This window comes from Carassius gibelio, chromosome A5 (genome assembly GCF_023724105.1).
Source record: "Carassius gibelio isolate Cgi1373 ecotype wild population from Czech Republic chromosome A5, carGib1.2-hapl.c, whole genome shotgun sequence".
Lineage (NCBI taxonomy): Eukaryota > Metazoa > Chordata > Actinopteri > Cypriniformes > Cyprinidae > Carassius > Carassius gibelio.
The window spans coordinates 571,540-1,148,255 of NC_068375.1; the positions used below are offsets into that span (position 1 = coordinate 571,540).

Below are 576,716 nucleotides of genomic sequence, written 5' to 3' on the forward strand. Positions count from 1 at the left end.
TCCCAGCGTAGCAGATTTAGGGCTGATTGCTCTCCTTTCTGTCCCAAATGCAAGACAGAAATAGGTAGTCTTACTCATTGTTTGTGGTTTTGTAACAAGATACAGAGGTTCTGGTGGGGAGTTTCTGAAGAACTGAACAAAATTTTGGGGGTTACTTTGGTTCCAGATCCAAGGACTTATTTGCTGGGAGTGTCTCCTCCTGTGGGTCTTGATAAGTGCAAAATTAGGCTTTTTAATATTCTGATTTTCAGTGCAAAGAAATGTATACTTTTAAAATGGATATCAGATAAGGCTCCCTCCATTAGGATGTGGCATCAAACTATTCTTGAATATCTGTCGTTAGATTACCTGACTTGTATTGTACATGATAAGACTGAAAAGTTTCATAAAATTTGGGAACCTTTTATGACATATGTTGAATTTGACATTGCTTCCATCCTGACAAGAGGATTTATCTGAGGGTATTATAATCTCTAATTTTTTTTTTTCCCGACTTAGTGAATTCCCATGTATGTGTATAGAAACTATGTAACCCTTACTTTTAGGGTGTGAGCTGATATTGTTTTTTTTTTTTTTTTTTTTTTTTTTTTTTCTGCTTTTTGTTTTTGTTTTGTTTTTGTTTACCTGTTATTGTCATTATATTATCACAATTTTGTAAGGATGTTATTTCTTTGTGAAAAGTGCAAATAAAAAAAAAAAATTAAAAAAAAAAAAAAAAATGGCTGATTCATTCAATAAGGAGGTAACATAGAGGGAGGCAGGCGGCAAGGAAGTCGACCGGAAGTTGAAGTCGGCTGGGTGCCGCCATCTTGTAGCAGAACTTCACTTGCGTTAGCATCCCATTGACCTCCCATTCATTTTGGCGTCACTTTGACAGCGAATAACTTTACATCTGAGGCGTTTAAAGACTCCAGTTGTCCATTATTTATTTCTAAAGATACACGACAATGTATAAAGGGCTCCATTACCTTCTATGTTACATTATGGCCCTGTAGAAACAGTTTTTGTAAAAATAGGCTAACGATTGCATCATGACCACTCGATTCTCTGTCGCATTACCGTACAGACAGGAGGAGAAGCTCGCAGGCAATTAACTTAATATGGCGTACTGGCGTTACATTTTAAAATACTATACAAAATAATTAATCAGAATACGTACTCCTGCTCACTCACGCCAAAGAACTCCCCGCTCAAGCTCGCCGTCTCTGCAAGATTAACGATGGCAGTTTGCACGCACAGCTACTAGAAGATTTACATCCGTCAGACAGGTTGCTGATGTCGTCAAGCTTCGTTTGAGTCTGCGCGTCAGAAACGGAAGTGCTAAAAATAGCTAAAAATGGGCTTCACTTGTCTCAATTGAGTTCCAATGGGGTCGCTGTGTCCATTTCTTTTACTGTCTATGGAGGGAGGTAACCATTTTATAAATGGCTCACTGAATCATTGACTCATTTAAAAATGTAACAAAAGACTGTTGCTCGGAGATGCACGACTGTTCTGCTTTGGCTTTGCTTAGAATTATTTTTGTTTGAAGTGAAGTAAAAATCCACAATGTCTTTTAAATGTAAGTCAGTTAATATTACTTGTTTATTTAACTGATGTATAAAATCAATATCACATTTGCAATCGAGCTGAAAGTCGGAAAAACATCACTCCTGGTCGTGTGATGTTGCACATATTATACAGAATATTTATATTTTTTGTATTGCAATGTTTGTTTCTTTTTGTGTGATGTTCTTATAGTTTTTATTTCTCCGCAAGTCAGACTGCACGAGCCTCAACTGACTCGATCTTGGCCATTTCCAGGTCAAATATTCCATCTCAAAACACTTGAAGTGCATAAGCTAGTAACAATGAAGAAATATCAACATTACAAGAATATATTAAAGGACATGAAATTCCCAGCAATAACTTTGGTAGGTCAAAGATTTCCATTGACAGCAAATTAATCCGTGGTAGGCAGAGTTTACACTGAATAGTGACATTTTGCCATGTCTTTTAAATTTTTTTTAATGATGTCTGAACATCCAGTGATTAAAGGCTGCGTTCCCCTCCATATTCCAATATCTTGCTGATTTCTTCTGAGCGCGATTCTGACACCCCTCCCCCTCTCCGCCGGAAAAACTAGAAGAATCACTGAACGTATATAAGCGGCAGGTTTATTAGGAAAAACATAAACATAAAAAAAAAGAAACTTAGGAGAATCTATGATTTGTGAACGACTTATTACCATTGTGTAAATAATATGTAATCATGTAATCCATAAAAAAGTAACTGTAGTCTGATTACGAGTATTTTAAAAAGTAGTTTACTCTAATTACAAGTACTTGAGTTTTGGAATCTGATTACGTAATCCAGATTACATGTAATCCGTTACTACCCAGCTCTGAATTACAGTTAGCTATAAAAATGATTACAATTACAAAGGGGTTACATTTTAACACATCCACATACAGATTTAACTTCTGTGAAGTTCTTTCACAAATTGCAATGACTATTCTGAGACACAAGGCCCTATAATTTCCGCGATGCAGAAAACACAATGTGGTTCATTGAATCCAGTCATAAAAACAGAATTCCTATATCCTAATACGGACAGAATATGCTAAATTTTGGATGAATAAATCAAAAGTAGGTCAGTACACTTGATTCAAAATGCGATATAGACTAGTGTCTGTGGATATTAAGCCGCAAAAAGACAATATATGAAAATTGCACATTCTGCGTATCTGTGGACTGGATACAAGTAAGACTTAATTAACTACATAAACACTTAAGCTAGTCTAACACACACAAACACACATAGGAAAAAGGGTTAAAGCTTTAAAGTAAAGATATGAGAAATAAAAACATGAAGCTATCATAAAATTTGATATTCAGCAGATCTACAGCCTTAATGAAACATCAGTTTCTTAGTTCAAACACACCTTTGTAAAAGGGGCATATGATCCTTGAGACAAAAAAATGAAAAATAGTCCAGATGTATTTTGGGACTCCAGCTGGTCTCTGAGTTGATAAGAAAGACCAGTTCGAATCAGAGGATCTTGATGAATGGAAAGTCAAGGCCGAAGGCCTGGCACAAGCTTAGGGTGGTTAATAAAGGCTCTTAGCTCAGCATCTTCTCCTGGAATTCCTGAATCTAAAAGAAAACTGCCCTGATCTGGTTCAGTGATCTATATAGGGTGATGATGTCACACCCTCAGGATATGAGGGAGCCAATGAGGAATGGTACCTTTTGGAGTGAAGTTTTACAACTCTGTCTCTAGTATGGTTTCTTGCATATGAAATTAGACTGGGGGGTTCAAGAGAAGATTCTTTAAGATTCTTATAAAATGAATGTGTTGCATAGGTATCAACATATAATATACACTATAATTTAGATCATGAAGATACAAACTCATAGATACCAAACATCATATACATGACTAGTGATCCATCATAAGTATGCATAAAACATATACAATAAACAAAAGACAATATACAAGAACAGCAACAGCATACACAATACCCTAAAGTATATGTTAATTAAAATAAAGTTTTTTCTATGAATTCATTAGAGAAGAGTCCCTTTTTATGAGCATTATGTGTCTGTTTTTGAGAGACTTGAGTTACCTAGTGTTATCAGAAAGTTTGCCTTTTGTTGCTATGGAACCAGATGCCTGTTCTGCCTTTCTTGAGGTGATGGTTGCATTTTGGGGGAAAGTCCATAAATCCTTTGGTTAGACAAGGGGGCATTAAATATTATTTGTTAAATATAACAAATAGTTGTGTGTCTGATTGGTCCAAATGCTACATAATTCCCCCCTTTCGATCGCTGTTGTCCATCCAATAGACAACAGAAAGTGACGTCAAAGGGGCAGAGCGATAGGACATACACCTGCCACTCACGGCTGGGAGACAGTGGTGGCTCTCTGGCTGTCAGTGCATCCAGGAATGGTGCTGTGGTGGATGGTGTGCTGTGGTTATGTAGGCTGCAACATTTTGGTCCTTGAGCCTATGCAGGTCAAGGCTGTGTCACCTGTCATCCTGAAGTGAGTTGGTGTGGGTAGGATGGTTGTTTGTCTATGTTTTTAGCTAGTAGGCTATCCATGGTACCCATGATGTGGAACAGTCAGGTTATACTCTCACTGGTGAGAGTGCAGGTGGGTCCAGGGATTGCAGGGAATTGCTATTTAGATTATGTAGTGTGCAGAGAATTTCAGACTGACCTAATGTTGATGGCAAAAGAGCAGCAGTTGGTTGTTAGCTCTCTGTTTTCCTCGAACATCACTGGAAATTTGATGTTTGCGGTGTTGCTTGGCTCTTTTGGCGGCACCGACTTGAGCTTGCCTGAGTTGTGTTGGTAGAGATTTCACTGTTGGGCATGTTGGCCCGTTGATTCATCCAACGTTGTCTGGCTTCTGGGGTGCCGACTGGTTTTAAGGGATGCTCCTCCCTTGGAGGGGTCTGATGAAGTGAAAGTGACGTGACATTCAGCCAAGTATGGTGACCCATACTCAGAATTTGTGCTCTGCATTTAACCCATCCGAAGTGCACACACACAGAGCAGTGAAAACACACACACAAACACACTGTGAACACACACCGAGCAGTGGGCAGCCATTTATGCTGCGGCGCCCGGGGAGCAGTTGGGGGTTCGGTGCCTTGCTCAAGGGCACCTAAGTCATGGTATTGAAGTTGGAGAGAGAACTGTACATGCACTCCCCCATCCACAATTCCTGCCGGCCCGAGACTCGAACTCACAACCCTTCAATTGGGAGTCTGACTCTCTAACCATTAGGCCACGACTTCCCCTTATGCTGTGTTGCGTTGGGCAAGGAGTCCGAAGTTTGTCCTCCCCATTCCTCTTCAGTTGAGTTTTATTAAAATATCTATTTTTCTAGTGTTAGTAGCTCCTTTAAGTAGGCATGTCCAAATTTCCTTGTGTAGCTTTTGTTCGGCACCTGTGTGAAGGGTGTGTAGGAGGATGTTGTGGACTGCTGTTGAACATACCATGGTGTCTGCAGGATGAGGATGCTCTTTTCCATGGCTTCTCCCAGTGGTTGGTCTGGAACCTGGGTCTGTTGCCATGGAGATGGCTCAGTCATGCACTCATGGCTAGTGGCTTTATGCAGAAGGGCCTTGCATTATGGCAATCCTGAGTGCCTTCTGCTGCCTGCTTTGGATTCTGTGATGTGTAGTTCAGTGGGGTCTTACAAACACCTTTAGTGGAGGCCTTGTGTTTGTCAAAGGCCTTCTGTGTCAGCTCACGCAGTTGTTGATTAAGCATTGTGCGGCAGGCCGTGATGCCTAAATGGTGACTTACAATAGGATGGAGGTTTCAGAGGAAAGTCTCTTGAAGCTGGTGTCCTCCTCCATGCCAGGGTAATTGTGAGATCTGAAGTAAGTTCATCGAAGTCTGTGGTAGTAAGCATGGGGATTTTTCATGCCTGCCCTGTGTGGTGTCTAGTTGGCAGCTATCAGTCCATGTTCAGACTCTGGGTCTGAGAATTCTTTTATGATGGCTTGTTTAAGTTGCTGGTGAGGCCACTCTCAGGATCAGTTCCTTTGATGTCCTCAGGGTCTCTGTTGCTGAGCAAGGACTTGGATTTCAGCTCGGGGTGCAGGTGACATTCACAGGCATTGTTTCTGTTTTCCAGAATAAAAAAAAAAAATATATATATATATATATATATATATATATATATATATATATATATATATATATATATATATATATATATATATATATACTGCAGCTGCAGAGGTCTTCAGGGAGCTAACTTGAAGTGTCCGGCAGAAGGCTTCGGTTCCCCCCTTCACAGCTGGTGGTGTGATGTTCAGCATGCTATCTTTTACATGAGATCATGCACAGTTGGTAGGACTGTTTCAGTTCTCTCTCTCTCATTAAGTTACACATATGCTGTTTTTATCAATGACTGTGTGAAACAGTTCTCTTTCCAAGTCCTGTCTGATGACTTTTTCCATCTGCGCTTGGTCTCCAGCAGCTGTTAGAGTCTCTTGAAGACTGGTGATTTCCTTCTGTTGCACCATTCTGTAAGGTTCTTTGCATTCATTCTGTGATTCCTTTATTTGAGCAGCTTTCAGTTCTCTATAGAACGCTTTGACTTCTCTTAAGGGTGTTGGCCATGGAGATGATGGTGCTGGTCAGCTCCTGGTTGTTTAGGCTGGGTGTCAGGTGTCCACTTGTGTCACAGTATGACTGTTCCTTTCTCTGCCATTGCAGGTTGTTGGCTGCTTTGGGCTAAAGGATGTCCATCACAGTTCTCTGCTGGGTTTCCAGGTGGTACTGTTGAGCTGGCAGGGCTGGATATCTGTGGAATGTTTGCGACATACTGGCACACTTGTGGGAACACCATAGAGAGAGAGAGAGAGAGAGAGAGAGAGAGAAGACAAATGCAAGTACATACAGAGGTGTAAAGCTATCTGTATGGGGAACGGCTGCATAGGCCGTGTAAGGTGTGAATAACTGGTAAGGACAGTTAGTGAGATAGGGTTCTAAGAACACAAGGAGATGATTTGAGTAACTTTGTTGATAGGGCTGTAAGCAGGGGTCAGCTAATAACCAGGACATACATGTGGTGAAACTATTACTCAAAGCACTGATGGTTCACAGGTTTGGTCACTATGAAGGTATCGAATAAACAAAACTGACATAAAATCAGGAAGAGACAGAAGGAGAAGGAGTAGCTTTTCGTAATTAGTTTAAGCTAGGTGATATGACTAAGCAGTTATCACTTGTTCAAAGGAATGCAGCAGTGTCATAAAACCTAGGAAGACTGTTAGCTACACTAGCAGGGACACAACAAATAAAATAATATTTAAAATATAGCTGCAAGCAGCGATGGCAGCCTCAAGCCATCAGTGCGAACGCCACCCCGGTGGCATCAGGTAAACTGTGCCCAGCGGGCACATGCAGTTAAAATAACCCTCTGGCACTCAGGTTTTAAGGGATATGGCAGATAAAGGGTTAATCTGAATCATCTAGACTTTGAAATCACAGTCACAGAACAATGTGTGATTTTTTTTTCCAAGCACATTTTACCAATTCCAAACAATATCAATCTTAATAACTACCATTATTTTTTATTTAATCATTTATGAGTGTCCATGAAAGCTGGAAGAGAAAAACTCTTTATATTCCGGTGTGTATAATTATAAGGCATGTTTTCTTTTACACATGAAATGAGACCAAAAAAAAAGAGATATCTATCTCAGACTCAAACTCAAACCCTAACCCTAACCTAATACAAAAATTGCCAAGTTAAGACATGACCATTGAAAAAAAAAATGACTGGGTCAGCGGTGTCAAAAAACAAAAACAAAACACAGTTGGAGAGGATATGAGAAAAAAGAATTGCACAAGAATTAAGAACTAATGTGAAGATAAATTCTTAATCAATGGATAGGAGGTGGAATAAAAATGAGCTCCTAAATCTTTATGCCAGATTCTGGAAGATATATTCCTCAAAGCTTCGTATAAGAGGAGGTGGTGCTGGTCCTTCAAGAGTCACTCAAAACCCATCTGCTATTAAAGCCTACATATAAAGTCTTAATATATAGTATTTCACAATACTTCATGCTATTCTAATTAATTCATTTTTGGGATTTTTTTTCCCAAGCAAAGTCTCTTAGAACCTGACAACTTGTAATTCTGGAGACACCATGAAAGTTGCAGTTCTGGAAAATGGTGGCACTGTAGACTTAATACTCCATGATAGTTTCCCAGTAAGCATTTTCCTGTCTGCAATTAATGTAGTGATCTAATTTTTAAGATTTCTTGTGGAGATTTAATAATTTTGGATTTCTCAGTCTGAGTTATAGGGAAAAAATGAGCCTATGCAGGTCAAGGCTGTGTCACCTGTCATCCTGAAGTGAGTTGGTGTGGGTAGGATGGTTGTTTGTCTATGTTTTTAGCTAGTAGGCTATCCATGGTACCCACGATGTGGAACAGTCAGGTTATACTCTCACTGGTGAGAGTGCAGGTGGGTCCAGGGATTGCAGGGAATTGCTATTTAGATTATGTAGTGTGCAGAGAATTTCAGACTGACCTAATGTTGATGGCAAAAGAGCAGCAGTTGGTTGTTAGCTCTCTGTTTTCCTCGAACATCACTGGAAATTTGATGTTTGCGGTGTTGCTTGGCTCTTTTGGCGGCACCGACTTGAGCTTGCCTGAGTTGTGTTGGTAGAGATTTCACTGTTGGGCATACTCAGAATTTGTGCTCTGCATTTAACCCATCCGAAGTGCACACACACAGAGCAGTGAAAACACACACACAAACACACTGTGAACACACACCGAGCAGTGGGCAGCCATTTATGCTGCGGCGCCCGGGGAGCAGTTGGGGGTTCGGTGCCTTGCTCAAGGGCACCTAAGTCATGGTATTGAAGTTGGAGAGAGAACTGTACATGCACTCCCCCATCCACAATTCCTGCCGGCCCGAGACTCGAACTCACAACCCTTCAATTGGGAGTCTGACTCTCTAACCATTAGGCCACGACTTCCCCTTATGCTGTGTTGCGTTGGGCAAGGAGTCCGAAGTTTGTCCTCCCCAGTCCTCTTCAGTTGAGTTTTATTAAAATATCTATTTTTCTAGTGTTAGTAGCTCCTTTAAGTAGGCATGTCCAAATTTCCTTGTGTAGCTTTTGTTCGGCACCTGTGTGAAGGGTGTGTAGGAGGATGTTGTGGACTGCTGTTGAACATACCATGGTGTCTGCAGGATGAGGATGCTCTTTTCCATGGCTTCTCCCAGTGGTTGGTCTGGAACCTGGGTCTGTTGCCATGGAGATGGCTCAGTCATGCACTCATGGCTAGTGGCTTTACGCAGAAGGGCCTTGCATTATGGCAATCCTGAGTGCCTTCTGCTGCCTGCTTTGGATTCTGTGATGTGTAGTTCAGTGGGGTCTTACAAACACCTTTAGTGGAGGCCTTGTGTTTGTCAAAGGCCTTCTGTGTCAGCTCACGCAGTTGTTGATTAAGCATTGTGCGGCAGGCCGTGATGCCTAAATGGTGACTTACAATAGGATGGAGGTTTCAGAGGAAAGTCTCTTGAAGCTGGTGTCCTCCTCCATGCCAGGGTAATTGTGAGATCTGAAGTAAGTTCATCGAAGTCTGTGGTAGTAAGCATGGGGATTTTTCATGCCTGCCCTGTGTGGTGTCTAGTTGGCAGCTATCAGTCCATGTTCAGACTCTGGGTCTGAGAATTCTTTTATGATGGCTTGTTTAAGTTGCTGGTGAGGCCACTCTCAGGATCAGTTCCTTTGATGTCCTCAGGGTCTCTGTTGCTGAGCAAGGACTTGGATTTCAGCTCGGGGTGCAGGTGACATTCACAGGCATTGTTTCTGTTTTCCAGAATAAAAAAAAAATATATATATATATATATATATATATATATATATATATATATATATATATATATATATATATATATATATATATATATATATATATATATATATTCTGCAGCTGCAGAGGTCTTCAGGGAGCTAACTTGAAGTGTCCGGCAGAAGGCTTCGGTTCCCCCCTTCACAGCTGGTGGTGTGATGTTCAGCATGCTATCTTTTACATGAGATCATGCACAGTTGGTAGGACTGTTTCAGTTCTCTCTCTCTCATTAAGTTACACATATGCTGTTTTTATCAATGACTGTGTGAAACAGTTCTCTTTCCAAGTCCTGTCTGATGACTTTTTCCATCTGCGCTTGGTCTCCAGCAGCTGTTAGAGTCTCTTGAAGACTGGTGATTTCCTTCTGTTGCACCATTCTGTAAGGTTCTTTGCATTCATTCTGTGATTCCTTTATTTGAGCAGCTTTCAGTTCTCTATAGAACGCTTTGACTTCTCTTAAGGGTGTTGGCCATGGAGATGATGGTGCTGGTCAGCTCCTGGTTGTTTAGGCTGGGTGTCAGGTGTCCACTTGTGTCACAGTATGACTGTTCCTTTCTCTGCCATTGCAGGTTGTTGGCTGCTTTGGGCTAAAGGATGTCCATCACAGTTCTCTGCTGGGTTTCCAGGTGGTACTGTTGAGCTGGCAGGGCTGGATATCTGTGGAATGTTTGCGACATACTGGCACACTTGTGGGAACACCATAGAGAGAGAGAGAGAGAGAGAGAGAGAGAGAGAGAGAGAGAGAGAGAAGACAAATGCAAGTACATACAGAGGTGTAAAGCTATCTGTATGGGGAACGGCTGCATAGGCCGTGTAAGGTGTGAATAACTGGTAAGGACAGTTAGTGAGATAGGGTTCTAAGAACACAAGGAGATGATTTGAGTAACTTTGTTGATAGGGCTGTAAGCAGGGGTCAGCTAATAACCAGGACATACATGTGGTGAAACTATTACTCAAAGCACTGATGGTTCACAGGTTTGGTCACTATGAAGGTATCGAATAAACAAAACTGACATAAAATCAGGAAGAGACAGAAGGAGAAGGAGTAGCTTTTCGTAATTAGTTTAAGCTAGGTGATATGACTAAGCAGTTATCACTTGTTCAAAGGAATGCAGCAGTGTCATAAAACCTAGGAAGACTGTTAGCTACACTAGCAGGGACACAACAAATAAAATAATATTTAAAATATAGCTGCAAGCAGCGATGGCAGCCTCAAGCCATCAGTGCGAACGCCACCCCGGTGGCATCAGGTAAACTGTGCCCAGCGGGCACATGCAGTTAAAATAACCCTCTGGCACTCAGGTTTTAAGGGATACGGCAGATAAAGGGTTAATCTGAATCATCTAGACTTTGAAATCACAGTCACAGAACAATGTGTGATTTTTTTTTTCCAAGCACATTTTACCAATTCCAAACAATATCAATCTTAATAACTACCATTATTTTTTATTTAATCATTTATGAGTGTCCATGAAAGCTGGAAGAGAAAAACTCTTTATATTCCGGTGTGTATAATTATAAGGCATGTTTTCTTTTACACATGAAATGAGACCAAAAAAAAAGAGATATCTATCTCAGACTCAAACTCAAACCCTAACCCTAACCTAATACAAAAATTGCCAAGTTAAGACATGACCATTGAAAAAAAAAATGACTGGGTCAGCGGTGTCAAAAAACAAAAACAAAACACAGTTGGAGAGGATATGAGAAAAAAGAATTGCACAAGAATTAAGAACTAATGTGAAGATAAATTCTTAATCAATGGATAGGAGGTGGAATAAAAATGAGCTCCTAAATCTTTATGCCAGATTCTGGAAGATATATTCCTCAAAGCTTCGTATAAGAGGAGGTGGTGCTGGTCCTTCAAGAGTCACTCAAACCCATCTGCTATTAAAGCCTACATATAAAGTCTTAATATATAGTATTTCACAATACTTCATGCTATTCTAATTAATTCATTTTTGGGATTTTTTTTCCCAAGCAAAGTCTCTTAGAACCTGACAACTTGTAATTCTGGAGACACCATGAAAGTTGCAGTTCTGGAAAATGGTGGCACTGTAGACTTAATACTCCATGATAGTTTCCCAGTAAGCATTTTCCTGTCTGCAATTAATGTACTGATCTAATTTTTAAGATTTCTTGTGGAGATTTAATAATTTTGGATTTCTCAGTCTGAGTTATAGGGAAAAAATGCCTAATTATTCTGCACACCTGAATATTAGGATATTTTTTTTTTATCTCTTCCAGCCTTCATGGTCAACTACGTACAGTATATATCACACTCGTTGCCTTCTCTAGTGCAACTCAACCAAAGTCTCATCCCATTTGTTGATATTTGTGATATCACAAATTCCAGGAAATATTTGTTGTAGTCCAAACAAGTTGTTCGTTGTAGTTTTTAAAATGTGATTTTTGTTAAATTAAATTTCTCTTTTTGAATTGGACTTTGAGCTTTGTAACTTTGCAGAACTTTTTTATGCTGAAACAGCAACACTACAGACTAACTAAAGTTGACAAAGTGAAAAAGCATAAAAGCACTCATTTAATAGACATTATTAAGCAGTTCATAAATACAGCTATAAATATTTTGTTATTGACCATATATATAAAGTTCAATCATTGTATTTTCACACTTTAAGGATCAATTTATCATTTATAAATTATTGCATTATTTACAAACCAGTTATTAAGGAGTTGTCAGTGGTTTATGAGATCATTAAGAAAGTGAAATTAATTAATTAACTATTTTAGTGTAAATATATAAATCTTATTATTTAGACAAATGAAAATAGTTGGTCAGTTTGTTAATAACCTCTTTATTACCATGTATTCCAGCAGTAATTCATTCAGAGTTTTCTTTATTTTCATGACTATGAAAATTGTAGATTCACACTGAAGGCATCAAAACTATGAATTAACACATGTGGAATTATATACATAACAAAAAAGTGTGAAACAACTGAAAATATGTCATATTCTATGTTCTTCAAAGTAGCCAACTTTTGCTTTGATTACTGCTTTGCACACTCTTGGCATTCTCTTGATGACCTTCAAGAGGTAGTCACCTGAAATGGTCTTGAAGGAGTTCCCCGAGAGATGCTTAGCACTTGTTGGCCCTTTTGCCTTCAGTCTGCGGTCCAGCTCACCCCTAAACCATCTCGATTGGGTTCAGGTCCGGTGACTGTGGAGGTCAGGTCATCTGGCGCAGCACCCCATCACTCTCCTTCTTGGTCAAATAGCCCTTGATGCCTTCAGTGTGACTCTAAAAATAAAGAAAACTATTTGAATGAGAAGGTGTGTCCAAACTTTTGGTCTGTACTGTATATATATATCAGGTGCTCTAATTAAACATAGCCACAGCACCAAACAAAACCTGCCCCCCCCCCCCCAAAAAAAAGAATATATATATTTAATATATATATATATATATATATATATATATATATATATATATATATATATATATATATATATATATATATATATATACAGTACCGACCAAAAGTTTGGAAAGATTACTATTTTTAATGTTTTTGAAAGAAGTTTCTTCTGATCATCAAGCCTGCATTTATTTGATCAAAAATACAGAAAAAAATTAATATTGTGATATATTATTACAATTTAAAATAATTGTTTTTAAATGTATTATACTTTAAATTCTAATTTATTTCTGAAAAAATTTGCCATGTGACACTGAAGGCTGGAGTAATGATGCTGAAAATTCATCTTTGCATCACAGGAATAAATATATATATATATTTTTTAAGTATATTCAAATAGAGAACTATTATTTTAAGTTGTAATAATATTTCACAATATTAATGTTTTTTCCTGTATTTTTGATCAAATAAATGCAGGCATGATGAGCAGAAGAAACTTCTTTCAAAAACATTAAAAATAGTAATGTTTCCAAAGTTTTGGTCTGAACTGTATACAGGGGCGGAGTGGGACCAAAAAATCTACCGGGAAATTTCGTTAACCACCGGCCCTCGGTGGTCAAAAAAAAAAAAAAAAAATGCTAAAAAAATATATACTACTAACGTCATAACCCTTTCAAAAATATTTTAAATATATTAAGAAAGCCACCGCTACTGGTCACTATGGTTAGACTGATTTGTTTAGATCCAGTGAAATTGCTACCTTGACAACACCACGTGAGAGGCGTTCACACCGCCGCTGACTTGAGCTTCCAAAGTGACCGGAAGTCATTCATTTTCAATGGAAGCTGGCTTCTCTCAGCTGCAAGAGCGTCAAATTCCTTGACGTTGCGTTTTGAGTGACAAGAGCGTCAATCCGAGAGTTGAAAGTGGCTCAACTTTATGGTAATAATGAGCTATGATGCGGTTCAGCGACAAAACACCAGCAACCAATCGGAATATAGACGTCCTTCGCGCTGGCTGATTCCGCAGAAACATACGATGTAAACTTTCGTTACTACCAAAACATTAGTTCCAAGAAAATGGAGGTTATTGCACTATTATATATTTTCATCTGTTAGATCTTACTGGGAATGTCGTCAGTGGTGCTTGCATCACTATTTACTCTTTTCACTAACCTTAATTATTAAACTCCGGTTGTTTGGGCTATTAATATGAATTTTACCATGAATTGTGTGACTGGTAGAAAAGAGTTATTTTCTAAGTGCTCTAATTAAAGATTTTTGCCTGGTAGATAATAAAATCAATGTTATTAAATGTTATACAATCACGCTAATCCTTCCTGACTGTCAATTTGTTTTTTTTTTGTTTTGTTTTTTGTTTTAGAATTTGCGAGCTTTCTCTCTCTCTCTAGTCTGGCGTGTGCCATTTTTGGGTCATGCCATTAGACGAGGGGGCAGGGGGCTCTCATTATGTCCCTACATTTCTGTAAACAGACTTGACCTGCAATCGGTTAATTGGATAAACGAATTCCCCATTCCCAGGAGGTTTTACTCCATTGTATGTTAATTTAAGAACAAACAAATGAATTAAATACTCTTTTTTTTTTTTTTTTTTTTTTTTTTTTGTGACCATGAAAGTTCTGTATGAAGAATATGACGGGGTGAGATGAGTGTGCAGGGGGGTAACTATGACTGAGAAATACAGTGCCGGCCGCCGCGCTCCCGCTCCGGCCACTCTCAAGGCCGTTATGAATAATTTATAATGGGCCATCATGAAAAGTCCCGATCGTCCCGATTGGAAAAATGTATTTAAATACAAATACAAAATACTGTTTGGAAAAATTTATTTAAATACAAATACAGTATTTTGTATTTTGAAAATAAATTCAGTGCAGGTATCCCTATTAGGCTGAAATCTATCTGAGCCTATTTTGAATGCCAAAAAGCATTTAGATGTGTGCAACTGTTTAGAAACTTTAGTTTTTATAAAAAACTACAAAAACTACAAAAAACTACAAAAACTAACTTTTATTATGTTTTATCACCATCATTAAAAGCCAATGTGAAAGACTGCCGTTCCAATGTGGCCCAGTTCTGTTTGTTTCACAATCTTAAAGTATCTGCCATCCAATATTGCTGACCTAACCCTCCCAGTTGAACTAGTTTTCGATAGAATTTCGATGGGTGATATGACCAAAATCTTAATTTTACTTTACAGTAACAATATATGGCATGGTTTCACAATTATCAATATCAGTTTTGATACCACAGCAAAAACTGAATTTCAAACTCTTTTGATGCTTTTTTTTACGCAAGTAGTATAGTAACTTTTATATTTGTTTAATGTAAAGTTTATTTGTTTCTATATACATAATTAGAAAATATAAAGTTTATCTAAAATATATATTTTTTTAATTAGAAATCATTTGGCACAATTTTTTTGGTGAACAATAAAACTAAAAGTGTGGTGTATCTTTCATCATTGTCCTCACAAATGCACACAATCACTACACTAAACTGATGTAGACAGACAATGATTAACCTAATTATTTCATCTCTACATAAACAAACATTTGCATAGATGGGTAAACACATCACAATTTGGAAGTGTCAAGTTACATTTTCATAAAGCACCATGTTTGTCAAATTTAAAATGATTACATTTACAAAATTAGCCTGCATAGCAGAAATAGTGAATAAAGCAATGGTAGGTGTTTAATACAATCGTTAATTGAAATAAAATAATTAATGAATTAAAAAACATATATAACACAGTGTTGTTCAATTTAGTGTTATACATATGTTATCATATTAATATGTTTTGTTCTAATGTCACAAGTCACAATTTCAAGTTTACTGGTTTTAACTTGATTATTTGGTTAGGGTTTAAGAAGTGTAGTAAAAAACTTTTTCACATGTGTCGTCAAAATGACCCACAACCTAATCAGTTTACATGTGAAGATATCCATTTATTCACAAACTTCTCACAAGACGAGTGTTTGACATAGTGTAAGAGATGTTTGACAAATTATTCGGCAAACTACTTCCTCTCATCGCTGCTTTTTGGTGGTTTGGAGAACAATTACTCAGAGTTGCCTTCTGTCGTTTCACAGAATTATACAACGGAGAGCACGTCAAGCATAAAAGCCTTGTAGGTTTACTGAGGAGCGCACGCAGTAAGCAGGTTAATGGCGTAGAGCCATGCGAATTGCGAAAGTATAAACAAGGCTTCAAACAGGGGGCAAGGAAGTCGACCGGAAGTTGAAGTCGGCCAGGTGCCGCCATCTTGTAGCAGAACTTCACTTGCGTTAGCATCCCATTGACTCCCATTCATTTTGGCGCCACTTTGAGAGCGAATAACTTTACATCTGAGGCGTTTAAAGACTCCGTTTGTCCATTATTTATTTCTAAAAATACACGACAATGTATAAAGGGCTCCATTACCTTCTATGTTACATTATGGCCCTGTAGAAACAGTTTTTGTAAAAATAGGCTAACGATTGCATCATAACCACGTGACTCTCTGTCGCATTACCGTACAGACAGGAGGAGAAGCTCGCAGGCAATTAACTTAATATGGCGTACTGGCGTTACGTTTTAAAATACTATACAAAATAATTAATCAGAATACTTACTCCTGCTCCCTCACGCCAAAGAACTCCCCGCTCAAGCTCGCCGTCTCTGCAAGATTAACGATGGCAGTTTGCACGCACAGCTACTAGAAGATTTACATCTGTCAGACAGGTTGCTGACGTCATCAAGCTTAGTTTGAGTCTGCGTGTCAGAAACGGAAGTGCTAAAAAACGCTAAAAATGGGCTTCACTTGTCTCGATTGAGTTCCAATGGGGTCATTGTGTCCATTTCTTTTACTGTCTATGGCTTCAACTGCACAAAGCTAAAGAGAAAGCGGAAAGTCCTATGTAAAAGATTTAGAAAAAGTTCCATCGATTCACAATTAATACCATCGCTACGAATCTACGATATTGTCATATGATATCACCCATCCCTAACATGCAGTAAAGTTAATAATTCAAACACATTTGACAAGCTACTTTAATCAACAAGTAGCACATCCTCACTTTATTCCAGAAAAGTTGCCGATCCAAGGCTGGGTTGTACAGCTGCGGCACATGTGGATGAATGTTGGGGTTGGGGGGGAGGTTCGTGTCTGGTCTGAACGAGTTGACTCATGAAAACAGCACCCTGATAAAGAGGTTGACTGGCTCAAAGTATTTTGAGTATTTTGAAAATACAAAAATACTTGTCTTAAATGTATTAAATACAAATTACATTTGATTTTTTCCAAAGGCTTTAAAATACAAAATGCTAAATAGTATTTTGTATTTCAAATACGTATTTTAAATACAGTACATGTATCTGAAATACTGCCCATCCCTGCTTCCACATCGTCTTGTTGCAGGCCTTTGGCCACTTGACTAATCGCCTTCTCTGCTTTTGGACGTGATGGGTTGGGTTCAGGTTGCCCTCTTGTGCCATGTTGTTCCTCATCTAGGGCAGGGGCGTTGATCTCCTGCATACTGTGGTGTGTGTCCTGCTGCTGAACTTCTGTAGACTGACTCGGCCTGCTTCTCAGAAAGTAGCTGTCGATGCGACTTCCCTGTTGACCCTTCTTTAGGCACCCTTTTGTGCCCTGGTGTATTTTTGTGCCTTGGGTGGAAGTAACCTTTGTCCAACCACAAATGCAGTTCTGGAGATTATGCCCTGCTCTAGCTGTCGGAGCCTCAGGTAATCATCAATCTTGTAATCTGTTCCATTCCTGTGTTCATTACCGGGTTATCCGCCGATGAGCCATCTTCCGCCCCCGCTCTCACTGGCTCAGGGGGTATTTTCTTCGTAGGACTTTTTTATAGCTATGTGTGCAATAGCACTAATAGAAAGATACATTTAATAATGAAGGGAATTTATTTTTGTTTGCAGACTTTATTTCAAGATACAAAATACCTATTACATTAAAAGAATTCAAGGTGCTTACTAAGGCCATACCTGCAGGTATACTTATGGTGTTCAAAAGCAGTGTATATACATCCACACTATCTGTCTGTCCTCCTAGACCTGAACATACCTCTGCAGGCACTATCTGTTTCTCTGGGTTAAAGCCTAACAATTATAAAATTAGATCCTTATTTTTAAGAGAGATTATCTCTACGACTTATGTTACTTTTTACTGGAACAGTTTCTTTAATAATGTAAATTTGACTAAGGTTTGGTCATTATCTCAAAAATCCCTCCTTACAAATAAGGTTAAAGAAATCTCATAAAAATTAACTCATAGAGTTTATCTCACAAAGGTATTCTTACAAAAATGTAAAATTAATATTGATTTAAAATGTTCTTTTTGTTAATGCTCCACTGAAACAATTTCACATTTGTTTTGGTATTGCCAATTTACTCAGTATTTTTGGAATAATGTGGAGGGTTTCATTGCTAATAATATTTTAAGAACATTTTCTTTATCTTATAAACATGTGATTATGGGTTTTTATATAAAGGATCGCTCTTTAAAGGACACTGGTTTTATTATAAATTTTATGTTATTTGTATGTAAATTTCACATTCATAAATGCAAGTTTACAAAAGGCAAACCTCTTTTTATGGTGCTTGAAAAGGAGATTAAAATGTACATAGATGCAATGTCTAAATCTAAAAATTGTAATATAATATAAAAACTATAAATAGTTTTCACTTAATATAAAATATAAAATGTAATGAATGGGGCTGACCTGAAAAGTATATTTTCTGTCCTTAAATTACATTGTAATATCCTATGGAACTGTTATATATATAATGTAGATCTGTTTGTAAAATGCTTATCTCATCCTTTTTTGTGTGTGTGTGTGTGTGTGTGTGTGTGTTCTAGTTTGTTCTTTTTTGTTGAGGTATGGAAAATATTTTCGTTATACAAGATATGGCACTGTACATGCTACCTGTTGTTGTCAATAAAGCATTATAAAAAAAAAAAAAACTAATAGAAAGATACAACCACAAGCAGATGATAAGAGCAGGACATTTGTAACTCTAAGGAGAGCAGTCTCAGTACTATGATATGGTCTAAATCCTGACTGAAAATCTTCACAGATACCATTTTTCTCTAAGAAGGAATATAATTATGAGGATATTACCTTTTCTAGAAAAGGGAGAATCGAGATCGGTTTATAATTAACTAGTTCTTTGTGGTCAAATTGTGTTTTTTTTTTATTAGAGGCTTAATAACAGCCAGTTTGAAGGTTTTGGGGACATATCCTAATGACAATGAGGAATTAATAATAGTCAGAAGATGATCTATGACTTCTGGAAGCACCTCTTTTAGGAGCTTAGATGGAATAGGGTCTAACATACATGTTGTTTGTTTAGATGATTTAGAGAATGAGTGGAACTGTTGCTCAGGGGGTCTTTAGTGCACTGTCTGATGCAATACTGTAGCCAACGGCTGAATGGTTACAATTTTATTTCTTATAGTATCGATTTTAGAAGTAAAGTAGTTCATAAAGTCATTACTGCTGTGATGTTGACAAATGTCAACACTTGTTGATGCTTTATTTTTCATTAATTTAGCTACAGTATTGAATAAATACCTAGGGTTATGTTTGTTTTCTTCGAAAAGAGACAAAAAGTAATCAGATCTAACAGGTTTTAATGCTTTTCTGTAGGATAGGTTACTTTCCCGCCAAGCAATACGATATACCTTTAGTTTTGTTTTCCTCCAGCTGAGCTCCATTTTCCTGGCTGCTCTCTTTAGGGTGCAAGTGTGCTCATTATGCCATGGTGATGGACTGTTTTCCTTAACCTTCCTTAAGCATAAAGAAGCAACTGTATTTAAAATGCTAGAAAAGAGAGAGTCCATTGTTTCTGTTACATCATCAAGTTGTTCTGAGGTTTTGGATATGCTAAGGAATTGGGATACATCAGGAAGATAACTTACAAAGCAGTCTTTTGTGGTAGAAGTGATGATTCTACCATACTTGTAACAAGAAGAAGAATTTACAGTTTTAGCTATATACTGTAAAGTTTGCGCAAAACTAAGTAATGATCTGAGATATCATCACTTGGCTGCATAATTTAAACACCATCAACTTGTGACAGTATTAAAACTAGAGTATGACTTATTAAACAGCAAACTGTTTAACAAAGTCTGTGTGGTGCCCTGGTGGCCTGTATACAGTAGCCAGTAGAAACATCACAGGGGATTTATCTAGGGCCGGGACTTTAACGTGTTAATTGAGATTAATTAATTACACAAAAAATAACGCGTTAACTAAGATTAATTAATTACAGAAAAAAAATTCCCCCATTTTTAATCACTTATATTTTGCACCGCGGAACGTTTCTCACTGAATAAGTTTCGGCGGACCGATTATACTGGAGCACCAACTAGCGTTCGTATATCACCGCATCACATCTACGAGCCTCAAGTATCACCTCAACGCAAAACATATAGCAGCTAGCGTGGACTTTACACTTTATGTTGAACTATGTATTATTTTGTTGGTGCAACAGTTTGTGTTGAACTCTTTATTGTTTTGGCCAAGGTTATTGAGAGTTGGACTTATTATGTTATGGCCTCTGAAGCAACAGAGAGATGTTTTCTAATAGTCAGTGTTTCCAATGTTAAAATTACTTCTCACTGTTCTCAGGTCAAATATTTATATGCGATTAAAATGTGATTAATTTCGATTAATTAATTACAAAGCCTCTAATTAATTAGATTAATTTTTTTAATCGAAGATTAATTTTTTTAATCGAGTCCCGGCCCTAGATTTATCATTAACATTTTTTTTCACTTGATAGTGTTATAAGCACCATTACTTCAAAGGAGTTATACTTGAAGCCTGCCTTCTGAGAAATCCTGAAAACATTGTTATAAATTGAAACAACACCTTCCCCTTTACCTTTTGGATGTGGCTCATGATTATAACAGTAATCTTGGGGGGGGGGGGGGGGTAGACTCATTTAAAATAATGTAATCACCCGGTTTTAGCCAGGTTTCTGTCAAACAGAGTACATCTAGATTATGATCAGTGATCATATTATTTATAAAAAGTGCTTTCGTAGATAGGGACCTGATATTTAATAAGCCAAGCTTTATCCTTTGTTTATCCGTATTGCATCTGTTTTTTTTTTTTTATTTGTTGGACCTCAATTAAATTATTACTCTTCAATTGGTTTGGACGTTTTTTTGTATTTTCTAGTTCGGGAACAGACACAGTCTCTATAGTGTGATATCTAGGTGAATGAGTCTCAATGTGCTGAGAATTAACAGACTTCTGTGATGTGAGGTGGCTAGCAGACAGTCAGTTTAGCCAGTCTGTCTGCTTCCTGACCTGGGCCCCAGTTAGTCAAGTACAAACACGGTGAGTAATGGCTTCTCCTGCTATTGTTATCTGCACCTCTTGCCACATATATAGTTTATCTCTCTTTGTTGGCGACGAGGGATTCATATGTGATAAATGCAGGAAAATAGTTAGGCTGACAGAGAAGATTTCAGAATTAGAGACACGCATCCAAACTTGAATTAAGGGCAGTAAGAATGTGAGGGATCTAGACAAGGCTTTGGAATGTGACTAGCTCGCCGATCTAAATATTAAACAGGTTCTCCCAACTCAGTAATGCACCCACTGAGAAACCTGATGAAAGTGCTCTAGTTATTGGCGATTCTATTGTACGGAATGTGAATATACAGACACCAGCCACCGTAGTCCAATGTTTACCGGGAGCCAGAGCACCTGATATCTTGGCATATTTAAAAGTGCTAGCTAATGCTAAACATAAATGAAGTAAGATTGTTACTCATGCTGGCGCTACTGATGTTCAACTTTGCCAGTCGGAGATTACAGAAAATAACATTAAAGAGGTGTGTGAACTTGCAAGCACGATGTCAGACACTGTAATATGCTCTGATCCCCTCCCTGCTTACCGTGGTGATGAGATACATAGAATATCGTCATCACTCAATGGCTGGATGTCTAAGTGCCCACAGAATAACATAGGTTTCATAGAAAAATGGACAAGCTTTTGGGGCAGACCTGACATGTTGGAAAAAGATGGTCTTCATCCCTCCTGGGGTGGTGCCACTCTTCTCTCTAGAAATATGGAACTTAGTCTAAGAGTTTAAGACTCTTAGACTTATATTATTTATTATATAATATATATTTATATTATTATATAATATAAATAATAATTGTTGTGAGTACTATACAGAAGAACAATTTAATATAAATGTGGAAATGGAAGGGGCATTATCAATAATACATTTTAATAATAGAAGTCTCTATAAAAAAATTGTACAAATTAAGGATTTTTTTGTGCAAGTTTAATAAATTTGATGTGATTGCTGTGTCAGAGACTTGGCTTGATAATGAGAAAGCACAAGATGTAGAATTGGATGGATATAATTTGTTGACGATTAACAGAGTTAACAAAAAAGGAGGAGGAGCTGCTTTATATGTTGACACTTTTTGATTAAAAGTATGTCATGTACTATAGAAAACATTCTGGAATGCTTAACCATAGAAATCGACTTTGAAAGATCTAAAAATATAATAATTAGTTTTGTGTATAGAACACCAGGAACATGTATTGATACATTTATGAATAGATTAGTAGGTGTGTTAAATAAATGGAATGAGAACAAGTTACAAATTATATGTGGAGATTTTAACATTGATTTGTTAAATCCAAAGGGACATAAGAGAACATCTGATTTTATTGATACAATGTATAGTAAAGGTATATTTCCAGTGATTACAAAACCAAGTAGAATAACATCAGACACTGCTACACTAATTGATAATATATATACAAATGAAATTGGAGTGTAAATTATAGGATGATTATTTATAAATGATATGACTGATCATCTCCCAGTTTTTGGGATCTTTCAAAGATTGTTTACAAAACCAAATGAAAATAGGACAAACTATGTTAAAATGATTCGACATAGAACACCAGAAGCCATTGCTGCCCTTGGGAAGGATTTAAAGAAACTTAACTGGAGTGAGGTTTATGAAAATGAAGATCCTAATAGAGCCTATGATGCTTTTTTAACCATACTGATTGAAAAATATGAAAAACATTGTTTTTTTCAAGAAGTTTGTAAGGAAGCGAAAAAATGTAGACAAACCATGGATTACAAATGGAATAGAGAAGGCATGTAAAAAGAAGAATGCATTATACAGGAAATTTATTACAACGACAAAACAAGCTGAAAATAATTATAAAATTTATAAAAATAAATTAGTAAGTATTATAAGAATTAGTAAAAATGACTATTATCATACATTATTGAACAAGTATAAGAGTAATACTAAAAAACATGGGAAGTACTTAATAGTATAATTAAAACGAATAGAGGAAAAGTATATTACCCAAATTATTCTGTAAATGAAGAATCAGGAATTATAAATAAAGTGAATGACATTGTCAATACATTTAATGAGTATTTTGTAAATGTTGGTTATAAGTTAGCACAAGAGATTGTGGAGCAGAGAGTTTGAATACACCTTCTGGTGCTATTTGGACACGTCATCAATGAAAAACCCGCGGTCATAGGGTTTTTCGGGTCTTTAATCTTCATACACCCTCACCCGGGCGACCCAACCGGGGGTGATCAGTCCCCGGTTTGTGTCCAAGAGGCATGTTGCTCCACGGATCCCCCCTACGGATCCACAGCCACCGAGAAGCCCTCTCTGCGGCCTCTCAGATGTTTGCGGTGGCTTTTTTCAATTGCAGTCCTTTCACTCCAAGGAGTTTGAGGGTTCGTAGCAGTGAATGGCCAGCGAAGCCTCGGCACCCGATCTCGACTGGCTCGCAGCGAGTTTTCCAGCCGTTGTTCCGGCACTCCGAGCTGAGCCCTGCGTACTTAGCCCTCTTACGCTCGTGGGCCTCTTCAATACGGTCTTCCCAGGGGACAGTTAGTTCCAGGATAACCACTTTCTTGGTAGACTCAGATGTTAGCACCATGTCTGGTCGGAGAGAAGTGGCTGTGATGTTGCCTGGGAACTTAAGCTGTCTTCCAAGGTCAACCTGAAGTTGCCAATCACAAGCAGTGGAGAGGAGCCCCCCCCGTAGAGCTAGGCCGGTGGAATTGTTCCTTCTGCCCAGCTCTAATGAAGGTGATTGTTTGTTTGGGGGCTGCCTGGGTCTTGGTGAGCTGGATCGCTGTGCAGATGGGGTCCCCCAAAGCCTTTAGCACCTGGTCGTGGCGCCAGCGGTACCGCCCTTCCCCTAGCGCTCTTGAGCAGCTGCTCAAAATGTGCTCCAGTGTGCCCCTCTTCTTGCACAGCTTGCACTCAGGAGTGTCTGCCAGGCCCCAGGTGTGCAGGTTAGCTGGGTTTGGACGTCATAGACGGATTGGACAAGAAACTTGATCCGAAATGGCTCTGCTTTCCAGAGCTCTGCCCAGGTTATTCTGCATGGATCTGCATGTTCCCACCTGGTCCACGCTCCTTGTTTGGACATGCTGGCCATTTTGGTGTAGCGTTCTTCTTCCACCTCTGCTCGTATCTTGTCCTGAATCAGTTTGCGCCTCTCTTTTCCACGAGCCAGATCATAACATGGCTTGGGAAAACAACCAAGACCTGCTCGTCCAATTGCCACGGAGCCCACCAGCGTTTTGTGCCTTAGTCGTGCCTCAGCTTTAGTGACGGCTTCTTGCGCCTGCCACTTTCTCTCGGTCTTCACGAGGATTCCTGCTGCTGCGACTTTTGTGTCTTTGGAGTCCCTGTACATCAATACCTCTCTGGAGCGGGTGACTTTGAACTCCTCTGATAGTCCACTCAAAGGAAGATGCAACTTGGTGGAATGGCCGTAAAGGGCAATGCTGCTCAAGGACCGAGGGAGCCCCAGCCATTTTCTGAACTGGCTGATAGACTTCTCTGGAACCTCGACTGTTGATGTTGGTACCTCGTAGACCAACAGGGGCCAGAGTATTCTTGGCAAGACTCCGTACTGGTATATCCAGGTTTTGAATTTTCCCGGGGAGGCCAGATCTGTCAATCGCTGTGAGCCAGGTAGTCAGGTCGCACTTGGTTTGTTTTATGGCAGCTGACTCCCTTTCTTCTTCCTTGGCCATCTTGAACTGACGTCTCAGGTATTTTAGTTCTTGTCTCAGCTGACTGATCTTGGCTTCTCGCCGGTTGAGCTTCGCTGGATTCCTATCTCCTCTTCTTTCCTTGACACCAAACCGCTCTGCTCCCATGTTCATTATGATGGTACACATGGTCTGGAGCTTCTGGTCGACACTGCCCTTTGAGATGTATTCCAGGCACTTGTCTACATCCTTGTCCAGCTTAAGCCACTCCTTATTGTTTGCGGCAGGCCACTTCACCCTACGGTGTTCCGATTTCCTGCTTGGTGGGGGTATTTGTGTGGCTTGGAGGTTCCGGGTACTGTGGGGAGATTCCGGACCCGGCTCCTCCTCCGTCTCACCAGGTTCAGCAGCCGGCGTGACAGTAACTGCTGCCCCAGCTGCCGTACCTGAGCGTAGCTTCACTTGATCCCTCCTGAGGCAGGCCATCTTTGCCTGGTGGATCTTCTGGGCCTTCAGGTTTTTGCAGACCTTGCCGCAAATACAGACTGCGCTCGTAATCCGTTGTCCATTTGCTTGGGTCGTTACCGGTAATTCCGTCCGATTGGGATGCTCATCCCCCCCCCCCCCCTCGGGTATCCCTGGGGGTATATAGAGAAATGAGGAAAGGCCAGATGAAGTAGGTATCCCTAGTAATATCCATTCAATATTTATTAGGGGAACTCATGAAATGGAAATACTTGATATTGTTAATAATTGTAAGAATAAAAAATCAACTGATTGTAATGAGATTGACATGTCATTATTAAAAATATCATAGAATATATAGTAAAACCCTTTACATATATTTGTAATCAATCATTTTTAACAGGTATATTTCCAAATAATATGAAAATAGCTAAAATTATCCCTATCTTTAAAAGCAGTGATAGACATCTTTTTTCCAATTACAGACCAATTTATCTGCTTTCCCAGTTCTCTAAAATTTTGGAGAAACTATTTGTGTGTAGGCTAGAAAACTTCATAGACAAACATAAACTATTGAGTGGACATCAGTATGGTTTAAGAGCAAATAGGTCCACTTCAGTGGCAGTGATGGAAATGGTAGAAGAGATTTCCACTTCAATGGATAATAATGAATATACTGTGGGGGTGTTCCTGGATTTAAAAAAAAAGCTTTTGACACTATTGATCATGGTCTATTAATGAGGAAACTGGAAAGATATGGTATAAGAGGCAACGCCTATTTTTGGTTAAAAAGTTACCTTGATGACAGATATCAATTTGTCCAAATAAATGATGTTAGATCAGATTTAATTAAGTTACTTGTGGTGTTCCACAGGGCTCTGTGTTAGGCCCCATAATGTTTGTACTGTATATAAATTATATTTGTGAAGTGTCAAAAATCTTTAAAATGGTTTTGTTTGCTGATGACACTAATGTATATTGTTCAGGGAAAAATTTGGAACAGCTTCTGAATACAGTGGAAATTGAATTGATGATCTTAAAAAAATGGTTTGATGATAATAGATTTTCATTGAATTTAAGTAAAACAAAGTTCATAATATTTGGCAATTGAAAGAGTATTAATAAAGTTAAAATTAGGATTAACAATGAGGAAATAGATAGAGTATATGAAAATAAATTTCTAGGTGTTATAATAGATCATAAATTATGTTGGAAACCACATATCAATCATGTAAAAAGAAAAATGTCACAATCCATTGCAATATTACATAAAACTAAACATATTCTGAATGAAAATTCATTATATATTTTGTATTGTGCGCTCATAGTTCCATACACAATCTATTGTGTGGAGGTTTGGGGACATGCATATAAAACCAATATAAATCCAATATATATGTGACAAAAAAGAGCAATAAGGATTATAAAGCATGTTGACTATCATGAGCCAACTAATCAATTGTTTAGTAATTTAAATGCTTTAAAAAAAAATGATTTAGTAAATTTCTATACTGTACAGACAATGTATAAAGTCTATAATAATTTGCTTCCAAATTGTATCCAGAGGCTGTTTGAAATAAGAGAAAGTCAGTATGGAATAAGAGGAATGCATATGTTTAAAAAAAAATAAGGGGAAGAACTAATACAAAAAATATATGCATATCTGTCAAAGGGGTTAATCTATGGAATAATTTGCATACGGAATTAAAATTGTGTAATTCACTTTGTAAATTCAAGAAAATGTTTAAAAACAGGGTGGTTAATAATTATTTAATTTAACGGGTATTATAATATATTTTATTTTATTTTTTTTCTTTATATACTTTGTATATGTATGTGTGCCTTGTATTAATCACTACTAGTGAAAAAATGCCGCTCATTTGATTATGTACAAAGGGTAATTGTCACAGTGTCTGGTCTGTGTATCACTGGGTGTCCACTAGAGGTCTCACTTCCCCTTATCGTCACCCCACTTCTGAACCAATTCCTACAAGTCTTGTTGGTACTCGTCACTGTTCATTGTATTCAGCTGTTCCCACTTACGTCGTTTGCACCTGTCTATAAATACCTGGTTTGTTTCAGTCTGTTACGGAGTCCTTGTTTAATGTTACAGTTATTTCATGTCCGTCATCCTTGCCTTGCCTAGTGTTCGTGTCTTGTTCATGTTATGTTTTGGATCTTCTGGTTTTGACCCTGGCTGGACTGTTTACCCCTTTGGATTTGCCCTCAAATAAACACCATACCTGCAATTGGATCTCTCTCTCTGTGTTTCCAGTACACCGATCGTGACAGAAGGACTCCGTCAACACGAGATCCAGCGGTATGTCGTTTTTCCATTCCCCAGCCAAGATGGCGGAGCGGAGAACAAGGTATCTTCTATTGACCGCCCTCCGCCAAGAGGGCAATGAAGTGGGTGCCCTGGCTCAAGTGTTCTGGTCCCTGGCCGAGGGCATGGGCTACAATGATGCGGCCCTTAAAGACCATTTCAATGGCGGGCTCGATGATCCAGTGTCTCAGGAGGAGATGGCGCAGTTAGAGACACTGGAATTTTGGGAATTCGTGCGCTACCTGCAGCATCGGTGTCGGTGGGATGCCCCAGCCACTCCTGTCTCTTCCGGCGGGGTGGTCGTCAGCCCAGCACCACTGCCAAGGATGGCTACCAGCCAAGCGCCACAGCACAAGATGGCCGCTAACCCAGCGACGTTCCCAAATTGGCCACCGGCCCAGCGCCACAGCACCAAGTGGTCGCCAGCCCAGTACCACAACACAATATGGCCGCCACCCCCGTGCCACAGCACAAGATGGCCGCCAACCCAGCGCCGCTGCGGTGCATGGCCACCAACCCCGCACTACGAGGCAAGATGGAAGCCAGCCTCACACCACAGTACCAGATGACCACTAGCTCAGCGCCGACGTTCAGGATGGCCGCTGACTCATTCCTAGAGTATTTCTCCAGGCTGTCACAGATCCTAGAAGTTCCCAAGACTGCTCACGTCAAAGCTGCTGAGCCAGCGCCACAACCCAAGATGGCCGCCAATCCAGCACCACAGCACAAGATAACTGCCAGCCCAGCGTCACAGCACAAGATGGCCGCTAACCCAGCGCCACAACCCAAGATGGCCGCCAGCCTAGCGCCACACCCCAAGATGGCCGCCAGCAAAGCACCACAGCACAAGATGGGCGCCAGCTTAGAGCGACAGCACAAGATGACCGCCAACCCAGCGCCACAGCACAAGATGGCCGACTCAACGCCTGAGTCGCCAGTCAAGGTGCCACCGACTCGCCTTCATAGAGGGCGGAGGACGAGGAGACAGGCGTCTACCGTTGATCAAAGCCTGGAGAACGTTCCCGAGCGGACCACTGCCGTCCAGGGGGACGTTCCCGAGCGGGCCGCTGCCGTCCAGGAGGACGTTCCCGAGCGGGCCGCTGCCATCCAGGAGGACGTTCCCGAGCGGGCCACTGCCGTCCAGGAGGTGCCGTCCAGTGACCGAGGTGGTGCCCGATGCCGAGGCGGTGCCCGATGCCGAGGCGGTGCCCGATGCTGTTCCAGAGGCCAAGGCGGTTCCCGATGCTGTTCCAGAGGCCAAGGCGGTTCCCGATGCTGTTCCGGAGGTCGAGGCGGTGCCCGATGCTGTTCCGGAGGCCGAGGTGGTGCCCGAGGCTGTTCCGGAGGCTGAGGTGGTGCCCGATGCCGAGGCGGTGCCCAATGCAAAGATTGCGATCAAATAGCACACCTAGGTTCCTAACTCATGACGAAGAATTGACAGAGCAGCCATCAAGTCTTAGACAGTGTTCTAGGTTAATACATGCAGAGTTTTTAGGTCCTATAATTAACACCTGTGTTATTCAGAATTTAGAAGTAAGAAATTACACGTAATCCAGGAGCGGGCCGCTGCCGTCCAGGAGGACGTTCCCGAGCGTGCCGCTGCCGTCCAGGAGGACGTTCCCGAGCGGGCCACTGCCGTCCAGGAGGACGTTCCCGAGCGGGCCGCTGCCATTCCCGAGGCGGTGCCCGAGGCCGTTCCCAATGCAGTGACCGAGGTGGTGCCCGATGCCGAGGCGGTGCCCGATGCTGTTCCAGAGGCCAAGGCGGTTCCCGATGCTGTTCCGGAGGTCGAGGCGGTGCCCGATGCTGTTCCGGAGGCCGTGGTGGTGCCCGAGGCTGTTCCGGAGGCCGAGGTGGTGCCCGATGCCGAGGCGGTGCCCAATGCAAAGATTGCGATCAAATAGCACACCTAGGTTCCTAACTCATGACGAAGAATTGACAGAGCAGCCATCAAGTCTTAGACAGTGTTCTAGGTTATTACATGCAGAGTTTTTAGGTCCTATAATTAACACCTGTGTTTTTCAGAATTTAGAAGTAAGAAATTACACGTAATCCAATTGGGGGTTGTGGTGGTTAGAGTGCAGTCTCGAGGGTACCCCCTGGCCTGCGAGGGGCGTTGGGGGTATGTGATGAGTGGGGTGGGGCCGAGAAACGTGGGAACAGGAGCGAGGTGGGTGGAGTGATTGGAGATGAGCGACACCTGCTCGACCCACCGGTCTCGAGTCCCACAGAGGAGATGGAAGGATATAAAACTGGAGGGACGACAGTGAAGGACAAGAGAGGACCTGGCCTGGGTTTTAGTTGAGTTGGGTTTTTATTTGTGCGCGTCAGTCGTCCATGAGGGGCTGATGCGCTGTTTTGTGTTTAGTTTGTAATTAAAGTTTCTTATTTGATTTTCCGCCGGTTCCCGCCTCCTTCTTCCCGTGATCATGGAGCTTAATTCGTTACAGGAACGTTTATGCAAACTAGGGATTACCAATTTGGCGGCACGCCCGCTTCACTTTCATGACGTCATGAGCAATCTAGTTCTATATTATAGATCAGTGGTATTACCCCATATTTTCATACATTATTTTCTAATGATTAGGAAATTGTAGTATTTTAAAGAAAATATCACCTAAAAAAATCAGTGTTTTTATATCTGATATCTTCACTGTACATTCTCTAACAAATTGGTGTAACCGAAACGGCGTCATGAAAGCTGTTTTTTCTCTGCATAATGGAGACAAGGGGATCTGCCAATAACCCTTTGTTAAGTCCAATGTCGAATAAAAACAAGCCGTACTGAGCCAGTCAAGCAATTCGTCAACCTGTGGCATTGGATATGTGTCGAATTTCGACACAGCATTCACCTTGCGAAAATCCACACAGAACCACACTGAGCCGTCCGTCTTCGGAACCAAAACTATCGGGTTCGCCCAGTTACTGTAATAGGATTCTTCTATTACTCTGATTTTAAGCATCGCACCTAATTCTTCCTACTTCCTCCTACCTACTTTTTTTTTTGGTTTTCAGGCAAGCGATATGGCCCGCTGCGAACCACCACGTCCGGCTCTGTCTCGATATGGTGCTAAATGAGATTTGTACGGTCAGGTAGGGGAGAAAACACGGCAGCAAACTCCGCCTGTAATGTAGTCAAATCAATGAGCTGGGAGGGGGAGAGATGATCCCCCCCGGAGCCAGAGCAAGAGATTGTTTTATTATATTTGCTTCTGGTCCAAGATCATCCTCTCTGCTAATCACCATCGCCAACATCACTGATTCTCCCTCATTCCATTTTTTAGGAGATTGAGGTGATAAATTTGACGTGCTCCTCTCTTACCTGAGCGTATTACCTCATAATCGAGCTCTCCAAGTTGCCGTGTGACCTCAAACGGTCCTTGCCACTTTGAAAATAATTTTGAACTTGACGTTGGGAGTAATACAAGCACTTTACCTTCCGGTGCAAATTTACGCAAATTGGTTCCCCTGTTATACAGCCGGCTCTGTTTGTTCTAGGCCTGTATCAAATTCTCCATAGAGAGACGCCCCAAAGTGTGGAGTATTGTTCTCAGGTCCATCACAAGCTGAATTTTTTTTTTAGATTGAGAAGGTCTGTCCTCCCAAGTCTCTCTTATGACGTCCAGCACCCCCTGGGCTGGCGACCATAGAGGAACTCGAAGAGGGAAAATCGCGTGGAGGCTTGCGGGACCTCTTGCACAGTGAACAACAGGGGTTCCAACCATCTGTTCCAATTTTTGCTGTCTCCCTGAACGAATCATTGTCTTAAGCATGTGATTAAAACATTTGACCAGCCCGTCAGTTTGTGGGTGAAAGATGCTGGTCTGAATTGATTTAACGGCCAATAATTCGTAAAGTTTTGCGTAATGTCCGTGATATAAACACGTGCCCTGATCAGTGAGGATTTCCTTAGGAATCCCCACTTGGGAGATTAAAGAAAACAGTGCGTCCGCAACACTCTTAGCTGATATGTTGCGGAGAGGCACTGCTTCTGGATATTGTATTGGATAATCCACAATGACTAATACAAAATGATGTCCTCGTGCTGATCGCTCTAATGGCCCGATGAGGTCCATGCCAATTCTCTCGAAGGGGCATGCATTAATGTGAGGGGGCGCAAAGGCGCTTTTGGGGTGGCTGGTAGGTTTACCAACTGACATTCACGACAAGCTGCGCACCACCTGTGCACATTCTCATGAATGCACGGCCAAAAATTAGAATGAACTGCCTGAAAAAGCATTTCCCGGTGGCTCCTAGGAACCAATAATTGGGTTGTATCTTATTTTGTCTGAGCGTCTTGGGTCACTCGATACAACCTATCTTTAATTATTGCAAAATATGGATAGGTAAGCGGCTGTCCAAGATGGAAAGGCTGACCTTCGATGGTCCTGACCTGTTCAAACGTGAATGTTGATCTCGGGTAGTCAATCACGGAAAAAAGTCCCGTTTAGACCCGCGACATACATAAGAGCTGCATGACGTTGCCTCTGAGTCTTCGTGTATGTGAACAAGTTTAACGAGGTAAGCATTAAAACGAGTTTTCTGCCGTGTTCATGCATGAAGCTGGGCAAAAGATCTGTTAGTTTCATTAAGTCTCGGTCACGCAGGAGTTAGTCTCATGTTTTCTTTGTTTCAAACAGTTTTTGTTTCATTTGTTCAAACGAACTTGAAACAGTGAGTGCTGTTATTGATTGTGTGATTGTGTGAGTCGTCGGATAGGGCCATGCGTTGTTTGTCTTCTCATTGTGCCTCCATCAGCTGGGATTGCGGCCTCGTTGAATTAAGCTGCCGTTGTCAGGATCGCGAGGACAATCGCTGAGGGTTAGTGAGTGAAGAAACAGTACCCTGCCATCCATTGGACATCATGTCGTTCATGCTACCACTGCAGCGTAGAGCTCTTCAGCCCTTCTCACCCTGGAGTCACTCCAAGAAGCGATTCAACAGATAGCTGCCCGATAAGAAGAACTGTTTCAGATGGTAAACAGCAAAGAAAAAGTGAAACCTGTAGTGAAGGAAAACAAGGCAAAAAGTGCACCTTTAAAATATATTGAAGAAAAATATATTTGCTATACACAAGCCGACGTTGTCTTCAGAGCATGGAAAACTCTAGTAGAGTGCAACCTCTCACAGCAGAGATAGAAAAGACAGCTGACCAAGACACTTCAGTGGTAGAGAGCCCAGGTCCATCCGTTATAAGAAGTCATACTGCAGACTGTGATAAAGAGAACATTTCCAAGTCACTTTGTGAAAGTGCTTTTGGTGATTGTATAACCATTGAAGTGAAAATTGTGGGAATCAGAACTATCTGCCTCTTGGACACAGGGTCAGAAGTGACTACTATCACCGAGTCACATTTTAACCCTCTGGAGTCTAAGGGTATTTTTGGGGCCTTGAGAAGTTTTGTCATGCCCTGATATTTGTGCTTTTTTCAGTTTCTTATAAATATCTAAATGGGTAAAGTCTAATATCACTGTAATCAGCACAAACTGGGCTATAATAATATGTGAAATGCATGCATGTACATGATTGTATTTTTGAGAAAAAAAATGTTATGCATGGTTAGTGAAAAACTAAAAATGTTAAATCACTTGAATAAGGCAATAAAACACATACATAAAATTGGTTGCCGGAAAAGTTGAGAACTGGAGCTTGTAGCCTAGAATTTTTCTTTCTGAATGATGTGAAAATCATCTTGTTTACTCACTCACAGAAAACAATATATTGATTTAAATTTTCTAAAACACTTTTTGTTGGTAAAAGTCATATGCGAGTAGGCGTCAACTACCATGAATATCATTGTGATTTACACCTGAGAAGACAAAGGCCTGCATAATGAGCTGCATAATGAGCCTCTCATTCAACTGTGCCACTCTGAGGGCAAATTTTTTGGCATCCTTTCTCTAGTCACACAATCCTTCAGAAATCCTTTTAACAATCTTATTTTCTACCAAATAAACCCCATTTATTATCATTATTATTATTATTATTAATGTTGAAAAGAGCTGATAATATTTTTCAGTTTTTTTTTAGGGGGAATAAATCGAAAGAACTGCATTGTTTTTACAGTTGTTAGAGTTATCTCTATTTGTCACATTTATATTATTTACATCAAGCTTTTGAATGGTATAGTATTGTATATTGTTATTGAAACTTCATAATGTTTCACTTGATTATACATTTAGTCAGGAATTATAGTTTGGAAAAAGTATTTGGAAAAAGTCTAACTAGTAAAATGTTTACACGTTATGTGAACACTAGTACAAATAAATAAAAAGAGACTTACTCATGTTTATGATCTCTGCTGAATAAAGCGCTTCATTCTTTTTTCTGAGGAAATCCATTTCTCAAATCCTCAACCACATCACATCTTTTTGGGGTGAATTATGTCTTATTCCTCTCATCGCGAAGCAAACAGTAAAATAAAATAAAAACTTGAAGAATAGTCTCGCTGCTTTTTCTTCTGTGTGGGCGTATTCAAGCCGCGCGCTTCAGTTTGAATCTGAATAGCGCGTTCAGCGCGGGGGCGTGGTCACATTAGATATAATGAGCGGAGATATGAAAAATAGACATCGCGTTGTTTTCATATGGATTACTTTATCTCAGAATATCTGTTTTCGGCAGCACTTGTTTAGTTTAAAAGTAGACATTCCAGGCTTTCTATAGATATCTCTCTCATGTCTCTTCGTTGAGTATTCACGGAGTTACAGTTCATTCTAATGAAATGTTTGTACATGACGATCAGCGGAGATAAAGACTGTAGACAGCGCACCTTGTTTGTTATCTTTATTTTATAAGTGCACAAAGGTTTTTTGTTATTATGTCTGTATCCAAAAAAAACTAGACCCTTTACAGATTCGATAGATGTATTGCTCTTATCTGTACGATTAAAACTGAGAGTGTAATTTAAGTTCTTTTCAGGGTTATCAGGTGAAAATGACTCAAAACGCATATATGCGTTAATCGACTCGAAAGGGTTAAGAATCACTTTGGAGAAGTTGTTTTGTCGTCTGCCAACTGGGTCCGACTTACAGCAGCAAATGGCCTAGACATTCCCATCATTGGATGTCTGGAAGCAGACATAGAGTGTTTGGGGAAGACGTTGCATGAAGAGTGCATGTTTGTGATCAAAGAGAGCGATTCTATGGGACAGAGTTGAAAGGATTGCCTGGCATTATTGGGATGAATGTGTTGAGTGAAGTTAAGGATCTTTTCATGACCACAAAAGAAATGAAGAAGATGGACAGGTATAGCCATGGTTTTAAGGAGGTCCAGCGAGTTTTGGCTAACATTAAGATGCAGACTGAGACACTGAGCTGTGGTGACAAGATTAGTTTTGTGAAGGTTGCTGGGAAGCAATTAATAACTATTCCACCATTCAGTGAAATTGTATTTGAAGGCCGCTGCAGGATACCACCAAAAGTGAGCTGTCAAGTGTTGGTTGAGGACTCATCAAATGTCAGCTTGCCTAAGAGTGTTCTGATTGCTAATGTGCTCGCTAAGACAGCCGATGGTAAAGTTCCAGTCAGAGTGTTAAATTCTAGTGAAAAGCCTGTAAAGCTCCCACCACGATGTAGGATCGCAGCGCTGTCCAAGCCCCAGGAAGTTGTGCCAAGGGTGCTTGTTGAGTTTGAGGAGAAAGAGGATGCTTTGCATGTTTAAGCTGTGCAGCAACTTCAGGTGAAGGCGGAGATAAGCACCACAGAACAGCTGCCAGTTCCAGTGCAAATTGATCTAGAGAACCTCACAGAAACACAACGTTGCAAACTGCAAAACTTACTGGCTAAGCACAGTGATGTGTTTTCGAAGAACGATTGTGACTTCGGTTATACAACTGCTGACACTCATAGTCTCCCAACAGGAGATGCTCCTCCCATTAAGCAAAGACATCGCAGAATCCCGCCTCAGGTTTTTCAGGAAGTGAAAAAACATGTTCAAGATTTAGTATCTCAAGGTATTCTCAGAGAAAGCTGTAGCCCATGGGCATCTCCAGCTGTGATCGTGATCAAGAAGGATGGAAGCATACGATTTTGCTGTGATTACAGAAGGTTGAATAAAGTGACCTGCAAAAATCTTATCCTTTCCCTCGTGTGGAGGAATCGCTGGATGCCTTGCGAAATGCATAGCTGTTCTCCACCCTTGATCTTATCTCCAGATATTTCCAAGTAGCGATGAGTGAGGAGGATAGAACAAAGACAGCGGTCACCACTCCCTTTGGACTGTTTGAATGGAACAGGATGCCATTTGGACTTTGCAATGAGTTCTTACTAGAACCAGGAAGTATGACCATATTAGCCCGGTCCTGTCCACACTGCACTGGCTCCCTATCAAACATCGTATAGATTTTAAAATATTGCTTATTACTTATAAAGCCCTGAATGGTTTAGCACCTCAGTATTTGAATGAGCTCCTTTTACATTATACTCCTCTACGTCCGCTACGTTCTCAAAACTCAGGCAATTTGATAATACCTAGAATATCAAAATCAACTGCGGGCGGCAGATCCTTTTCCTATTTGGCGCCTAAACTCTGGAATAACCTACCTAACATTGTTCGGGAGGCAGACACACTCTTGCAGTTTAAATCTAGATTAAAGACCCATCTCTTTAACCTGGCATACACATAACATACTAATATGCTTTTAATATCCAAATCCGTTAAAGGATTTTTAGGCTGCATTAATTAGGTAAACTGGAACCGGAACACTTCACATAACACCGTACTTTCTACATCATTAGAAGAATGGCATCTACGCTAATATTTGTCTGTTTCTCTCTTGTTCCGAGGTCACCGTGGCCACCAGATCCAGTCTGTGTCCAGATCAGAGGGTCACTGCAGTCACCCGGATCCAGTACGTATCCAGACCAGATGGTGGATCAGCACCTAGAAAGGACCTCTACTGCCCTGAAAGACAGCGGAGACCAGGACAACTAGAGCCCCAGATACAGATCCCCTGTAAAGACCTTGTCTCAGAGGAGCACCAGGACAAGACCACAGGAAACAGATGATTCTTCTGCACAATCTGACTTTGCTGCAGCCTGGAATTGAACTACTGGTTTCGTCTGGTCAGAGGAGAACTGGCCCCCCAACTGAGCCTGGTTTCTCCCAAGGTTTTTTTCTCCATTCTGTCACCGATGGAGTTTCGGTTCCTTGCCGCTGTCGCCTCTGGCTTGCTTAGTTGGGGTCACTTCATCTACAGCGATATCGTTGACTTGATTGCAAATTAAAACAGACACTATTTCAACTGAACAGAGATGACATCAATGAATTCAATGATGAACTGCCTTTAACTATCATTTTGCATTATTGAGACACTGTTTTCCAAATGAATGTTGTTCAGTGCTTTGGCGCAATGTATTTTGTTTAAAGCACTATATAAATAAAGGTGATTGATTGATTGATTGAATGCACCTGCAACATTCCAGCGTCTGATGGGGGTGGTGTTCGGTGATCTAACGTTTGACATACTGCTCATCTACCTGGATGACATTATTGTTTTTTCAAAAGAATTCGAAACCCATTGTCAAAGACTGGAAATAGAATTCAGTCGGTTGAGACAGCATGGTTTGAAACTGAAACCCAGCAAATGTTCCCTTTTGAAACCCGAAGTGAAATTCTTGGGTCACATAATTTCCTCCCAGGGAATAAAGGTGGATGGAGAGAAAACTCAGGCGTTGGAACCCTGGCCTGCACCCACGAATGTTAAGGAGTTAAGACAGGTCCTTGGATTCATGAGTTACTACAGGAGGTTTGTTCCTGGTTTTGCTCAGTTAGCCCGGTCCCTTCATGCCCTGGTTGGTAAAGGAGGGAAAGAGAAAATCGTTGAACCTCTTAACTGGACAACAGAATGTCAAACTGCATTTGACAAACTCAAGCAATGTTTAATGTCGTACCTGGATTTCAATCAGTCTTTCGTACTCACAACAGATGGAAGCCTGCATGGTCTTGGAGAGGTGTTAAGTCAACAACAAGGAGGGGTTGAGCGTGTGATCGCGTATGCAAGTCAAGGTCTTCGTGGAACAGAAAAGAACGGTAGAAACTACAGTGCTTTCAAGCTAGAGCTACTTGCCTTGAAATGGGCTGTAACTGAAAAGTTCAAAGAATACCTTATCTACTCCAAGTTCTCTGTGATAACTGATCACAACCCTTTTCGCTACTTGGCAACCGCTAATTTAAGAGCTGTTGAACAACGGTGGATAGCTCAGTTGTCGGAGTTTGATTTTGAAGTCTACTACAAACCAGGACGGCAAAACACAAATGCCGATGTGTTATCAAGGATTCCATCCGGTGAGGATCCTGAACAAGAGGACTCTGCTAAAGACTTCATTAGGATGAATTCAGATGAAGTGTGTGCATGTTTATGGCCAGTTGCCAACAAGCATCAGATATTACAAGCATTGGTTCATGTATCAGTGACGAGGAAATTCCCTGGATATAGCTGGAGTGATATAGAAGAGCAACAAAAGATCGACCCTCATATAGCTCCTATATACCGTGCTGTACTAACCAACAAGAACCTGAGTCCAGTTGAGCAATGCAATATGGATGTTGAGTTAAAATAGCTTTCTAGACAATTCACACGACTCAAGCTTAAAAAAGGAGTGATGTTCCGTTCTATCTTTGATCCCCGGGACGGAGAAGAAATTTGTCAATTAGTGGTTCCAGAACCCTTGTGTTACAAAGTGTACGAGAGTCAGCATGATCATTGTGGCCATGTTGGAGACAGAAGCACACTGGAGTGCATGAAGCGGAGCTATTACTGGCCGACAATGAGTAATGACATTCAGAACTGGATTCAGGAATGCAAGAGATGTGCCCTTGCTAAAGACGTTTTTCCTAAAATACGAGCCCCAGTGACATGTACTAATGTATCTGCCCCGCTGGAAGTTCTTGCTATGGATTATACAGTCTTGGAGGAATCTGTGGGAGGATATGAAAACATCCTTGTACTAACTGACATGTTTACTCGTTTCACTGTAGCAGTGCCAACCAGAAATCAGACTGTGCACACCACTGCAAAAGCCCTTGTGCAACATTGGTTTGTCCACTATGGCTGTCCTGCACGACTACATTCTGACCAAGGTCGATGTTTTGAAGCGAATGTCATCAAAGAACTGTGTAAAGTCTATGGAATCGGAAAAAGTCGCACAACTCCGTATCATCCGCAGGGTAACTCCCAGTGTGAAAGATTTAATAGAACCATGCATGATATGCTAAGGATGTTACCCCCGGAAAAGAAAAGGAATTGGAAACAGTATCTGCCCGAGTTGGCGATGGCATACAATAGCCAAATCCAAACTTCAACTGGCTATTCTCCATTGTATTTTTTTGGAAGGGATGCCAGAATGCTGATGGATATCCTTAATGGGAGAGACTTGAGGACAGTAGAGCTGACAATCTTGATGATTGGGTGAAAAACCATCATGACACATTGAAGACTGCTGTTGTAGTAGCCAACTCAGCAGCACAGGAGGCTTCAAGGTGAAGAAAAAGAGCCTATGATCAGAAATCGCATGCCACACTTATGAGACCTGGTGACCGTGTTCTGTTACGGAACCATTCACATAGGGGAAGGAATAAGATACAAGACCATTGGGAACCTTTGCCTTACACTGTAGTGAAACAGAATCCCGCAGACACTCCAGTTTACACCGTTCGCCCAGAGAAAGGGGGCCCATGTAAAGTTGTACATAGGGATCAACTCAGGCATTGCATTTTTCAGTCATCACAACCACCTTGCACATCTAGACGTGAATCTAGAGCACACATAGGTCAGGCGCACACTGATTCAGAAGATTCTGATGTTCTTGCAGTCCCTGTTGTTACATTTGCACCTGCTACAGTCTCAGACACACAAGGTAGAAGGGCAGGTGGGGATGAATCAGAAACAGGTATCAGGGACCATGTCGATAAAAAGTCAGCTGATGATTCAGTAGCTCAGTCTGTACTTGAGTCTATGAGTTCAGGTGGGTCCGAAGCTGAAAGTGAAAATGAAAGTATTACTAAATCTAGACGTTCACAGCGTTTGAACAGAGGTACTTTACCCGTTAGGTATAGGACTGACTATGTCTTGAAATAAGCGTATGTCAACCTAAAGGTTTGTATGTTTCTTTTAATGTTAAGGTTTTTCAGTCTTGCTAATTGAAAGTGTTTAATTGTTGTACTTGATGTTTTCTTTTGTGGAAATAATATTTACCTGCTTTTCTCTGTCATTTATTTTTCAGGACTGAGTTGCTGAATGGAAGTCCGGTGGCATGGCAGGGTTTAGCAGGGAGTAATGTAGGGGATTTACATTTTCTCTTATGTGGAGACTTTTATTGTGATGTTTGTCATGGGTGCCGCCATTTTAGGTTTTGACGAGTTGCACTGAAAGAGAGCGAGAGAGCGGAGAAGAGCAGCGGTGAGCTGAAATTGAATGTTGATCTCAGGTAGTCAATCACGGAAAAAAAAGTCCCGTTTAGATCTGCGACATACATAAGAGCTGCATGATGTTGCCTCCGAGTCTTCGTGTATGTGAACAAGTTTAACGAAGCGTTAAAACGAGTTTTCTGCCGTGTTCATGCATGAAGACCTGTTAGTTTCATTAAGTCTCAGTCACGCAGGAGTTAAATAGTCTCATGTTTTCTTTGTTCCAAAAAGTTTTTGTTTCATTTGTTCAAAGGAACTTGAAACAGTGAGTGCTGTTACTGATTGTGTGAATTCGCTGAGTTGTCCGATAGGGTCGTGCGTTGTTTGTCTTCTCATTGTGCCTCCATCAGCTGGGATTGCGGCCTCGTTGTATCAAGCTGCAGTTGTCAGGATCGCGAGGACAATAGCTGAGGGATAGTGAGTGAAGAAACAGTACCCTGCCATCCATTGGACATCTTCATTCACGAACCAAAATATAAATTATTTCCTCTTTTCCTTCTGAACACTGGTAAGCAAACTGCCATTTTCTGTCAGTGAGTTATCTGAACTGAACTGTTAAATCGTACAGTTATTTTTGATGGAACTGTGATCAGTGAATTTTCCTGTAAAGGGATTCATAGTCTTTCTTTTTTGTACATAACTGAACTTTTTGGGACTGTGAACTCCATATATGTGTCGCGCTAATCCGGTGGAGGTATGGCTGTCTTCCGTGTACATTTCTGTAGTTGTGGTTCAACGTGAACGTAATTTTCTTTCTCCTGCATGCCGCCTTCCCTGTGCGCGCTCTGTATGCTGGCCCGCACGTGACTGTGCGTGTTCTGGTGCAGGCTCAACCAGGTGATTTTAATTGGGGAAATTAGAAGCTCGCACCTGGTTTAGTGTTTCAAATATGTGCATTAGTCATTTTAATTGGGGTACAACAGGAAGAGAGGTCGATAGAGGTGAAATTCATTCACTGTGAGGAACTGGGACTTTTTTTTCTTTTGATTATGACGGGCTATCGGTAAGCTCACGTGGACTCTTGTTTCACAGATTCTCATTTGACTCCTTTGTCTGTTCATCTGTTTGGTATTTAACGTGGTAAATGTGTTAATGTAACAAGTGAAGTTTGAAAGCAATTAATACTGCATGGTTTAAAAAAGAGAAACTGATAACTAAGACTAAATGCTTAGATTGGTATAGTGTTGCTTGTAAAATGCAGAGTAAAAGACCAAGCTGTGTTGCCTGTAAAATGCATTTGACCTATCCTGTGTTAGGAAAAATACCTGATTATTTAAAATGTTTGTGTTTTCTTTTTCTTTTATTTATTTAAAGGTTTTTCACCTGTTACATCTGATCCTACTACATTGCTACATCAACTGATCAAAATAAATATTCTTCTGAGTGAAATCCCAAGTCTGGTCCTTTTCAAGTGTGGGCACCTCACAGTTAAAAGACACTTGACAATATGGATAGAGTATAACTTCTTACCTTTCTTATCCTGGATTTTTTAATTGGATCTTGGGTTTTTGAGCCGGGTTGAAGTGAACTTCAAAGTGAACTTTGTTTGAAAGGTTGAGTTAACTGTGAAACGTTCTGTCTAACGTTACTTACAATAATCCTTATTTTGTTCAGATTGAACTGAAACGACACAAATTTGTTTATTTTCTCTCTATATTATTTTCAACATTTTAATTTCACTTTGATTTGTCTGTACTTGAAATTGTTTTTGTATACTTCCTATAAAAACAAGCAAAACATAATAATTTAAAATCTATAAATCTTGCAGTAAAAATAAATGTTATTTTTGTTTGCTAAGTGAAAACTGTTTATTACGGAAGTTCTAAGCAGCCATGCATTATAATTTTTTTCCTTTTTGTTTTCTCGTTATAACGACTTAATTTTCTCGTTATCTCGACATAACGAAGTTAGTTTTCTCGTTATAACGACTTAGTTTTCTCATTATCTCGACATAACGAAGTTCGTTTTCTCGTTATAACGATTTATTTTTCTCATTATCTCGACATAACGAAGTTCGTTTTCTCGTTATAACGACTTAATTTTCTCATTATCTCGACATAACGAAGTTCGTTTTCTCGTTATAACGACTTAATTTTCTCATTATCTCGACATAACGAAGTTCGTTTTCTCGTTATAACGATTTATTTTTCTCGTTATCTCGACATAACGAAAGTTTGTTTTCTCGTTATAACGACATGACAGTTTTACTGCTGCTATAGTAACGAACTCAACTTTGACAGGCATCTGATGGACAACCATGCAGTCGCTCTTACTGTAGCCTATATTTCAGCAAATTTTGCTTCGCCTATAGGTTATAACGTCTACAATACTGTATATAAATAAAGGCTGATCAATCACTGTTGATTTTTCCAGAGACAGGACAACTAACGTTTTGTTTTTGTAATTAACATGTTTAAATGGCAACACCGCGCCATGAGAGCTGCTTGGATTAAACTCACTTTTCATTTTCCCTTTATTTGAAATAAAATTATATATAATTTGTAATTTGTAGTAGTCATATGATGTGGCAGATATCATGTGTGTTACAAGCTTCTGTTTGAAAAGAGCGTTCATGTGTACGTGTAGTGTGTGTGTGTGTAGAAAAAACGATTACAACATTTGGGACATAGCTCCTCGGTTCTCGAATCGGACACGTCCGAAAGAAACTGTTTCCGGTACGGTGTACTGATGATCTGAAAACCGATGCAACCGGTTCTTGACTCGAGAACAAGAACCGCTCTAACCGGCACGTGCTGCAGTTCAGTATCATCAACTGCTCTACTCGTGTTCATGTTCTGTTTACTACAAACTCAATTTGTGAATGTGTCATCATTAACTATACAGTACAGATATTTAATAAATAATCTCTTATTACTATTAAACATAGTCTTTAGAGTCTTACATTTACATTTATTCATTTAGCAGACGCTTCTGAATGAACACATAGACACAAACTTTTTTCAAAATAATTGTCTCTGCAAGTATTCACGTAAACAGTCGGTTATGTCTTAAGTGAACGTATACAGTAGAGAAATAAATTATTATCGAGCATCGCGTTAGTTAAGAGCATGTTAGGCATGCTTGCATCAGCTGACAGTCAGCTGTTCCTGACCTGTACCAATCCAGTCTTTACACCTATCACCTGTGGCAGGGGCGTAGCCATCTTTTCAGAAGTGAGGGGGACAGAAATTACACACACACACACACACACACACACATATAAACCATTACAATATAACGTTTCTGTCTATGTATCCCAGTCAACAGTTATTGAACAGTAAGATTTTTAATGTTTTTTAAAAATTCTCTTCTGCTCACCAAGCCTGCATTTATTTGAAATATTTTTACTATTTTAAATAACAAAATAATGAAATGTAATTTATTCCTGTGATGTAAAGCTGAATTTTCAGCATCATTACTCCAGTCTTCAGTGTCACATCCTTCAGAAATCATTCGGTAACACTTTAGAATAAGGTTCCATTAGTTAATGTTAGTTAACTACTTTCGTTAACATGAACTAAGCAAGAACAATCCTTCTACAGCATTTATAAGTCTTAGTTCATGTTAATTTCAACATTTACTAATGCATTATTTAAATCAAAAGTTGTGCTTGTTAACATTAGTTAATGCACTGTGAATTACCATGAACTAACAATGAATAACTGTATTTTCATTAACTAACATTAACAAAGATGAATAAATACAGTAATAAATGTATTATTCATTGTTTGTTCATGTTAATTAATACATTAACTAACATTAACTAATGGAACCTTATTCTAAAGTGTTATGCTGATTTGCTGATTATCAACATTTAAAACAGACGAGTAATTTTTTTTCAGCATACTTTGATGAATAGAAGAATCCAAAGATCAGATTTATGTGAAATAAAAAAGCTTTTGCAACATTATACACTATTCCATTAAAAAGCTTAGTCAGTATCATTTTTTTTTTTTTTTGGAAAATTATAGAAATAAATAATTTTATTTAGCAAGGATTTTTTAAATTGCTCAAAAGTGACGATAAAGACATCATTTTACAAAAGATTTTAATTTCATATAAATGCTGCTCTTCTGAACTTTGTATTCATCAAAGAAACCTGAAAAAAATCTACTGATGTATTTTCAACATTGTCATAATTCGTTTTTTTTTATTTTTTTTTTTTATTTTTTTTATGCAATAAAATCTGCTTTGGAATCTCAGTAAATTACATTTTGAAATATATTAAAATAGAAAACAATTATTTTAAATAGGCTAGTAAAAAAAAAATCTAATTTTACAGTTTTTCTGTACTTTATCAAATAAATGCAGGCTTGGTGAACAGAAGAGACTTCTTTAAAAAACATTAACAAGCTTACTGGTCAAAAACTTCTGACTGGTAGTATAGGCATTTATTTTTTTATCTTTTAATTGACTTAGAAATCTATAACTGCTGGAAGATAACAAATAACAATGATTTGTTTATATAAAAACGTTTTTTTTTTTTTTTTATCACAACAATGCAGAATAGTTTTTATACTGTAATAATAGCATTTTTCATATACTTTATTTGTCACCTGCTGGAGATGACTTGAAAAAAAAAAAAACATATTTTCGCAGTCTTATGTTTAATGTCTTTGCGTTTCCAAATGTGTCTGTTTTTCTCACAGACTGTATACAAGTTTTTTTTTGTGAAAACAACTGGGCACTCTTGCCCATATAAGGAATTTCCTGGTATGATTTTGTGCGCGAGAGCGCCCTCCGGCTTCGAGTATGAATGAAACACACATGCACACTCTGCAGGAGTGTTTAGCACTCTGTGATGTTCATCTCGCAATCTAGGTCCGAATAAAATATCAGTTCATGCGCAGACTATCTTGTCTCTTTGAGTTCAAATTGTAATTTATTTACATCAGCTCTTGAAAACCTGCGAACCTATGCGAACACACTTGACGGAGAAAGTGTGTGTGTGGGGGGATTTCCGTAATATTAAAATTGGGGGGTAATCTACGCCCCTGACCTGCGGTCTATTTAAATTCCCATTATTCAGTGTCTCTCCATCGCATTGCTGCTTGCAATTAACTGATCGCATCGCTGCTTGCAAATCAAACTGTTGCATTTTGTTTCAGGACATCTGAAATCCGCATCTAAGATAAGGGAATGCTTTTTAATCCATATCGCTGTGTATGTTGCTTGGTGGTTAACATGGTTTTGCATCGGTTGCAGGAACGAATATTAAGCATATTTGCAGCAGCATTTATACATCTGTGTTCATACACCTGGAGCAATATGCAGCTAGAGCATGCAATCGCTCTAAGGACTCGCCGATTAAGCCATGAGAATAGGGTTAAACGAGACATTCTCGTGTAAGCATTTCAATGGGGGTTCGCTGTATTTAGCGGCGAAATATCAATGCCACTGGTGTTTATTTCTAAGGTTGATGTCACTTTTACTGTGTTTCAGATGAACGCAGCTTCAAAAGCAGGCATTTATCGCTCTATGGCTTCTATACATAGGGTTATAAGAACGTGACAAAATAGCCACGTTTACATGTATTTTATTTCTTCATCCAGATTAAAGATTCGGTGGACCACATGAGACGTTATCTAATCCCATGTGGTGTTTACATGTGCTCGTGCTTCGATTTTGGGACATAAGCATAGACATAAGCATAAATATGGACGTAGTGTCCGTGACGTCACCCATAGACTCCTCAATAGCGGTTTTGAAGCCTAAAGTGTGCAGAGCAGGCCGTCGCCATCTTGGCAGCGTGTCACCGCGCGACTCTCCCGGATAATCAAAAATGGGCAAAAAGGCGGGCGCTGATTGCTGAAGCCACGCCCACCTAGCGCGCCGGCATCGTCAACAGCGGCAATCCATTTGTCAATCAAGTGGCCACGCCTTTAATTATGCAGAACTTTAAGGCTTAATATAATTTAAACGGATGAGTTATAAAAAAATTCACCCCCCTCACAGTTGTCATGAAGGGCAAAATTAGCAATATAGACCAAAATAATTTTTTGAACCAGGCTGTAAACATTGTTTTCTGCTGTAAAGTTGGGCATTTTAACATGGGGAGTCTATGGGACTCACTCTCTTCTGCAGCCAGCCTCAAGCGGCCAGTCGATGAATTACAGTTTAAGTCACTTCCTTATTGGCTTCACGAGAGAGAGCGCGAGGTTGCCTCTCGGACATAAGTGGCTACGATGACATGCAAATTACCAGAAAAAAAAAAAAAAAACGGGGTTGCATTAATATTTTTAATAGCTGATCGCATTTGCTTGGAATTAACAGACTAATATTGAACCTCTAGTGTTCATTCGTGTGCTCAGTCATGTGGCCTGAACACGATCACATACACACTAAGGCCGTCTTCTATCGTACCACTGGTGTGGTCGGGCCCACTTGTTTTGTTGCTTCACAAAATCTTCACATGAATCGTTCCCTTAATGATGTACCATACAGTTGTGAAACTAGTGATTCTTTGTAATTGGCGCATTATCAGTTCTGTCATCTCACATTTTCCCACCCATCATCTACTGAGTGCGCGTGTCCGCTACAGTGAGACAACTCTGCTCAAATGCCATCGGGTGCACCGGGACATTTCTGGTCCGGTTGAGTGAGAGCTGATTGCCGAAGCGAGGGAGTTCTCCCCCACTTTAGGCACCATTTCTAAATTACACCAAACTGCAAAAAAGTGTGAGGCAGCGCTACGCACTGCATCCGCCAGCTGAATGCAAGAGCAGAGTCTTCCGCAAAGCGCTGCGTTTGCGCAACAATGTAAAGTGATAAACCGCTTCAGCCATTCAGATGTTACGCAGTATTATTGATACTGTCGTGTCGTGTGACACACGAGAACATTAAAGGTTCTGTAATGTTGCTGGCTGAAAACATCCAGAATAATGTTAATGGCCTGAAGAGGAAAGCTGGAAAACACCAGGGCATGTCAATTCAGCAAGGGGAAATAACTGGAGCCTAAGACCTTATTTAATGCAGCTCTGAAATGAATTGTATTATGATAAAAATAAGGTAAATTTAAATGGTAAAATACTGTACATGATTCTCACCAAGTTTTGTTAAAACATGAATCACGAGGGGGCAGCTTATGAATGCAGAGTGCTTGCAATGAGCTATCTTACAACATTTACAAATGGGTTTATGAATCTGTAATAATTCATACAATGACAGGCAAATTTGGTCAAGTGTTTTCATTGAGCTATTCACTATCATAGGCTGCATCCAAAAACTGAAAAATGCTGCCTTTGGAGGTCGCATTCCAAGGTAGGAAGGCTTCAAGGCACGTCCGAAATCAATGTCAGCTTCATTTCCTGTCTCCTGAGATGACTTCATCTGGCTGATTTTTGAAGGCAGCATAGATGTATCATTCGCTGCCTTTGATATTCCACAATCCTGTGCATTCCATTCGGTGACAGTTAAGCCAAAATATAAAGATGGCGTCTGAAAGTTGCGGTTGGTTGTCAGTTTGTGTGTAAATGTATGTTTCTGAACAAAGTTTTCCACTTATGCAATTTCTAGCGAGAAATTAATATTGCAGTAATGAAATATCCACATATTTATAACCAAAGCTCTCTATATTTTGATGTAGATCATTAAACCATTACTCCGCCTCAGAAGCCTGTCCGAAATCCGTTGCATGAGGTGCCTTTGGGGAAAAAACGCTGCCTGCAAAGTCATTAAATGATTAGACAGCAAGCTAGCAAGTCATCTGCCTAAGTTTTCAGATGCAGTCATAGTGTTGTTTCTTAGCTGAAAGCAGTTCATTGTGCTTCACTTATTACATCAGCTTTCTGCTCTCTTCATGAGATTCCAGATTCCATTCTAATGTGTGTTATTGTATAACTGAAAGTTTATTATCTTGTCCACGATTTCCCAGTCTCTACTGTAATGTCAGTGTCTACTAATCACTGAATGCACAGCGTTGCCGACATCACGTTCCCATTCTGATGACTGACTATTGATGCAATTACATGGGTACAAGTAATCAGTTTAACATGTTTACATGGCAAGATTTTAATTTAGTTCGGTTATAGAAGGTTGTCCTACCTCTCAACAGATTACCATTTCGGTTTAGGCATTTTTATTCTGACGGAGGTGTTTCTAAGGAGCATTTTCATTCATACTGGAAGCCATTCTAAGTTTCCGAAGGGTGCATGCTTCCCCTGCTGGACTACCACCCTCCATTATGCAATCTACAGCATTAATGCATATTACGTGTTCCTCATGCCGCAGCAAGGGGTCGTATGTATCACACGTTTGCTTAAAGGGGGGCTACAATGCTGTTTCATGGATTCAGAGTTGTTCAGTGTTAAAGAGATGGATTTTCATGCTAAACATGGCCAATTCGGATGAGTGGAGAAATCTTATTTCTAGGTGGTACAAGTTTCGGTAGTTTCGATGATGGATCTATGACGTAGACAATGGTGGAACTCCTTATGAGCATTTCTCTTGGGAAAGCACGCCCATGCACATCTCAACCAGAGGAGAGCGAGACCTCGCCCGTAAACACGCTTCATCAGGAAATCGTTGGCAGCGCTGCATAGGATTTGTTTGAGAATGTCTCCAAATAAGTGTGTTTTGGATGCGAGGGGAAAGTTACACATTCAGTTTCTCAAAAAACCTAGCGTTACATGGGCCGTGGATGCAGTTGCTTTTCTGGGGCAGCAATAGAGTGTAGCAAGTGTTGTTTTCATCATTGTTTTATAAACAAGACCAGGTTGATGCTGGATTCGCACAGCGTTTGCTATTAAAACATGGTGGAAGACCCCATTCAGGTAAGTACAACTCCATCAGATTCTGTCTTTTGTTGGAAATCAGCACATAAGTGAATATATGTTATGGAAAAAACACAAATCAGTATTATAGCTCCACCCACAACATGCCTACAGGAGCTTGGTTTTTCCAGAGAGAATTGGAAGCTGTATTTTGTTTTGCAGATATGACCAGGCTGGGGACTTTTGGAGTTGGGGATTCGTATTGCTCTGTGGGTACTCGGGATTGGCATTAGATTTAAGCATTTTTAAGAAACATGCTTGTTGCACATCCTCAGTTGCTTAACTTGGGGTGACGCTTCCCCCTTTATGATTTTAACAGTATGGTAGATACATAAAATTGGATAATACTGCCATCATATCAGACTGCTGCTGCTAGGGGCGTATGCTTCCTCCTTTACAATCACAGTTGCTTAAGCATTTTAAGAACATACTTGTTGCACATCCTCTATTGCTTAACTTGGGTGGGGAGTTTTGGCACATGGTTGTTTTGGGGGTTTGTCTTTCGGCTCTCCCCACTCAGTCCAAGCATGGCTGCATGGACAGGCGTGTCGAGTGTTGCCCAGAATATAACCATACTGCCAACACTAACTGTATGCAATTATAATTGTCATTAAATATACTTGACGGAAGTGGTCCTGATTGAAATCGAGCATCGCGTTAGTTCAGTCAGGTCATGTTAGTCATGCTTGCATCAGCTGACAGTCAGCTGTTCCTGACCTGTACCAATCCAGTCTTGACACCTATCACCTGCGGTCTATTTAAATTCCCATTATTCAGTGTCTCTCTATCGCATTGCTGCTTGCAATCAACTCCCTCCTCCAACCCCAACTCCACCAACTGAACCTGTAATCTGATCTAACTTGTTCTTTCTTTGCAGTGTCTTCATTGGAAGCAGTCTCTATGACATTTTGTTTACAACTTATGCAATTGTGAATTGTAATTATGTATGCTTATAATGGTTCTGTTCTGTAACCCAGGGGGGTTTGTCTTGCTGCTCTCCCCGCTCTGTCCAAGCATGGCTGCATGGACAGGCATGTGGAGTGTTCCCAGAACATAATGTCACGGAGTGACTTTGAGGGCGGAACCAAAAGTGAGAGACCAAAATGGGTAAGCCCTTGTCACTTTTGGAAACTCTGGACGCCCTAAATCAAGGGAAATCTTCAGCAGGTGTGCTCAATAACGTGGCGATTGCAGACGGGGCAGTTTGGGAGTATAAGGAGAGCGTTGGGGAAACAGGAAGGGGTGTTGTTTGCTTCCCAAGGAACGCCACGAGTGAGACGGAGTGTTTTGGGCGCTGGAGCAGGGTGAAGCAGATGAGAGCAAGTGTGGAGTCACTAAGCGAATTGGAAGATTTAAATATGGCTACTGGAACAGGTCTGCCAAAGGGAAGTTTTGTGGGAAGAAGCCATACTCACCTGTGTCTGTTGTATGAAGGTCCCGCAGGAAAATAGCACTACTGTGGAACGACGATAACACTTCCGGGTGTCTGTAAGAAGCTGGGGAGAGAAAGAGAGCGGGAGAGGATCAGTATCACGAAGACTGTGAGTACATTGGATTGCTTATATTACTGTTTATATCTGGATGAGAAAGAGAGCGGGAGAAGATCAGTATCACGAAGACTGTGAGTACATTGGATTGCTTATATTACTGTTTATATCTGGATGAGAAAGAGAGTGGGAGAAGATCAGTATCACAAAGACTGTGAGTACATTGGATTGTTTACATATCATTGTTCATACTTGGATATGGATGATTAATATCTGCTGGAGTAATTAACAGCTTGTTGAGCGGCCCCATCATGGAGGATGAGACGAGTGGGTGAGCCGAAGTAAATTGAGGGTGAACGGATGTTATTTGGCTGTGGCTACACCGCAAAGTTTGGAGCACTTACCGTGCCAGTGACTGTAAACTCCTCCAGGACGAAATCCGACCGGGTGTGGAGTACCGACCTTAAAAATCACTGAAATGTGTGTAGTGCAGTGGGTGAGTCTGTCTTTGACGTGTGTACACTTGAAGTCTTGCAGTGCTGTGCCGTGTCCCTGTTGTCTGTACTCGCCCTCCAGGCCGGGAAAAGTTTCTGTTGGAGAGAACGTAGGCTGCCGTGGTGGTGCCCATTTATCCCACCTATGCCCACCTATTACTCCGTTCCTCGTATCCAGCCCGAAGGAGGTGAAGTGTGAATGCAAGACAAGGTATTGTGCGGATATTTTGGGGAAAGCTAAAAGCTATTCAGAATCAGATCAGAATCAGAATCAGAAAGAGCTTTATTGCCAAGTATGCTTACGCATACAAGGAATTTGTTTTAGTGACATAAGCTTCCAGTACACAGAGACAACAACACACAGACAAAAAAAAAAAAAAGTACAAATTGGCTAATAAATAAGTGTATAAACAATTGTGCTATAAATGATAATGGAATAGGATTGAGTGAGATGCAGGAATGTTCTAGGATGGAGGGTTAACAAATAAATATAAGGATATTGCACGTTTATAAGCATAAGTAGGGAACATTTAACGGTTCATGAGGTAGATTGCCTGGGGGAAGAAACTGTTCTTGTGCCTTGCTGTTCTGGTGTTTGCGGCTCTGAGGCGCCGGCCAGATGGCAAAAGTTCAAAGATGGGGTGACTTGGATGTGAGGGATCCAGAGTGATTTTCTGAGCCCTTTTCCTCACTCTGGATGTATACAGTTCTTGAAGGGTGGGCAGGGGAGCACCAATAATCCTTTCAGCAGTCCGAACAGTTCTCTGTAGTCTTCTGATGTCTGATTTTGTTGCTGAACCAAACCAGACAGTTATTGAAGTACAGAGGACAGACTCAATGACGGCCGAGTAGAACTGTTTCAGCAGCTCCTGTGGCAAGTTAAACTTCCTCAGCTGGCGAAGGAAATACAACCTTTGCTGGACCTTTTTAACAATGGAGTCAATGTGATTGTCCCACTTCAGGTCCTGAGAGATGGTGGTTCCCAGGAATCTGAATGACTCCACTGCAGTCACAGTGCTGTTCATGATGGTGAGTGGGGAAAGTGCAGGTGGGTTTCTCCTAAAGTCCACGATCATCTCCACTGTTTTGAGTGTGTTCAGCTCCAGGTTGTTAAGACTGCACCAGACAGCCAGCTGCTCAACCTCTTGTCTGTAAGCAGACTCATCACCATCCTGGATGAGGCCGATTACTGTAGTGTCGTCTGCAAACTTTAGGAGCTTGACAGAGGGGTCTTTAGAGGTGCAGTCGTTGGTGTACAGGGAGAAAAGCAGAGGGGAGAGAACACATCCCTGAGGGGCACCAGTGTTGGTGGAGCAGCTGTTTGATGTGAATTTCCCCAGTCTCACTAACTGTTGCCTATCTGTCAGAAAGCTGGTGATCCACTGACAGATAGAGCTAGGAACAGAGAGCTGGGTCAGTTTGGTCTGAAGGGCTGTTGGGATGATGGTGTTGAATGCCGAACTAAAGTCCACAAATAGGATCCTCACATAAGTCCCTGTTTTGTCCAGATGTTGCAGGATGAAGTGCAATCCCATGTTGATTGCATCATCCACGGACCTGTTTGCTCGGTAGGCAAACTGGAGAGGGTCCAGTAAGGGTCCAGTGATGTCCTTCAGATAATCCAGAACCAGTTTTTCAAACAACTTCATGACGACAGATGTTAGGCCACAGGTCTGTAGTCGTTAAGTTCTGCTATCTTGGGTTTCTTTGGGATGGGGATGATGGTGGAGCGTTTGAAGCAGGAAGGCACTTCACACAACTCCAGGGATCTGTTGAAGATCTGTGAAAAGATGGGGGCCAGCTGGTCAGCACAGATTTTCAGACAGGCTGGTGTAACACCATCTGGGCCTGGTGCTTTTCTTCTTTTGTTCTTCTTGAAGACCTGGCGCACATCATCTTCACAGATTTGAAGAGCAGGAGGTGTGGAGGGTGGGATTGCAGGATGTGTTAATGGTTGTGTAGGGAGATGGTCAGAATGGGTGTTGGGGGTTTCAAATCTGCAATAAAACTCATTCAGGTTAGCAAGTCGTTGATTAGCCTCAGTGCAAGGGGATGGTGTCTTGTAGTTCGTGATGGTTCTTAGACCTCTCCACACTGAAGTTGAGTCGTTGGAAGTAAACTGGTCTTCCAACTTTTTAGCGTAGGTCTTTTTAGCCGCTCTGATCTCTTTGTTCAGTGTGTTCCTGGCCTGATTGTACAAGACCCTGTCCCCATTTCTGTAGGCATCCTCTTTGGCCTGACGAAGAATACGCTTGAATACTCTCTGTAAGACCAGCGTGAAAATACAGTCACTTGTTGAATACTTACCCGTCTGCACGAGCTAAAAGCTATTGATCTTGAATACGCCCTGTAAGCCCAGCGTGAAGATACAGTCACTTGTTGAATACTTACCCGTCTGCACGAGCTAAAAGCTATTGATCTTGAATACGCCTTGTAAGCCCAGCGTGAAGATACAGTCACTTGTTGAATACTTACCCGTCTGCACGAGCTAAAAGCTATTGACCTTGAATACGCCCTGTAAGCCCAGCGTGAAGATACAGTCACTTGTTGAATACATACCTGTCTGTACGAGCTAAAAGCTATTGACCTTGAATACGCCCTGTAAGCTCAGCGTGAAGATACAGTCACTTGTTGAATACTTACCTGTCTGCATGAGCTAAGAGCTATTGACGTTGAAGACGCCCTGTAAGCTCAGCATGAAGACCTCTGTTGCCTACTTGTGCCCCCAGGGGCTTGTGTGTTACCTTGTACTTACCTAGGAGGTGTATTGGAGTGGAGGAGCTGTCCAGACGCTGGTGAAGAGAAGGGAAGGGCGCCACGTGAAATCAAGCCGCGAAGGAAGGACTTAGGATCAGTCAGGAGATTGGTGGGAGCTCTGTGAAAGGACGTGAGAGCCCCCCCCCCTCCCCTTGTGATCACTTACCAACGACCTCCAGATCTCTCAGGCCCAGTCCCCTCCTGTCAAGAGACGAAAATCCAATTTTAGATTCCCCTTTCTCCTTCCCTAAATTATCTTTTTAAATAATTTTAAATAAAGTTGTTTTAAAATTACCCTTAACTTATCTCGTGTTTCTGGTCATTGGGGTGTTTGTGGGACCTCCTTGAGGTGGAAAGTAGGAAGGGGCGTGACTCGCAACACCTGTGGTCCGCTCCGACCTGTGACAGATTTTGGCGTAGTCGGCAGGGTTTTCACCTCGAGTGGAGCGACCAAGGTCCCCCAATGGCCGACAACGAGTTGCCCGGAGCCCCACCCCGAGTCATGCCTGTGTTTATGGGAAACCCTTGGATCCAGAAATACGGCGGCACCGAATCAGAGGTGAGACTATCTGAATGGAGAGCCCAGATTGAGTATTTGGCCGGAATTCAAGGATTGAGTGCAGCCCAACAGCTACAGTTTGTACTGAACTCCTTGGAAGGAGAAGCGCGGCGCGAAGTCCAGGCCGCCTCGGAAGCTGTGCGGGCTACGGCCCAGTCCATCTTTAACTTCCTGTCTGAGCAATACGGAAACACCACCCCCGTTGCCGTCCTTCGAGCCCAGTTCTTTAGTTGCAAACACGGACCCCGGCAGCCCATACGAGCCTATGCACTACGACTTCGGGAGCAGCTCACCAGATTGCAAAAATGTCCAGATCACGGCCTGGAGGACGGAGAGATCCTTCTGAGGGATCAGTTCCTACTAGGACTGCGGAAAGGCCCAGTGCGGCAGAGCCTATGGGTACAGTTCCGAAGAGACCCTGAACTGATGTTTGAAGATCTGAAGAAGGAGGCGGTCGCCTTAGAGCTTGACCAGGTGGAGGTTAAAGATCCCCCCGTGTGTGCGGCCATAAGTAGTAGTGCAGCTGCCCCTCTCGAAGAAGTGGATTGGAAACAGACATTAAGGACGGAGTTTATGAAGGATGTCCGTGAACAGATGAAAGAGCTGTCTAAAACACTGTTGGAGGAATTGCGGCTGGGGGCCCCTACCCAGGAGGTAAGGTAAGCCCCTCGAGAGCGAGCGTATTCCGATGGCGGCCGGTACCCGGGGAAGCGATCAAGTCGGCCGGCTCGCCCACGCTTTGAATGGGACGAACAGGGGCGGCCCATCTGTAACCGTTGTGGGGAGGCTGGACATTACAGCCGACAGTGCGGACCTCGAAGAGGCTCGATGGGGGGTTTTCAGGACAACCGGCCACAGTGGGTCATGTGGTCGGGCCCCCTTTAGAAGACCCATCTCGAACAACGGATTCGAAGGACGGATTGATTGGACGGAGTCCGGTGGTAGAAGCGAAGGTATGTGGTGTTAAAATACCCTGTTTCGTGGACACTGGATCCCAGGTCACCTTGTTTTCTGAAAGCCTGTCACGAGAAGTATTTGGCCAACGGAGTATGAAAGGAAGCGACCCCTCATGGCTGACCTTAAAGGGGGCAAATGGACTGGACATCCCGTACATTGGGTAAGTTGTGGCTGATGTAGAGATTCGTGGAATCGTTGTACCCCAGAAGGGGATTCTGGTAGTCCAGGATCACTGCTTGGGGACTCATCGAGCCCTGCTGGGAATGAATGTGATCGCCGAGTGCTGGGAAGAATTGTTTCAGGCAAGGCCTGTGAAGACGATCCCCCTGGCAGAACAACAAGAATGGAGGCGAATTGTTGCTGACTGCCGTCGAATTCAGACGGCGAGGGTACGGATGGACCGAGAAGACACCGGCCGAGTGGCCTGCCGATATGCTCTCTCTATACCTGCGAGGAGTGAGGCCCTCGTGTGGGTGAGGGTTCCCCAGCAAAATTATGGGCCTGAAGGCTGGGTGTTAGTCGAGCCCCACCTAGACTGTCAGAATGTGGAGGTGGCCCGGGGATTGGCGGTGGTCCGCCGAGGAAGATGAGAGTCCTTACCCAATCCAGCTGCACCGGCATCAAAGGTTAGCCAGAGTAACGACGGTCAGCCCCCATCAAGTGCGGGAAGAAAGGGACGTAAGTTTTCGACAGCTCTGCCCCACCGTGATCGAGGTTGCCTTGACTCAGTCGGATGTACCCCCAAAGAAGGCGGGGGAGGGAATGCCCGGCCATCTCAGGAATGAGTCCTTAAGAGGGGAGGGGCTACAGGAAGCCCAGACCCGGAAGTTGGAGGAGCTTCTGACCCGATGGCAGCATGTGTTTTCAACACACGACGAGGACTACGGATGTACAGATGTAGTGAGGCATCAGATCCCCACCAGGGAGGCTGGACCCAGCCGTGAAAGGTACCGCCTTATTCCACCCACTCTGCATTCGGAAGTCCATACCTTGTTACAAGGCATGCTGGATTGAGGGATTGTTCGGGAAAGCAGTAGTCCTTGGGCTGCGCCCATTGTACTGGTTCAGAAGAAGAACGGAGCTTGGAGGAGGTTCTGTGTAGATTATCGTAAACTGAACCAGGTCACGAAGAAGGATGCCTTTCCCCTGCCCCGAATTGAAGACTCACTGGCCAGTTTAACCCGATCCGCCTGGTACTCAACCCTGGATTTGGCGAGTGGCTATTGGCAAGTGCGAGTAGAAGAGACAGACCGGGAGAAAACTGCTTTCACCACCCCATTCGGGCTATTTGAGTGGGACCGGATGCCCTTCGGGCTTTGCAACGCTCCCGCCACGTTCCAGCGGCTTATGCTGAGGTGCCTGGGAGGCCGGCTGATGGAGTCAACGTTGGTATACCTCGACGACGTTATAGTTTACTCCCCTGACTTCGAGTCCCATCTACAGCACCTTGAGGAGGTATTCCAGGCCATGGAACGATACGGCCTTAAGCTGCAGCCTGACAAATGCCATCTGCTGCGGAGAGAAGTGAAGTTCTTGGGCCATTGTGTGAGCGCTGCGGGTATGGCAGTAGACCCTGAGAAGGTAGCAGCGGTACGGGAGTGGAGCGCTCCGAAGACGGTGAGATAGGTCAGGTCCTTTTTGGGGTTCGTAGGGTACTATCGCCGCTTCATTAAAGGATTCTCCAAAATCGCGAAGCCCCTTAACCAACTGCTGGCAGGGACAGGACGGCCCCGAGGCCGGGGGTCTCCATCCATCACGTGGGACCCCGAGTGTGAAGCAGCCTTCCAACATCTTAAACAGGAGTTATTGCAAGCACCGATACTGGCTTATGCAGATTTTAACTTACCTTTTGTCCTGTATACAGATGCCAGTAATTCGGGCTTGGGAGCAGTGTTGGCCCAGCGACAAGAAGGAGCAGAGCGAGTGATCGCCTACGCCAGCAGGAGCCTCCATCCCGCAGAGCGGAACGATGCGAACTATAGCTCGTTCAAACTTGAGCTGTTGGCCTTGAAGTGGGCCTTGAGTGAGAAGTTTAAAGATTACCTGTGGGGAGCGAAGGTACAAGTAATTACTGACAACAATCCCCTTGTTCACTTACAGACGGCAAAGTTGGGAGCCGTAGAGCAACGATGGGTGGCCCAACTGGCGAATTACGATTACCAGCTCCAGTATCGACCCGGAAGGGAGCACGTGAACGCAGACGTCTTGTCCCGGCTCCCGGGGGAACGGAACCGAGAGGAAGAGGTAACGGAGACGGGCCCCGCACAGGACGGAGGTTGCATAGTGGGTGTTGTTGAGGCACCAGGGAGCCAACAGGAGGTGACGCAGTTAAGCTGGGGCTGGGACCCCGACCGCTGGAGAGAGCGGCAACAAGGTGACGAACAGGTGAAGGCTGTAAGCCGCTGGCTAGAGCAGGGCCAGGAGCCGACGCCAGCAGAGAGGCAAGCCCAGGGTGGAACGGGCCGCAAGTTGCTGGGACAATGGGAAAAACTGTGATTACGCGATGGAGTACTGTGCAGGGTCATCCATGATCCTGGGATGGGCAACGAGATCTGTCAGGTCGTAGTACCTGAAGGCCAGGTACAGGTGCTACTCGTGGCATACCACAATCAGTTGGGGCACCAGGGACAGGAGAAGACTGTGTCTCTGCTACTCAGACATTTCTATTGGCCTGGTCTGGAGACTTCGGTGAGTGCCTTTATTCAAGCATGTCCCCGTTGTATGTTGTATAAGGCACGGAGAGAGCATAAGGCCCCGTTGGTTCCGATAAAGGCTAGAGCCCCCTTGCACATCGTGGCTATGGACTTCCTGACCCTGGGTAGGCCCGCGGATCAGTATCAAAATATTCTGGTAGTCACAGACCTGTTTACTAAGTACTCCTGGGCTATCCCCACACTGGATCAAACTGAAAAAACCACCGCGATGGCACTGTGGAGGACTGTCTTTCAGCCCTTTGGGTGCCCGGAATTTCTACACTCCGACCAAGGGCCCAACTTCGAGTCTCAAGTAGTGAAGGAGCTGTGCAACTTGTACGGATGCACCAAGACCCATACTACATCCTACCACCCCCAAGGGAATGGGGGGTGTGAAAGGTTCAATCAGACTCTGCTGGGTCTACTGGGTACTCTGGACCAGGAGCGACAAGGAGATTGGGTGAGTGCTTTACCTGCTTTGACCCAAGCATATAATAACAGTGTGCACAGTACTACGGGGTACGCCCCGACCTTCCTCATGTTTGGCAGGCATGTGAGGCTGCCGGTGGATCTGATGCTGGGGATTACCGACGAGGGGAGAAGAGGTGAGCTGGACGGAGTGGGTGGACCGTCACCACCAACATCTGCAGTTTGCATATGGGCAAGTGACGAAGCGGATACAGGCGGCTGCAGATAAAAGTAAGAGGATATATGATCGTACTGCCAGAGAAGCCCCCTTACTCCCTGGAGAAAGAGTCCTGGTGCGGGATAACCGGCGACAGGGCAAAGGCAAGTTGAGTGACCGATGGGAAGCCGCCCCCTTCGTGGTAGTAGTACAGCAGCGGCCGGGCCAACCAGTTTATACCATCCGGCCCGAGGGGAAGGCGGGACCAGAGCGTACAGTCCATCGGAACATGATCCGACCTTGCCCGAATTATCCTAGACCCAGGGAGGAGACTCCGAGGCAGCCTGTGCCTGTGGCACGATGGGTGAGTGGATGGGCTATAGTCCCAAGAGAATGGCCGAATGTGCCTGCCCAGGTTAACCCTGTGTCCCCGCCCCGTCGGTCCCAACGAGAGAACCGGGGACGTCCCCCTGCGAGGTACGGGGACTGGACAGGAGAAGGACGTTCTAGGGACTAGAACGGATTGGCGGGGGAGGATGTCACGGATTGACTTTGAGGGCGGAACCAAAAGTGAGAGGAGAAGTTCCGCCCAGACCAAAATGGGTAAGCCCTTGTCACTTTTGGAAACTCCGGACGCCCTAAATCAAGGGAAATCTTTACCAGGTGTGCTCAATAACGTGGCGATTGCAGACGGGGCAGTTTGGGAGTATAAGGAGAGCGTTGGGGATACAGGAAGGGGTGTTTTTTACTTCCCAAGGAACGCCACGAGTGAGACGGAGTGTTTTGGGCGCTGGAGCAGGGTGAAGCAGATGAGAGCAAGTGTGGAGTCGCTAAGCGAATTGGAGGATTTAAATACGGCTACTGGAACAGGTCTGCCAAAGGGAAGTTTTGTGGGAAGAAGCCATACTCACCTGTGTCTGTTGTATGAAGGTCCCGCAGGAAAATAGCGCTACTGTGGAACGATGATAACACTTCCGGGTGTCTGTAAGAAGCTGGGGAGAGAAAGAGAGCGGGAGAAGATCAGTATCACGAAGATTGTGAGTACATTGGATTGCTTATATTACTGTTTATATCTGGATGAGAAAGAGAGCGGGAGAAGATCAGTATCACGAAGACTGTGAGTACATTGGATTGCTTATATTTCTGTTTATATCTGGTTGAGAAAGAGAGCGGGAGAAGATCAGTATCACGAAGACTGTGAGTACATTGGATTGTTTAAATATCATTGTTCATACTTGGATATGGATGATTAATATCTGCTGGAGTGATTAACAGCTTGTTGAGCGGCCCCATCGTGGAGGACGAGACGAGTGGGTGAGCCGAAGTAAAGTGGGGGTGAACGGATGTTATTTGGCTGTGGCTACACCGCAAAGTTTGGAGCACCTACCGTGCACGAGCTAAAAGCTATTGATCTTGAATACGCCTTATAAGCCCAGCGTGAAGATACAGTCACTTGTTGAATACTTACCCGTCTGCACGAGCTAAAAGCTATTGACCTTGAATACGCCCTGTAAGCCCAGCGTGAAGATACAGTCACTTGTTGAATACATACCTGTCTGTACGAGCTAAAAGCTATTGACCTTGAATACGCCCTGTAAGCTCAGCGTGAAGATACAGTCAGTTGTTGAATACTTACCTGTCTGCACGAGCTAAGAGCTTTTGACGTTGAAGACGCCCTGTAAGCCCAGCGTGAAGATACAGTCACTTGTTGAATACTGATCCGGCTGCACAAGCTAGAAGCTCTTGACCTTGAGTACGTTCTGTAAGTCCAGCGTGAAGAGTAAGTCACTTTGTTCAATACCTATCTGTGCGACGAGTAGAAAGTTACTCACTTCAAATACACCGGTGCACGTCTAGGGGAAAGACCCAGTCATCTTGCTGCTTACTTACCTCTGTTGCTTACTTGTGCCCCCAGGGGCTTGTGTGTTACCTTGTACTTACCTAGGAGGTCTATTGGAGTGGAGGAGCTGTCCAGACGCTGGTGAAGAGAAGGGAAGGGCGCCACGGGAAATCAAGCCGCGAAGGAAGGACTTAGGATCAGTCAGGAGATTGGTGGGAGCTCTGTGAAAGGACGTGAGAGCCCTGCCCCCCCCCCCCCCCCTCCCCTTGTGATCACTTACCAACGACCTCCAGATCTCTCAGGCCCAGTCCCCTGCTGTCAAGAGACGAAAATCCAATTTTAGATTCCCCTTTCTCCTTCCCTAAATTATCTTTTTAAATAATTTAAATAAAGTTGTTTTAAAATTACCCTTAACTTATCTCGTGTGTCTGGTCATTGGGGTGTTCGTGGGACCTCCTCGAGGTGGAAAGTAGGAAGGGGCGTGACTCGCAACACCTGTGGTCCGCTCCGACCTGTGACAATAACTATACCACCAACACTAACTGTATGCAATTATAATTGTCATTAAATATACTTGACGGAAGTGGTCCTGATTGAAATATGCATTATTATATTGGATCCATGCACACTGTCTTCAAGGGGTAGCAGCCTTTAAATACCTGCTGTTCCAGTAGCTTGTGTTGTCAGAAAGTGACATCTGTGGCTCATTCACAAAGACAAAATCGGACCATTCTATTTTTACTTAATTTTTCTAAATTATTATTTAGCATTTTTTTTTCAAATGTAAAAATTAGTAATTCAAATGGTTTCCTCTGGTTTAAAATAGAATGAATGAATGAATAAATAAATAAATAAATAAATAAATAGAGATCTTTCTTTAAGTATTTGATTTAGGATTATTCATGTCGTACCATAAGTTTATTGAATCATTATATCCAGACATGCTACTAGTTTTGTGTTGATCATGCTGATTTGTCCAGTGTAAGGTTCAGCCGATGTCTTGTCTTTATTTTTATTCCAGGTTATTTAAATTACATTTTGGCTACCAAAAACTGAAGAATACCTGCCAGAAGGCCTACAAGGGATTTTGAAATTATGCTAGCCTTGAGGTTTGTTTCCCAAAAGTGACATTGCTTGTGACCGTGGGAAACGAGCCCTGTCAATTTTGACTCAGCAATTCTTTTGCAAATCTTTTTCACTTAAAGTTTGGTCCGTTCATTAAACAAATCTATTGTATAACTTGGACAACTGTGCCAGTTGTTTTGGCTACTTTTATTATGCGTTTGGTGTGTCCGGATTCGTTTTGAAGCTTTGAATGCAGAATGAAACAGTACAGAATCCCATTCATTGTATTGGAATTTTATTTATATTGAGTGGAAGATTTAAATGACATAAAAAAAAAAAAAAAAAAAAAAAAAAAAAAATGTTGTTCATAAAAATTATGTGGCGGGAAAAATGCAAAGAAAACACAAATCTTATGGTTGATCTCGGAAAGCATAAAAAGAAGACATCAGTTAATATGTTCTCTTGTGTTACAAAGCTTAAGTATTTCAAAGTATTCTAAAGTATTTAGATTAAGTTACTAAACCTGAGTAATCTAACAAAATACGATACTGATTACTTTTTAAAGCTTGTATTTTGTAATCTGTAGTGAAATACATTTTAAAAGTAACCTTTCCAGCCCTGTGCATATGTCAGCAGGATATCATTGACTATAGACAGGACAAAATCTCAACAATTCTGATGAATGGCTAGGCTGTTTTTAATTTTGTCATTAAATCTGAATAACAACATTTGTGAGATTTAGTAAGTCAAAGCTGTCTTGTGGTTAACTGATTTAATTTGTCTATTTTTTAATGTTGGGTTTAACACATCCATGGTTTTAGATTAAAATGATTATTATCATCACCATCATTATTTAGAAGTAAAAAGATCAAATGTGACCTTTCTATTTATTTCATTGAATAGGACACATGCTAAACTTAAATGTAAATATGTTACAATCACAATTTCCCTTCACAGATCAGCATCTCCACCTTAAGACAGCAGCTGCTGCAGCCATCAGCCAATCAAAGGTGAGCAAGAGGGAAAAGGATGACATCATAGGCAAATTAGGGCAAGTTGCATTAGCACTTTGTTTTTTATAAGTGCCCACAGATTAAACGTGGGTAAACTGACCTGAAGAGATAACTGGTCATGATATAAATGGACGTTCACACATAGACACACAAAGTCTGGTCAGCTATCCTTATAGGGACTCTCCATAGGTGTAATGTTTTTTATACTGTACACACTGTATCATCATTCTGTATGATTTATAAGCTTTTGCACACATGGGGACTTCAGTTTAGGTCCCCACTGTGACACAAGTCCCCATGAGTCTCTGTGTATTCAGGTTTAAGTCCCCGGCCACCAGGATATATAAACCTGTAAACAAACACACGCAAGTGCACACACACACACACACACACACACACACATTTGTTTTTGTGAAAAGTGGGGACATCCCATAGGTTTAATGGTTTTTATACTGTAGAAACTGTATATTCTATGGCCCTACACCAACCCTACACTTTACCCTAATCCTCACAGGAAACTTTGTGCATTTTTAATTTCTCAAAAAAAAAAAAAAAAATCATTCTGTATGGTTTAGAAGCTTTTTGAAAAATGGGGACATGGGTTATGTCCTCATAAGTCACCCTCTCCTTGTAATGTGTCATACCCATGTCATTATACAAAGTTGTGTCCTGATATGTCACAAAAACAAGAGCACACACACACACAGGTTACTAATTATTATTATTATTATTATTATTATTTTAGTGCTTATTGTTTTATAGAAACATATAGTGTTTTTCATATAATGTATAATACCACATGATTATATACCATTATATTTACATAGTTGTACACATATTTTTTACAATGTTGACATATTGACACCACTACCATGGCGGTGCCCATAATAATAATAATAATAATAATAATAATAATAATAATAATAATAATAATAATAAATTGACTAACTAATGCCTACCTAAAACAAAATAATAAAACCAATATAAATGAACAAATCATGATCATGATGATTTTACTGAGTTGTTTACTCTAAATAAAAATGGGTGGAGAAAAAAAATCCCTACCTTACTACCACTGGTCTGTGAAACAACAGATCCAGTTTTTCTGGCTGTCCCCTCCCCCTCTCTCCTGGCAGCTGCATTTAATTAACATGCAGCCCCTTGGCCAATAAGGCTGCAAAGGCTTTGTGACATCACAGGCTAGGGAACAGTAGGCAGGCAGTGAAGCATGCAGGCAGCCGACTAGCCAGTGAGTCCAGGTCTTTGGGTCAGGAGCCGGTCTGACCATAAAATGGAGAGTCTGTGCATGTTCTAGGTTTTAGGAATATATGCATTGGAAAATATCAAAGGAAAACACAAGTAGACTTCCAAGGATACAGCCAAGGAATATGAAAACATGTTTAAGGTGAGTTGTTTCTCAAGGGCTCCTTTTCTGTCTGTGATGACTCGAATACGGATGAGGGAGAGAGAGAAAAAGGGAGGGAGAGTGGGAGGGTGGAGAGGGTTAGTGTTTTTGCTTGGCTTTCAGCAGTCAGATGTTTTGAGGAGAAGAGGAAAAAGAAGATGATGGAGGAAAAAGTGAGAAGCTATTACTGCATTGTATCGAGGGAATGCAGTTGCATTCTGGGTGCTCTTGCAGCTGCCTCTACCCCATTCCAATGGCAAAATACATCTCTGTTGATGTCACAAATTAATGTTGTGGGTAATTAGAATAGCAGCAAATTAATTTTTTTTAGTTTTTTGTCTGTGAGATTCAAAGCTGCATATATGTTTAAGTCAATGTGACCATTCCGACCTACCTTGTTCCATTAGTGATGCAGAAAAGTATGGATGGTTCAGCAGACAGACTGATGTCATTGGTGGTGGGATATAGCCTTTTGTTAGTCTCCACATGTCGGTATTTGGGTCTTTCATATAGAATGCTTTAGAATGATTGATTTTTTACCTCTGCCAAGCTTGTGCAGATGCACAAGAGGCCACACACATACACACACACACAGAGAAAGAAACACACTTTAGGAGTCTCAGCTAGCCAATGTTCCTCTTTCTATAAGTATTTTTAGATATAGTGTATCAGAAATAAAGAGCAAGGGACAATAGTTTCTAAATCAGTGGAGGAAAGCTTTGTCAGGGATATAATTCATTAACATATGTGTCCTGTGGAATAGTGGTGTAATGTGTAATGTGTTTGTGTGTGTGTGTGATGATGTGTGAGGGCTTGCACAAAAAGACCTGACAACTAAACTAGCTATGCGGTAATTGGGTATATGCTAGTATAGGAGTTTAGGCCTATAGTAATAACCAAAAATGAATATTAGGTTATATGATGTTGTAACCCATATATATATATATATATATATATATATATATATATATATATATATATATAAGATGTTACCTATACGTCTTCCCAGAAACCATTATCTGATACAGAAAATGTGTGGTTGGATGTGTGTGAGGGTTTCCCTCTGTCTACACTGAAATTGTTTGTTGGTCCATATGCCTATTGGGTTTCCTGTTTTATTTGTTTTTATGTATGAAATTATTTGAGTAAAAGAAGCCTGATCAGAACAACCTGCTAAAATTCCTGTGTCTGGGTTTCACAATTAAAGGGATACTCCAACCAAAAATGATTTTTTTTTTCATTAATCACTTAACACCCCCATGTCATTCCAAACCCATATCGCTGTGCTGTGTGTGCTCTTCTGTGTCCTCCGCGCCACAAGGATGCGCTGTTTTATTTCAAATCAAAGCTAAACAACTTTAAAATGCATATTTCAGCTTTTGGCAGACATCATAGGGACACCACCAATTTTTCCTGTGTAGGATCATGGTGATTCAGGAGCCCAGGCTGTTCTTTTTTAGTTTTTCTTGTTTCTCAAACATGACCGGTTTTACCAGAGATGAACTGCTGAATAGTGTTGTCAAGATACCAAAATTATTGTTTCGATACGATACCTAGTCAAGAATTGCGATTTCGATACTTTTTCGATACTTTTCCTGAAAGGGGAAAATACACTCTCAAATATCATTCCTGTGCTTTATTTTAAAATCAGGACAACATTTTAATCATATAACACAATAATAAATGAACATATGAACAGCATGTTAAACATTTGAACAAAATATTAAATATAAAAAATAAATTAGAGCAATGACATTCAAGGTAAAGAAAGAAAATATTTAGCAGAATTATCTCAGTTATCATAAGAAACATAAGAGTAATAAATTTATCTTGAATCTGAACTTTGAATAAAAATATGAACAGCGATTATATTAAACAATGTTTCTGAACTCAGAAGATTAAATGTCAAAAGATAAATAATATAAATTTAAGCAATGGCATTCAAGTAAAAAAAAAAAAAAAAAAAGCAAATAAAATTTAGCAGCAATATCTGACATATTGTAACTCATTCTGTCAGTTGTGCAACCAGTGAAGCTTTTTTGACCGTCATCTTTTTCTTCCAGTCGTGGACCGGCGGCCACAGTATCACTTGTGCTCGCACATGCAGCCTAGTGATGCGCGGGTCTGGTTTTTTTTCCAATTCGCGGGTCCCGCTTTTATGAAATTACTTGGCCCGCCCCAGCCCGCAAATAAAGTAAAATTTCTTTACCCACCCCGACCTGCGCATCGGGGACATCACGGTAGATACGTTGCTACTTAGACCTTCGTATTGTAACCTTATCAAAGAACCTAATAAAATATTAAAATATATATTCCAAATACTTAACCTGTTAACTGTCACTCATGTTTTTAAAGATAGACTTGAATGTGCATGATACAAACCTAAATTTTTAGAATTCATGACTGAAAACATTTTGTAACATGATTTTGATGTGCCATTTACATGGTAATGCAATGTCTGATTTTAAAATTGGTTTTAAAGGATGAATTTTGAGATTTTATGTTTTCAAGTGATATATAACTTCTGATGATTTCATCAGGTTTTAGCCAGGTTTCTGTCAAACAGAGCACATCTAGATTATGATCAGTGATCATATTATTTACAAAAAGTGTTTTCATAGAAAGTGATCTTATATTCAAAAAGCCAAGCTTTATAATTTGTTTTTTATTTGTTGAACCTCAATTAAATTGTTAATCTTAACTTGGTTTGGACGTTTTTTGTATTTTCTAGTTCGGGGAACAGACACAGTCTCTATAGTGTGATCTATCTAGTTGAAAGAGTCTCTATGTGTTAATAATTAGCTGACCTCTGTGACGGGAGGCAGCTAGCAGACGGTTGGTTTAGCCAGTCTGTCTGCTTCCTGACCTGGGCCCCAGTTAGTCAAGTATAAACACTAAGACTATTTGCCATATTTCTAGAGAGAAGAGTGGCGCCACCCCAGGAGGGATGAAGACCATCTCTTTTCAACAGTTCAGGTCTGCCCCAAAAGCTTGTCCAATTGTCTATGATACCTATGTTATTCTGTGGGCACCACTTAGACATCCAGCCATTGAGTGATGACAATCTGCTATGCATCTTGTCACCACGGTAAGCAGGGAGGGGACCAGAGCATATCACAGTGTCTGACATCGTGCTTGCAAGTCCACACACCTTTTTAATGTTATTTTTAGTGATCTCCGACTGGCGAAGTCGAACATCATTAGCACAGGCATGAATAGCAATCTTTCTGTATTTACGTTTAGCATTAGCCAGCACTTTTAAATTTGCCAAGATGTCAGGCGCTCTGGCTCCCGGTAAACGTTTGACTATGGTGGCTGGTGTCTTTATATTCACGTTACGTACAATAGAATCACCAGTAACTAGAGCACTTTCATCAGGTTTCTCAGTGGGTGCATCACTGAGTGGGGAGAACCTGTTTAATGTTTTAATTGTAACAGAAGAGCAGTGTTTTGACCCACGACTACGCTGCCTCACTGTCACCCAGTTGCCCTGCTGCAGGGGCTCTGTTGCCGGAACCAAATAATGTACAGGAATCCCTGAGCTAGACGCATCCAAGGCCATATCTAGAGCCCTAACATTCTTACTGTCCTCAATTAAAGTTTGGATGCGTTTCTCTAATTCTGAAATCTTCTCTGTCAGCCTAACTATTTCCCTGCATCTATCACATGTGAATCCCTCATCTGCGACAGAAATAGATAAATTGTACATGTGGCAAGAGGTGCAAATAACAATAGCAGGAGAAGCCATTACTCACCGTGCTTGATGAAATATTAAATTGTCAAAAATCTCAGACAGAAGATGTAGATGAATGAGGTCATTTAATTGCACAAAGTGCCTAGTGCAGGTCCCAATGTGTTAGTGGGGAACTGGGGGGACTGAGGTTAAGAGTTCAGTGGTGCATGGGAAAAAAAAGAGGGGGGAGGGGGGCAATGTCGGGAGGGTGTTCAGCTTCCTGACAGCCTGATGAATGAAACTGTCCTTCAGCCTGCTGGTCATGGCCTGGAGACTAGCAGTCTCCTCCCTGATGGCAGCAGGCTGAAAAAGCTGTGTGACGGGTGAATGGGATCACCTGCGATGCAGAGGGCTTTACGGGTGAGATGGGTTCCATAAGTGTCCTGGAGGGAGGGGAGGGAGACACAAATGATCTTCTCCGCTGCTCTCATTATGCGTTGAAGGGTCTACCGGCAGGACGCGTTGCAAACTCCATACCACACATTGATGCAGCTCGTCAGGATGCTCTCGATAGTGCCATGTAGAAGGTGAATATGATGAGGGGCCATGGCTCTGACCCTTTTCAGTTTGCGGAGGAAGTTGAGATGCTGCTATGCTTTCTTGGCCAGTGCTGCGGTGTTGTCGGTCCAGGAGAGCGACCTTTCAAGTAGCCTACCATCGGCATCTAAATAGGCTATGGAACCTGATAACTATACACAAATAGACATATTAATGAAAAAAAAAAGAACAAGAAAAAATACAATCTGAGCCAGTTGCTCACAAACTATGTATTGTCTTTCCCTTAAGGCTACTGTGCAGGAAAAGGATATCGTCCACAGTCCCAGGTTTAAGTTGCGTTCTCCGTTTTTGAATTACAAATCCAGCTGTGGAAAAGTCTCTCTCGCAGCACTGTCACACTGTCGCAGTGGTGGTGACGTGATGGGTCAAATGTCATATCGTTATTGCGTATGTGTAATGGTAATTTAGACATACAAATATTGCACATATTTTTCATCCGCACTACTACCCGCCTGCAAGGAGTTAATTATCCGCCCGCATCCCCGCCCGTGAATTTTAGGAATGTCAAAATCCACCCATTTCAGCCACTTTTATGCAAGTACCCGTGGGTACCAGGCCCGTTGCAGGACTCTAAGTTGACGGCTCCATGGTTATTTAGTCTCTAATAGTATCAATCTTAGAGTTAAAGCAGTTCATTACTGCTGTGCTGTTGGGAAATGTCAACACCTATTGATGCTTTTTTTTTTCATTAATTTAGCCACTGTATTGAATAAATACCTGGGGTTTTGTTTATTTTCTTCTAAAAGAAAACCTGCCCTTGTGACCATACTATTTGATTATATTCCACATTCCCTGTCTGCTGCCTGTCTCGACCCTTGCTCTGTTACAGTTTGCTCTTCTGGATTGTCTCTGTTGTTCCTGATGCCGGTGATTGATTACTGGCTGTTTGATTGTGTTATAACTTTATTAAAGCTGCAAATGGATCGGCATGCCCTTCATTACAGATAGGGTACTTTCCCACCAAGCAATACGAAATGCAACTAGTTTGGTTTTCCTCTAGATGCACTCCATTTCCCTGGGATGCACTTTTTAGGATGCAAGGTTGCTCATTATACCACAGTGTCAGACTGTTTTCCTTAACCTTCCTCAAGCATAAAGGAGCAACTGTATTTAAAATGCTAGAAAAGAGAGTGTCCATAGTTTCTGTTACATCATCAAGTTGTTCTATAAATCGGATAAATCGGAAAGATTAGTAACAAAGCAGTCTTTTTTGTAGAAGTGATGGTTCTACCATACTTGCAAAAGGAGTATAATTTACAGTTTTAGCTATATGAGTTTACACAAGACTAAATAATGATCTATGATATCATCGCTTGGCTGCATAATTTCAACACCATCAACATCTATTCTATGTGACAGTATTAAATCTAGAATATGATTTTTGCAATGAGTAGGACCTGACACGTGTTTTCTAACATAAATAGAGTTCAAATGTCTATGAATGCTGATACCACTGCGTCTTTTCATTGTCAACATGGATATTAAAATCACCAACAATTGAAACTTTATCTCTATGAAACAGTGAAAGAGTGTCTATGTGCTAAGAATTAACTGATTTATGTGGCACTAGAGTTCTGCTTTTGTATGTGTGTGATGGGGGGTATCATTTCATCTTTCTCCTGCCTAATGCAAATACTTTCAAGCACATTGTTGTATATCAAGCATACGTTTTCATGCTGTCAACAGCAAAAACATTTTAGCTGATTTGTTTATCGTCTCATTAAAGCTTTATTTTATTTTATATGCTATTTGTGCATCAGCATCATTTTTTAAATACTTACAGAACCATAAAGGCATATGTATTGGCAGTAGCAACTTCCTGTACTTGCTTAAAATAATAATGATTAAGGCGATAAGACGATAAAGTGTGTTGAAAGAGGTCAAGCATGTAAGGACTATAGCCAGAGATATTGTCAAAATCATTAAATATTGTCATTATTAAGAGTATTTGTCATTTCCAAATAATGTAGACCTGTTATTTTCCTCCTATTATTATTAGGTTACTTTTATTATCAAATAAATATTACAATTAATTTGCTTTGCAACAATTTCACTGCGCATCACTGCATAACTGAAATGTTGTGCATCGCAGCCTGTGAGAAAAAAATAATAAAATAAAATAAAATATAGCTGCAAGCAGCGATGGCGGGCTCAAGCCACCAATGCCATTGCCACCCCGGTGGCATCAGGTAAACTGTGCCCAGCGGGCACATGCATTCACAATATCCCTCTGGCAGTGAGGTTTTAAAGGATATGGCAGTTAAAGGGTTAATCCGAATCATCTAGACTTTAAAATCACATTCACAGAACAATATATATATATATATATATATATATATATATATATATATATATATATATATATATATATATACAGGGTCCCCGCGGGTCCTTAAAAAGTCTTGAAATGTCTTAAATACAATTTTCGATTTTTAAGGTCTGAAAATGTCTTGAATCCTGGAATTTTCCATATGAATGTCTTAAATTTCATGTGGGGTCTTAAATTTCATGTCCGACTCGTCATTTTTATTTATTTTTTCAACCGCAATTTGACCAGCACAACATTTGGGGGCAGCACTTCGTGGGTGCAACCTGCATCATACCATATGTCACATACGAGTAAGTGATTGATGAACGCGTAGCGCTGATGGTTCGCCACCACGGCATTTTGCGAAATCGCAAGCATGGGCAAAGACGATAAAGCTGTGGACAAGACCATGATTGTCAGGTCTCGCTATCTTGGTTCTCAGTTTTTGAGCACCTCAATGGCAGAAGACTTGCTGGAGCACTTTAAGGTAAGACTCTAAAAGTAACATTTAAAATGATTTGAATATGTTAAAATGTGTTTTTGTTTCCTAATGAATATTTGGGACAAAAATATCGATGCGTCCCAATTCTTGGATTGATTTAATTTTTTTTTTGAATGCGTTGCAAATTGATTATGAGCTTAGTTTTTGCAGATGGCGCTCTAGGCTAGTTTTTAACCGAACACTCAAATGCTCACGACGAAGAGCGCTCGTGCGTTCTGCTGAGTCTGAGAATGTAATTGATATATTGCTTTTATGACGCAAGATTAATGTAAACGCCCGGCCCCACTGCAAACACCCTTGTACTTCGCTTCAACCTTTTCGAACTTTATTAATTATTATTTTATAGTAGGTTCAAGTGGTGTGTGTAAGGCATCTAAAGCACGCAGTGGCATCTGCTGTTAAAAACTAAACTAAGAATCGATTCGAGAGAGAATCGCGATGCATTCAGAAAAATTGGAATCGATCCAGAATAATTTCTCGATTCAAAATGCATCGATATATTGTCCCATCCAATCAGTTAAAAAAATGTTGTGGGTGGGTGACATCTAGGCATAGGACTACTGCATTATGGATGGAAGGCAGTGCTGTAAATAACTTTATTGTATAAAGCATTCAATATGCATTATGCTTCTTGCATATTTTTTATGTGAAAAGTAAAATTTAATTGAATTAAATAATGTAGCCCAGTTCATAATTAGACTCCAAATATCTGTTTTGTGCTTCTCAATTTTAGGTTAACAACGTTGACACTGAACCCTATCACATAGGCCCAATTCGTGGGCATTCACTATTATGGCTTAACTTGTTTCTCAAACATTTTTTTCTTTCAAATCAAGGACCACTTAGCCAATAAAAAAAAAGAAAAGAAAAACTTGACATATTTGGCTTAATGAGCATCCCTAATGCATGTACAAATGCAGGCCATTTTAGTCTTCTGAAACCATGGCTAACTTCACCTGCTAATAATGTGCATGATTAGAAAACAAGTCATGAGAAGTGAATTGGTCAGTCATTTTTGGTTGATGACTTTTGCTCACAGACCTCTTTGGTAATCTGGCATACCTCCAGTGGTCCCCAGACCACAGTTTGAGAATCACTACTTTAGACAAACCATCTAATCTGAGTGAACATGAATGAAAATGTTATCATTCTTGAGGTGGACTTTGTTTTGATTTTATTTTTTTATAATTTCAGGAGGGCACCAAGGAACTTAATTTAAGGAACATGCTTTCTGTGTCAATGGATGTATCCACAGTAAATTGGAAAGTCATGGATCTCCTACAACTGGAACATGCAATAAATTTCTGATCCTGATCTTTCCTACAATTGTCTGTCATTCATTAGGTCTATGCATAGATTATTGTATGTGCTTGCATTTATCTGTGTCTGAAATGACATAGAAAACACTAATCAGACCCTGAACAACATTTTCTTGGGGGAGAACCCCCAAACCCAACTCAAGGCTATTAGGCAGCAACATTTAACCATAATTTAGATCAAATATGATGAAATGGGCTTTTGTAATGTCCTGGGGCTGTCTTCCATGTCTTTTTCAAACTGCTATGAGGGGCCAGAATTTAGAAATTACCTGAAGTACCTTAAAGGCTGATAGTTTAAACATAGTCAACCATGTCAGGGTTGTAAGGTCAATCAGCACTTGGTATAAAAGTTTTTGTGACCCTTTGACCTGTCTTGAGCGTGGCTGTGGTGAGTTGTGCCACACAAATGCTTCGCCACATCAATCTGTGTTGTCGGACTGAACATTTTCCTGTATTTTTGTTTAGATAAAGTCTTAAATTTTCCCTTTAGAGGACTTAAAAAGGTCTTAAAAGTCATTAAATTTGCTGTTAAAAAATGTGAAGATACCCTGATATATATATATATATATTTAGTAACACTTTACAATAAGATTCCATTTATAAACATTATGTTAACATGAACAATATTTATATAGCATTCATTCATGTCAGTTAATATTCCAAACTTAAACATTAAACCATTGTTTTATTGTGATTTTTTTCCAAGCACATTTTACCAATTCCAAACCATATCAATCTTCATAACTACCATTATTTTTTATTTAATCATTTATGAGTGCTATACAATAGTCCAGGAAAGCTGGAAGAGAAAAACTCCTTATATTGATGTGTGCAGAATTATTAGGAATGTTTTCTTTTACAGATGAAATGCGCTAAAAAAAGATTTTAAATCAAACTGTTTTAACTCAAAGTCGAAAATTATGAAATACCCATGCGAAATATCAAACACAAATGCAATACAGAAATGGATAAGTTAAGACTTGACCATTGTACAAAAATGCTGACTGGGTCATGAGGTCAGAAAAGAAGAAGAAAAAAAAACAGGTCAAGAAGAACTGACAAAAATAATTGCAAAATAATTAGGAATTAATGTGAAGATTAATTTTTAGTCAATTCTGCAAGACAGACTTTCAGGAAAGGAGGTGGAATAAAAATGAGCTCCTAAATCTTTTTTCAGGAATAATTCAGGAAAATATATTCCTCAAACCATCGGACAAGAGGAAGTGGTGCTGGTCCTTCACGAGTCACTCTAATCTGTTCATAAAGCCTATATATAAAGTCTTAATATATAGTATTTCACAATACTTCATGGTATTCTAATTAAATCATTTTTTGGAATCTTAGATCTCTCAGAACCTGTGACGGTTGGGTTTAGGAAAACACAAGGAGAGGGTAGGATCCAATAGCAAGGTATGGGTTTTATTAAACAGAAGGGTAAATACAAAATAAACAGTCTTGATAGACAAACAAAACCAAAAAGGGAACCGGATGAAAACGGGAACTCGGAGGAACGAGAAGGTAGGGGAAGTCTCGGGAGACAAGAGCATAAGAAACACATAGGGTAAGGACTCCATACAGATGACAGAGAAAGACAGCTATACATAGGGAGACTAATGACAGAGGATTGTCAGCACCTGTGCGATTCTAATTGGAGTGCAATTACTGTGAAGACAGAACCAGACTAGAGGAATTAAAGTGCCTATGGTGAAGTGCCTAAGGAGAAGTGAGCTCACTAGGAAACACCCAGGAAAACAGAGACTGACAGCCTGACATTACCCCCTCCCCTACGGAGCAGCTCCCAGATGCTCCACCTGAAACCCCGGAAAACCCAACAGAAAAAGAGGTAGGAGGGAGGTGAAGCGGCGGCGGACTAGGGGGAGGGACGGAGGGTCAGAAAACAGGGACAGGAGAACCAGATAGAATGGACAGAGACAAACAACCAGGTGGAATGGAGAGACAAAGACAGGACAACCAGGTAAAATGAAAAAAAACAGAGACGGAACAACCAGATGGGATGGAAAGGCAGAGACAGGAAGGTGTAACAAAAACAAGGAGTCCAGGAGGGTGGTGGACCGGCGGAGGGGAAAAGGGGAGGGACGGAGGGCCAGGTCCAAAGGAGGAAAATAGACAAACAAATGCAAACAAAAACATGGGTAGTAGAGGACATTAGGTGATGCCCACCCGGGTGGAACAGAGGGCCATCACACCCATGTGCTTAAGGCAGAAGCCCCCCCAGGGCGGAGCGGAAGACCACCACGTCCTCGTAGTCAAGGCCAGAGTCCCCCAGGGCGGAGCGGAAGACCACCACATTCTTGTGGCCAACCCCATGGGAGGACGAAGATCACCGGTGACTTGACTCAGTCCTCGAAGATCACCGGTGACTAGCCTTGTCTCTGGAGAGTTCATGGGAACCTGACTCAACTCTGAAAGGTCAATAGTGATAAGCCCTGACTCTGGAAGGCCATCGGTAACTAGCCCTGACTCTGGAAGGCCATCTGTGACTAGCCCTGATTCCGGAAGGCCATCTGTGACTAGCCCTGACTCTGGAAGGCCATCGGTGACTAGCCCTGACTCTGGAAGGCCATCGGTGACTAGCCCTGACTCTGGAAGGCCATCGGTGACTAGCCCTGACTCTGGAAGGTCATCGGTGACTAGCCCTGACTCTGGAAGGTCGACGGTGACTAACCCTGACTCGGGAGGGTCCACGAACACCTGACTCGACTCCGGAGGGTCAACCGGGAACTGACTCAACTCTGAACAGTCAATGGGCACCTGACTTGACTTAAGACTGCCTGTGGAGACGTGAGACATCTCTGTTTCGGGCACTGCCTCTGGAACGGTCTCGGGCACCGCCTCAGTCACCACATCGGGAACGGCCTCGGTCACCGCCTTGGCCTCCGAAACAACAGCGGGCACCGCCTCGGGAACTGCATCGGGCACCGCCTCGGGAACTGCATCGGGCACCGCCTCGGCCTCCAGAATGGCAACGGACTGTGCCTCGGCATCGGGCACCGCCTCGGGAACTGCATCGGGCACCGCCTCGGGAACTGCATCGGGCACCGCCTCGGCCTCCAGAATGGCAACGGACTGTGCCTCGGCATCGGGCACCGCCTCGGGAACTGCATCGGGAACTGCATCGGGCACCGCCTCGGCCTCCAGAATGGCAACGGACTGTGCCTCGGCATCGGGCACCGCCTTGGGAACTGCATCGGGCACCGCCTCGGCCTCTCGAACAGCATCGAGTACCGCCTCGGGAACTGAATTGGGCACCGCCTCGGGAACTGCATCGGGCACTGCCTCGGCCTCTCGAACAGCATCGGGCACCGCCTCTCGAACAGCATCGGGCACCGCCTCGGGAACTGCATCGGGCACCGCCTCGGGAACAGCGTCGGGCACCGCCTCGGGAACAGCGTCGGGCACCGCCCTCCTCCTCCGGCCTCTATGATGGCGAGTCGGTGGCCCCTTGTCTGAAGACTCAGGTGTTGTATTGACCATCTTGTGCTGTGGCGTTGGGCTGGCGGCCATCTTGTGCTGTGGCGCTGGGCTGACGGCCATCTTGTACTGTGGCGCTGAGCTGGCGGCCATCTTGTACTGTGGCACTGGGCTGGCGGCCATCTTGTACTGTGGCGCTGAACTGGCGGCCATCTTGTGCTGTGGCGCTGGGCTGGCGGCCATCTTGTGCTGTGGCGCTGGGCTTGCGGCCATCTTGTGCTGTGGCGCTGGGCTGGCGGCCATCTTGAGCCGCTGCACCGGACTGGCGGCCATCTGGTACCACAGCGCTTGCTCGGCCGATCTGTGTCTCCCTTCTCCTCTCGGGACATACTGGGGAACTGGCGGTCCCCAACCGAATCCCGGGTCGACGGGAGCCCACAGTGGAGATCGCTGCCGGACCTCCTCCCCACTGTTTGCTCCGGAGCGACCTCCTCTAGTCCCCCGGAACACCACTAGGCGAGAGCCCTCAAAGCCACCTTTCTCCCGCTTGCTGGCTGAGGAAAAAGTGGCAGCAGACATACCGCTGGATCCTTGGTGGATGGAGTCCTTCTGTGACGGTTGGGTTTAGGAAAACACAAGGAGAGGGTAGGATCCAATAGCAAGGTATGGGTTTTATTAAACAGAAGGGTAAATACAAAATAAACAGTCTTGAGAGACAAACAAAACCAAAAAGGGAACCGGATGAAAACGGGAACTCGGAGGAAGTAGAAGGTAGGGGAAGTCTCGGGAGACGAGAGCATAAGAAACACATAGGGTAAGGACTCCATACAGATGACAGAGAAAGACAGTTATACATAGGGAGACTAATGACAGAGGATTGTCAGCACCTGTGCGATTCTAATTGGAGTGCAATTACTGTGAAGACAGAACCAGACTAGAGGAATTAAAGTGCCTATGGTGAAGTGCCTAAGGAGAAGTGAGCTCACTAGGAAACATCCAGGAAAACCGAGACTTACAGCGTGACAGAACCTGACACCGAGTAATTCTGAGACTCCAGGAAAGTGACAGTTCTGTAAAATGTTGGCGCTGGAGACTAAATGCTCCCTGATAGTTTCACACCTAATTCACTTAACACACACACAAACACACACACACACACACACACACACACATTACCCACAGTGACAGAGGGACAGAGTGACATCAGATGTATGATAGTTTTTTAATTTTCTATCATCCATGTAGTGTTGTATAGTCATGAAACTATGCATATTTCCTCAGAATGACTTGTCTTCTATGTGTACATTTTTTTTTTTTTTGAAGTGTTTAGAAGCTGCACTTAAAAAAATAAAAGACATTTACTGGTTACTTTTTTACTGTTATTTCAAAAAATCACCACGACAAAACCATTCAAGCTATTCAAAATTCATCCGCACCTGTTCTGTAAGATACATTCTTTAAACAGTGGTAAAAGAGGATGTGGTGCTGAACCTTCAAGAGTCACTCAAAACGTATCTGTCCATAAAGCCTATAAAGAATTATTCTTAATATATGGTTCACAATACTTCAGCTTGTTATTCTAATTAAGTGAGGGTCATTTTATCAGTAAAATACATACAATTCATATTACTTTTCTTTGAAAGATTTCTATAAATGATTTAAATCATACTTGTTTCTACAATAATTATTTAAAAGTAATCCTATAGCTCCATCTGGTGGCCATTATTGGTACTAAGAATTGCAAGCTTGATTTATATGTTATGATAGTTTTAATTTTATGCTGGCTCTTGAAAATGATAAAGCTATGAAACTTACTGTGCTTCCTTCAAATGATGACTTCTACGTATATAAAAAATTATGAAGAGTTGGAATTAAAAATTTTAAAGATATAGTAAAATAACTATTGTATTTTTTTATGTTACTTTTATAAATCGCTATGGCCACACCATTTAAGGTATCCTAAACCCATTCGAAATTTAACATCTTCAGTATATGGCTTCATGTTGAAAAAGTGTGGTGTGAACTACTTGTGTCTTCTTGGAGGAGAATGAATTCATTTACAGGCTGAGTTTATCATAAATCCACAATAACATTTCTGAGTTCTGTATCAATCTGTGTTGTTGTTTGTTTATTTTAATTTTTTTATTTTTCATAGGAAGATAACTGACCCTTTACTCTCCTTTTTAATAAATGTGCTTATAAACCAAGAACAAGCTATTTATAGCTGTATTTATAAACTGCTTACTACTGACTATTAATATTGGGACAAGGCTTTATAAAGCATGAACTGACTATTTACTAATGGGTGCAGTTATTATAAAGTGTTATCAATGCATTTGCTAATGTTAACAAATTTGACATTATTTTACAGTGTTATCAAATCCCTTAAATGATTTGTAAGTGTTTTGTAATGATTTTATTTTTATAACTATAAGGCATAAACTATGAAATTATACAAAATGTATAAAAAAGTACAACAGTTATTCTTTTCCAATGTTTTTTATTTATTTATTTAATTTTTTTTTTTTTTTTTTGGATTTACATTTAAAAACATTAGCCTACGGCAATCATTCTAAACAGCTTGAATAAAACCTGTTAATATTTATTATAGACCACTGTAACTGTGTATAATCTAACAAACAAGTTTATTATGAAAATAAAAGTGTGTACACCAGATAAATTGGACGATAAAGAAATTGCTAACAATAGTATAATAGAGCATGTTTTAGGTTTTTAGGCGTTTAGATGCAGAAATGGACAAATCAAATGTAAAATAAAATGTAATTGATTTAATTAAATATAGATTAAGTCTCGTTAGAGCAAAATAATAAATAAATACGTACACACATTAAAAAAGCAGCCAAGATGAATGAGTTTAATTTTTTATATAGATTAAAATTGAAGACAGAAGCAGCTGGTATATGCGGTCATGTTCACGTGGCTGTTTTCGTTTATATTAGCCAAGCTATTATGTATTTTGAAATAATCTTGTCCGTGATGTGTTCGTTCTTACGACGAAAGGCAGAAACCTGCAGCTCAAGAGATATATGTTATTCTGCCAGTCGCGCTTTCAAATAGTCTTGCGCACATAAACGGGTCACAAACACCTGTATTTAGCTCGTGTTGTGTTATAATGGGTGTATTGTGTGCATTTATGGCAATAATTTATTTTAAAAAGCTCTTAAACAAGAATAAATTCGTTTGTTTTGAACTTGTGACACTGTGCGCGCTGATCGGAGGCAGTGATTTCAGATAGGCAGCCGCAAATATTTCATTTTCACACAAACAGTTCAAAAACATCTTAATTTAGCTCTTGGTGTTTTCTAATTGGTGAATTGTGTGATATCGCTGCAATACTTTATTTTTAATAGCTATAGACGAGTTTCCTATGTGGAATAGGCGGGCCGCCATTATCCTTTCACTCTGCCAACGTCTTCCGGTTGTGTCTGCCGATAATTTCCGGTTAGCGAGTTAGCGTCTTTTACTGTCTTTGGTTCGCGTGCAGAAAAAGTTATTTATGGATGGTGTTACACGCCGACACGGCTCCGGGACATATTGTGCTGTTCGCGGTTGCAACAACTCGTGGCGATTGCTGAATGTTTGGTCGGAAGGAGAATGTTTCCACCATAAACCATCTACAAGGCGCCAATGTGGATGTGCTCCCCCGTATGCGTTGTATGAGAAACCAAAAACAGATGTTGAATCTCGGAAGTGGCTAGCGGCTTTTAAGTTGAAGAATCTGCCCAAAAGACTGTTTGTTTGTTCTTATCACTTCATTGATAAAAAGCCCACAGAGGAAAACCCTTTCCCGGAACTTTGGTTGGGATACGAGCGACCTCCCCAGCAAAAGAGACGTAAACTCGACAGAAACGCAAGTGACACGCAATCGGATGGTAAGTGTATCTTGATATTTTTCATAAGTTCGACTGTTAATATATGTGTCTCTGTCCTGTGTTAGTTAGACTGGTATATACATTTATAGTTGATGCTGTTTGTCTTTTAGAAGTGTGCATCGAGCCGAAGTTTAAAGATGCTGCAACACAATGGGAGGACCTAACAAAAACTGACCACAGCTACGCGGCAAAGTTGGACCACGTGAACAAATCGACGCAGACTGGGGGTCAGACTGTGGCTGATGATATGCTCCTGGATGATGATATCTCGCTGCTGTACACAGGACTGCGTCTGGTATATTTTTTTACTTTGGTGAAAACGATGTTGCCATTTAGTAAACCATCATGTAGTATTCCTGTTGTTGACCAAATACTGATGACCCTCATGAAACTTAAACTGAACCTTGTGTTAGGGGATGTGGCAAAGCGCTTTAAAGTGTCTAAAGGTGAAGTAAGTAAGGTGATTGCTCACTGGATTGATACATTGGGTGAGCAGCTTGAATCCATGGTTGCCTGGCTGCCAAGAAGTGTTATACGTGCTAACATGCCACCATCCTTTAGAAAGAACCACCCCCAGACCACTTGCATCATCGATTGTGCTGAAACGGCTATTCAGAGAGCATCAAACCTTAACTGTAGGAGTGCCACTTTCAGTCATTACAAGGGAACCAATACTGCCAAATATCTTGTTGCTGTGTCACCTCATGGGCTGATAATGTTTATATCAGAGGCCTATGCTGGTAAAAGCAGTGACAAGTTTATCACTATGAACAGTGGGTTTCTGGAGGCCCTAAGGCCTGGTGATGAGGTAATGGCTGACAGGGGTTTCACGATTCGAGATGTACTACATGAAAGGAAGGTGAAATTGAATATTCCTGCCTTTACCCACAAGCGTGGTCAATTGACCAATGAGGAGGTAACGAGCACTAGACGAGTGGCCAATGTCCGTATACATGTGGAGAGGGCAATCTGAAGACTTAAAGTCTTCAAAATTCTGTCCCAAACTGTCCCCATCTCCATGACCCCGCGGTTGGACAAGATTCTTACCATATGTGCTGCTTTAGCAAACATGAGGTCCAGACTCATCCGACTGCCACATGAGGTTTAGGTCCCTATGAAAAGTAAAACCTGGTTTACCTGCAGTTTTTTTTTTTTTTTTTTGTACATATTCCTTTTTTATTTTATATATATATATATATATATATATATATATATATATATATATATATATATATATATATATATATATATATATATACTTTTAGCTAGAAAAACCTGTGTAAATGTATTGTTCCCTTTCTGGTGTTGTGATTATTGATAAGACAAAACAAAGTTTTAACTAAGAAAAACTTGTGAGTGCTATTCTTTTTCACATGAGGTTTAAGTCCCTATGAAAATCAAAACCTGGGTTACCTGCAGTTGTTTTGCTTTTTGTAAAATTGTACATATTCCTTTATTTTATGTATATATATAAATATAAATAATTTCAGCTAGAAAAACCTGTGTACATTTATTGTTATTGTTCCCTTTCTGGTGTTGTGATTTTTGATAAGACAAAACAGAGTTTTAACTAAGAAAAACATGTGAGTGCTATTCTTTTTCTTGTATTGTAAATATTGACACATGACAATAAACAAATTGATTTGAGAAGAAATGAATTAATTTTTATTGATCCTATTCCATAACAAAGGGACAATTTCATTAACTCCTTAATGGATGATTTTTTTTAATAATTAAATAAAACAAAGTAAATACAGGAAAAAAATCTCACAATATCACAAAAAGAAAAAGACTGGAATAAATATTTAATACATAAAATTAATAAAGAAATAAGTGACTGATATAAAAATAAATAAGAGTAAGTAAAAGAAAATAAATCAGTTTGATAAAAATAAATAAAAGCTAGAAAGGATTTGTCACAAATTTGTGACAACAGGGGACAAGGGGTTAAAAAATGAATGACTAATCACCCAAGTAAACATAAACAGGTCATGCTGATTTTACAACATCCATATATCTGGAACACAACTCCAGCCTTCCATCATCGAAGTCATCGACAACTTTTGGCAACATGTGGGTGAAATAGAAGGAGTGTAGCCTTGAGATATGTCCCCCCAAAGGTTTGGTCGTAGAGCACGTTGAGCTGCAGACATTCAGTGTTACTCCAAATCACCAACAAGGCTTGCCGTAGCCCTGTGCAGTGCATGCCCAGTTGCACCTGCATGTAATATCCCTTTGGCCCATTGAAGGACAGATGGAATTCCCCTGTGGGCATACGTTTGATCTCACTGCTTTTAGCAGCAAGTGCTTCAGTAAGGGACTGGTTTTTGACTAAGACAGAGCACTTGATCTCCAGTAGTGTGTCTCTGTTCATGACACCATCCGGACTCGCAGCAAGCCATGGCTCACTCGGGCAAACCACCAAACCTTTCACATCGATGTCATGACCTTGGTCTTGCAGGTATTGCCTGGCGTGCTCTTCACCCTCTGCTCCTTGCCGGGTTGCTGCGTTACCTTGAAAGGTAGGATGGAGGTGTTCAGACAAGAATTTGTCTGGTGCTGTGGTAGCCTGAACTGGCACATTCTTGGCTGTGCTTGCTGTTATCCGTACCCGTCGCATGTCATGCCACAGTTGTTCCCTGCTCTGTTCTTTTGTGTGCTGCTCAATGTACATAAATTGGGTTGTGGTCATGTCAATGTATGTGGTGTAGAATGCCCTACATTTCTCACATTCCAGTTGTGTGTTGTGATCACCATGATGTAGGGGCAGTGGAGCTTTTGATGTCTCGGCAGACTGAGCAGGGAGGCTGGTGTTAAAAGTGAGCTGCATTAGTCCACTGCCAGGTGCAGTGAAAAGTGCCGCTATTGGTGTGGAGGGACAGTAATTTTTCCATTCTTCCAGTGTCTCATGGACTTTTACCTTGCGACTAGGTGTAGAAACTATGCTGGAGGAGGATGCCTGTAATGCTGGTTGGTATAGGTTATTTCTGCTGTGTCTTCGGAAAGACACATCTCTGATTTTTTGCTGCCCAGTATTGCTTTTTGTCCCGGCATTCCAGCAATTCTGCACATCAGTGCAGGCAAGCCCTGTCTTCCCTTGCCTCACAGCATTTTCTACCTGCAGACAGATAGAAACAAAATCACACACTTTTTAAATAATGGTTTGAGCATCACAGCACAATTATTTTAGAGAAAACATTTTGTAAATCAAAATAACATTAACATCAATGTTTGACCCCTTTATGCCTGAGTATATTTAGACTTATATAAAAAAAAATCTGGAAAAATATGAAAAGAATAATAAAAGAAAATACCCGCTGCATTTCTGGGTTTTTAATTCAACATAATCAAACAATTTATGTTAAAAAAAACTCAACAGATGTTTACTTCATCCCAAGTACAAGCAATAAACAGTTTTTATGGTTAATATTTTACCTTTACCTTTGTTAGATCACATTTAAGAATTGCAACCTTGTGCGGGAATGGCAGGGGTAGTTCACACTCTCTCACACAATCTCTCTCTCACATGTATACGCACACACACACACACACACACACACACACACCCACATTTGTATTACTCGTCGTGTTCTGTTATAGATTAACACACGGATAATGTTACATACAAACATCTTAATACAAGCATAAGATGGGCTAACGTACCTTCCAAAGCACGGCGGCTGAATGGCTACAGGAACGTCCTGGTCCGGCGATACAGGTACAGCCTGCAGTCTCCACATCTCTCGTCTTGGTAACTAAAACCCAGGCGTTATGCGATGAATTGTTAACGGACTGGCTTGGTTGAACATCGGCCTTTAGGTAAATTAAACTGCCCATATCGTGTAAAAGTACACAGCCCACTTTGTCTGAATGGAGATACCGAAACGCCTCAGAGCTTTTCAGGTTATTAATTGCATTCCCATCCACCGCCATGGAATCAATAAAATAAGAAAAGATCTTGGATGTTGTTATGCTGGGCCATATCGACATGTTGTCCGCCCATGATGTTACCTTACTTGGATGTGGAATGGTCAAAACACAATTTTTAACAAGCTTTTCGGTCGAATGTTGCCATTCCAACGCCATTTTGCACCAATACTCAGCCCGCGCCGGAAATTCTTGGCAGAAACAGGAAGTAAACCGGAAGTGGCCGGGAAACTTGTCTATAAAACAAGAATAAACTTGTTTTTTCTGAGCTCATCATTCCACATGCTCTTGCTCAGAGCGGTTATTCATCTCTCGTGTTTCTCATGTATCACTGACCACACATCAATTATTAATGAGCCCTGACCAAATAATAATCATATATGTTGGTTTAGCTTGTCAGTGTGAATTAAATCCAAGTATTTATTTGTATTTTAACCGAGTCTCCTCCCTTTTTTAGTCCGGGAATTGCACCTAGGGGCGCATTTTCTCTCAAAAAATTATGAAGAGTTGGAATGAAAATCTTTAAAGATATAGTAAAATAACTGTTGTATTTTTTTATGTTACTTTAATAAATCGCTATGGCCACACCATTTAAGGTATCCTAAACCCATTCGCAATTTAACATCTTCAGTATATTGGCTTCATGTTAAAAAAGTTTGGTGTGAACTTCTTGTGTCTTCTTGGAGGAGTATGAATTCATTTACAGGCTGATTTTATCATAAATCCACATAGATCTACATGTGTACCGAGTTTCGTGTGTCTACGTGCAAGTATGTCTGATATATGGCCCTCAGTATTCCAAGGGGTGCTGTAGAGCCCCTGTGCCACGCCCGTGTATCTGTCTCTGCCCAGCCCTAATGGCTGCAGGTTCCAAGGTGTGTGCCAATTTTCAAGAGTTTTCGAGCATGTTAAGGACCCCAAAAGCCCCCGTAACGTTGGAAAAAAAAAATAAGAATAATAAAAAATAATCCTAAGGAAAACAATAGGGCTCTCGCCCTCCAGGCTTGAGCCCTAATAATAATAATAATAATAAAAAAAATAATCTCTTTTAAATGTCTTTTAAAACAGGTTTATTATAGGCCTATAGCCTAAATAAAATTGTTACACTTCAGTAACACTTTATCAATTGTACGCACCAACTTTCAAAAACAACCTGTTCAATACGAATAATGTTTCTTCTCATTGTTTTTTCACGGGCCACAAGAGAAACAATAAAGGAATAAATTAAAACTTTTATATATACCACATATTGGGAGATTCGTCTCTCGACGTCTCTGAGAGAATATGCACTGTTAATGTGTGCGTCATGAGATAGCACACGTACGTCTACAAGATGTCTGTTAAAGATCTCTTAAAGGGGGGGTGAAATGCTCGTTTTCACTCAATATCCTGTTAATCTTGGGTACCTATAGAGTAGTACTGCATCCTTCATAACTCCAAAAAGTCTTTAGTTTTATTATATTCATAAGAGAAAGATAGTCTGTACCGATTTTTCCCGGAAAAACACGACCGGCTGGAGGCGTGACGTGTGGGCGGAGCTAAAGAATCACGAGCGCCAGTAGGCTTTTGCGTTGAGAGCATGTGGAAGCTGTAACATTACCGTGAGGGAAAAACCATCACCCAAAACAAACCATGGCTTACAGTCAGATTCAGCCATTTATTTATGATCCAGAATCAGATCCCAAGGCTGAAACTGAACGAGAGCAGCAGCAGCAGCAATGACTCGCTCCGAGCGGGGCTCGAACCCAGGTCTCCGGCATGGGAGGGGACGCACTAACAAGGAGGCAGAGATATTTTAAGCAGTTTTACTCACCGCCTGCAGTTCCAACACACGATCGTGACCCTTTTTTGTTGGGATTGAATAAAATACACAAGCTAAAATACACAAAATGACTCGAAAAAAGATTTGTTCATTTTGCTGTACGAGATTCAAAAGTCAGAGTCGGTAAAATGATCCGAACTTCCCATCACTATTGTGCACGTGCTATTCCCTTAACAACCCACTAAAACATAGGTGAAAAAAGATTCCCTTACATTGTTTTACAGTGGCTAATAATCTAATTTATAATATGACAGACTTGCCCTGCACATGTTGGAATTCACTGTATTTTAATTTTTGAATTGGTTCCAATTATATTTCAAGCAATAAAAAACCATCATGGTGAACAGTGCGCATCTGAAGTGTCCCTGCAGGAAATAATGCATTATTTATCGCCTATAAGATATCGGCTAAATTCTCTTATCAGTTCAATAACGATAACAGAAAAATATACATTTATCGACCAATATCGATATGAAAATCTCCTGAAAGTTGTAATGATAGGACTAATGAATAAATGGTTCACAGGAGTTCACTTTACATTAAGGTTCACTTTCACAACTTATTGATGTTTATGACTCACCTCATTAATAAATGTTTCGCAAGTTCCAGTTGTGGTTTGGCTGGCGAAAGCCATTTTTGTCTAAGCTCCATTAATCCTCTGAATAATTTTGTAATAAATGAATCCGAAATTCAATGTTTAACCTTTTAAAGTTGTTCAGAAGTAAGTTAGACCACAACATCGCCACAACAAATAAAAAAAAAAGACAGCAAACTACGTGGAAAAACTGACGTTCTAGGCAAGGTCTCGGGCAATGCCAAGGGGAAGCTGAGGGCAACTGTTAGCGCAAATTCTCCTTGGACTCAAGACATCATGGACACCATAACAGCCCTTAATGCTTAATTTAACCAAACATTTTAAATGTTCATTGAAACATTTACTGAGCTATGATTTACACCAGGGGTGCTCAACCCTGCTCCTGGCGATCGACTGTCCCGAAAAGTTTGGCTCCAACCCTAATCAAACACACCTGCCTTTAATTTTTACGTGAGTCTGAAGACCTTAATTAGTTGCTTCAGGTGTGTTTGATTAGGATTGGAGCTAAACTTTGCAGGACAGTCGATCGCCAGGAGCAGGGTTGAGCACCCCTGATTTACACTCACAAACCATGGCGGAAAAAGACAATCGAAGAGGCCACTACTGTCACGCTGTCTGGTCTCTGTTTCCCTGGGTGTCCACTAGTGGTCTCACCTCCCCTTAGGCACTACAATTCCCATAAAGCCTTGTCCCTTCATCACAGTAATTGCACTCCTGTTAATTGCACTCAGGTGTCTTCACTTGTTAGTCATTATCCTCCCTATATTAACCAGTCTTTTCCTGTTTGTCTTCATGGAGTCTGTAGCAAAGTTTGTGGGTTGGAAGGAAGAGGACAAAGGGGTCGGCTGGACTGCTGACAGGTTTATTATTAACAAAAAAGAACTAAAAAGTTACAAACACCCAAACGGTGACTCTTATTCTGACACTTCAACAGTAGTTTCGCTTTACTCCTTCCGGTTTCTGTTTCCTGCTTGGGTCAGCAGTCCGTCTCTCTCTCGCTTGCTTCCGTCTCTCCTGGCGTTTTATACTCTGTCCACGCCAATTACTGCAACAAGAAACAGGTGATGATAATTTTTGCCCAAACCACTCACTTACCGCTGGTCTCCTGATTCTCTCTCCTGCTGCAGACTTCGCTAAACCACGCCCCCCCTGCCACATTCCCCCACCACCCGACTCAGGCCGGGGAGCCATGCCTAGTCGATCAAGCAACTCGTCAACCCGCGGCATTGGATACACGTTGAATTTCGACCCAGCATTCACCTTGCGGTAATCTACACAGAACCGGACTGAGCTGTCCGTTTTCGGAACTAAATCTATCGGCCTCGCCCAGTTACTATTAGATTCTTCTATTACCCCCATGTCAAGCATAGCGCCTAATTCAGCCTGAACTACTTTTTTCTTGTGCTCAGGTAAACGATACGGCCGGCTGCGAACTACCACGCCCTGCTCGGTCTTGATATGGTGTTGAATGAGGTTAGTACGGCCCGGCGAGAAGATGTCGGCAAACTCTGCCTGCAATTTCGTTAAATCAGTGGGTTGGGACGGCGAGAGGTGGTCTCCACCTGGAGCCAGGGCGAGGGATTGTGGTTTGATATTCGCCTCTGGCCCGAGATCATAGATCATCCTCTCTGCCAACCACCGTTGCCAACATCACTGATTCCGCCTCATTCCATTTTTTAAGGAGGTTGAGGTGGTATATCTGATGGGACCCATTCCTATCGGACCGTATTACCTCATAATCAAGATCTCTGACCTTGCCCTGAGATGGTCCCTCCTCCCAAGTTTCTCTCAGTACGTTGAGCACCCCCAGGGGCTGGCGTCCATAGAGAAGCTCGAAGGGGGAAAACCCCATGGAGGCTTGCGGGACCTCTCGCACAGCGAATACCAAGGGCTCTAGCCACCTATCCCAATTTTTGGCGTCTTCGTGGACGAACTTACGGATCATGGATTTAAGTGTGCGATTAAATCGCTCAACCATGCTATCGGTTTGTGGGTGATAGACGCTAGTTCGAATCGATTTAATGCCCAACAATCCGTACAGTTCGTGTAGCGTACGTGACATAAACGCCGTGCCCTGATCGGTGAGGATTTCTTTTGGAACCCCCACCCGGGAGATAAGACGAAACAGGGCATCCGCAACACTTTTAGCGGAAATGTTGTGGAGGGCCACCGCTTCAGGATATCGTGTTGCATAATTAACTATGACTAATGCAAAGCGATGTCCTCGTGCGGGTAGCTCTAATGGCCCGATGAGGTCCATACCAATTCTCTGGGGTCCATACCAATTTGAAGGGGACCTGCATTAAGGGAAAAGGGCGCAAAGGCACTTTTGGGGCGGCCGGTGGGTTTACCAACTGCCATTCTGGACAAGACGCGCACCACCTGCGCAGGTTGTCATGAATGCCCGGCCAAAAGAAACAGGCCATGAGGCGATTTAGTGTTGCTGCCTGTCCCAAATGGCCCGCCATAGGATTAGAATGAGCCGCATGGAAAAGCATTTCCCTGCGGCCCTTTGGAATTAACAATTGGGTTGTATTCAATTTTATCCGAGCATCTTGGGTCACTCGATACAACCGGTCTTTTAAAATGGCAAAATACGGATAGGAGAGCGGGAGGGCAGGTTGGAGAGACTGGCCATCGATGGCGCGGACCTGTTGAAACGCATATTTTAGTGTCTTATCCTGAGACTGCTCCAGGGGAAAGTCATCACGCTCCGAGAGAATCAGTCTCCCGATTTCGTTCGGTTCCCCTGAAGCAGAACCCAGCGGTCCTGGCTCAGTTTCCCCCACCTGTACCCGCGCAGTCTCCTTCTGCTCAGTTAATTAACATAAACATAAAGAACAGTTTTTGCGCAGAGATGCGCACACAAATCAATAAAATCACTTGGGGTGTGCACAGATATTATTATTATAATATTCGTTCGGCTCTAATTATTCGATAAATAAAAATGATATTCGAATTTCGACATATTTTTGCTTGCCACAAAGAAAAGAAAAAAGGGAAAAAAGTCCACAATAAAACCTAATTCGGTCACTTTCTGTGATTCTCCACAGCATATTTGAAGATGTATGAAAGCAAAAAAATAATTAATGAATCAATAAGAACTGCGGTCTTCTACAGTACTTCAAATATGCCGTGGAGAATCACAGAAAGTGACCGCATTCAAGAACATTGTTCCGGCATCTCTCAAGCAACGAATAAACACCGCTAACTTGGAGAATGCAGTGAAAACTCCTCTTCTCGCATCTGCCCTAGACCCTCAGCCCAAAGATCTCAGGTTTCTCGATGAAAACATGAGAGAAGTAAGAAAAAAAACTTTTTGGAACATTATCAGAACATTTTCCTTGATGCGAGACGAGTGGTGCGTCACCAACGATGAAGAGGATGCAATGCCCACTCGTAGGAAAAGATCTTCTTCTTCTCCAGTTCCTCAGCGATGATTACAGAGAGTCCAGCCGAGACGAGTGGGAACAGTTCTTGCTGGAGCCATGTATTCCACCAGATGAGGATCCCATTCAGTGGTGAAACGAAAACACGAAGCGCTTCACAAAACGTATTCACTTAGCACACCATTATTTGTGAGTCCCGCCAAGGTCTGTGCATCCAGAGCGCGTTTTCTCCGCGGCCGACTAAGGAGCCGACTTTCCCCCGATCATGTTTACATGCCCATGTTTCTTAACAAGAACATGTAAAACAATATTAAAAAAAAAGCAAAAAAGATTTGCTGACAGTTTCAAAGTTAAGTGTAAGCTACATTCTGTAAAATGGCATAATTCCTGCAGGCTGCTATACGTTTTTTCTTTGTTCATTTTTTTTTTTTTTTTGCTTTTAATCTGTAGGCTACTTTTGTTTGCTTGCTTTGTTAAAGGTGCCATATGCAGAAATTGAGGTAAAAATATCCATAACATGACGTACACGCATCAAAAGAATGAGAAGAAATAAGGGCGATGATGTCATTAAAAAAATGTCAAGTTATAGTGCTGCAGAGATATTAACCTTAATTAGCATTAGCATTACTAGCCCCGGCCCGACAGGTGTTGTAATACCAGTTTCGGCCGTGGGAGCCGGTATGCGGGCAACATAACCACCAGCCAACCTACAATACACGAATAACTCGCAGGGCTTGTGGGCGTGTACTTGAACCTGATGTCAATCATATGGAAAGTACAGCCCACTACTTTCAGTTCAGAGATGAGAGCGGAAGGATAGCTGAAGCCCTTGGCAAGAGACCAACACCCGCTACAGGGATACAACCGCGCTCGGAATCACAAATCAAATCCAATAAGAATACCAGAGTAAACATCGGCACTGCTTTTAATCGCTGGAGACAACTGATGGACCTGAAAGAAATGAGGTTCGACTCCGAACTTGCAAGTTAGATGCTGTTAGTATTTCGCTAGAAGTTTGTTTTATATGTTTGTGTATTTGTTTTCGGGAAGTTATAACATAGAAATGTATCGAAGGCTGTTCGATAAACGTGCTAATGTTAGCGATGGCTAACCGTAGCTGCATTTGATAATTAGCTAGCTATAACTTAACGTTACCCATTTTATTATATAAGGCTGTGCATGTCTTTACTCATGTACATCTCATCAGTAAAGACGCTCCTGTAATTAGGAGTATATCTCCAGCACGTGTGTTCAGATCAGGATTGCCAGGTTTTCACAACAAATCCTGCCCTGTTGCTTCTCAAAACTAGCCCAATCTCGCTTCCAGAAGGTTCCCCGCTAAAACATTGCTTCCCGGGGTTAAAATATAGGTTTTTTAGCAGAGCTGCCTTGGTATAATTCGCATTTTAGGGGCTAAATATCACTTTATTTGTATTGGGGTCGCTGTGACCAGCGGACATGAAAAACAACCACCACAGACTTGGCAACACTGGTTGGCATTTACTACACAGAGCCGTAATTCACTGACAATCTACACAACATCGATGTTAAAATCGCAGGCGATTCTTTGTCGATTTTGAAAGCGATTTTGTGATAGTTGTCGGTAGACTTTAAGGCTCTGTGTAGTAACTGCCGCTCCACCTGAACCAGTGTTGCCAAGTCTGCGGTTGTTTTTCATGTCCGCGGTTTGAAGCAATCCCAATACCAATAACGTGATATTTAGCCCCTAAAATGCTAATTTTACCAGGGAAACCCTTCCCCAAAATTTATATTTTAACCCCGGGAAGCAAGTTTTATCGGGGAACCTCCCGGAAACACTAGTTTTGGACTAGTTTTAAGAAGCAACTGGGCAGGATTTGTTGTGAAAACCTGGCAACCCTGATCTGAATGCACATGCTGGAGATATAATTCTAATTACAGGAGCGTCTTTACTGATGAGAGGTGCATGGAAATCGCATTCGATTTTTTGCACAGCCCTATGTATCATAACTAACCTGCTCTGTCTAGTCTGTTGGTCTCCGTGTCCTCTTTGCTTCGTCGTTTTTCTGTGCGTGAAAAAATTGATGTGTGGCGTGAAAGCGTGTGAAAAGAGTCAATTGCGTGTGTCTCACGGTGAATGCTTGAGAGTTGGCACATTAGTTCTCAAGCAGAATAAAGGACAGGTTGATTATTGCTGTTTAGCGTTTGTATTAATCTATGATGTGTCCCTGTTTGCCTACAGGGACATAAAAAAATTAATTAAAAGTGATACGTGGACCAAGGTGTCTGAGATTGTTCATTTTAAGTAAAGGATCCTAATATTTCGTCCACAACAATATTTAATGAGGTTAACTTATAACTCCTTGTGGTTAGTCTGCACGAGATCAATAAGCTTGTATGCTTTGCGGCAGCTTTAAATACAAAATAAGCATTCGATCTACGTTAGAGCGTCTGAGCGCTCACAAATCTTTCTGCAGCGTCGTGAGCAGAGCGGCAAGAGCGATTTTTGACGCTCTCGACGCCGGCGGTGTGAACGCACAGTTAGGGTTCGGATATGGCTGTAGTGTTGTTGTGAAAGTAGGGGCGGAGCATAGAGACTATGCCGTTTCTCGTTTGTTACTCTAGAGTAGACCAATTCACTTTATTGAGGCATACTGCCCCCATCTGGTATGGAATGTGGAGTATGACTTGATTTTTTTTGCCAAACATTACAGATGGCACCTTTAAAGTTTTTCAGCTACAAAACACAATGTGTAATGTTCAAGCTTATTGTGTGTAAGCTTGTTCCAAAATGACAGAAACAATAGCCTAAATGTTGCTGAAAAATAACGTCTGTCTCATTAAACTTAATTTAAATAAACGAATATTCGAATATTCGTTTTTTGTGAGCTCAAAATTATTCGAATGTGATATTTGCGGAAAAACGGCCATCCATAAAAATCACACTGCACCAACAACTTTTAATACAAAGAGAAGCTTATAAAAAAGAGCGAATAGACCCACAACACTCAACCAGAGTTGAATTAAAAAAAAAAAAAAAAAAAAAAAAAAAAAAAAATTATATATATATATATATATATATATATATATATATATATATATATATATATATATATATATATATATATATATATAATAAAAAAAAAATATTGAAAAGCAATATGTTTAAATAAAAACAACTTATTTCCAGTCTTCTTTCCAAAATAGTTTTTTAATGAAAACCAAATAAAAATACCCGAATCCATTAAATAAATAAAAAATAAACAGTGTCAATAGGAACGAATGGCAAGTGGCATACAATCTAGTCTAGATTTTTCGCCAGGGCACGTTGTGGACCGACAACTTTACCTGCGGTGCTGAAAACCTGCTTCGATGGTGTGCTTGTGGCACAGACGCACAGGTACTTTCGTGCCACTCGCGACATCAGGGGAAAACACCAGTCAGCATTTTTCCATGAATGAAGTGGGTCCTCGTCTCCTTGAGTAACTGGCTCTAAACAGTAGGCTGTTATTTCAGCTCCGATTCGGTCCACTATGTTGCCATGTTGCCATTGCATCGGCTTTTTTTTTTTTTTGCAGCATATTCCCAGAGTCATCTTTTTTCGTGAGGGCACAATTTGCAAATAGCCTCGTCCTTATTTACCACCTCTCCCTTCTCGTTCGTTCGAAACCCGAAATACTGGCAAACTGCAGAATTTATGTTCTTTTTTTCATCCCCGTGTACACACCGTACCTTAACCACGCGGCTTGTATCCAATGCCCCTGGTTGAATCAGGCTTTGATGGATTGAGGTTTGGTTACATCCTGAATCCACCAAGGCCGGATATGTACCCCCTATGATACTCACTGGTATTTGGTACTCGCCAGCATGACCGGGGGTGACCTGTGGGACGTCCGGGACCCGGATCATCGTCCCCACCTCCATCACTGGACACCTGTCCACGAAATGCTCCGGGTCCCCGCAACGCCAACAGGCCAGCCCAGACCTACCCGCCGCCCCAGTGGCAGGGAGTGGAATGGAGAATTGGCGCAGAGAGAGCGGAGAAACGGAAGCACTGTCCCCTCCGGCAGCCACAAGCCCCGCCCCCCTCGGACTCGCAAAATGGCCTTGGTCAGTCCCGCCCCGCCCCCCGGGGCGGACACGAGGAGGGCCATGTGGACGGGACCTAGGGAGAGGGACAGGGCGAGAGAGAGAAGGAGAGAGAGAGTTAGTAGGTGGGGGTGCGCCGACCCCTGGGCACGCCACCATGTGGTCCTCCGCCAGGTGGATGGCCGAGTCCAGCGACGTGGGCCGGTGGCACTGGACCGCAAAGCCATCGCAAAGCTCCTCTCTCCCACACGCAATGGGTTGTGGGCAATATTAGCACTTAGAGTGTGCATTGATCTGCACTTCGAATTCTAACCGGAAATAGTAGACCATCCGGGTACCTTTGGAATACTCTTTTCAACATACTACGATTTGGGACGTACTAATTCTAGTTTCGCATACTATTTAGGACGGATAGTATGCGAATTGGGACTCAGACTGTGATTGCTCTGTGCTGCGCTCGGACGCGGTTGGTTGGAAGAAGTGGGCCAGAGCTCGGTTCAGTTTAATTAGTGTGCTGTACACCTGTAGTGCAACCGCGCCAGGGAACTACTGACACGTGCAGCATGATTAAGTGAAAATTTCTGAGGGGCAAACGCCATAGAATTATAAAACAATATGTTGTGAGAGGGTCTTCTGTGTCACCACATCACAAACGACTCAAAATGGTGAACCACAAAGTTAACAGAATGATGCACTCAACTAGTGTTGTCAAAAGACCTGGTACTTCGGCATCAAGTCGGTACTAAAAAAAATTAAATGTGACAGTACCAGGTTTCTTTAAGTACCGGTAGTACCGAGGTCCCTTTCAAACCCGGTTCAGCGCTATGATTTCCGCAAAGCAGAAAACGAGGACGGAATCTCAAAATCCAGTCATGTAAATAAAACTTAGGCCTACATTTTAATATGGACAGTCATGGAATTTGTCAAAGTTAGCATAAATTAATCAAATCAAATCTCCATATGGACCAGTATTTGTAAATGTTAAGCCGCAAATGTTGCTTGAAATATGAATCCGTGATCTGCGCGTCTCTGTGTGAATTAATGAATGGCAGAGACATGCGGGTTTGTTTACTACATAGACTGAAGCACATGACGCTTTCATTAATTTCAGCATCTGAGCTTCAGAGTTCTCTCTCCATCAAGCGATCTTTTCAGTTTCTCACACATGCAAAAGAGAGAGAGAGAGCGAGAGTCTTACCACGCTGAATCGACACGCTATATGTAAACTATTCTTTATTGTCTTTTCCTGTAATGGAGTTCATTTAGAATTATTCATATTCATTTTTGAACAAGCAGATGACATACCGGTTTCTCCGGTAGTGGGCGGAGCTAATGCGCAAATGGCAATTTCATTGGCTGGCGCTGATTTAGTACCGTCCCTGTTTTGATTTCAGCAAATCAGTTTGACCGAACGCAGACAACGTGATTAATATTCATGAACCCAGCAGCTGATCAATTCATAGTGCATTGGATAACATTAGTATGATAGTAGAATTAGTAGTAGTATTATCTTTTAATAATAATTAATATGATCTATTACTATTTTTTTTACAGAAACCCTCAATGACCAAAAATATCTTAAGCATCACCACCAGTCTTAAGTTCAGTTAAAATGACAAATATGCATTCATTAGGCCTAAAAGTAATTTTTTACATAAAGGCATTGTGCTAGAAATATTACTATTATTTAGTAAAATGTATGTGATATTGCTACTACTGTTGAAAAAATTTATACAACTTTATTTTTTAAAGAAATAAATCACAATATTTCTTCCATGTTTTAATTTTAATAGAAAATCCCCTTTATTTACCAGAAATAAAATGTGTTTAAATTTCATAAATTAAAAGACAAATTAAATTTGGGTGAAACTTGTTTACTGTTTTTCATAATTATATAACTTGTAGAAAAATGTTAAACACAATTGTAAATAAGTATAAAGAATGGCATTGGTTTTATTTTTAGTGCTAATTTTTTTTTTTTTAATTAGCATATTTTTGTGTTTCTTGTGTTTATACGTAATGTGATTTAAGCCTAATAATCATGTCTAAATTAATCTGTTCTAATCTTAATCTGTTAACTTCATTTAAAAATGCTATGAATGTTCATGCTCATTTTAAAAAACAGAAATGTCATAGGCTCCTACAGCCTTGTGAGCAGTTGATAATAGACGGACTGTTATGTTATTAATTGCCATCATTCGGTTTTATATCAATATGCTTTAGCAATCATACAACCATCAATAGGCTTGGGTTAGGATAGACCTTTCTCTAATATATTCAACAGTTTGTTATCATACAGACTGAAAGCCTGAATAGTCTCTCTCCCTCTCTCCCTTTTTATGGGTGTGTGTTTATGTGTGTGTGGGTGCACGCGCAGGAGGGGGGTGACTACTAATCGATTAATACAAAGCGATTATCGATTATTACTTTTGCTTGAAATGCACATCCCTAAACAGAATGCAAACTAAGTAAATAATAAATATTATTTATTCAAATACATCGTGAATATGGAAACATTTTAATTTGTGTTGAATAAATACATTTAATTGAAATGATTTGTTGGGGAGTGAGGGAACTAAAATAGCCTTTAGGCCTATTTCTGAATGAAATAATTAAAGTGACTTGTGTTTTTTTTTTTTTTTTTTCTCAAAAAAAAAAAAAAAACTAAAATAATAAAAATTATATGAGTAGCATATTTTAACTATGCAGCAAACCTTTTAAAATATTTTGATAAATTACTGAAAATAAATAAATTACTTTTTAAATCATTTAACTGATTGTTTTAATTTTGTCAAAATCCTTAACGGTTGGTTAACGGTTAACCGGTTAAAATCAACATCTCTAGATCAACTATTCAGTAATTTCTGCTGATTTCAGAAAAATGTTGCCAAGTAAATATAAAGTTGTCCTGAACTGTGTCCCACCTAGTGTGTCTTGAAAAGATCTGCTGAGTCTTCTTTTCAGGAAGTAGATCTGCCAGGATCATAGCTTTAATGACTGATAATGTTCCTGAAGACAAAACACAAAATTAGAGAAATTTAACTCACAATTAAGTAACATTTATGGACAGCTTATTTTTATAATCATGTGTAAAAACATGGCAATGTGGAATTACTTATAGGAATTAAATTTATATTATCTATATATATTATATAAAATATATAAAGATATTGAATATCGTAAAAATGTGCCAATATCAATATTTTTTCATATATCACCGAGCCCTTATCTCAATCAAACATGTCTGGTTCTTAGATGTCATGATGTCATTCTTGTTGGACTTTAGTTGAGGTTTGTTATTTTTCATCTGTGTATTCACGATTTGATTAATCTTATATTCGCAAAACAAAAGTATAGAATTGCTTCAGAAGACTTAACATTTGTGCTGCTGGTCATTTCTGGTCATCATTACATCTGCATTAATAGCAAATCATCAAAAAATAAAAACAAAAGTACGATGTATTTAAATGACTGTTTTTAACGGGACAGAATACATCTGGTACAACACTAAAGGCCATCAATTTTGTTTAATGTGAATTGTACTTACCGGTACTTCATTTCAGGCCCATATTATTGCAGCCTTCTTGCTGCCAATACCACACCTTCACTCTCTGCCTTTGCACTGAAAACATTGATTTCAAAGTATGACAGCAATTTGTTAGTATGAATTTTAAATGAGACAACGTGAGGAGCAAATACCTAAAATGTTGACTAAGGTTAAACAGTCATTATAAACGCTCTTCAGCCCCTTTGTTAAACGTTCGGCGGATTTAGTAAACTTGATCAGCATCAGATGGACATTCTAGATGAAACCTACAGATATTCAGTAACACTGAACACAAAGGTTAAAGGTGTTTTAATACTGTGAATGTGTGTTTGCTTTACCTCGCTTCAGATCTGTGGCGGGAGTGACGGTTAGAGATCAGGAAGATGGTATCTCAGCTTCTCTCTAACGGTAACATTAGTTTGAAAATAACGTTACACTTTGCAGGACTCGTCTTACGCTGTGTTAATGAGATAAACCACAAAAACACTTCTTAATTTACCAATGACGAACTGTTGTGTATAACACTGCATATTTAACACTTGCCGTTGATAACTTTGATGTAATGGTGCGTTAGCTCCTTGCTCCTGTGCTAACCATATCTAGAGTTACACACATTTTGATAATTAAGCTTGTTAATTTTCAGATAAAGTTGACTTTAGAGTGCTTTAAATGGGATTAAAGAAGCTTGAAATGCTTAACGTTAACGTAAAGCTTAAACAACGTTAACGTTGTTCTAAGAACGTTTTCTATCAACCTTAAAAGAACATTAACAACGTTATAAGAACGTTCCAAAAACATTATTTTAATAACATTTTGTACTAACATTTACACAACTTTTAAAGAACGTTAGTGAATGTTGTGGGAACGTTCCCTGTTAGCTGGGTTAATATTTGTCAGCAGTGTTGGGAGTAACGGCGTTTAAGTATAACGGCGTTACTAACGGAGTTAAATTTTAAGTAACGGAGTAATCTAATTAATTACTTTTCCCGTCATTGCAACGCCGTTATTGTTACTGAGAATGTAAAGTGTCGCGTTACTACAGTTTGGTTGAATAAAGCGTGAGGTGTCACGCTTTGGCTAGTGGCTACACATCAGCTGCCTGACACCGTTGCAAATCCGATGATGATTGGCTGGGTGGGCGGTGCCCTGCTCACGCTGTCTCACTGCACGCTCTGACAACCACTAAACACAAGACGGCATCAGCGATAATGTCGTTCTCGAACTGGAAGTACCGGGTTAAGAAAAGGTTAAAAGTGGGTTATATTGTTTCCAGGTTCATTGTAGAAATGTAAGATCATATTGAGGGTGCTGTATTTTTGGGATAGAATGTTCCACAAGTTATCAATTGTAGAAGGTCATCTAGTATTTCACATAGCAATTTACAATAAATAAACTTGACTTATGTGTAGAAACTTATTGTGAAATGTATAACAAATATTCATATTGTTTTTCACCATATATCTGTAATATAGAGTTTTATAAAAGCTCTCTCTTTCTCTCTTTGCAGGCCATAGTGAGTGCAAAAAAAAGATGTCCGATAGTGTTGATATTGAAGAAAAGCCACCTGCACCCCCTTTAAGAATGAACAGTAGTTCCCGTGACCCTTCTTCAGTACACAGTTCAAAACCACTTCCAATGGCTCCAGAGGAGAAGAACAAGAAAGCCCGTCTCAGGTCCATCTTTCCCGGGGGAGACAAAAGTATGTGCATACAGTTGCCCTACACAGAATCTGTACACATTCACATTTTCTGTGATAATTGTGGCTGAAATATGTGAAATTATGTATAAATTGTGTATAAATATGATAAAATGTGTTCAAAAGATCTAAACATACTGGCTATCGTATGACCTCAGAAGACTTGGAATATATATTATAGCTTTTAATGTTTGTTATTTGTGGAACTTAACAGCCTTATTCCCCATTAATTTTTATTTAATATTAGAAACAGATCTGATATTTTGTTATTTATTTTTTATTATTATTTGTGTATAGATAACAAAAAAAAAAAAAAGTTTTTTTTTTTTTTTACTGAACTGTTCCTTTAACTAGCTTCACCAGCAAGATCTCTTTAGCTAGTTTTACCAGAAATGTAATGCTGCATATCTTAAAATAGATTTAAGAGCTCTTGCTATACTGGTGCTGCAAGCCAGCAATTTCCAGCATAAACTACATTGGTCTAAGCAAATCAGCAGAGTTGCTAAATGGCAGTATTGTACCATTCAAACTGAATTCCGTTTTAATAGGCTGATCAAAAAGTATTAAAGTGTGTTTGTTTCTCTATTCAACAGCCAATAAAAAGAAAGAGAAAGAGCGTCCAGAGATATCCCTGCCTTCTGATTTTGAGCACACCATCCATGTAGGCTTTGATGCAGTAACGGGGGAATTCACTGTGAGTTTACCCAGTATTAGGTGTTTTAGGTTTTGTATATGTTTGTTTAAGAGTCATTGTTATCTGTGATGTATTGTTCATGTGGATGATATCCTTTTATAGCAGTTGACATATGTGTATGTGTTGTGTATGTACTGACATGTTAGATATTGGCATTAGTAATGAAAATCAGCAACCATAAGGAAGATGTTTAGAACCATGCCATAACTGTAACTAGGGCTTGGAGATTTGGCCAAACTTGTTGTGGATATTATTATTATTATTATTATTATTATTATTATTATTATTATTATTATTATTATTACTACCCCTATTATACAATGTTGGTTTTTATCACAATAATCATTTACCTTTAATGGGGTAGGAAATGCTTTGCACATGTTTGTTAAACCTTGAGAATGAGTGTAAATATAACTTGTTTGTTTATAATTAAACTCTACAGAGTAAGTTGCAAATGTATGGCCTCATGAAATCTATTTTATTTTTTCCCTAAATTCTGTTTGCCAATTTCTTTTTACTTTTATTGCTTTCTTTTTTCCTTGATTCTGTGTTTTAAAATATACATTTATCATCCAAAAAAAGAAAAAAAAAAGATTAAATGTATTAATAAAACTAAAAATGTAATCAATCTTTTCAAATTGTAATTAAAAATATAACAGTTAATTTACAAAACTGAATTTTATTAGTTAGTTATTCAGTCAAATATGATCCTCCAAAATATAGCTGTATAAATTAACTGTCACCCTCCCACTAGTCTCGTGTAGGAAAATTAATAGATTAATAAATGACTAATTTTCACCTCAAAACATACACATCATAACAGGAGTTCTGACCTTTGTCACAAAAATTATTTTTCATTTCCTTTTTCCTTTAATAATCATCATGATTTATATATCAATTGACAGATTAAAACCTCTACATTCATCCTGTTTAAACTTAAATTGGACATTCTTAAATTGGACACTGCATTACCATGGAAATCGTACTTTAAATCTGTGATGACATGGCTGAGTCAGTTAGATCCATCTGCAGCAGTTTATTAATACAGGCAATTAAACAGAGAACAGCAGACACAAACTCAGGCAGGCATCAAAAGGGAACTCAGGCAGACGTTCGTAGAGAACGCAGATAAATACAAACAGAGGGGCAATCTGGTATACGAAGTCAGGCACCGGCATAGATCAGGACAGCAGCAAAGGATCATAAATGAGGGTCAAAGATACAAAGGAGACCAGAGATAATACTGATATGTGCGACAAAGGCCGGGGGTAAATCAATACTTCACAAATAACAAAGAGGGGAGCATTCCAGATAAAGGGGAGAAAACAAGGTGCATGTGATAATACTCATGGTAATCAAGATGACTAAGCAGGGTTAGACGGGGATGATTGTTGAGAGGAACAATGGGGAATGCAGTCCTAATATTCAGGTGAGAGGGATCTGATGCAGCCAGAGGAGGGCGTAGCAGACCGTTCCATGACAAAATCTTTTAGCGGTCTTCACACCCTTAGTGATAAGTAATATATTTCTGTCATCATATCTTTAAATTAACCACACTTCTGTGGTATTTTGGTAATACATTGTTTTTATTTTGGCAATTTGTTGTGAAAATCATCAGTTTCTGTGTGTATTTTTTTTTCTCAAATGAAAAGTGAAAAGCTTGGAAAAAAAGTTATACTAGAGCTGTATGCATGAGCATTTATTAAATAGGCATACAGGCATTTAGTGATTAAACCATGGCAATCATTTTCTTTTTCTGGTCATCAAATGCCTCTACTTTGCCTCTTTGCAATGGAATTTTAAAATGTTTTTTTCTATTTTAACCTTAAACACTACATTAATTGTAATAAAAAATATTAAACCTATAAAATATTATACATGAGATGGTCATTCATAATTACTGCACATTTTATTCAGCACATATTTATTAAGTAACAAAAATATCCTCAAAATAGATTAGTAAAATTATTTAATTGATAAAAACTTTGTTGTTTGATTGTTGTCAGGATCTGGTCTTTGAATTGCCATTAATTCACCACACAAACTTTCACACTACACCGTACACCCTGGACTACATTTCCCATGATCCATTGCAAGTTCACCTGATAACAGTCACACCATACACCTGCACACACACAGCACAATCATTAGACACACTTTATGAGCATTGGACTTCTTCTCATGCACTGCAGAGTATAGTTTAATGCTTATCACTGTCCTAAAAATAGCTACTTTATGGAGTCACTTCTAGTTTTTGCCTTAGTTTGTTTCCTGACCATCTGCCTCTGTGTATTGGATTAACCCTTTGTGTTCTGTTTCTGACTGGGTTCGCACCTCACCTGGACTATTGCTTGTTTCATTGGATTCCCCCTCTTGTCTACCCCTCTGGATATTTTTCGCTTATCAAAGACCAACGCTTGTTCAAGGATTGCTTTTAGTTTTACCTGTGTTTATACCTGATTGCCATTGTTTGAACCACGCCTGTTTATGACCACGTCTCTTAATAAAGCCTTTCATATGGATCCCCACATCTCACGTCTTGTCAGCCCCGTTACAGAATACTCGGCCGAACAAGGATCCAGCAGCTGTTCAAGTGCCATGTTATGGCCCGGTCTTTGAACTGCCGTTAATTCACCATACAGACTTTAACACCACACCGTACACCCTGGACTACATTTCTCATGATCCGTTGCACCAATCACAAGTTCACTTTATAACAATCTCACAAACGCACAGCACAATCATTAGACATGCTTTATAAGCATTGGACTTCTTCTCACACACTGGAGTATTGTTTAGTGCTTTTCACTCTCCTATAGATAACTAAGAGTGACTCCGTAAAGTAGCTTTCGTCTTAGTTTGTTTCCTGACCTTCTGCCTTTTGTGTATTGGATTAAGCCTTTGTCTTCTGTTTTGGACTGTGTTCTCACCTCACCTGGAATACTGCTTGTTTCGTTGGACTCCACCTCTTGTTTACCCCTCTGGATATTGTTTGCTTATCGAAGACCAACGCTTGTTCAAGGATTGCTTTTTGTTTTACCTGTGTTTATACCTGATTGCCATTGTTTGACCCACACCTGTTTATGACCACATCTCTTAATAAAGCCTTGCATATGGATCTGCTAGTCTCGGGTCTCGTCAACCCTTTTACAAAGGTGTTCTGTCACATTTGACTGCCAATGAGTATGGGAACATATTAAAGTTGTTTCTTTATTACTCCTCAGAATAAAATGCTACTGTAATGTGTAGTCAACATAGTAATCAATGCACATTATGTGTTAATATTTACCACAAATTGTAAATATAGTGAAACTGCTATCTAATTACTTAAACCTATTTAAATTGTTTGGCAGCTCGAAGTTGTTTGGAACTACTGAGAACTCCATGAACCACATGACTGTGTGGCAGCAAAATCAAAACATGTAATTTAATACCACCTAGTTACACGCATCCCATCACCATTGATCTGCCCTGACAATTATCTTTTCACAAGTTAATAAACTCCACATTTTGTTTAATTTAATTTTCTACCATATCAGAGAGGAATAATGCAGCATGTTGATTTTTTGCCTCTTTCAGGCCGAGAACTTTGCATAATGATGCACTTTAAATTTTAATGACCTAACTTATCAGTATACATTTCCACAATGTTGTTGCAGATTAAATATAATGTGAATAAAATTATATATACAGTCATGGCCAAAAGTTTTGGCAGTGACATAAATTTTGTGTTTTGCCAAGTTGCGGCTTTAGTATTTGTAGATTATTTTTCCCCTTTTTTATGGTATACTGAAAAACAATGATAAGCATATCATACGCTTCTTTTATTGGCAAAAATATAATGAATCAGTATTTACAGCGTTGACCCTTGTTCTTCATAACCTCTGCAATTTGCTCTGGCATGCTGGATATTAACTTCTGAGCCAAATCCTGACTGATGGCGATTCATTCTTGCCTTATTAGTTGCTGGAGTGTGCTTGGATCTCCATGGAAAAAGTAGTAGACCACACTTATTTCTACATACTATGAATTGGAGCACATTCATTCTAAGTTTGAATACTATGTAAGATGGATAGAATGTGTATTTAGATGCACCAAATGGCTTGATATTTCTCGTTGCACTTTTTTCCCATACATAAGTAATATGAGTGCACCGTCTTCTGTCTTTGAATGAAGCTGTGCCAATCATTTATACAGAGACATACAGAGCAAGCTGACTTATTAGCGACATAGACTGTTGTCACATTTTTTTCTTCTGTGTGATTGTTTGATAGATTAATCCATACCAATTAAAAATGTCCACAGCTAATCGTTATCAACACACATTTTTTTGCTAATTCAATTCTAACAGTTATATTTAGATCTGCCTGTTTGTTGTGTTTTAAATCGGTAATCCCTATGGTTATTTGCCTGTGTTCTTGATCCTAATTTGTTTCTTTGGTTTTTAATTAGTTCTACACATGTTGTTTACTGACTGAATATGCTGAAATAAGTTATAAACCCGTTATGAATATAATATCACCCATCGCTTAACCTTAGGTCAAATTCTTCACATTTTCATTGAAAATAATTAAAAAGCATTACAAGCAGATGTTATACAATACATTTACATTTATGCATTTGGCAGACACTTTTATCCAAATTGCAATTGATAAATATATAATTTTTTTAGCTGTTTAAAAATATTCAAGTACATTGCACTTGCTTGCAAGAATGTATCCCATGTGAATGGCCTATAAGCATGTAGATAATGTAATGTCTGTCTCTGGTTGTACCATAGTTTTTAAAATACTGTTGCAAATTCATGTTTTTGTCACACTTTGCCACTGATATCACAGTCTGGAATATGTAAATGTTTTAAATATTGTTGACAGTTTCACAAAGCCTGGTTGGCATGTAAAAGACATGTATGATTTACTCCATTGTCCATTTTGTCTGTTTCCAATGCACACATACACAGGGTATTCCAGAGCAATGGGCTCGGTTATTGCAAACCTCTAATATTACTAAGCTGGAACAGAAGAAAAACCCTCAGGCTGTAATAGATGTTCTCAAGTTCTACGACTCCAAAGAGACAGTCAACAACCAGAAATACATGAGCTTCACATCAGGAGGTGAGACACACACACCCAAACAAATACACATGCACATGTATGCAGGGACGTAGTATGTGGTGGATGTGGCCACCCAGGATTGAAGCCTGGCCACCCCTGTTATTTGTAATCTTTCCATGAATTGTAATAGATCAATAAGTAATAAAATATATGTTTAGTTCAGAGAAGATGTATATATAGAGAGAGAGAGACAGAGAGAGAGAGAGTCAAAGACATTCAGTTTAACAGAAATATTAATGTAAAAATGCAAAAACATTCTGACCTGTTCTTATTAAAATATATTTCAAAAAGTGATCGTACAGTTAGGTCGATACATATATATAAACTGACACTAGCATAAATATATATATATATATATATATATATATAAACTATTTCATGAACAGGTGGCTAGGTGATGAAGGATTGCTCCTTCGCTATTTCTACATCAATTAAGCAGGTAAAAGATCTGGAGTTGATTCCAAGTGTACAATTTGCATTTGGAAGTCGCTGCTGTGTACCCACATCATGTGGTCAAAGGAGCGCGCCATGCAAGTGAAAAAGACAATTGGTAGGCTTCAAAAACAAAACAAATACATCAGAGAGATAGCAGGAACATTGGGAGTGGCCAAATCAACACTTTGGCACTCTCTGAGAGAAAAAAAATAATGCACTGTTGAGCTCAGCAACATAAAAAGGCCTGAACATCAATGGAGGACAACAGTTGTGGATGATCAGAGGATCCTTTCCATGATAAAGAAAACCCCTTTCACAACATCCAGCCAAGTGAACACTCTCTAGGAAGTAGGCGTCATCATCAAAGTTTACAATAAAGCGAAAACTTCATGAGAGTGGGATATACCATCTGCCCAGATTTAACCAAATACAACAAAGTTGATTGGACTGTGCTTCATAGTTCAAATGGACAGTGACCCAAAAACACAAAGCAAAAGCAGCCCAGGAGTTTTTGGCCAAGTCAATCTTCTGATCTAAACTGATTGAGGATGCATTTCACTTGCTGAAGAGAAAACTAAAGGCAGAAAGACCCACAAACAAACAACAACTTGAGTCAGCTACAATTAGTTACTGCAATTAATTAATTTGGGGGTTGTACAGTGATTATTAAATATAGTTTAATGTCATCTTATTTTTGTTCTAAATACACCTGTAAAGATGTTTTTTGTATATAAATTGTTTCACTTTACAATATGACATTTTAGTTGGTGTCTTCTGTAAATCTTTGTAAAAAATGTATGATCGTCATGATTTTTGATCCAAAATATTAATAATACTAATAGTAAATAAATAATTAACCAGGACACATTCTAAGTTAACAAATAAATAAATAAAGCTGTTTTCTCTGATGCTTGACAATGTTTTGGTTGAAAACATTGTTGGGTTGAATTACGGAGACTAGGGTTCGCACTTGAGAGAGCCAAAAACTCCTGATATTTCAGAAAAGGTCAATGAGAATTGACAAATGGAATTTGTATGCACTGCTCACCCATACACACAGATATAAAAATGAAGGGACATCCATTCACTCATTCAGGTAAATGGTTAGGAGCCAAGAGCATGTCCCAGACATTCAGTGGGTAGTTCAGTGGCAGGAGGGACACAATATCTTGTTGCGCCCAACAAGGAATTGAGGTTACAATTGTAATTATATTCCCTATTTGTCAGTCACATTGGTGTTTGTAGGATGAATTTTAGGAAGTGAACAAGTCTACCTGTGCTTTGCTGAATCAGATCAGCTGGACCACCCATGAGTGGAGTATACACTCTCCTCTTGAGATAGCTGATCCACTGCCGGATTGAGCTTGCCTGGAATAGGAGTGGACCGCAGTAACTTCAGTTGCTACTGACTCTAAAGGAAGAGATGGTTGGAGAGATGTTACATGCGAGATGAGATTAAACCACTGTTTATTTGATCCATCCAGACCAAAATGTGCTTGCTCTAAATCAACAGCCGAAACCTCAGCAGGGCCAGGATTAGTGTATAGAGGCATATACTCACTTGATATTCTATCCAGGAGCATGAGGCTGTGTGTCTGACTTGGATACGTTTCTTGAGACAACAATATGACTGAACACTTGTTCTATGACAACCCCTGCACATAGAAATGTCTGTCCGAGGCATGAAGGTATAGAAATTATTGCCACTCGATGCATGCCATGGTCCCATACCAGTTCGAAGCCAGTGCTGAAGTGAACTTTCTGCCTTGGTTCTGTATGCTCTGGACTGGATTTTCATTAAGGCTATCTAAATAATTTGGTGCACTGAGCATTTCTTCTACTCTGACAAGTGCCTCAGTCCCTACAGCTGAAAAACAGCCCCTCAGCATGAGGCTGCTACCAGCACACTTTACTTTTGGGATGCTACTCTGCAGGTAACGAACAGTGCCTGTTTCCTTAAAACATGATGCTTGGAATTGCGGTTCATCAGACCAAATAATCTTGTTTCACACAATCTTAGGGTTATTTAGGTCCTTCTTTTATTTATGTATGTTTTGTTTTTTGTTTTTTGTGTGCAAATTTCAAGTGTGTTTTTCCATGTATCGTCACTGAGCAGAGAATTGTGTTTGGCCACATCTCCATAAAGACTGGACTGGTGGAGTGTCGCAGTGATGTTTGTCATTCTGTAAGTTTCTCCTATCTCTACATGTGATCATAAACTCAGCTAAAGTGGCGATCAGGTTCTTGATCAGCAGTCTAACCAAGGCCCTTCCCCATTGATTGCTCAGTTTGGCTAGCTCCAGGAAGAGTCCTGTTTTATCTTCCACTAAGAGTAATGGAGACTAGATGCTTCTGTGAACCTTCAATGCAGCAGAATTTTTTTTTGTACTCTTCCCCAGATATGTGGCTTGATGTAATCCTGTTTTTGAGCTCTACAGGCAGCTATTTTGAACTCGAGGCTTGGTTTTTACTCTGAAATGCATTTTCAGCTGTTAAACCTTACATTGTGAAGTGTGTCCCTTTCCAAATTAAATCCAAATTTAATTTGACCAGGTTAACTTCACTCGAAATGTAGTAACATCTACAATCAATATGAATGCTCCTAAGCTAAATTAAGTCCTAGATATATAGATTTTTTTTTTTTTACAAATATGCAAAGACGTTGAAAACCTGTGTTTTGCTTTGCCATTTTGGTGTAAGGAGTGTAGATTCATGTGGGGAAAAAGTGATTTAGAGTATTTATTAACATAAGGCAGCAACATAAAATGTGAAAAAAGAAGGGATATTAATACTTTCACATGGCAATGTATGCATCAACCTGAGCAGTTACTGATGGGTTGGGAAGGCAAGGTGTTTGGGGGTTGTTTGACCCAGGAAGTGTGAAGCTGCTCTTTCTTGAAAATTTGGGCACTGCTTCCCCTTGGGACAGCAGCAAAATAAAAACAAAAGGGCACACAGAGGTTTCTTAGGTGGAGCATATGAAACAAAAACAGAAGTGCCACCAGGGGAAGGAGCAGTGTTTTGCAAGAACAGGTCTTACACTACACTTGGGGAACCTCTGTGTACACCTGTGCCACCCCACAGTTGAAAGTAGCAAATGTGGAGGAGCATGTGCAGCATGGCTGAGCAGTGAAAGGTGCCTTCCATGATTTTTTGATCTCTTCGTGAACTTTCAGGAAGAAGAGCACTGGGGCAGTGTGTGGCTGGGAGTCACACTTTAAACCAACATACCAGAATCTGAGGTGTCTTCTCTGAATTAAAAAAGAGAGTCAAGAATGCAATGTTGGCTTTGTCAAGTTCTCGCAGTGAAGACTTAAGATATTCATAAAAGGTTTCTCAGCATGCGTTAGTCCTTGACACACAAGGTTAAGTCAAGTCACCTTTATTTATATGGTAATTTTAACAATACAGTTTGTGTCAAATCACTTTACAGTATTAAATAGAAAAATAGTGTGTCAATAAAGCAAAATGACAAAGTAGAAAAGTACATTTTCAGCTAAAGGCAGTTCATCACTGAATTCTGTGATGTCATTGTCCAGCTCAGTTCAGTTTAAATAATATCTAAGCAATCAAGTCAGTGATATCGCTGCATATAAAGTGTCTCCTACTAAGCAAGCCAGAGGCAACAGTAGCAAAGAACCAATACTCCATCGGTGACAGAATGATTTAGTCAGGGAGACAGTTCTCCTCTTGCCAGACTAAACCAGAAGTTCAATTCCAGGCTGCAGCAAAGACACATTGTGCAGAGGACTCATCTGGTTCCTGTGGTCTTGTCCCCTGGTGGCTGTCTAGGAGACAAGGTCTTCACTGGGGATCTCTCTCTGGGGTTCATCTAGCAAGTACATTGTGTGTTATTGGAAGTGTTCCGGTTGTCCTATTAAATGCAGCCTAAACACCCTTTCATGGATTTGAATAGAGGGAATGTGTTAGTGTGTTATTTGTATACCAAATTAAAGAGATGGGTCTTTAATCTACATTTAAACTGACACGAGGTAGATATCATGGCAATCTGATGTTGACAAATATAGACTGCACTCAGAAACACAGAGATGGAAAAGTAGTTTTACAACTACACGAACCTTCTGTGTTTACCTTCTTCTTTTTTTTTTTTTTTTTGGAAACTTCTCTTTTTTTTTAAGAGCCCAGGGGAGCAATTAGCAATTATCTGTATGTTGTAGGGAGAGGAACCTCTAAAATGCACCGTTCTACCAGATACAAACATTTCCACAAGGTGAATAGGATGAGCTTGTAGCACTTGCTTGTCTCCAAGTCTGAATGAGTGGATGCATGCCCTCTCCTTTTATACCCATGTGTACGGGGGAGTGGTGCATGCAAATTCCACTTACCAAATCTCATTGGCCTTTTCTAAAGTATCATAGGTGTTTTGGGCTCCTAAGTGCGACCCCCTGTGTCAGCAATCCAAGACAATGTCAAATAGGGAACCCCTTTTAGTCTTTGACCCATATGTCAAATTGAGTATATAATGAAGTAGTTCAGATCATATTGATCAATTTAAAAAAATGTTGTATTTGGCACAGACAACAATAATAAAAACTGTAAATGAAATTATGTTGTGCAGTATTTTGCTAGATATTTGCTGAGAGGCAGTTAACAAATTTTTTTTTTAGTAACCTTCAAACTCCTTGAAGGTAACAAAACATGTGAGCAGAGAATCAGCAATTAATATTTTTTTAAAGAAGTCCTGAAAATTTTCAGCAGAATTGGCAGTTTTATAAAGGCTAATTTATACTTCTGCATCAAAACTACGCTGTACCTATGTTTATGTAGCGCCGCATTTCCTCATGCTCATTTCTGCTTGCGACATGTGAAAGCAAAGATGTCTTCTCCTGTTTTTTTTTTTAAATAAATTATCTGTCTGTTCATGGGTATTTTACAACTCAAGCTGCAAAATAAGTCATTTTTTTATTAGCAGCCATCACTGCTGCAGCTTCTTCTTCATCTTTTGCCTTAATACTGTTGGTTACACAATCAGCATGCCTGTGGACACTGCATTCTAGCGGTTTGCATGTGTAATTGCATGTTGGCAAGGACAACGATGCAGAAGTATAAATGAAAACCGTCGCGTAGCGTACAGCGTAGGTCCGATGCAGAAGTATAAATCATCCTTAAGAATGGCATGTCTGACCTTTCTACATTTGTACCTAATTAAAAATAATCATGCAAGTTATGTTTACAAAAATTCTGACTAATGGAATGTTTATGTTTCCAGATAAATCCGCTCATGGTTACATTGCAGCCAATACTCTGGTGAGTCAACCCCCCCCCCCCTTTTTGTTCCCTAACTATATTTGATTTTAAATTACTAATTCATCTTCATGAAATAAAGAATCCAAGAACCCAGTAATGCCATGTCTACCCCTTACAAACAAACTGAATTGCACTCAAATCTACCACAGCCTGTAGAATTTTGCGTTGTCTGAAACAGAAGCACCATTGTATAGCTTTGAGCCATTTCAGTCTTTGCACGTTTACATATTTTACTTTAAATAGAAAACAGATTAAGAAAAAATGTGAAAACAGTGCCTTTATTTGTTTTGTCATTTGTTATAATAATAATAATAATAATAATAATAATAATAATATATATATATATATATATATTATAATATATATATATAATTATACATTGTTGGTTTAAATGATATATAGGGAATTTGAATAATTAATCAGGAATATGATTAATATATATATATCTCATATGACAGTTACATTAAAATTATTGAAGATGAAAAATAGCTCATTACAAGGCACTGTAATTTATTCATTAACATGTCAATATTCCATTCTTCATATCAATTATAGTGATATCTCTTACTGTAAATTACCACAAATCAAACAGTGGTTTGTCCAGCAAATGGCTGTAAGATTAACTTATCAATTCTCAATAAAGTTATCACTTCTTATAATTCAAGGAAAAAATATTCTCTGGCCATGAAAACATTATCCTATCATTATAAAATGTCGTTACTAAAAGTAAAGAGCTTGTAGCTAAAGATCAGGGCCCGTATTCATAAAGAATCTTAATGCAAAAAGTAGCTCCTAGTGACAAAATTCTAAGAAAATTCTTAGAAATGTGGGTGTTTACTCTTAAAATTAAAGAAAAAATCCTAGTAAAGAAAAAAGTAATTCAGAAAGCATCTTAACCCTTAAAAGAGGTCTTAAGGTCAAACTTGTTAGGAGCACAGATGAGGACTTTTAAGAGACTTAAGAGTTTCTTTAGCAGAGGAGAAAATGGCAGAAAGACAAAGAGGCAGAAGAAATGTGTTACAGACAGTGGATGACAGCGAGTTAATAAGACGCTATAGATTAGATAGACACTATCACATTTTCTAACTGTTTTTAAATTCATTTTAATTAATCATTTTAAAAGTTTTAAAATTGCTCGTTTTATTTTTGTTATTATTTTTCTTCATGATTATTTAACTTTCTTTTATGTAAAGCACTTTGCATTACCATTGTGTACGAAATGTGCTATATAAATAAACTTGCCTTTTTCTTGCCTAGATTGTGCAGCAATCATGTTTGTGACTGATCTTATTAGAGACGAGCTAACTTCTCCGACACAGCGCAGAAATGCCATAGCGCCAGAAATTAAAGTAATCACTACATTACGATATTTGGCAACCGGTGATGACTTGGGTCACTTTCAGAACATCCTATTGTGTCGCAGTTAATTTCGTTTCACTGGACATTCCCACCTTGCAGGCTCAAAAAACTGCATTTATGAATATAGCCGGCTTATAGGTGACCACAAGCAGGGGGAATGAACCTTTAATAGTTTGTGCTGTATGCTCCCATGTCTGCTTCTTGTCCCTTGCTGTGACACCCGGCCCGAATTTTCCTTTAAGAATGGCCTTGTGTTCATCCACTAACTGGGCTAACAGTAAACACTGTTCCTCTGTCCAGTTTGGCTTTCTCGCCCTTCTTGGTTTTGATACCATGCTTGATACATTAAAACCAACATTCAAACCACCACTTAAATAGGACAACAGTCACTGTAATTGGAAAGAGTGCAACGATTTTTATCATTCTAAGCCAATCAAATACCTTATAGGAAATTAAAAGCATGGAAAATAAAAAAAGGATTTATATACAGACATATAATGTGTGTGTGTGAGAGAGAGAGAGAACGGTCAAATAGGAAAAATTACGCATGTAAATTCAAAGTGAGAATTAGAATAGACCCTATACTTAAAATCACTCTTTTTTTCCTTCTTGGACAACCAACCAATCACAGTCTTCAAAAGATTGTGTCATACATAGCAACGGGGTTAACCCCGCCTTACTCAGAGTTGCTCTCAGATCGGTCCTGAATTGCTCTTAAGCTAAGACTCCTACATAAAAGTTTTTAAGCTAAATTAAGAGTTTTCTGAGAGGATTCTTAGAATCTTTATGAATACGGGCCCAGACATTTCATTGACTTGTAATGTGAGCGCTAGATGCAATCGTGAATATATATTGGTTTTTAATCATTGAACTAATAATACATCAAACTACAAATCACACAGAGTAAATACGCGTACGACAATACAGACAGTAAACTTTGTACAAGACATAACGGAATCCAAATGAGGGAGAGAGAGAATGAGTGAGAGAGAATGAGTGAGAGAGGATGAGAGAGAGTTAGGCGTGATCACAGAATAAGCTCAGCTATGCAAACTCACAGACAGTAACCCTTGAAAGACAACAACGAATAAATACCTTGAAAAGGTAATAGACAAACTTTAAGCAGCATTTAAATCTCCATAGAGAATGATACTTGCATGGGACCCGCGTGCGTGTGAGCTTGGTCTTTTGAGACTCGCCAGACCAGCATGCGCTGGAGCAGCGTGAGCGTGGTCTTTGTAGCTAGGCGTGTTCATTCGTGTCTTCCGGGGCTGTTGCGGGAATCGCGCGATATACGAAAGGTCCAACAAAGCAATGTTTCAGAATTCGTCTTCCTCATGTGGAGAGGCGAATAGGTGAATAAACTTAGTAAGGAAAAGAAAACAATGGAGATGAAAGCTCCCGAAGGAGCCATGAGAACGGCTGTTCTCTCAGCCGTCGTGCTGAGATCAGACCGATAGGAGAGCAGACCAAGGCCGCGAAGAAAGACGAGCGGGGTCAGAGAGCCAGAGAAGAAGAGAAGAGAAGAGCAGAAGAGGGGGAGGAACTTCCTGGGTCAGCTCTTATAGCTCGACTGGTTCACGCCTCTGTTCGCGTGAACAACCAATGAACGTCCGCGATCTGAAGCGGGAAAAAGTTCCTTTGTCTCTGGGGAAACACCCACTCTAATAAGTTCTGGTTTATAAGATTTCAGCAGTGATATTCCAGCAAGTTCGTAATTCCAGATTAATACATTTTACACTCCTTGCATATAGGTGGATAGTTGGGTCACAACATGACAATTCCAAAGACACCAAAAAGTACATATATAACTGATAGAAACACGACGTTACATTCATATGCAGAATTACACACATTTAAAGTTAAATTTTTGATTATGGAAAACATCTAATGCACCAAAAAGCAATACTTAATACATTTAGAATACATTGAGAAAAGGGAATAGTTTGGAATACATTGAGAGAAGGTTGGGCTGGCTTTTCCTGTCCTGTTTCCCAGTGGGATCATAAAGTTGTATGAGCTGCTAAGGGGGTAGAGTTACAACTCATGATTCTATTCTATAACATTCAAATTAAGAGAAACATTTCCAATTTACAAGTCAGCTAATTATAATCCTCGCATAACAAGGATTAACCATTTTATGCAATGCACAAACATATTCAAAATACATATTATGAAGGATTTACATAAAGAGCTTAAAGAAAAGTTTGTGTGTGTGTGTTTGAATGTGGGAGTTTAGTTTCTCCTTTGAGGCTGCTCACGTGACTCTGGAATGTCTTGTCATAAATAATTTAAATCCAGCCAGGCTGGCGCCAGGCCAGGCATTTAGTTTAAAAAGGTTTAATTTTATATGCCTGAATTCAAAATCTACAAGCTTTGGATTTGCACTGGTCACCCTGGCATTTGTGTCCTTCGCTCGGGCCATCCACTGTAGAGGGGCGTGGTCAGTGATCAGGGTGAACTGGTGGCCGAGGAGGTAACAGTGGAGCTCCATGACCGCCCTTGTGATGGCCAATGCCTCCTTCTCGGCGGTCAGCGTACCGTCGCTCCGCTGAGGTCGGATTTCAGCTGATATAAATTACCGGGTGTTCCTTGCCGTCAAGGACCTGGGAAAGGATGGCTCCCAACCCGAATCGGATGCATCCGTTTGCAACAGGAAGGGTAGTTAAAGTCGGGGGCTCTGAGCACGGGCTCCGACATGAGGGCTGCTTTTACCCGGTGGAACACACTCTCGCCAACTCCAAAAAGGCCTGTACCTGTGTCTTGGTGGCAGGCCTGGGGTACCTCTCGGATACCAAAAAGGACATAGGGCAGCATCTTATCCCAGTCCTGTTTGTCCTCGGCAGCCACACGACGCAGCATCTGCTTGAGCGTTAGGTTGAACCACTCAACCAGGCCATCTGTTTGCGGGTGATACACGGTGGTGCAGAGCTGTTAGATCTGGAGGAGCTTAATGAGGTCAGCCATTGCCCAGGACATATAGGGGGTGCCTTGGTCAGTCAGTATCTGGGATGGTAAGCCAACCTAACTACTCAGCAGGAACAGCTCCTGGGCGATGGCTTTTGCAGTAGCCTTACGGAGGGGAATGGCCTCAAGGTAGCAGGTGGTGTAGTCCAGGATGACCAGGATGTGTTTCGAGTCCCTTTTGACTTTGGCCTCCAGGCCCGGCCAGTGGAAATGGTCGCGTATGCGTTGGATGGTGTTCTGGGCCCCCAGGTGGCCTGCCATGGGATGGGCCAGCTTCTGTGCCAACATCACCACTTCTGTCTTGGTCCGCGGGACTACCAGCAGGTTTTTTTATTCCCCACTTCGCTGCGTGACACAGTAAAGCAGGCCGTTTCTCACAACGAAGTGAGGCATTGGCGAAGCCTGCCCAGGGGAGTGGGGAGCTTCGGTGGGCACGGGCTCGTTCTGTGGGCTGGGAAGCGTGGGCCTGCTCTCTGATCACTGGGTGCCCTCCTGCATGCGTCGTTGCTGGACCACCCTTCGGGGAAAGGGTGGCGCTTGCTCCCCAACCTCCCGGTGTTGGGTGGCCTCCGCCAGCTCGATTGCCTCCACCAGCTCATTGGCGTTGGTGGGGATCCGCATGCCATCTGCCTGCCATGGAGGGTGGGGTAGGGCCCGTAAAGAGCGGGCAACTACTACGCGCTCCACTACCTGGTGTACGGTGGGACCCCCGGGCAGTAGCCAGTGTTGGGCAAGTAATGTGAGTAATGTGTTTTAAAGTAATGTGTTACTTAGAAATATTTATCTTCACCCAGCCTGTTTTGTTTCTCTGTTTTATTTATCAACCAGTAATGCTGAAAAATATTTAAGTTATAGACACTGAAGTGCCTTGAAATTTTTTTTACCACACTGTATATTATTTATTTATTTTTTTTACATTTTTTTATATATATATAAATACCAATTTGCCAACTGTATTGAAGGGTTCTACAAACTATTTTAGTCATTAAACATACCACTGCATTTTTCTGATATCTAACAGAAACTTAGATATCATATATTATTTGAGCACTAGAAAGATACAATAAGAATAATTTGAGGAAGAAAAATAAATAAGAAAAGTAAAAAAGATTTGGTCCCACTTTATATCAGGTGGCCTTAACTACTATGTACTTACATTAAAAAATAAGTACAATGTACTTATTGTGTTCATATTGTATTTTAAAACACTTTTGCTGCTATTGAGGTGGGATAGGGGTAAGGTTAGGGAGAGGGTTGGAGGTATGGGTAAGTTTAAGGGTGGGTTAAGGTATAAAGTATGGGTCAACAGTGTAATTATAAATGTAATTACAGAAATTAGATACAGATGTAATTTCATGTCGTTTTTTTTTTTTTTTAATACAAGTACAATGTAAAAACATGTATGTACACAATAAGTACATTGTACTAAATTATTAATTAAAATGTAAGTACATAGTAGTTAAGGCCACTTAATATGAAGTGGGTCCAGAGATTTAACTTTGTATGCCAATTTCAGAATATCCTGAGGTTGCTAGAAATGCTGCTTTTACAATGAATTCTAATCATATAGTCAATAATCACATGCTGATGTGCTGATGGGCAGTTATAGTCAAGTCAAGTCACCTTTATTTATATAGTGCTTTAAACAAAATACATTGCGTCAAAGCAACTGAACAACATCCATTAGAAAAACAGTGTGCCAATAATGCAAAATGACAGTTTAAGGGTAGTTCATCATTGAATTCAGTGATGTCATCTCTGTTCAGTTTAAATAGTGTATGTGCATTCATTTGCAACATCAAGTCAACAATATCCCAGCGGCAAGGAACCAAAACTCCATCGGTGACAGAATGGAGAAAAAACAACAAAGAAAGCAGGCTCAGTTGGCGGGCCAGATCTCCTCTTGTATTTGGGCGGGTTTACTTGTGAAGACCTGGCAACCCTGATAGAGACACAACAAGAACAATCAACCAGACCGCAACATCAACTGACGGCAGTGACAGCGTTGACAAGCAGTTGTGTAAGGGAGTAATGGTAGTTAACTCTAGTTTAAATGAATATAAAGAGAGTTTTATCGGTCATAACTTATTTCGAGAAACAACACAGACTGGATGAAGGTGATTATCAAATGCAGTTACGTTATACCGGTAGTTTAAATGTCTGTGCATTTAAAGGCTGAACGCATATGCTGGCTAGCCGCTTAGGACAAATGCGCCAGTAGCACTTCAAACGACAAAAGCACATTATGTCAAATTGCACGGTTTTGGCGAGTGATTTTGTAAATCACCAAATTCTTTAGTAAAGTCTGTATGGTGCCCTGGTATGTATGGTGCCAGTACAAACATCATAGGGGATTTATCATTAACATTTGTTTCTCAGGATAATGTTATATGAAGCACCATTATTTCAAACGAGTTATACTTGAAGCCTGCCTTCTGAGAAATCCTAAAAACCTTGTTATAAATTGAAGCAACATCTCCCCCTTTGCCTTAAGGATGCGTCTTATGTTTATTACAGTAATCTTAGGGGGTGGACTCATTTGAAATAATGTAATCATCAGGTTTTAGCCAGATTTCTGTCAGAACACCAGAACACATCCAGATTATGATCAGTGATCATATTATTTACAAAAAGTGCTTTCGTAGAAAGAGATCTGATATTCAATAAGCCAAGCTTTATCATTTGTTTATCCGTATTGCATCTGTTTTTACTTGTTAAACCTCAATTAAATTGTTACTCTTAAATTGGTTGGGACATTTTTTGTATTTTCTATTTCGGGGAACAGACACAGTCTCTATAGTGTGATATCTAGGTGAAAGAGATGGTAATCAAAGATATGCGCCATAATCAGTCAATAATCACACTCTTTTCATATAGATGGCGTTCACATTGATAGCTCTGATTATACAGTAATAGCGTTCTGATTTGTGCTCAAACAGATGGTAATCATGCAGATACAGGCACATTCAACATAAAACACACTCACACATATATAATTTTTTTATAAAGACAGAAAAAGGCTATCGCTAAATACACCCTCCATCAGATTACAGGTGCGTCACGAGAGAGCACCAGAATTCAAATCAACAATCTTTCACCTATCTTTCACTTTTTTTGGTGGATCACCTCATTTTGTAGTGACACTTTTTTTTTTTTTTTTACTACCAAGACGCAGTTTCTGACTGCGAGTTATTCCATGACAGACACAAACAATACTGTCCCTGAAGAACTGAAATGTAAACAAAGGAATTATCATCCATATTACAGCGTTTTTGCCTCATTGGACTAATTTTTACAGTGCTATTTTACATTTAATTATTCAGTTTCTGTACCTGGACACTAACACACTTTTCAATTCAATTCATTCAATTCAAGTTTATTTGTATAGCGCTTTTTACAATACAAATCGTTACAAAGCAACTTTACAGAAGATTATGTTTCTACAATATTTAGTAGTATCTTATGGTGGTGACTGTCAGTTTGTGCACGTTTGACAGGATTTTAGAAAAAATAAATAAATAAATAAATAATACAAGACGTAGTCAGCTAGACGATGAACTATCAATATTATTAATTAATAGTTATTATATGATGCAGTCACACATCTAGCAATAATTGTAAGTTCTGTTTGTTGATTCAGGGTTAGCATCATCTGGGGTCCTCTGAGGGTCAGCATCATCTCTTGTCAGGTGTTCTGGATCCAGACTGGAGCTTGTGTAAATCCTAGTTACCACGGGATGTAAATCCCGTGGCAAAACATAGAAACAAAATAGAGACATCATTAGCATAGCTGCTGATCCAACAAAGTAAAATTAGTTCACTCTAAAAAGCACTGGGTTAAAAACAACCCAAATTGGGTTGTTTTTAACACAACTGCTGGGTAAATATAGGACAGAACCCATATGGGGTTAAACTAACCCAAGAAGTTGGGTTATTAATTTTAACCCAGCAAATGGGTTGTTTTTTTCTACCCAAAAATTGGTTATTTTTACAAAAATAATGGGTTAATTTGATTTCATAAATGGGTTATATTTTCAAAGGAATTTTTATTCCTTTTAACATTAAATATACCACATAATAAACAAACAGGACAAAATTGTATTATCTTAATTTTACTTTCAGCATATTACACTTTGTAATTACACTTTACCTCAACCAAAAATTCAAGAGATCATACAAAACTAAAAAAAATAAAATTCCATTTATAAACAGTATTTAAAACAATTTCTTTCATTTTTATGGTTTGCCGCTGTAACTTTACTAAACTGTAAATGTTTAGAAAAAAACATTTGAATTCATAAACTCCAAAGAACCACAAGGTTTAGTAATACATTTAAAAAATAATTCATATTATTTTTAATCCAAATGCTCATGAAATTCATTAAGTCCAAAAAACCTCAAGTTATTTTTTTTAAATATACAAATAAATACTTATTTTTAAATAATCCATAAGCACATGAAATTAAAACTAAAATTATTTACCTCAAGAACTGTTTCTTACAAAGCACATTTGTTTTAAGTCTACATTATGGACCTGTTGTTTTAAGTCTACAAAATGAACACAAAAATAAATCTATGAAATACAACGTATTGGCAGTAAAATATTTCTACATAAAAATGTAATTGATAATAATCAGTACGCATAAAGTAATACTCTTCCTCAAGCAATAAAACAGTTGTTTATACAAAAAAAAAAAAAAAACAGAACAAAAATCTCATGTGCAAATAAAACTTAAACTAAAATGCTACCTCGTGTTCTTGAACCACTGTTTGTTCAAAGAACCTCTTATAATCTACTTGCAAGAATGTAGTGCCCAGTGCAAAAATTTCACTGTTGGGGATTCACTTCCCTCCAACTCAAAAATATTATGAATAAACTCCCTAATATAGAAACAATGTTTCGGTTAGTTTACATCAAAAACATAAAACGATTTGAAACATACATTTACTGTCCCAATGAAGTGAAGTGAAAGTGATGTGACATTCAGCCAAGTATGGTGACCCATACTCAGAATTCACGCTCTGCATTTAACCCATCCCAAGTGCACACACACACAGCAGTGAACACACACACAAACACAGTGAACACACACCCGGAGCAGTGGGCAGCCATTTATGCTGCGGCGCCCAGGGAGCAGTTGGGGGTTCGATGCCTTGCTCAAGGGCACCCAAGTTGTGGTATTGAAGGTGGAGAGAGAACTGTACATGCACTCCCCTCACCTACAATTCCTGTCGGCCCGAGACTCGAACACACAACCCTTAAATTGCGAGTCCAACTCTCTAACCATTAGTCCACGACTTCCCCTTAAACAATAGTGCTTTGTTCCAAAGCTTCTCCTGCGAGGATGACAAATGCCCGCGACGCAATGTGTCCATTTTCAAGTTACAGGACATAAGGGTAAGGTCTTGATGCTTCAGCCTGCTGGAGGTACTCCATATTTGTTCCAACCTAAAGGACAGATAATGCAAATGAATAAAGGTGAAACAGAATGGGAGTGTCAGGGGTGTGGGTATGGGTGGTGGGTTGGGGATTCATTCGAAACTGTTTATTCAATCAATAGCAAATATTAATTTATTGTAACAATATTTCACAACATTACTATTTTTGCTGTATTTGGATCAAATAAATGCCTTTGTAAGCAGAAGAGACTTAATTTAAAAACATTTTAAAAATCATACCAATCCCAAACTTTTGAATGGTAGTGTATTCAACCTGGTGAAGTCATTAAATGATTGAAGTAAATTACAGGCTGACTTACAGGCTGAATGTCAATGAAAGCTTTTTTGCTTTCATCATTGCTGGGTCGGACTGTTTTTCTGCCAATTTTGTAGGGTGGAGGTAGAAGCAAAACAGGTAACAGCTTTAGTGCAAGATTTCCCTTTGCATCTGTAGGAAAATAATATTACATTCATCAACACTAGTAAAAACAGTAGCGAGTTGTCATTGAGAATATAAGGCCAGATTTACTAAACAGGTCAAATTAGCATGAGTCCAAAATCCCATAAAAGTGTAGACTGAAGTGTAAAGTTGAGCTGTTGATCCACAGACACATAATGACCAACATATCCTGCATTTTCTAGCAGCATTATTGCCAAGCACAAAAATGGGTTAAAATATATAAACTACCACAAATATGCAGTAATGTTAGTTGCAAAAAAAAATGTGCCCAATTTTTCATCACTGCATTTCTTTAGTAATCCTGACAGTACTATGGTGCAAGCTATTAGTAAATCTGGCCCATAATATCAAAATATTGTAGAAATTTATTATTATTATTGATTAAATTTAATCCAAGCTAATGAATAAAAATTATTTGATCAGATGCAACTACACTCACAATTTAAGAGATACATTATTCGAATGCTTGGCGAAAGAGATGTGTTTTTAATCTAGATTTAAATAGAGAGAGTGTGTCTGAACCCCGAACTTTATCAGGAAGGCTATTCCAAAGTTTGGGAGCCAAATGTGAGAAAGCTCTACCTACTTTAGTGGACTTTGCTATCCTAGGAACTACCAAAAGTCCAGCGTTCTGTGACCTTAGGGTGCGTGATGGGTTGTAGCGTGGTAGAAGGCTAGTAAGGTACGCAGCAGCTAAACCATTTAGGGCCTTATAGGTAAGTAATGATAATTTGTAACTGATATGGAACTTAATAGGTAGCCAGTGCAGAGACTGTAAAATTGGGGTCATATGATCATATTTTCTTGACCTCGTAAGGACTCTAGCTGCTGCATTTTGGACTACCTGTAGCTTGTTTATTGATGAAGCAGGACAACCACCTAGAAGTGCATTACAATAGTCCAGTCTAGAGGTCAAAAATGCATGAACTAGCTTTTCTGCATCAGAAACAGATAACATATTTCGTAGATTGGCAATGTTTCTAAGATGGAAGAATGCAGTTTTTGTAACATTGGAAATATGATTTTCAAAAGACAAATTGCTGTCTAATATAACACCCAGATTTCTGACTGTAGAGGAAGTAACAGTACATCGGTCTAGTTGCAGATTGTAATCTACAAGATTCTGTGTGGTGTTTTTTGGTCCAATAATTAATATATCTGTCTTATCCGAATTTAATTGGATTAAATTATTTGTCATTCAATCTTTTACATTTTTAACACACTCTGTTAGCTTAGACAATTGAGAAGTTTCATCTGGTCTCGTTGAGATATATAGCTGAGTATCATCAGCATTACAGTGGAAGCTAATTCTGTATTTTCTAATAATATTACCAAGGGGCAACATGTATATAGAAAATAGAAGGGGACCTAGGACGGATCCTTGTGGCACTCCATATTTTACTGATGATAAATGAGATGACACCCCATTTAAGTAAACAAAATGGTAGCGATCAGACATGTAGAATCTAAACCATTTTAGAGCCTGCCTTTGAATACCTGTATAGTTTTGTAATCGATCTATGAGTATGTCATGATCTATGGTGTCGAACGCAGCACTAAGATCAAGTAAGACTAGAAATGAGATGCAGCCTTGATCTGACGCAAGGAGCAGGTCATTTGTAATTTTAACAAGTGCAGTTTCTGTGCTATGGTGGGGCCTGAAACCTGACTGAAATTCTTCATATAGATCATTTTTATGCAGGAAGGTGCTCAATTGAGCAGACGCAATTTTTTCTAAAATTTTAGACATAAATGGAAGATTTGAAATAGGCCTATAATTTGCCAGTACACTAGGATCTAGTTTTGGTTTCTTAATAAGAGGCTTGATAACCGCCAGCTTGAATGGTTTTGGGACATGACCTAAAGATAACGACGAGTTAATGATATTGAGAAGCGGTTCTTCGGCTACAGGTAACAACTCTTTCAGTAATTTAGTGGGTACAGGATCTAATAAGCATGTTGTTGGTTTAGATACAGTGATAAGTTTATTTAGCTCTTCCTGTCCTATAGTTGTAAAGCACTACAGTTTATCTTTGGGTGCAATGGATGAAACTGAAGTGTTAGACGCTGTAGAATCTACATTCACTATTGTATTTCTAATGTTATCTATTTTATCAGTGAAGAAATTCATAAAGTCATTACTATTTAACGTTGGTAGAATATTTGAATGAGGTGGCGTCTGGTAATTTGTTAATTTAGCCACTGTGCTAAATAAAAACCTTGGATTTGTTGTTTTCAATGAGTTTGTGTATATGCTCTGCCCTAGCAGTTTTTAGAGCCTGTCTATAGCTGGACATACTGTTTTTCCATGCAATTCTAAAAACTTCCAAGTTAGTTTTTCTCCATTTGCGTTCAAAACTACGAGTTACTTTCTTGAGAGAGTGAGTATTACTGTTATACCATGGCACAGTACGTTTTTCTCTAACCTTTTCAATTTGATGGGGGCAACAGCTTCTAATGTATTAGAGAAAATAGTGCCCATGTTGTCAGTCATTTCATCTAATTCATGTGTATTTTTGGGTACAAATAGCATTTGAGATAGATCAGGCGGGTTAGTTGTGAATCTTTCTTTGGTGGCTGAAACAATAGTTCTGCCCAGATGGTAACGCTGGGACATATGGTTAATATCAGTTACAGTATACGCAGCATGCACGATACAAGGAAATAGTCTGTAATATCATCACTTTGAGGTACAATATCTATAGCAGTAAGATCGATTCCATGAGATATAATTAAATCTAGTGTATGATTAAAACGATGAGTGGGCCCGGTGACATTTTGCTTGACTCCAAAGGAGTTTATTAGGTCAGTAAACGCAAGTCCTAATGTATCATTTGTATTATCAACGTGAATATTAAAATCTCCCATGATTAGCGCCTTATCAACTGTAACTAGAAGGTCTGAGAGGAAATCTGCAAATTCTTTTAGGAATTCTGTATACGGCCCTAGTGGTCTATAAACAGTAGCCAGAGCAAGAGATACATTAGATTTCTTTTGCATGTCTGACAGTGTAACATTTAGCAGAAGTATTTCAAAAGAGTTAAACCTGTATGCTGTTTTCTGGGCAACATTGAGAATATCACTATACTATATTGTTGCAACACCTCCGCCTCGACCATTCTGACGTGTCCAAAATCATTCAAAAATCATTCAGTCCAAAATAATCATTTGGTGTTAGCCAGGTTTCAGTCAAGCAGAGTACATCAAAACTATTATCTGTAATAATTTCATTTACAATAACTGCTTTGGGTGTGAGTGATCTAATATTTATGAGCCCAAACTTAAAAAATTGTTTTTGTTCATTTACTTTACATTTTTCTGGTTTAATTACGATAAGATTTTTTTCAAGATGCAACATTATATTTATATTCTGACCTCACTATTCGGGGAACAGACACAGTCTTAATAGTTTTTACAGCACAAGTACTTTTATCATTTAAGCGGGTGGAACAAAACTAATCACAATAGTTATCTGAGAATTGTCTTACTAGTCACATAGAGCGAAGTGTCCTGGAGATGTTGTCAGAAAGCAGCTCCGCTCCGATTCTGCTGGGGTGTAATCCAACAGCGCGAAACAGCCTAGGACGCTACCAGAAAAGATTCCAGTTCCTAACAAATAGCAGTTTCTGTTCTTTACACCATGACAACAACCATTCATTTAAAGCAAAAAGTCTACTGAACCTTTCGTGTCCTCGTCGATACGTGGGCAGTGGTCCTGACACGATGATCATTGCCGCGGGCGTCGTGCTGCGAACCGTCTCGATCAGGCTGCTAAAGTCCCTCTTCAGCATCTCTGTCTGCCGCAGCGTGGTGTCGTTTACTCCGCCGTGAAGCACGACCGCTCTGGGGCTCTCGTCGGCCTTCAGGATCGTGGGTATCTGCGCAGAAACATTGAGAACACGAGCAACAGGCAAACAATGAGTGTGCACTTTACCTTCGGCTAACGTAGCACGGACGTGTAGGACGATGGAGTCTCTGATGATTACAGCGTCGCGTCCTGTCTCACGGAGGGGAGCAAAGCAGTTCCGGATGGAGATCTCGAAGGCAGGAGGCTGTGGAATGCAGCCAGGGTCAGTGGTGTCCTGGCGTCGGAGTGAAGGACATCTGGGAAGATCGTGTCCTGGGTGCACCGGGCCTGTGCAGAGAAACACACAGAGTAGACGTGGTGGGACTGTTAGCAGCACACTGTATACTTACCCCAGACTTGTGAGCGTCAGCACGCATCTAATGCAACAACAGTAGATGAAGGAAAATAAAATCGAGGGTGGAGGCTTAGGTGGAGGACGTGGTGCTGGTGAAGGTCTGGAACTTGGAGAATTTTATTTTATTACCCTGAAGCCGATTCATGGAGGCGGGACCAGGGTACATGGAGGAACCAGCGGAGCAGAGAGATCGATGGACTGGTCGCGAGATCGGCTGGCTCGCGTGCCTGTGGTGGAGCTGGGTATTCATGAGGTGGTGGAAGCTAAGTGACGACCGACCATGGTTTATCCGGATGTACGAGGGAGCCCAGGAGGAGTCCTTGTGCAGACGGGCCTCGGTGGAGCCAAATGAATGCAGAGGTGGCGCGGAGCCAGTGAACTTACAGGCCTTGGTGGAGACATTGGCCTGGAGAGCCGAAATGCAGCCGGGGACTGGTGCAATCCCGAGCTGGTGGATAAGAAGCCTGAGGCGAGGCTGATGATAGCAAGGAGCTAGCAGCAGACGGAGAGCTGTGGAGCTGGACGACACCAGTAGGACCGATGAATCCAGGGGACTGGTTGAAACCAGTGGAGGAGATGGGACCAGGAAAACTAATGAAGACATTGGAGGAGGAAGATCTCCGAATGGGACCGGAGCCTCTAACAATCCGGATTGGACTGGCAAATAAGTCAAAGGTTTGAAGGTCGGTCCTTGGGTGGGAATTTAATCCATGGACCACAGATCTCTAAGGTTCATGTACGCTTCTGGCTTAAGTTGGACTGATCAGTGTGCTTGGTCTCCTCAGCTTCAGTGGGTTCTGACTCTGGTTCCTGAATGAGCCCTGTTGGTGTGTCGGGCTAGCTGACTGTGAGGGAGATGCCACCGTTCTGGAGCAACCATCCGATATACTCCATCCGTCTCCATGGTCTGAGGAGGAGACATAATGCAGATGAGTCCATCCTTTCGGTTTATTTTTTTTCTTGTGCTCTGTTATTCTGTAACACTCTGTCAAGGAATGAGAACAGCAAATTAAGATATATTATTCAAAATAGACTTTACTGAGACCAGAGACTTGATACAGCACATATCACAAACTAATAACCGACAAAGGATAGAACAGATTCAGGACTATGAGTACACACCTGGTAAATGAGAGAACTAAGGAGGAACAGCTAGACAAGGATTAACTAATCAGAAACCATGGACATTCTTATTATTCAATTTCTTACTTGAATACTGCTTTTAAGGATATCTATTGTACCTGGAAAATTTAAAGCAGTTTATTACATTTTCCTTTATTTATTTTTTCATATTTTCTTTCCTAATGTCATCAATGCCTTGTGCTACAAAATAAACATGACTACATAAACAAGGAAAACAGTTCAATATAAGTATCACAAAGGCATATAAAATGTATACTTTAGTATAAAAGATAAACGTAGAGTTCCATGTTCAACTCTCAGCTCATTCAACAGTATTTGTAGCAATTATGTTTTACCAAATTGTAATAGTAACAACAACAATAATCTTTACAAAACAAATCTCTTGGTTAGAGAGGCATGACATTGTAAGTTAATAGGATCACATTTTGGAGACTGTAGGGTCAGCCATCAAACACTGATCTGGACTAGATCCAAAAAGCAACAGTTTGAACACAAAGGCTATACGTACACACTGCAGGCTGAAACGACCCAATTTTTTTTGCCCTCATGCGACCTGTATCTGATCTTTTCATGACAGTCTGAACGACACAGATCCGATCTTTTCAAATGTGACCCAGGCCACTTGGGTATGTGGTCCTGAATCCGATACGTATCCGATCTTTTGAAATGCGACCTCCGTCTGAATGGCCAGGCTACCTGTATCCGACCCGTACGTCATTGATGCGCTACAAACGTCTTAATTCTGCGTTGAAGTAGGCGGGAACGAGAAGAGCCACTCACATCAGTATCCCACCACTCCTGGCTGCAACTCTGCTCCCACATGTTTCTCTGTACCGACGTTGCTAACACTGCTCCACAAAACGCCATGGCCAAAAACCTTGCTGTCCTCCTTCTTTTTAATTTTCTTCTTAAAACGAGAAGATTGTAATTGTGCTGGCTCTGTTGGGACAATAACCTTAACATTGCAAAAAGAGCTCCGCTGTTGACTACACTGTAGTCGACATCCATGGTTAACATTAGCTACTTCCGCAAACAACGAGTGACGTCGTTCGTCGTTGAAGACTCTTCTGCGCATGTGGGTCACTTCTGGGTCATTTCACGTTCACACAGGAGATCACAAAAGGTTGCATTTAATTGGAAATGTGAACGACCTTGCAAAAAAATTGAGCATTAAGCCCTGCAGTGTGAACGTAGCCAAAGAGTTCTTAGAAACCATTGCTGCTTTAGTGGACCAAAAAGGTATCTGAGTCCTCTTTCAGGAACAGGGACAGTGTAAAAGTAAATAAAACTGGTTCCTTTTTCACTTGGTCCACCTCTTGGACCACATAAAGGGTTCTGGGTTTGATTATTTTAAAGAGGAATCAAATGTGAAAACACCCAAACAACACTGATTAATTAATAATAGTCTTATTGCTAAAATATCAAGGTTTTTTTTTGGCTGAAACTACACTAAAATGTTGGACTTTTAGTTGACTAAAATTAAATAGGATAAGGTTGACTTAATGACATTTTAGCCTGTGACTAAGAATAAAATGAAAATAGCTGACTAAATTAACACTGCCAGCAACTCTATTATCAATATCATAATTATGTTCATAAATAATGTAAAAAAAAAAAAAAAAAAAAAAACATAAAAGGGTGCATAATGTTGTCCGCGAGAGAGCACTGGAAAAGAACCACCAACCCCCACCTATGAAGCATCGACCTCCACCACAAACTGACGTGGAGGATCAGGGGCTATCAAATTGGAGCCAAGAGGGTATCATGTGACCATTCGACAGGCTTCTACAGTAAGAGAAGCAATAGACTCTGTACTTACCCCAGCACTCTGTGATCTACAAACAACCAACGATTCTGTAAAAGAGACACAGGAACAGGTCAATTCCATTCCAACAGCTGCACATGAGGATAGGATGACAGTCACAAACTTAAGAAATCAGATGGAACAACTCACCGAAAAAAACATTGATGGACATTGAAGATAGATAGGAGAAATAACGTATGACTGGTGGGGTTGTCAGAAGGGGTGGAGGGCTCCAATGTAGGGGTGCTTATCTTAGTCGAAAGGAGGTTACATTTAACTATAGAACATACTGGGAATGATGATCAGGGTAGTTTTGTTTATATACTCTGTAAAAAATATAATCACAGGTTAGCATTGGTCTTAATTTACTGCCTGAGTGAGACATTTTTCACAAATATTTCCAATATATTACTTGAGCATTGTCCTTTAGTGATGGGTGGTGATTTTAATGCTGTCTTAAATCCTGCAGTGGAAAAATTTCACCCTGATACTACAGATAATCCATCATCTAAGATATTGAATACATTAACCATGTAAATTTATTTCTAACAGACCTAAGACTTTCTCTAGGATAGATTACATATTTATCAGCCCATCTCTAATTTCATCTAACTCTTCCATCTATATATTACCAATTTTATTGTCTGATCACTCTGCAGTGTTATGTAATGTTCACCTTTCATTAAGACCATGGCCCCTGAATGGCATCTTAACACATCATTAAGTAATATGATATTCATTTATTTGCTAAAATACAATAAATTAATATATATATATATATATATATATATATATATATATATATATATATATATATATATATATATATATATATATATATATATTTTTTTTTTTATCTAGACCCTAAAATATTGTGGAAAAGGAGGAGGAGGCAAAAATATAATTTTGAATTGAAATCCTATGTTAAATAACAACATTTCTAACAAGCTTTACACAAATATGTACAAAACCAAAACCTCATTGGAGTATTACTGTATATAATTCATATATTTTTTTTTTTTTTTTTTTTATAATTTGTTAGTTAAGATCAAGGGTGATACTCAAAGATGGAATAATCTTAATGTCTCTCTTCAAGGCAAAATCTCCACCATCAAAATTAATTTGTTACTGTAATGATGGGTCAGAGGCATGCAGATTAATTTGCAGCTTTAATAAATTAAGATCAGAATCAAACAGGCAGAGTTCGATCAACAGCGTCAGGGACAACAGAGATAATTCAGTAGAAAAAACAAAGGCAGAGTGTAGGTCGGGGCTGGCAGCAGACAGGGCACATTGTAAACAATCCAAAAAACTAATAAAAAGGGTAGGCAGCAGAGAATCAGAAATGGTAGAACAGTCCAGGATAATACACAAGAGGGTAGAATGCTTAGAAATGTTAGCCAAGGCTAACAAGACTTTGCAAATGCTAAGAGTCCGGAAGCTGTATAAATGGGGAGTTTGATAACAAACACCTGTGCCAGCAATCAGTCCCAGGTATGGGGTAGATGGGAAACGTCAGAGGAAAGTTAGTACTCAGGAGAGTGTGTTTCCTGGTGGTGACCGGAGAGAGTCACAGAATCATGATTTGTGACTGAGCCTCCTCCCTGTAAAGCTCCCTGTGACCGCTCCTGGAGCGAGGGGGAACATTACGCCGAGGCCTTCCATGAGGATGAGGGGCTGGTTTGTTAGGGTTAGTTCTATGGAATTCTTGAGCCTTAACCCAAGACCTTTACTCCGGGCCATAGCCCTACCAAACAATGAGATACTGAAGTAATCTGCCCCGGCATTGAGAATCCAGGATTTCCCAAACCTGTAAAGCTTCTTCGCCGTCCACAATGATGTGAAGCGTGCTCTCAGTCACGGCCTCCTCCTGGTCCCTCTCTCCTCTTGGACCACCAGCAGCCTTGAGCAAGGAAACAAGAAAAGTTGGTGAGATACGATAATTTGAGAGAAGAGCCAAACGGTAAGTTACAGGTGTGATTTGTCTCAGAAATTTGAAAGGACACACACTCCTAGGACTCAATTTCCTGCATGGGAGCTGAATGCTGAGATTTCTTGTAGAGAGCCAAACCCATTGTCCTGGGGTGTAGGTGCGACCTGGTCGTCGGTGGCGGTCGGCTTGATGTTTGACCCTATAGATGGCTTGTAGAAGGTGTACATGAGCAGAATTCCAGGTTTCTACACTTTGTTGCAGCCAGTCGTTAATGGCAGGTAGTTCTGAGGGTTCTCTGGACCATGGAAATAGGGGTGGTTGAAATCTGAGGACACATTGGAATGGCGTGAGGCTTGGATGGCTTGTGGAGAGAGTTCTGGGCATTCTCAGCCCACAGGAGATAGCGACTCCAGTCATTTTCATTTTTGATGACAATATGAATGTAGAAATTGGGTGAGTTTTTGGTTTAATCTTTCTACCTGGCCATTCGACTGGGGATGCTATGGGGAGGTGGGACTAACATTTATGTTTAGATGTTGACAGAAAATGGACCAAACTCGAGATGTGAACTGAGGGCCATGGTCTGAGACAATGTCCTCAAGGAGTCCATAGAAACTGAAGACCTGTTCCAGCAGAGCTTCGGCAGTCTCAAAGGCTCTTTGTTTGCACGTGTCAATGTTTATAAATACATTAAATGAAATGGCACAAAATTAATCTTGACAAACTATATATCATTATAAAGATCTAAGCTTCAAGCTGTTTTTTAGTGAAAAGCTTATAAATAATGTATTTGCTAAATTTGTGTAATCAGTACACACATCAAAACATGAAGAATCAAAATGCAGTACATACCAGATTCGTCGTAATAGCAAGTCATAAACACATCCACAGCTGTAAATCCTGATTTAGTTAGAAAGGTAAGGGTCCACTGAATGACATCCCAAAGAGCAAATTTAGTCCAAAGAAGCAATAACATAGACATATGGATGATAATTCCTTTGTTTATGTTTCAGTTCTTCAAGGGGAGTATTGTTTGTGTCCGTTTTGGAATAACTCACGCTCAGAAAACTGCATCTTGGTAGTAAAAATCGGCATGGTTTTGTAGCGTACAGTGTCACAAACAGAATGAGACAATCCACAGCTACAACTTCAGTGGTGGAAGTTACTGCATAACCTGCTCATCTGTTACCCTCAATGACTTGAGCTGAACCATCAACAAGCAACTCAAATTTTGCACTCTCTATGGAAGTTTGTTATTTCATTCATAGTTGCGTATGTAAGCGTAACACAATTTTGAGTTATTTCACCTTCATCCTCTAACAAAAATTCAGTCATTGCAGACATCATACATGAGGATGGGTTTTTTACTGGTGCAAGCTGTTAAACAATGTTCGGGGCTGTGAGGGTCATTAACCAATTTCCCCAATGAGAGGAGGTGACAGAAATAACTTTCGATTGATTTATTATTGCAGACACTGCATGAGGGCATCTTACATTTATAGTCTTGTCCTAACCCCATTCCTGATGAAGCCTGAAGAGCTACATGAACTGCCTGCACTGCTCTAAGACATGAGCCCATGCCTTGAGTGACTATGTCAAGTTTACCAGAATAATAATGAATTGGGCGTAAACTGACCCTATGATCTTGAATTAGACATGCAGTCATAAAGCCTAAGTGTTCATGTACATAAAGCACAAAGAAAGGGTTTATCAGATTTTTCAATTACTAACACTGGTGCTTGACATAGTGCTCTCTTTATATCATTGAAAGCTAATTAATTTTGTCCATACAAACAGTATCGGAATCTTTAACTTTACCTTTCAACAAGTCATAGAGAGGCTGAACAATTGAGGCATATTCTTCCATCCAAGGGCTACAGTAACTTGCTGTTCCTAAAAATGATCTATGTGTTTTAATGGTTATAGGTGGAGGTATGGCTTTGACTGAAGTGGCTCAATCCCGTGTAATAGAACTATTTCCTGCACCAATTGTTTGACCCAGAAATGTGACTTGGTTTCTAGCAATTTGAGCTTCATGAAAGCTGCATTTGCATCCTATTTTCTGCAAACAGTTGCATCCCCAGTTGCATCCTATTTTCTGTCCAACAATGCTGCCAATTCAGTTTGATGTCCTATAAATTCAGTACCTCGTGATCTGTAGAGTCCATCAAAATATCATCGACATATTTAATCATAGTGGACTGTTTGACTGGACATTCTGGGTCACACAAATCTGACATCTTGATGGTATAACGTTGAGGAATTCTGAAATCCCTGGGGCAAACATGTCCACTGACATTGTTCATAGACAACCGTAAAAGCTAAACATATCTGGCTGTCAGAGTTCAAGGGTACAGAAAATAATCCATTAGAAATAACGATTACAGAAAAAACTTTAAAATCTAATGGTAAGCCATTACAAATTGTAGATGGATTTGCCACTAAGGGGGTGATGTATTTTATCAATATGTCCCATGATATTCTTTAGAATTCTCAAAACATCTTCTCTCAAATCGCCTTTACTTACATGTTGTAGTTCAGAAGTAACAGCAGACTCAAAAGTGTTCAATTCAGATTCAGTTAGAATTTGTGACATTAGCTGTTTGACTCCTGCTAACGACATGTCGTGGAGATACATTTTGCTTATTAATGCTCTTCTAAATTCAGAAAAAAATGTGTGCATGCTGAGGGTAAGCTCTGGGATAGTCTCTTTAATATTTAGGTCCTAGAACTTTTGCAAAAGTTTGTACTTGGACAATAGAGGGGTTTGGAGAAACACTTTCAGTTCCTTCAATCCCCTGAGATCTCCTTCTAGTGCCACATACCTTTACTGAATCTACAGGCATATCAGTTACTGCCTGGATGGCTACATCTTTTTCAAATAAAGTTTGTAAGTCAGGATAAATGCTACCAGTCTGACTAACTTCTTCCACATCAGTTTTGCTGCAGCTTTGTTGCAGTTCAATGTCTTAGTCAAAGAGGACACTTAATCTTGGAGCTCTTTGTTCTGTTCCTACAGTTCTGAGTTATGCTGAGACTGTTGCGTAGCTAGCCCTAAACCAAATGCCTTTCACATTGTTTTTGCGAATACATGATCCTAGTACCTTTTTACATTCTTCAAATGACCATAGCTTTTCTGGATCAATACCAATTTTTTTTTTATTATCAAATCTCATCTGACTGACTCTGTCATCTATTGAATCCATCTGCTGTCCTAACAATTATTTCAACTCACTGTCTGTCTGAAGGAGTAGCTAGTTCACCTTTTTTAGTTGTTGGAATCAGCTTAGCATTCCTCCTCATCATTTTGTAAAGTCTTTCTGACACAACAGGGTACTTCAAATACTTCCCTGGCAAGCAGAGGATACACTTGTTAACACTGGTTAACTTTCCCTGGCAAAGCAGAGGATACACAAGAACCATTTCTGACAAAGCAGAGGATAAGCTAGTTAATACAAATCATAATGTATTCAACCTTCCCTGGAAACGCGGAGGATAACCAACTTTTTAACTTACCAGTAACACTCACCAAATTGTTGTTGAGCTGAAAAAGGATCTGGAGTTTTGTCTGGAACAAGTCAGATCTTTGTTGAGCTTGAAGTTTCAATCTGGTTTCAGGTGAGGAGCTCTATTCGGATCATGGCGCCAAAACCTGTTGGAAACTCAGAAGTGAAGACCAGGAGATATCTTTCATACAGGAGTTATTCTTTATTGAGGACTCGCAGTGTGTCACTGCAGACATCCAAGTCTCACCAAAGCAGTGATACTTTGGAGGTTTTTTTATACATTCATGTGGGAGGGATACATACAGTAGAATTGGAAACAGTTTAAACAAAGCATGCAAATTGAATACAGGGATCGGCCAAATACTGCCCATTTTCCCATCTTTGATGTTATCATTATATAATTCAGTTATATCAGTTATAATTAATATTAAATCATTTAAATACATGGTGCCTGACAGTATCGCTGATACCGTCACATTGTCATAGAAATAAAGGCACTGCTGTGTCTTGAGCTATGGTCAGGAAGAGCATAAAAACAAAAGGTATTTCATCTTTTAGAAATGTCATCCTTTTTACCTCACAATGTATATAACTTTTTCAGTAAACATTTTATAAATGTCAAGTCAAGTCAAGTAACCTTTATTTATATAGTGCTTTAAACAAAATACATTACGTCAAAGCAACTGAACAACATTCAATAGGAAAACAGTGTGTCAATAATGCAAAATGACAGTTAAAGGCAGTTCATCATTGAATTCAGTGATGTCATCTCTGTTCAGTTTAAATAGTGCCTGTGCATTTATTTGCAATCAAGTCAACGATATTGCTGTAGATGAAGTCACCTCACTTAGCAAGCCAGAGGCGACAGCGGCAAGGAACCAAAACTCCATCGGTGACAGAATGGAGAAAAAAAACCTTGGGAGAAACCAGGCTCAGTTGGGGGGCAAGTTCTCCCCTGACCAAACGAAACCAGCAGTTCAATTCCAGGCTGCAGCAAAGTCAGATTGTGCAGAAGAATCATCTGTTTCCTGTGGTTTTGTCCTGGTGGTCATCTGAGACAAGGTCTTTACAGGGGATATGTATCTGGGGCTCTAGTTGTCCTGGTCTCTGCTGTCTTTCAGGGATGTAGAGGTCCTTTCTAGATGCCGATCCACCATCTGGTCTGGGTACGTACTGGATATGGGTGATTGCAGTGAGCCTCTGATCTGGACACAGACTGGATCTGGTGGCTACGGTGACCTTGGAATAAGACAAAAAAAAGACTAATATTATCTTAGATGCCATTCTTCTAATGATGTAGCAAGTACATTGGGTGTTATGGGAAGTGTTCCCGTTTCCGGTTTACCTAATTAATGCAGCCTAAAAATTATTTAACTGATTTGGATATTAAAAGCATATTAGTATGTTATGTGTGAGCCAGGTTAAAGAGTCTTTAATCTAGAAGAGTGTGTCTGCCTCCCGAACAATGTTAGGTAGGTTATTCCAGAGTTTAGGCGCCAAATAGCAAAAGGATCTGCCGCCTGCAGTTGATTTTGATATTCTATGTATTATGAAATTGCCTGCGTTTTGAGAACGTAGCTAATGTAGAGGATTATAATGTAAAAGGAGCTTATTCAAATGCTGAGGTGCTAAACCATTCAGGGCTTTATAAGTTATAAGCAATATTTTAAAATCTATACGATGTTTGATAGGGATCCAGTGCAGTGTTGACAGGACCAGGCTCATATGGTCATACTTCCTGGTTATAGTAAGAACTCTTGCTGCTGCATTTTGGACTAGCTGTTTGTTTATTGAGCGTAAAGAACACCCACCCAATAAAGCATTACAATAATCTAACCTTGAGGTCATTAATGCATGGATTAACATTTCCGCATTTGACATTGAGAGCATAGGCCGTAATTAAGATATATTTTTGAGATGGAAAAATGCAGTTTTACAAATGCTAGTAACGTGGCTTTATAAGGAAAGACTGCGATTAAATAGCACACCTAGGTTCCTAACTGATGACGAAGAATTGGCAGAGCAGCCATCAAGTCTTAGACAGTGTTCTAAGTTATTACATGCAGAGTTTTTAGGTCCTATAATTCAATTCAATTCAATTCAAGTTTATTTGTATAGCGCTTTTTACAATACAAATCGTTACAAAGCAACTTTACAGAAAATTATGTTTCTACAATATTTAGTAGTAGCTTATGGTGGTGACTGTCAGTTTGTGCACGTTTGACAGGATTTTTAGAAAAAAATTAATACAAGACGTAGTCAGCTAGACGATGAACATTATTAATATTATTAATTAATAATTATTATATGATGCAGTCACACATGTAGCAAAAATGGTTAGTTCTGTTTGTTGATTCAGGGTTAGCATCATCTGAGGTCCTCTGAGGGTCAGCATCATCTCTTCTCAGGTGTTCTGGATCAAGAATGGAGCTTGTGTATATCCTAGGCAAAGCATAGAAACAAAGTAGAGACATCATTAGTGTTGCTGCTGATCCAACAAACTAAAATTAGTTTAACCCAAGCTAATGAATAAAATGCACATTTGATCAGATGCAACTACACTCACAATTTAAGAGATACAATATTTGAATGCTTGGCGAAAGAGATGCGTTTTTAATCTAGATTTAAACCGAGAGAGTGTGTCTGAACCCCGAACATTATCAGGAAGGGTATTCCAGAGTTTGGGAGCCAAATGTGAAAAAGCTCTACCTCCTTTAGTGGACTTTGCTATCCTAGGAACTACCAAAAGTCCAGCATTTTGTGACCTTAGGGTGCGTGATGGGTTGTAGCGTGGTAGAAGGCTAGTTAGGTATGCAGCAGCTAAACCATTTAGGGCCTAAAAGGTAAGTAATGATAATTTGTAACTGATACGGAACTTAATAGGTAGCCAGTGCAGAGACTGTAAAATTGGGGTAATATGAACATATTTTCTTGACCTGGTAAGGACTCTAGCTGCTGCATTTTGGAATACCTGTAGCTTGTTTATTGACGAAGCAGGACAACCACCTAGAAGTGCATTACAATAGTCCAGTCTAGAGGTCATAAATGCATGAACTAGCTTTTCTGCATCAGAAACAGACAACATGTTTCGTAGCTTGGCAATGTTTCTAAGATGGAAGAATGCAATTTTTGTAACAAAAGACAAATTGCTGTCTAATATAACACCCAGATTTCTGACTGTAGAGGAAGTAACAGTACTTCCGTCTAGTTACAGATTGTAATCTACAAGATCCTGTGTAGTGTTTTTTGGTCCAATAATTAATATCTCTGTCTTATCCGAATTTAATTGGAGAAAATTATTTGTCATCCAATCTTTTACATTTTTAACATACTCTGTTAGCTTAGATAATTGAGAAGTTTCATCTGGTCTCGTTGAGATATATAGCTGAGTATCATCAACATAACAGTGGAAGCTAATTCCGTATTTTCTAATAATATTACCAAGGGGCAACATGTATAGGGGCAACACCTCTGTTTTTTTTTCCGGAATTTAGCTTTAAGAAATTACTTGTCATCCAATTTTTTAATTGAAGAAATATAGAGCTGAGTATCATCAGCATAACAGTGAAAGCTAACACCATGTTTCCTGATGATATCTCCCAAGGGTAATATACAAAGCGTGAAGAGTAGTGGCCCTAGTACTGAGCCTTGAGGTACTCCATACTGCACTTGTGATCGATATGATACCTCTTCATTCACAAATTGATGGCGGTCATATAAGTATGTGTAAATGTATAAAAACTGGCATGCTTCAAACTGCCTTTAGAGTGCATCTGTCTTGGAGTTCTTTGAGCTAGGATGATAGATTATTTTGAAAATAAAGCGAGTGAAAAATAAAAACCATCTAGCCTGTTGTAGATTGAGCCATTTGTCTGACTTGAGATACTCAAGGTTATGGCGGTCAGTGAGAACGACAAAAGGGAGTTTGGCCCCCTCAAACCACTCTTCAAAGGCAGTTTTCATAGCTAGGAGCTCCTGATTTCCTACATCGTAATTTTGTTCAGCAGAGTTACGTTTTCTGGAGTAGAAAACACAGGGGAATGGATTTGCAGGATAACCCTGGCACTGAGATAGAATGGCCCCAATACCTGTGTTGGACGCGTCTATACCTTTAGTTGCTTTAAAGGTGCCATCTGTAATGTTTGGTAAAAAAATCAGGTCATACTCCACATTCCATAACAGATGGGGGTAGTATGCCTCAATAAAGTGAATTGGTCTACTCTAGAGTAACAAACGAGAAACGGCATAGTCTCTATGCTCCGCCCCTACCTTCACAAAAACACTACAGCCATAGCCGAAGCCTAACTGTGCGTTCACACCGCCGGCGTCTAGAGCGTCAAAAATCGATCTTGCCGCTCTGCTCACGACACTGCAGAAAGATTTGTGAGCGCTCAGACGCTCTAACGTAGATCGAAAGCTTATTTTGTATTTAAAGCGGCCGCAAAGCAAACAAGCTTGTTGATCTCGTGCAGACTAACCACAAGGAGTTATAAGTTAACCTCATTAAATATTGTTGTGGACGAAATATTAGGATCCTTTACTTAAAATGAACAATCTCAGACACCTTGGTCCACATATCACTTTTAATTTATTTTTTATGTCCCTGTACGCAAACAGGGACACATCATAGATTAATACAAACGCTAAACAGCAATAATCAACCTGTCCTTTATTCTGCTTGGGAAATAATGTGCCAACTCTCAAGCATTCAGCGTGAGACACACGCAATTGACTCTTTTCACACGCTTTCACACCACACATCAATTTTTTCACGCACAGAAAAACCACGAAGCAAAGAGGACACGGAGACCAACATACTATACAGAGCAGGTTAGTTATGATATAATAAAATGGGTAACGTTAAGTTATAGCTAGCTAATTATCAAATGCAGCTACGGTTAGCCATCGCTAACATTAGCACGTTAATCGAACAGTCTTCGATACATTGCTATGTTATAACTTCCCGAAAACAAATACACAAACATATAAAACAAACTTCTAGCGAAATACTAACAGCATCTAACTTACTGTTAGAAATGTTGCAAGTTCGGAGTCGAGCCTCATTTCTTTATGGTCCATCAATTGTTTCCAGCGATTGAAAACAGTGCCGATGTTTACTCTGGTTTGGCTCCTTTTCTTATCGGATTTGATTTGTGATTCCGAGCGCTGTATTTTCCTGTAGCGGGTGGTGGTGGTAGGAGTCTCTTGCCAAGGGCTTGAGACATCATTTCTCTCTCTTCCCTGAACTGAAATGAAGTAGTGGGCTGTACTTTCCACACGATTGACATCAGGTTCAAGGACAAGCCCACAAGCCGTGCGAGTTATTTGTGTATTGCAGGTTGGCTGGTGGTTATGTTGCCCGCATACCACCTCCCATGGCCAAAACTGGTATTACGACACCTGTCGGGCCGGGGCTAGTAATGCTAATGCTAATTAACCCCTTACTAGTAACCCCCCTTTTTTGGCATGGAGACCGAAATTACATACCCAAAATAAAAAGGTTTCTGCTCATGATTCTTTCTGACTAGATACATAACCAACCTTTGTTCACAAAGCTGACACTTTAAAGTTTACTGTTCAGGAATCAGAATCACTCAGACTGTTATGATAATAGAGATATATAAGCTCAAACATAAAAACAAAAATAAAAATATTAAAAACATATGTTTTAAATGTATTTAAAAAAATGTTGATGTAGGAAATGAGTTTGAAAACACAGTGTAGCTAAGGCCACAAGTCTTCCAAGACTTCATAAAAAATTTCATAATCGAATCTGTAAAACTGTGAATTTTATGAAATATTTTCTAAGGCCATGTCATGTGTGTTTTTAGAGAAGGCTAATCAGATTGATTTATGGCCCTTGTCATCTCTGTAAGATCTCACATGTAAACTTTCCTGTGCTCTTTGTGTATGTTTCACTGTTGAAAACTGCCCGAATCATTATTGTATTGTTCTCACCAAACGGTTCTTTCACACCTCCGCCAAGTATGACACATTATCCGCATTATTCTTTTATCATTATTCTTTTGTTTTTATTCCACCTTTATTAGCCTTGATTGTGGTTTTTCAGGCTTTACAAAGCAACAGAGCAGCGATCTCACTTCAGTCTCTCTTTGCATTTAGCCCTTATTTATCAAAAGTCTTACTATAAAAATACAACAAAACATTTTCTTACGACCTTACGTGAATTATTGAGACAAAAATGCATTATGAAGAAGAAAAGCACCTGCTATTAGTAGCATTGGTGCTAACGTTAGCATCAAGCTACATCTGACAATTTATGAAATTATTAGTACACTTTTACTCAAAACTCACTTTAAACCCCGATCGAGTGTTTATAATAACTTCCTTTAGCGATCAGGGGTGGAATGTGGTCGTTTACTGTTGTAAAAATATGTTATTTGTAGCCTTTTTCATCGCTGCACAAGTTAGCATTTCCGATGTACATTTTCGATTTTTTTTATAAAAACGCCCCAGATCTCAAGAAATTCTCATACCAAGCTTTACTATCGTAATCGCGGGTTTATTATTCGGATATTTTGTGTGTACAGAGGTGTTTCAGTGTTGTTTTGGCCAGATAACTACCAGGAAGTGTGCAGGAAGCATGTGACACGATGGGGCGGTGTCCAGATATGAAACTCTAAGATTGACGTTTGAAAGACCCAATCAGAGTCTGAGTCACACACCGCACGAGCTGTGACTACTGCACGCACACAGAGATCGCTGGGAGAGGCTGTTTATCATCTGATCGCGTAAATCCGTGGAAAATGAATAGAAATGACGATTCTGTCTGAAGAAATATGAAGTAAACATCAGTAAATATATACATATATCTCCGCAGATATGCATCTTTGGTCTGTAAATCCTTATTGACGCTGTTCAGTGAGTCTATGTGAACACAAATAAACCGCTCTTGACGTGACTGAATATGAGTGAGTTGTGAATTTCTATTCAAAATGTGGCATAATACGGATTTATTATTTTGCACTCCTGACATAAATCACTAAATATCTGTCACTGCAACAATGTTTTATCAAAATATTGGTCAAATATCGAAGCTTGAGTCTTTAAACTTTCCATTGATGCACAGTTTGTCCAGATGAAGTAAGACAGTGATGTTTAATGTGCTGTGAAAGTGAAACAATAATAAACTGGGGCCGTCAGCGATGTTTGCACGCAAAGGGGTTAAGGTTGATATCTCTGCAGCACTATAACTTGACATTTTTTTATGACATCATCGCCCTTATTTCTTCTCATTCTTTTGATGCGTGTAGGTCATGTTATGGATATTTTTACCTCATTTTTTGCATATGGCACCTTTAATGCTCTGCCTGCAGATGGTGGCCAGGTAAGACACTTTATGCTGCCCTCTAGCATGTAGGTTAATGGTGAGGCTATTTATGTTAAAATCACAGATGAAACGTCTATAAAAGTCTGCAAAACCCAATAAGTGGAGAATATGGCGGCAGTCAACGGGACAGGTGCGTCAGGAGCTCTCCTGGCACTTTTAGTTTTTGGAATTATTTTAAACCTCACAGATTCGGGACAGTGTGTAAACACACAGCAAGTTTCCCATAATATATCAGTGTACCGAGAAACAAGGTCAGTAAAGCATTTCGGATATGGAAAGCACATTTTGTTGCAGACGTTTGTAAACACTGCGGTCGGCCGGGTTCAACACAAGCGAAATAATGCAGTCCGGGGCACACACCAAAGTGACAGTGGGATTATCATCATACTCTACCTGTTGCTGTCCGGAGATGTGCACCCGTGCCCAGGTCCGATTTTCCGGGGCGCCAGCTGTAAGGCACCAGCGAGCGCACTAGTCGCCCCTGAGGGGCTGGGGCTCATTCTGCATCGACCGGCAGGTGGATTTATCAATGACGGGGAGCGAAGATCTCGGACGAAACGGGCTGAGACGCCGGGCTTGGTGAGTGCTGAGGGCCTTGACTGGCCATCTTTCAGCGCGTGGACCGACGGCGGCGGGGCTGTCGCCGTTGAGGAGCAAACAACTACAAATTCCTTGCCCTGCGTTTCTGACCCTAATCGATCATATCGTGCGGATGTCAAGGTAACTGGTCATTGCGCTCAAGGTAAGCGTGAAAATCTGCACGATACAACCCACAGTCGTTTCAAAAACATTACAAACCCTGCTTTGAAAAAACACCGCAAACTGAACTTTTTTAAAACTGTCAATCACTCTCGACTGATCTGGGATCAACAACTCAAACCAAAGGGTCTATTTGGAGGGCATATGAACATCCGTAGCCTCAGCCCAAAGTCTGAAGAAGTACATCATCTTCTTATTAACTCCAACTTAGATTTTTTAGGTCTGACAGAATCTTGGTTACACAAAAACTCTCCATCTGCTGCATTACATGTACCAGGGTATAATATTTTTAGACGGGATAGATGTGAGGGAAGAGGGGGAGGGGTAATGATTTACATAAAAGATCACATTAACTGTCAGCAGATATGTTGGCCTTTTGACCATGATTTGGAGTGTATTGGGGTGAATATACTGCTCTCAATTTCTATATCACTTTTAAAAAGCTACTTCAAGCATGTGATTTTAAAACTGAGGTAATACTGCTTGGTGATCTTAACTGTAACTGGCTTAATAAGACTAATAGGAAATCCCTTAAACAGATTACAGATAGTCTGGATTTTACTCAATTGTTGGAAGGTCCTACTAGAATAACCACATCGTCTCAGACACAGATAGATTTAATATTCAGTAACAAGCCTGAAAGAATTGTAAAAACATTTAATTTTATTACTGGACTGTCTGATCATAATCTGACTCTACTGTCGAGAAAACTTACAAAAAAGCGATTTCATCATTCTAATAAACCCGTGGAGCAACTTAGGATTCCTAAGAATGAAATGGATAATTTTCAAAAGGCAGTACAGCAGACTAATTGGATAGATATATTTACTGGGATTAACATAGAAGAAGTTAGCAAAATGTTTTCTACCAAGCTACAAAACCTAGTTAAGGAGTTTACTAGAGAGGTAAAAGGAAAGAAAAAAGCAAATGCACTCCCCTGGCTCAATACTGAAATATTTAATTTGATGAAAGAAAGAGACTCCGCTTTAAAAAGATCATTAAAAACAAAATTAAATAGTGATAGGTATAGGTTCACTTCATTACGCAATCAAGTGATTAAAGTGATAAGAAAGGCTAAAGCCAATTTTTTTATGACAATTATTAATGAGGGAAAAGGTAACACAAAACTGATCTGGGAACAGATTAAGAATGTGATGGGAATTAGCCATAAGATTAGAAACCAGTTAGAATTGAACCTGAATGGTAAACTAATTCAAGACCCAGCTCAAATAGCTGTAGCTTTTAATGAATATTTTATTAATTCTGTGAATGAAATCGCACAGAATTTTTCCCCAATAACTGGAAATGTTGTCACAATAGATGAAAGCATGCCTTCTTTTAGCATTCAACCTATCTGTGAAGTAAAAACTCAGGCAATTATTAATTCTCTTAAAATCTCATCAACAAAAGATATTTATGGAATGGACTCGAAAATGCTTAAATGCCTGAAAGAACATCTATCTTATCCTATCACACAAATTTTTAATCAGTCAGTACTAGAGGGGATATTTCCAACCACCTGGAAGACTGCAATTGTAACTCCCATATTCAAGTCAAATGACCCACGGAACATATCTAACTACCGCCCAATTAGTATTCTTCCAGTAGTCTCTAAGGTTGCTGAAAAATGTGTGTCAGAACAGCTTGTCTCTTTTCTTAATAATAGTCCCTTCACACTTCATCCGATGCAGTTTGGCTTCCGGGCCCATCACTCCGCAGAAACGGCTAACTGTTACTTTTTAGAGACTGTTAGAGAAATGGTGGACAAGGGAGGTGTTGTTGGCGCTGTGTTTTTAGACCTCCGTAAAGCATTTGACACAGTCAACCATCAGGTCCTTATTGCCAAACTCTCTACTTTTAATTTTTCCCCCTCTGCAATTAAATGGTTTGAGTCATATTTAACTGGTAGAACTCAATTTGTTTCTGTGAACACCCATCGTTCACTAGCTCTTAATTTATGCACAGGGGTGCCACAAGGATCAATACTTGGCCCGCTTTTGTTTAGTCTATATATTAATGATTTGCCATCAGTTTGCCCTGACATCAATACAATAATGTACGCGGATGATACTGTAATTTATGTGCATGCCAAGACAAAAAAACTGGCTGCCACAAAATTGACCAAAGCCATGGACCAGATCACCAATTGGCTAAATCGCTCATGTCTTCAATTAAATGTAGATAAAACTGTGGGAATGTTTTTTACAAAAAGACAATGTAATAGTGTGTCAATCATATCAATTTCGGGTCAAAACATTACTATTGTGCCACAATTTAAATATCTGGGCGTTATTATTGATTCTAATCTCTCTTTTAAAACACATATTAAGAAAGTCTGCAATAGGGTCAAGTTTAGTTTAGCTAATTTTAGATATATTAGAAGTGCCCTTACTTTTAATGCTGCTAAATTATTTATGGATGCAATGATTATGTCACATCTAACATATTGTCTGACAAGCTGGGGACAAACTAACAGCTCATTACTTAAGCCACTAGCAACTATTTATAAAAAAACTCTTAAAATCTTGGACCAGAAGCCTAACAGTTTACACCATTGTATAATCCTTAAAAACTATAAACTGCTGAGCTGGGAAAATGTAATCAAATACAAAAATATTTGTCTGGTTCACAAAATTTTACATAATATCTCTCCGCCTCCTTTCAATTCATTCATAATCCAACGTAATAACAGCAGTCATAATACCAGAAGCACCACACGTGGCGACCTAGTAATCCCACTAAGAAAAAGTGCATTTGGTCAATTATCATTTTCTTTTACTGCAATACATAACTGGAACTCATTGCCCATTACAATTAAAAACATACATATGTATTCGACTTTTACTGCACACCTTAAAAATTGGCTAACCGACAATTACACCTGCACACATTAATATGCTAGATGTGATGTGCGCACTAGATGTGACATGATCATGCTTCTGCCACTTGATCTCTGCTGACTGTCTCAATGCTATGTCTTATATGTGCTTCAATGTGGCCTTTGCATGATTATCTTTGGTGTCAATTTTCTCTAGTTTATTGCTTGACCTGCTTTTATGTCTTTGTAATTTGTGCCTGCTTGTCTGTTTCAATTTTGTACCACCTTGTTTGTTTGTCTAAGCTCTTGCTTAAGCTTTGTATTAATTGCAATGTATTTATTGATGTATGCCAATTAATAACTGGCTGGGGACTACAGCTGGAAATTAGCCGTAGAGGCTAAAGCTGCTCTTTTGATTAAAAGAGGTTGTCCACATTACTATAAACCAATAAAGTAAAGTAAAGTAAAGTAAATTCCTTAGCCCTCTGAGGTCTAAGGGTATTTTTGGGGCCTGGAGAATTTTTGTCATACCCTGACTTTTGTGCTTTTATTAGTTGCTTGTAAACATCTAAATGGCTAAAGTCTAATCTCACTGTAATCAGCACAAACTGGGCTATAATAATATGTAAGAAACGTGTATGTACATGATTGTGTTTTTGAGAAAAAAATAATAACAAGCATGGTTAGTGTAAAACTAAAAATTTTAAATCACTTGAACAAGGCCATAAAACACATACAGAACATTGGTTCCTGGGACTTATGAGAAACAGAGCTTGTAGCCTAGAATTTTTCTTTCTAAATTATGTGAAAATCATTTTGTTTACTCACTCACAGAAAACGATATATTGATTTAAATTTTCTAAGACACTCTTTGTTTGTAAAAGTCATATGCGAGTAGGCATCAACTGTAATGAATATCATTGTGATTTACACCCGAGAAGACAAAGGCCCACATAATGAGCTGCATAATGAGCCTTTCAGTCAAGTTTGTGACTGAGAGGGAAGAGTTACAAGAAAGAATGTGAGGACAAAATAACTATATATAATTTTATGTTTGTAGTTTATTTAGAATGTATTTGATTATCCCACAACATAATTTTATATTCACTTGCGAGTGTAGTTAAACAGTTTATTAGGAACAATCAAAGCTGACTTTTTTGCAACATTACTCCAGTCACACAATCTTTCAGAAATTATTTTACCAATCAGATTTTCTAAATAAATAAATAAATAAAATTATTATTATTATTATTATTATTTTTATTATTATTATTATAATGTTGAAAAATATCTTTACACTCGTCGGTCTTCACACGAGGAGGCTTCTCACAAGGGCTGCCGCGGTGAAAACTACCGCTTTTATATTTGCCTGATTATCAAAGTTTCTGTTACAAGGAGTCAGAGGCATTCGGATCCATGTGCAGAATTTCATTAAGAGAATGGTCATACAGGCAGAAATCAGGAATGGCGTCAGGTGTGTTAGGGATATCCAGAATCATTAACAGTAACAAGCAGAGATCGGGGCAGGCAGCAGAGAATCAGAGTCGGTTACACAATCCAAGATAAGACACGGGAAAAACAAACACAAGGGAAAACGCTTGGAAATGCTAGACAGGCTAAACAAGACTTTGCAGTGAGTGAGAGTGATTGTGCTGCTTTCCCTTTATTGCATATGAGTTCTGTATCAATCTGTGTTGTGTTTGTTTATTTTTATTTTTATTTTTCTTAATAGAGACAAAATTTATTTTGTCTTTTTACTCTCCTTTGTAATATATGTGCTTATAAACCAAGAACAAGTTTTTATAGCTTTATTTATAAGCTGCTTTCTAATTACTATTAATGTTGGGACAAGACTTTATAAAGCATGAACTGACTATTTACTAATGAATGCAGTTATTATAAAGTGATACCAATGTATTTACTAATGTTAACAAATTTGACATTATTTTGCAGTGTTATCAAATCCTTAAATGATTTGTAAGTGTTTTGTAATGATTTTATTGACCTATAAAGCATTTGTGAAAGTTCTGCTTGCATAACAGCTTAGTCTTCATCTGTGAGCTGAACAGATTTACTGTTACATCCATGAGATAATGTAAATTCAGATAAATATGTCACAGAATGTCATAGGTCAGTATCAAATTAATTTGAAATTATTTTTTGGAGCACAAATAAGGATTTTTAGGATTTTAAAAAATCCCTAAAACTGTCAGAAAAGGATAAGGCCTAAGAGATTTCTATGTGGGTGGCTAAATGTATTTTTGTTTTTACAATTATAATACATAAACTATGAAATTATACAAAATGTATAAAAAAGTACAACAGTAAAAAAGTATTGTTTTCCAAAGTTTATTTATTTATTTTTATTTTTGGGGGGATTTACATAAAAAAAAATTGCCTACTTCAATCATTCTAAACAGCTTGAATAAAACCTGTTAATATTTATTATAGACCACTGTAACCGTCAAAAATCTAACAAACAATTTTATTATGAAAATAAAAGTCTGTACACTAGATAAATTCAACAATAAAGAAATTGTTAACAATAGTATAACACTTTTTACAGCATTTTTTTTAAGGTTTTTAGGCGTTTAGATGCAGAAAAGGACAAATGAAATTTAAAATAAAATGTCATCAATTTAATTAAATATAGATTAATTCTTGTTAGAGCAAAATAATAATAATAATAATAATAATAAATTAATACATACATAAAAAAGCAGCCAAAAAGAATGAATTTTTTTTCTTTTTTTTACATAATCTTGTCCGTGATGTGTTCGTTTGTATGACGAAAGGCAGAATCCTGGAGCTCGAGAGATCAATGTTATTCTGCCAGTTGCGCTTTCAAATAGTCTTTCACACTCCTGTTGTGTTATAATGGGTGGTTTTGTTTGCATTCGTGGTAATATTTTATTTGAAAAAGCTATTCAACCAGAATAAATTTGTTTGTTTTGAGCTCGTGACACTGTACGCGCTGATCAGAGGTGGTGATTTCAGATAGTCAGCCGCAAATATTTCATTTTGCATTAAAAACTGCTCCAGTACCTCGCAGGGGTGGTTCTAGGGTGAGTGGAGATCCGGGGCTTAGCCCAGAAAAATCCATATATGTGACTTTTTATTTTAATAAATTTTATTTTAAAAATAAGATTTACCTTGTTTAAAATATACAAAAACAATAAGAACAAAAACAAAAAACAAATTTAAAACATTTTATTTAAAGTTTAACCCATGTATCCTGACACATATGCTGATGTTGTGTCTCTATCTCACTTTTTTTTTTGTCTCTATCTCGGTTTTCTTTTCTTTTCCAATCAAGCCTGACTGAAGAAAGAAAACATTATAACCGCTCTGTGTGTGTGTGTGTGTCCTAAAGACTGTGCTTCGCAACCGTTAACTGTTAGATGTTCAAAATGTAACGTTAAATCAGACACAATTTAAAACCTTAAAAAGAAATATAATACTATGATTAAAAGTTACAGATACCTGAAGCTGTTGTATCTTGGCGTTCAAGTGTTTGCTGCGGTGTTTTACTTCCTTTTTTTTTTTTTTTTTTAAGAATTTTGAAAAATCCATTTTATTTTCAAATAAATTGATCTAGTAAAATACTACACGCCAACAAACCGCCTGCCTCCAAAAGATCTCATTTCATTGGCTGGATCGTACAGACGCTCATCGATGGTTGGCCAATTTACATGTCAGTCAGAAGCACTAGACTCAGTGGGCGGTTTTCGTCGAGTGTGAATGACAATGCGTAAATTGACAGACACAAGAGTCAGGAGATATTTATTTAAATTCTAATATATTAATTGGTATACTATATATATAATATACTAATTACTTTATTGGGCATGAAAACTCATTGATGACATGGTGGTAATAAAAACATTCGGGGCTTTACTAAAAACATTCGTGGCTCCAGCCCCCTTAGCCGACCCCTAACGCCGCCCCTCGCACGATACATATGGAACACAAAGGAACAATGGAATACAGTTTTTTTTAGGTTACACCAAGCGCAAAACAGCGGTATTTGGAGAAGCTCTCAGGCATCCAAAATATCGACCCATACGAACTCCCTGCAGCGGCACAGAGACCTGGACCATAGCTCCACGGACACATATGGACATTGTGAATTATCTTGTTTTTGGTCTCTGTGTCTTTCTTTCATCTTATCTTTTTGCAATGCTTTACTTTCTTCCTTTTCTTTCTCGTATTCGTAGATCAGTCTCTGTTCCGCCGACATAAAAAGTGCTCAATAATTAAAGAGCTCTGGAATGTTTAGTCTGTGAAGTTCTGAAGGCGTTGCCCCTTTTTGTTTTGACATCGTGACACTGTACGTGCTGATCGGAGGCGGTGATTTCAGATAGACAGCCGCAAATATTTAATTTTCACACAAACAGTTCAAAAACATCTGAATTTAGCTCTTGGTGTGTTCTAATTGGTGAATTGTGTGATATAGCTGTAATATTGTATTTTTAATAGCTATAAACAAGAATAAACTCGTTTTATTCTGAGCTCGTCATTCTACATGCTCATGCTCAGAGCCGTGATTCATCTCTCTATTTCTCACATATCACTGACCACACATCAATTATTAATGAGCCCTGACCCGGTAATAATCGTATATCTTGGTTTAGATTGTCAGTGTGAATTAAATCTAAGTATTTATTTGTATTTTTAACTAATTTAAAAGTGAAACTAAAAGAGAGTCTCCTCCCTTTCAGTCCGGGAATTGCACCTAGGGGTGCTATTTCTCTCAGACAATGGAAGTCTAAGCACACACACTCAAACAGAGGGACAGAGTGAGATTAGATGTCTTTACAGTTTTTTAATTTTCTGTTATCCATACAGTGTTGTAAAGTCTTGAAACTATGCATATTTCCTCAGAATGACTTTTTCATCTGTATGAAAAAAATTATTTGACGTGTTTGGAAGCTGCAATTTAAAAATACAATACAATTAATGATTCCCTTTTTACGGTCATTTAAAAAAATAACCACGGCAAAAAAATTCAAGCTATCCAAAATCCATTCGCAATTTAAGTTCCTCAATGTTTTTGCAACAGGTAGACAAAGTGCCAAGTGTACTTATCCTCTGAGCAGTATGCATTAATTAACAGCTGAATTTTCCCAAAAATCCATATTCAAGTCAAAATGATGACTGTAAATTAGAAAGTTGTCCGTCTTGATAAGACCAATATATGTACTGAGTTTGGTGTCTGTAGCTAAAACTAACCCCCATCCCCCCCCCCCCCCCCCCGCCCACACACACACTTTTGACAAAAGGTGGCACTATAGAGTGCCTCCTTCACGCCCTTTTAAAAGCTTTTGCCATTTTCTAGCTGTCACTAATACTGATGTGTGTTCTGAGTTTCGTGAAATTCTAAGTATGTTATATGCCTCAAAACCACCTGAGAAGTATTCCAGTTTGACATGTTGCTAAGGCAACAATATTTTTAGATATCAATAACCCCCCAGCAGATTTATATCGGCTGTGTTTTAACATTTTTCTGATGAAGTTCGTAGCAAATCGAGTAAATATAAGATGCTGAATTCAAAGCATTTTGAAAATACACACTTCCTGCTGCCAGTTTGTGGCGCTATAACTTTGACTCCTAATAGTCACATATATGCGATCAACATCATCGAACGAATAATCTGATGAAGTTTGATTAAAATCAGGAAATGTATGTGGATGGTATTAGACACATCCTGTTTCTCATTTCTCGCCATAATTTCAACGCCTCGCCACGAGCAAACCATTCGAGATATCAAAAATCCCTTGGCAATTTTTCATCCACAATGTCTTGAGATCATGTTGACCAAGTTTTGGTGGCAATCGTGTAAAAAACCTATGACAAGTATATCAAATTCCAGAGAATGCGCTTTTTACATAACTCTAAATAGCTGACTTCCTGTTGGGTGGAGCCTATGACATGCAAAACGAAAGTTGTTCGGCACAATGAGATCTATATGCGTACTGAGTTTAATATGAATACGTGCAAGTATGTGTGAGCTATACATCAACATTTCTGACTGTGTTCCAGGGGGCGCTATAGAGCCCCTGTGCCACGCCTGGGTCCCAGCCTCTGCAGGCTCCTAAAGGCCACAGATTCTAAACTGTGCACAAATTTTCAAGAGTTTTTGAGTATGTTAAGGGCCCCAAAAGCCCCCACAACTTACTAAACCCTAAAATAGCCAACTTCCTGTTGGGCGGAGCCTATGACATGCAGTACAAAAGTTGTTTGATTTGAAGAGATCTACATGTGTACCGAGTTTCATGTGTCTACGTGCAAGTATGTATGATATATGGCCCTTAGTATTCCAGGGGGCGCTGTAGAGCCCCTGTGCCACGCCCGTGTATCAGTCTCTGCCAGGCCCTAATGGCCGCAGGTTCCAAGGTGTGTGCCAATTTTCAAGCGTTTTCGAGCATGTTAAGGACCCCAAAAGCCCCCGTAACGTTAGAAAAAAATAAATAAATAATAAAAAAATCTAAATAGTAATTACTTAATATTAATTACTTTTTTAGTGAACTGTCATATGGAATCGGTTTCACATTTTTTAATCATGATGTGATGTTGCTTAACTATATCATGTTATTAAAAACTCAAAAAGTTTACCGCAGTTTGTTAACTGAGTTTAACTCACTTTGTTAACACTCTGTTAACTCACTTTGTGTTTGCTGTGCTCACTTGTTTCGATTTTTCCTCGAGAATCAGCGTAGCCTTGTTATCATAATTACATTATGCACTTTTGGTCACCATTAAGACTAAAGAATGCAGAATCATAATCGCGTTTTGGTGATTGTTAGTGCCGTTATTGCTCTTTTACTTGGCCTTTCTAAAAAATTAATTTGCCCCTGATAAGCAGACAAGCATTGATGTCGAGTTTTTTACAGAAACTCGCTGATCAGATCACAGAGACAGAACAACAACACCGGACTCCATTTTAATCAGTCTTGGGGACATTAATAAAGCTCATCTCTCCTGTGAACTGCCAAAATACAGACAACATGTTACATGTCCCACCAGAGACAACAACATATTGGATCACTGTTACACTACAATAAAGGGTGCATATTAGTCTGGTTCAACTTATACCGACCTACCACCGATCTGGATGAACTCATAGAGACTGTAACATCCTAGATAACACGACTGTGGTGGGTCTCATTAGCAACAAAGATGAGACTAACTACAGCAGTGAGGTTAGCTGCCTGGCCAAGTGGTGCAGTGACAACAATCTCTCTCTGAACACGGAGAAGACAAAGGAGATTGTTTGAGATAGACTTCAGGAGAGCACACACTCAGCACGTTCCTCTGACCATCAACTGTGCAACTGTGGAGAGAGTGAGCAGCACCAAGTTCCTGGGTGTGCACTTCACAGAGGACCTCTCCTGGACTGAAAACACAGCAGCACTGGCCAAAAAATCACAACAACATCCCTACTTCCTCTTAGTGAGCAGCAGTGGTCTGCTCACCACCTCATTCAGCATGGAAATGACGTCATTCCACTTCCTCATCAGTCAGTTAAATAAAATAACTGCTCTTGAGCCCTTTGTTACTTGTCACTTTAATCAGACCTAATAAGGGATTTTTAATAAGGGATTTTTTTGCACTAAAAATCTTTTATCTGCACTGTTGTTCACTTCATTGATTTGGACTATATCTGTCATTTGCCCTGCACTGCTTTATTTAACTTTATTTTTAAAGTCTACATAAAGTTTCTACATTTTATATTTGATCTAGATTTTTAGGCTTTAATGTTAATGTTATCTGTATGCATACTTAACAGGACTTATTTAACATTCAACAATAAGCCATGTTTTACAGCAAAACTAAGACATCTTCGTCAGGCCAAAGAGGATGCCTACAGAAATGGGGACAGAGTCTTGTACAATCAGACCAGGAGCACACTGAACAAAGAGATTAGAGCGGCTACAAAGACCTACACTTAAAAGTTGGAAGATCAGTTTACTTACAACGACTCAACTTCAGTGTGGAGAGGACTGCTAACGACTTGCTAATGACCTGAATGAATTTTATTGTAGATCTGAAACCCCCAACACCCATTCTGACCAACTGCTTACCCAACCGTTAACATCTCCGGTAATCCCCCTCTCCACACCTCCTGCTTTTCCTAAGAAATCCAAGATAACAGGGCTTAACGACTACAGACTGTTTGAAAACCTGGTTCTGGCTTATCTGAAGGACATCACTGGACCTGTTCTGGACTCCCTGCAGTTTGCTTACCAAGTAAACATCCCTGTGGATGATGCAATCTACATGGGATTGAACTTCATCCTGCAACATCTGGACAAAACAGGGACTTATGTGAGGATCCTGTTTGTGGACTTTAGTTCGGCTTTGGACACCATCATCCCAACAGCCCTCCAGACCAAACTGACCTAGCTCTCTGTTCCTAGCTCTATCTGTCATTGGATCACCAGCTTTCTGACAGATAGGCAACAGTTAGTGAGACTGGGGAAATTAATGTCAAACAGCCGCTCCAACAACACTGGTGCCACTCAGAGATGTGTTCTCTCCCCACTGCTCTTCTCGCTGTACACCAATGACTGCACCTCTAAAGTCCCTTCTGTCAAGCTCCTGAAGTTTGCAGACTACACTACAGTCATCAGCCTCATCCAGAATGGTGACAAGTCTGCTTACAGACAAGAGGTTGAGCAGCTGGCTGTCTGGTGCAGTATAAACAACCTGGAGCTGAACACGCTCAAAACAGTGGAGATGATCATGGACTTTAAGAGAACCCCCCCTGCACTCCCCCAACTCACCATCATGAAGAGCACTGTGGCTGCAGTGGAGTCATTCAGATTCCTGGGAACCACCATCTCTCAGGACCTGACATTGACTCCATTGTGAAAAAGTCCCAACAAAGGTTGTACTTCCTTCGCCAGGTGAGGAAGTTTAACCTGCCACAGAAGCTGCTGAAACAGTTCTACTCTGCCATCATTGAGTCTGTACTGTGCACTTCAGTAACTGTCTGGTTTGTTTCAGACATCAGAAGAGTACAGAGAATGGTTTAGACTACTGAAAGTATTATTGGTGCTCCCCTGCCCACCCTTCAAGAACTGTATACATCCAGAGTGAGAAAAAGGGCTAGGAAAATCACCCCAATCACCCCAAAAGTTACCCCATCTTTGAATTTTTGCCATATTACCGGTGCCTCAGAGCCATAAATACCAGGTACAAGAACAGTTTCGTCCCCCAGGCAATCTACCTCATGAACAGTTAAATGTTCCCCACTTATGCAATAAAAATTTAATCCTACTATATCCCTGCATCTTACTCAATCCTATTCCATTATCATTTATAGCACAATTGTTATACTCTTATTTATTTGCCTTATATATATATATATATATATATATATATATATATATATATATATATATATATATATATATATATATATATATACACACCGTATTTTTCGGACTATAAGTCAAGATTAATTTTTAATGAGCCAAAAAGAATACACGTCACACCTCCGTTTATCAATTTGCACTGGCTTCCAATAGCTGCTCGCATAAAATTCAAGGCATTGATGTTTGCCTACAAAACTACCACTGGCTCTGCACCCATTTACCTAAATTTGTTACTTCAGACTTATGTGCCCCCTAGAAGCTTGCGTTCTGCAAGTGAACATCGCTTGATTGTGCCATCCCAAAGATGCTCAAAGTAGGGCTGTAGTACTCGAATCCGGACTCGAGACATTTTTCTGTCGTCTCGGACTTGTCTCGGACTCTTTGCATTTGCACTCGGACTTGTCTCGGACTTGGCCATTGGACTCGCCAAGTCTTCTAGTTGGTCTCGATCGAGTCCAGCAAAAAAATAAAAAAATTCTCCTTTAAAACAAAACCACATTTGCATGATGTCGCGACTGAAAAAGTTTGGAAAACGCTAGGCGTGCCGCTCTCCTTTTTTCCAAAGCACTCTGTAGCCCTGTAGCCTGCACTCTACGCTCGCGCTCCAGTGGCGTCTTCTGTTGCTGGGCAACCATGACCCGCTCTCCGTGAAGACGCAGAAGTTTCAGCAAAGAATAAATTGATTTCCAGTAATAAACATCCCTTGTAGTAGCTCTGCTAATAGATTCATAAAAAAATCACTATCCTTGTACAGCTATGATCATCTGTTTCTCCATTTTATCTTTCAGTATTGTTCCAAGAAAGGATGTGCATGACCAGCGGTGCACTTACTGCGACCTGAAAAGTTTAATTGTTTCTAATTTAATTTTCTACCTGTTAGATTGTGTTTTATTTACATCTACACCTAGATAGCCTTAAACGTACCCTTTACAATAATGAAATACTCATTATTGTTGTACAGTATAGGGGTTGCAAGACTACTGATTTCTACTAGTCGGTTTTTTAAATAAAAAAATCCTTGAGTTACTCGGCTACACGTGGTTCATGCTATTGTAAATGAAAACACATTAAATTGTTTTGTTTTTTTATCAATAAACGTGTATTAATGTATAGCCTTATGCAACAATTACATATGCAAATTTTTAAAACTTTATAATTATGACATTACATATTTAAATTGTCATGTAACAGCCAGTTATCTGTTATTTGTATCTGTAACAGTCACAACATTTTTCCTATCTGCATTCGGATACAACATCATTACTTGATAAGACTGTTAAGACTTTTTTTATATATTTTTTTGTAGTTATCGCTGAACAAGTATGTTGTGTTAAACTAAAATAATTATTAATTTCTAAAATAATATTTATCATGCAAGCAGAGAGATGTCATGACAAATGTTTAGTGATCATTTGAACACGACTGAATCCATTTAATGCGCACATTTTCATTACGCAGAACACTTGAGCAAGTCTTAATGTTAAGTGAACTTCACTAAACAAATGTGCGTGTGCCGCGCAAACCAGCAAAACATAAAGATGTAAACATGTAGGACAAGTAGACAATGTATCCGTATCTAAGCTGATTATTAGCCTACTCTTGAGAGATAACTGATTTCGTTTTTGAGAGACTGAGACGCGCAACACTGCTGTTTGATTGGTGAGCGCGCTGTGCTTATTCCATTCATTCGTATCATATCGTAGCCTAAGCTTTAAATATTTGCCTTTTAAATATATACAAATACTATAACGTGTATGATGTATTATTAAAGGGAAAATTACTCTTGCAATGCTCTGATTTCTGAGAGATGCACAGAGAGGCGACAACAATGCGGTGTTTGATTTGCGCTCTTTTCATTCATAAAGTTTACATTCATACACTTCTGGCGCTGATCCCCTGGCTCACCTGTTATCACACTGTTATCAAACACCAGACTGTGTCAGCTTCAGCCGAGTATTCAGGCAGAATTATTCCTTGTCCGTTATTCGTTTTTTAAGCCATTATCCGTGCCATTCCGAATAAGGTATTCGGCTTCAGGCACAACCCTAATTATTACATTACATATTTTATTTTTTACATGCAACATAGATAAGGTCTAGTAACAGCTCCACGCAATATTGTTATTCTAAAATTCACGTCGTATTTGCAAACACTTTGTATGCATTATGGTTATGCATGCTGGAGTAGTCGATTGTTTCCGACAGCGCCGAGTAGTCTATGCAAGCACTAGCACAGTAGGACAAAAATATCGCTGTATTTATGTGCGCATGCCCAGTAGAGCCAAACGTATCCCTTCTAGCCTTGCTGCGCACATTTGTCATATCCTGAGCTTTGCGTGTGTCTGTGCACTGTGCCAAGGCATCAGTCATATTCATTTTTGACCACAGACATAAAGTCAGCAAAAGCAGCATTATTAAGTAAATAAAATGAAAATAAAGTACATAAAAATTATTTGACCTTACAGTTCCAAACTTTGTTCTAGAGGGCCAGTGTCCTTTATAGTTTAGCTCCCAGGGTCGGACTGGGGGTAAAACCAGTACTCATTACCAGGGCCCCAAAGGAAGAGAGGGCCTTTGAAAAGTATGAATCTGAAATATATTTTATTTTACCTGGATATTTTCATGGGTGGGGGGCATGGGGGCCCATCAGGACTGCCTATGCATAGGGCCCGGGATCTTGTGTAACGCCCCTGTTAGCTTTAACCCTAATTATACACACTTGAACCAGCTAATCAAGCTCTTACTAGACACACTAATCTTCCAGGTGTGTTAAGGCCAGCTGGAGGTAAACTTTTCAGGACATTGGCCCTCCAGGATCTAGTTTGGAGATCCCTGTCCTACAGAGTTGTTACTTTGCACTTTTTGAGCATTACAAATAATAATGTAAAATTATTTTCTTAGAATAGGAGATATGCTGTCTCTCGCATCACATACATTATCAGTAGTTAAGTATGTGGTCTTGAAGAGGACCCTTTTTTCTCTTATTTGGACTCGGTCTTGACTTGGACTCGAAACTTTTGGACTTGGACTTGACTTGGACTCGAACCTCTTTGGACTCGGTCTTGACTCGCTCTCGACTAGTCCTGGACTTGGACTTGACTTGGACTGGACATAGCTGGACTTGACTACAGCTCTAGCTCAAAGTCACTTTTACGGACTTATAAATTAAATGTTCCCTTCTGGTGGAATGAACTCCCCAACTCAATCCGAGCAGCTCAATCCGAGTCCTTAGCCATCTTCAAGAATCGGCTTAAAACCCATCTCTTCCATCTTTATTTTACCCTCTAACTTTAACACTCACTATTCTAATTCTATTCTTTAAAAAATCTAACTACCTTTCTAATCTTTTTGTATTCGATTTTCTTTTCATTTATTATGCAATTGTATATGTATGTGTGTGTGTATGTGTAAAGACCTCTAACTAGCTTGCTCTATTCTTTTATTTTTTATTCTGTTTTCTTTTTATTTATTATATTATTTTAAATCCCATGATATGTGTACTGTGTTAACCTAACTGAGACGTGTTATAGCACTTATATATGTGACCCGTCACGGAAACCAGTGACACAAGTCGGCAGCACAACTTTAGAGCAAAATGAGAAAGAAGCTTTTTTTTTTTTTTTTAATTGGTGATTTTCGTTTTTTTGCAGAATCTGTTAGTTGATATCACAAAGAAGCCTCTCCGTGTTTGAGATAGCAGTATTGGTATATTTAAAAGCGTACATTTTGAGGTTGAAATCAGGTTGTTTGTCAGAGATTCTAGCACGCAGTAGGGGCGTTTCATTGTCTGTTTGTATTTCCATACTGGATAAGCCGGCTTTTGTTTCTTTTGTTATTGCCCCCGCCCTCCGAGGGAAGCGTGGCTACTTAGTATGCAGCGCTCTGGCCGGCTGTAGCTGATATCAAAATTCAATGAAGATGTACACCGCAAAGATGAACGCAGACGAGCTGAACCATGGCCGTTACACCGAAAATGTTTTGAAGTACTTCTTTGACAAGCCGAATGCTTATAAACAAGCACTCACTGATTCTGAAGACGTTCTGAGCGACGATGAAAGCGGCATAATAAGACTGTATAATATCCCTAATCTACAACTGAGCGAAGATGACGACGAGGAAGAATGTATTGGACTGGCGTCAGACGAGTTGGACCGTAAGATATCAGAGGCTATATCGATAGTAACATTTGATGGGGATAAAGACAGAGAAATGGGGAAAACATTTAGAGGCAAACAGACGCACAGTGGAAACTTCGGATCTGCAAGAATACTTTTCTGTTTCTTATGGGGTGAGTTTCCATAAACATCAAAGTTTGTCGTTTTGTGTTCCTCCAAGAACACGTACAGTATTGTTCAAAATAATAGCAGTACAATGTGACTAACCAGAATAATCAAGGTTATTGCCAATTGGGCAATTAGTTGAATTAGTTGAAAGGGGTGTGTTCAAAAAAATAGCAGTGTGGCATTCAATCACTGAGGTCATCAATTTTGTGAAGAAACAGGTGTGAATCAGGTGGCCCCTATTTAAGGATGAAGCCAACACTTGTTGAACATGCATTTGAAAGCTGAGGAAAATGGGTCGTTCAAGACATTGTTCAGAAGAACAGCTTACTTTGATTAAAAAGTTGATTAGAGAGGGGAAAACCTATAAAGAGGTGCAAAAAATGATAGGCTGTTCAGCTAAAATGATCTCCAATGCCTTAAGATGGAGAGCAAAACCAGAGAGACGTGGAAGAAAACGGAAGACAACCATCAAAATGGATAGAAGAATAACCAGAATGGCAAAGGCTCAGCCAATGATCACCTCCAGGATGATCAAAGACAGTCTGGAGTTACCTGTAAGTACTGTGACAGTTAGAAGACGTCTGTGTGAAGCTAATCTATTTTCAAGAATCCCCCGCAAAGTCCCTCTGTTAAAAAAAAGGCATGTGCAGAAGAGGTTACAATTTGCCAAAGAACACATCAACTGGCCTAAAGAGAAATGGAGGAACATTTTGTGGACTGATGAGAGTAAAATTGTTCTTTTTGGGTCCAAGGGCCACAGGCAGTTTGTGAGACGACCCCCAAACTCTGAATTCAAGCCACAGTACACAGTGAAGACAGTGAAGCATGGAGGTGCAAGCATCATGCTATGGGCATGTTTCTCCTACTATGGTGTTGGGCCTATTTATCGCATACCAGGGATCATGGATCAGTTTGCATATGTTAAAATACTTGAAGAGGTCATGTTGCCCTATGCTGAAGAGGACATGCCCTTGAAATGGTTGTTTCAACAAGACAATGACCCAAAACACACTAGTAAACGGGCAAAGTCTTGGTTCCAAACCAACAAAATTAATGTTATGGAGTGGCCAGCCCAATCTCCAGACCTTAATCCAATTGAGAACTTGTGGGGTGATATCAAAAATGCTGTTTCTGAAGCAAAACCAAGAAATGTGAATGAATTGTGGAATGTTGTTAAAGAATCATGGAGTGGAATAACAGCTGAGAGGTTGGTTGACTCCACAAGTTGGTTGACTCCATGCCACACAGATGTCAAGCAGTTTTAAAAAACTGTGGTCATACAACTAAATATTAGTTTAGTGATTCACAGGATTGCTAAATCCCAGAAAAAAAAAATGTTTGTACAAAATAGTTTTGAGTTTGTACAGTCAAAGGTAGACACTGCTATTTTTTTGAACACACCCCTTTCAACTAATTGCCCAATTGCACAGCCTTAAGAGCCTGCATATCATGAATGCTGGGTCTTGTTTGTTTTCTGACAATCTACTGAACCTACTGGTAACTTGTTTGCCACGTAGCAATAAAAAATATACTAAAAACCTTGATTATTCTGGTTAGTCACATTGTACTGCTATTATTTTGAACAATACTGTACATGTTATCTGATGTTTAGTCCATGTTTAGACCTTCCCATATCTACCTACTGTTATTAGCTAGCTCATCGGTTATCACAGAATCCTGCTAAAAAGTCCTAATGCTACACAATGAAATCAATTCACCAAGTTTTATGTAGAAAACCAGCAAATAACAAATAAAATTAGCATCAATATGTACTTTTTGTTTACATAAACATTAAAATAGTAACATTAAAAATGATGGCAACATTTGAAAGATTAATTTTTTTTTCATAAAAAGATAAAACTCACATATTTCAGCCTCTAAATATTTTTTATAAAAGTCAAAAAAGATAAATTACTGACATTTACAATGCACATTCTCCTTTATTATTAATAGTATGCAGTCCGATTTTTCCCTTTGTGTCTGTCGTTGCTATGCAGGGGGTATGGCTTATCTAAATGAGATGTAAATGAGCCCCATTGACACTAGCAGCAGTGAGAACTACACAATCTTCAGAGGCTATGTCTGCTTTTTGAGCTTTTTTGAGTGCCTACCTTCAAATGGCCTCAACTTCTCCAGATATTATCAGATTTCCATGTGTTACACATCGTTGGAAAGTTTGGAGCCTACACTTTCAGAATCTGTGAATAACTCAAAATGCCCCAGAACCGACTTGTGTCCCTACTTTCCGTTATTGGTCACATATCATTGCTCTTTTTGTTGTTTTTGATTGCTTCCACTGTCTTCATCTGTAAGTCGCTTTGGATAAAACCGTCTGCTAAATGAATAAAAATGTAAATGTAATAAGTCGCACCTGAGTATAAGTCACATCAGTCCAAAAATACGTCATGATGAGGAAAAAAACCATATATAAGTCGCACTGGACTATAAGTCGCATTTATTTAGAACCAAGAGAAAACATTACCGTCTACAGCGGTGAGAGGGCGCTCTATGTTTACAGTGTAGACTACAGGAGCACTGAGCAGCATAGAGTGCCCTCTCACGGCTGGAGACCGTAACGTTTTCTATTGGTTCATTTCTCTCAGTTCATGTCAAATTAAGTTTGATAAGTCGCACCTGACTATAAGTCGCAGGACCAGCCAAACTATGAAAAAAAGTGTGACTTATAGTATAGTATAGAAAATACGGTATACATATATATATATATATATATATATATATATATATATATATATATATATATATTTTTTTTTTTTTTTTTTTTTTTTTTTTTTGTCTGTGTGTTGTTGTCTCTGTGTACTGGAAGCTTATGTCACTAAAACAAATTCCTTGTATGCGCAAGCATTCTTGGCAATAAAGCTCTTTCTGGTTCTTAGTTTGAAGTGGTTTATTCAGCAGAGATCATAAACATGAGTATTCTCTGTTTATTTATTTATATACTTATTAATATACTAGTTTTCACATAACGTGTAAACATTTTACTAGTTAGACTTTTTCCAAACTATAATTCCTGACTAAATGTATAATCAAGTGAAACAATGAAGATTCAATAACAATATACACTACTACACCACTCAAAAGCTTGATGTAAATAATATAAATGTAACAAATAAATGTAACTGTAACAAATGTAACAAACAATACTGTTCTTTCAATTTATCCCCAAAAAACCTGAAAAAATATTCTCAGCTCTTTTAAACATTAATAATAATAATGATGATAATAATAACAAGAAATGTTTTATTTTTTTATTTTTTGTAGAAAATCTGATTGTTAAAAGGATTTCTGAAGGATTGTGTGACTGAAGTAATGATGCGTAAAATTCAGCTTTGAAAGTCAGCTTTGACTGTTCCTAATAAACTGTTTAACTGCACTCACAAGTGAATATTCAATTATGTTGTAGGATAATTAAATATATTTTAAATAAACTACAAACATAAAAATATATACATTTATTTTGTCCTCACATTCTTTCTCGTAACTCTTCCCTATCAGTCACAAACCTGACCGAATGGCTCATTATGCAGCTCAATATGGCCTTTGTCTTCTCAGGTGTAAATCCCAATGATATTCATGATAGCTGACGCCAATCGCAAATGCTATTGGATCTTAGTGCTGCATTCAGCACTATTGACCACAACATTCTTTTGCATAGGCTAGAAAACTTTGTTGGCATTAATGGAAGTGCATTAGCATGGTTTAAATCATACTTATATGACCGCCATCAATTCATAGCAGTGAATGAAGATTGCAGAATGCAGTATGGAGTACCTCAAGGCTCAGTACTAGGGCCGTTACTCTTCATGCTTAACATGTTACGCTTGGGAGATATCATCAGTAAACACAGTGTTAGTTTTCACTGTTATGCTGATGATACTCAGCTCTATATTTTTTTGCAGCCCAGCGAAACATACCAATTTGAAAAACTAACAGAATGCATAGTCAATATTGAAAACTGAATGACAAGTAATTTCTTCCAGCTAAATAATAATAATAAAAAAAACGGAGATGTTAAAGCTGCAGTCGGTAACTTTTGACGCTCTAGCGCAGTTGTCTCAAACGTAATTCCTGGAGGGCCACAGCTCTGCAGAATTTAGCTCCAACCAGCTCCAAATCACACCTGCTTGGAAGTTTCTAGTAATCCTGAAGACCTTGATTAGCTGGATCAGGTGTGTTTGATTAGGGTTGGAGCAAAACTGTGCAGAGTTGTGGCCCTCCAGGAATTGAGTTTGAGACCTATGCTCTAGAAGTTAATAAACAGAACTGCTTCCGTCTTGCGGAAGAACATTGTAGCCAGATCTAATTCTCTCTGTTTATGTCTATGAAGAATCACAAAGGTACTGGGTTACTCTGCCGCGGTGCCCCCGAAGCAATCTAAAATAGTCTGAATATGATCACTTATTATAGGTGTACCCTAGTGATTCAGGACAGGCTAAAAACACGGTTTGGAATATGGATTCATGGTGTACTCACTTATTATATACATTTTATAAATTTTGAACACATAAAAAAGTTACGGACCGCAGCTCTGATTGGTTGTTTCTTACTGGGAGCGATGTATTCCTGCAAATGGCAATAGGACCACTGGGAGGAGCCAGAGGAGCTTGATTTTTTTCACAGATTATCTGTCTCATATTCTACTGTCAGAACATAATGACAGGTTTAACAAATATGTAAAAAATACATTTTTACAAAAGTTACCTACTGCAGCTTTAATTATAGGACCTAAAAACTCTGCATGTAATAACCTAGAACACTGTCTTGAGACTTGATGGCTGCTGTCAATTCTTTGTCATCAGCTAGTTACCTAGGAGTGCTATTTGATTGCAATCTTTCCTTAGAATGCCACGTTTCTAGCATTTGTAAAACTGCATTTTTCCATCCCAAAAATATATCCTAATTACAACCTATGCACTCAATGTCAAATGCAGAAATACTAATCCATGCGTTTATGACCTCAAGGTTAGATTATTGTAATGCTTTATTGGGTGGTTGTTCTCCATGTGTAATAAACAAACTCCAGTAAGGACAAAATGCAGCAGCTAGAACTAGAACCAGGAAGTATGACCATATTAGCCCGGTTCATTCAACACTGCACTGGCTCCCTATCAAACATCATATAGACTTTAAAATCTTGCTTATTACTTATAAAGCCCTGAATGGTTTAGCACCTCAGTAATTGAATGAGCTCTTGTTACATTATAATCCTCTACGTGCGCTGCATTCTCAAAAGACATGAAAGACATCTGAGACCAGGAAAACTAGATGAGCCCCAGATACAAAAACCAGATTCGTTGAAACACGTTCCACAGCTGTAAATCCCGGTTTAGTTAGGAAGGTAAGGGTCCACTGAACGAAATCTCAAGGAGCATGTTTTTACGTCCAACAAAGCAATAGCGCTGTAATATGGAAAATCCCTTTGTTTACATTTCAGTTCTTCAGGGACAGAACTGCTGTGTCTGCGTTTTTGGAGTAAAAAGAAAAGCATTTGTTTTATACAATGTAACAAACAGAATGAGATGATCAAAAAAAAAAGTGAAAGAAATTCGGAAGATTATTTTTTTTAATTCTGGCACTGTTTAGAAGAGGACAGGCTTCTTTGATTTTTGATATTTTGTGGATCGTTAGGTAGAGCTCACAGCGGGTGATCGGTCAGAATCAAGCAAGATTTCTTCATTGGAAGTATTTATTGAATTTACACGAGGCCTTATCGGGCAGAAAAACCTCAACTTAAATTAGCAACACTAAACAGACAAAACACTACCAATCTAGCATCAGCAATGACAGTAAAGAAACAACAAAATACAGATTCTTACTTGTAAAGACGCACACAGGATAAAGCAGTTGTATCAAAACGGGTTTTAAGTCCGTGCAGTTAGCATGCACTACTGGCAAAAGTCTCGGACAGAATGCTACCAGCATGCAGCGATCCTGAGTCAACTTGTGATTGGCTAAGAGTCCAGGTGAAGCGAGTAATCTTCCCGTAGGAGAGAGAGAGTCACAGTAAAGTGTCTGATGCCAAGCGGCCACGAGGGGGCCTTTTTTACAGCCGCCCCCAGATTACTGAAGGTGATCTGCAGAAGAAGAAAAGGCACCCACTCGTCCGGTAGTGATTAGTTAGTCTGACAACTCTGGAAGCTGGATAAGTCGAGCCACAGGGCGGGTGTACGCCAGGTCTCCTACATTCACTTCAGCAGATCGTACTTTACCGTCGAGGCCAGGAAAGACGCTGGTCACTTTACCCACTGGCCACAGTGAGCGAGGGAGCTGTGGGTCAATGATGAGGACCGTCTTGCCGATGTGCAGGTTTGGGTTTTCAGCATTCCACTTCTGTCGAGCCTGGAGGCTGGGCAGATAGAAACGGATAAAATGCTTCCAGAAGTGGTCAGCCAACAGCTGGCTATGGCGCCAACGCCTACTACTCAGGAGCTTGGAGTCAGGATACACCACCTGCGGGAGAGAGGCATCTGGCCGCCCAATGAGCAGTGAGTTGGGAGTTATTGGATCGGGGTCAGCGATATCTGCAGATGTGTAGCCTAATGGTTTGGAGTTGAGAATCCCTTCAATCTCTACTAATAGGGTTCTCAGTACCTCATCTGTCACAAGCTGGGCTCCAAGGGTTACTTACAGGGCTTGTTTTACAGAGCGTATCTCGCGCTCCCAGCAGCCGCCAAAGTGGGGGGCGTTAGGTGGATTAAAATTCCAGTCGATTTGCTGAGAGGCGAGTTGAGCTTTGATGTCTGGAGCAAGGTCGGCGAATGCTTCCCGGAGCTCTCGATCACCACCTCTGAAGTTAGTCCCCTGGTCTGAAATCAGCTCGAATGGCTTTCTTCTGCGGGCGATGAACCGCCTTAGGGCCATGAGGAATGAATCTGCATTCAAACTGGAGAGCATGTCGATATGCACGGCTCGGGTGGTCATGCATTTAAAGATTATTCCCCAGCGCTTTTCACTCCTCCTTCCAATCGCTACAGAGTATGGCCCGAAGCAATCTACTCCTGTAGAATAAAATGCTGGCTTGAAAAGTTGGACTCTGGATGGAGGCAGGTCTGCCATTTGTGGAATTTGTGGCTTTCCACACCATTTCTGACACTCTTGGCATTTGCGCTGAAAGCGACGGATAGCCTCTCGCCCTCCTGGTAGCCAATACTTGCGACGCATCTCTGAGAAAACCCTCTCTGGGCCTGGATGGTGCAGACGGTAATCATACTCTTGGATGAGCAACTGCGTTACTGGGTGTTTTGCATCCAACACCACCGGGTGAACAGTATCCGGTTCCAGCTGGTTACTATGGCGCAGACGTCCGCCAACACGGATGAGCTTGTCACTGTGGTCGAACTCTGGTGCAAGCTTGAGAAGTCTGCTGCTCTTGGTGACTGGTTTCCCTGACTGCAGCAGGGCATAATCAATAGGAAAACTGTCTTGTTGGACCTGTTGTAGCAGAGCCAGCTGGGCTTGCCTGTAGGCTGTGATGTTGCCTGGGGCCGCCCCATGTAGAGTCTTTTTTGTTGTGGTCAGGAGGTCTCTGAAGGAAGAGAACTGCTTAGCGTCTGGGAGCAGACTTGGCGTGGTAGTAGTGAGGCCGCAGAACTGAGGTTTCTTGAGCTCGTCACCCTGATCTGCCTCTGTCTGAATCTGAGGACTTTGTGGCCATTTGTCTGGTTCACATCACAAGAAGGTTGGGCCTTGACCCCAGCGGCTGTCTGGTGTCAATGTGTTGAGAGGTTTGCCACGCGTTATGTCGTCGGCAGGGTTCTGTGCAGAGTCCACGTATCTCCATATGTCACCCTCAGTGAGATCTTGAATCTCTGCCACGCGTGTACCAACAAACACTTTGAATCTGCATGACTCTGACTGCAGCCACTTGAGCACGGTAGTAGAGTCCGACCAGAGCACCACTCGCTGGATGGGCAGTGTGAGTTCAGATTTGAGGATCTGAGCCATTTGTGCTCCAGTCAGAGCAGCACATAACTCCAGGTGTGGGATTGACTGCTGCTTTCTTGGAGCAACTCTGGATCTTGCGGTGACAAAGGCTACTTGGACAACTCCATGAGGATTCTTGGTTCAGAGGTATGCCACAGAGCCATAGGCTTGCTCTGAGGCATCGCAGAACACGTGGATCTCACGCTCACAGGTAGGAGAGTCTAACTCTTGGCCAGTGTAACACCTCGGAAGTGCTATGCTCTGTAGGTGAGGTAACTCGTCCTCCCACTCTCTCCATGCGGCTAGCAGGTGATCTGGCAGAGCAGGGTCATCCCAGTCACGCCTTTTGTCCCACAGGTGTTGTATGACAACTTTTGCCCTGGTGGTGTAAGGTACTAAAAAGCCAAGGGGGTCGTATTGGCTTGCCACCACTTTATAGATGTAGCGCATAGTGACAACTTCATCAGTGGCTAGAACTTCTCGACACTTGAAGGACAGAGTGTCCTCTCGACAGTCCCACTGCAGGCCCAGGGCTGATTCTTCTTGACCTGGGTGACCTTGGGCGATCCACTTTTCAGCACTAGCCGATCTTGTCTCAGCAGGGAGGTGACGGATGGTGTCTGGATGTGTACTGGCCCACTGGCGTAACTCAAAGCCTCCTTCTGCAAGAAGAGTCTGCAGCTTGTCAATGATAGGCTTAGCATCTTCAACTGTAGGCACACTTTGTAGCCAGTTATCAACATAGAAATGTCTTAACACAGAGTCTCTCACTGCGTCAGCTGGCTGAGTATGGTTGGTGACATGCTTCTGTAGGGCATACGTAGCACAGCAGGGGCTACAGGTAGTGCCGAAGGGAAGCACCTTCCACTGATAGACTGTAGGTTGTTCATCATGCTTGAGCTCCCGCCAAAGGAAGCAGAGAAGAGGCTCATCCTCTGGTAGGAGCCTGACTTGGTGAAACCTTCCTCGTATGTCACTGCTGAAGGCCACACAGTGTTCTCTGAATCGTAGGAGAACTGAAAGGAGTGGTGGACCAAGGGTTGGACCAGGGAGCAGGAGTTTGTTCAAGTCAGTAGTGCCATACTGGAAAGAGCAATTGAAAACCACTCTGTGCTTGCCATTGTGCTCGACAAGGTGGTGAGGGATGTACCAGCTGCTTGAGGTGTTCTCTGTGCCAGGGGGTAGTTTTGACACATAACCAGCCTGTTCAAGTCTCTGGATCTCTGCATTGTAGACTTGGGCCGTCTCAGGGTTCTTTGCCAGCCGCCTTTCTGTATTCCGGAGCTGAGGAAGTACTGCCACCTTTGGTGCGCAGAGCTGGGGAAAGTTCTTTACGCGGAGGAGAGGAGTTGCATAGCGTTGGACACCATAACATGTACTCGCACCGTCTGTTTATCCAAGCATTCAAGGACCTCCTTGTCCTGCCGTGACCTCGTACTGGCCTTTTCGTTGCGCCATGGGAGGATGTCCAGTTGCCACAGCCTCTTGACATGCTGGTAGATGTCAGCTGGAGGTGCCCTGAAGGTGGTGAAAAAACAGTGTTGCTCGATAAGGTACTGCTTTAGATTGCTGGTCGGGCCTTGCAGCGTCCATCTGAGACGAGTGCGGACAGCAACCGGTGCACCAGGGGGACCAAAGATGACTGGCTCAACTGGAGTCACCAAGTGAGGGTGGTCTGAGCCAATAAGCAGTAGCGGGACCACGTCCTTGAATGAAGGGATAGAAAGCTTCTTCATATGTCTGTATTTGCTCTGCAGTGCTTTAAAGGGATATGTGTGCTGGCCTAGCCCGAGCTTGGGTGCAGTAAAGGCTCCTTGGATGTTGTATACCATGGCTGGAGAACAGGCTGGAGAGATGCTAAATGAGACAGCCGCCCCGTGAAGCGTCTGCAGCTCCTGTCTTACTGTACGCAGGGGCAAATCCTCAGGCTGGCCTTCAAGTCCCAGTTGTTGGACAGCTAGTTGGAGGAGCAGGGTGCGTTCAGAGCCGTCGTCTAGCACAGCGTATGTCTCTAGAGTTTGGTCACCATGGCGGAGGATAACTTTACTGACCTTGAGAAGCACACGCTGGCCCTGCGGTGGCTTGCCAATGTATAGCACTTGGTCTGCACCTGGTATGGACAAAGGATTGCTCTCACTGAACTTCACCTGGTCAGACCTTCTCTCAGCTTTGTCAGTCTTGACTGAACTTCTCTCGCTGACATCATGCAGCGCAAGCAGGTGTCTGCTGTTGCATGTTTTACAGCACATCTTCAGATCACATTCAGCTGATCGGTGTTCTCTGCCACATCGCAAACATCGGTTGTTGTCCTGAATCCAGTTACGTTTCTGGGTGGCGCTGAGCAGTCTGAAATTTGCGCAATTATTCAGAGTGTGCTTGTAGTTCTCACAGAATGGGCAGAACTTCTTTGCTTCTAGACTGGTTGGAGGAGTGAATTTGGCTGGCTCCCTAACCGGTTTGGGTTCAGCCCCCAGCAGGAGGACTGAGGCCTTAGGTGACGACTTTACATTACTCTTGGAATCTTTGGGCCTAGTTCCAGTGTCCTTTCTCAAGCGATATTGTGCTATATCCTCCTGGATCTGGAGCTCGTATTCCAACCAATCTGCTAGGTCCAGAAGAGTAGGGATAGGAATGCGGAGCGGGTGGATGTAACGCCTGAAACTGGACCTCAGGTCATGGGGTAGCTTGCCCAGTAGACGGGTGACATGAGAACCACAGTCCAGCTCAACTAGCCCCTTTAAACCGAGCTGCTCCAAGATGCTCACCAGGGATCTGACGTTCAGGGCGAACAACCTGAATGACTTGATGTCTCCACTCTGAATGTTGGGGCCATCCATCAGTTCGGCAATACACTGAAGGGCGAGTTGGTGTGGCTGCCCGTACTGCTGGTTTAAAGCTGCCATAGTGTCAGTAAAGGGGTAGTCAGAATTGCTGTAAGAATCTGCCACCAGCAATGCTTCCTCCAGCTTCAGATGATCCACTAATATCTGGAACTTGAAACGTTCAGTGGCATCTCTTGGAAGGAGATTGTCTAAGGCAATACGGAGTCTCGCAAAGTCTCTTGGGTTAGGATGGTTGAAGTTCGGGATTGTAGGAGTAGGCCCTCTGTATGTTTTTTCCTGTCCACCAGGGGGAGTTACTGAGCATTTACATCTGGGCTCGTGCCAAGGTAAAGGGGGACTACGTCTCCCATGCTGATCTGGAGAGTAGCTGAAGCGGCGTGCAGGAGAGTAGTCACCTCGGCATGATGGTTCTCTGTATTCTCTGGAAGAATAACAAGAGTCTCTGTAGCTGGCGTAGCGCTCGGGTGAGCGGCGGTGGCTGCACTGCTCATAATTATGTTGAGAACTGTAGCGCCCTTCTCTGGACTCATAGCTTCGTTGCGAAGCCTGGTGCTAGCTGAGTACTGGCTCTGGAGAGCGTTTAGGTGAGGGAGAGTCATACCTGGTTGTTTCCCTGTAGTCCTTTGTTTCTCTACTGTAGTCATGACGCCTGTCAGAGGACCGTTGTGGTGGTGTCTCCCTGTCTCGGAAGTAGACTGATTTGTACTGGGTTAAAGCACCTCGGTATTCCAGCTCTTCTCTGTAAAGTCTATCTCTGGCAGCTACAGTACGTTGCTCTGAACGGGAATTGCTGGGCTCCGCCCTGGCTCTGAGCTGGTCGTTCTGTATTTTTAATTCTTCAATTGATGCTAGGAGATCTTCCCTTTCACGCTCTAGTATGCGGCACTCCCTTCTCCACTCTTCTGCAGAAGATTCCCATTTATCAGTGACTGACCATCGTGCTGGGCTGTGGTGCAGCTGACTTTCTGGTGGTGCAGAGCGTGAATCAGGTCTGCTGTGGTCCTCTTCGTCTAGCCGCTCCCTGGGCTCTGACTCAGAAGGCTTCATGGTTTGAGATCTGGTCGGAAGATCAGACAAGTCATAATCTCGCAAGTAGTTAGGGAGGGACCGCTGCCTCCTAGATCGTGCACTATACACTATACCGTGATTTTTAAGGACAGCACCAAGTCTTCTAGGCATGTAACGAACAAGTTGGCGACATATTGCAACATATATGTTTTTCCATTCTTCAAGAATAACCTCTTTTAGAGCCTGGATGCTGAATGGAGAGTGATTCTCAACTTGTCGCTTCAGAATTCCCCACAGTTGTTCGATTGGGTTCAGATCAGGTGACATACTTGGCCATTCAATCACCTTCACCCGGTTCTTCTTCAGAAATGCAACAGTGGCTTTAGATGTTTGTTTTGGATCATTGTCGTGTTGGAAAAGTGCACAACGACCGGGTGCACGGAGTGATGGCAGCATCTTCTCCTTCAGTATAGAGCAGTAAATTGTTGAGTTCATGATACCATCAATGAAATGCAGCTCCCCAACACTAGCAGCACTCATGCAGCCCAAAATAAGGACACTGCCACCACCATGTTTCACTGTAGGCACCTTGCATTTTTCCTTTGAAATCCTCACCTTTACGACGCCATACAGTATTTACATTTGCATTACATTTACATTTATTCATTTAGCAGACGCTTTTATCCAAAGCGACTTACAGATGAAGACAGTGGAAGCAATAAAAAAAAGCAATGATATATAAGTGCTATAACAAGTCTCAGTTAGGTTAACACAGAACACGTAGCATGGGATTTTAAATAATATAATAAATAAAAAGAAAACAGATAGAATAAAAAAATAAAAATAAAAAAGAATAGAGCAAGCTAGTTAGAGGTCTTTGCACATACACACAATTATACATATACAATTGCATAATAAATGAAAAGAAAATAGAATACAAAAAAGATTAGAAAGGTAGTTAGATTTTTTAAAGAATAGAATTATAATAGTGAGTGTTAAAGTTAGATGGTCAAATAAAAATGGAAGAGATGTGTTTTAAGCTGATTCTTGAAGATGGCTAAGGACTCAGCTGCTCGGATTGAGTTGGGGAGTTCATTCCACCAGAAGGGAACATTTAACTTAAAAGTCCATAAAAGTGACTTTGTGCTTCTTTGGGATGGCACAATCAAGCGACATTCACTTGCAGAACGCAAGCTTCTAGAGGGCACATAAGTCTGAAGTAACAAATTTAGGTAAATGGGTGCATAGCCAGTGGTAGTTTTGTAGGCAAACATCAATGCCTTGAATTTTATGCGAGCAGCTATTGGAAGCCAGTGCAAATTGATATTCGTGTATTCTTTTTGGCTCATTAAAAATTTATCTTGCTGCCGCGTTCTGAATTAATTGTAAAGGTTTGATAGAATTGGCTGGAAGACCTGCCAAGAAAGCATTGCAATAGTCCAGCCTGGACAGAACAAGAGCTTGAACAAGGAGTTGTGCAGCATGATCCGAAAGAAAGGGCTTGATCTTCTTGATGTTGAATAAAGCAAATCTGCAGGATCGGACAGTTTTATCAATGTGGTCTGAGAAAGTCAGCTGATCATCAATCGTAACTCCAAGGCTTCTAGCTGTTTTTGAAGGAGTTATGGTTGATGTGCCTAAATTGATGGTGAAACCATTGAAGTGTGGTTCCTGAGATGCAATTTGCCAGTAGGGTTGATAGGAGGATCTGGTGGTTAACCGTATCAAAAGCAGCGGACAGATCAAGCAGGATAAGTACTGAAGATTTGGATTCTGCTCTTGCCAGTCTTAGAGCTTCAATAACTGAGATCAAGGCCGTCTCAGTTGAATGTCCACTTGTGAAGCCAGATTGGTTGCTGTCAAGGAGATTGTTGTGTGTGAGAAATGTAGAGACTTGTTTGAACACATCTCGTTCAAGTGTTTTTGCAATAAAAGGAAGAAGGGAAACTGAGATGAAGCAGGAGGGGGAGGAGGAGGACAAAGAAGTGAGGAAAATGTTTTAAAAAGCATGCAAGAGTTAGATGAATTGTTCATTTTATTATGGTAGTATGTCATTTTAGCAGAGGAGACATTAGCAGAGAAAGAAGATAGGAGTGACTGATACACAATAAGGTCAGTAGTATTTTTGGACTTTCGCCACACCCTTTCAGAAGCTCTAAGCTTAGAACGGTGTTCGCGTAGAACATCAGATAACCAAGATAACTAATGGTATTTAAACCATAACAGTAAAACAGTAATCTTTGTCTCATCACTCCAGAGTATAGAGTCCCAGAAGTCTTCATCTTTTTCAGCATGGGCCCTAGCAAATTCTAGGCGTGCTTTTTTGTGCATGGGCTTTAGGAGAGGCTTCCTTCGTGGACGATACCCATGCATGCCATTCCTCTGCAGTGCGCGTCGTATGTTGTCACGGGAAACGGTCACTCCAGTTTGGCTTTCTACTGCTTAAGCTTACTGCAGTGTATTTGCATAGCGATTTTCTTCAACCCTTCTCATCAGAAGACGCTCCTGTCGAGATGTTAACTTCCATGGACGGCCTGGACGTCTCTGTAAGATGGTTGCACTTCCATCTTTCTTAAATTTTTGGATCACTTTTGCTACAGTATTTTGACTGATATGTAAAGCTTTGCTGATCTTCTTGCAGCCCTCACCTTTTTTTGTGTAAAGAAATTATTTCCTTTCTCAGATTTTGTGAAATTTCTTTTCCATGGGGAGCCATTGCTGACAGCATGAAATGGGAAGGGCTTTTCTTTAAGTAATGCCCTTTTAAAGTCACCTGTCTGCTGGACACCTCTTAAATGAATCATTAGATTCACCTGTGGTTGAATGCCTGTTAATTAGAATTTTGTAGTCTTAAGTGCAGTTTTTCTCCTAAGACTATAATTGGGGTGTACTTATTTTTGCAACATAGACTTGAATGAATTTGTTAGGAAAATCACTTTTTTGTGTGTGCAAATTAACAAATCTTGTTTGCAATCAATGGTCCAATGTTGATTCTGAAAGGAAATTAAAGGTTTTCTGACAAATGTAATGGGGTGTACTCATTTATACTGAACACTGTACATTCGTTATATATCTACATCCGTCTGCATGGACTCTATATACATGTTTTAAACTTGCTTACTCCTATTATCAGTAGCATTGGAAAGCCAGTACAAACACACACACACACACACACACACACACACAAACTCACAGATTTTTTATCAAGTCTACAGCTGTTACAGTTTCATTTTTTTCCATCTTGAAAAACATATTTCTGTGCTCTGTATCCCTCTGTGTTTTGTTTAACTTGTTTGGTAGATGAATGTTCCTCTTAATCTCCTTTGTGAATGCTTTAAATGTATAAATAATCCTCACTTTAGATGAGTTCACAAAAATAGATAGCTGGAAACTATTAAATGTTTTATAAAAAACTGACTTTATCATTAATTACAGCAGGAATATATGTTAATAAAGCAGTTATTAACACACTGACCAACTATTATCATGTCTAAATAATAAGATTTATATATTTACACTAAAATAGTTTATTAATCATTTAATTTCACTTTCTTAATGAATGGGATGATAATTGGTTGAGCTGCACTAGAAAAAGCAACGAGTGTGATATATATGTTGTTGAACATGAAGGCTGGAAGAGAAAAACAAAACTCCTTATATTCAGGTGTGAAGAATTATAAGGCATTTTTTTCTTTACTGATAAAATGAGCCCCAAAAAAGAGGTTTAACTCAGATTGAAAAATGTGTTACTAAAGTTATATATATTTTTCTGTGAATGTGATTTTAAAGTCTAGATGATTCGGATTAACCCTTTAACTGCCGTATCCCTTAAAACCTGACTGCCAGAGGGCTATTGTGAATGCATGTGCCAGCTGGGCACAGTTTCCCTGATGCCACCGGGGTAGTGTTGATGGTGCTGATGGCTTGAGCCCGCCGTCGCTGCTTGCAGCTATATTTAGGGCCTGAGTATCGATGGTGTGGGGACCCTATTGCATCTGCTCTGTTTATTAGGGCCCTAGCACCGAGGTGCGAGTCCTGGCCTGAACAGATCTGAAGGCCAATATTCCATCGGGTGTGGCAAAATGGCTTGTTATGTTTAACCTATACACTTTCAACGGAGTGCGCCTCATGTACATGTACGAAAATCAGTACACACATGTAACACACCAATACCTATGAAAAAGTATCTTGGTATGAAATCCGAATCCCAACAGGAAGTCGGCTATTTTGAATTTTCTCTGCCAATTTTGTGTTGTTTTTGCCATTTCCAGGGGTTGTACTTTAACGAACTCCTCCTAGAGATTTATTCAGATCAACACCAAACTTGGTCAGTGTAATCTAAAGCCCTTTGCGATGTTAAATTGCGAAGATCTTGAGGTTTTGTTAAAGGGCGTGACAGCCTGTAGACAGCTGTATCTGCTCCGTTTATTATTATTATTACGGTACCCAATGTCGCATTTTTGAAGGCCTAAACATACTCAAAATGTCAAAAAATTTTGCACACACCTCCGAACTGGCAAAAATTTATGTCTGATATGGGTTTCAGAAGTGGGCGTGGCAAAATGGCTCGACAGCGCCACCTATACATGTTCAGCGGTGTGCGCCTCGAGCTACATTTCATGTACATGTATGAAAATCGGTACACACATGTAACACATCAATACCTACAAAAAAAGACTCTTGGAGCAAAATTCCCAACAGGAAGTTGGTTATTTTTAATATAATTATCAAATTTTGTGTCATTTTTGCCATTTCCATGCATTGTATTTTAACTAACTCCTCCTAGAGATCTATTCAGATCAACACCAAATTGGTATGCCTGATCTAAAGGCCTGTATAATGTTAAATCGTGGAAATCTTGAGTTTTTGTTAAAGGGCGTGGCCATGGCACAATGACAAATTGTAATTACTCGCCACAGCAAGAGAAGTTGTTGTAACTTAGGCATAAAATTTACGATCTTCCCCAAACTTCATATGTTTGATAAGAGTCCTGGCCTGAACACATCTAAAGGCCAGTATGATAGCGCCACCTGCTGGCAACAGGAAGATTGGCATATATATGGAATATACTTTGATCCCACTTATATTTATGACTTTAAATGCATATTTCTTGCTGTTCTACTTTTTTTTTACTAAAGCAGCTCGCTGGCGGTGAGCTCGGGTGCGAGGGCCCATTCATCGCTGCTTGCAGCTTTAATTAGGGCCCGAGCACCGATGGTGTGAGGACCCTATTGTATCTGCTCTGTTTATTATTATTATTAGGGCCCAAGCACCGATGGTGCGAGGACCCTCTTGGAATTGCTCCGTTTATTATTATTATTATTATTATTATTATTATTATTATTATTATTATTATTCCGCTTCTCCAAAATGAATCACATTTTTGAGGGCCTAAACATGCTCAAAAAGTCATGAAACTTTGCACACACCTCAGAACTGGCGAAAATTTGCATCTGATATGGGTTTCAGAAGTGGGTGTGGCAAAATGGCTCGACAGCGCCACCTATAGTTGTTCAACTGTGTGCGCCTCGAGCTATGTTTCACGTGCATAAAATGTCCGATCTTCCCCAAACTTCACATTTGTGATAAGAGTCCTGGCCTGAACAGATCTGAAAGCCAATATTCCATCGGGTGTGGCAAAATGGCTCGATAGTGCCACCTATATACTTTCAACGGAGTGTGCCTCGAGCTATGTTTCAGTGAACACACACATACACACACTTATCTACAATTCAAGGTTTTCTAGCACTGGCAAGTAGCTTATCATTATGGTTGGATACACACATAATATGCAGACATTAATCTTGAGGAATAGAAATACAGGATAGAACAGGATTTTTAATGTCTAAGATACATTTATAAAAGTCACAGTTCTCTTGTCCCTCGCAGCGCTCGTAGAGGATAGGTCACCCTGACCCTTTTAGCCTGGCCTTTTGACCCTAGGAGAAGGAATACACTCAACATGTGTTCACGCCTGTTACTCTGAACTCTTACCACTTCTGAAAGGATAAACATATATATGCATTCTCTATCTATACGAGTATAGATGGCTTTACTTATTTAGTTAATAACTTGATCAATAATCTCACAAAATATTAATGAAATAATTAATATAGAGAAAGAAGGATATTATCAGGCGGCATCCACTCATCCTCTCCTTCAGCCCTTTATAAAGTTAAAAATATCACAAATATGCATATTTAAATATTTCAAAGCTGATTTAACTCAGATAAGAATATTTCTTCATAATCATTTATACACAACACAGTGTCAAGCCCTCACACATTTATTTATGTATTCATTGTTACAGCCTATATCTTCATGTTACATTTTGTTTTTTTAAAGGCATGGACTTTATAAAATAGTCAAATGTAAGCAACTCACCACTCCAACAAGTTTAAACAAATAATAATACAAAAATAATACAAAACTAGGTCTACTCAAATAGCAGTAGAGTGTTTAAATTAGGTGCAAATAGAGAGTGAAATTAAAACACATTAAAGGAGGGGTGAAATGCTATTTCATGCATACTGAGTTTTTTACACTGTTAAAGAGTTGGATTCCCATGCTAAACATGGGCAAAGTTTAAAAAATTAAGTTGTACGTTTGAAGGAGTATTTTTGTTCCAACAATACTCCTTCCGGTTTGTCACAAGTTTCGGAAAGTTTTTTTCGAGTATGGGTCTGTGTGACGTTAGATGGAGCGGAATTTCCTTATATGGGTCCTAAGGGCACATTTCCTTATATGGGTCCTAAGGGCACTTCTCCCGGAAGAGCGCGCGCGCCCGTACAGCAGAGCAGAGACATTCACTGACCAAAGCGATAGAGCGAAATGTCACAAAAGAAGTGTGTTCTTTGTTGCCAGGGCATGACAACCCTGCACAGACTACCAACAAAAAAAAAAAAAAAAACATCATTAAGGGACCAGTGGATGTAGTTTATTTTTACAGAGCATCAACGGAGTTGTGAAAGTGTTTGTGTTTGTTCCCTGCATTTCGAAGATGCTTGTTTTAAAAACAAGGCCCAGTTTGACGCCGGATTTGCATATTGTTTATTTCTTAAGGATGATGCAACGAAAAAGGGTCACGATCGTGTGCTGGAACCGCAGGCGGTGAGTAAAACTGCTTCAAATATCTCTGTGTTGTTAACTTAACTATCGGCGCATAAGCACATCAAGGAAACAACATGCGACATTGGCATCAAACTGCACTTCCCACATGTACAGAAAGTGGAACTTAGTCATTTTCCAAAACCGCTAATCAAGTTTACAGTTTCAATACATACCACATAGAGACGTCCTGCTGTAGTCGTTGCTGCTGCTCTTTTTCAATTTCAGCCTCGGGATCTGATTCTGGATCATAAATATACGGCTGAATCTGACTGTTAGCCATGGTTTGTTTTGGATGATGTTTTTTCCTCACGGTAATGTCACAGCTTCCAGACGTTCTCATAGCAAAAGTCTACTCGCGCTCGTGATTCTTTAGCTCCGCCCACACGTCACGCCTCCAGCCGCTCGTGTTTTTCCCAAAAAAAAACGGTACAGGCTATCTTTCTCTTATAAATATAATAAAACGAAATACTTTTTGGAGATAAGGATGCAGTACTACTCTATAGGTACTCAAGAATAACAGGAGATTGAGTGAAAATGAGCATTTCACCCCCCCCTTTAAAACACTCCTCCCACTCCTCCCGGAACTTTTTGGTTAGGTCCTTTTCAAATGTCATCTCAATTCAATTGGCCTTGTGTCGATGAAGCATGCAAAGGCGATGCTCTGTAAGGACGTTCTTTAATGTGAAAAAAAGTGTTCTCAAAGAGTGCCGTGCTTGCACAAAATGTGAAAGCATGTTTGAGTGTCGACATCACATTTGGCATTGCTTCAAGAGGTTTTTGAAAGTGTTGTAGAACTTTTTTCATTGTCCATTTACCCCCGTCGGCTTGAAATTAATCCTTCATTTCTTGCTTAGGAATTGGTGAGCCACTGTGTATTTAAATTCCACAATGGGTGTATTAGTAAGGTCCAGTAAAGGTTTCACTTTGGACACATATCTAAGAAAGTAGAATTCTCTGGGTCCAGAGATCTGAGTGCATTCATCAGCACACAATTGCGTTCCCCAGAGCGTTCCTTCATTTCAATAAAACTGAAATACATCCTGCGTAGCTCTGTTTCGTCGCTGAGATCTTCATACATATTTTTTTCCTCAACTGCATACATAGTGAAGGATGTGTTTAGTGTGCATCCTCTCTTATTTGGCACAGGCTCTATTGCTGCATCCTTGCAATGCTTTAAGAGTGTCCCAAATTCCGTCTCAGAATGGAGATTTTCAATACACGTACATGCTGAATTTACAAGTTGCACCCCTGTTAACAGATCCATGTCTTCAGCCTGTAACATCAGATTAGAGAGGTCGAGATATGATAGGATTTTGTACACCATCTCAGCAATGAACCTAAAGTTGGGTTTAAACATGGCCGGTAGTAAACCTGCTGCTTCACTCGCACATCTTCCGCATCTTCGCACATTCCTTCAGAAATCCTTTTAACAATCTGATTTTCTAAAAAAAAAAAAAAAAAAAAAAAAATTGTTTTATTATTATTATTAATAATAATAATAATAATAATAATAATAATAATAATAATAATAATAATAATCATAATAATATTTTTGAAAAGAACTGAGATTTTTTTTCAGGTTTTTGGGGATAAATTAAAAGAACAGCATTATTTGTTACTTTTTTTCTTACATTTATTTGTCAAATTCTTTTAATTTACATCAAGCTTTTGAATGGTATAGTGTATATTGTTATTGAAACTTCATAATGTTTCACTTGATTATACACTTAATCAGGAATTATAGTTTGGAAAAAGTCTAACTAGTAAAATGTTTGCATGTTATGTGAAAACTAGTACAAGTATATACATAAAAAAAAAAAAGAATTACTAATGTTTATGATCTCTGCTGAATAAGATAAAATGCCTCATAACGCGTATACACGGGGATCGACTCCAGAGGGTTAGGGTGTCAGTGAGTGGACCTACGGTATAGCACAGACACAAGCATTTAATAGGTTCAAGCACTACAGCACCAGGACTGTTGGTGGGACGGAGCTGGTGAACAGGTGAAGGGAGACCGCAGGCTCGTCCAGGGCAGGCATTAGTGACTCATGGCGCCGGGACTGGAGAAATGCATATATATTTACATAATAATTGAGAAGGCAATAATTAAAGATGTAGAATGATTTACGGAAATGAATTATAGAACACAGGTAATGATTCATATGTTAGCTGTTTAAGCTGGAGATGACATGGGGGATTTTTTTTTTCTTTTTTTATGTCTAGATATTCAAGTGGCCAGAGATCTATAGCGTCTGCCTGAGAGGAGAAGTACAAACAGGTTGTGTCAAGGGTGAAAGGGGTCTTTGATTATGTTACTTGCCCGTTTCTTCACTCTGGAGTTGTAAAAGTCCTGAAGACTGGGCAGGTGCACACCAATGATCCTTTTTGCAGTCCTAACAGTCTGTTGCAGTCTTCTTAAATCTGATTTGCTGGCTGACCCAAACCAGACAGTTATAGAAGAGCACAGAACAGTTGAACTTTTTCAGCTGATGAAGGAAGTACAACCTTTGCTGGGCCTTTTTCACAATGGAGTCAATGTGAATGTCCCACTTCAGGTCCTTAGAGATGGTTGTGCCCAGGAACCTGAATGACTCCACTGCAGCTTCAGTGCTGTCCATGATGGTGAGTGGGGGAAGAGCAGGGGGAGTGTCTCCTGAAGTCCACGATCAATTCCACAGTTTTGAGCATGTTGAGCTCCATGTTGTTGTGACTGCACCAGAAAGCCAGCTGCTCAACCTCTGTAAGTGGAATCGTCACCATTCTGAATGAGGCCGATGACTGTAGTGTTGCCTGCAAACTTAAGGAGCTTGACAGAGGGGTCTTTAGTGCAGTCATTTGTGTAGAGGGAGAAGAGCAGTGGGGAGAAAACACAGCCCTGAGGAGTGCCAGTGCTGATGGTGCGTGTGTTGGATGTGATTTTTCCCAGCCTCACGTGCTGCTGCCTGTCTGTCAGGAAGCTGGTTATCCACTGACAGATGGAGGCGGGTACAGAGAGCTGTGTGAGTTTATTCTGAGGGTGTCCAGGATGATTGCGTTGAAAGCGGAGCTGAAGTCCACAAACAAGGTCCTCGCATAAGTCCCTGATTTGTCCAGATGTTGCAGGGTATTGTGGAAGAGTCCTATAGGCAGTGTTGAGTACTCGAGACTCGGACTCGGTCTTGGACTCGGTCTCGAGACCGTATTTTAATGGTCTCGGTCTTGTCATGGACTCGTGTGCATTTTGACTCGGTATTGACTCGGACTCGAACATATTAGGAATCGGACTTATGCCCGAGTCCACTCGAGTCCCAATCAAAATATTTCATGATTATTACTGTATGTTAATGTTTATTTAAATTGATGTATGTTTGAGACATCCAATGACTGGTGATTTTCTTTTGACGTGAGACGTTAGGCCAGCGACACACTGGATGCATGGCGCAAGCATCTCAGCTGCGTGGCGTGTCTGTTTTTAATTTGGCTCCCATGTTAACAGGTTAGATCTTGCAGACTGTCTGCGTGAGACGCGCGGAAAACCCGTGCATGCTAGAAATAGAACCGACGCCTATTTTTCACGCGACACCCGTGCATGTTGGAAGCGTTTCCAGGCAAAATATACTAGGAAAATATGTTTATATGTCATTTTGTACACAAATACATATTAATTCATGACATTTTGATATTTGAAAGTCTATAGGTTGGCATGAATTCAGATATAAATGTAATTTAAAAAATAAATTAATAATGAACGATTTTCAAATATTGCACCTGTCAAACATCCTCTCTAAAAAAAAAAAAAAAAAAAGTTGATGTTGTCATGAAGACAAGAGCCTGGTCTGTCGGCGGTCTCCCTCTATGTCTCCTACAGCAGCAGCAGCGCCAAGCGCCGCGTCAGGCACGCTTCTGGTGTGTAAAGACACAGAAAACGCGAAGCAGCCACCACGTTTCTGGCAAGCAGCAGAGACGCCACGCAGCCAGTATGTCACCGCCCTTAAGTTATCCTCCTGCCATCCGCCTGTAGTGATCCCGCTTTCCAGAAAGCCACATTGCTACATTATTTCTCTCAACTGTGTTATTTTTACAAAGTAGGACAAAATGGTCACAGGAAAAAAAAAAACAAATATCGTTTAATTAAATTATATAATGAATACAGACACAGACTGACTGTCTCAACATTAATCATCTCCCCCCAAAAACATGTATGACAGAATGCATTGAACTTATATGGTATTTCATCCAGCTTTCTTCCCCTGGCACATACACACTTTTGCAAGAAAAATTTTTTTGTGTGTATGCCCTCCGTAACTAAAAAAAACTTGGACTAGTGTGTATTTTACCCTGCATTAAAACGCACCATCCAGGTAAATTAGCATTAGATTAGAAAGTGATAAAATGGTAACTGTTGTCAGTCCCCGCTTCCTCTGCACCAGTAGAGAGTGTTTTTAGTCGGGGTGGATTGATCATGAGACCACATCGTGCTTGGTTGGGTAGCAGGATGGTCTCCTCACTTATTTTTTTGAAAAGTAATTATGCCCATCTGTAATTTTCACAACATCTAAAGTGCACATAATCCAAGACATTGTAAGGATATTAGCAGTCATTAGTTAAGCTTCAAGGTTAAAAGTTATGTAAAAGCTGTTACAGTTGAACATTTACAGGTATAGTGGTACAGTAATGTTACTTGTACTAGAAAGGTTATATGGATGTGTATAGTGGTACAACGATGTTATGTGAAAATGAGCACTTAATATTGACAAGTTACAATTCATAATACTAATAAAATTACCTTTACACCACATAGTATGTGGCCCTTTTACCCTTTATTGTTTCCACCAAACATTTTACATACTCTTGAAGATTTCTTTAGGTCTTGTCAAAGATCCAATCTCTCTGGTCTCGGTTTTGACTCGGACTCGACCCTTTCTGAACTCGGTCTTGACTCGGACTCTACCCTTTCTGAACTCGGTCTTGACTCGGACTCGACCCTCTCTGGACTCGATCTGGACTCGGACTCGAATGAGCTGGTCTCGACTACAACACTGCCTATAGGCGTTTTCTTTTGCCTGGTGAAGCCTTGGACATTTATTCACATGCGTACTCTTCAAAAACACATTCTTTTAAAATAAAATAAATAGATTAAGATGTATATTTAAATAGAATGGAAAATATATATTGTACTGCATCACAGTGTGTTTATTGTGCCAAAGAGATTAACTTATTTAAGTCCATATGAAGAGTTCAGATGCAAAAAAACCTTAAGTCTGAAATAAAAATGTTCTCAGGCTCTTATGTGAAGGTTCAGTAAGTTTGCGACACTGTTCAAGAATGTTCGTTTGAACTATGGCATCCAGAATCACAGAATTGGTGATGACAAAATTTGTGACCATAGTTGGCTTTTGGGAAATGTACCCCAGAACAATGTCACTGAAGTTTAACTGATTTGCTTCATTACTGTGATGATTGAGCGTTACCTTAAATGGGGCCTATTATGCTTCTTCACTTTTTCAAGTTTAGTTACTGTGTAATGTTGCTGTTTGAGAATACTAATAATAATAACAATAAGATCTGCAAGGTTACAAAGCTCAAAATCCACTCTAAAATGAGATGTTCTCTTTAAGAGAAAACTAAATTCAAGAACTACAACAAAACACATGTTGGCTAGTATGTTCCTCATTAAACTCCAACATTTATCTGTGTGCTGCATGTCTTATAGAGGACTTTTTTTCCAGAAACTAAGAGAAAACAGTGCTTCTCATGTTTTACTTTAGTTTATGTAATACTGTTGTAAATAAATAAAATACATTGGATACATATTATCATTTCACTTTTCTTATATACAGTAACTGTAGTTACTGTTAAATGGTGTATAACATTCTATCAGAATTGTGTAAGAAAATAAAATTACAATGAATAAATAAACAAATATATAAAATATACCACTCTAAAATGTCTTGTAAAATTGTTGTGTTCCTTGTGTTAAGTGTTTTAGGTTTCCCTCTTGGGACTCTAATTTTGAAAATTACCAGACTAAATAAGGGAGCAGCCAATTTAGTTTTCAGTTTGCACAGCTCTCTCAAGCTTTAACCCAGCAAACATTTGGACGTCTTTTGACCGTTGAAAAGACGTCCATCCGAGACGTCCCGTCATGGTTGAAAAATAGTTCCAAAATGAAAGTTGAACCAACGTCTTTGACGTCTTCTAGACGTTAACTGCACGTCTTTTCTGCACGTCCTTGGACGTCTAAACGTGTCGTCTTCTGGACGTCTAAATGCGTCGATTTCTGGACGTCGTTGTCTTCTGGATTTTTAAATGCGTTGCTGCATAGTTTAAGTGTGTATATATAAGCCTGCATATAAAATAATCACACACCCACTGTGTAACATCTTGCAAGGCAATCAATTATGTCTTGAGGTTTAAAACATCTTGACAAAAGTTCAAGATCGGTCCAGTCAGACATGAACGTCCATAAAACATCTTAATCACGTGTACATCACTAACAATAACATATTATTTGTGGACATATGCAAAAAAAGAAGCATGTTCTGATTTAGCACACTTTATTGTTTTTTGAACAGTTTAGCATCTGTTAACCAAACTAAAATACTAGTTACAAAATACTGAATTATTATATAAAGGGAAAATTCTTTCATTTACTCACCCTCATGTTTCAAACCTGTATACCTTTCTGTGTTCTGACGATATTGTTTTCATGTTTGCTTTACTGGGACGATGACAAATAAGAATCTTTAAGATGATAATATATTTAAAAATTTGTTTTTCAATGTTATCTTTTTATCCATTTTGGATTTCTGAAATAAGTTTACAGGCCTACCATTTGTTTCATCAGAAATATGATTTAATGAGGGGCATCACTGAATAAAAAGTGCTGAAATACTCAATATTAAAGTCCATTATTATTGTTAAAAATTTATATTTGCAGTCTTTGTTTATTAATGTTTTTAATATATAATATAAATCAATATTAATTGCATTTATTTTAAAATACTTTAATCATATAATATTAAGAATAGTATTAATATTTGAACATGTGGCATAAACACCTTGCAGGAGCCATTGTTGTCATGTGACAAGAAAATCATAACACATAAGATCCTTATCATAAAATATGTTTGAAATCATTGCTATTTATGAAATCAAAGTGGTGTAAGTGATTTTAAACTGTATAGAACCGACATTAATTAAAATATTACATTTCTGAGAATGTTTTCTACTAGAATTTTAAAAGATGGTTTCTTTTTATCAATTCTTCATAAATCTTGTCATTGACTTACACAGTTGTCTTATAAACACAAAGATATTTGGAAGAATGTTTGTAACCAAGCAGGTCTCACAATCCATTAACTGCCACTGTAGGAAAAATTATTATGATCGTAACATGAGGGTGAGAAAATTATGACTATTTTCATTTTTGTATGAACTATCCCTTAAACAAACTACAGTTGTTTGGCTCATTTCTTGTAACCTCCACCCCCATCTCTTCCCGGAGCAAGCTTCAGGTGTTCTGCCATTGCTACATCCCATTCAGAGTCTCCACCTCTTCACAGCATCTGAGGCAAGAGAATACATTTCTTTTTAAAATAAATAAATTAAAACATTTGAGATAAATGACATGCACTTATTTTCAAAATATCTTTATGGTCTACAGCTAAAAAAAAAAAAAAAAAACCTTGGACCAAGATGATTGAATCATGATTGAAACATTAGGAAAAAAAGGTAATCAACAATCATTAGATTTTATTTTTATTGTACAAAAGGTGTTATGTTTTAATGTGATGCCCTAGAGAAACACTCACAGTGTAACTGTGAGAAAGTGAACAGGACATTTCTGATAAGACAGGAGAGCTGTGATGTCCCCTGAATAATTAATTAAAGCGTACCAATAAAAATGACACAATATAAGTAACTTTTAGCCTTCTAACGTTAGCTAATTTTAGCCATACTCAGTGAATTTCAGTTGACAACGTGGGCATCATTTCTCTCGGTTCCTTCGTGTCAAACAAGTAAAACTCAAGCACGTTAATCAAATAATACAAAATGTACTTACCCCACAGTAGATTTTATGTAATTTATATCGACAAATCTCCCTCCAAGAGTCCTCTTCGAGCCCTCTCCTCCTCGTGGTGGTTGCCTGCTTGATGTACCGGAACTTCCGGAATGGAACTTCCGGAAGAAAGCAAGATCTCGCGAGATAATCTATCCTATCGCGGGATTTTGTAATATCACGAAATATATCAGTATGTTTTGTGTCTACATCTTGGCAGCACTGTTTTGGCAATTACATCCAACTCAGACCGAAATTGTGACCGGGTATATATATGTTTTACATGTATATGCATAGATTCAATAAAAATAATAACAACAAATACATAAAACAGGTTGAAATAATGACTAAATTGCAGCATTGCTTTGCAATCACGTAACCACACTGGGCTCTTTGTGATTATAATTTTTTTTAAACAAGATAAAGTGAAAATATTTACTTTGTATATATATTTTTTTTCCTGCTAGTCTTGCTTGGACATCTTTTCATAAACCATGACGAGACGTGTAAAAGACGTCAGTGGACGTCTATTCACAACCTCTTTAAAACCTCTTAAAAACTACTTGGTGCACTTTAATTAAATATTGCAGTACTAATCAAGGTGTAAGCACAGCTTTTGCATATTCCACAAGGATTTCACAGAGGGTCATGATGGACGTGTAACGCACGTGTAAATGACGTCACTAGGTGACGTCCTCTCACAACCGATTCACAACACGGGTAAATATTGAACTACACGTATCTAAAAGTCAAAGAAACAATTATACATGAAACCCCATAGAACTATAAACGTGTACAAACATATCTGAATGCACTTTTAGGAAATGTTTTTGTGTTACATATTTCTAACGATTTATGCCGTCCTACCGCGACTATTTTTGGCCGGCCACACAACGTCGCCGTCGGACCAATGTTTGCTGGGAAGCTTCATGTGACTGCTGCTCCAGTTTTCTTTAATGTTCATGTCTTTGAAAGCATTGTCAGTAAGTAATTATTGTAAAATGTGTACATTGAGAATATTTTCTTTATTTCCTATGCTATATTGGTAATGTTTGTTATTTTATACACCGATTGCTCAACTGGTAACTCTGCTCTGTCAGCCTTCATATTTTGTATTCTTTTTACTAAAAACAATTTATTTGTGTATTTTTTTTGATAGTTTCACTCTCCTTTGAAGCATATTGGCGTAAACAATCAGGCCCGTATTCATAAAGATTCTAAGAATCCTCTCAGAAAACTCTTAATTTAGCTTAAAAACTTTTACGTAGGAGTCTTAGCATAAAAGCGATTCGGAACCAGTGTTGGGAGCAACGGCGTTTAAGTATAACGGCGTTACTAACTGAGTTAAATTTTAAGTAACGGAGTAATCTAATTAATTACTTTTCCCGTCATTGCAACGCCGTTATCGTTACTGAGAATCTAAAGTGTCGCGTTATTACAGTTTGGTTGAATAAAGCGCAAGGTGTTATGGTTTGGCTAGTGGCTACACATCAGCTGCCTGACACCGTTGCAAATCCGATGATGATTGGCTGGGTGGGCGGTGCCCTGCTCACGCTGTCTCACTGCACGCTCTGACAACCACTAAACAGTCCCTCCAGAAAAACGTGGATTATTTTTGTGATTGTTGCGGGCAAAAATCCTTGATTTTGCGGCAGGTTTTCTTTAAAAATGCGATGGAATACGCGGGATATTTTTGCAATCTTATGCGATGAAATTGCGGGAACAAGCAAAAACTGCGGTTTGATGAAAAAGAGAAAAAAAGGTGACTCCCCCCCCCCCAAACACCCTGTTCTCACTAGGCTACTACCTTACTGTAAAGAGTAATTTCTTATGACTTCCTATGATAAGCAAGCATACTAAATCACATAATATTTAAGTTCTCATTCTGTTTTATTTCAGACCTTAATTAACACATGGCTCAAACTTACAAAACATTGGGTCAAACAAGTTCTCTAGCTTTACAAAAGGAATATTCAACAACTTCTGTAAAAATGAATACAAATAAAATATACACACAAATATACAAATGCTGTTTTACAGGAATTGCAAAGTGCAATCTCTTACTGCAACGTAAATTATTTTACATACTACTAACTAACATACTTACAACTGTAATGTTTTGGTTCTATTCTGTAACAAAAAAAGTAAAATCTTTGGAGGTGCATCAACTTCTGAATGAAACTACAACAGTCCACTGTGAAAATGAAAATTGCATAGCCTTTAACACTATCATTCGCCATCCTCATCCTCATCCCTCTGTCAAAATAATTTGCCCCCACTGTCATGTAACACACCGGGTAACTGCTTCGTGCTGTCTTTTGCGCTTATTTTTGTTGGCAGATGAGAATGATTTGCGTCCTTCACCCTGGTTTCACCGCAGATGATTTTCACGTCGCATAATTACGTCACTTCATAAGGTTGCCATTGGGAAATAATGGCGATTTACTTGTGTGAAGTAAACACAACATTTTTCAACTTTCTGCTAAGATATATGTGACTTTTTTGCAACGAAAATTATTATTATTATGAAATCATGCTACCTCCGCATATTTTTCTTCCTGAAATCGGCAATTTATGCGGCAAAAGTGCGGCGTATTTGAAAAAATGCGACCCCCGCATAAATATGCGGCCCTTGGCTGATTATGCATTAAATCACGCGATCGCATAATCACATTTTTCTGGAGGGACTGACTAAACAAAAGACGGCATCAGCGATAATGGCGTTCTCGAACTGGAAGTACTGGGAATTAAAGGCTAGAATGTTTCTGTAACATGCACGGTATGCCCAGGAAAAAAATACTTTTGTTCCACCTCACCAGACGCGACTTGCACGAAAAAATTAGTTTTAAAAGTATTTCATGTAGTCGAATGTAGTTGTTTTAAACTCAAATATGCGGTTTATTTATAAAGACAGCATCTATTTAAGAATGTGTTTCGCTGATTTTCGGAGGTGTCTATTCACGTCTTTGCATTGACTTAACATTGAAATCACTCGCGCCAGATGCTCTATTCTATTTGCGTCTGGTGTGAACGCACCATAAGAGTTGGATAGTGTTCTGTTTATTGTGCAGGAACCTTAGGCCTAATATACAGTTACAGAGATTTGCACTAATGGCCAGGTTTCCCTTTGTTTCTTTTTACCCAAGTTTAATTTTGTTTTTCTTAATTTTGCACTTGAATTTTATTTTCAATATTTATTTTTTATGTTTTATTTCTATGAATACCATATGGCAGGCTGCAATCTATTGAGTTCAAATAAATACAAAATTTTCTAAAAAACTTAGTGTTTTTATTCTTCAATCAGTTAATATAAACCTAAATCTTATATATTAAAGATGTTATATGACATACCGTAATAGCATTATGGAACATAAAAAATAACGTCACAGTTACTTTGCTGAGTAACTAATTACTTTTACAATGTGGTAACTGAGTTACTAACTCAGTTACATTTTAGGAGAAGTAATTTGTAACTGTAACTAATTACTTTTTAAAGTACGATGACCAAAACTGTTCAGGACCGATCTGAGAGCAACTCTGAGTAAGGAAAAGACAAAAACTTTCATCTTAGTGAGGAGGCGGGGTTGACCCTGCTATGTATGACACAATCTTTTGAAGACTGTGATTGGTTGGTTTTCCAAGAAGGAAATAAAGAGTGATTTTAAGTATAGGCTCTATTCTAATTTTCACTTTGAATTTACATGCGTAATTTATCCTATTTGACCGTTCTCTCTCACACACACACACACACACACACACACACATTATATGTTTGTATAAAAATCATTTTTTTATTTACCATGCTTGTAATTTCCTATAAGGTATTTGATTGGCTTAGAATGATAAAAATTGTTCTACTCTTTCTAATTACAGTGATTGTTGTCCTATTTAAGTGGCTGTTTGAATGTTGGTTTTAATGTATCAAACATGGAATCAAAAACAAGAAGGGCGAGAAATCCAAACTGGACAGAGGAACAGTTTACTGTTCACTGTTAGCCCAATTAGTGGATGAACACAGGGCCATTCTTAAAGGAAAATCTGGGCTGGGTGTCACAGCAACGGACAAGAAGCAGACATGCTTTTAACGGTTCATTCCCCCTGCTTATGCGCACCTATAAGCCTGCTATATTCATAAATGCAATTTTTTGAGCCTGCAAGGTGGGAATGTCCAGTGGAAATGAAATGAACTGCGACACAATAAGATGTTCTGAAAATACTGTCATTGTTTGTGTGATCACTCTGCTTACAGAAGGTTGTGACAGACCCAAATCATCACTATTGCATTGTTGCATTTTCCCAGTTGTGTGTGTGTGAGAGTGAGAATGGTCAAATAGAAAAAATTACACATGTAAATTCAAAGTGAGAATTAGAATAGACCTTATACTTAAAATCACTCTTTTTTTTCCTTCTTGGACAACCCACCAATCACAGTCTTCAAAGATTGTGTCATACATAGCAATGGGGTCAAACCCCGCCTTCTCAATAAGATGAAAGTTTTTGTCTTTTCCGTACTCAGAGTTGCTCTCAGATCGGTCCCGAATCGCTCTTAAGCTAAGACTCCTACGTAAAAGTTTTTAAGCTAAATTAAGAGTTTTCTTAGAGGATTCTTAGAATCTTTATGACTACGGGCCCAGGAGTTTTGAAAACTACAACCAGACTCCAGTCTTTATTTGAAGGGAGTTTGGCTTGCTGCTAAATTGTGTTCACACATATGGAAACACACAAGGAGAGCAATGACATACTCAGGTGGCTGAACATCTTGGCAGAAGCATACAGTAGCAAGTAGTGAGCATCATGGCTGAAAGGTATCCAAAAGACACCACGTTAAGAGAGAAACAAAGCAAAAGTAACGGAGCACCTGACACATCCTCTAAAAGTTCCATAAGAACTTCATGATCCTCAAGATCTTGAGTTGGTGTTGCTGCAGCACGTGCTAGAGCTAAGGCAGAGGCACGTGCATGTGCTGCCTTTTCAGAGAGAGCAATTGCAATTAAGGTCGACTCCGCTAGACTACAAGCTAACTTGGAAGCCCTACATCTGGAAAAAGAGGCTGCGACTGCTAGTGCAGAAGCAGATATATTAGAAGCAGCAGCAGAGTTTGAGGATGAGGAGCCATATGAAAGAAGTCACTCTCCATCACCACAAAGCACAAAAAAACGTGTTTGTGATTATGTCAGGGACCAAGCTACATATCTCAGTGAGCAGGACGACTTAGCCGCTGATCAGTTTCATGAGTGCAAATCTGAACCAGACCAAGTAAAAGATCAGAATTAGTCTACCTCTCAAACTGAACCAAATATAGTGCATGTAAACGATGACCAGTATGTCGTACTTGATGCATGTTCTACATCTCCATCTCTAAGAGTGCCAAAACTGCAACAAGTAAAACTCTCAAGAAACATGAACAAAGAGTAAATAGAAACACCAGTCAGCAATAAATGGCAGCAACAGGCCAAGTGCAGTGGTGTATCCAGATCTTTGCCAAAACACTCAACTTCAGCCATGATGGACCTACTGAAATATCGTGCACGTCGTGAGCTGGTGAGCAGTGGTTTAACACGCTTTGATGATCGCTTTGAAAGTTACAGAACCTGGATGTCCTCTTTTATCAACACAATCAAAGACTTGAGTCTTACAGCCAGTGAGGAGCTAGACTTGTTGTCAAAGTGGCTTGGTAAAGAATCTTCAGAATACGTGAGACGTCTCAGGGCAGTTCACATAGGAAACCCAGACACAGCCTTAAAAATGATCTGGGACAGACTTGATGAATGCTACTGCTCACCTGAAGTAATCGAAAGTGCATTGTTTAAGAAGTTAGACAGTTTTCCCAAGATTTCAGGTAAAGACAACCTCAAACTAAGAGAGCTAAGAGATCTTTTAATTCTCTCAGCCAAAGAAGATGGCTATCTACCAGGTTTAGCCTACTTAGACACTGCTCATGGCATCAGGCTGATCGGTGAAAAACTGTCATATACCTTACAAGAGAAATGGATTTCTCAAGGCTCAAAGTTCAAAGAAGAATTTGGTGTCACTTACCCTCCTTTCTCGTTCTTTACTTGGTTCATTTGCAACCATTCTAAAGCACGTAATGATCCCAGCTCTGCCTTTTCTAGTAGTTGCCACCAAAAGTTTGAAGGACACACTGGAAACCGCTCTAACTTCAAGACGCCAGTGTTGGTGCACAGAACTGAAATCTCTCATAGTGCATTTCAAGACAAAACGCCTTCTAAAGATGATCCAGCCAAATAATGTCCAATACACAACAAACCACACCCTTTAAGGAAATCTCGAGGCGTCAGATTCAAAACAATCGATGAACGAAAAGCATACCTAAAAGAGCAAGGGATCTGCTTTAGGTGCTGCTCATCATCATCACACCTTGCTCACGATTGCAAAGTCATACTAAAATGTGATGAGTGCAACAGTGACAGTCACAACTCAGCTCTTCAATCCTGGTCCACCCTCATGGACACCTATAATCCGAAGTCCTTCATCACAGCATGGCGGGGGGATACAGGAGAAAATCCAACTACACAAGAGGTGAGCTCCCTTTGCACTGAAGTTTGTCATGGCCTTTCCACAAAATCTTGCTCCAAAATATCTCTCGTCAAGGTGTGTCCTGTAGGGCATCCTGAGAATGCAGTAAAGATCTATGCTATACTCGACGATCAGAGCAACAGATCTCTGGCCAGGTCAAGATTTTTTGACATATTCAACATCAATAGTAAAGCAACTCCTTACAGCCTAAAGACATGTGCTGGTTTGATTGAGTGCTCAGAAAGGAATTGAATCAGATTGAAGCGGCAAACGGTGGAATCAGACTTGCACTTCCAACACTAATTGAATGTGATGAAATACCCAACAACCGTGATGAAATTCCAACACCTGAAGCTGTTCTCCATCAACTTCACCTCAAGCATATTGCATCTGAAATACCAGCTCTGGATCCTGAAGCCCACATCCTCCTGTTACTTGGACGAGACATACTCAGAGTTTATAAAGTGAGGAAACAAATTAATGGCCCACATAACACACCCTTTGGTCAAAAACTTGACTTAGAATGGGTTCTGGTTGGTGAAGTATGCCTAGGAGATGTGCACAAGCCCAGTGTTTCCAGTTTCAAGACAAACATCTTAGAAAATGGAATACACTCACTGTTTATTCCTTGTACAAGTCATGTACACATTAAAGAAAAGATCACCAGTAACTTAAGACTTCAAAACCCACTGGAACATGAACCAAGACAATCTCGACCAGACTCTACTTAAGAGATCAGAGAATGACAATAAGCCTGCACTCTCCTTTGACGATGAAGTCTTCCTAAAGATTATGGAAAAATATGTTTTCCAGGATAATTCCAATAGTTGGGTGGCACCTCTTTCTTTTAGGTCTCCGCGGCCAGTTCTCTCAAACCAGAGAGCTGCACGGGTCCAATTTTGTAAAACCGCATCCGACCCGTTTTCCAACAGCAGCACTAATTAAAATCTGCACCCGACCCGCTTAAAATAGAACCGACACCCGACCTGCACCCGAAATCAAATCAGTTAAGCCAATCGCATTAGACACACTTTTTTTGAATTTTATTGCCAGGTCATACAGAAGTTATTTATGGAAAACTCTTTTTAAAAGATAATCATTTTTTTATACATTTAATCTTATTAATCTTATTTTATACATTTAATCTTATTTTGATCAATCAATTGCCCGTATTTAATAAATAATAAGAAGCAAATATATAGCAGACAATGTAATAACCTTAGTGTAATTGACATAATTACTAAAAAATATTTTGCTACCTAAAAGTTAAATATTTTTTGTGTCACACATGCATGCATGTCTATTTCCCTCATATTAAATATAAAACGCATGTGGACTGATATTTTTCCAATGTCTGGACTCCTTTATTAATGGAGTATATAAAAAGACGTTTCAATATATTGGTATTAAATGCATTTTCTGAGAATGTATATTTCACGTTTTTACTGCATATGTCGAAATATGTGCTCTTTGGTCCATCAGTGCTTGAGTCACTGATCACATTAGAATAAAATATCTCAAAATAAAATACAAAATTGACTGATTTATGAATGTATATTCATAGTTCTCAACAGTCGGAAATACAGATAAATGCTTTCATTTGTTGTATTTTTGATCCTGAAAGAAAACAGAACAACAAAAGAGCGAATCATACCACCGTCTGAGTTTGTGCCTCAAGTCGAACGCACCCATTTTTAAATCGTTCACAGCTGAGCATCGTGAGAGGCGGATCTGCGCCAGAGCGCACATCTGAATGAGCTGCACAAAGTCATTTTCAGATGCAATTAAAAAAATAAAATAAAAATAACAACCCATATTCACAAATGTGTTAGCTATGGAATGAAATATCTGATATTCCGATTGTCAAATACATGCAAGTGGAAGTGTAGTTGTTTAAACACCTTTATAATGATCATGTTAGTTGAGCTGCATGGGCGATATATATATATATATATATATATATATATATATATATATATATATATATATATATATAATGTGTGTAAACGGAAAACAAAAACAAGGAAAAAAAAACAGCTGGCTGGTCTTTTACGTCTGTTAACTATTTTTTTTTTTTTTTTTTTTTGTCAGGGACAATGCAAAAGAGACACATTGTAACAGGTTACAGTAACTTGAGCCGATGTGTTGCATATAGGGTTTCTAGCTGAAGCTAATTTGCAACCCCTGTCCCTGGTTAGGCTACATGCATCACCATTATCAAGAGAACAGAAACAAACACCAAAAACATAACAATATATACATATATCTGTATGTGTGTGTATATCTATCTCTCTAACCGTATTTTATATGTCCATTGGCATTTATAAGTGTGTCTGCACAGTGACATAATTTGATTTGGTTTTGTTTCAGCCAGTGTTTCACCTTTTCATTAAACTGTTTCAGATTGGTTAGTGTTTTTATTTCTGTTGCTAGGACATTCCAAAAATGTATCCCTTTTATAGAAAATGATGACTGTCCGAAAGTGGTTTTGCGCTGTGCCACCCTGCAGTTGCCATTTGCTGATTCCTTAGTGGTGATTCCATTAGTGTTTGTTTTTGTAACATATTGACAAAGTACAACTGGCGCGAGATTATTCACACATTTAAAAATCAATTTAATAAATGAGAGCTTAATAAAACTTTCATAACTGAGCAAATTATACTTTTTCAGTATTATACAATGATGCCACTTCATTTTTTTTTTTTTTTTGGTCCATTTTTTTCAGTGCTTGTTTATATAGTGAAATAATGGGTTTGACAGTTGACTGTGAAGCCTGGCTCCATACAGTAACACAATAAGAAAGATGGGAAAATATCATGGCATGCATAAACAGTTGTGCTGCCTTGAGGGGTATGTAATGTCTAATCATTCTAAAACAGTTCAAATTAGTCTTTACAGTTTTGCATAGTTTTTTGACGTGTTTATCAAATTTAAGTCCGGGGTCCAAACCTATGAATTTAAAATTATTAACTTCCTTTATTTCCTCTTGATTTATTCTAATTATAAGCTTTTCTTTTGCTCTCCTTCTCATTGAAAAACACATTGACAGTCAGGTAGAGTCAGGAATCAGCAGCTGTCCTTGCAGTTTAAGGTAAAAGAGACAAATGTTTCTGAGATAATATTGACCAACATTCTCTGGCATATCAATGGCTGCACTAGCTGTTGGCATGGACTCATGTGTTTTCTGAATCATCTGTACTGGCAATGACAAATGGGGGCTGAGGGCGAGTTTCCCTGTAACCTACATGTTATCAATAACATCTAGTGAGCATGCTTTATGCTTCCTACACATGTGAGAAGTAAATTATTACTTTTTTTGTAAACACGATTGTACAACCACTTGACATGACTTAAATATGATCGTTTGAGACAATAGTTCTTTCTCCGTGTGAAAATGGCGGGAACATAGTGAAATGGAGCATTTTAAATCCGCAACAGCTAACGTTATAGGATCAGCTTGTGGTACAGGTGCATTGTGTACGTTACACGATAATAATGGCCATTCAAAGCGGAGTAAGTGGTAAATGTTTGACTACAGTTGGCGCCAACACATTTGAAAAGACAACGGGGCTCATTCCTATGCACTCTGTAATGTAGTATATAGCCTCTTAATGTATCCAATTCCAAATTCTTTTTACAAAAGACGCAGGCGATCGTTTTTAGGATTTCAAGTGTTTGCCTTTGCTTTTCAGCTGACCGAAGTTTAAATAAAATTTTACATTTAAAGTTATCACGCGTTGATAGATATCTTAGATATGCTATCTTAACTGTTAACGTAACTTTTTAACACACATTTTCACTTGGTTTCGAAAAAAAGACTAAGTTAAATGTGAATCTTACCGTGCAATCTTTCAATTTTCTGGATGAACAGCAGCAGATCCTCCAAAAAAAAACTTGTGTTGAGATCCTAGATTTGTCTTAAAAACTTAAATGATTTAAAAATGACAAAGTGTTCCGAAGATTTCTGCTTGGCCTGTTTTTTGTCTAATAAATGCAATTCTGGCTCGCTCGTTATTGACGTCACTCGTTCTTCTCCCGCGATTATCCAATCAGAGACGAGCTTCATCTGCCGCTATGAAATTCAAAATTAGGTATACTCAGCGCACAAGAGAGAGAGAACAAAGACAATTTGAGTCACTGTTAGGTTGTTTAGCCTGTGATAATAATTATTTTAAATAAAAATAAATAGAAAACCATTAAGCTAAGTATTACATAAAAAATTTAAAGACTAAAAGAAACATAAAGTATAATAATTATGGTTGGGACTGAACAGAAGCGTTACTTTGCACAGGCCTCAATAATTTTAATTCCTTATACACATAGGCTATAAATACAGTATGCTACAAACAAATCATAAATCGATGTTAGTGAAGGCACCATTCGGTTGTTTAAATGACACAACGCTCAAATTATTACTATTATTTTATCAATAGGCCTATGTAGAAAACCAGTAGGCTAAGTATTACATTAAGATTTAAAGACTAAAATAAACATAAGACATACAGGGATTACTGAACAGAAGTATTACTTTGCATAATTTACATTTATTACCACACACACACACACACACACAGTAGGCTACAATATGCTACAAATAGCCTAAATTATAAAAACAATATTATTATAATTGTAGCCATATTTTTATACATAGTATGGAGAGAGAAGCTGTTCAGATGTGACAAAAAATTGCATGCATCATTTCATCAATCATGCTAAAATTAGCCTACAGTATAAACTTGTATAGTGACATACATACTTTATTTGTATTTTTAAAAACAACAGACTAAAACTTTTTTTGTTTTAGTTTGTAGTTTTTACAAATATTGGAATATCAAATTAACAAAATTGTTTTGTTATGAGTATTACAGTATTTCTTTGTTTTTGATACCAATAATTTGTAATTTTAACAAATAATTCTGATTATTGTAACATATTGTTATTGTAAATATAACAAAATATTATGTTTAATAGTTTACAAAATTTAACTGTGAATTAAACAAAAACAATATGATTTTGGGTTTACAATACTTTTCTGTAGGGATTTTACATAGTTTTTCTGTAAATGTCACGATCATTTTTTACAGTGTGTCTACACTTAACAGTTTTTGTATATTTTTTAATAAGCCCTGTGAGTGTTTTCATCATAATATTACAACTGCTATCTAAGTCCTTAGTTTGTAAAACATTATTTCAATCAATATTATTTAATTTGTTACTGAAATGTTGCTTTTGATTTTTGGGAATGACTACATTCCCTAGTTTAGGCCCATGTTCATTCATATACACTGGTAGACGCTGTTTTGTTAGTTTTCTGATAATCAGATTCATATTATGGTCAGAGAGGCCTGTTATTAAGTTATACATCCTTGTAATTCTTTCAGGTCTATTTGTCATTATTAAATCAATCATAGTTTTACTTGTTCGGGTGATTCTAGTTGGACCCTTTACTATCTGCTGAAAGTTATGTTTTGACGTTATCATTTTCAACTCTTGCTTACCATGTTTATCTAACCAATTTATATTAAAATCTCCAAAAATGAGACATTCTGAACGACAATTTAACAATTTAAACAATTCATCTAAATCATGATAAAATGAAACATCATGTGATGGTGGATTGTACAGGATTACAATATTAAAATTCATCTTGGGGGACAATGCTACATTTAAGGCTAAATATTCCAAAGATGTGTCCAATTTGATTTCCTTACATTTAAGAGTATCTCTGACATCAATCAATACGCCCCCTCCCCTGCCAGATGATCTGTCCTTTCTATAGCAAACATATCCAGGAATATCAATCATACTGGTTACAATGTTGCGATTAAGCCAGGTTTCACTCAGAGCTAGGAAGTCTAGATTAGATTCCATCAATATATTTTCAATCTGATCTCCCTTTGATATTATACTCCGAATGTTCAAGCGTCCACCCAGGATACCCTTAGGTTTAGACACAGAATCCCATATCACCTTTGCATGATTAACAGTCTGGAAAGTTCGAAATTCACGTTGTTTTCGTGCTGATCGGATACCTTGTTTACATTGTTTTTTTAAGGTTCCATTGGCTGCACTTATCATCCGGGATTTAGTTGTACATCACCAGATAATATAATCAGAGTCAGTACTTGTAATGATATAACCTTCGTAATCATCGGGAAGAAGGAGGCGGGAACCGGCGCACAATCAAAACACTTTAATAATTCAAAAATAAATACAAAACGGCGCACCAGCCCCTCACGGACGACTGGTGCGCCTAAATAAAAAGCAAACACATAAAATAATGTCCCAGGCCTGGTCCTCTCTCGTCCTTCACGGTCGTCGCTCCAGTTTTATCCTTCCATCTCCTACGTGGGACTCGATACTGGCTGTGAGGCGCAGGTGCAGCTCATCTTCAATCACTACACCTGGCCTCACTCCTCGTTCCCACGCCTCTCGGCCCCGCCCCACTCGCCACAGTACTATACTGAAAGCATACCACTTGCCTCTTTTCAGAGTGTTTTGTTTTTTACTGTTTGGTGTGCCATTGAAATATTTGTTTCGTCTGGTGATAGAATAGATTACAAGGTATCCATGTCCAAAGAAATTCCATTTCGGCATTTCGTTTAAGAATGCAGTGTGGTCTGTTATTTTTGGCGTTTGTTTTTCCATGTTGTCCACATTAAAGCATTGTCCGAGTGGGACCATCAAAAGCCAACAGCAGAGCAGCAGTATACAAACATTACCATTTCCCTTATCCTTATTGGATAAGGGAAACTACTCCGCTTTAAGTTTCTCTTAAATATATGTTTAAAACCATGGGTTAGAACAGCGAGTAGTGGCAGATGGAGACAGAATAAACGGGTAAGAATGGAGCCTAACAAACCATCCACACCCTCAGGCGCCATCTTCCATAATGACTCATACAGCTATTCGCACGGTTGTGATTTTTTTAAAAGTGGAACGTAGGCCTATTTATACGTTTGCACGTGACTGTTTTGAACCCGTGTTTAGACCCATGTTTCCCCTGTGTCCGACCCGCACCCATAACTGACACAGTTGGATATTTTTCACGCGTTTCAGCCAAATTTGCGGGTCACCCGAACACGTGCAGGACTCTATCTCAAACAACCGAGATCAAGCTTTGAGCCACCTCTCTTCCTTATAACGTTTCCTAGAACGGAAGCCAGATATGAAAGAACAGTTTTTAGCTTTCATGCAAAAACTACGACCGTGACCATGCAGAACTTGCAGCCCCGCTACCAAAGGGAAATTAATGCTGGTACTTACCACTATTCGGAGTCTATCATCCCAAAAAACAGATCAGATCAGGGTAGTATTTGACTCCAGCGCACAGCATGAAGGTATCTCTCTCAATAATGTACTCCTCACTGGACCAGACCTTAATAACAGCCTCATTGGAGTGCTGATGTGCTTCAGGAAAGAGTGTGTAGCAGTGATGGCAGACATACAACAAATGTTTCACTGTTTTGTTGTTAGAGAAGATCACAGAGATTACCTACACTTCCTATGGTACCGTGATAATGACCTTAGCAAGGACATTGTTGAATACAAGATGAAAGCCCATGTGTTTGGCAACAGCCCTTCCCCGGCGGTCGCACTTTACTGTTTAAGATGAGCAGCAGAGAAGGGTGCTCAGCAACACGGTCCAAACACCCAGTACTTTGTGGAACGTGGATTATATGTGGATGATGCACTAATTTCCTTGCAAACTGAAGAGGAAGCAATAGACCTACTAAAGAGAACACAAGCCAAACGACAAACCATTCACACGCCGTGGTGTTTTTTTCCATAATTAATAGTCTCTTTGATCCTCTTGGTCTTGTGGCTCCTGTCACTATACAGGGGAGGTTTCTACTCAGAGAGCTATCCATTGAAGGAACAGACTGGGATGAACCACTGCCACAAAAGAAACGTGGTGAGTGGGAATCATGGAGACATTCATTGAAAGACTTGCAACACCTTCACATTCCTTGTCCTTACACACCCAACTCTCATTCAAAGGCAATTCACAAAGAAATCTGTGTTTTCTCTGATGCGTCAACAAAGGCAATAGGAGCTGTAGCCTCAGCTGCCCTAATCTCAGGGCAGTAGATGGAGATGGACAGATCAGCATTGGCCTTATCTGAGGAAAAACAAAACTGATGCCAATAAACCAGCCTACCATACCCTGATTAGAGCTTTGTGCTGCAACCTTAGCAGTGGAGGTAGCAGAACTCATTGTTCAAGAGACTGACTTCAAACCGGATGCTATTACCTTCTACAGTGATAGCAAAATTGTACTTGGCTACATCTATAACAAAACTAAAAGTTTCTATGTCTATGTCCACAACAGGGAGCAGAGAATCAGACAATTTTCAGAACCAAAGCAATCGCGATACATACCCACAGACATTGCTTCCAGGTCTATTCATGCATCTCAACTCATGAAATCTAACTGGTTTACAGGTCCAGCATTCCTGCATAAGCCACATGAAGATGATTTTATTATGACAGACAACTTTGCACTTGTGGATCCAGATTCAGATACAGATATCAGGCCAATTGTGACAGCTTGCACCACCGGAAGGATACTCACCTCAGGTTTCAGAGGTTCTCCTCTTGGAAATCCTTACAAAGAGCCATTGCATCGCTCATCCATGTAGCTTGCTCTTCTACATCCACCAATGAATCCAACACATGACGTGGTTGGCACCTTTGTTCACAAGCACCCACTGTTAGTGAGCTGCTAAAAGCCAAGAATGTGATAATCAAATCTGTGCAAAAGGAATCATTCAACAAGTACATCAAAACACTATCTAAGGGAGGACACCTGAACAGTAAAGTTCCACTCTCAAAACGGAATTCTTTCTTATATGAGGACGGCCTACTCCGAGTCGGAGGGAGATTAAAATTGGCAGATTTAGATAACCCAAGATAAAAACCCAGTCATCTTGCCGGGTAAGCATCATGATTCTGCATTACTCATAAGGCACTACCATGAACATGTGGAGCACCAAGGCCGCATATTCACAGAAGGGGACATTCATGCTGCTGGATTATGGCTTATTGGAGGCAAGAGATGCATGAGCAGTATTCTTCATGGATGTGTAACCTGTTGTAAACTTTGTGGTAAACTTGAAATGCAGAAAATGTCAGACTTGCCACCAGAACGACTAAGTGTGTCACCACCCTTTACTTACACTGGCTTAGATGTCTTTGGGCCTTGGACAGTGGTAGCTTGCCGAACAAGAGGAGGTCAATTTTGGTTTAGCTGGAAACAGGAAAATCTGCAAACGCTTCAAGTTCATCACAAATGGCAGTACCCATACCCAAACATCCAGAGGGGGGACATAGTACTACTAAAGGACAATCAAGTAGCCCGAAATGAATGGCCTATGGCACTAGTCACAAGTGTTTTCCCTAGATAGAAAGGTTCGAAAGGTTGAACTTAAAGTGACTAAAGTCCAAATCAAGACTTTCTAAAATGGCATAATAGGACCACTTATTTTCTATTTATTTGTTTATTTGTTTGTTTGTTGTACAATGTATTTATAATCTAAAGTTTAACAGTGGACAGAACAGGAATTAATAAATCAATTTGTAATCAACATTTATTATAAACACCAAGCCTTGACAAATTTAAAGCAAAACTAGTTTGCTACTAGTAAAACTATTTAAAGAAATTAGTTAAAGGGAGAAAAAAAAGGTATATTTACAACTTGCACAAACACATTGAATTTAAGAAGGGATAAAAACTGAAACCCACAAAATGTAAACTGTAAAACTATTTAAAGAAATTAGTTATAGGGAGAAAAAAAAAGGTATATCTACAACTTGCACAAACACATTGAATTTAAGAAGGGATAAAAACTGAAACCCACAAAATGTAAACTGTTTCTGTATGAAAACATAGATAAGTAATTTCTAATATACTTGTTATGTATGCAGCTAAATGTTGTTATATAAAGACTAAACCATTAGGGGGCATCAGTGTTCTATTATTGGTTGATGTCTGTATTCAATAAAGCAGATGAAGAAGCAGTGAACCAAGAAAACAACGTGTGCGTGTTGCTCTATATGTAATAGATAAAAGTGTTTATCTATAGTCCTGAGTCGGCAACATAATATAAACTGGCGATGAGTTGTGTAATCCGGAAGACTTTTCACTGCATCGGCGAGAGAATTGCCGGTGTTGGTCAAGTTTGGATAATAAAAGAAAAACCACCCTAAAACAGCACCGAGCTAGTGAGCTAGGGTAGCTGTAAAGAGTTGATGGATCAGTCTTTTTCCGAAGAATCTAACGTTACAGTGACAGAGACTAGAAGCAGACACATCATGGCTGGAATAATTGGACATATGGATCCCTTCGATGAGTCCGGTGAGCAGTGGGCAACGTACATTGAACGTTTTGAGCATTATGTCTTGGCTAATGAGATCAGGGACGCAAAAAAAGTACCGGTACTGTTGAGTGTGCTCGGATCAAAAACTTATGGACTGCTTCGTAGATTAGTTGCTCCCAAAAAGCCTGGGAAGATGGACTATGACAATTTTGTGGGAGCGTTGCAGGCTCATTTCGCTCCAAAGCCACTCGTAATTGCAGAGAGATTTCGGTTTTCACAAGCGAAACCAGGGAGAAGGAGAGACAGTGGCGCAATATGTGGCGGTATTGAAAGGACTTTCAGAACATTGTGAGTTTGGTGCTTACTTAGAAGACGCACTAAGGGACAGATTTGTGTGTGGACTTAAAAGTGAAACTGTACAGAAGCGCCTTTTGACAGAGAAAGATCTCACGCTCCAGAAAGCAGTCGATTACGCGATATCGGCTGAAACAGCCGTGCGTGACGTGCAGCAGTCAAGTGGCTCCCTGAAAGTGAACGCGGTGTTTTCTCAAAAATGCTGGCGTTGCGGGAAAACGAATCATAATGATGAAAACTGAGTGGGAATCATGGAGACATTCATTGAAAGACTTGCAACACCTTCACATTCCTTGTCCTTACACACCCAACTCTCATTCAAAGGCAATTCACAAAGAAATCTGTGTTTTCTCTGATGCGTCAACAAAGGCAATAGGAGCTGTAGCCTCAGCTGCCCTAATCTCAGGGCAGTAGATGGAGATGGACAGATCAGCATTGGCCTTATCTGAGGAAAAACAAAACTGATGCCAATAAACCAGCCTACCATACCCTGATTAGAGCTTTGTGCTGCAACCTTAGCAGTGGAGGTAGCAGAACTCATTGTTCAAGAGACTGACTTCAAACCGGATGCTATTACCTTCTACAGTGATAGCAAAATTGTACTTGGCTACATCTATAACAAAACTAAACGTTTCTATGTCTATGTCCAGCGAAACCAGGGAGAAGGAGAGACAGTGGCGCAATATGTGGCGGTATTGAAAGGACTTTCAGAACATAGTGAGTTTGGTGCTTACTTAGAAGACGCACTAAGGGACAGATTTGTGTGTGGACTTAAAAGTGAAACTGTACAGAAGCGCCTTTTGACAGAGAAAGATCTCACGCTCCAGAAAGCAGTCGATTACGCGATATCGGCTGAAACAGCCGTGCGTGACGTGCAGCAGTCAAGTGGCTCCCTGAAAGTGAACGCGGTGTTTTCTCAAAAATGCTGGCGTTGCGGGAAAACTAATCATAATGATGAAAACTGCTGGTACAAGGATCGTGACTGTCATCAGTGTGGGAGGAAAGGCCACACGAAGCGCATGTGCAAAAGCAAAGTAAAGAATGGTCATGACCTAGAATGGAAACAGAAAGTGGAAAAACCTGAACTGAAAGGTAATACAAGTAAGCACAGTGTAAAAAGTAAAAAGAAGAGAATTTATCACGTTGAGACAAGAGACGATGAAAGTGAAAGTGAGGGAAATAAATCTGACACTGACTGTGAGTTGGGACTTTATGCCATGTCACAAAAAGGGAAATATTCACGAATCTCAGTGCTGCCTGTTGTAAATGGCAAGAAAATGGAGATGGAATTGGATACAGGGGCTGCTGTGTCGTTGATCCCTTGGGAACAGTATAAAAGCACGCTGAGCCAGCTACCACTGCAACCCACTGATATAATGCTCAAGACATACACTGGAGAGCCGTTGGCAACAGAAGGGGTCATCAAAGTGCAAGTAAGGTTAAACAAGCAATGTGCTGATTTGCCTTTGTATGTAGTTAAAGTGGATGCACCCGCATTGTTTGGCAGAGAGTGGCTGAGAGTAATTAAACTGAACTGAAATGAAAGATTTAAAGACTGTGCATGCAATTGAGCAAAAAGATAAAGACAACTTGGAGACGGTGTTAAAGAGACACTCCGCTGTTTTCTCTAATAATCTAGGTACAATGAAGGGAATTAAGGCCACATTGACTATTAAACCTAACAGTGTTCCAAAATGTTGCCCACCACGTAATGTGCCATATGCTCTACGACCACTAGTCGAGGCTGAACTAAAGCGACTGACAGAATTGGGAGTGATCTCACCCGTGGAGCACAGTGATTGGGCCACGCCCGTGGTGCCTGTCAGCAAAAAGGATGGCACAGTAAGGCTCTGTGGAGATTTCAAGATAACCATCAACCCATCTCTGTTCATGGATAAGTATCCGATTCCACGCATTGAGGATCTTTTTGCCTCTCTAGCAGGAGGCCAACGCTTTAGTAAGCTAGACTTATCAAACGCTTATCTACAGATGGAGGTAGAAGAGAAGTCTAGGGAGCTGCTGACTATTTCGATACAAAAAGGGCTATTCCGTTTTAATCGTTTACCATTTGGGGTAGCTTCATCACCCGCCTTATTTCAAAAGGCTATGGACCAAGTGCTTCTTGGACTGCCGTATACACATTGCTACCTGGACGACATACTGATTAGTGGTCCAGACGAAATGACACACCTAAAAACTCTGGATGCAGTCCTGGGCAGGCTAGTGGAACACGGTCTGCATCTCAAGGCTGAGAAGTGCCTGTTTTTCCAGGAGTCTGTGGAATACTTAGGTCATATCATTGACGCAGAGGGACTCCACAAATCACCAGAGAAGGTACGTGCTATTGTGGAAGCACCTGCACCTGGGGATGTCAGTCAGCTACGTTCGTTCTTAGGAATGCTGAACTATTACGGACGTTTCATTCCCGATTTAGCTACTATCATGAAACCACTGAATGATCTGCTAAATAAAGGGAAGAAATAGCAGTGGACGTCAGCCTGTGAGTCAGCGTTCCAGACATCAAAAGCTTTAATTGTTTCACAGGAAGTATTGACCCACTACAATCCTAAACTGCCCCTCCAGCTCGCATGTGATGCTTCGCCCTACGGGGTTGGCGCAGTGCTCTCGCACGTCATGCCTGATAATGAGGAGAGACCGATAGCCTATGCATCATGAGTGCTCAGCAAAGTGGAACAAAACTATGCTCATATTGAGAAGGAGGCGCTAGCGATAGTTTTTGGAATACGAAAGTTTCACCAGTACCTTTATGGTAACAAGTTTGTTCTAATCACTGACCATCGCCCGTTGACCTCCATCCTGAGTCCATCGAAAAGTACACCATCAATGGCTGCAGCTCGAATGCAGCGTTGGGCGCTCCTCCTGGCAGCTCATGATTACACCATTCAATACCTAAAAGGTGCCTTACATGCAAATGCCGACGGGCTGTCACGACTGCCACTCCACAACACGCATAAAGAGAAGCAAGGCGCAGTAGAGGTATTTTACACATCTCAGTTAGAAAACTTACCAGTCAGTAGCACCGAGATCAAAGGAAACACCTTGGCTGACCCTATCTTGGCTCAGGTCCTAGAAATGGTCTCAACTGGTCGTTTTCCAGCTGCTAAGGATGCAGGTGAAGAGCTGTCACCCTATCTGCAGCGCCGGCATGAGCTCACAACCCAACAGGGATGCCTCATGTGGGGTGGGAGAGTTATCGTACCACCTAAACTGTGCCCTCGAGTTCTGGAAGAGCTCCATTCATCACATCCAGGTGTAGTGAGGATGAAAAGCCTGGCATGAAGCTATGTATGGTGGCCCGGTATAGATGCTCAATTGGAACTACAGGTCAAATCTTGCCACTCCTGTCAGAGCGTACAAAAAGAGCCTGGACTAGCACCTTTACACTCTTGGATGTGGCCCTCCAGTCCTTGGGAAAGGATACATGTGGACTTTGCAGGTCCATTTGAAGGACATATGTACTTGGTCGTGGTGGATGCACATTCAAAGTGGCCAGAGGTGCTTATCATGAAGGGCACCACTGCCTGTATGACCATTCAAGTGCTCAGGGGACTGTTTAGTCGCTATGGCATTCCACACATCCTTGTGAGTGACAACGGATGCAGTTCTGTGCGGAAGAATTCAGTACATTCCTGAAAAACAATGGAGTCAAACACATCCGCTCAGCGCCATACCATCCAGCCACCAATGGCCTGGCCGAACGGTTCGTGCAGACTTTCAAACATGCTTTAAAGGCATCCAAAGGCACAGCACAGGTGCGTCAGCGACTTGAGGCGTTTCTATTAACAAACAGAAACACCCCCCACGCAACAACGAAAGAAACTCCGGCAATGTTGTTTCTTGGACGCAGGCTGTGCTCTCGATTGGATTGTTTAAAACGTGTACACGTGGACCAGATGTTGAGACGCCCAGATACAGAGCCTCAGCAAACTGCAGTGAATCATACTGTAAGCCCACAGGTGTTACTACCTCCTAGTGATAGTGGCACCACACTGCACTCAAATACTCCTTTATTGGAAAAGAAGGATGTTCAAGTTCCAGAAATCAACGAAACATTAAAAACACATCAGTCCACTGAACCACCATCTACGGAACATCCTCAGATAACCGAGACAGTGAAACATTATCCTGTGAGGATCTAAAGACCACCAGCTCGTTACCGTGATGAGTGAGCAGTAATTAGTTAATAAAGGGTTATAGCACAGTTTGAGTTAGAGATATATTCTTTCAACATATAAGTTATACAACCACTGAGATATTCCTAATTTGTTGTTGGAAGTAGAAGAAAAAGGGTAATTGTACCTTTAGTGTCATACATGAAAAGTGTATTGTTTTGTTTAAACAAAATGTTGAATATTAATGTAGTAGTAGCCCTTTATTGTCACTAGTCACAAGTACCAGCGAAATTAGCCATCAACCTGTCCATACATACATACATACAATATGACATTGGGGTAGACAGGACAGGAAGACAGGGTATTTGAGGAAGAAATAAGTACAGCATAACATTAGGTAAGTGAGGAGAAAAAAAACAACACCCAGACTATGCTCCTTATGGGAGCACAGTATGAGAACAGGAAAAACACCTCAGCACAAAAAGCACATAATCACTACACCATAGACACACGACTTTGCAACTGGGTACGGAACTTGGGGTGGTTGAGGTAATCCAGCGCAGGCAAACAGCCATCCGGTCCCAGCAGCTTGAAAGCGCTAGTCACAGACCCACCTGCCAGACTGGTGGAACAAAGCGGCGAAGGCGGGGGATGGGGGTTGGGAGGGTGAATGCATATCTGTATATGTGTAAGAGTTTGTGTATTTGTAGGCCTGGAGAGTTGAGACTCTCTCTAGATGCCTCAGTCCGCAGATTTTACAGCGTCACAGCAAGTTGCCATGGAGACGTCCTTGGTCAGGTCCTAGACAGAGTCAACGATCAGCAGGTGTCTGTGGGAGAGGGTGGAGGAATGCAAGAGATGTCAAGCTGCCCTGCTCGCCTGGGAGATTTTTGTCATCCAGCCAAGGCTGGTAAAGAAAGCCAAAAGAAGATAAGATACCAGTTGTTTGGTCTAGTGGCCGCATTACTTTTCACGGTCTCTAAGATTTTTCATTGTCCATTGGTCTCCAAATTTTCCAATTTCTTTTCCAAATCCGTGAGCTTCTTCATGATGTTATCCATATTGCGGTTAATAGTCTCACTCTCAATGCTGACCGCTCTGCCCACTACTTCAATCATGACGGGCAGCCTTGTGAGGCTTTGGACGGCTGTTCCCGTCTTCATAATTTTCCGATAACCCAGGGCAAAGCCTAATCCAATCAGCAGAAGACCTGTTATCATGGTTCCGAATAGGTAGATGTCTTCAATGTCCTCCATGGAAAGAGTCGCCAGACACACGACCCGCCAATTCGCCCACGCGTCCATCATGTAGCCAGCTGCAAACGTTCCGGCAGGGCAGTCAGGTTTCCCCGAACCCAGGCTTCTCGTCGAGAAGATGGTGTCAATTGCGTTGAGAGACCAGTTTATCAGATCCATATTCCAGTTTAGGAGAGCAGTGCAGAGAGAGTCTCTTAAGTAGACAAGACAAGAGAAAAACAAGCGAAGCAAGGAAAGGCAGGGAGGGAGAGGAAAGAGATGCGACCGCCTCCGTTGAGAGCAAGAGAGATGTTAATGACATTCTATCTTAGTGGGGAGGAAATGTTATGTATGCAGCTAAATGTTGTTATATAAAGACTAAACCATTGGGGGCATCAGTGTTCTATTATTGGTTGATGTCTGTATTCAATAAAGCAGATGAAGAAGCAGTGAACCAAGAAAACAACGTGTGCGTGTTGCTCTATATGTAATAGATAAAAGTGTTTATCTATAGTCCTGAGTCGGCAACATAATAATACTGTCATTTACTAAGTTCGTAAAGAAAAAAAGGACAAATAATAATTTGTTATTTTGACAAGGAAATTACATCTGATCTGAGTTGTTCAGTGTGAAAACTCATGGAATAACACAATGTCATTAAATTAATGGAAAATCAGGAGAGCAGCTCACACAGGAAGAATATAAAGCCAACGTATGACTTAATCAAATTTAATGAATTGTCAAGTGCCTCCAATTTGATACAAAGTTATACAGATTAATTTAAAGAGATATTCTTTATAAAAGAGAATGCTTATCAACTCCTTTCTAAATGCCTCATTCAAACATGCCACAAATATCTACGTCTCTGTGTGGTAAGATTTGCACAACACCGCCCAAATGTATATGCAATGAAAGAAGACGTGACTTTTATACTCGCTGTAGTATTGTTGCCGTTGAAGGCATGTTGTGTAGATGCTGTGTGTTTATTTGCGAAAACTACTTGTTTGGCCTTCCAAAAGAGGACACAAATAGAAATCATTGGTTAAGTTTTATTTACAACACTGTCCCAGAACAGTAAAACAAAAATATTTGAGTGTATGCAGCATGGAAAGTTTACTGAACCTGGTAAGGGTCATAACATTTCCGTCCACACTTGAAGTATTTTTGACAGTCACGCTCTAGATAGCTGCCGCTCTTTTCAGAAAGATGAGCTTTGTAAAAACCTACACGTTTCAGAAAGGCGAGGCATAGAGAAGCATCAATAATATACAGTATGTGGAAAATAATGTTTTATTTTTTATTTTATTTAATTTTTACCTTAAACCACATAAACACATTGCATTACACCAAATACACAAAATAATGTTCTTATTAGCAACGTCACATGACCCCTTTAAAGGGTTCACTTAAAATGTTATCAACATTTTTACATCAAATACATCACAATTTACAAGTTTTGACCCCTTATTTGAAATACATAATTTTGATAGTACTGTAGCATTTAAGACTTGGTAAATGTCCACTGCTATTGGGTAACAGTTTTATGTATTAAAATATTAGACACTGCTGTGATGTATATATATATATTTTTTTTTTTAAATGGGTCAATTACTGACTTTTCCAAGCTCCTGTGCTACTACAGTAACATGAAGGAGAAATAGATTTGCAATGGTCACTTTTTGTTCTGGCTGTTGTGGAGGGATGCAACGTTACAGAACAATGTTTATGCCCAGTGGAGACACTTGGAAGGGAATGTGAAAACTATTTGTTCCATAACTTGGAACTGCACAATGTCTCATAAGTCTTTCATTTCACTATGATGTCATACTACAACAAAATATGAAACACTAATTTTGGCAGCTTAGTTTCAATAAAAAGTGTTTTATTTTATTTTATTTTTATTTTTTTAACTAACAAGGACATTTTGTGTACTGAAATGTACAAAATATTGTAAGCCTCTTTTGGTGTCAAAAGATCAAAGAAAATTTTGATTTCTCAATTCATGATCCCTTTAAATTCTCTGTTGTAAATAAATGCTTGGTTGACTGCGTTTTAGTGTGATGATGAAAATTGCAATGTCAAGGTAGCAATGCTAGAAACTTATGTTGTATGTGCATCCAAATGTATGTGTGCACTTTACATGCTTCATTGCTTTTGAATTATGTAAGTCACAGCAGATTATAAATGAAAATCTAATATTTTGGAAAATTAAGTGGTTTTAGCTCATCAGCAGATTTTCTAAGGTAACTATAGACTACATACAGAAGTATGTGTTATGATGTGCTATTCATCAAAGCATTGATTATTAAAGTGTCAGGGACTGCTAAGATGTCAAAAAAATCATCAATGACAGTTAAACACACTTCCCAGATTTAATATGTCTATCTCAAACTGAATAGCTTTTCATCTGACTTTTTATGTGACACACACACACACACAAAAATGCTTAGATGAATGCTCAAGCTTAATAAATATGATTTCAGATTTCATATTCCCCATACAATCAAGCTGTCAAAGTGGTGGCAAATGGAAGTCCATGCTTAGGCTACAATAATGAAGATGCTCAATCCTTTTCTTAGTTTTGTTTTCCCCTTTACCTATTCCTTTCATAAGAATCTCACTACTAGGCCACCTTTCTTTTCTGTCTGCCTTCCTCCTGTCACACTTTACCCCATCCTCTGTTCCTTGAAATGCATTTGTAGTGTTTGAATATTTTGTGGGATTTTTGTGTCAAGTAAAATATCCTCCCGTTCTCAACCTTATTATCATTCAGAATCACCTCCTGTCTTCTGGGCCACCTGTCAGCCTTAGAACCTGCAGCGCATTATATGACAAGGTAAAAAATTCACCTTTATACAATATGGAACTACAGAAGCTGCATCATTTCACAAAGCCAATACCTCTACTGTGCAGCAATGAGCCTTGAAGGTAGAGCTTCACAGAAGAAGCAACACATTATTTGGCATGTGATACCACGACACCCAAAACCAAAATGTATTATTATGTTTTCCCCCCCTGAATCTCACAAGAGTTTCTTTCTAGGCAAGAGGGTTACTGTCTAGCTATGCCTGTTACTTGCTATTGCTAGTCAAGGATATTCGTCATATATGGAACATTCGGATTGGATAAGAAGAATAGTAATTATTTACTAATATATATATATATATATATATATATGAATATGAACAAAAGCTTTTATTTAGAATGTGATTTTCCAATATATAATAAAAATGCTTAATATATGTGTATGTACTGTGTACATTTATTATGTATTTATAAATACATAAACATACATGCAAACATTTAATATAGAAATATATATAAATATAAATGTTATATATATAAACAGCATAATTTTTCTTAAACATTCTGTGTGTCTATTTTCATAATACATATAAACAGTACACAAGCATATATTATATAAAATAAAAAAATAATTTTGATTTGATTGTATTGTTTTTCTTAATCGTTAGACCGCACTAGTGTGTGTGTGTGTGTGTGTGTGTGTGTACATTATATATATATATATATATATATATATATATATATATATATATATATATATATATATATATATATATATATATATATGTGTGTGTGTGTGTGTGTATATATATATATAATTATTATTATTATTATTATCATTATTACAAAATTTAAATGCAACATTTTAGATTTTGCCCTTATTTTTCATCTTTTTCTATGTACACAAAAGGCCTATTTCTCTCAAATATTGTTCACTAATCAGTCTAAATCTGCGTTAGTGAGCACTTTTCCTTTGCCGAGATAATCTAACCACCTCACAGGTGTGGCATATCAAGATGCTGATTAGACAGCATAATTATTGCACAGGTGTGCCTTATGCTGACCACAATAAAAGGCCATTCTAAAATGTGCAGTTTTATCGCACAGCACAATACCATAGATGTTGCAAGTTTTGAGGGAGCATGCAATTGGCATGCTGACTGTGGGAATGTCCACCAGAGCTGTTGCCCATGATTTGAATGTTCATTTCTGTACCATTTGGCATTACATCCAATTGGACTCACAAGATCAAGACCAGCCACCTGGAAAGCAGCTGCAGCAATCAGTTTTCATAACCAAAGAATTTCTGCACAAACTGTCAAAAACCATCTCAGGGAAGCTCATCTGTATTCTTGTTAACCTCATCGGGGTCCCGACCTGACTGCAGTTTGTCGTCGTTACCGACTTGAGTGGACAAATGCTAATATTCCATAGTGTCTGGCACTTTGGAGAGGTGATGAATCCCAGTTTTCACTGTACAGGGCAGATGGCAGACAGCATGTATGGAGATGTGTGGGTGAGCGTTTTGCTCTTGTCAACGTTGTGGATCGATCGGTCCATGTTGGCGGTGGGGTTATGGTGTGGGCAGGCAAATGTTATGGACAAAGAACACAGGTGCAGTTTATTGATGGCATTTTGAATGCACAGAGATACCATGTCGAGATCCCGAGACTCATTGTTGAGCTATTCATCCATGACCATCACCTCATGTTTACAACTCATGTCACCCATTGAGCATGTTTGAGATGCTCTGGATTAGCGTACACGACAGTGTGCTCCAGTTCCTGACAATATCCAGCAACTTTGCAAAGCCATTGAAGAGAAGTGGACATACATTCCACAGGCTACTATCAACAACCTGATCAACTCTATGCGAAGGAGATGTGTTGCACTGCGTGAGGCAAATGGTGGTCACACTACATACTGATTGGTTTTCGGAAATACCCCCCACCCCAGACCCCCCAATACTGTATAACTGCACATTTTAGAGTGGCCTTTTATTGTGGAAAGCTGAAGCCATACCTGTGCAATAATCATGCTGTCTAATCAGCGTTTTAGTATACCACACCTGTGAGGTGGATGGATTATCTCGACAAAGGAGAAGTGCTCACCAACACAGATTTAGACAGATTAGTGAACAATATTTGAGAAAAATAGGCGTTTTGTGTACATATAAAGAGTTTTAGATCTTAGCCAGTAACAACAAATTGAAAATATATTTTTTTTCTTAGCATTTTTATAGAACTATGGTACAAGATTATCCTATTTAAATCAATCTGACAAACATGTATATACACATGTGTTTGTACTGAATGGTCATCAGTTTTTGCAGCTTGTGTTAAAGTACATTGATTACAAACCTCACTTTTGTTGTCGATATGTGTGTTTGTATCTTTGTGTGCTACATGCATCCTACATGTGTTGAACACTTCTGTAATCTCTTCCTTACATTTCAGGTTTAAAGTAATTTTTAAGCCAAATGTCTGTTTACCATTGGCATAAATATAAAAATGTATGTGAAGTTTATTCCTGTATGTGTGACCTTTACACAAACAAGGCTGCTGATTTCAGCTTGGTTTTAGTTCAGGTTAACCTTGTACACCATGTGAGTTTGTTTAATGCTTACTTTTTAGGAAGCAGTGTTCTTTGTTTTCAAATGTCTTGATATATTTAATTATTTTGATAAAACAAGCTGTCTGAATTGAAGGTTTAGAATGTAGTTTATGAGGCCAAAGCTTCTTTTAGCAGCAAAAATTACGCAATCTTTCCAGGGCCAGATTAACACTTTGTTGTACCCTGGGCAACAATATTCAAGGGCCCCATCATCACGACCCCAGGATCACCATAATATGGTCATATACAGAATATATTACTGTAATTTACAGTAAATATACTCAATACTTCAAATTCTAACTGTCATCAGGTGTATTTTGATTTACAAATATTTAAATGCTCATAGAACTACAAATGCACTACTATGTCCCCTATCAAAGACATTCCCTCACATATGATGCTATGAAAACAAAACACATCAGCATCTGTATAATCTGGTAAAATTGACCCACTACATTGAGAGGGAGGGAAATATCCTCCATTTTCACAAAAATGAATAAATAAGCAACCACTTTCAAACCATTGTTTATTTAACAACATTTATCCCCAATAGAAATGTATTGAATTGATAGAGCTATAACAGAAGACCACAGACAACACATCAAGAAACAATTTGGTCCTCAGCTCATTTTAAGCAGAAATCACCCTGACAGGGTGACCCTGTTTCCTCAGAATTCAACAAGGCAATGAAGTTATTAGTCCAACACAAACAATTTGAAATCTGCCAGTTATCCCTCCACAACAATTTACAGCATTTTAATGAAGCTGGCACCTCAAGGAAAAAGCTAATTTTAACTTGTTTTAAAATAGAACAACAATATATCACAGCACAATTAACCAGTTAAACATTTTAGTGCTACATAAATATTTAGAAATCTGTCAATTTCTCTGAAGAAGACAAGACAGAAATAAATGCTACATAATCTGGCAAAACACACAATTTAAGTCCTAAATAATGACAAAGTGCATGTTTGAATTTGAAATGCTCTTTGTTCTCTGGGCTGTAAACGTAAGCTGGCGGTGTAGAAAAGTCCTGGCTAGCTGTCCTCGTCGTTGACGGAAGCTGACTAAAATTGCCTATTTTAGGTATATACTTTAAATTTTCTGCGTTTCTGATGTCCTTTCCTTTTTTAATTTCTGCTTCGCGCTCGGCTTCTCCATGTCAGATTTTTTTTCTGTTGTAGCAACACCTGACGTAACCCGCTCGGCGTAACATTTGACCCAACTCATGCGGACTGACCAATGAGGAGAGGGTCTTAACTTGAGGCCCTCTCTTTATTGGTCAGTCCGCATGAGACTGACTCTCAGCCGCTCTCAACTCACGTTCAAAGTCATAGGTAGCGCAGCGTCTCTTCTGTGCAGCGCGCAAAAGCCTGTGTTGACAGTTTGTTTAATATAAAGCGGGAGATTACCAGATACAGTATTTTGCTCGTGCCCTTGCTGCTCTGGGCCCTTTAGAGGTCTTGGGCCCCTGGGCAATTGCCCAGTTGCCCGTATGGTTAATCCGGCCCTGAATCTTTCAAAATTCAGTAATCACAACACTGAAGCTGCTTTTAAAGAACATTTATTACAAACCTAACTTGTGTTGTTGATATGTGTGTTTTTATTAAATGGATTAGATTTCTTTGTCTGATAGTAAATTATACAAAATTCTGACATCACTTTTGGGAATCTCCAAATTGTACCCTAGATAAAAACAGCAAAATAAAAAGATTAAATAAAGATGTAAGTCTATGTTTTTTGTTTGTTTGTTTGTTTGTTTTTTCTAAGGTGTAAGTTTAGGGTAAGGAAGGTGTAATTACCTGTAACAATCAAAGTCAAATGGGAAGACCCTCTGATAATATAAGAACAAACTGTGGATTTCCTTTTGATTTGGTTCACTTGACATTGCATGAAAATTTCACTTTCATCGAAAATACTACTGATACCTCATCGAATAACGCATTTAAGAGCAAGAAATATGAGCAGAGTTGAACATTCTCTTCGTTTTTTTTTTCCTTCAAACAACTTTCTGGAAGAAACTTTATCTATCAAGTTACACACAGTCAATTACATGCTGCAGCGGACAACACTCTTCTTATCCCTTGCCGTGAGTCTTCGGATTAAGACTTGGATGACCTTTCATGATTGCCTCTCCTGCACAGAACCAATCAAAGCATCTGATGGCCACGAGAAATGCATCTTCTGCCAGGGTTGTGAAGAGGCTGCGCTTGGGGATTGGACTCTCCCCACTGCTGAGAAATGAGCCTCTGGACTCTTCAGCTTTGTATGGCCATCATTCAAGGTTGATGATCTGGCCAAGCAGGCTCTGCCACGCTCTTCCTCTCCTGCCTTTTTTGAGCCGAGGAGGAAGATGCAAAAGATCCTAATGTGAACCAATCAGCGTTCATTGTAGCAACACCTCCCCATTTACCTTTTGGACGTGGCTCATGTTTATAAAGTAATCTTGGGGGTAGACTAATTTAAAATAATGTAATCATCTTGTTCTAGCCAGTTGCTGTCAAACAGAGGTTCTAAGTCTAGGTTAATCTAGGTTATGATCAGTAATCATATGATTACAAAAAAGTGCTTTCGTAGAAAGGGACCTGATATTCAATAAGCCAAGCTTTATCCTTGGTTTATCTGTATTACGTGTTTATTATTATTATTATTATTATTGAACAATTGTTACTCTTAAATTGGATTGGGCGTTTTTTGTATTTTCTAGTTCACAGAACAGACAATGTGTGCCATATTTCTAGAGAGAAGAGCAGCACCAACCCAGGAGGGATGAAGACCACCTCTTATTAACAGATCAGGTCTGCCCCAAAAACTTGTCCAATTGTCAATGAAACCCATGTTATTCTGCAGGCACCAGTTAGAGAATCAGCCTTTGAGAGATGACAGTCTGCTATGTATCTCATCAACATGGTAATCAGGGAGGAGCATATTACAGTATTTGACATTGTACTTGAAAGTTCACACCACTCTTTAATGTTATTTTTAGTGATCTCCAACTGGTGAAGTCGAACATCATTAGCAGCAGCGTGAGATTTAGGCTAGGCGCTTGGAGTACACTATTCGATGGCACCTTATAACACTGCAGCCAGTTAGTAGAATGGGGCAAATGCAGTTTGCACATTGTTCAGGGGCTAGTGGCTGCTAAAACCAAATAGAAATAAACAGTTTTGTCGATGTTTATAAAAGAAGAAATGGTGACTCAGTGCTCATTACTATCAGAAGCTAGCAATGCAAGACAACATTACTGCATCAACAAGCGACAAACCTGGCGCAATTTAAAAAAGTATAGTGGGATGATGATGATGGTAATACAGACAACAGTAGCAAAAGCCCATATTTAAGTGAAGTGATGTGACATACAGCCAAGTATGGTGACCCATACTCAGAATTCATGCTCTGCATTTAACCCATCCAAAGTGCACACACACACAGCAGTGAAAACACACACAACGTGAACACAAACCTGGAGCATATTTAAGGAGGGGAAACCACAGTTTCAAGCATAATGACTGTAACCCACAGGATAATAGCACCAAGACAAACCATACAGGGGCACTGGCAAAAACTGTTACATAGCAGAGATCAACGCGCACTAACAGTCAGGCTGCCACGATACAGATTGTGTGAGTGGTGACTGCTCCAGCGCTGTCATTGTCATGACATCATACTTAGCTGACCTAGTGGAACCCCACAGCCCAGAAAGGGGGACAGGGCCTCCCAGACATCCCACCGGCTCAGTGCACAAGCAGTAACATGAATCATAAAACACTTAAATCAAGAAGCAGTAAACTGGCCTACCTTGAGTGAGAAGACTTGAACCAAAAAACAAAACAGAGATGCCATTGTCTAAGAACAAGAACAATTATTTTCTCTTTAATAAATAATGTATACATAATAACATAAAAATACATAATAACTTTCCCTGCTTGATGGAAATGGTTGTCAGGTATTCACAACAAAACACTCCCAACCTGCAGACATGAAAAACAACCCATGGCAACAGTGATAATGTAGCCCAATTCCACGGGAAAATTGTGGACTTGGCAACACTGATGGATATAATGTTTACAACGGACACGAGCGCTGTCACGGCACGACCACAACAACTTGACTTTTGGTGTGGTCTCCTTGCTACACTATTTGTAATACGGTTTTCCTCTGCTCTGTCTGTACATATCCATGCTAGTACAATTTTAGCTGGATTATTTGTGTCCCCTTCAAAAATTTATTTTGAGATAGACGACATGTAACATGTAAACAAAACATAATAAGTCCTTTTTAGTGAATCAGGCCACATTATTCAGGCAACGCTGCAAGGCTGCAACTATAATCACTTCGAAAAGATGTGCTAGCTGAGAGGAGTTTCGTCAAAGCTGTCTAAAAGTGATTGAGAATGGATAATTTTGACGAACATGAACATGAAAATAAAATAAGCAGGTCTTTGCTAAAGCAGCACGTTGCAGTGGTGAAGGAAAAGCATAATGTATAGCCTGTAATCACAACAACACAGTTCAGGCATCTATGGTCAGATGAGGAGATTACAAAGATTACCTTTAGGTTTTTTTGTTTAACTCTGAAACATAAAATGTGGAGTTATCAGCTTTTGCCACTAAAAAAAAAAAAATTTGTAATAAACCGTTTTTTTTTTTTTTTTTTTTTTTTTTTTTTGGTTTGTTTTTTCGAGAGAGAGTTATTATTACTTAATCAAAACAACCCAACTGCAGTTTGATTGAATACTTGGAACTTGGAATACTTGGAATGCACTATCTACCTATATATAGTCATGTTTACAGGGGGGCAAGGAGATTTCTTCAACATGGTATTTTCATTCAAAGTTGTGGAAAACACAGTAACTCACAGACATTTAACAGCTGACAGCAAACTCAACATTGGAACACTATTTATACACAGGAAATGACAATGAGAAGACGAGACACACCTAGGGCCCGTTTCAGAAAGGAGGTTAAGTGTTTCTTCTGTTTAAGAATGGGAGGTTTGTCAAACCCGAGAAAGCAGGGTAATTCAAGCCCATTTCTGAAAGAGAGGTAACTTATACTCAGGGTCAGTTACCGTAGTAACTTACTACTCTATGAATTTAACTTGATCAGGAGCAGGTTTTCTTCGATAAACCCAGTTTCTTTGTGGCTCCTCCCCCTTTTTAAACACTTCATTGATGCCAAAGTACAAATATAATAAAAATTATAAAATAAAGATGGATTTTCTATATAAGAAATTGATATAAGATACTTAGTCTTGTTTTCTGGGGGAATCTAAATTAAGTGCATGTACCCACTTTATATTAAGTGGCCTTAACTACTATGTACTTACATTTTAATTAATGATTTAGTACAATGTACTTATTGTGTACATACATGTTTTTACATTGTACTTATATATATATTTTTTTTTTTTAAAAACTACACATAATTACATCTGTATTTAATTTCTGTAATTACATTTATAATTACACTGTTGACCCATACTTTACACCTTAACCCACCCTAAACTTACCCATACCTCCAGCCCTCTCCCTACCCTTACCCCATCCCAGCTCAATAGCAGCAAAAGTGTTTTACAATACAATATGAACACAATAAGTACATTGTACTTATTTTTTATGTAAATACATAGTAGCTAAGGCCACCTAATATAAAGTGGGACCAAGTGCATTTTACTTAAGTAAAATTATATGCCAGTGTGATAATAAAAATAATCTTAATGCAAATGGAAAACAATATTATTCTGAGTGTCTATTACTAAGTGCAAATCTACTGTAGCACAGCCCTCCATCGACACATAAGGTTAAATATGACACATTTGAATAACAGCTTCAGTGGTGTAGGCAGTAATGTTTTGGGCACGGAAAACTAGCTTGTAATGCGATTGAATGGGTTAGAGTCCGGCTTTTGCCGAGCTCGTTCTTCTCCCTCTTCACATTAGAATTTATTTTTATTTTTTATTTTTTTCTAAAAGTGGAAATAAAGTGCCTAATGAGTGTTTAATAATGATACAACTATTTATAATTGTAATAAATATAATCATTTACAATATGTTATTATTGCATCCTGTTAATGTATAACAATACTGAGGTGCAAATGAGCCTAGTATGTATTTGTCAGTATAAAGTATAACTAGGATCTAATTATTATGTACACTTAGCCTGTTGCAAAAAACTTCTACTTTTACATGGTAAATAGAATATATCATGATTTTCACTATACATTTTTTCTGTAAATAGCATCTAGAGCTACTTGCACTTAGCCTACTTTAAATAGGATCTATCGCTAAGAAAGTATGTTTAATTCCACTTAGTGTAAATGGCCACTGCCATATTTTTCTTACTCTATTGGCAGATCATTTGTAAAATAAGAACATTGCACTTAAAATATTATTGTTAATATTATTATTTTATATTTTTTTTTCTCATGAGATACCATAAAATGATTAGCTATTAGTTCATTAATCTGATATTCTGCCAGTTTTCCCTTATGATATTATAACAGTGATAAGAATTATATTTCCATTGAGTCCGAAGTATGCAGACGGCATTTTGGCGGGAGCTGTTGCCATGGTGAATCGTAATATCGGTGCTCCATTGATAATGGCTTTTAATAGTTGTGGTGCACGCACTTAACTCTGAGTCAGTCAATTTAGAGTTGATTAAATCAACTAATTTCAGCTGTTCTGTAACCGAAAACTCAGAGTTTCCCATCTCAGGGTAAGTCAACTCAGAGTTCAAGTTTAAACTCAGAGTTGGTTAAACCTCCTTAGTGAAATGGGCCCCAGGTTTGCTAAAGTTGATGAATGATAAATTAACTCACGAAAACTGAATCTTGGGCAGGGGGGGCCAGCAGAGCTAAGAATTTAGAAATTTGGAAAGTGCTAGCCAAGAGGATGGGAATCATTTGAGTTCTTTCCAGAGCGATTATTTTATATTTCTACTGAGATGTGAGCCAAAAGTAGTTTTTTCCAAACAGTGATATGGATTTTGTTTTTTGTTTTCCAATTTATGAAGATATTATTTTTTTTTTTGGTGACAGCTAGCACGACCAGCAAAGTTTTACTGTTCATGTGATTCAGGTCGATTGTGGAGTTGTCTCCGAGTAAAATCTTTGTAACCTTTACCCAGAGTTGTTTTATAGGGGTACAGTGCCAAAGTGCATGAATACATGTGTCCCTGCAGTTTTGAGTGCAGTGTGGACAGATGTCTGAAGTGGAGGAGAGTCCTGTGGATAGTCTTGTATTGTATTAGCTGTAGGTTAATATTTTTGGTCATGAGAGAAGTATTTTTGCAGACTTGAGTCCAGAAATGGGAATCAGTGTTAATAGATAAATCCAATTCCCATTTAGCAGTGGGAAGACAATATTGTCTATTTCTATCTCTATTTTATACATTCTGGATAGTAGTTTTTTGGAGGATGGAATATTAATTAGTTTTTAGATAGGTGGGGCAAGTTCTAAATTGACCATTGGGGTGTTAGTGGTTGATTTAATTGATTATTTAATCTGTACGTATTGTAGGAATTGTTTGTCGGTGATGCCAAATTTCTGGACCAAGTCCTCAAATGTAGAGAAATTGCCATTGATGAAAATATGTTGCAGATGAGTAATACCTTTATCTTTCCAAGAATTGAGTGTTTCATTATTGCAAGTGAAATCAGGATTATTCCAAATTTATGGAATTACATTTGGTTCAATAAAAATGAACGAAACTTTATAAAACTGAACGTAACTTTTTCAGAAACTATCAAGATATGCCATTACAAAAGAATGACAAAATTTAACAGGCTCTTCATATATGCTTCATTTTTTATTAACGTTTTTCAAAGATTTGTTTTCGCTAATTTTGGATTCTGAATGCATTGCCACAGATTTCGCTTTTGCCTCGCAGTTTTTCATTTGGTGTTTTGACACAAACGTCTCGTAGGGGTGGGTTTAATAGTGATCTACTCTGATTGGATAGTGAGCTTTTTATGGACAGGTGCTCTCTGAGCTGCAAGTACAGACGCCACTCCGTAGTGTGCATATTGGAAAGCTCTTGCGCTGATTTGTATTACTAAATATGTAAATAATATTTGACCTTCGATCGTCTCAGTCTGTAAAGATGAGCTTGTCCTTCAAGTAGACTTGTGCCGGTATTCGGTAATGTGATATATTGCAGTGATTAATATGCACGATATTGTTATCATGGCTACTTCTAAATACCATGAATATATACATTACAAATTATTCAGAATTTGGAATGTAATTTAAGAATATTATTCCCATCAGCTGCTTAAAATGCACAACATCGCTGTATGCTGCTTAAAAGAGCGCATGCGCTCTGATGTGAACAAGCATGGATGAGAAGCACATGGAGGAACACGTGAGAGACGCGCTGCATTAAAGCACATTCACTCTCTGACAGCAGATGGCGCTAAATGCAGCCCTTACCTTGTGAACAAAAAAATAATTTTTAATTACCATTCAGATTTGTGTTTTCCCCATGGTGTTTATTACAGAGCCAACTACTGAAATATTTAGACTTAATAGCCTATTTATCTTCAGACATTCATTTTTTTTTTTTTTTTTATCTGGACTACAAATGCCCTAGATATTGTTTGAAAGTGTTTTGATATTTTATTGTTCATTGACACTTTACATTATGGCTTCATTAGTTAACATACTGCCAATGAAAAAAAAAAAATATTCTGAATATTCATTAATTTTAGGTATTCCAATATTTAATAACACATTGTTAAAATTGAAAGTTGCAACTGTGTTATTTAATGAGCTAACATGAACTAAGACTTGTATTTTTTTTAACAAAGATTAATAACTTCTATAGTAAATGTAGCTATTGCTCATTGTTTAGCTGTGCATTTATTGAATGGGCACTATGCGATGTCCGAACTGATTACACTATATTTTATGTATTGCACTGTATTTTATGTAAAATCATTTTCTATTTTTAAACTGTCTTCATTTTAAGTCAATTTTTAAATAATTTTCATTTCTTTAATTGCTTGTTTTATTTTTGTGATTATTTTTCTTCATTTTTACTTTCTTTTTGAATTACCATTGTGTACGAAATGTGCTATATAAATAAACTTGCCTTGCCTTGCCTTGAATGTTAATGCATTAACTAAGGTTAACTAATGAGGTCTTATTGTAAAGAGATACCTATTGGTTTTTATAGTTCTTTTGCACTTTAATGTGTAAAACATTTAACTTTTATATATTTTTCTGTATTGCTTTATTGTTTTAAATGTTTAGTTATTTTTACCTTTTATACCGTGATAAAAGCACAAACAAATTAACCAGAAAATTTGATACCTGCATATTCCTACCTTCAAGGCAGCTTGAAGTAAGCCTGTGTTACTGAATGACAATAATAACCCGCAACAAACTGTTGCAAACTGTAACATGACAAACTTACAAAAAAAATACCTTGAAGGACAAAATGAGGAGGAAGATGACAGCGAGAGAATCACAGCGAGAGCTTTTTTTTTTCTATTTTTATTAATGCATATAACAAAAACATACACAAGTCTAAACATACATCACATAAAAAAAAAACTATAAAGAATAAAATAGAACTAAAGAAAAGAGGGGAGATCAAAAGGCAGAGCAAATTCTAACAGTCCTTATAGCTTTCTTATTAGTAGACACTCAGATTACATTCAATTTTTCAATTTCTTTTAGGAAAACAGAGAAGACAGGTTTACAGTTGGAGAATTTGCATTTGTGAATGAGAGACTTGTTTAGGAAAAAAAATTTATAACAAAACTGATATTTTTCTTTGTGGGGTCAGAGTCATAATACCCAAACATAATGTTTTTCATATGTACCGAGAAGCCTGGCAAAATATTACACTTGACAAATACACCAATATCATCCCAAAGTTTCTGAGTGTAGTGACGTGACCTAAATAAGTGTAGCCTAGTTTCTTCAGAACTCGAACAAAAAGAGCATATAAGATCAATGTCAGATTTAAATCTTTGTATAAACTTCTTTACAGGGTAGAACCTGTGTATGAGCTTAAAATAAATTTATTTCACTTTGTGAAAAATAATTTTTGCGGTAGAGACCAGATTTAATCACCGTGAGAGTTTTCCAATATGCGTTTGTGCATATATGCAATATGCAGTTATACAGCAACACAAGTCAGACGAGTCTGAAGGACTGAGCTGAATTTGGTGAAACATTAAAGTTCTAGTCTGTGTAAATTACTCTTATAATAAATAATAATAATAATGTTACCCGTATTTTTCGGTATAAGTTGCATCAGTCCAAAAATACGTCATGACGAGATAAAAAATATATATAAGTCGCACTGGACTATAAATCGCATTTATTCAGAACCAACAGAAAACATTACCGTCTACAGCCGCCAGAGGGCGCTCTGGGGTAGGATACAGGAGCACTGAGGAGCATATAGCTAATTTTACTATTTTTATTTAGAAATGTAACTATATAAATTTTTATAATGATTTATTAATGTCACACACACATACCTAGTGCCTTATAACTTAAAAGATGAGAGTGGTAAATGTTACAGACATGGAACTGTTCAGTCTATTACTGATTTTTATTTCCACTTCACTTTTATCCAAAGAGAGAGAACTATTTGCACTGTATATAACAGAGGGACAATATTCAAACCATACTACAACCTAGAAATAATTTGCAGGTCACAACAGCACGAATTATGTGCCCAGCTACATCTGATTCAAATATTATGCTACTTAACAGTGAGCAGTGGTTTCAGACATTACAGTGCTTCACTCGCACTGACTCTTATTCTGCCTGAAAGAATGAAAAGACCGAGCTGAAGGCGGAGCGATTCGACCAATCAGATGAAAGCTGCGTTTCAGCTCCGCCCACAAGTGCGAAATGAAATATTGAAGCCATAAACCGAAATGATCAAAACGTACACGGACCAACTGTCTTGTCCATGTTCTCTCACTTGAATCCTCTTCTTGAGATTTGAGTCTCTTGACCTTTTGCAAGCCCTGCCTTGTTCACGCAGTGATTGACATTGCGGGAGGGGGAGGAGACGTGATCGGCTCGGAATGCATTTTCAGTGTGCACATTGAAATTTGCTCTTGACTGTGAGTGTTAATGCATTTAAGAAAAATAGCATTTAAATTATCATTTTGCTACAGTTTTTGCTTGAACATGTTATACATATCTAATCATTTCTGTAATACATTTTAATTTTAATTTTGCAACTTATAAAGCATTAAAATTAATATTAATTTTACATATTAAAACTGGTGTATGAAATGGCAAATGAAAATTATTTAATTTTCATTTTGCACCAAATGTTGCACAAATGTATTGGAAAATGTAAATGTAAATAAAGAAATGCATTGTCATTTTACATATTGCATTGTCATTTTGCATATTACATCCCAAGTTGAACATTGCTACCCAAATGCTTCCATACTTTTGTATATTTTTGATAGTTTCTAAAAAAAGTTATGTTCAGTTTTATAAAGTTACGTTCATTTTTATTGAACCTAATGTAATTCCATACAAATTGGGGTGAGTTTCAAATGTGAGAGCTGTGTGTTAGTAATATTGTGAAATTTCTACCAGGATGTCATACTTGAGCTAATTGTAGGTTCTTTGAAACAGGAGTGTTCTTTAATTTTCTGGGCAATAAAAGCAGGTCTGAAATCTGAAAGTTATCACACAAATTTTGTTCCAAGTCTAGCCAGGTGATATCGGATGGTTGAATCCATCTATATACATATTACAAATTATTTGCCAAACAGTATAAAGCAAAATTTGGTGCTTCTAATCCTCCTAGGCTGTTTGGTTTCTGAAGGGTGGATAATTTTATTTAATAGTCTTATTTTTCCAATAGAATTTTATAATTGCTGAGTCTAGGGATTTAAACCAGGCGGTGGTTGGTTGTATTGGTGTCACTGAAAGTAGATAGTTTATTTTGGGTAATATTGTCATTTTGATTGTGGCTATCCTGCTCATTATGGAAAGTGGTATGTTTGCCCAGCGATAGATGTCTTCCTGAATTGATTTTTGAAGTGGGTTGAAATTTAATGTACATAGATCTGACAGCCTGGTGGAAACTCTTACACCCAAGGTGATATGATCAGTGCATAGGTAATGTGATGACTGCTGCATCCCAGCTTTTGGATTGTAATGGGAGAACAGATGATTTATCCCAGTTAATCGACTATTCTGATATGTTGGCAAATGAGTGTATGATTTTGATTGTTTCTTGTACTGAAATTAGAGGGTTCTCTAAGAATAGTAGTATGTCATCTGCATAGAGGCAAATTTTAGGATGCATAATTTTAGTCCTGATGCCTGTAATGAGTGTGACTTGGCGTATGGCGGCTGCTAGAGGTTCAATAAAAAAAGTGAACAGTTGAGGTGATAGTGAGCATCCTTGTCTAGTCCCACTGTGCAATGTAAAATTTTGTGAGGATAGTCCATTTGTGGTGATAGTGGTTGTTGGTGAAGTGTATAATAGTTTAATCCATTTAATAAATGATACCCCAAAAACCAAACCGCTCTAATGTGGAAAACAAGAATTTCCAATTTACTCTGTCAAATGCCTTCTCGGCGTCTAATGTGACAATGATTGTGTTATTTTCTTGAATTGTACATGTGACGGTGGGGTGAAGGAAAGTCAGGAAACAGATGCGAGTTAAGTTTTAATGAAGTGAGATGAACAAACAAACACAAGGGAACAATGAGGCTGAGAAGATGACACTCCGAGGTGGTGGTGAGGAGGTGAGGAATCTGGATGATGGTGGAGAGAAGGTGAGTAGTCCAGATGACGGTGAGAAGGCAGCAGGAGAGGATGGCATAGGTACTGCGGGGAATAGAGCCGAAGTTAAGTGTTCGTGGCTGAGTGGAAGTACGGAGAGTGGATGAGGTTCTGGGAAAAACACAGACATCCAACGCAGACAACACTAGAGCCAACAAACAGTGTAACCGACATTAAACAACGATCTCACAAACACAAGATGTTAGACAAGCCAATATATAGGGGATGAGTAATGAGTGACAGCTGTTGCTGATGACAATTAACAGAGACGCCCACAAGCTAATCAGTGCAGACGCGAAACACACAGATTTCACCACAAAGTGCAAAACACCCCGAGGTCACGGTTTACCAACCGTGAAAGTAAACACCCCCCCCCCCCCCCTCTAAGAACTCCTCTTGGAGTTCCCAGAAGGGCCTACCTGCTGATTGTAGTCATCAATAAGGGAGTGATCCAATATGTCCCTAGCAGGTACCCAACTTCTCTCCTCCGGACCGTAACCTTCCCAGTCCACCAGGTACTGGAATCCTCGTCCCCTCCGTCTCGAGTCCAGAATACGATTAACCGAATAAGTCGGTTCCCCATCTGTAACGGAAACAGGTCAATTTAGCTCAAAGGGAATCATTTAAGATTTTAAAGGGAATTTGAACAGAATCACTGTTTCACGGCTGGTCACTTAGACGCCCTGCGATTCAGTGATCGAGCCGTTTAACATAAAATCTGCGCTGGATACTAATATCCAAACTATAGTGAAACACTATCAATTAGCACAGTAACAAGATCGGCTGTTTAAGACATTAACTTGTAAGCACAAAACACAAGATACTTCTCTTTTCAATATGAATAAGGCTTTATTAGATAAATATAAGACATATATAAACTAATCTAACACATAAACGCATACACTCACACATTCATACAAGTTGCAGGAAGATCGAAAGTTAGGGAAAGATGAGTTTAAGAGAATGGAAATATGGAATCCCAAGTTTACAGCAATACGTTAAATTGCATAGACATGAACAACCATCAATCACATAATTAGCGCTTGCATTGAGTTCCTCAATGAGGTTCAAATTATATTAGATACACCAGTAAAGGAGCCTCGGTGAAAGGGCTATCCCGAGGTCGTTGATTGGCTGGAAGTTCAGTCGCTGAAGTGACGTCTTGGGAAGCCAGAGTCGTGTGGGCTGGTTGAAGTTGAACGGGCACCCGAGGTCAGGCGTCGGAGACTCGAGGTTACAAAACTTAACTCAGAAAACGAAACTCTCAAACGGAAAAGAAAAGAAATAAAGTTTGACGAGACTAGGTTGTGTTCCTTCTCATCGTGGCTAAGTAGCAGCAGGCTTGCAGGCCGAAGCACGCTGAAACCGCGCTCAAAGAACAGTGATGATTAAACAGCATGGCTAGAAGCTAAAAGCTAAAGCTAGGTAACAAAGCTACAAGCTAAAAGCTAAGAGCAGGCATGACTAATAGCAGAGACTAAAAAGCAGACTAAAAGCCTGCATGACTCATAGCACAAGCAAGGCTAGAACTAAAAGCAAAGATTTTACGATGTCATCAGTTTTTAAACTGGCCTGTTGGCCACACCTCAAATGTTGTCTTGACCAATCAGATATTGTCTTGGCTTGGGGGTATCATAAATCATTTGTTTATCTTACCAAGCATGTGGTCCGAATTTTCCTGCCTTACAGGGTCTAATTTGGGGCATGATTCATATAACACGAATACGATACATGGGACAAATAAATTATTGTCAGGGCTAATTCAAGCAAGAAGATTCGATCACACACATACCAAACACAATTATAAATCGTTAAGCTATGCCATAGTTATTAAAAGAAAAGCATACACAATAAGTGATTATAACATGATAGTCAAATGTGTGGGTTACACATAAATGAATATGGAGTGATGCGATGGACTGATTCATTTATGAGTCTTTTTGAGTTCATTCTGGTCCATATATATGTACAAAAGCAGTTTCTTTGCCATTCTCATGACAAAGACTTTTCTGTGAAGACAGAGGTTTAAAGCCCACCACCCCCCCCCCCTTTAGGAATTTCAGTCTGGTTCTGCTAGGTGGGGGGAAGTCAATGGAAGTGTTTAACTCATGGGTTTCCATGTGATGTCCAGCGTTGCATTTCAATTACGAACAACACATTTAGCACCAAATTTCTTTTCTTTGAATTGAAATTGTAAATAATTATTCTAGTGTTGTTAATGTTGAAGCTGTTTGTGTGAACAAGTTGGTTGGTCATCTTGCTTGGTTCTTGTGGCACTAGAACTGATTTATGACTTCCTGAGGAAATCGCTGTAGGGCCTTACGGGAGTCTGGAGATGGCCAATCTATCACAGCCTTAACCCTGTCAGGGTCCATACGTATTCCCTTGGATGAGACGATATACCCTAGGAAAGGAACAGACATGGTATACGCATTTCTCCGCCTTGACAAAAAGCCCATTCTCAAGTAACCTCTGGAGCACTCGTCTGACATGTTGAACGTGTTCCTGGAGAGATGAAGAAAAAAATCAGTATGTTATCCAGGTAAACATATATAAACTGATCTACCATATCTCTCAACACGTCATTTACAAGTGTTTGGAAAACCCCGGGCGAGTTGGAGAGACCGCACGGCATCACCAAGTATTCAAAGTGCCCTCTAGGGGTATTAAAAGCTTTTTTCCATTCATCCCCCTTCCTGATGCGAACCAAATGATACGCATTGCGTAAATCCAGTTTTGTGAATATGGATGCTCCCTGCAACCTCTCGAAAGCTGAAGACATGAGTGGTAACGGATAGGTATTCTTTATCGTGATGTTGTTCAGCTCTCGGTAATCAATGCAAGGTCGCATAGAACCAATCTTCTTACCCACAAAAAAGAATCCCACCTCAGCTGGAGAAGAGGAAGGACGGATGAACCCAGAGGCTAAGGAATCAGAAATGTATTTCTCCATGGCCTCCCTCTCAGCAATAGACAGAGTATAACTTGCCCTTAGGTGGAGACTTACCTGACACTAAGTCTATAGCACAGTCGTAGGGACGATGCGGAGGGAGAGAAGCAGCACGGGACTTACTGAACACTTCCTTCAGGTCCAGATACTCAAAAGGCACATTTGGCAAAACCATGTTCTCCTTCTGAAAGACAGAAACAGGAACAACAGGACAAACAGAAACCAGACAAGACTCATGACAACTTTCACTCCACAATGTGACAGTGCTAGAACCCCATTCCACTCGTGGATTATGTTTGATTAACCAGGGGTGACCTAAAACAATGGGAGCAACAGGGCAGTCCATGAGGAAAAAGGATATGGTTTTGTGATGGTTTCCAGACGTGAGCAGTGTGATGGGTTCTGTATGGTGAGTGACGTGAGGCAGTTCCTGGCCGTTGAGTGTGGTGACATGGATGGGGAGAGACACAGGGAGGACAGGAATGTTCAAGTGACGTGCAAGTGAAGAATCAATGAAATTATCTTCGGCTCCAGAGTCCAGAAGGGCGTGACATTCGTGATATTGATTCCCCCACCACAGTTTCATCGGAAGGAGAGTCGATGATGTAGATGAGGACTTCTCAGCTGAGATCCCACCTGATAGTAGCCTCAAGTTTAATATCGGGCTGGCTCTTTTACCGGGCATGAGTAGGTGTTATGAGCAGAGCCTCCACAATACAGACACAGTCCTTGGGACCTCCGCCGTTCCCTCTCCCTCTGGGAGCACGGTCGAAAACTCTCCTCATTTCTTCAGAGAGGGTGTGGAACGAGGCACAATGGATGTTGGTTCTCCCACACCGCCGTCCCCCATAAGGCAGCTTTGCCGAATAAAAACGTAAGTGCGAACGCCACCTTAGAATCCTTGGTGGCGAAGGTGCTGGGCTGTAGGGCGAAATGCATTGAACACTTAGTTAAGAAAGTTCTGCAAGACACTGGCTCACCCGAATAATTCTCTGGCGCCGGAAGTCGCGGCTCTGGCCGGAAGTGGTCCTGGGGAATCTCCCGGGGGACGGTGCAGGCGGTGCGATGGGCACAGTGGGAGATGTTAATTGATGGATCTGCTGGGTGAGCTCGGACACCTGTGCCACCAGCGCTTGGACAGCGCGTCCGGTGTTCAAGATGCTCTCCTGCTGCTGATGTAGTCCATAAGGGTATTGGTGCTCGCTGCTTCCATGTTGGTGAGATCGTTCTGTGACAGTGGGGTGAATGAAAGTCAGGAAACAGATGCGAGTTAACATTTTTAATATAGTGAGATGAACAAACAAACACAAGGGAACAATGAGGCTGAGAAGACGACACTCCGAGGTGGTGGTGAGGAGGTGAGGAATCCGGAAGATGGTGGAAAGAAGGCAGCAGTAGAGGATGGCACAGGTACTGCGGGGAATAGCAACAGTTGCACGAAAAGGAGATGTGTGTGTGAGAGAGAGAGAGAGAGAGAGATAAAAATTCAATTGGACGATTTGATGAAACAATGTGAGATGGTCTTTGAGAAAATGAAACCCAATCAAAAATTAGCTGCAGAACAACAAAATCAGGAATTTCAGTTACAAGTTGAGAGTTTGAGCCTATGAAGTAAGGGCAGATCATTTAGTGAACTCACAGACTGTCCTTTTGGTATAATTAGTAAATTGAAATTGTTGCCTGTGTACAATGAGAGAGATCCTGATGTTTTTTTTTTCTGATTGTTTGAAATCATAGCAGAGGAATGGGGATGGCCTGAGACGACTGTGCAGTTATGCTTCAATCTGTATTAGTGGGGAAAGCTCAGGAGACGTATACTGCTTTTTCAACAGAGGAAAGAAGTATGATGGTGTAAAATCTGGTACTGGTCGATGCTGGCCACTTCACCGATTGTTACCCTGTCTTCCTTTCCCGAACAGGGGTGTTGTGCGTTATCTGAGGATGCGTCTTGCATTGTGACACTGTGTAAGACCAAGATGCTGAATGAGGATGTTAACTTGTGTGATACCCCCATACCAGTTAAGTCGGTCACTCCTGAATTGTCTCTCTGGTCTAAAATATCTTGTGCAGAATTCGTCATTGCCCAGGGGGATGATCCCATGTCGAAAATTTTTGTTTGATGATGTTCTCCCTCCAGAGGATGTGGAGAGTGCCGCAACTGGATAATTTGTTCATGATGGGTTGCTGTTGCACAAGTGGCTTGCCCAAAGAGAAGATTGTGGTGGTTAGTCAGTATTTATCTTGACTGTAATGTATTAAAGTACTTGCTACCCAGCGTCTTATGCAATGCTTAACATCACTGTCCGTTGTAAAAGCCTTATCTCAACTTTATTTCAATTTTCAGTATACCTAAGGCCCAGGGAACAAATTTCATGTCTAACATGTTTGCAGATTTTTTATTAGTTGGGGGTTCAGCATCAGCAGTCCAGTGCATACTATCCTCAGAGTCAGGGAGCGCTGGAACAGTTTCACCAAATGTCCTTTGTGTGTGTATTGTGTTGAATTAAATCAAGAAGGGGATGATGGAATTCCATGTTTTTTTTGGGTGCAAGGGAGGTCACCCAGTCTAGTTTGGTTTTTAGTCCCAACTAGCTCATTTTGGGGCATAAGATGTGCAGTCCACTTGTTATTGTGTGTGATCAGTTAAAAGTTAAACAGCCACCAAAAAGTCTGCTTGAATATGTCAAAGTTCTTAGAAGAAGATTATTTTTTAGCTGGTCAAGCAGCATTAATTGTTTTTAAGAAAGTGCAGATAAAGATGGAAAAAGTTGTTTGATTTGAACATTGTGTATTTAATCCTGGGGGATCAGGTTTTGGCATTGCTGCCATTTGTGGGCTCTCCGTTCTGCATGAAATTTGTGGGATCATTTACTGTTGTGCATTCACTGTCGATCTTAATTATGAAATCACAACTCCAGACAGAAAGACTGCCATTTACTGATTTGCAGCAAGCTGAGTTGTCACAGTTGATACATGAGTTTCCATCATTTTTCAGAGACATTCCATCACAAACTAATTTAATAGAGCATTACGTGGACGTGGGTGATGTTTCATCTATACACCAGAGCTTTCAGATGCGACTGCGGCAAGGAACCAATACTCCATCAGTGACAGAAAGAAGTGAACAGAGAAACCAGGCTCAGTCGGAGGCCAGTTCTCCTCTGGCCAGACAAAACTAGCAGTTTAATTGTAGGCTGGCAGCAAAGTCAGATTGTGCAGAAGAATCATCTGTTTCCTGTGGTCTTGTCCCGGTGGGCTTCTATGAGACAAGGTCTTGACTGTGGATCTCTCTCAGGGGCTCATCTAGTGGTCTTGCTCTCCTTGGGCTTCTCCTCTCTAGGTGCTGATCCACCATCTGGGCTGGATAAGTACTGGATCCGGGTGACTACAGTGACCATCTGATCTGGATACAGATTGGATGTGGTGGCAACGGTGACCTCGGAATAAGAGAGAAAAAGACAAATCTTAACATAGATGCCATTCATCTTACGATGTAGCAAGTAGTTGTGGGAAGTGCTCCCAGTTCCGAATTTCCTAATAATGCAGCCTAAAAATCCTTACGGACGGATTTGAATATTAGAAATGTGTTAGTGTGATGTGTAAACCAGGATAAAGAGGTGGGTCTTTAATCTAGATTTAAACTGACATAGTGTGTCTGCCTCCTGAGCAATGCTAGATGGGTTATTCCAGAGTTTGGGAGCTAAGAAGGAAAAGGATCTGCCACTCGCAGTTGATTTTGATGTTTGAGGTATTTACAATTTGCTTGAGTTTTGAGAATGCAGCAGATGTGGAGGAATATAGTGCAATAAGAGCTCATTCAAATACTGAGGTGCTAAATCATTCAGGGCTTTATAAGTAATAAGCAAGATTTAAAATCTAGACAATGTTTGATAGGTAGCCTGTGCAGTGTTGACAGAACTGGGCTAATATGGATATACTTCCTGGTTCTTGTAAGAACTCTTGCTGCTGCATTTTGGACCAGCTAGAGTATGTTTATTAAGTGTGCAGAACAACCATCCAATAAAGCACTAATATAATATAACCTTGAGGTCATAAACACATTAATTGAGAGCATTGAGAGCGTAGGTTGTATTTTACATATATTTTTGAGAAGGAAAAATGCAGTTTTTTGAGAAGGAAAAATGCAGTTTTACAAATGCTAGAAATGTGGCTTTCAAAGGAAAGATTGCTATCAAATAACAGACCCAGGTCTCTAACTGATGACAAAGAATTGACAGACCAGCCATCGAGTCTTAGACATCATTCTAGGTTATCACATGCAGAGTTTTTAGGTCCTTTAATTACCACCGTTTTTATTATTTTATTTTTTTTTCAGAATTTAGCAGTAAGAAATTACTCCTCGTCCAGGTTTTTATAATGACTGTGCATTCCATAAATTGGTATGTTGTATATGCATATTAATAAATGGTATGTTTCTCCAGGCCTCTAAGAAATATAGAGTTGAGTATCTTCAGCATTACAGTGAAAGCTAACACCATGCTTCCTGATGATATCTCCCAAGGGTAACAGCTATAGTGTGAAAAGTAACAGCCCTATTACTGAGCCTTGCAGTCCTCCGTAATGCACTTGTGATCAATATGATACCTCTTTATTCACTCCAATGAATTGATGGCAGTCAGATAAGTTTGATTTGAACCATCATAAAGCCAGCAAAGTTTTCTATTTAAGAGAATGTTGTGGCCAGTAGTGTCAAATGCAGCACTAAGATCCAATAGCACTAACAGAGAGATATAAGCACGATCAGATGATAAGAGCAGGCTATTTGTAACTCTAAGGAGAGTAGTCTCAGTACTATGATACAGTCTAAATCCTGACTGGAAATCCCCACAGTTTATACAATTCTTCCTCTCCTATGTAAGAGAATGAGTGGAACTGTTCCTCAGGGGATCTATAACACACTGTCTGATGTGATACTGTAGCTGACGGCTGCTAGTTTTGTTTCGCTCCAGCTGCACTCCCTTTTCCGGGCTGCTCTCTTTAGGGTGAAAGTGTGCTCATTATACCATAGTGTCAGACCGTTTTCTTTAATCTTCCTTAAGCGTAAAGCAGCAACCATATTTAAAATGATAGAAAAGAGAAAGTACATAGTTTCTGTTACATCACGTTGTTCTGAGTGTTTGGATGTGCTAAGGAATTGTGATTTATCAGGAAAATTAGATACAAAGCAGTATTTTGTGTTATAAGTGATGGTTCTACCATACTTGTAACAAGAAGTAGAATTTACAGTTTTAGCTATATTAAGTTTACACAAGACTAGATAATGATCTGTGATCATTGCTTGGTTGTAAAATTTCAAAACATCAAAATCAATTCCATGTGACAGTATTAAATGTAGAGTAGGATTTCGACAATGAGTAGGACCTGACACATGTTCTCTAACCCCAAGAGTTTCCTTGTGGCATGTATAGAGTAGCCAGTACAAGCATCCCAGGGGATGTATCTGTAACGCTTTCAATGGAGGACATGAGGCAAATGCAGGTAAATAGAGTTTATTGTAAGGAGGTGTGATGAATGAAGGTTGGAGAGTGACGCAGGGACCTCGACGGCAGCACAGACTGGTGAGTAGGTGATTTGAGTGCATTGGTAGAGATGATGGTGGTGGTAGATCCATGAGAGATGAGGATAATCCGTGAGTGGCTGATATAATCCAGAGACGACCGAACAGGAGACAGAGCAAGGGCAGGAACACGGGAGAACAAACAGACATCTACACAGAGTACCTCAAACAACGATCTACCCCACCGGGGTAGGCGGATTAAAGGGAGAATGAAATACGGGCTTTATTTTTGACACATGAAAGGCAGGATGAATTCTCCTGTACGCAGGGGAGAGTTTAAGGCAGACTGCCACCGGGCTAATGATCTTGGTGACAGTAAACGGCCCAATACATTTGGGAGCCAACTTATTAGATACGGAGCGGAGAGGAATATTCTTAGTAGAAATCCACACTTTTTGACCCACGACGTATACGGGAGGCCTAGACCGGTGGCAATCGGCTTTGGCCTTAGTGCGCGCTCCCACTTGGAGTGGAGTCTTGCGGGCTCTAGTCCAGGTGCGGTGACACCTCTGGACAAAGGCGTGAACGGAGGGGACCGCGACTTCGGATTCCAGACTGGGAAAAATAGGTGGCTGGTAACCTACACTACACTCAAAAGAAGATAGGCCCGTAGCTGAAACTGGTAAGGTATTGTGGGCGTACTCCACCATAGACAATTGTTGGCTCCAGGAGGAAGGATTCTTAGAGACCAAACATCGCAACACCCTTTCCAAATCTTGGTTGGCTCTCTTGGTTTGACCATTGTTGGAAACCACGTATATCGGAAGGCCATGTCAATGAAAGATGTGATCTATGACGGTCAACGCTGTCTTCTTGGCTGAGGGTAATTTGGGCAAGGGAATAAAATGGGCCGCCTTCGAGAACCGGTCCACCACTGTCAAAACTATCGTGTTGCCCTGGGAGGGAGGTAATAAAATCTAGAGCGATGTGGGACCAGGGTCTCGAAGGGACCGGCAGCGGTTGAAGTAAACCATCAGCGAGCCATAGTTGGCCACCAGAATCGTTGCTTGACTAAAAATCTGGTTGCACTTTATTTTACAGTACGTGTACTTCCATGTACTTTTATAGTGTATTTACAGTGTATTTATCTAAGAAAGTTCTGGTAATACAAGGTAACTACATGGGTTAGGGTTAGGTTTAGGGGTAGGTTCAGGGTTAGTACCTAGTTATTACATAATTATTGTAATTACTATAATAAGTACATAGTATGTACATGGGGAACAGGACTGTAAAATAAAATGCTACCAAAAATCTAGTGCAGTTAACCCCTGGATGGCAAGCTACATTAGAGCAATGTCCCCACTGGATAACGTTGGACCTTAATCCCTCCAGCACAAAAAAGCAATTTGATAGGCACCCGGGCGGAGGCGTTACCCCTTCTAAGGCCGTTTTGACCTTCGATTCGATCTCCCATGTGAGTGTGGAGACCACTTATGTCTCAGGAAAAATACACTCGGGAGTGGACGGGCGTTCGGAATGGTCAAAAATACGTGACAAAGAGTCGGGTTTAATATTTTTGGAACCCGGGCGGTACGAGATGGTAAAGTCATGTAAATTCTTGTGGTCTGTCCATACAATAAAAGGAACCCCCGATCCTTCTAACCAGTGTCGCCATTCCTCCAATGTCATCTTAACTGCCAACAATTCTCGGTTACCAATATCGTAATTTCGTTCGGCAGGGGATAAACGATAAGAAAAATACGCGCAAGGGTGGACTTGTCATCTGAGGGAGAACGTTGCGATAATACCGCTCCTACCCCCACCTCAGACGCATCCACCTCCACCACAAACTGACGTGCTGGGTCTGGGGTTATCAAGATAGGGGCTGAAACGATGCAGCTCTTCAGTTTGGCAAACACCACCTCAGCTGTGTCTGACCACCTGAATGCAGTCTTGGCGGAGGTCAAGGCGGTCAGAGGTGCGGCTAGTTGGCTGAAGTTGCGAATAAAACGCTGGTAGAAGTTGGCGAACCCCAGAAACCTCTGTAGGGCCTTACGGGAATCTGGACTTGGCCACTCTACTACAGCCTTAACCTTCTCGGGATCCATGCGTATTCCCTCAATCGACACGATATACCACAAAAATGGAATTGACTGTGCATGTAACTCGCATTTCTCCGCCTTTTTCAAAAAGCCCATTCTCTAGCAACCTCTGAAGCACTCGTCGGACGTGCTGCACATGTTCCTGGAGAGAAGAAGAAAAAATCAATATGTCGTCCAGGTAGACATATATGAACTGATCAATCATATCTCGCAGCACGTTGTTGACGAGTGCCTGGAAGACTGCTGGGGAGTTGGAGAGCCTGAAGGGCATGACCAAATATTCAAAGTGCCCTCTGGGGGTATTAAAGGCGGTCTTCTATTACCCCCCCCCCCCCCCCCCCCCATGATACGAACCAAATGATAAGCATTGCGTAAGTCCAGTTTTGTGAAAATTTACGCTCCCTGCAACCTCTCGAAGACCGAAGACATCAACGGCAAAGGATAAGTATTCTTTACCGTGATGTTGTTCAGTCCCCGGTAATCAATACAAGGTCGCAGTGATCCATCCTTCTTCCCTAGAAAAAAGAGCCCCGCCCCCGCAGGAGAAGAGGAAGGGCGGATGAACTTCGAAGCTAGAGAATCAGAAATATATTTCTCCATAGCCTCCCTTTCTGGAACAGAAAGTGAATATAATTTGCCTTTAGGCGGAGACTTACCTGACAGTAAATCTATGGCACAGTCATAGGGACGATGCGGAGGAAGAGAAGCAGCACGAGACTTACTGAGCACTTCCTTCAGATGGAGGTACTCGGTGGGCACGTTAGACAAATCCACCACCTTCTCCTTTAACACAGACAGACAGAGACGGACAGGCAGACACTAAACAAGACTCATGACACTTTTGGAATGGAATGGAATTGGAGGACCAGTCTATTTTGGGGTTATGGAGGAGGAGCCAAGGGTGACCGAGGACTATGGGTGCCAGGGGAGAGTCAATTATGTGGAAAGAAATTGTTTCAGAATGATTGCCTGATGTGATGAGGGTGATGTCTTCAATGATGTGCGAAATAGCCGGAAGTTTCTGTCCATTGAGGGCGTGAACCGTGATGTGGTGGGGAAGGGTTCTGAGGGGAATGTGGAGTTTGTTTGCCAGTGTGCTGTCCATGAAATTACCTTCTGCCCCTGAGTCCAGTAGTGCTTGACAGTGGTGGGTCTGTGCTGAACATCTTACTCTTACCGGAAGGAGCGTAGATGATGATGATGATGATGAGGTCTTCTTGGCGGAGATCCCAACCGATAGTAGCCTCATACGTACTATCGGGCTTGGCCCTTTACCGGACAGGTGTAGGCTTGATGTCCGGCTCCCCCGCATTAAGAGGCACAGGCCAAGAGACTCTCCTTGTCCTCCCGGGAAAGCCGAGCTCGCCCTACCTGCATGGGCTTGTGATCGTAGGAGGGGCTGGCCAAGTCCCCGCCGCTGAATCGCACGTCCGTCTGTGTTCTGGATGTGGTACTGGGTAAGCTCCTCCTCTCCGTCTGCGTCAGACGTGCGTTGACCCGCAAAGCCAGTTCAATGAGCCCATTCAGAGAAGTGGGGAGATCCAGGGCGTAGATCTCCTTCTGGACGCGGTCAGCCAGCCCATGCAGGAACATGTCCCACTGCGCCTCCTCGTTCCAATTGCACTACACCGCCAGGGTTCGGAACTCAATGGAATATTGCAGCTCCGCACGCCTCCTGGCTGCCTCCCTCCCAGCGACGGCCCGATCGAAGACCCGTCTCATCTCGGCGGAGAGTGCCTGAAACGAGGCGCAGCATGGATCGGGTTAAAAATGCTCTACAGAAGTTGTGCTCACCCGAGTTAGTCTCCGGACTCGGGAGACATGGTTCCGGCTGGGAGGGGGTCTCCGATGGTGCTGGTAGAACAGGCGGTGTGGGTGGCGCAGTGGGAGCTTGTAGTAGCTGGAACTGTTGGGTGAGCTCGGACACCTGCATCACCAAGGCTTGAACCGCGCAACCAGTGTCGTTAAGATTCCTCTCCTGAGAGTCCATGCTCCGAACACTGGCGCTGAGAAAATCTTCGAGGGCGGAAGGTTGATTACTCGCTGCCTCCATTTGGTTCAGATCGTTCTGTAACGCTTTCAATGGAGGACAGGAGGCAAATGCAAGTAAATAGAGTTTATTGTAAGGAGGTGTGATGAATGAAGGTTGGAGAGTGATGCAGGGACCTCGATGGCAGCACAGACTGGTGAGTAGGTGATTTGAGTGCGTGGGTAGAGATGATGGTGGTGGTAGATCCGTGAGAGATGAGGATAATCCGTGAGTGGCTGATATAATCCAGAGACGACCGAACAGGAGACAGAGCAAGGGCAGGAATACGGGAGAACGAACAGACATCTACACAGAGGACCTCAAACAACGATCTGACAAACAAGAGATGAAAGACAGGACATTAAGTAGGCTGTTAGAATGAGCCCACATGAAACAATCAACATGACGTAACATGAACACCGCAGGAGACGGTGCATTCATGAACCGTGACAGTATCATTAACACTTGTTACTCTGGATAATTTTATATGAAGCACCATTACTTCAAAAAAGTTATGGCCTGATGGACCTGTGGTCACGCCATGGGTAGGGCAGAAGGTGCTCTATAAGCACTGTCAGTTAAACCTGACGAAAACCCACAGGCCGTTGAGGGGAAACACCCGACTGTCGAGACGAACACTGGATTGCGGCAGAGGGACCCCGCCCCATTTGATGTAACAGAGTCTTTCATGCAACTCTGAGATAATCATGTCACCACAAAAAGAACATGCAGCATCCATGAACCCTTGATCATTGTGCTGAATGACTAAAAGGGAACCATATGTATAAACACTTAGGTAAGGGTGACACTTAAGTTGCAGGGAAGTCGTGGCCTGACGGTTAGCGACTCGAACTTGCAATTGAAAGGTTGTGAGTTCGAGCCTCGGGCCGGTAGGAATTGTAGGTGGGGGGAGTGCATGTACAGTGCTCTCTTCACCTTCAATACCACGACTTAGGTGCCCTTGAGCAAGGCATCGAACCCCCAACTGCTCCCCGGGCGCCGCAGCATAAATGGCTGCCCACTGCTCCGGGTGTGTGTTCACAGTGTGTGTGTGTGTGTTCACTGCTCTGTGTGTGTGAACTTTGGATGGGTTAAATGCAGAGCACAAATTCTGAGTATGGGTCACCATACTTGGCTGAATGTCACTTTCACTTCAATGCTCTTAACCCTTGACTTAGGGATTTTTTCTTCTCCTGAGGGAGTGGCGAGTTGTCTCTCAAAGGCACAGCCAGGAGTGTCAGAGTGGGTAATTTAATTTCTCTCAGAGGAGTGTTCGCAGAGAGTGATCCACTCTCTTGCAGTCTTGAAGTTGGTACAGAATGCTATCAAGGGGTGGGGTGTTCCACGGATAATGGGGATTATACCCTTTGACGGTTAATATGATTTGGAGTATATTTGACAGGGCAGAAGTGGACTATCCAGCTGAGGAGAGACACACTCTCTAAAGCACAGGGAGTGATATGGCATCCCTCCGCAGAGTTTTGGAATCTTTGTGTCTAGCTACTCAACGGAGCTTGCCAGCACAAGATTTGCTTTCTAAGTATGTTAAACACTATCTCTAAGGCCAGGGCTCCTTCCACTAAGGCATCTATAGACATGAATGGTTTCACCAATTGGTCCATATTGTGGACCCATTTAACTGTCCAATAACAATCATTATATCCTTTTTAAGAGTGTCTTTTTTATTGTACATCCTCTACATTGAAACTGTATGCATGCTATAAAAATAATCCATACTCACTTTAATAATTGCCCATTTGGTAGAAATGACCTAGGGTGTGATTCTTAAAGGGAGCAAAAATTATGAACACCTTTGCCCTTCCACCCTACCAACTTGGCACTTTTGTTGGATCCTCTCACAGGACTCCCATTCAAGTCATGGCAGACACATGAAAGGCCTTCCTGTATCTAAGCAAAGACTGTCATACTGGATTGTCGGTACATTATATTTGTGTTTGTGTAACTTGACATACTTGAGCGACAACCCCTCACTGTAGCATATGGTGTAATTTTATACACTCTGAGGCAATGTCAAGTGAACTAAATCAAGAGGTAACGTCTTTGGTTACTCCCATAAACTTGGTTTCCTGAGATGAGGGAATAAGACATTGCAGAAACTGCAGTGACACCTAGCTCAGAATCTTGCAATATGCCATTATATCGTCAGTTCATGCCAGCATAAGGAATACTATAAAAACATACTTTCCTTTGCTGAAATGTATATTATGTATACTGTGCATAGTATGTAAATTTATGCACAGTATGTTAATGTATCAACAATACAATCTGTTTTGTGATTTTCTCTTTGATGAATGAACCAGATGTACAGTAATCTCAGACATTTTGACCCATTATTTAAAAAGTAATATAAAAATAACTTTTTATTTTCAATATGATAAATTGTCAGTTTAATCTTAGAAATAAAAAACAGTTATTGAAGTTTTTTTTTAATAAAACATAGGGGTGCTCCGATCACGATCGGCCGATCGTTAATGAGCATCTCATCAGTAAAGCCGGTTCTCTAATCAGCGGTTAATTCCATCAGGTGCGCGATTTCACATAGAGCAGCTGTTACTACACAGAGCCGTTAACTGAGAAGATGCGCCAAAAATGCTGAAAATGAAGTCGATTTGCGCATCTTCTCAGTTAACAACGGCTCTGTGTAGTAACAGCTGCTCTATGTGAAATCGCGCACCTGATGGAATTAACCGCTGATTAGAGAACCGGCTTTACTGATGAGATGCGCATTAACGATCGGCCGATCGTGATCGGAGCACCCCTAATAAAACAATGCACTGTAAAATACTACTGTTAGACACAGTTTTTGTGGAGTAATCTCTACGGTTTATTTTGAGAAATAGTCTTAATTAAAATGTCTATATATGAAGACTTAGGGTTGTGATATGTATTGATTGTGGATCAAGCACTCAATGCTGTTTGCACTCTGCACATTTGTGTGTGTGTGTGTCTATTTGGGAGTGCAGCAAGGGGCTAAGACGACTTCTGAACCTCCTATTGTACCTCCGATGTCTGAAGAAGAAGATGAGGAAGAGGAGGATGAAGAGGAAGAAGATGAGGATGATGATGAGGTTCCACCCATTATTGCCCCACGACCTGAGCACACCAAATCTGTTAGTACAGCATGACATATATTTTTAAGATATTAGATACATAATGTGTTATAAAAAAAAAAAGTCAAATATGAATAGATGTTGCATCATATTACTAAGATATTTCTCAGGAGAAAAATCTGAGAAGTGAGACACTTAAAGGGATAGTTCACCTAAAAATGAAAATTACCCCATGACTTGACCCTCAAGCCATCCAAGGTGTATATGACTTTATTCTTTCAAACGAATATGATCTTTATCTTCTGCTAACTGTTTTACATGTGTACATGAGAGTGTGTTCCAGCGGATGATGTGGGAAGTAGGCATAGCAAAAGCCCCAGCGAGAAGTGAAGAACGTGGAAGTGCAGAGGAGAGAGCAAAGCAAAACATAGGGAACATGTTAGAAGTACAATACAAGGATTTGTAAAGAAAAATGTCAGAGGATTTTGGAGAAAACTTTACTTCCTTTTCCCTTGTAAACAGAACTTGGTTATCGTGAGACTAGCATATTTTTATTGGTTTATTGTATTGTGATTTTTTTTCGGTTTCTGATATGTTCGGTTTCAGTGAGTGGAGCATACATGAATATTCATGAGTTTCTTGGACATGCTTGTGGAACTGAGAATTTTAGTTAACACTGTATCTCATCAGGTTTACAGGAATATTTTAAAAAGGTACTGGAATATATAAAACATAAGTAAATGTGCACTGCAAACTAATAAAAACATTATAAAATGCTATAATATGATGAACAAATGTAGTTCAGGCATAAGTTTCCACAACACTGGAAATATGTTTACCATTTTTTAAACATTCATTAAACCTTCTGATATATAAGGGGCGTTAAAAAAAAATCAGTTCCATACATATGGCGTTATTTCCCTGTCAAATGTCGAGAGCGCATAATTGTAGCGCGAAAGTACATTAATATGATGTGCGAGCGTGAATCTCTCTGTTCGCGCGCGGAATATAAAGTGCGCGAGCGCGAATCTCTCTGCTCGCGTGCGGAATATAATGTGCGCGAGCGCGACTCTCTCTGCTCGCGCGCGGAATATAATGTGCGGAGCGCGAAGCTCTCTGTTCGCGCGCTGGAACTCGGCGCACCCTCTCAGATACACGTTACCCTTGTAAGAATTTTATCTGGGCTCGCTCAGGTTTCTCAGTACTCTTCTATTTCTTTCCTCTTTGCTCTTGGCATAAACGCTGTTAAAACGGCAACAACCAATCAGAAATAGGCTTCAATGACTGACTGAAAACGTGACATAGTAAATGGAATCTTATTGGTTGATATTGAACCGCACATGGAACATTAACATTTACATTTAGACGCTTTTATCCAAAGCGACTTACAAATGAGGACAGTGGCAGCAATCAAAAACAACAAAAAGGGCAATGAAATATAAGTGCTATAACAAGTCTCAGTTAGGTTAGCACAGTACACGAAGCATGGGCTTTTAAATAATATAATAAAGAATAGAGCAAGCTTTGTTCGAGGTCTTTACACACACACACACACACACACACACACACACACACACACACACACACACACACACACACACACACACATATATATATATATATATATATATATATATACATGCATACACACACACACACACACACACACACACATATATATACATATATATATATATATATATATATATATATATATATATATATACAGTACATACACATATACATGCACATACATACATACATACACAATTGCATAATAAATAAATGAAAAGAGAATAGAATACAAAAATATTAGAAAAGTAGTTTGATTTTTTCTTTTTTTAAGAATAGAATTAGAATAGTGAGTGTTCACTTGGAGAATGTAAGCTTCTAGAGGGCACATAAGTCTGAAGAAACAAATTTAGCCAGTGCTAGTTTTGTAGGCAAACATCAATGCCTTGAATTTTATGCAAATTGATAAACAGAGGTGTTACGTGCATAGAACTGGCTGGAAGACCTGCCAAGAGGGCATTGCAATAGTCCAGCCTGGACAGAACAAGAGCTTGAACAAGGAGTTGTGCAGCATGTTCTGAAAGAAAGGGGTTGATCTTCTTGATGTTGAATAAAGCAAATTTGCAGGATCAGTTTTATGCGGTCTGAGAAAGTCAGCTGATCATCGATCATAACATGGAATAAATTCACTGATGTTCAATCAAGACAAGCCGAGATGGATCCACCGAATTGACGATCTCAGGTAACCAGTTTTATTATTTATTTTTTTTATGTTAAATGTCAAATGTATCGTCTTGATTGAACTTCAGTGAACTTATTCGTGTTCCATGTGCGGTTCCGGCGCGAGCAGAGAGATTCGCGCTCCGTACATTATATTTCGCGCGCGAGCAGGGAGATTCGCGCTCCGCACATTATATTCCGCGCGCGAGCAGAGAGATTCACGCTTGCGCATCATATTAATGTACTTTCGCGCTACAATTATGCGCTTTCGACATTTGACGGAAATAACGCCATACACACATGTTAGGGAAATTTTTAGGTGAACTATCCCTTTAAAGTCTCTATTTCAACTTGTTGTCTATAAGAAACCATTAACAAATGTATAATTTCTCGTATTTCCCTTTCTTTTTCTATTTACTATGCATATCTTTGCTTTTACTCTATAACTGTATCTTTCTGTAGATCTTCACTCGCTCCGTTATTGAGCCAGCTGCACCTCCTGCTTCTGTTAAAGAGGACAGGACCCATCCAGATTCTCAAGTACAGCCAGAGAACATGTCCAGTACACTATACGGTCACACTGACCGACAGAGGAAAAAATCCAAGATGACAGATGAGGAAATACTGGAAAAACTCAGTATGTAGGCGAGAGTGTTGCTTTTAGCTGTAATGATGGCAGAATATTATTTAACTGTTATGATATACTATAGCAACATTTGGTTCAAGGGCTCCAGTAATCTTAGCCTTTAAAAGTTTATATATCAACATAAATATTAGTAATAAGAATATTTAAATAAACTGATACTTGATGTAGGAAATGATGTAGGAAATGATGTAGGAATATGTTTATTCAAGAGGATTGTAATAAATTTTGTGATTATTCTTTTTCACTTCCATTAGTATAGTTTGGGATTGGTTCCAAAATCTGATGAAATTATTTACTTTTCTTTCCATTTGACTCTACACATGTGATCCAGAACATCAGCAGCACTCAACACTAAAACAGACTTTATAGTTCTTATAACAGACAGAGTTTACTGTTCTTACTCTGCCTGCGATACTCATCAATCATCCCTTTTTGGTAGTTAACTTTAGAAAAAGCTTTGTGTGTATGTTTTTGTTTCTGTGTGCATATGTATATTCTTAAAGGGTTCTCCTTTCATCCAGGAAGCATTGTTAGTGTTGGCGATCCTAAGAAGAAATACACACGTTTTGAGAAAATAGGACAAGGGTAAGTTTTTCTACAATCATCATCTATGCAACACCCAACAATTCAAGAATAAAGAAAAAAATGTCAAAGCAGCAAATTAAAATTTAATTCAAACATGGTTACTGGCCAAAGAGAGGGAGAGAGAAGTTTAATGTATTTTGAGTTTACCTGTTGATATCCAGTATTTGCTCAAAATTATTTATTTTATTTTATTTTATTGTTTACTTGAACCGTAAAGGTGATGTTTTCAAGAATATTCATCCTGCTCTTTTAAATTATTTTAGATAATAACCAGTGACTGTCAAGCTCCAAAATTGACCAAAAAAGACAAAATTATCAGTACAGAGCCCATATTTTTTAATGAACTTTAATATACCTTTTTAGGGCCCAAGCACTGATGGTGCGAGGACACTCTTGTATCTGATCCGTCTATTCTTCTTCTTCTTCTTCTTCTTCTTCTTCTTCTTCTCCCAAATGAATAGCATTTTTGAGGGCTTAAACATGCTCAAAAAGTCATTAAACTTTGCACACACGTCAAACCTGGTGAAAATTTACGTCTGACATAGGATTCAGAAGAGGGTGTGGCAAAATGGCTCGACAGCGCCACCTATACTAAAAAAATCAACAGCCTTCCAGCTATGTTTCACGTACATGCATGAAAATTGGCACACACATGTAACAAACCAATACCTACAAAAAAAGACTTCTGGAGCAAAATTCTAAACACAACAGGAAGTCGGTTATTTTTAATATTATGAGCAAATTTTGTGTAATTTTTGTAATGCGTTGTATTTTAACGAACTCCTCCTAGAGATTTATTCAGATCAACACCAAATTTGGTATGCCTAATCTTAAGGCCTTTGCGATGTTAAATTGCGATGTTTAAAAGCCTGGCGAATTTTTATGATTCTCCATGAAAAAGGAAGTTGCTATAACTCAGGCATACAATGTCTAATCTGCCCCAAACTTCACAAGTTTGATAAGACTCCGAACCTGAACAGATTGACAAGGCCATATTCAGTTATAGTCATAGCGCCACCTATTGGCAACAGGAATTGACATTTTATGCTGTGACGAACTACTCCTAGAAATTTTATGACATCAATGTTTTTTTTTTTGTGGTCAATGTGGTCGCGATATTCAGTTGTGAAGATCTTGAGTTTTCATTAAAAGGCGTGTCCATAGTGTCATGACGAAGTTCGATGTCTCGCCATGGGAATAAAAGATGTTATAACTCAGGCATAAGATGTCCGATCTTCCCCAAATTACACATGTGTGTTAAGAGTCTTGGCCTGAACAGATCTGAAGGCCAATATTCCATTGGGTGTGGCAAAATGGCTCGATAGCACCACCTATACACATTCAACGGATGTGTCACGTACATGTACAAAAATCGGTACACACATGAAACACACCAATACCTACGAAAGAGTCTCTTGGTATGAAATCTGAATCCCAACAGGAAGTTGGTTATTTAGAATTTTCTCTGCAAAATTTGTGTTGTTTTTGCCATTTTCAGGGGTTGAACTTTAATGAATTCCTCCTAGAGATTTATTCAGATCAACACCAAACTTGGTCAGGTTATTATAAAGGCCTTTGCGATGTAAAATTGCGAAGATCTTGAGGTTTCGTTAAAGGGCGTGTCCATGGCGGCCTGACAAATTTCGGTGTTTCGCCATGAAAAAGGAGGTTGCTGTAACTCAGACACAAAATGTCCAATCTGCCACAAACTTCACATGTTAGATAAGACTTCTGTCCTTAACAGATCTACATGCCCATATTCACTTATAGTCATAGCGCCACCTGCTGGCAACAGGAAGTGACATATTTTATGCTGCAACAAACTACTCCTAGAAATTTTTTTGACATTAATGTATTTTTTGTGGTCAGTCTAATCTAAAGGCCTGTGCAAAGTTAAATTGTGGAGATCTTGAGTTTTTGTTAAAGAGCGTGTCCATGGCGCCATGACAAAGTTTGATGTCTCGCCACAGCAAGAGATGTTGTTGTAACTCAGGCATAAAATGTTCAATCTTCCCCAAACTTCACGTGTTCAATAAGAGTCCTGGCCTGAACACATCTGAAGGCCAATATTCCATTATAATGATAGCACCACCTGCTGGCAACAGGAAGATTGGCACATATATGGAATATACTTTGATATATTCCACTTATATTTATGACTTTAAATGCATATTTCTCACCGTTTACCTTTTTACTAAAGCCCGTTCATCGCTAGCCTGGTAATACCAGACTCTGCTACTTCACTTTGCTTCGTAGACAGAGTCTGGAATGGCATAATAGAGAAGTGTTTTCTCTCTCGCTAGGGGGCGCTTGTCTGAAGTTTAAAATCATTGGTTACCCGTAAGCCAATCAGATACGTTTAGTTATGACGTATGTTATGCCCCTGTACAGCCGCATCGAAGCACAGACATCATGCATCGGACTCAAATCTATGATTGAACTTCCACTGTAAACCTGTTGTAAACACATGATGATGCGAGCGAAATACTGGAGTGAACATGGCTGTAAACGACTTTTGCAGTTTGAAAAAGAGTTGAATGTTCTCCATAACAGAGTGAATTGCATCCCGTGTCTCGTTTCCCATTTCCACGGTCGTTTCGGTTTTCGATTTCTCTAACCTACAATGTTAAACTCGGCGCTTAGCATCTACGTCACGGCTCTCAGCCCGCCCTCTGTTCGTTGATTGGCCCGGCTGTTTCCAGACCGGTGGCAAACAGAAAGCTCTGACGCTGTATCAGACTGAGTACAGAAGCGAAATTAAATTGAGCGGAAGTAGGAAGTCTGACGTAGTCAGGCTAGTTCATCGCTGCTTGCAGCTTTAATTTATTGTTATTTTCTCAATTATTGCATTGTAAAATCATTAAAGGGTCATGAACTAAGTAATCAAAATTAACTTGATCTTTTGACATATAAGAGGTCATTGTACTGTAAAAACATTCTGTAAGTTTCAGAACTCAAAACATTCTTGTTAGTCAAAAAACAGCTTACTGTATTTTCCGGACTATAAGTCACACTTTTTTTCATAGTTTGGCTAGTGCTAAGACTTATAGTCAGGTGCGACTTATTTATCTAAATTAATTTGACATGAACCAAGAGAAATTAACCAAAATAAAACATTACCATCTAGAACCAAGAACCAAGAGAAAACATTACTGTCTATAGCTGCGAGAGGGCGCTCTATGTTTTCAGTCATAGACTACAGGATCTGTATATACTGCTCAGTGCTCCTGTAGTCTATTACTCAAAACATAGAGCGCCCTCTCGCAGCTATAGACAGTAATGTTTTCTCTTGGTTCTTGGTTCTAAATAAATGCGACTTATAGTCCAGTGCGACTTATATATGTTTTTTTTCCTCATCATGACATATTTTTGGACTGATGCAACTTATACTCAGGTGCGACTTATAGTCCGAAAAATACGGTATATTGAAGCCAGATATACCTGCCAAAACTACAGGTTGTGGAATGTGCCACTTTATAACATAATAGTGTGACTAAAAACCACCTCAGTAAAAGATGATCACCACCTGCTTCTTTATCACTGCCTCTTTGGCCACGCCCACAGATTAGTGCAAGTACGGTAAAATAACATGAGAGGCAAGCACAGGTCTATGTAGAAACCAAATGATAAAGATGGTTCTGTAAACAACAAGATACTTTGCAGTGCCAAGCTGTGGGGGGAAAAAACACCTTCTGATCCCAACACTGGGAATTAACTTCATTTTTAAGAAGTGTCCTGTCTGCGTCCTGCCATGTGGTTTGTGATTGTAGCTACATGTAGCTTAGCTTTGTTATCACTCTCTGTTGTCTAAAGTGATAAAATATAAATTTAATTCCCACCATATATCCGATATTATCTATCAAACTATTCTGACTGTTCTCTTTACATTTTAAATCTTGAGTGCAGCACATATACAGCGAGTTAGCATTCGTTAGCCAGTTAGTTCCATTCATATTTTTATTTGCGTTTCTATTTGTCTATTACCGTTCTCTTTTATCTCTTGACCCATTTCTTTTCTGTCTTGCACATTTTTCACAAGTGACTGTGAGGTCCCCACTCAGTGACGCATGCACTGAGAAACCTGAACAAAGTGCTCTAGTTTTTGATGATTATCTTGTACTCCACGTGAAATCAGGAGCCAGAATGCCTGACATCTTGGCAAATTTAAAAGTGGTGGCTAATGCTAGATTTGAAAATTCAATAAGATTGTAATTCATGTCGGCACTTTTGATGTTCGACTTTACCAGTCGGAGATCACTAAAAATAACATTAAAGAGGTGTGTGAACTTGCAAGCATGATGTCAGACACCGTAATATGCTCTGGTCCCCTGCTTACCATGTTGATGAAATAAACAGCAGACTGTCACCACTCAATGTCTGGATGTCTAAGTAGAGCCCACAGAATAACATGGGTTTTATAGACAATAGGACATTTTTTGGGGGGCGACCTGACCTATTGAAAAGAGATAACCTTCATCTCTCCCGAGGTGGTGCCGCTCTTCTGTCTAGAAATATGGCACATAGTTGAGTGGCTCATAGTCTTAGAGTTTAAACTTGACCAACTGGGGCCCAGGTCAGACTGGTTAAACCGACTGTCTGCTAGCTGCCTCAAACCACAGAAATCAGCTAATTCTCAGGACATAGAAATTCTTTCATCTAGATTTCACACTATAGAGCCTGTGTCTGTTCCATGAACTACAAAAAAAAAAAAAAAAAAAAACTTTTCCAAGCCAATTTAAGAGTAACAATTTAACAAATAAAAATATCAATTTAACAAATAAAAAACAGATGTAATACAGATAAACAAATGAAATAACTTGGCTTATTGAATATCAGGTCCCTTTCTGCAAAATAACTTTTTTGTAAATAATATGATTGATGGTCATAGATTTCTGTTTGACAGAAACCCAGCTAAAACAAGACGATTACATTATTTTAAATGAGTCTACTGCCAGAGATTACTTATACAAACGTGAGCCATTTCCAAGAGTTAAATGGGGAGGTGTTGCTACAATTTATAACAATATTTGCAGAGGACGGGCTTCAGGTATAACTTGTTTGAAGTAATGTTGTTTCATATAAGATTATCCAGAGAAACAATTGTTATTAATAAACCCCTGTGATGTTTGTACTGGCTACTGTATACAGGCCACCAGGGCACAATACAGAATTTAACAATGGATTTGATGATTTTCTATCTAAGCCAGTGCTGGATGCAGATGAAGTTTTAATTGCTGGTGATTTAAATATCCATGTTGATAATGAAAAAATCAGCATCCATAGTTATTTGGAATTCTATTAGGGTTAGACAACGTGTCAGGACCTACTCATTGTGGAAATCCTACTCTAGATTTAATACAGTCACATGGAAGTAATGTTGATGGTGTTGAAATAATACAGCCAAGCAATGATATCTCAGATCATTATCTAGTCTTTTACAAACTTTATATAGCTAAAAACATTCTGCAAATTCTGATCCTTGTTACAAGTATGGTAGAACCAACACTTCTACCACAAAAAGGCTGTTTTGTAAGTAATCTTCCTGATTTTTCTCAATTCCTCAGCTTATCTAATAGCTCAGAACAACTTGATGATGAAACAGAAACTATAGACTAATAAATGAAAAGAAAATAGAATACAAAAAGATTAGAAAGGTAGTTAGATTTGTTTTTTAAGAATAAAATTAGAATAATGAGTGTTAAAGTTAGAGGGTCAAATAAAGATGGAAGAGATGGGTTTTAAGCCAATTCTTGAAGATGGCTAAGGACTCAGCTGCTCGGATTGAGTTGGGGAGGTCATTCCACCAGGAGGAAACATTTAAATTAAAAGTCTGTAAAAGTGACTTTGTGCTTCTTTGGGATGGCACAATCAAGCGACGTTTACTTGCAGAACGCAAGCTTCTAGAGGGCACATAAGTCAGTTGTATATCATATTCATTATATTCATTCATTACATACAGACTAATTTTTCTGGGTTTTTTTTTCTGTTTTTTTTTTTTTCCCCAAATGTTTATTTCTTAAAATGTTGATGATTATAACTGAAAACTAAGGAAAATATCTCTGAAAATTAGAATATTGTGAAAAGGTTCAGTATTGAAGACACCTGGTGCTACACTCTAATCAGCTAATTAAATCAAAAACACCTGCAAAGGCCTTTAAATGGTCTCTCAGTCTAGTTGGGTAGGCTACACAATCATGGAGAAGACTGCTGACTTGACAGTTGTCCAAAAGACAACCATTGACACCTTGGACAAGGAGGGCAAGACACAAAAGGTCATTGCAAAAGAGGCTGGCTGTTCACAGAGGGGATATTCACAAAGAGTGGACTGCAGCTGGAATCAGTGCTTTGCAAGACATGGGTTTCAGCTGTCGCATTCCTTGTGTCAAGCCACTCTTGAACAATAGACAGCGTCAGAGGCATCTAAAGACAAAATGGACTGGATTACTGCTGAGTGGTCCAAAGTTATGTACTTTGATGAAAGTAAATTTTGCATTTCCTTTGGAAATCAGGGTCCCAGAGTCTGGAGGAAGAGAGGAGAGGCACAAAATCCATGTTACTTGAGGTCCAGTATAAAGTTTCCACAGTCAGTGATAGTTTGGGCTGCCATGTCATCTGCTGGTGTTGGTCCACTGTGTTTTCTGAGGTCCAAGGTCAACGCAGCCATATACCAAGACGTTTTAGAGCACTTCATGCTTCCTGCTGCTGACCAACTTTATGTAGATGCAGATTTCATTTTCCAACAGGACTTGGCACCTGCACACAGTGCCAAAGCTACCAGTACCTGGTTTAAGGACCATGGTACCCCTGTTCTTAATTGACCAGAAAACTTGCCTGACCTTAACCCCACAGAAAATCTATGGGGTATAGTGAAGAGGAAGAAGCGATATGCCAGACCCAACAATGCAGAAGAGCTGAAGGCCACTATCAGAGCAACCTGGGCTCTCACAACACCTGAGCAGTGCCACAGACTGATCGACTCCATGCCATGCCGCATTGCTGCAGTAATTCAGGCAAAAGGAGCCCAAACTAAGTATTGAGTGCTGTACATGCTCATACTGTTCATGTTCATACTTTCAGTTGGCCAAGATTTTAAAAAAATAATTTATTTGTATTGGTATTAAGTAATATTCACATTTTCTGAGATGCTGAATTTGATATTTTCCTTAGTTGTCAGTTATAATCATCAACATTTAAAGAAAGAAAAAACATTTGAGATTCATCAGTCTCTGTGTAATGAATTGATATAATATACAAGTTTAACTTATTGAATGGAATTAGTGAAATTAACTTTTTGATGATATTCTAATTATATGACCAGCACCTGTATGTAAATTACAACCTATGCTCTCAATGTTAAATGCAAAAATGTTAATTAATGCGTTCATGACCTCAAAGTTACATTATTGTAATGCCTTATTGGGTGGTTGTTCTGCATTGCTTAAACAAACTCCAGCTTGTTCAAAATCCAGCTGCTAGAATTCTCACCTCAGTATTTGAACGAGTTCTTATTGCATTATAGTCCTCCACCTCTGCTGTGTTCTATAAACTCTGTCAATTTGATAATACCCAGAATTTCAACTGCAGGTGGCAGATTGTTTTCCTATTTAGCGTCAAAACTCTGGAATAACCTACCCCACACTGTTCGGGAGGCAGACACACTCTGACAGTTTAAATCTAGATTAAAGAACCATCTCTTTAACATGGCTTACATTATGTCATAACACATTTCTAATATTCAAATACATTAAATTATTTTTAGGCTGCATTGACTAGGACAACCAGAGATGGGAATACGATATGTACTTGCTTCATCCTTAGAAAAATGGCATCTGATACTTTCTTTTAGTCTGATACTTTCTTATTCCGAGGTCACGGTAGTCAACAGATCCAGTCTGTATCCAGATCAGATGGTCATTGCAGTCACCCGGATCCAGTCAGTATCCAGCCCCGATCGTGGATCAGCACCTAGAGATGACCTTGACAGCCCTGAATGTCAGCAGAGACCAGGATAGCTAGATGAGCCTAAGAAACAGATCCCCAGTGCTTGTCTCCTAGACGGCCACCGGGAAAAGACCACAGGAACCAGATGAGTCCTCTGCACAATGTGACTTTGCTTCAGACTGGAATTGAACTGCTGGTTTCGTCTGGCCAGAGGAGAACAGGCTCCCCATCTGAGCCTGGTTTCTCCCAAGGTTTTTTCTCTATTCTGCAACAGATGGAGTTTTGGTTCCTTGCCTCTCTCACATCTGGCTTGCTTAGTTGGGGACACTTAATATCCATTGATATCCAGTGACTTCATTGCAAAGATACTATTTCAACTGAACTGAGCTGGATGATGACATCACTGAATTCAATGATTAACTGCTTTTAACTGAAAATTTAGTGTTTACTATTTTCATTTTGCATTATTAACACACTATTTTCCTTTTAATACTGTAAAGTGCTTTGACACAGTCTGTATTGTTAAAAGCACTATATAAATAAAAGTGACTTGGCTTGACTTGAAGTTTAAGATTGCTTCAGTAAGAACTTGGTCTATGTTCACTTGTTTTAGCTGTGGATTCGTTTACAAACAAGCCACAATTTGACTCAGGATTTTCAGAAAGTAAAACTAAAATATGATGCTCTGCAGATTAGCCTATATTAGATTCAGCTGCAATGTCGCAATGGAGGGAGGAATAAAGGACAGAAAATATAATATTACTTCTAAATTAAGATGACATTATAAGTGGACCACAGAGAAAAAAAAAAAAAAAAAAAAAATATATATATATATATATATATATATATATATATATATATAAAAAATGTAATTCATGGCCCCTTTAAGGAAATTAAATAATGTGTTTTGTCTTTATTACCTTTGTGCTGCTACATAAATGATTTCTGACCTGTGCATATTCTTGTCAGTTTCCTGGCAGTCCCTGTATCCTAAGCAGAAAATAATGCTCCAGGTTCAATTCAGTGGTGTTTTCATATTGATTTAACCTAAATGCACCTGATTCAGTTGTACCCCTTTTCTATTAACCATTCACCTTGATAATAATAGAAAAGTAAGAGGGTCTGTGTTCAGAGACTGACATGACCAATTAATACTTTCCAAAGGTGATACACAGCTTAATTTATCAGGCATTATAGTAGATCCTTTTATCTTATACATATGTAACAATTACTCCTATACGTATGTATAAGTATAAGAAAAAATAGGTCACCCTTTATATTAGGTGGCTTTAACTACTATGTAATTTAACATTGTATACTATTTACTTATTAATAGTGTACATGTGCATTATAAGCAACATTTGTAGCTACACTGTTAACTGTTAACTTATCCCTAACCGTAACCCAAATCTTTACTTCTAGTCCTTGACCATACTTGACAAACTTGTTCCCTCAAATGTGGGAATTTCCCAGAAAAAATAAAGTTACACCTTGAATCTATAGTCATTTATGTATTTAATGTTAAGTAGTTAAAGCCACCTAATATAAAGGGTGATGGTTTTATGTATGTTTTATGTTCTGTGGCTGCATGCTTACAAATTGTTTGTGGGTGCTTAGCCATCAGCACCCATTTTTTATTTATTTTTTGACTGATTTATTGCCTTGTTAAATTTAAATGGTATTGTGATGCGACAAATACATTTGTAAAAACACAAATGTTTTCTTTCAGACAATATCATTTTGTTAAAGCTAATTTATAAAAATGTTCTTTAAAGTAGTTTTAGAAAATTTTGCTCGTTGCACCACAGGGCATGTCAAATATTCATATACACATGTACATATGAGGTGGTCTGAGAGCATTAAAAAATTATAATTGCTAAATTAAATTCAGAAAAATTATATAATGCAGTGCTTCACCTATTGGTAATTTATTAATGTATGTGTCACTACAATTTAAACTACAATTTACAAGTTTTCTCCTGCTTCTTTGCTTTGTTTTAGGGCATCTGGGACAGTATACACAGCTATAGACATTGCCACAGGACAAGAGGTTAACCAGAATGTTTCAGTTTTATGAGTGCATCCATATTTGCAATATTGGCCTCCTTCCCTTTGCTGACCACTTTTCCTTTTACGTTGTTCAGGTGGCAATCAAACAGATGAATCTGCAGCAGCAGCCAAAGAAAGAGCTCATTATAAATGAGATCCTTGTGATGAGGGAAAACAAAAATCCCAATATAGTCAACTACTTGGATAGGTACAATATTCAGTCTTAATATGTATTAAATGATTAAATGTAATGTATACCAGTGTGTGTGTGTGTGTGTGTGTGTTTGAATATGAGTATTTGGACTTATTCAGGAACATAACAAATTTTAATGTATAATAAATGTGATATTAAAAGCATTTTCATACAGAATGTTAATACTCAATTTAATGGTGGAAAGAAAATTAACTAACAATTATATAAATCTATATTTGGAGGCAAAAGTCAGTAAATACAAAACATTAATCATTAAAATGCCAAACTAAATTAGATTTTTTTTTGTGTGTGTGTGTGTGTGTGTGTGTTAGCAAAATTGTTTATATAATAGAACATACATCAAATTTTTTAACAAATGTTTTGTTAAACTTTGCACTGTAATGTTTTCTCAATTAGATTAAATGTTTCTGCTTGCAGTGTTCTCATTTGTACATCATTTTAGATAAAAAAAAAAAAAAAAAAAAAATAATAATTATATATATATAAATATTTATCAAAGCATTAAACTTTTTTTTTTCCTCAACCTGACATACCGAAAATTATCTATATAGATACCCTATCATAGGTACCATATTTTACTATCATATTTCCCTTTAGTGGTCAGGCTGATGCCTGTAATATAAATTGTTTTCATCTTTCTGTCTCAGTTTTCTAGTAGGAGATGAGCTGTGGGTGGTGATGGAATATTTGGCAGGTGGTTCACTTACTGATGTGGTAACCGAGACCTGCATGGATGAGGGACAGATTGCTGCAGTGTGCAGAGAGGTAACAAACACAAATTGCACAACATATAGTATATGCAGAGTGTAATGTATATTGTATATTAGGGGTGTAATAATACTCTCATGTCATGATTTGGTAAAATAATTTAACTATATTTTATTACACAGCTCTGTGGAAAATTTGATTCTAAATGGTCAATCGCTCCATCAAGTGGTGTGTTATTCCCAGATAACAACCGCCAAATTGAAAAACACACCGCTCATCTGGGTACTACAAATTATCTTGACTGGTACTACTTATATTCTTAATTAGTCACTCCGCCATCTTGTGACTGAAAACACTTACAACGGAAGGCTTCAAAATTAATTTCAACATATACATGTACATGCACATGCACATTATCCCTTACTAAAGCTAAAATAAAAATCCAATTGGTGATACCAAAATAAAAAAAAAAATATTGATTCCACATAGCTAAAATTACAGAATCATACTATACGCATATGCTCTATCGCAGACAGCATACATTAAAAATGTATTTCAATATATTCAACTTAAGCTTTTTCAATAAAACTAAATATTCAATTCATTTCAAGTTTATTTGTTTACTTTAAACTTGACAGAGAATTAAGTATCTACAATATTTAGTAGTAGCTTATCAGTGGTCAGTTTGTGTGCATATGACAGATATGTACAAAAAATCAATTAAAGACGTAATCAAACAGATTATTATAAGCAATTATTATAAATAAATAAAATTTAATTCATGCATTTAGCAGATGCTTTTATCCAAAACGACTTACAGTGCATTCAGGCTATCAATCTTTACCTATCATGTGTTGTATATTATATAAGCACACTTGCAAAATTTGGTAGTTTGTATGGTGAGGTTCTCTGATGGGTTGGCATAATTTCTTCTCAGGTGTTCTGGATACAGACTGGAGCTTGTTTAAATCCTATACCACGGGAAGTAAATATTGTTTCTCCATGGGAGAAACAAATAGAGACATAATTAACATAGCTGCTGTTCCAACCAAGTAAATTTAGTAAGTTTAACCAAAGCTAAAGAATAATAACGCACATTTGATCAGATATAACTGGAATCCAAAACTATGAGAGACATTATTTGAATGCTTGGTGAAAGAGATGTGTTTTTAATCTAGATTTAAACAGAGAGAGTGTGCCTGAACCCCGAATATTATCAGGAATGCTATTACAGTGTATGGGAGCCAAATGTGAAAAAGCTCTATCTCCTTTAGTGGACTTTGCTATCCTAGGTACTACCAAAAGTCCAGTGTTTTGTGATGTAATCTAATATAGTTGAGTATCATCAGCATAACAGTGGAAACTAATCCCGTATTTTCTAATAAAATTAACAAGGGGCAACATGTATATTGAAAATAGAAGGGGACCTAGGACGGATCCTTGTGGTACTCCATATTTTACTGGTGATAAATGAGATGACTCCCCATTTAAATAAACAAAATTGTAGCGATCGAACAGGTAGGATCTAAACCATCTTAGAGCCTGCCCTTGAATACCTGTATAGTTTTGTAATCGATCTATGAGTATGTATTGATCTATGGTGTCTAACACAGTACTAAGATCAAGTAAAACTAGCAATGAGATGCAGCCTTGATCTGATGCAAGAATCAGGTCATTTGTAATTTTAATAAGTGCAGTTTCTGTGCTATGGTGGGGCCTGAAACATTACTGAAATTGTTCATACAGATAAAGGGGCTCAATTGAGCAGACACAACTTTTTCTAAAATTTTAGACATAAATGGAAGATTTGAAATAGGCCTATAATTTGCCAGTTCACTAGGATCTCGTTTTGGTTTCTTAATAAGAAGCTTAATAACCACCAGCTTGAATGGTTTTGGGACGTGACCTAAAGATAACGACGAGTTAATAATATTCAGAAGCGGTTCTTCGGCTACAGGTAGCAACTCTTTCAGTAATTTTGTGGGAACAGGATCTAATAAACATGTTGTTGGTTTAGATACAGTGATACGTTTATTTATCTCTTCCTGTCCTATAGTAAAGCACTGCAGTTTATCTTTGGGTGCGATGGATGAAACTGAAGTGTTAGACGCTGTAGAATCTACATTCGCTATTGTATTCCTAATGTTATCTATTTTATCAGTGAAGAAAATTCATAAAGTCATTACTATTAAACGTTGATGGAATATTTGAATCAGGTGGTGTCTGGTAATTTGTAAATTTAGCCACTGTGGTAAATAAAAACCTTGGATTGCTTTGGTTATTTTCTAGTTTGTGGATATGCTATGCCCTGGCAGTTTTTAGAGGCTGTCTATAGCTGGACATACTGTTTTTCCATGCAATTCTAAAAACTTCTAAGTTAGATTTTCTCCATTTGCGTACAAGACTACGAGTTTCTTTCTTGAGAGAGTGAGTATTACTGTTATACACAGTACGTTTTCCTCTAACCTTTTTCAATTTGATGGGAGCATAAGCTTCTAATGTATTAGAGAAAATAGTGCCCATGTTGCCAGTCATTTCGTCTAGTTCATGTGTATTTTTGGGTAGAAACAGCAGTTGAGATAGATCAGGCAGGTTATTTGCGAATCTGTCTTTGGTGACTGTAACAATAGTTCTGCCCAGACAGTAATGCTGAGACATATAGTTAATATCAGTGATATGCAGCATGCACGATACAAGGAAATGGTCTGTAACATCATCGCTTTGATGTATGATATCTATATCAGTAAGATCGATTCCATGCGATATAATTAAACCTAGTGTATGATTAAAGCGATGAGTGGGCCTGGTGACATTTTACTTGACTCGAAAAGAGTTTATTAGGTCAGTTAACACAAGTCCTAATGCATCATTTGAATTATCAACATGAATATTAAAATCTCCCATGATTAGTGCCTTATCAACTGTAACCAGAAGGTCTGAGAGGAAATCTGCAAATTCTTTTAAGAATTCTGTATACGGCACTGGTGGTCTATACACAGTAGCCAGAGCAAGAGATACATTAGATTTATTTTGTATGTCTGAAGGTGTAACATCAAGCAGAAGTATTTTGAATGAGTTAAACCTGTATCCTGTTTTCTGGGTAACATTGAGAATATCACTATATATTGTTGCAACACCTCCGCCACGGCCAGTCTGACGGGACTCAAGCTTATAACAATAGTTTTTTGGTGGAGTAGACTCAATTAGACCAAAAAAATCATTTGGTTTTAGCCAGGTTTCAGTCAAGCAGAGTACATCAAAACTATTATCTGTGATCATATCATTTACAATAACTGCTTTGGGTGTGAGTGATCTAATATTTATGAGCCGAAACTGTAAAAATTGTTTTTGTTCATTCAATTTACATGTTTCTGGTTTAATCACGATAAGATTTTTTCTAGATCCTACATTAAATTTATATTTTGACCTCACTATTCGGGGAACAGACACAGTCTTAATAGATTGTACAGTGCAAGTACTTTTATCGTTTAAGCGGGTGGAACAAGAGTCATCATAATAGTTATTTGAGAAATGTCTTACTAGTCACATGGAGCGAAGTGTCCTGGAGATGTTGTCAGAGAGGAGCTCAGCTCCGACTGGGGTGCAGGCCATCAGTGCAGAAAAGCCTAGGACGCTCCCAGAAAAGATTCCAGTTATTAACAAATAGCAGTTTCTGTTCTCTACACAATGACAACAACCGTTCATTTAAAGCAATAAGTCTACTAAACCTTTTGTGTCCTCGTCGATACGTGGGCAGTGGTCCTGACACGATCGTCACCGCGGGGAGACGATCAGGCTCCTGAAGTCCGTCTTCAGCGTCTCCGCTCTTTACCTTCGGCTAACATAGCACGGACATGTCGGGCGATGAAGTCTCCGATGATCAAAGTGTCACGTACTGTCTTACATAGGGGAGTGAAGCAGATCTCAGGCACAAAAAAGCCTAGGATGCTCCCAGACAAGATTACAAATCTACTGAACATTAAGTGTCCTCGTTGATACGTGGGAAGTGGTCCTAACATGATTTATTTATTTTCTGTTTAACTTTATCTGCCATGAGAGTATCTGAGACTTTGCATATGACAGAGTATCTGCCATAATGTGTTGCAATGGGTTACGTTTTCATGTTTGACTGGCAGACTGGCATTCTGACACAATGAGCATCTTTTATGTCAAAGGACCACTAATCTCCACAACAGTAACTTAATAGGAAGCTAATAACACAATAGCAAGTAAAAGTGAGTTTATGAGTAAATGCAGGACCAGAGATGGCGATGATGAGATGAAACAATGTCCAGGTAAGCAAGCACTTAGTGACACAGGGACACTGTAATACAGCCCAGTCCAGACGTGAAGATCCCGTGAGGTGAGTGAAGACAACAGAGATCCGGAAGTTTACCACGGTAATAATCCGAGAGATACTGAAGACGTGAAGGTGTACGTGCAGGACAAATGAACAGGCAGCAACAGTAACTTGTCAGGCGGGAACAGATAGGAACATCCAAACAACGATCTGACAAAAGACAAGGTAGAAACAGAGAGACTAAATAGTCAGCGCTGATCATCTGCAGCTTGCGTGCTGCTCAATAATGGCTGGGGTGCTGATCAGCCCAGTGATCAGCGGCTCCACCCACACACACACCAACACAAACACAGACAAGAGAGAGACGGCAAATTCATGAACCATGACAGTACCCCTCCCCCTAAGAGCGCCTCCTGGCACTCCCAGCGGAACCTCCCTGTTGATTGTAATCATCAATAAGGGAGTGATCCAGAATGTCTCTAGCAGGAACCCAACTTCTCTCCTCCGGACTGTAACCTTCCCAGTCCACCAGGTACTGGAACCCGTGTCCCCTCCGTCTCGAGTCCAGAATATGATTAACTGAAGACATAGGTTCCCCGTCTATGAGTCTCCACGGTGGGGGAACCAGGGCCGGCGGATTAAGTTGAAAACAAAAAGCAGGTTTCAGTTTGGAGACATTAAATGTGGGGTGAATTCTCCTGTACAAAGCCGGCAGTTTGACAACTGACAAACCTAACAACGAACTGACAAAAGACAAGGTGAAAACAGAGAGACTAAATAGTCAGTGCTAATCATCTGCAGCTGGCGTGCTGATCAGTCATGACTGGGGTACTGGGGTCAGCCCAGTGATCAGCGGCTCCAACACACACACACACACACACATCAACACAAACACAGGCAACAGAGAGACGGCGAATTCATGAACCGTGACAGTACACAAAATGTCTAAAATCATAAATGACTACTAAAAACATCCCCAAAACCTTGAAAAGAGGTAGGTCATTATGTATTCAAATACAACAGCCAATGTCAAGTATACAAAAGAGTTGTCTGTAGTTTTATTAAAATTACAGTATGCAATTTGAGTATAGCATGATTTACATCATCCATGTCTGGTCTGGATATGAACTGGATCTGGGTGGCTACAGTGATCTCAGAATAAGAATGGAAGAGACTAATGTTATCGTAGATGCCATTCTTTTAACGATGTGGCAAGAACATTGGGTGTTATGGGAAGTGTTCCCGGTTCCGGTTTACCTAATTAATGCAGCCTAAAAATCCTTTAACAGATTTGGATATTAGAAGCGTGTTAGTGTGTTATATGTACGCCAGGTTAAACTGATAGGTCTTTAATCTAGATTTAAACTGCAAGAGTGTGTCATGCCTCTATAAGAATGTTAGGTAGGTTATTCCAGAGTTTGGGCGCTAAATAGGAAAAGGATCTGCCACCCACAGTTGATTTTGATATTCAAGGTATTATCAAATTTCCAGAGTTTTGAGAACGCAGCGGACGTGGAGGACTATAAAGTAAAAAGAGCTCATTCAAATACTGAGGTGCTGAACCATTCAAGTCTTTATAAGAAATAAGCTTAAAGATTTTAAAATCTATAAAATGTTAAATAAGTAGCCAGTGCGGTGTTGACAGAATCGGGTTAATATGGCCATACATTTTGGACTAGCTGTAGTGTGTTTATTAAGCGTGCAGAACAACCACCCAATAAAGCATTACAATAATCTAACCTTGAGGTCATGAACGCATGGATTGACATTTCTGCATTTGACACTGAGAGCATAGGTCACAATTTAGATATATTTTTGATATTGAAAAATGCCATTTTCAATGTGGCTTTCTAAGGAAATATTGCTATCAAATAGCACACCTAGGTTCCTAACTGGTGACGAAGAATTGACAGAGCAGCCATCAAGTCTTAGACAGCATTCTAGGTTAATACATTCAGAGTTTATAGGTGCTATAATTAACACCTCTGTTTTTCAGAATTTAACAGTAAATTCTGTAAGTAAATTGGTATGTTTCGCCGGGCCGTGAAGAAATATAGAGCTGAGTTTATTCAAAATAACCGTGAAAGCTAACACAGTGTTTCCTGATAATATCTCCCAAGGGTAACATGTAAAGCGTGAAGAGTATCGACCTCAGTACTGAGCCTTGAGGTACTCCATATTGCACTTGTGATCGATATGATACCACTTCATTCTACTAATTGATTTAACTTCTGCTACGAATTGATGGTGCTCATATACGTACAATTTAAACCATGCTAATGCACTTCCATTAATGCCAACAAAGTTTTCTAGCCTATGCAAAAGAATGTTGTGGTCAGTAGTGTCGAACGCAGCACTAAGATACAATAGCACTAATAGAGAGATATAACCATGATCAGATGATAAGAGCAGGTCATTTGTAACTCTAAGGAGAGTAGTTTCACTACTATGATACGGTAAAAATCCTGACTGGAATTCCTCACAGATTTTTCTCTAAGAAGGAATATAATTGTGAGGATACTACCTTTTCTAGTATCTTGGACAGAAAAGGGAGATTCGAGATCGGCCTACAATTAACTAGTTCTTTGGGGTCAAGTTGTGTGTTTTTGATGATAGCTAGTTTGAAGGTTTTGGGGACATATCCTAATTACAATGGGAGAAGTCACTTTATTAACATCAACCAAAAACAGTACAAAAAGATAAAAAAACAAAACCTGCAAATGGTTACGCATCAACATGACCACAAACCAATGGGGCCCAAATAAGATAAGTTGACAACATAAGATAACAGCTTGGATAATACGTAATTTTTACTGGCCAGTTATGAGAAAAGACATAGCAATGTTTTCTAAAACTTGCTAGCAGCGTCAACAGACCTCTTTAAAGCTTCCTCCTAGAGCCCCACATGAGCCTCTCCCTGTTATTGGGGTGCCTTTTGAGCAGATGGGTATGAATATTGTTGGGCCGTTAGAAAGGATTTATTAAGTGAACCGCTATATGTTGGTAATTACAGATTAGAGTGATAGCTTACACCCTCCTACAATTGTTTTCTGTAGAGTAGGGTTTCCTAAAGTTATAGTTACAGATCAAGGCCCTAACTTTATATTGGAACTGCTGAAGCAGACGTATTGACTTTTGGGTAAAAAAAGGAATAAAGACCACCCCTTATTTACATTTACATTTAGTCATTTTGCAGATGCTTTTATCCAAAGAGACTTACAATTGGGTAACACATAAAGTGATTATTCTTAAAGAGGCAAACAGACACAGGAAGTGCTTGTAACTTGTAAGTTTCAGGCAATGTTCAAATAAGTGCAAGCTAGAAAGTGAAGGAATAAATAGAGAGAAAAAATTTTTTTACGATGAAGGAAAGTAGCATCGAAAGTGATGAGTTTTCAGCTGTCACTTAAAAAGTTTCAGGGATTCAGCATTCCGTATAGGGGTGGGAAGGTCATCCCACAAGCCAGGAACGAGAATGTTCTGGAAAGTGATTTTGATCCTCTCTGTGATGGTACCACGAGGCGTCACTCACTAGAGGCTCTCAGACTTCTGGAGGGGATGTAGATTTGTAATAGTGAGTGGAAGTAGGTAGGTGCTGAGCCTGTGGCGGTTCTATATGCAAGCATCAATGTCTTGAACTTGATGTAAGCCACAACCAGTAGCCAGTGCAATGACATAAAGAGAGGTGCAACATTTCAACACTTTGAAACAAATGCTTCTTAAGTTTCCAACATCCGAATGTGATGATTGGGATCAGTGGCTTCCATTTCCACTTTTTGCTAACAGGGAAGTTCCCCAGGCCTGGATTTTATCCATTTGAATAATTCTAGTGACAAGAGGTATGGGGGCCATCGATGATGCTGGAAGGCCCAATTGAATGGGGAACAACGTTAAGGTAAGTTCTACTAATATTCTTGACTATACGGTTCCGATGTAAAATAAGCTGGAAGGCATGAGTACATTGGCCAAGGAGAATAAGGTGGAAGCACAGAATTGGCAGAGGACTTTGTATGATCAGAGAGCTTGAGCAAGGAACCTTGAGCCAGGCACTCAGGTATTGGTAATGTTGCCCACTGATGCGAGCAAGCTAACTGCCAAATAGCAGTCCCCTTTGAAGTGTTGAGGAACATCTACATCGATCTCGAGTTGGATATTAATCATATCAGAGCAGCTGGGCTTGCCATTAATCCTTCCAAGTTTTGCCATTGCAAGAGCAGAAACTATTAAACCTCCAGTGTAGTAGCCAAGACTATAGAATACCCAATACATGTCACTGGTATAGTTTAAATGTGGATAAATGCAATGTTCCATATAGGTGCTCAATTGCAGAAAGCCCCGCCTTCTGAATAAAAGATCCAATCGCTAAAAGTTAGCGCTTCACTGCAGCTGCCATTAGAAGTCCCGGTTGTTATAGAAACAGTCAGTGCTCTTAGACGTGTTCTTAGGACTGTGCAAGTGCACTGGCTGATCTAACCTGAGAAATTAGCTTTTTATAATGCTATTTGAGCAAAAGTTTTAAAAACATTTATGACACATTTGTTGTCAGAAACTTTGGTGATTTCAAGTATGAAATTTAATCCTAAACTTAGTGAACAGTTTTGAAGAATTTTATGTTTCCCATTCAAAGAGATAGGAGTTGCACTTGGATGCTCGAGAGGCATTTCAAAGATGGCCGCCGAGTGACATGACTTGTCTTAAAGAGACTTCGGTAATAGTAAGTAGGGTTCTAAGGTTGAAAAAATACAGCAGCCCATAAACCTCTGTGAGTTAGACAGGGGCAATTGTAGTCACGTATCTTTATTGTATGTTTCATTTATTGTAATTTTTTTGTTTGTTTGTTTTTAAGTTGCTTTATTTTATAATGTTGTGTTGAAAATGAAAATAAAATCCCTGAAAGTTGTGTTGAGATCCACCGGCCGTTTTTTTTCTACTGGTTGCATCTTGCACAACATAGTTCTGTAATGCCCGGAATCACTCGGCAAGTGCATAGTTTGAGAAAGGTTTAATAATTGAACACTGTATACAGGGTAGTCCACAATTTTGTGATGGGTTTTCTGGGCAGTCTAGTTATTTTGTCTTTATTTTGCATTTATTAGAGGCAAATATACTGAACAACACACTTTCTTGTTCACAATAGACGAGATAATTACAGAACTTTTTATTAGATTTGTTTTTTGTGAATTGTTGTTTGTTGAACTACGTTGTCTTGGTGATCTGTTTTATTAAATAACTTCTGTTTAGTTTATAATCAAGTTGTTATTGTTTTGGTGAATGTCTGTTTCTGAGATCATAAAAAATGTGCCCCCATATGAAAATAAAATGTGTGGGCATTGTAGGTTTTCTGGTGACGACCCTGACATTATGTCCATTAATTATGGGATCGGGATTTGGTATCAGCACAAACTTAAAATTTGGATCAGATAGGGGGCACAAAAAAAACTGATATGGAGATCCCTAATCTGAATATGTAACAAATCTTTTTTAACACATATATTTTAACACATATAATTTTTGTACCATAATTTACAATGGCATGATATATTGATACACCCCTAATGTATACACACAAACTGCATTGCTATGAAGATCTGACTTGACTCTTTTTGAATGTGACTTTACAGTGTCTACAGGCTCTGGATTTCCTTCATTCTAATCAGGTGATTCATAGAGATATCAAGAGTGATAACATTCTGCTTGGCATGGATGGTTCAGTGAAACTGAGTAAGTTAAACAAAAATTAAACTGCCTTTTATTTTATTTGTATTACTTTTATTAAAATTCAGATTTTCTTTAGAAATGTCCTGTTATCCATAAAAGATCAAAATCTTAACCTTCTCTCTTTTTCTAAAGCGGATTTTGGGTTCTGTGCTCAGATCACACCTGAGCAGAACAAGCGTAGCACCATGGTGGGCACACCCTACTGGATGGCTCCAGAAGTCGTAACCCGGAAAGCCTATGGCCCAAAAGTAGATATCTGGTCCTTGGGTATCATGGCAATTGAAATGGTGGAGGGAGAGCCACCATATCTGAATGAGAACCCACTTAGGGTAAGACTTTGCAGAGCTTTATAAAGAAATATCATATATCTTGTTAAGAAAAAAAAAATCCTAAAGGCATTAAAATAAAATTGACGCTGTCATAGTCTTTAGTAGCTAGTCATAGTCATAGTCTTTCTATGATAAGTAAGTAGTACAGCATCTGAGTTGGGCACACATATGCATTGATTTAAGAATTGGTGATTGCCTGTTGAAGACCTAAAGGGTAAACCATTTAATCAGTTTAAATAAAACTGGGAGAAATAACGTTAATGTGTGCTACATTGTTACTTGGATTGAATGTAGAAACTTTTATACAATCGTACTCGGGCCCGTTTCATGGCAACCGTGCCTAGTGTGAGTACACCCTAAAAGTGATTTCGTACCTTACAATATTACTGTTTCAGAATTGTAATGCGTTACATTACTCCTGTATTACTTTTGATTTACTTTCACAAAAATAACTACAGAAGTAGAATGGTAGCACTTTATTTTACAGTCCTGTTCCTCATGTACATACTATGTAAATATTATAGTAATTACAATAACTATGTAATAACTAGGTACTAACCCTGAACCTACCCCTAAACCTAACCCTTCCCCATGTAGTTGCCTTGTGTTACCAGAACTTTCTTAGATAAATACACTGTAAGTACACTATAAGTACATGTTAGTACACGTACTGTAAAATAAAGTACAACCAGTAGAACTTAACATTATAAATTGACAAAATGTACTGCAGGGCATTTTTCATCCAGTAGAGGGCATACTGATGTAGCATAATGGCTGTGGGCTGTCCAGGCTACTAACAATATTTAGTTTATAATTGGCAAAGTAAAGACTCAAGACAATGCAAGAAAGGATGACAGCCAGAATCACAAACAATCCAAGTCTGTTAAAAGTATGGTAGAAGTAAAGCGATTATCTGGAAATATCTGTGAATTGATTGGGTCTATTGATATTAGACACAACAGGACTATAAGTAAACTCTAATGCCATGTGCAATTGTAAAATGATAGGATTCGCATAAATCCATCTCGCAAATGTACAGTCTTATGCCATTCACATAAGCCGCTTTTCCACTGAACAATGCGAGCAGGACAGAGTCATGCCACGTCATGCCAGTATCCTCATGGTACAACTGTATTATTTTTTTATTTTGCTAATCTCTTGTGGTCTTGCTGTTTTTTCCTTTTCTTTGAACCAAAAAAAAAAATTGGGCCAAAAGTGTGTTGTAACACAAGGGTTACTGAACATGTACCAAGTAAAATATTACTGAAAATTGATTAGTAATGCCTTAGACTACTGCGTTACAGCAAAAAGTAATACGTTACTGTAATTTAATTACAGTAAAAATAGTAAAATAATTTAGAACATTATTTTAGTAAAAGTCTTAAAGTATGTGATATTTATTGTACTTAAGTACGAAAAGTATATTTTAATTCTTAAATGGACATAAGTATTGAAAGTAAAAGTACAAATAAATGCAAAATGGAAAAGCTGCATATATATATATATATATATATATATATATATATATATATATATATATATATATATATATATATATATATATATATATATTATTATTATTAAGTGTCCCCAACTAATCAAGCCAAAAGCAACTGTAGCAAGAAACCAAAACTCCATCGGTGACAAAAATTGAGAAAAAACCTGGCTCATTACACATTTGAAATCTTGCGCCCGCTTTCTGGATTAATTGTAAAGGTTTAATAGAACTGGCTGGAAGTCCTTCCAAGAGAGCTTTGCAATAGTCCAGCCTAGAAAGAACAAGAACTTGAACAAGGAGTTGTGCAGCATGTGCAAAAGAAAGGGCCTGATCTTATTAATGTTGAATAAAGCAAATCTGCAAGACTGGACAGTTTTAGAAATGTGGTCTGAGAAATTTAGCTGATCATCAATCATAAGTCCAAGGTTTCTGGCTGTTTTTGAAGGAGTTATGGTTGATGTGCCTAACTTGATGGTGAAATTGTGATGAAACAATGGGTTTGCTGGAACCACAAGAACCAGTATCTGACCAACATCATCCTCACCCTTGCCCACAGCCTCACAGGGCCTCAGACAGGAAGTAAATTAACTGAACTTGCAAGTCACATAGTTCTACAGGAAATTAACACCTGCTCAACGAGAGAAAGCACAGACCAGATGCAAAGAACCTTGCAGGATGGTGCAACAAAAGGAAATCGCCAGTCTTCAGGAGGCGCTAATAGCTGCTTGACACTGGAGCCGGAAAAAGCCATCAGACAGGACTTAAAAAGACTGTTTCACACAAAGTCATTGTTAAAAACAGCATATGTGGAACTTAATGAGTGTGACACCAAAGCTGAGGCCTTTGAACTTAAGTCCAAACCCTGACTCAGCAAATCTGCAACATTAAAGAAGAGCTTGACATGGTTCAGAGAGAACTGAAAAAGTCCTACAGACTGTGCATGGACTCAAATAAAGGGCACCCTGTTGCACGTCACACAGCCAACATTTCAAATCCCCTCAACCCTGTACACAGATACAAAGGTGGGAGAAAAAGCCTTCTGTTTGACATTTCACAAGTCAGCTTCCAGAAAATCTCTGCAGGGGCAGAAGGAAAGGGATTTATTCAGACAAGCCCTGAAACAGCAATTAAACTCAGATACCTCAACCAAATGGCCAGAAACATCCCTGCATTCACACCAGAACTTGCAGGAGAACATGATGTCCACACTCACTTAAGAGAGATTGACTTTTTCCTGCAGTTTTGGACCAGTGTTAAACACCAAGATAAACTCTTCTGCACTCTTCTTATCTTCTCTGGATCACCTCTAACCCGGAAGTGCAATGCTTCCTGTTTCGACAGCCAGGACACATTCCATCGGACTGCCAGCAGCTTAAACAAGCCATCATAAAAGAATTCTCAGACCCAGAGTCTGAACACGGATTGATCACTGCCCAAGCCATCGAACAGGGCCGTCATGAAGCTCCTTATGATTACTATCACAGACTTTGACAAGCTTAAGGCTCACAATTACCCTGGCATGGAGGAGGACAACAGCTTCAATAGCATTTCCTCCGAAACTTCCGAAACCATCCTATTCTAAGTCACCATTTAGGCATTATGGCCTGCCGCACAATGCCTATTTAACAACTGCGTGACCTGACACAGAACAAACACCACGGTATGTCCAACAGCAGTCCACCACAACATCCTACTCCACACATGCACTAAGCTATATCAGACTTTAACCTGACACAGAAGGCCTTTAACCAGCACAAGGCCTTCACTAAAGGTGTTTGTAAGACCACACTGATTCTGAACTACACATCCCAGAATCCAAAGCAGGCACCAAGTGCTCAGCAGTGCCATAATGCAAGTGTCAGTACAGGAACAAGAACAATAACAAACGATCTGACACAATACAAACTCAGGACTATAAGTAGGCCCACAGAAACAAGACGCACCTGTCGCTGATCTGATTGCTCATCAGCAGCAGCTTACGCTGATGGCCAATCAGAGCAGTGACACAGAATGAGCAAACGGATCTGCAAACTGTGACATTACCCCAACCCCTAAGAGCATCACCTGACGCTCTAAGAGGGTCCTACCTGTCGATTGTAGTCATCGATAAGGGAGCGATCCAATATGTCCCGGGCAGGAACCCAATTCCTCTCCACCAAGTATTGGAATCCGCATCCCCTCCACCTTGAGTCCAGAATAGGACTAACCGAATAAGCCATCTATGATTCGCGGTGGTGGGGGAACTGGGGTAGGCAAATTAATAGCAGAACGAATGAGGGGCTTAATTTTGGAAACATGGAACACGGAATGAATTCTCCGGTATACCGGAGGAAGTTTAAGGCGGACCGACACCGGACTAAGGATCTTGGTGACGGTAAATGGGCCAATAAATTTGGGAGCTAATTTTCTACAAACGGAGCAGAGAGGAATATCAGTAGATGAAAGCCACACTTTTTGACCAACAATATAGACGGGAGGCTTCGACCGGTGGCAATCGGCCTGGGCCTTGGTGCGTAACCCCACCTGGAGAAGAGTCACCCTGGCTGTTCTCCATATGTCTCTGCACCTCTGGACGAATTCATGAGCAGAGGGGACCGTGACTTCAGATTCCAAACTGGGAAAAATAGGTGGCTGGTACCCTAAACTACACTCAAATGGAGATAAGACTGGGCAACACTGGTAATGAGTTATGCGCGTACTCAACCCAAGAGATCTGCTGGCTCCAAGAGGACGGATAGTCTGGAGTTCAGCCCCAATAGTGTTAAATACCAGAGCACCTCAAGGTTGCTGTCTTAGTCCTTTATTATATAGTCTGTATACTTATGACTGTATTGCAAAGTATCCCAAAAATAGTATTGTGAAATTTGCAGACGATACTCAATGGTAGGACTTATTGACAGCAATAATGAAACTCCCTATAGGGATGAGGTGAGTAATTTGATCATGTGGTGCCCAAGAAATAATCTGTCCCTGAATGTGGGGAAAACTAAGGAGGTTATCATAGATTTTAGAAGAAATAAACCCACACATACACCCGTCTACATCAATAACTCTGCAGTTGAAATTGTTAATACTTTTAAGTTTTTAGGCATTCATATTTCAGACTCCCTTTCATGGTCTTTCCACATCACCTGTGCCATTAAGAAGGCACACCAGAGGATTTACTTCTTGAGGTGTCTTAAGAAATATGGTATGTCTTTAAATATTTTTTTTTTAATTTTTTACCGTTGTACAATTGAGAGTATACTGACAGGTAATATTACAGTGTGGTTTGGAAGGGCTACTTCAAGTGAATTGAATCTTCTGACAAAGTTGGTTAAAACTGCATCAAAAATTATTGGGGTTCCACTGGAATCACTACAGGATATTTATTGGAAACGTAGTACTGGGAAGGCATTGAGAATTATACAGGATGTTAGTCATCTGGCACATAGTCTCTTCTCATAGTATGTTTTTTTTTGTTTTTTTATTATCTTATTTATTGACTGGTGCTGAGAGAGTGCTAAGGCATATTGTATTTCATTGCTGTGGTACTCTGTATGAATATGCATATGACAATAAAACTGAAACTTCAACTTGAACTTCTTTGACACCAAACATTGCAACCCTCGTTCCAACTCTTGGTTGGCCCTCTCCATCTGACCGTTACTCTGGGGATGGAAAACCCGAGGAAAGACTAACACTCGCCCCCAACAATCAACAAAACGCTCTCCAAAATTTGAATATAAACTGGGGACCCCTGTCAGAGACCACGTCCATCCGGAGGACATGAATACGAAAACCGTGGTCAATGACAGCAACCGCTGTTTCTCTGGCAGAAGTTAATTTGGGCCGAGGGATGAAATGAGTAGCCTTCGAGAACCTATTCACCACGGTTAAAACTACCGTGTTACCCTGGGAGGCAGGCAGGCCTGTGACGAAATCTAGCGCAATGTGTGACCAGGGTCTCGAAAGAACTAACAACGGCTGAAGGAGCCCCACTGGGGATCGGGTGGAACTCTTACAACTAGCAAAGACTGAGCAAGCCAATACAAATTGACGAGTGTCACGAGCAATAGATTGCCACCAGAACCGTTGCTCAATAAGAGAAATAGTAAGACTTACTCCTGGATTACAAGCCACCTTGAAACAATGACATGTAATTGTGAATAAAAGGCTGGTAAAAATTGGCAAAGCCCAGAAACCTCTGCAGGGCCTTATGGGAATCTGGAGTTGGCCAATTTACCACTGCCTGAATCTTGTCGGGATCCATGCGCATCCCCTCGGATGACACGATAAATGACGAAAACAGACTGTGCATGAAAAATGCATTTCTCCACCTTGACGAAAAGCCCATTCTCTAACAGCCTCTCAAGCACTCGCCTGACATGCTGAACGTGTTCCTGGAGAGACAAAGAAAATATCAATATGTCATCCAGGTAAACATATAGAAATTGATCGACCATGTCTCTCAGCACGTCATTAACTAGTGCCTGGAAGACCACAGGGGAGTTGGACAGGCCGAAAGGCATGACTAAGTATTCACGGTGCCTCCTGGGGTTGTTAAAAGCGGTCTTCCACTCATCTCCCTCCCTGATGTGCATCAAATGATAGCATTCCGAAGGTCTAACTTTGTGAATAAAGAGGCTCCCTGCAGTCTCTCGAAAGCTGAAGACCTCAACGGCAAGGGATAGGTGTTTTTTATCGTGATGTTGTTCAGCCCTTGATAGTCAATACAAGGATGCAGGGTACCATCCTTCTTACCCACAAAGAAGAATCACACCCCTCCATGAGTTTGGCTGCTAGAGAATCAGAAATATATTTCTCCATGGCCTTCCTCTCCGGTGCGGAAAGTGAGTATAGCCCGCTCTTAGGGGGAGATGTACCTGGCAATAACTCTATGGCACAGTCATAGGGACGATGCGGAGGAAGAGAAGCAGCCCGGGACTTACTGAACACTTCCCTCAGGTCGAAGTACCCCTCGGGCACGTTAGACAGATCCGTCTGCTTCTCCTGCAACACAGAACGAGACACAGAAGAACAAGCAGACACCAAACAAGATGCATGACAATTCTCACTCCAAGACATGCTGCCAGTTTATGTGAGGGTTATGTAGTGTGAGCCAGGGGTGCCCCAAGACCACTGGAGCACCAGCAGAGTCAATGAGGAGGAACCAAATCTCCTCCACATGCTTGCCAGACGTGACGAGACTGATCGAGGACAGAAGCTGACCACCCAGAGCATTGACAGTGATGGGAGGCTTGATGGAAATGAGGGGGATCCCGAGTCGGTGGACCAAGCCTTGATCCATGAAACTTCCCTCCGCCCCAGAGTCCATCAAAGCCTCGCACTGATAATGAGAGGTGGCCCACTGCAGTCTCACTGGGAGAAGCGTTGATTCGCGGGAGGATTCGCATAGGGAAATGACATCCAGTGGCGGTTCTGCATTGAAATACACCCTGGGCGAGACCATCCCCCCCCCCCCACACACACACACAAAAAATAGCAAGTTCTGCACAAACAGTTATATCTTATTATAACAACATACGTGGTAATTTCTCAATTGCACAAATCCTTCATTAGAAAGCCAGACTTAAGTGAATTATTATTATTTATAATTATCATTTATAACTATTGCCATTTAAACAGCAAACACACTTTTTAAGGTGCACAATTTCCACCTCCAACATTGCCAAAGCACAATGAACACCATTCTACACAAAATATGAGTACAAGTTATCAGAACTTAAATAAATATGCACTATATTAATATGCCAAAAATATATACAATCAGATATATAAAAAGTAACAAAAGCAGAGAGCAACAATTGTGGTCTCTCACCTCAATTAAAGCCTCTCTCACGGCAGCTCCCTGGTACCTCATGGGCTCGACGCTCTTGACCTTGCTCTCCCACCTTGTTTCTGCCCACATCTTTAAGGTGATGCTCACATGGTTCTTTAGTATGGCCCATCTTTGGGTGGAGGCTGAAAATAATTTGTACAGCTTTTGCAGGACACCAAAGTAACTTAAACCATCAACAGATCCCTTAGCAGCATCACACACAACTAAATTCAATGTATGTGCCCCACATGGCACAAACAGAACTCGGGGATTCTTTTCTAAGAGTCTGGCTTGAACTCCCTTATTTTTGCCTTTCATGTTTGCCCCGTTGTCATATGACTGTCCTCTGCAGTCTTCAAAAGGAATTCCCAACTCCTCAAGTCTCGTCAGGATTATGGATTCCAAGTGCTGGCCTGTGGACTCCTCTGCCTCCAAAAATCCCATAAAATGTTCCCTGATATGGGGCTTCTCCATCAGTGACACCACTCTAATGACCACTGACAACTGTTCTGTGTGGCTTATATCTGGGGTGCAATCCAAAATTATTGAAAAAACGTTAGTTGTCCCACTTTTTAACCTCACTGACAGTTCCTTCCATGCTTTCATGCAATTGAGGTGTTCTGTACTGTTTTCATGTGATGTGAGATCATTGCTTGCATGTTTCCAATTTGCCATTCCTGCACTTGTTAAATTGATGTCCCTCTTGGAAAACAATTTGCAGCAGAAGCAAAAGAGGCTGTTTTTCTTAATTGAATAAATCAGCCAACTTCTTGCCATCTTTTCACCACTTACTAATGTCTTCTTAAAATATTAGTGGTGGCAACTTCTCCCATCACTCTCATTCCTACGGAAAACAAAGCCAGGTGGCACCTTACTTGGTCCTCTGTGAACCCGCTCAGTCTGAATCCTGTCAGTCAGATGTGAGGGCCAGTTAGCAGGGTCGGTTGACAGAGGCTCATCCTAAACAGTGGGGCTCAGTGGGGACTCAGCTCCAGGCATTTCTATCAGATAGCATATTGGCATATTACTCAAAACACACAGCAGTGAAAAAACACAGTCCTACTCATAAATTATAAGAAATTTACCCCCCCCCCCACCCCCCCCCCCCCACCCACACACAAACGATATGCACACCTGAAAGCTCATGCTGGGGAGAAGTAGAGGAAAAGAGGTCTTCATCCTCAATATCAGATATTTGTGGAGACATATGTGTAGCGGAGGAGGTGGTTGGCTCATCCTGACCAGTGGTAGAGGATGCTCCAAAATATTTTAGAAGTGCCCCTGAAATTGAAATTGAATTGCATTTGAAATCAAAAGACCATAGGATAATGTTTTATAATGCTAAAACAGCCTGGGGTCAAATTGACTCAAAACATAATAGAAGGGTTACATAAACATGCTCGTACACACTAAATGTCTGTCATTACACGCTATATCCTCCTAGACCCGAAAAAAAAAAAAAAAAAACATTTATTTTATTTATTTCATTTTTCCCGCCATGTCATCACATTGTTTAGAGCATAGAAACAAATAGTAAAAAAAAAATATATATATATACAGTATTGTTCAAAATAATAGCAGTACAATCTGACTAACCAGAATAATCAAGGTTTTTAGTATATTTTTTATTGCTACGTGGCAAACAAGTTACCAGTAGGTTCAGTAGATTGTCAGAAAACAAACAAGACTCAGCATTCATGATATGCACGCTCTTAAGGCTGTGCAATTGGGCAATTAGTTGAAAGGGGTGTGTTCAAAAAAATAGCAGTGTCTACCTTTGACTGTACAAACTCAAAACTATTTTGTACAAACATTTTTTTTTTTCTGGGATTTAGCAATCCTGTGAATCACTAAACTAATATTTAGTTGTATGACCACAGTTTTTTAAAACTGCTTGACATCTGTGTGGCATGGAGTCAACCAACTTGTGGCACCTCTCAGCTGTTATTCCACTCCATGATTCTTTAACAACATTCCACAATTCATTCACATTTCTTGGTTTTGCTTCAGAAACAGCATTTTTGATATCACCCCACAAGTTCTCAATTGGATTAAGGTCTGGAGATTGGGCTGGCCACTCCATAACATTAATTTTGTTGGTTTAGAACCAAGACTTTGCCCGTTTACTAGTGTGTTTTGGGTCATTGTCTTGTTGAAACAACCATTTCAAGGGCATGTCCTCTTCAGCATAGGGCAACATGACCTCTTCAAGTATTTTAACATATGCAAACTGATCCATGATCCCTGGTATGCGATAAATAGGCCCAACACCATAGTAGGAGAAACATGCCCATATCATGATGCTTGCACCTCCATGCTTCACTGTCTTCACTGTGTACTGTGGCTTGAATTCAGAGTTTGGGGGTCGTCTCACAAACTGCCTGTGGCCCTTGGACCCAAAAAGAACAATTTTACTCTCATCAGTCCACAAAATGTTCCTCCATTTCTCTTTAGGCCAGTTGATGTGTTCTTTGGCAAATTGTAACCTCTTCTGCACATGCCTTTTTTTTAACAGAGGGACTTTGCGGGGGATTCTTGAAAATAGATTAGCTTCACACAGACGTCTTCTAACTGTCACAGTACTTACAGGTAACTCCAGACTGTCTTTGATCATCCTGGAGGTGATCATTGGCTGAGCCTTTACCATTCTGGTTATTCTTCTATCAATTTTGATGGTTGTCTTCCGTTTTCTTCCACGTCTCTCTGGTTTTGCTCTCCATTTTAAGGCATTGGAGATCATTTTAGCTGAACAGCCTATCATTTTTTGCACCTCTTTATAGGTTTTCCCCTCTCTAATCAACTTTTTAATCAAAGTACGCTGTTCTTCTGAACAATGTCTTGAACAACCCATTTTCCTCAGCTTTCAAATGCATGTTCAACAAGTGTTGGCTTCATCCTTAAATAGGGGCCACCTGATTCACACCTGTTTCTTCACAAAATTGATGACCTCAGTGATTGAATACCACACTGCTATTTTTTTGAACACACCCCTTTCAACTAATTCAACTAATTGCCCAATTGCACAGCCTTAAGAGCGTGCATATCATGAATGCTGGGTCTCATTTGTTTTCTGAGAATCTACTGAACCTACTGGTAATTTGTTTGCCACCTAGCAATAAAAAAATATACGAAAAACCTTGATTATTCTGGTTAGTCACATTGTACTGCTATTATTTTGAACAATACTGTATATATATATATATATATATATAGAAAGAGAGAGAGAGAGAGAGAGAGAGAGAAATTACATTTTATTCATGTTATGCTATGGTCACTGGGACTCAGTTGTTTAAAAAATAAAATGACTTTAAATTATATGTATAGGCAAAAACAATGGGATTTTATTTTTTAATCACCAAAAACTTTTTGGGTTTCAGGATATTTTTCAACCAAAATTTGTATATTAATCTAACTTTCATGGAGGTACCATTAGCCATTAGGTTACTGCCTCAAATTATACGCATGACACACTTTTAGTTATGACTTGTAAAACTATACTTAGGAAACTATACTTAGCATACTGTGTAGCAAATAAATAGCAAATGTTCATCTTTAACCTACAGATTTGAAAATGCCGTTGGTTATTTACAGGGCGCCTAACGTTAAAAAAATGATGGAAATGATAACTGAACTTGTAACAGTTTTATTGCAAAGCACAATATTATAAATTAGATATTGTCATTGAGTTGAAACCAAATTATTGTTGTATAAGCATAGCAAGCATCATAGCAAAAAGGCTAACAAAGAGTTATACCCACTAATTATTAGCCCTTCATTCATGAAATGGATACTGTAATCATACAGAGACAATAGTTGCATACCTTTATCTTTTGCTGGTTTCTCCTCTTCTTCTTTTCTTTTTTTTCGAAATTGGGCACCTGATAGCTCTGATCTTTTCTTCTCCATCTCTGTTTATTTGGCACTCGACATTCAACAGATTTCCCATCCCCCCAACTGTCACTCACGACCAGAAGTCAAGACTAAACCAATTCACCTTGATGACTGCATAATCGTTTTGTTTTACCTAGTTTCATTTGCAGGAACTATAGGCCTGTATTATAACATAATGAATGAAATGTGTGTTATTTGGAAGAAAGTCGAGGTGTGTGACTGATTTTATAGTCTATTATTAATTATATTACTAGTGTGGATCCCCCGTCCACCCCCGCCCCGTCCGTTCCATTTGAGAGAGACCCAGAGGTGAAATGTCGCACGCGCCTCTCGCCCCACCCCCTTACACTTCTCTCACAACACAAAGCTTCTGTGTGCATTTTCAGTGAGTGTACATTTTCAGCAAGCAGGGGCGCCGGCAGCTGCAGGGAGCGCCAATTTGCCAATTCGACACACAGTGAAATGATATAAATGATGAAAAACCGCTTCGCGACACAGAGGATTTTTTATTTATCTGCTCGTGCTGCCGCCCCCAATGTGTCACGAAAAAATGACACCCCGGGCGGCTGCCCGGTTCGCCCGTGCCTAAAACCGCTACTGATGCCATCCGTCAGTAACCTCACTGCTTCTGATGGACCCTTACTTTTACCGGGCATTTAATTGCGAAATAACCTGCTGCTCCACAATGCAAACACAGGCCCTGCACTCTTCTGCACTCCTTCTCCTCCTTGAAAAGGCGAGCTCTGCCTACCTGCATGGGTTCGGGATCGAATGCGGTACTGACCGTATCGCAAGGAGGAAAGGGGGGATGAGCCTCCATGTCTGGAACCCGATCTCTGAGTCGCAGACCATCACGACGTCGCAACCTAGCATCCATTCGGATGGCCAAGTCAATCAATCCATCCAATGCAGTCAGTAAGTCCAGAGTGTATATCTCGTCTTGGATACGGTCATCCAACCCATGCAGAAACATGTCCCACTGTGCCTCACCGTTCCAGCTGCACTCCATTGCCAGCGTCCGGAACTTGATGGAGTCGTCTGCCACCGACCTGTTGTGTTGTTGTAGATCCGTCAGTACCCTGGCCGCATCTCTGCCAGACACAGCCTGATCGAACACCTTCCTAAATTTCACTACTGAAAGCTTGAAACGACTCTAGATACTGAAGTCGCTGCTCCCATACTGCTGTTCCCCACAGCGCCGCTCTACCTGATAGCAGTGTGATGACGAGTGCAACCTTGGATTCCTCCGTGGGAAATGATGAGCACTGCAGAGCGAAGAACAGTGAACATTGAGTCAGAAATGCGCCACAGAGTTTGGGCTCACCCAAATAGGCAGCAGGCGGTGACAGTAGGGGTTCCGTGTTGCTGGTAGGTTGGCTGGTGTGTGAAACGGCGGATGGTGTGGCCACAGTGGGCAAGTGGACAGGCTCGACTCTCAGCTGTTGTATCTGGGTGGTGAGATCTGAGACCTGCGCTACCAAGGCCTGAACTGCTCAACCGGTATCCGTGATCTGTTTACCACAGAAACAATACGAGCCTGTCGCTGATCTGATTGCTCGTCAGCAGCAGCTGATGCTGATGGCCAATCAGAGCAGCGGCACACAATGAGCAAACGGATCTGCAAACCATGACAGCAAGATCCTTCTGCAGAAAGAAATTAGCCAGCGGAGGACAGAGCCATCACCATGGCAATAGACCCAGGTACCAGGCCAACCACTGGAAGCAACCAAGGATAAAAGCATCCTCATCCTGCAAACACCACGGTATGTCTGACAGCAGTCCACCACAACATCCTCCTCCACACCCTTCACACAGGTGCTGAACAGAGGCTACACAAGGACAGCTGGACATGTCTACTTCAGAGTTACCGGAGCTGCTGACACTAGCATAAGAGCTCTTTGAACAAAAATCAACTGAGGAGTACTGGGAAGTACAAACTTATGACTCATTACCTGATGCAACACAGCATCAGACCGCTCCAAAGTATGACCATCCATTAAAACCAGTCATCACTCCAGAAGCAGCCAGACAACATTGGATGGAGCAACAGGTCCACATGCCCAACAGCGAAACTTCTATCAACCCAACTCAGGCAAGCTCAAGTCAGTGCCACCACAAGAGCAAAGCAACACACCGCAAACATCAGATTACACTGCAGAATCTCCATAGCAATTCCCTGCGACCCCTGGAACCACCTGCACTTTCACCAGTGAGAGTATTACCTGACTGTTCCACATTGCGGGTACCACAGATAGCCTACTGGCTAACAACATCGACAAACAAACATCTTACCTAGACCAACTCACTTCAGCATGGTAGGTGACACAGCCTTGACACCTGCTCCATAGGTTCAAGGACCCACACCTTGCTACAACCTACATCACCACAGAGTACCACCTGGCAGCATCCACCATGGCACCACAACAACTCCTGGAGGCACCAACAGCCAGAGAGCCACCACTGTCTCCCAGCCGTGAATGACAGGTGCATGTCCAATGTTCTACACTTTTGACGCTGTTGTCTATTGGACGAATCAATTCAATTATTCATTAGATCAACATATGATCATAGAACCCTCAGCCAATAAACATACTAGGTGCCAGGATGTCTGTGAATGACACTAGACCCATGGTTACCATGGCAACCACGACACCTCAGCCAGACCAGATAACTTTTATGGCCTGAGACTGTGTGGAGAGTTCTCTCTGAAATTTACTGCTATTAAAATGGACTCTTCTCTAATTAATTCATAGAAAAACGTTTCTTTCAAAGAACACACATATTTATCAGGCCATTGTGTATGTTGTTACTGTTCTTGTATATTGTCTTTTTCTTATACTGTTTTATGCATACTTGTGATAGAACTGCTCATTCATGTAATTTTACCTATATGTAATCTTACCATGTTTAGTATCTATGAATTCATCTTCTGATGATCTAAACAAGAGTGTATATTATATGCTGATACCTATGCAATATATATGTCTTCTAAGAATCCTTACTAGTTTGTTTATCAACTTCTGATCCAGTTACATATGCAAATTACCAGGCTTTTGCACAAAGTGTTGTATAACTCCCCAATATTTCCAAACTCCCGCTTGGAATTACAGCCTTTCTCATTGGACAAGCCCTTCCTAAGAGACGTGAACCATCTCAGACTTTAAAAAGGCCCACACACAGTTCTGCCTCGTCTATTCGACCTCTTTTCTTTTTCTTCTGCTAAAACTAGGCCTCGTCCCTTGAATTTCCATTCACCAAAGATCGTAGGACCTCAGCTGATGTCTCTTTTAGCTCTTGTCACTTTCCGCTGGGAAGAAACTCCTAATCACTATCGAGTCAGGACACCTTTGGAATTCATCACTCTTCAAAACCGGAAGAATGTGATCACGACTCCTACACCACCGAACCTCCAAACCAAGACTTTACATCCAGACGCTCATTCCGGGCCAAGGAAATTAAAGTATCATACATTTAACAAAACAAAACTTTGAAGAAGATACTCCTGTAGCAGATCTAGACAGGAGGTGCTGGGGAGGTGGTGGGCTAGTAAGAGGATACGCATTTCGCGTATGTGTGGTGAGCATGGAACGTGTCTGGTTTAAGTTCGATGTGTTCCTAGGTCAACATATTTTGTTGACCCTGGAACAACATTTTACTCCAAAAATATATTCTTAACCATATCCCTACACCTAAACCTAACCTTAACCATGAGTAATCCCTAAAATCAGAGGAAATGATAGATGAATGACACTGATTTAAAAGCACCAAACACTGATTTTAAGCATAAACTTCACAAAATCTATAAACTGGTTCTTCAAATCTGATTGGTTAATCACAATGTTGTTCCAGGGTCAACAACGATGTTGTCCCAGGAACATGTCTCACTTGGTAAAATCAGGTTCTGCTCTGGTTTATAGGCACACGTTAATTATGATTAGAACCTGATTGGCTGGGAACGTGATTTTGAATGAAGCAATTTGAGCGCCAATAGAGTTTCATGGGTGAACTACTCATTTCAGTCATGACAACTCTCGGAAAGGATTTAAAAAGCTGTAGTGTTAAAATTAGAAAAGCATGTGTTTGGTCTTGGCCGACTAGATCTGCTACACTGCTCCTGCTGCTGCAAGACTTGCTTTTACTAAGGAAGATCCCCCCAACAAAGCAGGCTCTGGGCTGCTTAACATATAATCCCTCAACCCTGCAGATCTATCTGCCATGACTGGTGCTGTGGCCCTGAGAGCCAGTTTACTGGATATGTGGGCTTGCCACACTTGCACTACTAGGCAAGAAATGTTATTTTTATTATTTATTATTTTATTATTATGTTTTTTAGTTAAGTCTAAGATAATTGGCTGCCAGATTTAGAAATGCTATAGCAGTTATTAAATATGGAGACAAAAGTTATGCCAGATTCATATGTATTATTTCCATCACCACCTGGTCACCATTCAATTGTGCTTTCAATACATTAAAGAATTCATTAACTTTTGGCCTTTAACGATATCTCTACAATTAGGACTGATATAGCTTTCGTAAGCAGCTGATGACCAGCAGCCCATTTCCTTAAGAGTAGAGGTCGATATATTAGGCACTGCTGTGATTGAGTGCAAAGTTTATACTGCACTCCAGCTTGAAAAAAATAAATAAAAAATTATCCGTCCCGCAATCACAGATTCTAGCATACTAGTTATGTCAACATTCAAAGGTAAACGTTATCCCACCTGTTGAAGAGATACTGACCTGCTACAGTCATGCCAAAAAATATGGACACCCTTGTTAAATATGATCAAAGAAGGCTGTGAAAATTAATCTGCATTGTTAATCCTTTTGATCTTTTATTTAAAACAATTCACAAAAATCTAACCTTTCATTGGATAATAAGAATTTAAAATGGGGGCAAATATCATTATGAAATAAATGTTTTTCTCTAACACACATTGGACACTATTAAGGACACCCCTAGGAATTCTTATGAGTAAAATAACTCCTATTCACAATTTTGAGAACTCCAGGGTGATTATGAACATGAAATTATCCAGCCATTGGTTCCTTTTTCACAGAAATATAAATGGTGGGAAACAAAGCCCAAATGCCCTTAATCATCCATCACAATGAGAAAAACCAAAGAATATATTTCTGATGTGCAACAAAAGATAATTGAGCTTCACAAATTAGTGAAGTGGCTATAAGAAAAGAGCTAGAGCAGTGAAAATTCTCATTTTCACCATCAGAGCAATAATTAAGAATTTCCAATCAACAGAAAATGTTACTAAACTGCCTGGAAGAGGACATGTGTCTATATCATCCTAATGCATGGTGAGGAGGTCAGTTTGAGTGGCTAAACACTCTCCAAGGACCACAGCTAGAGAATTGCAGAAAATAGTTGAGTCTCGGGGTCAGAAAACCTTAAAAAAAATTGTCAAACAGCAAATACATCACCACATATTATTTAGGAGGGTTTCAAGAAAAATCAGGGTTTCCTTTGAAAAATCAAAAATCAAGATGGGTTTGGTGAAAAGAGGGATAAAAAGTACCCCATGTGTACAATGAAATATACTGATGTGTTTTTGACGTTGTAGGCCTATATTTCTGCTGGAGGTCCTGGAAATCTTGTTTAGACACATGGCATCTTTGATTCTATCAAATACCAACAGATAAAAAATCTAAAATTGACTGACTCTGTTAGTCAGTTTTTCACAGCCTTCTTTGATCATATTTACCAAGGGTGTCTATATTTTTGGTCATGACTGTAGTAGTAACAACTGCCTGTTTTTGCAACAAAAAAAAGTTCATGGCCAATAATTTTTTTTTATTTTTGGCAGGTGTGGCAAAAAGTTAGTTTTAGGCCCTGTCCTAAAATCTTCTAAACTCTTAAACCATACCTGTTTTTTAACATCCAGGAGGATCCGATTACAGAGAGGCAAAATAATATCTGAATTATTATCAGTATTATTTCACCCTAATGCTTAATACTGCAGGACAGATACTATATAAATTTAAATTGTGCATATGTATGTGTACACACACACACACACACACACACAAACATATATATATATATATATATATATATATATATATATATATATATATATATATATATATATATATATATATATATATATATATATATATATATATATATATATATATATATATAATCAAATATTTAAGCAGTGTGGAAATAGACACACAAAAGTTAATTTGTTAAAATTACTTTGGGGACCAGTTTGATGGTGAAGTGTGATGTCTGTTTGGTGGATTTGCTATTTCTTGCATCAAAAGCTTACTGTGTTTATAGTGTTTATTCATAAAAGTCTAATTCTGTTTAGCCTTTTTTTTTTTTACATAATAATGAAATGTGAGTTATACACACAGTATTTGTCTTTATACATTTTTTTGACTAATATGGGTAGTATATTACTTTATATTTTTACTATATTTATTTATTCATTTATTTTTATATAATAATAATAATAATATTATTATCAACATTGTTGTTTCAGAGATAATCAGAATGTGAAACATTGCTAAATGTTAAGGCAACCAAACAGGTGTCACACTCCACCATCGAATTGGGGATTCTTTACACTTTCTTATTCCTTGACTCGTCACACATTGACTCTTGGTCAGGAGCCCTTGGCATACATTTTTAACACACAGTTTGCCCCTTTAATGCAGTTTTTCCATGTGCAGAGTATTTATTTGATTTTAATAAGAAACCTTTGAATCAACACACACTGTTGACAGGGAAAGTTATTATGTCAGTCTTGATTGTGAAATGGCATCGGTTCTCATGTCTTATCTCAAGCTCTGTCATGGTGAAATTCAGCTGTATTCTATGAATGAAACGGCTGTATTCATAGAGCAAAATAATTTTCAGCTCCCTCGTGACGCACTCTGACACACCTTTCAGCTGATGGATTTTATTTTTCAACAGTTTTTATATATGAGAGTGTGTTTTATGTTGAATGTGAATGTATCTGCATGATTACCATCTGTTTGAGTGCAAATCAGCCCAAATCAGCTCGCTATTACTGCATGATCACGGCTATCAAAGTGAACGCGACTATATGAATAGAGAGAGTGGATTATTCACTATATGGTGCATTTGTGTTACTACCATCTTTATAAGTGGCCATCAGCACTTATTTGCATCGTAATTCATTGTAAATGCTGCATTTCTAGCAATCTCAGGATTTTATTTACAGTAGGGAATTTACAAAATATATTAATGGAACATGATCTTTACATAATAACCTAATGATTTTTGGCATTAAAGAAAAATGTAAAATTTTGACCATTCAGTGTTTTTTTGGCTATTGTTAAAATTGTACCCCAGTGACTTAAGACTGCTTTTGTGGCCCAGGGTCACATATGTGATGAGTTGAGAATGTGTGTACAGTTTAAGCAATGTGGAAATACACACAGAATAGTAAATTTGTTAAAATTACTTTGGTCCCTAGTTAGATGTTGAATTGTGATGCCTGTTTGGTTGATTAGCCATTACTTCAGAATCCTACTATTAATAGGGTTTTATTATTTTACACCAAAATATTTTTATATTATATTTTTGATGTCAAGAGCTGGTGTTTTAGTGTTTATCAATATTGCCATTGCATTCAGAGATGGTGAGAACGTTAAATATAGTAAAATGTAACGTCAACCACATCGTACTTCACCATCTAACAGGGGACTAGTGTGCTTTAGTTTAGTGAAATCACTACTACATGCACAGATCTGTTGCTGTGTATGTTTAGCATTGTGCAGTTTAGCCTGTGTAGAAATGGCCATGCAGTTTTGAATAAAACAGTCACCTAAACATGGACATATCTAAATTAACTGATTTTGTTCAAGTGAAAAATATTATTTAACATCACTGAACCAAACTTACACACTTCAGTTTACTCCAAAAAATAAATACATAAATAAATAAATCATTTTATGGGTTAAATCAAGCAGAAAGAGCTCTTTTATTTAACAATTGCAGGTGAATACATGTAACAGTGAAGAATTAATTTGTTAAATAAAATGACTTCGGTCCCCAGTTAGATGGTGAAGTGCGACACCTGTTTGGCTGATTCACCTTTTCTTGCATCACAAACACACAAAAAGTTTGTGTATTATACAGTAGGTTGACAAGCTAAATGGGCTTTACCGCCACGCATTAACTGAATTCAGTTGCATGATAAAATAATTTGCTTAACTACTGCCAGGTGGCGCAAATGGACGAAATTTGAACTGACTGTAATAATAAAATGACGGTTTGTAAACTAAGATGAAAGGACACGTGACACATCAATAGCATTATATTATAACATTTTAACATCCTTAAAAACAATTATACAATTTAAAGTAAGAGTTAATTTAAAAAAAAGTGGGATAGTCTTAGGCTACAGTAAAAATGTAAAAGAAAGTCTTACTGCATGCTATTGTCATTAAACAGTCATTACTATAGTATATATATATATATATATATATATATATATATATATATATATATTAGGGGTGTAACGGTTCACAGAATTCACGGTTTGGTTCAATACGATACACTGGTGTCACAGTTCGGTAAGGTTCGGTACGTTTTAGATACAGCAAAAAGAAAAAAAATTAGCAGACAAATTTCCTTAATTAAAAAAAAAAATTATTTATTAAAACTAACAGTTTTTTTATTTTTTTTTTACATTGAACTGATGGAGCTATTGTTTACCCATCGTCTATGGTGTTTTCTTAGCAGCATACTGTATAAAACAAAAACAGCTCCTTATAAAAAAAAAGAAAAAAAAAAAAAGAAAATGTTATATTGTTGTAGTAGTTATGAACAAATACAAAGATGTAACTTTTTATATGGAACTCTATAACTCTTTATATTGAGTGTGTTTTTACTCAATTGGTTCTCTATAGGGCTTATGTTTTTTGGAACAAAGCAGGAATTACGGTCTGGCTGAAATGGGCTCGTGAAGGAATATTGTAACGGGGCTCAATTGCATGTTCTTAAAACCTGCGTTTTCCACTACAGAGTAATGCGCTCGCTCACTCAGTATGCGCTGAAGGCTTGTTGCAAAATGGCCAATGCGTGTAACAAACCAGAAACAGAAGATCTTCCAATAACCAACAGGTCTGGTGTTTGGGTGCACTTTGGATTCCCTGTAAACTATAATGGTGATGATAGAATGAATGGTAAATAGCAAGGTCTCATATCCGCGGCTATAACATAAATGTAACGTAAATGTACCAATCGCCGCAGTGATGTCTTTTGCCCTGTTTGAATCCGTTGGAAATGTCTGTCTAAATGCTGCGGGGATAGTTTGTTGCGTGTATGTTTCTCCTTTTTTTCATCTTTTCCCAGATACTGACACACTAAGGTGATGTCGGCGTAAATGAGTTGACATGTTTTAAGTATTCCCGCTGTTTTTTTTTTTTTTTTTTTTTTGTATTCCCTCTGGTGTACCCTATTTTCATGTAGCAGATGCGACCATTGTTTTTTTTATCCACCACTCTCTTGCAATCATAATTATAGTTTACAGGGAATCCAAAGTGCACCCAAACACCAGACCTGTTGGTTATTGGAGGATCTTCTGGTCTCAGTGCGTACTGAGTGAGCGAGCGCCTGACTGAGTAGCCTAACATAAACATATAAGTTGGTGTTTTTTTTTTTTTCTTCGGGGGTGTCAGGGGCATTGCCTGTTACATCGTTTGGGTTATTGCGCTACCTTGTTGAACGCATAACATTATATTTCTTACACTTTTTTTATTTTCCAAATATAATTAATTAGTCCAACAAACCGTTCGGTACTACATAATGCGTACCGAACCGAAAGCCTCGTACAGAACGGTTCAATACGAATACGCGTATCGTTACACCCCTAATATATATATATATATATATATATATATATATATATATATATATATATATATATATATATATATATATATATATATATATAAACAAACCAGAATTAAAATATAAAATGTTATAATCTGTGTGTGTACACACACACACAGATTAAAAAAAATATATATTTTCATTCTGGTTTGCTCTTAGCAAAATAAATAAATAAAATCCTTCAAGTTCCATATGAGGAAAAAAATGAGAATGGTCCAGCGTTAAGACCGCACTAACAGCAATAATTCTTATTAACTGCTATTGTTCTTGATTTTTCAAACTGTCTCCAATATGCCTTAACTGTGTGAGCAAAAATTGAGTATGGTATATTTCTGCTGTTTTATGCGCAAGTGCCTCACGCGCACATATTCATGGTAAACAGCGCAGTTCAGCATGAGCAGCGGTCTACTGTGGCATATTTTTGCTCTTTATAATATTTTTCCGTCGATACTGAAACACACTTGAACCACAAAGCCTATTTTACCTAATAAATAATAGTTTAGCTACAAATACGCAACATCACGAAAATGGAAACATTTGTATGTGTCTATAATGAGAGAGGTAAACCCAACAGGTAAGCTAGTGGATATACTGTATATCAATTTATTTAATTTACTTATTTCGTGTTTATCCCATTTTTTTCATTGCATATGAAAATTTGAGAATAAAAAATCCTTCTACCCCCTAAAAATTATCTTCACATTCACTTGTGCGCTCTTGCGCAATACCTTATTCTCACGTTGCTCAATTGTGGATGACGTAAAAGTGTTTTATATAAAGGTTGCTGTCCCGTTTTGTACATGAATTGTTAATAATAAAAAAAAAAAAAAACCTAATTATTTTGTTAGTTTCATGATAACATGTAATCAAGGTCTTCTGTTATATAGGCTATATTTAATATTCAATGTGGCATTTTCACCCGTTTAAACTTAAAATTCCACGAGATTTTAAATTCCGTTTAATAGTATTAAAAATTCAGATTTAAACTAGTATAAAAACGCATTAAATTGTTTAAATTATTTCTATAAGTTAAAGTAGACAACCTTAAAAATGTTTTGTCATGACTTTTTCACCGGATTACATTCTGATAACAAGCTGTATTCGTTTTCCTTTTTATTATTATTATTTTTGTTTTAGTTTATTGAAAATAAATTGGCTAACATATAAGCAGACATGTTTAAATTAAAACAACCACAAAAACATGACTAGTCTTGAGGGAAATATAGGTTTTATTATTTTTATAAATCGCAGATCGCACAGACCAGCATCTTAATATTATCGCACATTAGAAATGTTTGGTGAGATAAAATGTGCACGATAACATTAAGCACATCTCTTCGCCATCGTTACTCTTTATTATTAAGCAGGAGTTTACGTTAATGCGTGTGCGTGCGCCGGGCTCGTTGTGGTGTGTATGTGTGTGTGTGTGACTGACAGACAGCCTCCGCGGCGCGCATGAGAGATCTCGCAGATCTCACAGACAAACGTCTTAATATAATCGCACATTAGACATGTTTGGTGAGATAAGATGTGCACGATAACATTATTAGGCAAAAATACATAGTATACTATTTTTTTCCCCTTGTTCCAGTACCGAAAGCAGAACCGATAGCGTCAGATCTTACTAATACGGTCTTTCATAATTTAGCCCGGGGCCAGTTTAATACCGGGTTTCGGTACACATCCCTACTTATACCTGACTTATATTTTTCCTCTCAGAAACTTATTTTTAGCTGTTTAAAAATAAAAAAAATAAAAATATGCAGCAAACAAAGAATAGGTGAAGAATCCGTTAAAATGCAACTATAGACGACTTATATATTTTTTCCGCTGAGAAACTCAATTTATTTTTTAGCGTGTTTAAAAAATTAAAAATAAAGAAAACATGCAGCAAATGAAAATAGGCGATTAATCCATAAAATTCTATACTTCAGAGCAGAGCCTGCGCCTAATACAGGCTATCCAGGTTTTTTTTTTTTCTTTCTTTTTTGTTTCATTGCATCTGAAAATGAATTGATCAGCCTCCCGCGATGCTCAACTGTGGACGATTTAAAAATATTTGATATAAAGGTTGCTGTCCCATTACATACAGGAATTGTTCATTTAAAAAAAAATCGAATTAGATTGTTAGTTCTAATTATATTATTAACCTTTTAACTGTCACCCCCATTTTTGAACATAGACGTGGAAGTACACTATTCACACTTAAATTGTTATAAATCATAAACGCTTTTGAATACAGACCAAAGGTTGGTCTCTTTTTAAAGAAGACAATCTGCAGATTATTGCAGATGTAAAATCATTTAAATAAATGAAAGCATAACAAAGTTATAGAAGTTTAAATTTACTGTAAATATGTTTATTATTTTATTTTTATTATATTTTATATAAAATAAATATTTAATAAAATATGTTTTAATCCAAAATTGCTATAAAATTAAAGCCATATGTCTAAATAAGTTGTGTTCCAAATTTGAAGTTGATATGAAAAAAATGTAGGTTCATATGCAATTTTGTTTAGGCGTTATACCACAAAAAGCCACCGGGGGCCATTGAAACTCCATTGAATTTTTTGGATGCATTTGTTTGTCACAAATGTATCAATTTCTCTCTCAATATTATGTCTATGACAAAATAACCACCAAATATGGAATCTTGAGACTCAGACCTTTCCAACGATATGTATTTTGTCAAGATTATGAAAAGTTTTGATTCTAAAAGACCGTAATATATTTGGAATATGACCCCTCCCACTAAGGGGGAGGACCACGCTAAAAGATTTTAAAGTACGATTTCCATGGTAACGCAGTGTTCGATTTCAAAATGGTTTTCATAAGATGAATTTGGAGTATATAAGCTTTCAAATGATATATAATTTATGATGATTACTAAAATATGTGATAGGGAAAAAGGAAGCGGAATAGATTTTTTGTAACAAAGGTCAGAACTCCAGTTATGATGTATATGTTTTGAGGTGCACTCTTTTTATAAATTAATCTTTTACTGTTCCTTCATAATTTTTTAACAACAAAACGTGGTCAAATATCTATTTAGGAGTCTTAGACCTTTCCAACGATATATAGTTTGTCATGATTAGATTAGGATATAATTGTAATATATTGAAGTAAATTTAGGCGTCCCGTATACGGGACGGTGACATTTATCAGGTTAAGTTCATTTAGACTATTTAACATGCCCTGTGACATTTTATCATTTTTTACTTATAAACTCCTTGAGAATTTAAAGTTAGTTTAATAGTATTTAAATTCAAGTTTAAAAATAGGTTTTAACTGCTAAATACCAACAACCATACTGCATGTGAATAAATAAAATGCACAACATTTCATCATTCATGTTTCTGGTGTTTGGATCATAGACAGTAAAAGAAATGGACACAGCGACCCCATTGGAAATCAACTAAGACAAGTGAAGCCCATTTTTAGCGTTTTTTAGCACTTCCAAAAGGTGACTTCCATTTTAGTCTAGATGGAAATAGGGGTCCACCCGCACCCCCTGGCTTTTTTTATGCCACCTGACTTTTTTAAATCCTTAAAGTGTCTATTTTCATAATCTGCCAGGTGCCAAGCTGAAATAATGTCCCAAAGGGTTCTTTTTAACCCTTTGCTGGACCCGACCGGAACCCGAAAAATCTAAAAGTGATATAGAAAGTGACATAACATTAGAAGTAAACAACATACAGAGACAAATGAACACATTTTCCCATACAGTTCTGACCCCAGGAATTTAATGGAATGGTTATTTTTGACATTTGACGACATATTGACCTTATTTCTGGGCAAAAATAGCAAAAAATGGCCAAAGATATGCAGAGGATCAACTATTTTTTCATTTTCTCAAGCGCATAGGGTGATTTTTTTTCCACAACATATCATTTCTTTATCATTCAAGTGTCTATTATAAGATTAAATTGGGTACCAAGCTGAAATAATGTCCCAAAGGGTTCTTTTTTTAACCCTTTACTGCACCCGACCGGAACCCGAAAAATCTAAAAGTGAAATAGAAAGTGGCATATCATTAGAAGTAAACAACATACAGAGACAAATGAACACATTTTCCCATACAATTCTGACCCCAGGTATTTAATGGAATGGTTATTTTTGACATTTGACAACATATTGACCTTATTTCTGGACAAAAATAGCAAAAAATGGCCAAAGATGTGTAGAGGATCAACTATTTTTTCGTTTTCTCAAGCACATAGGGTGATTTTTTTTCCACAACATATTATTTCTTTATCATTCAAGTGTCTATTTTAAGATTAAATTGGGTACCAAGCTGGAATAATCTCCAAAATACTTGATTTTTAACCCTTTGCACCAAACCCGAAAAATCTAAATAGGATTTAAAGTGGGATAACTTGTGATGTAAACAACTCACAGAGACAAATGGACACATTTTTCAATACAATTCTGACCCCAGAAATTGTTATTTGTCATGTTTTATAACATCTTGACCATCTGTGATCAAAAAGAGCAAAAAAAGTTCATTTGACAGCGTTTTTATTATACTTAACAGCCTGAAATAGGGTTTATTTGAACCTTTTACTTCACCTATCCTGAACCTGAAGATATTTAAAATAGTTTTACTTTTGAAGTTAACAAAACAAAGCAAATTAGCTTAAATAAAATAAATGAGTAAATAAAACTACAGAAAAAATCCAAAATGGTCCAAAAAGTTGACTGAGCATAAACGTCTCTAGGTTACGTATGTAACCCTAGTTCCTCGAGGGAACGAGACGCTGCATCGAAACGCTTTGGGGGAACGCGTTTAGCGTGAGCGACTCTGAATATGATATCTAATCTGTCTTATAGAAGAGTGTGACATCACGGGCGAGGTGACGTAAGCGACCAGGAAGCTATAAAGGCACGAGCCGCACAGCTGGCTTCAGCTTCGAGTACCAGCAAGCGCCGGCAGGGGTGCCGGGGGTATGGCCTCGAGACGCAGCATCTCGTTCCCTCGAGGAACTAGGGTTACATATGTAACCTAGAGACGTTCCTCTTCAGGAACTCGAGCTGCATCGAAACGCTTTGGGGAACGAGTACCAACGCTGCCAGACTACCAAACCCCTGCCTAGTGTGTATCCGAAGAGCACAGCTTAGGACGAGGGGAATGAAGTGCCTGGAGTGACTGGCATGTCTAAGCCATAGAATCTTTCAAAAGTAGAAGGCGTGGAAACCCCGTAGCATTGCAGATGTCCAGCATGGACGCACCTGCTAGAAAGGCCTTGGAGGCCGCCATACCCCATGTAGAGTGAACCTTGGCTCGCGACAGCAGGGGACGACCAGAGGGCTCAGAGTGGCGTTGATAGTCTCAACTATCCAACGACTAGTAGTCTGCTTAGAAGCAGGGAATCCCCTCTTGTGGGGACCGCGGCATGCAAGCAATTGGTCCATTTTTCTCCACAGGGCAGCTCTGTGGGCGTATGCATCCAGCGCTCGAGCTGGACACACACAATTTAGCTTCTCTTGGTCGGGCTCCCGAAAGGGAGGAGGAGAGAAGGCCTGCAGCACTACAGGTTGTGGTGTGATAGAGGGCACCTTAGGAACATATCCCGCTCGAGGGTATATGAACACTTTGGTCATGCCAGGTGCAAAATCAAGATAGGTAGGGGCCACTGAGAGGGCCTGTAAATCTCCTACTCTCCTCAGAGAGGTAATGGCCAACAGAAAGGCAGTTTTAAGAGTCAGATGTCTATCTGAGATATCTTGAATCGGTTGAATGGAGATTTGTAAAGAGCCTCTAACACCACACCCAAGTCCCACTGGGGAATACAGAGAACAAAGAACAAAGAACAAAGAAACCAAGGTTTCTTTCACATGTCTAAGGCACGGAGGCAGCGCCGCGTGACCTTGATAGTGCAAAGTAGATTGCCCCTTGGGGAAAATCCCTTGGTCTTGAGCCACCACTGTAGGGGTCTCATGTACAGCAGGCCAAGAGGTATCACGTTGGATGCAGCTGCCATCAGACCCAACAATCTCTGAGATTGTTTGACAGTGAGTGACTGGCCTTCTTTGACTCTCTCGACTGAAATGCAGTTCGACTCGATACGAGCAGGGGACAATCGTGCCTGCATCGCGGTCGAATCCCATACTACGCCTAGATAGGTGGTTGTCTGAACCGGAGAAAGCACACTCTTCTTGGCGTTCAGTCTCAAACCCAGCTCCCCCATATGTGCGAGAACGACACCTCGATGCCGAGCCGCAACCTGCTCTTGACTGAGCTTAACTCAACCATTCATCGATGTGGTTGAGAATGCGGATGCCCTGCATGTGCAGGGGGACCAGAGCCGCGTCTACACATCTTGTGGACATGCGGGGTGAGAGTGCAAGGCCGAAGGGAAGTACTCGATATTGGTAGGCTTTGCCCCCGACAGCGAACCTCAGAAACTTCCCATGTTGTGGAAGGATGGAAATGTGGAAGTATGTATCTTTGAGATATATTGTGACAGACCAGTCCTCAGACCTGATCTGATCTACAACATGCTTGATTGTGAGCATTTTGAACTTCAATCTCATAACTGAACGATTTAAGACCCTCAAGTCTATAATCGAACGCAACCCCCCATCCTTCTTTGGAACTGTGAAATACCAGCTGTAGAACCTGGACTCCCTGTCTTGAGAAGGGACCACCTCGATGGCCTCCTTCTCTAATAGGGTTTCACTTCCTGTTCCATAACCAGACCCTTCCCGGGGCCGACCATCGTCGGAATGACCCCGTTAAATATCGGCGGTACAGAGCCGAACTGAATACGGTAGCTTTTTCTACTGTGTGCAGGACCCATTGAGATACATTTGACAGTAGTTTTCACGCTGCTAAATAATCTACTAAGGGAATCTGGTGTAACAGGCCCCCGCAGGGGCAGCGAGTGTCTCAGCCCCCCTACGCGCACGGGCAGAAAATACTGAGAATGATGCTCGCTGGGGACCGCTGCGCCCTGGAAAACTGGCAGGGTTGGCAGACCGGCCCCCAGAGGGCGAGGAGGCGAGACGGGAACCGTGTAATGCGGTGTATGTCGCTCCACCCCAGTAGGGGCCGCCGTCTGCAGTCGTGACCGAAACGTGTCAGGACTTCTTAACCGAGAGCCTCAGAGCCTGAAGTACATCCCTCAGATCCGCCTTCGGCTGGAAAAAACCCTGGTTCAGAGCGTTGCTTCAGCCTCCGGTCCTGACGCAGGGGGAGCGCGGGTGGCAACGCTCTGACTACAGACAGGGAGGGCTGCTCTCGCCCAACAGCCCCTCCAGTATACATAATTTCTCAGAGTGAGATAAGTGTCATTATATTCCTCAGAATTTAATGCAAACAAACAATCAGATGAGTAAACACGGTCTGCATTGTTGATATAATTCATATCTAACTTCGAATAGTCAGATATATACTGAATTTAATTCCTCAGAATTAATGCAGTTAACCAATCAGACGAGTAAAGACGGTCTGGATTTGGTAAGATTTACATCAAAACTGAAAATGATGTAGTACACGTGCAGCCTCAGCAACACGCGAGCCGCTTAGTCATACAAACAATATAAATCTCCTCGGAGATAAGTAGCTGCAGCTGCGAGTTCACAGAGGGGGAAGGAACCGCTTCGCGTGCTTCCGAACCTCGATGAACTCTAAATCTAGGGAATACGGGTGGAGATAGGCAGAGCTGTCTTCGATCCGTCCTAGATATGCGAGAAGCACAGTCAGCCCCCTTATTTTTATCTTTATTTCGAGAGCTGGCTGCATGAGCTGCGCTCCTCATTAATGCTGCTCATTATACAGTTAGGCATAATATGTTTGTGAAACTGATGCTTGTGTAACTGTTTGTCTGTGCAGCTGATGTTTATGCAGCTTATGTTTGTGCAACTGCGAGCTCATCGACGCCCTCCGTTTTAATCTCCTCGGAGAAAAAAAAGGCGGTGCGTCACGGCCGTCACTCGGGGGGAAGGACCGAGCACTCAGGCTTCCGCACCCGGAGATCGGGCAGATCTGGCGGGTGAGGTAGGAGATAGGGACGCGCCCATCTCCCTACCCTCCAGCAGATCTATCTGCGAACCCAGCGAGTGCAGGCGCCGCTCCGCCTCGGCGAAAGCAGGACCGACACCGCGAGGAACGCTGGCGAAGACTCCCCCTCGAGAGAGTCCTCCGGGATCGAAGCGTCCACACTGGCTTGTACCAGTGCAGGCAGTCAGCTCCCTCAAGAGCCGAAACAGCGTGCCTCAATCCCAGGCAGGCCGCGCACAGACCGTGTATTCTCACTCGTGATGAACACACAATCTGAAACGCGATCTGGATTCGCCTTTCAGATGTCTCGTCTTAGCTTTGCTCTTTGACTATTGCTTACTTTTCGAGGAGCTAATAGTGACAAACAACAATAAATAAGACTGACAAGACAGAATGACATGCACACACAGAGCGCTTGCTGAAAATGCAGAAGCTGAAGCCAGCTGTGCGGCTCGTGCCTTTATAGCTTCCTGGTCGCTTACGTCACCTCGCCCGTGACGTCACACTCTTCTAGAAGACAGATTAGATATCATATTCAGAGTCGCTCACGCTTAACGCGTTCCCCCAAAGCGTTTCGACTCAGCTCGAGCTCCTGAAGAGGAACTGCAAGTTTTTGAATTTTGGGTCTTTGCAGTTGGTGGTCGTCGGTTCATACCTGCAGATCACCATCTCCCACTGCTCTCTCTTTTGGAAAAATTTCAGTAAGTATTTGAAACTATAATTAAGATATACCTTTGTAGTCATAACTTAAAGTGATTTTTCAACAGTTTTTACTATTATCACAGGCTTTTGGAAATCGGATCTGTATTCTTGACTAGCAGTGTTGGTAGCTTAGTTGGGTGGGGGATTTGAGATATGAGACTCTGTGAAGACATCAGTTCACCATACCACATGAGGGACATTTATGAACAGATTACATTGAAATTAGAGGACTTGTCTTTGGATGCAATTGGCTATCACCAATATTGCTATAAAAGCTTTACAGGGAAAATAAATCGTTTACAAGTGTAAAAGGCTTCTACATCTGGTGAATCATTATCATTGAAAAGGGACTCTCTGCGCCATGTCAAATCACTGTCAGTTCAATCTGAAGGAGCTCCAAGAAGGTGTTCCTTCTTGTTTCCCAATCAGTGCATTTTCTTTGACAAAGCAAAATCCAAGTTCAAGGGCAAGACTGAAGAGCTTACAAAGTTTCAAAGTTGGAGACACAAGAAACCAGGCTGGAAAGTTATTGAACCTAGGGCACAGGAATTAAAGAAAGAGGCTCTTTATCGCAAGGTGCAGGGCAAGGACCTTTTTGCAATGGAAGCTAAGTATTATCCATCATGCAGAAACAACTTCAACACAGAGTACCAAACCCATGAGCGTGGAAGGGAGAGAGTAGAAAAGGCAGCAGACAATACTGACAGCCTGCAGGCCCAGAAGATAGCAGCACATAACAAGTCATATTGTGTTATAAACGATTACATTCTTAGGAATGTGACTGAATGCAAAGAGGTTGTCCAGCTAAGACATTGGAAAATCAAGGTTTTCCTAATCCTGAATACCGCAGTGAGAAATTGGCAAGACAGTTACAGGGAGACAAAGACATCTCTCATGAACTCACATTCTCCAAGGTGCAACAACATGAGTGTATTAAGTTGAACCTCATATACAGCTCAGCATTACTGTAGATGAAGCAGTTGGATGTGCATACAATCTTGGAACAGCTGACCAACTTCAAGAAGCAGCACTCACCCTCCATTCTCACATTATAAAGGCATTCAAAGAGTCAAAGGAGCTACCATGGCCCCTGACAGCACAGGAGCTAGATGCTGTGAAGATGGACGTGCTTCTTCCAGAGCGTCTTGTACAATTTCCGAGCTCATTGGTGTCTAGGACACTTGATGGCGAAAAGTGCGAGAAGACACAGAGGCTGGTCTATTCGATTACACAAGATGTGTGTCGAGCAGCAACTAACAGCAAGTGCAAACTCCCATAGCATATCCTCCTTTGTGCTACACTTCAACACCTCTATCAAAGCAAAAAAAAATATGTCTTTGCTGTCTCAAGTTTAATACTGAAGTCATATGTTTCTGAGAGATGTCTTTGTCTCCCTGTAACCGTCTTGCCAATTTCTCATTGCGGTATTCAGGATTAGGAAAACCTTGATTTTCCAATGTCTTCATGTACAAGTTGCACATGGATCTTAGCTGGACAACCTCTTTGCATTCAATCACATTCCTAAGAATGTAATCCTTTACCACACAATATGACTTGTTATGTGCTGCTCTCTCCTGGGCCTGCAGGCTCTCAGTGTTGTCTGCTGCCTTTTCTACTTTCTCCCTTCCGCGCTCATGGGTTTGGTACTCTGTGTTGAAGTTGCCTCTGCATGATGGATGATACTTAGCTTCCATTACAAATAGGTCCTTGCCCTGCACCTTGCGATAAACAGCCTCTTTCTTTAATTCCTGTGCCCTAGGTTCAACAACTTTCCAGCCTGGTTCCTTGTGTTTCCAACTCTGAAACTTTGTAAGCTCTTCAGTCTTGCCCTTGAAGTTGGATTTTGCTTTGTCACAGAAAACACTAATTGGGAAACAAGAAGGAAAATCTTCTTGGAGCTCTTTCAGATTGAACTGACAGTGATTCGACATGGCGCAGAGAGTCCTTTTTCAATGATAATGATTCACCAGATGTTGAAGCCTTTGACACTTGTAAACAATCTACACTCACCTAAAGGATTATTAGGAACACCTGTTCAATTTCTCATTAATGCAATTATCTAATCAACCAATCACAAGGCAGTTGCTTCAATGTATTTATGGGTGTGGTCCCGGTCAAGACAATCTCCTGAACTCCAAATTGAATGTCAGAATGGGAAAGAAAGGTGATTTAAGCAATTTTGAGTGCGGCATGGTTGTTGGTGCCATACGGGTGAAAGGGGGTCAAACACCGTGTTAATATCGTGTTCCTAATAATCCTTTAGGTGAGTGTATTTTCCCTGTAAAGCTTTTATAGCAGTATTGGTGATAGCCAATTGTATCCAAAGACAAGTTCTCAAATTTCAATGGAACCTGTTCACAAATATCCCTCATGTGGTATGGTGAACTGACGTCTTTACAGAGTCTCATATCTCATATACTGTGTAGATATGATAGCTTCTCGCTTGCCCTCCCCACCTGCATGTGTTGAGTGTTGTAAAATTACCATACTCAGAGAGTTGAGACATGTAAAATACATGTTAGGGAAAGAATCCTCTTTTGGAGGCACTTCAGCTGTGTTACAATGTTTAATTATATCTTAATTATAGTTTCAAATAATTACTGACATTTTTCCAAAAGAGAGAGCAGTGGGAGATGGTGAACTTGCAGTTTATGCTCAGTCAACTTTTGGACCATTTTGGATTTTTTTTCTGTAGTTTATGTATTTATTTATTTATTTATTTATTTTATTTAAGCTAATTTGCTTTGTTTTGTTAACTTCAACAGTAAAACTATTTTAAATATCTTCAGGTTCAGGATAGGTGAAGTAAAAGGTTCAAATAAACCCTATTTCAGGCTGTTAAGTATAATAAAAACGCTGTCAAATGAACTTTTTTTGCTCTTTTTGACCACAGATGGTCAAGATGTTATAAAACATGACAAATAACAATTCCTGGGGTCAGAATTGTATTGAAAAATGTAGCCATTTGTCTCTGTGAGTTGTTTACATCAAAAGTTATGCCACTTTAAATCCTATTCAGATTTTTCGGGTTTGGTGCAAAGGGTTAAAAAAGAACCCTTTGGGACATTATTTCAGTTTGGTACCCAATTTGATCTTATAATAGACACTTGAATGATAAAGAAATAATATGTTGTGGAAAAAAAAAAACATCACCCTATGCGCTTGAGAAAACGAAAAAATAGTTTATCCTCTACACATCTTTGGCCATTTTTTGCTATTTTTGTCCAGAAATAAGGTCAATATGTTGTCAAATGTCAAAAATAACCATTCCATTACATTCCTGGGGTCAGAATTGTATGGCAAAATGTGTTCATTTGTCTCTGTATGTTGTTTACTTCTAATGTTATGCCACTTTCTATTTCACTTTCTGATTTTTCGGGTTCCGGTCGGGTGCAGCAAAGGGTTAAAAAGAACCCTTTGGGACATTATTTCAGCTTGGCACCTGGCAGATTATGAAAATAGACACTTTAAGGATTTAAAAAAATCAGGTGGCATAAAAAAAGCCGGGGGTGCACGTGGACCCCTTTTTCCATCTATACTATTTCTGATGCGCAGACTCAAACTAAGTTTGATGATGTCAGCAACCTGTCTAACAGATGTAAATCTTCTAGTAGCTGTGCGTTCAAACTGCCATCGTTAATCTTGCAGAGAAGGCGAGCTTGAGTGGGGAGTTCTTTGGCGTGAGTGAGCAGGAGTACAGCAGGAGTAAAGTAGGAGTAAAGTATTCTGATTAATTATTTTGTATAGTATTTTAAAATGTAATGCCAGTACGCCATATTAAGTTAATTGCCTGCAAGCTTCTCCTCCTGTCTGTATGGTAATTTCTCTACTGTGCGACAGAGAGTCGAGTGGTTATGACGCAATCGTTAGCCTATTTTTACAAAAACTGTTTCTACAGGGCCATAATGTAACAGAAGGCAATGGAGCCCTTTATACATTGTTGTGTATCTTTAGAAATAAATAATGAAAAAATTTAGTCTTTAAACGCCTCAGATGTAAAGTTATTCGCTGTCAAAGTGACGCCAAAATGAATGGGAGTCAATGGGAATGCTAACGCAAGTGAAATTCTGCTACAAGATGGCGGCATGGGGCCGACTTCAACTTCCGGTCGACTTCCTTGCCGCCTGGTTTGGATTTGTACTTCAATATAATGAGCTCTAAGTTCAATAGCCCTAGACTGGTTCTCTCTCTCCCTCTCTCTCTCTATTTAACAGCATTAGCTCAATGAAATACGTCTTCCTTCAGGTAGAATGAATGTTTTCCTGCTTGCTAAATGTTGGGCTCATGATCAATAAGTTGTATTCCCCTCAATCTGATTCAGTAAAGTCAAACCGCAGACAGTGAAGCTGCTTAGCTGAGAGCGAGTCCCGCGCGCTGTGAGGCGGGAACAGAGGATTCCGCTTGGTCTTAAAGCCTTCAGCAAACATCCACGATCACAATTAACAATGATTTTCGTAAAATAATTATTAATTGATGATTTGTTATTATCATTAATGGTCTTGTGAAAATATATATATATTTATGGATAAAAAGCTAAATGTTTTCATTTCATTTTCATTTCGGTTCATTATTGGTTTTAAAAAAAATCTTCAGGTTCCATATGCAGAGGGAAATGGGAACGGTCCAACATTTAGCAATAATTATTATTAACTCTGTTTTTATTCTTAATTTTTGGACAAGGCATAATTCAAAAATGCAAAGTGTTAGTAGTTTGAAAAAAAATAGAGTATTTTCTGTTTCAGCTGTTTGATCGCGCTGGTGTCTCGTGCACATATTCACTGGAAACAGCAGTTGTTCACCAGACATTCAGCGTTAGCAGCGATCCACTTACTCCACATATTGTTAATTATGATTTTTTTCCATCGATACTGAAACGCGCGTGTACAACAAAGCCTATTTTACCTCACGAATAATACCTAAGGTTCAAATGGGCAACATCACGACTATGAAAACGGATTTCTACAGAGTGAGAGAATGAGAACGCCCAACCTTACCTTATGCTTAGCTTTAAATTATTATTTGTTTGTTTAGCTATAGCTAAGCATATTTTATTATAAACTGCAATTATATTTATCCATTATAATTCTATATTTTTAATTTGTGTTTTGTTCTGATATATTTGTTAAATTTAAGGATTTGTTGTAAAGTGAAGGCAATTAAATATATCCTAGCTGTTTGTACATGATAACATTATTAGGCCAGCCGTTATTATTTCTAAATGTAATAAAATGCAATTTATACATTAATTATATAATATCAAAAAAAAAAAAAAAAAAAAAGGTGATCCGTTAAAATTTGTTACTCTGGGTTAACAGTAATTATAAGTATTATATACTTCAGAGCAGAGCCTGCATGGGCCTAATCTAGACTATTTTTTGTTTTGTTTTTTTCCATTGCATCTGAAAATGACTTCGTTCATTGCATTCACTTCACGTGCTCTGGCGCAGATCCCCCTCTCTCGTTGCTCAGCTGTGGACAATTTAAAATGTTTGATATAAAGGTTGCTGTCCCATTTTATACAGGAGTTTTTCATGTAAAAAAAATAGAATTATATTATTAACACAAGTTCATTTAGGCTATTTAATATGCACTGTGACATTTTACCATTTTTAATTTATAAACTCCTTGATATTTTAAAGTTAGTTTAATAGTATTTAAATTCAAGTTTAAAAATAGGTTTTAACTGCTAAAAACCAACAACCATACTGCATGTGAAATAAATAAAATTCATATTTTTTATAACATTTCATTATTCATAAAATGCATAACATTTCTGGTGTTTGGATTTGTACTTCAATATAATGAGCTCTAAGTTTAAGAATAGCCCTTGGTTCGTTCTCTCTCTCTCTCTCTCTCTCTCTCTCTCTCTCTCTCTCTCTCTCTCTCTCTCTCATTAACAGCATTAGCTCAATAAAATACGTCTTCCTTCAGGTAGAATGAATGTTTTCCTGCTCGCTAAATGTTGGGCTCATGATCAATAAGTCAGTCAATAAGTAGTGCTGCTGAGTGCAGGCATGTTTCAGCCCAGTAACACACTGTTCCTCGAAGCCAAAACACAGACCGAATTCTGTTCAACTGGAGGGGGTTGGGTTTTTGGGGTTAGTTATGTGTGGCTTGTGGGGGTCGAGATAAAGATGCTCTTTCATATGGACAGTGTCTTATGAGGCTTTCAAAGTTGCTGAACCGGTTTATATAGGACTGTTGTTTTGGTTAAGACAAAAAAATGGTCTGTCCCCAAGTAAGATTTTAAGTTAATTTTTAAGTTCTAGTCGTTCATTTCTTATATTCAACTAATCAGAGGTTTATATTAAATTTACATAATCAAATCTTAATATATTCTGCGCTCAAGCACATGCATTAAGTTTGCCACAAAGTACATGCAGAAGTATAATAATAATAATAATAATATAAAACGAGACATTTTAATTATTTATTATTAAACAAATGTTTTCTTGTCTGCTGCAAGATGAAATTCACAGTGCTGGCTCTCTCCGACAGAGAAATGCAACATTCACAGATTGTTAAATGATGAATATTAATGTGCCCTGTCATTAATGCGAATTAATAATTTTTTAACATCCACCGACACACCACTAAGCTCTCCTGTAGTTCAGAGTGGCTCAACCCTCCCCCGCGAGTCTGACAGAGACACGCTGCTGAGCAAAGGATGAAATCTTGAAGAAATTAATCGATCTGTTTAGATAAAAATATATTGTTATTTTCCTCACAAACAAAATTTGCACAGCTGATGGGCTAGTATTAACAAAAAAAAATAAAAAATAATATGTAAAATAATATATAATGTCAGTTAACAAGCTCTTTTTTACATTGTGTGTATTTTGTTGATTATAATGAGAAACTTGAGTTTAATCGTGAGGACGTTTTATTAATCCGTCTTTAGAGTTCCAAAGATTTAATCATGCAGGTTTAATTTTTTTCTTGTTTTAGGCTAATTAGGCATAAATAATGGGAACAAAATTATACAGTGCTTCAGGTTTAAACATGCAACAATTTCTTAATCCGTTTACAGACCAGTGGCGTAGCCTTGGCCCCCTCATTTACATGTCTGGCCCCCTCAGATTTCCGATAGCTTAAAATAAGTAAAATAAAAACATTTTCATTTGTCAGTCTGATTGATTGATTTACCAATCGAAATACTGCACGGTAAAATGCGGCTGTTTTCAAACTTGATTTGATTAACGTTAGCCTATGTCACGTATTGTGCATAACTGACGCCGTCATCTTCGCTTGAGAGTTCATTAATATTCGGTGACAATGGTAGCTGTCACGCAAAGTACAATATTACGCTTTTTCAAAAAAAGCTCTGCCACAGCGAGTGAAGTGGCACCTGAGGCTTCATCGCAGGGGTGTAGTGGTGAGACTTCCACGACACAGATCAGCATAATGCCCAATGTCTGCAGTTGATGAACCGCATTCACAACCAGTGATGACCACATTTACTTACATTGAGTTTGCCGCAAAGACCCAGCTAACAAATTTATGTTGTGAGAACGTTTTCCTAACGTTCCCTTTTGGTTGTAGAAACGTTATTTTGAACGTTGCAAATAACGTTGAAATGTCCAGTTTGTTTAATGTTCCCAGAACGTTTTTTTTATGGTTAGTATAACGTTCCTACAACGTTCTTGAAACTTACATTTCATAAAAAATATAACGTTCTATGAACGTTTATTTAGAATGTTCCAAAAACGTTGAAATGTCCAGTTTGCTTAATGTTCCCAGAATGTTTTTTTATGGTTAGTATAACGTTCCTACAACGCTCTTGAAACTTACATTTCATAAAAAATATAACGTTCTATGAATGTTTATTTAGAATGTTCCAAAAACGTTGAAATGTCCAGTTTGCTTAATGTTCCCAGAACGTTTTTTATGGTTAGTATAACGTTCCTACAACGTTCTTGAAACTTACATTTCATAAAAAATATAACATTCTATGAACGTATATTTAGAATGTTCCAAAAACGTTGAAATGTCCAGTTTGCTTAATGTTCCCAGAATGTTTTTTATGGTTAGTATAACGTTCCTACAACGTTCTTGAAACTTAACTTTCACAAAAAATATAACGTTCTATGAACGTTTATTTAGAATGTTACAAAAACTTTGAAATGTCCAGTTTGCTTAACGTTGCTAGAACGTTATTTTACAGTATGGTCAGCATAACGTTCCTGCAACCTAATTTTCATTTAAACACAATATTCTATTAACCTTTATTTGGAAAATTCCAAGAACGTTAAAATGTTGGAACTTTATTTTATGGTCAGCATAATGTGCCTACAATGTTCTTTCCACTTAAATGTTATTAAGAATAAAACATTGTATAAACTTTAATTTGAACATTTCAAAGTGTAGCTTAATAAAATTTTATTTTCAGGTTAGCACTGTTGCAACATTCTCTTTCAGCATAACATTTATTAACACAACATTCCAGATCCAAGCAAGCATTAAATTACATGTGCATTTCAACAGGTATCTGAATTATTAAAGATAATCACTTTCAACACATTGAACAGACTGGTGAAAATTTCATATCTTGTAAAAAAAAAAAAATGACAGTCCCCTGTAGTCAAATATTTAATCTAATTTTTTTTGCTATAATTTGTCTTTGTGCTTGTGAGCTGGTATTGGCATGCTATAGGAAATTATTCTTAGATGTGATTGGTTATTGGATTGTGATGTAGCAATATTTAATGCCACAAAGACAAAAAAAAAAAAAAAAACAGCATAAAAACTTGATTTTCACTACTGAAGGACTTTAATATTTAGTTTAATATTTATGACAAAAAACTATTGCTTCATAGCTAAATATAAACTATCATATGAACTTTTTATTATTGAAAACTTCTATATGAATTTGTGTTTGGGGTGTGGGTGCTGAAAAACTAGCACTGTGGGAACTGTCCGGTCTCTCCGCGCTCCATCTGTAAAGTAAACATATTAGCTGATGTTACAATCTGTGTTATTACAAAATTCCTATGAAATAATAAGTCTACTGCCTAGACTTTCAATGGAAAGACAAAAATGATGAAAGATTATAAAAAAATTAAAATAATTCTCTAAATGGGTGTGAACAACATGAGGGTGACACAGTTAAACTTTCTACTTGGACAATGCAGCCACACTGCTCAGTTTAAATATGCAGTAAAATCAGTGCTGTTAAGTGTTATTACCGTACCAGCGTAATGTTATGCTAAACATATTTGATATTAGAATTAGGGATGGGTCACGATTTTTGAATATTCGATTAGTTGATTTAATGACCGATTATCGATTAGGCTGTGCGATTATTTTCTAAGGATGTGAACCGTGCCAGAGCATCTCTTACCCCCAAAGCCTAGTTCGGGTGACTGTGATTGCTCTGTGCTGCGCTCGGACACAGTTGGTTGGAAGAAGTGGGCCAGAATGCTGTTCAGTTTAATTAGTGTGCTGTACACCTGCAGTGTGAGCAACCGCGCCAGGGAACTACTGACACGTGCAGCATGATTAATTGAAAGGGGCAATTTTGGAGGGGCAAACGCCATAGAATTATAAAGCAATATGTTGTGAGAGGGTCTTCTGTCTCACCGCATCCCAAACGACTAAAAATAATGAACCACAAAGTTAACAGAATGATGCAGTCCACTAGTGTTCTCAAAAGACCCGGTACTTTGGTACCAAGTCGGTACTAAAAAAATTTAAACGTGACGGTACCAGTTTTCTTTAAGTACCCGTAGTCCCAAGGTCCCGTTCAAACCCGGTTCAGCGCTATGATTTCCGCGAAGCAGAAAACGAGGACGGAATCTCAAAATCCAGTCATGAAAATGAAACCTACATTTTAATATGGACAGTCATGGAATTTGTCAAAGTTAGCATAAATGAATCAAATCAAATCTCCATATGGACCAGTATCTGTAAATGTTAAAACGCAAATGTTGCTTGAAATATGAATCTGTGTTCTGCGCGTCTCTGTGTGTATTAATGAATGGCAGAGACGTGCGGGTTTGTTTACTACATAGACTGAAGCGCATAATTTCAGCATCTGAGCTTCAGAGTTCTCTCTCCATCAAGAGATCTTTTCAGTTTATCACACATGCAAAAGAGAGAGAGAGCGAGAGTCTTACCACGCTGAATCGACACACTATATGTAAACTATTCTTTATTGTCTTTTCCTGTAATGGAGTTAATTTAGAATTATTCATATTCATTTTTGAACAAGCAGAAGACATACCAGTTTCTCTGGTAGTGGGCGGAGCTAATGCGCAAATGGCAATTTCATTGGCTGGCGCTGATCTAGTACCCTCCCCTGTTTTGATTTCAGCAAATCAGTTTGACCGAACGCAGACAACGTGATTAATATTCATGAACCCAGCAGCTCATCAATTCATAGTGCATTGTATATACATCAGTATGATAGTAGAATTAGTAGTAGTATTATCTTTTAATAATAATTAATATGATCTATTACTATTTATTTTACAGAAACCATCAATGACCAAAAATATCTTAAGCATCACCACCAGTCTTAAGTTCAGCTAAAATGACAAATATGCATTCATTAGGACTAAAAGTTAATTTTTACATAAAGGCATTGTGCTAGAAATATTACTATTATTTAGTAAAATGTATGTGATACTACTACTACTGTTGAAATAATTTATAAAACTTTATTTTTTAAAGAAATAAATCACAATATTTCTTCCACGTTTTAATTTTACTAGAAAATCCCCTTTATTTACCAGAAATAAAATGTGTTTACATTTCATAAATTAAAAGACAAATTAAATTTGGGTGAAACTTGTTTACTTTTCATAATTATATAATTTGTAGAAAAACTTTAAACCAAATTGTAAATAAGTACAAAGAATGGCATTGGTTTTATTTTTAGTGCTAAAAAGTTATTTTTTTTTTTTTTATTCAAATATTTTTGTGTTATGCTTTGGTACCGATAACCGTGGATTTTCACTGGTATCGGTACCGAACACTGAAATTTTGGTACTGCGACAACACTCCACTCCACTGTGCAGAGCGAGAAACTTCCTGTCTCCCACGTAATTCGTGATTACGAGCTAGCTGCATTAAAATGATTTGTTATTTGTTGTAGGACTAAAATGTAATATTCCACTGGTTTGATAACCATAAAATGTTTTTAAACCATTTAAAAATTTGACTCTTGTTATGTTGATTTTTACATATGAACATGTTATGTTTTTATGTTCACATAACACGTTATGTGACTATTCGCAAGCTTTTAATTATGGTAAGCTTGGAAATAATATGTAACGTTTTAATCTAGGCCTGTAGCTATCGAATATTTAAGTAATCGAGTATTCTACCAAAAATTCCATCGATTAATCGAGTAATCAGTTAAAATGCGTTTTTGCTTAATTAAAGTGCAATATTAATTATGCAAGAGAAAATAAGACTCCTGGGTCTCTTAAAATGAACAACTAAGTTTCCTTTTATATAATTTTTATTTTTTAAATGCATAGAATGCAATGCATACATCAAAAATAAACATTTAATCACTACCCATTGTTTCTCTGTCTGTACTTGTACTGTGAACAATGACAATAAAGTTATATATAAAGTTAAATTAAGTGCATTTAAGTGCTATTCAATTGGGGTTTTAAATAGATGCACATTAAACACATAAAACATTAATTTAATTAATCTTTTAATTATTGAAAATTAAGCAAACTTAACTTTTCAGTACTAACCCGCAATAACTTAAATAAACCGGACTTTTATTTTGACAGGTTGACATACCTTTACAGTTCTGTGTATGTGATGTGACGCTAGTTTTAATCAAATCAAATGGTCAAATGCTCATGAAGTGATTTTCAGTGCAGTTCTTGATGTTCTTCATGTGTTCACGTCCTTATTTAGTGAGACAGCAGACGCTGAAATCACCGCTAGCGTCATGCGCGCTTCCGTGTGTTAATGAATGAAGACTCGCTTCTGCTCCATTCATTAACAGAGAAACGCAGAACATGCAGGATTCATATTTAAATAGACTGTTCCGGCTTAATATTTACAGATATTAGTCCATATCATGATTTGATGTAAGTGCAATGACCTATTTTCGATTATTTCATTCAAAATTTGGCAAATTCCATGCCATTCCGCGTTAAACTGTAAAATCTGTTTTTATGACTGGATTCCATGATTCCCTCCACGTTTTCTGCATCGCAGAAATCATAGGGCTCTAGTTGTGGTATGCCAGCTCTATCTTGCAATGGACACATGCCACAACGTTCTCTTTACGTTTGCCCGCGCCCTCAAATCAAAACACTGCTGACTCCTTGTGTTTCCTTTCGCTTTGTGGGTGACGTAAATGTGTTGTGTCACATAAAAAAAAAAAAAATAGAGAAAGAACCTGACGTGAGATTTTAAAATAAATTAAAAGAAGCTTCGAGGCAGAGGAATTTGCTTCGATCATTTTTTTTTTATCGAGTTACTCGAGGAATCGTTTCAGCCCTATTTTAATCGCAATAAGCTTTGGGCTTTGTTACTTTTTATTATAACACAAAGCCTCAGGCTTCTGTCAATTTTAAGATAAAATACAAACAATGAATGTTTTTTACACTCTTTAATCTGTAGTGAGATATTCGCCTCCTTTCATGCGGCATGCATGTGAATCAAATATTTTCCTGTTTAATATTTGCAGCACGAAAATAATAACGAATAAATATTTGAGTGCATGTTGAAAAAAAAAATAGAACAATTTAATACAAACCAGTGTCTCTTGAAATAAATCAATTTGAGTTTAAAAAATCGTCAGTAAGCCTATTGTTGTTTTTCGTTTTTAACGTGAAGTATGACAGGTGCCACATCCTTTTTTTAAATTACAGGTGTAATATATTCAATTTTACCTCATGCAATGTAACATGATTTCATTGTCGTAGTTTTGACTTAAATATTATGACGCTAATCTTTTTTTTTTTTTTATTTGAGAAGGATAAACTGATCAAAACTCACGGTCTTGAGCTAGTCGCTTTGTAGGCTATTTAAAAAACAAACAAACTTGAATTTAACAAACATAAAATGTTCCAATCATATTTCTGAATTAAATTAATAAAGAATTGAAAAGACCAGCCATGTAAGGCTCTATATTAGTTCTCTTGTTTCAATTAAAAGCTCCCCCTCGGTTTGTCGGGCCCATATAAGTACTACCTACTTTTTTCATGGAAGGGGACAGAATCTGACAGGGTAACAGAGATGGACAGAGCAATGGCCCGGAGCGTGAAGCGCAGTCTACAGGCCAGCGGGAAAAGGGAGACATAATCAGAGGGTAGTGCTGCCAATAACTAGAACTGTGGACATGCTATTGTTATAAATACATACATTACATTTAATGTTCAAATTAGTGCCTTCATTCAGGCTGTTCACAACATGTTTTAACGTTTACCGTGTTTTATGATATTCTGTTTAACACGTAATGTGTTTTAAGCCTAATAATCATGTCTGAATTAATCTGTTCTAATCTTAATCTGTAAACTTCATTTGAAAATGCTATGAATGTTCATGCTCATTTAAAAAAAAACAGAAATGTCATAGGCTCTTACAACCTTGTGAACAGTTGATAATAGACGGACTGTTATGTTATTAATTGCCATCATTCGGATTTATATTAATATGCTTTAGCAATCATACAACCATCAATTGGCTTGGTTTAGGATAGACCTTTCTCTAATATATTCAACAGTTTCTTATCATACAGACTGAAAGCCTGAATAGTCTCTCTCCCTCTCTCTCTTTTTATGTGTGTGTGTTTATGCGTGTGTGGGTGCATGCACAAGAGGGGGGGGGGGGGGGGCGATTATTGACCACTAATCGAATAATACAAAGCGATTATCGATTATTACTTTTTCTTGAAATGCACATCCCTAAATAGAATGCAAACTAAGTACATAATAAATATTATTCATTCAAATACATTGTGAATATTGAAACATTTTAATTTGTGTTGAATAAATACATTTAATTGAAATGATTTGTTGGGGAGTGAGGGGAACTAAAATAGCCTTTAGGCCTATTTCTGAATGAAATAAGTGACTTGTGTTTTTTTTTTTTTCTCTCAAAAAATAAAAATAAAATAAAAATTATAAGAGTAGCATATTTTAACTATGCAGCAAACCTTTTAAAATATTTGTATAAATTACTTTGTAATTTAATTTTGTCAAAATCCTTAACGGTTGGTTAACGGTTAACCGGTTAAAATGAACATCCCTAGATGAACTATTCAGTAATTTCTGCTGATTTCAGAAAAATGTTGTCAAGTAAATATAAAGTTGTCCTGAACTATGTCCTACCTAGTGTGTCTTGAAAAGATCTGCTGAGTCTTCTTTTCAGGAAGTAGATCTGCCAGGATATCATAGCTTGAATGACTGATAATGTTCCCGAAGACAAAACACAAATTTAGAGAAATTTAACTCACAATTAAGTAACATTTATGGACAGCTTATTTATAATCATGTGTTAAAACCTGGCAATGTGGAATTACTTATAGGAATTAAATTTATATTATCTATATATATTATATAAAATATATAAAGATATATATTGAATATCATAAAAAATTTGCCAATATCAAGATTTTTTCACATATCGCCAAGCCCTAATCTGAATCAAACATGACTGGTTCTTAGATGTCAAGATGTCATTGTTGTTGGACTTTAGTTGAGGTTTGTTATTTTTCATCTGTGTATTAATGATTTGATTAATCTAATATTCAATTGGATTAGAAATATAGAACTTATAAAACAAGTATAGAATTGCTTCAGAAGACTTTTGTGCTGCTGGTCATTTCTGGTCACCATTACATCTGCATTAATAGCAAATCATCAAAAAATAAAAACAAAAGTACATGTATTTAAGTAACTGTTTTTAACGTGACAAATTACATCTGGTACAACACTAAAGCCCATCAATTTGTTTAATGTGAATAGTACTTACCGGTACTTCATTTCAGGCCCATTATTGCAGCCTTCTTGCTGCCAATACCACCACACCTTCACTCTCTGCCTTTGCACTAAAAACATTGATTTCAAAGTATGACAGCAATTTTTTAGTATGAATTTTAAATAAGACAACGTGAGGAGCAAATAACTGTAAAATGTTAACTAAGGTTAAACAGCCTTTATAAACGCTCTTCAGCACCTTTGTTTAACATTCGGCGGATTTAGTAAACTTGATCAGCATCAGATGGGACATTCTAGATGAAACCTACAGATATTCAGTAATACTGAACACAAAGGTTAAAGTGTTTTAATGCAGTGAATGTGTGTTCGCTTTACCTCGCTTCAGATTGAGTGACGAGGAGTGACGGTTAGAGATCAGCGTCTCTCTAACGGTAACATTAGTTTGAAAATAACGTTACACTTTGCGGGACTCGTCTTACGCTGTCTTAATGTGATAAACCACAAAAATACTTCTTCATTTACCAATGACGAACTGTTGTGTATGACACTGCATATTTAACACTTAACACCGTTGATAACTTTGATATAACTTAATGGTGCGTTATCACCTTGCTCCTGTGCTAACCTTAGCTAGAGTTGAACACATTTTGATAATTAAGCTTGTTAATTTTTAGATAAAGTTGACTTTAGAGTGCTTTAAACGGGATTAAAAAAGCTCGAAATGTTTAACGTTAACGTACCTGTATTTTTTAAAATGACCGCGTCGTGTCTCGTGAATAACGTTAATCCTGCTGTGGTACCATCAGCGAGTGAGTGAGCGCGGTCCAGTGTGGATGAGCGGAGTGCACGTGACGTGAATGGCTGAAAAATGCGCGCGGTTTTTGAAAAACACACGGATATTATTTTGTCGAGTAAAATAATTACTTTTTTACTCCGTTTGAAAACACGAATTATTTTCATTATTCGTTTAAATATTTTGTGGTCAGCCATTTATAGACCCCTTTTGCGCGGACGTCACAGGTACGTCACGGCGCTAGCTGGAGGCAAAAAAAACGGAAAACTGGAGGCGGCTAATACAAAACAACATAGGGTCAGCTACTCAAGGAGCTTAAAATGTCGTCTTGTTGTGTTGTTGGTTGCCAGAATTGACGGAGAACATTTTATATACATTGTCTGATTAATTGTGACGGGAATTTAGAACATGGTAAGAAAGAATAAATACAGAAAGTTTATAATTATTTTCCAGTCTTCAGAATTTTTATTTGTAGAAAATATTTACATCTTAATAATAATTTTACTGTAATGTCACTCTTTATTTAATCTAAGGATTTATACACCCTCAGTTTATCTTTACTATACACGCTCGGTTTCTCTATCAAGTAAGTGTAGATGTCAGGCCACTCAATCGGAGGTAATCCTGTCAGATCGTCCATCCAATGAGTGATTGTGTACGGGTCGACCAATCTGGTTCCGTCCGTTAAAGTTAACTTTTTCAAATAATTATCGCGGTCCCGGACAGTGAGTGACCTTAAATATTCAGATAAAGCAGATATATTCAGATTTTCTCCAGCCATTGTTAAAAAAACAAGCTAAGAAAACTCGCTAGCTACCGTTTGTTCAAGTGTTGAGGGGAATCTTTCTGCCTCCAGCTAAGCCCCGCCCACACAAATACGTCACCTTGTTTACCAACTGTAAAAGGGTCTATACTTAAAAAGAATAGATTGTATGGTAGATTCAATAAATTAATATGTATTTTTTTTAGCTTGAGTCTGCTTAACCTAAATAGCTTTTGAGTTCAAATCACAAATTAAGATGAAATAATCTTTTACATTTTTGAGTTAAATTAATGAACTTCAATTGGCAAATTTCACTTACACTTACAGTGAATGCCATTCACGTAATACCCCGAAGTGACTTCAATAAATTCAAAAACATATATAATTAATAATTATTAATTACATTCAGGCGATTAGCCACCACATACTCAAGGTTGTAGTTTCATATTTAAATACATTTATTTTTCTATCCTAATGTATTCCGTTGTATTCTATTCATGTTTTATGTAGCCTATAAGAAAGAAGTTTCTCTCAACATTATGATAACGTTCATAATAACCTGAAAATATAAGGACATGCTGTTATCATAATATTTTAGGATAACACCATAACAACATTTAGCAATTAATTAATTTAGAACTTACATTAATGAAATTGAAAGCTCTAAGAATATTGTTCTAAAATAGTTTTCTCTCAACATTGAGAAAATTAATTGAGTACAAATAACGTCTTAAAGATGTTCAGATATCATTGTGCTAAGAACATTATCTATCAACCTTACAAGAACATTAACAACGTTATAAGAACATTCATCAAGTACAGATAACGTCCTAAAGACATTCAGAGAACGTTGTTCTAAGAACGTTTTCTGTCAACCTTAGAAGAATATTCATCAAGGACAAATAACGTCCTAAAGACGTTCCGGGAACATTGGTCTAAGAACGTTTTCTGTCAACCTTAGAAGAACATCCATCAAGTACATATAACGTCCAAAAGACGTTCCAAGAACGTTGTTCTAAGAACGTTTTCTAGCGACCTTATAAGAACATCCATCAAGTACAAATAACATCCTAAAGACGTTCCGAGAACGTTGTTCTAAGAACGTTTTGTCAACTTTAGAAGATCATTCATCAAGGACAGATAACGTCCTGAAGACGTTCCAAGAACGTTGTTCTAAGAACGTTTTCTAGCAACCTTATAAGAACATCCATCAAGTACAAATAACATCCTAAAGACGTTCCGAGAACGTTGTTCTAAGAACGTTTTCTGTCAACTTTAGAAGATCATTCATCAAGGACAGATAACGTCCTAAAGACGTTCCAAGAACGTTGTCCTAAGAACGTTTTCTAGCAACCTTATAAGAACATTCATCAAGTACAGATAACGTCCTAAAGACGTTCCAAGAACTTTGTTCTAAGAACGGTTTCTACAGACCTCATAAGAACATTCATCAAGTACAAATAACGTCCTAAAGACGTTCCGAAAACGCTGTTCTAAGAACGTTTTCTGTCAACCTTAGATGAACATTCATCAAGGACAGATAACATCCTAAAGACGTTCCAAGAACGTTGTTCTAAGAACGTTTTCTGTCAACCTTAGAAGAACATTCATCAAGGACAGATAACATCCTAAAGACTTTCCAAGAACGTTGTTCTAAGAACGGTTTCTACCGACCTTACAAGAACATTAACAACGTTATAAGAATCTTCCAAAAACATTATTTCAATAACGTTTTGTATTAACATTTACAAAACTTTTAAAGAACGTTAGTGAATGTTGTGGGAACGTTCCCTGTTAGCTGGGGAATCGTTGCTTTTCCCCAAAATGGTACAATGAGTTCACATGGCTTGATTATAGTTCAATAATAATCGCCCCTGTAGATCCGCCTTGTCTTGTAAAAGGTAATCCCATGGTTTGAATTATAGCCGCTATGTTGTGTGCTGTTATGCTGCTGAAACACTAGCCGTGTATCCACTATCGAGCTAGGACCGGGCGTGCTAGTGTGTGCCAGGGCCAGTCGCGTTTCCACTGTCACTTCCGGGGCTTGATCGTGCCTCGCCGGGGCTTCCTCGGGGCCAACGGCCAGGGTTTTTCGGCCCGACGAAATCCTTGGGCCAAAGCGGGCCAGCTGGGGCTAGAGGAGGAGTTATGAACAAAGGCGGAGTTTCTCCGTGTCTAGAGAGCGTCAGCGCGGATCATTTCAGAAAGATAACAGCTTTAACACCAGCATTAAATATGTTTTAAAATAAGTTGAGCTTAAAACTCACTCTTAGTTAGCAGCAAGTGTTTGAAATAACTTGATCCGATGTGGATTATAATCACTAAACAAGGCAGAAATATTTATAAGCGATGTAAAAGACTATGCACGCTAAACATTAACGTTACCATATAAACATGGTAAATATGACTGCTTGGATAAATCAGACGCCAGCTTCTTATTCTCTATCACAATTGTGTATTTATTAAGTAACATTTTATCTGTCGTCTGGTTTCAAGAGTTTAGCTCCACGTTGCATATCATCAAAATATAATAATGATTTTTGTTCGGGAGCTTTTATAAAAATAGAGAGTCTGCGCTGCGGATCATTTCAGAAAGATAACAGCTTTAACACCAGCATTAAACACTTTTTTAAATAAGTCGAGCTCCAAACTCTCTTTCAGTCAGCAGCGAGTGTTTGAAATAACTTGATCTAATGTGGATTATAATCACTAAACAAGGCTGAAATATTTATAAGCGATGAAAAAGATATGCACGCTAAACATGTTACCATAGTAAATATGGTAAAATATGACCGCTTGAAGAAATCAGACGTCAGCTTCTTATTCTCTATCACAGTCGTGTATTTATTAAGTAACTTATATTTTCTGTCACAAGCGTCGTCTCGAGAGTTTTTCTCACGTTGCCTATCATAAAAGAATATAGCATAATAATGTTTTTGTTCGGGAGCTTACAAAAATAGAGATATTATCATTCATTCTAAATGTGACCGCTACTGTGGCTAATAAACAGAAACAGACTTGAATGAACAAGCAGGCTATTTTCATGAGCGTTAAAAATAAATAAATAAAATAGATATAAGTGTATTTATGTCCTGATAAATTAAATCAATATGATCAATGTATCATGTATTCTATAGTTAAAACATCGATGCTTTTGAATTTGAATATATAACAAAGCATGCAAACAAACTGCCGCTTTTATCATGTTCGTTTTGTGATCGCACATGTTCCAGTGACTTATTTCTTAGTTTTCTGATAACTTCTCTTTGTTGGTGAAATTGAGGTTGCATGACGTTGTTCTGAGAGGCGTGTAAAGGGCGTGTTTTAGTGACGTGCAGCGGAGCTTCAAGCTCCACTGTGGAAACCCTGCACTATTCTGGCCTCGTGCTACTGGCCCGGGGCTATGAGCCCCGCCCGGCCCGCTGTAAGCCCTGGCTCGCACTGGCCCGATAGTGGAAATGCGGCTACTGTATAAATGCAGCACTCTTTGGTGGCCATTCACACAGCAGCCGCTTGATTTAGTAAGAAATAACAGTGTGCTTTGAATGTTAATGCTTTAATAACAAATATTTATTGGAAAGCGTCTATGCTTGTGTGGTGATGCGCTCAATTTACGATGGTAATTATGGGCGGATACGGTACGTTCAATGAGTATAAAAGGAGATGAGATTGACATCTTAGTGAAGCGTGTCTCTTTGGGTCCTGGAAGTGACGTCATGTCGTCCGTCATTCTGTGCGCCGGGTTAATGTCCGGGAGTGTGCGTCTGAGGAGTACTTTTAGACACGCCAAACAGATCTTCGTCAATGTGAGGCCATAATTAGTATGCCATCAACTGCACCGGGTGGTGGGAATTACCATACACAGTGATACGGGAGCCAGGAGGTGTTACGGAAGGCTTTGTGGGCAATGTTGGGCTTTATGCGACCCAGTGCTGGTCCCACGAATTGGGACTGTCTCCAGCTGGTAGCCTGTATTCGAACTGGAATGCTTCAGAATGGAGTTGTATTCTTCTCTGCAGGCTGTCTTCGACCCCTTTCTCCCTTGTACTGGGACGATGCATCGACTGTTGACCCGTATCTTTCCTTGACGAGTTCAGCCCAGTGTACGATGGTCTCCGTGGTGACCGGAATGGTAGTGCGCTTACAGCCTATGGTGACACATCTAAATTTAGCCTTTCGACTTGACATTGTGATTTGAGTACTTTGGCGAGAAGCTACTGGGTTTGTCACTACTATTGTGTCTTAATATGTGTCTGTGAGTTTGTTTATAAATGTATTTTGAGTATGTTGTTGTATTGTAAATTGAGAATATTTTTGAGACAGTGCTGGGCACCAGAGTCAACTAACTATCCGCCAGTGAATGATTGCATCATTGCGACGAACTGACTCATTCTGGTAGCATGTGATGAGTATTAATTGACTAACCATAACATGGAATGTGTACCTGTTTGTTTGCCCATAACCTGGAATGTGCATTTGTTTGTTTGCTTGTATTTTATATGGTTTTCTCTTTCACTCAGAAGCGGGGTCCTAGTTGTAGCCAGAGTCTTCTGTGTGCGTGGTGGTGGTTCGGCTTTTGGTCTGCAGTGTTCACAGTGGGTGAATTTGGTGTGGTGCGAGCACAGGTAACGTGAGTTAGCTACTGTTTATTGGACAGGCAAGATGAATGCCCCAATTCTTGAGTGAGTTATATGTGTGTGTGTGTGTGTGTATTTGGGTAACCTCTTCCATGATTGATACAATCTTTTTTATGGTGATTTATTAAAAGTTGTATTTTATTGTATGTATTGAGGAATAAATCTGTGAAACGCATATTCTCGTCTGTTACCTGACTCAGCCACTGCGAATCTGTGTGCTTTAAAATTATGTATCTGTAGGTCCCCGGCCAATTTCCGGGGTGGCGTAGTCGGGTCAGTGCCATTATTGTTATTGTAGTTAACTTACGATAGCGAGCTGCCACACTTGGGTTTCATAAATTTAATGGAGAAAAAAAGTATCGTAGTAATGTAGCTTATTACTAATTACTTTTGAAATAAAGTAATCAGAACAGTAACAGGATTACTTCTATAAGGAGTAATCAGTAATTTAATTACATTTTCAGAGTAACTTACCCAACACTGATGTCAAATACTACAAAGTTTAAAGGGTTTGTTGTGGACTGAGGGGAACTTAAATAGCCGACTGTTTATTTGTTTAATTAGCCATATTTTACATTTATTTCTTTAAAGATTGTAATGAAACAACTTTTTTTCTGTCAAAAAACAATTTTGTATATATGTAGCATATTTTTCTAACTATGCTGCAGTGCTTGTAAAAATTGCATGAAAGAAAAATCTAATTAAAGTGACTTAAATTATATTTTAAGTACTTCCTAATAGTAGTATTAGTTAAAAATAATAATAATGATGTTGGTTAACAGTTTACCAGTCAACTATGGTTCCCCTTCAGGAACTCGAGCTGTGTCAGAAAACACTATGGGAACGCAGACCGACTCTGTGTGTGTTTCAGTCATTCCATTCATGTCTGAGTTTTATTTACTGTTGTTTACACACTCTCTCTGTGTGGTCTGCTTGGGAGTGGAGCACGCAGAGTCAACTAGAGCACTTAGTTCAGTCATTTCCTGCTGGTCCTCTACTTCACAGCACCAAGCTATCAGCTCAGAGTACATCAGACACCAGTCTCAAGAGAGACTGGCCCCGAGCAGGCTCTGATATTGGAACAAGAAGTAAACACCCTCTTGAGGAAGGAGGCCATCGAGGTGGTCCCTCCTCATGACAGAGAGTCCAGGTTCTACAGCTGATACTTCATAGTTCCAAAGAAAGACGGAGGGTTGGGTTAGATCTGCTTCAGTTAAAATGCTCAGTGATGCAACTGAAGTTCAAGATGCTCATTATCATACAGGTCATGTGTCAGATCAGGTCCGAGGACTGATTTGTCATGATAGATACTTTCATGTCTCCATCCTTCCCACTCACAGGAAGTTCCTATGGTTTGATTTCTCGGGACTAAGCTTACCAGTATTGAGTTTTTCCTTTTGGTCTAGCACTCTTGTCCTGAAGTTTCATGAAGTGTGTGAATGCTGCTCTGGCTCCACTACGAATCTAGGGCATCTGCATACTAAATTATATCGACAGTTTCTTGATTTTGGCTCAATCAGAGCAGATGGTGGTTCGATATCGAGATATGGTTCTCGCCCATCTGAGAAAGTTGGAGTTTAATCTTAACCATTTCCACTCCATTTCAGAAGACAACTTATCTGGTCGTGATGTGGGATTCGACCATGATGCAGGCATGGTTGTCCCCTACTCGGATCAAGTCAACGAGAGTAAAAGAAGGCCAGTCACTCACTATCAAGCAGTTTCAGAAACTATTGAGGTTAATAGCAGCTGCATCCAACATGATACCTCTTGGTCTGCTGTACATGAGCCCCCTACAGTAGTGGCTCAAGACCAAGGGGTTCTGCCTGAGGGGAAAACCACTTTGCATGATCAAGGTCATGCGTGATGCCTACGTGCATTGGACATGTAGAGGAAGCCTTGGTTCTTGTCTCAGGGCCTGGAGAAACAGATATGGAGAATATTTGGTCAGGCTCAGGTGGATATTTTTGCAACTCAAAAAAAACTTTGGTTCTCTCTGACACATATGGCTCCGCTGGGGCTGGATGCCATGGTGCAGACTTGGACGAGGGGGCCCATCTTGCTGCTTATTGCTTATCGCTGTCTCATGATTACGACTGCGTTCCTTCTAGCTATTACTGTCAGGGAAGGATGACCGGAAGCAAAATGCAAGTAACAATTTATTGATCATAGTGAATGTGAAAAGGCTTCAGCTGACGGCGGGTGGTGCAGGGACCTTGATGGACAGCATAAGACTGGTGAGATGGTGAGTAGCGTGCGTTGGTGAATAGATGATGAGAGATCCAGAAGATTATGTCATAATCCACAGTGAACACAGAACCGGAACAAACCCACGAAACTGAACGCTGAACAGGAGGGATACAGACATGCAGCACAGGGGACCTCAAGCAATGATCTGACAAACAAGAGACAAAAGACAGAGCATTAAGTAGGCAGATGGAATGAGTTGCAGCTGCCACTGATCAGCGGTAACGCCCACATCAAACAATCAATGCAGACATGAGACGAGCAGGAAACAATGCATTCATGAACTGTGACAATTGCTTCACTAAATAGAGTTGGAGATCTTCAGGCCCTCCCAGTGGCCCCTTCCTCGGGCATAGATGTCCATCCATCAATTATAAACATTCAGCCTCAAACATGAGTTGTAAGCAGTCACTAGCGTGGATGGGAGAATGGCCTAAAAATCTTTTGACAGATTTGGATATTAGAAGCATATAAGTGTGTTATGTGTAAACCAGGTTAAAGAGATGGGTCTTTAATCTAGATTTAAACTGAAATAGCTTGTCTGCCTCCCGAACAATGTTAGGTATGTTATTCCAGAGTTTAGGCGCTAAATAAGAAAAGGATCTGCCGCCTGCATATTTTTTTTTATATTCTAGGTATTATCAAATAGCCAACCTGTCCTATAACCAATATGCTCGTATAGGTCGTTTGTCCAAATCCTTTAAATACGACCCATCACAGCGTATACTACAATTGCGCCCCTATCTGCAAAAGGTCGTTTTCATATTAATGTTTTGTACTCTTTTATTTGCACTCTGATTTGTGTTTCGTGTAGCTCAGTTGGTAATTGTTGTGTTATACCTTGATATGTAATCATGCTATCATGGGTTCGATCCCAGGAACGAACGTGCACAAAAATATATATCCTCAATAAATCATAATTTAGCATGATTTCTGTGAGGGTTAGGTTTAGGGGTGGGATTAGGTGTGGTCATTCAAACGAATGAGCCACCTAGTAAAATATGTAGGAAATACTGTGAGATTGGTGTAAAAAACCCACATGTTGCATTTAAATAAACGTGCATTTTGATTTGGTAATAACGTTATATGTCATTGCATGATGACAGACACAACACGATACTGTCATTTTTTTTTTTTTTCTTAACTTTGAAACGTAAATATAGGTTGTAAAAAGGTGCTTGCACAAACAACCTATATGGTCGTTTTTTTTTTTTGTTGGAGGACAGCCTCCAAATAGCCTGAGTTTTGAGAACACAGCAGACGTAGAGGATTATAATGTAACGAGATCATTCCAATACTGAGGTGCTAAACAATTCAGGGTTTTATAAGTAGTAAGCTCGTTTTTAAAATCTATACAATATTTAATAAGGAGCCTGTGCGTTGTGGACAGAACAGGGCTAATATGGGCATACTTCCTGGTTCTAGTAAGAACTCTAGCTCCTGAATTTTGGACTACCTTGTTCTCACCAAACGAGTCTTTCACACCTCCGCCAGGTATGACACATTATCCGCATTATTCTTTTATCATTATTCTTTTGTTTTTATTCCACCTTTATTAGCCTTTATTGTGGTTTTTCAGGCTTTACAAAGACACAAAGCAGCAATCTCACTTCAGTCTCTCTTTGCATTTAGCCCTTATTTATCAAAAGTCTTACTATAAAAATACAACAAAACATTTTCTTATGACCTTACGTGAATTATTGAGACAAAAATGCATTATGAAGAAGAAAAGCACCTGCTATTAGTAGCATTGGAGCTAATGTTAGCATCAAGCTACATCAGACAATTTATGAAATTATTAGTACACTTTTACTCAAAACTCACTTTAAACCCCGATCGAGTGTTTATAATAACTTCCTTTAGTGATCAGGGGTGGAATTTGGTTGTTTACTGTTGTAAAAATTTTATTTGTAGCCTTTTTCATCACTGCACAAGTTAGCATTTCCGATGTACATTTTCGATTTTTTTTTTTTATAAAAACGCCCCAGATCTCAAGAAAATCTCATACCAAGCTTTACTATCGTAATCGCGGGTTTATTATTCGGCTATTTCGTGTGTACAGAGGTTTTTCAGTGTTGTTTTGGCCAGATAACTACCAGGAAGTGTGCAGGAAGCATGTGACACGATGTGGCGGTGTCCGGTTATGACACTCTAAGACTGACAATGGGAAGGCCCAATCGGAGTCTGAGTGACACACAGCATGAGCTGAAAGCACAGCAAACACACACACAGATCGCTGGGAGAGGCTGTTTATCATCAGATCGCGTAAATCCATGGAAATGAATAGAAATGACGATTCTGTCTGAAGAAATATGAAGTAAACATCAGTAAATATATCCATATATCTCCGCAGATATGCATCTTTTGTCTCTGAAATCCTTAGAGGCTGATCAGTGAGTCTATGTGAACACAAATAAACCGCTGCTGACGTGACTGAATATGAGTGGTGAATTTCAATGTGGCATAATACGGATTTATTATTTTGCACTCCTGACATAAATCACTAAATATCTGTCACTGCAACAATGTTTTATCAAATTATTGGTCAAATATCGAAGCTAGAGTCTTTAAACTTTCAACTGATGCACAGTTTGTCCAGATCAAGTAAGACAGTGATGTTTAACATGCTGTGAAAGTGAACCAATAATAAACTGGGGCCGTCGGCGATGTTTGCACGTAAAGGGGTTAATAAAGTATGTATGGTGCCCTGGTGGCCTGTATACAGTAGCCAATACAAACATCACAGGGGATTTATCATTAAATCTGAAAAGAGGACTTTGGACCACTGGGCAACTGTCCAGTTCTTCTTCTCCATAGCCCAGGTAAGACGCCTCTGACACTTTCTGTGGTTAAGGAGTAGCTTAACAAGAGGAATACAACAACTGTAGCCAAATTCCTTGACACGTCTGTATACCTTGACCATATGCCAGCCTCAGTCCATTCCTTGTGAAGTTCACTCAAATTCTTGAATCATTTTGCTTGACAATCCTCATAAGGCTGTGGTTCTCTTGGTTGGCTGTGCATCTTTTTCATCCACACCTTTTACTTTCACTAAACTTTCTGTTAACATGATTGGATACAGCACTCTGTGAACAGCCAGCTTCTTTGGCAATGACTGTGACTTACTCTCTTTGTGAAGAGTGTCAATGATTGTCTTCTGAACAACTGTCAGATTAGCATGATTTTGATCTTCTTATTGATGATCTTCTCCATGATTTTGTAGCCTAGTGAACCAAACAGAGAGACCATTGTGAAGGCTCAGGAAACCTTTGCATTAGTTTTGAGTTGATTAGCTGATGTAACCATATTCTAATTTGTTGAGATATTGAATTGGTGGGGTTTTGTTAAATGTGAGCCAAAATCATCAAAATTAAAAGATTTAAGCTACTTCAGTCTGTGTGCTTTGAATTTATTTAATACACAAGTTTAACAATTTGAGTTGAATGATCTTTTAACAACATTCTAATTTATCGAGGCGCACGTGTGTGTGTGTGTGTGTGTGTGTATATATATATATATATATATATATATATATATATATATATATATATATATATATATATATATATATATATATATATATATATGCCAAATTCATGACTCGAAACATTTATTTAACTAATCATCTTGTAATAAATGTAATTTAAGTTCTACTTTCTGTAAGTGTGCTGGGGTTAAGTCAAGAAAATCTTAAATAAATGTTAAATAAAACAAATGCTATTGTATATTATGAGGCATTGCCTCATCCCTTGAGCTGTTGCCATCTGGCTGACACTAATGTTCTTACATTTTCTTACTATTATTATTTAAATGCAACTCTAAACTTTGAAACATTCACACATTATTACCATTGCACAGATATTCTGATAGAAATCCAAAATGGTTAATAAATTAGTTTAACTCCCAGATATTTTCTGGGCTTGACACTAATACAAATACACTTCTCAATATATGGATGCAATCATATATCTCATCTTCTTTTCCCTTTAAGAGCCAGTTGCACTCGTGTCATGACAGATTTGCTATTTACACGGTAGAATAAGGCAAACGCAAAGACAGAAAGAGTCTCTGAGATGCTTGTGTGCGAGCAAATAGATAGCCTAATTCTGATACATGCGATATGACATAATTCTGATATGACATGTAGGCCTTTATATATTGTGGCGGGGTGAAGTAGGACACGACATGAGAAGGAAGGTAAGTTCCCAGAAGGGTGGATTTTATTAATGGATTCTGTGAAAGAACGGGCGATGCTGTGAGGTGGTTTGGGTGTTCGGTGCTCGGCGTCCTTACTTGAAAGTGCTCTAGTGCATTGTGGGTCCGTGCTCTCCTGTGGCGTTGGGGCTGGCGGTCACACGCTGCTTTCTAGGGCAGAGGAAAAGACAATGTTACCGCGTCACCCTGGCTTTGGTCTCCGCCCAGGCCATCCACTGCAGGGGAGTGTGGTCCATGAGGAGGGTGAAGTGGCGGCCGAGGAGGTAATAACGGAGCTCCAGGACTGCCCACTTGATGGCCATCGCCTCCCTCTCTACGGTGGCGCACCGCTGTTCTGCAGGGGTCAGCTTGCGGCTGATGAACATCACCGGGTGTTTCTCACCATTGTGGCCCTGCGACAAGACGGCTCCCAACCCGGTGTCAAACGCATCGGTTTGCAGCAGGAAGGGGCAGTTGAAGTCGGGGGCACGGAGGAATGGTTCCGTCGTCAGGACGGCCTTGAGCTTGAGGAATACTGCTTCTGTTCCGGAGTTCCACAAGACTTTCTCTGGCTGCCCCTTCCTGGTCAGGTCTGTCAGTGGAGAAGCTAAGGAGGAGAAGTTAGGGATGAAGCAGCGATAATATCCCGCCAAGCCCCGTACCTGTGTTTTAGAGGTGGGCCGCGCCACAGAGAGGATAGCTGCCACCTTCTTCTCTTGAGATCGGATCAGGCCGCGACCCACCTGATACCCCAAATACTTGGCTTCGGCTAGGGCCAGATGACACTTCCGGGGATTGGCGGTCAGCCAGCCCGGCGCAGCTCCCTGACACCCTCCGCAGCCGCTCTAGATGGTCCTCCCAGGTCTCTGAGTGAATCACGATGTCGTCGAGGTGGGCAGCCACATAGGCCTGGTGCGGCCGGTGTAGGACAGCCATGAGCCGTTGGAAGGTGGCTGGGGCCCCGTGGAGCGGAGGGTGCCGTCTGGCTTCGGGACCATGACGATGGGGTTGGACCATGGGCTGCACAATGGTTCGATTACCCCTAACCTCAGCATCTCCTCAGTACCTCCTCCTCGATGGCTGTGGCCCGAGAGGCCAGGGAAAAACAAACCGGTGGTACAACGAACCACCATCGAGCATGTGCGTAAGATGAGGGAACGGATCGATAGAGTGACATCGATCCGTTCCCTCATCTTACGCACATGCTCGATGGTGGTTCGGTGTACCACCGGTTTGTTTTTCCCTGGCCTCTCGGGCCACATCAAGCAGTCCAAAGGGGGTGAAGCCAGTGGAGGCCTGAGGGATTTCCCGAATACAGAGGAGCACGTAGGGGAGCATCTGGTCCCAGTCCTGCTTGTCTTTGGCTGCCACCCAGCACAGCTTCTTCTGATTTGATTAAATCGCTCAATGAGCCCGTTGGTCTGGGGGTGGTACACCATGGTGCGGAGCTGTTGTACCTTCAATAACTTGCAGACATCCACCATCATCCGGGACATGAAGGGGGTACCCGGGTCAGTCAGGATCTGTGACGGGATGTCGACCCGGCTGAAGAGGAGGAAGAGCTCCTGAGCTATAGCCTTTGTCATTGCCTTCCAGAGGGGAATAGCCTCATGGTACCAGGTGGCAAAGTCCACGATGACCAGGATGTGTTCATGCCCCCGGGCGGACTTCGGCAGCGGCCTCACCAAATCCATCTCAAACCGCTTGAAGGGCACCTCTATAATGGGTAACTGTATCAGTTGGCTGGGGAGAGGGGTTCGAGGGGACATCCGCTGGCATGTTGGACAGACCCGGCAGAATCGACGGACCTCAGCCTCAAGGCCCAGCCAGTGGAATCGGTCACGGAGGCGCTGTATGGTATTTTGGGCTCCTAGGTGGCCTGCCATCGGATGGGCATGGGCGATCTCGATCACCACCTCCGTCTTGTTGCGCGGGACCACCAGCAGGGTCTTCTCCTCCCCCCTCTGCTGGGCGACACAGTAGAGCAGGCCATATTCCACAATAAAGTGTGGTGTTGCCAAACAGCCCAGAAGGCTGAAGCGGGGCATCCAGGAGGCAGACCCTGTCTCTTTCTCTGATTTCTGACAGGGTCAATCATAAATGCCTCTCCGCGGCCACTAAGGCTGCCATAGACTGCCCAATCGCGCGATCGGTCTCTTTAGTGGCACGGAGGGAGAGATCAGCGGTCTTTCTAAGTTCTTCCATATCTTCAGACTTAATCCCCTCCCCCTCGTCAATATCTCCCAGCAGGTTGGCCTGATAAGCTTGTAGGACTGCCATAGTGTGAAGGCAAGCCCCAGCCTGACCTGCTTCCACATAACCTTTGCCCACCAGCGATGATGTAACTCTAAGAGGCTTGGTGGGCAACATCGGAGCCTTTAGAGACAATGCCGACCCGGGCGACAGATAGTCCGCGAGCGTCTGTTCGACCCATGGCACCGCTCTAACCCCGCTCTCCCAGCCCCATCACGTTGCCATAATATAGTGAATCGGGGCCAAAGAGGCGGGTCGAATAAGGATGATTCCACGATATCGATATTTCGTAATGGAGATCGGGGAAAAATGGTAGGCTCCAACGTGGAGGTGGTTGCCTCGGCCGCAGAAAGCGTTCTCTTACTTGCTTCTCTGAGGCTCAGAATGTTTTTCAGCAGGCCATTCGATTTTTAATTTATCGACTGCGGGTGTAACCACCTCCAAAAGCTCCTCATATTGGGGCTACAGGGGTGGCAAATCCCCAGCAACAGTCTCCACATCAACCTCCTCGGAGGAAGAGAGGTGAAGAGCTGATCCCTCACCATGGGGGGAAGAAACCGACGAGCATGCTTCCGAACCCAGGGTTTGGGCACCGGATCTGGCAGATGAGGAAGGAGATAAGGACTGGCCTGTCTCAATTCCCTCTGACAGATCTACCTGCGAACCCCACAAGTGCAGTAGTCGTTCTGCCTCGGCAGAAGTGGGGCCAACACCGTGGGGAACGCTGGTGAAGGCTCCCTCCTCGAAGAGAGCCCTCCAGGATCGAAGCGTCCGCATTGGCAATCGATCACAATGTGGACAGTCGGCCCCCTCGAGAGCCGACTCAGCGTGCTTCGATCCCAAGCAAGCCACACACAAATTGTGTGTATCCCCACTCGTTATGTAGCGAGGGCAGGGAGGAACACACAATCTGTAACGTGGCTTGGAATCGCCCTAAATATGTTTGGTCTTGGCCTTAATTTTAGGCATATTGAGCTGTTATAGCGATCTTTTAATGCTTGAGAGACAGACAACAATAAATAGGACCAACGGGACAGACTTTTGACATATACACACAGTGCTTGCTGACAGACGCAAAGCTGAAGCCAGCTGCACGTCACGTGCTTTTATAGCTTCCTGGTCGCTACGTCACCCTGCCCATGACGTCACGCCATTCCGTTGGACAGATTGCACATGATATTCAGAGTCAGTCTGGTCAGGGACGTTCCCCAAAGCACTCGACGCAGCTCGAGTTCCTGAAAAGAACTGCAGCTAGTCCAAAATGCAGCAGAAAGAGTTCTTACTAGAACCAGGAAGTATGATCATATTAGCCCGGCCCTGTCAACACTGCACTGGCTCCCTATCAAACATCGTATAGATGATATGCTACATTTTCAAAATTCAGGCAATTTGATAATACCTAGAATATCAAAATCAAAATCGGGCGGCAGATCCTTTTCCTATTTGGCGCCTAAACTCTGGAATAACCTACCTAACATTGTTTGGGAGGCTGACACACTCTTGCAATTTAAATCTATATTAAAGACCCATCTCTTTAACCTGGTTTACATAACATACTAATATGCTTTAATATCCAAATCCGTTAAAGGATTGTAAGGCTGCATTAATTAGGTAAACCGGAACCAGGAACACTTCCCATAACACCAGATGTACTTGCTACATCATTAGAAGAATGGCATCTGCGCTAATATTTGTCTGTTTCTCTCTTATTCCGAGGTCACCGTAGCCACCAGATCCAGTCTGTATCCAGATCAGAGGGTCACTGCAGTCACCCGGATCCAGTACGTATCCAGACCAGATGGTGGATCAGCACCTAGTAAGGACCTCTACATCCCTGAAAGACAGCGGAGACCAGGACAACTAGAGCCCCAGATACAGATCCCCTGTAAAGACCTTGTCTCAGACGACCACCAGGACAAGACCGCAAAAAACAAATGATTCTTCTGCACAATCTGACTTTGCTGCAGCCTGGAATTGAACTGCTGGTTTCGTCTGGTTAGAGGAGAACTGGCCCCCCCAACTAAGCCTGGTTTCTCCCAAGGTTTTTTTCTCCATTCTGTCACCGATGGAGTTGCCGCCGTCGCCTCTGGCTTGCTTAGTTGGGGTCACTTCATCTACAGCGATATCATTGACTTGATTGCAAACAAATGCACAGACACTATTTAAACTGAACAGAGATGGCATCACTGAATTCAGTGATGAACTGCCTTTAACTGTCATTTTGCATTATTGACACTTGACTGTGTTAATTATTGACTGTTTTCCTAATGAATGTTGTTCAGTTGCTTTGACGCAATGTATTTTGTTTAAAGCACTATGTAAATAAAGGTGACTTGACTTGACTTGATTTGATTGTAAAATAAATAAAATCCTGATCAGTGCATCCTTAACTGGAATAGTTAGGCCTACCCGAAAGACCTGAAAAAGCATGGTTTATTTGAGTTTTATCTTTTAACTATTGTACCTATTTGTGCAAAATGGTTATTATTTATTATAATACAATGTTACAGTCAACAATGAAAACAATAAATGTTATTGATTGATTGATTGATTGATTTGATTGTGGCAAGAAAAATTTGCCAGGGCAAGTAAAAAATGTAAACCACTGGCCGAACCGGACCAGTAAAAAAATTATTTACCATTAAGCCCTGTTAATACGATCAAAATCAGTGTCTTTACACTTGTACACAGATCTGTAAAACACGTAGGTTACAAAATGAATATGTTTAAGTTAAAAACTTAAAATATGTACTTGAAAAGAAAAAAGGACGACTTTTAATAGCATAACTGTAAAAATTGTAAGGAAGAGCTGAGCAGGCCTTACACATGTATATACTGGTCTGAGAATGACTTCCTGCTTAAACAGGAAGTAATGGATACCAAAATAGGTAGAAATATATGTATGTAAAAGGAGAATGCATGTGTGTGAAAGCATAAAAAAGTATGTAAGGAGAATGTATGTGTGTGAAAGCAAGAATGAATGGATGTGATAGAGAATGTATGTGTGTGAGAGTAGAAATGTTGGTATGTGTAAGGAAAATGTAAGTGTGTGAAAGCAAGAATATAAGAATATGAAAGGAGAATGTAAATGTGTGAAAGCAAGAATATATGTATGTGAAAGGAGAATGTATGTGTGTGTGTCAGAATATATATATATATATATATATATATATATATATATATATATATATATATATATATATATATATATATATATATATATATTAGGGGTGTAATGATATGCGTTCGGTATTGAACCGTTCGGTACGAGGCTTTCGGTTCGTTGCGCGGTACGCATTATGTACCGAACGGTTCGTTGGACTAATTAATTATATTTGAAAAAAAAAGAAAGTGAAATATAATGATATGTTTTCAACAAGGTAGCCCAATAACCCAAACGATGTAACAGGCAACGCCCCTGACACCCCCGAAGAAGAAAAAAACACCAACTTATATGTTTATGTTAGGCTACTCAGTCAGGCGCTCGCTCACTCAGTACGTGCTGAGTGAGCAAGCAGTTCATGCACGGTATGCGGTGGCCAATGCGTTTAACAGACCAGAAATAGAAGATCCTCCAATAACCAACAGGTCTGGTGTTTGGGTGCACTTTGGATTCCCTGTAAGCTATAATGGTGATGGCAAGAGAGTGGTGGACAAAAAAAAACAACGGTATGTCGCATCTACATGAAAATAGGGTACACCAGCGGGAATAAAAAAAAAAAAAAAAAAACACCAGCGGGAATACTTAAAACATGTCAACTCATTTATGCCGACATCAACTTAGTGTGTCAGTATCTGGGAAAAGACGAAAAAAAGGAGAAACATACACGCAACAAACCATCCTCGCAGCATTTAGACAGACATTTCCAATGGATTCAAACAGGGCAAAAGACATCACCGCAGCGATTGGTAGGCTTCATTTACATTATAGCCGCGGATATGAGACCTTACTATTTACCATTAATTCTGTCATCACCATTATAGCTTACAGGGAATACAAAGTGCACCCAAACACCAAACCTGTTGGTTATTGGAGGATCTTCTATTTCTGGTCTGTTAAATGCATTAGACATTTTGCAACAAGCCTTCAGCGCATGCTGAGTGAGCGAGCGCCTTAGGGGCCGTTCACATATCGCGCCTAAAAACTTGTGGAAAACGCTATGCGCGTCTTTCTCCTCCTTTCCAAAGGACTCGGGCAGTTGCACCCCTGAGGCATCTGCCTTTGCTAAGCAACCATGACGTGCTCTCTCCATGAAGACGCGGAAATTTCAGCAAAGGATAATTTATTTCAAAATTGCATATACAACTATGATCAGCTGTTCCTTCATCTTGGCTGAGCTTTCAATGTTGTTACGGGAAACGATGAAGCTGATTGGTTAGTTCTTGTCACATGACCCGTGGTGCGCTTGTGGCATTCTGAAAAGTTGAGATGTTTTTAATTTTGCTGTATCTAAAACGTACCGAACCGTACCGAACCGAACCGTGACATCAGTGTATCCTATCGAACCGAACTGTGAATTTTGTGAACCGTTACACCCCTAATATATATACACACACACACACACACACACACACACACACATATGTATATATATATATATATATATATATATATATATACACACACATATAAAATGATATTTTTTGTTCAGTTATGTAATGAAAAATTACCTTAATTTTTTTTGTATGTAATTTTTGTTTCTTCAAAATTACCAGAAACACTGGTCCCCTCTTGGTCAGTGTAGAGTAACAGTCTCCTCATAGTAACATTGATGTGTATGTGTGTGTGTGTGTGTCTGTGTTAAATTTATTATTATTATTGTTCTACTGTATTAATGTTTTTTCCCTTTTAATTAGGCCCTTTATTTAATTGCAACAAACGGCACTCCAGAGCTACAAAATCCTGAGCGGCTATCCTCAGTGTTTCGTGACTTCCTGAAAGGCTGTCTGGAGATGGATGTAGAACGAAGAGGGTCAGCTAAAGAATTGTTGCAGGTAACAACAAACTATGTCTGAGACATCTGTATTACCTTAAACTCAAATAATTATAAATTGAACTCATGTTTCATGACATACATCCGACAGGAACAGCGGCAGGTTCTATGCTACATTTTCACAGTCTACAGTTCTTCACGCTGCTCTGTATTATCACTTAAATAGATTATAAAAAAATACTTGTTCCTCTAACCCTATCATGCACACAACAACTTCAGGTGACTAAAAAACTAAAAACACCAAAAATGACTGCCAAAGTTATAATATAAGGTTTCTGAATTTTTAGCATTCTAGATTATTTAGTATTGTTTTTGTGTGTGTTGCCCAAAAACTCCCTGTATGTGTGTATTAAAATGTACATTCATTTGTTGTGCTTCACACAATAGCCAGCAGATGGAACAGCATTATGTAGCTCAAAACACAGGAGCTAGGCCAGATAAAACTTTTCTTGTCAACTTCAACCTGGCAGTGGTTTGTCTTAAATCAGTCTTCAATTTTTCCTTGGGTTATAGGTTGTTGAGAATATCTATACCAGAATAACTAGCATTCTTTAACATTGTTCGACTGCATGTTTATTCCAAGAAAACTTAAAATATCCACAAGTATAAAATAATAATTGAAACAAACATTTATTAATGCTGACATTGGAAAATACATTTACATGTGGCTGCTAATTTTAATGCAGTGTATCATTATTTTATATCATTATTTGATGTGCTTTGTAAAAACACAATTGCTCCCTTCAGGTATTCATGAGATAATAGTCAGGCAAAGTACCTATTACAACCCTTTACAACAAATATGCTATTGTATAATGTACTACAATACTGGGGTAAAAATACCTGCCACCATTTGCACTGAGTATAAATAGCATCTAATTACTTTTACACTTATTGCAAGCAAAGAAAATATTACTTTATTTATTCTACATTATAAATGTAATCTGATAATATATTTTGCACATAGTGTAACTAGAAACTATTGCTATTTGCTCTTAGTATAAATAGCGTCTGACGCTAAGAAAATATGCCATTTTGACTAAACTTATCAAAGATAATGTTTAACTTTGTGTCATCCTAAACCCCAGATAAACAGAATCCTGGGTTATCTGTAATCACGTTTCACATTGCTAATTCTATACCTGGAAAAAAGTACAAGAGAAAGAAAACAAGGAGCTTGTAGATGCTAACAGATTAAACCATAGAAGACTGCCAGGAGGATGAGAGTGAGCGTAGGTTACATTGAAAGATGACATGTGGAGGGCTAAGTGATTTGTCAGGGACCATGCTAAGGTTAAGAGTGAGTAGGAAGTGATCCGGGGTGTGCAGTTGGTTGCCTGATTTGTGAGTAGCAGTAGTTGACACTCGGTTGAGATCAAAAGAGGCAAGCAGAGTGTGGAATTCTGCAAATACAGGTTTATCTAGGTGGATGTTGAAGTCTTCAAGCATATCCAGGGGAGTACCATCCTCAGGAAAGGTTGAGAGCAGCACATCTAATGGTGCTTTTCCACTACACAGTACCAGCTCACCTCGACTCGACTCACCTTTGTTTGGTTTTCCACTGTGTAAAAGTTGTACCTGTACCTGCTTCCAGGTACTTTTTTCATATCACCTCCAGCGAGGCTCTGAGTGAGCTGAGGCGAAAGTAAAATGTGATGTGAAAACATGGCAGACTGCTGATTGGTCAGAGAGAATCATCACTATTCACTGCGTCATCATTGCACACGACAGACGGAGTATCCTGAATAACCCTGCCGGCAGTGTTTTGTTTTGCTGCCCTCTGCCTCTCCAGAAACAATGTTTTTTGTCTTGCTATGAGAAACAGCCACATCTCGAGGATCAAAAGCAGCATACTCTCGATTTCCTCCTTTGTCCTGTGTGTGTGTGGGTAGTGGGTGTGTGTCGTGTAGAAGATTATGCACAGCAGTTTCCTGTGACATTGCTATGACGACCAGGTACTATTGTGGAGGTACTATCTGCAATGGAAAAAAGAGTGAAAAGCGAGCCAAGATGAGGCAAGTCGAGTCAAGTTGAGCTGGTACTGGTAATGGAAAAGCATCATAATTCATCCAAAAAGTTACCTAGTGGTCCTGGTGCTCGATTAAAAAACTACAAAATGGATTTTAAGAGGGTAGGTACCAGTAATTGAATGAGATTCAAAAGAGCTGTTGAAACTAGAGCTGTAGTCAAGTCCAGCTTTGTCGAGTCCAAGTCAAGTCCAAGTCCAGGACTAGTCGAGACCGAGTCAAGACAGAGTCCAAAGAGGTTCGAGTCCAAGTCAAGTCCAAGTCCAAAGGTTTTGAGAGTCCAAATAAAAGAAAAAAGGATCCTCTTCAAGACCAAATACTTAATTACTGATTATGTGTGTGATGCGAGAGACAGCATATCTCCTATTCTAAGAAAATAATTTTACATTATTATTTGTAATGATCAAAAACCACTGTATGCAGTAACAACTCTGTAGGACAGGGGTCTCCAAACTAGATCCTGGAGGGCCAATGCCCTGGAAAGTTTATCTCCAACTTTTTAGCTCTTTATGTACTTTATTTACATTTTATTTACTTTATAATGCTGCTGTTGCTGACATTATGTCTGTGGTCAAAAATTAAAATGACTGATGACCAGTGTTGGGGCTAGTTACTCAAAAAAGTAATATATTACATATTACATATTACTCTCAAAAATAGTAATGCCTTACTTTACTTTATTACTCCCTGGAGAAAGTAACTAGTTATATTACTAGTTATATTACTAGTTACATCTTTTTTTCTTAATTACTCTATGATTGCCTGAGATGCATCAGATGGAGGGAGAACATACAAAGGAGGAGTGTTCTTTAAGGGTCTTTATCAGTGGCGGCTCCTGCCAATTCTCTCAGGGGGGGGCAAATGTTTGCTCTATTAATGAGGATAGGTCACCCATTCAATTGATAAATTAACGGGTAGTTAAAGATGTAAAGGGAACCGAACTACTATAGTATTAATTAAAAATAAACTGACATTAGGAATCAAACTCTTGCACTCCTTATTTTTCTATATCCGTGTTAACACTATTCAGCAGCATATGAAGACTAACACCAGGATGTGGTTTTTCCAAAAAATACTTTTTACTTTTCGATTTCAGTATAATAAGAAATAATTGAAGTCACATGAATCACTGTTTACACAACTCACTTATATTACTGCTCGTCAGTACACCTGTTCTCTAATCAGCGGTTAATTCTATCAGGTGCGTGATTTCACATAGAACAGCTGTTACTACACAGAGCCGTTATTAACTGAGAAGATGCGCAAATCCACGTTCATTTTCAGCGTTTATTGGCACGGTTGTATGAACATATGGTTCACGCACCTGATGGAATAAACCGCTGATTAGAGATCCGGCTTTACTGAGATGTGCATTAACGAGCGGCCGATCGTGATCGGAGCACCCCTACAAAATAATTACTGAATCTCCACCCGTCGAAACTAGCTTTCTGTTGCTGGGAACCTTCCTCTGAAAAAGAGCTTGCCATTGTTGACGCTTCCATTTTTCCCCATCTGTCTGAGCGTGCCGCTCTGCTGCCGGCTGTCGACCAATCAGTGATAGTAAATGATACCTCGTGCCAAACCCAGACCAATCACTGTTCCATTCACGCCCTCCTTCCCTTCCCTTCTGTTCTCTGTGTTGTGTGCCTTGTGTGTGATGAAGGTGCTACTGGCAAATGTAACGCAAGTAACTAGCTCGGGAAAACTGTAATAATATTACCATTTTCAGACGAGTAATGCCTTACACTACTAGTTACTGAAAAAAGTAATATTATTACAGTAACGCGTTACTTTGTAACGCGTTACACCCAACACTGCTGATGACTGATGGCACAGAATAAACACACACACTCAAAGCTCGGGATATGACACATGCGCACGGTTAAGGCTTGAAGGGATATGTATGGCTCTACTGGGCATGCACGCATAAATACAGCTTATTTTTTGTCATACTGTACTAGGGCTTGCATAGACTAGTTCGGCGCTGTCTGAAATAATTGACTAATCCAGCATGCATTAACCATAATGCATGCAAAGTGTTTGCAACATTGTATGGTGTTGCCTCTCCGTGCATCTCTCAGAAATCAGAGCTTTGCAAGAGTAATTTCACCTATAATAATACATCATGCATGTTTTAATATTTGTATGTATTTAAAAGGCAAATGAATGAATAAGCACAGTGAACTCACCAATCAAACAGCTGCGTTGCACGTCTCAGTCTCTAATAAACCAAATCAGTTCTCTTTCAAGAATAGGCTAAAAATCAACTTCGATACCGATACATTTTTGCATCTTTACCTTTTGCTGGTTTGCGCGGCACACACCCATTTGTTTAGTGAAGTTCACGAAACATTATAGACTCGCTTAAAGAGTTCTGCATAATGAAAATGTGTGCATTGAATTGATTCAGTCGTTTGTCATGACATTTCTCAGCTTCATGATAAATATTATTTTACAAATTACAAATTATTTTATTTTAAATAAACATAGTTTTTTAGTAAAAAAACAACATACTTGTTCAGTGATTACGGGAAAAAAAAATATAAAAAGAGATAAAAAAGTCATAACAGTCGTATCAAGTAACTGTACGACAAATGCAGATACGAAACATTTTGTGAATTTACAGATACAAATACTGGCTGTTATATGAACATTTTAATATTTAATGTTTTTAAAATGTACATATGTAATTGTTGCATAAGGCTATGTATTAATAAGCATTTATTGATTTAAAAAAAAAAAACTATTTATTGTTTTGTGTTTTTGTTTTTCATTTACAATACCATGAACCACAAGTAGTCGAGTAACTCGAGTATAAAAAAAAAAATTGACTAGTAGAAATCACTAGCATTGCAACCCCTATACTGTACAACATTAATTAGCATTACTTTATTGTAAATGGTAAGTTTAAGGTTGTCTAGGTGTAGATGGAAATAAGACATGATCTAAAATCTTTTATTAAGGAAATTAAATTAGACACATCTAAACTTTTCAGAATACAGCAAGTGCACCGCTGCTCATGCACATCCTTTTTCCTAACAATTCAAAGCTAAGCCAAGATGAAGAAACAGCTGATCATAGCTGTACAAGTATAGCCATTTTTAAAATGATTTTATCAGCAGAGCTACTGCAAGGGATTTTTAATGCTGGAAATCCATTTATACTTTGCTGAAACTTCTGCGTCTTCATGGAGAGCAGGTCATGGTTGCCCAGCAACAGCAGACGCCACTGGAGCGCAGGCGTAGATCGCAGGCTACAGAGTGCTCTGGAAAAAAGGAGAAAGTGGCACTCGTAGCATTTGTTTTTTTGTTTTTTTTTTTGCTGGACTTGGTCGAGACCAAGGAGAAAATTTGGCGAATCCAATGGCCAAGTCCGAGTGCAAACACCACGAGTCCGAGACAAGTCTGAGATCATCGAAAAAAGTCCGGATTCGAGTCCAAGACCGGACTCTAGTTGATACCCAAAGATGGTTAAGGATAAAATTTCCAATCATTCCAGATAAGCAGACCAGTACTTCCACCTCTTCCAGTCAAACAGGGGGAGTGGGAAAATGAGAAATTATTGGAGAGTGCAGCAGGTGTATCAGTGTCCTCTGGTTTGATCCAGGTCTCTGTCAGGGCCATGAGATTTAGCTTTGAATGACTAATAATAGAAGTAATGAAATCAGCTTTGTTTACAGCAGACTGGCAATTCCAGAGACAAACAGAAAACGAATGTAGTGTATTAGCAGACATAGGCAAAGTGTGTTAGGATTGTGCTGCCTACAGTTTGTGATAGTAGGGATTTGGAAATACTAAAAATAAAACAGAAGTAAAACAAGTATTAGGGAAAATGATTAATCAAAATAATACTTGTATCCATTGCCGTTATCCCTGCGTGGTGGAGTTGCACGGTAGAGTCGATGGTCTTTACACTCTTCGGTCTTTACACGAGGAGGGCTTAACAGGAGGGCTGCCACGGTACACTAACTTTTTTTATACCCGTCAGACTAAACAGAAATTAACTTCAGCTGAACTGACTTCACTGTTTATCACAACGAATGTTTAAGCAAGAGCACAACATTGACAAGGTATGCGATAGAGTACGAGACCAAACTCGTCTCAACACAGTAAACAAACAAGCATTTCCTAGCAACGACAACTGCACTAAACACTAATGAGAAAAGAAATAAATACACTTAAGATCTGCTTTTAACTTCCACTGATTAACTGCTTCTCTCAAAGAGTATTTCTTTACACTGTCTTTGCTAGCGCTTGAAATACTTTACTGTTTATCACAACAGTATCAGCAAGCACATGATACTGACAAGGTAGATAGATAGAGTACGAGACCAAATGCAGCAAGTCTTCAGATTAAGTTACAAAACTTGAGTAATCTAACAAATAAATGTGAAGTGAAATACTTTTTAAATTTTATCTTCCCAGCCCTGCTTGTAGCATTAGGCAGTACCAGCAATCCAATTAGTTTGCACAGGTAGTCCAGCTCCAACAGGATGGCACATCCATACATGCAGTTTCAAAGACATTTGGACAAACTCCACATGCTACCCAACAGTACCCTTAATGCTATTAGGGTCCAGGATTAAAAACCTCAGAGCTACTGTCAGGCCTTAGGCTGGTGCAGTGGGCCTTGGGTTCCTCCTGGTACATGGTAATGCCCAGCGTCATGTGGCCAGAGTGTATAGGCAGCTTCTGGATGATGAAGTTATTGATGCCACTGATGGGCTGTCACACTGCCCAGACCTGAATAAAATCAAGAACTTCTGGGACATTATGCATCTGAGCATCCGAATCCGCTAAGTAGCACAACAGACTTTCTATGAGTTCACTGATGTCCTGCAGGACTTGCAGGACATCTCCCACCATCTCATAAGGAGCATATTCAGACGTTGTCAGGAGTGCATACAGGTGCGTGGAGGCAATAACCCAATGGGTGTCAAACTTAGTTCCTGTAGGGCCATGGCCCCCCTGCAGGTTTAGTTCCACCCTGCTGCAACACACATACCATGTCGTTTTCAAATAAGCCTGAAGGACTAGATCAGGTGCATTTATTTAGGGTTGAATCTAAATTCTGCAGGGTTGTGGCCCTCCAGGAATAGGAGTTTGACACCCCGTCATACACAGTTCTGACTAACATTTTGAGTCGCAATGATGAATTTCATGCAGGTTGGATCATCCTGTAATTTTATTTATTCATTTATTTATTTATTTGTTCGTTGTGATGTTTTAATTCAGCCCTCAAAAAGTTACCTAAATTCACTACTTTAGACTTATGTGCCCTCCAGAAGCTTGGGTTCTGCAAGTGAATGGTGCATTGTAGTCCCATCCTGAAGAGGCAGAAAATCACTTTCACAGACTTTTTCCTTAAATGTTCCCTATGGAATTACCTGCCCAATTCAATCAGAGGAGCTGAATCTATAGCCATCTTCAAGAAACGATTAGTTAGTTAGTAAATTCACACTATTAGAAGTGTTGGGCCTTAAGAAATGGTGCGGAAAAGAGTGAATATACAAGTCAACTCAAGTCAAGTCACCTTTATTGATATAGTGCTTTATTCAATACAGATTGTGTAAGAATCAGAAAGAGCTTTAATGCGAAGTGTGCTTATATGCACATGAAATTTGCCTTGGTGACAGAAGCTTCAGACTGGTTGACAAGTGACAAAAAAACAGATAACAAAATAAAAATAAGTGAGTGAAAATAAATATGTAAAAAACAATATACAATAAAAAAGAGGTACATTATATGTATATTACATATGTGCTATAGACAAATTATGCAAAGAGAATGTGGATAGATGTAATATATATTAAATTAATAACAAACATTTAATAAATATAAGTATAGATAGTTGGGCAATTCACATGTTTTATTGCACAGTGGGGAGAACATTTAACTGTTCATGAGGTAGATGGCCTGAGGGAAGAATCTTTTCCCATGTCTTGCTGTTCTGGTGCTCAGTGCTCTGTACCGCCAGCCAGATGGCAACAGTTCAAAGAGGAAGTGTGCTGGGTTCGAGGTACTGAAGGCAAGGGGTGCAATCCAGTGATGAGGTGGAGTGGACAGCATTCCGATGACAAGAAACAAACACAAGGAAGGCAGAACATGAGACACGGAATGACTAACAACGCTCTGAAAAACACAAGACGTTAGACAGGGCAATATATAGGGAAGGGTAATGAGTTGCAGCTGGTGCTGATGAACAATTAGCGGAGATGCCCACATGAAACAATCAGTGCTGACGCAAAACACACATACTCCACCCACATAGTGCAAAACCCGAGATCACGGTTTATCAACCGTGACAGGTACAAGAGTGATTTTGCCAGCTCTGGATGAGTGCAGTTCTTGGAGAGTGGGGAGGATGGTGCTAGTGATTCGCTCAGCAGTCTGGAATCTGATCCTCCCACTTCAGGTCCTGAGAAATTGTTCTGCCCAGGAATCTGAAAGACTCCACTGTAGTGTCAGGGGTCAGTAGAGGTGCAGTCATTGATGTACAGGAGAAGAGCAGTGAAGAGAGCACAGATCCCTGAGGAGCGCCAGTGCTGATTTTGCGGCTGTTGCATGTGAAATGACCAATTCTCACTAGCTATTGTCTCTCAGTCAGAAAGCTGCCGATCCACTAACAGATGGAGCTAGGAACAGAGAGCTGGGTTAGTTTGGTCTGGAGGAGTGTTGGGATGATGGTGTTGATGGCTGAACTGAAGTCCACAAACAAGATATTTGTACAAGTCCCTGATTTGTCCAGATTTTGCAGGATGTAGTGCAGTCCCATGTTGACTGTGTCATTCACTGGCCTGTTTGCTCAGTAAGCAAACTGCAGGGGGTCCAGTACGTGTCCAGTGATGTCCTTCAGATAAGCTGACGCAAGTCTTTCAAATTATGTCATGACCTCAGACATTAAAGCAACAGGTTTGTAGTTATTAAGTCCTGTGATTTTGGGTTACTTTGGGAGGTGGGATGATGGTGGAGTGTTTTAAGCAGCCAGGCCCAGATGACTTCGCACAGCCCCAGTGATCTGTTCAAGGTCTATGAAAAGATGTGGGCCAGCTGGTCAGCACAGGTTTTTAGGCAGGTTGGTGTGACACATCTGGGCCTGGTGCTTCTCTTCTGTTTCTTGAAGACCTGACGCACATAATCTTCACTGATCTGAAGTGCAGGAGTTGGGGAGAAGGGAGAGCTGATGGTGTTGACGGCTGTGTGGAGAGATGGTCAGAGCGGGTGTGGGGTGTAAGACCAGGAGTTTCAAATCTACTGTAAAACTTATTCAGGTCGTCATTAAGTTGTTGATTCACTTCAGTGCTGGGGGGTGGTGTCTTGTAGTTTGTAAGGTCTTTCAGACCTTTCCACACTGAAGCAGGGTCGATGGTTGAAAATTAGCTTTTTAGCATAGCTCCTCTTTGCCAATCTAATGCAAGCTTTCTGAGTTGTGCTTTGCTCAAGGGCCCTTCAGCCAAGGTTATTGAGGATAGAAGAGAGCACTGTTCATTCACTCCTCCCACCTACAACTCCAGCCAACACTGAGACTTAAATCTGTGACTTACAGGTTACAAGTCTGACTGTCTAACCATTAGGCCACAGCTCTGCCCAAGGCTTAACAGGCTTAGAAGATTTAAATTTTTGCCTGTATGGTGAAAGATGTTGAACCAGGCAGTGGTCAAAGAGTCCTAAAGCTGCTCTGTGGACGGAGTGATATGCATTCTTTAGTGTGGTATAACAGGGCTCAAAAATACTTTTATGAAAAAATTTAATTGATGATTTTCTACAACACACTAAACTTTCATTTAAAGCAATGGAGGTTGTCTCTAGGTGCAGATAAATAAATAATAATAAAAATAAATTTTTAGTCTTTAAATAGCTGAAACATATTTTGAGTAGGCCTATTTCACAGAAAAGGTCTCTAATTTTGACATGTATTGCATTCTCAGTGTAATATTTAGTCCACTGAAAGCAATTTGTAATGAACCCCAGTGCAGTTTATTGAAAAGGTGAAATCCAAATTACAAACAAAGATCTGACTTGGCCAGACACGATTTGACTTGGCATGAATAGAAATATAAACTTACCAATAGAGGATTACTGGAACTGAGACAATGGCAACATGAGAGCTACTTATACCAAACAATACAGGTCACATGACAATCCAACCAATGAGAAACAAGACACATGACAGAGACAACCAATCACAACATGGAGCAGTGGCATACTGTAGAACAGTGGAGGACCTGGGCCATAGAGCAGTGGTAAAGCTGGTGGAGTAGGGATCCAAGGCGGAGCAGAAGGACACCAAGACGCATCTTAAAACCAGCACTGCAGAGCAGATGGGTCCGAACGTCCCCACAGAGGAGCCAATGAGCACCAGGGTGAAGCTGATGGGGCTTGAGACCACCAAGATGGCTCAGACAGAACTAGAGCAAAAGGCACAGAGATGTTTACAACAGCCTCAATGGCCATAACAAATAATTCACAAGCCGGCTCCTTGGCCATGGCTGGACTGGCAGAAAGTTTACAAATGGCCACCTTGGCCATGGCTGAACAGGCAAAGAATTCATGGATGGCCTGCTTGGCAGTGACGGGACAGAATGTGAGTTCTTAGATGACCTTGCTGGCTATAAATGGAGGTTCTGCAATGGAACCAGCCACCTCTGGAGTTTCTGCAGCAGAAGCCACCACCTCTGGGGTAGACTCATGGTAATAAGAGGTCTCTGAGGCAGACTCATGGACAAGAGAGGCCTCTGGGGCATACTCGCTAACATTGTGCAGTCCAGAAACACAAAATGCTGATAGAAGGACTTCCACTGGGCCTGAGCGTGTCAAGGCTGTGAGTCTGGGGACCGTAGAGACTACTGGGTTTATATATATATATATATATATATATATATATATATATATATATATATATGTATGTATGTATGTATGTATGTATAATTATTTTTTATTTGTTTTATTATTATTATTATTATTTTTAATTCAAATTATTAAATGGATGCCACTTTGGGACAAAAGCCCTCCATATACCAACACTAAGCCTACGCGATACCTTATTTTCAACTTTTTGACTATTTCTTGATTTTGATTAAAAAAAAAAAATTTCTGGTGTGATTTGAATTTTTAAATGGGAGAAAAAAGTTGTCAAAAGGAACCCTGGTCGAATGCGTCAAAAGTAGTAAGACACACTTTTCCATCTGCAGTATTGAATCTGTCAACTGAAGATCATATTTTGTAATGTTGACTATCCCAATAACATGTTGGTGTAAACAGCCTCTGCCAACGTGGTGGGCTATTTACACTTAGTGAAATGCTGAGCGATCTCGTGTGGCAGTGCTATGGATATACTGCGTTTCTTTAATCAAAAACCACCAAAGTTTGCAAGAGAGTGCAGCAGCAATTTAACTTTAGGCGAAAGCCCTGGGTGTCGCAGTTCACAAGACGATGATTCAACTACTGACAGTGCAGAGGTCAGCTGTTCCAGTTGCCAAGGCCTCAAGCAAGGGTTGTCAAAGGTGGCAGCACCAGGGGATCTCGGAGTTGAGAAACCCAACCAAGTAATCTTAAAAAAAACTGTCGTGCACGTGTTTTCTCAGGCAAAAAAAAAAAAAAAAAAAAATACTTTTAACAGCTCCAGGTATAGAAGCAGAGATAGGCTGGAATACTCTATTCATGCAGATGCTGCATTCTGCTACCCATGCAGAACGTTTTGAGTGCCCTCCTCTGGCACAGACACCACATTTATGATTATTGTATTTAGTTAGTGGAAGCATGCAGTGGAAACTGGGAAAGGACTTATTAAACATTCAGCGTCAAAAGAACACCAGACCTGTGAAGCTATGTGGAGGGATAAGGAGAGACAGATTGAGACCAGTAAAGAAATCACAACTTTAAATAATGCAGAACATTTGGAACGCAACAGATACTATTTGTCATCAGTAATCAATATCGTTGAGTTCCTTGCAGTGAACCACCTACCTTTTAGAGGTGACCGTGATGCTTTTGATTGTATGGCTGAAGATGAATGCAGATTATTTTTGTCCTTATTTGAATATACTTTGTGAAAAGATGCTGTGTTGGCCTAGATAGCTCAGACTATCCCACACAATGCTAGGTATACTAGCCATGACATTAAAAACAGTTTGATAGAGTACTTTGGTCACGGAGCACATAGTGAAAGAGGTTGGCGAGTCATTTTATACAATAAAAGTGGATGGGACTTGAGACCCGGCAGGAAGAGAGAATATTTTGATAGTTGTGCGTTTTTGTGATTGAATGAGCCAACTGAACGTCTTCTGACAGTTGCCACCACTGACCAGGGAGACGCAGGGGGGGTTGGGATGGATGGACAATGAAAAAAGTTCTACAACACTTTCAGAAACCTCTCGAAGCAATGCCAAGTGTGATGACTACGCTCGAACATGCTTTGACCTTTGGTACAAGCACGGCACTCTGTGGGAACTCTTTTTCCACATTAAAGAACATCCTTACAGAGCATCACCTTAGCATGCTTCATCAACGAAAGGCCAATTTAATTAAGTTGGCATTTGAAAAGGACCTAACCAAAAAGTTCAGTGAGGAGAGGAAGGACATTGTATTAAGACGATTCCACTCTGTCGCACAATGTCGACTACCGCTCTACTAATGTGATGAGTTGCCTAAGCCTATTTTATTTTAAGCAGGTCATTCAAGTCATTCATTCAAATGATTCGTTCAAACAGATGATTTGTCAAGAATGAGACAGTTGTCTATGAATGGGTCATTGAATCTTTGAATCAATCAATTCATTCAAAACACTGAATCATTCAGTAAGGAAAACATGGTTGAGTTGCATTGAGACTGACCCGTTATGATTCTGATGTGATCTTTGAACTATTTTTGCTGCTGAAACAACAGTCAATATTGCATCTTAAATGTAAGTCACTTAATATAATTACATTATGCATTTTCGGTGGCCATTGAGACTAAAGGATGCAGAATCATTATCGCTTTTTGGTGGTTGTTATTGGCGTTTTAATCAGGCTAGGCTACTTCTCCGGTCACGGAAATTCTCTTTCACTTGGCCTGTTAAAAAATCCACTTGTCCTTGATAAGCGGACAAGCACTGCTGTTGAGCCCTGCGATGTGTGTTTAGACTGCTTCGTTGTATTGCGTCAATGGAGAGGTACGTCAGTTCTTCCTAGTTTTTTGTGAATTTAATTCATAATTAATGATATTATGCATTGCATTGAGGTTGATCTCATTTGTGCCCCCCTGAAAAAATAAAATGCCCATCTATGAATTTGTGTCTGGCGCCGAGTCTGTCTGCACATTTTGTAAGTTTCTCTTATCCCTTCAGACTTTTATTTGAACATAAGTGCACTGCGAAGTGGACATCCCTGGATATTCTGTCATGATTCCGAAGTGAACGTAGGCCTATATGTTCCATTCAAAGTGCATTGAAGTCTGCGAGACGTGAATTTAAATTGTATTTATTTATAGAGGATGTCAGGCGTGTCCATGTGTGAAGACGTTGTGCAGCATAAATCTTTGAATAAAGGTTCTGAAGTGAAGTAAACTTCAACAGATTTCATCTGCACAGAGGAGAATAGGGAACATGTCAATGGGAACACAGTCCATAAACGGAGCTCACTTCTGATGAGCTGGTTATCTGAATCTGGTGCATTAACAAAAAGAGACGTGCAAACTATGAAGAGCTGGGGGGCACAATGACTGGAATTGAGAACCGCTGCATTACTTGAATTCCTTATATGTAGTTTACGCAGCTTGGCTCTAAGAAATAGAGACCAACTCACGGGGTCATGTTAAATAAAATCCATCAAGTCCTGTCCCAATAAAAACGTAACCAGTGGTGGAAAGAGTACTGCAAATTTTTACTTAAAGGGTTAGTTCATAGAAAAATGAAAGTTATGTCATTAATGACTCACCCTCATGTTATCTGGCTCATTATTAATGCTTATTGGAGACATGAACCATTTAAAACTATTCAGTTCGATTTGGTGAACTGGTTCAAGAAGATTCGGTTACATCGAGTGTTTCGTTGGTTCTCTTCAGAAGAGAAGACAATGCTGAATGAAATCGTAGTTTTTGCTAATTTTGGAACAAAATTATTTTCGATGCTTCAAAAAATTCTAACTGACCCTGTGATGTCAAATGGACCACTTTGAAGATGTTCTTATTACCTTTCTGGACATGGACAGTATACCATACACACACCTTCAATGGAGGGACAGAAAGCTCTCAGACTAAATCTAAAATATCTTAAACTGTGTTCCAAAGATGAACGGAGGTATTACGGGTTTTGAACGACATGAGCGTGAGTCATTAATGACATAATTTTAATTTTTTGGGGAACTATCCCTTTAAGTACAAGTACTGTTACACTGATGAAATAATACTCAATTACAAGGGACCCACTCTATATTAAGTGGTCTTAACTACTATGTACTTACATTTTAATTAATAATTTAGTACAATGTACTTATTGTGTACATACATGTTTTTACATTGTACTTATATTAAAACAAACTACATGTAATTACATCTGTATTTCATTTCTGTAATTACATTTATAATTACACTGTTGACCCATACTTTACACCTTAACCCACCCTTAAACTTACCCATACCTCCAACCCTCTCCCTAACCTTACCCCTATCCCACCTCAATAGCAGCAAAAGTGTTTTACAATACAATATGAACACAATAAGTACATTGTACTTATTTTTGTATGTAAGTACATAGTAGTTAAGGCCACCTAATATAAAGTGGGACCAAACAATGTACTTATTGTGTTCATATTGTATTGTAAGGTGTAAAGTATGGGTCAACAGTGTAATTATGAATGCAATTACAGAAATTAAATACAGATGTAATTACATGTAGTTTTTTTTTATATAAGTAGAATGTAAAAACATGTATGTACACAATAAGTACATTGTACTAAATTATTAATAAAAATGTAAGTACATAGTAGTTAAGGCCACTTAATATAAAGTGGGTCCTTTTTTATGTAAGTACATAGTAGTTAAGGCCACCTAATATAAAGTGGGACCAAATATTCACTTAATCTTTCATTTTTGGCCAACTTTTTGCTATAGATGACACAGCCTTTATAATTTCTTCAACAAAAACATGCATATCACAACCCTTACAAAAATAAACCATGGTTTTATAATAGTGAAACTGCTTAATTTCCTTTTGCATTATTTCTGAATGCTTGAGACTATAAAATAAATTAGAGTCATAATTAAGTTATAGCCACGGGTAAATGTCGAGAGCTACAATTGTAATTTGTAATTCATACAATTTATTTATTTACTTTTTTATTTGATTAAAGTTTTATTTTCACTGCATAGTAGGTGTTTTTTTTTTTTTTCATCATATTTGAGGAAGGTGGGCACAGGAATACAATCCTGCTTAGGGGCACCCATTTGGCCAGCAGCTGCCCTTTTACTATGCAGGCAATATAGGTCCTGTAATTATATTGCATAGAAGAAATGTTATGCATAGTATAACACATAATATACACATGGATAATGTAACAAATTACAAATAAGGACATTACACAGATGTTATGTATAATGAATTAAGGAAACACACAGTCTACCCAGACTGAAAAAAAAATGTAGTCTGGAAATGCGAGGAAGATTGTAATGGCAATGCAAAACCTTAATGTTTAAAGGAATGTTGAGATAAAAATTTATATAAAAATGAAAGTTTCCTAAATGTATTATTTCTCTTTACAGCATTCGTTCCTGAAGATTGCCAAGCCCCTTTCCAGCTTGACTCCACTGATTGTAGCTGCCAAGGAAGCCATCAAGAATAGCAGCCGTTAAGATCATCCCCTTACCCACACACACAAGCATACACATCCACCCAGACACACATACACAGAGCGCAAGTACACCGTGTTTACGTGTGATGGCACAATTACACAATATCTGAATCTGGACAAAAACACATGCATTGCCCTTATAAGGGTGATTGACAGCTGTTCAAGGCCTTTGAGGTGGGATTGGCCCTGGTCCTTGCCCTCAAACATGTATATGGAACTGCCACACTAGTCCATCAGTGTGTGTCCACCTCTAAACATCTGGAAAGGGGATAGAAAAACTGAAAAAACAACTCCTGTGTTCATTCTCTCTGGAATCAAAGATGATGTGTATTACAGTAGACCTCAAGAATTATCAAGTTTATTCTCTTATTTAATATATTATGAACTGTCTTGTATCACGAGCAACATTCTTTGGGTTTTACAGGGTTTTTCCTGTGCCTGAAGATGTGTACCTCCAATTCTCGGGATCTCCTCAAGACATCTGCACGACCGCAGATATTCACAGCAGTCATTTTCTTTCTACACTGTGTGCAAAGTCAGAGAGCATGGTATGCTAGAGAGAGAGAGAGAGAGAGAGAGAGAGAGAGAGAAAGGCTACATGTGCAACTTTTTGAGCAATTTTGCCAGGCAATTTTTTTGAGCAATGTTGATTGGGCACTTTCCCATTGAAAATGGGTAACCAATTTCAATCTGGATACTTTTGATCGGTCATAGCCCTGTGTCTCACCTGGTTGCCCGTTGATCGCAACATTGCTCAAAAAGTTGCCCTGTGTATCATTAGTCGGAGAGAGAGAGAGAGAAGATATATATATATATAGTTTTAGTACCTAGTTTTTGTTTGTTTGTTTTCTTAGACTGATATAGTAATATTCTCATTTATTATTGTTTTATTGCTGTATTACAGTATGTATTTATACACATAGATAGATAGATAGATAGATAGATAGATAGATAGATAGATAGATAGATAGATAGATGTTCTTGACGTTTCAAAAGATTTACTCGCAAACATTTGATTACAAAAGTCACTTTTCTAATGTGTTATACAGATATTATCATTTGAAAGCATAATGCATCCTGAATTTGCACACAAAAAAACACCTCTCTCTCTCTCCCTCTTACTCTCTCAGAATGGATTTGCAGACTGTGTTTTCATGTGCAATGTCTTTGCCATAAGCATGAAAACCACAACACATACGTACTCTATACTATGCATTTTAAAAGCAAATGAAAAATGTTGAAAACCAAGCCATAAGGAGCCAAATGTAGAGTGGGCTAATGAACCACTTCCAGTGCATTATGGAGTAGGAAAACCCTGCTGAGGTTTTGACATCTGCTCATCACACACCATCAGAGAACATTGCATAAACCTATTTGATCTTTCAGAGTGCAGTGTTTGGCTAAAATATGTGCATAATGAAGGGCCATTCACATAAGACTTGCTACTGTTTTTTCATTGCTAACCTATGTGCACATTTACATTATTTGGCAGATTCTTTGGTCCAAAGCTACTTAAAAATTAGGAATATACCAAGCGATTTATAAAGAGCCAAATAAACACAATAAGTGCTCATAATACAAAGTTGCAGATATTGTTTAGAATAGTATAAGCTAAGTAGGAAAGGTTTTGGAAAATATTAATCCCACATTGGTGTCAACCTTTGCCCTTGTGTCCTAAGACAAATGTTTTTTTTAAAGCACAAAGCTATAAGCAATTGCACAGACAATGCAGACTTAATCATTTAGCAGACACTTTTATCCAAAGCAACTTACAAATGAGGGCAATAGAAGCAATCAAAACTAACAAAAGGGCAATAATATGCAATTTTTGTGACAAGTCTCAGTTAGACTTATTCAGTAAACGATGTAAGTTTTTAATTATTATTTTTTCAATAATAATAAATAAAAAGAAAAATGAGCAGATACAGTAGAAAAGAATAGGAAATGCTAAGGTTAGGGGATCTATTTTAAATAAAACTAAAACAAGTCAAAAGAATAGAAAAATAATATAAAATGCTAGTGCTAAAGTGTCATAGTTTCATAATAAATAAAATAAAACAACAGAGCAAGAAAAGAATAGAGAATGTTAGTATTAGAGGCACTTTTTATAATGAAAATGAGTAGTAATAATAGAAAAAGAATAGAGAGTGCTATTTTCAGATCTCTCATTTTATTTTTATTTTAAAGAAGACGAGTAGTAAGAATAGAGATAGAACAGAGTGCAACTGTTAGAAGCTCAAGTCTTGTTGTTGTTGTTTTCCTTAGAAAACTTAGTGAGTGTTAGTGAAAATTGATGAACATAGGTGTGACATGTTGTTTTCGGCTCGTTAAAAGACAAATGTTGCAGCCGCATTCTGGATGAGTTATAGACACTGAGTTACATTTTATAAATGCTTACACATAGCCAGCTAATTGGAATAATAATGTCCAGGTTAATGGCAGATATTTGAAGGTAACTCTATCACCCCCTAGAGAACTGAGTTCTAAAAGTCACAGTAACAATCGTGCATTCACAGTGTGTTGGCCAAACATTAACATCATTGTTTGCATATTTGCTCAGAATGTTTTTGACTAAAACATTCCATTCCTTTCCATTCCACTGCACTCTCCCTGGTTGCATTTGAACAGTAGTTTGTAACTTGTGTGAATGGTCCCTAAGAGAACAGTCTGTAAATCCAAACCCCCACCCACTTGTTGGCACTTAGTTTCAACACTTTCCAGTTTCGAACAAACATCACTAGGGGTGCTATTTCTGATGCCATATTTAACAGCTGTCACAAGTTAAAAGTGTTTGATTTTTGCTGAGGTTAACTCTCAATTGGTTTAACAATATATATTTATACATACAGGAGTAGAAGTACTGAGTGTATACCCTTGTAAAGGATGTAGGTGTCTAATAGATTGTCAACTTTATATCTTTCTTTACAAATGAGTGTTTGTGTGAGACTTGTGCTATGTATGTGCGTAGATATGATAAGCTCAGCCTGCTTTTAGACTCTCAAATCACTGTGAAATTTCAGGATACTACACCTAGACTATTCCACCGTAGACAGATGGGTACTAGAGTAGATATAGTAGTTAGCAACAACCATAGACATCTAAAGGCATGAATAGCAATATCTAAATAGTGCTACTGCTTTCCAACAGTGAGTATCAAAACAGGTAAAGGGGAGTGTTATTTTATCATAAGAGCCAGTTTTATGCATGACATAACTAAATTACTTTCTTTTGATAAGTTAGCATTACAAAAATTTGAGGATGATATTTAATGTACATTATTAAACATTGTTTATTTTATATTTTTATTTTTGAAAACCTTATGACAGTAATATTCAGGCTTCTCTTTGATATGCGTTTGTGAATATTGGGCTCCCTAGATCCAAGAAATACAAGATCAAATCTATGATGGACACAGTAGTGTAAATTCAACAGATAGCAGTGGCTTATGCATGTAACAGAGACTAGCACCATTAACCAGGCTAACATGGCCATCATAATTACTCACTACGTGACCAATACTGCAGCCTACCCACATGTACTGGAGCAGATGTTAGGAGGAACACACTCTTACACACAATGCAAATTTATTTATACACTGTAGCCCTTGGACTCGGATCGGATCCAATGTGGACTAGGAGCACATTAAAATGTTAACAAATTTGAAAAGCACCACAGTCATGGCAAGCACAAAGACTCACTCCAGGATTCCTCTTGTCACTTGTAAACTGCCCATTTCTTCTGAATGTGTGGACCCTGGTAATTGTGCTGTAACAAAATCTCTCTATTGGTTTCTAATATGGGAAAGAAACAAAACTGACCATCCTTACCAACACAAATGTTTTCTTTTTAATTTATTATAATTATGACTTTTGAGAACTGTGCATGGCTGTGTCTTGAGTGTAAAACAAACAAAACAAAAAGCTACAGTTTTGGAACTGAACTGAAAAATATATACTGTATTTTTCGGACTATAAGTCGCTCCTAAGTATAAGTCGCATCAGTCCAAAAATACGTCATGACGAGGAAAAAAACATGTATAAGTCGCACTGGACTATAAGTCGCATTTATTTAGAACCAAAAACCAAGAGAAAACATTACCGTCTCTAGCCCTCTCGCAGCTGTAGACGGTAATGTTTTTCCTTGGTTCATTTCTCTTGGTTCATGTCAAATAAATTTTTATAAATAAGTCGCACCTGACTATAAGTCGCAGGACCAGCCAAACTATGAAAAAAGTGCGACTTATAGTCCGGAAAATACGGTATATATATATATATATATATATATATATATATATATATATATATATATATATATATATATATATATATGGAAAATCCAGCACCGAATCCTATTTTTTAACACTGCTTAGCCCAAGGGAATGCATCTAAAGAAAGAAAGAAAGAAAGAAAGAAAGAAAGAAAGAAAGAGAGAAAGAAAGAAAAACCTGCTGAGAGTACTTCTTGGCAACATTAAGTAATTAGTCAAAATATTTAATCAACTTTTGTAATGTTCTGGGGATGTGGAAACCTGGAAATGATGGGCATTTAATTATGTGGAAATCTGCAAATCTGCTGCACATGCAAATTCTATACAGGCCTGTCTGTCTGGTGATCACAGTTGTATATGCAAAGAAATCGCACTTAGAGTTGTGAGCCTATGGGTGTAGAACAATGGTTTTCAACCTTGTAGGAGTCCACAAGCCCTTCTATTTTGAGGGCTACAAATACGAATGAAACAGCAGTGTAATGTAACGAAGTAATGACACTTAGTTACAATACTTAAGTATTTCTTTGGGATAATCTGTACTTTGCATGTGTTTTTACATTTCTGTCGATTTTCACATTTACTTTACTACATTTCCTAATTAAAATGCACACTTTTACTCCGATACATTTCCCCATAGCATATTCATTACTGACTACAAAATATAGAAAAAAAGAAAGCAGGTTTGATGAATCAGTGGTCTTGCAAGTTAGTCTTCTTAAAAACACATTTGTTAATGTGTAAACCAGTGCTTGCACAACAGCAGAAGATTTCTTTTTCCACTCAATTGAAGTCTGGGATGTGTGACAGAGTATAATGTCTGCGGGAATATGGTAAGTGCTGTTTTAATGATGTGCGATCTGACATTATTCATAATACCACAACAACACTGATCAAAACTACTGATCTACATAACTACAGGTTCAGTGTTTAAAACCTTTTGAATCATAAAAATTAAAGACATTCTAAAATTTAGGCAGCTAAAATGCCACTCTACAGTAACAGGCCAACCAGGTTGTGCTTTTTAACGCTCCCGCATCTGCAAAGTGCAATTGCAGCTTGACCACTTAGTGGTGCTTTACCACAAGTTATCAAACAAACGCAGCAAAGCTAATTTTTCGCAAATAGCCATCAGCTTTTGACAGCTTTTTTCTTTACATTGGAGGGCTGCAGTCAGGGAAAATTAAAAAGAAAAACACAGTAGTTAAAATATTTAATATTCACAGATATAATTTTGTAGCCCTACTTATAAATTTATGCGCATTTCTTAGAACGTATTCAAGCAGAATGAATGTCAAGCCTATGAACCTGTGCTTATATTTTATCTTAGCTACACAGCATTACACCATATTTTAGATTTAAAATATTTAACAGATGTGCAGTATTAATTATATAATATGAATTATGTGCTTTATTATTCTACAGAAATAGTGGTTTACTTTGCATCAGAGCATTAAAAGTGGTAGCCTATTGTAACAATGTTGTGTAGGAAGGATGACGGCAGGGTCAGCTGTTACTACTGACTGCTTTTATTTCAACAAAAAATGATACAAAAAAAGGGCATGGAAAATAATAATCAGCAACACAAATACCGTGGTCCAGGAGTGTAGCAGCCTGCAGTCCTTCTCTCTCCCCCGCTCTTGTTTCTTCTGGTGTTTTATACTCTCCACACCATTTACTGCAACAAGAGACACGTGTGACAACTTCAGGGCACTCTCTGAAAAAGTTTCAAATTTTGCATATGCAAATTTTTGCAGTATTTTACAACCTAATTATTTGTACAAAAATTTTAATAATAATAATTTTAATTTTATTTAACTTAACCTGCTTTGTATCTTTATTATTTAATGCAAAATAAATTTATTAAAACAAGTTTATGAGAGTCATGCATCCATTTAATCTTGATCAAGAACAAATAATGATCAATGATTTGAAGCGGAATCAGCTGTTAGATCATTTTAAAAGTCAAATAGTCTTCAATGTATAGGTTATAACTGCATCTGTCTCGGTTGTATACTCATGAAGATTTATTTTTAATGCGGATCCCATTCTGTAACCTAAAAGAAATGTGCTGTGACGGTTGGGTTTGGGAAAACACAAGGAGAGGGTAGGATCCAATTGCAAGTATGGGTTTTATTTACAGAAGGGTAAAAATACAAAATAAACAGTCATGAGAGACAAACCAAACAAAAGAGGGAGGAACTCGGAGGAACAAGAAGGTAAAGGGAAACTCGGGAGACGAGCACAACTCACACATAGGGTAAGGACTCCATACAGATGACAGAGAAAGACAGCTATACATAGGGAGACTAATGACAGAGGATTGTCAGCACCTGTGCGATTCTAATTGGAGTGCAATTACTGTGAAGACAGAACCAGACTAGAGGAATTAAAGTGCCTATGGTGAAGTGCCTAAGGAGAAGTGAGCTCACTAGGGAACACCCAGGAAAACAGAGACTGACAGCGTGACATTACCCCCTCCCCTACGGAGCAGCTCCCAGATGCTCCACCTGAAACCCCGGAAAACCCAACAGAAAAAGAGGTAGGAGGGAGGTGAAGCAGCGGCGGACTAGGGGGAGGGACGGAGGGTCAGAAAACAGGGACAGGAGAACCAGAAGCATGGACAGACAGAGACAAACAACCAGGTGGAATGGAGAGACAAAGACAGGACAACCAGGTAAAGTGGAAAAAACAGAGACGGAACAACCAGATGGGATGGAAAGGCAGAGACAGGAAGGTGTAACACAAAACAAGGAGTCCAGGAGGGTGGTGGACCGGCGGAGGGAAAAAGGGGAGGGACGGAGGGCCAGGTCCAAAGGAGGAAAATAGACAAACAAATGCAAACAAAAACATGGGTAGTTGAGGACATTAGGTGATGCCCACCCGGGCGGAACAGAGGGCCATCACACCCATGTGGTCAAGGCAGAAGCCCCCCAGGGCGGAGCGGAAGACCACCATGTCCTCGCAGTCAAGGCCAGAGTCCCCCAGGGCGGAGCGGAAGACCACCATGTCCTCGCAGTCAAGGCCAGAGTCCCCCAGGGCGGAGCGGAAGACCACCACGTCCTCGCAGTCAAGGCCAGAGTCCCCCAGGGCGGAGCGGAAGACCACCACATTCTTGTGGCCGACCCCATGGGAGGACGATGATCACCGGTGACTTGACTCAGTCCTCGAAGATCACCGGTGACTAGCCTTGTCTCTGGAGAGTTCATAGGAACCTGACTCGACTCTGAAAGGTCAATAGTGACAAGCCCTGACTCTGGAAGGCCATCGGTAACTAGCCCTGACTCTGGAAAGCCATCTGTGACTAGCCCTGACTCTGGAAGGTCATCAGTGACTAACCCTGACTCTGGAAAGCCATCTGTGACTAACCCTAGCTCTGGAAGGTCGACGGTGACTAACCCGGACTCTGGAGGGTCCCCGAACACCTGACTCGACTCTGGAGGGTTAACCGGGAACTGACTAACTCTGAACAGTCAACTGTTGACAGTCTGACTGCCTGTGGAGACGTGAGACACCTCTGCTTCGGGCACTGCCTCTGGAACTGCATCGGGCCCCGCCTCGGCTTCTCGAACAGCATCGAGCGCCTCCTCGGGAATGACCTCGGGCACCGCCTCAGCCTCTCGAACAGCATCGAGCGCCTCCTCGGGAATGACCTCGGGCACCGCCTCGGCCTCGGGAACTGCATCGGGCACCGCCTCGGGAACTGCATCGGGCACCGCCTCGGCATCTCGAACAGCATCGTGCACCGCCTCGGCATCTCGAACAGCATCGTGCACCGCCTCGGCATCTCGAACAGCATCGTGCACCGCCTCGGCATCTCGAACAGCATCGTGCACCGCCTCGGCATCTCGAACAGCATCGGGCACTGCCTCGGGAACGTCCTCCTGGACGGCAGCGGCCCGCTCGGGAACATTCTCCGGACCTTGAGGAACGGCAGGCGCCTGTCTCCTCCTCCGTCCTTTATGATGGCGAGTCGGTGGCACCTTATCAGTTGACTCAGGCGTTGAATTGGCCATCTTGTGCTGTGGTGCTAGGCTGGCGGCCATCATGGGTTGTGGCGCTGGACTGGCGGCCATCTTGTGCTGTGGCGCTGGGTCGGCGGCCATCTTGTGCTGTGGCGCTGGGTCGGCGGCCATCTTGTGCTGTGGCGCTGGGTCGGCGGCCATCTTGTGCTGTGGCGCTGGGTCGGCGGCCATCTTGTGCAGCGGCGCTGGGTCGGCGGCCATCTTGTGCAGCGGCGCTGGGTCGGCGGCCATCTTGTGCAGCGGCGCTGGGTCGGCGGCCATCTTGTGCAGCGGCGCTGGGTCGGCGGCCATCTTGTGCAGCGGCGCAGGACTGGCGGCCATCTTGTACTGAGGCGCTGGACTGGCGGCCATCTTGTACTGAGGCGCTGGACTGGCAGCCAACTTGTACTGTGGCGCTGGACTGGTGGCCATCTTGTACTGTGGCGCTGGACTGGCGGCCATCTTGTACTGTGGCGCTGGACTGGCGGCCATCTTGTAATCTTGTACTGTGGCGCTGGACTGGCGGCCATCTTGTACTGTGGCGCTGGACTGGCGGCCATTTTGTGCCGATGCACAGGACTTCCACTGCGCTGGCTCGGACGATCTGCATTTCCCCTCTCCTCTCGGGACATACTGGGGAACTGGCAGCCCCCAACCGAATCCCGGGTCGACGGGCGCCCACAGTGGAGATCGCTGCCGGACCTCCTCCCGACTGTTTGTTCCGGAGCGACCTCCCCTGGTTCCCCGGAACACCACTAGGCGAGAGCCCTCGAAGCCACCTTTCTCCCGCTTGCTGGCTGGGGAGAACATGGCAGCAGACATACCACTGGATCCTTGTGGATGGAGTCCTTCTGTGACGGTTGGGTTTGGGAAAACACAAGGAGAGGGTAGGATCCAATTGCAAGTATGGGTTTTATTTACAGAAGGGTAAAAATACAAAATAAACAGTCATGAGAGACAAACCAAACAAAAGAGGGAACCGGATGAAACGGATAGGAAACTCGGAGGAACAAGAAGGTAAAGGGAAACTCGGGAGACGAGCACAACTCACACATAGGGTAAGGACTCCATACAGATGACAGAGAAAGACAGCTATACATAGGGAGACTAATGACAGAGGATTGTCAGCACCTGTGCGATTCTAATTGGAGTGCAATTACTGTGAAGACAGAACCAGACTAGAGGAATTAAAGTGCCTAAGGAGAAGTGAGCTCACTAGGGAACACCCAGGAAAACAGAGACTGACAGTGTGACATGTGCTCTATTACTATTCATATTAAAGTGTTTGTGCTGAAAATTATTAATGTGCATGCATGAAAGGGTGGCGCCATCGTGATCAATAGATTTTTTTTTCCCTATAATGAAATAACTTAAAATTAGGGTGCCTCACATATATCTACAGAAAGCTTGAAATGTCTACTTTTAAATTAACCAATTCAAAACGAAGACAAATGAAGAGTTTGGTTCCAAAATGCAATAAATCCATTTTGATCAATTTTAGTAAAAATTAGTTTTCTTTTCCAAGAATATGGCAAGATGAAAACCACTATTTTCTGTTTTAAACCTTCACATAGCATCTTTAAGTTATTATAACATTACAATTTTAAATCCAGGTTTTGATTTACAAAGATTTATTATACTTTTTTTTTCTCAAAATGCATTAAGTCCATGGTACTTTTTTTTTTCTTTTTCTCAAAATGCAATAAATCCATTATATCAATATGAAAGTTATTTTTTTTTTATATTGAAACTGTTGAAAACAAAAACAACAACATAGTAAGTTGATCCACATATGACAGAATGAACTTGGTCAATGCTAATTACATTATATCATAATCAATACAATACAGCCACTGGACTAAAAATACATTCATCAGTCATTGCTTCTAAAGGGTCATCAATTTAATGCTATAAAGTAATTACAGCAATAAAAGAAAATTTCATTTTGAACAAGAACATTAACAATATCTCATTAGACCACATAAATTCCAAAATGACATTTCCCTTACATTCAACTTCCAAAAGTACATTCATCTTTGCCATGTTACATTCATTTAGTTGACTAGTGCTATGTGCTGTATTAACAAAAACATAAATGGCATTAATAAAAACACTAACACTGACAAGCTATGTGATATCACGTTCATAATCAAATGTGATTCATCTAATGAACACGATATAGCGTAGCTTGAGGCTGATCTACGGCTCTGTTTATTAAATGTTGCTCCATCTAAAAGCCTGTGATGGAGATTTACCGGTACTATTGATCACAGAACCAGCTTTACTGGCAAGATGTGCATCACAATCACATGCAATTTATCATGCAGCCCTTGTTTGTTGAACACAAAGTACAAATTAGAGGAATAAAACTAGCATGCGTTTATTCAAAGCACCATCATTACATTTACATTACATTTTCATTTAGTCATTTAGCAGATGCTTTTATCAAAAACGACTTACAAATGAGGACTATGGAAGCAATCAAAAACAACAAAATAGCAATGATATAATAAGTCTCAGTTAGCTTAAATTCAGTACACATAGCAAGGGCTTTAAAATAATATAATAAATATAAAGAAAACAGATACAATAGAAAAATAATAGAGCAAGCTAGTTTTCGAGATTTTTTGTTGTTGTTGTTGTTGTATAATAAACGAAAAGGATTTTTTTTTTTTTTTTTTTAAAAAAAAGCTAGTTAGATTTATTTATTTTATTTATTTATTTTTTAAGAATAGAATTAGAATAGTGAGTGCTAAAGTCCAAATAAAGTTGGAAGATATGTGTTTTAAGCCGATTCTTGAAGATGGCTAAGGACTCAGCTGCTGGGATTGAGGTGGGCAGGTCATTCCACTAGAAGGGAACATTTAATTTAAAAGTCTTTAAATGTGACTTTGTGCTTTTTTGAGATGGTACAATCAAACAACATTCACTTGCACAAAGCAAGTTTCTAGAGGGCATATAAGTCTGAAGTTATGAATTTAAATGGGTGCAGTGCCAGTGGTGGTTTTGTAGGCAAACATCAATGCCTTCAATTTAATGCGAGCAGCTATCGGAAGTGCATGGAATGCACACATTTTGGTTTTACCATAAACTAAATAAAACATTAGTTTATTAATAAATAATTAAAATGTCTCCTTTTCACAATTATTAGGCTCCTTCCCACATAGCAAATTTTCTCTGGCCCAGCTCCGGCCCACACAACCAGCTTTTGCTTGGCCCACATACCACAATGAATGACGGTACTAGTGTGGACCAGGTCTGGATTCCAGACAAAGGCCATACATGGGCCATAACTGGACCAAGTCTCGGCCAAGTTAATTACCCATAACTCCAATACGCTGGACCAGATGCGTTCCACGTCAGCCTCAACACCACCATAACCAAGCCACTTACACACCCCTCCCAGATAAATAGTCACACCAAGACAGTATTCTGAACAAATATTTAATTGTGTTAAACATCAAAGCATTGGCATCTGTTTTTTCATCATGACATTTTTCCGTTGTACAAAATCCTCTCTAAAATGACACTCCTCTGTCAGTTCAGCTAAAAATAAATAAAAACAAAAATAAAACAAGTGCCGTTTTTTTGGTTTATGATGTTTCACTTTAAATGTTACTTGATCATCAAGTTTAATTGCTTTGCCTAATGCTTGAACGTCCATGTTTCTGGTCACGAACAAGATTCACTAAACATATAACACTAGAGCATGTTTCATCAACAAGTTTCACTTCACAAAACACTTGAACGTCCACGTTTATGGCTAGGAACAAGTAGTACTCTTCAAATGACTCTGAAACAGTCATGGATTCTGTCACTGAACAAGTTGAACTCTGGATAGAGCTTTTGAACATCCAAGCCTGTTAACCAGTCATATTGTCCTTATGCACTTTGCTCTTCATCCTTTCTTTCCGTCCACCATCTCTGTCTGGGGCCAGATACAGCCATCTTTTAACGGTGGAATCAATGTCTTTCTCTGTGGCATCGGATGTTAGACGGTTACGTCTCACAGCCGCTGAAAAACACATATCATCAGGTAATGTGGATATTGAATCAAATGCAATATTACAACAAAACTTGAACCCAGATTTAAATTCAAATTCTGACTGTCTACTACAGGTGAAAGATCATTCAAAATCATGTTTATTTTTACTTTTTTTAATTCAGTGTATGTTTTTGTTATGCAACCTTGAGCCATATACATAAAATGTTCTCTCCCTCCTTCACTTTCTTAATCTCTAATATAGTGCATTCATGCTCAACCATGCTGGTTCCAGATTTGTTTTTTCCAAAGAGAGAAAAAAAACCTTTGTGGGGTCAATCTCCACACTTAACTTTGATTTGAAGGAATTTTTTTTTTTTTTTTTTTTTTTGAAAACTGGACAAAAAGACAAAAGGTACAATACTGTGTAATTAAAAACTTTATAAAAAGAACTGCAATCCAATGAAGCACTGCATAATCAAATGAAAAACAACATGACAGTGTAGTTTTTCAAAAAGAATTCCACTTTCAAACTATTACTTAAACAAACTTGTAGCTCACATAAAGTCTGTCTTTGCAGGTTTACAAAATGGTGTTAAAGTTTAATTTCTTTTTTAGCCTGGAATTTTTACTTCCGGAACCTGACTGTTGCACTTATGTTACTTCATCTGCTCTCTCCTTTTCCTCTGCCCTTCTTTTCACCCCTCTTCCCATTTCCTCTTTTTTGTCCTCCCATGCTCTCTTCTACTCATGTAAAACTTGAAAATCTATTAAAATAACTTTTTTATATTAAAAGTATAAATGACAATTTATATTTGTAAGGATCCACCCACCAGCCACAAAAGGAATCCAGTGGCCTTGTCGAAGGTTTAATGTATATTTTGTCTTTTACTTGCACTTCTAAATGTTTCAGGATTTAATTTCATTTTTTTGTCTAACTCCATGTTCAATCTGACTCTAATTTCAAGTGATCATTTAATTTAGGCAAAATTAATAATTAAAAACTGATCACAAAAATCAATTGTATGTTAATTTAGATATTTGATTATTCCGATACTTTCATATTCATTATTCGTTCATTAAGGACCTAACATTGCTCAGAAATTCACTCTGTGAATAGTGTACGCACAGACACAAACTCGCCAGTGCTGTAACTTACTCAGAGAATACATGGTGATTATAATACTTTTAAATACTCAACTACTCAATGCATAATACTGTTTATTACTTATTGTTAACTTAATTTAAAGGTTGGCAATGTCAAAATTCAATATATTACAGTATACAGATCTTCATAAGTAGAGTTGGGTATTTTTTGAAATTTTACGGTTCCAATTATGGTTCCATTTAAATGAACTATTATAATGTGCTACCACCAGACCCGGAGATCAGCTGAATGGATTTGAAAACGGTAAAACTCAACTTTTTAACTCTAGGGAAGTTGGAAAATTAGCCTATTTAAAAAAAAAAAGTGCAGTGTTCCTTTAAGGATGGGTGAAGGGACAGGTGAGCAAATGTTCTTTCTCCCAAATCTTCCCGTCAGATTAGAAAGTTGTCATGCCTGTTGCGAGAGTTCCTGAGTTTTGGATTCACAAGGAATTGATTTCATAAGGAAATAGTTTCACTCCTTACATAAGGGGAATATATGGCAAATTGTGTGCTCCCGAGAAACTGTTTAGGGGCTCACACATTACAATTTCTGGCTAATCTACTGTAAACCATTTCCTTTGTGCGTCACTGCCATTTTACTGTGGGAAAACATATATATATATATATATATATATATATATATATATATATATATATATATATATATATATTATATAGTCTTACATAATGGAAAGCAGTTTTACAGTATTAAAAATGAAAAATTGTGTCAGTGTTTAATTTCATCAGTAGTACAAGTCTAAAGCCCTCAAAAGCATATTTATCTAGCAGATGTGTCAGTCTGACCATTGGGCTGAACAAAAGATGATACAAATGGTTCATTTTTATGGACCATTAACCCTATACATTTTTATAAACATGCAGAACAATGCAAACGGAGCCGCTGTGTGCCCCATACAACATCTGGTCATAGTTTTTACAAACAATATGATTACAACAGTGTGATCAGAACATCCAATGTTCATTATTGTGTGGGCTTTCATGGCTTTGCTTAAACAGTTAGGCCACCAAAAAATAAAGTTTGTTTTAGTTTATAAAGTTGTAAAAAAAAAAAAAAAAAAAAAAAAAAAAAAAAAATATATATATATATATATATATATATATATATATATATATATATATATATATATATATATATATATATATAAAAATAAAATTGTTGTTTTACTTTAGAAAGCCTTTATTAACACCACAGAGCCATGTGGGTTGCTGTGATGATGGATGGAGGATTCACTTTTTTGGGGCTTCAACTAACCAAACTGACCAATTCTGTTCATCTGAAAGGTGAAAAAAATGAATACACCAATAATTTAGATTTTTGGGTGACCTATCCCTTAAAGCTAATGAGAGAAAAATAAACTTATTTAGAAAATAAAAGCCAGCCAACTAGGATTTAATGTTATAAAAAGAAATGCTCACATACCAATTGCTTATGGAGGTCAGGAGTACTGCTCTGTAGAGAAGTGAGATCTTTGAGAGGAAACAAATTTCGATCTAGGCCTATCTCTGTCTCCTGACTTGATTGCATTCACTGGAGGGTCTTCATGATAATTCGCAGTTGGTCCATAAGCATCTCCTGTTTTGTTAATATATTACGAAGAAGAACTAAGAGGAAAAAAAAGAGAAAGACAGACAGATTCGTTTTTTTTTTTGTTGTCCAAATTTTACTTGCCACACACCTATAGAAAACATAAAATGTCTACATTTAAACAAAATTTAAATTCAGAAACCTATAAATTAAAATTATATACCAAACACTATTGGTGTTGACATTATTTAATAAGTATAAAAACAACATTACACATGCATTTACATGCGACACAGAATAGCTATCAATTTTATAGAGGAAGTGTTTTGTGCAGATGACTGTGAGCATGTACAGATTAGGGATGGGCATTTTTGGCAATTTCAATCATCGATATGTTTCAAAATCGATTAATCGAGTACTGAGGGGGAGGGGCTTGTGCAGTGGAGGGGCAATGCCGTAATGGAGATAATAAATATCTGTTATAAAAATGAATGTTAAATATAAAAATATGACATGCAAACATGTCTATCAAAGATGAACACATGATTATAACAGTTAGATTATGATTATGATGCAGAATTGTTATTAAAAAAGAAGCATCTAAAAAAGAATAGCTGCCTGAGGTAAAGCTGACTTTATGCCAATAAACTGAAACCCGTTCTATGACACTTCCTATGATATTAATCAGATAACTTGGATACATAACATTGACGTTAACATTAGTTAACAAAAGGATGCATATGCCAGTAAGCTAAGTTATGCACTAGCGAGAGAGAGTGAGAGATGCAAGAGAGAGAGAGCAATATGACCATCTCAAATAACCCAATCATTGTCGGGAATTACACTTGAGCATGAAACTAAACGTAATGTTCAGTGCATTCAGCATGTTAATAAATGTTAATACCCCAATGCATCCTATATATTACAACGCTCGGAGAGAACATTCCAGCCAGAGGATAACATAGCAATGCTGGTCTGCTGACTTGAGTGGATCTCAGGAGTGCTGTGGCAATTTGCATACAAGTCAGGACTGTAGCAACTTGGAAGAAGATTGGGACTCTTTTGGCCATGTGGACGAAGGTGAGGACTGCTTTGGCCATGTGGGCTAACATCAGGACTGCAATGATCGCGTGAACGAAGGTCAGTTCTGCCTTGGCCACTAAGGTGGAGGTTGTCTACTGCAGGAGAAATCTGTTCCCTAGAGATCACTGGAGCATTAGGTAAGGCATACCTCCTGGAAAGTACAAAACATCTTAGTCCTTTAACAGCTGTGATAAAATGCACTGTATTTTAAAAAGGCTGATGTTTCTTACTTTTTTTAACTTTGTTCCTTTAATGCCTTCCTTCTCATCATTGCGGAGGTCAAGAGTACTGTGGAAGATCTTAGGGCAGTTTGGCTTTCCTGGGTCTAATTTGTTGGCATGTCTAGCAATTTTCAGAGCATCGGGTATAGAATACCTTCTGCTTAAAAGTAAAGAGTTATTTCTCTTGATGCAGGAGTGGAACAACAACAAATTTGTTTCAGAATGGCAATCTCACAAACTTCTGCAGCTTCTTTCCTGTCATGAAACACTTGACATTTGTGGAGAGGTTGGAAGCCACATAAATTCCCAACTCTTTTGAATCAATAGGATATTTAAAGAAGTGTTCCACCTGTTTATATTCATTGCCCACAAAGGTATACTGCACCTTTATCCTCAACAATGTTTTGGACTAAAACCAACTTATTGTCAATTCTGACACAATAATCTCTCTTATTGAGCTTCACAACTACATCATCAATTGCAAGAACTGGTACTCTGGTACTGGCCCATCCGTATGTTCTTTATCTAATTTTTGATTTGCCTCTTCTACATCACAACTCTAGTTGCTATTTTCTATCTCTGACAATCTACGCATCACCTGAGTCAAAGGATTGCATGGCCCTCGTACCAGTTTTTTGAGTTTTCCTAAGAAATTTTCAAAGGGAAATCCTGATATTAGATCTAGATTGCCATGGATTTTGACATCTTCACTGAGGTGCACCAGGCCATGAATATTATAAACCAAAAACTCTTCACCATAAAGCTGGCCAAAGTGTTCAACAAATGAACGCAACAGAGTATTTGCAAAGTCATTCATCTCCATACAAAATTCTGGACTTTCCAAAATGTACACAGCTACAGCCAAAACATAAAGTTGTCATAGATTTGAGGCTGTAAAACACCATTCAGCACAACTGGACCAGTGTATAACAAAAATTGGCGTAGCTCTGTTGCTTTCCACCTACATCGATCTGCCAGTGCCTGAGGCCTTCAAGCAAACTCACTTGGAATGTAACTTCTCAGTGCAAGAAGTCTATCTGACACCATGGAAGCTTGAATGGATGATATGCGACAGTGCAAGGGGCCGATGGTGCTGATCCACAAGTCTAAAAGACGCCGCATTACACCCAGACAAATCAAGTGCATGTAATCGTGAGGGAAACAAGTGACCATGTCAATGCCAATGTCTGTAAGAGGTGAGTGCTGAATGTGGTGTTCTTCATCAGTTGCTTGCCTAAAACTCTCATCAGTTCTGCGCTTTGCTTTCACCTCAGGAAATGTCATTCGATTTGATTTCCAGACACCTGTTTGATGAAACTTGTCACATCCATGATATGCAGTGTGTGACTTCACACCTCTGATGAAGGCTCGGGCAGGGGTATCACACATAACAGAAACAACATTCAAAATGAATGTTTTCTGCTTGAACAGAAACCCATCCCTCAACATTTTTAGCTCGTGAACCAGATCATGAAGATAATCAGCCAAAGAATTTGGCTTTGAAGTACCACAAAAGAGTCCAATCAACACTGGTGCCTTAGTGTGACCTTGCAGCAAACCAAGAATTGGCCAAAACTGTGTACTAGTACTCTTGAAGAGTGGTAGTCCATCAAAATTCAACTGTAGTTTGAACACATGTTTGTCTGCCACACTATGCCAAACGTTATCATGGATTTTCCTAATAGAATTCAGAATTCCACAATAATGGAACACACCACCAGCTATACTGCTAATGTTGTATCTTGTTTTTGTTTTCAGCAACGTTCTTCCATCCTTAGGCAGAGAGGAATGATGGACTTTGAGAATGGTAAGAAGTGCTGACAAAGCAATTAATGAAATTCCAAATTCAATTGCCCAATCTACTAGTGAACACTGCAAATCTCTCTGACTACAGGGATCTCGAAGATCAGACTGGTCCTCAACAGAAGCTACAGCCTCTTCATGTGCTTCCTTATCCTCAACATCTTCTTCAATATTCTGGTGGTTTCTTTCTTCATCACCAATTTCCATGTCTGATTCCCCCGAAGCATCAACACAAACACTTAACTCTGAATCAGAAAAATACAGAAAATAAATGTAATATTGTGATATATTATTACAATTTAAAATAATTGGTTTTCAATTTATTATACTTTAAATTATCATTTATTTCTCTGATGCAAAGCTGAATTTTCAGGATCATTACTCCAGTCTATCAGACGATACTTTAGAAATCATTCTAATATGATGATTTATTATCAAAGTTGGGAACAGTTCTGCTGCTTAATATTTTTTCAGAACATGCAATACTTTTTTAGGATACTTTGATGAATAAAAAGTAAAATAATATAAAAATAAAAATAAAAAAAAGCATATGTTTTAAAAATAGAAATCTTTTGTAACCACAATATACACTACTGGTCAGTAATTTGGGGTCAGTAATTTTTTTTGTTCTATTTTTGAAATAAATAAATACTTTTATTCAGCAAGGATGTGTTAAATTGATAAAACGTGATCGTAAAGAAGATTTTATTTTTTTATATTTTAATAAATACAGTTATTTTTAACCTTTTATTCAGCAAATATATTAGGAAGCAGAACTGTTCCCAACACTCATAATAAATCAGAATATTAGAATGATTTTTAAAAGATCATGTGATAGACTTGAGTAATGATCCTGAAAATTCAGCTTTGCATTACAGAAAAATTCAGCTTTGAATTACAGAAATAAATGATAATTTAAAGTATAATAAATTGAAAACCAAAAACTTTCAATTGTAACAATATATTAAAATATTAAATATGAAAAAAATAAATTCTGTATTTTTTATCAAATAAATGCAGGATTGATGAGCAGAAAAAACTTATTTCAAAAACATTAAAAATAGCAATGTTTCCAAACTTTTGGGCCGTACTGTATAGTTTTACAGAAATTAGTTCCAACCACAAATACCATAACATGCAACCCTAACTTGCATCATCTGCCAAAGATGATTACATTTAAGTGACATAAGACAATGACTGACTTTTTGGACATGTTAGTTTATTGTATTTAAAACTGTGTTTAAACAATTGACGTGCAAATTTTAATTAGAACAGTTTACTATAATTTCGGTAGCATGTTCACACATCAATTAGTTAAAACTTTACTTAAGTCCTTTTACGGACTCAATTAAACTTTAATGATACAAGTTTTCACTTACCAACTCTGCTGGCTTTTTCCACAGTAAAAGAAATTGACACAGCGGTTCCCGGTTCTTTTTCCCGGAATCCCGGTTCAGTGCTTGACCGTTTCTGAAGTCTGTGCAAGACTGCAGCGCCCGCCCCCTTTTTCGACGTACTGGTTCCGGGAGTATTTTCATTCACTTTTCCTCTTTGGAGATTTGTTGCTTTAAAGCGTTATAAGCCATGAATCATAACAACCAGCTAAAACTTGAATCACAACGTGTACAATATTCGATCCGAAATAAAAAATATTTGAAAATTTGTAAAAAATACAAAAGTATGAGACTATGTGTGTTAAAGCCAACTGGGTAAATAAAACTACAATCCCATGAAGCACTGCATTTGATAATTGCGCCTTTCTGCCAATTTTGCTCTGATAGGTCAGCTTCGCATTTCCGGGTTTTGAAATCCTGATTGGTGCAAATTGGGCTAACTGACACTAATCCGCTGATTCATGCGGAAGCTGTGTTTCTAGAAATATCTGTCATAAATGGCAACATGTTTCTCTCATTTCTCAAATATATTTAATCTCTTTCAATCACATATGTGACCCGTCACGGAAACCACACACAAGTGACACAAGTCGGCAGCACAACTTTCGAGCAAAATGAGAAAGAAGCATTTTTTTTTCAAAATTGGTGATTTTCGTTTTTTTGCAGAATCTGTTAGTTGATATCACAAAGAAGCCTCTCCGTGTTTGAGATAGCAGTATTGGTATATTTAAAAGCGTACATTTTGAGGTTAAAATCAGGTTGTTTGACAGAGATTCTAGCACGCAGTAGGGGCGTTTCATTGTCTGTCTGTATTTCCATACAGGATAAGCCGGCTTTTGTTTCTTTTGTTATTGTCCCTGCCCTCCGAGGGAAGTGTGGCTACTTAGTATGCAGCGCTCTGGCCGGCTGAAGATGGACACCGCAAAGATGAACACAGACGAGCTGAACCGTGGCCGTTACACTGAAAATGTTTCGAAGTACTTCTTCGACAAGCCGGATGCTTATAAACAAGCGCTCACTGATTCTGAAGACGATCTGAGTGACGATGAAAGCGGCAAAATAAGACTGTAATATCCCTAATCTACAACTGAGTGAAGATGATGACGAGGAAGAATGTATTGGACTGGCGTCAGACTAGTTGGACCATAAGATATCAGAGGCTATATCGTTTCTTATGGGGTGAGTTTCCATAAACATCAAAGTTTGTCGTTTTGTGTTCATTCTAAGAACACGTACACGTTATCTGTTTAGTCCATGTTTAGACCTTCCCATATCTACCTATTGTTATTAGCTAGCTCATCGGTTATCACAGAATCCTGTTAAAAAAGTCCTAATGCTACACAATGAAATCAATTCACCAAGTTTTATGTAGAAAACCAGCAAATAACAAATAAAATTAGCATCAATATGTACTTTTTGTTTACATAAACATTAAAATAATAACATTAAAAATTATGGCCACACTTGAAAGATTAAAGATTTTTTATAAAAAGATAAAACTCACATATTTCAGCCTCTAAATCATTTTTATAAAAGTCAAAAAAGATAAATTACTGACATGTACAATGCACATTATCGTTTATTATTAATAGTATGCGGTCCGATTTTTCCCATTGTGTCTGTCGTTGCTATGCAGGGGGTATGGCTAAATGAGATGTAAATGAGCCCCATTGCCACTCGCAGCAGTGAGAATTGCAAATCTTCAGAGGCTATTTCCTGCTTTTTTAGCTTTTTTGAGTGCCTACCTTCAATTGGCCACAACTTCTCCAAATATTATCAGATTTCCATGTGTTACACATCGTTGGAAAGCTTGGAGACTACACTTTCAGAATCTGTGAATAACTCAAAATGCCCCAGAACCGACTTGTGTCCCTACTTTCCGTGATTGGTCACATATATGTTCAATTTGTGATCATCTTAATTAACCAACTGGTAACAGAAATTATCATAGAGTAACTTTGAATATTATAATATAATATAATATTGAATGCAGGATTTAATAATATATCTCATAGAAATGACAGTGGGAAAATGTTAAATTATGAAAAGTCCACCGGACATGGCACAGGACCACAGGACATGGCATAAGAAAATGTGGTCTAAGTAGCAATGTGCAGGAACTGAAATCAAACAATTACAGTTTTATCAAAAATATACAATTTTAATCAAAAATATTTGATCAAATAAAAATAAAATGTCCTGAAACCAAATCATGTTGTTTAAGTGGATAGGGCTACATCAAACTGTAAAATGAATGAGAATATGAAAGCAGTGAATGCAAAACATTGTTTGAAGTCAGACATATATAATATCAAGATATGCTATTCTACAATATAAGATATAATATCATACATCATATAATCGCCTGTCATGAGGCATCAATATGATTTTACATATAAACACACATAATTAAATACGCAACATGAGCTTGTTATGCATTTTACAAAATTTATTTTCAAAATGTATTTCAATATATTTTACAGTGTTTCACATATATGTGAATATATTACCTTTCTGTATGGGAAAACATTGGGATTGTACTCAAATATATTTGAAAAGGATTTTAAATGTGGCTCAGGATCGGTCATACATATATGGCCCACATATCTATATTTGACATTTGGGCCAAATACTCCATTTGACATCTGGCCCATGTCTTGGGTGCTGTCTTAAATCCAGTGCCATCTCTGCCAAACCGGATGAATGCCAGCTGCGCCAGACACATGCCAAATCTGGGCCAAATTTGTTTGCTGACTGGGTTCTGACTGTCCTTTGTGGCAAACTGTATGTGCTCGACCACAGTGTATATATATATATATATATATATATATATATATATATATATAATTTATTATTATTATTATTATTATTATTTTAATTTTTACAATTTTTCAAATACAAACATCAGACAAAACACAAATGAAGGAAAGGAACAGTAACAATGATAACCACAACAAAGAGAACAAATAAAATAATAAATACAAAAAAATATTATAATAAAAAGGGAAATACAATATAAGACAGTTAAAAAATTAACTATCAAATTAAGTCAGGTGGTACTATATTTATATAATTCAAAAAGGGTTTCCAGATATTATAAAATAATTCACCCTTATTTCTCACTGTGTTACAGACATGCCATGTTCCACCTCCTTCCAATCACAGTGCATGCTCTCACTTGAATACTGATCACTTCCGCCTGACCCTCAACCACGAACAATTACCTCTGCACCACAAATACCACACACACGCACTCAGTCAGCGTCCGGTCTTGTTCGCAACAAGGTCTTACCTGTATGCTGACTCTAAGGACTAACTCTATCTCTACTTACCTCTCTCCAGCTATCTCCAGAAGCTCCCAGTCATCTCCGTGCATGTGTGTGGTACACCCTCCTTCAACGTCTCTACCCCTCAACAACGCATCCATTCATCACTGCTTTCCACAACATCACTTTACCCAGCACTACCAGCTCATCTGCTTTTCTGTTATCCTCAGCCTCCTGTGGTATTCAGTAACAGAAGACCGGACCAACACCGATCGGCACAAGCATGAGCCTCATTGACCCCTTACAAAACCTGGTCGACGCATTATGTCGAACACTCACCACTCTACCTGCATCCCTGGCACCAGCGAGCACTTCCACCAACAACTCCAGCACTTCTACACCTGCCTGGCATGCCAGTCCCATGGCCAAGCCGGCGCCCTACTCTGGTTTGGCGGAGGATTGCAGCGGCTTTCTACTCCAATGCTCGCTGGTCCTGGAGATGAAACCGCACTTATACCCAACCGAAAGATCTAAGGTGGCCTTCTTGATATCCCAACTGCAAGGTAAAGCACTTCAGTGGGCCGATTCAATTTGGACTCCGAATAACCCAGTTATCCAGTCTTATTCCAGCTTCATCGACCATTTCCGAGAAGTTTTTGGCAGACCAGCTTGGGACTCGTCTATTGGTGAGAAACTTTATAACCTGAAACAGCGTAAAAATGTCTGTCAATGAATATGCTCTTCAGTTCAGGACTCTAGCAGTCACCAGTGGATGGAACGAACAGGCCTTGCTGATTACTTCCTATCAGGGATTGGAACCTCGAGTGCGGTTGCATCTCGCTGCATACGAGGATACCATTGGGCTTGAACGGTTCATTCAACTCCATCCACTTCGCCACCCGTATGCAGTCGTGCCTAGAAGAGCACCAGGGCCAGGCGTACTCCAACTTGCCACTCTGCCGACCAGAGGCGTACTACAACTTGCCACTCTGCCGACCAGAGGCCGTCAGCTCTCCAGAACCAGCCAACAAACCAATGCTCGTTGACTCCTTAACATTTTTGTTTTGACACATAGGCAGCAATCTGTTCCCCCATAAAGGTGTTTTAGGGGAAAGAAAACTGTCCTGTCCCAGCAGAGACTACAGTTTATACCAAGTCAGAACTGAATGTATAATCATGGTATTATTAGTTCTTGTTTTAATCTGTTTGTCATCCCATGTATATAACATATTGGCAGGACATTCTTCTTTTATCTCAGATTTTTCCATATTCACCCAAGAGGGAAAGAGGGTGTTAGCAAACATCAGAGCTAAATACCTTGATTGGGCTGCCCAATAATGCATTTTAAAATTGGGAAGTCTCAGTCCTCCTTGTTTATGTCACGGTTGGTAAACCGTGGCCTCGCGATTTGCACTATGTGGGTGGAGTTTGTGTGTCTCGTTTCAGCACTGATTGTTTTATGTGTGCGTCTCGGTTAATTGTCTTATAATTTACTTATAACCTTTTCTAGTATCTTGGACAGGAGAAGCTTAATGACAGCCAGTTTGAAGGTTTTGGGGACATATATGTAGTTTCATAACAAGGTTCGGGAGGAGCATGTCAGATACTTAGCCTAATTAGCACACGTGGAGCCACTTAAGATAATCAACCTTAGGGTATAAATACAGCTGAATTAGCCTACCTGTCTCCATTGACGGTTTATCAGCATCCTGGTTCGCTCTGTCTCCCATCTTATCACAGACCCAATTTTCCTTCCACCGAGGAGATCCATACCAGGGATTTTTCAGATCTGCTACTTTGGCTGATATCTATGATCATTAAATACGGCCGCTGAGCACCATCAAACATCATCGCGACAGCTGCTCTTCTCGCCAAGCCACACGTCTTGGCCAATAGACCGTGCAAAGCCCGAGCTCGCCTCGCTCGACACCACGATTGATCCGATCAAGACCGGGCTCTCCTCGAGCGCTGGAATCACACTTCAGTTCTTACCCACCGCGGCTCAGCCTGTCACCGCAGCTTTTCCGGCCGAGGCGCAGTTTGAGGCTGCCTCCTCTAGCGGTGCAGACCGCGCGTCGTAACCAATACATTTTCAGGTGAAGACGCTAAATACAGGTTCGTGGCTAGAATGTAGTGCGGGAGCTGCGTGGAGTTCCGATCACATACGTTTATGGAAATTTCAGATCCGATTTGAGCCTCGGATGCGTTCAAATAATTGAACTTCTGCGACTAGACCGTATGCGAACGCCCAACCGGATGTGATGTATTCTAATCAAATCTATCGGTGCGAGGTCAGAATTACAAATATTTTGTTAACTTTAACATTATTCTTCAAACACTATTTATGTAAAATGGTGGTTTATAATAATTATGGGAGAAATAATTATTAAACCATTATTTACTTGATTAGCCCCATAAAACCTACTGTTTTATTTTGGGGGTCATCTGATTTGTGACGATGTATTCATACATTATATTAATTGAAATTATTAATTTTACCATGGTGAACATGCCAAGGTGACAGTTGCTGCACGACCAGTTTGAAAGTTCTGCACGACTGCCTAGAGGGAGAAATGTGACAATCGTGTCCAAATGTCTCGTGCCATGGAAGGTGGCTTAAAGTTTGTTAAATAAGGTTATGACGTAGTTCTGTTGGATGACGATGCCATTTTTTTTACCACGAAGCCAAGGCATTTTTTCCAGAATCGTCATCCACACTGAAATGTCCAAAGATATTATCTGCCTTACTGTGCATGTTTAAACCTCACACAGACATTAGTTTCATGCAATTATTCTGGCAGGAGCAATTTATTTAGGGACATATTTCACCATTTACTGGCGTGATCGCTTAGAATTTATCTAATACACCACTACCCTCGTTTTGCCGCAGGACAGTAAGTGTGAGTAAAAATTCTGTTGTCTGTCTAGGACTACAATATGAAAACATGCAAGTAAATATCTTTAGAAACTGCTTGGAAGTGAATAGCACATAACTGCAATTAATGTTATTGCCATAATCATGTCTATTGGTATGTTTTACAAGACTAAATAATATTCATTGTTTTCAGACGCCTCTGTTTCTACAGTCTATACTACAATGTGAAACCAGTGTTCCAAATGTGTCCATTTTGGAGGCTGTTTAAAAAGGCCGGAAGACTAAAACAAGAGGAATGATGCTTTTCCAACAGGAACGTACTAATGTGGACAAAGGCTTAAGGAAATTATCAAATTAGGCAACCAATCGCTAAGCTGGCAACACAGTAGGCTACGCATTAATTTTTTAGGTTGCCCCATCAAATGTTACTAACCTGTCTACTCTTCCCACAGCCAAGGAGGGGGAAGATGGGCCTAGTGGTTTTAGAGAGTTTGACCCCTGGGTTGTGGGTTCGAATCTCGGGCTGGCAATACCATGACTGTGGTGTCCTTGAGCAAGGCACCGAACCCCCAACTGCTCCCCGGGCGCTGCAGCATAAATGGTTGCCCACTGCTCCGAGGTTGTGTTCATGGTGTGTGTGTGTTCACTGCTGTGTGTGTGCACTTTGGATGGGTTAAATGCAGAGCACGAGTTATGAGTGTGGGTCACCATACTTGGCTGAATGTCATGTCACTTTCACTTTCTTTTCACTTTCAACAACTTCAGCAGTCGAAGCAAGCTCCGCAGGCGGCCAAAAAAGCTATCTCTCCTCTTCTTCTCATGCTCCCCTTTACTTATCTGCTTTCCGTATCTCCTAACTGCCGCAGCAGTGTCTGCTCCCGCAGGAGCCTTTTCTGTATCTCCTCACTGCCGCAGCAGTGTCCTCTCCCGCAGGAGCCTTTTCTGTATCTCCTCACTGCCGCAGCAGTGTCTGCTCCCGCAGGAGCCTTTTCTGTATCTCCTCACTGCCGCAGCAGTGTCTGCTCCCGCAGGAGCCTTTTTCCGTATCTCCTCACTGCAGCAGCAGTGTCTGCTCCCGCAGGAGCCTTTTTCCGTATCTCCTCACTGCCGCAGCAGTGTCTGCTCCCGCAGGAGCCTTTTCTGTATCTCCTCACAGCCGCAGCAGTGTCTGCTCCCGCAGGAGCCTTTTCTGTATCTCCTCACAAAAAAAAAATTTCATCATTCAATGGGTCGTGGTTCTCCTCTGACAAAAGTCGACATCACCTCCGCTTCAAAGTTATGCCTATTCATCCTAGGTGGTGGTGATAGTATTACATATCGATTATAGTCAAGACAATATTAAGACTCATTCTCCTATTGTATTTTATTATCATTATTAGGCGGCCTACTATAATTCAGCTACCAAACTGCTCCGTTATTCCATTTCACGCTTGCCCGTGCTTGCAAGGATGATTTGAGCCTGTAGGCGGTGAGGAAGTCTCAATCCACAAACAGACGTACATCGTCTGCAGATTCAGGGTATTTCTTTGTACTTTAACAAGTAATCTTGTATGCGCAATATTCTACACAAGCCTCACTAACACTCACTAACTGCCACAGTTATGTTAGAATGTATCTCATTCTTTTGTTTCTGTGGTGTTGTGTCGGTCTCATTATGAGGCGCGTGGTCCGGAGCGCGTACAACCAATGCATCAGTTTCAACTAAACCTTACTTACTATATATTTACCTGTTTTGAATACTATTTTTAACATGTTCGTTTACGTCCATATTAGGGTTTAATTGTTGAACTTTAAATGAAATCTTCTATTATTCCCCATTGACCGATTTCCAGACAATTTACATAGATAACTTCCGTGTGCAGATGCTGCAAATTTTTCACAAGACAAGCGAGATGACAGTAGTACCTGATTACATGAACTAGCTGTTTTAAATATAATAATTTTATATTTAACATCAGTTTATCAGTGCATCTGAAAGTATATATTCTTTTAGACTATCGGTGATTCCATAGGCTCTCTTTCTTTCACCTGCATGGTTTAAAACAGCAAAAAGTCATGCCATGACAAGAACAGAGTCTCTCTCTTCCTCCATCCAAGCACTATTACATACGTATACGTATCGTCGATCTCACGCACTGACAAGATGACAATTGACAATGGCCATATCGCTGATTAATGGCACTCATCTGGGGTACACTGGCACAGGAAATTCTATTTATTTTTTGTACACTTACTTTTTCAAATACAATGACTGCACCAAGATTTTCTGACTTTATACACTGTAAAAAATAATTCAGTGGCTTAGTAAATTTCACAAAAATAAAGAGCTATATTTACTTAATAAAATCTTTTGAAATCATTTAAGTGATATTTTGAGTGGGTCAGGTTAAAAATAATAATAAAAAATCCAACAAATAATTTCTCTAAAATTTACATATATTATTTAAGTTTATGTAATGAAAATAAATAAGTATTTACCTAACTAATTATATTTTTTAATATACCCTCATTATTTCTGGTGAATTATAATAGAAATATTTGATAATTATTCACTTGTACTGATCTGTTTTAGAAACTAAAATTATTAAGTATTTCCTACCAATTTTCCTAAATAAAGTTCCAGCTTAATAAATGACGGTTTAAATAAATTGAGTAAATTTCGCGGCTAAAGTGATCACGTGTGCAGCTCCGCAGGGAAAAAAATCTGCTTTCCTCAGCAGAGACGTCGACTTACAAGCCATACTCCTCACAACTCCTGGAAAGTAACGTTAGTCAGCTAATCCTACTTACGTTTGTAACACTTTATTATAAAGTTAATAATTATTAAGCATTTCCTAACAATTGTCTTTGTATTTTACGTCATCTTCAACAAGTTTCGTAGCTTAATCGAAGTCACCTGAAGGATGGCTTTCCTGAGTTTCCTCAGCAACGGCAAGACCCGCACTCCTCTCATATCGTGGTACGTTATGTAATTTAGCCAGCTAAAACTAAATATGTTTGTGATGTTTAATTCAGAAGTTAATTATTAAGGATTTCCCAACAATTGTGTTTGTATTTTGCGTCATCTTAAGAAGTTTAACAAGTTTCGCGGCTCAAGCAAGAGGCACCTGTCACTGAAGGACTGCTTTTCTCAGCAACGACGTGAACAGCATTACTCGAATTTCCTGTAAGTAGTCATTTTATAACGATGTATATTTGCAATACTTTATTCAAAAGTTGATTAAACATTGACCGTGTGTACGTGTACATAACAGTGTAGTTTTCTAAGTTAGTTAGTAGGACAGCGATATGTATGTTAGGGGTGTTTTTTTGTTTGTTTTTTTTTTGGAGTGGCTTCGTACTATTTGGATCACCGTTTATTTCAACCGCCATTTGAAAGTCTAACGATAAGTGTACTGTGGTCAAGCAACTATAACTATACATTCCCAATGGAAAACGATTTTGTACAGGTTCCCCTTTGGGGTCAGTGGCTTGTCAAAAGAGAACACATCATTTATGAACTTTCAAATGACATAATAACATTCTGTCTTGTAAAAAGCTGTCACGTTTTTGTAAAACATCATAATTACTACATGAACTCAAGTATGAGCTCTTAAATCACCACTACAAATACGCCATGCAAAAGTATTTAAAATGGCGTGGACATAACATAGACTGGTGCGTTTTAATCAGCTCCCACTATAGGGAGTCAGCCAGTTTAAGGCCTGTTCCATTGTAAAATCATTCTAGTGCACTGAAACCTAGATCACATACAATATCGGTCAAAAGTTTGAAAACAGTAAGCTTTTTAATGTTTCTAAAATAAGTTTCTTAAGCTCATTAAGCTTGCATTTATTAAAAAAAAAAAATGCAGAAAAAACAACCATCTATCCCCCCCACCCTCTATCGCCATTTGGCTAGTAATTATATATATATATATATATATATATATATATATATATATATATACATTTAAAGCCGAATTTTCATTCCATTACTCCAGTCACCGCAGCTGTTTCACAACAAATCCAGACCTGGTGGGTATTGAAGGACAGCGGAGGCTGGGGGAGGGTTACACTGTTTTAATTTTAATTAAAGTAATATTTTTGTTCCCTGAAACAGATCAGTTTAATTTTGCATCCTTAAATAGTTTGATTTCAAGTAGTGCAATTAAACAAGCTTTTTTTGTTTCAAAACCATTAGTCATTTTACTTAAATATTAAACATGTTTATAAAGAAATTGGTTGAAATAATGCGGACCTCAATAAAAGCCTATAGCATTGATTTACAGCATAGAAGCTCGCAGTTGGTCTCTTTTCATTTTTCTTTTAGGTTTATTGTTAAAAATAAATGTCCCTATGTAGAAAATTAACCTGTCCTCTTGTTAAGAAGAATGCTGTTAATTTTTGCAACTCCTCCCCCTAGTAAACTTTGTTTGAGATTTTACCTATCATATGGTCCAACAGAATGTTTGCTTCTTCAGGTGCCATTTGTTTTGTGTATTTGTCGCTTTCTTGTAACATTCAGGTTTGAATGTAAGCTCTAACCAGTTATCTTTAAAATTTGCCTGTAGGGTTCAGCTGATCTACCGGTCTTCGTACAAGCAGAGTTGGCAGAAGAGGTCATAAAAATCTCCTTCGGGACAATGATGGGGTAGTCAGCGATGTAGGAGTTGTGATTGAGGGCATCACTGTCCTGCGCAATCTTGGGAATCTCAGCAGAGCCTGCTGCTATCTTTTGGGAGCCACGTATGCATTGGATTTGAGATATCCCAAGACCCACAAATACAGGTCCTTCTCAAAAAATTAGCATATTGTGATAAAGTTCATTATTTTCCATAATGTCATATATTTTAAACTCATTGCACACCAACTGAAATATTTCAGGTCTTCTATTGTTTTAATACTGATGATTTTGGCATACAGCTCATGAAAACCCCAAATTCCTATCTCAAAAAAATAGCACATTTCATCCAACCAATAAAAGAAAAGTGTTTTAATACAAAAAAAAGTCAACCTTTAAATAATTATGTTCAGTTATGCACTCAATACTTGGTCGGGAATCCGTTTGCAGAAATGACTGCTTCAATGCAGCGTGGCATGGAGGCAATCAGCCCGTGGCACTGCTGAGGTGGTATGGAGGACCAGGATGCTTCGATAGCGGCCTTAAGCTCATCCAGAGTGTTGGGTCTTGCGTCTCTCAACTTTCTCTTCACAATGTCCCACAGATTCTCTATGGCAGGTGTGCTCAACCCTGCTCCTGGCGATCGACTGTCCTGCAAAGTTTAGCTCCAATCCTAATCAAACACACCTGAAGCAACTGATTAAGATCTTAAGGCTCACTTAAAAATTAAAGGCAGGTGTGTTTGATTAGGGTTGGAGCCAATCTTTGCAGGATAGTCGATCGCCAGGAACAGGGTTTGGCACCCCTGCTCTATGGGGTTCAGGTCAGGAGAGTTAGCAGGCCAATTGAGCACAGTAATACCATGATCAGTAAACAATTTACCAGTGGTTTTGGCACTGTGAGCAGGTGCCAGGTCGTGCTGAAAAACGAAATCTTCATCTCCATAAAGCTTTTCAGCAGATGGAAACATGAAGTGCTCCAAAATCTCCTGATAGCTAGCTGCATTGACCCTGTCCTTGATAAAACACAGTGGACCAACACCAGCAGCTGACATGGCACCCCAGACCATCACTGACTGTGGGTACTTGACACTGGACTTCAGGCATTTTGGCATTTCCTTCTCCCCAGTCTTTCTCCAGACTCTGGCACCTTGATTTCCGAATGACATGCAAAATTTGCTTTCATCCGAAAAAAGTACTTTGGACCACTGAGCAACAGTCCAGTGCTGCTTCTCTGTAGCCCATTTCCTGCACATGCCTGTGCACGCTGGCTCTGGATGTTTGTACTCCAGACTCAGTCCACTGCTTCCGCAGGTCCCCCAAGGTCTGGAACCGGTCCTTCTCCACAATCTTCCTCAGGGTCCGGTCACCTCTTCTCGTTGTGCAGCATTTTTGCCACACTTTTTCCTTCCCACAGACTTCCCACTGAGGTGCCTTGATACAGCACTCTGGGAACAGCCTATTTGTTCAGAAATCTCTTTCTGTGTCTTACCCTCTCGCTTGAGGGTGTCAATGATGGCCTTCTGGACAGCAGTCAGGTCGGCAGTCTTACCCATGAATGCGATTTTGAGTAATGAACCAGACTGGGAGTTTTTAAAAGCCTCAGGAATCTTTTGCAGGTGTTTAGAGTTAATTAGTTCATTCAGATGATTAGGTTAATAGCTTGTTTAGAGAACCTTTTCATGATATACTCATTTTTTGAGATAAGAATTTTGGGTTTTCATGAGCTATATGCCAAAATCATCACTATTAAAACAATAAAAGACCTGAAATATTTCAGTTGGTGTGCAATAAATCAAAAATATATGAAAGTTTAATTTGTATCAGTACATTATGGAAAATAATGAACATTTATCACAATATGCAAATATTTTGAGAAAGACCTGTACTCACTTTAGTTGTTCCAAAAACTGTTTCTTGAGCTGGATCCTCCAAAACTCTCTGTTAATGTTCAGAGGTTAAAAAATTATCTTCTTGCATAGTAGTGGTTCATGATCATCCCACAGAATGGGTATTCCTGATGGAAGTGTTTCTGTTATTGGATTAATTCTGTTGAAAGGATAGTTCACCCAAAAAGATGATGTTGTCATAATTTACTCTCCCTCAATTTGTCCCAAACCTGTACGAGTTTCTTTCTTCTGTTGAACACAAAAGATATTTTAATTGAAGTGACATGACATTCAGCCAAGTATTAAAGAGTGTTGGTTAACGCATTTAAAGGTTGCCATTGACTTTGCATAGTATACTTTTTTTCCTACCATGGAAGTCAATGGCAACTTTCAACTGTCTGTTAACCAACATTCATTAAAATATATTTTGTGTTCAACAGAAGAAAGAAACTCGTACAGGTTTGGGACAACTTGAGGGTGAGTACATTATGACAACATCATCTTTTTGGGTGAACTATCCCTTTAATATTGATGTAAGTGTTGCTTTTTTTATGGTTTAATGAGTGGTAATGAGTGTGACTGCAAATGGCTGGTATGCACCAGGAACAAAGAAAGATGTAATTTCTCTTACGGCTATCGTATTTTACATGTAATCTACTTGAATACTAAGATGGATGAAATGTTAAGGTTTAATCATTTCCCTTATGGCTACTTTACAGTTTTTAATTTTTGCAATCTACTGGAATATTAAAATGGATAAAATGTTTCAAAGGTTGATTTTAGACTTTGTCTAATGTTTAATTGACAAATAAATGTTTAATAAAAAATGTGTTTCTTTCTTTATTTGGTTTTATTATATTAATTGTAAAGGGTAAATAGTGTAAAAAAAAAGTGAATGCAACATTTTGATAATTTATAGTCCAATATTAAGTTAAATTCACTTTTACATGTAGTAAACATAGCACATTTGTTTGGTTAAATTTCATCCAATATTTCAATTATATCTACTCAATATTTTTAGTTTATTTTACATAGAATTTCAGTTGTGGTGTTTTATAATTTTGATTATATCTAATTAATTTTATTTCTCATATAAAGTTATTCAGTTATTCAGATTTACTTAATTTTTTTACTTACAATTACTCAATTTAAACAGTATATTTAATTGATTTCACAGCTTTAAAACTTACTCAATTTTTTTGAGTGTAAAAATGTTTCACCAAAAAAATTAAGTAAATAATAGTTAAACTTTTTACAGTGTATCGGAAGCAGCTCATTGGATTCGTTAAACAATCATGCAGTAATCCTCATAGCATCTAACCTTTAGACCAGTGGTTCCCAAACTGGGGTGCGTGCACCCCTAGTGGTGCGCAGACTGACCACCAGGGGTGCGCAAGAGAATGTTTGTAATGGCGGGGAAAAAGATCGCTCTTTATTATTTTTATGTATTTAACTGAGGTAAACTTTACATGCAAAGGTTTTATTAAGAAATAAAATTTCACATTTCACATTACACACTACATTACTGTATAAATTACAATTGACATAATTTCATTTTACAAGCACGTTTGTGTCACAATAGCCCCGCCCTGTTCTTTTAGTTCATATTAGGTGCTAACTGATAATTTGTTCATTTTTTCACTTACTACATTCAACAGAATGGACACCTGGGGCCGGATTCACAAAAATCTTCTTAAGAAATAAATTAAAATATTAAAACGTTCTCAAATATATTCCTAAGAACATCTTAATTTTTTTTCTTAAGAAGAAATTAACAGCCGTTATCTGAATAAATACATGTTGCTGCTAAACTCACTCCTGTAGATTACCCTAATAATCATGATCATAAGCACGCACCAGACTGTATATTTTTGTTGCGACTTTGAATGGCGCTCAGCTTCATGTTTTTAATGCGGCCTGTTTTTGAACAGTTACTTTTAAAATAGCCTGTCTTAAGCTGCAGCAATATGTTTCATTAATTTTTGTGTCGTGTTTTTGCACTTTCATCTGAGTGAACGCTTCCGGTATTTTAGTCCGCGCTTCTACAGCAAATGCATCCTGCGCACTCATATGCACCGAATATTGCCAAAGATGATGTATTAATAAGCTAAAATTAACCCTGACTCGTTTCAGGGTTGCTAATGAGTTTTGAAGTCAGCAAAAAGCAGCGTCACACACAGGCTAATCATGAGCGATCATGTTTACATTAACAGTCATCGCTGTCCCTTCAGAAAACTTGTGCACATCTCTAGTCCTCCTAGCTGTTGCTGTAATGTTCAAATATAACAATTAATTTCAAATAACCCAATAAATTCATTAAATAATAATTATTATTTGGATTTAAGACAAGTCTGGGGCTGTCCTAAATTTAAGAAGATTATCTTCAACAATCTTAAGAAAAGATAAGAATATATTCTTAAGATGAATTTTTTTGGGAATACAAAATATCCTTAAGTTTTTTCCAAAATTAAAAAATAAGAAAATGTACAGTACTCGCTGTACGACGACAAGAGTCTCCACCTCCCGCCAAACTCTGTCCAAATCTTTACCCCCCGCCTGGTGAGGCTTACCCGTTCGATGTTCTGAGTCCTGATCTCCCATCGGATGAAACTTACTCAATTTTTTTGAGTGTAAAAATGTTTCACCAAAAAAATTAAGTAAATAATAGTTAAACTTTTTACAGTGTATCGGAAGCAGCTCATTGGATTCGTTAAACAATCATGCAGTAATCCTCATAGCATCTAACCTTTAGACCAGTGGTTCCCAAACTGGGGTGCGTGCACCCCTAGTGGTGCGCAGACTGACCACCAGGGGTGCGCAAGAGAATGTTTGTAATGGCGGGGAAAAAGATCGCTCTTTATTATTTTTATGTATTTAACTGAGGTAAACTTTACATGCAAAGGTTTTATTAAGAAATAAAATTTCACATTTCACATTACACACTACATTACTGTATAAATTACAATTGATATAATTTCATTTTACAAGCACGTTTGTGTCACAATAGCCCCGCCCTGTTATTTTAGTTCATATTAGGTGCTAACTGATAATTTGTTCATTTTTTCACTTACTACATTCAACAGAATGGACACCTGGGGCCGGATTCACAAAAATCTTCTTAAGAAATAAATTAAAATATTAAAACGTTCTCAAATATATTCCTAAGAACATCTTAATTTTTTTTCTTAAGAAGAAATTAACAGCCGTTATCTGAATAAATACATGTTGCTGCTAAACTCACTCCTGTAGATTACCCTAATAATCATGATCATAAGCACGCACCAGACTGTATATTTTTGTTGCGACTTTGAATGGCGCTCAGCTTCATGTTTTTAATGCGGCCTGTTTTTGAACAGTTACTTTTAAAATAGCCTGTCTTAAGCTGCAGCAATATGTTTCATTAATTTTTGTGTCGTGTTTTTGCACTTTCATCTGAGTGAACGCTTCCGGTATTTTAGTCCGCGCTTCTACAGCAAATGCATCCTGCGCACTCATATGCACCGAATATTGCCAAAGATGATGTATTAATAAGCTAAAATTAACCCTGACTCGTTTCAGGGTTGCTAATGAGTTTTGAAGTCAGCAAAAAGCAGCGTCACACACAGGCTAATCATGAGCGATCATGTTTACATTAACAGTCATCGCTGTCCCTTCAGAAAACTTGTGCACATCTCTAGTCCTCCTAGCTGTTGCTGTAATGTTCAAATATAACAATTAATTTCAAATAACCCAATAAATTCATTAAATAATAATTATTATTTGGATTTAAGACAAGTCTGGGGCTGTCCTAAATTTAAGAAGATTATCTTCAACAATCTTAAGAAAAGATAAGAATATATTCTTAAGATGAATTTTTTTGGGAATACAAAATATCCTTAAGTTTTTTCCAAAATTAAGAAATAAGAAAATGTACAGTACTCGCTGTACGACGACAAGAGTCTCCACCTCCCGCCAAACTCTGTCCAAATCTTTACCCCCCGCCTGGTGAGGCTTACCCGTTCGATGTTCTGAGTCCTGATCTCCCATCGGATGCTGGGAGAGCCCGCGCAGTCGGGTTTTCCTCTTCCCGCTCCCCGGCCGGTGAGGCTTACCCGTCTGATGCCGTTGAGTATTGTGCTCGTGTCAGATGTCAGCGAGAGTGCTCCCGGTTGGGTTTTCTTTTCTTGCTGCCCACAAACATGTCTTATCCATCTGATGCCATGAGTATTGATCTCCCGTCGGGTGTTGCAAGAGTCCTCTTTGTCGGCAGCCCAAAGCCTGTTTATCTGCTCAACTGAGGGGACCTACACATCCGTCGTCCTGAGTCTTGATCTCCAGTCGGAGGCTTCATGGGTCCTCTCGGTCAGTTATCTGCCCTGGTTGCCCACTGACTAGCAGGGGCTCATCAGCCAGTAGGGCCCGTATGCCAACACCGTGACCTATTCCAGTCGAGGCAACTCGGGCCCTCCTGGTCGGGCTATCCAATCACGTTGCTCCTCCGCTATCGGCCGGTAGGGCTCATCCGTTCCAATGCAGTGAGGTGCTCCGGTTGTGCAACGGCTCGAGTCCTCCCGATCGGGCGCCCCAAATCACGTAGTCCGATACAAGCAGCCGGTAGGGCCTATCTCTCCAAATAGGTAAAGTTGCTCCCACTGGAGTACATAGGCTCTTCCGACCTGCCAACCAGCTGGCTTTTTAAATATCAGCCCCCGCCAGATCTCAACGCTATTGTGGGGGGTCCTTAGTCTGGCGGCTGTCCTTTCCGCTATTGCTTTTTGGGGGGTACTCTAGGTTCGGGCCATTCCCGAGCTCGGAGCCCCTTTCCCGGAGAGCACGCCAAATATGCATTATAATACTTCAGCTAATTATATGTAAGTGTGAACTCGTGAAATGTAGTTTCATAACAAGGTTAGGGAGGAGCACGTCAGATACTTAGCCTAATTAGCACAGGTGGAGCCACTTAAGATAATCAATCTTAGGGTAAAATACAGCTGAATTAGCCTACCTGTCTCCATTGACGGTTTATCAGCATCCCCCCACCACCCCATCTCCTCCACTAGAGTTCATTTTACACTTTTACACAGAGGTGGAAAGTAACGAATTACATTTACTCGCGTTACTGTAATTGAGTAGGTTTTTTGTGTACTTCTACTTTTTAAAGTAATTTTTAAAATCTGTAATTTTACTTTTACTTAAGTATATTTTGTTTGAAGTATTGTACTTCGCTACATTTTAAAACACATTAATTACTGAGTAAAAAAAAAAAAAAATAATAATAATAATTCGCTCCCTGGAAACTATGTCAGTAAATAATTGGCAGGAGAACAAACTGGCGCTAAAATCACAAGAAAGATGCAGACGGACAAAACAGGCGTTAGTGGTGCAGACACCGCTGAAAACGAAACCCAGTCATATTCTGAAGTTGAACTCGAAGGAAATGAAGTGAACCCCTGGCCATATTTATGCTCTATGCAGTGTAAGCTGTTGTCACGCTGTCAGTCTCTGTTTTCCTGGGTGTTCCCTAGTGAGCTCACTTCTCCTTAGGCACTTCACCATAGGCACTTTAATTCCTCTAGTCTGGTTGTGTCTTCACAGTAATTGCACTCCAATTAGAATCGCACAGGTGCTGACAATCCTCTGTTATTAGTCTCCCTATGTATAGCTGTCTTTCTCTGTCATCTGTATGGAGTCCTTACCCTATGTGTGAATTGTTCTCGTCTCCCGAGTCTTTCCCTACCTTCTCGTTTCATCCGAGTTCCCGTTTTCATCCGGTTCCCTTTTTGGTTTTGTTTGTCTCTCAAGACTGTTTATTTTGTATTTTACCCTTCTGTTAAATAAACCCATACTTGCTATTGGATCCTACCCTCTCCTTGTGTTTTCCCAAACCCAACCGTCACAGAAGGACTCCATCAACTTGGATCCAGCGGTATGTCTGCTGCCATGTTCTCCCCAGCCAGAAAGAGAAAGGTGGCTTCGAGGGCTCTCGCCTAGTGGTGTTCCGGGGAACCAGGGGAGGTCGCTCCGGAACAAACAGCCGCGAGGAGGTCCGGCAACGATCTCCACTGTGGGCGCCCGTCGACCCGGGATTCGGTTGGGGGCTGCCAGTTCCCCAGTGTGTCCCGAGAGGACAGGGGAAACGCAGATCGGCCGAGGCAGCGCCGTGGAACCAGATGGCCGTCAGTCCTGTGCATCGGCACAAAATGGCCGCCAACCCAGCACCACAGTACAAGATGGCCGCCAGTCCAGCGCCACAGTACAAGATGGCCGCCAGTCCAGCGCCATAGTACAAGATGGCCGCCAGTCCAGCGCCACAGTACAAGATGGCCGCCAGTCCAGCGCCACAGTACAAGATGGCCGCCAGTCCAGCGCCACAGTACAAGATGGCCGCCAGTCCAGTGCCACAACACATGATGGCCGCCAGCCTAGCACCACAGCACAAGATGGCCGCTAACCCAGCGCCACAGCACAAGATGGCCGCTAACCCAGCGCCACAGCACAAGATGGCCACTAACCCAGCGCCACAGCACAAGATGGCCGCTAACCCAGCGCCACAGCACAAGATGGCCGCCAGTCCACTGCCACAGCACAAGATGGCCGCCAGTCCAGCGCCACAGTACAAGATGGTCGCCAGTCCAGCGCCACAACCCATGATGGCCGCCAGCCTAGCACCACAGCACAAGATGGCAGTGCCCGATGCTGTTCGAGATGCCGAGGCGGTGCCCGATGCAGTTCCCGAGGCGGTGCCCGATGCTGTTCCCGAGGCCGATGCAGTTCCCGAGGCGGTGCCCGATGCTGTTCCCGAGGCGGAGCCCGATGCAGTTCCCAAGGCCAAGGCGGTGCCCGATGCTGTTCCCGAGGCCGAGGCGGAGCCCGATGCTGTTCCCAAGGCCGAGGCGGAGCCCGATGCTGTTCCCGAGGCCGAGGCGGAGCCCGATGCTGTTCCCGAGGCGGAGCCCGATGCAGTTCCCGAGGCGGAGCCCGATGCAGTTCCCGAGGCGGAGCCCGATGCAGTTCCCGAGGCGGAGCCCGATGCAGTTCCCGAGGCCGATGCTGTTCCCGAGGCGGTGCCCGATGCAGTTCCCGAGGCCGAGGCGGAGCCCGATGCAGTTCCCGAGGCGGAGCCCGATGCAGTTCCCGAGGCGGAGCCCGATGCAGTTCCCGAGGCCGAGGCGGTGCCCGATGCAGTTCCTGAGGTGGTGCCCGATGCTGTTCCCGAGGCCGAGGCGGAGCCCGATGCTGTTCCCGAGGCCGAGGCGGAGCCCGATGCTGTTCCCGAGGCCGAGGCGGAGCCCGATGCTGTTCCCGAGGCCGAGGCGGAGCCCGATGCTGTTCCTGAGGCCGAGGCGGACCCCGATGCAGTTCCCGAGGCGGAGCCCGATGCAGTTCCCGAGGCCGAGGCGGTGCCCGATGCAGTTCCTGAGGTGGTGCCCGATGCTGTTCCCGAGGCGGAGCCCGATGCTGTTCCCGAGGCCGAGGCGGAGCCCGATGCAGTTCCCGAGGCGGAGCCCAATCCCGATGCAGTTCCCGAGGCCGAGGCGGTGCCCGATGCAGTTCCCGAGGCCGAGGCGGTGCCCGCTGTTGTTCCCGAGGCCGAGGCGGTGACCGCTGTTGTTCCGGAGGCCGAGGCCATTCCCGATGTGGTGACTGAGGCGGTGCCCGAGGCCGTTCCAGAGGCAGTGCCCGAAGCAGAGGTGTCTCACGTCTCCACAGGCAGTCTTAAGTCAAGTCAGGTGCCCATTGACTGTTCAGAGTTGAGTCAGTTCCCGGTTGACCCTCCGGAGTCGAGTCAGGTGTTCGTGGACCCTCCAGAGTCTGGGCTAGTCACCGTCGACCTTCCAGAGCTAGGGCTAGTCACAGATAGCTTTCCAGAGTCAGGGCTAGTCACAGATGGCTTTCCAGAGTCAGGGCTAGTTACCGATGGCCTTCCAGAGTCAGGGCTTGTCACTATTGACCTTTCAGAGTCGAGTCAGGTTCCCATGAACTCTCCAGAGACAAGGCTAGTCACTGGTGATCTTCGAGGACTGAGTCAAGTCACCGGTGATCTTCGTCCTCCCATGGGGTCGGCCACAAGAATGTGGTGGTCTTCCGCTCCGCCCTGGGGGACTCCGGCCTCGACCGTGAGGACGTGGTGGTCTTCCGCTCCGCCCTGGGGAACTCTGGCCTTGACTGCGAGGACGTGGTGGTCTTCTGCTCCGCCCTGGGGGGGCTTCTGCCTTGACCACATGGGTGTGATGGCCCTCTGTTCCGCCTGGGTGGGCATCACCTAATGTCCTCAACTACCCATGTTTTTGTTTGCATTTGTTTGTCTATTTTCCTCCTTTGGACCTGGCCCTCCGTCCCTCCTCTTTTTCCCTCCGCCGGTCCACCACCCTCCTGGACTCCTTGTTTTGTGTTACACCTTCCTGTCTCTGCCTTTCCATCCCATCTGGTTGTTCCGTCTCTGTTTTTTCCATTTTACCTGGTTGTCCTGTCTTGTCTCTCCATTCCACCTGGTTGTTTGTCTCTGTCCATTCTATCTGGTTCTCCTGTCCCTGTTTTCTGACCCTCCGTCCCTCCCCCTAGTCCGCCGCCGCTTCACCTCCCTCCTACCTCTTTTTCTGTTGGGTTTTCCGGGGTTTCAGGTGGGAGCTGCTCCGTAGGGGAGGGGTTAATGTCACGCTGTCAGTCTCTGTTTTCCTGGGTGTTCCCTAGTGAGCTCACTTCTCCTTAGGCACTTCACCATAGGCACTTTAATTCCTCTAGTCTGGTTGTGTCTTCACAGTAATTGCACTCCAATTAGAATCGCACAGGTGCTGACAATCCTCTGTCATTAGTCTCCCTATGTATAGCTGTCTTTCTCTGTCATCTGTATGGAGTCCTTACCCTATGTGTGAATTGTGCTCGTCTCCCGAGTCTTTCCCTACCTTCTCATTTCATCCGAGTTCCCGTTTTCATCCGGTTCCCTTTTTGGTTTTGTTTGTCTCTCAAGACTGTTTATTTTGTATTTTACCCTTCTGTTAAATAAACCCATACTTGCTATTGGATCCTACCCTCTCCTTGTGTTTTCCCAAACCCAACCGTCACAGCTGTGCTTACCTAGAGAGACCAAACTAGCAGCTTATAAAATCTCGACATCAACCCTTCGCAAGCATGTAGAGGTAAGCTAAATAATTGCAACGTTGCATTGGTGGTTAAAATGAAGCTTTGACATTTTATCAAGAGGTTTTGCACAAATTAGCCAAAAAGACTGGTGCGGAGTGTGCGATATATCTGGGATATATCGTTTGCTATAATATCATTGTTGTTTTAACATGTGCGCACGCATTTACAGTGTGCGCACGCATTTACATTTACTGTGTGATTCAGTCTGTTAAAATTATTTTTAAACTGATCACAAAATTGAAAATATAGGGGCAGAAAATTTACATATATAATTTTCATATAGTAAATCAAAATCACACAAAGAATGCCGTCTTTTCCTCCAAAAATCATCATGATTATATACATTTGTTATATATAAATATACCATATATATTTTTGTTTCTCTGGATAATTTACATGTGGCACCATTACTTCAGACAAGTTATACTTGAAGCCTGCCCTCTGAGAAATCCTGAAAACATTGTTATAAATTGAAGCAATACCTCCCCCTTTGCCTTTTGGACATGGCTCATGATTATAACAGTAATCTTGTGGGGTGGACTCATTTATAATAATGTAATTATCAGGTTTTAGCTAAGTTTCTGTCAAACAGAGCACATCTAGATTATGATCAGTGATCATATTATTTACAAAAAGTGTTTTCGTAGAAAGGGATCTGATATTCAATAAGCCAAGCTTTATCATATGTTTATCCGTATTGCATCTGTTTTTTATTTGTTGAAACTCAATTAAATTGTTACTCTTGAATTGGTTTGGATGTTTTTTGTATTTTCTAGTTCGGGGAAAATACACAGTCTGTATAGTGTGATATCTAGGTGAGAATTAACTGACCTCTGTGACGTGAGGCGGCTAGCAGACGATCGGTCTAGCCAGTTTGTCTGCCTCCTGACCTGGGCCCCAGTTAGTCAAGTATAAACTATATGACATATTTCTAGAAAGAAGAGCAGTGCCACCCCAGGAGGGATGAAGACCATCTCTTTTCAACAGGTCAAGTCTACTCCAAAAGCTTGTCCAATTGTCTATGAAACCTATTTTATTCTGTGGGCACCACTTAGATATCCAGCCACTGTGTGATGACAATCTGCTATGCATCTCGTCACCACAGTATGCAGGGAGGGGACCAGAGCATATTACAGTGTCTGACATCATGCTTGCAAGCTCACACACCTCTTTAATGTTATTTGTAGTGATCTCTGACTGGCGAAGTCAGACATCATGAGCGCAGGCATGAATAACAATCTTAATATATTTACTTTTAGCATTAGCCAGCACTTTTACATTTGACAAGATGTCAGGCACTCTGGCTCCTGGTAAACATTTGACTATGGTGGCTGGTGTCTCTATATTCACGTTCTGTACAATAAAATCTCCAATAACTAGAGCACTTTCATCAGGTTTCTCAGTGGGTGCATCACTGAGTGGGGAGACCTTTTTAATGTTTTGTTCGGAACAGAAGAGCGGTGTGGCAGGGGGGGCGTGGTTTAGTGAAGTCTGCAGCGGGAGAGAGAATCAGGAGATGAGCGGTAAGTGAGTGGTTTGGGCAAAAACTATCAACACCTGTCTCTTGTTTCAGTAATTGGCGCGGAGAGAGTATAAAACGCTAGGAGAGACAGAAGCAGTCGAGAGAGAGATGGACTGCTGGCGCATACCGGAAACGGAACCGGAACGAGTAACCCGGAAGTGTTGTGCGATCATGTCTGTGTTGATGTCAGAGTAAAAGTCACCATTGATGTTTATAAAGAGTTTGAGTTAATAAATTCATCAGCAGTCCAGCTGACCCCTTTGTTCTCTTCCTTTCCTCTCACGAACTTACTACAAATGGTGTTTTGACCCAAGACTATGCTACCTCACTGTCACCCATTTGCCATGCTGCAGGGGCTCTGTTGCCAGAACCGAACAATGTATAGGAATCCCTGAGCTAGATGCATCCAAAGCCATATCTAGAGCCCTAACATTCTTAGTGTCCTCAATTAAAAGTTTGGATTACCTCAAGGCTCAGTACTAGGGACGCTACTCTTCACGCTTTACTTGTTACCCTTGGGAGATATCATCAGGAAACATGGTGTTAGCTTTCACTGTTATGCTGAAGTGTACCCTAATACTGAGCCTTGAGGTACTCCATACTGCACTTGTGAATCGATTTGATACCTCTTCATTCACTGCTACGAATTGATGGCGGTCATATAAATACGTTTTAAACCATGTTAATGCACTTCCATTAATGCGAACAAAGTGTTCAAGTCTATACAAAAGAATATTGTGGTCAATTGTGTTAAACGCAGCACTAAGATCCAATAGCACTAATAGAGAGATGCAACCACAATCAGATGGTCAGAGCAGGTCAGTTGCCCTGCTGCAGGGGCTCTGTTGCCGGAACTGAACAATGCATAGGAATCCCTGAGCTAGACACATCCAAAGCCGTATCTAGAGCCCTAACATTCTTACTGTCCTCAATTAAAGTTTGTATGCATGTCTCTAATTTTGAAATCTCGGTCAGCCTAACTATTTCCCTGCATTTATCACATGTGAATCCCTCATCGCCGAGAAGAGATAGATAAACTGTACATGTGGCAAGAGGTGTAAATAACAATAGCAGGAGAAGCCATTACTCACCGTGCTTGATTAAATACAGTTGTTTTATGAACTTATGAAAAACTGGAATGAGAGAGAGAAAGGAGAGGATAACAGAAAACAGCAATAGGTACAAATGAAAACGCTAGTTGCATTGCACTCACAGATTTAAAATAAAAGTGAATGATCAAAATTAATCTGATAAGATTGATCGATTATATCAGAAATATGGTGGGAATTAAGTTATGTTTTATCACTTTAAACAACAGAGAGTGATAGTAAGATAAATATTCTACAATCAGCAGCAGCAAGGCCAGCAGCCAGGAAGCAGAGAAAACACTGTCCAGCAGTGACAATATTTTTTGTTTTTCACATTGCCACTGCTTTCTTCAAATTCAACCAGATATTTGCAATGAGAATTAATTCTGGAGACTGAACAGACCACTTAAGAACATTCTATGACTGATCCCTGAACCAAGCAGAAATAGATTTGGATGTGTACTTTGGGATGACTGTCCTACAGAAAAGTCCGCTGATCATAAGCTTCAGTCTTTGCACCAAAGGCATCACAATTCTTGTCAAAATGTCATGATTTCCACTCCCTTCTACAGTAAAGCAACCCCATAACAGGACTGATCCACATCCAAATTTGACGATGGAGATGGTGTTCTTCTGCTTATTAGCTTTGCCTGTTTTGCAGCAGACATAGCGCTGATCCATGGGCCCAAAAAATTCCTGTTTGGTCACATCACTCCATAAAACATTATTGCAGAGCTCCACAGGTCTACACAAATTAATTTTACCTAGTTTAAGTTGGCCTTTTGTTCTTCTTGATCAAGAGTGGTATTCTGCAAGATGTCTCAACATGAAGGCCATACTTGTCTAGTGTTCTTCTTACACACTGCATTGAAATGGTTTTCCTCCTTTTATCGGGTCATCATATATATTATGAACTGGAATTCCAATGAGCATGCTGCTTTTTGATGCTGCTTTTCATGAATAGCCTAATAGACTGCTACATGTTCATCTGTGTTTAGTGGTAAGACAATATTATTTGAGCCCCTTAAGACCGGGTTACCTTAGGGCTTATTAGTCTCTCTGTCATTAGTGCGTGTGAGTGGTGGTACAGTTTTAATACCTGTGGTTAACGTTAGTATACTCAATGCTGTTTTGTATCCTACAATGATTCTAGGAAAGCTGCAGGAGGTGTATTTTGTGGATCCTCCTGTGGGGCTGACTGAGGTTTCGACAGCGACTACTAGGACAACAACCTGTGATGGGGTTATGTTGGGGGCAGAGTTCATCGAAAGGGTAGAATTGCAAGGGTTGTCAGACAAAGAGCAGGAACAGGTAAGGCCTCTCCTTTGGGAGTTCCAGATTGTGTTTTCAACTGGCGAGATAGATCTTGGTTGCACTAACCTGTTGTCTCATGAAATTCCGCAATTAGATGAGACTCTAGTCCGACAACGCTATAGACAAATCCCTCCGTCTGAATATGACCTAGTTAAGACTCATATTAGTCAGCTCAGGTGATCCAGGAGAGTTGCAGTCCATATGCTTCCCCGTTAGTATTGGTGAAGAATAAGGACGGTAGCCTGCGCTTATCCGTAGACTACCGTCAACTCAATTCTAAGACTCGAAGGGACTTATTCCCGTTGCCTCGAATTGAGGAAACACTGGATTCTTTAACAGGGGCCCGTTGATTCACTACATTTGATCTGGCAAGTGGGTACAATCAAGTCACTGTTGCAGAATCTGATCATTAGGGTTAGATCATCTGGCCACTGCAAAATTGGATACCACAGAACAGCTATGTGCAGCCAAATTAGAGGCTTTTGATTTCCTGGTGCAGTATAGATCTGGTAGGTCTAACCAGAATCGCGGTTACCTTCTGGGGAACAGTCCGCAGGGGACAATATTCAGTCAGGTATGGTATTTCCCGAGCTGTTGAGGCATGCGGCAGTTGTAGATCCAATGGGACCCACCAAGGTGAGGACTGTGCAGGCTATGTTAGGTCGATCTGGCTTTTCGGGCTTTTGATGGTGCCCGTGAGCAGCTGCAATTGGCAACCCAACATCGTAAGGCCGAGCATGACCGGCAGGTAAGGGAACAACCTCTATCTAAGGGCCAACTAATCTAGCTACGTGAGCATGGGTTCGTGGGATGTCATAAGATCCAGGACCTTTGGAGCTATATCAGGTAGTCCAGATTTCACGAGACGGCGGGTCAGTGTACACCGTGGCACTGGTGCAGGACCTTGAGAAGGTTCGCCACGGTCATTGTGCATCCTTGAAACCTCGTGATCAAAACAATCCAGCAGGTACCGAGTCCTTAGTAGGGCATGTCGAACTATAGTCACCCCCAGAGATTTAGCCTGTGTTGTGGTAGAGGCCCCATCAGTTACTCAAGGGAATGTAGGGGTGAGTGCAGCCAGTGTGTCATCGGCCTTACTGTGCGTTTACACCGCCGGTGTCAAGAGCGTCAAAAATGGCTCTTGTGCTATGCTCACGACGCTGCAGAAAGATTTGTGAGCGCTCAGACGCTCTGACGTAGATCGAATGCTTATTTTGTATTTAAAGCGGCCGCAAAGCAAACCAGCTTTTTGATCTCGTGGATACTAACCACAAGGAGGGTAATGTTATAAGTTAACTTCATGTTATTAAATATTGTTTTGGACGAAGTATTAATATCCTTAACCTAATAATGTATAAAGCACTGTAAAAAATAGCATTGAAAATGCTACTTAGGTAAATATAATCAAGTATAAACATTACTTAATGTAAGTATAATCAGAGAAATTAGTTTAAAAGTAAACCGGGACTACAGTACTATTATTTATTATATCATTAGATTATTACTGCACATCAGCAACTCACCAGGAAAATGAACAATCTCAGACACCTTGGTCCATGTATCACAAATTTTTTATGTCCCTGTACGCAAACATGGACACATCATAAATTATTGCTAACCCGAAACAGCAATAATCAACCTGTCCTCCATTGTGCTTGGGAACTAATGTGCTCGGAGCTGCGTTCTCTGGAATCCTCTCAAGCGGTAGACTTCTACATTCCGATTGGTTGCTGCCCAACCACGTCATAGCTCATTACCATAAAGGTGACTTGATTTCAACTCTCCTCGACGCTCTCAATGGCCAAGTCGCACCGCACCACTCCTCGCCGCTGCTCGACGCCGGCTTACATTGAAAATGAATGACTTCCGGCCAGTTTGACGCTCTCGACGCCGGCGGTGTGAACGCACAGTTAAAATCAGCTGCAGGGCGGGATTTGCACTGAACGTGAAGACTTCCGCCACTTAATATGTTCGTTTGGAAACAGGAAAATTTACCTATGTTCCACACACAAAATATTGCATTCGGTCATTCGGTACACACGTGCACCATACCGAAAGCCCTGTACCGAAACGGTCCAGTACGAATACAGATACCGTTACAGCCCTAGTTTGCAGTGTTCACAACGGGTGGAGTGTTGTGAGAGAGCACGAGTGGTTGCTGTGTTGATCTGATAGTCAGGACAAATTCCCCAGGTTCTGAAGTGGTAGGTGTATTTGTGATGTGTGACTTTTATGATTTTTTTAAATTTTTTTATGATGTATTGTTACTGATTGTGTTGTATTTTATTAAATGGTGATTTTCGGAATAAACTGTTTTGTATTATCATTGCTGACTGTTATCTGACTCAGCCACTACGTATCTGCGTGCTATGTGTACCTGGACAATCAGAAATTAGGCTCAGTTGGGGGGCCAGTTCTCCTCTGACCAGACGAAACCAGTAGTTCAATTCCAGGCTGCAGCAAAGTCAGATTGTGCAGAAGAATCATCTGTTTCCTGTGGTCTTGTCCTGGTGGTCCTCTGAGACAAGGTCTTTACAGGGGATCTGTATCTGGGGCTCTAGTTGTCCTGGTCTCCGCTGTCTTTCAGGGCAGTAGAGGTCCTTTCTAGGTGCTGATCCACCATCTGGTCTGGATACGTACTGGATCCGGGCGACTGCAGTGACCCTCTGATCTGGATACAGACTGGATCTGGTGGCCACGGTGACATCGGAACAAGAGAGAAACAGACAAATATTTGCATAGATGCCATTTTTCTAATGATGTAGCAAGTACATAGGGTGTTATGTGAAGTGTTTCCGGTTCACTTAATTAATGCAGCCTAAAAATCCTTTAACAGATTTGGATATTAAAATGATATTAGTATGTTATGTGTATGCCAGGTTAAAGAGATGGGTCTTTAATCTAGATTTAAACTGCAAGAGTGTGTCTGCCTCCCGAACAATGTTAGGTAGGTTATTCCAGAGTTTAGGCACCAAATAGGAAAAGGATCTGCCGCCCGCAGTTGATTTTGATATTCTAGGTATTATCAAATTGCCTGAGTTTTGAGAATGTAGCAGACGTAGAGGAGTATAATGTAAAAGGAGCTCATTCAAATACTGAGGTGCTAAACCATTCAGGGCTTTATAAGTAATAAGCAATATTTTAAAATCTATACGATGTTTGATAGGGAGCCATTGCAGTGTGGACAGGACCGGGCTAATATGGTCATACTTCCTGGTTCTAGTAAGAACTCTTGCTGCTGCATTTTGGATTAGCTGTAGTTTGTTTACTAAGCGTGCAGAACAACCACCCAATAAAGCATTACAATAGTCTAACCTTGAAGTCATAAATGCATGGATTAACATTTCTGCATTTGACATTGAGAGCATAGACCATAATTTAGATATATTTTTGAGATGGAAAAATGCAGTTTTACAAATTGAAGCAACTCCTCCCCCTTTGCCTTTTAGACGCGGCTCATGTTTATAACAGTAATCTTGGGGGGTGGACTCATTTAAAATTATGTAATCATCAGGTTTTAGCCAAGTTTCTGTCAAACAGAGCACATCTATATTATGATCAGTTATCATATTATATTATATGTATCTATGTTTGTCAACCCCAGAGGGTTAAATAATTTAAAATATCAGTATTCAAAGTTTAACATTTAAAACTGATTCCATTCACAAGTCTCAGGCCACACTCAGTTCATTCAATTAGAATCATTCACCTCTCATACTTTCTCTCATATCTGGCTCTGTCCTGGGCTCCCGCTGTTCATAATTTACCTTCTCCCACCTGGTTACACATTTTCTAAACATGAGATCCATTCCTTAAACTGTTGTTCCATTGCTACGGAGATGAAACCCAGCTCTATCTTTCAACCAAACCCAACTCCAAACTCCCACTTTAAATTAAATAGTAATAAAACAGAACCTCTTCAAACAGGCACAATATTAATGTTAAATATGCATTAAACACTGCTTGTGTGTTACAGAGTAGATTTAAAAATTTTGCTAATTGTCTGTAAGTCACTATATGTACACACACATGGTATGTCTCCATCATATATGAGTTGCTGATTGAGCACAATGTAACTAAATCTCTCTTGTCTTCTAACCAGACACTCATGTTTATCCCCAACACAAGGCAAAGGTGCAGGGTTGATTGCGCTTTTGCTTCAATTGCACCAAGACTCTGGAATGAGCTGGCCATTTTTATTGGAATGGCTTCATCTGTGGCCATTTTTAATTCTAAATTAAAAAAAATAAATAAAAATAAATCTGTTTGATAAGTCTTTTAATTCTGGTTGAATCACTCTTTTTATCCTTGTTCTTCATATATATTATATATTGCTGCTTGTTATGAGTTTTTTTTTCTCCTTGTTCTTGTTATTTTTCATTGTGCTATTGATGTTTTAGCTATTCTGGTGTAAAACACAATGGTAAACTGTGGTTGTAGTAAATAGTACTATATAAGTAAAATACGCATTGCCATTAAACAAACTCCATAATTTTCCTATCCCCATTGATAACTCCTTCATCTCCCCCTCCCCACATGCTAAGAGTCTGGGTGTCATCTATGATACCACACTATCTTTCACTTCCCATGTCAATAATGTTACCCTATCTGATTAATACCACCTTCGAAACATCAACCGCCTATGTCCCACCCTCACACCTCACTCAACTGTCATTCTCGTTCACAGCCTAGTCACCTCTTGTTTAAACTATTGCAAATCCCTTCTGTTTTGCCTCCCGCATAAAATACTCCATAAACTACAACTGGTCCAAAACTCAGCCACCCGTATTATCATTTGCACACCCTCTATCCATCACATCAAACCAATTTTATAACAATTTCACTGGCTCCCTATCACTTACCGTATCAACTATGCCATACTTCTCACTTTTAAAGCCATTCATAATCTCACCCCTTCATACATTTTTGACCTGTTCCATATTGCCACACTTGCTCGCATTCTCAGAACCACTTCCTCCATCCATTTCACTGTTCCACCTTTCCGTCTTGTCCGTCTCTCAGTGCTGGGGAGCAGAGAGGCTGAAACTCACTTCCACCTGAACTCCGTAACTCATAATCTCTATATATCATTTTAAATCCAAACTCAAATCCCATCTGTTTAGAATAGTTTACTCCCTCTGACCATAACTGCATTGCCTTTTTAAAATTGAATTGTATTTCATTATTTTTATTCTTTGTACTTAATTATTTTGATTGTCTTGTTAATGATGTGTGGTGACCTTGAGTGTCAAGAAAGGCACCTATTAATAAAATGCATTATCATTATTATTATATTAAAATAAAATATTATTTATGCATTTGTAACTGCAGGTTAAATGCGTCCATGTCCCCTCTGAGCTAAATTAAAACTGTAAATACATCTAAATGCCACTTCAGATGCAAATTCCAGAAATGTTTTAAAAAAGCTTTAACATTTTTTTTTTACCTCCAGCATGCCTTTAGTATGCAAAAAGCCAGCTCAACACACCTTGCCCGGGAGTGATCCCTGTTGCAGAAGGCTTCAACAGGGGTAGCAACAAATTCACGATAGGCTCATTAGCTTGTAATTAGCATTTTCATTCGTACGTATCGCTGTTTTTTTTTCTCCTCTCCTCTCACTCGCTCCACATTTCACAAGTTCATCAAACAACTGTGGTAAGAATATTTCATCAAGCACGGTGAGTAAAGGCTTCTCCTGCTATTGTTATTTGCACCTCTTGCCACATGTTTATCTACAGTTTATCTATCTCTGTCACTGATGAGGGATTCACATGTGATAAATGCAGGGAAAAAGTTAGGCTGACAGAGAAGATTTCAGAATTAGAGACATGCATCCAAACTTTAATTGAGGACAGAATGGTTTGGCACCTGAATGGTTTAGCACCTCAGTACTTGAATCAGCTACTGCACAATAATGCCACCTTTCCAGCTAAATTACCCAGAACATTTGTACCAGGAACATTTCTTCCCAGGAACTTTTTTTTTTTCTCCAGACCTGTATATAAGAGGTCTTATATATATATATATATATATATATATATATATATATATATATATATATATATATATATATATATATATATATATATACACACACACACACACACACACACACACACACATAATTGCATAATAAATGAAAAGAAAATAGAATACAAAAAGATTAGAAAGGTAGTTTTTTTTTTTTTTTTTTTTTTTTTTTTAAAGAATAGAATTAGAATAGTGAGTTCTAAAGTTAGAGTGTCAAATAAATATGGAAGAAACGGGTTTTAAGCCTATTCTTGAAGATGGCTAAGGACTCAGCTGCTCGGATAGAGTTTGAGTTACACTTCCAATAACACCCGAAGAATGGCATCTACGCTAATATTAGTCTGTTTCTCTTAGTCTTTTGTCTGTCACCGTAGCCACCAGATCCAGTCTGTATCCAGATCAGAGGGTCAATGCAGTCACCCGGATCTAGTACGTATCCAGACCAGATGGTGGATCGGCACCTAGAAAGGACCTCTACAGCCCTGAAAAACAGCAGAGACCAGGACAACTAGAGCCCAAGATACAGATCTCCTGTAAAGACCTTGTCTCAGACGACCACCAGGACAAGACCACAGGAAACAGATGATTCTTCTACACAATCTGACTTTGCTGCAGCCTGGAATTGAACTGCTGGTTTTGTCTGGTCAGAGGAGAACTGGCCCCCCAACTGAGCCTGGTTTCTCCCAAGGTTTTTTTCTCCATTCTGTCACTGATGGAGTTTTGGTTCCTTGCTGCTGTCGCCTCTGGCTTGCTTAGTTGGGGTCACTTCATTTACAGTGATATCGTTGACTTGATTGCAAATGAATGCACAGACACTATTTAAACTGAACAGAGATGACATCACTGAATTCATTGATGAACTGCCTTTAACTGTCATTTTGCATTATTGACACAGTCTTAATGAATGTTGTTCAGTTGCTTTGACGCAATGTATTTTTTGTTTAAAGCGCTATATAAATAAAGGGGACTTGACTTGACCATGTTTGCTTGTGATATGAGCTTGACTGATTGTGGTGTGGAAAATTGTGCAATGATGTTTTAAATTTTCTTAATGAAAAACATAGCAAGAGGGGGAGGACAAAGAAGTGAGGAAAATGTTTTAAAAAGCATGATGAATGTTTTAAAAAGTTAGATGAGTTAATTTTGTTATTGTAGTACGTCATTTTAGCAGTGGAGACATTAACCGAGAAGGAAGATAGAAGTGACTGAAACACATTAAGGTCAGTAGTATTTTTGGATTTGTGCCACACCCTTTCAGCAGCTCTAAGCTTAGAATGGTGTTCATGTAGAACATCAGATAACCAAGGGGCAGAAGGAGTGGTATGGGCTGGCCTGGAAGACAAGGGGCAAACAGTGTCTAAAAAAGATGTAAGAGTGAAGCAGAAAGTATCAAAAGATGCTAACAATTTAGGGTAAGTACAGTATTGTTCAAAATAATAGCAGTACAATGTGACTAACCAGAATAATCAAGGTTTTTAGTATATTTTTTATTGCTACGTGGCAAACAAGTTACCAGTAGGTTCAGTAGATTGTCAGAAAACAAACAAGACCCAGCATTCATGATATGCACGCTCTTAAGGCTGTGCAATTGGGCAATTAGTTGAAAGGGGTGTGTTCAAAAAAATAGCAGTGTCTACCTTTGACTGAACAAACTCAAAACTATTTTGTACAAACATTTTTTTTTTCTGGGATTTAGCAATCCTGTGAATCACTAAACTAATATTTAGTTGTATGACCACAGTTTTTTAAAACTGCTTGACATCTGTGTGGCATGGAGTCAACCAACTTGTGGCACCTCTCAGCTGTTATTCCACTCCATGATTATTTAACAACATTCCACAATTCATTCACATTTCTTGGTTTTGCTTCAGAAACAGCATTTTTGATATCACCCCACAAGTTCTCAATTGGATTAAGGTCTGGAGATTGGGCTGGCCACTCCATAACATTAATTTTGTTGGTTTAGAACCAAGACTTTGCCCGTTTACTAGTGTGTTTTGGGTCATTGTCTTGTTGAAACAACCATTTCAAGGGCATGTCCTCTTCAGCATAGGGCAACATGACCTCTTCAAGTATTTTAACATATGCAAACTGATCCATGATCCCTGGTATGCGATAAATAGGCCCAACACCATAGTAGGAGAAACATGCCCATATCATGATGCTTGCACCTCCATGCTTCACTGTCTTCACTGTGTACTGTGGCTTGAATTCAGAGTTTGGGGGTCGTCTCACAAACTGCCTGTGGCCCTTGGACCCAAAAAGAACAATTTTATTCTCATCAGTCCACAAAATGTTCCTCCATTTCTCTTTAGGCCAGTTGATGTGTTCTTTGGCAAATTGTAACCTCTTCTGCACATGCCTTTTTTTTAACAGAGGGACTTTGCGGGGGATTCTTGAAAATAGATTAGCTTCACACAGACGTCTTCTGTCACAGTACTTACAGGTAACTCCAGACTGTCTTTGATCATCCTGGAGGTGATCATTGGCTGAGCCTTTGCCATTCTGGTTATTCTTCTATCCATTTTGATGGTTGTCTTCCGTTTTCTTCCACGTCTCTCTGGTTTTGCTCTCCATTTTAAGGCATTGGAGATCATTTTAGCTGAACAGCCTATAATTTTTGCACCTCTTTATAGGTTTTCCCCTCTCTAATCAACTTTTTAATCAAAGTACGCTGTTCTTCTGAACAATGTCTTGAACGACCCATTTTCCTCAGCTTTCAAATGCATGTTCAACAAGTGTTGGCTTCATCCTTAAATAGGGGCCACCTGATTCACACCTGTTTCTTCACAAAATTGATGACCTCAGTGATTGAATGCCACACTGCTATTTTTTTGAACACACCCCTTTCAACTAATTCAACTAATTGCCCAATTGCACAGCCTTAAGAGCGTGCATATCATGAATGCTGGGTCTCATTTGTTTTCTGAGAATCTACTGAACCTACTGGTAACTTGTTTGCCACGTAGCAATAAAAAAATATACGAAAAACCTTGATTATTCTGGTTAGTCACATTGTACTGCTATTATTTTGAACAATACTGTACGTAAAGATGAAACCATTGCAGATAGCTGGGAGGGTGAGAGTGAGCGTAGGTTACGTCGAAAGATGACATGTGGAGGTGTAAGTGATGTCTCAGGGACCATATTGAGGTTAAGAGAGAGAAGGAAGTGATCCAACGTGTGCAGTGGAGTAACCAGTGCATGATCAGTAGAGCAATGTTGTGTATAAATAAGGTCCAGTTGGTTGCCTGATTTGTGAGTAGTTTGTGTAGTTGACACTCGACTGAGATCAAGAGAAGCATGTAGAGTGTGGAAATCAGCATACAGAGGTTTATCTAGGTGGATGTTGAAGTTACCTAGTGGTCCTGGGGGTCGATAGACAACTAGAAAATGTATTTTAAGAGGGAAGGTAACAGTAACTGAATGATATACAAAGGAGCTGTTGATACCCAAAGATGTTAAAGGATTAAATTTCCAATCATTACAGATATGGGACCCACTATATATTAAGTGGCCTTAACTACTATGTACTTACATTTTAATTAATAATTTAGTACAATGTACATATTGTGTACATACATGTTTTTACATTGTACTTATATAAAAAAACTACATGTAATTACATCTGTATTTAACTTCTGTAATTACATTTATAATTACACTGGTGACCCATACTTTACACCTTAACCCACCCTTAAACTTACTCATACCTCCAACCCTCTCCCTAACCTTACCCCTATCCCACCTCAATAGCAGCAAAAGTGTTTTACAATACAATATGAACACAATAAGTACATTGTACTCATTTTTTTTATGTAAGTGCATAGTAGTTAAGGCCATCTAATATAAAGTGGGACCGAGATAAGATTAGATTCAACTTTATTGTCACTATGCAGAGTACAAGTACATGGCTAATGAAATGCAGTCATCATCTTACCAGAAGTGCAAGAATATAGTGTTTTATATACATAAAAGTGCAGAGTAAGTGAAGGTATGATTCAATTCAATTCAATTCAAGTTTATTTGTATAGTGCTTTTTACAATACAAATCGTTACAACTTTACAGAAAATTATGTTTCTACAATATTTAGTAGTAGCTTATAAGTGGTGACTGTCAGTTGTGCACGTATGGCAGGATTTTTAGAAAAATTAATACAAGACGTAGTCAGCCAGAAGATGAACATTATTAATTATTAATTAATAATTATTATATGATGCAGTCACACTTGTAGCAATATTTGTTAGTTCTGTGTGTTGATTCAGAGGTCCTCTGAGGGTCAGCATCATCTCTTCTCAGGTGTTCTGGATCCAGACTGGAGCTTGTGTAAGTCCTAGTTACCACGAGATGTAAATCCGGTGGCAAAACATGGAAACAAATAGAGACATCATTAGCATAGCTGCTGATCCAACAAAGTAAAATTAATTAGTTTAACCCAAGCTAAAGAATAAGAATGTGCATTTGATCAGATGCAACTACACTCACATTTTAAGAGATATTTGAATGCTTGGCGAAAGAGATGCGTTTTTAATCTAGATTTAAAAAGAGAGAGTGTGTCTGAAACCCGAACATTATCAGGAAGGCTATTCCAGAGTTTGGGAGCAAAATGTGAAAAAGCTCTACCTCCTTTAGTGGACTTTGCTATCCTAGGAAATACCAAAAGTCCAGCGTTTTGTGACCTTAGGGAGCATGATGGATTGTAACGTGGTAGAAGGCTAGTTAGGTTCGCAGGAGCTAAACCATTTAGGCCCTTATAGGTAAGTAATGATAATTTGTAACTGATACGGAACTTAATAGGTAGCCAGTGCAGAGACTGTAAAATTGGGTAATATGATCATATTTTGCAAGTCTAGTTGCAAATTGTAATCTACAAGATTCTGTGTAGTGTTTTTTGGTCCAATAATTAATATCTCTCTTATCCGAATTTAATTGGAGAAAATAATTGGTCATCCAATCTTTCACATTTTTAACACACTCCGTTAGCTTAGATAATTAGAAGTTTCATCTGGGCTCGTTGAGATATATAGCCGAGTATCATCAGCATAACAGTGGAAGCTAATTCCGTATTTTCTGATAATATTACCAAGGGGCAACATGTATATTGAAAATAGAAGGGGACCTAGGACGGATCCTTGTGGCACTCCATATTTTACTGGTGATAAATTAGATGACTCCCCATTTAAAAAAACAAAACAAAATGGTAGCGATTGGACAGGTAGGATCTAAACCATCTTAGAGCTTGCCCTTGAATACCTGTATAGTTTTGTAATCGATCTATGGGGATGACATGATCTATGGTGTCGAACGCAGCACTAAGATCAAGTAAAACTAGAAATGAGATGCAGCCTTTTTCTGATGCAAGAAGCAGGTCATTTGTAATTTTAACAAGTGCAGTTTCTGTGCTATGGTGGGGCCTGAAACCTGACCTGAAAATTCTTCATACAGATCATTTTCATGCAGGAAGGTTTTCAATTGAGCAGACACAACTTTAAAAAAAAAAAAATTAAACATAAATGGAAGATTTGAAATAGGTCTATAATTTGCCAGTTCACTAGGATCTAGTTTTGGTTTCTAAATAAGAGGCTTAATAACCACCAGCTTGAATGGTTTTGGGACGTGAACTAAAGATAACGACGAGTTAATGATATTTAGGAGCGGTTCTTCGGCTACAGGTAGCAACTCTTTCAGTAATTTAGTGGTTACAGGATCTAATAAACATGTTGTTGGTTTAGATACAGTGATAAGTTTATTTAGCACTTCCTGTCCTATATTTGTAAGGCACTGCAGTTTATCTTTGGGTGCGATGGATGTAACTGAAGTGTTAGACACTGTAGAATCTAGTGTCTATCACAGCATCACACGGATGTTTCTGCAATACTACAGGAAAGGTTAAAAGCTTGATGTTACTTTCTGATAGTAGGGCAATGTTATGGCTTCCGCCTCTGCCTTTACCTGATCTGTCTGACTCTATAATATAATTGATATAATTTAAAGGCGGTGTAAGCGTTTGAAGCAAGTTTTTGAAGGACAGATGCAAGACATGGGTAAGGCTATGATGGATTGCTTAAAGAGAAGAGATAATCAGCTCAAGTCTATGATGAGTTCTGCCCCGAATGCTGTATCTACTCCTATAGCTTCACAAGCCTTCACAACGTCATTCCAGGTTGGTCAGACAACGTCTATATCTCACACAATTCCTTACAAGGCGGCAATCAAACTAGAGTTCCCCGTATTCGGATGCACAGAAGGTGAAGATCCATTAACATACCTGGAAAAGTGTGCCGAGTACTTAGCTGTGCGACCAATGAGTGATGGTGAAATATTGGCAATACTTCCATCTGTATTGATGCACACCGCTAAAGACTGGTGGATGGCGGAGAAAATCCACGTCAACACATGGAATCAATTCAAGGCTGTATTCCTTCGTTCCTTTCTACCCGATGACCATGAGGTGGAAGCTGAGAGGAACATGAGAGAGAGAAAACAAGGGATAGGTGAAAGTATTCGGACATTTGCTTTTCAATTTAGAGTTATGTGTCTGAGACTGAGGCAATCAATGACAGAAAGAGAAATACTTCAGGCCACATTAAGGAACTGTAATCCTCAAGTTGCCAGTATTCTGAGAAGCACAGCCACGACCTTTGATGAGTTGGTACGTGTGGGAACTTTAGTGGAAGAGTTTACTGGAAACAACGCAATGCTGAGCAAGCCAGCAGAAACTCAATGCCACATGCAAGCAGAAAAGGAGAGTCAGACAGATCAGGTAAAGGCAGAGGCGGAAGCCATAACATTGCCCTACTATCAGAAAGTAACATCAAGCTTTTAACCTTTCCTGTAGTATTGCAGAAACATCCGTGTGATGCTGTGATAGACACTGGTAGCTCATATTCGTTGATTCAAGAGTCCTTGTGGAGGAAATGGAAGGATGATGCTGAGTCCTGGAAATCCAGCAGAGGACTGTCGTTTGCTCTTGCCAATGGCCAAGTACAACGAGCCCTTGGAGAAGTCAGTTGGGAATGTACATTGCAAGATAACACATGCCCAGTGCGGCTGTTCATTATGAGGAATCAAGATCTGTCATTTCCACTCATTCTTGGTCTTGATTTCCTTGTGTCAGTTGGCTTAAAACTTGACTTCAACAGGTTTTCTTATTCATTTCCTGGACAGGAGATGGCACAATCATTTTCTTGTTATTTACAACCTGCCAGCGTTAACATTCACTGTGCATTATCAACTATACAAGTGTCAGAAAATACAATAACCATCATTAAGGATTTGGTGAGTCAAGCTGATATTTCACGTAGTGAGAAGAGGCAACTGGAAGGTATCTTATTGAACTGGTCCACTGTATGCACCGATGATCTGGGCCAAACTACCATTATCAAACATCAGATTGTGACTAATGATTCCATCCCGGTACGGAAAAGACCATACCCTGTACCAATCAACGAGCAAAAGTTCATTGATGAGGAGATTGAGTCGATGTTGAACAAGGGCATAATACAGCCATCCACTTCTGCATGGGCAGCTCCTATAGTCTTAGTACCGAAGAAAGATGGGAGTGTTCGTTTTTGTATAGATTATCGGTCCTTGAATGCCAAAACTCCATTAGATGGATTCCCAATGCCTCAAATACAGGACATCTTGGAGTCGATGTACGGAGCTTCAGTATTCAGCACCTTAGATCTTAGGAGTGGATACTGGCAAGTTATGATGGATGACTGCAGCATCCAAAAGACTGCTTTCATTACCAAAAATAATCAATATGAGTTCATTCGTCTTCCCTTTGGGCTGAAAAATGCGGGAGCTACCTTCCAAAGACTAATGAACAGAATATTGAAGGATTTGCTTGGTAAATGTTGCTTCGTGTATATTGACGACATTGTGGTGTATTCGAAAGATGTCCAACAACATATCAAAGATCTTAAGGCAGTGTTCTGTGAAATGGAAGCAGGTGGGTTGACACTAAATCTTAAGAAGTGTAACCTCTGTAAAAAATCATTGTCCTTTTTGGGACATGTGATTTCTGAAGAAGGGATCAAAACAGAAGGGACCAAGGTGGAAGCCGTGAAGAACTTTCCCACACCAAGGAACTTAAAGGAAGTTCAGCGCTTCCTCGGCCTTGCTGGATGGTATCACCGGTTCATTTTACGTTTTTCAGAACTCGCTGCTCCATTACATGCTCTCAAGAGGAAAAATATGCCATGGAATTGGACTGATGAATGCCAGGATGCCTTTGAGAAACTGAAGGATGCTTTGCAAAAGGCCCCGGTTCTAGTGCCACCAGATCCTAGCAGACCATTTAAAGTACAGACTGATGCAAGCAACATCGGGTTGGGGGCTGTTCTGACCCAGGAATCAGACCAAGGTGAATGTGTCATTGCATATGCATCACGACTACTTCATGGAGCGGAGAAATCATACTCCGTATCAGAGAAGGAATGTCTTGCTGTGGTATGGGCGGTGGAAAAGTGGCAGAAGTATCTGGAAGGAAGACAGTTCCAAATTCTAACAGACCATGCAGCACTTGTTTGGGTATTTAACCATCCTCGACCTACTTCAAAACTCATGAGGTGGGCCATCCGACTTCAGGGTCTTGACTTCACCGTGCAATACAGGAAAGGCCAGTGCAATGTTGTTCCTGATTCATTATATCGTGCCCTACCTGAAGAGGATCTCCCGAGTCCAATTGCAGTATGTCATGCACAGCATGTGGGTAAGGATTTGCCTGTGGACTGGGAAGAATTAGGAAGATCCCAGAAGGATGACCAAGCACTGCAGGACCTGTGGGAAAATGCAAAACATCCCCCACAAGATCCAGATCATATTCACTATGTTGTACAGAATCAGTTTTTGTTCCGGTGCATTCCTGACTCGCTGAATGGCAATAGATTGCAAGTAGTTATTCCCACAAATCTTCGTCAGAAATTCCTTGAATCCGCCCATGATAATCCACTGAGCGGACATTTGGGGCGCATGAAGACTTTACGCCGGTTGCTTAATGTGGTATACTGGCCAGAAATTTGACGGGATGTTTGGAATCACTGCAAGCAATGTCAGGTTTGCCAGCAGTACAAGCCGCGGATATCCAAGCTTTCTGGGCAACTACAGTCAACGCCCATCAAGGAACCTGGATATATGTTGGGATTGGATCTCATGGGCCCTTTTCCGAAAAGTTCAAAATTGAATGAGTATCTGTTGGTTGTCGTGGATTAATGTAGTAAGTGGGTGAAAGTGTTCCCATTACGCTCAGCAAAGACTCATGTAATAGCAGACATTCTTGTCAAGGAGATTTTTACTCGCTGGGGAACTCCGACTTACCTCGTGTCTGAACGGGGACCCCAATTCACGTCTCAGCTACTCAGTGCCACATGCAAGCAGTGGGGAGTGATTCAAAAACTTACCACAGCATATCACCCGCAAACCAACTTGACAGAGAGAGTGAATCAGACTCTCAAAACCATGATTGCCTCTTATGTCAAAGATAACCATCGGCATTGGGATAGGTGGGTTCATGAGTTTCGCTTTGCCATCAATTCCGCATGGCAAGAAAGTACCTCATTTACTCCAGCAGAAGTTGCTATAGGGCGCAAACTGAAAGGACCCATGGTTCAGTTCCAATATCGTCACCCAGATCCTGACCACTCTGCATACAATGTCATTGAACGCCAGCAATCCCTAATGATCAGGGTAAAAGAAAATGTTGTGAGAGCCCAGGAACGACAAAGGAACTACTACAACCAGAAAAGACGACAGGAGACTTTTGAAGAGGGAGATCTTGTCTGGGTTCGTGCTCATCCGTTGTCTCGAACAGGGGATGCGTTCATGGCAAAGTTGGCTCCGAAGTGGAAAGGACCAGCAAAGGTAATCAGACAATTGAACAAAGTCAATTATATAGTCAAAGTGTCAACTGACCCTGTGCAAACTGAAACTTATCATGTAGAGAATTTGAAAAAGTTTTATGGTTATGTCTAACTTTTCCCTAAAGGGCGGGGTATGTAACAGTTCTGAAAAGCTGTTTCATGACATATGCTGTAATGCTTCTCCCCACCTCAAGGGGGATCTAGGGAAGTTTCTGAAGGGAAGGCTATCCTTTTAAGAGAGACGAGTAAAACTGTTTGGTAGAGGTACTGGCATGGCTTTGAGTGTTTGCTCAACTTGGTAATGCATGAGACCCTATTATGAGGAACATTTTTTGGTTCTACAGCTCAGTGTAAGTTATTTTTGTAATTCTATGTTTGTTTTCTGTGTTCAATTGTGTATTTTGATTTTTGTTTTGCATATTTGTTCAGAGGGTTTTCTTTAGGCCTCCTTTGATGAACAAGGACACTGCATCTGGACTATATGATCTATATACTACACCTTTGCTTATATGGACTGTGTTTTTCTGGGAAAAATTTGTACAGACTATCTTTCTCTTATGAATATAATAAAACTAAAGACTTTTTGGATTTATGAAGGATGCAGTACTACTCTATATGTACTCAAGATTAACAGGATATTGAGTGAAAACGAGCATCCCCCCCCCCCCTCTCTACTCTTGGATGAATGGATCCCCTTCCTTTTATATATGTGACAAAATAAGAGTGTTACAAAAGGTTGGTGGAATATTTGAATCAGGTGGCGTGGTAATTTAGTCACTGTGCTAAATAAAAAAAAAAAAAAATTTTTTTTTTCTGTGAGTTTGTGTATATGCTCTGCCTTAGCAGATTTTGGAGCCTGTCCATAGCTGGACATACTGTTTTTCCATTCAATTCTAAAAACTTCCAGGTTTTTCTCCATTTGCGTTCAAGACTACAAGTTATTTTCTTGATTGAGTGAGTATTACTGTTATACCTTGGCACACTTCAATTTGATGGGGGCAACAGCTTCTAATGTATTAGAGAAAATAGTGCCCATTTTGTCAGTCATTTCATCTAATTCATGTGTATTTTTGGGTACAAATAGCAGTTGAGATAGACCAGGCAGGTTATTTGCGAATCTGTCTTTGGTGGCTGGATCAATAGTTCTGGCTAGACTATAACGCTGAGATATATATAGTTAATATCAGTGATACGCAGCATGCACGATGCAAGGAAATGGTCTGTAACATCATCGCTTTGAAGTATGATGTCTATATCAGTAAGATCCATTCCCAGCGATATAATTAAATCCAGCGTATGATTAAAATGATAAGTGGGCCCGGTGACATTGTGCTTGACTCCAAAAGAGTTTATTAGCTCAGTAAACGCAAGTCCTAATGCATCATTTGTATTATCAATGTGAATATTAAAATCTCCCATGATTAGCGCCTTATCAACTGTAACCAGAAGGTCTGGGAGGAAATCTGCAAATTATTTTAGGAATTCTGTATACGGCCCTGGTGGTCTATACACAGTAGCCAAAGCAAGAGATACATTAGATTTATTTTGCACGTATGACAGTGATATACAGAATTTACAGTGGAATTGCTGTACTGTATACAGTACATTATGAACAGAGCAATGTATGATTATATACATTATGAACAGCAGCAACTTGAGAACAGTGCTAATAAATACAGTTGGAAGAGTGTGCAAAAGTATTGTTAAACAATGTATTATATGCAAAATAACAGTGGTACAATGATATTTTTATAGAAATAGTTTACTGTGCTTTGAACACCATTGTGGAACTCTGGTTAATACCTTATAAAGTGTCATAATATGCACACAATACTGCAACTGGACATTTAATTTGCTCTATGTTTAAGCAAATAATGTGAGCTTTCGTTCAATACTAAACTTTCCATATCTTACACACATTTAATAGCACTAAATGCTAAAAGTTGTTATAAAACATTAAAGTTGCACAGATTATCTTGAGCACGTCAAACATATATAACACATAAAACATATTATTTGTGAATTTAGTTAAACCATCAGATTTCTCAATGGTTTTCCTTTTGAGATTGTTGAAAAGTTCAGTTCATAGAAAGATTCACAAGTAAGCAGAAAACAGAGTCATGGGACACTGTATGGGTCCTTTGTGTTGAGGTCCATTAATTACTAATGATTCCTGTGGCGTTTCCATACGTTGTGATCATGAGATGCTTCTCAATACACAGGGTCCTTGTATCTTGTTAAAAGAGTTCATGTCATCAACTCTATTAATCGGAAAACAACACGGCTGACAGGAAACCAACTCAGGATGTCGATGTTGTTTTTCTGATAAGCGAGACACATCCTCTTTTGTGGAGCCATGTTATCACTTCACTTAATGCCGAAATAGGTTTTCTAGCCATTTGTTTCCTTGACAGGAAAGGGGTCCAGACAATCTGAACAATGTTTACCTTCAGCTAATCATTAACTGTGTTCAGATCGCAGATAGGAAGTAGTCGCTTATAAATAATTCCTTTGGCAGAAGTCAAGTCAAGTCACCTTTATTTATATAGCACTTTAAACAAAATGGATTGCGTCAAAGCAACTGAACAAGATTAATTAGGAAAACAGTGTGTCAATAATGCAAAATGACAGTTAAAAGGCAGTTCATCATTGAATTCAGTGATGTCATCATCTCAGTTCAGTTTAAATAGTGTCTGAGAATTTATTTGCAATCAAGTCAATGATATCGCTGAGAATGAAGTGACCCCAACTAAGCAAGCCAGAGGCGACAGGGGCAAGGCACCGAAACTCCATCAGTTACAGAATGGAGAAAAAAACCTTGGGAGAAACCAGGCCCAGTTGGGGGGCCAGTTCTCCTCTGACCAGACAAACCAGCAGGTCAATTCCAGGCTGCAGCAAGTCAGATTGTGCAGAAGAATCATCTGTTTCTTGTGGTCTTGTCCTGGTGGTCATCTGAGACCAGGTCTTTACAGGGAATCTGTATCTGGGGCTCTAGTTGTCCTGGTCTCCGCTGTCTTTCAGGGATGTAAAGGTCCTTTCTAGGTGCTGATCCACCATCTGGCCTGGATACGTACTGGATCCGAGTGACTGCAGCGACCCTCTGATCTGGACACAAACTGGATCTGGCGGCTACGGTGACCTCGGAATAAGAGAGAAACAGACTAATATTAGCGTATATGCCCTTCTTCTAATAATGTAGCAAGTTCCGGTTTACCTACTTAATGTAGCTTAAAAATCCTTTAACGGATTTGGATATTAAAAGCATATTTGTATGTTATATGTAAGCCAGGTTAAAGAGATGGGTCTTTAATCTAGATTTAAACTGCAAGAGTGTGTCTGCCCCCCGAACAATGTTAGGTAGGTTATTCCAGAGTTTAGGCGCCAAATAGGAAAAGGATCTGCCACCCACAGTTGATTTTGATATTCTAGGTATTATCAAATTGTTTTGAGAACATAGCAGACTTGGAGGATTATAATGTAACAGGAGCTCATTTAAATACTGAGGTGCTAAACCAATATTTGAAAATCTATACGATGTTTAATAAGCGAGACAGTGAGTAATCCGGATGGTGACGGTGAGAAGGCAGCAGGAGAGGATGGCACAGGAACTGCAGGGAATAGAGCCGAAGGTAAGTCTTGACGCTGAGTGAAAGTGCGGAGAGTGGATGAGGTTCTGGGGAAAGATAAGGACATCCACCGCAAACGACACAGAAGCAAAAAAAACAGAGGTATCAACATTAAACAATGTTCTCACAAACACAAGACGTGAGACAAACCAATATATAGGGAGAGAGTAATGAGTGACAGCTGCTGCTGATTACAATTAACGCCCACAAATTAATCAGTGCAGACACGAAACACACAGACTCCACCACAAAGTGCAAAACCCAGAGATCACGGTTTACCAACCGTTACAGATCTAGCCAGTTTTTTATGCTTTTGTCACGGTGTTACAAATGGCATATGGAACTTATTCCAGCTGAAGCAGTGTTCCCGGTGGAACACTTTGAGTGTAACCCTGTTCCCAGGCCTGTGTGTGCGTTTGATGCCATGACAGCCACAAATGACGGATTGGCAACAGGTGTGGGGGATTTACTCGGAGAATTTGCGTGAGGCCTCATCAACAATGAAGAGGATAAAAAGCAAGAGAGAGAGGTGGTTGGTGTAGGTTTTTCTCCCTTGTGAAAAATCGTTTTATTGGGTGGTAATAGTGACTGGAGGACGGGTGAATGAAGAGGAAGTGTTACTTTGATGAGGGATTCGAGGACAACAGAAGGAGAGTGAAATACCCTGTTTGCATTGGAGAGGAGCTAAGTAACTGAGTATTGTAATTGCACACGTTTGACACTGAATTGGATGTGGTTTGGAGTGTTTAGATCACGATCATAAATATCACTGAGTGGATTATACTGATTCATTATCGATCTCTTATCTCTCCCTCCTTTATAAATGGTGATGTGAACTCTGCCTGTGACTGTGAAGAAAAACATCTCGGAACATCCTCAGTGGCAGTGAGGATCGCGCCCCCTTCCCCTCGGACAGAAACCCGAATGTGAGTGCCGGCTTTAAATTGCACTTCGTGAAGTGAGTTTGCAGTGCCTAAAATTGATGTTTTCCCCCACATTATATGATTGAAGTGGAATTGTCGTGTGTGTGTGTGTGTGTGTGTGTAAGCTACATTCCTTTTTGCCATGCACTCTTCATGTGTTATGCGGGCTGACTGTCAATAGTAAGAGTTCTGTGACATTGATCTGTTCCAACTGTCAGGATGTTGAGGAATTATCATCTGGGATGTGAATTAACCCTTCTGTTGTGCTAATAGGAAGGAGATGCCCTGCTGAAATATTTACTATCTGCCTCAGTAAAAGCCCTGTGCAACCTGTTGACTTGAGTCTGCTGTATCCCTGCCATTCAACTGTATTGTGAGAAGTGTTTGTTCCTTCCAACGCATGTGAACTGTATACATTGTCTGGAGCCTTCATTCTGTCTGTCTCAGTAGAAACCCCGCACAGCCTGTTTACCTTGAGTTTGCTGCATCCTTGTGGCCCACCTGTGCTGAGAGAGGTGACTGTCCTTTGTCATGAATGTGAGGCTGGCACGCTTTGTCTGGAATATCCACTCTGTCCGTGTCAGGAGAAGCAACCTTACCGTAAGACCGTGCACCTGCCGTATACGTACTCGACTGATATCATTCACCTCAAATTCTGTACCTGTGGAAGAAGGAAGGAAGGTTGGGATTACATACTTACCGGACCCCTCACTTTCCAAACGCATCCCCACCTCAAGGCTGTGTATCTGCCGTGTGCGGACCTGACCGATACCCATCCGTCCCAAATTCTGCATCTGTGAAGGAAGGAAGGTTGTAAGTATTTAATTATCAAAGGAGACTTACCAGACTGCTGGCTTGCCGATCGTATCCCCACCTGTGAAATACCTACTTGACCACCCATCTGTCCATCTATTGCGGGGCCCGCACAGAGGAAGAGGGCGGGAGAGTCCCCGGTTGCTGCACTGTTCACCTTTGATCCCTGAGAGCAACAAAGAAGATTTTAGATTAGGATTTCCAATTTGCTTTTACTTCAAAATAAAACTTGTTAAATTTATTTTCTGTCTCCGACTCTTCCCTCTGATACGCTCCTCGAGGTGGTCCTGGTTTAGGGGTGGGCGCACCCGACCTGTGACACTTTTCTCTAGGATAATTTACTTTCCTGCCAAGCAATACGAAATGCCTCTAGTTTTGTTTTCCTCCAGCTGGGCTCCATTTTCCAGGCTGTTCACTTTAGGGTGTGAAGTGCTCATACCATGGTGTCAGACTGTTTTCCTTAACCTTCCTTTAAGCGTAAAGAAGCAACCGTATTTAAAATGCTAGAAGAGAGTCCATAATTTGTTACACCAAGTTGTTCTGAGGTTTGGGATATGCTAAGGAATTCGGATACATCAGGAAGATTACTGACAAAGCAGTCTTTTGTGGTAGAAGTGATGGTTCTACCATACTTGTAACTAGAAGTAGAATTTAAAAATATTGGCTATTTGAAGTTTGCACTAAACCAAATAATGATCTGAGATACCATGACTTGGCTGCATAATTTCAACTCCATCAATGTCAATTTCATGTGACCGTATTAAATCTAGAGTATGATTTTGACAATGAGTAGGTCCTGAAACGTGTTGTCTAACCTCAGTAGAGTTCAGAATGTCAGAATAAATTGTGATCCCAATGCATCTTTTTCATTATCTACATGGATATTAAAATCACCAACAACAACTTCTGCAACCCGCACTAACTTGGATGTAAAATTAGCAAACTCTTTAATAAAGTATGTATGGTGCCCTGGTGGCCTGTATACATGAGTCCGTACAAACATCACAGGGGATTTATCATTAACATTTGTTTCTCTGGATAATGTTATATGAAGCACCATTACTACGAGTTATTCTTTGAAGCCTGCCCTCTGAGAAATCCTGAAAACCTCCCCCTTTAACTTTTGGATGCGGCTCATGTTTATAACAGTAACCTTGGTGGATCGACTCATTTAAAATAATGTAATCATCAGGTTTTTGCCAGGATTCTGTCAAACAGAGCACATCTAGATTATGATCAGGGATCAAATTATTAACAAAAAGTGTTTTCGTAGAAATTGAGCTGATATTCAGTAAGCCAAGCTTTATCATTTGTTTATTAAATTGATACTATAAAATAAAATAATAATGGAGAAAAATTAAAACAAGAATAAAACAAGCAGTTTTAAAACATTTAAAATTATTTTAAAAAATATATATATATTTTTTAAATGAATTTAAAACAGTTAGAAAATCATTTTACAAAAAACAAAAAAACAATGAAAATATAGTGCAATCAGTTCAGACATTGCACAGTGCTCATTCAATAAATGCATAGCTAAACAGATTAGTTTTAAGTCTAGATTTAAATGTGACCAATGTTTTAGCACATCTGATCTCTTCTGAAAGCTGATTCCAACTACGGACGGCATAGTAACTAAAGGCGGACTCCCCTTGTTTTGTGTGAACCCTTGGTATTTCTAACTGACTCGATCCTAATGATCTAAGTGGTCTGCTAGGTTTATATTCAGTGACCATATCTGCCATATATTTCGGTCCTAGGTCATTTAGTGACTTATTTACAAGTAAAAGTACTTTAAAATCAATCCTAAATGTAACTGGAAGCCAGTGTAAGGACCTGAGGACTGGGGTGATATGCTCAGATTGTCTGGTTCTAGTCAGAATCCTGGCAGCAGTGTTCTGGATGAGCTGCAGGTCTAATGATCTTTGTGGGAAGGCCAGCGAGGAGCCCATTTCAATAGTCCATCCTGGTGGTGACAAAGGCATGAACAAGTTTCTCCAAGTCTTGGCTGGAAACAAAACATCTAATTCTTGCAATGTTTTTTTTTAAATGATTGTATGCTGATTTAGTTACTGCTTTGACATGACTACTGAAACTAAGGTCTGTCTCCAGAATCACACCAAGTTCCTGACTAGATTTTTAGTTGATTTACCCCTAGAGTCAAGGTATGCATTCACCTTAAAAACGTCATCTTTGTTTCCAAATGCAATGACTTCAGTTTTTTCCTTGTTTAACTGAAGAAAGTTCTGGCACATCCAACTATTCATTTCATCAGTGCATTGGCAGAGGGAGTCAATGGGGCTGTAGTCATTTGGAGATAAGGCTAGGTAAATCTGGGTATCATCAGCATAGCTGTGATAGGCAATTTGGTTCTTTCTCATTATTTGAATTAGTGGGAGCATATACAGGCTAAACAAGAGCTGTGAGAGAATTGACCCTTGTGGGAGTACGCATGTCATGGACATCCACTTAGACTTATGCTCTCCTAGACTCACATAATAGCCTCTCCCTTCTAAGTAGGACCTGAACCATTTGAGTACCATCCCAGAAAGCCCGATGCAGTTTTCAAGTCTCTCTAGTAGTATGTTATGATCTACAGTGTCAAACACAGCACTGAGCTCTAGCAATGTAGCAGAAATGACTTGAACCAGACAAATTAAAGAGTCAATCAGGGCTGTGTTAGAAACACGAGCCGAATTCCTCAGGAAGTCATAAATCAGGTTCTAGTGCCACAAGTCCCAAGCAAGATGACCAACCAACTTGTTCACAGAACAGCTTTCAACATTAACACCACTAGAACAATTATTTACAATTTCAATTTGAAGAAGAGAAATTTGGTTTCAAATTTGTTGTTCGTAATGGAAATGCAATGTCGGACATCACATGTAAACCCATGAGAGTTAAACACTTCCTTAAACACTTCCCCCACCCAGCAGAACCAGACTGAAATTCCTAAGGGGGGAGGTGCTTTGAACCTCTGGTCTCCACAGAAATCTATGTCAGATAATAACAAATGGACCAAATCCATATATATGGACCAAAATGAACTCCAAAATGACTTCTAAATGAATATCAGTCCATCGCTTAACTCCATATTCATTTATATGTACCCACACATTTGACTATCATGTTATAATCCCTTATTGTGTATGTCTTTTAATAACTATGGGATAGCTTAAGGATACATAGTCATGTCTAGTATCTATGTAATTTAATCTGCTTGTTTGAAATAGTCCAGACAATCAGTTATTTGTCAAATATATCATATTCTGGTTATAGGAATCATGTCGAAAATTAGACCCTGCAAGAGCGGGAAAATTCGGACCACATGCTTGGTAAGATAAACATATGATTTATGATGCCCCCGAGCCAAGACAATATCAGATTGGTCAAGACAACATTTGAGGTGTGGCCAACAGGCCAGTTTAAATACTCAGGACACCAAAAAATCTTACTTTTAGTCTCTAGCTATGCTTCTGCTATTAGTCATGTCTGCTTTTAGTTTTGCTACCTAGCTTTAGCTTTTAGCCATGCTGTTTGTCATCACTGTTCTTTGAGCACGGTTCCAGCGTGCTTCAGTCTACACGCCTGCTGCTACTTAGCAACGACGAGAAGAAACACAACTTAGTCTCGTCAAACTTTACTTCTTTTCTTTTCCGTTTGAGAGTTTCGTGTTCTGAGTTAAGTTTTGTAACGCCGAGTCTCCGACGCCTGACCTTGGGTGCCCGTTCAATTTCAACCAGCGCACACAACTCTGCACCTTCAGCCAACGCCCCACCACGGGCCTTCCCAAGACATCACTCCAGCGACTACTGAACTTCCAGCCAATCAGCGACATTGGGATACCCCTTTCAACGGGACTCCCTTTTCACAGGAGACGCAAGTAAACTCCAGACTGTGACCTTTACTGGTGTATCTAATATAATTTTAACCTCATTGATGAACTCAATGCGAGGGCTAATTACGTGATTGATGGTTGTTCATGTCTATGCAATTTAACGTATTGCTTTAAACTTGGGATTCCATATTTCCATCCTCTTAAACTCATCTTTCCCTAACTTTCGATCTTCCTGCAACTTGTGTGAATGCGTGCGTTTATGTGTTAGATTAGTTTATATGTCTTAGATTTATCTAATAAAGCCTTATTCATATTGAAAAGAGAAGTATCGTGTTTTGTGCTTACAAGTTAATGTCTTAAACTGCCGATCTTGTTACTGTGCTAATTGATAGTGTTTTCACTATAGTTTGGATATTAATATCCAGCACAGATTTGATGTTAAACGGCTCGTTCAGTGAATCGCAGGGCGCCTCAGTGATCAGCCGTGAAACAGTGATTCTGTTCAAATTCCCTTTAAATTATTAAATTATTCCCTTTGAGCTAAATTGACCTGTTTCCCTTACACCAGCACCGATATTTTGCCAGAGTCACAATTTAAGCGAATATCATTTATTATCTTTTATACTGTCTCTGTGCTGTGATGAGGTCTAAAACAAGATTGAAAATTGTCCAGGTATCCATTTGAGTTTAAGTATTTGTTCAGCTGATTAAAAAATACCTTTTCTATAATTTTGGCTATAAAAGGAAGATTAGATGTTGGTCTTAAATTGCTCAAAATGGTGTTATCAAGATTGCTCTTTTTCGGGAGGGGCTAAACACCTGCAGTTTTTAAGGAGTTTGGAAATGTCCCAGAGAGAAGTGAGGTGTTCACCACTTCTAAAAGATCTGCTTCCAAGCAGTTAAACACACTTTGTAAAAAAGAGGTGGGAAGTGTGTCAAGATAGCAGGTTGTCGATTTTAGGTGCTGCACCATGTCTTCCAGAATTTTGCTATCAATTGCTTCAAAAATAGACATAGTATCTTTTTGATATTGTGGCCAAACCTTTCTGACCTCTGCATTACTTGAGGATGTGCTAATCGTCTTCCTGATATTGCTGATCTTCTCAGAAAAGAAGGATGCAAACTTATTGCATTTGCTGTCTGAGAGCATTTCACTGGGAATCTGACTTGGGGGGTTTGTCAGTCTCTCAACAGTGGCAAAAAAAAGAGTATGAGTGTTATTTAAGTTACTGTTTATAAGGTTTGAGAAGAAATGATGTCTAGATGTGGCTAGTTTCACATTAAAAGCATGAAGGCTGTCTTTATAGATGCTATAGTGAATTTCAAGTTTTGTCTTCCACCACATCTGCTCAGCTTTTCTGCATTGTCTTCTCATAGTCTGAACTGCTGTTGATCTTCTCCAAACTGATTTCTGTCTGTTTGTTTTCTTACTGACTACTATTGGAGCAATATCATCAATAACATGCTTAACTTTTGAGTTTAAGGAATCAAGGAGAATATCAACAGAGTCTGCAGAAATGCCTGGTGTTAAAGATATAGCCTCCATAAATAGTACACTTGTGTTCTCGTTTATGCATCTCCTTCTGACAGACCGATCTAGATTCAATTGTAGCAGAGATCAAAATATCAAAGAGAATACAGAAGTGATCAGATAGTGCTACATCCTTAATATAAGTGGATGAAATATTTAGACCCCTACTGATGATTAAGTCTAGAGTGTGTCCACCTTTGTGTGTGGATCCATGCACATGCTGAGTCAAGTGAAAAGTGTTTAGAACAGTTATCATTTATTTTGTAGTTTTGAGTAAGGTAAGGTAGCGCCCTCTAATCATTGACGCCAATCTCCCAAGGCCAGTTGAATGGCCAGCAGCTCACGATTACCTACGTCATAGTTGAATTCCGCAGGCGAGAAATGGTGGGAAAAAAAGGCACAGGGGGTGCACCTTGTTGTCGGACGATGAGCGTTGGGAGAGGATGGCTCCAACTACCACCTCTGACGCGTCGACCTCAACTATGAATTGTTTTGAACTATCTGGGGTTACGAGAATAGGAGCAGAGGTAAAAATGGACTTTAAGTGATCAAAAGTCTTCTGAGCGAATTCAGACGACTTAAAGGGTTAGTTCGCCCAATTTGCTAAATTTTGTCATTAATCACCTACCCTCATGTTGTTCCAAACCCATAAGACCTCCGTTTATTTTTGGAACACAGTTTAAGGTATTTTAGATTTAGTCCGAGAGCTCTTAGTCCCTCTATTGAAGCTGTGTGTACGGAATACTGTTCATGTCCAGAAAGGTAAGAAAAACATCATCAAAGTAGTCCATGTGACATCAGAGGGGCAGTTAGAATATTTTGAAGCATCGAAAATACATTTTGGTACAAAAATAACAAAAACTACAACTTTATTCAGCATTGTCTTCTCTTCCAAGTCTATTGTAAGACAGTTCAAAACAAAGCAGTTTGTCATATCCAGTTCGCGAACGAATCATTCGATGTAACCGGATCTTTTTGAAACCAAAATCAAACTGAATCGTTTTAAATGGTTCAAGTCTCCAATACGCATTAATCTGGAAATTACTTAAGCTGTTAACTTTTTCAATGTGGCTGACACTTCCTCTGAGTTCAAACAAACCAATATCCCGGAGTTATTCATTTACTCAAACACTACACTGACTGAATTGCTGTGAAGAGAGAACTGAAGATGTACACCGAGCCGAGCCAGATAATCAATCACCTTTATTTATATAGTGCTTTAAACAAAATACATTGCGTCAAAGCACTGAAAAACATTCATTTGGAAAACAATGCAAATTGATAGTTAAAGGCAGGTCATCATTGAATTCAGTTATGTCATCTCTGTTCAGTTTAAATAGTGTCTGTGCATTTATTTGCAATCAAGTCAATGATATCGCTGTAGATGAAGTGACCCCAACTAAGCAAGCCAGTGGCGACAGCGGCAAGGAACCGAAACTCCATCGGTGACAGAATGGAGAAAAAAACCTTGGGAGAAACCAGGCTCAGTTGGGTGGCCAGTTCTCCTGTGACCAGACGAAACCAGTAGTTCAATTCCAGGATGCAGCAAAGTCAGATTGTGCAGAAGAATCATCTGTTTCCTGTGGTCTTGTCCTGGTGGTCCTCTGGGACAAGGTCTTTACAGGGGATCTGTATCTGGGGGCTCTAGTTGTCCTGGTCTCCGCTGTCTTTCAGGGCAGTAGAGGTCCTTTCTAGGTGCTGATCCACCATCATGTCTGGATACGTACTGGATCCGGGTGACTGCACTGACCCTCTGGTCTGGATACAGACTGGATCTGGTGGCCACGGTGACCTCGGAACAAGAGAGAAACAGACAAATATTAGCATAGATGCCATTCTTCTAATGATGTAGAAGGTACATAGGGTGTTATGTGAAGTGTTTCCGGTTCCGGTTTACCTAATTAATGCAGCCTAAAAATCCTTTAACGGATTTGGATATTAAAAGCATATTAGTATGTTATGTGTATGCCAGGTTAAAGAGATGGGTCTTTAATCTAGATTTAAACTGCAAGAGTGTGTCTGCCTCCTGAACAATGTTAGGTAGGTTATTCCAGAGTTTAGACACCAAATAGGAAAAGGACCTGCCGCCCGCAGTTGATTTTGATATTCTAGGTATTATCAAATTGCCTGAGTTTTGAGAGCGTAGCGGACGTAGAGGAGTATAATGTAAAAGGAGCTCATTCAATTACTGAGGTGCTAAACCATTCAGGGCTTTATAAGTAATAAGCAATATTTTAAAATCTATACGATGTTTGATAGGGAGCCAGTGCCGGGTTGACAGGACCGGGCTAATATGGTCATACTTCCTGGTTCTAGTAAGAACTCTTGCTGCTGCATTTTGGACTAGCTGTAGTTTGTTTACTAAGTGTGCAGAACAACCACCCAATAAAGCATTACAATAATCTAACCTTGAAGTCATAAATGCATGGATTAACATTTCTGCATTTGACATTGAGAGCATAGGCCGTAATTTAGATATATTTTTGAGATGGAAAAATGCAGTTTTACAAATGCTAGAAACGTGGCTTTCTAAGGAAAGATTGCGATCAAATAGCAAACCTAGGTTCCTAACTGATGACGAAGAATTGACAGAGCAACCATCAAGTCTTAGACAGTGTTCTAGGTTATTACAAGCAGAGTTTTTAGGTCGTACAATTAACACTTCTGTTTTTTTTCTGAATTTAGCAGTAAGAAGTTACTCGTCATCCAATTTTTTATATCGACCATGCATTCCATTAGTTTTTCAAATTGTTTTGTTTCACCGGGCCGCGAAGAAATATAGAGCTGATCATCAGCATAACAGTGAAAGCTAACACAATGTTACCTGATGATATCTCTCAAGGGTAACATATAAAGCATGAAGAGTAGCGGCCCTAGTACTGAGCCTTGAGGTACTCCATACTGCACTTGTGATCGATATGATACATCTTCATTCATTGCTACGAACTGATGGCGGTCATATAAGTACGATCTAAACCATGCTAATGCACTTCCACTGATGCCAACAAAGTGTTCAAGTCTATGCAAAAGAATGCTGTGGTCAATTGTGTCAAACGCAGCACTAAGATCCAATAAAACTAATAGAGAGATACACCCACAATCAGATCATTTGTAACTTTAAGGAGAGCAGACTCAGTACTATGATACGGTCTAAATCCTGACTGGAAATCCTCACATATACCATTTTTCTCTAAGAAGGAATATAATTGTGATGATACCACCTTTTCTAGTATCTTGGACAGAAAAGGGAGATTCGAGATTGGTTTATAATTAACTAGTTCTTTGGGGTCAAGTTGTGTTTTTTTTATGAGAGGCTTAATAACAGCCAGTTTGAAAGTTTTGGGGACATATCCTAATGACAATGAGGAATTAATAATAGTCAGAAGAGGACCTATGACTTCTGGAAGCACCTCTTTTAGGAGCTTAGATGGTATAGGGTCTAACATACATGTTGTTGGTTTAGATGATTTAACAAGTTTATACAATTCTTCCTCTCCTATAGTAGAGAATGAGTGGAACTGTTCCTCAGGGGGTCTATAGTGCACTCTCTGATGTGATACTGTAGCTGACGGCTGAATGGTTGCAATTTTATCTCTAATAGTATCGATTTTAGAAGTAAAGTAGTTCATAAAGTCATTACTGCTGTGGTGTTGGGAAATGTCAACACTTGTTGAGGCTTTATTTTTCGTTAATTTAGCCACTGTATTGAATAGATACCTGGGGTTATGTTTGTTTTCTTCTAAAAGAGAATAAAAGTAATCAGATCTAGCAGTTTTTAATGCTTTTCTGTAGGATATGTTACTTTCCCGCCAAGCAATACGAAATACCTCTAGTTTTGTTTTCCTCCAGCTGCGCTCCATTTGTCGGGCTGCTCTCTTTAGGGTGCGAGTATGCTCATTATACCATGGTGTCAAACTGTTTTCCTTAACCTTCCTTAAGCGTAAAGGAGTAACTGTATTTAAAGTGCTAGAAAAGAGAGAGTCCATAGTTTCTGTTACATCATCAAGTTGTTCTGAGGTTTTGGATATGCTAAGGAATTTGGATACATCAGGAAGATAACTTAAAAAGCTGTCTTTTGTGGTAGAAATGATGGTTCTTCGATACTTGTAACAAGAAGTAGAATTTACAATTTTGGCTATAGGAAGTTTGCACAGAACTATAATGACTCGTTCACGAGTCAAGAACCGTTTCTGTCAGACGTGTCCGATTCGCGAACCGAGGAGCTGATGATACTGCGCATGTGTGATTCAGCGTGAAGCAAACCGACACACGGAGCGTCTGAACCGAACTGATTCTTTTGTGATTGATTCTGAACTGATTCTGTGCTAACGTTATGAGCCCAGGTAAACCGAAGGCTTGCAGTCATCGCCAATGATGCCATTACATCGAGCGCAAAAGAACCGATGAACCGTTTTCTTCAAACGTTTTTTTTATCGAACTGTCAGAAAGAACTACTGGTGATCCGAAAACCGATGCAACCGGTTCTTGACTCGTGAATTATCTGGCTCGGCACAGTGTTCATCTCTCTCTTCACAGCAGTTCAGTCAGTGTACTGTTTGAGTACATGGATTATTCCAGGACATTGGTTTGTTTCAACTCAGAGGGAGTGTCAGCCACAATAAACAAGTTAACAGCTTAAGTCATTTGTGGATTAATGCGTATTGGTGACGCGAACCGTTTAAAACGATTCAGTTCGATTTGGTGAACTCGTTCAAAAAGATCCGGTAACAGACACGGAAGAGAAGACAATGCTGAATAAAGTCGTAGTTTTTGCTATTTTTGGACCAAAATGTATTTTTGACCCTCTGATGTCACATGGACTACTTTGATGATGTTTTTCTTACCTTTCTGGAATGGACAGTATACCGTACACACAGTTTCAATGAAGGGACTGAGAGGTCTCGGACTAAATCTAAAATAACTTAAACTGTGTTCTGAAGATAAATGGAGGTCTTACTGGTTTGAAACGACATGAGGGTGAGTTATTAATGACATAATTTTCATTTTTGGGTGAACTATCCCTTTAAAATATGACTTGACTGATGTTAAGGCTGTAAGGGGAGCCGCTACTTAACTGAAGTTATGTCTAAAACGTCAATAAAAATTTGAAAAGCCCAAAAAACGCGGGAATGCAACACGGGAGTCAGGGATTGGCCAATCGGTAACGGCCCGTACCGTGGGGTCCATACTAACTCCATCAGCGGAGATCACGGAACCAAGGAAGGTAACGGAAGGGGCGTGAAAAGTATATTTCTCGGCTATCACAAACAGACGATTCTCAAGAAGGAGTTGAAGGACTCGACGTACCTGCTGTATGTGTACCTGGAGAGAAAATCAATATATTGTCAAGATACACAAAGACGAAGATATTGAACATGTCTCTTAGAATGTAATTGATTAACGTTTGGAATATTGCTGGAGCGTTAATGAGCCCGAACGGAAGAACGCGATATTCAAAGTGCCCTAACGGTGTATTAAACGCAGTCTTCCATTCATCCCCCTCCTTAATACAAAAGAGATTGTATGCATTACGAAGATCCAATTTGGTGAAGACCTTTGCCCCCTGAAGCAAATCAAAGGCGGATGACATGAGCGGTAAGGGGTAGCGATTCTTAACGGTCACGTCATTGAGCCCACGATAGTCGATACAGGGACACAAAGACCTTTTTTTCTATACAAAGAAAAATCCTGCACCAGCTGGTGAGGAGGAAGGGATGGTGGCCCCAGGAAGTATTTTGATACTACAATCGTACGGACGGTGAGGTGGGAGAGAAGTGGCCCGTGAACAACTGAAAACCGCCCTCAATTCATGATACTCCTCCTACACCCCGGTCAAATCGCCCGTCTCCTCCTGAAACACAGAAACAGAGGAAACAGGAGGATTAGCAGACAATAGAAATTCCACATGACAAGACAGGTTCCAAGAGAGGATGTTATTACCAGACCAGTTAATGTGAGGGTTATGATTGACTAACCAGGGATGTCCTAAAACTATTGGAGCAAAGGGGGAACAAAAAACTAAAAACGAAAGGGTCTTGTGGTGATTACCAGAAACAGTGAGAGATAAGGGAGCAGACTGAAGATGAACCCTGGGTAGGGAGCTACCATCTAGGGCAACAAGATGAGTGGCCTCCTCACGCTTCTTCAAAGGAATACCATGCTTGCGGGCCCAGGACTCGTCTAGGAAGTTCCCCTCAGCCCCAGAGTCTATTAAGGCATTACAAGAAACTGACGAACCAGGCCACTGCAGGATTACAGGAATGATGGTGCATGACTTTGATGGAGAGATGGAAGTAGCGCTCGCCAGTAATCCCTCACCTACTGACGAGCGCTGGCTTTTACTGGACATACAGAGACAAAGTGATTGGCCACGCCACAATACACGCAGAGACGATGAGTGATTCGACGTTGTCTTTCCTTGACGGATATGCGCAGTCCACCTAACTGCATGGGCTCTGGTTCGGGGTGACCGGTTTGGGGAGGGAAGATGGATGCGGCGGCTGAATGAGTGGAGGAATCCACGACCCTGGAACGGTGGCGGAGATCAAATCTTTTCTCTACTCGTATGGCCAGTTCAATAAGGGGATCGAGACAAGTGGGTAGATCATGGGCGATGACTTCGTCCTTGATGCCTGAACTGAGTCCCTCAAGGAAATGCGCCAAGAGCGCTGGCTCATTTCATCCACAGGTGGTCGAGAGGGGGTGAAACTCTATGGTGTAATCCAAAACTGAGCGTCTCCCCTTGCAGAGAGTGGACAGGATGCGAGACGCCTATTCCCCACGGGCCGAATGGTCAAATACCCGAATCATCTCTTCCTTGAAGAAACGAGTGATGTATTCGACTTCAGCCTCCCATGCAGCAGTTCCCCACCCGCGGGCTCATCCTGTCAGGAGCAAGATGACAAAGGCAACCCGTGCACCTGCAGGTAGCTGTGGAGTCCGGACAGAGGTACATCGTAGCTGGCACATAAATCATTTTGAGATAATAGCAGCCTTCCTGGCCCTCAAACTGTTTTTGCCTCAATTGAGGGGTTGTAAGTTAGTAGACTTGTTAGTCAGGACAGGCAAAATGACGGTTGTTTTATACCTCAATCTTCAAGGAGGATTTACTCTCCCACCTTGCAGGTTGGCAAGACGTGTTCTTTTCTGGGCTCAGACAAAGCTCCTGTTGATCATAGCAGTCCATGTCCCAGGCCACCTGAACTCAGGAGAAGATTTACTCTCGAGACAGAGTCTAGAGGATGGGGAATGGAGATTGCACCCCCAGGTGGTGGATCTCATTTGACAGAGTTTGGAATGGCCCAGGACCAATGTTTATGCTCCCCCGATCCAGTTGCTCCAATTAGTTCTGTTCAGAGTATGGTCAGACAGAGTGGAGCACTTGCTGGTGGCCCTTGTGGTGGCCCACCCAGTTCTCGGACCTGGTCAGTCTGCTAGCCGGCCCTCCATGGGAGGTTCCCATCAGACACAATCTGTTAACACAAACTCTGGGCATGATTTGGCATCCTCAACCAGATTTATGGAGGTTATGGGTATGGCCCCTGAGCGGAGTCATTTTTGTTACCCACGCCACTCTCAAGGTATATGTGGCAGCCATATCTGCAGGGCATGTACCAGTGGAAGGTGTTTTAGTAGGTCGTCACCCTGTGGTCTCCCATCTTATGCAGGGTTTGAGACTGCTTAGACCTTTCTGCCCAGCATGAGTTCCTTCCTGGGATTTATCAATTGTTTTTGAAGGCCTGAAAGGCCATCCTTTTGAGCCATTGGAGTCTGTGTCACAGAAGTTGTTGACAATCAAGACAGTTATTTTGGTGGCTCTTTCCTCCCTTAAGAGAGTAGGGGATCGTGTATGGACTTTGCCTCAGAGCTGGTTAACCTGTTAGCCAGCACCCCCATTATGAGAATCACAGCTGAAAGTGCCCTACCTAACTTAAAATTGTAAAAGTTCCTTACTACAGTTTGTTACACACATAATTGTGGTGTCTTTGGAAAGAAGACTCTTTGGGCTTACTTTTTATCAACCAGAGTTGATAATGCTCAAAAATATTAAAAGTTATAGACACTGAAGTGCCTTGACATTTTTATAAATACATGAAATTAGTCTTGGAGCAATTTAGAAAAGTAATGGATTGAAATTCAAATGTCTCATGAGTTTCTATTTCAAATCTGAAGAAGATACCATGAAAAATTAGATGCCTGCAACCATTTTTCTGAAACTATGTCCAGTCCCCCCAAATATACAAAATATTTATCAAATGTATAGAGGGCTTCTGCAAGCTATTTTAGCCATTAAACATACCACTGCATATTTTGTTTAACTTATAAAACAATAGACAGAAACTTAGACATCATATAAGTGATTTATTTGAGCACAATAAAGATAAAATAAAAATAATTTGAGTAAGAAAACTTTGTATGCCAATTACATAACATCCTGAGATTGTAAGAAATGCAGCATTTACAATGAATTCTGGTCATGTAGTCAATTATCATGTGCTGATGTGCTGAACAAAACATTGACTCACTCACGAGTCAAGAACCGTTTCTGTCAGACGCGTCCAATTCGAGAAGCAAGGAGCTGATGATACTGTGCATGTGTGATTCAGTGTGAAGCAGACCAACACAGGGCATCTGAACTGAACTGATTCTTTTGGTGATTAATTCTGAACTGAATCTGTGCTAGTGTTATGAGCGCGGGTAAACCGAAGGCTTGAATCAAGGGCAAATTCCATCTGGTGCCTGATTTCACATACAGCAGCTGTTACTACACAGAGCCGTTGTTAACAGAGAAAATGCGCCAAAAAACGCTGAAAATGAAGTGGATTTGCACATCTTCTCTATTAACAACGGCTCTGTGTAGTAACAGCTGCTCTATGTGAAATCACGCACCTGATGGAATTAACTGCTGATTAGAGAACCGGCTTTACTGACGAGATGCGCATAATGATCGGCCGATCGTGATCGGAGCACCCCTAGTAGTATGTCATTTTAGCAGAGGAGACATTAGCAGAGAAAGAAGATAGGAGTGACTGATACACAAAAAGGTCAGTAGTATTTTTGGACTTGCGCCACACCCTTTCAGAAGCTCTAAGCTTAGGACGGTGTTCGCGTACAACATCAGATAACCAAGGGGCAGAAGGGGTGTTACGGGCTGGCCTGGAAGATAAGGGGCAAACAGTGTCTAAACAAGATGTAAGAGTGGAGCAGAAAGTATCAGTAGCACTGTTAGCATCAAAAGATGCAAACAGTTTAGGGGAAGGAAGTGAAGATGAAACCATTGCAGATAGCCGGGAGGGTGAAAGTGTGCGTAGGTTACATCGAAAGATGACACCTGGAGGGGTAAGTGATGTGTCAGGGATCATGTTGAGGTTAAGAGTGAGGAGGAAGTGATCCGACGTGTGCAGTGAAGTAACCAGAACATGATCAGTAGAGCAGTTTCGTGTATAAATAAGGTCCAGTTGGTTGCCTGATTTGTGAGTAGCAGTAGTTGACACTCAGTTGAGATCAAAATAGGCAAGCCAGAGTGTGGAAATCGGCAAACAGAGGTTTATCTAGATCAGTGGTTTTCGGTGGTATTGCAGGTGGGCCGCCAATTATTTTCTGTTCATTTCCAGTCCATTCTAGGGCTGTGCGATTAAAAGAAAACGTCCTAAAATCACGATTTGAGCGTGGGCGATTTCTAAATCGCTTTATACCACAATTTTCTGCGGCCCTGACCTCCCGTATCCGATCCCATCAGAATGCATTGCGCCTAGCGCGAGAACAGAGACTGGGCATATGCCTAACTCCAGGTTCACACACTGTCTGTGATGCGCCTTTTTTCTGAGCCAATGTTGACGGATCAGAGCGTTCTCACTGCGGTAAAAGGCTAGAAATAAAAACGTGCGATAATTCATGTCTAACACATGAGCATAGAGTGAATTTGTTAGTGAACAGGATGCAGTTTAAGTGAGAGGAGACACGTTTTAAGTGTGCACACTCTCTCCTCGCAAAAAAGTGTGTATCTGAGCAAGCACGACTGGTTTTGTGACAGAGCAAAGGAAATCTGCTGCGAACAGATAGATTCGCACTCGTGCATTATTTTAATGTGCTTTCGCGTTATATTTATGCACTCTCACTGCTGACCGCATACACTGCAAACACCTGAGGCACCGCTACAATTAATGAGCTCTATGAACAATGCATGGCAAAAAAGAAAAAAAAGTCCCTGTATACAGGATTTTTTTTTTTTTTTGCCACAAGTCTATACATTTTTTTACATCTTCACTATGGTGATAATTTTGACTTATGTCTGTTCTAGAGATGACTTTTTAATAAAGCTCTGATTGGTTTTCTTTTGGAAATATGTTTCAAATTAATCCTGAATGCATTTATGACTGTAAAAGCATATCGATGTGTGTCACAATTGCAAAATTGATAAAAAAAATCACGATAGTTTTTATTTTTTTGTCCATATCGCACAGCCCTAGTTTATTCAATAAATACAGTTTAAAATCTAGCTTCGGAGTACTAAGTTATTAACCCAACAATAGCGGGGTCAGTTAATTTTTTTGAAGTGGGCCGCGCAAACATATGTGTTTGGTTGTGTGGGCCGCGAGTTGAAAAAGTTGGGAACCACTGATCTAGATGAATGTTGAAATCTCCAAGCATAACTAGGGGAGTACAATCCTCAGAAAAGGTTGAGAGCAACACATCTAATTCATCCAAAAAGTTACCCAGTGGTCCTGGGGGTCGATAGACAACTAAAAAATGTATTTTAAAAGGGTAGGTAACAGTAACTGAATGAGATTCAAAGGAGTTGTTGATACCCAAAGATAGTAAAGGATTACATTTCCAATCATTAGAGATGAGCAGACCAGCACCTCCACCTCTTCCAGTCAAACGGGGGGGAGTGGGAAAATGAGAAATTATTGGAGAGTACTGCAGATGTAGCAGTGTCCTCTGGTTTGATCCAGGTCTCTGTTAGGGCCATGAGATTAATCTTTGAATAACTAATAATAGAAGTAATAAAATCGGTTTTGTTTACAGCAGACTGGCAATTCCAGAGACCAATAGGAAAAGAAAGTAGTGTATTAGCAGACATAGGCAAAGCGTGCAGGTTGTTAAGATTGCGCTGTCTACATTGTGTGATGCATGGTTTACGAGTGGTAATGATAGTAGGGATCTGGAAACACATAGTAAGATTTGGTTATAAACAAAAAACAACTGAAACAGAAATGAAACAAGGAAAAGGAAAAAGATTAATCAAAGCAATACTTATATCCCCTGCCGGTGTCCCTGCCCAGTGGAGTCGCACGGAGTCTATGGTCTTTACACTCTTCGGTCTTCACACGAGGAGGGCTTAACTGGAAGGCTGCCGCGACCGCTGCCGTGGTATACTAATCTTTTTTTAACCCGACAAAACGGAAATTAAATTCAGCTGAACGTACTTTACTGTTTATCACAACAAAGGTCTAAGCAAGCGCACAACACTGACAACGTATGCGATAGAGTACGAGACCAAACGCAGCATGTCTCAACACAGTAAACAAACAAGTGTTTCCTAGCAACGACAACTGCGCTAAACACTAATGAGACAAGAAATAAATACACTTACGATCTGCTTTTAACTCCCGCTGATTTATCTGCTTCTCACAAAGGATATTTCTTTACACTCTCTTGGCTGGTGCTTGAACACACTTTATTGTTTATCACAACAAAGGTCTAAGCAAGCGCACAACACTGATGTAGCGCCCCCTAGTATGTCTAGCTATTATTGTGGAGTGCGCTCTCCGAATTCCTATTTATCAAAAAATCTCTCTCTAAATTAATTAATGCACTAAATGTAATTCCCTAATTATCACTTGTTACTGTTTACCTTAATAGTAGCTTTTAACTTAATGCAAAATGGTGATGCAGTGTCTTTATATACAAATTAAGGTAAAACACTAATTGTATGAAGGTTTCTCAAATGCTGGGTTAAATGAACAAAAACTTTTATAGTTTCATTAATATTCCACCCGTTTTAAATGGCTACCAATACTGTAAGTGAAATAAACATCAATTCACAGGTCACTTATCTTAATCAGTAATGATAAATACTTTCACTTTAAACCAGTTTACTGTAAACTCAATATCTTGCTTCAAGTATCAAAATTATAAATGTCATAAACCCAATGTAATGCAAATCTTCAACAGAAATTCGTTTGAACTATTTACTGGAAAAATAAAATATGTACATAATATATACAGTTCAAATATCAAGTGCAATTCAAATGAAACACAATTAAATAACCCCAAAATTTAAACTAAGCAGGCAAAATGAATAAATGGCCACTCAATGAAATAAAATGAATACCCCAACAGTCATAGGAGAAGACGTTGCAGGCCTGAAGTGTGGATTGGGAGCGGGGAGACCTTAAATACAATGGCCGCTTCGCGCAGGGGCGCAGAAAAAAAATTCACTGCTGTTGTAGTGCTGATAGGCGTGTCGTCATTCACGCCACGGCAACGCGATGCTTGCGATGCTGGTGATTGAAGACGTCGTCCGACAGCTAAGCAAGGAATGGTTCTGGAGATGAGTGCATTTTTTCCAGACGATGCACATAAAGGCAACCGAGCAGGCTACACGCTGGCAAAGTCCTTACAACTAAATCATTCTGACTAGCAGTTCACTCTTTCTCCTCGTGGAAAACTTTGACCGAGTTCCGCAAAACCATAAACTTTCACACTGTTAACTTCTATAAAAATGTCTGTAACTCACTCTTTGTGCAGTCTACAAGTACATGTACTATCACAAACATTAACTTGGTGTTTTACCAAATTTCTAACGTGACAGTCACAGCGCGATTCTCACTCATGTCTCTCCATCTTCTCCTCCCGATCTCTTCTTCCTCCACCTCGTGACCTCTCAGCCCGATTGCTGATTGGATCTTTCTTCCGGGTATATACATTTTAATTAACTCAATTTTTTAACACACAAAAACATTATTTAAACATTTTTAACGTCATGAAATTTACATTTTAAAGAAAATAAACAAAATAAAAATGAATGATTTTAGGAAATACCCAAAATTCCCATAGGGCTACATCCTCCCCTTACTAAATGTCTAAATGTCCTCATTATACATAAACAAAATCCCCACATTCCACTATGTAGACTAATTAACCCCTTTGTCTTTTTTTAACTATGAGCTCCTAATTATGATCTACGTGGAACCCTAATGTTTTCCTAGTTTAATAATTATTCCTCTGTGAACTATGGTAAGTGGTTGCTCACTTGACTTTCCAGGTTCATCATAGGTAAGTCTCAATACTGGTTTTATTTGTCTTTTCTCAGTTAATCTTGGTCTAAGTACACTATTAACTTTTGTTTTAGAGCTCAGTTTTTCTTTAGGTGCACAGACAGAATTTCTTCCAGCATCCAGGTCTGTTCCTGAATCATAAGAATCTGCCTCTGTCACTGCTTGATCTTCTTCGTCATATTCTATGTTGGACTCTAATTCTTCTGCTGACTGCACAGAATTTGGTGCTATAGCGTCTTCACACTGTGAACAATCTGAGACTCCATTAGACACTTCTTTCCTCTTCAGTAGACATTCCACATAATCCCGGTATGGTATACTGTTATGGTCACACTCCACATCAGATGAGGAATCAGTCATCTCTGAGACGTCTCTTTGCCTCATTATTGGTGGTCTTTGTCTTGTTCGAGTTGAACGTGTTCTGGGTCTCACAGTGGTTTCCTCACAGGCTTGCTCCACTGGGATCCTCACAGATTGCCCAATAGGTAATATGTGGTCACGATGGATGGTTCTTATTCTGCCTCTGCCTCCCTCAGGTCTCACATGGAATACAGGTAAGTTTGGCATCTTTCCTACCACTACATGGGGTATGGAACTCCATCGGCTGTCCAGCTTGTGTTTCCCTTTTAGACCGAGATTCTTTAGAAGAACACAATCTCCTTCCTGTATGTTTTGAAAACGGACCTTTTGATCATATGCTCTCTTGTTCCTCAAGTGAGTCTTGTCTGCAGCTTGACTAGCCAGTTGATAGGCTCTTTTCAGGTCCTGTTTCAGGCTTTCAACATACTGAAAATGGTTCCTCTCCTCAGTTCCATCTTTTGAAGTTTCAAAGCACAGGTCTACAGGCAGTCTAGCTTCCCTACCGAACATTAAGTAGTACGGAGAGTATCCCGTTGCATCACTTTTTGTGCTGTTGTACGCATGCACTAATGAAGCTAAATGCTGACTCCAGGATCTCTTCTTCTCTTGCCCTAATGTAGCCAACATGAACGTGATACGGAGTCGTTCGTGATTTCCGTATGCCCAAAGTTGTCAGCAGTTCTCTTATCAGTCTCGACTCAAAATCTCTTCCCTGATCAGAATGAATCCTAACAGGAAGGCCATAGTGAATGAAATACTTTTCAACTAGGATCTTAGCTACTGTCAGGGCTTTCTGATTCTTTGCAGGAAAGGCCTGTGCATTTCTGGTATAGTGATTGGTCACAACTGGTGATTTGGTGTAGAGAGGCAGCTTTCTTGGCAGGTGTTTTACAAGTAATTCAAAGTCCACAATTCCTCACATACTCCTCTGCATCATGAGCCATTTTGGGCCAGTAAAATCTTGCTCTTAAGAGTTGAGTTACCCTGGCCCATGTCATCATGAAGAAAGTGCAACACTGCTTTTTTGAACTCAGCAGGCAGCACAAGCTGTAATGCCTCCTCTGCATCTTTCTTGATTGCTCTGTACAGAAGTCCATCTCTCATCACAAATCTGCCAACTTCCCTCTTCATTAGTAGCATCTCTGGGTCTAAATCTTTGCTGCTAGGCAAAACTCCCTGTTTCAATGCCTCAATCACCCGTCTGATCACAGTATCCCTCTTCTGGGCAGTCATCAAGTCAGCTTTTGATAGTTGTTCCAGTGAGCTGAGGTTTAACTGAGACGGAAATGCATACACTTCCGGTATACAGGCTGGCGAAGCTCCTAATTGTTCCACATATCTGGGGGACGAATTTGGAGATACATCCACTTCCAACCGCCAACATATGGACTTCACTTCATTCTGAGACATGTCATCCAACTCCCCGTCTTCAGGTAAGTTGCGAGACAGCAAGTCAGCGTCAATGTTTGCTTTTCCAGGCCTATATTTTACATCGAAGTCATAAGTGGCCAGGGCTGCAAGCCAACGATGACCTGTTGCGTTAAGTTTGGCCTTGGTAAGTACGTAAGTCAGCGGGTTATTGTCGGTGCATACAGTGAACTTGACTCCATAAAGGTAGTCATGAAATTTATCCACGACAGCCCATTTCAACGCAAGGAACTCTAGCTGATGTACAGGGTATCACTGTTCAGAAGAGCTCAACTTTCTGCTGGCAAACGCCACCGGTCTTAACCCTTCTGAATGTTCCTGATACAGTACGGCACCAAGCCCTTTGAAGCTTGCGTCAGTATGTAGAACATATGGCTTATTGGCATCAGCTTATTGCTCTCTTACGCTGCAGTTTTTCACAAGTTCATCAAACAACCGCAGTAAGAATATTTCATCAAGCACGGTGAGTAATGGCTTCTCCTGCAATTGTTATTTGCACCTCTTGCAACATGTACAGTTTATCTATCTCTGTCGCTGATGAGGGATTCACATGTGATAAATGCAGGGAAATAGTTAGGCTGACAGAGAAGATTTCAGAATTAGAGACACGCATCCAAACTTTAATTGAGGACAGTAAGAATGTTAGGGCTCAGGGACTCCTGTACATTGTCCGGTTCCAGCAGAGCCCCTGCAGCAGGGCAACTGGGTGATGGTGAGGCAGCGTAGTCGTGGGTCAAAACACCGCTCTTCTGTTCCGATCAAAATATTAAACAGGTTCTCCCCACTCAGTTATGCACCCACTGAGAAACCTGATGAAAGTGCTCTAGTTATTGGTGATTCTATTGTACGGAACGTGAATATAGAGACACCAGCCACCATAGTCAAATGTTTCCCGGGAGCCAGAGCGCCTGACATCTTGGCAAATTTAAAAGTGCTGGCTAATGCTAAACGTAAATACAGTAAGATTGTTATTCATGCCGGCGCTAATGATGTTCGACTTCGCCAGTCGGAGATCACTAAAAATAACTTTAAAGAGGTGTGTGAACTTGCAAGCACGATGTCAGACACTGTAATATGCTCTGGTCCCCTCCGGGCTTACTGTGGTGACGAGATGCATAGCAGATTGTCATCACTCAATGGCTGGATGTCTAAGTGGTGCCCACAGAATAAGATAGGTTTCATAGACAATTGGACAAGCTTTTGGGGCAGACCTGACCTGTTGAAAAGAGATGGTCTTCATCCCTCCTGGGGTGGTGCTGCTCTTCTGTCTAGAAATATGGCACATAGTCTTAGTGTTTATACCTGACTAACTGGGGCCCAGGTCAGGAAGCAGACAGACTGGCTACACCGACCGTCTGCTAGCTTCCTCCCGTCACAGAGGTCAGTTAATTCTCAGCACATAGAGATTCACTAGTTCACGCTTACATATAATTAGCTGAGGTATGGTATGCGTATTTGGCGTGCTGTCCGGGGAAGGGCTCCGAGCTCAGGAATTGCCCGAACCTAGAGTACCCCCCCTTCCCCGTATATTGTAAAGTGAACTTGAAGTGGGGAGATGGGGTGGAGGAGGGATGCTGATAAACCGTCAATGGATAGAGGTAAGTCAGCGATATTTATACTGTGGGATTGATTACTTGATTGTGGTCCACCTGTGATGATTAGGCTAAGTATCTGACACGCTCCTCCCGAATCTTCATAGATAATTACATCTCTTTCACCTAGATATCACACTATAGAGACTGTGTCTGTTCCCCGAACTAGAAAATACAAAAATCGTCCAAACCAAGTTAAGGTTAACAATTTAATTGAGGTTCAACAAATAAAAAACAAATGCAATATGGATAAACAAATGATAAAGATTGGCTTATTGAATATCAGGTCCATTTCTACGAAAACACTTTTTGTAAATAATATGATAACTGATCATAATATAGATGTGCTCTGTTTGACAGAAACTTGGCTAAAACCTGATGATTACATTATTTTAAATGAGTCCACCCCCCAAGATTATTGTTATAAACACGAGCCGCGTCTAAAAGGCAAAGGTGGAGGAGTTGCTTCAATTTCTAACAACGTTTTCAGGATTTCTCAGAGGGCAGGCTTCAAGTATAACTCGTTTGAAGTAATGGTGCTTCATATAACATTATCCAGAGAAACCAATGTTAATGATAAATCCCCTGTTATGTTTGTACTGGCTACTGTATACACCATACAGACTTTATTAAAGAGTTTGGTGACTTTACATCCGAGTTAGTTCTGGCTGCAGATAAAGTTTTAATAGTTGGTGATTTTAATATCCATGTCGATAATGAAAAAGATGCATTGGGATCAGCATTTATAGATATTCTGAACTCTATTGGTGTTAGACAACATGTTTCAGGACCTACTCATTGTCAAAATCATACTCTAGATTTAATACTGTCACATGGAATTGATGTTGATAGTGTTGAAATTATTCAGCCAAGTGATGATATCTCATATCATTATTTAGTTCTGTGTAAACTTCATATAGCCAAAATTGTAAATTCTACTTCTTGTTACAAGTATCGAAGAACCATCACTTCTACCACAAAAGACGAAGAAGTTATCTTCCTGATGTATCCGAATTCCTTAGCATATCCAAAACCTCAGAACAACTTGATGATGTAACAGAAACTATGGACTCTCTCTTTTCTAGCACTTTAAATACAGTTGCTCCTTTACGCTTAAGGAAGGTTAAGGAAAACAGTTTGACACCATGGTATAATGAGCATACTCGCACCCTAAAGAGAGCAGCCCGAAAAATGGAGCGCAGCTGGAGGAAAACAAAACTAGAGGTATTTCGTATTGCTTGGCGGGAAAGTAGCATATCCTATAGAAAAGCATTAAAAACTGCTAGATCTGATTACTTTTCTTCTCTTTTAGAAGAAAACAAACATACCCCAGGTATTTATTCAATACAGTGGCTAAATTAACGAAAAATAAAGCCTCAACAAGTGTTGACATTTCCCACCACCACAACAGTAATGACTTTATGAACTACTTTACTTCTAAAATCGATATTATTAGAGATAAAATTGCAACCATTCAGCCGTCAGCTACTGTATCACATCAGAGAGTGCACTATAGACCCCCTGAGGAACAGTTCCACTCATTCTCTACTATAGGAGAGGAAGAATTGTATAAACTTGTTAAATCATCTAAACCAACAACATGTATGTTAGACCCTATACCATCTAAGCTCTTAAAAGAGGTGCTTCCAGAAGTCATAGGTCCTCTTCTGACTATTATTAATTCCTCATTGTCATTAGGATATGTCCCCAAAACCTTCAAACTGGCTGTTATTAAGCCTCTCATAAAAAAAAACACAACTTGACCCCAGAGAACTTGTTAATTATAGACCAATCTCGAATCTCCCTTTTCTGTCCAAGATACTAGAAAAGGTGGTATCCTCACAATTATATTCCTTCTTAGAGAAAAATGGTATATGTGAGGATTTCCAGTCAGGATTTAGACCGTATCATAGTACTGAAACTGCTCTCCTTAGAGTTACAAATGATCTGCTCTTATCATCTGATCGTGGGTGTATCTCTCTATTAGTTTTATTGGATCTTAGTGCTGCGTTTGACACAATTGACCACAACATTCTTTTGCATAGACTTGAACACTTTGTTGGCATCAGTGGAAGTGCATTAGCATGGTTTAAATCGTACTTATATGACCGCCATCAGTTCGTAGCAGTGAATGAAGATATATCATATCGATCACAAGTGCAGTATGGAGTACCTCAAGGCTCAGTACTAGGGCCGCTACTCTTCACGCTTTATATGTTACCCTTGGGAGATATCATCAGGAAACATGGTGTTAGCTTTCACTGTTATGCTGATGATACGCAGCTCTATATTTCCTCGCAGCCCGGTGAAACACACCAATTTGAAAAACTAATGGAATGCATAGTCGATATAAAAAATTGGATGACGAGTAATTTCTTACTGCTAAATTCAGAAAAAAACAGAGGTGTTAATCATAGGGCCTAAAAACTCTGCTTATAATAACCTAGAACACTGTCTAAGACTTGATGGTTGCTCTGTCAATTCTTCGTCATCAGTTAGGAACCTAGGTGTGCTACTTGATCGCAATCTTTCCTTAGAAAGCCACATTTCTAGCATTTGTAAAACTGCATTTTTCCATCTCAAAAATATAATTAAATGCTCTCAATGAAAATATAGCCTATGCTCTCAATGTCAAATGCAGAAATGTTAATCCATGCATTTATGACTTCAAGGTTAGACTATTGTAATGCTTTATTGGGTGGTTGTTCTGCACGCTTGGTAAACAAACTACAGCTAGTCCAAAATGCAGCAGCAAGAGTTCTTACTAGAATCAGGAAGTATGACCATATTAGCCCGGTCCTGTCCACACTGCACTGGCTCCCTATCAAACATCGTATAGATTTTAAAATATTGCTTATTACTTATAAAGCCCTGAATGGTTTAGCACCTCAGTATTTGAATGAGCTCCTTTTACATTATACTCCTCTACGTCCGCTACGTTCTCAAAACTCAGGCAATTTGATAATACCTAGAATATCAAAATCAACTGCGGGCAGCAGATCCTTTTCCTATTTGGCGCCTAAACTCTGGAATAACCTACCTAACATTGTTCGGGAGGCAGACACACTCAGTTTAAATCTAGATTAAAGACCCATCTCTTTAACCTGGCATACACATAACATACTAATATGCTTTTAATATCCAAATCCGTTAAAGGATTTTTAGGCTGCATTAATAAGGTAAACCGGAACCGGAAACACTTCACATAACACCGTACTTTCTACATCATTAGAAGAATGGCATCTACGCTAATATTTGTCTGTTTCTCTCTTGTTCCGAGGTCACCGTGGCCACCAGATCCAGTCTGTGTCCAGATCAGAGGGTCACTGCAGTCACCCGGATCCAGTACGTATCCAGACCAGATGGTGGATCAGCACCTAGAAAGGACCTCTACTGCCCTGAAAGACAGCGGAGACCAGGACAACTAGAGCCCCAGATACAGATCCCCTGTAAAGACCTTGTCTCAGAGGACCACCAGGACAAGACCACAGGAAACAGATGATTCTTCTGCACAATCTGACTTTGCTGCAGCCTGGAATTGAACTACTGGTTTCGTCTGGTCAGAGGAGAACTGGCCCCCCAACTGAGCCTGGTTTCTCCCAAGGTTTTTTTTCTCCATTCTGTCACCGATGGAGTTTCGGTTCCTTGCCGCTGTCGCCTCTGGCTTGCTTAGTTGGGGTCACTTCATCTACAGCGATATCATTGACTTGATTGCAAATAAAAACAGACACTATTTAAACTGAACAGAGATGACATAACTGAATTCAATGATGAACTGCCTTTATCATTTTGCATTATTGAGACACTGTTTTCCAAATTAATGTTGTTCAGTGCTTTGACGCAATGTATTTTGTTTAAAGCACTATATAAATAAAGGTGATTGATTGATTGATCAGCAAATGCCAGTACAGGTGCATTGAGCAGACACTGAATGATACTGTTGAATGCATCCGTGCAGGACTGATCCCATCGGTCACTGAATGGTTCTGAGTCTTTAAAATATGTCTTGGTCTTGTCTGGGGTTTGCTTCCTTCCACGCTGGGTGGGTGCATAACCCTTTGTCAGTTCAGTGAGGGGCCTAACAATCACAGAGTAGTTTGCTATAAAGCGTCGATAATATCCACAGAAACCTAGAAAAGACCGCAATGACTTGAGGTCTGTGGGCATGGGCCACCTAGCGACTGCCTCTAGCTTTTCAGGGTCAGTAGCAACACCATCAGCGGAAAATATGTGACCCACATACTTAACCCTGGGTTGACAAAATTGACACTTGTCAAGGGAGAGTTTTAGCCCTACCTCTTCAAGCCTATCTAACACTCGCATGAGGCGTTCTTCGTGTTCTTCTAAAGAACGTCCAAAGACTATGAGATCATCCAATTAAACTAACACCTGAAGGAGATTCATATCGCCGACAGCTTTCTCCATAAGTCTTTGGAACGTCGCAGGCGCTCCAGTTATGCCTTGGGGCATCCTTTCAAATTGGAAAAATCCAAGGGGACAAATGAAGGCGGTTTTTTCTTTGTCCTCCTCCGCCATGGCGATCTGGTAGTAGCCACTACATAAATCAAGGACAGAAAACCATTTGCTCCCAGTTAAAAAATCCAGCGCATCGTCTATGCGAAGAGTCGTGTACTGATCTGGAATTGTCCGCCTATTAAGGGTCCTATAGTCAACACACATTCTGATACGCCCAGTCTTTTTCCTGGCAATCACAATTGGTGATGCATACTGGCTACGTGACTCCCTAATTATACCAGCCTTTAACAACTCTTGCAAGTGCTGATAAACATCGTCAATATCTGCGGAAGCTAAACGTCTTGAACGTTCTCTGAATGGCTTTGCATCGGTCATCCGGATATGGTGTTCCACATCCTTTGCCAGGCCAAAATCCCATTCATGCAATGAGAATACGTTTGCTCGCTTACATAACTTTTGACGGAGTCGTGCTTTCCATTGTGATGGTATGGGCGAGTCGCCAAACTGGATCAGTTGCGGCTCTAACTCTGGTACATTCACGGCCTCAGTTTCAACTTTCAGAGATGGAACGACTGGATCAACAGGATACAGCTGGCCTAAGACAGTTCCAACTGGAATGACGGTGTCTTTCATTGACTAATTCTGGATAAGGATAGTGAGGTGATCATCCACTGCAGTACCATGCACAACCATAGGCTGCAGCAGCACTCCGGATGGTAATGGAGCGGTGGGTGATGCCTCAACTATTAACATTTCTTTACCCAGAGGCCTCTACAACTCCACTTCACAGATGGCACAGCATTCACCACCAGGAGGTAAGTTTAGCGAGCCTGGACCCATCCACTTCTCACATGCAACTTCATCCTCTTCGACCTCAGTTGTTGGTTTTTCTGTGTGACAAATGGAGTTCTTGGCCTTTATGCCAAGGGTCTGTGCAATGTCCACTCCTGTGGTCTCCTTGCAGAGCATAGACAGTCTCTGGAACAGGTTTGCATTTGTTCCCAGGATCACAGGGGTCTTTTCAGGACTTTTTGAACTTGGGCAAATCAGAGCAAGGACGGAAAGTTTCTCCTTTCCCCCGGTAACCTTCTCTGGAAATACCATCTCCACTACAACATATCCCAGGTAGGGGTAACTGGTTTCGCTTAAACCCCATATTGCCAACCCTGACACTGGCTGAATTGGGACATCAGGTAAGTGGTGCTCATACCAGGGCTCGAAGATAATTGTGATTTGAGAGCCACTATCCAGAAGTGCATCACAGTGCTGGCTATTTATCTTCACTGGGATGATTGAACAGGGCCCGATCAGTCCTGGAGGAATGCCTCTTTCAAGGGTGGTTACTTCACTTTTCTTAGCTGAGCACACTGTGTGACAATCACCTGATGCTTGAGAAGATAGATCACCCTGTTTAGCTTTCTTTAGAGCGTGTATCAGCTTTCAAATAACTTTGGCCTGATTCTCAGCATTCTGGCATTTGGCAGAGTAATGGCCGTTTTCACTACAGCGATAACAAAAGTTCCCATCCGAGTCATTAGATGGTTGCTTTCTATTATCACTATGGGTTTGTTTAGATGGCTCTACTCGAAGAACTGAAGTAGGGGATTCAGAGACTTTTAGCTTATGGCTTGTCATTTGCTTTTGCAAGTTTTTCACTTGCTTTCTTAAAACAGCTACTTCACTATCACTACCTGTCTCTGGAGTGTGCATCTTTGTCATTAACACAGGTCCTTTGCTATCTGCTACAACCTTGTTAGGCACAGTACTCATGGCAGTGAACATTGACTTAAGTTCTTGAATTTCTGTTCTCAAACGCTCAACATCATCCTGTCTATTGTCTGTAGCAGGGTTTGTGTGAACTCTCTGAACAGAGGGGTTCAGCTTCGTCCTTGATGACTCGTACTCTTCTTCACTTCTGATCTCACTCAGCAGTTCCAAGAATGATGGAGGATTTTCCTTTCTCTCCCTGAGTTTGAGCTGGACAAGCATCATATCGGAGTGAACAGCACCTCTCAACAGCTGCTCCACTCGAGCACGGTCAGCACGGCTTGTAGGGAGACCTCCGTGATGAACTACCTTGGTCAATGACAACTCTATGCACCTTAAAAAGTCAGACAACTTTTCCTTTGGTTGCTGCTGTAGCAATCTAAAGGCAAAATACAGGTCTTCGCCGGTCTCAGCAGACCCAAAAGCACTCTCAAGGGCTTCTAAACACAGAGCAGGACTAACCTCTGGATCAGCAGTCCGCACAGCCTTAACAACAGCTAACGCAGGACCTTTCAGACTTTCCATGATACGTCGTCGTTTCTCCTTAGTGGAACACTCACTCTCCTCGACCATCAGGCGTGCATGTTCTAACCAATGCTCAAGAGACTCTTCTCCAACTGGAGTTGGCAAGGTACCGGAGAACACTCTCAGACGACGGTAACTGCTGTTGTCACCTGATGGTGTCCCCATCTTAGTCAACAAATCACCCACCGCACGAATAATAGACTCTGCTGAGCCACTCTCAAGAGATTCTTCCAACAGGCTCTTTAACGGAGTCGACGGAGTATGACTTTCAGAAGCAATAACAATCATCCACTTTTACATCTTGCCCTCTGGCAACAGTTCAGGAGGGACTTTGGTGGGGTCCACTGCCTCTTTACACTCGCATAGCACCCTGTGGCTATCCAGCTTCAGACTAACAGTCCATCGTCTCACTCGCACTCGCCCTAAGGCTTTGATAGTTCCTAGAGCTTCTTCAATCTGGGCATTTGCAACGTCTTCTGGAATCAGTACCATGAGGGAATGTGCATCATCCAACTCTTCTCGTCTTTGAGCTCTTGAACTAATTCTGCAGTGCTACACTTAGCCTCCATTTTCTTTTGGGTTTTTAGCTTAAACTATTTGACTTATTTTCTATTTTATTTTTAAAAAACTAAAAAAAAAAAAAAAAATCCAGGCTAATTGTCAACAGATATTACCTTAAATTAGCGTATTTAGTATCTTATGACAATTTACTTATGAAACTCTCAAAATTTAACAGCTAACGCTATTAGCATCAAATTACAAATTAGTTGATTGCATTAATTATCGATCCCGGACGAGCCCCCATTTTATGTAGCGCCCCCTAGTATGTCTAGCTATTATTGTGGAGTGCGCTCCCCGAATTCCTATTTATCAAAAAATCTCTCTCTAAATTAATTAATGCACTAAATGTAATTCCCTAATTATCACTTGTTACTTTTTACCTTAATAGTAGCTTTTAACTTAATGCAAAATGGTGATGCAGTGTCTTTATATACAAATTAAGGTAAAACACTAATTGTATGCAGGTTTCTCAAATGCTGGGTTAAATGAACAAAAACTTTTATAGTTTCAATAATATTCCACCCGTTTTAAATGGCTATCAATACTGTAAGTGAAATAAACATCAATTCACAGGTCACTTATCTTAATCAGTAATGATAAATACTTTCACTTTAAACCAGTTTACTGTAAACTCAATATCTTGCTTCAAGTATCAAAATTATAAATGTCATAAACCCAATGTAATGCAAATCTTCAACAGAAATTCGTTTGAACTATTTACTGGAAAAATAAAATATGTACATAATATATACAGTTCAAATATCAAGTGCAATTCAAATGAAACACAATTAAATAACCCCAAAATTAAAACTAAGCCGGCAAAATGACTAAATGGCCACTCAATGAAATAAAATGAATACCCCAACAGTCATAGGACAAGACTTTGCAGGCCTGAAGTGTGGCTTGGGAGCGGGGAGACCTTAAATACAATGGCCGCTTCGCGCAGGGGAGCAGAAAAAAAAAACTCACTGCTGTTGTAGTGCTGATAGGCGTGTTGTCATTCACGCCGCGGCAACGCGATGCTTGCGATGCTGGTGATTGAAGACGTCGTCCGAGAGCTAAGCAAGGAATGGTTCTGGAGATGAATGCATTTTTTCCAGACGATGCACATAAAGGCAACCGAGCAGGCTAAATGCTGGCAAAGTCCTTACAACTAAATCTTTCTGACTAGCAGTTCACTCTTTCTCCTCGTGGAAAACTCTGACCGAGTTCCGCAAAACCATAAACTTTCACGCTGTAAACTTCTATAAAAATGTCTGTAACTCACTCTTCGTGCAGTCTACAAGTACATGTACTATCACAAACATTAACTTGGTGTTTTACCAAATTTCTAACGTGACAGTCACAGCGCAATTCTCACTCATGTCTCTCCATCTTCTCCTCCCGATCTCTTCTTCCTCCACCTCGCGACCTCTCCCCCTGATTGCTGATTGGATCTTTCTTCCGGGTATATACATTTTAATTAACTAAATTTTTTAACACACAAAAACATTATTTAAACATTTTTAACCTCATGAAATTTACATTTTAAAGAAAATAAACAAAATAAAAATAAATGATTTTAGGAAATACCCAAAATTCCCATAGGGCTACACTGACAACGTAACTCTTCACAGCAGTTCAGTCAGTGTACTGTTTGAGTGCATGCATTACTCCGGGATATTGGTTTGTTTGAACTCAGAAGTAGTGTCAGCCACATTAAAAAAGTTAACAGCTTAAGTCATTTGTGGATTAATGCGTATTAGAGATGCGAACTGGTTAAAACGATTCAGTTCGATTTGGTGAACTGAATGATTCGTTCGCGAACCAGATATCCAGACTCCTTTGTTTTGAACTCTCTCTCACAAACAGACACGGAAGAGAAGACAATGCTGAATAAAGTCGTAGTTTTTGCTATTTTTGGACCAAAATGTATTTTCGATGCTTCAAAAAATTCTAACTGACCCTCTGATGTCACATGGACTACGTTGATGATGTTTTTCTTAACTTTCTGGACATGGACAGTATACTGTACACACAGCTTCAAAGGAGGGACTGAGAGCTCTCAGACTAAATCTAAAATATCTTAAACTGTGTTCCAAAGATAAACGGAGGTCTTACGGGTTTGAAACAACATGAGGGTAAGTTATTAATTACATAAATTTGCTATCTGGGTGAACTAACCCTTTAACTGTTCCCACCTGCTGGAATGATGGCTAGCAGCCATCTTCAAGAAACGACTAAAAACACATATGTTCCATCTTTATTTGACTCTATAACTCTAACACTTTCTATTCTATTTTAATTATGTTGAACAATTGCCTTTGAGCATGTGGCATGACTCGACAAGCATTTACTTTTCTCTACATCAGTTTCTTAAGAATACAGTGCAATGTATATTGACTAGAAATATTAAGCCTATTGTTTTATAAGGTGTAATCCTTTTGGAGCCAAAATAACTTTCCCAAGTAAAAATGAAACACAAAAACATTCTCCAAAAAGTTCATATTTTATTTTAACTTTTGTAAGATCAATGTCTTAAGTTTCTTTTACAGTATTCTTCCTATATAGCTAATAAAAAGAAGGCTGAGGCCCGTCTAACTGGCGGGGGTCCACCTCCACCTCCTCTCACCCCATCTGAGGAGTTGGCTCTATCACTTAATAAAGGTCGCCTTGTGGTCGATGGTATTTCAGAGGGCACTTCGTCAGACTTCGCTACCTCCCACGACAACTCAAGTGACTTGGTACAATGTAGGTATACCATATTAGTACTTATGTTTATGTAATCATACATTTGGACAAAACAATCATTAACTCTTGTCATTAGGAAGAAGGCTAAATGCTTCCCAAATTCAGTCATTGTTTCTCTTGTGCATTATGCATACATATTCTATTTTACAGCATATGCTGTATACAGTAATCTGTTTTTTTTTTTCTTGAATATTCCTAATGACTTTATTTAGTGTCTGTCATACTTTAGTAATTTACACATTGAGTATCTTTTTTTTTCCTTCTTACAGTTGCTGATGGACACATTGTATTATTGGATCCTCCTGAAACCAGACAGTCTGTCACAACTGTTAGTGATGCATTTTAAGAACCAGTTGCTTTTAGATCTTTCACTTTGTCTGCCAGACAAAGTAACCTTGCATATTTCCACTCTAGGATGATGATGAAGAGACCACATCTGCTGTGACTGAATTAGAAAGTGCTGGGAGACCCACGGAGGTATGATGCATATACTGGACAATGCATAGCTTTTTAGATGGAGTGAAAAATGTCCAATTGTCCTGTGACAATCTAGCTGGGGATGTACATGCAGATGAGGGTCCATCTACCTCTACACATAATTTTAGCAGTTTAAGGAAGCCTTCCTAGTTGTCTGCAAAGGAGCTGTATAAGGTCCATTTATTAAGGCAAAAAACTGACATGGACATGGACCTTATACAGCTTCAGCTAGAGGAGAAAAGGCTGGCCATTAAAAAGGCCAAACTTGAAATGGAACTACTGAAGCATCACCTTAAGGTGAAAATCATATGTGAACATTATTTTTCATTTTTAAGTGTATAAAGCAATAAATCCAAATCTGTCATGTCTCTTTTATTTCAAGATATGAATAAATAGAACACATTAAATAAAGTGATTTTGACAAATTATGTCTCGAAGCATTCTGCCATCTCTGTGGTCTGCTAGATTCAATGGGTGTTCTAGGTCCTCTTCATCAGGACAGGGGGGATGCCTCTCTCCTCTTATTGTTCATGTTGTGAAGTACCACACAAGCAACTGTGATGTCACATGCCCTATTTGGAGTGACCCTGAGCCCATGCAGACACTGAAACCTTGCCTTCAGAATGCCTATTGTCCTCTCCACCTTGGCCTGTGTTCTGCTGTGAGACCGGTTGAAGCGTGTCTGTGGTCCGGGCTCAGGATCAGGGTAGGATGTCATCATATAGGGGAGGCAAGGGTATCCTCTGTCCCCCAGCAAGTAACCATAGAAGTGTCATGTAATGTTTGAGGTGTTTTGTAAATGTAATAAAGACTACAAGCATTTGTCTAACAAAACGTACCCTGTTATAATTTGTTGCACAGAGATGACTCTCTAAATATTCTGGCATCATGTACAGACCCAGGCCATTTTGCCTCAACATTAGTAATGAGGTGGGTTGCATCACATATTACCTCCGGTGGAGAGCAATAAGTTTATTATTTGTAAGACCAATCTTAAGGAGCCAAAATAGCTATTACCAGCACATTGATGATATGCACAGACTTCCTATTAACATAGTCTCCCTCATTGATAGATGGAGCTTTATTAGGAATGTGGGTGCCATCAATGCACCCAATCACATTTGGGAACCCTGAAATTAAGATTAATTATAAATTTAAGAAGTCAAATCAAGTCAAGTCACCTTTATTTATATAGCGTTTTAAACAAAATACATTGCATCAAAGCAACTGAACAACATTCATTAGAAAAACAGTGTGTCAATAATGCAAAATGATAGTTAAAGACAGCTCATCATTGAATTCATTGATGTCATCTCTGTTCAGTTAAATAGTGTCTGTGCATTTATTTGCAATCAAGTCAAGGATATCGCTGTAGATGAAGTGACCCCAACTAAGCAAGCCAGAGGCAACAGGGGCAAGGAACCAAAACTCCATCAGTGAAAGAATGGAGAAAAAATCCTTGGGAGAAACCAGGCTCAGTTGGGGTGCCAGTTCTCCTCTGACTAGACGAAACCAGTAGTTCAATTCCAGGCTGCAGCAAAGTCAGATTGTGCAGAAGAATCATCTGTTTCCTGTGGTCTTGTCCTGGTGATCCTCTGAGACAAGGGGCCCTATCTTGCACCCAGCGCAATTGACTTTGTACACTGAAGCATGTGTCATTCCTATTTTGCACCCGCGCAAAGCGCGCTTTTCCCTCCACAGAAGCACGTCGCTAAACTAGTGAATGAACTTGCGCTCCCTGGACGGTTCAGCGCAAAAAAAGGAGGCGTGTTCCGGCGCAAACAATCCCTGGTGCTATTTTGCTGTTCCATTAAACAATTGCGCCACTGACCAGAAAAAACCTAGTCTAAAGTCAGTGGCGCGTTGCGCGTTGTTCATTATGCTATTTAAGGGCGCATGCTTGACCATAATGTATAGCGTGCACAACGCGCATACACTTTGCTCATGTAATCTACACAGATGCAACAGTTATTTTTGCAAATCATAAATTGTTACACTAAAAAAATATTAACACATGAGATGACGGAAATCATTGTGGTGTGCCACGAAGATGTGAAAAAAATAAGCATAAATCTAGCTTACAAATTATTCAGACTAATTATTCTCCCATCCCCATACAACACACCTTCTCTGTCTTTCACTGCTCTTACAAGAACATCAGTCTCCTCGGCTGTGAACCTTATGGCAAGTTCCATTATGGATTGCTATTATTATGGCGTATTTACCAGGCGCACGCCAGGAGCTGGCGTGCGCCTGGTAAATACGCCATAATAATAGCAATCCATAATGGAACTTGCGCACCTGCTTTTAAAGGGAATGTTGGATGACGCTCTGATTGGTTTATTTCACGTTACGCCCAAACCACACCTATGAATAATGAAGCTGCTTCACACCAAACCATTTTAGATTTGCGCCGGGCGCAAGAGCCATTTATCCCGTCGGGGGAAATAGCAACAGCGCCGAGACCCGCCCACAAAGTTACTTGCGCTTCGCGCTTTGACACTTGCGTTTCAGATCGTTAAAATAGGGCCCAAGGTCTTTACAGGGGATCTGTATCTGGGGCTCTAGTTGTCCTGGTCTCCGCTGTCTTTCAGGGCAGTAGAGGTCCTTTCTAGGTGCTGATCCACCATCTGGTCTGGATACGTACTGGATCCAGGTGACTGCAGTGACCCTCTGATCTGGATACAGACTGGATCTGGTGGCTACGGTGACCTCGGAATAAGAAAGAAACACACAAATATTAGCATAGATGCCATTCTTCTAATGATGTAGCAAGTACATAGAGTGTTATGGGAAGTGTTTCCGGTTTCGGTTTACCTAATTAATGCAGCCTAAAAATCCTTCAACGGATTTGGATATTAAAAGCATATTAGTATGTTATGTGAAAGAGATGGGTCTTTAATCTAGATTTAAACTGCAAAAGTGTGTCTGCCTCCTGAACAATTAGTTAGGTTATTCCAGAGTTTAGGCGCCAAATAGGAAAAGGATCTGCCGCCCGCTGTTGATTTTGATATTCTAGGTATTATCAAATTGCCTGAGTTTTGAGAAAGTAGTGTATGTAGAGGATTATAATGTAAAAGGAGCTCATTCAAATACTGAGGTTCAGGGCTTTATAAGTAATAAGCAATATTTTAAAATCTATACAATGTTTGATAGGGAGCCAGTGCAGTGTTGACAGGGCCGGGCTAATATGGTCATACTTCCTGGTTCTAGTAAGAACTCTTGCTGCTGCATTTTGGACTAGCTGTAGTTTGTTTACTAAGCATGCAGAACAACCACCCAATAAAGCATTACAATAATCTAACCTTGAGGTCATAAATGCATGGATTAACATTTCTGCATTTGACATTGAGAGCATAGGCCATAATTTAGATATATTTTTTGAGATGGAAAAATGCAGTTTTACAAATGCTAGAAACGTGGCTTTCTAAGGAAAGATTGCGATCAAATAGCACACCTAGGTTCCTAACTGATGATGAAGAATTGACAGAGCAACCATCAAGTCTTAGACAGTGTTCTAGGTTATTACAAGCAGAGTTTTTAGGTCCTATAATTAACACCTCTGTTTTTTTTTCAGAATTTGTAAGAAATTATTCATCATCCAGTTTTTTATATCGACTATGTATTCCATTAGTTTTTCAAATTGGTGTGTTTCACCGGGCTGCAAAGAAATATAGAGCTGAGTATCATCAGCATAACAGTGAAAGCTAACACCATGTTTCCTGATGACATCTCCTAAGGGTAACATATAAAGCGTGAAGAGTAGCGGCCCTAGTACTGAGCCTTGAGGTACTCCATACTGCACTTGTGATCGATATGATACATCTTCATTCACTGCTACGAACGCGACACGGCAGGCAAACCAAGCAATTGCTTGGGGCCCCGAGGTGGTCTGGGGCCCCAAGACAACGACTGGTTAATAATAAAATACAACAAACACTGTGTGAGCGCCCCTTTGATTGTCAATGCAGTAACATGTAATGACACTGTTATCGGGAATCCCCCTCAAGGGGGCCCCTCTCAATAGTCGCTGACAGCAGCCGCATCTCTGCTGCCGGCATAATACAAAACCTCCTCGGAAGGTTCATGAAGCAGAATTATGCTTCAGGAAGCCAGAAGAGAAAGGAAGAGGAGGATAAGAAAAAAACAAGATAGTGGTAAGTGATAAATTACACTGGATAAAATACCTCTACTTGTCAGTCTTGTACAAATGGTGTAATTTTGCAGCAGGTAGGCTAGCAAAAATATGTTTATGTTAGCTAAGTTACCTGCCTGACGGCAAATGCTGCTTGTAACGAAAAGTAAGTGCAACTTTTTTTTTTGAACGGAAGGAATATGGTTACTGTAATATGTTTTTTAACGGGATAAGGAAGACTCAGAACAGAAATCGTTGTGGCGTGTGTCCATTGCAAGATAAAGCTGGTATACCACAACTAGGGCCCTATGATTTCCGCGATGCAGAAAACGCAGAGGGAATCGCGGAATCCAGTCATAAAAACGTAATTTACAGTTTAACGCAGAATGACACATAATTTGCCAAATTTTGAATGAATTAATAAAAAATAGGTTATTGCACTTACATCAAATCACGTTATGGACTAATATCGGTAATTATTAAGCCTGAACAGTCTATTTAAATATGAATTCTGAATGTTCTGCATGTCTCTGTTAATGAATGGAGCAGAAGTGTGACTCCCTTTATTTACACACACAGAAGCGCACGTGACATAGAATGTACATAGCCTACTACTAAAAAAAAATCTAACATTATTTTTTTGTAAGGTTTAATCACACAAAATGTCTTCCATTTTTTATTTTTAATAGTAAATCCCCTTTGTTTACCAAAAAGTTAAGTTAGCTTAATTTTCAATAATTAAAATATAAATTAAATTAATGTTTTGTGTTTAATGTTCAATGTGCATCTCAGAAAATGCTTTATTTAAAACCCCAACCGAATGGGACTTGAATGCACTTAATTCATCTTTCAACTTTATTGTCATTGTTCACAGTACAAGTACAGACAGAGAAACAATGGGTTATAATTAAAAGTTTATTTTTGATTTATCCATTGCATTCTATGCATTTAAAAATAAAAAATAAAAATTTTCTAAAAAAGGAAACTTAGTTGTTCATTTTAAGAGACCCAGGAGTCTTATTTTCTCTTGCATAATTAATATCGCACTTTAAGCAAAAACACAATTTATTCCGATTACTCGATTAATCGATGGAATTTTTGGTAGAATACTCGATTACTAAAATATTCGATAGCTACAGCCCTAGATGCAAGTGGCATAGCAAATAGCATGCTATACTATTCCACCGTGATAATCTATTTGCCAAATTGGGGTTAGGAAAACCACACAATAAATTCCGTGCATTAAACATTAGCTTGGGATGTTTTTAAGCATTGGTAGTGAAAGCAGATGCCTGCATCCCTTCCCTTCTAATATCAAAATATGGAAATATCTTTAAGTTTTCGGTAAACTTTATAATAAGTAAAAATACTGTTTGCTAACAGTTAAATGACAATTAACTAAAGATTAATTAACTATCAATTTACCATCTATTAATGATTGTTATTATAAAGTGTCTACCATCTAACTTAGTTAGCAACTATGGTTTTGGGAAACACACCCCTGAGCTGTTAATAGTGACCTCTTTCAATATGCTAACAGTGAAATGGTAAAACGTACTTCACAGGTAATTTCAGATTTTTTTTTTTTTCAATTATTTTCCCAGCTAAACCATCAACTTCATCCTCAACATCAACAGATGCATCACTTCTCAGTACTGATGTTTCCTCTATATAGCACAAGGTACCACAAGCTCTATAATTATAGCTGATATCCTGCACAGCCCAGAGTTTAAACTGATAAGTGTGTGCTGTCATGTTATTAGAAAAAAAAAAAAAACAGTTCAAATCACTATTGAATTCCCACCAAACTATTTTTTCAAGCAGTATTTGCACTGTAAACCTTTTTTATTTATATAAAGTGTGGGTGAACTTAAACTGTATGGCTATGCTGTGGTTCCTGTAGGCTTTTCATGTGTGTGGGGGTCGGGGGGCCTCTATGTCCATTTTGCTTGGGGTCCCCAAATTCCTTCAAACGGCACCTGATTGTGAGGATACCACCTTTTCTAGTATCTTGGACAGAAAAGGGAGATTCGAAATTGGTCTATAATTAACTAGTTCTTTGGGTTCAAGTTGTGTTTTTTTGATGAGAGGCTTAATAACAGCCAGTTTGAAGGATATTACTCTCTAATAGTATCGATTTTAGAAGTAAAGTAGTTCATAAAGTCATTACTGCTGTGGTTTTGGGAAATGTCAACACTTGTTAAGGCTTTATTTTTTGTTAATTTAGCCACTGTATTGAATAGATACCTGGGGTTATGTTTGTTTTCTTCTAAAAGAGAAGAAAATTAATTAGATCTAGCAGTTTTTAATGCTTTTCTGTAGGATAGGTTACTTTCCCGCCAAGCAATACGAAATACCTCTAGTTTTGTTTTCCTCCAGCTGCGCTCCATTTTTTGGGCTGCTCTCTTTAGGGTCAGAGTATGCTCATTATACCATGGTGTCAAACTGTTTTCCTTAACCTTCCTTAAGCGTAAAGGAGCAACTTTATTTAAAGTGCTAGAAAAGAGAGAGTCCATAGTTTCTGTTACATCATCAAGTTGTTCTGAGGTTTTGGATATGCTTAGTAATTTGGATACATCAGGAAGATAACTTAAAAAGTCTTTTGTGGTAGAAGTGATGGTTCTTCCATACTTGTAACAAGAAGTAGAATTTACAATTTTGACTATATGAAGTTTGCACAGAATTAAATAATGATCTGAGATAATAATAATTTCAACACTATCAACATCAATTCCATGTGACAGTATTAAATCTATAGTATGATTTCGACAATGAGTAGGTCCTGAAACGTGTTGTCTAACACCAACACCAAAGAGTTCAGAATGTCTATAAATGCTGATCCCAATGCATCTTTTTCATTATCGGGATGGATATTAAAATCACGAACTATTAAAACTTTATAACAGTAATCTTGGGGGATGGACTCATTTAAAATAATGTAATCATCAGGTTTTAGCCAGGTTTCTGTCAAACAGAGTACATCTATATTATGATCAGTGATCATATTATTTACAAAAAGTGTTTTCGTAGAAAGGGATCTGATATTCAATAAGCCAAGCTTTATCATTTGTTTATCCATATTACATCTGTTTTTTTATTTGTTGAACCTCAATTAAATTGTTAATCTTAACTTGGAAAGTCTGTGTATCCTTTACGTGTGTGTGCATTCAAAATAAACGTATTAAGAATTTTAATTTAAGTAGATGACAGAGCAAACCTGCCACCCTGTGGAATTCTTCTTTAATAAAGCACACAGGTTTATGGCCAGGGAACTGTACAAAAGTGTGTAGAAACCGTTTCAGTGCCATACATACTGTACGAACGGCTCTACACACTGTTGCCTTTCCCACATGCTCTGCATCGCCCACATTATAGAGAAAACTCCCCGTATCAAAAAAGCGCAGAGCAATACAAATAATTTATTCTGCACTAAGCGCTGACCCACGGTTTGTCACGTTTAAGATGTGTGGTTTTAGTAGGTTTGTTAAATAAATTAACGACTCCCTAGAAAAACGATAGCATTCCTGCAAATATTTGTTAGAATAAAAAAATACATTGATACGTGGTCAAAAAAACCCCGTATAATCTGTGCCTCTACGTCCACAGGATCCTCATCAAAAGGACACGCCATGCTCGGAAACCTCTCTGAAACAAACTAACCCTGCAACATTACCTGCTCCGGAGCAGGTTATCCTCAAAGAGTGTTGTCAGTTAGTCCCATTAACTATCCCCTTATAAATTGCATTCTGTTCAGTGTTTGGTTGCCGGGTCTTATCGATGTGGATGTGTGTTTTTGCCTCCTCTTCATGGATTACCACTTTGTGGATTATTAAAGACTGTGTATCATTATTTTCCTTGTTTACTTGCTTCTCTCCTGAACCACACTATGACAGTATGGAATTATATTTGTGTATTTATTACTCAATTAAACATTCTGTTTTTGAGAGTGAAATGTATTGTTTTGTAATTGAATAAATAAAATATTGCAAAAAATAAAATAAAGAATAATCTTAAAACTTTTGTTTGTGCAAACTTTTGTTTCCGCCACTTCCGACGGAAGAGTAAGAGCAAGAGGTGTTTAATCGTGGCGAGCAACATATTGTTTACTGGATAACATAACTAACTTAACATCTTAAGCTTGGTGACGTGAACGTAATTTTTCTCTCCTAGTCTCCTCTCATGCTCTCCCATCTAAATATATTATGTTAGCTAAGCCCGTTTTTGATTTGATTAGCCAACTGTATAGCCAGTTGCCAGAGCCCCCAATAGAAAAGCAACAGGGAAATATTTTCAGAGATTATAGATTATTATAGCTGATTATTATAGCTCCAGTGAAATAAGGTGAGTAATGCACATGAAATCACTAGCCCATGTGGGATTACAAATTAATAAAATGTTAAATCTAGGTTCCAATGTAATAGTATATGAACTGAAAAAGTTATGTACATCGTGTTTTACATTTTTAGGTAAAAAAGGATTACATTACTAAAATATCAAATCAGGAAGCCCAGGTGTCTTGCTAATGACCTTTTGTCTTTATGTTTTCCTGACCATTTGGCTTGGTAAACTCAAGGCATAACTTTGCCTTTGTCTCTATGATAATGTGAAGGTATGGGCGATACTGTCAAGCTGATTGAAGTAATACCTATGTATTTGAATGATGCTGTTATGATAATGAGATCAAGGCTGGGAAAATGCTGATGGCAGGCTGATTCCTGTACTGCATTTGTATTTTATTGTGTTTATCTGCATTTCCAGGGAGATGATGCATTGTAGCGGTAATATTTCAGCTCCAGGACTGCCCACTTTATGGCCAGGGCCTCCTTCGAGCACTGCGTACCTTGTTTCCATGGGGGAGAGCTTGCGGCTGATGTAGACCATGGGTTGCTCCTGTCCTTCCTTGGTCTTGGAAAGGACTGCTCCTAAGCTGGTCCCGGAGGCGTCGGAAACTTGTGATAAAACACCAGTAATAGCCCACTTAGAACTGTAATACGTTACATGACTCCTTTAGTACTTTTGAGTTACTTTCACCAAATTATCTGCAGAAGTAGAACTTAACGTTCTAAAATGACAAAATGTACTGCAGAGCATTTTACATGTAGTAGAGGGGGTTTGCATAATGGTGTAGCATAATGACAGTGGGCTATCTAGTCTACTAACAGTATAGCTTATAACTGGCAAAGTGAGGGCTCAAGACTATGCAAGAAAAGATGAAAGCCAGAATCACAAATGGTTCAAGTCTGTTAAAAGTATAGTAGAGGTAAAGTGATTATCTGGCAGTATCTGCGTATTGATTGGGTCTATTCATATTAGACACAACAGGATTATATGTAAAGTCTAATGCCATATGCCAGTGGTTCCCAACCTTTTTCAACTCGCGGCCCACACAACCAAACACATATGTTTGCGCGGCCCACTTCAAAAAAATTAACTGACCCCGCTATTGTTGGGTTAATAACTTAGTACTCCGAAGCTAGATTTTAAACTGTATTTATTGAATAAACTAGGACTGTGCGATATGGACAAAAAAAAAAAAAAACTATCGCGATTTTTTTTATCAATTTTGCAATTGTGACACACATCGATCAGAGCTTTATCAAAAAGTCATCTCTAGAACAGACATAAGTTAAAATTGTCACTATAGTGAAGACGTAAAAAAATTTATAGACTTGTGGCAAAAAAAAAAAAAATCCTGTATACAGGGACTTTTTTTTCTTTTTTGCCATGCATTGTTCATAGAGCTCATTAATTGTAGCGGTGCCTCAGGTGTTTGCAGTGTATGCGGTCAGCAGTGAGAGCGCATAAATATAACGCGAAAGCACATTAAAATAATGCACGAGTGCGAATCTATCTGTTCGCAGCAGATTTCCTTTGCTCTGTCACAAAACCAGTCGTGCTTGCTCAGATACACACTGCTTTGCGAGGAGAGAGTGTGCACACTTAAAACGTGTCTCCTCTCACTTAAACTGCATCCTGTTCACTAACAAATTCACTCTATGCTCATGTGTTAGACATGAATTATCGCACGTTTTTATTTCTAGCCTTTTACCGCAGTGAGAACGCTCTGATCCGTCAACATTGGCTCAGAAAAAAGGCGCATCACAGACAGTGTGTGAACCTGGAGTTAGGCATATGCCCAGTCTCTGTTCTCGCACTAGGCGCAATGCATTCTTATGGGACCGGATACGGGAGGTCAGGGCCGCGGAAAATTGTGGTATAAAGCGATTTAGAAATCGCGCACGCTCAAATCGTGATTTTAGGACGTTTTCTTTTAATCGCACAGCCCTAGAATGGACTGGAAATGAACAGAAAATAATTAGCGGCCCACCTGCAATAACACAGGTTGAAAACCGCTGCCATATGCAATTGTAAAATGACAAGATGCACATACATCCATCCCGTGAATGTACAGTCTTCTGCCATATTCAGGTGTCTTCAATTGATAGTCATTACTATCTGTTGGACAGTGTTTTCTCTACTTCCTGTTGGCCTTCTGTAGCTAATCATAGCTCCATGTAGCTGTTTTTATTTTATATTTTTTCTCTATAATCTTTCTTACTATCACTGTCTGTCTGTTTGTTTGTTTTTTAAATTGTAAAATATAACTTAATTCACACCATATTTCTGATATTACCGATCAATCTTATCAGATTAACTTTGATCGTTCACTCTTCCGTGACTGCAGCACACCTGCAAAGCGTTAGCTTGTCATTAGCGTTTTCTTTTCTCCTCTCCTCTCCTCTCCTCTCCCACGCTGCAGTTTTCCACAAGTTCATCAAACAACCGCAGTAAGAATATTTCATCAAGCACGGTGAGTAATGGCTTCTCCTACAATTGTTATTTGCACCTCTTGCAACATGTACAGTTTATCTATCTCTGTCGCTGATGAGGGATTCACATGTGATAAATGCAGGGAAATAGTTAGGCTGACAGAGAAGATTTCAGAATTAGACACACGCATCCAAACTTTAATTGAGGACAGTAAGAATGTTAGGGCTCTAGATATGGCTTTGGATGCGTCTAGCTCAGGGATTCCTGTACATTGTCCGGTTCCAGCAGAGCCCCTGCAGCAGGGCAACTGGGTGACGGTGAGGCAGCATAGTCGTGGGTCAAAACACCGCTCTTCTGTTCCGATCAAAACATTAAACAGGTTCTCCCCACTCAGTGATGCACCCACTGAGAAACCTGATGAAAGTGCTCTAGTTATTGGCGATTCTATTGTACGGAACGTGAATATAGAGACACCAGCCACCATAGTCAAATGTTTACCGGGAGCCAGAGTGCCTGACATCTTGGCAAATTTAAAAGTGCTGGCTAATGCTAAACGTAAATACAGTAAGATTGTTATTCATGCCGGCGCTAATGATGTTCGACTTCGCCAGTCGGAGATCACTAAAAATAACTTTAAAGAGGTGTGTGAACTTGCAAGCACGATGTCAGACACTGTAATATGCTCTGGTCCCCTCCCTGCTTACCGTGGTGATGAGATGCATAGCAGATTGTCATCACTCAATGGCTGGATGTCTAAGTGGTGCCCACAGAATAACATAGGTTATATAGACAATTGGACGAGCTTTTGGGGCAGACCTGACCTGTTTAAAAGAGATGGTCTTCATCCCTCCTGGGGTGGCGCCACTCTTCTGTCTAGAAATATGGCAAATAGTCTTAGTGTTTATACTTGACTAACTGGGGCCCAGGTCAGGAAGCAGACAGACTGGCTAAACCGACCGTCTGCTAGCTGCCTCCCGTCACAGAGGTCAGTTAATTCTCAGCACATAGAGACTCTTTCACCTAGATATCACACTATAGAGACTGTGTCTGTTCCACGAACTAGAAAATACAAAAAACGTCCAAACCAAGTTAAGGTTAACAATTTAATTGAGGTTCAACAAATAAAAAACAAATGCAATATGGATAAACAAATGATAAAGATTGGCTTATTGAATATCAGATCCATTTCTACGAAAACACTTTTTGTAAATAATATGATAACTGATCATAATATAGATGTGCTCTGCTTGACAGAAACCTGGCTAAAACCTGATGATTACATTATTTTAAATGAGTCCACCCCCCAAGATTATTGTTATAAACACGAGCCGCGTCTAAAAGGCAAAGGGGGAGGAGTTGCTTCAATTTATAATAACGTTTTCAGGATTTCTCAGAGGGCAGGCTTCAAGTATAACTCGTTTGAAGTAATGGTGCTTCATATAACATTATCCAGAGAAACCAATGTTAATGATAAATCCCCTGTTATGTTTGTACTGGCTACTGTATACAGGCCACCAGGGCACCATACAGACTTTATTAAAGAGTTTGGTGATTTTACATCCGAGTTAGTTCTGGCTGCAGATAAAGTCTTAATAGTTGGTGATTTTAATATCCATGTCGATAATGAAAAAGATGTATTGGGATCAGCATTTATAGACATTCTGAACTCTATTGGTGTTAGACAACACGTTTCAGGACCTACTCATTGTCGAAATCATACTCTAGATTTAATACTGTCACATGGAATTGATGTTGATAGTGTTGAAATTATTCAGCCAAGTGATGATATCTCAGATCATTATTTAGTTCTGTGTAAACTTCATATAGCCAAAATTGTAAATTTTACTTCTTGTTACAAGTATCGAAGAACCATCACTTCTACCACAAAAGACTGCTTTTTAAGTTATCTTCCTGATGTATCCGAATTCCTTAGCATATCCAAAACCTCAGAACAACTTGATGATGTAACAGAAACTATGGACTCTCTCTTTTCTAGCACTTTAAATAAAGTTGCTCCTTTACGCTTAAGAAAGGTTAAGGAAAACAGTTTGACACCATGGTATAATGAGCATACTCGCACCCTAAAGAGAGCAGCCCGAAAAATGGAGCGCAGCTGGAGGAAAACAAAACTAGAGGTATTTCGTATTGCTTGGCGGGAAAGTAGCATATCCTACAGAAAAGCATTAAAAACTGCTAGATCTGATTACTTTTCTTCTCTTTTAGAAGAAAACAAACATAACCCCAGGTATTTATTCAATACAGTGGCTAAATTAACGAAAAATAAAGCCTCAACAAGTGTTGACATTTCCCAACACCACAGCAGTAATGACTTTATGAACTACTTTACTTCTAAAATCGATACTATTAGAGATAAAATTGCAACCATTCAGCCGTCAGCTACAGTTTCGCATCAGACAGTGCACTATAGACCCCCTGAGGAACAGTTCCACTCATTCTCTACTATAGGAGAGGAAGAATTGTATAAACTTGTTAAATCATCTAAACTTACAACATGTATGTTAGACCCTATACCATCTAAGCTCTTAAAAGAGGTGCTTCCAGAAGTCATAGGTCCTCTTCTGACTATTATTAATTCCTCATTGTCATTAGGATATGTCCCCAAAACCTTCAAACTGGCTGTTATTAAGCCTCTCATAAAAAAGCCACAACTTGACCCCAGAGAACTAGTTAATTATAGACCAATCTCGAATCTCCCTTTTCTGTCCAAGATACTAGAAAAGGTGGTATCCTCACAATTATATTCCTTCTTAGAGAAAAATGGTATATGTGAGGATTTCCAGTCAGGATTTAGACCGTATCATAGTACTGAAACTGCTCTCCTTAGAGTTACAAATGATCTGCTCTTATCATCTGATCGTGGGTGTATCTCTCTATTAGTTTTATTGGATCTTAGTGCTGCTTTTGACACAATTGACCACAACATTCTTTTGCATAGACTTGAACACTTTGTTGGCATCAGTGGAAGTGCATTAGCATGGTTTAAATCGTACTTATATGACCGCCATCAGTTCGTAGCAGTGAATGAAGATGTATCATATCGATCACAAGTGCAGTATGGAGTACCTCAAGGCTCAGTTCTAGGGCCGCTACTCTTCACGCTTTATATGTTACCCTTGGGAGATATCATCAGGAAACATGGTGTTAGCTTTCACTGTTATGCTGATGATACGCAGCTCTATATTTCCTCGCAGCCCGGTGAAACACACCAATTTGAAAAACTAATGGAATGCATAGTCGATATAAAAAATTGGATGACGAGTAATTTCTTACTGCTAAATTCAGAAAAAACAGAGGTGTTAATCATAGGGCCTAAAAACTCTACTTGTAATAACCTAGAACACTGTCTAAGACTTGATGGTTGCTCTGTCAATTCTTCGTCATCAGTTAGGAACCTAGGTGTGCTACTTGATCGCAATCTTTCCTTAGAAAGCCACGTTTCTAGCATTTGTAAAACTGCATTTTTCCATCTCAAAAATATATCTAAATTACGGCCTATGCTCTCAATGTCAAATGCAGAAATGTTAATCCATGCATTTTTGACTTCAATGTTAGACTATTGTAATGCTTTATTGGGTGGTTGTTCTGCACGCTTGGTAAACAAACTACAGCTAGTCCAAAATGCAGCAGCAAGAGTTCTTACTAGAACCAGGAAGTATGACCATATTAGCCCGGTCCTGGCTCCCTATCAAACATCGTATAGATTTTAAAATATTGCTTATTACTTATAAAGCCCTGAATGGTTTAGCACCTCAGTATTTGAATGAGCTCCTTTTACATTATACTCCTCTACGTCCGCTACGTTCTCAAAACTCAGGCAATTTGATAATACCTAGAATATCAAAATCAACTGCGGGCGGCAGATCCTTTTCCTATTTGGCGCCTAAACTCTGGAATAACCTACCTAACATTGTTCGGGAGGCAGACACACTCTTGCAGTTTAAATCTAGATTAAAGACCCATCTCTTTAACCTGGCATACACATAACATACTAATATGCTTTTAATATCCAAATCCGTTAAAGAATTTTTAGGCTGCATTAATTAGGTAAACTGGAACCGGAACACTTCACATAACACCGTACTTTCTACATCATTAGAAGAATGGCATCTACGCTAATATTTGTCTGTTTCTCTCTTGTTCCGAGGTCACCGTGGCCACCAGATCCAGTCTGTGTCCAGATCAGAGGGTCACTGCAGTCACCCGGATCCAGTACGTATCCAGACCAGATGGTGGATCAGCACCTAGAAAGGACCTCTACTGCCCTGAAAGACAGCGGAGACCAGGACAACTAGAGCCCCAGATACAGATCCCCTGTAAAGACCTTGTCTCAGAGGAGCACCAGGACAAGACCACAGGAAACAGATGATTCTTCTGCACAATCTGACTTTGCTGCAGCCTGGAATTGAACTACTGGTTCCGTCTGGTCAGAGGAGAACTGGCCCCCCAACTGAGCCTGGTTTCTCCCAAGGTTTTTTTCTCCATTCTGTCACCGATGGAGTTTCGGTTCCTTGCCGCTGTCGCCTCTGGCTTGCTTAGTTGGGGTCACTTCATCTACAGCGATATCATTGACTTGATTGCAAATTAAAACAGACACTATTTCAACTGAACAGAGATGACATAACTGAATTCAATGATGAACTGCGTTTAACTATCATTTTGCATTATTGAGACACTGTTTTCCAAATGAATGTTGTTCAGTGCTTTGGCGCAATGTATTTTGTTTTAAGCACTATATAAATAAAGGTGATTGATTGATTGATTACCCTGCCTATATTAACTGGTCTGTTCTGTTTGTTTTCCTGGAGGCCTTACTTTCCATCACCCAGTTTCCTCGCATTCCTAGTTCCTGTTCCTGTTCCTGTTCCTATCCCTATCCCTGTTTGTTTGTTTGTTTGTTTTGGATTGATTTTTGGTTTTGACCCACTGCTTGTTGGATTCTGATTTTGGATTACCCATTAAAACTCTCACTGCTTTTGGATCTCTTGTCTCCTGTGTTCATGTGTTCCCGATCGTAACAGAAGGACTCCATCAATGTCGAGATCCAGCGGTTTGGGACTTCATACCCGTGCCCCAGCCAGTATGGTGGAGCTGAGGGCGAGATTCATCAAATTAATCACCCTCCGCCAAGAGGGGAATGAGGTGGGTGGTATGGCACAAGTGTTCTGGACCCTGGTGGCTGGAATGGGATATAATGATGCGGCCCTGAAAGACATTTTCAACACCGGTCTGGATGACCCGGTGCCAAGAAAGGAAATGGATCAGTTGGACGCTTTTGATTTCTGGGAATTCGTTTTCTACCTACAACATCAGCCTCCGTGGGATACCCCAGCCACACCTGTCTCTCCCGCCAGCCCAGCACCACTGCACAGTATGGCCGCCAGCCCAGCGCCACAGCACAAGTTGGTCGCCGGCCCAGCGCCACAGCACAAGTTGGTCGCCGGCCCAGCGCCACAGCACAAGGTGGTCGCCGGCCCAGTGCCACGCCGCAAGGTGGCCGCCAGCCAGCACAAGTTGGTCGACTGGCCCAGCGCCACAGCACAAGGTGGTCGCCAGCCCAGCACCACGGCGCAAGATGGCCGCCAGCCCAGCACCACACCGCAAGATGGCCACCAGCCCAGTGCCACTGCACAAGTTGGCCGCCGGCCCAGCACCACTGCACAAGATGGCCGCCGGTCCAGAGTCATGGCACAATATGGACGCCTGTCCAGCGACTCTGCACAAGTTGACAGCCACAGTTGACCCTCCAGAGTCGAGTCAGGTTCCCATTGACCCTCCAGAGTTGAGTCAGGTTCCTGTTGACCCTCCAGAGTTGAGTCAGGTTCCCGTTGACCCTCATCAGTTAAACACTACCAAAGTTAGACCTCAGGAGTCAAGTCAAGTCACCGGTGATCTTCAAGTACAAAGTCAAGTCACCGGTGTTCTTCATGGGCAAAGTCAAGTCACCGACTATCTTCATGGGCAAGGGCCATTGATCTTCATGAGCAGAGTCAGGTCACCATTGATGTTCCTGAATCCAGTCTAAACACCACGGAACTACCAGAGCCTCTCCACATCTCTGCCGAACTACCAGAGCCTCTCCACATCTCTGCCGAACTACCAGAGCCTCTCCTTGTCTCTGCGGAACTCTCTGAGCGCTCGACTGGTCCTGTCGTGGCTATGGAGACCACCCTTAACTTGTTCATGTTCTCTGTTTCAGACTTGCCTAACCAGACTTGCTCTCCTGTGTCAGCGATCCCACTGTGGTGGTCTTCTGCACTGCCCTGGTGGGCTTTTGTCTGGACGGCACGGCTGTGGTGGTCTTCTGTGCCACCCTGGTGGGCTTCTGTCTCGACCGCACGGATGTGGTGGTCTTCTGCGCCACCCTGGTGGGCTCCTGTCTCGACCGCACGGATGTGGTGGGCTTCTGTCTCGACCGCACGGATGTGGTGGTCTTCTGCGCCGCCCTGGTGGGCTTCTGTCTCGACCGCATGGATCCAATTCCACCTTGCTCCAACCTGGATTCCTGCCCTGTTGGTTCAGCCCTGGGCCACTGAACTTTCTCTTCTCTTCTGAACTTGTATTTTGTTGTTGTTTTTGTTTTAGTTTTTAGTTTTCTCTCTGTTTCCCTCTATGGACCTGGCCCTCCATCCCTCCCCCTGGTCCTCCGCCAGTCCACTTCCCTCCTGGTCTCCTTGTTCTTTTTTTTTTTTTTTTTTGCACTTCTTGTCTCTGTTTCCCTATATTACCTGGCCCTCCGTCCCTCCCCCTGGTCCTCCGCCGGTCCACCTCCTTCCTGGTCTCCTTGTTTTTGTTTTTTGCACTTCTGGTCTCTGTTTCCCTATATTACCTGGCCCTCCATCCCTCCCCCTGGTCCTCCGCCGCTCCACCTCCCTCCTGGTCTCTGTGTTCCTTGGTCTGTTCTTGTGTTTGGGTGGAGCATCTGGTAGCTGCTCCGTGGAAGACGGGGTAATGTCACTGTGTCTGGTCTCTGTTTCCCTGGGTCTTCACTAGTGGTCTCACTTCCCCATAGGCACCTCAACGCAGGCACTACAATTCCCACAAATCCTTGTCCCTTCATCACAGTAATTGCACTCCTGTTAATTGCACTCAGGTGTCTTCACTTGATGGTCATTACCCTGCCTATATTAACCGGTCTGTTCTGTTTGTTTTCATGGAGTCCTTACTTTCCGTCACCCAGTGTCCTCGTGTTCCTAGTTCCTGTTGCTGTTCCTGTTCCTGTTCCTATCCCTATCCCTGTTTGTTTGTTTTGGATTGATTTTTGGTTTTGTCCCCCTGCTCAGTTGGATTCTGATTTTGGATTACCCATTAAAACTCTCACTGCTTTTGGATCTCTCGTCTCCTGTGTTCCTGTGTTTCAGATCGTAACACCCTTAAAGCCTCTGGTATTTACATTTACATTTAATCATTTAGCAGATGCTTTTATCTAAAGTGACTTACAAATGAGAACAATAGAAGCAATCAGATCAACAAGAGAACAACAACAGTATACAAGTACCATGACAAGTCTCAGTTAGTCTAGTACAGAATGCATAGCCAGGGGTTTTATTTTTTTATATTTTTAATGAAAGACAAGAAAAGAAAGAAAAGGGCCAGTATTAGTTGGAGAAGTGCTGGCGAAAAAGATGAGTCTTTAGATGTTTCTTGAAAATGAGTAAAGACTCGAGATGTACGAATTGAGATCGGGAGCAAAAAGGTTATTGAGAGTTATTTTGAACTTCTGTGGGATGGCACCACAAGGCGTCGTTCACTTGCAGAGCGCAAACTTCTGGAGGGCACATAAGATTGAACTAGTGAGTTTAGTTATGTTGGTGCCGTGCCAGTGGTTGTCTTGTAAGGCAAGCATGAGTACCTTGAATTTGATGCGAGCGGCTACTGGTAGCCAGTGTAAACTGATGAGGAGAGGAGTAACGTGAGAACTGATGATCCATCACAGCTCTTAGTGTGGAAGATTTTTATTAATAAGATTTTAATCAATCAAGTATAATCAATGTGAATCTAGCTTTTTTGTTGCTAGTTATTATTCCATTATAATCCTATAGGTTAAGTATAGAAATAAATATGCCTCCTGGGCCAAATTGTATGCCAGATGAGAAACATGTGGTCAGACATACAGACAGGGCTTTTTGTCTATACCAAAGGAGGGGGCCTCTTCCCTCTAGGGAGGTATTTAAATTGTAAACATAAAGAAAAGTGTGACTATTTGGAAACGCTCTGTATAAGGTATATAATGAGATGCCACCTAGCATTCGGGAGATCTTCTTGCAGAGAACATCTCTGCTTTGTTTCTGTATGAAGTAAAGTCTATCTTCTGGAAACAAAACCCAGAGACTGTGTGATTCCTCAGATCCATGGCAGACAAAAATACAGTACACTAGGGTTCTGGCTGTCCTGGAAGAAGTTATGATTGCCGAACCCAGCTGCATAGAGAAGTTGTGATGAAACGATGGGTTAGCTGGAACCACCAGAAGTTCTGTCTTGGTAAGGTTGAGCTGAAGGAAATGGTCATTCATCCAGCTAGAAATGTTACTCAGACAGGCTGAAATGCGAGCAGCTACCATCAGGTCATATGGTTGGAAAGAGAAGTAGAGTTTGGTGTCATCAGTGTAGTAGTGATAAGAAAAGCCATGCTTCTGAATTACAGATCCTAATGACGTCATGTAGATGGAGAAGAGAAGTGGTCCAAGTACTGAACCTTGAGGAACCCCAGTAGCAAGTTGTTAGAAACATCACCCCTCCAAGACAGGCCGAAGGATCTATTGGAGAGGTAGGACTTCAACCACAGGAGTGCGGTTCCAGAAATTCCTATCTTTCATTCTCCACCATATGTAGTGGGTTGAATGAGAGCACAGACACAGTTGAAGCTGAATTAACCCCCGGAGGGTACTCTATTCATAGGGATGTCAAAGTGCATTGAAGATGTCCTGTTGTGTGGTGGTGGCCCAATGTGTTTCTTGTGCCGCAATGTGTCTGTGAGAAGTGAAGCTCGCCTGGGTTTCAGTCTGTATCTGTTAGAGGAGAGAACACGTTAGTGCTGTCTCTCATGCGGCCTCAGTTCCATTTCCCGCCCTGTGTGTCTTCTCTCCCCACTTCAAATAGCGACAGTCATGAGCAACAGGTGGGCCGCTCATGTGGTGTATTTTGCCGGTTCTCCAAAGAATCGAACTCAGTCAGGGATTTTTCTCTCAGAAGAAAAGACTTTATTTTAAGCAAAACAAAGCCGAGAGTTCCTTGCAAGGAGATCTCTCGAATGCTAGGTTGCATCTCATTATATACCCTATACAGGGCGTTTCCAAATGGCCATACTTTTCCTTATGCTTGCAATTATGATTCCTCCCTAGGGAGGAGAGGCCCCTACTTGTTTTGGTATAAAGAAAGGCCCTTTCTGTATGTCTGACCACATGTTTCTCATCAGTTCTGTACATTCCAGCACGTAAGCATATTCCTTTCTATCCATTACCTATAGGATTATAATGGAAAAACAACTAGCAACAAAAATGGCTAGATTCACATTGATTATTCTTGATTGATTAAAATCTTACTAATAAAAATCTTCCACACTCATTAACCACAGGTGCAGTTGTTTGGTGGTGATTTTGAGAGTGGTGTTTCTAGGGTGACAATGATCCACTCCCTGGAGGCTCACCATAATGCATATATACACACAGAGGCTTTTTTTTTAAGTCTCCTCTGCTTATCAAAGCTGCAATAATTTGATTCAATATACAGTAAAAACTGTATTATTGTGAAATATTATTACCATAACTGTTTTCTGTTTGAATGTTTTTTCCTGTGATCAAATTTGAATTTCAGCATAATTTCTCCAGTCTTCAATGGCTGCGTTTACATGCACAATTTTTGGATCAGTCGGACTGAATTTATTGATGATTGAATTCTGAATGTAGGGTTCACATGAACGCTAAATATAGTGATTGGATTGATGTTAGTGTTTTTATGTCACAAGCTTCAAATCGGAATTGATTGCATTTTGATGCACACACTGCTCAAATATAGACAGTTTCTCTCTGTTTGTACATAATAACCACTCTCCTACAATGTTTATTTGTTTTTAACAGCAAAATTTATATTTATAAATTCATGGATAAATATACCGAGCAGCAGAGTCCTTAGCCATCTTCAAGAATCGGCTTAAAACCCATCTCTTCCATCTTTATTTGACCCTCTAACTTTAACACTCAGTATTCTAATTCTATTCTTTAGAAAATCTAACTACCATTCTAATCTTTTTGTATTCTATTTTCTTTTCATTTATTATGCAGTTGTGTATGTGTGTGTGTGTGTGTTTCTCTGTGTGTGTAAAGACATCTAACACTAGCTTGCTATATTCTTTTTTTTATTCTATCTGTTTTCTGACTTTTGTTCCACCCGCTTAAATGATAAAAGTATTTGCACTGTACAATCTATTAAAACTGTGTCTGTTCCCGGAATAGTGAGGTCATAATATAAATTTAATGTAGGATCTAGAAAAAATCTTATCGTGATTAAACCAGAAACATGTAAAGTAAATGAACAAAAACTATTTTCAAAGTTTGGGCTCATAAATATTAGATCACTCACACCCAAAGCAGTTATTGTAAATGAAATGATCACAGATAATAGTTTTGATGTACTCTGTTTGACTGAAACCTGGCTTAAACCAAATGATTATTTTGGGTCTACTCAACCAAACTACTGTTATAAGCATGAGCCCTGTCAGACTGGTTGTGGCGGAGGTGTTGCAACAATATATAGTGATATTCTCAATGTTACCCAGAAAACAGGATACAGGTTTAACTCATTCAAAATACTTCTGCTCAATGTTACACTGTCAGACATGCAAAAGAAATCTAATTTATCTCTTGCTCTGGCTACTGTGTATAGACCACTAGAGCCGTATACAGAATTCTTAAAATAATTTGCAGATTTCCTCTCAGACCTTCTGGTTACAGTTGATAAGGCGTTAATCATGGGAGAGTTTAATATTCACAATGATAATTCAAATGATGCATTAGGACTTGCGTTTGCTGACCTAACAAACTCTTTTGGAGTCTAGCAAAATGTCAAAGGGGCCCACTTGTTTAACCATTGTTTAATCTTACACTAGATTTAATTATATCGCATGGAATCAATCTTACTGATATAGATATCGTACCTCAAAGTGATGATGTTACAGACCATTTCCTTGTATCGTGCATGCTGCGTATCACTGATATTAACTATATGTCTCAACGTTACCTTCTGGGCAGAACTATTGTTCCAGCCACCAAAGACAGATTCGCAAATTACCTGCCTGATCTATCTCAACTGCTATTTGTACCCAAAAATACACATAAACTAGACGAAATGAATGGCAACATGGGCACTATTTTTCTCTAATACATTAGAAGCTGTTGCCCCCATCAAATTGAAAAAGGTTAGAGAAAAACGTACTGTGCCATGGTATAATAGTAATACTCACTATCTCAAGAAAGAAACTCATAGTCTTGAACGCAAATGGAGAAAAACTAACTTGGAAGTTTTTAGAATTGCATGGAAAAACAGTATGTCCAGCTATAGACAGGCTCTATAAACTGCTAGGGCAGAGCATATTCACAAACTCAGAAAATAACCAAAACAATCCAAGGTTTTTAATTAGCACAGTGGCTAAATTAACAAATTACCAGACACCACCTGATTCAAATATTCCATCAAAGTTTATTAGTAATGACTTCATGAATTTCTTCACTGATAAAATAGATAACATTAGAAATACAATAGTGAATGTAGATTCTACAGTGTCTAACACTTCAGTTTCATCCATCGCACCCAAAGATAAACTGCAGTGGGACAGGAAAAACTTAATAAACTTAATAAACTCACTGTATCTAAACCAACAACATGTTTATTAGATCATGTACCCACTAAATTTCTGAAAGAGTTGTTACCTGTAGCCAAAGAACCACTTCTCAATATCATTAACTTGTCCTTATCTTTAGGTCACGTCCCAAAACCATTCAAGCTGGCGGTTATTAAGCCTCTTATTAAGAAACCAAAACTAGATCCTAGTGAACTGGCAAATTATAGGCCTATTTCAAATCTTCCATTTATGTCTAAATTTTTTGAAAAAGTTGTCTCTGCTCAATTGAGCTCCTTCCTGCAAAACAATGATCTGTATGAAGATTTTCAATCAGGTTTCAGGCCCCACCATAGCACAGAAACTGCACTTGTTAAAATTACAAATTACCTGCTTCTTGCGTCAGATCAAGGCTTCATCTCATTGCTACACTGTAATGAATTGCTGTAAAAATTACAGCATTATTTTACAGCCGCGGACTGTTTTTTAATAATTCAGCATATTGCTGTAAACTGCAATGCATTCTGGGGTCACGTGTAGGTCTGACTCAAATTTACAGAATTTTGCTGTAAATTTCAAATCTTCAGAGCCGCATCGTTAGGTCTTCAACGGTCGAGGAGATTAACGTTAAAGTTAAGAGGAGTGATTCACAACTGTGGTAAAGGACTTCAGTTTTTTATATTTCGTTTGGTAGTTTATAGTATATGAATGCATCTACATTCACGGATTATATTGGTAACCCCAGATTCAAGCATCATCCGTCCGCGGGGCGCGAGGCAGAATTGCGCTGGGTTTCAGTAGCGCGGTCGCGGTAGGATTTCACACATCCCCCGGCGCTATAGCGGCCATGGGCAGAAAATCTCTGGAATCCTTCGTTATGAATGACATGTTTCAGTGCTTATAGTTTATATTCACTGTAACTTCGTGTTTATCAGCACACTTCGTCGTGATTATTTTATGATGTAAAACAACTTTGCACAGGCAGTCATCTGTCTAAAAGCCTCGCGGTCAGTCAGGGCCGCTCACGGAGGATGTGTGTCATATAAATTCACAGTGGTGCTTTTCCAAGAGGTTAACGTAACCAGTGAGATGTAGATTTTTTTTTTAGCCTTTGCTAACTTCAGGTAACGTTAATGTGAAAACTTTAACAAATCTGTTTGATATAAAGTCTGCTTTGTATAGTTAGCCTAATTTATTACCTTAGGGCGACCAAATACTTTTTCCTTGAAATTATTAAATATGCTATTTATAGATATGTGTCTATATTTATGTCGGCAGGCAAATCTTGTGTGTATTTTGGCACAGGGTGCACAAAGGCACCTTATCAGTGCGGTGACACTTGAACAAATGAACTGATCATGCGCGACACTGACCAATAAACAAACAAGTTGTTTTATTGCGTCTATGACTTGAATCTTAACATCAGTTGTAGTGATGGGAAGTTCGGATTATTTTACGGAATCGGACTTTTGAGTCTCGTTCAGCAAAATGAACGAATCTTTTTTCGAGTCATTTCAAATGAACGAACAACCCGAAGGTTCAGGAAGAAAAAACAAAGTGCTTGCAGTCTGTTTCACATTAGGAGGCATTTTGCTGGATAATCAATCCACCACAAACCATATGCAACTATGGAAGCTCAACTTCCATTAAATGGACTGAAAACGCTCAAGTACTGTATAGACAGTAAAATAAATATGTGCATGTCACAGACTGTCTGGGCATGCACTTCCGCGTTTCAGAGATCCGCCTTTTACTTTCCGTCAACATTACATTAATTAATGTTTAGAAAATTGATTTTTGACATTTGTGAATCAATTAAGAATCGTCTGCTTATGCATTGCGATACATTTAAGAATACAAATTTTATCCAACCCCTACTAAATATAGTATATAATGTAAATGTAAAAATCTGTATTACAAAAAAATAATAATAATAATAAATAAAATGGTATATGTATTAATTACTATTGTGATATTGATTGTTTTAGGAGACACTTTGACAAGTGGGCACTGGATGCTGAGTATTGAAGGCGAGTAGTGTGTGAGGGCACTCAGCCCAGTTTCCTGTCTGGCCTTGCCACTCTGTTTGCTGCTTATTACTAGTTTAATCTTGAGTACCAGGAGGAAGCAGTGTGCACCTTGGAGTTCATTCAAAGGTAATGGTTGAATTCTAACAACTTCAGAACCAGCATTTTATAGATAAGTTATATCAGAACATTCCTTTTAATAATGTTATGTTATAAGTGTTATTTCTGTTGAGGCTTTTAAAACAATGTCTCTTAACTCGAGAAGAGAATATATTCGTCTCCCTATTTAACACCAGCAAGCTATTGAGTTAAATATGTTTTTTTTTTTTTTTTATTAGTGGACATCTCCAACTTTCTTGGAGGTCTTAAAACCGATGACCCTTTAGATGCTTTGTGGGCATAAATCCAGAGAGAGGATCCAAAGCCAAGGGAAAAGTGCCATCGAAATAAAAACAGGACAAGTGATACAGAAGAAAATGTGTGGCAGTCAGCCCACATGTTGCCACTCTTCTGTGCAAATTCCAATGGAATTTCTGAAATGTAAGGATACATACACACCAAGATTGCGTCTTCCTTTTATTGTTCTCTATCTGCCTTTGACTGTACCTCTCATCCCTCTGTCTCTCTCTGACTGTACCTCTCATCCCTGTATCTGTCACTAACTGTATCTCTCCTCCCCCTATTTGTTTCTGAAAGTATTATTATGTTTTGTAATATATCTAATGTATTGTCCTCTTTGCTCTTTTCAATATTTCTAGTCACACTTTGAATCCTGGGATGGAACTTCATCTGGAGCATAATTGTTATTTGGTTGATTTTTATCTGTTTGATGGAAAGTTTGTATGACTTCTGCAAGTGCGCGGCTCCTTCCGGTGAGTCATGCAGCACTTTTTTTTGTATGACTTGTTTGGCCATATTGGATTATTTTTTAATGATGAAAGCTATCTGAACATGTCTTTGTGGTTTTTAAAGGATTAGTTCACCCAAAAATTAAAATTAAGTCAATAATTACTTATGTCGTTCCACACCCGTAAGATCTTCGTTCATCCTCACAACACACATTAAGATGTGGGTCAGTGAAGCCTGCATTTCTAGCAAGATCATTTCTTTTTTCAATGCCCAGAAAGCCTCTAAAACATTTAAAACAATTCATGTGACTACAGTTGTTCAACCTAAATATTATAAAGCGACGAGAATACTTTTTTTGCAAACCCCCCCCCCGCCAAAACAACAATTTTATTCAACCATATCTAGTGATGGGCGATCTCAAAACACTGCTTCATGAAGCTTCGAAGCTTTACTAATCTTTTGTTTCAAATCATTTGCTCAGAACGTGTATCAAACTGCAAAAGTCACATGAACCATTGAAATTTCAAAACACTTACGACGTAACGAAGCCTCATTTACTGAAATCATGTGACTTTCGCAGTTTGATATGCTCTGATTTGAACTGAAAGATTAATAAAGCTTCGAAGCTTCATGAAGCAGTGTCATCCATCACGAGATATTGTTGAATAGTCATTATTTTGTTTTTTGTCACACAAAAAGTATTTTCATTGCTTCATTACACTAAGGTTGAACCACTGTAGTCAAATAAACTGTTTTAAATATGTTTTTAGTACCTTTCTGAGCATTGGAAAAGGAAATGATCTTGCTAGCAATGTAGGCATCACTGGGCCATCAGGTTTTATAAAAAATATCTTAATGTGTGTTGCGAAGATGAACAAAGGTCTTAAGAGTGTGGAATGACATGAGGGTGAGAAATGACAGAATTTTTACTTTTGGGTGAACTGGCCATGTTGGTCATGTTTCGGTTATAACGCAGTTTGAATATTTCTTTGTGTCTAGGTCTATGATGCCAATATGTTCCAAGTAATAAAAAAGAAATCATGGCAAAATTTCATATCCATTTTTTAAAAAAATGAAATAATTTTAAAATAAATGAAAATGAGTTCAAAATAATATACTTTTTATGTCATTTTTTAATGTAAATTTGAAAGTGATATATAACATTTTGACCTGTTTTTTATTTTATTTTAAAAATGTTATTTTTTTGTATTTTTTTGGTTAATTAAGTTATGCATTTTATAACACTTTATGCAGTTAAAGTTAAGTCAGCAATAGGGAAAATATATTGTATGCTATCATTTTACATACTTTAAATATAGCAAATACACATATGCTTTTTTCAAAGAATTGCTTTGCACAGTAAACTACTTGAATGTGTCCATTTGCTATTTAAATAATTGTTAAATGCCATATACAATGTATTAAAAATGCAGTATATAATATATTATTTGTAAAAATGCAGTATACAAAATAAAATAAAAAATTACAGTAAATTTTACAGTACTCTTACTGTAATTTAATTTACAGAATTTTACTGTAATTGAGAATACAGTAAAAATCTGTAAATTAAATTACAGTACGACTACTGTAAAATTTACAGTAACTGGCTGGCAACCCTGCTGCCAGTATTTTACTGTAAAATTTACAGTAATTTTTTAACAGTGTAGTTTTACTTGATCTTAATGCTGCGTTCGACACCATAGATCATGACATACTCATTAATGTACATTGTCCGGTTCCGGCAGAGCCCCTGCAGCAGGGCAACTGGGTGACAGTGAGGCAGCGTAGTCGTGGGTCAAAACACTGCTCTTCTGTTCCGATCAAAACAGGTTCTCCCCACTCAGTGATGCACCCACTGAGAAACCTAATGAAAGTGCTCTAGTTATTGGTGATTCTATTGTACGGAATGTGAATATAGAGACACCAGCCACCATAGTCAAATGTTTACCGGGAGCCAGAGCGCCTGACATCTTGGCAAATTTAAAGGGCTGGCTAATGCTAAACGTAAATACAGTAAGATTGTTATTCATGCTGGTGCTAATGATGTTCGACTTCGCCAGTCGGAGATCATTAAAAAAAACATTAAAGAGGTGTGTGAACTTGCAAGCACGATGTCAGACACTGTAATATGCTCTGGTCCCCTCCGGGCTTACCGTGGTGACGAGATGCATAGGAGATTGTCATCACTCAATGGCTGGATGTCTAAGTGGTGCCCACAGAATAACATAGGTTTCATAGACAATTGGACGAGCTTTTGGGGCAGACCTGACCTGTTGAAAAGAGATGGTCTTCATCCCTCCTGGAGTGGCGCCACTCTTCTCTCTAGAAATATGGCAAATAGTCTTAGTGTTTATACTTGACTAACTGGGGCCCAGGTCAGGAAGCAGACAGTCTGGCCAAACCGACCGTCTGCTAGCTGCCTCACGTCACAGAGGTCAGTTAATTCTCAGCACATAGAGACTCTTTCACCTAGATATCAGACTATAGAGACTGTGTCTGTTCCCCGAACTAGAAAATACAAAAAACATCCGAACCAAGTTAAGATGAACAATTTAACTGAGGTTCAACAAATAACAGATACAATATGGATAAACAAATGATAAAGCTTGGCTTATTGAATAATAGATCCCTTTCTATGAAAACACTTTTTGTAAATAATATGATCACTAATCATAATATAGATGTGCTCTGTTTGACAGAAACCTGGCTAAAACCTGATGATTACATTATTTTAAATGAGTCCACCCCCCAAGATTACTTGTTATAAACATGTGCCACATCTAAAAGGCAAAGGGGGAGGTGTTGCTTCAATTTATAACAACGTTTTCAGGATTTCTCAGAGGGCAGGCTTCAAGTATAACTCGTTTGAAGTAATGGTGCTTCATATAACATTATACAGAGAAACATATGTTAATGATAAATCCCCTGTTATATTTGTACTGGCTACTGTGTACAGGCCACCAGGGCACCATACAGACTTTATTAAAGAGTTTGGTGATTTTACATCTGAGTTAGTTCTGGCTGCAGATAGAAGTTTTAATAGTTTGTTGATTTTAATATCAATTTTTATAATGAAAAAAATGCATTGGGATAGACATTCCGAACTCTATTTGGGTTAGACAACACATTTCAGGACCTACTCATTGTCAAAATCATACTCTAGATTTAATACTGTCACATGAAATTGATGTTGATAGTATTAAAATTATGCAGCCAAGTGATGATATCTCAGATCATTATTTAGTTTAGTTTAGTTTAGTATTTAGATTTATCCAAATTCCTTAGCATATCCAAAACCTCAGAACAACTTGATGATGTAACAGAAATTATGGACTCTCTCTTTTCTAGCACTTTAAATACAGTTGCTCCTTTATGCTTAAGGAAGGTTAAGGAAAACAGTTTGACACCATGGTATAATGAACATACTCGCAACCTAAAGAGAGCAGCCCGAAAAATGGAGCACAGCTGGAGGAAAACAAAACTAGAGGTATTTCGTATTGCTTGGCGGGAAAGTAACCTATCCTACAGAAAAGCATTAAAAACTGCTAGATTCAATTACTTTTCTTCTCTTTTAGAATAAAACAAACATAACCCCAGGTATCTATTCAATACAGTGGCTAAATTAACGGAAATGTTGGGATGTTGACATTTCCCAACACCACAGCAGTAATGACTTTATGAACTACTTTACTTCTAAAATCAATACTATTAGAGATACCATTCAGCCGTCAGCTACAGTATCGCATCAGACAGTTCCCCCTGAGGAACAGTTCCATTCATTCTCTACTATAGGAGAGGAATAATTGTATAAACTTGTTAAATCATCTAAACCAACAACATGTATGTTAGACCCTATACCATCTAAGCTCTTAAAAGAGGTGCTTCCAGAAGTCATAGATCCTCTTCTTACTATAATTAATTCCTCATTGTCATTAGGATATGTACCCAAAACCTTCAAACTGGCTGTTATTAAGCCTCTCATCAAAAAACCACAACTTGACCCAAAAGAAATAGTTAATTATAGACCAATCTCGAATCTCCCTTTTCTGTCCAAGATACTAGAAAAGGTGGTATCCTCACAATTATATTCCTTCTTAGAGAAAAATGGTATATGTGAGGATTTCCAGTCAGGATTTAGACCGTATTATAGTACTGAGGCTGCTCTCCTTAGAGTTACAAATGATCTGCTTTTATCGTCTGATCGTGGGTGTGTCTCTCTATAAGTTGTATTGGATCTTAGTGCTGCGTTTCACACAATTGACCACAACATTCTTTAGCATAGACTTGAACATTTTGTTGGCATTAATGGAAGTGCATTAGCATGGTTTAAATCATACTTATATGACCGCCATCAGTTCGTAGCGGTGAATGAAGATGTATCATATTGATCACAAGTGCAGTATGGAGTACCTCAAGGCTCAGTACTAGGGCCGCTACTTTTCACACTTTATATGTTACCCTTGGGAGATATCATCAGGAAACATGGTGTTAGCTTTCACTGTTATGCTGATGATACTCAGCTCTATATTTCTTCGCGGCCTGGTGAAACACACCAATTTCAAAAACTAATGGAATGCATAGTCGATATAAAAAACTGAATGACGAGTAATTTCTTACTGCTAAATTCTGAAGAAAAAACAAAGAGGTGTTAATTATATGACCTAAAAACTCTGCTTGTAATAACCTGGAACACTGTCTAAGACTTGATGGCTGCTCTGTCAATTCTTCGTCATCAGTTAGGAATCTAGGTGTGATATTTGATCGCAATCCTTCCTTAGAAAGCCACGTTTCTAGCATTTGTAAAACTGCATTTTTCCATCCTCAAAAATATATCTAAATTACAGCCTATGCTCTCAATGTCAAATGCAGAAATGCTAATCCATGCATTTATGACCTCAAGGTTAGATTATTGTAATGCTTTATTGGGTGGTTGTTCTGCACGTTTAGTAAACAAACTACAACTAGTCCAAAATGCATCAGTAAAAGTTCTTACTAGAACCAGGAAGTATGACCATATTAGCCCGGTCCTGTCAACACTGCACTGGCTCCCTATTAAACATTGTATAGATTTTAAAATATTGCTTATTACTTATAAAGCCCTGAATGGTTTAGAACCTAAGTATTTGAATGAGCTCCTTTTACATTATAATCCTCTACGTCTGCTATGTTCTCAAAACTCAGGCAATTTGATAACACCTAGAATATCAAAATCAACTGCGGGCGGCAGATCCTTTTCCTATTTGGCGCCTAAACTCTGGAATAACCTACCTAACATTGTTCGGGAGGCAGACACACTCTTGCAGTTTAAATCTAGATTAAAGACCCATCTTTTTAACCTGGCTTACACATAACATACTAATATGCTTTTAATATCCAAATCCGTTAAAGGATTTTTAGGCTGCATTAATTAGGTAAACCGGAACCAGAAACACTTCCCATAACACCCTATGTACGTGCTACATCATTAGGAGAATGGAATCTACGCTAATATTTGTCTGTTTCTCTCTTATTCCGAGGTCACCGTAGCCACCTGATCCAGTCTGTATCCAGATCAGAGGGTCACTGCAGTCACCCGGATCCAGTACATATCCAGACATGATGGTGGATCAGCACCTAGAAAGGACCTCTACTGCCCTGAAAAACAGCGGAGACTAGGACAACTAGAGCCCCAGATACAGATCCCCTGTAAAGACCTTGTCTCAGAGGACCACCAGGACAAGACCACAGGAAACAGATGATTCTTCTGCACAATCTGACTTTGTGGCAGCCTGGAATTAACCTACTGGTTTCGTCTGGTCAGAGGAGAACTGGCCCCCCAACTGTGCCTGGTTTCTCCCAAGGTTTTCTCCATTCTGTCACCGATGGAGTTTCGGTTCCTTGCCACTGTCGCCTCTGGCTTGCTTAGTTGGGGTCACTTCATCTACATCGATATTGTTGACTTGATTGCAAATAAATGCACAGACACTATTTAACTGAACAGAGATGGCATCACTGAATTCAATGATGAGCTGCCTTTAACTACCATTTTGCATTATTTACACACTGTATTCCTAATGAATTTTGTTCAGTTGCTTTGACGCAATGTATTTTGTTTAAAGAACTATATAAATAAAGGTGACTTGACTTGACTTGACTCATAGATTGATTACAAAACTATACAGGTATTCAAGAGCAGGCTCTAAGACGGTTTAGATCCTACCTGTCCGATCGCTACCATTTTGTTTGTTTAAATGGGGAGGCATCTCATTTATCACCAGTAAAATATAGAGTGCCACAAGGGTCCATCCTAGGTCCCCTTCTATTTTCAATATACATGTTGACCCTTGGTAATATTATTAGAAAATACAGAATTAGCTTCCACTGTTATGCTGATGATACTCAGCTATATATCTCAACGAGACCAGATTCAACTTCTAAATTATCTAAGCTAACAGAGTGTGTTAAAAATTTTAAAGATTGGATGACCAATAATTTTCTCCTATTAAATTAGGAGAAGACAGAGATATTCATTATTGGACCAAAAAACAGTACACAGAATCTTGTAGATTACAATTTGCAACTAGACGGATGTACTGTTACCTCCTGTACAGTCAACAATCTGTGTGTTATATTAGACAGCAACTTCTCTTTTGCAAATCATATTTCCCATGTTACAAAAACTGCATTCTTCCATATTAGAAACATTGCCAAGCTACGAAAAATGTTATCTGTTTCTGATGCAGAAAAGCTAGTTCATCCATTCATGACCTCTAGACTGGACTATTTTTATGCACTTCTAGGTGGTTGTCCTGCTTCTTCAATAAACAAGCTACAGAGTCCAAAATGCAGCAGCTAGAGTCCTTACCAGGTCAAGAAAATATGATCATATTACCCCAATTTTACAGTCTCTGCACTGGCTACCTATTAAGTTCCGTATCAGTTACAAATTATCATTACCTATAAGGCCCTAAATGGTTTAGCTCCTGCGTACCTAACTAGCCTTCTACCATGTTACAATCCATCACGCTCCCTAAGGTCACAAAACGCTGGACTTTTGGTAGTTCCTAGTATTGCAAAGTCCACTAAAGTAGGTAGAGCTTTTCACATTTGGCTCCCAAACTCATAGTAAATCATATAGTAAAAAATAATTTTCGGGGTTCAGACACACTCTCTCTGTTTAAATCTAGATTAAAAACGCATCTCTTTCACCAAGCATTCGAATACTGTATCTCTTAAATTGAGTTTAATTTGCATCTGATCAAATGCACATTCTTATTTATTTTGGGTTGAACTAATTAATTTTACTTTGTTGGAACAGCAGCTATGCTAATGATGTCTCTATTTGTTTCTCTGTTTTGCCTAGGATTTACACAAGCTCCAGTCTGGATCCAGAACAGCTGAGAAGAGATGATGCTGTCCCTCAGAGGACCCCAGATGATGCTAACCCTGAATCAACAAACAAAACTAACAAATATTGCTACAAGCTGGGCCGCATTAATGCACAGGCTTACCTGGACAAAAGCCCAGGGCCCAGGCTGGGGGGTGGTCCCCGATGATGCTGGAAAATATTGTAATCGGATTTTATAATTCGTTGGCTGTCCCTTTAAATTTATGCTTTATCGCGGGTGTTGCAAGTCTTGCTCGAGAAGTGTCAGTCAAACCCTCTCACTCAATGAACCCTGCAATCATCAGTGGGCATTATTAAATTGTCTGAAATCCAATAAAATTCATCAATGTCTGAAAGTATTCAGTTATTGGCCTGTATCGAACTCACGTGACATACTTACGTTGAATTCTTTATAAGATAATTGCCTCCTATTCTAATGATGACAATAACTAATCTAATAGCTAATCTAATGTGACAGCAATGTCTCGGAAATATGAAAGTGGTTCGTAAAAAAGAAAAACAGCACAAGATACTTTACTTTCTTTACTTTATATACTAAAATACTTCTTTAGTACTTCCTACGATAATCTTAAGAACATCAAGAGTACTCAAGTGCTATTTTGTGACACCATGAATAGGAACTAAAATGTGCTTTTAATATACTTTCTCTGTATTTAAAAAAAGTATATTAAAAGCACATTTTAGTTCTTATTTATGGTGTCTTTAAGTACATTATGGAAGTGTAGGCTACTCTTTTACTTGGGTATATTTGTGTATTTTATATGACAGACCTATAGATTTGGATGTTTTTAATACCATTTATTCACGTAAAATAAAAGGCTTTGTGATTAAGAAGAGTGAGTTATATTGAAAATGATTCCATTAAATTTTAACAGTCACTTTTTGCCACCTGCTGGGGTAATGTGAAATAGATACAAAGAGCCTAACAGTAAAATGGGTGGAATCATAACTTTTAACCCCGGTCTGGCCAGTGATTCAAATTTGTAAAAATAATAAAAGTAAAAGACAAGAAAATGGGCCTATAAAATAAGCATAGATATTGTTTTTATTGTCTTTGTTACATTTAACCTCAATAATAGGTTAATGACAGCAAAAGCTACTAGATTAACTTATATTTTAAATATTGTTAGACAAATAAACAATAAATAATAAAATAGTTACAAATAATGAAATTACGAGTAATAGCACAAATAAATAAACAGAACAAACATATAAATGAAATAAATGTTGCTTTTCAAGTTTTTCATGTAGGTTTAAACAAGAGATTTCCAGGTACATAAACTGTAATCTACTACCCAGCAAACACAGAACGTTGTGAGGACGTCGCCAGTTAGTTGTCATTTGGTCAGCGCGACATTACTTTATGGCAACGTTGTGAGGACGTTGTGGTAAAGTTCCATTTTTTTATATCTTTGCTAACTTCCCAGAAACGTCGTGGGCATGTACTCAAAAGACGTCGCTAGTTAGTCCCATTGGGGACGTTGTAGCGACGTGGTCAGCTGAGGCGTTTCTCAATGTCAAGGAAGGATCCTCGGAAGCCAGTATTTCGAGGATGCTACGTCATCGACATCCGTCGAAGGACTGTTCCAATGTCGAGGATCCTTGGAATTTCAACCAAGGACTGAGTCCTTCGTTCGAAGAATATCCCATACACAGGAAAGGATGCATATGTGTATCCTTCGCGCTCTTCGCACTCTCAAATCACCCATAATCCTATGCACGCAGCTTTGCTATCTAACGTTAGTTCAAAAATTAAAAAATGTCTAACGTTAACGTAGTCGGAGCGTTAACGGTTTTTATTTACGTTACCAAACATTTGTTATAACTGTAGTAAATATAAGTAAAGTTTGACGTTTAAATGCCAGTACAAATTACTACCATATTGATATTGTAAATTATACAAATACAAATGGTTAACTGAACCGGACCTGACATTTAACAATTGGTTGCGTTGAGAAATGCCTCTGGTCTTCAGATAACTTTTAATATTATTGCACTAGATGTATTATTATTATTAAGATACAATTTGAACAGCATATTCTTTGGGAAATATACCAAAAATTAATCAAGCATGTTAAAAGAATTATATATATATATATATATATATATATATATATATATATATATATATATATATATATATATATATATATATCTGGTCAGCTTGAGAAAGCCTGACCAGAAAGTTTGAAGAAGTTTAAAGAAGTTAGAAGTTTATAGTTTAAAGTTAGATTGATAGATTAGTTGAAAGAAAGAAAGATATATTACTTAGAAAGAATGACAGATAGATTAGTTAAAAAGAATGATATAGATTAGCTCAAATTAAAGAATGATAGATAGATTAGTTTGACAGAAAGAATGCATGCGACTAACATGTTTCAACATGATTAGCAAGTTACTAGCATGTTGTTAGCATGACTAGCATGTCGCTACCATGTTTGTAGTATGACTAGCATGTTGCTAGCATGTTTCTAGCATGATTAGCATGCGAATAGCATGTTTTTAGCATGACTAGCATGTCACTACCATGTTTCTAGCATTTTTATAGCAAGATTAACATGCTGCTAGCATGTTGCTAGCATGTTTATAGTATGATTAGCAAGTTACTAGCATGTGGTTAGCATGACTAGCATGTTGCTAGCATGTTTATAGCATGACTAGCATGCGACTAGCATGTTGCTAGCATGTTTCTAACATGATTAGCATGCTAATAGCATGTTGCTAGCATATAGTTATCATGACTAACATGTTGCTAGTATAATTCTAGCATGATTAGCATTTGACTAGCACGTTGCTAACATGTTTCTAGCATGATTAGCATGTGACAAGCATGTTGCTATCATGTTTCTAGCATGACTAGCATGCAACTAGCATGTTTCTAGCATGATAAACATGATGCTAGCATGATTAGCATTCCGCCAAGCATGTTTCTAGCATGATTAGCATGTTGCTAGCATGTTTCTAGCATGATTAGCATGTTTTTAGCATGTTGCTTGCATGTTTCTAGCATTATTAGCATGTGACTAGCATGTTGCTAGCATGATTTTAGCACAATTAGCATGTTGCTAGCATGTTTCTTGCATGATTAGCATTTTGCTAGCATGTCGTTAGCATGTTGCTAGCATTTCGCTAGCATGACTAGCATGCGACTAGCATGTTTCTAGCATGATTAACATGTTGCTAGCATGTTGTTAACATGTTTCTAGCATTATTAGCATGTGACTAGCATGTTTCTAGCATGACTAGCATGCGACTAGCATGTTGCTAGCATGGTTTTAGCATTATTAGCATGATGCTAGCATGTTTCTAGCATGATTAGCATGTGACTAGCATGTTGCTAGCATGTTTCTAACATGATTAGCATGTTACTAGCATGCTGCTAGCATGTTTCTAACACGACTAGCATGCAACTAGCATGTTGCTAGAATGTTTCTAGCATGATTAACATGTTATTAGCATGTTTCTAGCATGATTAGCATGTTGCTAGCATTTCGCTAGCATGTTTCTAACATGACTAGCATGCAACTAGCATGTTGCTAGCATGTTTCTAACATGATAAGCATGTTACTAGCATGTTGCTAACATGTTTCTAACATGACTAGCATGCAACTAGCATGTTTCTAGCATGATTAACATGTTGCTAGCATGTTGTTAACATGTTTCTAGCATGATTATAGCATGTTGCTAGCATTATTAGCATGTTGCTACCATGTCGCTAACATGTTTCTAGCAAGATTAGCATTTTTCCAGCATGACTAGCATGCAACTAGCATGTTTCTAGCATGTTTATCATGTTGATAGCATGTTTCTAGCATGTTTCTAGCATGATTATAGCATGATTAGCATGTTGTTAGCATATATCGCTAGCATGTTTAACATGTTGTTATCATGTCGCTAGCATGTTTCTAGCATGATTAGCATGCGACTAACATGTTGCTAGCACGATTTTAGCATGATTATGATGTTGGTAGCATGTTTCTAGCATGATTAGCATGTGACTAGCATGTTTATATCATGATTAGCATTTGTTGCTAGCATGTTTCTAGCATGACTAGCATGTGACTAGCATGTTGTTAGCATGTTTCTATTGTGATTAACATGTTTAAAGCATGTTGCTAGCATGATTAGCATTTTTTTGCATGTTTCTATCATGACTAGCATTCGATTAGCATGTTGTTAACATGCTTTTAGTAAGATTAGCATGTTGCTAGCATGATTTTGGCATGATTAACATGTTGTTACCATGTTTCTAGCATTACTAGCATGCGACTAGCATTTTGCTAACATGATTATAGTATGATTAGCATGTTGCTACCATGTTTCTAGCATGACTAGCATGCGACTAGCATGTTTCTAGCATGACTAGCATTCGACTAACATTTGACTAGCATGTTTCTAACATGTTTCTAGCATGATTAGCATGTTGCTAGCATGTTTCTAGCATGACTAGCATGCGGCTAGCATGACTAGCATGCAACTAGCATATTATTAGGACAGATAGATAGATAGATAGATAGATAGATAGATAGATTTACAATAGTTTACCATGATTTACCATAGTTTACCATGATATACCATAGTTTACCATGATTTACCATAGTTTACCATGATTTACTATAGTATACAATGATTTACCATGTTCAAGTATGATTTACTGATTCTAACATGATTTAGCATAGTTTACCATGATTTACCATAGTTTACCATGATTTACCATAGTTTACCATTATTTACTATAGTATACCATGATTTACCATGTTCAAGTATGATTTACTATGAATCTAGCATGATTTATAATAGTTTACCACAATTTACTATAGTTTACCATGATTTACCTTAGTTTACCATTATTTACCACGATTTACCATAGTTTACCATGATTTACTATAGTATACCACGATTTACCATGTTCAAGTATGATTTACTAATTATAGTATAATTTATCATAGTTTACCATGATTTACCATAGTTTACCATGATTTACCACGATTTACCATAGTTTACCATGATTTACTATAGTATACCATGATTTACCATGTTCAAGTATGATTTACTGATTCTAGCATGATTTAGCATAGATTACCATGATTTACCACGAGTTACCATAGTTTACCATGATTTACTATAGTATACCACGATTTACCATGTTCAAGTATGACTTACTGATTCTAGCATGATTTACCATAGTTTACCATGATTTACCATAGTTTACCATTATTTACCATGATTTACCATAGTTTACCATGATTTACTATAATATACCACGATTTACCATGTTCAAGTATGATTTACTGATTCTAGCATGATTTACCATAGTTTAGCATGATGTACCATAGTTTACCATGATTTACCATAGTTTACCATTATTTACTATAGTATACCATGATTTACCATGTTCAAGTATGATTTACTGATTCTAGCATGATTTACCATAGTTTACCATAGTTTACCATAGTTTACCATGATTTACCATTATTTACCACGATTTACCATAGTTTACCATGATTTACTATAGTATACCACGATTTACCATGATTTACTGATTCTAGCATGATTTACCATAGTTTAGCATGATTTACCATAGTTTACCATTATTTACTATTGTATACCATGATTTACCATGTTAAAGTATGATTTACTATGATTCTATCATGATTTACCATAGTTTACCATAGTTTACCACGATTTACCATAGTTTACCATTATTTACCACGATTTACCGTAGTTTACCATGATTTACCATAGTTTACCATGATTTACCACGATTTACCGTAGTTTACCATGATTTACTATAGTCTACCACGATTTACCATGTTCAAGTATGATTTACTGATTCTAGCATGATTTACCATAGTTTACCATGATTTACCATACCACGATTTACCATGTTCACGTATGATTTACTGATTCTAGCATGATTTACCATAGTTTAGCATGATTTACCATAGTTTACCATGATTTACCATGATTTACCATAGTGTACCATTATTTACTATAGTATACCATGATTCACCATGTTAAAGTATGATTTACTATGATTCTAGCATGATTTACCATAGTTTACCATAGTTTACCACGATTTACCATAGTTTACCATTATTTACCACGATTTACCGTAGTTTACCATGATTTACCATAGTTTACCATGATTTACCACGATTTACCGTAGTTTACCATGATTTACTATAGTATACCACGAATTACCATATTCAAGTATGATTTACTGATTCTAGCATGATTTAGCATAGTTTACCATGATTTACCAAAGTTTACCATAGTTTACCATTATTTACCACGATTTACCGTAGTTTACGATGATTTACCATAGTTTACCATGATTTACTGTAGTTTACCATTATTTACCACAATTTACCATAGTTTACCACAATTTACCATGTTCAAGTATGATTTACTGATTCTAGCATGATTTATCATAGTTTACCATGATTTACTATAGTTTACCACAATTTAACACGATTTACCATAGTTTACCATGATTTACTATAGTATACCATGATTTACCATGTTCAAGTATGATTTACTGATTCTAGCATGATTTACCATAGTTTACCATGATTTACCATAGTTTACCATTATTTACCACGATTTACCATAGTTTACCATGATTTACCTTAGTTTACCATTATTTACCATGATTTACCATGTTCAAGTATGATTTACTATGATTCTAGCATGATTTACCATAGTTTACCACAATTTACCAGAGTTTACCATGATTTACCATATTTTACCATTATTTACCACGATTTACCATAGTTTACCATGATTTACTATAGTATACCCCGATTTACCATGTTCAAGTGTGATTTATTGATTCTAGCATGTTTTACCATAGTTTACCACGATTTACCATAGTTTACCACGATTTACTATAGTATACCATGATTTACCATGTTCAAGTATGATTTACTGATTCTAGCATGATTCACCATAGTTTACCATGATTTACCATAGTTTACCATTATTTACCATGAGTTACCATAGTTTACCACGATTTACTATAGTATACCATGATTTACCATGTTCAAGTATGATTTACTGATTCTAGCATGATTTACCATAGTTTACCATAGTTTACCATGATTTACCATAGTTTACCATTATTTACCACTATTTACCATAGTTTACCATGATTTACTATAGTATACCACGATTTACCATGTTCAAGTATGATTTACTGATTCTAGCATGATTTACCATAGTTTAGCATAATTTACCATAGTTAACATGATTTACCATAGTTTACCATTATTTACTATAGTACACCATGATTTACCATGTTAAAGTATGATTTACTATGATTCTAGCATGATTTACCATAGTTTACCATAGTTTACCACGATTTAACATAGTTTACCATTATTTACCACGATTTACCACTCTTTACCACGATTTACCGTAGTTTACCAGGATTTACCATAGTTTACCATGATTTACCATGATTTACGGTAGTTTACCATGATTTACTATAGTATACCCGATTTACCATGTTCAAGTGTGATTTATTGATTCTAGCATGTTTTACCATAGTTTACCACGATTTACCATAGTTTACCATGATTTACTACAGTATACCATGATTTACCATGTTCAAGTATGATTTACTGATTCTAGCATGATTTACCATAGTTTACCATGATTTACCATAGTTTACCATTATTTACCATGATTTACCATAGTTTACCACGATTTACTATAGTATTCCATGATTTACCATGTTCAAGTATGATTTACTGATTCTAGCATGATTTACCATAGTTTACCATGATTTACCATAGTTTACCATTATTTACCATGATTTACCATAGTTTACCACGATTTACTATAGTATACCATGATTTACCATGTTCAAGTATGATTTACTGATTCTAGCATGATTTACCATAGTTTACCATGATTTACCATAGTTTACCATTATTTACCACTATTTACCATAGTTTACCATGATTTACTATAGTATACCACGATTTACCATGTTCAAGTATGATTTACTGATTCTAGCATGATTTACCATAGTTTAGCATAATTTACCATATTTTACCATGATTTACCATAGTTTACCATTATTTACTATAGTACACCATGATTTACCATGTTAAAGTATGATTTACTATGATTCTAGCATGATTTACCATAGTTTACCATAGTTTACCACGATTTAACATAGTTTACCATTATTTACCACGATTTACCATTCTTTACCACGATTTACCGTAGTTTACCATGATTTACCATGATTTACGGTAGTTTACCATGATTTACTATAGTATACCACGATTTACCATGTTCAAGTATGATTTACTGATTCTAGCATGATTTACCATAGTTTAGCATGATTTACCATGATTTAGCATAGTTTACCATGATTTACCATAGTTTACCATGATTTACCATGATTTCCATAGTTTACCATGATTTACTATAGTATACCACGATTTACCATGTTCAAGTATGATTTACTGATTCTAGCATGATTTACCATAGTTTACCATGATTTACCATAGTTTACCATGATTTACCACAATTTACCATAGTTTACCACGGTTTACTATAGTATACCATGATTTACCATGTTCAAGTATGATTTACTGATTCTAGCATGATTTAGCATAGTTTACCATGATTTACCAAAGTTTACCATTATTTACCACGATTTACCATAGTTTACGATGATTTAACATAGTTTACCATGATTTACCTTAGTTTACCATTATTTACCACGATTTACCATAGTTTACCATGATTTACTATAGTATACCACAATTTACCATGTTCAAGTATGATTTACTGATTCTAGCATGATTTATCACAGTTTACCATGATTTACTATAGTTTACCACAATTTACCACGATTTACCATAGTTTACCATGATTTACTATAGTATACCACGATTTACCATGTTCAAGTATGACTTACTGATTCTAGCATGATTTACCATAGTTTACCATGATTTACCACGATTTACCATAGTTTACCACGATTTACTATAGTATACCATGATTTACCATGTTCAAGTATGATTTACTGATTCTAGCATGATTTAGCATAGTTTACCATGATTTACCAAAGTTTACCATTATTTACCACGATTTACCATAGTTTACGATGATTTAACATAGTTTACCATGATTTACCTTAGTTTACCATTATTTACCACGATTTACCATAGTTTACCATGATTTACTATAGTATACCACAATTTACCATGTTCAAGTATGATTTACTGATTCTAGCATGATTTATCAGAGTTTACCATGATTTACTATAGTTTACCACAATTTACCACGATTTACCATAGTTTACCATGATTTACTATAGTATACCACAATTTACCATGTTCAAGTATGATTTACTGATTCTAGCATGATTTATCACAGTTTACCATGATTTACCATAGTTTACCATTATTTACCACGATTTACCATAGTTTACCATGATTTACCATAGTTTACCATTATTTACCATGATTTACCATGTTCAAGTATGATTTACTATGATTCTATCATGATTTACCATAGTTTACCACAATTTACCAGAGTTTACCATGATTTACCATAGTTTACCATTATTTACCACGATTTACCATAGTTTACCATGATTTACTATAGTATACCCTGATTTACCATGTTCAAGTATGATTTACTGATTCTAGCATGATTTATCATAGTTTACCATGATTTATGATCTATGATAGATACATAGATAGAAATAGTCAGATTGATAGATCTGATATACAGTAGATATACAGTATTCACTTTCTAATTATTCAATTTTTATCCGTAGTAACGTTAATTAGTTTGTTTGAATGTCTGCTGCTCGCTCTTGATGATGCTCATGCTAGCCATGCTGTGAGTGTGAACTTGAATATAAACCGCTGTATAAAGTGTAACGTGTTAATTAGACGGAGGCTGCCGAAATCATGTTCAGTGTATGTGGGATTAATAATTTACCCTTTTCTCCCTCAAGTGGCAGGCTTGTAAATTCTGTCATCTGTTCATTATTGGTGTTGATGGTATTTTTCACATGCATGCTTTTTAATGCTAGTTTAATTCTCGAATTGATCTGATACTTTCGTTTCACAAAAAGTAAACAAATTGTTCACTTTTTTTAGGTCTTTACCATAGACTGTATAAAAACAGGTCCTTACTGCCACCAGTTGAGTCAATGATTCAGTGAGTTCCTTATAAGGAAATATATTTGTTACCACCTAGTAATTTAAATGTATTATTTATTGCTTTAATATTAACACATATATTTATCATCAGGTGAAGAGACAGTCTGGGCAGCAGCAACAAGACAACTATTACAAGTAGAGATGGGTATCAAGAACTGGTACTAATTTGGTTCCTGACTTGTTCGGTACTGAAAACATTTACATAAGGTACAGGATCAATAGTGCTGCAATCAGTATTCTTGTAACATTGATTCATTACCCTTTAGACACAACCACATATCCTCCAAATCCTCTCTGCGTGGATGGCAGCAAGGATCCAGGCTCAAGAGATCATTCTTCATGAAGACTGTTCCACAGAAAGCAGTTTCTCCTGGGTGAAAAACTAAACCTGGTTGTTTCAGCATCACTCAGGCAAGACTAAATACTTTTAAATTGATTTCAGTTGGTTATGCGTTTCAGGTCATTCTGACCATTCTGCTGTCTGCAGAATGGTCAGATGTAAGGTGTGCTGGAACTACATTTCTCGTGGTTGAAAGATTTGTGCAGCGGTATCCAGACATATAACGCCCCATCACACGGGGCGTCAACGCCTCTCGTTTACTTTTAAATGAAGTGACGTCAAGCATGTTGAAATTAATTCTAGAAATTAATTCTAAATAGAAGTTGAAGACTTTTCAAGCGCCAATGCAGCCGTCCTCCAGTCAGAACATCTTATGCAAATACCCTAGCGCAGACGCAAGCCAATCGAGTGCATGCAATACCAGAAAACTAATGTGATTGGCTGTCACTATGAGAAGAGACAGTAATTCCGATCCGATATCAGTGTCGTTTTTTGCATTTTTTCCTTTTTTTTTTAAATCAATGTAGAATTTTCTATACTTCTGTGTAGGGATGTCAATTTTCAATCATTTCCATGATCGATCGTTGTTTAAATTATCGATCAAATAATCGATTAATCGTTAACCTTAATGCTGCAAAGTCTATTGCAGTAACACCCAGTCACTGGTATGACGGGATGTGCAAAAGTGAACGTGTGTGCGTGTGTGTGTGTGTGTGTGTATATATATATATATATATATATATATATATATATATATATATATATATATATATATATATATATATATATATATTTTTTTTTTTTTTTTTTTTTTTTTTTTTTTACAGTAAAGACCAAAAGTTTGGACATACCTTCTCATTCAAAGAGTTTTCTTTATTTTCATGACTATGAAAATTGTAGAGTCACACTGAAGGCATCAAGGGCTATCTGACCAAGAAGGAGAGTGATGGGGTGCTGCGCCAGATGACCTGGCCTCCACAGTCACCGGACCTGAACCCAATTGAGATGGTTTAGGGATGTTGTCCGGGTCCTGACAACATCCCTGGGCGTGTACTGAAAGACTGTGCAGCAGAACTCACTGATGTCTTCACAGACATTTTTAACATCTCACTGAGTCAGGCTGTTGTTCCCACATGCTTTAAAACTACCACTATCATCCCAGTCCCGAAGAAGCCATCTCCATCCTGCTTCAATGACTACCGTCCTGTTGCACTTACCCCCATCCTCATGAAGTGCTTTGAACGGCTAGTCATGCACCACATCAAGTCTGCCCTCCCCCCCTCCCTGGACCCCTTCCAGTTTGCATATCTGTCCAACCGGTCGACCAATGATGCCATCTCCACTGCCGTCCACTCAGCACTCACCCATCTGGAAAAAAAGGACTCTTATGTCAGAATGCTGTTCATAGACTTCAGTTCAGCATTCAACACAATCATCCCTCAACAGCTCATCTACAAGCTGAGTCAGCTGGGGCTCAACACTTTGCTGTGCAACTGGCTGTTGGACTTTCTGACTGGAAGACCTCAGGCAGTACGGGTCGGCAGCAACACATCCAGCACCATCACACTGAACACTGGGGCCCCCCAAGGATGTGTGCTGAGCCCCCTCCTCTTCACTCTGCTGACCCATGACTGCACACCGTCACACAGCTGCAACCTCTTCATTAAGTTTGCAGATGACACGACCGTGGTGGGTCTCATTAGCAACAAAGGTGAGACAAACTACAGGAGTGAGGTGAGCCGCCTGGCTGGGTGGTGCAGTGACAACAATCTCTCCCTGAATGTGGAGAAGACGAAGGAGATTGTTGTAGACTTCAGGAGAGCACACACTCAGCACGTTCCTCTGACCATCAACGGTGCGACTGTGGAGAGAGTGAGCAGCACCAAGTTTCTGGGTGTGCACATCACAGAGGACCTCTCCTGGACTGAAAACACCGCAGCACTGGCCAAGAAATCACAACAGCGTCTCTACTTCCTCCGCAAACTGAGGAGAGCCAGAGCCCCACCCCCCATCATGTATACATTCTACAGAGGCACCATCGAGAGCATCCTGACGAGCTGCATCACTGTGTGGTATGGCGCCTGCAACGCGTCCTGCCGAAAGACTCTACAACGCATAGTGAGAGCAGCTGAGAAGATCATTGGTGTCTCTCTACCCTCCCTCCAGGACATTTATGGAACACGTCTCACCCGCAAAGCCCTCTGCATCACAGTTGATCCCACTCACCCATCACACAGCTTCTTCAGCCTGCTACCATCAGGGAGGAGACTGCGGAGTCTCCAGGCCAGGACCAGCAGACTGAAGGACAGCTTCATCCACCAGGCTGTCAGGAAGCTGAACTCCCTCCCGAACCCGCCCCCCCCTCCCCTCTTCTTCCCCAGGCACCAATGAACTATGAACCCCCCCCCCCCCCCCCCACTAATTATTTGATGACATGCACGAGTCACTTGTGCAGCATTGGTCTGCTCACTCACCGCTAACTACCTCATTCGGCATGGAACTACCTCATCAGTCAGTTAAATAACTGCTCTTGGTCACTTGTCACTTGTCACTTAAATCTGACTTAAGATATTTTTAATAAGTGATTTTTTTGCACTAAAAAATCTTCTAACTGCACTGTTGTTCACTTCATTGATTTGCACTATATCTGTCATTTACCTTGCGCTGCTTTATTTAACTTTATTTTTAACTTTTATTTTTATTATATGTCTTTTTTTATATATATAATTCCCTTATTGTATAATTGTATCTACATTTTATATTTGATCTAGTTATTTTCGATTCTCTGTATGCATGTACTGTACATGTGGAAATTGACAATAAAGCAGACTTGAACTTGAACTTGAACTTGAAATGGACTGCAGACAAAAGACTAAATGACCAACAAGTGCTAAGCATCTCTCGGGGAACTCCTTCAAGACTGTTGGAAGACCATTTCAGGTGACTACCTCTTGAAGCTCATCAAGAGAATGCCAAGAGTGTGCAAAGCAGTAATCAAAGCAAAAGGTGGCTACTTTGAAGAACCTACATTATGACATATTTGTTAGTTGTTTCACACTTTTTTTGTTATGTATATAATTCCACATGTGTTAATTCATAGTTTTGATGCCTTCAGTGTGAATCTACAATTTTCATAATCATGAAAATAAAGAAAACTCTTTGAATGAGAAGGTGTGTCCAAACTTTTGGTGCCATCTACAAACGCAGTTAAAGTCAAGGTGATGAGTAGACTGAAGCTGGGCTCAGGTGGTTGTGCTGCGGGATGTGTTTACCATACATTTATTTATTTTTGGAGACTCGCCACAACTGATCGATTTTCAAAAAGGCTTCGTTGAATAAACATGAGTAACGTAACGTTATGTACTGCACGTTTAATAATTCCTTACATTTATATGTTTAAATATCAAAACGAGGCACAGGTGTTTTTATATCGCTGTATTTCTGAAGAAAGACTTGCATGTTATATGCCTGATAAAGCAGCGTGTGAGCGTACCAGCTCTGCTTTGTTTACAGCTGTTACTTTGGAAACCTCTATTTCTCGCGCTTTATGTCTATGCTTTAAAACATCTCCTGCTGGCAAAGGATGAATTAGCATTTTCATTAAGTCCGCCTGATCCACGCAGCAAACATATTTTGTTTGTTATCAAAAAATATCTACTCCAGAGGGACTTGGCTGTTGTTATTGATTTTATTTGGAAGTCTACCAGAAGTTAAGTTAGGTCCACAAAAGCATGCACGCGCAGTAACGTTTGTTTATGTTGTTGCCGTTGAAACCGTATATATATATATATATATATATATATATATATATATATATATATATATCAATCAATCAATCAATCAATCACCTTTATTTATATAGTGCTTTAAACAAAATACATTGCGCCAAAGCACTGAACAACATTCATTTGGAAAACGGTGTCTCAATAATGCAAAATGATAGTTAAACGCAGTTCATCATTGAATTCAGTTATGTCATCTCTGTTCAGTTGAAATAGTGTCTGTTTTAATTTGCAATCAAGTCAATGATATCGCTGTAGATGAAGTGACCCCAACTAAGCAAGCCAGAGGCGACAGCGGCAAGGAACCGAAACTCCATCGGAGACAGAATGGAGAAAAAAACCTTGGGAGAAACCAGGCTCAGTTGGGGGGCCAGTTCTCCTCTGACCAGACAAAACCAGTAGTTCAATTCCAGGCTGCAGCAAAGTCAGATTGTGCAGAAGAATCATCTGTTTCCTGTGGTCTTGTCCTGGTGCTCCTCTGAGACAAGGTCTTTACAGGGGATCTGTATCTGGGGCTCTAGTTGTCCTGGTCTCCGCTGTCTTTCAGGGCAGTAGAGGTCCTTTCTAGGTGCTGATCCACCATCTGGTCTGGATACGTACTGGATCCGGGTGACTGCAGTGACCCTCTGATCTGGACACAGACTGGATCTGGTGGCCACGGTGACCTCGGAACAAGAGAGAAACAGACAAATATTAGCGTAGATGCCATTCTTCTAATGATGTAGAAAGTACGGTGTTATGTGAAGTGTTCCGGTTCCAGTTTACCTAATTAATGCAGCCTAAAAATCCTTTAACGGATTTGGATATTAAAAGCATATTAGTATGTTATGTGTATGCCAGGTTAAAGAGATGGGTCTTTAATCTAGATTTAAACTGCAAGAGTGTGTCTGCCTCCCGAACAATGTTAGGTAGGTTATTCCAGAGTTTAGGCGCCAAATAGGAAAAGGATCTGCCGCCCGCAGTTGATTTTGATATTCTAGGTATTATCAAATTGCCTGAGTTTTGAGAACGTAGCGGGCGTAGAGGAGTATAATGTAAAAGGAGCCCATTCAAATACCGAGGCGCTAAACCATTCAGGGCTTTATAAGTAATAAGCAATATTTTAAAATCTATACGATGTTTGATAGGGAGCCAGTGCAGTGTGGACAGGACCGGGCTAATATGGTCATACTTCCTGGTTCTAGTAAGAACTCTTGCTGCTGCATTTTGGACTAGCTGTAGTTTGTTTACCAAGCGTGCAGAACAACCACCCAATAAAGCATTACAATAGTCTAACCTTGAAGTCATAAATGCATGGATTAACATTTCTGCATTTGACATTGAGAGCATAGGCCGTAATTTAGATATATTTTTGAGATGGAAAAATGCAGTTTTACAAATGCTAGAAACGTGGCTTTCTAAGGAAAGATTGCGATCAAGTAGCACACCTAGGTTCCTAACTGATGACGAAGAATTGACAGAGCAACCATCAAGTCTTAGACAGTGTTCTAGGTTATTACAAGTAGAGTTTTTAGGCCCTATGATTAACACCTCTGTTTTTTCTGAATTTAGCAGTAAGAAATTACTCGTCATCCAATTTTTTATATCGACTATGCATTCCATTAGTTTTTCAAATTGGTGTGTTTCACCGGGCTGCGAGGAAATATAGAGCTGCGTATCATCAGCATAACAGTGAAAGCTAACACCATGTTTCCTGATGATATCTCCCAAGGGTAACATATAAAGCGTGAAGAGTAGCGGCCCTAGAACTGAGCCTTGAGGTACTCCATACTGCACTTGTGATCGATATGATACATCTTCATTCACTGCTACGAACTGATGGCGGTCATATAAGTACGATTTAAACCATGCTAATGCACTTCCACTGATGCCAACAAAGTGTTCAAGTCTATGCAAAAGAATGTTGTGGTCAATTGTGTCAAACGCAGCACTAAGATCCAATAAAACTAATAGAGAGATACACCCACGATCAGATGATAAGAGCAGATCATTTGTAACTCTAAGGAGAGCAGTTTCAGTACTATGATACGGTCTAAATCCTGACTGGAAATCCTCACATATACCATTTTTCTCTAAGAAGGAATATAATTGTGAGGATACCACCTTTTCTAGTATCTTGGACAGAAAAGGGAGATATATATATATATATGTGTGTGTGTGTGTGTGTGTGTGTGTGTGTAATGTATGTGTGTGTGTGTGTGTGTGTGTGTGTAAAATACATTTCTTTTAAATGTATAGCACATTAATGAAGGCAGCAACGTGGTAGATGGGACAGAACAAGAATCTTTCATTGTGCTAATGTATTATAATATGAAAGGGTATGGCTCCTATACAGTGTGCAGCACGTAAACACAACCAGTGCGTGTAGCATTACTCATAGAAATGTTCAAAATACCAAAGGAAGAGATATTGTTGTGTATTATATGTGTGCAATATTTTGAGCCTTTTCTTTTAACAGTTTTAAATCTCAGTTGTTGTGTGCTCTTGAAGAGAGTTTCATTGTTTTGACTGTAGTAACTATGGCTGGGATGATATGCTAATCTGCCAATTCAATACTATCCCGATACGATCCCGATTGTGTGCCGATTCAATATATATTTATAATTATATATATATATATATATATATATATATATAATTTAGCATTGTGATTATAGTTATATAACTATTGCAATTTGTGACTAATTGTCTATAAAATGATGTTTGTTTGCGTAGATTTGAGGAAAAGATTAAAAACAAGGAGGTCTGGGAATGACTGAAGGGAACTGACAGCAGTGCGGGAAGGAAGTAATCACCAGAATGTAAGTTCTTGGAGAATGTGTGCATAGTTTATTACAAGTTGAGTTTTCATTTAAATGTGGCAATGTACACAACTGGTCAAAAGTTTTAAATATATTTTAAAAATTTTATTTATTTCTGTAATGCACAATTATTTTTTCAGCATTAATTACTCCAGTCTTTAATGTCACATAATCTTCAGAAAGCATTCTAATATGATGATTTACTGCTCAATAATTTTTTCTGATTATTATCAGTGTTGAAAACAGTTGTGCTGCCCAAAATTTGTCTACACTACAGTTACATTTATTTATTTTATTTATTTATTTGGGGGGGGGGGGGGGGGGTAATAGTAAGAATGCATAAAATTGAATACCAGTGGTAGAGAATACTTGGTAACACTTTAGAATAAGGTTCCATTAGTTAATGTTAGTTAATGTATTAATTAACATGAACAAACAATGAATAATACATTTATTACTGTATTTATTAATCTTCGTTAATGTTAGTTAATGAAAATACAGTTATTCATTGTAAGTTCATGGTAATTCACAGTGCATTAACTAATGTTAACAAGCACAACTTTTGATTTAAATAATGCATTAGTAAATGTTGAAATTAACATGAACTAAGACTTATAAATGCTGTAGGATGATTGTTCTTGCTTAGTTCATGGTAACGAAAGTAGTTAACTAACATTAACTAATGGAACCTTATTCTAAAGTGTTACCGAATACTTTTGTAATTTTACAAAAGATTACCTTTTTTTCAATGTTTTGAACTTTGTGTAATCATGAAGAAAAAATTCAACTTTCCAAAAATGCTAAGTTTTCTTCCCCATCATTTCTAATATGGGGTGCGTTTCCCTAAAACCAACTTTGGTCACAAGTTCCTTCATTACCAATAGAGTTCAGTGGAACTAACAACCGTAGTAAGCTAACTGCAGATGTGATTCACATCATTCACATACGTCATGAGCAGATGCACACTTTGATCATAGCGGCAATAAATGTGATTAGGTGAATGTAAATGCACTGATCTGTGATAATGAGCAATGTTTCCCGATCAGCAACTCAGTATATGAAAAAGATCACGTGACACTGAAGACTGGAGTAAAATTACTGAAAAATTCAGCTTTGCCTCATAATTATTTCAATATGTTTAAGTATATTCAAAAAAAAAAAAGAGTATGAAAACTGTTATTTCTTTCTTTCGTTTTTACAATTACTTTTTTAAAATTTTGATCAAATTAATTTAGCCTTGGTGAGCAGAAGAGACTTCTCTTGAAAACCATAAAGAAAAGATTCCAGATTTTGACTGGTTGTGAACTTACATGAGCAACATTAACAAGATGATCCTCCCTTTCAGCTCAGAGAAGGATGTCGACAGTGCAGGCCCAGGATGAAGAAGAGGAGGAAGAACACATTTAACAATTTTCTCATAAGCTTGCCATGTGTTATAATAAAATAATGAACATGACTACAATAATATGCTAAATGTTATTAAAAGATTCCAGTTTGCAAGAAGTCTGAGTGTCTGACTCTACACTAGAGGAACTCTTTTCTGAAGAAGATCAAGTGCTGAGAAGAAGCTTTGTTCTACAGCAAAACACTGCATCAAGCCTCCTGTCCTTCCCTCAGAAGAGCCTGTCTTATGCTGCTGGGGTAAGAAACACACTCTTCCTCTTCTCTAGAGTTGGGGTACTCGAACTTGGACTCGGACTCGAGTCCGGACTCGAGTCCAATTTTGAATGAACTCGGACTTGTCACGCACTCGGGTGAATTTGTACTCGGACTTGACACGGACTTGAACATTTTGGACTCGGAAAATATTCCGAGTACAGTCGAGTCCGCGTCACGTGTAACAATAAAACCAGCATAAAATTGAAATGATAAATTAATGAATGTCTCCCCTTCTGTCATTTTACTGCACCACACCGGCAGGCAGAAGTCTCCTGCTTGCAGACGAAACACACGCACCACTCACTGGATATCAATGTGGATTAGTGATGGGAAGTTCGATTCTTTTCCGCGAACCGGTTCTTTCGGACGGTTTGATTCAATAAACCGGTTGAAAAAAAAAAAACAGTTCACCGGATACATAATCCATTGCGATTTATTTGTTATTAAATGAACTTACGTTTCGTCAGAGTGCCGTTCATTCAAGCCCTCGGTTTACCCGCACTCATTACATTAGCACAAAATCAGTTCAGAATCAATCACCAAAAGAATCAGTTCGGTTCAGACGCGCTGTGAGTCATTCGGCTTCATGCTGAATCACGAATGCGCAGTATCATCAGCTCCTCGGTTCTCGAATCGGACGCGTCCGAAAGAAACGGTTTTCGGTTCAGTTTACTGATGATCTGAAAACTGATACAACCGGTTCTTGACTCGAGAACGCGAATCGCTCAAAACCCGGGTAGGAAAATCTGACAGGGTAGGATAAAATGTCAGGACACCGGCACGTGCTGCAGTTCAGTATCATCAGCTGCTCTACTCGTGTTCATGTTCTGTTTACTACAAACTCAGTTTGTGAATCTGTCATCATTAACTATAAATACAGTGCAGATATTTCATAAATCATCCCTTATTCATATTAAACATGTCTTTAGAGTCTTAATTATTGTCTAACTTCCCTGAAAACCCCTTTGGCCCATACATAATCTACAATATACAGATTAGAAACATGTAGCCCCGATCTTAAAAAAAAAAAAAAAACATATATATATATATATATATATATATATATATATATATATATATATATATATATATATATTTATATATATATATATATATTTTTTTTATAGTATTATCACACTTTCCGATGTTTAACAAAATACTTGAAAAATTACACGCATGCGCTAGAGTTGGGTCCGAGTCCACCTTTGTCGAGTACGAGTCAAGACCAAGTCCACAAACATCGAGTCCAAGTCCGAGTCCGAGTCCGAGTCCAAAAGGGGCCGAGTTGGACTCAAGTCCGAGTTCTTAAAGGCCGAGTCCGAGTCGAGTCCGCCCGAGTCCAGAAAGTAATTAAATTAAAAAAAGAGTATAAATTGGTATTGTACATTTTTACATTCTATTAATATTTTAACCTTTCAACCCATTAAACCAATGGCAATATAAAAATGTAATAAAAAAAAATACCACTGTTACATCTAGTCATTGCCATTGAACATTTTTATTTTATGTCAACCTAACTAGTTTCCTATCAAAAAAGTTTTCAAAGGTTTTATTGTATTACAAGTGCATGAAAATACAAATGAACCTATTTTATTATTGTATCACACTATATTGTCCTCCAGTTAAAGATGACATTTCAGTTATTTAATGCCTCTCCCCCACATTTGACAGAGGTAAAGTGCAGCCAATGAGGAGATCCTTAATGATGGCATTATGAATTTCTTGTTGTCTTGGAGAACTTGCATCATAAAGTTGCATTGCTTGTTTGGTCAGTTCTGGTCTTGCAAATCCTGCAATGCTGAGCTGTGCAGCATCTGTTGGTTGCTGCTGCTGTCTTTGGTACTCGGTTGCATCGGTTTTCGGATCACCAGTACACTGAACCGAAAACCGTTTCTTTCAGAGACGTCCGATTTGAGAACCGATGAACTGATGATACTGCGCATGCGTGTAATTTTTCAAGTATTTTGTTAAACATCGGAAAGTGTGATAATACTATAAAAAAAAAATATATATATATATAAATATATATATATATATATATATATATATATATATATATATATATATATATATATATATATGTTTTTTTTTTTTTAAGATCGGGGCTACATGTTTCTAATCTGTATATTGTAGATTATGTATGGGCCAAAGGGGTTTTCAGGGAAGTTAGACAATAATTAAGACTCTAAAGACATGTTTAATATGAATAAGGGATGATTTATGAAATATCTGCACTGTATTTATAGTTAATGATGACAGATTCACAAACTGAGTTTGTAGTAAACAGAACATGAACACGAGTAGAGCAGCTGATGATACTGAACTGCAGCACGTGCCGGTGTCCTGACATTTTATCCTACCCTGTCAGATTTTCCTACCCGGGTTTTGAGCGATTCGCGTTCTCGAGTCAAGAACCGGTTGTATCAGTTTTCAGATCATCAGTAAACTGAACCGAAAACCGTTTCTTTCGGACGCGTCCGATTCGAGAACCGAGGAGCTGATGATACTGCGCATTCGTGATTCAGCATGAAGCCGAATGACTCACAGCGCGTCTGAACCGAACTGATTCTTTTGGTGATTGATTCTGAACTGATTTTGTGCTAATGTAATGAGTGCGGGTAAACCGAGGGCTTGAATGAACGGCACTCTGACGAAACGTAAGTTCATTTAATAACAAATAAATCGCAATGGATTATGTATCCGGTGAACTGTTTTTTTTTTTTCAACCGGTTTATTGAATCAAACCGTCCGAAAGAACCGGTTCGCGGAAAAGAATCGAACTTCCCATCACTAATCCACATTGATATCCAGTGAGTGGTGCGTGTGTTTCGTCTGCAAGCAGGAGACTTCTGCCTGCCGGTGTGGTGCAGTAAAATGACAGAAGGGGAGACATTCATTAATTTATCATTTCAATTTTATGCTGGTTTTATTGTTACACGTGACGCGGACTCGACTGTACTCGGAATATTTTCCGAGTCCAAAATGTTCAAGTCCGTGTCAAGTCCGAGTACAAATTCACCCGAGTGCGTGACAAGTCCGAGTTCATTCAAAATTGGACTCGAGTCCGAGTCCAAGTTCGAGTACCCCAACTCTAGCATGCGCAGTATCATCAGTTCATCGGTTCTCAAATCGGACGTCTCTGAAAGAAACGGTTTTCGGTTCAGTGTACTGGTGATCCGAAAACCGATGCAACCGAGTACCAAAGACAGCAGCAGCAACCAACAGATGCTGCACAGCTCAGCATTGCAGGATTTGCAAGACCAGAACTGACCAAACAAGCAATGCAACTTTATGATGCAAGTTCTCCAAGACAACAAGAAATTCATAATGCCATCATTAAGGATCTCCTCATTGGCTGCACTTTACCTCTGTCAAATGTGGGGGAGAGGCATTAAATAACTGAAATGTCATCTTTAACTGGAGGACAATATAGTGTGATACAATAATACAATAGGTTCATTTGTATTTTCATGCACTTGTAATACAATAAAACCTTTGAAAACTTTTTTGATAGGAAACTAGTTAGGTTGACATAAAATAAAAATGTTCAATGGCAATGACTAGATGTAACAGTGGTATTTTTTTTATTACATTTTTATATTGCCATTGGTTTAATGGGTTGAAAGGTTAAAATATTAATAGAATGTAAAAATGTACAATACCAATTTATACTCTTTTTTTTAATTTAATTACTTTCTGGACTCGGGCGGACTCGACTCGGACTCGGCCTTTAAGAACTCGGACTTGAGTCCAACTCGGCCCCTTTTGGACTCGGACTCGGACTTGGACTCGATGTTTGTGGACTTGGTCTTGACTCGTACTCGACAAAGGTGGACTCGGACCCAACTCTACTCTTCTCTATCAGCTGTCCAGCACCTAACTCTGCCTCCTCAGCACTGTCTGAAAGAATCTTCTCCACAGTCAGTAATCAGAGATCACAGATTCTTCAGAGAAAGTCAGTGTGCTCATTTTCTTAAAAACCTTAGTTTTTTTCGGGTGGGACAAATAATACAGGAGAGATGCTAGAAATCTCTATATTGTTCATTTTTCATATCTTTACGCTTTATGAATGTTTTTTTTTTTTTTTTCGGAGAAGCTCAAGAATTATGGTTCTTTGGTAATTGCTTTATTGTTTAGGTTTATCCTCTGATAGTGAGCACAGAGCCCTGATCATGACATGCAAGAAAAAGAAAGAAATCATGTCCATGATTTACTAATTTGTTCCCTCGATGTACTAAAACGTGCACGATTACTTTTACATTTCATTGATTTGCTAAATCGTATGCACAATTTACTAATTCGTTCTCTTGATGTATAAATATTGTACACGTTTTAGCAAATCGAGGGAATGAAATAGAAAATTGTGCGCATGAATTAGCCTACATTTTTTTCTGCATGTCGTGTAATTAAAGCACATCACCAATAGACATTTATACCAGGAGCCTCATATACGAGGCTCACGAAACAGTTTTACTTTGTGCAGTATCTCTGTGCAGTATCTGCTGAATTGTTTCATATCTATTTATCATGTATTTTTTGTTGCACTAAATTATGTAGAGTTGTATCAATAAGTTTACTGATAATTATTTATAATTTTCAATGATAATGTCATTAACTATCTCCCCATTCTTAAGACACACATTTTCGATTGTTTATATTGTGTAATCTATGAATTGATGTGTTTAGTTTTCTGTGCTCATGACTTAGAAACATTTTGCATGGTTAAAGAACAGATGCAATGTTCAAAATGTTTTGGCTTAGTATTTGTAGAAAGTAGTGCTGAATAAATATTGATTTGTGAATGGATGCAGTGTGTTTTTGTCTATTTTATATTAGAATGTAATGTTTTTGTATTTGTTTGCATTGCATGTATGTAATTAATGTATTAACTATGAATCCCCTATAATTATATTACAATTAGATTTCATAAGGTTTATTTTTGCACCAGAGATGGATTGAGTTTATTAGTTCTTTATGTATTTCAAGGAAATGGTGAGGTGAAAATATGAATTACCAATATGATCCTGTAATGTCACATCCTCATAACGTGCCAGTTTGGTCGTCAGGACGTACTCATCACGTTCCAGTGACGTTCTACTATAACGTCGCCACGACGGACATGGGAATCACAAAGTTACGTCACTGGAACGTTATTTGGTATGTCGCTGCGACCAATATTGTACTTTATAGTAACTCCCTCATAATGTGCCAGTTTGGTCGTCAGGACGTACTCATCTCGTGCCAGCGAAGTTCCACTATAACGTCGCCATGACGGATATGGGAATCACAAAGTTACGTCACTGGAACGTTATGTGGTACGTCGCTGAGACCAATATGGTATTTTATAGGAACGTCCTCATAACGTGCCAGTTTGGTCGTTGGGACGTACTCATCACGTTCCAGCGACGTTCCACTATAACGTCGCCACGACGGATATGGGAATCAAGATGATTTGTTGTCTAAATTGTAAGTCACTTGATATCTTGTTTATTAAACTGTATGCTGAATAAAATCATCACATTTGTAATCATGCTAGTATTTGGAGAAAAACTGCAGTCTTTGTGTAATATTGGTTAACATAGATATTAAATTATATAAATATGAAATATATACAGGGGCACATTTGAATTCTGAGGCATTAAGACTAGGGATGCACCGAAATGAAAATTCTTGGCCGATACCGAAAACCGAAAAAGAGAAAACCAAGGCCGAAAACCGAAACCGAAATACCGAAAGAAATTATGCCAATTATTAGTACCATTGCATTTATTGCTATGACCGTGTACTAACTTTACCGTGTACTGGCCTGCAGAAAGGTTTTAAAATGAACAGTTCTCTCATAAAAACAAAGTGCATTTAGGTGAAGTGCATTTGAAATTGTTCTCTGTAGGACTAGAAAGTGCATTACTTCTCCAGTATAGGCAAGAGGGTTTTCACTTCTGGGGATGGGGACTTCAGACAGTTAACCATCTAGCTGTTGAGCAGTTGAGCTTGTCATCTGCCTGATATTTGAGAAATATTTGAGAGAGTGTATTTAAATAGGGCCAGGGCATAAATAAACATTTTTATCAAATTAAAGCAGAAATCTAGCATAAATATGGCTACAATCTGATATTATGTATGTATATATGTTTGTGTGTGTGTGTGTGTGTGTGTGTGTGTGTGTGTGTGTGTGTATATATATATATATATATATATATATATATATATATAAATAGTAGCCTAAGAACAAAATAGCCAACGTATTATTATTATCTGAGGCACTTTCTTGCAGAATTCCACTGAACATATCAGACACCGAGGGTGCATGCCACTCATCTGGTGCAGAGACCAGTCTTTTTTTCTGCGCTCTGATCTGTCTCCTGCGCTTGGCGCTTCTCCGTCTCCAGGCGGGTTTTCCGCATCCTGGATCATTTCTCGTGCGCGCTGCCTTATTTTCGCATCCAAGTAATGGTTTTATAACGCGGATCAAGCACATTTGCGGTGAAGTGCAGAGGATCCGAAAAGATCTCAGTGAGACGTGTGCTAACAGACTCTATAAGACTGTACTTTTCTTTGTTTTTACTTCGTGGTCCGTCGTAATATCTTTGTTAGGAGACGCTTTAGTGCTGCGAATAAAGGAGTAAGAAGAGAGAGAATGTTCTCACTGGCGTTCCATATTAGTGAATGTCGTGGAGAGCTCGTGGTCTGCGCTGCATGTGCAGGTCGCGGTTTCTGTTTGCGTCATCACAACATTTCGGCCGTGTTGTTTCGGTGATAAAAGTCTATCGGCCGAAAACCGAAAAGGCCATTTTCGGCCGAACATTTTCGATGGCCGAAATTTCGGTGCATCCCTAATTAAGACTAAATCATGTGCACAAGTCTAACCTACTATACTATGTCATGTAGTGCATGCGTGCACAGAATGGGTGTGTTTTTGTTTGTTTTTTGTAAAGTGAGATGCATACTCGATAATATCGTTAAAAAGATTGTTAAATCAACAATTACGATATCATAGACTACATATAATGCACACCCTACAGCACTGGCCCGATCAGGCAAGTGACCGTTCCATCTACTGTCCCGATCGTCATTCATATTAGCCTCAGGCAATCGGGACGTCCTTATTGTCGAGCCCTGGAATTGTAACAAATTTTACAATTTGTATTGTAAAAAGCGCTATAAAAATAAACTTTGTATTTGTATTTGTATGTGGGTGGAGTGAGTTTGTGTCTTGCGTCAGCACTGATTGTTTCATGTGGGCGTCTCCGTTAATTGTTAATTATCACCAGCTGCTACTCATTACCCATTCCCAACTTATTGCCCTGTCTTTTGTCTTGTGTTTGTCAGAGCGTTGTATGCAGTCCATAGTGTTACTTCCGGGTTCTCTTGTTCCTGTTTCATGTTCTTCTCGTTGCTGGATTGTCTTGTATCGGAACCCCATCCACTCCTCAACTTCCACGGACTTCACCACTTACCTTCACGGCTCTCCCACGGCAGTTCCTGTGTCACGCTCTCCTGTGTCACCCGTGAGCATTGTCGCTTTCCAAATCGCTACCAGACCTGCAAGATTCATCCAGCCAACTGTCTTCGTTTTATTTGTTTGTTTTGTCTGTTTAATAAATTCCCATTACTCGCACTTGCTTCCCCACCTCCTTCCATACATTATGGGGGGGGGGGGGATTCTTTGATAGAAATAGAAATTTATCGGAAGTAAAGTTTTGTAAGTAACTAAAATCTGTTGTTGGTCTATTATAATTCTGTTAAGATTCTTAAAGTAATTGAATCAGCCTGATGCAGTGTGGTGGTAGAATTGTATTAGACATATTGTTTCTAAAGTGACTGAACTGAGTTCGCAAATGAATAATTCGATGTAACCAGACCTTTTTGAACCAGTTCACCAAATCAAACTGAATCGTTTTATACTGTTCGCATCTCCAATACGCAATAATTTACAAATTACTTAAGCTGTTAACTTTTTTAATGTGGCTGACTCGAGAACGAGTCAGTCTGTTGTTCATTATCTGGCTCAGCTCGGTGTTCATCTTCAGTTCTCTCTTCACAGCAGTTCAGTCAGTGTACTGTTTGAGTAAATTAATTACTCCGGGATATTGGTTTGTTTGAACTCCGAGGGAGTGTCCGCCACATTAAAAAAAGTTAACAGTTTAAGTAATTTGTGGATTAATGCATATTGGAGATGCGAACCGTTTAAAACGATTCAGTTCGATTTGGTGAACTGGTTCAAAAAGATCCGGTTACATAGAGTGATTCGTTCGCGAACCGGATATCACAAACTGCTTTGTTTTGAACTCTCTCACAACAGACACGGAAGTGAAGACAATGCTGAATAAAGTCATAGTTTTTGCTAGTTTTTGGACCAAAATGTAATTTCGATGCTTCAAAAAATTCTAACTGACCCTCTGATGTCACATGGACTACTTTGATGATATTTTTCTTACCTTTCTGGACATGGACAGTGTACCGTACACCGCTTCAATGGAGGGACTGAGGAGATAAATAGAGGTCTCACAGGTTTGGAACGACATGAGGGTGAGTTATTAATGGGTGAACTAATTTTTTGAGTGAACTATCCCTTTAATGAAGGAGGATACATGAGGGTTCAGGCCAGAGTTCTTCCTTTGCACCATCTTCCCACTTCTTTTGATGACCTGGAACTTTGAGGAGCATTTGCTGTTGTCAGGGTTAACATTTAACCTTTACATAACAGAAAAAAAAGTTAGATTATTTGATGTGAAAAATGTCTAACAAAACAACCAAATACTCACAACACAACCAAATACAGAAATGCACTGCAAATGGCACAGACCACAACAGAAATATTTCCAGGGGACCCAATATGCGATGAACCCGGATGGAGAATGTTTAGTACTCAACGTCTACTTTTGTTTTCTTGCAAAAAATACAGAGATTATATGTTTATGACATACAACTTTGTATACAATATACAAAATGTAAAAAGAACATGAGAGTATGATATTAATCTATACATTAGTAACATTGTAAAAAAAAATGGTAATGTTATGTTTAAATAAGTTTCATAGGTAAGAAATGTAAGGTAATGTAGGGTCCAAAGATGAAACAGCTAATTTCAAAGTTGAGACAGACACAGATAAATAAAGCATATTACGAAAACTTTTTTTGTATAAAATGTATTTATTTGCAACAGTTATGTTAACAGCAATAATAAGACATTTATGTCCTAAGAACAGCTAGATACCATGCTGCTTTGTCACGAGAACATCCCAGGTTAAACGTTGGCTAAATCCGAAATCGCCCCCTTAACACTCATTTCTACATTAGTACACTAATACAGTTCACTTGAAACTGTGAATGAAAACGAGTGAGTGAATTCGGACAGCCGCTGATCGCGCATTGGATGTACACAGTCAGGTTCGTCACTTATTGGGGTCCCCTGAAAACATTTCCATTGTGTTCTGTGCCATTTGCGGCGCATTTTCGCGAACGAGATTATAATGGTATTCTCCCGATGCTGATGTACAGAACAAGTGTTACATTTGAAGTAGACATATTTTTCTCTTGGTTGTTTAGTTTACTTAACTTTAGATTTATGTGTTTGCAGTAACGTTAAATGTGAGACTGATGGGCGGAGAGGCTTTGGAAAGTGTATGGGCATTCAGGAACTGCACACGAAAACCTTAAGTTCGCCGTGTTTTTATGCCCTTTGAAATGATTAATAAAGGTGTATAATGTCTCCACAGAGACGCCAGTGTTTGAACACGACACGAACATTGCGGGTTTTACTCTAGCACTACAAGCATGACGTGCATTTATATGGGGTAATCAGTTAACAGCAAGCGATAAGAGCGAGAAAAAATCCGACTGACTTTAAGCTAAATCCACGAAAGCTTTGTTGTTCGGCTAACAGTTCACATGAACACTCACCAGCTCCTGGAGTGGTCAAACCCAAGACAGAGACCCGTTAATGTCCATATTTTGACGGTGAAACGTTCAGAAAAGGGAAAGAAAGGAAAGAAATATGAATGTTTGCAGTGTCACCACAACTCTCTCTAGCTCTCTTCACAGCATAAATGTGAGGTGACTGCGCGCTGTTCAGTGGCAGTGTTTTTTTTTTTTTTTTCAAATATATTTTTTTTAGTTAAACCAAAGATATAATATATTTAAAGTAAAAGTAGTACTATTTGTACACACCTTTGCATCTGACTGGTTCTTTTCGCATCTGTGTATCTTGTTTTCTTCTTTCTCCAAGCGGGAAATAAAACTTGATCTGTGATTGGTCAGGTTTCGCGCTCATATTTTTTATACTGTATTTAGATTTACAGTAAATTAAAAATACTGTATTTTAGTGTCGCCAAGAGGGTATTCCCCAAAATGTAACTTTAAAATACAGTAATATGCTGTATAACTGTCCTACAGTAAAATACAGTTCATTTTAAAGTTAAATACTGTTAAATTTACAGACATTTCTAACAGTGTATGCAGTACACATGCAAACCGCTAATTTGCAGTGTCCACGGGCATGTTGCTGGTGTAACCAAAAGTACCACAGCAAAACCCGAAGAAGAACTGGTTATTCAGAATTATAGCCATGATGGCCGCAAATAAATATCAAAGCATTATTTAAAATAACAAAAAGGAGACAACTACGGAACAAGAAGATATGCCATTATTTCATTCTCCACAAGGACTTATACAATGGCAGATCAACAGATCAAGTCAAGTCACCTTTATTTATATAGTGCTTTAAACAAAATACATTGTGTCAAAGCAACTGAACAACATTCATTAGGAAAACAGTGTGTCAATAATGCAAAATTACAGTTAAAGGCAGTTCATCATTGAAATCAGTAATGTCATCTGTTCAGTTTAAATAGTGTCTGTGCATTTATTTGCAATCAAGTCAATGATATCGCTGTAGATGAAGTGACCCCAACTAAGCAAGCCAGAGGCGACGGCGGCAAGGAACCGAAACTCCATCGGTGACAGAATGGAGAAAAAAACCTTGGGAGAAACCAGGCTCAGTTGGGGGGCCAGTTCTCTTCTGACCAAACAAAACCAGCAGTTCAATTCCAGGCTGCAGCAAAGTCAGATTGTGTCAACGGGTCGTTTGAAACTATAATGCTATGTAGTACAATAAATGACACTTGTTCTTTGCTTTGTTTTATTTTATGTAAGAAGGTGTAACATTAAAATATATTAAAGTGCACATTATAAACACACAACAAACTCAAGTACATACAGAGGAAGGGGTTTCAGCAGACCAATCACAGTACTTGTAGAGTCCATGTAGAATTGATGCGCTGATATATTTTTGGAGAGGTGTACATCAGGATTTGGTGTAGGGTGTGTGTAGGCTATGGCATAGGTCCGACGCAGAGGTATAAATCAAACTTAAGGGTAGTAAACTCTAAAATGTATATAATGTATATAATGTGTGTAAAAATTTTAGGGTTATGATGTTCGTGGTTCATTTCTGAGGTACTACATGTACTACATGTACATGTCACTGCTATGCTGCAATAAACATCTTCAAGATTTTAAACGCCCTCATCACCTTTTCTTGCAATTAGTTCCTGGAAATATAGCTTTGAAGTGTAAATAGGAAGTTCTAGATCATACAATATTAGGAAGTGATCATTTCCTAATGATGTAATATTGGTATGGAAATATATAAACAAACTAATACAAATAGAACTAGATGGAGAATTCTTAAAGCTCATTGGTGTAAATTTAATGAATTGTGCATTAATGAATTGGTGAAATGTATTACTGAAGATGATATAGACAGCCTGCAGTCACCCGCGGTTATGAGTCATCCAAAAATATTTTTTATGATATTTGGTTCGCAGTCGGTTTAGTCGTTTGAAATAAAGATGCCAATTAAACCTTTGTCAGTTATATAGTACTTGAAAAAAAATTGAAATACATACTGTAGGCCTACACTTTATTGGCTAAATAACTGGCGTGATTATAGAGTGACCACCTGTCCCGCTTTACGTTGTACTGTACAGCAATTTTACCCTTTGTCCCGCCTCACACAAATTGAGCATCTGTCCCGCTTTTTCATTCGACCCTACCTAATAAATACACGGATACGTCCATAGGCGTACTGTTAACTTATGTCCAATAGTTCAGAGGAGAGCAATGAAAGTGTTAGTCAATAGGCTGAGTCATACGTCAGTCAAACTGTTTACCGGTGGACGAATGCCTCCAGTCAACAATCTCAAATTGTCAACAATCTCAAATTGGAGAGCGCGAGTGGGCTGTTATCAGGTTAAGCAGTCATGGCCAGTATGGCCAAGAAAAAGAGAAGATGCACTTTTAATAGTGAATGGACCACAACATACCCTTGTTTAAGACCTGTAGATGGCAGAGAGAGCTTTTTGCAATTTATGCAAAAGCAGTTTTTCTGTGGGACATGGTGGAGAATACGACGTGAGCGACATGGTGCATGTGAGTACCACAGAAAAAAAGCATGTCATCAAGAAACATGCAAATCAGTGCAATCTTTTTTCAATAAACCAAATGACCCACAGGCTGACAAAGTTTCAGCAGCAGAAGTGACGAGCATTTATCATGCCGCACATCACAAACATTCATATCGTTCTACCGACTGCAGTAACAAGTTATCTCCAGTCATTTTTCCAGATTCTGAAATAGAAACTTTGGTGATATTTTGTGTCAGGTAGTGTCTTAATCTTTTAGTCGGTGGGTTTAAAAAGAAATATAGCCAATATTTTACAGAAAGCTTGAAATGCCTATTCAAACCAAAATAAATGGGCTACTCTCTGATTATGTAATCCATATGAAATGTGCACTTCTCTCTGGTGTTCATGCCGAGTCTGCATTGACAACTTCATCTTAGCAGTGACACAGAAAAAAAACAGTTTATTACTAAACAATTAAATGTCTCCTTGCTAATTTAGACACATTCATAATCATTACCGGTTCTTTGTGGCAAGCTTTATGTGTGCTGTCATAACGCTTATTATCCTGTAGGCTATAGCCTATTTAAGTAATTGAAATGAATATAAAGGGGCGACGCATTTACAACTTCTAAAAAAAATGCGGTTCAGGAAGCCTGTCGATTACAATATTTTATTTTTCTTTTTTTTGCGGCCCAAGTTGCAGGCGGGGTAGTTGACAACATCAGTCAGGTGTGGGTTTTTACATTGACCTGTGCATCACTGATAGACACATGTTGTACAAGATTAAATGTAATTATTATTAAAGCATTTGAAGAATCCACACTTAAAGCAGAGGGTAAAGGCAGTATCAAGATTCTACCTTAAGCAGTTAAAGAAAGGCATAAGGCATTTAGGGAGCTAAGGAAAACATTAATTCCTACAACTTATTACAAAGGAATCAGGCAAAGGCAAAGAAGATAATTAAGCAAGCTTAAAGAAAATATTTATAAACATTTTGCACTACAGTAGGAAGGGAAACTCTAGTAGGAGAAGTTTGGAATGTCCTTAAAAAGATAATTGGAGTTTATAGATCTCAAAATATAACAGCTTTACTTGATGAAGAGAAAACAACAGTGACTGAAATAGAAAAAGCTGAAATGTTAGAATATGCCTTTCAAAAAGCACATAGTATTGATAATCTAGAATACATTTTAAAGTAACAAGAAGAAGAAACCTAATAGTGAAACAGCTTTAGATGCTACCTTTAAAATTTGGGAACTAAAAAGGGTATTAATCATGGTTGAAGATACTGCACCAGGAAAACACCAAATTTACTATAAGATGATTAAACATATGGATGCAGTATTACTTAAAATATTATTGGATTTCTTTAATAAAATATGGATGGAAGGACAACTGCCTTCATGCTGGAAACAAGCGATCATAGTTCCTATTTTTAAACCAGGAAACAGTTCTTCAAAAGCCAGTAATTATAGACTGATTTCTCTGACATCCAACTTATGCAAATATATGGAGAAAATTATTGTAATTTTGTTACAGAATATCTTAAAAAGCAAATGATTAATAGCACCTTATAAATTTGGCTTTCGACCTGGTAGAGCTACATTATATGCATTAAAAAGACTGAAACTGTTGGGAACTGTCAGAAACTGATATAACGAAAGTGTTATCAGTGAAGGAGGTGTTAGTGGGAGTATTTTTAGGTATTGAAAAGGCATACAATGTGAAGTAGAGAAAAGAATTGAAGGGGAAAAAAACAATTGAAGGAAATAGTAAACTATATGTATATAAACAGCCATTATAAAGGGTTACAAAATGTAAATATTTGGGCATATGGTTTGATTTAGTAAAACGTCAACCAACCTTAAAATTAACTTCAAATAAAATATCAAATATATGGAGCAGAAATGCAATAAAGAATTTAATCTAATGAGATGTCTCATAGGTCAAGAATGGGAGTTCATCATTTATTGTGCACTTATATGATCTGTTTTAGATTATGGATATATTATTTATGGATCTGAATCAAACAGTATGCTTCAGAGATTAGATTTTAATCCAAGCGTGAGCACTGAGATGTATTACAGGTGCAGTTAAAACCACTCCAGTCTCAGCAAGGCAAGTTGAAACCTATGGAAGCTAGATTCCCCCATGTAAAAAAAAAAGATTATTTAAGTCATAATAATGAGAAACTTTCTCATAATAATGACTTAACATCTCATAATAGTGAGAAACGTTCTCGCTATACTGACTTAACATCTCATAATGATGAGAAACTTTCTCGTAAAAATGACTTAACATCTTGTAGCTCCATTTCCAAATTACAATATATTCAAAACTCTGCTGCCAGACTACTCACCCACACCAAGCGCTCTGCTCATATTTCCCCAATTCTGCATGATCTTCACTGGCTTCCTGTGGCTTACCATACTAAATTCAAAATTCTCCTTCTCACTTTTAAGTCTCTGCACGGCCTTGCTCCCCCCTACCTCTGTAACCTGCTTCTCCTCTTCACCCCTACTTGCTCTTTACGATCCGCTGATTCCAAACTCCTCGTTGTCCCTCGGCATCACCTTGCTTCAATGGGGGGCAGATCATTCAGTGTTGTTGCACCCAAAATGTGGAACTCTCTCCCCCGATCACTCCGTTTTGTTAACACTATCTATGAATTTAAATCCATGCTCAAAACACATCTATTTTCTGAATGTTATAGGTCTTAGTAAAAAAAATTTCTCTCTCTCTCTGCTGGTTGCTGCCCCATCTACCCAATTTCTCACTTACTGTACTTGCACTCTCAATTGCCTACTGTTGTTCTGTCTGCTCTTTTTGTCAATTATTCAAGTATTCAACATTTTTTGTACTTAAGTATTGCAAGTAGTCTATTTTAAAATTTACTACTCAAGTACTGAAAGTAAAAGTAGAAGTATTGTGTTATGTAGCTATTAAAGAAAATAGTCAAAAGTTCGAACATATAGTTTTTACCATTTCAAATGATTAACCTAAAGGACAATCACAATTCCTTTGACTGTAACTTCTTGTAAACAAAAAACGGTTACTAGGGTCAGTTAGCCCAATTTGCAAAATTATGTCATTAATAACTTACCCTCATGTTGTTTCAAACCCATAAGACATCAGAGGGTCATTTAGAATTTTTTGAAGCATCGAAAATACATTTTGGTCCAAAAATAGCAAAAACTACGACTTTATTCAGCATTGTCTTCTCTTCCGTGTCTGTTGTAAGACACTTAAAAACAAAGCAGTTTGTGATATCTGGTTCGCGAACGAATGTAACCGGATCTTTTTGAAACAGTTCACCAAATCGAACTGAATCGTTTTAAACGGTTCGCATCTCCAATACGCATTAATCCACAGATGAATTAAGCTGTTAACTTGTTTAAATTGTCTGACACTCCCTCTGAGTTAAAACAAACAATATACAGGAGTAATTCATTGACTCAAACAGTACACTGACTGATCTGCTGTGAAGAGAGAACTGAAGATGAACACCGAGCCGAGCCAGATAATGACTCTTTCACGAGTCAAGAACCGTTTCTGTCAGACGCGTCCGATTCGTGAACCGAGGAGCTGATGATACTGCGCATGTGTGATTTAGCGTGAAGCAAACCGACACACAGAGCGTCTGAACCAAACTGATTCTTTAGGTGATTGATTCTGAACTGATTCTGTGTTAATGTTATGAGCCCAGGTGCAGTCAACGCCAATGACTCCATTGCGTCGAGCGCAAAAGAATCGGTGAACTGTTTTCTTCAACTGGTTTATTGAATCGAACTGTCAGAAAGAACTAACATTACTGGTCATCCGAGAACCGATGCAACCAGTTCTTGACTCGTGAACGAGTCATTATCTGGCTCGGCTCGGTGTTCATTTCTCTCTTCACAGCAGTTCAGTCAGCACGCGCAGTCTTCTTAATCGCTTGAATCGCTCAGTGATGTGCCAGCTTCATCAAACCTGCCATGCCATCTACAGTTCTGGCAGTGGTTTGTAATGGAATGATTCGTAACATTTTTATAATTGTAACGAGTAACGATGCAGCACATAAAAAAAAATATCGGAGTACAAGTATTAAACTCAGCGAAAATATGTACTGAAGTAAAAGTGGAAGTAGGAGAAAAAAATAATACTCTAGTAAAGTACAGATACCGCCTTTTAGTACTTAAGTACAGTAGTGAAGTAGTTCTACTTCGTTACTATACATCTCTGCGTAATAATAACTTAACATCTTGTAATAATGAGAAACTTTCTCAAAATAATGTCATAACATCTCTAAATGAGACACTTTCTAGAAATAATGACATATCTTGTAATAATGAGAAACTTTCTCGTAATTATGACTTAATCCACGCATGCCCAAAGTGCATTGTGCACATGCGTTCAGCAAGCAACTGAAGCAAGCCGTGTTGCATAGCATGAAGGACTGTTTTGAATGTAAGTATGCCTGTATAACAACAGCTGAACACTTAAAAGTGTTTAAAAGTAATCACGCTGCATATCATAAGTGTTTACACAGTTTAACGATTGGTTGCATGAACACAAGAGGGGCTAGGTTGTGATTCACGTAGTTGTCATTCCCATTGGTATATATATGGTCGATTACTAAGTTGGCTAAATCTCTTTGATTATCTCGCGTTTATTAATTATTGAACAATAAACACTTAAGTGAAATGTGAGACAAAATACTGGTATGTTTGAATCGCGTGGCGCAAGCTAAACTATATGAGCATGTTTTCACCTGCAGAGCAGGTGCATTTTATCATGGAATGTAGGCTAATCAACAACATAGGGCAGAACATTTTAAATACTGCCCGAACTAAGGGACTGTCCCTAAACTCGATAAAGACCCCAATAAGGCCGGCCATACACTGTGCGATTTTCATTCGATTTTGAGACGAATTCTGACTCGTGCGACTCTTTTTCGGGTCAGGCCGAATTTCAGCATTTTCGTGCGTCGTTTGTCGTGCAGTGTCCGTGCAGTGTACAAGGGTAAACGAGAGGCGATAAGCCTCTCCCGACCAGCAATCGGTTGGTCGGATGGATTTCTGACATGTCAGAAATTTTGGTCGCCTCTCGTGAGGTATCGCTCTATTGAAGCAGGGCTACGAACCGATTTTCCACGTTTCCCTCACTGCGCATGCGTGAAACCATAAACGAAACCATGGTGAAACCTGACACGGCATGTAGTGTGGACTTAAGTGATGGAGGGGCAACTTGTGGAGTTATGACAAAGAAAAATAAAAATTAAAGAGGGGGAAAAACGCCTGCTTACCTCCAGTTCGCATTGCAAAATGGATTGACCATATTGGTGCGTCTAGATATGCCGAGGCCTTTTTTTTCTTTTTCTTTTTTTTTGGGACGTTTCAGCACACATAATTGCGCATATCACCAAAGCAGTGCCTTTATCCCGGGAAAGCATGTTTATTCTGAAACAGCCACAAACATCCGGGTTCTGAGGGATCCTACGTGTTGATTCGGTTGATTTCTCACGTATAGTGTGAGCAAATCGCAACTCGGCAATCAGACCGTACAGTGAGCGCACACAAATCGTGAGCTTTGGCTTTACATCGCATGCGATCTCCCTGTACAGTGTGAGTTGGTACCTTGCCGAAATCGCACAGAAATTGCACAGTGTATGCCCGCCTTAAGGCAGTGTTGAAGCAAGTTCAAAACCAGTTCAGAACAGCCCTATTCTAAACAACGTTTTTAGAGAAAACACAACAAAACATCCGACTATGTGCAAATATAATTAACGACTTAAATCTACACATCACCAGCCATACAAAGTTGACCATGAGTTTACTGTAGTAATTATGGTTTTGATGTACTCTTAATGTGTGTCTGTGTGTGTTCTTTAAATACAATACTGGTAACCAAACTTGTCATATGGGTAAAGGCCTAGAGAGGATAAAAACATATGTATGTCTACAGGATGGATGATCTGAGTTTCTGCGAATGAGGAATGTTCCAAAGGAAACTGCTGAGAAACTGGAACAAGAAAAGGTGAGACAATGCAGCTGGACAAAAAAGTGGCACAGATGAAGGACTGCAGGGCAGGCCTTTAGGATTATACATTATGGTTTCTTGGTAATTTATATTTTCTTTAGTTGCATTTAAGTTAATTTAGTACACCTAGGCCCTGTTTCACAGACAGGGCTTAGACAAAGCCAGAATTAGGCCTTATGGTGCATTCATGTCCTCCTGGAAAGTTTGTATTTGCAAGGTGGGAGGTCGCTTCGTTCAAGTCACTTTCATTGGAGTAAGATGTCAGAGTACTTTCTCTTAATTAATTACACAAAAATACAGCAACATGTTTTTAAAATCTACTTCGAAAAAATAAGGAATAATTAATGTGCATCGGGTCTGTTTTTTATTTATTTATTTATTTATTATGTTTTTAATTCATTTACGAAGATACTGTAAACTTTGTTACATATTATATTGGTATATTATAATGTTATGATATTCTGTGCAGGCAATCAGCTTACTTTGCTCTAAATAGAAAATTCTAGAAATATCACTGCTAAATACCTTTAAGTATTGTGTGTATTGTGGTACATTGGGTCAGTTAGAACAGCTCAACATGCATTTTAGTCTGAGACTAGCTTTGTCTGTGAAACCAGAGGTTGGAAACCATCTTGTCTGCCCCGGATATCTTTTCGCTAAGAACATTAGAACTATCACAAAGTTAATTTTATTATTATATATAGTAAACACTTTAATTCTTCTATCAGCCAAAGAGGTAGACAGAGGCAGCGGAAAAGGCAAGAAGCAAAAGAGAAAGAGCTAAAAATAAGCCGTCTATTAAATAATCTTAATTTGAATTAATCTCACCAGCACAAATTAAAAAAGCCTTATTATACTTAAGCAACAGTGATGAAAAACGTATGCTTCACAAGTCACAAGTCACCTTTATTTATATAGCGCTTTAAACCAAATACATTGTGTCAAAGCAACTGAACAACATTCATTAGGAAAATAGTGTGTAAATACAAAATGACAGTTAAAGGCAGTTCATCATTGAATTCAGAGATGTCATCTCTGTTCAGTTTAAATAGTGTCTGTGCATTTATTTGTAATCAAGTCAACGATATAGCTGTAGATGAAGTGACCCCAACTAAGCAAGCATGAGGCGACATCGGTGACAGAATGGAGAAAAAATCCTTGGGAGAAACCAGGCTCAGTTGGGGGGCCAGTTCTCCTCTGACCAGACGAAACCAGCAGTTCAATTCCAGGCTGCAGCAAAGTCGTATAGTGCAGAAGAATCATCTGTTTCCTGTGGTCTTGTCCTGGTGGTCATCTGAGACAAGGTCTTTACAGGGGCTCTAGTTGTCCTGGTCTCCACTGTCTTTCAGGGATGTCGAGGTGCTTACTAGGTGCTGATCCACCATCTGGTCTGGATACGTACTGGATCCGGGTGACTGCAGTGACCCTCTGATCTGGATACAGACTGGATCTGGTGGCTACGGTGACCTCGGAATAAGAGTGAAACAGACTAATATTAGCGTAGATGCCATTCTTCTAATGATATAGCAAGTACCATCAGGTGTTATGAGAAGTGTTCCCGGTTCCGGTTTACCTAATTAATGCAGCCTAAACATCCTTTAAAGGATTTGGATATTAAAAACTAGAGTTGGGTCCGAGTCCACCTTTGTCGAGTACGAGTCAAGACCAAGTCCACAAACATCGAGTCCAAGTCCGAGTCCGAGTCCAAAAGGGGCCGAGTTGGACTCAAGTCCGAGTTCTTAAAGGCCGAGTCCGAGTCGAGTCCGCCCGAGTCCAGAAAGTAATTAAATTAAAAAAGAGTATAAATTGGTATTGTACATTTTTACATTCTATTAATATTTTAACCTTTCAACCCATTAAACCAATGGCAATATAAAAATGTAATAAAAAAAATACCACTGTTACATCTAGTCATTGCCATTGAACATTTTTTTTTTATGTCAACCGAACTAGTTTCCTATCAAAAAAGTTTTCAAAGGTTTTATTGTATTACAAGTGCATGAAAATACAAATGAACCTATTTTATTATTGTATCACACTATATTGTCCTCCAGTTAAAGATGACATTTCAGTTATTTAATGCCTCTCCCCCACATTTGACAGAGGTAAAGTGCAGCCAATGAGGAGATCCTTAATGATGGCATTATGAATTTCTTGTTGTCTTGGAGAACTTGCATCATAAAGTTGCATTGCTTGTTTGGTCAGTTCTGGTCTTGCAAATCCTGCAATGCTGAGCTGTGCAGCATCTGTTGGTTGCTGCTGCTGTCTTTGGTACTCGGTTGCATCGGTTTTCGGATCACCAGCACACTGAACCGAAAACCGTTTCTTTCGGAGGCGTCCGATTTGAGAACCGATGAACTGATGATACTGCGCATGCGTGATGGTACTGATTCTTTTGGTGATTGATTCTGAACTGATTTTGTGCTAATGTAATGAGTGCGGGTAAACCGAGGGCTTGAATGAACGGCACTCTGACGAAACGTAAGTTCATTTAATAACAAATAAATCGCAATGGATTATGTATCCGGTGAACTGTTTTTTTTTTTCAACCGGTTTATTGAATCAAACCGTCCGAAAGAACCGGTTCGCGGAAAAGAATCGAACTTCCCATCACTAATCCACATTGATATCCAGTGAGTGGTGCGTGTGTTTCGTCTGCAAGCAGGAGACTTCTGCCTGCCGGTGTGGTGCAGTAAAATGACAGAAGGGGAGACATTCATTAATTTATCATTTCAATTTTATGCTGGTTTTATTGTTACACGTGACGCGGACTCGACTGTACTCGGAATATTTTCCGAGTCCAAAATGTTCAAGTCCGTGTAAGTCCGAGTACAAATTCACCCGAGTGCGTGACAAGTCCGAGTTCATTCAAAATTGGACTCGAGTCCGGACTCGAGTCCGAGTCCAAGTTCGAGTACCCCAACTCTATTAAAAACATTAGTATGTTATGTGTAAGCCAGGTTATAGAGATGGGTCAGAGTGTGTCTGACTCTTGCTTTAATGATAAACAAACATTATCCTTTGATGATAAAATTTTTCAAGGTGGAGGTGTTCATTTCTAAATTAAATAAAATGATAGAAATGGGTGTATATAGAGAGATAAAGATATAAAATAGCATAAATTAAGTACAACACATCTGTATTTTTCCTCTCTTGAAGCCGCACATGCACACAGGTTACTATAAGAAATCTAAGAATACTTTTGTCTTTATGTTCATTTAAGACTAACTCATTTAAGACTGGTCTTATGAGGATACTCAACAAAACTGACATTTAGGCATAATTCCTAGTCAACACATTGATCTCTCTATATGATCACAATGTGAGGTCACAGTGAGTTAAAAGTGTAATCGCTCAGTGCACTCACTGTTACGCCCTTATAAGGGAGCAACAATGAAGGAGGAGAAAGTGCTTTCGGGGGTTACAATTCTCTTTATTTTCACATTCTCCATAACAGATACCATCTATAAAACTCTCGTAATACGCTGCAACGCCGATCAACATCACGGTCCTGGCCAGGGATCGATGTGACTGAAAGGAACGCTCCCAAAGGATGCCCAACAGGAAGCTCTTATGGATAGGCACACCTGTGCACCAGTGAATCTAATCCACCTGATTACCACACAACTCCGCAGCGCTCCTGTAGGGGAAGCACAAACGCACACCACACACGGCAGAGAAGATAGAGTACAGCCGTGACACTCACTGTGTGCTCATATTATGGCCACAATGTGAGTCACCCCAGCTAGGACTCCAATATCCCTCATAGGTAAAATTTTGGTTGAATATTGGGAGAAACAGTCGAGCGACAGAGAAGGACAGCAGCTTGTGAGTGTTTAGTGTCATTTTCTCATTAGACTACTGTGTGATCGTCACTGCTAGGAAAGTTTTTGGTTTAAATTGTGTGTGTCTGACCCTGGTAAATACGTGCTGAAAGTGGTGCTTGGTTTTGCGTTTGCTTATCGCGGGACTGCCCAGTTTCGATCTGCTAAATAGTGAGGCGTGGCCAGCTGACTTCAATCACAGGTAATCAGGCAAATACAAAAGCGGCAGGTTTCACCACGGCAGCGGTTGCGGCAGCCCTCGTGTGAAGACGGACGAGTGTTAAGGCAATCGACTCTACCTGCGCACCTCCACTGAGCAAGGACACCGACAGGGCACTTGAGTATTGCTTTTCTCTTTCTTTACTTTTTGTATAGCTTGTTCTCAAATATCTCTTACACTTGTAGTCACTATGTGCTTTCAGATCTCTACTATCACTACTAACACTCGGAGAGCACGCTATGTACATCGCAGGAAGGCCTGTCTGACAAACCTACGCCATGTCCCTCTGACCTCTACTACTACGCTCTCTATTCCAGTTGGTCTCTGGAACTGCCAGTCTGCAGTTAACAAAGCAGACTTAATTTCTTCTATTGCTAGTCATTCCGGTCTCAACCTCATGGCACTGACAGAGACTTGGATCAAACCTGAAGATACTGCCACCCCTGCAGCCCTCTCCACTAATTTCACTTGTTCCCACACTCCTCGTACCACTGGGAGGGGTGGAGGTATGGGTCTCCTTATATCCAAAGAATGGAAATTTGATCTTCAGCCATCACCTACAGGTACTGGTTCATTTGAATCACATGCCATTACTGTAACCCACCCTGTTAAAATCCACTTTGTGGTCATTTATCGTCCCCCAGGTCAACTGGGAAACTTCTTGGAGGAGTTGGATGTGCTGCTATCAAACTTTCCTGAAGATGGTACTCCTCTGGTACTGCTTGGTGACTTCAACATCCACCTAGATAAACCCCAGGCTGCTGACTTCAAAACTCTGCTCACCTCATTTGATCTCAAGCTAGTGTCTACTACAGCGACTCACAAATCAGGCAACCAACTGGACCTCATCTACACGTGCTGTTGCTCTGTGGACACCTCTTCAGTTGCTCCACTGCACAACTCTGACCACTTCCTCATTACTGCTAACCTAGCACTTACTCCTGAAGTGGCACACACTCCAACGCAGGTCACCTTTCAACGGAACCTACGCTCAGTCTCTCATCTCGCCTATCTGCTGTGGTTTCATCCTCACTTCCTCCACTCTCTCAGTTTTCTGCTCTGGACACGAACAGTGCTACGGACACTCTTTGCTCCACTTAAACATCTTGCTTGGATAACTTTTGCCCACTGTTGTCTAGACCAGCACGCACTGCCCCATCTGCCCCCTGGCTGTCCGAGGTTCTCCGTGAACATCGCTCTAAACTCAGGGCTGCAGAGAGGAAATGGCAGGAATAAAAAAAACTCTACTGACCTCAGTGTGTATCAATCTCTCCTCTCTTCCTTCTCTGCAAATGTCTTCACGGCTAAAACATCCTACTACCGCAACAAAAATTAACAGCTGCTGTGATGCTCGGACACTCTTCAAGACTTTCTCTTCTCTTCTTAATCCGCCGCCTCCACCTCCTCCATTGACTCTTGCAGCGGACGACTTTGCAGCTTTCTTCACAAAGAAGTCAAGATCCATCAGTGACCAATTCTCCACACTGCAGACTGAGGACAACTTCACAATGACCGACACACACTTCCCCACTCTCAGAGATGGACGTCTCCAAAATTCTCCTGTCCAATCAACCTACTACTTGTCCACTTGATCCGATCCCCACTCACCTCCTTCAAGCGATCTCTTCTTCAGTCATACCTTCACTTACTCACATTATCAACTCCTCTCTTCACTCTGGAACATTTCCCTTAGCATTCAAGCAGGCTCGGGTAAGCCCACTGCTCAAGAAACCATCTCTAAATCCAACGCTTCTTGAAAACTACAGACCGGTATCCCTTCTTCCATTCATTGCAAAGACACTTGAGCAAGCTGTGTTCAACCAGCTTTCTATGTTCCTTGTACAGAACAACCTCCTGGACAGCAACCAATCTGGCTTCAAAAGTGGCCACTCAACTGAGACTGCTCTGCTCTCGGTTACTGAAGCCCTGCGACTAGCAAGAGCAGCTTCATAATCCTCGGGAACTCATCTTACTGGACCTGTCTGCTGCTTTTGACACTGTTAATCACCAGATTCTCCTGTCCACCCTCAGATAGATGGGCATCTCTGGAACTGCTCTCCTGTGGGTTAAGTCCTACCTCTCTGACAGATCCTTCAGTGTGTCTTGGAGGGGTGATGTTTCAAAGTCACACCACCTTGCTACTGGGGTTCCTCAAGGCTCAGTACTTGGACCACTTCTCTTCTCCATCTACATGACATCTTTAGGATCTGTCATTCAGAAGCATGGCTTTTCTTATCACTGCTACGCTGATGAAACCCAACTCTACTTCTCATTCCAGCCAGATGACCCGACGGTAGCTGCTCGCATTTCAGCCTGTCTGAGTGACATTTCTAGCTGGATGAATGACCATCACCTTCAGCTTAACCTTACGAAGACTGAACTCCTGGTGATTCCAGCTAACCCATTGCTTCATCACAACTTCTCTATACAGCTGGGCTCGTCAACCATAACTCCTTCGAGGACAGCCAGAAACCTAGGAGTTGTGATGGATCATCAGTTAAGCTTCACAGACCACATTGCTACAACGACCTGGTCCTGCAGGTTTGCCTTATACAACATTAGGAAGATTAGACCCTTCCTGTCAGAGCAAGCAACCCAACTTCTTGTCCAAGCTCTTGTTCTCTCCAGACTGGACTATTGTAATGCTCTCCTGGCGGGCCTTCCTGCATGTACTGTCAAGCCTCTGCAAATGATCCAGAATTCAGCAGCGAGGGTTGTCTTCAATGAGCCAAAAAAAGCTCACATTACTCCTCTCCTCATCAGGTTACACTGGCTACCAGTAGCCGCTCGCATCAAATCCAAGGTACTGATGCTTGCCTACAAGACGACCACTGGCACGGCACCAACTTACCTAAACTCACTGGTTAAATCTCATGTGCCCTCCAGAAGTTTGCGCTCTGCAAGTGAACGATGCCTTGTGGTGCCATCCCAAAGAAGTTCAAAAACAATCTCATGGACCTTTTCCTGGACTGTGCCCAGGTGGTGGAATGACCTCCCAATCTCAATTCGTACAGCTGAGTCTTTACTCATTTTCAAGAAACATCTAAAGACTCATCTTTTTCGCCTGCACTTAATCAACTAACACCAGCACTTTTCCTTTTCTTGTCTTTTCATTTAATAATAATAAAAAAAAATATATACATGTGTATATATATATATATATATATATATATATATATATATATATATATATATATTAGAGTTGTTCCGATTCCGATACTAGTATCGGAAATATCTCCGATACCACAACAAATTCTGGCATCGGCATCGGCGAGTACATGAACCCATATACCGATCCGATACCATTTTCTTAAAAAAGACCTAGTTATGACCGCAAGCTTTGCCTAACCGCTGCACGGTTCTTCTTCGCTGCTCAAAATGCATTGAAAACACAGGAAGTTGTGCTGTGTTGCCACAAGCAACCCCTGTTTAGAGCAGCGAAGAAGAAATGAAAACGCGTTAGCAGCCCTTATCTATATATGACTGGATCACTCATCACATTCTAAACTGCCAAAAGACAGTGAAGCCGCTACTATATTATAGATCAGTGGTTAGCAGTATGTCTCTGTAGTACCGGTAGTTACAGACTCTCGAGTATATTCAGTACCGGCAACTGCGTTCAGTCGCTTCCGTGTAAGTCAAAACGCAGGGCTCCAGACAGTAGCCGAATATATACTAGTGTCTGTGAATATTAAACTGCAAAATACTATTTAAATATTACTCCCGCAAAATCTACATCTCTGTGGGTGACTGGCACAGATGCGCGAGAGCTCGCTGTTTTGTAGTCTCTGCTGTGTGTCATGAGGACACGAACGCATAAACCGTCACTTCATGAGAATTTACCGTTTCATTTGAGAATACTGTCATATCATAAACACAGACACTCAAAGATCTTCATGGCAGCCCATTAAAATAAATGTTTGGTTTACATGAGTAAATTGACAATATATAAAGCTACTGTTGTAGCCTACAGTAATAATAATACATCTCTATAATAATAATAATTATGCCTAGATGGTTGCTTGTTTTTTACTTGTTTTTTACTTGTTAGAGATTATCTGATTAATAGATCTTTTTTTATATTCCTAGACTTATTTGTTGCAGTTTTTTTATACAGTTATATTGTAAAACTTAAATACCTTTTTTAGTTTGCGGTGTTAGATTTTTGGCTGCATTTGAAGTTCTTTTTTGCATAAGAAAATAAATAATACTGTCAAATTCATGTTAGATAATAAAAATACTGTAATAAATACAGTAGTTCACCATGTATTTGTTCATGTTTTATTGAGGGATCTGTCTCAAGCACACCATAAAAAAATTCTAGCAATTTACACAGGGCTAGTAGTATATACAGCTGTATATACAGATATACACCCAGGTATCGGATCAGTACTCGGTATCGGCCGATACCCTGAGCCCAGGTATCGGAATCGGTATCGGGAAGAGAAAAAGGGTATCGGAACATCTCTAATATATATAGTTGACCTGACTGCTTCTATTGTTCTCATTTGTAAGTCGCTTTAGATAAAAGCGTCAGCTAAATGATTAAATGTAAATGTAAATGTGAATATGAAATTTGGGTTGACGTTCTGAACATCTGATGTCAGGCTCCAACTTCAGTAAACAACTCCACAAACAGCATTACCAGTTTTACTTATTACAAACCAGATTTACTTGTCATGTGTACAAAAGTCCTTATTGAGATTAACAGAGGTTAAGATGTTGATGATTTATTAATTCCTTACATTTAATTCCTTACAATTAACAAATCAACAAATCAAATCATAGACAAACTTTAAGCAGCAAGGAGTGTTCGTTCGTCTTCCGGGCTGCTGCGGAATCGCGCGGTATTTGAAAGGTTTAACAAAGCAATGTTTCAGGATTCGTCTTCCTCGTGTGGAGAGGCGAATAGGCAAATAAACTTAGTAATGAAAAGAAACAAAAACAACGGAAATGAAAGCTCCCGAAGGAGCCATGAGAACAGCTGTCCTCTCAGCCGCCGTGCTGAGAGGGACGGCGATAGGAGCGCGGACCGAGGCCGCGCAGAAGGACGAGCAGGGTCAGAGAAAAACGGCAAGAGCAAAGAGAGGGAGGAACTTCCTGGGTCAGCTCTTATGGCTTGAAATGGTTCACGCCTCTCTTCGCGTGAACAACCAATGAACGTCCGCAATCTGAAGTGGGAAAAAGTTCCTTTGTCTCTGTGGAAACACCCACCCTAATAAATTAGGGCTCATCAGATTTCAGCAGTGATACTCTAGCAAGTTCGTAATTCCTACATTATTAAAGATTACTACATTTTTCATTAATTTGCTTTATATAAGTGAGTCCGTCAAAACATGACGATTAAATAGATATGAAAAATAACATATATAAAGGATCAAAACATGAAGTTACATTCAAATGCAGAATTACACACATTTAAAGTTTGATTAACACACGATATAAACTGCAGATACTCCAATTTATATGGGGAAGCATCTAATGCACCAAAAAGCAATACTTAATACATTGAGAATACATTTGAGTAGATTTTACTATTCTCTTTTCTAAGAGTTAGCTTTCCTGTCCTGTTTCCCAGTGGGATCATAAAGTTTTATGAGCTGGTCAGGGGTAGGGTTACAGAATCATGATTGTTATATGAGAACATTAAAATTAGGATAAACATTTCCAAAGTATAAGCTAGCAACTTATACTCTTCACATTACAAGGATTAACCATTTTATGCAACGCACAAACATATTCAAAATACATATTATTAAGGACTTTATCATTAAGAAAAGTTTGTGTGTGTGCTTAGGAATGTGGGGAGTTTCATTTCTCCTTTGAGGCTCGCCCACGTGATTATGGAATTTCTTGTCGTAAATAATTTAAATCCAGCCAGGCTGGCGCCAGGCCAGGCATTTAGTTTAAAAAGGTTTCATTTTATATGCCTGAATTCAACCCATGAATCGATGACTTGCATATCCATTACACAATGAAGGGTTTTAAAACTTAATGTACACAGATTTTGTTTTTAATATTAAATACTCTGCATTAAAATTTTAAATGCTACAGGATCTCATGCCGTATAAATCCAGAATTTTTATGATCATGTAAAATTGATACTAGAGACTATTCCCCGGATGAAATAAGGCCACTACTATCTTTATTATCAACATGTAGCAAACATACTTGATCACATTTTCTCTGGCTATAGCAAACACTTACAGAAATCAAAGAAAAACTAACATAGTTAGCATAAAGAGCCCAACTAAAGCAAACACTTTCCTCTACAATGGTGACTTAACCAAACTATTACATTCAAACAAACTTATTTTAAAAGGTTCAGTCCTGTGTCTGCTGGGAAACTTTCCGCTAAAACTTTACAAGAATGTTAGGGGATAATGTTCTATCAATGTTTAAAATGTTGAGTGTTATCTTTGCTTTTATTAGAACATTCAGGTAACAAAAATAAAATTAGCTAAAGAAAACATTAAAAGAACATAACATAATGCTCCCAAAACATTCATAGAACAATAGCATGTATAGCTGGGATGTGCTCATAATGTGGTCATAGTTTGAGCACACAGTGAGTGCGCTGTGAGGTTACACTTTGAGATCACTGTGAACTCAGATTGCTGATGTTGTGACCACATGGTGACATCACTGTACAATCAACGTGTTGTGTGTTATTGTTCGTTCAAGTGCGAAAGATAACTCTATTCTGTTGCAGGATACAGGCACGCATCTTTATGTGCTGTCAGGACATTATCAGGCAGTGCGTTCTCTTGAATGTTTTAAAAGTATTTGTATAAATAATAGCATGGTCATGTAATGTAATGCTAGCTAAATGACGATAGAAAAAACAGATGCTGCGGTAAATATTTTAGTGCATTAAACTGGACAAAAATTTATCTTATGCGTTAACATTGATAGCACTAATGTCTATATATATATATATAAATATAATGACAGATGAACAGCTAAAGACATACTTTCCATCATATGGTGATCGTTTGGCCATTTTGGGATTTTGTAGACAGAAATCCAGTAACAGGAGTGATCCCAATAACAGGAAATCAAAACTTTTTGAGTGATTAAAATATAAAATATTAAAAACAATTGACAAGTCAACAACACACAGCAAAGAATGCTCAGAAGACTGTGAGAAAGGTAGAATTAAGGGGGTCGCACACCGGACAAGAAGCGCAGCGCCGCGTCCCGTCGCACCACGTCTTTAAAATTCAAACACATTATTCTCTATGAGTGTACACACACCGGCGGCGCCATTCGGCGTGTGTCCGCGGCACCCAGCTACGACTCAGAACGCTGTTCAAATTTCTGCCGCGCCACAGAGCGCCATCTGCATAGTTTTATATTAAAAAACCCAGATGTTATAATCTGAAACTGAAATTAAAATACAGTACACTTGTTTCATTCAAATAAAACATTACAAAGTGTTTGGTTACGTTTTCAGCTGCACAGTTGCCTAGACAACAGATACAACAAAACAATAACAGACTTATTATAATAACACAGATTCTTTTCATTAATTAACGTTCAAAACTTTTATCAATTAAAATCATATATTTAAAATAATAATAATAGATGAAGTTAAAACTCTCCCATCTTGCTGCGAAATTGAGCTCACGCATATAGAATGTGTGCGTCCGGTGTGCGATACCTTGAGTTTTCCTACATGTGGCGCGACGCAGCGCTTCTCGTCCGGTGTACGACCGCCTTTAGGATGGATGACTTACGATACAGAAAATTAAGTCTTTAAACAAGTGAGAACAAGAAGGGGTGGTGGCACATGAAAAGTTGATGTATCAAAAGAATCCATTCTGATTTGATTCAGCAAGCCGTCACGCTGTTTTTTTTTTTTTTTCAAATGAAAAAGCCCTGAGGGAGACATCACAGAGTTTGATGTATATTTAAAGGATTACACAGAAATGTCTATTGATGAAGACATTACAGTTGGAAAACTCTATCCAGACACCAGGTTGCCACTTTTACGGTTCTACCTCACAACAAAGAAGAGAAGTAACTCTGGCTCACATATGCAACAGGAAATAGATGTGGCTTTCACTACAGGAGAACTGAACAGTCCCCCCCCCCCCCCCCCCCTTGAAAGATGCCTTTCCTTTATTCAACAGAGATGATTTCCTCCACCCTAGATACGAATGCTTTGGATGACAGCAACACTGTCACATTTGTCACTGGAAACACTGGAGACATTTTTAATGTGGATGAACAAATTTTTTATGATATATTACCTCTCTTGCCTCTGAGCACTATTGCACATAGTGAACAAATAAAAAGGATCTTAGTTGTCCAACGTGGTCATGTCCTCCTAGAACTCATTGCTCATTTTTTGGATGAAAGTGTGTTAGGGTGTGAAATAAAAATTCAAATTATTGCACCAGATGGAAAACTTGAGAGGGGCCATGATGGAGGAAGAGTTGTGAAAGACTGTCTTTCTGAGTTTTGGAATGAGTTTTATGAACAGTGCACTATGAGCAGCTCTTTCAAGGTGCCTTTCCTTTGGCATGATTTTGGACAAATGCACTGGGAAAGTGAAGGCCGTATAATTGCCTTTGGATGGAAAAAGGAAAAGTACCTACCTGTGAAAATAGCTCCCGTAATCCTGGAGCAGGCCACTTTTAGAAGTGCGAAAAGCGATGTCATTGAGAATTTCCTGAGATTTGTTCCAGAATCAGAACAAGCAATTTTTGAAGCCTGGCGATCTGACTTCAACACTGTTGACAAAAAAAAACTGCTTGAGGTTTTGGATGGCCATAGTTATCATAAAACTCCAACAGAGAACAATGCAAAGGAAATCTTACAAGAACTTGCCCACAAATAACTGATTCAAGAGCCTGCCTTTGTCATTGAGCAGCGGGCAAACAGGCTCTTTCTTTCCCAGAGAACATAAATACCCAGCAAAGGTATTTAACCGCTTACCTTAGGGAATCTGGCACACAAAATCTGTCTTGGTTTCCTAGATTCTGCACTGGTTCTGAGCTTTTTTGGGAAAACCTATCATCAATAACTTCACACAAGTTTAAGGCTTCCAACGACGCCCAGTTGCACACACTTGTGGTTGTGTCTTGGAGCTGTCTGTTTTCTGTGACAGTTATCCTGAATTCAGATCCGAAATTAACAAAGTCTTAGAGTGCAACGTGTGGGTGATGGACTTTATCTAATTAATGAAGTTAGAAAAGACTACTGCATGTAAATGTAAGACTGTAGTCTTTGTAAATTCACATTATGTACCGTACCACTATAAAAGTTGTCTTGCATTATGCACTGTTTTTTTAAACTGTTGTTTCTGAATTGTTTGAATGTACATGCAGCTGTAATGTTCATTTTAAAAAAGTTTTGTAACTATTATAATGTGGCAATGTTATTGTCAATTGTAGGGTTGCCACCCATCCCTTAAAATACGGAATCGCACCGTATTTGAGAATAAAATAGCGCGTCCCGTTTTGAATCAATACGGGACGGGGTTTGTCCCGTATTTTCGGAGTTGTCTTCAATGCAGCATCCCATGCAGATCATCCCACCGGCATTCTGTGAAGACTCGTCATTTTCTGCACCTGATTGGGTAATACTCGCTGCCATCGTTGGATTGATTGGTTTGTTTCAGGTTTACGGCCAATCAGAGTCAAAGGAGGGTGGGTCTCTTGGCAGAGAGTTGATTTGAAAGAATGGCGGAGGCTGCTCCAGATACCTCTCCGCGTCCAGCGCTGAAACGAAAGCGGATGCAAAAGTACCAACGAAAGTGGGAAGAATCGAATATTTGGCTGGAAAGTGTCAGCGGAAATGAGTATCAAGCACAATTTGTCGGCAAGTGTTCTCTGTTGCGCACGATGGCTTGTCAGATGTGCGACAGTAAGCCTCGGGAGAACAACATTCATACACTTTATAATAAAGTTTATTTATTAAACATTAGTGTAATAACTAACATGAACTAACAATGAGTAAGAAATACATTTGTTACAGTATTTATTAATCTTTGTTAATGGTAGTTAACAATAAAGCTGTTCATTGTTTGTTCATGTTAGTTCAGTGCATTAACTAATATTAACAATATTTTAATAAAGTATTATAAAATGTGGAAATTAACATGAACAAAGATGAACAATTGCTATATAAGTGCAGTTCATTATTAGTTAATGTTAATCAATGTAGTTAACTAATGAACCTTATTTTAAAGTGTTAGCGATTTGTTTATTACGGTTAAGGTGTACAGTCAGACACATAGGCATTATTTTAATAAGAGATAAGAGAAATATATTAAATAATAAAAATATAGTGCCTATGTGAAGCAAATAAAAAACTAATTTAAAATATAGCTGCAAGCAGCGATGTCGGGCTCAAGCCATCAGTGCAACGCCACCCCGGTGGCATCGGGAAAACTGTGCCCAGCGGGCATAAGCATTTACAGTAACCCTCTGGCAATCAAGTTTTAAGGGATGCGGCAGTTAAAGGGTTAATCCGACCAATCTAGACTTTGAAATCACATACACAGAACAATATATATAACTTTAGTAACACATTATTTTTATATTTATAAAAAATGTATAAGGTGTGCATTATAGCTGACACCTATATGAACACATTACAATTGTTTTGTGACTGCAAGTCTTTCTTCTCAAATGCTATTGAGCTTCAAATTTGCATTTGAGCCCATGTGAAAAAGTAGCATAATTTACATATGACTTACAGTTTGTTGTAATAAATATCAAACATTCAAATTAATTGTGCATTATAGCTGTCACCTAGATGAACAATTACAGTTGTTTTTGTAAGTCATTCTCTTCAAATGCTACTGACGTTAGAAAAGTGTATAACAATATCACATGTAACTTTAGAGACCGTCCCTAAATTTGAGACTCTCGAATGTTCAATGTCAAGACAGCTTTATGCCTGTTTTTTTTTTTCTTTAGTTTTCTTTTCTCTGTGCCGGATTGCTGATGTCCTATACCCAGGCATAGATGTCCATCCATCAGTTACGAACATTCAGCTGCAAACATGAGGTGTGAGTGGTCGCGAGCGCGGATGGGAGAATGGAGCATGTTTGTTTTTTTTGTTTTGTTTTTTTGAGCAACTGGGATGGTGCCCCCTCTGGGAGTTGGTGCCCTACAAAGACTGCATACTCTGCATATAGGGAGCGGCGGTACTATCTGGAAGATATATTCCTCAAACCATCGTACAAGAGGAGGTGATGCTAATCCTTCAAGAATCGCTCAAAAGCTATTCAAGTGTACAGTTTCCTTTTATTGCATCTTGAAATAAATATTTCTGAATTCTGAATCAAAATGGGTTGTGTTTATTTATTTATTTTATGAGACAACTGAGATTTTAATCTCCTTTGTAATATATGTGCTTTTGAACCAAGAACAATTTATTTATAGATGTATTACTGCTTAATTATGACTATTATTAAGGGAAAATACTTTATAATCATGAACTATTTACTAATGCTTAGCTAATGAGTGCAGTTATTATAAAGTGTTACCAATGCATTTACTAATTTTAACAAATTAGACATTATTTTACAGTGTTGCCAAATCCTTAAATAATTTATTAGTGTTTTGTAATGATTTTAATGACCTATAAGCATTTGTGAAATAGTTTTGCTTGCATTGCAGCTTTATTTGTCAGTTGAAGAGTTTTACTGTTACATCCATGAGATTAATAAATGTCATGTCACGTCACAGGTTGTCATAGGTCAGTATCAAATGAGTTTGAAATTATTATTTGCAGCACAAATAAGGATTCTTAGGATGTTTTTAAATCCCTAAAACTGTCAGAAAAGGATAAGGCCTAAGAGATTTCTTAACCTGTAATGAAAGGAAAAAAACGCCACCATTAGCAACAACAAAAACAATAACAATTTAAAATACAGATTTTTTTTCCTGATTATTAAAGGGATGATTAGGTCTCTCTCTCTCTCTCTCTCTCTCTCTCTCTCTCTCTCTCTCTCTCTCTTTCTCTGCCAGACAGTGGGGCTCCCTACAGTCCACACACACTGTCAGTCACCAAAAATTCACAGTCACCAACCCCCTCCCTCTCCCCCTCCCTTTCCTCACACAGACAGAGTGGCCAGAGTGAGATCATGTCAGTTGAGAAGTCTGACAGTTTTCACATTTTCTTTTATCCATACAGTGTTGTAAAGTCGTGAAACTATGCATATTTCCTCTATTTGATCTCTGTATGAAAAAATGCTTTGAAGTGTTTGGAAGCTGCAATTTAAACATACAAGACAATTAATGTTTCCATTTTTACTGTCATTTCAAAAAATCACCACGACAAAACCGTTCAAGCTAACCAAAATCCGTTCGCAATTTAAGTTCCTCAATGTTTTTTCTTCATGTAGACAAAGTTTGGTGTGTATAGTGTACTTCCCCTGTGAGGAGTATGCATTAATTCACAACTGTAAAATCTCAAAAATACACATTAAAATCAAAATAGCCGACTTCCTGTTGATCGTAGCTTATGACTGTGAATTAGAAAGTTGTCCGTCTTGATTAGAACAATTTATGTACCAAGTTTGGTGTCTGTAGCTAAAACTAACCCCCCCACTTTTGACAAAAGGTGGCGCTATAGAGTGCCTCCTTCATGCCCTTTTAAAAGCTTTTGCCATTGTCTAGTTATCATTAATACCAATATGTGTTTTGACTTTCATGTAAATATGAGCTTGTTATCTGCCTCAAACTCACCATAACAGAATATTCAAGTTTGACACGTTGCCATGGCAACACTATATTAGATATCGATATCCCCACAACAGATTTTCATCGGCCGTGTTTTGTCATTATTCTGGTGGAGTTTGAAGCAAATAGAGTAAAAATAAGATGCTGAATTCAAAGCATTTGGAAAATGACACACTTCCTGCTACCAGTGGGTGGCACTATAATGATGACTTTTAATAGTCACATATATACGATCTGTATCATAAAACGAATAAACCAATGTAGTTTGATGAAACTCAGGAAATGTATGTGGATGTTATTAGGCATTTGCTGTTTCTCATTTTTTGCCCTAATTTCAACGCCTCGCCACGGGCTAACCGTTTGAGATATCAAAAATCCCCTCGCAATTTTTCATCCCCAAAGTCTTGAGATCATGTTCACCGAGTTTGGTGGCAATCAAGTAAAAAACCTATGACAAGTATATCAAATTCCAGAGCATGCTTTTTATAAACAGCCCTGGATAGCTGACTTCCTGTTGGGCGGAGCCTATGACATAGAGCGCGAAATGTGTGTGTGAGCTATAGTTCAAGATTTCTGACTGTGTTCCAGGGGGCGCTGTAGAGCCCCTGTGCCACGCCCGGGTCCCAGTCTCTGTGGCCTCCTGATGGCAGCAGATTCCAATGTGTGTGCCAATTTTCAAGAGTTTTTGAGCATGTTAAGGCCCCCCAAAACCCCCGGAAGGTTTAATAAAAATAAAAATAAAATATAGCTGCAAGCAGCGATGGCGGGCTCAAGCCACCAATGCCATCACCACCCAGGTGGCATCAGGTATGCATTCAAAATATCCCTTCTGGCAGTGAGGTTTTAAAGGATATGGCAGTTAAAGGGTTAATCCGAATCATCTAGACTTTAAAATCACATTCACAGAACAATATATATATATATATATATATATATATATATATATATATATATATATATATATATATTTAGTAACAAAGTATTTTATAAACATTATGTTAACATGAACAATATTTATATAGCATTCATTCATGTCAGTTAATATTCCAAACTTTATACATTAAAACATAGTTTTATTGTGATTTTTTTTTCCAAGCACATTTTACCAATTCCAAACCATATCAATCTTAATAACTACCATTATTTTTTATTTAATCATTTATGAGTGCTATACAATAGTCCAGGAAAGCTGGAAGAGAAAAATTCCTTATATTCATGTGTGCAGAATTATTAGGCATGTTTTCTTTTACAGATGAAATGCGCTAAAAAAGAGTTTTAACTCAAACTGTTTTAACTCAAAGTCGAAAATTATGAAATACCCATGAAAAATATCATACGGAAGCCCTGAACCGCATGGTGGAGAAAAAAAAAAAAGGAAACTTATCTCGTTATTTCGAGTTATTAAGTCGTTATTTCGACATAATAACTCGTTATTTCGACTTATTAAGTCGTTATTTCGAGTTATTAAGTCGTTATTTCGACATAATAACTCGTTATTTCGACTTATTAAGTCGTTATTTCGACTTATTAAGTCGTTATTTCGAGTTATTAAGTCGTTATTTCGACTTATTAAGTCGTTATTTCGAGTTATTAAGTCGTTATTTTGACTTATTAAGTCGTTATTTCGACTTAAGTCGTTATTTCGACATAATAACTCGTTATTTCGACTTATTAAGTCGTTATTTCGACTTATTATGTCGTTATTTCGACTTATTAAGTCGTTATTTCGACATAATAACTCGTTATTTCGACTTATTAAGTCGTTATTTCGACTTATTATGTCGTTATTTCGACTTATTATGTCGTTATTTCGACTTATTAAGTCGTTATTTCGACTTATTATGTCGTTATTTCGACATAAGTCTCATTATGTTAAGGCTTGTGTTAAGTTCAGTATGAGCCACTAGAGGGCAGAATAAGACCGCGAATCAAAGAACGCATTGTAGTTATGTTGACCTACGGTTAAGCACTTTTACAGGTGGGTGCTCCAAAATCCCAGAAGTTTATTATTGGAAATTGCATTCATCCCAGGCATATGCATTAATTTCAGGCTAACATATATTGAGGTGAAATTTATGTAGCCCATAAATGCAATATTACCGTAAAAGTTTGCCATAAATACACTAGGTATAGGCGTTTATTCTATGTAGTTTTCATAACACTGGATATTCTACTAATTCATACTTTTCTAATACATTGCCTAATGGGCAATTAACTTATTTAATAAGTACATATTTTGTGCTAATTGCTAGTATTGTATGGGGTCAGAATTGTTGCATTATTCCAAATAAATAGATTATTATCCATAAATAAATGTAACGAGATTCACAAAAATATATCAAATTCACAAATAAATGTAAAGAGTTTCACAAAAAAATATAAAACGCACAAATAAATAAAATGAGATTTGCAAATAAAAAAATATATATTTACAAATGTGTTTAATGTCACAAACACAACTCTACCTGGCATTTATTTGTGCACCGCTGTCTGTGCATTTGTAAATTACTGCACGCATTTGTGGATCGCTTCCTGTGCATTTGTGGATTTGAAACACTTCTAGCGTCGACGTGCAGATAAATCCACAAATAAGTGGACTCCACCCACCGTCTACTTAACCCAATCAGACAACGCCCATGTTGCACTGACCAATCGCAGCACGCTCTCTCTCCAACCAATCACGTTTTGCCTAACAACCAGGGCGGGATCAGACACATGAACGCGAGTCACTCGCTACAGTCTCTTCAACATGGCCGATCAAGAGGAGTAAAGACAGGTGAGTGATGCTAGCACAGTAATTAACTGAAGTTTTACCAGGTTCTTGATATGTCATCATTTGTCATAACTAGTGAGGTAGTTTGACAATTTACACCATGATTTAATAAGTTATTATTTGCTCTCAAGCACCATTTCGAAGACTGTCGCATTTGTCTGCCACATACATCAAGGGTGTCTTAATTCTAAAATGGACCATTATTCATTGTGAGGTGTAAATTGTTGTAATTTCTTTACTTTTGAATTTCTTTACTTGTGGCCTACAAAATGCGACCTCCTTGAGAAAGCAGCCATCGAAACAGTCAGCGGATTTATTTTACATTTAGAATTACTGAATTTGTTTATTAGATTAAATAAACTATTACTTAATATTGAGTGCAAGATGAAGAATATGTGAAGCTGCAGGTAGATTCGATGTGCGCCTGTAGTAAGGTTGCCAACTGCCCTAATTATACAGATATACGTTTGGGGTAAGATCTTCCACTGCATATTACATGAGACTCGGTTTTATTCCCCCTTGTCACCCCCCGCAGTGGCATCGTCTCAGATACTACGAGTATGTGTGAACTGAGGGTCATAAGCTGTTGTTACGTTACCTGGAATGCATGACATGTTAATTGAAATTTACTGTCGAAAAGAACCAGTTTTCGAAAAAAGAACCTGACTTCCCATCACTAGTGAAAAGTTGGCTTTCCTCATTATTATGTTCCCTTGTATATAACTGGAACGGTTACTCCATGCACCTTTAAACTACAGTCTGTTCAGTTAAATATTTGGCTGCAGTTTGTGTTTACTTACTGTTTGTTCAGGGCCTTTCTGCACAAGGTGAAAGTGCTGCTCGGGCATTAGTGCAGATCATCGCCAGGGATCTGACACCAGGGCCAAGCCGCTCCACTAATTACTATTATATATAATGCTCATTACTGTAGTAACATCCAAAATAAAACTATAACGTTATTTGTAATTTAACTAGTGTTTCCCAGTTTTCTACCTCTCTGGTGTTTTCTGAACCCATCCGTCCGTCTGTGTTATTAATTTTTTTTTTTTTTAAGGTAATTAAATGACCACTTGGTCATGTAGCATGTTACATTTAAAAATATTGTTGGAATATTTGCTATCTGCTAAAAATAAAAAAATCTAAAGTACTGTGCTGTATTTACCAATTAGACTAATATTTCATTGTGAACAAGGTTTATTTCATTGATCAAAATGTTCTGTGTTTGTTATTATGCATTTTAGGACAGTGAGGCAGCAAATGACAGACTAATCCACTTTCTGAAGCTTGGATTACCCCAGGAAAACATCAGTAACATTTTAGGTGTCACTCATACAACTATCGTTCGTCGGATGAGAGAATGTGTTTGGCCAGAGAGAGAATCCAATAATTAACCCTGAGGTAATTATTTCTTCTTACAATGCTTTATTGGTTTTGCTCTGTTAGATTAACCCCCCATATTTAAAATGATTTATTTGTTTACCTTTAGATGGAATATTCAGACTCAATGGCAGTTGAACAAGATGGTGGAGATGCTGACCATGTTCACTTTGCAGTCAACGTGCCTGTAATTCACAGGCCACAACTCACAAATGAGCAAATTGACCCACTGCAAGTGTCTGATTCATTTGGAGTAGATGTATACCTCAAGACTCTCACATATGTACAGACTTTGATTGAATAAAGGGATATTTGAAGGTTTATTTCTGCTGCTCTAATTTTGACAGCAAGGTTGTAAATGTGTATATATAGTTGTATCTTAAGTAAAACTTGTGGAAACAACCTTTTAAGACATGTAAAATAATTAAATTTATTTTAAAATGTTATTGAAGTACTTTATTAGGGGCCAAGCACCGAAGGTGCGTAGGACCCTCTTGTTTTTGTTGCCGTTCTTATTATTAGGGGCCAAGCACCGAAGGTGCGTAGGCACCTATTGTAATCGTTGGCGTTATTATTAGGGGCCAAGCACCGAAGGTGCGAAGGCACCTATTGTGTTTGTTGGCGTTATTATTCTTCTTCTTCTTCCACCCCAAGTCTATGGTAGCCCATAGAACCGATTGCGGGAAAGTTGTATAATTTGGCACACTAATAGAGGACTGTCTGAACATTAACCGTAGCAAATTTGAAGTCTCTAACTCAAACTCTCTAGCGCCACCAATTGTCTAAACTTTCAAAAACTTGATGCTAATAACTCTTGAACCGTAAGCCACAAAATGAAAATTCTTCTTTCCTGTGATTCCTTGGCTCATGCCGAGTCGAATGGACACCGAAATTCAAAAATCGCAAGGTTTAGTTTTTTCGCTATCGTCAATTGTTCGTAAAACCTACTTTTTCGAACTCGTCCTAGGCCGTTGCACCGATTGTCACGAAAATTGAATCAGATAATCTTCAGACCATGCTGGCAAAAAGTTATGGAATTCAAGTTGATTTCTCAAACCGTTTCCGAATAGCTCATGAACGAATTCTTCGAAAAGCACGCAAACGTGAACGTGAGGCTATATCTCTGCAACGGTTTGGCCTATTGAGACCAATCTTGGTGGGTCTTATAACAACCATTCCCTGGGACTACCTGCAGTGTGTCGGCGCTGTGCCCCCTAGTGGTCAGGAGATATGAAAAATGCATGTTTTTGCTCATAACTTCTGAACGGTTTTGCCAAAAATCACAAAAGTGGTGTCTTTAGATTCAGTGCATCATTCCGAGTCGAATGATACCGTATTTTCCCAATTCGGCCATTTTGGGCGTCGGCCATTTTGAATTTAGTTGTAAATTGCTGTATCTTAAGAATGAAGTTCCGTATCGTTTCGCAAATAATTACAAAAATGTCCGGCTCCATGCCCTGAATGTACACAAAAAAATTGGGGGCAGCACCACCTTGTGGTCAATAGTTATAACGATTTTTCGAAAAATGCTAATAACTTTTGCATACATTAGCCTATTGTAACAAAGCTGATGTTGATAGATTCCTTGGGTCATGCCGAGAACACCGATACCCCATTTGTCAATTTTGGCAAAAATTCCTGTCCGCCATTTTGATTCATGTTGAAAACCTACTTTTTCGAACTCCTCCTAGACCGTTGCTCAGATTTTCACCAAATTTGATTTGGATCATCTTCAGACCATGCTGGCAAAAAGTTATGGAATTTGTGTCGATACACGTAACCGTTTTCAATTAGCGTACCGACGAATTTGCTGGAAAGATGCCAAACTGCATCTGAGGCAGTATCTCTGCAAAGGTTGGAGATATTTACACAAAACTTAATATGTGACATTGTCACATCACATTGACCACGCCACATCATTTTGGTCACAGCGCCACCTATTGGTCAAGAGTAATAAACCAATCAATAACCGCTAATTATTACATTTCCAATAATGCTAATAACTTTTGATTGCATTAGCCTATTATCATGAAACATGTCTCAAAATGTTCCTTGGGACATGCCGACAACATACATACCAATTATGTCATATTAAGCAAAACTTCCTGTCCGCCATTTTGATTCATGTTGAAAACCTTTTTTTTTAAACTCATCCTCAACCGTTTGTCTGATTTTCACCAAAATTGAATCAGATCATCTTCAGACCGTGCTGACAAAAAGTTCTGGATTTCGTGTCAATAGACGAAACCGTTTTTGTACAGCGCTGCTTCAGATGTCAGGCATCTTCACAAAATGAGTCTGAGGCTATATCTCTGCAAAGCTTTGTTGTAATTAAGCCAAACTTGTGTGTGCCATTGTCTAACATGGAGAATAGGCTCACAGACACTCACACACAGAAATGAAATGGTTCAACTATTATATGAATTATCAATAAGCATGATTACACACACACACACACACACAGAGAGAAGTACATGCCCACACATTTTGTTGTATGTAGATATTTGAAATAAATTATAGGTGACACACAACTCACAGAAAGACTTCTTTTCTTACATTTCTATGTCAGGTTTCATTGCATTCATATTCTGACATAATAGTAAACATTTGATATACATGTATGAATAAATTGTTGAACTTTCACTCAATGTGATCTTAAATGCTTGAACAGTAATATTAAATAATAGTAATATATATTTTTCTAGATGAATCAATCATCGAGACAATGAACTGTAATGTTTTAGTCTTTAGTGAGCCCATTAGTGGTCTTCCAGTGACATCTAGTGGTCGTAAATGCAATTTATCATACAACACTGTCTCTTTAACCTTTATAACTGTTATATGTTGTCTTAATTTCATTCCAAAGAAGCATACGCAATTTATGTATAATTTCACAGTCTAGATAATAGTACTGCACTGATTTTAAATAACCTAGATATGGCTGACAGTAAAAGAATAGAACAGAATTACAGACACACACAAACATGAAATGTTTAAACTACTATATTAATACTCAATAAGCATGCTTAAACCCACACACAGATGCACACATTTTGTTATATATATAGATAATTAAAATAAATGATGGGTGATAAAACCTATTGCAAGTCTTCTGTTTTTATGGGCTTCTATGTTCTATTTTTCAGGTTTCATTGCAATCTTAATCTGGCATAATTATAAACATTAGATATATCTGTATGAAAAAATTGGTAAACTTTGACTCAATGTGATCTGAAATGCTTGAACAGTAATATTAAATAATAGTAATATACATTTTTTCTAGATGAATCCCTCAACAAGCCCATAAACTGTAATGTTTTAGTCTTTAGTGAGCTCATTAGTGGTCTTCCGGTGACATCTAGTGGTTATAATTGCAATTTTTTATTCAACACTGGGTTTTGAAGCTTTATAAATATTACAGTGTTCTTTTTTACCTAATCTCTGTTAAATTTTGCATGATTGTTTAGAAAAAATACAGATCTAATGCATGTGTGATTATATTACCCCCTTTTTTTTTGCAGTTTAATGCCATTCACAACAGAAATCTTTTGTTTTTTAGGCCTGTTTAAATGATATCTAACCAAAGGACAAAATACAACATATTTTTTCAAAGTTATTGATCTAGAGAGTCCTGAGAATATTACTGCAGTGGTTTGATCAAGACTGAACAAAAAACCAGGTGACCCAAAACATTCAAATTCGTGGACCAATTTTATGAAAAAGGCTATAACTCGGGAACAAAATGAGATATCTTCACCAAACTCAGAACTCATATGCATGAACAAAAACTTTAGTCAAATTATTATTTTTTTTTCATATCTGCCACTTAGTGGCGCTACAAGATGAAAAAAAATCAAATGGCTATAACTAAGCAACCGTTGATCCAATCAACTTGAAAATTGATATGGCCCAATGTGGCACAAGTGCTCTATGAGGAATTTCACTTATCTTAAAAAACATGGCCGCCATTGGCCAAACAACTTTAAGCACCTATTTGACAAGGTTAATGGAAGTCGATCGGAACGAAACTCGGTGGGCATGTTCGACTCATTGCCCTAAAGGTCTGTAAGTATTTTGAAAGAAATTGCCCACAACATTGTCACCTCCCACAGAACACGACAAAGCGATTTGATAACAGCGCCAACTATTTTCCAAAAATGATAATGCATCATTTTACTGGAGTTTTACTGGCTGTTTCAATTACACTCTTCCAATAATTGCTTTTCTTACTCGTTGCATTTGGTCTGATGCTCCATGCCATGCTTAGCTCCTCCCTGTGGAACTTTTATTAACGATTTCAGCCATTTCAATTACAATCATGCAATTATTAATTTCATTATTCATTGTTGCATTTGGTCTGATGCTACATATGCTTAGCTCCTGATGTTGCCGCTGGAATGCTTGGCCCCGTGATTGCTGCTTGCAGCTATATTTAGGGGCCAAGCACCGAAGGTGCGAAGGCACCTATTGTGTTTGTTGGCGTTATTATTCTTCTTCTTCTTCCACCCCAAGTCTATGGTAGCCCATAGAACCGATTGCGGGAAAGTTGTATAATTTGGCACACTAATAGAGGACTGTCTGAACATTAACCGTAGCAAATTTGAAGTCTCTAACTCAAACTCTCTAGCGCCACCAATTGTCTAAACTTTCAAAAACTTGATGCTAATAACTCTTGAACCGTAAGCCACAAAATGAAAATTCTTTTTTCCTGTGATTCCTTGGCTCATGCCGAGTCGAATGGACACCGAAATTCAAAAATCGCAAGGCTTAGTTTTTTCGCTATCGTCAATTGTTCGTAAAACCTACTTTTTCAAACTCGTCCTAGGCCGTTGCACCGATTGTCACGAAAATTGAATCAGATAATCTTCAGACCATGCTGGCAAAAAGTTATGGAATTCAAGTTGATTTCTCAAACCGTTTCCGAATAGCTCATGAACGAATTCTTTGAAAAGCACGCAAACGTGAACGTGAGGCTATATCTCCGCAACGGTTTGGCCTATTGAGACCAATCTTGGTGGGTCTTATAACAACCATTCCCTGGGACTACCTGCAGTGTTTCGGCGCTGTGCCCCCTAGTGGTCAGGAGATATGAAAAATGCATGTTTTTGCTCATAACTTCTGAACGGTTTTGCCAAAAATCACAAAAGTGGTGTTTTTAGATTCAGTGCATCATTCCGAGTCGAATGATACCGAATTTACCCAATTCGGCCATTTTGGGCGTCGGCCATTTTGAATTTAGTTGTAAATTGCTGTATCTTAAGAATGAAGTTCCGTATCGTTTCGCAGATAATTACAAAAATGTCCGGCTCCATGCCCTGGATGTACACAAAAAAATTGGGGGCAGCGTCACCTTGTGGTCAATAGTTATAACGATTTTTCGAAAAATGCTAATAACTTTTGCATACATTAGCCTATTGTAACAAAACTGATGTTGATAGATTCCTTGGGTCATGCCGAGAACACCGATACCCCATTTGTCAATTTTGGCAAAATTTCCTGTCCGCCATTTTGATTCATGTTGAAAACCTACTTTTTCGAACTCCTCCTAGACCGTTGCTCAGATTTTCACCAAATTTGATTTGGATCATCTTCAGACCATGCTGGCAAAAAGTTATGGAATTTGTGTCGATACACGTAACCGTTTTCAATTAGCGTACCAACGAATTTGCTGGAAAGATGCCAAACTGCATCTGAGGCTGTATCTCTGCAAAGGTTGGAGATATTTACACAAAACTTAATATGTGACATTGTCACATCACATTGACCACGTCACATCATTTTGGTCACAGCGCCACCTATTGGTCAAGAGTAATAAACCAATCAATAACCGCTAATTATTACATTTCCAATAATGCTAATAACTTTTGACTGCATTAGCCTATTATCATGAAACATGTCTCAAAATGTTCCTTGGGACATGCCGACAACATACATACCAATTATGTCATATTAAGCAAAACTTCCTGTCCGCCATTTTGATTCATGTTGAAAACCTTTTTTTTTAAACTCATCCTCAACCGTTTGTCTGATTTTCACCAAAATTGAATCAGATCATCTTCAGACCGTGCTGACAAAAAGTTCTGGATTTCGTGTCAATAGACGAAACCGTTTTTGTACAGCGCTGCTTCAGATGTCAGGCATCTTCACAAAATGAGTCTGAGGCTATATCTCTGCAAAGCCCATTAGTGGTCTTCCAGTGACATCTAGTGGTCGTAAATGCAATTTATCATACAACACTGTCTCTTTAACCTTTATAACTGTTATATGTTGTCTTAATTTCATTCCAAAGAAGCATACGCAATTTATGTATAATTTCACAGTCTAGATAATAGTACTGCACTGATTTTAAATAACCTAGATATGGCTGACAGTAAAAGAATAGAACAGAATTACAGACACACACAAACATGAAATGTTTAAACTAGTATATTAATACTCAATAAGCATGCTTAAACCCACACACAGATGCACACATTTTGTTATATATATAGATAATTAAAATAAATGATGGGTGATAAAGCCTATTGCAAGTCTTCTGTTTTTATGGGCTTCTATGTCATTTTTCAGGTTTCATTGCAATCATAATCTGGCATAATTATAAACATTAGATATATCTGTATGAATAAATTGGTAAACTTTGACTCAATGTGATCTGAAATGCTAGAACAGTAATATTAAATAATAGTAATATACATTTTTTCTAGATGAATCCCTCAACAAGCCCATAAACTGTAATGTTTTAGTCTTTAGTGAGCTCATTAGTGGTCGTCCGGTGACATCTAGTGGTTATAATTGCAATTTTTTATTCAACACTGGGTTTTGAAGCTTTATAAATATTACAGTGTTCTTTTTTACCTAATCTCTGTTAAATTTTGCATGATTGTTTAGAAAAAATACAGATCTAATGCATGTGTGATTATATTACCCCTTTTTTTTGCAGTTTAATGCCATTCACAACACAAATCTTTTGTTTTTTAGGCCTGTTTAAATGTTATCTAACCAAAGGACAAAATACAACATATTTTTTCAAAGTTATTGATCTAGAGAGTCCTGAGAATATTACTGCAGTGGTTTGATCAAGACTGAACAAAAAACCAGGTGACCCAAAACATTCAAATTCGTGGACCAATTTTATGAAAAAGGCTATAACTCGGGAACAAAATGAGATATCTTCACCAAACTCAGAACTCATATGCATGAACAAAAACTTTAGTCAAATTATTTTTTTTTCCATATCTGCCACTTGGTGGCGCTACAGGATGAAAAAAAACTAAAATGGCTATAACTAAGCAACCGCTGATCCAATCAACTTGAAAATTGGTATGGCCCAATGTGGCAGAAGTGCTCTATGAGGAATTTCACTTATCTTAAAAAACATGGCCGCCATTGGCCAAACAACTTTAAGCACCTATTTGACAAGGTTAATAGAAGTCGATCGGAAAGAATCTCGGTGGGCATGTTCGACTCATTGCCCTAAAGGTCTGTAAGTATTTTGAAAGAAATTGCCCACAACATTGTCACCTCCCACAGAACAAAACAAAGCAATTTGATTACAGCGCCAACTATTTTCCAAAAATGATAATGCATCATTTTACTGGAGTTTTACTGGCTGTTTCAATTACACTCTTCCAATAATTGCTTTTCTTACTCGTTGCATTTGGTCTGATGCTCCATGCCATGCTTAGCTCCTCGCTGTGGAACTTTTATTAACGATTTTCAGCCATTTCAATTACAATCATGCAATTATTATTTTCATTATTCATTGTTGCATTTGGTCTGATGCTACATATGCTTAGCTCCTGATGTTGCCGCTGGAATGCTTGGCCCCGTGATTGCTGCTTGCAGCTATATTTATTAGGGGCCAAGCACCGAAGGTGCGTAGGCACCTATTGTTTTCGTTGGCGTTATTATTAGGGGCCAAGCACCGAAGGTGCGAAGGCACCTATTGTGTTTGTTGGCGTTATTATTATTCTTCTTCTTCCGCCGCAAGTCTATGGCAGCCCATAGAACCGATTGCGGGAAAGTTGTATAATTTGGCACACTGATAGAGGACAGTCCCAACATTAACTATAGCAAATTTGAAGTCTCTATCTCCTACTCTCTAGCGCCACCACTTGTCCAAACTTTTAATGTTTGTATGCTAATAACTTTTGAACCGTAAGCCAGAAAATGGAAATTCTTTTTTCCTCTGAATCCTTGGCTCATGCCAAGTCGAATGAACCCCAAAATTCAAAAATCGCAAGGTTTAGTTTTTTCGCTATTTTCAATTATTCGAAAAACCTACTTTTTCGAACTCGTCCTAGACGGTTAGTCCGATTGCCACGAAAATTGGCTCAGATCATCTTCAGACCATGCTGGCAAAAAGTTATGGAATTCAAGTTGATTCGTCCAACTGTTGTCGAATGACATGTAAACAAATTTGACGAAAAGCACGCAAACATGCACGTGAGGCTATATCCCGGCAACGGTTTGTCATATTGAGACCAAACTTGGCGTGTGTTATAACAAGCATGAACTGAGACTACCTGCAGTGTTTCGACACAGCGCCACCTAGTGGTCAGGAGATATGAAAAATGCATATTTTGGCTTATAACTACTGAATGGTTTGGCCAAAAATCACACAACTGGTCTCTTTAGATTCAGTGAGTCATGTCGAGTCAAATGATATCCAATTTTCCTGTGTCGGCCATTTTAGGCGTCGGCCATTTTGAATTATGATTTAAAATGCTGTATTTTTTGAACGCAGCATCGTATCGTTTCGCAAATAATTACAAAAATATTCGGCTCCATGCCCTGAAGGTACTCAAAAAGTTTGGTGGCAGCGCCACCTTGTGGCCAATAGTTATAATGAAATATCACATAAATGCTAATAACTTTTGAATAAATTAATCTATTAAAATTAAAATGGTCTCGCTATATTCTGTGGGTCATGCCGAGAGCATTGATACCAATTATGTGAAAATTGGCCATACTTCCTGTCCGCCATTTTGCTTAATGTTGAAAACCTACTTTTTCGAACTCCTCCTAGACCGTTAGTCCAATTTTCACCAAATTTGACGTGAATCATCTTCAGACCATGCTGGCAAAAAGTTATGGATTTCGTGTCGATATACGAAACAGTTCTCATTTAGCGCATCAATGAATTTGCTGGAAGGGTGCCAAAATGCATTTGAGGCTGTATCTCTGCAACGCTTTGACATATTTGCACCAAATTTTGTATGTGTCATCGCCACCTCACACTGACCATGCCACAGAAATTTGGTGACAGCGCCACCTATTGGTCAAGAGTAATAAACCATTCATTAACCATGAATAATTACACTTGTAAAAATGCTAATAACTTTTTATTGCATTAGCCCATTCGAATGGAACTGGGCTCAAAATATTCCCTGGTTTATGCCGATAACATAGATACCAAATATACCATAGTAAGCTGAACTTCCGGTCCGCCATTTTGATTTATGTTGAAAACCTACTTTGTCGAACTCCTCATCAACCGTAGGTCCGATTTTCACCAAATTCGAATCAAATGATCTTCAGACTATGCTGACTCAAAGTTATGGCTTTTGAGTCGATAGACAAAACCGTTTTCGCATACCACATCGACGAATTTGAGGCACAATGAGAAAATGACACTTGAGGCTGTATCCCTGGAATGCTTTGGCATATTGACACCAAACTTTGTGTGTGTCATTGAAAAGTCACACAGAGTACACCAAATTGATTTTATAACAGTGCCACCTATTGGTCAAGCTTGATAAGCCAAGTAATCATGCTACTAGAGGTGGTATTATGATTTTTTTTTGCCATTTCAATTACAATAATTCCAAAATTGCTGTTATTGCTCATTAATGAATTTGGTGTGATGCTTCATGCGATGCTTAGCTCCTACATTTGCCGTTGGAGTGCTTGGCCCCGTAATTGCTGCTTGCAGCTATATTTAGGGGCCAAGCACCGAAGGTGCGTAGGACCCTCTTGTTTTTGTTGGCGTTCTTATTATTATTATTATTATTATTATTATTCTTCCGACTGGGCGTCTATGGCAGCCCATAGAACCGAATGCGGGAAAGTTGTAATGGTTTGACATTCTGATAGAGGACAGTGCCAACATTAAGTACACCAATTTTGGTGTGTCTAAGTCAATCCCTCTAGCGCCACCAACTGTCCAAAATTTCACTTTAATTTTGTTAATAACTTTTTAACCCTAAGGCCAATCAACAAAATTCTTTTTTCCTCTGATTTCTGAGCTCATGCCGATTCGATTGCACCCTACGAAGTCATTTCCGTCATAGAAATATGACCGCCATTTTGAATTTCTTTAAAAACCTACTTTTTCGAACTCGTCCTAGACGGTTTGTCCGATTCACACGAAAATTAAACCATATCATCCTCAGGCAGTGCTGACCAAAAGTTATGCAAATCAAATTGATTCGTCAAACCGTTTTCGATAAACGCTCTAACAAATTTTATGTAGTGCTTACAAAAACAGTCGTAAGGCTGTATCTCGGCAACGACTTATCCTATTCAGACCAAACTTGGTACATGTCATAACAAGCATGACCTGAGGCAACATGCTGTGATTGGGCGCAGCGCCACCTACTGATCCGGAGATATGAAAAACTGCTATTTTTGCTTATAACTTCTGAACAGTTTGTCCAAAAATCATAACATTGGTCTTGTTAGATTCAGGGCAACATGCCGAGTCGACTGATATCCAATTTGACCATTTCGGCCATTTTGACTGTCGGCCATTTTGAATTTTGTGCTAAAATGCTGTATTTTCTGAACACATCAACGGATTGTTACGAAACATGGTATGGGTCATCAGCACAATGTCCTGAAGGAGTATGAGAAGTTTCGAAACAGCGCCACCTAGTGGTGATCTTCTATTTTTAAATGCTTATAACTTTGGGTGTGGTCGACGTATTTTCACCAGACTCATCAAATTGGACTCCTGAAACCTTACAGAGTCCTACAATACCAAACATGCTAGGTTTTGCCTTACGGTTTGTGTAGCGTTGTGATTTAGCGCTTAAAAAACATTTGGCTATATCTTCGAAACCGCTTGTCTGATCGAGACGAAACCACCGTCAGAAGTTCGGAAACATAGGTCGATAGCTACATGCCAATGCCCAAATGCAAAAATATTGATAGTAAGGGGTAGTAATATTCAATCAAAGTCAAGAGTCAGTCAATTTTTACGTGTTTTTTCATGTAAATGTCTATAACTCTGAAGTGAATTGAGATATTTTCACCAAAATTGACACGCATATGTATGGGCTCACTCTGATGACACATAAAAGAAATGGTGGGACTGAGCCTCTTGGTGGCGCTATAATAGAACAAAACATGAAATTCCCATTGACTTCAATACAGTTTTGTGAAATAAAAGGCTATACTAAACAAATGCATTGGTGTTATATTCCACAACTCAGAATGTGCCAACAACATCATCCCCTGAAGGTACTCAAAATATTTTGAAACAGAGCCACCTAGTGGTCAAAAGTTATAACTCAATTTACATAAAGGCTAATAACTTTTGAAAAGATCTGGCTATTGACATGACGCTGATCTTAATAGATTCCTTGGGTCAAGCCGAGAACATAGATATCAAGTTTTCCTTATTTGGCTGAACTTCCTGTCCGCCATTTTGATTAATGTTGAAAACCTACTTTTTCGAACTCCTCCTAGACCGTTAATCAGATTTTCACCAAATTGGACGTGGATCATCTTCAGACCATGCTGGCAAAATGTTATGGATTTCATGTCGATATACGAAACGGTTCTCATTTAGCGCATCAACGAATTTGCTGGAATGATGCCAACATTCATTTGAGGCTGTATCTCTGCAAAGCTTTGACATATTTGCACCAAACTTTGTATGTGTCATCGTCACCTCACACTGACCATTCCAAACTAATTTGGTAACAGCGCCACCTATTGGTTACATGTGATAAGCAAATAAATCCTATTACTAGTTGTTGTGTTCATTGTTTTTAAGCCATTTTGCCTAAAATAATCTTAAAACTGTCTTAATTACTCATTCCTGCCATTCGTCTGAAGCTTGCTTCTGTAGTGCTTGGCCCCGTTATTGCTGCTTGCAGCTATATTTATTATTATTCTTCTTCTTCTTCTTCTTCCGCCGCAAGTCTATGGCAGCCCATAGAACCGATTGCGGGAAAGTTGTATAATTTGGCACACTGATAGAGGACAGTCCCAACATTAACTATAGCAAATTTGAAGTCTCTATCTCCTACTCTCTAGCGCCACCACTTGTCCAAACTTTCAATGTTTGTATGCTAATAACTTTTGAACCGTAAGCCAGAAAATGGAAATTCTTTTTTCCTCTGAATCCTTGGCTCATGCCAAGTCGAATGAACCCCAAAATTCAAAAATCGCAAGGTTTAGTTTTTTCGCTATTTTCAATTATTCGAAAAACCTACTTTTTCGAACTCGTCCTAGACGGTTAGTCCGATTGCCACGAAAATTGGCTCAGATCATCTTCAGACCATGCTGGCAAAAAGTTATGGAATTCAAGTTGATTCGTCCAGCTGTTGTCGAATGACACGTAAACAAATTTGACGAAAAGCACGCAAACATGCACGTGAGGCTATATCCCGGCAACGGTTTGTCATATTGAGACCAAACTTGGCGTGTGTTATAACAAGCATGAACTGAGACTACCTGCAGTGTTTCGACACAGCGCCACCTAGTGGTCAGGAGATATGAAAAATGCATATTTTGGCTTATAACTACTGAATGGTTTGGCCAAAAATCACACAACTGGTCTCTTTAGATTCAGTGAGTCATGTCGAGTCAAATGATATCCAATTTTCCTGTGTCGGCCATTTTAGGCGTCGGCCATTTTGAATTATGATTTAAAATGCTGTATTTTTTGAACGCAGCATCGTATCGTTTCGCAAATAATTACAAAAATATTCGGCTCCATGCCCTGAAGGTACTCAAAAAGTTTGGTGGCAGCGCCACCTTGTGGCCAATAGTTATAATGAAATATCACATAAATGCTAATAACTTTTGAATAAATTAGTCTATTAAAATTAAAATGGTCTCGCTATATTCTGTGGGTCATGCCGAGAGTATTGATACCAATAATGTGAAAATTGGCCTTACTTCCTGTCCGCCATTTTGCTTAATGTTGAAAACCTACTTTTTCGAACTCCTCCTAGACCGTTAGCCCAATTTTCACCAAATTTGACGTGCATCATCTTCAGACCATGCTGGCAAAAAGTTATGGATTTTGTGTCGATATACGTAACGGTTCTCATTTAGCGCATCAACGAATTTGCTGGAAGGGTGCCAAAATGCATTTGAGGCTGTATCTCTGCAACACTTTGACATATTTGCACCAAACTTTGTATGTGTCATCGCCACCTCACACTGACCATGCCACATAAATTTGGTAACAGCGCCACCTATTGGTCAAGAGTAATAAACCATTCATTAACCATGAGTAATTACACTTTTTAAAATGCTAATAACTTTTTAATGCATTAGCCTATTTGAAGGAAACTGGGCTCAAAATATTCCCTGGCTTATGCCGATAACATAGATACCAAATATACCACGGTAAGCTGAACTTCCGGTCCGCCATTTTGATTTATGTTGAAAACATACTTTTTCGAACTCCTGATCAACCGTATGTCCGATTTTCACCAAATTCGAATCAAATGATCTTCAGGCTATACTGATTCAAAGTTATGGATTTTGAGTCGATAGACAAAACCGTTTTCGCATACCACATCGACGAATTTGAGGCACAATGAGAAAATGACACTTGAGGCTGTATCCCTGGAATGCTTTGGCATATTGACACCAAACTTTGTGTGTGTCATTGAAAAGACACACAGAGTACACCAAATTGATTTTATAACAGTGTCACCTATTGGTCAAGCTTGATAAACCAAGTAATCATGCTACTAGAGGTGGTATTGGTGTTTTTTTTTTTTTTTGCCATTTCAAATACAATAATTCCAAAATTGCTGTTATTGCTCATTAATGTATTTGGTGTGATGCTTTATGCGATGCTTAGCTACTACATTTGCCGTTGGAGTGCTTGGCCCCGTAATTGCTGCTTGCAGCTATATTTATTAGGGGCCAAGCACCGAAGGTGCGTAGGCACCTATTGTTTTCGTTGGCGTTATTATTCTTCTTCTTCTTCTTCTTCTTCCGCCGCAAGTCTATGGCAGCCCATAGAACCGTTTGCGGGAAAGTTGTATAATTTGGCACACTGATAGAGGACAGTCCCAACATTAACTATAGCAAATTTGAAGCCTCTAACTCCTACTCTCTAGCGCCACCACTTGTCCAAACTTTCAATGTTTGTATGCTAATATCTTTTGAACCGTAAGCCAGAAAATGGAAATTCTTTTTTCCTCTAAATCCTTGGCTCAGGCCAAGTCGAATGAACCCTAAAATTCAAAAATCGCAAGGTTTAGTTTTTTCGCTATTTTCAATTATTCGAAAAACCTACTTTTTCGAACTCGTCCTAGACGGTTAGTCCGATTGCCACGAAAATTGGCTCAGATCATCTTCAGACCATGCTGGCAAAAAGTTATGGAATTCAAGTTGATTCGTCCAACTGTTGTCGAATGACACGTAAACAAATTTGACGAAAAGCACGCAAACATGCACGTGAGGCTATATCCCGGCAACGGTTTGTCATATTGAGACCAAACTTGGCGTGTGTTATAACAAGCATGAACTGAGACTACCTGCTGTGTTTCGACACAGCGCCACCTAGTGGTCAGGAGATATGAAAAATGCATATTTTGGCTTATAACTACTGAATGGTTTGGCCAAAAATCACACAACTGGTCTCTTTAGATTCAGTGAGTCATGTCGAGTCGAATGATATCCAATTTTCCTGTGTCGGCCATTTTAGGCGTCGGCCATTTTGAATTATGTTTCAAAATGCTGTATTTTTTGAACGCAGCATCGTATCGTTTCGCAAATAATTACAAAAATATTCGGCTCCATGCCTTGAAGGTACTCAAAAAGTTTGGTGGCAGCGCCACCTTGTGGCCAATAGTTATAATGAAATATCACATAAACGCTAATAACTTTTGAATAAATTAGTCTATTAAAATTAAAATGGTCTCGCTATATTCTGTGGGTCATGCCGAGAGTATTGATACCAATAATGTGAAAATTGGCCTTACTTCCTGTCCGCCATTTTGCTTAATGTTGAAAACCTACTTTTTCGAACTCCTCCTAGACCGTTAGCCCAATTTTCACCAAATTTGACGTGAATCATCTTCAGACCATGCTGGCAAAAAGTTATGGATTTCGTGTCGATATACGTAACGGTTCTCATTTAGCGCATCAACGAATTTGCTGGAAGGGTGCCAAAATGCATTTGAGGCTGTATCTCTGCAACACTTTGACATATTTGCACCAAACTTTGTATGTGTCATCGCCACCTCACACTGACCATGCCACATAAATTTGGTAACAGCGCCACCTATTGGTCAAGAGTAATAAACCATTCATTAACCATGAGTAATTACACTTTTTAAAATGCTAATAACTTTTTAGTCCATTAGCCTATTGCAACGAAACTGGGCTCAAAATATTCCCTGGCTTATGCCGATAACATAGATACCAAATATGCCAGTGTTTACTGAAGTTCCGGTCCACCATTTTGATTTATGTGGAAAACCTACTTTTTCGAACTCCTCATGAACCGTATGTCCAATTTTCACCAAATTCGAATCAGATGATCTTCAGACTATGTTGACACAAAGTTATGGATTTTGTGTCGATAGACAAAACCGTTTTCGCATACCAAAGCGACGAAGTTGAAACACAATGACAAAATGACACTTGAGGCTGCATCTCTGGAATGCTGTGGCATATTAACACCAAACTTTGTGTGTGTCATTGAAAAGTCAAACAGAGTACACCAAATTGATTTCATAACAGTGCCACCTATTGGTCAAACTTTATGAGCCAAGTAATCATGCTACTAGAGGTGGTATTATGATTTTTTTTTTTGCCATTTCAATTACAATAATTCCAAAATTACTGTTATTGCTCATTAATGTATTTGGTGTGATGCTTCATGCCATGCTTAGCTCCTACATTTGCCGTTGGAGTGCTTGGCCCCGTAATTGCTGCTTGCAGCTATATTTAGGGGCCAAGCACCGAAGGTGCGAGGCACCTATTGTTTTTGTTCCGGTTCTTATTATTATTATTATTATTATTATTATTATTATTCTTCCGACTGGGAGTCTATGGCAGCCCATAGAACCGAATGCGGGAAAGTTGTTTTGGTTTGACATTCTGATAGAGGACAGTGCCAACATTTAGTACACCAATTTTGGTGTGTCTAAGACATTCCCTCTAGCGCCACCAACTGTCCGAAATTTCACTTTAATTTTGTTAATAACTTTTTAACCGTAAGTCCAATCAACAAAATTCTTTTTTCCTCTGATTTCTGAGCTCATGCCGATTCGATTGCACCCTATGCCGTCATTTTCCGTCATAGAAATATGGCCGCCATTTTGAATTCTTTGAAAAACCTACTTTTTCGAACTCGTCCTAGACGGTTTGTCCGATTCACACGAAAATTGAACCAGATCATCTTCAGGCAGTGCTGACCAAAAGTTATGCAAATCAAATTGATTCGTCAAACCGTTTTCGAAAAACGCTCAAACAAATTTTACGAAACGCTTAGAAAAACAGTCGTAAGGCTGTATCTCTGCAACGATTTATCGTATTCAGACCAAACCTGGTACATGTCATAACAAGCATGACCTGAGGCTACTTGCTGCGTTTCGGCGCAGCGCCACCTACTGGTCCGGAGATATGAAAAATTGCTATTTTTGCTTATAACTTCTAAACAGTTTGTCCAAAAATCATAACATTGGTCTTGTTAGATTCAGGGCAACATGCCGAGTCGACTGATATCAAATTTTACCATTTCGGCCATTTTGTCTGTCGGCCATTTTGAATTTTGTGCTAAAATGCTGTATTTTTAGAACGCATCAACGGATTGTTACGAAACATGGTATGGGTCATCAGCACAATGTCCTGAAGGAGTGTGAGAAGTTTCGAAACAGCGCCACCTAGTGGTGATCATCCTTTTTTAAATGCTTATAACCTTGGGTGTGGTCGACTTATTTTCTCGAGACTCACCAAATTAGACTCCTGAAACCTTACAGAGTCCTACGATACCAAACATGCTAGGTTTCGCCTTACGGTTTGTGTAGCGTTGTGATTTAGCGCTTAAAAAACATCTGGCTATATCTTCGAAACCACTTGTCTGATCGAGACGAAACCACCGTCAGAAGTTCGGAAACATAGGTCGATAGCTATACGCCAATGCCCAAATGCCTAAATATTGATGGTAAGGTGTAGTAATATTCAATCAAAGTCAAGAGTCAGTCATTTTTTACGTGCTTTTTCATATAAATGTCTATAACTCTGAAGTGAATTGAGATATTTTCACCAAAATTGACACACATATGTATGGGCTCACTCTGAGCACACATAAAAAGAAATGGTGGGACTGAGCCTCTTGGTGGCGCTATAATAGAACAAAATATGAAATTATCATTGACTTCAATACAGTTTTGTGAAATAAAATGCAATACTAAACAAATGCATTGATGTAATATTACGAAACTCAGAATGTGCCAACAACACCATCCCCTGAAGGTACTCAAAATATTTTGAAACACCGCCACCTAGTGGTCAACAGTTATAACTCAATTTAAATAAAGGCTAATAACTTTTGAATAAATCTGGCTATTGACATGACGCTGGTCTTTTTAGATTCCTTGGGTCAAGTCGAGAACATAGATACAAAGTTTTCCTTATTTGGCTGAACTCCCTGTCCGCCATTTTGATTAATGTTGAAAACTTACTTTTTCGAACTCCTCCTAGACCGTTAGTCAGATTTTCACCAAATTTGACGTGGATCATCTTCAGACCATGCTGGCAAAATGTTATGGATTTCGTTTCGATATACGAAACTGTTCTCATTTAGCGCATCAACGAAGCTGCTGGAAGGGTTCCAAAATGCATTTGAGGCTGTATCTCAGCAAAGCTTTGACATATTTGCACCAAACTTTGTATGTGTCATCGTCACCTCACACTGACCATTCCAAACTAATTTGGTAACAGCGCCACCTATTGGTTACACGTGATAAGCAAATAAATCCTATTACTAGTTGTTGTGTTTATTGTTTTCAAGCCATTTTGCCTAAAATAATCTTAAAACTTTCTTAATTACTCATTCCTGCCGTTCGTCTGAAGCTTGCTTCTGTAGTGCTTGGCCCCGTTATTGCTGCTTGCAGCTATATTTAGGGGCCAAGCACCGAAGGTGCGTAGGACCCTCTTGTTTTTGTTGGCGTTCTTATTATTATTATTATTATTCTTCCGACTGGGCGTCTATGGCAGCCCATAGAACCGAATGCGGGAAAGTTGTAATGGTTTGACATTCTGATAGAGGACAGTGCCAACATTAAGTACACCAATTTTGGTGTGTCTAAGTCAATCCCTCTAGCGCCACCAACTGTCCAAAATTTCACTTTAATTTTGTTAATAACTTTTTAACCCTAAGGCCAATCAACGAAATTCTTTTTTCCTCTAATTTCTGAGCTCATGCCGATTCGATTGCACCCTACGAAGTCATTTCCGTCATAGAAATATGACCGCCATTTTGAATTTCTTTAAAAACCTACTTTTTCGAACTCGTCCTAGACGGTTTGTCCGATTCACACGAAAATTGAACCATATCATCCTCAGGCAGTGCTGACCAAAAGTTATGCAAATCAAATTGATTCGTCAAACCGTTTTCGATAAACGCTCTAACAAATTTTATGTAGTGCTTACAAAAACAGTCGTAAGGCTGTATCTCGGCAACGACTTATCCTATTCAGACCAAACTCGGTACATGTCATAACAAGCATGACCTGAGGCAACATGCTGTGATTGGGCGCAGCGCCACCTACTGATCCGGAGATATGAAAAACTGCTATTTTTGCTTATAACTTCTGAACAGTTAGTCCAAAAATCATAACATTGGTCTTGTTAGATTCAGGGCAACATGCCGAGTCGACTGATATCCAATTTGACCATTTCGGCCATTTTGACTGTCGGCCATTTTGAATTTTGTGCTAAAATGCTGTATTTTAAGAACGCATCAGCAGATTGTTACGAAACTTGGTATGGTTCATCAGCACAATGTCCTGAAGGAGCGTGAGAAGTTTCAAAACAGCGCCACCTAGTGGTGATCTTCTTTTTTTAAATGCTTATAACTTTGGGTGTGGTTGACTTATTTTCACGAGACTCATCAAATTGGACTCCTGAAACCTTACCGAGTCCTATGATACCAAACATGCTAGGTTTTGCCTTTCGGTTTGTGTAGCGTTGTGATTTAGCGCTTAAAAAACATTTGGCTATATCTTCGAAACCGCTTGTCTGATCGAGACGAAACCACCGTCAGAAGTTCGGAAACATAGGTCGATAGCTATACGCCAATGCCCAAATGCCAAAATATTGATAGTAAGGGGTAGTAATATTCAATCAAAGTCAAGAGTCAGTCATTTTTTACGTGCTTTTTCATATAAATGTCTATAACTCTGAAGTGAATTGAGATATTTTCACCAAAATTGACACACATATGTATGGGCTCACTCTGAGCACACATAAAAAAAATGGTGGGACTGAGCCTCTTGGTGGCGCTATAATAGAACAAAACATGAAATTCTCATTGACTTCAATACAGTTTTGTGAAATAAAATGCTATACTAAACAAATGCATTGGTGTAATATTACGAAACTCAGAATGTGCCAACAACACCATCCCCTGAAGGTATTCAAAATATTTTGAAACAGCGCCACCTAGTGGTCAAAAGTTATAACTCAATTTACGTAAAGGCTAATAACTTTTGAATAAATCTGGCTATTGACATGACGCTGGTCTTTGTAGATTCCTTGGGTCAAGTCGAGAACATAGATACAAAGTTTTCCTTATTTGGCTGAACTTCCTGTCCGCCATTTTGATTAATGTTGAAAACCTACTTTTTCGAACTCCTCCTAGACCGTTTGTCAGATTTTCACCAAATTTGACGTGGCTCATCTTCAGAACATGCTTGCAAAAAGTTATGGATTTCGTGTCGACATACGAAACGGTTCTCATTTAGCGCATCAACAAATCTGCTTGAATGGTGCCAAAATGCATTTGAGGCTGTATCTCTGCAAAGCTTTGACATATTTGCACCAAACTTTGTATGTGTCATCGACACCTCACACTGACCGTTCCAAACTAATTTGGTAACAGCACCACCTATTGGTTACACGTGATAAGCCAATAAATCCTATTACTAGTTGTTGTGTTGATTGTTTTCAAGCCATTTTGCCTAAAATAATCTTAAAACTGTCTTAATTACTCATTCCTGCTGTTCGTCTGAAGCTTGCTTCTGTAGTGCTTGGCCCCGTTATTGCTGCTTGCAGCTATATTTATTATTCTTCTTCTTCTTCCGCCGCAAGTCTATGGCAGCCCATAGAACCGTTTGCGGGAAAGTTGTATAATTTGGCACACTGATAGAGGACAGTCCCAACATTAACTATAGCAAATTTGAAGCCTCTAACTCCTACTCTCTAGCGCCACCACTTGTCCAAACTTTCAATGTTTGTATGCTAATAACTTTTGAACCGTAAGCCAGAAAATGGAAATTCTTTTTTCCTCTGAATCCTTGGCTCAAGCCAAGTCGAATGAACCCTAAAATTCAAAAATCGCAAGGTTTAGTTTTTTCGCTATTTTCAACTTTTCGAAAAACTTACTTTTTCGAACTCGTCCTAGACGGTTTGTCCGATTTTCACGAAAATTGGCTCAGATCATCATCAGACCATGCTGGCAAAAAGTTATGGAATTCAAGTTGATTCGTCCAACCGTTCTCGAATGACACGTGAAAAAATATGACGAAAAGCACGCAAAAATACACGTGAGGCTATATCTCCGCAACGGTTTGGCGTATTGAGACCAAACTTGGTGTGTGTTATAATAAGCATGACCTGAGACTACCTGCAGTGTTTCGACACAGCGCCACCTAGTGGTCAGGAGATATGAAAAATGCATATTTTGGCTTATAACTTCTGAATGGTTTGGCCAAAAATTACAAAACTGGTCTCTGTAGATTCAGTGAGTCATCTCGAGTCGAATGATATCCAATTTTCCCGTGTCGGCCATTTTAGGCGTCGGCCATTTTGAATTATGTGTTAAAATGCTGTATTTTTTGAACGCAGCATCGTATCGTTTCGCAAATAATTACAAAAATATTCGGCTCCATGCCCTGAAGGTACTCAAAAAGTTTGGTGGCAGCGCCACCTTGTGGCCAATAGTTATAATGAAATATCACATAAATGCTAATAACTTTTGAATAATTTAGACTATTAAAATTAAAATGGTCTCGCTATATTCTGTGGGTCATGCCGAGAGCATTGATACCAATTATGTGAAAATTGGCCATACTTCCTGTCCGCCATTTTGCTTAATGTTGAAAACCTACTTTTTCGAACTCCTCCTAGACCGTTAGTCCAATTTTCACCAAATTTGACGTGAATCATCTTCAGACCATGCTGGCAAAATGTTATGGATTTTGTGTCGATATACGAAACAGTTCTCATTTAGCGCATCAACGAATTTGCTGGAAGGGTGCCAAAATGCATTTGAGGCTGTATCTCTGCAACGCTTTGACATATTTGCACCAAATTTTGTATGTGTCATCGCCACCTCACACTGACCATGCCACAGAAATTTGGTGACAGCGCCACCTATTGGTCAAGAGTAATAAACCATTCATTAACCATGAATAATTACACTTGTAAAAATGCTAATAACTTTTTATTGCATTAGCCCATTCGAATGGAACTGGGCTCAAAATATTCCCTGGTTTATGCCGATAACATAGACACCAAATATACCATAGTAAGCTGAACTTCCGGTCCGCCATTTTGATTTATGTTGAAAACCTACTTTGTCGAACTCCTCATCAACCGTAGGTCCGATTTTCACCAAATTCGAATCAAATGATCTTCAGACTATGCTGACTCAAAGTTATGGCTTTTGAGTCGATAGACAAAACCATTTTCGCATACCACATCGACGAATTTGAGGCACAATGAGAAAATGACACTTGAGGCTGTATCCCTGGAATGCTTTGGCATATTGACACCAAACTTTGTGTGTGTCATTGAAAAGTCACACAGAGTACACCAAATTGATTTTATAACAGCGCCACCTATTGGTCAAGCTTGATAAGCCAAGTAATCATGCTACTAGAGGTGGTATTATAATTTTTTTTTTGCCATTTCAATTACAATAATTCCAAAATTGCTGTTATTGCTCATTAATGAATTTGGTGTGATGCTTCATGCGATGCTTAGCTCCTACATTTGCCGTTGGAGTGCTTGGCCCCGTAATTGCTGCTTGCAGCTATATTTATTATTATTATTCTTCTTCTTCCACCCCAAGTCTATGGTAGCCCATAGAACCGATTGCGGGAAAGTTGTATAATTTGGCACACTAATAGAGGACTGTCTGAACATTAACCGTAGCAAATTTGAAGTCTGTAACTCAAACTCTCTAGCGCCACCAATTGTCTAAACTTTCAAAAACTTGATGCTAATAACTCTTGAACCGTAAGCCACAAAATGAAAATTCTTTTTTCCTGTGATTCCTTGGCTCATGCCGAGTCGAATGGACACCGAAATTCAAAAATCGCAAGGCTTAGTTTTTTCGCTATCGTCAATTGTTCGTAAAACCTACTTTTTCGAACTCGTCCTAGGCCGTTGCACCGATTGTCACGAAAATTGAATCAGATAATCTTCAGACCATGCTGGCAAAAAGTTATGGAATTCAAGTTGATTTCTCAAACCGTTTCCGAATATCTCATGAACGAATTCTTCGAAAAGCACGCAAACGTGAACGTGAGGCTATATCTCCGCAACGGTATGGCCTATTGAGACCAATCTTGGTGGGTCTTATAACAACCATTCCCTGGGACTACCTGCAGTGTTTCGGCGCTGTGCCCCCTAGTGGTCAGGAGATATGAAAAATGCATGTTTTTGCTCATAACTTCTGAACGGTTTTGCCAAAAATCACAAAAGTGGTGTCTTTAGATTCAGTGCATCATTCCGAGTCGAATGATACCAAATTTTCCCAACTCGGCCATTTTGGGCGTCGGCCATTTTGAATTTAGTTGTAAATTGCTGTATCTTAAGAATGAAGTTCCGTATCGTTTCGCAAATAATTACAAAAATGTCCGGCTCCATGCCCTGAATGTACACAAAAAAAATTGGGGGCAGCGCCACCTTGTGGTCAATAGTTATAACGATTTTTTTGAAAAATGCTAATAACTTTTGCATACATTAGCCTATTGTAACAAAGCTGATGTTGATAGATTCCTTGGGTCATGCCGAGAACACCGATACCCCATTTGTCAATTTTGGCAAAATTTCCTGTCCGCCATTTTGATTCATGTTGAAAACCTACTTTTTCGAACTCCTCCTAGACCGTTGCTCAGATTTTCACCAAATTTGATTTGGATCATCTTCAGACCATGCTGGCAAAAAGTTATGGAATTTGTGTCGATACACGTAACCGTTTTCAATTAGCGTACCAACGAATTTGCTGGAAAGATGCCAAACTGCATCTGAGGCTGTATCTCTGCAAAGGTTGGAGATATTTACACAAAACTTAATATGTGACATTGTCACATCACATTGACCACGCAACATCATTTTGGTCACAGCGCCACCTATTGGTCAAGAGTAATAAACCAATCAATAACCGCTAATTTTTACATTTCCAATAATGCTAATAACTTTTGATTGCATTAGCCTATTATCATGAAACATGTCTCAAAATGTTCCTTGGGACATGCCGACAACATACATACCAATTATGTCATATTAAGCAAAACTTCCTGTCCGCCATTTTGATTCATGTTGAAAACCTTTTTTTTAAACTCATCCTCAACCGTTTGTCTGATTTTCACCAAAATTGAATCAGATCATCTTCAGACCGTGCTGACAAAAAGTTATGGATTTCGTGTCAATAGACGAAACCGTTTTTGTACAGCGCTGCTTCAGATGTCAGGCATCTTCACAAAATGAGTCTGAGGCTATATCTCTGCAAAGCTTTGTTGTAATTAAGCCAAACTTGTGTGTGCCATTGTCTAACATGGAGAATAGGATCACAGACACTCACACACAGAAATGAAATGGTTCAACTATTATATGAATAATCAATAAGCATGATTACACACACACACACACACACACACACACACACACACACACACACACACACAGAGAAGTACATGCCCACACATTTTGTTATATGTAGATATTTGAAATAAATTATAGGTGACACACAACTCACAGAAATACTTCTTTTCTTACATTTCTATCTCAGGTTTCATTGCATTCATATTCTGACATAATAGTAAACATTTGATATACATGTATGAATAAATGGTTGAACTTTCACTCAATGTGATCTTAAATGCTTGAACAGTAATATTAAATAATAGTAATATATATTTTTCTAGATGAATCAATCATCGAGACAATGAACTGTAATGTTTTAGTCTTTAGTGAGCCCATTAGTGGTCTTCCAGTGACATCTAGTGGTCGTAAATGCAATTTATCATACAACACTGTCTCTTTAACCTTTATAACTGTTATATGTTGTCTTAATTTCATTCCAAAGAAGCATACGCAATTTATGTATAATTTCACAGTCTAGATAATAGTACTGCACTGATTTTAAATAACCTAGATATGGCTGACAGTAAAAGAATAGAACAGAATTACAGACACACACAAACATGAAATGTTTAAACTACTATATTAATACTCAATAAGCATGCTTAAACCCACACACAGATGCACACATTTTGTTATATATATATAGATAATTAAAATAAATGATGGGTGATGAAACCTATTGCAAGTCTTCTGTTTTTATGGGCTTCTATGTCATTTTTCAGGATTCATTGCAATCATAATCTGGCATAATTATAAACATTAGATATATCTGTATGAATAAATTGGTAAACTTTGACTTAATGTGATCTGAAATGCTTGAACAGTAATATTAAATAATAGTAATATACATTTTTTCTAGATGAATCCCTCAACAAGCCCATAAACTGTAATGTTTTAGTCTTTAGTGAGCTCATTAGTGGTCTTCCGGTGACATCTAGTGGTTATAATTGCAATTTTTTATTCAACACTGGGTTTTGAAGCTTTATAAATATTACAGTGTTCTTTTTTACCTAATCTCTGTTAAATTTTGCATGATTGTTTAGAAAAAATACAGATCTAATGCATGTGTGATTATATTACCCCTTTTTTTTTTTGCAGTTTAATGCCATTCACAACAGAAATCTTTTGTTTTTTAGGCCTGTTTAACTGTTATAGCACCAGCTATTTTCTGATCTTAATGAAACTTTGCATGCTTGGTGGGTCATCTTTCACATGTTATAACCAAGTTTCATAAAGTTTTGAGTTTTTGTTTCAGTTTTATAGGCTTTAGGTTACATGTGGCCACGGCCCTTTCCTAAATGACCTCTTATAGCTAACCAAAGGACAAAATGCAACATATTTTTGAAAATTATTGATCTAGAGAGTCCAGAGAATATTATTGCAGTGGTTTGATCAAGACTGAACAAAAAACCAGGTGACCCAAAACATTCAAATTCGTGGACCAATTTTACGAAAAAGGCTATAACTCGGGAACAAAATGAGATATCTTCACCAAACTCAGAACTCATATGCATGAACAAAAACTTTAGTCAAATTATTATATTTTTTCCATATCTGCCACTTGGTGGCGCTACAGGATGAAAAAAAATCAAATGGCTATAACTAAGCAACCGTTGATCCAATCAACTTGAAAATTGATATGGCCCAATGTGGCACAAGTGCTCTATGAGGAATTTCACTTATCTTAAAAAACATGGCCGCCATTGGCCAAACAACTTTAAGCACCTATTTGACAAGGTTAATGGAAGTCGATCAGAACGAAACTCGGTGGGCATGTTCGACTCATTGCCCTAAAGGTCTGTAAGTATTTTGAAAGAAATTGCCCACAACATTGTCACCTCCCACAGAACACAACAAAGCGATTTGATTACAGCGCCACCTATTTTCCAAAAATGATAATGCATCATTTTACTGGAGTTTTACTGGCTGTTTCAATTACACTCTTCCAATAATTGCTTTTCTTACTCGTTGCATTTGGTCTGATGCTCCATGCCATGCTTAGCTCCTCGCTGTGGAACTTTTATTAACGATTTTCAGCCATTTCAATTACAATCATGCAATTATTAATTTCATTATTCATTGTTGCATTTGGTCTGCTTAGCTCCTGATGTTGCCGCTGGAATGCTTGGCCCCATGATTGCTGCTTGCAGCTATATTTATTAGGGGCCAAGCACCGAAGGTGCGTAGGCACCTATTGTTTTCGTTGGCGTTATTATTAGGGGCCAAGCACCGAAGGTGCGTAGGCACCTATTGTTTTCGTTGGCGTTATTATTATTCTTCTTCTTCTTCTTCTTCCGCCGCAAGTCTATGGCAGCCCATAGAACCGTTTGCGGGAAAGTTGTATAATTTGGCACACTGATAGAGGACAGTCCCAACATTAACTATAGCAAATTTGAAGCCTCTAACTCCTACTCTCTAGCGCCACCACTTGTCCAAACTTTCAATGTTTGTATGCTAATAACTTTTGAACCGTAAGCCAGAAAATGGAAATTCTTTTTTCCTCTGAATCCTTGGCTCAGGCCAAGTCGAATGAACCCTAAAATTCAAAAATCGCAAGGTTTAGTTTTTTCGCTATTTTCAATTATTCGAAAAACCTACTTTTTCGAACTCGTCCTAGACGGTTAGTCCGATTGCCACGAAAATTGGCTCAGATCATCTTCAGACCATGCTGGCAAAAAGTTATGGAATTCAAGTTGATTCGTCCAACTGTTGTCGAATGACACGTAAACAAATTTGACGAAAAGCACGCAAACATGCACGTGCGGCTATATCCCGGCAACGGTTTGTCATATTGAGACCAAACTTGGCGTGTGTTATAACAAGCATGAACTGAGACTACCTGCTGTGTTTCGACACAGCGCCACCTAGTGGTCAGGAGATATGAAAAATGCATATTTTGGCTTATAACTACTGAATGGTTTGGCCAAAAATCACACAACTGGTCTTTTTAGATTCAGTGAGTCATGTCGAGTCGAATGATATCCAATTTTCCTGTGTCGGCCATTTTAGGCGTCGGCCATTTTGAATTATGTTTCAAAATGCTGTATTTTTTGAACGCAGCATAGTATCGTTTCGCAAATAATTACAAAAATATTCGGCTCCATGCCCTGAAGGTACTCAAAAAGTTTGGTGGCAGCGCCACCTTGTGGCCAATAGTTATAATGAAATATCACATAAACGCTAATAACTTTTGAATAAATTAGTCTATTAAAATTAAAATGGTCTCGCTATATTCTGTGGGTCATGCCGAGAGTATTGATACCAATAATGTGAAAATTGGCCTTACTTCCTGTCCGCCATTTTGCTTAATGTTGAAAACCTACTTTTTCGAACTCCTCCTAGACCGTTAGCCCAATTTTCACCAAATTTGACGTGAATAATCTTCAGACCATGCTGGCAAAAGTTATGGATTTTGTGTCGATATACGTAACGGTTCTCATTTAGCGCATCAACGAATTTGCTGGAAGGGTGCCAAAATGCATTTGAGGCTGTATCTCTGCAACACTTTGACATATTTGCACCAAACTTTGTATGTGTCATCGCCACCTCACACTGACCATGCCACATAAATTTGGTAACAGCGCCACCTATTGGTCAAGAGTAATAAACCATTCATTAACCATGAGTAATTACACTTTTTAAAATGCTAATAACTTTTTAGTCCATTAGCCTATTGCAACGAAACTGGGCTTAAAATATTCCCTGGCTTATGCCGATAACATATATACCAAATATGCCAGTGTTTACTGAAGTTCCGGTCCACCATTTTGATTTATGTGGAAAACCTACTTTTTCGAACTCCTCATGAACCGTATGTCCAATTTTCACCAAATTCGAATCAGATGATCTTCAGACTATGTTGACACAAAGTTATGGATTTTGTGTCGATAGACAAAACCGTTTTCGCATACCAAAGCGACGAAGTTGAAACACAATGACAAAATGACACTTGAGGCTGCATCTCTGGAATGCTGTGGCATATTAACACCAAACTTTGTGTGTGTCATTGAAAAGTCAAACAGAGTACACCAAATTGATTTCATAACAGTGCCACCTATTGGTCAAACTTTATAAGCCAAGTAATCATGCTACTAGAGGTGGTATTATGATTTTTTTTTTGCCATTTCAATTACAATAATTCCAAAATTACTGTTATTGCTCATTAATGTATTTGGTGTGATGCTTCATGCCATGCTTAGCTCCTACATTTGCCGTTGGAGTGCTTGGCCCCGTAATTGCTGCTTGCAGCTATATTTAGGGGTTCAAGCACGCAGTGCTGAAACCCTATTGTAATTGTTAGGATTTTTATTATTATTATTATTATTATTCTTCTGCCCTAGAACTGAACGTGCAGCCCAAACCGTAAGGCCTGGAGAGCTGAAATTTGGACAGATCGTAGAGCTCAATTTGGGGAGAACTTATCAAAGTCTCAGCCCAATCGGCCTAACGGGGGCGCTACAGCGCAAAAAACAAAAATTTTGGACAGTTTTGGCCGTAAATCGTATACCGTTAGCCGTAGACTCAAAAACATGGCATCGTTGCAATCCTTGGGTTAGCCCGAACAAAAGTGCACGGCGCCTTTTTGGGGTCTACGACGCACCGTTTTCTCGCAAAATCGAGCTATATCCGAAACCTACTTTTGCGAACTAGTCCTAGGATTTTCAACCAATCAGAACCAAACCACTTCATAAATATTCCCTGGACACTCAATATCAATAATTATCAAAAAAAAGTAGAAATTTCGATTCATACGCGAAACAGTACGCCAAAAAGCGTCTATGCTAACTTTAGCCAAATGCTGTTTTAACTATAACTCTTGAACGGAATGAGATATCTTCACCAAACTCGGTACACATATGTATGAGCTCAATCTTTGGTCAAATAAAAAAAATTGCGCATCTCTGCCACTTGGGGGCGCTATAAGATAGAAAAAACACATAAATGGCTTTAACTAGGCAACCGTTGGCTCGATCGACTTGAAAATTGGTATGCAATGCCTTGGTCTGAAGGGGCACAAGTACCTATGAGGACATTTGCATATCTCAAAAAAACATGGCCGCCATTGGCCAAACAATTTTAAGCACCTATTTGAAAGGGTTAACGGATGTTGATCGGAACGAAACTCGCTGGGTACGTTCGACTCATGAACCTTAAGGTCTGTAAGAATTTTGAAAGAAATCGGCCACTAGTTGGCGCTAACGAGTTTTATGGCTCTGTAATCACGTGGTGTTTCACATATCAACACAATATGCATATCATTTGATAGATCTCCTCATAATGCACAACTTTGCCTCAAGAACCATTGCTGTCAATCAAATCGTTCAATTGTTATTCACAAATATGTTAAAAACCTACTTTTGCGAACTAGTCCTAGGTTTTTTGTCCGATCGGAACCAAACCACTGCAGTAATATTCTGTGGACTCTCTAGATCAATAATTATTAAAAAAATGTTGAATTTTGTCCTTTGGTTAGCTGTAAAGGGGTAATTTAGGAAAAGGGGTGTGGCCAAACATACCCCAAAGCCTATAAAACCTAAACGAAAACTCAAAACTTTATGAGCCTTCGTGAAATCATGTAACAGATGACTCTTAACAAGCATGCAAAGTTTCATGGAGATCAGACCATAGGTGGCGCTATAACAGTAGAAAAGGTCTCAAAACACAAGATTTATATGGTAAATGGCCTCAAATTGTTTGAAAATGCTCATATATTCACTCAAAAACACTAAATCTTCATATCATATGATAGATCTCCTCATTCTGAACAACTTTGCCTCTGGGACCAATGTTGTCAATAAAGCTGTTAATTAAATATTCAAGATTATTTGAAAAAGTTACTTTGGCATACTTGTGATACAGTTTAAGATGAAAATCAATAAAACCACTGAAGTACAATTCTCTAGACTCTGAAGGTCAATAATTATCAAAAACATGTTGAACAATTGCATTTGGGCAACTATAAACCAGTCATTTTATGATATGTTCTTTTCATAGTGCACACAAAGGCCTATTAATACAATCAGAAAGCCCACAAATTATCAAAACTGTGTAAAATAATGCATAATTTCATTCTAAACAAGCATGCAAAATTTAGGAGAGATTGGGCAAAAAAAAAAAAAACACTATAACAGTTATGTTTAAAAACACTGTTGTTGGAGTAAATGCAATTTATAACCACTAGATGGCAGCGGAAGACCACTAATGGGCTCATTCAGTAAAGTTGAACAGTACTGTTGAAAGGATTCATGAATTCATGCCAAAACATTAAAAAATGAACTTTTATAACATTTTAAATCTCATTGAGTCAATGTTTTCCATTTTGTTCATACAGATATATCAGTTTTTAAAATTTTGCCACATTATGATTACAGTTTAACCTAAAAAATGACATCTAAACTCTTAAAAAGAGAAGACTTGCAATAAGTTTATTATCACCTATCACTTATTTCAAATACCTATATCTGCAACAAAATGTTTGTGCATGTATACGTGTGTCTTTGTGTGTGTGTGTGTGTGTGTGTGTGCATATGCTTATAGAGTATTAATATATTAGTCTAATCATTTACTTTCAGTGTGTGTGTCTGTCTGTTAGCCTGTTCTCCATTTTGGATGTGTTTAACTGTCATCGATGCATCCAGGTTGGCTCTGACCACCTCAGAGGCCTTAATGTGCTTGAACCCCGGTAAAATGCTGCTTGCAGCTTTAATTATTATTATTCTTCTTCTTCTTCCGCCGCAAGTCTATGGCAGCCCATAGAACCGATTGTGGGAAAGTTGTATAATTTGGCACACTGATAGAGGACAGTCCCAACATTAACTACAGCTAATTTGAAGTCTCTAACTCCTACTCTCTAGCGCCACCACTTGTCCAAACTTTCAATGTTTGTATACTAATAACTTTTGAACCGTAAGCCAGAAAATGGAAATTCTTTTTTCCTCTGAATCCTTGGCTCATGCCAAGTCGAATGAACCCCAAAATTCAAAAATCGCAAGGTTTAGTTTTTTCGCTATTTTCAATTATTCGAAAAACCTACTTTTTCGAACTCGTCCTAGACGGTTAGTCCGATTGCCACGAAAATTGGCTCAGATCATCTTCAGACCATGCTGGCAAAAAGTTATGGAATTCAAGTTGATTCGTCCAACTGTTGTCGAATGACACGTAAACAAATTTGACGAAAAGCAAGCAAACATGCACGTGAGGCTATATCCCGGCAACGGTTTGTCATATTGAGACCAAACTTGGCGTGTGTTATAACAAGCATGAACTGAGACTACCTGCAGTGTTTCGACACAGCGCCACCTAGTGGTCAGGAGATATGAAAAATGCATATTTTGGCTTATAACTACTGAATGGTTTGGCCAAAAATCACACAACTGGTCTCTTTAGATTCAGTGAGTCATGTCGAGTCAAATGATATCCAATTTTCCTGTGTCGGCCATTTTAGGCGTCGGCCATTTTGAATTATGATTTAAAATGCTGTATTTTTTGAACGCAGCATCGTATCGTTTCGCAAATAATTACAAAAATATTCGGCTCCATGCCCTGAAGGTACTCAAAAAGTTTGGTGGCAGCGCCACCTTGTGGCCAATAGTTATAATGAAATATCACATAAATGCTAATAACTTTTGAATAAATTAGTCTATTAAAATTAAAATGATCTCGCTATATTCTGTGGGTCATGCCGAGAGTATTGATACCAATAATGTGAAAATTGGCCTTACTTCCTGTCCGCCATTTTGCTTAATGTTGAAAACCTACTTTTTCGAACTCCTCCTAGACCGTTAGCCCAATTTTCACCAAATTTGACGTGCATCATCTTCAGACCATGCTGGCAAAAAGTTATGGATTTTGTGTCGATATACGTAACGGTTCTCATTTAGCGCATCAACGAATTTGCTGGAAGGGTGCCAAAATGCATTTGAGGCTGTATCTCTGCAACACTTTGACATATTTGCACCAAACTTTGTATGTGTCATCGCCACCTCACACTGACCATGCCACATAAATTTGGTAACAGCGCCACCTATTGGTCAAGAGTAATAAACCATTCATTAACCATGAGTAATTACACTTTTTAAAATGCTAATAACTTTTTAATGCATTAGCCTATTTGAAGGAAACTGGGCTCAAAATATTCCCTGGCTTATACCGATAACATAGATACCAAATATACCACGGTAAGCTGAACTTCCGGTCCGCCATTTTGATTTATGTTGAAAACATACTTTTTCGAACTCCTGATCAACCGTATGTCCGATTTTCACCAAATTCGAATCAAATGATCTTCAGGCTATACTGATTCAAAGTTATGGATTTTGAGTCGATAGACAAAACCGTTTTCGCATACCACATCGACGAATTTGAGGCACAATGAGAAAATGACACTTGAGGCTGTATCCCTGGAATGCTTTGGCATATTGACACCAAACTTTGTGTGTGTCATTGAAAAGACACACAGAGTACCCCAAATTGATTTTATAACAGTGTCACCTATTGGTCAAGCTTGATAAACCAAGTAATCATGCTACTAGAGGTGGTATTGGTGTTTTTTTTTTTTTTGCCATTTCAAATACAATAATTCCAAAATTGCTGTTATTGCTCATTAATGTATTTGGTGTGATGCTTTATGCGATGCTTAGCTACTACATTTGCCGTTGGAGTGCTTGGCCCCGTAATTGCTGCTTGCAGCTATATTTCTTCTTCTTCTTCTTCTTCTTCTTCCGCCGCAAGTCTATGGCAGCCCATAGAACCGATTGCGGGAAAGTTGTATAATTTGGCACACTGATAGAGGACAGTCCCAACATTAACTATAGCAAATTTGAAGTCTCTATCTCCTACTCTCTAGCGCCACCACTTGTCCAAACTTTCAATGTTTGTATGCTAATAACTTTTGAACCGTAAGCCAGAAAATGGAAATTCTTTTTTCATCTGAATCCTTGGCTCATGCCAAGTCGAATGAACCCCAAAATTCAAAAATCGCAAGGTTTAGTTTTTTCGCTATTTTCAATTATTCGAAAAACCTACTTTTTCGAACTCGTCCTAGACGGTTAGTCCGATTGCCACGAAAATTGGCTCAGATCATCTTCAGACCATGCTGGCAAAAAGTTATGGAATTCAAGTTGATTCGTCCAACTGTTGTCGAATGACACGTAAACAAATTTGACAAAAAGCACGCAAACATGCACGTGAGGCTATATCCCGGCAACGGTTTGTCATATTGAGACCAAACTTGGCGTGTGTTATAACAAGCATGAACTGAGACTACCTGCAGTGTTTCGACACAGCGCCACCTAGTGGTCAGGAGATGTGAAAAATGCATATTTTGGCTAATAACTACTGAATGGTTTGGCCAAAAATCACACAACTGGTCTCTTTAGATTCAGTGAGTCATGTCGAGTCAAATGATATCCAATTTTCCTGTGTCGGCCATTTTAGGCGTCGGCCATTTTGAATTATGATTTAAAATGCTGTATTTTTTGAACGCAGCATCGTATCGTTTCGCAAATAATTACAAAAATATTCGGCTCCATGCCCTGAAGGTACTCAAAAAGTTTGGTGGCAGCGCCACCTTGTGGCCAATAGTTATAATGAAATATCACATAAATGCTAATAACTTTTGAATAAATTAGTCTATTAAAATTAAAATGGTCTCGCTATATTCTGTGGGTCATGCCGAGAGTATTGATACCAATAATGTGAAAATTGGCCTTACTTCCTGTCCGCCATTTTGCTTAATGTTGAAAACCTACTTTTTCGAACTCCTCCTAGACCGTTAGCCCAATTTTCACCAAATTTGACGTGCATCATCTTCAGACCATGCTGGCAAAAAGTTATGGATTTTGTGTCGATATACGTAACGGTTCTCATTTAGCGCATCAACGAATTTGCTGGAAGGGTGCCAAAATGCATTTGAGGCTGTATCTCTGCAACACTTTGACATATTTGCACCAAACTTTGTATGTGTCATCGCCACCTCACACTGACCATGCCACATAAATTTGGTAACAGCGCCACCTATTGGTCAAGAGTAATAAACCATTCATTAACCATGAGTAATTACACTTTTTAAAATGCTAATAACTTTTTAATGCATTAGCCTATTTGAAGGAAACTGGGCTCAAAATATTCCCTGGCTTATGCCGATAACATAGATACCAAATATACCATGGTAAGCTGAACTTCCGGTCCGCCATTTTGATTTATGTTGAAAACATACTTTTTCGAACTCCTGATCAACCGTATGTCCGATTTTCACCAAATTCGAATCAAATGATCTTCAGGCTATACTGATTCAAAGTTATGGATTTTGAGTCGATAGACAAAACCATTTTCGCATACCACATCGACGAATTTGAGGCACAATGAGAAAATGACACTTGAGGCTGTATCCCTGGAATGCTTTGGCATATTGACACCAAACTTTGTGTGTGTCATTGAAAAGACACACAGAGTACACCAAATTGATTTTATAACAGTGTCACCTATTGGTCAAGCTTGATAAACCAAGTAATCATGCTACTAGAGGTGGTATTGGTGTTTTTTTTTTTTGCCATTTCAAATACAATAATTCCAAAATTGCTGTTATTGCTCATTAATGTATTTGGTGTGATGCTTTATGCGATGCTTAGCTACTACATTTGCCGTTGGAGTGCTTGGCCCCGTAATTGCTGCTTGCAGCTATATTTATTATTATTATTATTCTTCCGACTGGGCGTCTATGGCAGCCCATAGAACCGAATGCGGGAAAGTTGTAATGGTTTGACATTCTGATAGAGGACAGTGCCAACATTAAGTACACCAATTTTGGTGTGTCTAAGTCAATCCCTCTAGCGCCACCAACTGTCCAAAATTTCACTTTAATTTTGTTAATAACTTTTTAACCCTAAGGCCAATCAACGAAATTCTTTTTTCCTCTAATTTCTGAGCTCATGCCGATTCGATTGCACCCTACGAAGTCATTTCCGTCATAGAAATATGACCGCCATTTTGAATTTCTTTAAAAACCTACTTTTTCGAACTCGTCCTAGACGGTTTGTCCGATTCACACGAAAATTGAACCATATCATCCTCAGGCAGTGCTGACCAAAAGTTATGCAAATCAAATTGATTCGTCAAACCGTTTTCGATAAACGCTCTAACAAATTTTATGTAGTGCTTACAAAAACAGTCGTAAGGCTGTATCTCGGCAACGACTTATCCTATTCAGACCAAACTTGGTACATGTTATAACAAGCATGACCTGAGGCAACATGCTGTGATTGGGCGCAGCGCCACCTACTGATCCGGAGATATGAAAAACTGCTATTTTTGCTTATAACTTCTGAACAGTTTGTCCAAAAATCATAACATTGGTCTTGTTAGATTCAGGGCAACATGCCGAGTCGACTGATATCCAATTTGACCATTTCGGCCATTTTGACTGTCGGCCATTTTGAATTTTGTGCTAAAATGCTGTATTTTAAGAACGCATCAGCAGATTGTTACGAAACTTGGTATGGTTCATCAGCACAATGTCCTGAAGGAGCGTGAGAAGTTTCAAAACAGCGCCACCTAGTGGTGATCTTCTTTTTTTAAATGCTTATAACTTTGGGTGTGGTTGACTTATTTTCACGAGACTCATCAAATTGGACTCCTGAAACCTTACCGAGTCCTATGATACCAAACATGCTAGGTTTTGCCTTTCGGTTTGTGTAGCGTTGTGATTTAGCGCTTAAAAAACATTTGGCTATATCTTCGAAACCGCTTGTCTGATCGAGACGAAACCACCGTCAGAAGTTCGAAAACATAGGTCGATAGCTATATGCCAATGCCCAAATGCCAAAATATTGATAGTAAGGGGTAGTAATATTCAATCAAAGTCAAGAGTCAGTCATTTTTTACGTGCTTTTTCATATAAATGTCTATAACTCTGAAGTGAATTGAGATATTTTCACCAAAATTGACACACATATGTATGGGCTCACTCTGAGCACACATAAAAAAAAATGGTGGGACTGAGCCTCTTGGTGGCGCTATAATAGAACAAAACATGAAATTCTCATTGACTTCAATACAGTTTTGTGAAATAAAATGCTATACTAAACAAATGCATTGGTGTAATATTACGAAACTCAGAATGTGCCAACAACACCATCCCCTGAAGGTATTCAAAATATTCCTTGGGTCAAGTCGAGAATATAGATACAAAGTTTTCCTTATTTGGCTGAACTTCCTGTCCGCCATTTTGATTAATGTTGAAAACCTACTTTTTCGAACTCCTCCTAGACCGTTTGTCAGATTTTCACCAAATTTGACGTGGCTCATCTTCAGAACATGCTGGCAAAAAGTTATGGATTTCGTGTCGACATACGAAACGGTTCTCATTTAGCGCATCAACAAATCTGCTTGAAGGGTGCCAAAATGCATTTGAGGCTGTATCTCTGCAAAGCTTTGACATATTTGCACCAAACTTTGTATGTGTCATCGACACCTCACACTGACCGTTCCAAACTAATTTGGTAACAGCACCACCTATTGGTTACACGTGATAAGCCAATAAATCCTATTACTAGTTGTTGTGTTGATTGTTTTCAAGCCATTTTGCCTAAAATAATCTTAAAACTGTCTTAATTACTCATTCCTGCCGTTCGTCTGAAGCTTGCTTCTGTAGTGCTTGGCCCCGTTATTGCTGCTTGCAGCTATATTTTATTATTATAACTTGTACATAGAAAAAAAATTACATAGAACCAGTGTCCAGAATTAAATGAGTCCAAATCCAGTGGAGGATGTGTTAGCACAAGCTTGCAATGTAGATGCAAAGTTATCCATTGTGGTTATTTCAGCTGGTATCATCAGGGTCCTGCTGCAGGTAGAAGCCTTGAAGTATCTTCCATTCCAAACATTTACCTGGAGATTCTTGGATGGGACTTCCCATCCAGTCCAAAATGATGTAAGCTTTTGTAGCTGGTCTGTAGTAACTGTGTGGAAAAATAATCAGAAGATGCATACAAACAACTCTTAACATTTTATGGAAGGTTGTATGCATTAAAACTGTCAAACTGCAATGAGTCTTAGAATGAGAAGTTTGAAAAATACTTTTTACAGGATTTATATTGTAATTATGCCATTTATAATACATGTTAACCTGTTAAATGTCACCCCGTCCCGTATACGGGACGCCTACGTTGACTATACTATATTACAATCAAATTTAATCTAATCTTGACAAACTATATATCGTTGGAAAGGTCTAAGACTCCCAAATATATATTATACCAATATTTTTTGTTAAAAATTATGTAGGAAAAGTAATAGATCAATTTATGACAAGAGTGCACCCTCAGAAATCTACATTACAAAAGGAGCTTTGACCTTTGTTTAAAAAAAAGATTTCCTCGTTGCCTTTTTCTCTATCACATTTTAGAAATCATCAGAAGTTATATATCACTTGAAAACATAAAATCTCAAAATTCATCCTTTAAAACCCATTTTAAAATCAGACATTGCATTACCATGTAAATGGCACATCAAAATCATGTTACAAAATGTTTTCAGTCGAGAAATATAAAAATTTAGGTTTGTATCATGCACATTCAAGTCTATCTTCAAAAACGTGAGTGACAGTTATCAGGTTAAAACAATAAATATCGCTAATTTGATTTGCAAAGTATTAATAAAAAATATAATCTTAAGAACATCTAAGTGTACTCAACTGTGCTCTTTTGAGACACCATAAACTAAAATGTGCTTTTAATATACTACCTCTATTTAAAACAATATGTATTTAGTTACCACTTGTAGTACAAGAAGTTCAGTTGGACTATAAGTGGTAACTAAATACATGTTAGTAATACTTCCAATCATAGTAACCTGAACGACATACCAATTTTTCCTCAAATGTGCTTTATAATAAATTACAATAAATCTATGAACAGGCTGTGGTCATGTCATGCATTCCAGGTAACGTAACAACAGCTTATGACCCTCAGTTCACACATACTCGTAGTCAGTGTTGTGGGTAACGCGTTACAAAGTAACGCGTTAGAGTACTCTAATTACTTTTTTCCTGAAATTTGTAACTTAACGCGTTTCGTGCGTAAGTAATCAGTAACTTCGTTATTTAAAAAAAAAAAGTAATCCGTTATTTTAAGGAAAGGAAAATCCCGACTGCAGCCTGCTTTTTGTCAGACAGTAGTCCTAGGTCTACTGTGCCACCTGCGGATGTATCAGCGGAGCCGAAGCTCTGTGATCGTAAAGTCAATGGCTGTGATGCGTCTGTGCCCTGCGCCTGACCCTGTGTGTGTGTGGTTTTTTTTTTTTTCGAACTCCCGGCAAGATAGCAGAGAGGACAGCGTTTGGTTTATGGAAGTACGCACATTATTTTCAATTTGTCAACGAAAAAGAAAAGAACATAACGGTAAAATGCACACTCTGCTTTGGTGAAAAGCTTCTGTCGACCACCAAAAATTCTACCTCAAATTTAACGCTACGTTTTAATCACTACTTTGAAGAGTAAATGTAAGAGGACTGTGTTAAAGCGAATTTAGGCTTGTGACTGTGGGTGACACTTTAATAATAATTAGTTCGGCTATTAAGCGATTTGTCATTTGCCTGTGTGGCAGTGAAGGATTTAATTCGGTTTGTTATCATTTTTGTTTGACAGGCAGCTGTTAATTTCTGTTAGATCATTGGCTGGCTGGTTGTTCATCATTTTTAAATGGATTTAAATCTGCAAGCCTGTTTAAGGTTGTGTTTACAAGTAAGCATACTTGTACTTTGATAACTGTATTATTTAAAGTTAAAGAAAAATCAGGAGTTATCTTGTGGTGCTCATAATATACAGTAGCTACCCAGGCTGGGTAGGTGCGAATTTTGATTAATAATATGTTCTGTGATAATAAATAAATAAAACGCCATGTGGAATAGCCGATTGCTGACTGTCTTTCCTGTTATTGTTATCCTGCAGTGTTAATTTAGTCGGATGACTGACGTTATTCATTGTCGGGAGTCACGACTTCTAGGTGCATTTAAAGGGGCCGGGGGCTGTGTCTGTCATGTGTGAGCCGCTGCAAACGGCTTTTAATTTTTGGTAACGCATTAGTACTCTAACGCGTTACTTTTATGAATAGGTAACGCTGTATCATAACTGATTACTTTTAATTGATGGTAACGTTGTAACCTAACTAACTACTTTCCAAAGTAACTATACCCAACACTGCTCGTAGTATCTGAGACGATGCCACTGCGGGGGGTGACAAGGGGGAATAAAACCGAGTCTCATGTAATATGCAGTGGAAGATCTTACCCCAAACGTATATCTGTATAATTAGGGCAGTTGGCAACCTTGGCAACCAGTTGGTGGGTGGAGTCCACTTATTTGTGGATTTATCTGCACGTCGACGCTAGAAGTGTTTCAAATCCACAAATGCACAGGAAGCGATCCACAAATGCGTGCAGTAATTTACAAATGCACAGACAGCGGTGCACAAATAAATGCCAGGTAGAGTTGTGTTTGTGACATTAAACACATTTGTAAATATATATTTTTTTATTTGCAAATCTCATTTTATTTATTTGTGCGTTTTATATTTTTTTGTGAAACTCTTTACATTTATTTGTGAATTTGATATATTTTTGTGAATCTCGTTACATTTATTTATGGATAATAATCTATTTATTTGGAATAATGCAACAATTCTGACCCCATACAATACTAGCAATTAGCACAAAATATGTACTTATTAAATAAGTTAATTGCCCATTAGGCAATGTATTAGAAAAGTATGAATTAGTAGAATATCCAGTGTTATGAAAACTACATAGAATAAACGCCTATACCTAGTGTATTTATGGCAAACTTTTACGGTAATATTGCATTTATGGGCTACATAAATTTCACCTCAATATATGTTAGCCTGAAATTAATGCATATGCCTGGGATGAATGCAATTTCCAATGATAAACTTCTGGGATTTTGGAGCACCCACCTGTAAAAGTGCTTAAACCGTAGGTCAACATAACTACAATGCGTTCTTTGATTCGCGGTCTTATTCTGCCCTCTAGTGGCTCATACTGAACTTAACACAAGCCTTAACATAATGAGACTTATGTCGAAATAACGACATAATAAGTCGAAATAACGACTTAATAAGTCGAAATAACGACTTAATAAGTCGAAATAACGACATAATAAGTCGAAATAACGACATAATAAGTCGAAATAACGACTTAATAAGTCGAAATAACGAGTTATTATGTCGAAATAACGACTTAATAAGTCGAAATAACGACATAATAAGTCGAAATAACGACTTAATAAGTCGAAATAACGACTTAATAAGTCAAAATAACGACTTAATAAGTCGAAATAACGACTTAATAAGTCGAAATAACGACTTAATAAGTCGAAATAACGAGTTATTATGTCGAAAT

The 576,716-nt window shown here is 39.4% G+C and overlaps 2 protein-coding genes, 2 long non-coding RNA genes and 2 pseudogenes across 6 annotated transcripts; 4 read left to right on the forward strand and 2 right to left on the reverse strand.

Moving 5' to 3' along the window:
* Window positions 1-23,348: 23,348 nt before the first annotated feature.
* On the reverse strand, window positions 23,349-25,293 carry LOC127988162 (uncharacterized; annotated as a pseudogene).
* A 38,184-nt stretch (window positions 25,294-63,477) lies between these two features.
* Window positions 63,478-349,820, forward strand: LOC127988382 (serine/threonine-protein kinase PAK 3). Of its 3 annotated transcripts, XM_052591128.1 has the most exons (17): window positions 63,478-63,669; window positions 97,111-97,170; window positions 98,270-98,461; window positions 99,052-99,152; window positions 104,113-104,266; window positions 109,932-109,969; window positions 209,671-209,733; window positions 240,683-240,829; window positions 243,464-243,638; window positions 244,169-244,232; window positions 254,175-254,223; window positions 254,318-254,430; window positions 255,084-255,201; window positions 265,066-265,165; window positions 265,295-265,491; window positions 329,956-330,093; window positions 345,856-349,820. In XM_052591128.1, the coding sequence occupies exons 2-17, from the start codon at window positions 97,146-97,148 to the stop codon at window positions 345,943-345,945; spliced, it is 1,764 nt and encodes a 587-aa protein (XP_052447088.1). In that variant the 5' UTR covers window positions 63,478-63,669; window positions 97,111-97,145; the 3' UTR covers window positions 345,946-349,820. The 3 variants fall into 3 exon arrangements, with proteins under 3 accessions (XP_052447088.1, XP_052447105.1, XP_052447097.1); XM_052591145.1 differs by lacking the exon at window positions 209,671-209,733; XM_052591137.1 differs by lacking the exon at window positions 97,111-97,170.
* LOC127988404 (uncharacterized) lies at window positions 78,928-80,604 on the forward strand. Its single transcript, XM_052591157.1, has 2 exons — window positions 78,928-79,414; window positions 79,525-80,604. Exons 1-2 carry the CDS (start codon window positions 79,039-79,041, stop codon window positions 80,385-80,387), a joined length of 1,239 nt encoding a protein of 412 aa, XP_052447117.1. The 5' UTR covers window positions 78,928-79,038; the 3' UTR covers window positions 80,388-80,604.
* A 24,306-nt stretch (window positions 349,821-374,126) lies between the features above and the next one.
* Window positions 374,127-376,148, forward strand: LOC127988410 (uncharacterized). Its single transcript, XR_008161642.1, has 3 exons — window positions 374,127-374,489; window positions 374,602-374,696; window positions 376,083-376,148. It is a non-coding gene; the product is annotated as an uncharacterized LOC127988410 (long non-coding RNA).
* Window positions 376,149-441,414: 65,266 nt separating this feature from the next.
* On the reverse strand, window positions 441,415-452,654 carry LOC127988170 (putative nuclease HARBI1; annotated as a pseudogene).
* Window positions 452,655-533,935: 81,281 nt separating this feature from the next.
* Window positions 533,936-536,452, forward strand: LOC127988424 (uncharacterized). Its single transcript, XR_008161643.1, has 3 exons — window positions 533,936-534,632; window positions 535,871-536,027; window positions 536,116-536,452. It is a non-coding gene; the product is annotated as an uncharacterized LOC127988424 (long non-coding RNA).
* The last annotated feature ends 40,264 nt before the right edge of the window (window positions 536,453-576,716 follow it).

Excerpts from the sequence above, each read along its gene's own strand:
- LOC127988404 (XM_052591157.1), top strand. The coding sequence starts at position 79,039 with ATGGATGGTGTTACACGCCGACACGGCTCCGGGACATATTGTGCTGTT. Across the intron at positions 79,415-79,524 it reads AAGTGACACGCAATCGGATG|AAGTGTGCATCGAGCCGAAG; the intron begins GTAAGTGTATCT and ends TTTGTCTTTTAG.
- LOC127988382 (XM_052591128.1), top strand. The coding sequence starts at position 97,146 with ATGGTATCTCAGCTTCTCTCTAACG. Across the intron at positions 97,171-98,269 it reads ATCTCAGCTTCTCTCTAACG|GCCATAGTGAGTGCAAAAAA; the intron begins GTAACATTAGTT and ends CTCTCTTTGCAG. Across the intron at positions 255,202-265,065 it reads TTGCTGCAGTGTGCAGAGAG|TGTCTACAGGCTCTGGATTT; the intron begins GTAACAAACACA and ends GTGACTTTACAG.